Source organism: Neocloeon triangulifer, unplaced genomic scaffold (assembly GCF_031216515.1).
Source record: "Neocloeon triangulifer isolate White Clay Creek 2 clone unplaced genomic scaffold, ASM3121651v1 ptg000002l, whole genome shotgun sequence".
Lineage (NCBI taxonomy): Eukaryota > Metazoa > Arthropoda > Insecta > Ephemeroptera > Baetidae > Neocloeon > Neocloeon triangulifer.
The window spans coordinates 1,919,076-2,400,255 of record NW_026775545.1 but is presented as its reverse complement, the minus strand read 5'-3'; the positions used below and the strand labels follow the sequence as shown (position 1 = coordinate 2,400,255).

The 481,180-nt window shown below is 37.2% G+C and overlaps 58 protein-coding genes and 2 long non-coding RNA genes across 98 annotated transcripts; 26 read left to right on the top strand and 34 right to left on the bottom strand.

Annotated features, from left to right (window-relative positions):
- Positions 1-12,195: 12,195 nt before the first annotated feature.
- Positions 12,196-16,901, top strand: LOC132202865 (fanconi-associated nuclease 1-like). Of its 4 annotated transcripts, XM_059630171.1 has the most exons (15): positions 12,244-12,447; positions 12,507-12,635; positions 12,742-13,684; positions 13,743-14,153; positions 14,205-14,502; positions 14,554-14,731; positions 14,786-15,007; positions 15,058-15,195; positions 15,248-15,479; positions 15,528-15,727; positions 15,786-15,913; positions 15,964-16,259; positions 16,312-16,431; positions 16,486-16,600; positions 16,655-16,900. In XM_059630171.1, exons 2-15 carry the CDS (start codon positions 12,619-12,621, stop codon positions 16,684-16,686), a joined length of 3,330 nt encoding a protein of 1,109 aa, XP_059486154.1. In that variant the 5' UTR covers positions 12,244-12,447; positions 12,507-12,618; the 3' UTR covers positions 16,687-16,900. The 4 variants fall into 4 exon arrangements, with proteins under 4 accessions (XP_059486145.1, XP_059486126.1, XP_059486135.1 ...); XM_059630162.1 differs by lacking the exon at positions 12,244-12,447 and adding an exon at positions 12,196-12,214 and having other exon boundaries at positions 16,486-16,901; XM_059630143.1 differs by having other exon boundaries at positions 12,225-12,447; positions 16,486-16,901.
- On the bottom strand, positions 16,183-39,610 carry LOC132202886 (activating signal cointegrator 1). 4 transcript variants are annotated; one of them, XM_059630181.1, is made up of 12 exons: positions 39,248-39,610; positions 20,082-20,208; positions 19,343-19,446; positions 19,144-19,265; positions 18,684-19,090; positions 18,478-18,626; positions 18,261-18,421; positions 18,055-18,209; positions 17,838-18,004; positions 17,657-17,781; positions 16,908-17,099; positions 16,183-16,777 (listed from the first exon to the last, which is right to left on the bottom strand). In XM_059630181.1, exons 1-12 carry the CDS (start codon positions 39,253-39,255, stop codon positions 16,683-16,685), a joined length of 1,812 nt encoding a protein of 603 aa, XP_059486164.1. In that variant the 5' UTR covers positions 39,256-39,610; the 3' UTR covers positions 16,183-16,682. The 4 variants fall into 4 exon arrangements, with proteins under 4 accessions (XP_059486164.1, XP_059486176.1, XP_059486170.1 ...); XM_059630193.1 differs by lacking the exons at positions 20,082-20,208; positions 39,248-39,610 and adding an exon at positions 19,535-19,573 and having other exon boundaries at positions 16,191-16,777; XM_059630187.1 differs by lacking the exon at positions 20,082-20,208 and having other exon boundaries at positions 16,195-16,777; positions 39,248-39,607.
- LOC132202932 (GPALPP motifs-containing protein 1-like) lies at positions 19,573-22,290 on the top strand. Its single transcript, XM_059630280.1, has 6 exons — positions 19,573-19,703; positions 21,061-21,383; positions 21,436-21,574; positions 21,627-21,791; positions 21,844-21,996; positions 22,059-22,290. The coding sequence occupies exons 2-6, from the start codon at positions 21,067-21,069 to the stop codon at positions 22,203-22,205; spliced, it is 921 nt and encodes a 306-aa protein (XP_059486263.1). The 5' UTR covers positions 19,573-19,703; positions 21,061-21,066; the 3' UTR covers positions 22,206-22,290.
- On the top strand, positions 22,744-27,914 carry LOC132205087 (T-box transcription factor TBX1-like). Of its 3 annotated transcripts, none has more exons than XM_059633945.1 (8): positions 22,744-22,896; positions 24,679-24,874; positions 24,939-25,040; positions 25,095-25,266; positions 25,347-25,496; positions 25,586-25,653; positions 26,672-26,733; positions 27,230-27,914. In XM_059633945.1, exons 1-8 carry the CDS (start codon positions 22,851-22,853, stop codon positions 27,457-27,459), a joined length of 1,026 nt encoding a protein of 341 aa, XP_059489928.1. In that variant the 5' UTR covers positions 22,744-22,850; the 3' UTR covers positions 27,460-27,914. The 3 variants fall into 3 exon arrangements, with proteins under 3 accessions (XP_059489928.1, XP_059489929.1, XP_059489930.1); XM_059633946.1 differs by having other exon boundaries at positions 27,233-27,912; XM_059633947.1 differs by lacking the exon at positions 22,744-22,896 and adding an exon at positions 22,932-23,025.
- On the top strand, positions 37,091-38,965 carry LOC132202922 (splicing factor ESS-2 homolog). Its single transcript, XM_059630251.1, has 6 exons — positions 37,091-37,430; positions 37,490-37,692; positions 37,746-37,905; positions 37,970-38,215; positions 38,321-38,519; positions 38,627-38,965. Exons 1-6 carry the CDS (start codon positions 37,178-37,180, stop codon positions 38,880-38,882), a joined length of 1,317 nt encoding a protein of 438 aa, XP_059486234.1. The 5' UTR covers positions 37,091-37,177; the 3' UTR covers positions 38,883-38,965.
- LOC132202940 (max-like protein X) lies at positions 39,205-41,077 on the top strand. The gene is made up of 6 exons (XM_059630292.1): positions 39,205-39,395; positions 39,491-39,611; positions 40,279-40,422; positions 40,480-40,647; positions 40,714-40,830; positions 40,893-41,077. Exons 1-6 carry the CDS (start codon positions 39,316-39,318, stop codon positions 40,950-40,952), a joined length of 690 nt encoding a protein of 229 aa, XP_059486275.1. The 5' UTR covers positions 39,205-39,315; the 3' UTR covers positions 40,953-41,077.
- Positions 41,078-41,461: 384 nt separating this feature from the next.
- LOC132202954 (putative OPA3-like protein CG13603) lies at positions 41,462-42,353 on the bottom strand. Its single transcript, XM_059630330.1, has 2 exons — positions 42,078-42,353; positions 41,462-42,014 (listed from the first exon to the last, which is right to left on the bottom strand). Exons 1-2 carry the CDS (start codon positions 42,234-42,236, stop codon positions 41,574-41,576), a joined length of 600 nt encoding a protein of 199 aa, XP_059486313.1. The 5' UTR covers positions 42,237-42,353; the 3' UTR covers positions 41,462-41,573.
- Positions 42,354-42,595: 242 nt separating this feature from the next.
- Positions 42,596-43,968, top strand: LOC132203467 (N-acetylglucosaminyl-phosphatidylinositol de-N-acetylase). Its single transcript, XM_059631276.1, has 4 exons — positions 42,596-43,022; positions 43,083-43,176; positions 43,227-43,423; positions 43,484-43,968. The coding sequence occupies exons 1-4, from the start codon at positions 42,767-42,769 to the stop codon at positions 43,747-43,749; spliced, it is 813 nt and encodes a 270-aa protein (XP_059487259.1). The 5' UTR covers positions 42,596-42,766; the 3' UTR covers positions 43,750-43,968.
- LOC132203457 (TBC1 domain family member whacked) lies at positions 43,950-46,390 on the bottom strand. Its single transcript, XM_059631265.1, has 6 exons — positions 46,172-46,390; positions 45,620-45,710; positions 45,403-45,561; positions 45,035-45,346; positions 44,864-44,978; positions 43,950-44,812 (listed from the first exon to the last, which is right to left on the bottom strand). The coding sequence occupies exons 1-6, from the start codon at positions 46,300-46,302 to the stop codon at positions 44,577-44,579; spliced, it is 1,044 nt and encodes a 347-aa protein (XP_059487248.1). The 5' UTR covers positions 46,303-46,390; the 3' UTR covers positions 43,950-44,576.
- Positions 46,391-46,638: 248 nt separating this feature from the next.
- LOC132203476 (ADP-ribosylation factor-like protein 1) lies at positions 46,639-48,092 on the top strand. Its single transcript, XM_059631288.1, has 5 exons — positions 46,639-46,796; positions 47,145-47,251; positions 47,315-47,424; positions 47,491-47,602; positions 47,738-48,092. Exons 1-5 carry the CDS (start codon positions 46,793-46,795, stop codon positions 47,945-47,947), a joined length of 543 nt encoding a protein of 180 aa, XP_059487271.1. The 5' UTR covers positions 46,639-46,792; the 3' UTR covers positions 47,948-48,092.
- A 139-nt stretch (positions 48,093-48,231) lies between these two features.
- Positions 48,232-50,013, top strand: LOC132203448 (uncharacterized). The gene is made up of 4 exons (XM_059631254.1): positions 48,232-48,553; positions 48,613-48,682; positions 48,742-48,833; positions 48,892-50,013. The coding sequence occupies exons 1-4, from the start codon at positions 48,524-48,526 to the stop codon at positions 49,804-49,806; spliced, it is 1,107 nt and encodes a 368-aa protein (XP_059487237.1). The 5' UTR covers positions 48,232-48,523; the 3' UTR covers positions 49,807-50,013.
- Positions 49,932-55,170, bottom strand: LOC132203439 (uncharacterized). The gene is made up of 4 exons (XM_059631242.1): positions 55,084-55,170; positions 54,854-55,029; positions 50,813-53,571; positions 49,932-50,698 (listed from the first exon to the last, which is right to left on the bottom strand). The coding sequence occupies exons 3-4, from the start codon at positions 53,567-53,569 to the stop codon at positions 50,303-50,305; spliced, it is 3,153 nt and encodes a 1,050-aa protein (XP_059487225.1). The 5' UTR covers positions 53,570-53,571; positions 54,854-55,029; positions 55,084-55,170; the 3' UTR covers positions 49,932-50,302.
- A 1,366-nt stretch (positions 55,171-56,536) lies between these two features.
- On the top strand, positions 56,537-65,347 carry LOC132202487 (uncharacterized). Of its 2 annotated transcripts, none has more exons than XM_059629442.1 (15): positions 56,537-56,695; positions 58,328-58,531; positions 58,603-58,775; positions 58,841-59,016; positions 59,078-59,165; positions 59,217-59,348; positions 59,403-59,454; positions 59,530-59,744; positions 59,803-60,020; positions 60,078-60,144; positions 60,199-63,220; positions 63,410-63,780; positions 63,842-64,036; positions 64,092-64,293; positions 64,343-65,347. In XM_059629442.1, the coding sequence occupies exons 2-15, from the start codon at positions 58,515-58,517 to the stop codon at positions 64,518-64,520; spliced, it is 5,106 nt and encodes a 1,701-aa protein (XP_059485425.1). In that variant the 5' UTR covers positions 56,537-56,695; positions 58,328-58,514; the 3' UTR covers positions 64,521-65,347. The 2 variants fall into 2 exon arrangements, with proteins under 2 accessions (XP_059485425.1, XP_059485432.1); XM_059629449.1 differs by lacking the exon at positions 56,537-56,695 and adding an exon at positions 57,815-57,953.
- Positions 65,348-65,506: 159 nt separating this feature from the next.
- LOC132202503 (acyl-coenzyme A diphosphatase NUDT19-like) lies at positions 65,507-66,924 on the bottom strand. Its single transcript, XM_059629462.1, has 4 exons — positions 66,800-66,924; positions 66,458-66,720; positions 66,012-66,397; positions 65,507-65,953 (listed from the first exon to the last, which is right to left on the bottom strand). Exons 2-4 carry the CDS (start codon positions 66,714-66,716, stop codon positions 65,594-65,596), a joined length of 1,005 nt encoding a protein of 334 aa, XP_059485445.1. The 5' UTR covers positions 66,717-66,720; positions 66,800-66,924; the 3' UTR covers positions 65,507-65,593.
- Positions 66,925-68,567: 1,643 nt separating this feature from the next.
- Positions 68,568-72,794, top strand: LOC132203607 (basic phospholipase A2 PA-12A). The gene is made up of 3 exons (XM_059631495.1): positions 68,568-68,673; positions 71,777-72,127; positions 72,271-72,794. The coding sequence occupies exons 1-3, from the start codon at positions 68,598-68,600 to the stop codon at positions 72,432-72,434; spliced, it is 591 nt and encodes a 196-aa protein (XP_059487478.1). The 5' UTR covers positions 68,568-68,597; the 3' UTR covers positions 72,435-72,794.
- LOC132203597 (CDK5 regulatory subunit-associated protein 3) lies at positions 72,200-76,090 on the bottom strand. Its single transcript, XM_059631483.1, has 8 exons — positions 74,539-76,090; positions 74,364-74,478; positions 74,141-74,309; positions 73,487-73,998; positions 73,105-73,434; positions 72,887-73,044; positions 72,562-72,733; positions 72,200-72,501 (listed from the first exon to the last, which is right to left on the bottom strand). The coding sequence occupies exons 2-8, from the start codon at positions 74,367-74,369 to the stop codon at positions 72,424-72,426; spliced, it is 1,425 nt and encodes a 474-aa protein (XP_059487466.1). The 5' UTR covers positions 74,370-74,478; positions 74,539-76,090; the 3' UTR covers positions 72,200-72,423.
- Positions 74,474-77,757, top strand: LOC132203590 (peroxisomal multifunctional enzyme type 2). The gene is made up of 11 exons (XM_059631470.1): positions 74,474-74,656; positions 74,718-74,855; positions 74,924-75,069; positions 75,124-75,403; positions 75,461-75,826; positions 75,884-76,038; positions 76,091-76,214; positions 76,414-76,763; positions 76,899-77,016; positions 77,078-77,257; positions 77,311-77,757. Exons 1-11 carry the CDS (start codon positions 74,599-74,601, stop codon positions 77,520-77,522), a joined length of 2,127 nt encoding a protein of 708 aa, XP_059487453.1. The 5' UTR covers positions 74,474-74,598; the 3' UTR covers positions 77,523-77,757.
- Positions 77,758-77,935: 178 nt separating this feature from the next.
- On the bottom strand, positions 77,936-79,113 carry LOC132203614 (translocon-associated protein subunit beta). The gene is made up of 4 exons (XM_059631509.1): positions 78,766-79,113; positions 78,382-78,531; positions 78,168-78,251; positions 77,936-78,103 (listed from the first exon to the last, which is right to left on the bottom strand). Exons 1-4 carry the CDS (start codon positions 78,988-78,990, stop codon positions 77,981-77,983), a joined length of 582 nt encoding a protein of 193 aa, XP_059487492.1. The 5' UTR covers positions 78,991-79,113; the 3' UTR covers positions 77,936-77,980.
- A 1,119-nt stretch (positions 79,114-80,232) lies between these two features.
- Positions 80,233-82,541, bottom strand: LOC132205314 (uncharacterized). The gene is made up of 9 exons (XM_059634287.1): positions 82,369-82,541; positions 82,277-82,310; positions 82,144-82,217; positions 81,978-82,083; positions 81,648-81,916; positions 81,498-81,563; positions 81,006-81,143; positions 80,837-80,939; positions 80,233-80,749 (listed from the first exon to the last, which is right to left on the bottom strand). Exons 1-9 carry the CDS (start codon positions 82,477-82,479, stop codon positions 80,490-80,492), a joined length of 1,161 nt encoding a protein of 386 aa, XP_059490270.1. The 5' UTR covers positions 82,480-82,541; the 3' UTR covers positions 80,233-80,489.
- LOC132205221 (mucin-2-like) lies at positions 82,487-83,431 on the bottom strand. Its single transcript, XM_059634164.1, has 4 exons — positions 83,391-83,431; positions 83,235-83,338; positions 82,571-83,184; positions 82,487-82,496 (listed from the first exon to the last, which is right to left on the bottom strand). The coding sequence occupies exons 2-4, from the start codon at positions 83,307-83,309 to the stop codon at positions 82,487-82,489; spliced, it is 699 nt and encodes a 232-aa protein (XP_059490147.1). The 5' UTR covers positions 83,310-83,338; positions 83,391-83,431.
- A 738-nt stretch (positions 83,432-84,169) lies between these two features.
- Positions 84,170-84,759, bottom strand: LOC132205445 (odorant receptor coreceptor-like). Its single transcript, XM_059634494.1, has 3 exons — positions 84,557-84,759; positions 84,338-84,487; positions 84,170-84,282 (listed from the first exon to the last, which is right to left on the bottom strand). Exons 1-3 carry the CDS (start codon positions 84,587-84,589, stop codon positions 84,232-84,234), a joined length of 234 nt encoding a protein of 77 aa, XP_059490477.1. The 5' UTR covers positions 84,590-84,759; the 3' UTR covers positions 84,170-84,231.
- A 110-nt stretch (positions 84,760-84,869) lies between these two features.
- On the bottom strand, positions 84,870-86,044 carry LOC132205220 (uncharacterized). The gene is made up of 3 exons (XM_059634163.1): positions 85,738-86,044; positions 85,140-85,414; positions 84,870-85,082 (listed from the first exon to the last, which is right to left on the bottom strand). The coding sequence occupies exons 1-3, from the start codon at positions 86,042-86,044 to the stop codon at positions 84,870-84,872; spliced, it is 795 nt and encodes a 264-aa protein (XP_059490146.1).
- A 734-nt stretch (positions 86,045-86,778) lies between these two features.
- LOC132205161 (poly [ADP-ribose] polymerase tankyrase-2-like) lies at positions 86,779-88,086 on the bottom strand. Its single transcript, XM_059634060.1, has 4 exons — positions 87,831-88,086; positions 87,521-87,704; positions 87,080-87,348; positions 86,779-87,017 (listed from the first exon to the last, which is right to left on the bottom strand). Exons 1-4 carry the CDS (start codon positions 87,972-87,974, stop codon positions 86,976-86,978), a joined length of 639 nt encoding a protein of 212 aa, XP_059490043.1. The 5' UTR covers positions 87,975-88,086; the 3' UTR covers positions 86,779-86,975.
- Positions 88,087-88,709: 623 nt separating this feature from the next.
- Positions 88,710-90,286, bottom strand: LOC132204658 (poly [ADP-ribose] polymerase tankyrase-like). The gene is made up of 4 exons (XM_059633285.1): positions 89,907-90,286; positions 89,649-89,832; positions 89,264-89,532; positions 88,710-89,206 (listed from the first exon to the last, which is right to left on the bottom strand). The coding sequence occupies exons 1-4, from the start codon at positions 90,048-90,050 to the stop codon at positions 89,165-89,167; spliced, it is 639 nt and encodes a 212-aa protein (XP_059489268.1). The 5' UTR covers positions 90,051-90,286; the 3' UTR covers positions 88,710-89,164.
- LOC132204630 (poly(ADP-ribose) glycohydrolase-like) lies at positions 89,331-95,350 on the top strand. Its single transcript, XM_059633255.1, has 10 exons — positions 89,331-89,524; positions 90,913-91,084; positions 93,101-93,146; positions 93,210-93,383; positions 93,477-93,700; positions 93,764-93,861; positions 93,919-94,096; positions 94,146-94,524; positions 94,593-94,740; positions 95,051-95,350. The coding sequence occupies exons 3-10, from the start codon at positions 93,105-93,107 to the stop codon at positions 95,200-95,202; spliced, it is 1,395 nt and encodes a 464-aa protein (XP_059489238.1). The 5' UTR covers positions 89,331-89,524; positions 90,913-91,084; positions 93,101-93,104; the 3' UTR covers positions 95,203-95,350.
- Positions 95,351-95,546: 196 nt separating this feature from the next.
- LOC132204641 (uncharacterized) lies at positions 95,547-96,959 on the top strand. Of its 2 annotated transcripts, XM_059633274.1 has the most exons (4): positions 95,547-95,756; positions 95,820-96,098; positions 96,160-96,524; positions 96,578-96,959. In XM_059633274.1, exons 2-4 carry the CDS (start codon positions 95,834-95,836, stop codon positions 96,863-96,865), a joined length of 918 nt encoding a protein of 305 aa, XP_059489257.1. In that variant the 5' UTR covers positions 95,547-95,756; positions 95,820-95,833; the 3' UTR covers positions 96,866-96,959. The 2 variants fall into 2 exon arrangements, with proteins under 2 accessions (XP_059489257.1, XP_059489249.1); XM_059633266.1 differs by having other exon boundaries at positions 95,547-96,098.
- Positions 96,960-96,982: 23 nt separating this feature from the next.
- LOC132204620 (integrator complex subunit 2) lies at positions 96,983-101,234 on the bottom strand. The gene is made up of 14 exons (XM_059633245.1): positions 100,817-101,234; positions 100,616-100,754; positions 100,342-100,555; positions 100,159-100,289; positions 99,780-100,102; positions 99,497-99,694; positions 99,264-99,447; positions 98,888-99,210; positions 98,507-98,838; positions 98,300-98,452; positions 98,095-98,246; positions 97,781-98,032; positions 97,396-97,698; positions 96,983-97,339 (listed from the first exon to the last, which is right to left on the bottom strand). The coding sequence occupies exons 1-14, from the start codon at positions 101,098-101,100 to the stop codon at positions 97,037-97,039; spliced, it is 3,291 nt and encodes a 1,096-aa protein (XP_059489228.1). The 5' UTR covers positions 101,101-101,234; the 3' UTR covers positions 96,983-97,036.
- Positions 101,235-101,442: 208 nt separating this feature from the next.
- LOC132205370 (uncharacterized) lies at positions 101,443-111,623 on the bottom strand. Of its 5 annotated transcripts, none has more exons than XM_059634375.1 (17): positions 111,537-111,623; positions 111,091-111,334; positions 110,756-110,897; positions 110,522-110,686; positions 110,259-110,433; positions 110,075-110,203; positions 109,383-110,013; positions 109,067-109,310; positions 108,899-109,016; positions 107,580-108,782; positions 107,291-107,499; positions 106,834-107,235; positions 106,582-106,777; positions 106,248-106,529; positions 102,849-102,960; positions 102,267-102,681; positions 101,443-102,216 (listed from the first exon to the last, which is right to left on the bottom strand). In XM_059634375.1, the coding sequence occupies exons 8-17, from the start codon at positions 109,103-109,105 to the stop codon at positions 101,680-101,682; spliced, it is 3,513 nt and encodes a 1,170-aa protein (XP_059490358.1). In that variant the 5' UTR covers positions 109,106-109,310; positions 109,383-110,013; positions 110,075-110,203; positions 110,259-110,433; positions 110,522-110,686; positions 110,756-110,897; positions 111,091-111,334; positions 111,537-111,623; the 3' UTR covers positions 101,443-101,679. The 5 variants fall into 5 exon arrangements, with proteins under 5 accessions (XP_059490358.1, XP_059490360.1, XP_059490362.1 ...); XM_059634377.1 differs by having other exon boundaries at positions 109,067-109,670; positions 109,791-110,013; XM_059634379.1 differs by having other exon boundaries at positions 109,067-110,013; positions 110,522-110,897.
- An 83-nt stretch (positions 111,624-111,706) lies between these two features.
- Positions 111,707-115,900, top strand: LOC132205372 (neuronal membrane glycoprotein M6-a). 2 transcript variants are annotated; one of them, XM_059634385.1, is made up of 6 exons: positions 111,707-111,834; positions 112,059-112,150; positions 113,917-114,076; positions 114,394-114,704; positions 114,765-114,910; positions 114,970-115,899. In XM_059634385.1, exons 2-6 carry the CDS (start codon positions 112,147-112,149, stop codon positions 115,096-115,098), a joined length of 750 nt encoding a protein of 249 aa, XP_059490368.1. In that variant the 5' UTR covers positions 111,707-111,834; positions 112,059-112,146; the 3' UTR covers positions 115,099-115,899. The 2 variants fall into 2 exon arrangements, with proteins under 2 accessions (XP_059490368.1, XP_059490367.1); XM_059634384.1 differs by lacking the exons at positions 111,707-111,834; positions 112,059-112,150 and adding an exon at positions 113,181-113,368 and having other exon boundaries at positions 114,970-115,900.
- On the bottom strand, positions 115,871-131,256 carry LOC132205371 (calsyntenin-1). 3 transcript variants are annotated; one of them, XM_059634381.1, is made up of 16 exons: positions 131,001-131,256; positions 130,330-130,490; positions 129,799-129,926; positions 129,156-129,511; positions 128,874-129,065; positions 128,544-128,804; positions 128,362-128,489; positions 127,983-128,191; positions 127,262-127,928; positions 127,087-127,203; positions 126,688-126,913; positions 126,233-126,626; positions 123,208-126,150; positions 123,017-123,156; positions 116,657-116,788; positions 115,871-116,245 (listed from the first exon to the last, which is right to left on the bottom strand). In XM_059634381.1, the coding sequence occupies exons 1-12, from the start codon at positions 131,077-131,079 to the stop codon at positions 126,235-126,237; spliced, it is 2,916 nt and encodes a 971-aa protein (XP_059490364.1). In that variant the 5' UTR covers positions 131,080-131,256; the 3' UTR covers positions 115,871-116,245; positions 116,657-116,788; positions 123,017-123,156; positions 123,208-126,150; positions 126,233-126,234. The 3 variants fall into 3 exon arrangements, with proteins under 3 accessions (XP_059490364.1, XP_059490363.1, XP_059490365.1); XM_059634380.1 differs by having other exon boundaries at positions 123,017-126,150; XM_059634382.1 differs by having other exon boundaries at positions 123,017-126,150; positions 130,330-130,487.
- Positions 131,257-132,846: 1,590 nt separating this feature from the next.
- LOC132205369 (RING finger protein 207-like) lies at positions 132,847-142,415 on the bottom strand. Of its 2 annotated transcripts, none has more exons than XM_059634372.1 (8): positions 142,151-142,415; positions 141,619-141,767; positions 141,453-141,559; positions 141,210-141,371; positions 140,020-140,688; positions 139,242-139,442; positions 138,875-139,190; positions 132,847-137,893 (listed from the first exon to the last, which is right to left on the bottom strand). In XM_059634372.1, exons 1-8 carry the CDS (start codon positions 142,384-142,386, stop codon positions 137,121-137,123), a joined length of 2,613 nt encoding a protein of 870 aa, XP_059490355.1. In that variant the 5' UTR covers positions 142,387-142,415; the 3' UTR covers positions 132,847-137,120. The 2 variants fall into 2 exon arrangements, with proteins under 2 accessions (XP_059490355.1, XP_059490356.1); XM_059634373.1 differs by having other exon boundaries at positions 138,875-139,184.
- A 2,630-nt stretch (positions 142,416-145,045) lies between these two features.
- On the top strand, positions 145,046-148,199 carry LOC132205062 (ceramide-1-phosphate transfer protein). The gene is made up of 4 exons (XM_059633911.1): positions 145,046-145,451; positions 145,516-145,727; positions 145,783-145,958; positions 146,033-148,199. The coding sequence occupies exons 1-4, from the start codon at positions 145,324-145,326 to the stop codon at positions 146,162-146,164; spliced, it is 648 nt and encodes a 215-aa protein (XP_059489894.1). The 5' UTR covers positions 145,046-145,323; the 3' UTR covers positions 146,165-148,199.
- On the bottom strand, positions 146,483-151,149 carry LOC132205061 (solute carrier family 28 member 3-like). Of its 7 annotated transcripts, none has more exons than XM_059633903.1 (14): positions 151,005-151,149; positions 149,733-149,872; positions 149,405-149,503; positions 149,060-149,134; positions 148,711-149,009; positions 148,506-148,659; positions 148,256-148,447; positions 148,034-148,198; positions 147,874-147,967; positions 147,292-147,451; positions 147,071-147,242; positions 146,865-147,017; positions 146,635-146,815; positions 146,483-146,574 (listed from the first exon to the last, which is right to left on the bottom strand). In XM_059633903.1, the coding sequence occupies exons 3-14, from the start codon at positions 149,486-149,488 to the stop codon at positions 146,558-146,560; spliced, it is 1,746 nt and encodes a 581-aa protein (XP_059489886.1). In that variant the 5' UTR covers positions 149,489-149,503; positions 149,733-149,872; positions 151,005-151,149; the 3' UTR covers positions 146,483-146,557. The 7 variants fall into 7 exon arrangements, with proteins under 7 accessions (XP_059489886.1, XP_059489890.1, XP_059489892.1 ...); XM_059633907.1 differs by having other exon boundaries at positions 149,733-149,869; positions 151,005-151,124; XM_059633909.1 differs by lacking the exon at positions 151,005-151,149 and adding an exon at positions 150,039-150,115.
- Positions 151,150-152,066: 917 nt separating this feature from the next.
- Positions 152,067-153,565, top strand: LOC132203694 (superkiller complex protein 8-like). Its single transcript, XM_059631641.1, is given in 8 exon segments — positions 152,067-152,196; positions 152,251-152,378; positions 152,436-152,617; positions 152,675-152,836; positions 152,839-152,934; positions 152,986-153,079; positions 153,130-153,301; positions 153,357-153,565. Coding segments are annotated over 8 exon segments (978 nt in total). The 5' UTR covers positions 152,067-152,193; the 3' UTR covers positions 153,498-153,565.
- LOC132203686 (uncharacterized) lies at positions 153,436-155,406 on the bottom strand. The gene is made up of 4 exons (XM_059631629.1): positions 155,269-155,406; positions 154,506-155,001; positions 153,943-154,451; positions 153,436-153,882 (listed from the first exon to the last, which is right to left on the bottom strand). The coding sequence occupies exons 2-4, from the start codon at positions 154,990-154,992 to the stop codon at positions 153,580-153,582; spliced, it is 1,299 nt and encodes a 432-aa protein (XP_059487612.1). The 5' UTR covers positions 154,993-155,001; positions 155,269-155,406; the 3' UTR covers positions 153,436-153,579.
- A 264-nt stretch (positions 155,407-155,670) lies between these two features.
- LOC132205337 (putative methyltransferase C9orf114) lies at positions 155,671-157,031 on the top strand. Its single transcript, XM_059634329.1, has 3 exons — positions 155,671-156,080; positions 156,143-156,378; positions 156,438-157,031. Exons 1-3 carry the CDS (start codon positions 155,763-155,765, stop codon positions 156,982-156,984), a joined length of 1,101 nt encoding a protein of 366 aa, XP_059490312.1. The 5' UTR covers positions 155,671-155,762; the 3' UTR covers positions 156,985-157,031.
- Positions 157,005-159,597, bottom strand: LOC132205339 (ribulose-phosphate 3-epimerase). Its single transcript, XM_059634331.1, has 5 exons — positions 158,753-159,597; positions 158,369-158,605; positions 158,205-158,312; positions 157,285-157,506; positions 157,005-157,233 (listed from the first exon to the last, which is right to left on the bottom strand). The coding sequence occupies exons 2-5, from the start codon at positions 158,600-158,602 to the stop codon at positions 157,117-157,119; spliced, it is 681 nt and encodes a 226-aa protein (XP_059490314.1). The 5' UTR covers positions 158,603-158,605; positions 158,753-159,597; the 3' UTR covers positions 157,005-157,116.
- LOC132205334 (max-binding protein MNT-like) lies at positions 159,236-183,487 on the top strand. Of its 10 annotated transcripts, none has more exons than XM_059634324.1 (12): positions 159,236-159,503; positions 159,676-159,783; positions 161,334-161,445; positions 176,149-176,590; positions 177,271-177,430; positions 179,863-180,187; positions 180,500-180,801; positions 180,866-181,055; positions 181,266-181,544; positions 181,600-181,698; positions 181,813-181,961; positions 182,165-183,487. In XM_059634324.1, exons 3-12 carry the CDS (start codon positions 161,379-161,381, stop codon positions 182,363-182,365), a joined length of 2,214 nt encoding a protein of 737 aa, XP_059490307.1. In that variant the 5' UTR covers positions 159,236-159,503; positions 159,676-159,783; positions 161,334-161,378; the 3' UTR covers positions 182,366-183,487. The 10 variants fall into 10 exon arrangements, with proteins under 10 accessions (XP_059490307.1, XP_059490305.1, XP_059490306.1 ...); XM_059634322.1 differs by having other exon boundaries at positions 159,236-159,505; positions 159,679-159,783; XM_059634323.1 differs by having other exon boundaries at positions 159,236-159,507.
- Positions 183,488-183,495: 8 nt separating this feature from the next.
- Positions 183,496-185,132, bottom strand: LOC132205338 (zinc finger HIT domain-containing protein 2). Its single transcript, XM_059634330.1, has 7 exons — positions 184,924-185,132; positions 184,691-184,852; positions 184,351-184,635; positions 184,202-184,295; positions 183,939-184,148; positions 183,735-183,888; positions 183,496-183,682 (listed from the first exon to the last, which is right to left on the bottom strand). Exons 1-7 carry the CDS (start codon positions 184,950-184,952, stop codon positions 183,531-183,533), a joined length of 1,086 nt encoding a protein of 361 aa, XP_059490313.1. The 5' UTR covers positions 184,953-185,132; the 3' UTR covers positions 183,496-183,530.
- Positions 185,133-185,151: 19 nt separating this feature from the next.
- Positions 185,152-188,545, top strand: LOC132205336 (probable glutamate--tRNA ligase, mitochondrial). The gene is made up of 9 exons (XM_059634327.1): positions 185,152-185,311; positions 185,399-185,517; positions 185,634-186,064; positions 186,118-186,332; positions 186,387-186,606; positions 186,667-186,827; positions 186,876-187,027; positions 187,078-187,229; positions 187,283-188,545. The coding sequence occupies exons 2-9, from the start codon at positions 185,400-185,402 to the stop codon at positions 187,391-187,393; spliced, it is 1,560 nt and encodes a 519-aa protein (XP_059490310.1). The 5' UTR covers positions 185,152-185,311; position 185,399; the 3' UTR covers positions 187,394-188,545.
- Positions 187,327-197,231, bottom strand: LOC132205216 (uncharacterized). The gene is made up of 23 exons (XM_059634158.1): positions 197,072-197,231; positions 196,737-196,900; positions 196,530-196,622; positions 196,358-196,435; positions 194,885-196,297; positions 192,979-194,666; positions 192,581-192,845; positions 192,269-192,524; positions 190,735-191,138; positions 190,586-190,674; positions 190,350-190,522; positions 190,116-190,299; positions 189,971-190,055; positions 189,724-189,915; positions 189,363-189,667; positions 189,169-189,308; positions 188,994-189,115; positions 188,778-188,938; positions 188,617-188,722; positions 188,394-188,561; positions 188,251-188,340; positions 187,806-188,192; positions 187,327-187,756 (listed from the first exon to the last, which is right to left on the bottom strand). Exons 1-23 carry the CDS (start codon positions 197,112-197,114, stop codon positions 187,442-187,444), a joined length of 6,921 nt encoding a protein of 2,306 aa, XP_059490141.1. The 5' UTR covers positions 197,115-197,231; the 3' UTR covers positions 187,327-187,441.
- On the top strand, positions 191,629-192,141 carry LOC132205340 (mitochondrial import receptor subunit TOM7 homolog). The gene is made up of 3 exons (XM_059634332.1): positions 191,629-191,747; positions 191,813-191,914; positions 191,972-192,141. Exons 2-3 carry the CDS (start codon positions 191,821-191,823, stop codon positions 192,034-192,036), a joined length of 159 nt encoding a protein of 52 aa, XP_059490315.1. The 5' UTR covers positions 191,629-191,747; positions 191,813-191,820; the 3' UTR covers positions 192,037-192,141.
- A 251-nt stretch (positions 197,232-197,482) lies between the features above and the next one.
- On the top strand, positions 197,483-251,755 carry LOC132205040 (uncharacterized). 4 transcript variants are annotated; one of them, XM_059633866.1, is made up of 8 exons: positions 197,618-197,817; positions 197,979-198,141; positions 198,226-198,518; positions 198,593-198,703; positions 198,773-198,877; positions 198,934-199,055; positions 199,109-199,290; positions 251,635-251,755. In XM_059633866.1, the coding sequence occupies exons 2-7, from the start codon at positions 198,004-198,006 to the stop codon at positions 199,288-199,290; spliced, it is 951 nt and encodes a 316-aa protein (XP_059489849.1). In that variant the 5' UTR covers positions 197,618-197,817; positions 197,979-198,003; the 3' UTR covers positions 251,635-251,755. The 4 variants fall into 4 exon arrangements, with proteins under 4 accessions (XP_059489848.1, XP_059489847.1, XP_059489849.1 ...); XM_059633865.1 differs by lacking the exons at positions 197,618-197,817; positions 251,635-251,755 and adding an exon at positions 197,483-197,547 and having other exon boundaries at positions 199,109-201,338; XM_059633864.1 differs by lacking the exons at positions 197,618-197,817; positions 251,635-251,755 and adding an exon at positions 197,526-197,606 and having other exon boundaries at positions 199,109-201,338.
- Positions 199,383-205,120, bottom strand: LOC132205039 (dicarboxylate carrier SLC25A8-like). The gene is made up of 9 exons (XM_059633863.1): positions 204,974-205,120; positions 201,362-201,525; positions 201,154-201,297; positions 200,703-200,839; positions 200,535-200,647; positions 200,209-200,424; positions 199,999-200,139; positions 199,794-199,935; positions 199,383-199,739 (listed from the first exon to the last, which is right to left on the bottom strand). Exons 3-9 carry the CDS (start codon positions 201,295-201,297, stop codon positions 199,637-199,639), a joined length of 996 nt encoding a protein of 331 aa, XP_059489846.1. The 5' UTR covers positions 201,362-201,525; positions 204,974-205,120; the 3' UTR covers positions 199,383-199,636.
- Positions 208,428-213,054, bottom strand: LOC132205472 (alkaline ceramidase). The gene is made up of 5 exons (XM_059634529.1): positions 212,858-213,054; positions 212,351-212,448; positions 210,869-211,125; positions 210,575-210,712; positions 208,428-209,641 (listed from the first exon to the last, which is right to left on the bottom strand). The coding sequence occupies exons 2-5, from the start codon at positions 212,441-212,443 to the stop codon at positions 209,335-209,337; spliced, it is 795 nt and encodes a 264-aa protein (XP_059490512.1). The 5' UTR covers positions 212,444-212,448; positions 212,858-213,054; the 3' UTR covers positions 208,428-209,334.
- Positions 214,054-215,970, bottom strand: LOC132205470 (sorbitol dehydrogenase-like). The gene is made up of 8 exons (XM_059634527.1): positions 215,837-215,970; positions 215,749-215,782; positions 215,531-215,695; positions 214,969-215,128; positions 214,727-214,911; positions 214,486-214,664; positions 214,307-214,428; positions 214,054-214,243 (listed from the first exon to the last, which is right to left on the bottom strand). The coding sequence occupies exons 1-8, from the start codon at positions 215,888-215,890 to the stop codon at positions 214,087-214,089; spliced, it is 1,056 nt and encodes a 351-aa protein (XP_059490510.1). The 5' UTR covers positions 215,891-215,970; the 3' UTR covers positions 214,054-214,086.
- Positions 215,836-218,322, bottom strand: LOC132205469 (sorbitol dehydrogenase-like). Its single transcript, XM_059634526.1, has 8 exons — positions 218,215-218,322; positions 218,108-218,141; positions 217,891-218,055; positions 217,675-217,834; positions 217,441-217,625; positions 217,091-217,266; positions 216,911-217,032; positions 215,836-216,849 (listed from the first exon to the last, which is right to left on the bottom strand). The coding sequence occupies exons 1-8, from the start codon at positions 218,266-218,268 to the stop codon at positions 216,675-216,677; spliced, it is 1,071 nt and encodes a 356-aa protein (XP_059490509.1). The 5' UTR covers positions 218,269-218,322; the 3' UTR covers positions 215,836-216,674.
- LOC132205471 (inosine-uridine preferring nucleoside hydrolase-like) lies at positions 218,214-223,323 on the bottom strand. Its single transcript, XM_059634528.1, has 7 exons — positions 223,031-223,323; positions 222,773-222,979; positions 222,520-222,715; positions 222,341-222,457; positions 222,142-222,278; positions 221,909-222,075; positions 218,214-221,850 (listed from the first exon to the last, which is right to left on the bottom strand). Exons 1-7 carry the CDS (start codon positions 223,043-223,045, stop codon positions 221,685-221,687), a joined length of 1,005 nt encoding a protein of 334 aa, XP_059490511.1. The 5' UTR covers positions 223,046-223,323; the 3' UTR covers positions 218,214-221,684.
- On the top strand, positions 219,036-221,590 carry LOC132205215 (serine protease 53-like). The gene is made up of 12 exons (XM_059634156.1): positions 219,036-219,172; positions 219,237-219,300; positions 219,353-219,509; positions 219,567-219,739; positions 219,797-220,035; positions 220,102-220,276; positions 220,485-220,549; positions 220,595-220,749; positions 220,808-220,977; positions 221,030-221,125; positions 221,176-221,321; positions 221,375-221,590. Exons 1-12 carry the CDS (start codon positions 219,125-219,127, stop codon positions 221,549-221,551), a joined length of 1,665 nt encoding a protein of 554 aa, XP_059490139.1. The 5' UTR covers positions 219,036-219,124; the 3' UTR covers positions 221,552-221,590.
- LOC132204595 (uncharacterized) lies at positions 223,874-225,154 on the bottom strand. Its single transcript, XM_059633217.1, has 4 exons — positions 224,705-225,154; positions 224,528-224,635; positions 224,313-224,470; positions 223,874-224,241 (listed from the first exon to the last, which is right to left on the bottom strand). Exons 1-4 carry the CDS (start codon positions 225,047-225,049, stop codon positions 223,890-223,892), a joined length of 963 nt encoding a protein of 320 aa, XP_059489200.1. The 5' UTR covers positions 225,050-225,154; the 3' UTR covers positions 223,874-223,889.
- On the bottom strand, positions 225,572-230,821 carry LOC132205306 (splicing factor 3B subunit 3). Of its 2 annotated transcripts, XM_059634275.1 has the most exons (18): positions 230,684-230,821; positions 230,471-230,517; positions 230,103-230,349; positions 229,708-230,051; positions 229,399-229,653; positions 229,097-229,338; positions 228,868-229,046; positions 228,661-228,816; positions 228,460-228,611; positions 228,251-228,406; positions 227,584-228,198; positions 227,185-227,525; positions 227,009-227,128; positions 226,791-226,956; positions 226,525-226,737; positions 226,164-226,313; positions 225,912-226,109; positions 225,572-225,855 (listed from the first exon to the last, which is right to left on the bottom strand). In XM_059634275.1, exons 3-18 carry the CDS (start codon positions 230,326-230,328, stop codon positions 225,715-225,717), a joined length of 3,654 nt encoding a protein of 1,217 aa, XP_059490258.1. In that variant the 5' UTR covers positions 230,329-230,349; positions 230,471-230,517; positions 230,684-230,821; the 3' UTR covers positions 225,572-225,714. The 2 variants fall into 2 exon arrangements, with proteins under 2 accessions (XP_059490258.1, XP_059490259.1); XM_059634276.1 differs by lacking the exon at positions 230,471-230,517.
- LOC132205214 (uncharacterized) lies at positions 235,738-236,995 on the top strand. Its single transcript, XM_059634155.1, has 6 exons — positions 235,738-235,812; positions 235,868-235,912; positions 235,969-236,002; positions 236,055-236,119; positions 236,174-236,279; positions 236,949-236,995. Exons 1-6 carry the CDS (start codon positions 235,738-235,740, stop codon positions 236,993-236,995), a joined length of 372 nt encoding a protein of 123 aa, XP_059490138.1.
- Positions 237,697-238,107, top strand: LOC132205417 (uncharacterized). Its single transcript, XR_009442698.1, has 4 exons — positions 237,697-237,765; positions 237,824-237,873; positions 237,928-237,963; positions 238,027-238,107. It is a non-coding gene; the product is annotated as an uncharacterized LOC132205417 (long non-coding RNA).
- On the top strand, positions 251,752-397,692 carry LOC132205038 (neurotrimin-like). 2 transcript variants are annotated; one of them, XM_059633862.1, is made up of 10 exons: positions 251,752-251,794; positions 251,888-251,991; positions 252,149-252,328; positions 279,548-279,647; positions 311,322-311,531; positions 325,233-325,519; positions 354,920-355,133; positions 368,736-368,913; positions 382,505-382,641; positions 396,450-397,692. In XM_059633862.1, exons 5-10 carry the CDS (start codon positions 311,399-311,401, stop codon positions 396,581-396,583), a joined length of 1,083 nt encoding a protein of 360 aa, XP_059489845.1. In that variant the 5' UTR covers positions 251,752-251,794; positions 251,888-251,991; positions 252,149-252,328; positions 279,548-279,647; positions 311,322-311,398; the 3' UTR covers positions 396,584-397,692. The 2 variants fall into 2 exon arrangements, with proteins under 2 accessions (XP_059489845.1, XP_059489844.1); XM_059633861.1 differs by lacking the exons at positions 251,752-251,794; positions 251,888-251,991; positions 252,149-252,328; positions 279,548-279,647 and adding an exon at positions 281,412-281,666.
- LOC132205154 (zinc metalloproteinase nas-4-like) lies at positions 327,808-329,302 on the bottom strand. The gene is made up of 6 exons (XM_059634050.1): positions 329,105-329,302; positions 328,685-328,858; positions 328,435-328,631; positions 328,272-328,380; positions 328,039-328,163; positions 327,808-327,977 (listed from the first exon to the last, which is right to left on the bottom strand). The coding sequence occupies exons 1-6, from the start codon at positions 329,277-329,279 to the stop codon at positions 327,894-327,896; spliced, it is 864 nt and encodes a 287-aa protein (XP_059490033.1). The 5' UTR covers positions 329,280-329,302; the 3' UTR covers positions 327,808-327,893.
- Positions 397,693-405,931: 8,239 nt separating the features above from the next.
- On the top strand, positions 405,932-419,146 carry LOC132205058 (homeobox protein Hox-A1). The gene is made up of 3 exons (XM_059633898.1): positions 405,932-406,401; positions 417,446-417,723; positions 418,515-419,146. Exons 1-3 carry the CDS (start codon positions 405,954-405,956, stop codon positions 418,677-418,679), a joined length of 891 nt encoding a protein of 296 aa, XP_059489881.1. The 5' UTR covers positions 405,932-405,953; the 3' UTR covers positions 418,680-419,146.
- Positions 419,147-419,729: 583 nt separating this feature from the next.
- LOC132205386 (uncharacterized) lies at positions 419,730-420,688 on the bottom strand. The gene is made up of 3 exons (XM_059634408.1): positions 420,634-420,688; positions 420,465-420,573; positions 419,730-420,008 (listed from the first exon to the last, which is right to left on the bottom strand). The coding sequence occupies exons 1-3, from the start codon at positions 420,670-420,672 to the stop codon at positions 419,731-419,733; spliced, it is 426 nt and encodes a 141-aa protein (XP_059490391.1). The 5' UTR covers positions 420,673-420,688; the 3' UTR covers position 419,730.
- A 508-nt stretch (positions 420,689-421,196) lies between these two features.
- LOC132205444 (uncharacterized) lies at positions 421,197-421,601 on the bottom strand. Its single transcript, XR_009442706.1, has 3 exons — positions 421,464-421,601; positions 421,383-421,410; positions 421,197-421,323 (listed from the first exon to the last, which is right to left on the bottom strand). It is a non-coding gene; the product is annotated as an uncharacterized LOC132205444 (long non-coding RNA).
- A 1,145-nt stretch (positions 421,602-422,746) lies between these two features.
- LOC132205213 (uncharacterized) lies at positions 422,747-424,186 on the bottom strand. Its single transcript, XM_059634154.1, has 7 exons — positions 424,049-424,186; positions 423,853-423,989; positions 423,744-423,791; positions 423,645-423,675; positions 423,453-423,511; positions 423,269-423,377; positions 422,747-423,036 (listed from the first exon to the last, which is right to left on the bottom strand). The coding sequence occupies exons 1-7, from the start codon at positions 424,074-424,076 to the stop codon at positions 422,747-422,749; spliced, it is 702 nt and encodes a 233-aa protein (XP_059490137.1). The 5' UTR covers positions 424,077-424,186.
- Positions 424,187-433,977: 9,791 nt separating this feature from the next.
- On the bottom strand, positions 433,978-475,618 carry LOC132205212 (homeotic protein proboscipedia). Its single transcript, XM_059634152.1, has 4 exons — positions 475,548-475,618; positions 467,276-467,784; positions 448,156-448,242; positions 433,978-436,123 (listed from the first exon to the last, which is right to left on the bottom strand). Exons 1-4 carry the CDS (start codon positions 475,616-475,618, stop codon positions 434,586-434,588), a joined length of 2,205 nt encoding a protein of 734 aa, XP_059490135.1. The 3' UTR covers positions 433,978-434,585.
- Positions 475,619-481,180: the final 5,562 nt, after the last annotated feature.

Below are 481,180 nucleotides of genomic sequence, written 5' to 3'. Positions count from 1 at the left end.
TTTGAGGCGGGTCGCAGAGTTTTTATTAATTATCTCGCCTGCTAATGAAGTAAAAATTGAGAAAATTCACAACGAAGCTCAAATACATCTATTGTTTTTTTATTGTGAGAATTCAGATTCTGAAACATCTATGCAAAATTATTACAGTGATTTTTCCACTTCAACTTTGACTGCAGCACATAGATTTCAAGTAAAAAACACAAATTAATTATGATTAGTTGCTTAAAGACTTGGCTCAAAACACATGAAGCGTTCTTGTCAATGGCATCAATAGAATAATTTAAATTTAATTCAACCTTCTTAAAAATGTGATGTTCATACTAAACTGCCGAGCGCAAATACTTTGCTCCCACTGGTCCGAATCGCATAATTCTAACGATGGTTGATTCAAAATTTTAAGCTCCAGAGTAAGAAGGTATTGTTAAAGCTCTAAGTGCCCTAGGTCACCCGCTGCCCTCTTGACCTCTGGTTTTTAATTTCAAATTCACTTTCATCAAAATTTGACAATTTTAATGCTGATTTCAACGAACCTAATATTGGCCGTGTCAAAAATTTTGCACCCACATAATTATATTTTGTAAAATTAATAAATAATTTAGGAGAATAAGTTAGGAGCGCATTCTCATGCTATTTGTATATACGCTTTGTGAGATTTTCAACATTTTTAAGTCTCCTTGGATCACCTGTTTTTTGTGTTCTCTATTGTTATTGACGATTGCCTATACCTGACATGCTTCCCTCTCTTCTTCCACCCCCACAAAAATCTCCAAAGCAGCCAGCAGGCAGCAGCGACCGATCTGTTTAGTGAGGCCGCGGCCATCCTCTGATAAACAAGTATGATTCTCGCCACTCGTCTTGTGTCGCGGTCGATCGTGACAAAAATATTTTAATAATTAAAAAAGTGAGTGTAAATATAAGGAATTTATAATAATTATAACGTGTTTAAATTTTCCAAAATTTATTTGAAATAAATATGAGAATAAAATTATGATTTTTATTCTCTCTTAATGATTTTAATTTTAACAAATAATTATTGATAAAAGCTGATGAAATTAGTTAAAATTGGAAAATAAATATAGTTGAGATTTATGAATTTTTTTTACAATTTTAGCTTCTTGAACTTATGCGTGTTATCATCGCGGATCGCGAGTTGCCCCAACCACGATGCACCGGGCACCCATTAATAAATAATTATTTTACTATTTTTAGCTTCTTTATATTGATACAAGTTTGGGAATAAAGATTTTCGCTTCAACTATGCAATTTAACGACCGCGCAGAGTGCAGAGCTATAGGATTAATTGGATTAAAAAATGATTTCAGATTAAGATTGCATTATGCTTTCCGCAATTGCAATGGGCTTTTTTTCATGTTTGAATTTTGAAAAATTTAAATTACTAAATACTAAATTACTAAATTATGAGAGTAATTAATCGTAATTAATAATGCTCTTGAAAAGAATAATGCAGTCGCAAAAAGGCCAAAATGGGGCAATTGCTCCTTTTAAAAGGTCGATAAATAAATAATTTGACAATAAATCATCTATTGATATATTGAATGTGACGTGACCCTCCCTTAGGCCGGCCATTGACCTGGCCGTCTACGGACCGCCGAGAGACTGACCGCCGCAGATTCAACATCGCGAGCACTACGTAATTAATTAAAGGCCATTCCATATTTAAATAAAAATAATTTAGAGAGTCCTGTATATGTTTAAAGTCAATTCCCGCCGAAAATTTGTAAAAACCGCGTTGTAACTGAAACACTTAAACTCAAAAAAGTTCTCGAGCGCGCCTACTTCCGCGGCGCCACTGACTTCCGCGTCCCTACCTGGCGTGCTGACGCCAGGTTGGGCGCCAACGGACAAGTCAGACAGCCTGGGAGACTCAAGCCGTTCAGACGTATATCACTTTTGCTCTAAAACCGCCATATTGCCCAACCACACTAGCATCACAACTCCGGTAATAATTCTCAATCAGCCCAAATCACCCCTTTTAAAGACTCTCTCTCATTTAAATTAAGTAATTTTAATTAATCAGGCCTATTTATTAGAACATATTTTAAACTTAATTAATAATAAACTTGTAATTTGTTAGACTTAAGAAAATATAACCTTAACTACTATTATTAAATTTAAACCCTTTGTGTAGTAATTGAAGTTAAGCAACCCTGAATTAAGCAATAGAGAATAAATTAAAATAAGAGAATTAACTTGATTTAATTAAAAGATTTTAAGATAAATAAGTTAAACTTTGGCCAACACGTGTCCCCACGTGTTGAGGTTAAGATCTTAAATTAAAGCCTAGAATAATCTCAGATTAAAGCTTAACTTAAAGATAAATTAAGAAGAACAGGATAATAATTAAATTAAGGAATCAGTTATTTAAAGTGAAACTCAAACTAGTCAAACTTAAAAGTCAAATTGAGAGACAATAAATTAAGACGAGAAGGCCAATTAATCCCCGAAACCCAATAGTAAGCCGAAACTTAAATTAAAACCCAAATGAGTTCTCCCGGGCCAGTCTCCAGCTCTGGTTAAATTATGATGCGCTCGAATGGAACTTGCTGATTAATTCAAGAGTGTCGTGTGGTTACACGACAGATTTGGTGTTCAGGTGTGTGGGGTGCTGAATTGTGCCCCAAGAGGAACGTCCCACTGCAGAAGGACTCATCCGTACCAAAAGCTCCATCCGACCTCATCCCGTTCCGGACGCTGGTTCCGCATCTGAAGTCAGCCGTTTGCTCTCACCCTTAGGACGGGACGCCGTTGCTACCCTGGAGGCACCTGCCGAGCTGACTTGCCAGAGCTGTTAAAGTTAAGTTCCCTTTTGCTAGAGACTTTAACCAAGTTGCATTTTTTTTCTATTTTCGCGAGAATTGAATGAATTCACACCGAATTAAAGATAAAATTTAAATTCAGGGCTCTGATTGAGAGCATTTTATTGCACTTGGGTAAATCTCACCTCTTTTATCTTTTGTGGCTATTCGCGCGCGCAACTGTACCTACTCACCATCAAGATGAGCTCGCTCCTCATGGATTTCGACCCCTTCCTCGTCAACACGGTCGATGCAGACAAGGCCGCAGATGAGGCACACGGCGCCTCCGCCGCAGCCAAGGCAACCGCCGCCATCCTCAACAAGCAGTTTGCTGGAATGCGAATCAATCACTACGGAGACGAGCATGGCACGACCTTGCCGCTCTTCATCCAAAGCATCAAGCGTACCAAGTACAGCTGCCCTGGCATCACGGAAGGTGAACTCGTCAATCTGGCCATCAGCAACCTCACCGGCGCAGCTTTTGACTTTGCCACCGAACTGAAGACCGAGGGGCTGACCCTCGAGAAGCTGAAGAAGGCCCTCGCAGACAAATTCGAGCAGGCAGCCGACTACTTGAGCCTGAAGAGCTCCTTCGAGCGCCTGAAACAGGAAGAATGGGAAAATGTGAAACAGTTCTACCTTCGCTTGGAGGCAGCCGCCAACAGAATGCTGAGGGCTCGCAACCCACATGCTGAGGAAACTGAGAACGTCAAAAAGCACTACCTGGAGGAGGAGATGAAGCGCCAGTTCTTCGCAGGTCTCCACGACGACATTGCAACTGCCCTCCAGATCAGCAGTGCTGAAACATTGGAAGATATGTTGAAAACAGCCATCAAGTTTGAAGCTGGAAGGAGACAGAGGAAGAGCAGGAGCCAAACAACTGACCTGGTAGCCGCAGTCACCGAAGCCATCCTTGCCGCAACCGGCACCAGCTCCGTGAGCCAACAGCAAACGGCCCCAGCCTCCGCTGCCTCCCAACAGCAGCAGCAGCATGTCTCTCTTCAGCAGCTCCTCCAGCAACAGGGAGCCCAGGCAGCGCCCCAACTGCCCCAGAGCGTCCCCAACCTGTTCAATCAGCAGCCGCAGAATTTCTGGCCCCAAATGCAGGCACCTCTTGCGCAGCACTCCGTCAACTACGCAGGCACACCGCCCCAGCAGCAAGGAAGGCGGAACTCAAATGCAGGAGGAAACCAGCCTCGGAACCTGAAAGGAGGAAAATGTTTCAGATGTGGACAGTTCGGACACATGGTCAAGGACTGTCAGAAGCCCTGCTCGTACTGCTTCAAGCCCGGCCACAGCCTGGGCTCCTGCCCCTTGATGCCGTGCCGTCTTTGCAACCAGCTGGGACACCTGCCTAACAACTGTCCACTGGTTCAGGCGCAGCAGGGAGGACAAGGAGCTCCAATCAACCAGTCTCAGCCAAAAAACTCGCAGCAGTAGGCGGCGCTGACGCCGCCCTCCAGTCCTTCCTCAACATACATGCCGTCCAGCCACGCCCTGGCCGCATCCTCTGGGTCCAGAGAGGGCGCGTCCGCATCCCCATGATGGTCGACAGTGGCAGCGCAATCACCATCCTGCGCTATGACCTGGCGAAACGACTGGGGCTGGACCTGAAACCGTGTCACATTAAATTTGGCTGCGCAAATGGCACGGGCATGCAAGTTAGAGGGAGCACCGATTTCAAGTTCACTGTTTTGGGGAGAAATATTACACACACCTGCGTGGTCGTAGATGTCACTGGCGTTGGCTACCAGGCCCTCCTCGGACTCGATTTTCTGCACCAGCACCAAGCCGTCAGTGACCACGCTCACAACAGACTCCACTTCCCATGGGCTACCGCTGAGCTGGACGCCAACACCGGCCATCTGGAGGCGCAAGTCACTATGGTGGACAAAAGACCTGAGCTGGACAACGAGCACGAGCTGGAGTTCTTTCCTGTTGTCGCCCCGCGAGATGAGCTGGTTCGAGAGCTGAGCTGCACCGCCGTAGAAGTTGTCTCCGGACTGGCCGAAGGCACCGACGTGCTCGTTCTCACTGAAAGCCCCGGAGTCAGCTGTCCAGCGGTCCCGATGGTCACCAAGGTGGAGCGCGGTGGCCGAATTTCAATCCTGCTCAGCAACCCTGAAACAAGTCCATTTCTCGTTAAAGCAGGAAAAATTGAAGGAATATTGGTGGCTAAAATTGGCACAGATTACAAAATTGAAGAAGAAGAAGTCGAGCAAGAAAAAGAGCCAAAACCACCTGACCCGCCAGCCGAGTGCAAAAATCTGATCAATTTGTGCACCGAAGAGGAGAGACATGAGCCGCCTTTCCTGCCCAACCCTGTCGGTCAGCCACTCACAGACGAACAACGCCTTGCCCAGTTCGATTTCAACGGCGTTGACCCTGAGCACCTGCCAACCCTGAAGGCCCTCATCCTCAAAAACATTGACGTTTTCGCCTTCAGTGACTCACAGCTGGGCTGCACCGACATGCTGACACACAAGATCGACACGGGCAACGCAGAGCCGGTGAAAATTCGCCCATATCGAGTGCCGATGGCCATGCGAGAAGTGATGGAGGCCGCGGTGCGAGACATGAGGCGCCAGGGAGTCATCGAGCCTGCCAACAGCCCCTGGAGCGCACCAATGATCATGGTGGCAAGGCGCGGTCCAGACGGAGAGGTCATCAAGTACCGACCCTGCATTGATTGGAGAGGATTAAATGCGGTGACGAAAAAGAGAGTTTACCCTTTGCCGCACATCCAGGACGTCTTGGACTCTCTGCAAGGCAGCAAATTCTTCTCCACTCTTGACCTGGACAGCGGCTACTGGCAGATACCAATGGACGAGGCGTCCAAGGAGAAGACGGCCTTTTCAACGCCCTTCGGACAATTTCAATGTCTTCGAATGGGGTTTGGGCTTGTTAATGGACCGTCTGACTTTTCTGCCCTGATGGACGCAGTCTTCAGAAACAAACGCAAGGGGGTGGTCAACTACATGGACGACGTGGTGGCCGGGACAGCACTCCTCTGCGAACACTGGGACGTCCTGCAATACATCTTTGACCGACTGAGAGAAGCAAAGTTGAAGCTCAAACCAGCAAAGTGCTTCTTCTTGCGCCAAGAAGTCTCAATTTTGGGACACAGAGTGAGCGCCCTTGGCTCCAAGCCAGACAACAAAAACGTTCAGGCCATCGTCCGCTTCCCCGTCCCAACAGAGAAGCGAGCCCTGAGGAGCTGGGTCGGCATGGTGAACTACTTCCGCCGCTACATTCCCAAGTTCTCTGGCCTCATCAAGGTCCTCACTGACCTGCTGAAGGAGGACGAGCCCTTCGTCTGGAACGAGGAACGCCAAACGGCCTTCGAACACACAAAAGCCCTGCTGCACAGCGAGCCGCTCCTCCGCCTGCCAGACATGAGCAAGCCCTTCGTCCTCAGCACTGACGCCTCTGGCTTTGCCCTTGGCGCCGCCCTTGAGCAGGACTTCGAAGACGGCCGCCACCCAGTTGGTTTTGCCAGCCAAAAACTGAAAAAGGCAGAACTGAATTACCACACAACAGAAAGAGAATGCCTTGCAGTGCTCTTCGGCGTCCGAGCCTTTGATGTCTACTTGAGAGGGCGCCATTTCATTCTGCAAACTGACCATGAATGTCTCAAGTGGCTTTTGAGCACCAGCAGAGTCAAAGGAGGCAAACTCGCAAGGTGGGCAGTCGAGCTGGCGGAGTATGACTTCACCGTCCAAGTCGTCCCTGGCAGCAAGAACACCGTCGCCGACGCTCTCTCCCGCGTAGAAATCAATTCAGTCATGCAGACCACTCAGGAGCCAGCTGTCAAGGACGAAATCGCAAAAATCTGGGACAGAGGAACAATTTTGGCGGCTCAGAAAAGTGACAGCCACTGCTCCAGAGTGATGAGCACACTGAAAAACGCACCAGAAGCTGAAATCAGCCCATACTTTGTAGACCAGGATGGCCTCCTCTACTTCAGAGACCTTGAGGGGCCACGCCTTTGTGTACCAGAAGAAATGAGGCCACGAGTGTTGGAGGTCTGCCACAATCTGCCAACTGGTGCACACAAAGGAGGCTTCAGGATGTTCTACGACATCAGAAAACGGTTCTACTGGCCTGGATGGCACCGAGACGTTCGCCAGCACTGCGTCCTCTGCATGTCCTGCGTGCAGAAAAAGGGTAAAAATATGCAGCCTGTGCTTAACAGACCAGTAGCCCCAGTCGTCTGGCGCCTGCAGAGAATCGCCATCGACGTTAAAGGTCCACTCCCCTTGAGCAAGAAACGCAACAGGTACATTCTGACCTTCGTGGACCACTTCACACACTACCCTGAAGCAGCAGCAGTTGCGAATACTGATGCCCCAACCGTCGCATGGCACCTGGTGGACAAAATAATATCTCGTTACGGTGTCCCACTTGAAATGCTTACCGACAGAGGAACCAACTTCACGTCCGCAGTCATCGCAGCAGTTGCAAAACTCTTAAAAATGAAGCAAATCTTCACTTCACCTTATCACCCTGAAGGAAATGGCCTCCTAGAGAGGAGCCACCAAACTTATGGAAGTTTTATCAATCAGTTCTGCAGCAATGGACAGGGAGACTGGGAAGAAAATCTGCCATTTGCTCTCATGGCCATCAGAACAAGTCCGAATCGCACCACGCAGACAACACCAAGCATGATGATGCTGGGGAGAGACATTGAGTTACCATGGGAGGACATAACTTACCCAAAGGAGAAAGTGTCTTTCCATGACACAAAAGATCCCAGCGTCGTCGTGGACCAACTGAGAGCTCGCCTGGCGACCACTCATGCAGCAGCATTGCAGTTCAGCGAAGAGGCAAAAGAGGCATACACTTGCCGAGGGCCTCTGCCTTCCTTCTCACCGGGTGACTTGGTCCTGCGCAAAGAAATGCGCCCTGGAAAGAAAGGAAAAGATGGTGATAAATGGCGAGGCCCCTACGTAGTTCTCCGTCGGAGGAGTGACGTTACTTACGACTTAAAATTATTGAACCCAGATGAGAGAGAGCAAGTCGAATGCACAGTACACGTCAGCCATCTCAGACCAAAAGGGAGCCTTGCACAACTTGTGATCGGAGCACCCTTTGCTTTTTCTTCTGACGTCACACCAGTTAATGACAATGCTGGAGCTTCCGGGAGTGCAGCTGATCCAGCGAGCACAATCACAGGGAGGTCTGACACAGGGCCCGTGTCAGGTCAAACTTCCAGTAGTACTCCTGAAACCTCAAGCCAGTCAGAAACACAGAGCAAGAGAAATGCAAGTGCCTTACCTCCAGACGAGAGCACCGGGGAGGCGCCGACACACAAAGAGTCATCCATCGAGGAGCACCACACAGAATCTGGCTCTTCAATTGCCACCAGCAGTCCCTCGGACACGGCAGACAAAGGCCAGCAGGCCGACCTCCTCGGCTGTGACGAACATGCCATGGATGGCCCACCTCCGATGGTGCCAATTCAGTCTTCAACTGGTCTGCAAAATAAATCGTCGATGCAGCCGGATAACCACGAGTCAACCGGGGGGCAACGACAGCCCCAGGAAGGAAATCCCAGTCCGGCCAAAAAGACCGGACACTCTGCCTCCTCTGATGACAATCCAGAGTCCACCAGGGGGCAGCCACCGCCTGCAGAAAATTTTCCAAACGCGCCAGCTGGCGCAGGAACCAGCAAAGCTGCCGAGCAACCACCGCCGCCCACACCTCGAAAGCGCGGCCGGCCTCGGAAGGGCGAGGAGAAGGCAAAAGTGCCTGAGCCATTTGCTGAACTCGCCGAATTGGCAGGCCTACACCGTGGGCACCACAATCTGCGAGAGCGCCGACCGCGTCTCCAAGATCCGAATTTTGCTTGGAACCAGTGACGAGGACCTGAAACAAACAAAGAAGAAAAGAAAAATCAGTAAAAGAAAAGGAGCAGTTCAAGAGAGAAGAAAACGCGCCGAATTCCGAATTGCAAATCTGAGCCACATTAGATAAAAGTTGAACCCCTTTAGTTAATAAGAATGTATAAATGGAGCGACATTAGCTGAAGTTCTCGCTCAGACTGAATGCGAATAATTAAAATTTGGGCGACATCAGTTGAAGTTCTCGCCCAACTTAAGTAAATGACTGCGCAAGAGCGAAGGACAAGCGAGTCCGAACTGCAAAATTTGTCGAAAAGATGCAGTTAGAATAATATCAAAATTGTAAATTAATTGTAAAATAGCTTAAAATTTTCAATTGTAAATTAAAAGAAAATGAATTTTTTTTAAATTAATTAATAAGCGTATTTTATCTGTGTGTATATAACTTTTGTCAAAGAAAATTCAGAGAAAAATTTAAAATTAATTCTGCGCGCAATTAGCAAAAGAAAATGTTTAAACTCTGAAAAGAATGAATGGATTGTCTCAAACGTGATTAATTAATATGTAATTTAAGGAACACAAACAAATACTCACACTCACTTGTACGAGCAAAACTCTGCCTCCGCCGCCTCCACCCAGCGCTGCCGCCAAAACCGCCATGTGCACCAAATCGCCTGCGGCAATTCGCCAAAAGTCGGCACAGCAGCGCGGCCGCCGACTGCCAGCCGTCGCCCGTCGTCCACAGCCGAGCCACACCGGTCAGACGCGACGCGCCTGACGCCTAGAATCCGCGAAAGTCACCAAGAATTGCGAAAATAATTGCGAAAAAAATTTGCATCACTCACCTGTTCGCCGGTCATGCGAAAATCGTCTGCTGCAGCACTGCCAACACAACTCCAAGGAAGAGAGCATTGCTACCAACCAACTCCGTAATGTGGCTGCATGCGACCCAACAAAAACCCAACAAAAACAAACACCTCGCCGCTCGCCAATCAAACTTTCCGTCCATCGCTTCTCTTTTGCTCACGGGACAGTGTCCGAAAAAAAAGGACAACATGGACCTGAGGCGTCTGGCCGACGAATTGGCAGCCCGCATCCAGAACAGACTTCTCGCAGCCCTCCCATCGCGAGAGGAAATTCACGGCATGGTCCTCTCCACCTTGATGGTACAAGGCTACCTAGGACAACAGTTGTAAATTTTGAAATGAAAATTTTCTATAGAAAAAGGGGCCAATTGTGATGAGTTTCCAAAAGAAATTTGTGCGCGCAAACGTTCCGAAAGTAAAAAAATCGTGAAATTAAATTTGAAAATTCCCATTGTTATTTGCCATTATGCACAGCACTGAGGCTGCGTGTGCGATACCTGGCGGATGAAAGACGAATTAAAGAGCAAGGACGTCGCATTTAAAGGGACGATTTTACGAAAATATCGATTTGTGAATCACGAAAATATTTCCAAAATTAAGGGTGACGGCCAAAAAAGCAGCATAATTTACCGCACAATTTGAAGCTAAAAAAAGAGGATACACTTCAGCTCAGGGTCGCTAGGTACATCAAATCAGATTTTTTTTTAATAAAAAGTACAAATATCTATGTTTCTATTGCTTACAAGTCCGTTTGCAGACAACTCCTTTTGTGGGCAACTACGTTGTGAGTTTGCGAGCTTCGGGCTGGAGGCGCGCTCGCCCGAGGACGTGGTGAAGGCCGGCTCCGGGCGGGACAAAAGGGCGGGGATCGTGGGGGGGCTCCTGCGGAGCCCCCCCACGAACACAGCCGCCCTTTTGTCCTCGCCCTCCGCACGGCCTTCCCCACGTCCTCGACCTCGCTGCGCCTCCACCCCTCGCTCGCGGCTTCTGCAAAAATTAATCTTGGGGGTTGCCCAACTCCGAGTTGCCGGTTTGTGGGGTGGTCTGGTTCGTGGTGTGCGTGCAATTTCCCCTCACGTGGGAGTTTTGCAAAAATCAATTAATTCAAAATTCAATCAGGATTGTAGAGTACCCAAAAATATCGCCCTTCAATGCCTTAAATCGATAAAATTGTCCCATTTTTATGCTAGTTCATTAATACACTACATGTGGCGTGACGGTTTTTTAAGAGGAAACTCTCGTCTAGGTGGCGTTTTTACATCTGTATGCATTAAAAGTAGTTAATAAACGCCTAATTTTATTTCAACTCTCATTACTTCCAATTTCATTTGCGCCGGCTTTTCCTTATTGAGAAATGTTCAGCACACTATGAGAAATGTTTTGATATAAAAAAATTTCATATTGACAACTGTTGTCCTCAATGAACTTCTGCCCAAACAACTCGCTGCAGAGCCGGCTCGGGCCCCGGAGACGGAGAGCTTCCCAGTCCTCGGGTCACGTCCGGAAGAGAACCTTGAGCGCCCCGAGGACGGGACGCTGAACCAGGGGGCACTGACGTGACCCTCCCTTAGGCCGGCCATTGACCTGGCCGTCTACGGACCGCCGAGAGACTGACCGCCGCAGATTCAACATCGCGAGCACTACGTAATTAATTAAAGGCCATTCCATATTTAAATAAAAATAATTTAGAGAGTCCTGTATATGTTTAAAGTCAATTCCCGCCGAAAATTTGTAAAAACCGCGTTGTAACTGAAACACTTAAACTCAAAAAAGTTCTCGAGCGCGCCTACTTCCGCGGCGCCACTGACTTCCGCGTCCCTACCTGGCGTGCTGACGCCAGGTTGGGCGCCAACGGACAAGTCAGACAGCCTGGGAGACTCAAGCCGTTCAGACGTATATCACTTTTGCTCTAAAACCGCCATATTGCCCAACCACACTAGCATCACAACTCCGGTAATAATTCTCAATCAGCCCAAATCACCCCTTTTAAAGACTCTCTCTCATTTAAATTAAGTAATTTTAATTAATCAGGCCTATTTATTAGAACATATTTTAAACTTAATTAATAATAAACTTGTAATTTGTTAGACTTAAGAAAATATAACCTTAACTACTATTATTAAATTTAAACCCTTTGTGTAGTAATTGAAGTTAAGCAACCCTGAATTAAGCAATAGAGAATAAATTAAAATAAGAGAATTAACTTGATTTAATTAAAAGATTTAAAGATAAATAAGTTAAACTTTGGCCAACACGTGTCCCCACGTGTTGAGGTTAAGATCTTAAATTAAAGCCTAGAATAATCTCAGATTAAAGCTTAACTTAAAGATAAATTAAGAAGAACAGGATAATAATTAAATTAAGGAATCAGTTATTTAAAGTGAAACTCAAACTAGTCAAACTTAAAAGTCAAATTGAGAGACAATAAATTAAGACGAGAAGGCCAATTAATCCCCGAAACCCAATAGTAAGCCGAAACTTAAATTAAAACCCAAATGAGTTCTCCCGGGCCAGTCTCCAGCTCTGGTTAAATTATGATGCGCTCGAATGGAACTTGCTGATTAATTCAAGAGTGTCGTGTGGTTACACGACAGAATGATATAATATGATATTTATTAATAATATACGCGATCGAGCGATCTCATCCTTGCAGCCAGCGGACAGCGGACTCTACTGCCTGCGGCCTGCGGTAATTTTGTTAAAAAAAAAACAATTGACGATCGGCCGATAACCGGTTGTTGTTACGATCTCTGAACCTCAGAAGCTCTGAACCTGGCTTCCCGGGCCTCGATGATCGGTAATCAGAATTCAGGCATGGTTTGAGAAAAATTTGAGATTTTGCCGCCGCAATTGCAGAATTTGTAAATTAAATTTGCTTGCGTTATTTTATTTTTCAACGAGTTTATCTTTTTAGCAAGAAAGGTTTGTATGTTTTATTTAACGCAAAAGAATATTTTTAAAGAAAATTTCAAAAATTTCAGTCTGCAATTCGGCTGCAATTGAGTTGGAAAAGAGGCTCCGAGGGCATAGACATAAGCATAAGCATTGCTTCGGTCCGTTCGGTCGGCTTATTTCTTCCATTCCATATATGTGATGCATTCTGCATCAGGGTAAGAACTTAAAGAACTACGCTAATTTAAAATAATACGTACTCGGTACTTGTCATTATAATATGTATAGTAATTAAGGAGAAATAATATTTTTTATTGATTTCAGAATGCCTGGTCCGCCTCATGCCGCACATTCAAATTCAGGAACAAACTTTGCCTCTCAACAAGGTCAAAGTCGTAGATCGCTGCCAACCAATGGATTCAGGCCATCTTTTTCTCAAGCACCGCCACTAGGAAATCGACAACCATCCAGGCTGTCCTTGAATTCAAACAATTTTAATCAACATGACAGGAGGAAGGCTCTAGAGATGCTGCTGAATCCTCAAATACCAGAGAAAGACCCTGAGGAGATAAAAAAGAGGGCAATAGCCTTGCTGAAATCAAGACCAAAAAATCCTCCCATGCCTCAAAAGTTAACCCCAGAGGAAATAAAGAAGAGAGCCATATTGGAACTGTTGAAGCCTAAAGCGCCTGCTTCTCAAATCGCAACTCCGGCCATCAAAGTTAGAACAGATCTTTTTGGTCCTGCTGCCCCTCCTGCCCCTGAGAAGAAAACTTTCAAACTCACAGGCCAGGTGGAGAATGAGCTTCGAAAAAAACTTTCTACCGAAGATCTCCTCGATAAACGGAAGAGACAGAACGGAGTACCCAGGGCAGGGTCATCAAGTGATATCAACAAGGGAGCGCAACTAAGTGTGGTGGCGCAGTCTTCTTTACCCCACAAGACTAGTGTCAAATCGGGCCGCGGCCCGTCGGGTTTGGGCCCGACTGTCTTACCGTCCAGTTCAGGCCAGGCAGTACCTGCTCCCAAGCCTTCTACTTCTGCATCCACAGGAAAAGTCCAGGAGAAAGTCGCTCCACCTATAAATAATAATGTGGCTGTAAAGAAAGTGAAGAAAAAGTTGGCAGAAAGTGATGAGGCTATTGTGAAGAAAAAGGCAAAAACATCACCTGTTCAGGACAAACGAGCAAATAAAAATATTTCAAATGCCCCCACTGATCTACCTGAAAGCAAAAAGAGCAAAAAGGACACTTCAGACAGCCCTGAAGTAAGAGTGAAATATTATTTATTTTAAATTTTCTAATTATTTGTGTCTGATTTTGCAGCTTGAAATAATTTCTGAGAGTTTGGTGAAGAAAAAGCCTGTGGTAAATTATGGTCCCATGGTGAAGACAAATGAAGAGCCTCTCCGAATGAAGAGGCACTTCATCGATCTCAGTTCTTTCCAAAGCACTTCGTCGTCCACTTCGGAGGAAAGCACTTCAACCATCTCCCAACCGAAAGGTCACGTTTGGTCGGTTAAGTTAAACGCCCCTTTGCAGAACAACCCGAACAATCTGAAATTCATGGGCTCTGTAGAAGAGGATGAATCGGATAAATCCATGCAACCGAAAATCGCGGCCCATTTTTCACCCTCCAAAAGCAGTTCCTCGGAGAATTCCGTAGCAACCGAAGCGGCTTCAACAACCTCATCAGTATCGCCGACTGCTTCGAAAACTCCTCCCAGAAAGAGAATGGTATTTTTATTCATAAAAATTTGGTATAAAAATTTACATGAGATTTTTTAGTCTGTTGTTGGTGAAGAGGCTCGCAAGTCAACGTTTGAAAACCTGACTACCTTCAAGGAAATCTTGATCAGCGTCACCGTCTGCAAACATTTCCAGTCACTTATCAATCCGGAAGACATGGAAGTGATTTTTGCGTTCCTCCAAGTAAGTGAAGGAGCCAAGGCACTTCTGGTGCAACTTTTCAAAGTGAAGCACCAGTGGAAACGGGTGTCGGAGTTGAAGCATCCTGAAATTGCAGAAGATTTGAACCCAGTGATAGATGAGTTGATCAATTCCAGGTTCCTTCTGGACAGCAATGGTATAATTTTTTACATATTTTTATTTATAAAATTCACTTTTTTAAGTGCAGAAATGAATGAATTACGAGAGATGCTCGAGCTGATGAAAGTAAAGGAGGTGGCAGACTTCATGAAATGTCACAATATGAATGACACCAAAAAGAAAAGCACCAACATTGAGACGCTTCTAAAAATGGGGACAAAGCAGTCGACTCTAACTGGGAATTTGTCCACCATCATCGAGAGAAAGTGAGTTTTAAAGTAATTATTTTTCCATATATTATAGCAAATTTCAAATTACAGTGTCAGAAGAGTTCTGGGAAGATGTGTCAAGGTAAACTTGGACCGAATGGACGTCCTCAACAGAATGTGCCTTCTGGAGTCGCTGCCAGTCTGTTTCCAAGACACGTCTCTGTCCGATGTGCTTTTTAGGGCCAACAGAATGAAATTTGGCCAGCTCGTTTTCCCTGACTACGAGATCAACATGGAAAAGACAATATTTAAAGACAGAGACGCGTTTGTCGAGTATGTTTTGATGCATTTAATTTATAATTTATCTCATTGAAAATTTCCAGATTCCACAAAGCTTACCGACTGTACAAAGAATTTGAAAAGGAATTTGTGTCCAAGAATGTTGAAGGCGCAGCTTTGATATGCAAGGAGGCATGGAAACGTTTCAAGGCATTATTTGAATCGGACAAGAAAGACGCAAGGTAAAATTAATAAACCATTTATTATATTTATAAGTTACATTTTTGTTTAAAGGGAATTTGATGAAAAATTGCCTGAATATCTGAGAAAATTCACTGCTGGAAGCACTTTGGTCAGCACAGTGAATTGGGGCTTGGACGCCCTTTCAAAGTTGAAAGAATACGACAGTGTTGTATTCATTCTGCAAGATCTGCTTGCTCAAAGTTGCTACGGAATGAGGAACAGGGGTCAGTGGTTTGACCGCCTAGCTCTTGTGAAGCAGAAGTATATAAAAAACACCAACGAGGTAAATTTTCATCAACTTTATGGAATGGTTACTTGACATCTTTGGTAGGCCGCGGAGGCAATTTTTCAAGGAATGGATGATCCCCATGTGCAGCTGCATATCAAAGTGGGCCTGGCTGCAAGGGCCTTGTCGATGAAAACCAGCAAAATGGTGACCCGAGATAACAAAGAGAAACTTGAGATTTATTCACAGGCTGTTGCTCTCTCCGAGCCACCAAACATAACTATCAAGGGCAAAGTAAAAACAAGGTGAGAAATTACATTTACTGTAAAATTAAATACCAAAAAATTAACTTTTAATCAACAGGGATGGGGGAGTAGTCGGGCAAAAGATGAAATTCTTAATCGAAAGTGAAAACACTGATGAAGTTGTGGTTAGCTCCGTAGAGGACTGCGCTATTGCTCACTACATAAAAAATGAGAATTTCACAAAAGGTAATAAATTTTTTTAATATATGGAAATCCTGTATTATAAAATATTTTAGGACGCCATAACGAGGGGGCAACTGTGATAACGCTAATGGGCCTCCTATTCTGGGAAGAAATCTACACCTTGAATGTACCTGACGCATTCATCTGCAGATACCAAACGCAACCACTGGATTTGTATGGCATTGATTTCTATGAAAAACGCCAAAAGAAACTTGAAAAGAAGATGAAGACTATCGAAAAGTGGACACCTGACGAGTCCAAAGAACACTTTTTGAAAACTTGGGGCGACATAGAGAGTAAAACTTCAATTGTGAATACTAATGCATTTGGGAGTGCCGAGGAAGCTCATGTAAGGAAAAATGCTAATTTTATTTACACTTGCTTAAGAATATTTACTTCAGAGCTTGTTCGAGTGCATAGGAGCAAAAACTGTAATTAAAATCTGCTTGAGGTTGCTGAAAGACTTCCGTAATTCGAGATCAGGATTTCCTGATTTGGTTGTTTGGGCACCAGGCAAAGATGTAAGGACTAAGATAGTGAATTTTAAACTTTATAATAGCATTTTATTTATTTAGAAATACAAATTCATTGAAGTGAAGAGTCCAAACGACTCGTTATCCAACAATCAGCGTGTGTGGATCGATTTTCTAATGCGAAGTGGCGTTCCGGTGGAAGTGTGCCGTGTCAACTGTGAGTATCACATTTCGACAAATGAAAAATCACATTGTCCGTGGAATTCTGCAGGTGTTGGAGAAAAATTTCTTGAGCAAGCTTAACGAGCAGCATCCAGTCTCTTCTTGCTCTGCAGCAAACCCTTTCTCTTCAGGCTAGTCACCGCAGCATGATGGAGAGCCTTGTCCAGGGTGACTGAAAAATTATCAGATTATTATGCGCCTTTTTTTCTTGTTTTGATACCATAATGATAATTCTTGTCTCAGCAGCAACATTTAATTAAAGCTATTTTAAAGAAAAATTGAAATTGTAGTCTTTGACTTACATATTTTGTGTTGACCTTTGATAGGTAAGAAAAATGGGAGCTCTTCAGTATTTTCACAAATAAAGACAAACGGGCTCTCAGAAAGACCATCTGGATAGGCTGCTCGGTACTCATCTTGCGGCAAGCAATCCGCAACATTGACTTTACCCAACAAACAACTTACAGGATAATTTTTGGGAAAGTCGAGATTTTCTAAAAGATGTAAAGAGAAAATTGAGTTTCATATGAAAGGATTATTAAAACGTTGATCAATAACAAACTATTCCACAGCCAATTGGCAAACTATTCTGAATATAAAGTAACAGATTACACGATTTTTTTATTTAAGATATTTTCACACGCACAAAAATATTTCAAGATAGTAATTGAGTAATGGAAAAGCAATAAATTTTTTAAGCACTTTTCATTAGTCTTTGAGCTGTCGAGCAGGTGCAGGGCCAGACTGCCACTAAAAATTTTACCCGGCGATTACATAAATAGGTGATCTGCGCTAACATGACAATGCAATTTTTTGCGCCGGCTTTGCTCACAATTTTGGAGCAAATTATAATTGCGTAAAAATTGTTATAATTTAAAATTGGAATAATAAAATATATTTAAATATTTAAAACAAAAAACACAATCGACGAGCTGAAAAACATTATTAAGTACTAATTACTACTAGTTATCGCCATCTGGCAATGGAATAGTTTGTGGTGGAACAAATGTTCTGCATGCCTATTATAATACAGTAGTTGAATCATACCAACCTTTTTGAGCAATGTGAGAATGGGCCTTTTCAATTTCTGCAATTTCATCTTCAGTTGGCACTTTGGCCGCAGCTGCAATCCAAAGAGGACCTCTGTGCTTTGTATACCAGGATCGGCCTTCATGTCTGTATAATTTTACTGGTTATATACTTTGTCAGGGAAATATGGTTGAAATTTTTACTTTTTGATGCCACGAACAAGAAGTGAGGCCCATGGCTGATGCATGCTAAGACACTTTGCTTGATCACTCATCTCCAACATCTCCTTATCCTGGATTCTTCCCTCCAATAAACCGATCCTGCTTTCATTTCCCTTGCCACTTTGAGGTGTAATACCGACTTCCACAAACTAAAATTTAAAAAGTAAAAAAAAATAATAAGTAAATATTATTAATTTACTGTTGGTTTATGCGTCAACAAAGCAGGATTGGTGTCATTTGCAGGGCGTTCCCTGACGATTGACTTGAGAGCATCATCTCTGATTTGCTTCAAAATGGGATCATCTTCAGGATTAAACTGTTCTTCAACAATCTCATCCTCAACCACTCTCCTGCCTAATCAGCAAAAGATGAACGTTTATTTAACAAAATTAGCTGCCTAATTACCAGAGAAGTCCAAAGTGAACTTCTTATCTCTTCTGGAACCGTATCTTTGGCCCATTAATTCTTGCTCTTTCTTCTGGATGTGACTCCTCTCTTTTTCAGACTGCCACGTTGAAGTGGCGAAGAAATCTTTTTGATCATCAATGACTCTGGTCAGCTTAAAGCTAAATCCAATTTTATGAGATTGATACAAATTGCAGCTATATAGAAAAATACAAACTTTTGCTTGTCGTACTCAAGCAGCTTGTTTTTCTTCTCCACGGCCTTATCCATTTTTGGATCCTCAGCGTGCTTCATTAAATGCTGAATCAATTTTTCTGACTTTTTGCTACCACGTCCTACAATTTTAGCCTGATCTTTAGTGCACACCTAAGTGGAAAATATTTATATAAATAAATTACAGGAAAAAAATAAATTTTTGCAGACCAGCTTTCCGCAGAACATGCAAGGTCCTGCGCCTTCCTGCGCGCAAACAATTCTGCCGCAGCTGAGACAGTTGTTGATCAGGGCATGTTTCGTGGCCTCGCATGTGCACTTGTGGCGACCAGGCAAGGTGATCACATCTTTCTGGCGTCCTTCAGTGGAGTACAGGTTTACAAACTTGGTCTTCTGCTTCTTGCCACTGCTGTTCTGCTGCTCCTTAGGCGACGTCTCTTTAGGCGGTGTGACTTCCTTTTTAGACAAGCTTGGAAAGCTTTCCTTTTTCTTTGCTGGCTCTCGAGCTTGCTCCACTTGACTCAGAGGAGCAGATGATATAGCTGGAAACTGCTCTCGGGACGAAACTGGAGGATTTTTGTTAGAAAAATTCTCTTTGTCTTCAGAGGCCTGTCCTCCTGCAATATCTTTGTAAACAAATTTGCCATGAAAAATAATAAAAATATCAAACCTCGAGAAAGCAACTTTTGGGCCAATTCGTTGACGAAAGCAACTTGCTCGGGGTCATTGTAATTTAGCAAGGATGTGAAGTATTCTTGAAAGTCTTTCTCATTATTGATAGTGCAAATGTAGCTGAAATTTGTAGTTAGTTAAATGAGAGTAATTTAATAAACATAGCAAGAAAACGGATATATGAGAAAAAAATTTACTCAATCAAATCTGGAGGTGCCGGGAATGAGAGGAATTTTGAGAGTTTGGTGTTGATCCAGTCGCCGATTTCAGCCATGGTACCGTAATGGAGAGGAACAAAAATCTGTAAAAATAGAAGTGAATAACATTAGGTAAAATAACAGTTGTTAATTATTTCAATTACACTTGCAACAGAGAAGAAAATTAATTACTGCAGAGAACGAAATTCCCTGATGGATGGATGATGACAAAGGGGGTGTGGTTAGGGGGTGGGGACGTGTTTACTTCTAAAAAACCATTGATTCTTGTAAACGGTGGCAAATTTGAAATTTCCAAAATAAGACCCCGCCGGACGGAGACTCGGAGGCCGCACACCTCAAGGTGGGTATGGAGGCGGCCCTTGCACGCATCGTGGGGCTTCTGCCCCGAGAAATGAGTCTCTGCTTTGCATACGGGTCCGGGGTGGTTCGGCAGGCGGGGAACGGGGGCGGGAAGGCGCCCAAAGTGCTCGATTTGGTGGTGGCCACCCCCAACGCGTACCTCTTCCACCACGAAAACATGCGACGCAACCCGCACCACTACTCGTTCGTGCGGTACCTGGGCGCCAAGGCGGCGGCCCACATCCAAGAGTCAACGTCCGCCGGCCTCTACTACAACACCCTGCTGCCCCTCGGCGACAAGGAGGGTCACATGTTTAAGTACGGAGTAGTCTCAGCCATGACCCTCGAGGCCGACCTGATCGACTGGAGCGCCCTGTACCTCGCTGGACGTCTGCACAAGCCGGTGGCCATGCTTCGGGAACCCCAAGGGCCAGAGGGACCCCAACTGGCGCGCGCCCTCAGGCAAAATCTGCACAGCGCCCTCCACGCCGCTCTGCTCTTGCTGCCTGAAACATTTTCAGGTTGATAGAAAAATGATTATTTTTTTAATTGGAGTTTGAGGAAAAAAGTTTATTTGCAGAAAGGGATCTTTACATGGCCATTTCGAACTTGTCGTACGATGGCGACTTTCGAATGATTGTCGGAGAAAACCCGAATAAAGTGAAAAATATAGTCGAGGGCCAGATGGAGCTTTTCAAGCAGCTCTATGCTCCTGTTGTGGCAGCCCAATCAAATTACATGGAGCTCGCTAATGGTAATCACTTACTAAAACCCAGCACAGGTGTTAACAGTTCATTTCTTTTTAATTTAAGGCGAAGGCTGTCAAGACATCAGTGCAACGGCCAAGCTGTACCATCTCACCCAGCTACCCCGAACACCGCAAATGATTCTCGCTCGAAATTGGAACCAACGATCAAGAAGAAAACTCGACTCTGAAGACGCACTCTCTGCGTTGGCGCAAAGTGTGGACACTGACGAAGCCCTGAGGAAGGCACTTAGGCTAATAGTGTGGAACTCGAGTGTGTATCAGTCGTTGAAGGGCATAATTACAGCTGGCCCCATAAAATCCGTGAAATATTCCTTGGCGAAGATTGCCAAAATGTTTCAAAAAAGCTGAAGCTTGTTGCCACAAAATTAGTCAGACTGAATATAATTGTTAAAAAATATTGTTCCTTTCAGGAAATAATAAATTGTTACTCAAAGTTGAATTTAACCGATCAATAGAAATTTTAGTTACTTCCTGTATTTTACTGATATTAATTTAGGATCCGTATGCAAAGCAAGAGAGTAAGTCACAATCATCCCCTTAAGGTTACTTTAAAAATTAAGCGAGTAAATTTTAATTAATTTTTGTGTAGAGCGAAATGAGTCGGAAAGTTATTGGGCCGGCATTGCCACCTGGTTACGGCGCGCCAAAAGAAGAAGAAGAGGATGCTCCGATAGGCCCTCAAATTCCATCAGTCGGCCCCAGCATTCCTTCTGGAGCAAAAGTGGGGCCGGATCTCCCTGGACGAAATTCCTCTAGTTCGGACTCGGATAGTGAGGAATCTTTTGACGGCATCGAACTTCACGATGAAGAGGATCTGAAATCGTCCTCCCAATACGGACCTGCGCTGCCTCCAGGGTATGGGCAGAAAAAGGTGCTCGGACCAACCCTACCACCAGGGATAATTCCTGGCAGGTGAATATCAAAATTTAATTTTATGGGCTTTTTTTTTTAATTGATATAAAAGCAAAACAGAGGAGAGTGACGAAGATGACTCGGGCATAATTGGACCTGCCATACCTGGTAGTGCGTCAGACGAAGCGCATTGGGCCAGAATTGTAGAGGAGAGGGCCAAAAGGATGAAGAACAAACTGACAGGCTCAAAAGTGAGGGTGACATCGATTAGTTTTTTAGTTAAAACTTATTTTGTGTGTTCAGGATGACAAAGTTGTGCGAGAAACTTGGATGCTTGAGTTACCAAAAGACAGGTCTGGTCTCTTAGGACTTGAGGCGCGCCAGTTCAGGAAAAACCCCGCCCCTGATCGTTCTGCAGACACCTCTTGTTGGACCGACACCCCAGAGGAAAAACTCCGGAAGCAGAAGGTAAAATTAAAAAATTTTTAATATTTTTACTAATACAAATTACGTCTCTCAGGGGGAAGTGAAAGAAAAATTGGACCCAAAGCAGGAGCTCGAGCAGAAAATAATGGCCAAACGAGACAAGGAGATGGCCAAGATGGCTAAAGCCCATAAAAGAGAGCACAAATCTCTAATGGAGATACACGAAGAGAAATCCAAAAAGTCTAAGGTATTTACGCAGAATATGAATTTTTGCTCAATGATTTTAAATTAATAATGTTTCCTTTTCAGGGTGAAGGATCTGGTGAGCGGCAGATGTTTGATCGAGATCGTGACTTGCAGGTGAATCGCTTTGACGAAGCCCAGAAGAAAGCGATCGTGAACAAAGCAAAATTCCTTGATGACCGTTTTTCAACGGGTGGTCAGAAATTCCTTTAATAGTTTGTTATTCAAAACTAAGGAATATTATAAATAAATTGTACACATTAAGTTCAAATAAATAGTAAATTAAATTGATTTTAAAATATTAGTGATGTTTTTTAAATAACTAGAATTTAATTAAACCAACTGACGAATCAAATTTGTTTGATAAAACTTAATGTAATGCATGAAAATTATTCATAAAGAGAATTTTAACAAAATTTTGTTGGTATTTGATGGTTATGCAACTAGCGCAACCTAAGTAACACGCGGGTTGCCTACTTACACCTTTTGCAGGCGCATAGATCTCCAGACGGGTCAGGAGGATTTGAAGAATAATCGAGAAGATATTTTTCAATCAAAGGCCTTTAATTTTTAATTGCGATTGCAGATTAAGTAAATTGCAAGTAGTGAAAATTTTTCTTGATGATTAAATTGAAATTTAATGCAATTTTGGTTCGCACCCAATGGAGATTTACATTGGCGGAGAGTCGGGACGCGTGCGGACCAAAGAGTGGCGAGAGTGAGGGTGTTTTAAGTGCGCTGTGGGCGCCAGCATTGGCGGAGGCGGCGCCTAGGGCGGAGCACGGAGGCGGGGTCGGGGGCGAGCGACAGGAACTTTCTTCGCCCTGGGCTCTGCAGTCAGAGGCCGTGTTGACAGGCATGGAGCAGCACCACCTGTGGGCCACCCCCGTGCGTCAGATGGAGGGTGAGTTGGTTCGGCTCTTGCTATATTTGCGTTCAGTTCTCCGCTGCACCTCTGTTCAATTTACGCCTTGTTTCGTATAATTGCGATTCGCGAATTTCGCACTCCACGGTGACGACAGCCAAAATGCAGGTACACTTTTTGTGCTCGTATAAAACTCTCCTCAAAACCTTGGCCATCAGCTACTTCAAAATTGGCTCCACTATAGTTCTGAATGAACGCAAATTTCTCTGAAAATTTAACTCTCCATAAATCTTATTTATAAAATACTCCTGACTTTACAATTTCATGTCATTTTTCATGAACACAGTTTTATTTAAATATTTTGTTTTCAAAAAAAAAAATCTGAGTGATATAGTAAATTTTTCTTTTTAAATGTTTAACCATCAGCAAGACATAAAGTGTTATTTGTAATTATTGTGTAACTATTTTTCAATACAATTAATTTTCTCCAAACAAGCGAGAATTAAGCTTTTTTTATTGCTTTATGAAGATTTCTTTAAAACGCGAAGATTTTCCCAAAAGTGTTTTTAACGAAAGCAGAAAAAGCTGATGTTGATGTTATCAACTGCATATAATAATTTGTAACAAAAGTTTTGTCAAAAAAAAAAAATAATATAGCGCTGTATTTTATTTTGTACCAAAACTGAAATCAGATTATTTAACGTTAGCTGCGTAATATTTTGTCAGCCTATATAATAGATTTTTATAACTACCAAAAGTTTTTCTTCTCGAAAATACTAAATTGAATCATTAAATTATTTTGATGCAAGGAAGTTTACCACAAAAGAGAAAAGAGGCGGCGTGATGTTGAAAATGAGATTCGTTTTCTGCATTTTATATGAAAAAATAATCAACGAAGATCTTGATGGCTTTAAAATAATAATGTTTTTTTCTTCTTATCACCCTAAAATTCACAATCACTGAAGGCGTTTATTTAATAAAATAATAATTTATTTCTTTTACATAAAGTGCAGTTCAATTATAGATTGTTAAAATAATGCGTTTATACGGAACCTTAAAAATTGCATAATTATTATTTTTCGCATAGGTTTTTGGAAATTCTTCAGATTCTGTATCAAATTCAAAGTGAAATACGCACATTCATTATAATCTTTAATGAATTCAAAACAATTCAAACCCTCCACTTTGCGTTTTTCCTTCAAAAAAGTGGTTTTTGTGCCTTGTGGAGAACAATAGAATCAGTCTTTGCATTAAAAATTTAATTGGGTTCTAAGTTTCGTAATTGAAGATCACATTTTAGTGCGGCATCTTCTCGTGCAGAGTTGTACTGAGAAAAAAAAAATAGATTTCATATAATTTATGATTGACGTTGGGATGGAAATGGAGTAATAAATATGCATTAATGGAAGAAGCCGTTTCTTTTTTCGTCTGGAATGATTGATGCGATGATAACGAGCCGCGTGTCCTAATTAGCGGCACCTCGTTAGCACGCTAAATAGCTCTCTTTCTCGGCTCCTCTCGCCCAATCTTCCGTTGCAAGGCGACTCCGACATCCCACACGAAGTCTAATTAAAAATAAACTTCTTTGAATATTTAATTGATCCGATTGTGAAATTTTTACTAATTTAAATTTTTTATACTTTTATAAATTCTTACTTTTCACCGGATGAATTCTTATTTTGAGAAAAAGGAAGTAGAACAAGTCCGGGTATTGTAAAAATTTAAAATTTTCTTTTTGAATCAAGAATTACAATAAGTATTTTTAAAGATGGCAAATTTACAACGGCCGATGTAAGGATTGCGATTTTTTTTTGTCTACAGCGTGCTTGCAAAGTGCTTCGCGACCTGCGATGCAGCAAGCGTCAGGACTCAGCTCGTTGCCACCACCTCCAGGTGACAACCCTGGCGGTGGTGTACACAGCAAGTTGGCCGGCGCAGGGGTGGCGCTGGAGATGAAGCCGCTGTGGGACGAGTTCAATGAACTCGGCACCGAAATGATCGTCACCAAGGCAGGAAGGTTGGGTCTCAAATTACCATAATTCGAATGTAAAATTACTCCCTGAATATGTTTTTTTTTTTAGACGAATGTTCCCCACGTTTCAAGTTCGAATTTACGGCCTTGACCCAAACGCGGACTACATGCTGATGATGGACTTTGTCCCAGTAGACGACAAAAGATACAGGTCCGCATCAATTTTCAAATTTAAAATTTTTTTACCAATGATTATTTACGTTAGATATGCGTTCCATTCTTCGTCTTGGGTGGTTGCGGGGAAAGCAGACCCCGTTTCGCCGCCGAGACTGCATCTGCATCCAGACTCCCCCGCCAAAGGGGCGCACTGGATGAAGCAGACCATTTCTTTCGACAAACTCAAGCTCACCAACAATCAACTTGACGACAATGGCCATGTGAGTAGAAATTAATGTTTAATTTTTTCCTCGTTTTTTTTCATTAGCTTATTTTCATTTTTTTTTTAATTTTGTCGTAGATAATCCTTAATTCAATGCACCGCTATCAACCTCGATGTCACATAGTCCTCTTAACCGAAGGTTTGCCCCCCGAGCCCGCGGAAACCTTCCGAACGTTTATTTTCCAGGAAACAAGATTCACTGCAGTGACTGCTTATCAGAATCACAGAGTAAGTTTCCTTACAAAAATTTTTGAAATTCTATCACATTTAATCACAGCTTAAAAATTTGAATATTTTTTCCTTAATTTGTTACGCAGATAACACAGTTGAAAATTGCTAGCAACCCTTTCGCTAAAGGATTCCGTGACTGTGATCCAGAAGACTGGTGAGTGAATTTTACTGAAATATATTTCTTCTCATTTAATTTCAAATTTGTGAAAGATATCAATGTTTACGGGATCAAAATATCTACATTAAAAAAATTTAAATTTAAAAAACAAATCCTGGAGCTGCTCAAAACCTGACTGAAATAATTCTGTTGTAATTAATAATTAATTTAGATAGATCTCTATTTCTGCTTAAATTTTTACTAATTTATTTTAACTGTTACCTGAGTGAAATTTAAATTCACGACCAAAGTCATTATTGTCGAGTATAGAGTTGGAATTGCAGGAAATGGAGCGAAATGAGTTCCACTTACAAACGCATTATTAAGGGTTAAAAATAGCACGCGCACATGAACGAAAAAGCCACCCTCGGCTCCGGCGAGGTAGAAAAATGAAGACAAAAAATCGAACGCACTAACGAGACTTTACCGCTTGCACGATAAAAAAAAAGAATGCTCGGTTCTCGCGGGTGGTCTGAAAAGAGGTGGAAATGAGCCCATTTGCTCTTCGCTCGCGCCTCATTTGGCCTGATTAATTGTCCGATTAATTAGCCGCATCGCTCACGCCAATTATTTCTAATTTATTCTTTGGCACCCTTTCGAGCGAGCATCAAACTATTTTAATCACTCCCGATCCGATTTTCACCAAGCGAGATTTAAATAATTAGAAAATGTTTTACCAGTGAGATTTTTTAACTATTTGTTTTTACCTCGCATTTCACCAGTTTTTTGTATGTATGATTGAAATTATTGGTAATTGAGTCAAAAAGTTTGTCATTTGGAGACAAGGCGAAAATAAGAGAAGCTTCAAAAGCGCTGCTCGGCGGCTATTAAAGTGATTGATGGCTAGGCTGCGGCTCACTAAATAATAACTCGTCAGTCTCTCCGTCAGCCGCCAGAGATTGATGGCAGACATTTCACATTCCGAAAGTTGCAATGAGAAATTCTTTCACAAAGCGAGGATATTAAGCGTGGTATTTCTGTAACTGCAATCGAATTTCTGCTTTTTGTTTTCCAGCGGTGGCGAGGTCGTGACCCCGAGCGGACATCTGCCCAGATCGAAGAGTTTAACGCAAAAGGGTGAGTTATACTTTTTTTACTTTTTGTGCATTTTTTGCCAGATTTCTTGTGACGATTCCAAGCTACCACTCAAAGTTTAATTGGTTATTTCTTGAGCGTAGCTTGACATTTTTTAGTTTTATGTTGAATGTTGATGGATAAATTGTGGCATTCCATTTCCAATGTTCAGAAATTCTACCACTAATTTTTTCATCTGGATTGGTAAATTTATTGGTAAAATTAGGAAGAAAGTAAAAAGTTTAATTAATGAAAAGAATTTCCCTTCCCTTTCCAAAATTTCACATTAATCAGAATAATTAAAATTTCATCCAAACATTTGATTTGCTATTATTGTGTGAAAATTTTTGTTTCTAATAATTGTAACAGTTTTCAACTCCAAATAACGATTCAAACAAAAAAATTTACTAAGAGAAAAGGTTAGAAATTTCTTATGAAAATATTCCTTTTATAAGAAAATCGCGCAATTTAAAATTTTTATACGCCGAATTTGTTTCAGCAGAGGGCGAATCTGCACCGTCTCAACCGCCTCCGCCAATGTACGCGGCCTCTGGGATCTCGGAAGCCTGCGGCGGGCCTCTTTTCAGCAGCGGCCACAAGGCCCGAAGTCCTCCGTCTCCTTACTCGCGGCCGTTCCCTTCTCCGCCGCCCGCCTCCTTTCCTTTGCCGCCCCCACACCCCCTTCCGTTTCACCCCTATCCCCGTCCCTTTGAATTTCCTCCGAGGTGAGAAATTGCAATTCATATCCTTTGAAAAAAAAATCAACCAAAGAGCTTTTTCTCAACTTAAAATTAAAAAAAATGTATGAATCAAAATGATAAAAATGCTGCCTCTCCGATGTACATTGCATAATTGTCGATATTTATATGAAGAAAAAAATTAATAAAAAATATAATATTATTTACCACGATTATTTACTAAAATAAAACTTGAATCATTTCAGTATACACAAAATATAAAATTTAATTTTGGCCCTGTTCGTCTGGGGTGTGTCTCTTGAGCTTGATGTAGCCGCGCGGCAGCAGAGACTCTTTCGCATTAGAGGCCGACGTGTCTCTCAGCACCTGAGGCTAAATTTACGCGCCGCGGGCACAGGACTCTTCTTCGCGCAACCCTTCCTCTTTCTCGTACGAAATGTGCTTTGCATGCCCTCCAATACGCTTTCACACTTTATAGCCCTTCTGAATTCGGCCGCGAGTTCGGACACTAAAAATTTTATTGCTATTCCTTCGTCACTTTGCTCTCTTTCCAAAAGTAAACTTTCATCATAAGATTGCGTCAACATTATTTTAAACCAATTTTTTCTAGTTGAACAAGTTCCTATAATCGATTCCAGATTAAATTTGCGTTTGTTGAATTACTCTATGATTTTTGTCCTCAAATATAAATTGGATTTAAATTTTTTACTTTAGCAAGAAATTTTGAAGTACAGAAAAATCCTGTGCATGTTTGTCTGTATTCAAAGTCTGTAAGTAATTTCAGGTAATTAGAAGAAAAAAATTTAAAAAATTTTTGAACAACTAAAATTTCTAACTATTTAACGATAATTATTATTAAAAATTTACAAATAAAAATATCATTGTTCTTTTGACAGTCTAGAATATAAAAGATATAAAATTTTAATTTGTCAGTATGAAAGGGAAATAGGAATTACAAATTATAATTTGGAAGGAAATAAATGGAAATATAAAAGAGAAAAAACAATATTATAAAGAAACAGTTTTCTTTGAGCGCACAAATTTTTTCTGTCAAATTTTATTTACGTGAAAAGACAAAACATCTTTCTATTTTGAGGTTACAGCTCAAAGCTCGGAAAAGTTATATTCATAATTTGAAAAAAACAGTGTTTTAGTTAATTTTATTCAATAGTATGAATTTTCTTGAGAATTTTAAATTATAATTTTATTAAATGAAGTTGCAAATAATATTTAACATCAAAATATACTTAGAAATAAATGTAAATAATCGATATGATTTGCATGTATTTTTTTACTGAATTTATATTTGATAATTATTGGAATTATTGCTTTTACTATGCAGCCCGCAGAGCAAAAGATATTAATTCTCTATAAATTTTAACATCAAAAGGAAACTATCAGGTCTTATAAAATTTATGTTAAGTGATTTCGCCGAGCTAAAATTTCAATATTAAATTTTTAAATTACTGAAGAAAAATGTCTTTTTCTGGAAATTCTTAACAAATCAGGGCGCGTGGGATAATTTATAGTTTTCGCTTCACGGCGTGAGATTTGAGCGGCGTGTATCGCTTTCGGGTCTCGCGAGCGAGCGCGCGAGAGAGATACATGGTGAAGAGTTTATCCAGCAGCCCGAGCAGGGCAAATGTTGTTTCAGAAGGGAAAAAGTGTGGCATCTGGTTTTGAGGCGAAGAAGGACGTAAAATCGTCTTTCGTCGCGTGAGTATTGTTGTTGTTATTGAGTTCGCGAGATCAGTTTAAAGAAGAAGAGTCGCGCCTCTCTCTGTGCCGAGTTTATAAAAGTCGAGTAAACATTTACTCTTCCGCGCCGCTTTGAACATCTCCAGCGTTTGTTTTTGCTCGGAACCAGCGGCTTGGAATTACAAAATCGCTTGCAGGCCGCTATTTCACCAAACACTCAATTTTTATGTCCTTCTGTCTTCCTCTTTGCCTCGCCGCTGGAATTTATTCGTTCCCGTCGAAAATCACCAAAAGGAAAAGATCTCCAAGAAATGAAGTTTTCAACCTTGAATAGAATTCGGGGCCAGATTTTGATCCGTCGCGGATGAGGAAAAAAAACACACGCACACAAAAACAAATGATTTGCTCTGTTTTTGGTTGGGTGAAAACTAACAAGCGGGTGCGTTATGAAAAGAAGCCTCTTCTCAAACACACGTCTCTGCTGCTCTGTTGGATGCTGCCGAGAGGAGCAGAAGTATATAAATTTGTGTTGTGACGCTCTGGGGATAATTGATGTTGTGTTTTTGTAAGCGGGACAGCTCTAGTGCTAGCACATGTGGCACTTTGTAATGAATGGCCCCACACACCAAAATTGTCCCATGCACAAATAAATACATCAGTCCCAAGGGGAAGATAAAAAAAGTTGAAATTTCAATTTCAATCAAAATTTACTTCGTCGAAAATTTTGTGAAATTTAATTAAACTGTCAAACAATACAATTATTTCTCTTGTATTTAATAAGCAAAGGAAAAAGAGAACTCAAGATATTTTTTTTTTACGTTAAGACTTAAATTATAAAAGTGAATGAAAAGGTGATCATGATTTGCAGCATAATCGCCTACAAATTTTTATAAATTGAAGTATGCAATTGGTTTAAACTTTAAACATCAATATACAGATCGGAGCAAGACTTCCAATTTTTCTTTTTTAATTTATTTAAAATTAATTCTGACAGATATTTATGCGAATTTTGTCTGATTCGAATCATTGGCACTGAAAATGACTTTTTTTGTGTGTTTTAAGACTCTGATTATTTCGACTTTATTTTACATTTCACGCCGCAATATTTGCATTGCAGAAATTAAATTGAACATTTTATTTAATTGAGAAATGCTCACGATTTGTTTAGTCGATGTTGAAACAAAAAATTCTCGTTTCCAGGCGGCAACTCGGAGTAAATTAAGCTTTGCTATTTAACTATGCAGTCGTGCGCGCGACGTGTGAGAGGAGGAAGAATGTGGAGCGCGAGAGGAAGTATAATTGAGTCGGAAGGCTGCAGCTGAAAAAAGGAACGAGCTAATTTATTATCTCACTCCTCGCCGCTAATTGCCCAAACCATATTTACAAAACACTGCATGAGCGCTGAATCTGCGTTCTTGAAAATCTCACACCTTTGCTTTATTTGTAAAATTTCCCAAATCGCAAAACTATGACCAAATTATAATATTATTTAGATCTTGCTGTGAATTGGAGAGGAAAAATAGTTAGGATTGACTTCTGACAGATAACATATAAGACATTTCTTTCACAGCTACGCGTCACGCTAGAAAAAAAACTGGAGCGTTTTGAACCAAAAACAAGGGCCAACATTGTATTCATTTGATTTCTTTTGGCTCGAAAATTATTGAGAAAGAAGACAGATTTAATCCAATAAAATTTTATACAAAGTTAAAGAGCGCAGCTGGTTTATTTATTTAGAAATTTACTCACTGAACCCTGTCATATAATAATATTTGCATTAATTTGCAGACGCTTAATGCAATCCAATTATTCCTCTTACAATTAATGGAAAACTGAAAATGTGTGAATAGAGCTGATAAAAACCCTGATTATTTTATGAATTGAAAATAAAATAGATGAAAAAGATAAATCTTAAATTGCGTTCAATTGTATGTATCTTTTTTATATGAATTACTGGTTTTTTTTTTAAATATTTGATATTGCAGACAAAAAAATTTTTTTCTCCAAATTTACGGATTCATTTACAAACAAAAACTTTTCCAGTGATAAGAAAGAGACAAAACATTTTTCTTACATTTGAAAATTTGCGCAGTTGGTATATTACAATGAAATTTAAAACTTGAGAAAATTCTGAGAAGTATATAACAATAAATTCGCAACAACCAACTTTGGAAAGTTTCAAAGTCTTTTATTGTTGAAGAAGCAAATCTCGCTCATTGTCGACCCGAGTTTTTCATTTTCCAAAGAACTTTAAAACCAAAAGTGAGATGTTGAGTTTGTTTTCAAGTCACTCCGACCTCCACCCGCATTCCTGCGAAGGCACCACAGGTGACCTAGTTTTTCTCCGCACCCGCGTCCTCCTGGCCAACAAACCAACCAACTCGCAGGAGTTCGCAGACGCCCTTTGTCGTGCTGCCAGGTGCAAATTTGAAAATGTTCTTTATTTATTTATTTTTTTTTTTTTAATAAAAAACAACAGGGTTGGCCACCGGAAATGTCTTCGTTTTCTTATGCGCTACTGCAACCTGAACGTGATTCCCGGAGACGTCCTGGAGTATATCGTGCGCACCACCCTGAACTCGGACTCGACGCTGACCATGAAACTGGGCTTCAAACTGCTGCAGTTGTTGCCCCTTAAAGAGTGGCCTGCAATCATTTATGACCCTGTGACGGAATTTGCCATCCATAACAAATATAGGAACTTGCAGTTCATTCTGGACACCCTGAGCGCGACCTGGCCGACGCAAGTCAGGTTCGCCGCTGAAGCCCTTTTCATGTCCACCTCAATGGAAATCGCGATTTGGTGGAAACGACCTGAATGCCTGCGGTTGCTGCTGATACACGGCGCGGTGCTCAACCCCCGACTGACTGACCTTGTTGAGTTCACTGACATTAAGCGAGAAGAGGTCTCCCTGATTTTCAAATGGGCCAATCATTTGAGGTGTTTATATAGATTTCTTGAAAACAATTTGAAAATTGAGCTATCATTTATTACTTTAAAACCTTTAAATAATTGTAAATAGTTATAGGAAAAATAATTTTTATTTACTTTTTACTCCAATTGAAATTTTAGAACTGACGTGCAAAGAGAAATGAAACTGCTGGAAATTTTGCGTGAGTTCGGCTGCAACTTGTGGGAGACTCATGACGCCAATGGGCTGATGCCGATCGACTTCCTGAGAAACAAGAGCTTCATCATGCCATTATGCGACGCAGAATTACGCGATGAGGTCGCCGACGCCCTGCAGCAAAAGATGGCCCAGCCTCGGAGTTTGCTCAGTTTGTGCAGACTGGCGGTGGTCAAGGCCTTGGGCCCCAAAAACTACGTCGCCAAAACTCACCAGCTGACCTCTCTGCCAAACGGACTGAAGGACTATTTGCGCTTCGAAGATCTGAGGGAGAGCTCGGAAGATGAAGAGGAACCGGAGGAAATGACGGACAGTTCGGACGACGAGGACTTTGAAAAGCTCCTGCGTGAAGTTGATGGTCGCAGCCAGCAAAGAAAACGCAGGGCATCAACGAGTTGAAAAAATTTGATAGTAAAATTTTCAATTTGTCATTAAAAATTAAAAACGGTTTGGTCATATCTTTGTATTTTTTTAAATTTTCATGAATTTCTTTTCATGCAATTTTGTAGCACAGGTGGAAATTATTTATTTAAATTCATTAAAATAACTCTACCACTAATGATTTGAAATTGTAACATATTAATTAAAAAGGAAATTGTTCTCGATATAATTCAAAGATTTAATAAAATAAAATTCTGCAACGGGGGAAGAACACGGCTAATTTTTACTATAACCATTATTGAATTAGGAATTAGGACCGAAAATTGCAATAAACGAGTCTTATTATTCTATTTTTAATTTGCCCATATAATTTTTAAGCATCGTTTTAAATAATAATTAATAATCTACTTTATTAACTTTCTGTTGCCTCTTTGTTGGACAAACCATAATCTTTTTTTGTTATTTGCTCACTTGCTGTGCTGCAACGGATTAATAAATGATTCAGCCAATCCAATCTTATTGTAATAAAAAATAATATTAATAATAATGATAATATTGTCTTTTTTACACTGAATTTCTTGCCTTTTGACAAAAAAATTTATTTATAGATTTGTAAATTTGTAAGTAAAAATATGTAAGTATTGCAAGCAGAATAAGAGTTTTTACTAACTTATTTAAAAATTTCTTTATAATCTTTAAGCATAAATTCATAATTTCTCATTTATATTTTTCTAATGATAGACGAATGCATTATTTTTACTATTATACAGTTTATGTGGTTTATATGTACTTAATAATAAAATTCGAAATTACAAAAATTCTGATAGAAGCAATAACGAAATTCACGCAACAACCAACAGTAAAATGTACCAAAATTCTTATTGTTGGAGAAGAGAAACTCGCTCATTGTCGGCTCTAGTTACTCATTTCACAAATTTCAAAACTTCGCAAGATGTCCCAAATTTTTTTCGGCCACTCCGACCTCCACCCGCCCTCCTGCAAAGGCACCACAGATGACCTAGGCCTCCTCCGCACCCGAGTCCTTCTGACCAACACCTCAGCCCCGCTGCAGTTACAAGACGCCCTTTGCTGCGCTGCCAGGTAAAAATTAGAAAACGTCCGCAAGAATTATTTCCATATAAAAAATAATAATAAATTTCAGAGCTGGCCACCGGAAGTGCATTCGTTTTCTCTTGCGCTACAGCAACCTGAACATGATTCCCGAAGACGTCCTGAGGTACATCGTGCACACCACCCTGGACTCGGACTCGACGCTGACCATGACACTGGGCTTCAAAATGCTGCAGTTGGTGTCCGCTGAAGAAAGGCCTTCAATCATATCTGACCTGGTTATGGAACTTGTCTGGCATAAGAAACACAGAAACCTGGAGTTCCTGCTGGACACCCTGCTAAGCGCGTCCTGTTCAATGCAAGAGAGCATTTCTGAAGCTGTTTTTAAATCCAACCCGCTACGAATCGCGATTTGGTGGAAACGACCTGAATGCCTGCGGTTGCTGCTGAGACACGGCGCGGTGCTCAACAGTCCCAAACTGACCAACGCCATTGAGATCAGTGGCTTTGATCAAGACGAGGTCGTCCGAATTTTCACTTTGGTCAAATATTTGAGGTAGCTATTTTAATTTTATTTTTAATACTGGAAGTTATAAAATGAGTGCGCATCATTTTTTAATGAATTTTATAATAAAAACCTTTAAATAATTGAGGATTAATTTGGAATAGTCGTAGAAAAATATTTTTGTGCTATAAGCCTTGTTTATTCGATTTAGATTTACTTAAATTTAAATTTTAGATCTGACGACGTTCAAACGGAAATCAGACTGTTGGAAATCTTGCACGAGTTTGGCTGCAACTTGTGGGAGATCGCCCTTGAAAGCCTGACACCGATCAACTTCCCGGTCAACATTTTGAGCTTCATCATTTTGGACCACCTTTGCAACGAAGAGTGGCGTGATGAGGTCGCCGAAGCCCTGCAGCAAATGATGGCCCAGCCTCGGACTTTGCTCAGTTCATGTAGACTGGCCGTGGTCAAGGCCTTGGGCCCCAAAAACTACGTCGCCAAAACTCACCAGCTGACCTCTCTGCCCAACGGACTCAAGGACTATTTGCGCTTCGAAGATCTGAGGGAGAGCTCGGAAGATGAAGAGAAACCGGAGGAAATGACGGACAGTTCGGACGACGAGGACTTTGAAAAGCTCCTGCGTGAAGTTGATGGTCGCAGCTAGCAAAGAAATAGCAAGGCGACCATGTGAAAAGTGTTATTAAAATGTTTCAGTGTGTTTGTTCTTTTATTAATTAAATTGAGCCTTAGCCTTAGAATTTTCTTTAGTTCAATTTTGCTAAACAGGCAGAGAATAATATTTAAACGTGTAAATAGAACTCCAGGCATCTTTTTTTATAATTATAAATAAACTATTTTAGTATTTTTCTAAAATTGCAAAAAAAAAAAAAAAAAAGGAGAGAAATGAAGTAAAAATCAAATACATCAGTGCTGCATATTGAGCGGGCCAGTAAAAATAAAAAGTTAAAATAATTTTGATTAAAAGCTAAATTCCAAATAATAGAATCAAAAACACAATCTATATAGACATAAGTTTTATTGAGATTTCTTTTATATTTTAATCAAAGAAAAATCTCTCCGATCTTTTTCAACCACTTTTTGTTTTGCAAATAATATATCAAGAGAATTGCCTTTGGTTTTGAGAAAGAACTGCTTAGCCTCGTGCTGAAGAGCAAAAACAAAAAACATATATCTCAAAAGGATTAAATTACTCGCATCAACAGCAATCACAAGTAGTGTTATTTGACGCTTTGCTCGAGAGGCGAGAAAATCCCTTCAAGTGCTTTTCTAATCCTAGAAATAATATGTTAACAGAGACCACCGAATGTGAAAAATTGCGAAATGAGTCACGGGCGGTCATACTCGCGGCGAGGGCAAAAAGAGTTGGAAACTGTCGGCTTTGGAGTTGGCATGAGCGCGTCGAGATTTGAGGGGCGTCGTCGGAAATAGCGGCGGCGGCGCCGATATTTGTGTCAGCGGGGCTATCAATGTGTCGTCGGCGCAAACCAACTGCACGCCGATTCGAGCCCTTTTTACTCTCTCCAAAATTTCACCACCTCGCCCCAACACTTCCTAGCCAAACAAAACTCACTCCTATTTCACGGTCCGATAATAAATGCCGAGACAAAACGCTCCTACACACTTTTCAAGTGGAGAAATAAAAAATATAAAAGAAAAATTTGTTCTGTTTATTTTACAGAATCTGAAGAAAAGAATAAAAAAACAACGTCTGCTGCGCGTGTGAGGTCTGTTCGCAAAGACCTGTCAGAGTTTATTGCTGGAATTTATGTGAATTTTTTTTATAAAAAAATTATACCATACGCCAAATGTAAAAGGGTGTTTGTCCCAGACAGAGCTGCACTGTTTTTGGAAAACTCCAGGTGCAAATGCAATTTGTAAAAGCCGGTCTTGAGTCGATTGCGAGAGTGTGTTTTTTGTCACACAGCGCGCGAGAGGGTGTCGTTTTGACGCTTGGGTGGCATCGAGGGTTGCAGAGGCGAAACAGCAATAAGCTCGAGTGACACTATTTCTCTCAACAGGCCTCAGCCTCCCCTAAAAACGATTTAATGTTTGTTTTTACTTCCTTTAAAATTTAACTCGCTGTTTCTTCAGCGACTCCCTACCATTAATTCAAATTTGTAAACGCACTACAATTTCAAATTCTCTGGAAACTAACAATAAGCAAATTATTTTAACTTGCTAACCTCAAATTTAATGTGGATAATCAGGAAATAAAATTTGAATTGGCAGTAAATTTTTAAAAAATTTGTGTGAATTTCAAAGTTCAAAAGCACTTATATTGTAATTTTTTACTTGATATACGGCAATATTCTGTACAAAATATTAGATAAATTAATCAGTTGAGCACATTGAATATTGAAAATAAAGTAAATGGGAAGAAAACATTTGAAACTTTGGAAGAAAAAAATTAATTTTGAAAGTTTACGTCAATTTTTAATTTTACTTATATTTTAACGTATTTTAATTCAGTAAAATATAATAATTTTAAACATAATTATTTCTTATTTCCAATATATAAATTAGAAAAGAGCTTAATCTGAAATAGACCAAAACAAATTTTGGTATTAAATTATACCCGCTTGTTTTAGTGCTTTGGTAATAAATTTTTGCAATAAAATAAAACCACATGATACTTTTGCTAGTAAAACAGCAGTGCTTGAATTTAAAATCTACTTTTCCTCCACGGGTTTTTGTCCCAACAATTTAATATTTAATTCATCGCATTATTTTAATATGTAAATTTGGGGGAGGCTCGGGGGTCTTTCGCGCGTTTTATCCTCAAAACGAACATTGCGTTTCGTGGAGAAATGCGAGAGCCAATCGAATCCGGCGAAACAGTCACGTGACAACATGGCTGATGTTTATTATTTTGTTGCTGAAGGGTCTGCGAGTTGCGAATTGTCCTTAATTTCCGCCGAATAAGTAGGTACACAGGGGCCGAAATGGCGAGTCCGTCCCCCGGGGGCGTAGGAACGGGTGCGTTGGAGGCGATGCGAGCCTCTCACGAAGAGGAAAAGTCCGTCTTCAAGAAACCACTCGTTCCGAAAGGTCGAGTCAAAAAGAGGACTGTGAACCAAGTCGTGCTGGACGAGGACTCGTACACGCAAGAACTGGCCAACATCATCGAGAGGGACTTTTTCCCCGACCTGGCCGACATCAGGGAAAGAAGTCAACCGCAGGCAATGACCCCAAATTGTAAGGAAATTATTAAATTAATGAAAAATTAAATTTATAACTTGAATATTTTTTTTTAGTAATTGGCGAAGAAAGTCCTGCAACGTTTGAAACACCAGAAAGAACAAATGCGAAAAAGGTCAAGGACAAATTTTGGGATAAAGTTGATCAGAAGGGGGCGAAAAAGCTTAGCCTGGACCAGTTTTTGAACATGCACACATCTGAAGATAATGAAAGTTTTAATGATATTTTGTCCAATGCTGAAGAAAAACGAAGACAAAAGGTAAAATTTTCAATGCTCGTGGGAGAACAATTGTTAATTAGGCTTTTAATTAGTATTCCTGGCTCTATGGAGCAGAGGCAAAACATGCCAATGAGAGAGAAATGCAGCTCGCTTTGCCATCCATCGAGGACCAGGCTAAAGGCATCGAGAAGCCCTTGAATGTGGACGGTTGGAATTACAAGAGCCAGAATTACATCATGTACATTCCGGATGGTAAAAATTTTTCAATCGAGCTTCCCAAACTTAAATAATTTTAATGTTTTATATAATTTTTTAGGAGTGTCGTTGACTGAAAAAGAAAAAGTGGAGATGGCGGCCCAGAGACATGAAGTTGTGGCAGCCAACACGAGATTAACGTCCAGTCCGTTCAACGACGCAGCAAATAGAGCTAAAATTGTGGCCGCAGCGCAAATTCAAGCGAGGGCTAATGAAGGAAGAATTGGCGTTGACGGCCAAGTTGTGGCTTCGGCAACCCCTCAAGTGAAAGGGTTTTCTTTTGTCCGAACACCCTCACCAGCACCAGGTATGCTTTCATTAAATAATGGATAAAAAAAACTAACATTAGGAATAAATGAAAATTTACTTTAATTTTTATATCAAAATTTTTTTAATAAAAATATTGTTCTAGGTCGAGGAGGAGAAACGCCTGTAATGACGTGGGGAGAAATTGAAGGAACGCCTTGCCGTCTGGACACACCCTCATTTCGGATGGCAGACACCCCTCGTCGTGAACAAATTGCCCACGAACTGGCCGACAAAGCTGGTCAAAGGCATCGAGACCTCAAACTCAAGGCAATCCAGGCTGCCCGCAAAAATATTGCTCTAACGTAAGCAAAATTTGTTGCTTTTTCACACTTTCTTAATTCTCCATCTAATATTCATAAAAAAAAACAATCATTTCACAAGAAATCTAACATTTTCAATGCAAATTCAGGCCTGGAAGCAAAACTCCTCTTCTATCACCAGCAGCACAGCGTCTTGCCTCAGCTCACAAAGTTGGAGATCGAGCGCTGAGAGCCTCGTACACGCCGCAGCGAACTCCAGGGTTTTCAACCCCAACCCCCAAAACGCCCATCTGCACACCAAAGAGGACCATGGCCACTGCACCCTCAACCCCACAACAGGGAAAAATCACCGACGATTTGCTTAATTTGCCGAAGAGAGTGCGGGCGGAGACGTTTTTCAAATAAGACTGTCATTTATTTTTGACTGTGTTTAATATGTTAATTGTAAAATAAATTAAAAGAGAGAATCTCTTAATTTGTTAATTTTCATATGTAAATAACTTTTTCCTAATTATCGCCATATTCAGTTCATAATTGACAAAATATTTTTCAATAATTTAGTAAACATCATCATTCATCATACATCTGATTATGCGTACGTTGTAATTAATTAATATAATTCTGTAGCGCTCGATCAAGGCTATACTTTGATTAAATTTTAAAGAATCTGATTGGTTTCAAAAAGTCCAATTTTTTGCTCCGATGACGTCATCCGTAATCAAAAAGGGGCGTGTACAACTAAACAGGCCAGTGGAGAAATCAAAACATACCTATTCATTTTCGCTCTCTCTTGCTTCGAAGTTCGAAGACCTTTCTTAGGATCTTAGGGCGAGAAACGATGTCCGAAGACGCTGGCGATGACCAATGGGCTGAGGATTTGAAGAGGGAGCCCAACAGTCCGCCGACCGTCTTCTCACGGTAAGTTTTCGAATCCACTAAAAACTCGCCATGGTCACCACACTTGTAGCAATTGTTTCATAACGCACATTTTCGTTGTTTTGCTCTTTTTGCAGATGTAGCTCGACAGGATCCATTCACACGCTGTCCAGTTCAGCGCACAACACAGACGACGAAGATGACAGCGGCACGGACACGCGATCGTACAAAGAACGCCGTCGTGAAGCACACACGCAGGTCTAAACATACTTTTCATGCCAAGTGTTGTCCTGGAGGATAAAAATTCCGAGAAATTCCGCAAAATATTTGGAACACACAACATACATAAACTCGAAAGCCACATTCTTTTGCTGTAAAACATGTACTTGAACCAATCAAATGAAGAAGGGAACCTGTTGGAGGGATGTAGATTAAGAGGAGGAGGAGGAGGGGTTGTGGAATTTGGAATTTTTGTTGGTGTGAAAAACGTGATTCATGTTTATGTATGTTCACAATCTGACAATCTCATCATGAATACCTTATCATATTATAACTCCATGCATCTTTATTTTCTAGATTATGGTATTTTTTCGCATGAAATTAAATTCAAATAAAAATTTTAAATTATTAAATTACAATATTAAACAATCAAATGGGAATCAAAATTCAATATTATACGGGTTTTAACCATTTCAAAGAATACATACAAAATTTGCAAAGTTCATTATTCCTAAAAATTATATTTATAAAATATAATATCAATAAATAAATAAACATATAATATAACTAAAAAAAACTTTTTTTTTAAATATTTTTCTTCTAAAACGTGATATTATGAATCATTATGATAAATTATAATTTATAAAATGGATTTATATTGATTTATATGTAACTTATTCACGCATAAAAATCTTTTTGATTTCAGGCTGAACAGAAACGGAGAGATGCAATCAAAAAGGGCTATGATGCGCTCCAAGCGTTGGTGCCTACTTGTCAGCAGGCAGACGCAGCCTCCGGTTACAAACTGAGCAAAGCCACAGTTCTTCACAAGTCCATTGATTATATGCAGGTAGCACAATTTAACTATAAAAATTAAAATGAATTAACACAATTAATTTCTCTGCAGTACTTGGCACAACAAAGACGGAAACAGGAGGACGAGCGAAACGCCCTACGGAAGGAGGTGATGGCCTTAAGAATTATGCAGGCCAATTACGAGAATATGGTCAGAGCCCACCAGGCACAGCCTGGGCCCACTGAGACGAGGGTCTCCGACGATACCAAATTCCAGCTGGTTCGTTTTTTAAAATCCACTATAAATCGTAAAACGAAATTAATTAATTTTTCAATGTATTTTCAGTTCAGAGCTATTCTGGACAATTTATTTAACAGCTTCAACGCTTCCGTCTCTACTGCCAACTTTTCCGAGCTCTCTGGTTGTGTATTTGCTTGGCTCGAGGAGCACTGCAAACCTCAAGTAATAAGATTTATTTTATAAAATTATTGAATTTTGTATTGATGCTTTGAAATCATTTGCAGAGGTTGAGATTCCTGGTCCAAACTGTACTTGATACGCTGTCAGTCCAGAGTTCTTCATAGACTATATTATTCGTGAATGTTTAAAATGGTGATAACATTGTTTTGTTTTATGGGCATCTTTATTTTATATACACAAGAAAGAAAGAAATAAATGTATATTTTCTGTTAAATGGAAATAACTGACCACTCAATTTGCATGCGTTACTATCCCATTGTAAACAAATGTTAAAAAAAAAAAAATTATAAAAGTCGTGATCGTAAAGTTTCAAAAAAAATTTAAGCATTAAAGATTACAGTCTATAGCAAGACCCATAAAAACGGTATTATATGATAAGATTCTTGCCTTAACCGAACCTAAAAGAAAATTGCACAACATCCATGATCCCTTAAGGCAGGCTTGTTGAATTATTCTTTTGTTGATCCAAATTTTTTTTAACAGTTTAATTAATCATCTCTAAAATATGCAATATTTCAAATTGCACTATGAGTAATAAATGACATTAGATCAAGTAAATTTAGTACAATAAATATATAGGCTTAGGTATAAGAGGAAATTAATTAACCAATAATCACTGTTAACAGTGGTTTATCATGATTTAATTGAGCTACAACAATAACATTGTTTTTTACTGTACAGAGAGTGTGATTAGAATAATTTGCCATAAGGAGCTTTTAAACAAATCACCGATTCGGTCCAAGTTTAATTTGAATCTGGGAAACAGCAGCCACAATCCGACCGGCAGGCGGTGGCTCAGGTTCAGTCTGGCCTCCTTGTTCGTGGTAATCATGCAATGGCATCAGAGCTCGCCTAATTGGGTTGCAGTGGGCCGCAGCCAGGGCCCTGTGCAACTCTGAAATTTGTGCTTTTTGCTGTTCTGTCATGAAGTACAGGTCTGTGATCTCCAGGTGCATCTGGGACAGTCTGTCCTCTAAGCGTTGCGCCTTCTCCTGGTCTTTTCGGCTGCTACGAGCATATTCAAAAACTAGAATAGCTGCTGCAGTGACGAAGATAACTGTCTCGCCTAAGAGGTTGGCGCCCAGTTCGATGGCCATGGCCTCGTTCAACCTTGGCACGGAAGCACCAGAAGATCCAAGATTCATGCTCCACATTTTTCCTTTAACCTTGAAAGTGAATAATTCTATTAATATTGTATGTATCGAGTAATAAAACTTTGCAGACTTTACCTCGCACCAGTTGTAAAATTGCGCAGGAGGCATGCAGACGTAGGTGCGAAAGAAATAAGAATTTTTAGCGCGTGCTTTGACAAAATTTGCAAGCGGCTTGCTCAGTTGTTTGAGGAACAAGGCGCCGAGCTTGAACGCTGGAAATGCGCCGATTGCCATGGCGCCGCCTTACGTCCCAAGTGAAGGCCCAAAAGGCCCAGGGACAGGGCACAATTGCTCAACACCTTTGAGACAAATTAGCGTAAAGGACTTTTCTTCGTGCTTGCTCTTGTTTGTCTGACCACGACCACGCCTCCCAAAATGTCAGATCAATAAAAACCGGTTTAACCGGTTTTATTATCTAATTTTCAAACACAAATTTAAATATGCATTAAAAAAATTAAATTTTATATTTTTATCTCTTAAAAGTCGGCTTTTTATATTTTAAATGTAAAATTAAACAACAATTTTCATTAAATTAATGATAAGGAATTTTTTTTTAAAACCGGTATTTATTATTTTTCATTGGTAAACAAATCGCCAGCTGAGTGTGTTGTGTGCATTATTTTTACACAGCTTTAAGGCAGCCTTTAAGTGATTTGTGCAATTTTTATATAATATTGCAAGATTTTAACCATATTAGTCTTTGCCAATGATTTCAACCTAGATATACATATATGTAAGCCGATCTCAAATCCTAACCATCTAGGATGGAAGCGGCCAGAGCCTACTTGTGGGAATGGACTTGGGCTTTGGGCCTTTTGCTTGGAACTTACGCCTCTCTGGGTTTAATCCATTTTTGGACCCGGCGTGGGAACCCTTGTCCTGCTCTCCTTAAGGCCCAAAGGGTTCTTTTATTGACTGCGCATCCTGACGACGAATGCATGTTTTTTGGGCCGACCGTGGTTGGTTTATTAGGACGAGGAGGATCTGCCAAAAGACTGTTCCTCGTCTGCCTTTCTTCAGGTTCTATTAATTTTATTTTCAATTAAGTTAAAAATTATACCATGGTTCAATTGTTAATAGGGGACCAAGATGGGCTTGGAGCCCAGAGAAAGCAAGAGCTTAGAGACAGCTGCCGAGTACTTGGGATCAAAGATGAGGATCTTTATATTTACCAGTAATGATTTCATTGAAGCCAACGATTGTTTAATGAAAATTTTAATATAGGAGCACTCGTCTTAAAGATGGTCTTAAAACGGAGTGGCCAGTCGAAGAAGTGGCCTCAATTGCAGAGAGGCACATGCTGCAGCTTGGAGTGGATTTAGTGGTAACCTTCGATCGATACGGGGTTAGTGGACACCCTAATCACCAGTCTCTCTTCTATGGTCTTGCGGCCCTCCACTTAAAGAGTAAAATTCCCCAAGGTAAAAGTTGCAAATAAATGCAAAAAAGCAATATCAATTTGATTCTTTTTTCAATTGCAGGCGTTGAAGTTTTGTGTGTTGAGTCGGTGAGTCGATTACGTAAGTACCTTGGACCTTGTGACAGTTTGTTGTCGTGGGTCGTCGGAAATCATCAAATTGTGCTGACTGCTAAAGAAAGGAAGCGTGTCCTCGAGGCAATGGCATGCCACCAAAGTCAGATCGTGTGGTTCCGAAGACTTTATTTGCTCTTCAGCCGCTATACTTTCCTTAATAGCTTTTCACCAATACGCTCCGAGGCACTCGAGTTGTCTCTGGCGCTGGACTAAATTACTAAAACCTTTGTACACGTATTCAGTTTGCTAGACGAATTTATTTTTGTTCCAATTAAATCATGTTGGCTTTGTAAAAGCCCTGCATTGTTTCAATGTTGTGATATTTTGCTCAAGTGTGCTGTTCGTGTGAAATTTCTGGACGCTGTTTTAAGCGGGCGCTCTTGATAGTTTATTTATTGTAATTTTATAGTGAATAAAACTCTTTACTGCGTAGATGTCAGACTTTATTTACAAGGGAACGATCAATTCCCAGACGAATAGTTTTCCTCGTTTAGCATGGAACCAAAATATAAACATACAAAAAGAGTTGAAAATTTGTATCACAACATTTTATGGCAGATAGATTTGCGGAGATGTTGCTGGATACTTTGAACAACAAACAATGTGAGAAGGGTGATAAAATTACTTTGGTACGAGACTTCAATATATTCTCAGTTGATAAAATTTATGGAATTTGTCGTCACCAGGATGCGACCAACTAGCAGCAATAAAACTTTATTATAATTATTAATAGTAGATCTTTACGTATAAACTTAGTGAGAAAAATTATAACATAATTATATCATATTAAATACTTTATTTTATAATTGGGGTGAAAAATGCTAGTAAAGACTTTTGGGGTTACTAATCAATGATTAGAGGAAATGGTGCAAAATTTGAGTGATTGCCGTAAAAATTGATTGCGAAAGTGGAAAAGTGTGTAACTATAGGTTAAGATGGCTGTGGCATGTCACGATCGATATGGGCCATATCCAGTGCAGATTGTGTTTTTTGTTCATGCAACTAAATAATACTGCTCAACGAGATGAGGCAACTTGCGACTAGTGCTGAAGGCGCTTCTGGCGCTTGGCCACCTGCCTGGAGTGCTCTTTCTGGAAGTCCTCTTCGGTGAGCTTGAGACGCAACATGTGTTGGACGAGGGCTTCCTCCTCAAGAAGACCCGGAGGCGGCTGACGAATTGCCTCCAAGGTTTCGTACAACGTTGGACACCTCTTTAGCCGAGGCTGAAGACTTCCTTTGAGCAGCACCAGTCCAACTTTAAAAAGCACCTTCACGCCTGCAATTATATTTTAAGAAACTTCATTTTATTTTACATTCATCAAGTCACCTTCGAAGAGAAACATGTCCCAGACTCTCAGTACGGTTGACCATGGAAGGGTCCTTGTGTAGGCGCAGAGGAACCACTCTGTCATGTAAAGCACAGGCTCAACTTTTTGCCGCTTCTAAAATCAATTTTACTCATAATTCCTCATCCTAAAAAATTTTACAAAAGACGTACAAGGTGGCGGTACACCTGAGGTGCAACCCTTTTCAGCAGGCCAAAGAGAATGTCTCCGTCGAGCTGGAGCTGCTGCATTCCGTGGCTGTAGTAGCCATTGAGGTACTTGTGGCACACGCTCACCAGGCACCAAAAGGCTTGCTCGGTGGGCATGTGCATGAGCAAGAAGGCGGCAAGTGGTGCCTGAGCCTGGCAGTAACCCACTTCAGGGTCAAGCACCGAAAACGCCTTCAGCACCATGAACAGCTCCTGCTGGCCGACGCCATTCTCACTGCAGAACATTTCGTGCTGAGGAAACTGCCTATGTAGATCCTGAAACCGTCGATTATTATTAAAAACTTCAACTTTCAAAACCAATTTTATTTTACCTTCTTAATGTCATCTAGGCACTTGGGATCACCAGGCTGTTCAGCCAGCGATTCATAAAGCACCTTGTACTGCTGCTGCAGAGCTTGCGCTCCACACAGAAACTGCCAGGCACGGGGACGCAAAGAATGTGGAATACCTTTTCGGCATCGTTTTCGAAGCTAAAAAGTAATTTGAAATTTAAAAATTGTTTATGATTTTGGTGACAGTAAATTATACCTTTGAGTGTTTCTCTTGCATGTAAGAGTCCCAGTTTGATAGCATTCGAAGCCATTTCTTCTCTCTGCTCAAAACTACTTCACGGGATAGCCTGAAAAAAAAATGAATTTATTTTAAAATATTTATTGGCATTTAAATTCATCAATTTAAAAAAAATCAGGGTCACATGATATTTCAATTTTATTTTAAAATAAAAAATGTTCTTTTTAAAAGGAGTTATGAAATATTAAATGGAAGGTAAGTTCCATTATTATGAAAATATAATTATTCCATTGTTCGAGTGCATAACCATATTGGAGAACGCGCTCCATCAATGCAAGGTCCTTTTATAAACATCCTTGTATGATTAATACATAAGCCTAATAAAGCTTAAAAATTTAGATATAAATCGCATTTTAAAGTGGATAAGCAGCATTATTTTACTTTCAAAATAATTGAAATTGTGCACTTCAGGCACACTTTAACAATCCTAGGAGCTACAAATTTTAAATTCGGCAAGAAAATAAATAATTATAATTGGTTTTGATAGTGCGGGTTGAAGAGGAAACTCACGGCTGGTGACTCGTCTGGACGTGCTCCTGCCCAAAAAAGCCGTATTTATCCGGTACTGTTGACACAATAGAACAGTCCTGCGACGAGTCGTCCGAACAGTCGGCCTCTGGTTGGGCCCGCGGGGCCGCCATCACCCTTTACATTGCCCAAAAAAAGGATTGAAAAATTGCAAACAACCCTGCGTTGACCACTACTGCAAAATATAAAAACAAATATGGCTGCCAATAAGCGATCGCAGCGACGCCCATAATTTTACTTCAGGCGAATCAGTCTTTTAAAAATATGTACTAAATTACTGAATAAAAAATGCAATTATTTCAAATAAGGAAGACTTAAAAAAATAAAACAATTTTATAAAATAATTTTTCATAAATACGAATTTGAAACTAATCTCGTCTCTTTAATTTATTCGTCAAAATTATTTCTCAAACATTTGGCAACAACCGGTTATCAGAATGTAGTACATTTTTTTGACGTATAAACTATGATGCGCTGCCATCGACAGCTGTGGCAAATTCCACGTCTGAAAATCGGCACATTGTGAAAAGAGAAAATTCGGCCGATTCGGCCTGAATGGATTAGTTTTAAGAACGTCGAGGGCAAAAGCCAGCACTTCTCATAATGGGTAAGAAATTTTCTTTTTCGGGAACAAAAAGTAACTCGTATTAGTCAGCAAGTTTCATTGAAAATCAACATCTGATGATGACACTCCTTATCAACTTCAAATTTGTTTCGATTCGTTTTTATTTTCTTTACGTGCTAAAGAGGCTCTCATAATATTTTAAATGAATTTTAATATTTGGCTCAGCAAGCCCAATAATTTTGAAATTTATGAAATCAAATTAAAAATACAGTGTGAATTAATTTATAATAATTTTGCCTAAAAAAGGAACATTCGTATGCATGTGGACTCTTTCTTATCTCGTGACAACGCATCGGTAAAAAATGTAAACAAAAGTTTAAAAAATTTCAGGTGGACTTTTAAGCTACTTTCGCGGCCTTCTTGGTAGCCGGGAAATGCGAATTTTGATTCTCGGCTTGGACGGCGCCGGAAAAACAACAATTTTGTACAGACTGCAAGTGAGTTGTCAATCAAATTACCGTGATTTTTCCGATTTTTCATTTCAAATTTGCATTTTACAGGTTGGTGAAGTGGTCACAACTATTCCTACGATTGGTTTCAACGTCGAACAGGTCACCTACAAAAATTTAAAATTCCAAGTATGGGACTTAGGTGGTCAAACAAGCATACGGTACGCTCTGACAACAAAGGCCTTAATTTCTGTGTGATAAACCAAGTTTATTTGTATTATTTGCAGACCATACTGGCGGTGTTATTATTCAAACACGGACGCTATCATCTATGTAGTTGACTCTGCAGACCGCGATAGAATTGGCATCTCTAAAGATGAGCTTGTTTATATGCTTGAGGTAAGTGCATGGAAATGCAAATTATTTCCCATAATTATTTGATCAATATTAATTTAGAATCAAACAAAAAGATAGAAGTTTTTTTAGTATTGGCCGCAAAATATGTTTAAAAACAAAATTAATTTAAACTTTAAGGAGGAGGAGCTGAAAGGTGCTGTGCTTGTTGTTTTGGCCAACAAACAAGACATGGAGGGCGCCTTAAGTGTGGCCGAGGTGCACCAGGCGTTGGGTCTGGATGCGTTGAAAAACCGCACCTTTCAAATTTTTAAAACGTCGGCAACCAAAGGTGAAGGCCTCGACCAGGCCATGGACTGGCTTTCTAACGCTCTCACAGCCGCGAAGTGATCGCCACATTCCAAGCTTATCCCCTCCAAGCAAGGACACTCCTTTCTTCAACTTTTTGTTTCCAATTTGTGTTGATCTTGTGCGTCTAGTGTGGATCTAAGTTAATTAAGTAACTGCAAATAAAACTTATGCACTGTAAACAAAATCTTGCTTGTTACGAGAACTCTTTCCTTGCGGGAAAAAAAAATATTGAAAGTGTTTCAAATTTCTTAAAATTTTCCAGTTTTATTGCTAATTTTTCGGATTTTTCTATCACTGCCAAACTCCTATTGATGAACAATGCAACCTGTATGACGGCCAAGTCAAGCGGGTTGCCTATGTCGATAATTGCAGGGGATCGGTGTTCCGTGATTTATTTGAGAGCTTTTTCCTGATAAATGACTACGCAAAATTTTTCTGCGACGGCCATGGTTCTGATTGTCATTTGAAATTTTTAATAATGAAGCGGAAGTCCACACTGGCATGGTTTTGCTTTGACATATATATAGAAAAAAGAATCCTGTTCCACTGCTCTATAAATTTTTGCTGCAGTGGTCAGTCGTTGAGTTCTGCTCAACGGCTGAATTCACCACTCAAATGCACGTGAACGGAATTATCGTGATATTTGTAAGGAACAATTAACATGCTAGCCTTGTTTTGAATAATTATATTATTTATATCTATAGACCATAATTTTATCTTTTTCGACTCTGTCTCATGGTCGAAACACAAAGAGCAAAAATCATGATTCTAAAGGTTTGGAAAAAATTTAAATACATGTTGTTAAACATATTATGTTGTTGGAAATTTTATAGCTTTTACAAAAAGGGTTACATCAGTTACAACTAAAAAGAGATGCTCCGACAAAGTAAAATGCGGGGAAACTTCGCGAGCAACAAATTCCAGCGTAACAGAATTTAATCAAATGTCGTCATTTAAAAAATAATTTATTTTATAAATATCAGGTTAAAACGCACAAGAACAGGACGACTGGGAAAACAACCTGGGCTGTAAAAAGATTTGACAGAGCTAAATTAAATGAAACTAAAAATCATCAACATACTCTGGTTTTCAACACATTCAATAAACTTCAGCAATCCAGCAATGCGACAAGATTACCAAAATTTGGGATGAAAATTTCTTCCCCTGGAAGTTATACGGCTGCTTTTTTCCGTAAATTAACAAATAATATGACTACAGCTGCAGCACAAATGACCTCAAAGTCCCTCGTTCAAACTTATACATCAACTGTTACTAATTCAAAAAAATATTCAGTCACAGAGAAAATGGATTTGTTTAAAATGTCAGCAACGTTGCCTAAAAAATCAGAAGTTCCTGCTATTTACATACCAAAATCTACAATTCCAACAAAAATTACCAGCCCCGCAATGGAAATCAGCAGCGCTGATGTTTTAAATCTAGACGAATTTATTCGCTCAACCTCCAATTCAATTAATACAGCCACACCAAGTACTGTCACTACTTTCCAAGAAAAATTGAGCATTGCAATTACTACGAGGGTAACAAATCCAGCACCAGTTATGACGTCGTTGCGTTCAGCTCCAGCTGAAACTGTGACTGTTGAAAAAATGACCAGTACATCCACAGCTGGGACAACTCCTGCCCCAATTTCGAGTACGATTGTTACCAAAGCAGCGACCAGTAGTGCAACTCTTCAAAAACTATCCACCACTACTACCAAAAAAATAATTACGTCCACCACATTGAAAATTCAATTAACCGCGATGGCCAAAGCTTTAACAACTAAACCAGCAGCCACAACTACCGCCGACCCGAGTTATGCGGATTATGCGACAGAAAACTATGTGTATGACTCAAACTCGGATTTGCCATTAATGGCAGATGTACCTCCATATTGAATAAGATTAATTACAAGACAGGCAACAGTTCCACCTGTTAATTCATTAATTGCTTAAAACCTAAATTAGGATTTTTGCTAAAAATAAAGGAAAATTGAGAAAATTGCACATTTCAATTATATAAAAGTTTTCCATCTCAGATGATTTTATTGAATGAAAAATTTTACCCTAAAAAAATATCCCCGTATGCAAATAGAACACATTTAAATCTATGCACTTATAGGTTATTGGTACATTTCAGTTCCCATGGGTTTATCTAAATAGGGTAATATTTTGGGTATTTTATACAACAAATAGCCAAAACAATATTATTTCTGGCACTTAAAATTTGCTGCATTTTATCTATTAATTTAGTTTTATAAAATATTTAAATTTAAAGAAACTCTGTATTCATTGATATAATATGAAACACATAGAGATCACTCTGTCAAGTTTAAAATTATTTTTAGCAATAATTAATTTTAAGGAATATATGCTAAAGCCATTTTTGAGGCAGTCAGTTGGAGTATCTAATATTAAAATTAGCCCTCAGTCCACTGTGAATCACGAAACTTTTTCCTTCATAAGAGGCCACTAAATCTCGAGCTACAACATTTTTAAAATCTACGTGTGTATCAAAATTGAGTCCTATATCAACACCGACGCTTTTCAACAAGGGATCTAAAATAAACTTCGTCAATTTAGATTTTACCAAACTGTACGTCAGGTTGATCACTCTGCGACTTGTAGCCAAGATCACTGTGTGGATTCCTCCAATCTCCAAAACTGGTTTCAGTTTCTCCAGGTCACTCGGAAACTCTGGCTCATACAGGAGGAGAACATTTTCCAGCCTTTCCGAATAATCACAAGAGAGAACATCAGTTGGTGCCGAACTGTTTGACAGTTTCAAGACCTAAAACAAAAACAAAAAAAATGCAAAGTTTTTAAATTCTATATAAATAAAATTAAATATTAAATTAGCCTACATGAACTAGATGCAAAAATAATAATTTTTTTTAAGTTGTACCTTCTTCTTGGTTGAACTGAAGATGAAATGGTTATCAGATTCCTTTCCTAAGTATTTGCATTCTGAAGCTTTGTGGTTTTCCGGTGCGTCCAAGCATGTCATCTCACTGGTATCAAAAAAGAACAGGATCTTGCAAGTCAATGCATCAGTGACAGGTACCAAATTTTTCTTGCTATTGGTCAGCCCAACAAGCTCATGCACTTGGGAGAGTGAACTGTGCGCTCCTAGCAGCACTTCCAGCAGGTCGAGCCTGACTGCATCAATGCATTGGAAAACAAGGCCTTCCTCTGTGAATGCCAAAATGGTGCGGTCCTTTTTGCGAACTACCCTCTTAAATCTTCCAATGCCTGAGAATTCAACGGGCGGAGGTTGGTTTTGAAGATTGGCGTCCAGAGGCAGCATTGCAGTCGAATAGAGTCTTCCTGATTCCGGGTCAAACACGATGGCTCGTCCGTGGGAGCAGTCGATGAGTTCCAAAGGGGCAGAAATGTCAACAGCCGAAACCATCTTTTGTTCAAAAGGAAGGAGCCAGACGTTTTGCATGTCAGAGACTAAAAGGTATTCAGCCAAAATGCGCTGCTTCTTGGGGTACAAAGCAAGCACAGGGTCAAAAAAGAAACTCTTGCTGAGGCTTTTCAGTTTTTCGCCCAATTTTTCTCTCGGCTCCAGGAATGAATTGCCAACGCCGACCAGGGCTGCCCTAGTGTTGGAGAACATGTAAAGATTCCCATCCTGTGCAGTACTTGCAAGGAGTAGGATGCCCGTATTCGGACAGAAGTGGCCCTGCAGATTCATTCCTGAAACGTAAATTGGAACTTTGTCAGCGGCCAATTTGTGCAGATGATTTATGTCTAAAAACTGTTCCGTCCTGCTCAAGTCGATTCCATCTAGTTCCAATATTAAGGCGCCTTTGTAGAAGTTTGCACTGCTGGTGTAATAAAAGCCACGAGAGGTGCCTGCTCGAATCGTTTTTGTCAAAGGGTCGTAGAAAACCATAGCATCAGTTACACTTTTTCCAAGGGAGTCAACGCACGAGCTGATTTCCATTTCAATCGCGCAGTCGAAAAATTCCAACTTTTCCAGGAGGAAATCTTGGTTTTCCATCACCCAGTTTGACATGATGACTTTTGGGGTAAATAATCTCAAGGCTGGGTTGAAAACGTAGATGACATCGTTCAGGACAAAGTACACAAGGTTTTTGGAGCTGTCGGTGAGAACCACGTTGAGGCCGTCACTGGTGAAGATGAACATCTCTTTGCTGTAATACGCAAGGTTGAGCTTTTTTCCAAAGCGCAGAACCCAGGTTGACGGCTCTAGAGAGTCCGACTCCAAGCGAACCACGTTGATGCCGTTGTCCCTCTCTTCTAACTGAATGGTAGTTTTTCCTCCCTGACCCACAAAGGTGAAGCAAATGTCAAAGTTGCCCTTCTCCACCTTTTGAACTGGAAACCAGTTCCTTGGCGCAATGGCCAGGGTCCGTTCGCACCCGTCCAGAATTATTCTGATTGTCGAGTCAGAGAAACTTGTCTTGATTCCATGCACAGCAAACAGTCCGTTGTGGAAATTAAATCCTTTGTCCTTCAGCTTGCTCAGCTTCTCCAGACCAGCACACGGATTCAAGCTGAATGACTTTGCCAAGAAATGCACCGACCAGTCAAAACAAATATTTCCACTTGTCGGCAAAACCATTGTCAGGTGAGAGGTTTCAAACGGCTGCACTTCACATCCGTCCAGAGTTTCGATGACGTCAACTTTGTCCTCCAGAGGGCGAGGTGCATTCAACAGGAAAATTCGGTTGGCTTTGATGTGGACGGCGCCAAGGGTGACTGTGGCGTTTCTGAAGTTGATTTCCGAAATTGGCACCATTGTGTCAAATCTGAGAGAATTGAGTTCAGCATCCAAAATCACCGCCTTCTCCAAAGTATCCAGAGCCCTCGCCAGGTACAAACAGGCAGCTTCGGACTTCATTTTCTTTGTCCAGAAGTACCGCACCAAAGGAGGAACCACAAAAGCTGCCACACTAGCAGGCAGGGCGGCCGTGGACAGGATGGTGGCCAGTTTGGCCGCCTTGCAGGCCAGGACAATCAGGGCTGCGGTGAAGAGGCCACAGGAAGCGGCGTCTAAAGCCACTGAGGAGGCCAAGGTGGCCGTGGCTATGGAATCATGGTGGGCGATGGCCTGGTGCAGAGCCATCGAGTTGAGCACCAGACAGGTGAAGCCGACCGCCAGACCAACGTGGCTCATCAGCATGGCAGTTCTTTTGGCCGCAAAGGAGATGGACGTGGCCACATGGTGCAGCTGAGATTCAAACCGGAGGCCCCTGCCGAGGGCTGCAGCAATTTCAGGAGCAACATGGGCAAGGCGGTGGGCAACCTCAAGACTGGTGGTTGGCAGGTCAATGTTGCTCATCACATGGTGCGCCACTCGCAACTCTTCGCTTGCGTCTCGCTGAAGTTCAGCGGCCACCACTGCGTCCACAACGGCGCCGAAACGCGGCAGGCGCTGGACAAAGCGGACGGCCCTGGCGCTGGTGAGGCAAGTGACCTCCTGCCAGGTCAGCTCCTGTGTTTTGAGGTCTATGGTCTGCAGTCGGATGGTGGCTCCTTCGAACTGGGCGGTGGCGAACAGAGGGACGGCTGTTCCACCCAGGGCGGGCAGCAGTTGCTCCTCGAGGACCCGGCGTGTCCAACGTGTCCGTGCAATTAGTAGCAATTTCTCTTCAGCGCCCAACTCCGTCCGCCCATTTGCTGCATCCATGGCTGTAAGAAAATATATTTTATTAATTTGTTCTTCCTAATTAAAAATAATAAATTGATGGAAAATTTAAATTATAAATACTATCGAAGTAAAACATTTAAAAAATTACTTTAAGATGGAAATTGAGAATACTTACTGTAAATTAAAGTAACAAAGTAACTACAAAGTTAATTGTTTAGAAAAGCTTTTTGAAGACGGGCTTGATTCAACTGAATAATATCGATGTTATAAGTTTTTAAAACAAGTATTATTCCTCTCATAATAATTTTTTTTTTTTAATTCTGTAAACATCAGCCCCTATTATCAGTACTTTATTTTACAAAGATCAGTGAGCTGCATTTATTGTTAGAGGGAGTCTCTTATTTTTATTTTTAATATGATTTATATAAAAACAAACAATGGAATTTATAGCGCAGTGGTCTTTGTACATTGAACAAAATAATACCACAATTGTCTCCTTTTTCATTTTGAGGGATAACTTTGATATTTAATATTAATATTTTTTTTACTATCTTTTTCAAATATTATTATCATATGTTTTATAGTGGGATCGAAAGTAGAATAATTATGCTGCTTTTCTAGAAAATTAAATTTTTTTTATCAATTATAATAATTAATATTTACAAAATGTGCTGAACTTTTAACATATAAATTCCATTTAAACTGATTATCAGTGATGATCTTAATATTATCTGCAAAATATTGAACAAAAATAAAAATAAAATAAGATATATTATTCGGTCAACTACTAATTGTAGATTAAATACAGGCTGTGAAGGGGCTTTATAAATTGAATGCGAATTGATCAATGTGAAATTCAGTGGAATTAAATTTTTCATAAAAACATGGTAATTTTATTAATTAAATTATTTACCGATTGATCAGAAATGATCATTTTTTTTTGCAAACTGAAAATTTAATTTATGCAGCAGATTGAAAATAAATCAAAACAACACGAGAATCAAAATATTAATGGAGCATAATATGGAGTTAAAATCAACAGATTAACACAGCGTACGCCGCTTGATTACAGAAACGAGTTTCATTACATTATGTGCCATAACTTGCTGTTGAATTAAAAATTTTAATTGAAACTTTCAATTTTAAAGTTTTCTTTTACTTTTATGGCGATTTTTACAAAAAACTGACGACTGTGTGATTAGATTGGGGCTTAAAAATTTGTCAAATAATTATATTCTTCAAATTAACGTTTTAAAAGCAGAAAACAGAGGCAATAACAACATAATATAACAAATTTATAATCATGTAAAAACAAATACACACCTGCTCGCGTCACGAATCTGACGAATCTTGCCAATTCTTAATTTTCAGGACGAAAACCAAATTCTCTTCTCTGCGAGCGCTTCGCATTCCGCAGCGTGCACTGCACTAATGTCGTCATCAGGTCTTGGCCACTCTTCGCCCCCAACCAATATAATAAGTTAACATGGAGTATAGACCTGCATTATAGTTATATTAAAATCCGTTAAAATCAATGGTATCTAGCTGTGTACATGTTTTGTCATGTCTTTCCTCCTCAAAAGAAAACATAACTAGACTTGTTGACTTTCTTGTTCCAACTGTTTGAAGCCCTCTGATCACAGCCGCCGCCTCCTCCAGTCCTCGCTCTACAAGAATTTGATCCCCTCTTCTCCCTCATACTTTTTCAACTTTTTGCTATATTTTACAATTACATCGTTTTACATAATTATTATATACATTATTACGTTATATTATACGCATAAAACACACACAAAATTACATACAATACTTATTTTTTCTTATATATGAAATTTCCAATAAAATTATAAATGTGGACAAATAAACAACATTTTGATACAATACAATAATATATTATGTACAGTACACACTAATAAAATGAACTCATCGCTACCATGTTCTTTCGTTATGGTTAAATAAACAGATAAAATTGAATCTCTCGACTTTGGACGGCTTTTTCAACTATAAGTTCAAACACAGTGCGTAGCTTCTCTTTTTTTCTTCTTCGTAGTTTTTATATTTTAAAATTCTAATTTTAAAAAAGTCTTGAAGGTAGAAAAGCCACAAATTCATATATATTATACCATTTCAAATAATGAATCAGAAATTTTTGCACAAAAACACAAACATACCATTTTTTTGTCTATTGTAATTTTTAAAATAAATAACTTAAATTTGCATACCAATCAAAGTTAATATATTTTTAGTCTGACAAATACATTTTTTATTCTGAAATAATCAAAAATAATTCAACTCATCGGTTGTGTGGCTGTGCATCAGTGCATGTGTGGCCATTTTTATTTAGCTTGTGTTGAACTTTTAAATATGAATAATATATGTGACGTGATTTTAATTTTCATTATAGGAACCTTTTGACTTTTTATCCATTCATTTTACCTGGATTTTTTTTTTAAATCTGAATTTATCTCAATACATACATAACTCATGTTATGCATAAACTCTCATGCAACTGAAATTAAAAAAAAAAATCTTTATAATTTTTATCACACAAATACGAGTTAGAAATTATTATTTGCTGGTTATTTTATTTTTTGTGTATGCTCAAATCTGTGACTTTAATATAATATCTGGGTTATTGATCAATAATTCATAATTATTTTCAAGCCAATTATGTAAATTCCGTGTTGCTGTGAGGCTGCGAGAGAATAAAACGAAAAACGAATTGAATAACATTCACTGGAATTAGGATCCATGGAAAGTGTACGTCCCCCTCTCTCTCTCTCTGACTGTGTCAACAAGTTTCTTCTGGTCAACAGTCAACAAGACTGAACAAAGACTCTCTGTGTGTATGTATTTCAATGATTCCAATCGCCAAAAATGTACATCGCACCACCGCACGCTTGTCGCACGCACGCCAGTCGCCAACTTTTGGTTTGTGTTGGTAATACTGCCGTTGCTGCCGTTGTGCGTTGTGACATCTTTATTGGTTGGTGCAGCTGGCGATTTTATCGCGTAGCTTTCTATATTGCTTTCTATTGAGAATTACAGGACAGGGCTACAGGCATCATAGTCTAAGTGCTAAGTCCAGCTGCCTTCTTTTTGACAAAAATAACGTTGATAGTGCCCAAAAAAGCCACTATAATAATGTTACACCTAAAAGCTGAGGTAATATACTTGAATTAACAACCTTGCCACAGCAGACAGAACGTTTGAATAAGTAGTAATAGTGTTTTACTTTTACTGAAATCTTATTTAGTTTCATAAAAGTGTCTGACTAGACTTTCGTACGTAGTTAGACTTTCTTTGCACATTTTTACTATATTTTGGATTTTCTTACAATTCATGGGCCGGAGTTGTTTAAATTTTCGGATATTCCACCTTATCTGGGTCGGATTGCTTATTTCCTGCAGTCGCTTTTTGTTTACATTTTTGAGGCTCAGGGCGCTATGCTGGCAGCTTTTAAGACCCCTCCCCAAATTGGCCTCTCGCAAGAAGTGCCTCTCGTCTGTTTAATCCCGTGGACGGGTATATATTTATGAAGCATTATTTCTTGTAAAGCATAAATTTCCTTAGAAATTTAGGTTCAAAAATTTTGATATTAGGATTTAACTCTTTTTGAAAAGTAAAACAATTAAATAATTTACTTGTAAATGTATAAGCTGAATTGAAGATTAAAAAGTAACCAGAGACCAGACTTTTTACACCGTTTTACTCACCAAGCAAGACTTTTTCTAACTATCTTAATTTCATAAAGTGAAATTAAATAACATAATTTCTACAAACTCAGTTTAATTTGCATCCTTAAAAGACAAAAAAAAATTATTTTTAGAAAATAATACATCTAGATTATCCAGAATTCATTTCAATATTATTCATGATATAATTACAAATCACAAGTACACGTATATAATTAATATAATGATAAAAAATACTTATCTTATCACACAAATAAGGTTTTGAATTATTGAGCAATAATAGCAGCACTGCTATTTGTATTTTGAGTTTGACATCAAAGGTACAATTATGATAAATTATAATTGTTTGCAAGCGCATTAAATAAGAAATTTAATCGAATTCATTGCCATTTACTCTTGATATAAGAACTGATTATCACTTGCTTTTAATTTTGTTGTGAACTCTTGATATGCTTGATATATTAAAACTGTAAAAATTCGTATGATTTTTTATGCATTATAATATACACTTTCATTTATTTCTTTGTATAATTGCTTTTACAAGAAAAAAAATAATAATAACAATAATAACTTTTGAAAATATTTAAAGAAAATCATGTTAACCTCCATCTAAAAAATTATTGCATAGAACGCCAAAATTTAATTCAACCCTTTAACGGCATTAATATAAAAAATTGAAATTTTTTGCACTGAGGAGTTGGATAAAGCTCGTGGGTAATTAACCGCAGGTAAATTCTTTTCTGTGAATATTACCACCTACAAAATTTGTTTATACCCTAGAAAAATGTTACAATATTAATGTTCATTAATTAAAATGAATCAGTTGATTTTTAAATATTCACAGTGATTTTTATTTTTCATTAAAAAAGTAATACATTAAGAAAATTTTGGAATGAAGCAATTATGCTCTAACGTTTAAAGGAATAAAAGTTTATTTTGTCGGCCTTTTTTACTATTGTAAGCTGGCACTTCGTGCCTTTAAGAAACTCAGAAATTTCAGTGTTTTTTTTTTTATAATTTTTGTTTTATTTTTATTTGTGTTTATTATATCATGACTCAATCTAAAGTTTTCATGATTCTAATTATTTCTCTTCTCTTTCAGTTTGCATCAAATGGACCATAATTACATAAAAATGAAACAAACATTTTATCAAATAGATGCTCTATAGACGAAAGCATAAAACAGAATTTATAAACCAATTAGAATATGGGACGCGTAAAACTAGTTTAAACAAGATTTTTAAGCTTCTCATATTCAAAGCAACGCTAAGAAAAAATTACATCGCAAGATGGCTGGTATTGCAAGGTATATACTATTTTGTTTGACTTTTCTGCATTTTTCTGTTTGAACTCCATTGGTTCTCTATATTTTGGCAGCAACAAAAAAGTCGTACTGATCTCCCAAGACCCACGTGATTTTGAACCACCCACTGTTGAGGAAATCAAGAGTAATGAATCGAAGATCAATGCAAGTTTTCGGGAAATCAATTATGATGTTCACCATATTTCAACATTAAATGAAGATTTGCTCGTGAACAAAAATCTATTTGGTAAGAAAAAATCATGTCATTCATTTTCAAATTTAAATTCATAATTTATGCCTTTCACTTAACAGAAAAGACAGATGTAGCAGTGTTTTTTATTACGACGAAATGCGTTGGCAACAAATTAGGGCTCTTTGCAAAGCAGCATGGAACTGAAAATTCCGTACTGCTTTCAGAAGAACAGTTGATTGCCCATCTAAGCACTTTGCCTGCGCTAAAGAACTGCTTCAAAATCATTGTTCTTCTGGTATTGTTACCAAAGAATTCATTACCATGATATGGCTAAATGCAGCTTTTAATTTTTTTAGATTTACTGTGATGAAAAGATTGTTGGTAAACCAATACATTTGTCAAACTGTACAAATACCATTGTGATACACAACACATGTGACCACGGTAAAATATTCCAGTCTTCAAATTGATAAAACTTGAAAATTTTATTTACAGAGTCAAGAATAAGGGACGTTCATAGGAATGATATATTAGTAGAAACTATTTGCAAAGAGTTTGTAAATCAGTACACCGATTTAAGCCCACATGAAATGATCAATCGTGTTCACAATGTATCAAAATCAAAAGGTATAAATTTTGAAATATAACCAATATTGTTAAACTAAATTATTTTCATATTAGGCATTGAACCACAAATCATGAGCTTTCCCTGCCAAAAACACATCATACTGAGGTACTTGCAGCATTGCATAATTATTCTAGATTATAAGGACAAACCTAAAAAAAAGTAAAAATAATAATTTTTTAGAGCAAACCCTAGAGCACTGGGTGGTCATAACCGACAGCCGGAATACTACTCGTGGTTCGCCAACAATGGAAGACCATTTACGAGAGGGAATTGCATTTCATTATACGACGCGAGTCACTGTGAAATTGCTAAGCAATTCGCTGAGGTAATTGGCAGTCACTCTGTGACAACAGAGGTTGTTTCAATTGATCACATTTCTGAAGTCCTAGATAAAGGTATTTGTTTGTATTGTTATGTATAAATTGATTGAATATATTTACAAAAAATATCCAGTCTGCAGATCAGAGAGCTTGTACGAAAGTGGCGGATGCCTCGTGGTTGCTGTGTTCAGCAGGAACTTCCAGACAGGAGATGGACAATTTTTAATTGATACTGGTCCTTGCTTGCGGTCCAGGAGGGATTTGGTTGAAGCGTTTGAAAATTGGACCAAGCCGATAATTTTTCTCTACCTTGACTGTCGATTTGACACCATTGACCCTTCCATTGATCAGGCAAGCAAAAACGGAAATGGCAATTTGGACAAATTATATTGATTATAATTTTTTCAGGTTAAGAAATCGAGTCCCGAAGTCTCCTCTGAACCTCCTATCATTGAATTTGTTGCTCAAGGAAAACGTAAGCAAAAATAGTTTGATATTAAATTGAATAACTAATTTTTGCTATTAAAAGAAATTATTGAGAACTTCTTGAATGGCTGCAAAAGACTTTCTGAACCCAATTTAAGTCTGCAGCAAACTCTCCAAGAGGTCATGGATTCATGTCATCAGAATGAATACGCCTCACTCTACTATACCTTGGCTACAAAATTGTCGTTCGAGAAGTGCACTAAGCTGGAATTGCTTTCAACGCTGATTATTTCTAAAGGAGACACTGAAGTTTCACAAGAATATTCAGTGTCAGACGTTGCTAAAGATTTTTTCTTGGCTGGTGCAAGAAAATGTCTGCTTTTAACAGGAAATCCAGGCTCAGGAAAAACGGTTGCATCATTGCAGTTAGCAAAACACTTGCTGACAAACTTTCCGTCGCATCATATAATTTATGCGAGCTGCAAACTGCTGGAGGAAATTGTCACAGTTAGTGAAGCGCAGAATTTTTTGAGCGATTTAATTTATTCCGGTGTTGAGGAAGAAGAGAAAGCATTGGTAAAGAAAAAATTTGAGGAAAAGAAAATAATTATTTTGCTAGATGATCTTCACATGGTCCTACATAAATGTGAACAAAGAACACTTAAGCTTTTAAATGTTCTTGGAGGCCAAAATTTGCCACTTTGGTTGGTGTCTAGATTCACAGAGCAAGAAAAGATAAAAAACTGCTTATTGGGGCAAGAAGTTGTTAAAGTGGAAGTAGCTCCCCTCACCAAAGAGTCACAGATCAAAATTCTGTCTGCTGAGTGTCGCCTAAATCACGAAGATGGAGAACGTCTTCTGAAGACATTGCCCTCAACTCTGCAATTGGACATCCCACTTCACATCAGCATGATTGACCGCCACTTTAAGCCCAACGCAACAAGCCTTTTCCACTTCTACTGCCAGTACGTGGAAGACCAACTCCGTATTGAGGTCAATAAGAAAATGGGCAGTGAATGTGCAGCTGAAATGTTTCCTTCTATAAGGATGGATCTGATATACAAATCTGCTGTCCAGGTGCAGAGTACAGGCTACTATGATGTCAACTACAAAGTCTTTGGGGAAGTTGACTATTTCTTCTACCCTACTTTCGCAGAGTTTTTCGTGGCGCTAAATTTTATGTGTTTCCTCAAATTGGTAGACTATGGCATAAATGGTAGCACAACTGTTGAAAACCTTTTCACACAATCCAATCTTGCCCCTGTAAGGATGTTTGTTGAAAACTTCCTGTCAAATTCTGGAAATACTGCAGATGATGTCGAGAAAGTAAAAAATTTGCTACTAACTGACTCTTTAAAGGCAAAAGCCCACGACTGCATTTACAATGTTGTCAAAGAGGGACACCTTACGCTCTACAAAATGTTCACCAGTCCTTTCATGCGGCAACATCTTGAGATCGACAACATCCAAGATTCACAGTCTGGATTTTCGCAGAAATGGAATAAGAAGTACCAACATTCACCATTGTTCTATGCGTCCAAATCAAACGAGCAGATCGCACTTCTGATTATAAGTGAATTCCCTGTTAGGGCAACCCTTCTCAATCTTGATTTCAACACCCATGAGGCTGCTAAGAGAGGATTTCTGGAAGTAGATAGAATTATTGCAGAAAAGCTGCCAGGTTCACTAAATGAGCCTGATAGTAACGGCATGATGGCTCTGCACTACGCGGCGTTGATGAATCAAACAGAATGGGTGAAAAGGGCAATGCTAATGAACATGGAACTTGAGGTGAATGGACTGTCCAAGCACGGCGTCCCTCCTGTCTTCTATGCTGCAGGAAACGGAAACTTTGAGATAATAAGGATTTTGCTGATATGCTGTGCCAACTTGCAGGTAATAGATAAAGAAGGATCAACGATTTTGCATTGGGTGTTTAAGAAGAAGAATTTGATAGACTTGAAAATCTTGACGTACTTGCTAAGTTTAAAGTCGGTCCCAATAAATGAGATGAACAATGAGGGTGATACAGCACTTCTTTTGGCGGTTAAAATAGGAAATATTGAAGCTGCTAGAATTTTGTTAGAAGCAGGCGCCGATCCACAGCTTGCTGATTCACAAGGAATGACGATCTTGCACATTGCCGCCAAATCTAAGAACGCAAATATCTTTCTTGAAATAATGACTTTCGTGCCTGATACTGTGATATTTTGTGCTGACAAAAACGGAAGAACCCCGCTTCATTTGGCTGCTGAGAACGGACATATTTCGATCCTGCAAGTTTTGATGGAAAAAGGAGCCCACATGTCTGCTCTAGATGCCAATGGATGGAACGCTCTGCACTATGCAGTCAAGGGAAAATCTGACTGTCTCGGATGGTTGTTAGAAAAAATGCCAAGGAGCATCAATGAAAAGGACAAAGCAGGGAAAACTTTGGTGCACTTGGCTGTTCAGTTTTTGTTTTACAGAGGAATTCACTTGATGGCAGAACTTAGAGCTGACTTGAATGTGAAGGACATGTTAGGAAAGACGCCCTTGCAATATGCGTTGGACAATAAAAACGCTCGAGCAATCAAAATCATTCAGTCGTTTACGCAGATTAACGAGAATGAGAGAACTGACGTGTCCAGAGTATTGTCTGATCTTGATGTTGAAAGTTTGGCGTGTCCAAACGACGCTCTAAGCACCATTGAAGATGAGTTTGAAGACGATGAACAAGCAGCAGGGCCTTCAGGATTGAATGCAGTGAACCAAGACGGTAACGTGGAAAACATGGATGTTGATTGCAAATCTTTGGAAGAGGGTAGTGATGAAGACAACGTGCTAGAAGAATATGAAAGAAGGAAAAAAGATCTCAAGAAATACCAAGTGCATGGACATTTGAACAATCTGAAACTTCAGTTAGCACTGCACAGATTTTTCACTTTCCCTCCGAACTTTGACAGCAAGTGCCCCACAAAGCGAATTCACTTGGCGCAGAGCGGCTTCTTTTGCACCCTAGATGGAAACTCGATTCAGTGCTTCTATTGCGCTCTGGAGATTTCGATCGACAACATAAACTGGGGGGATGTGACCCTGGAGCAAGTCAATGCCAAACATGACAATCTGAGCCGTAAAAAATATGGGTATGTCAATGCTAGTAATAATTTTATTTATGACTTAAGCTCCAATCAAAAAATAAAAAGGAAAGGAGCTTTTCCATCTGCAAGCTTATGTGCCATTAATTAAGCCCTTGTTAAAAATAAATAAAAATTATACTATGATGGATATTTAACAAGTAATAGTTGATAATTAAGGTTTTTTCTTGATTTTAGACGTGCTTGTCCGCTCCTCAAAAACAATGATGTTGGGGATGTGCCGGTCATTAATCCCAGCTCTTATATATATGAAGCGCATCGTCTCTATTCCCTCTTGTCGTCAAGATGGATCAATCCAAATGTGAAAGAATATGACCTGGCAAAGTGGGGATTCTACTACACTGGAGTAGATGACAATTGTCGCTGTGTATTCTGCAAACTGGAAGTGAGAGGTTGGGAACCTGGGGATAAAGCCGAAGGCGAACATCGACGATGGAATCCCAAATGTCCTTTTCTGCAAAGTAGCCAAACAGATAATGTGCAAATTGGCGAAGAACTCACTGTTAGAAATGACGACAATCCATTCATTACAACACCAATTAAAAAGTGTATGTTATCTAAAGCAAGATATGGACGAATAAAAAAAATTACCAAAATATCTTTATTTAGATGGTGACCACGTCCACTACAGCAAGAATTTGCGACAGAACGTGTCTGTTGAGATGCTAGGAATCACACCCATAGGAGATATGAAGTATCGACAATACAGTACAGTCCACTCTCGAGAGAAATCATACAACAACTGGCCGAAACAACTCTCCCAGAAACCTGAGATGCTTTGTGATGCTGGGTTCTTCTACACAGGTTTGAAAAAGCGTTTATTTTCACATTGGCAAATTAACTATAATCTCGTTTGAAGGAACTGGAGATCGGGTGCTGTGCTTTCAGTGCGGAGGAGGACTCAAAGATTGGGACCCGAAGGACAAGCCGTGGATAGAGCATGCCAAATGGTTTAGCAGGTGCCCCTACCTGAATATCAAAAAAGGCAAGAAGTTTATCGACAAAGTCGTCCACTCTTACCAAGACGCTGAGGAAGTAGCCACAGACGGCCCCGAACCAAAGTAAGATCAAATTTTAATTAAAAGTCCCTAAAATTATTGATTGGAGCAGAGTGAGGAGCGCTGATCCCCCTGGCAGCTTGCTGTGCTGGTTGTGCAAGGACAAAGATGTCAATTGTGTCAGTCTCCCGTGCGGCCATATGACCACTTGTGTCGGATGTGTCGACGAAGAACGAAAATGCAGAGCGTGTGGTCAGGTAAGATCTGCTTATGCTGAAGTGTTTATGTAAAGGGCGCAGAGAATGGACTGTGCTATTGAAAAACTGAATTCCCTACGAAAGTGGATACAATTCAGCAAGCGAAATGCCTCAAGCCGGGTGTGTTAATTATAAGTATTTTTCTTTTTCGTCGTGTTTGCCTAGTAGGCAAAATAAGAACTCTACGAATTTGTGCAAATTTGTCTGATTAATTTCCAATTTTATGAAAACGAAATTGTTGAAAATAATTTACTCGCAAAAAATGGATGATTAGTTGATCACACTGCACTTGTTAACGCATGCACAATTCTTCACCTCAATGGTGAGAATAATCACATTTGAATAGTTTCATAATCATGCGATATGCGTGAAACATTTTCTTATCGACTTATTTCAAATACATATCATTGCACGAGTGAAATATCACTATATTGTGTTTAACTATTGATAATTTTACAATAAAGCAGGGCTAAATTTATTTTTTTAAATAACTTAAATTTGTTTTAAGAATTCCCCTTTTGTTTTTATTTTTACCTTTGAATAATTATCACACAACTATGTTTGAGTTTTGTTTTCAACAATTTTTTGAAATTTTCTAGGGTTTTTGTGTGAAAAAGTTATTACTTCATCATAAGCATATTAAATAATTTAGAATTAAGTGACTGCCCAGAAGAATGAATGAAGCACATTAATTAAAAAACATAAGCAACCAACATTAACTTAATTTTTTAATTATTAAAGTTATAACCTTTTGTTAGATTAAATTTGATAGTGAAAATATTGACTTTCAAAATTTTAATGTAACCAACATGATTGCAGCAAAGTGGAGAAATAAACAGGCTAAATAAAAATTATGTTCACTCTACTTTCGTTGAGTTGCCCTCTCCGCAAAAAAAATATATTCCAGGCAATTTGAGCAAAGAACCTCTGGATCTTGTCTATATTTGGACAGCAACCAAGTAAAAATAGTAGTCTACAATGTACTAAAATTAGCATAAAAATGTATTATTTTGTCTTGGGTGTTGTAGGCAAGAGATAAAACATTTAAAGGAAAAAATGGCACTTTTGGTTCTTATGCGAGAGTAATTTTGTACTTTGACTTGTGACTACAAATTTTTTATAAATTCTGTTTTATCTTTTGCAAAAAGTTCAAATCTGTGTAATTTGCTAGCTTTTCTTCTAAAATCTTCTATTGTCACACCCTGAAAATTTTTATCGTCCCCTTCTTCAGTATCTTTGATTTCATAGTGCGAGTCTCCGGGCAACACAATCACAGCTCCGTTTTGACACAGGTACCTAATCGGCAAATAACACTGATTGCTGCAGAAATCGCCCCTTTCTGCAGCCTCTTTCAGTGCCGCCAAAGAGTTAAACTTTGACATTTCCGTCAGCTCGTATCGTTGCGGCGGAGGCAAATTTAATTTGTTTGTTTTGTGCAGCTCTAGGTAGTCTGCTGGACGTTCCCACTGAAATTTTGTACAGACCGGAATAATTCAAGAATTTTTTCAAAAATAATTTCTATACTTTAAAGTTGGAAACTTCAGTCTCGTCAATGCGAACTTGTGGTGTCTGATCAAGGCAGCAAATAAAAAAGGCCGTGTCAAATCTCTTCTTGTAAAAGGCCGGCGTCAGCCAGTTCCGTGCTTCGGACAAAGACCAGATGTCGGGGAAACAACCAAGGCTTTGGCACAGCTCGAAGAATTTGTCTGTACAGGTGTTTTGAGCAAATGTATCGATTTGGGCCTGACTCAGAGTTACACTGTGTCCGTATTGCGCGTGTTTGTCTTGGCTGGGAAGTCTGCACAGCAACACCCCACACTCCTCAAACATCTCTCGCACAGCCGCTATCCGCAGTGAAATGGTTCTCGGAAGCTGCTCGTCTTCAGCTTGGCGATAAATTTCCAAATCACCTTAAATTTTAAATTCAAAAGTCAAGATAATATTTTAAACTATTTACTTTAAATTTTTACCAGGTGATTTTTTAACAAGGCTGAAATTCAAATTCCGAAACTTGAGTTTCTTGAGTAAATGTTCCCATTTGTTGCAGCTGTCAATTTCTGGTTCAATGACACCTCCCGGAAAAACGTAGCCTTCAGGCAGGAACGAACTTTGCGACGACCTTTGCGCAGTCAAAATAACATAATCGGTGGCGTTTGGTGTCTTTTTAAAATTTGGAAAATTGTTCCGAGCTGCTACAATGATAGCGGACGCATCTCTCCAACGCTTCATATTACTAAAAGCCGTTCAAAACGTCAGTTTTTATATCAGAAACATTTATTAAATATTAAAATCAATATTGCATTCAAACTTACCGTGTGTTGAAATATATTATGTATTTTGTTGCTTTTTTTGCGACCAGGTTTTCAAGCACTGTGTTTATCTCAGAGCCAGCTGAGAATGTTTTTTCACTACAGAAAAGTCTCACTGAATGAGCCGAATGTACTGACGAGAGATGGCTCTGCCATTCATTCCGTTTCATTGATAATAGAGAATGCATTTTTTTCAACTTTACTAGGCGCACAGGTGAAGCACGGGTTAAACTATAAAATTCGTAGGAATATAAAATAGTAAGAATTCTTGAGTGCAAATTTTTTATTGCGATTTTATTTTTAAAGTATAGAATTAAAAAAAAATAAATAAAAAAATTATAATATAATTTCAGTAATTATTTATTTGCCATACTTATTTATTATTATAGCATATTTTACAATTAGAATCAATTAGAATTTAAAAATTTTTTTTTATCAAATAAAAGTTCGAAAAGCTGAACCTTACAGTTTACTAATTATTATTATTGCTAGGTTCAGACACAGGAGTTTTTCATGATCATATTTTCCATGAAGAATTTTAAAAATGTAAACACAATATTAAAATAATGATACATCTAAAATTATTTTCCAATTTTAATTTGTCCCTTATTTTTAAAAAATTTGACGATATCTAAATAAATTAAAGGTGGATTTTCCGTGTCCTATCGGTCTATGAACTGCGTTTGCTCCAAGAAAATGAAAATCTTGATTGTTGGTGGCCAATGGAACGCTTTATCGTGGAAATCCCAATGTCAGCAACCGACCCTGGCCGCCGCAATAATAAAATGATAATGAACCCTGCTGACTGGTATGATGCGCTTTTGGGCAGCGGGTTTTCCAGCGTTCGCCTATATGTAGATAGGGAGAAACCCACAATTTGCAATTTAATGCTATAAATTAAATTATCTCGGAAAATAAGGTCTGAAATATATACACATGAAAGACAACTGAGTCAGTAAAAAGAAAATTAAATTACATGCAAAATCTTAGAAAAATTTTGATCACTTTCTTTCCATTAAAAAAAAGCTCAGAATAGAATAATTATTGGTGGGTATAGCTCAAGAATCTTCATCTAATCCAACTTACAAATAATTCAAATCATTACCAGGGGATAAAGAAAAGGATTGAAAAAATAATAAATCAATTTATAAGAAATGAATAAATTGCAATTAAAAATAAAAGTGAATCTCTGGACATTTTGAGTGCCTCATCTCTGCAATTAAATTATAAGAAAAGCCAACTCGTTTATGCAGACTTGTGACTTGTTTCTAACATAAGTAAGATGCAAAATATGGGTCAGTTGCAGAGTGCATCTCCACTCTGAAAGTAAGTGAAAGAGACGTGCAAGAGATGCACATACACAGGAGATGAGAAAAGTGTGACTCGTCATCGGCGCGCGGACACCAATTTCCCTTCTTGCAAAATGCCGCAATTATAAAATATTGCTTGTTGTCGCTCAATATAATTAACCATATGCACACATCATATTATTCTGATGGACTTGTAAGAGTCGGGATACCGAGAGACGGTTTTCTCAAATGACACCAAAATGAGGAATAAAATATAGGCGCGCCAATCAGTTATGATGAGAAAATATTGAAAGGCTTAGAGGACAAAACAAATAGAGATAATTAAAAAAAATGTTTGCTGAGAGGGAGGGAGATCCGTGGCAGGGATTCGCGCGTTCGCCGGTGCATTTTGCGAGTCCTGAAATTCGCGAGCGAATGGAGAAAGCAAGAGCACTAGAAGTGCAGGGGCGGCGAGAGACGCAGAGGCTGCACGCCAGCCAGTCTTCTCCGAGATGTGCGTCTGCAAATCACTGGTCGCTCCACTCGTCCTGGCCATCGTCCTTAACACCACAGCCCTCAAACAGAATGGTATTATTTTTTTTAATAAATTAAGAAAATTTATTTCTGGATAAAATTTAATTTTTTACTAAATATCCTGTTATGAAGCAAATTTACTTTATTTAATCATTTTTTTTATAATTTAAATTTAAATACAATTCGAGATAGTTTTATTATTTTTTTTATCATGAACTTACGGTAAGGTAAATTTAGCTACTAAATTTTTAATTATCTTTAAATTTGTTTAATTATTTTTTTTAAATAAATATTTTTAACAGGACCTTTTTGGTTAATAAAAATTGTGAAATAATTCAATAATTTTAACATATTGAATACTATTTCAAGCAAATTAATATTCAATTTTTTGATTGGGATCAAATTAAAAATGGTACAATTCTTGTCTGAACATCACGTGTTATATTATATGAAAATCTAACAAAATTAAAAGAAAAAAAATGCGCTTTAATTCTTGTTGCTCCTTTGCTTTTTGATTCTATCTTTATTTTTATATAAACCGCTTTAAATACCGATTTGCGTGTTTTAGCACAAAGTTTTGGATTTTTTTTCATATAGCGGTTGACCAAGTCTGACTGATTGTGAGTCAGTCACAGTATTATCATCGTGCGTGCTTAATAAGCACTCTGTGCAGAATGTTCACGCGAAAATGTCACGATTGGTCTCGTTTTTGCTTCTGCACATATCATATTTTTAGAGCACTTTCAGCCTCTCTCTACTCTCTTTTTGGCAAACTCTCCGTGCGACAAATACACGCGAGAACACATTTTCCCCATTAGCATAATATAATAAGATATTCACATTTTTAATTTCGATGACTGCTGGCTTTTTTTATTGCAAGCCGCAAAATTTCGCTTTCAAGGTGCCAAAAATCGCGATAATAACAAGAGTGATGGTGCGAAAAACGCGCGTTCTCGTCGCGATGAAAGTTTGCTGAATATTGCAATTTAATTAACACCACACGTGCGCGCAAGTATAATTCGCCGCAACACAATGGGGAGCAAAAATAATTCCCATCAAATAAAATCGCCGCGTTCACAGCAGGTGCCGAAATCCATTTTGAAAACCTCTCTCAAAATTTTGTATGGAGAAATTCCGAGGCCGATCGGAAGCAGCAGAGCAAAGGACACAGGAGCGAAATTCTTGTCCTGGCCTAACTGCGCTGAAGAAAAGGAGAAGAAAAAATAAACACCTGTTGTCGGTCTTATTTTTTCTGGCTAATAACTCAGCGAAGCGTGCGGCTCTTCGCTTATAATTAGAGTGGAAATAACACAGAGATGCAACAGCCGACGCGCTCGTTGGCGAAATCGCTATCATTCATCTTTAAAATATTTGCTAATTACTCTTTTGGCATAAATAAACTGGAGGAAAAATTAAAGATATGAATAAATATTGATAATATTCTAGCATTGAAATCTCTTTCTTTTTTGAATATTTCAAGTTTCAGTTTTTGAAGGGAATTTTCCGCTTTAATTTTGTTTGCCGATTTTTAACTTTGATATACCATTAGACGCCGTGAATCTTCATTTTATTTTGCGCTTTTGTTAAATTGTCCTGTCGCGCCGTTTCAAATTGTTTGGCAGACACGGAGAGGAGCACAATAAACACGCCGCGGCCACTGCGATTTTCTATGTATTTTCTTTCCGCTTCAACGCCGCGAAATCAACAAAAGCCGCTGCTCGGATCTTGACTCTCAACTTCTCGCCTGCAAATTCGCGGTCCATGTCTGAAATGACACGAATTTACTCTTAAAAAATCACTGCACTTTTTTAGCGCGCGTTACTTCATAATATAAAATAGAGGCTCTCTTTCAATATCTCGTCGATAACTGTAATTTCTCAGTCTCACTATGAATAAAATCTCTTTCGTTAGAATGAGCAAGAAAAGCCGGTCGCTCGCTCGGCCACTCGCTCACCTGCTTTTTGCCACGATTTACGCTTACAATGAGAGCAAATAAGCGCCCCGAGAAAATCATGAGAGATAGAAACTAGACTAATCGATTTGCATCTTTACACGTCCTTTATTTATTAAATTTTTTGCGGGCAATTAGTTCGCACTACTCCAATTACGATTTAATGACTGCGTTTCGAACATGATCGGAGATATTAATAATACACGTCTGGATGACTTTTGAAGAAGATGAGAGAGTAAAATTGCTTCGATCACTTTCATTTCGAGTTTTTACTTATATACGCACAATAAAGACACGAACAGAGTCGACCAAGCGAGTACATATAAAATGCCACACTTTAGAAAATACATATTAGAAGAGCGCCGGCAAATAACCGTCGACTTTCTTTGCCACACAAATCACTTACAAATTGAAAATATGCGCTTAATATTTTTATGTAACACATTTAATAAAAAAATTATTTTTAATCTCACTTTTACAAATAATCAGAATAATATTTTTTTTAAACCAACTTCTAAAATTGGACAAATTTAAAATCCTAGAGGAATGATTCACAATCTAAATGATATATAGGCGTCGTGCAGTGCAGACAAATTGCAAATTATAAGACGGTGTTTCTGAAATAAAAATTTGCATACAAAACAAATGTTTATTTTTTGCAAAAGGAAAAGAGGAGAAAGGACGCAACAAGTGCATATTCTTTTAATTGAGGAAATGAAATTAAGGCAACGTATGTACGCGAGAATGCATGTGTGCACAAGAGGATGTTGCGCGTGACTTTTTTTGCTGCGGCGCTGTGAAACATGGATGTTTGCAACCAGGCGATGCGGGTGTTTTGGCGAAATCATAGCACTATCTTAATAGAGTTGTATGCTTTCTATAATTGAAGCAAGTCAATTTTATGTATTAAAACTTCACATTTCTAATAAAAAAAGAAAAAAAATATATTGTGTGCATAAAAAATATAGAATTTTGAACGGAAATTAAAATAATAAAAGTGATCGATTTATTTGGTGTGATTTTAAGACGACGTTACTGTTTTTCTTTTTCAGTATACAATTTTTTTATGCTTGCCCAAATTAAATATTCAATAAAAATTCAAAATGAAAGAATTTAAGTACAGAGCCATTGAGTAAACTGAAACTTATGTTTCCCTTTGCTCAATAATAATTTGCAAGAATTTCAAGGCATATCTATGAATTCCAGATTCTGACTTCCAAGATGAGCCGCACGAGGAACTGCTACTGGCGCGCAGTCACGACCCTTGGGGTTCCCACGACTCCCAGGAACCCACTCACGCCGTCAGCCCTCACAGGTCAAAGCGCCACGTCGTCCACCTGTACAACATGGTGTCCTGTGCGACAGGGTGCGACCCTCTGAGTTACAAGGGCTACGGCTGCTACTGCGGCTTTCTGGGCTCAGGGTTCGTCACGGACGGCATCGACAAGTGCTGCAAAATACACGACTGGTGCTACCAGTCGGCCAACTGCCCGATGTTCATGGAGTATTTCATCCCATACTACTGGAAGTGCATAAGAGGACATGAACCTATTTGTGGTATGTTTGTATTTTTTTAAACAATTTTTTATAATTTTATATGTGATATGTTTTTTTTAATACAAAATCATATTTGAAAAATGTAACAATTTGCGATAGATTTATTTATTACAGCGATTAACAAAACATACAAAATGTTGCAGCAATCGAGCATGGTGAGTGGGGCGGAGGAGGCTCCTGTGCCCAGATGTTGTGCGAGTGTGACCGTCAATTGTCCATCTGCCTTCGGCGCTACCCCTGTCCACACACCAAAGCCCTCTGCCACTCTTCCCCTTTGCGTCTGCTGCAAAACGTCTTCATGCTGTGAGCACCCCCGCTCCTCCTGTCAGCATCACCCGCCGACCCGAGTACTTTTTGCTCAGCTCGCTCTCGATCTGTGGAGATTAGGAGGGTGAGAGAGACGGAACTCCCTGGAGACGAGAATTTAGACGAACCTGAGCCTGCAGTCGCCGCGTTTGCTTGATGAGCCGTTGCGTCGCAGGTCCAAGACGGGTGGCCTCGGCCACGGCCTCCGCCCTCTGCTCGACCGCCAGAGAAGCGCGAGCCTGCATTTTTGCCTCAAGGGAGAGCTTTTGGCTCAGCTGCTCTGCTAATTGGTCCGCGTACCTGAACATTATACATCATTAATTTCATTCACCTCACGTGCCAAAGAGGATTTTCTTGTAAATAGTTTGCAAATAAATCTCGTATTTTTATACAAAATCTGTTTTTTTTCTTCTGACAAATAAAATATTTATATAAAAAAACTTTAAATCTCACCTGATTGAGTGTTTGATGTTATGCAAGTGCTGTGCCTTCTTTTCTGTCAGGGCGTTTTTCACGGCCGCCACAGAGCCCAACATTTTTTTTAAAGTTGATTCCGAAAGACCCTCAACTTGCGTCAGGCCGACAACACCATCGCCTTGAGTCAACCTGACCTGTATTAAAAAAAAAAATGATTATTACCTCTTCTCAGAGTACTTTTTTAAAATTAAAACCTGTAGGAAAGATTCCAATTCCATCAGTTCATCCAAAACTTGATTTCTCGTATCGGGAAAGTCCAAAACGCTGAGAGCTTCGTTTCCTCTCGCCACACCATCTTCATTGGTGGGCACTGGAGATGAAACTTCTTCCACAACACCAATTTCCACACCACTGTCAGCCACTTCAATACCGAAATCAATTTCACCATCTCCAAAATCTACTTCTCCGTCGCCAAAGTCGATCTCATCAGCCAATTCCGACTCTGACGTGTCAAACTTAATTTCGTCCTGCTCAATTCTCGATGGCGGCTGACCCCTTTTCCACTCATAAACAGTCAAATCACCCTAAATTATTTTTTATAAATGAATAGTTTAAAAAAAAATTTAAGTTGTGTACCTTTTCAGCAAGTTTGGCAAGTAAAGGGGTCATGACTCTTCTTTCGGAGTCGAGCATGATTGCAGCCGTTTCCTCGTAGTGCTGCTGTGCAGGTTTGGTCTCAGCTGCTAGTTTTGCTGCTTTTTGCAGAAGTTCAGGCAACTGGCTGGATAGTTGGATCAACTCCTTCTTTAAATTATTGCCTGGAACGCCGAGCAGTTTGCACTGGGCCAGGTACTCGGATCTGAGACTGGCGGCGGATTTGATCGAATCGGCCTCTCGACGGTCAGCCTCATCTTGACTTTGCAGAGCCTTTGCTGCCTGCTTTTTTAAAAAGGGCACCTCAAAATTTACATCCCTCGCCAGTCGGTGTGCAGCTTCAGCTAAGAACAAATTGTCTTTCTCGTAGAGTTTGATGGTTTCTTGCCAGTCTTTCATACGACGAGAACCGTATTGGCCGAGGAAGTTCTTCGAGTCCTTTTCTGTTTCTCTTAATACTTCAACTATTCCTTTGCAGCCCCAGTAATCAAGATCTGAAAACATAAAGAAAATATCTAAAATTTAATTTTAATTACAAAAAATTACAAAAAGGAAAGAACTTTATACTTGCATTTTTTTAGTAAAAAAGTTAAGGAAATTGATTTTTTCATAGGCCGTTAATAATTTCATACTTACAAGAGCCGTCAAGAAGTTTGACAAGGCCTTCGTGTTCAGGCATGTCTTGCAGGGCAGCTGTGATTTTGGCCCTGACATCTGTCAATTTTTCGTTCCAGTCTCTCTTGCAATGGTGACGACTGATGAGCCACTCGAGCAGTTTGCCCGCGTTGATTTCAATCGGCAAGTCCTGCAAGAATAATTGGAAAATCTGCCGAAATATGTTCTATTTCAGGAAACGTACCTGCATGTTTTCCTTCCGAGGGAACGTCAAACGTCAACAACCTGCTGCCCCACTACGCGGTCTCGCAGCTGTTAGTACAGTTGGCAGCACTGCTTATTGTTGCTTATCAACTTGACTAGAAATGAATGATTAGATTTTTATTTCTCATCGGTGCTCACTGCTTGGGCCGCTTTACCTTGCCTGTTGTGGAGAAAAGGAGGACTGTGCAAGTCATTCCTGTTCGAGCTCTCGGGGAATGGCGCAGCTGCTTAATTTTCAGGGCCGGGTGGCCGTGGTGACAGGAGCCGGTGCAGGTGAATTTCAGTTCAAAACATAAAACGCATTTGGATTGAGTTTTCATGATTTTTTTTTTAGGTCTTGGTCGCGCATACGCCCTTCTGCTGGCCGAGCGAGGGGCAAAGGTGGTCGTGAATGACCTCGGTGGAACCAGGGATGGCGGTGGCAAGAGTAGTCAGGCTGCTGACAAAGTCGTGCAGGAGATCAGGGCTAAAAGTAAAATAAAAATTTAATTATAAAGTAGAAAGAAATCAATTATTAAATAAAATAATGATTATTCTCAGATGGTACAGCAGTGGCTGATTACAACTCGGTGGAAGATGGACAGAAGATTGTAGAAACTGCGTTGTCGGCCTTTGGTAGGATCGACATCCTGATCAATAATGCCGGAATCCTGAGAGATAAAAGTTTTGCCCGCATCTCTGATCAAGTATTTTATTAAAAAAATTGGTTGACTCTTTTTTAATTTTTTTTTCTTTTAAAGGATTGGGACCTTGTTCATTCGGTTCACTTGAGAGGCGCCTTTAAAACAACTCAAGCAGCGTGGCCTCATTTTAAGCAACAGGGTTATGGACGAATTGTAATGACAGCGTCAAATTCTGGACTGCTGGGCAATTTTGGCCAGGCAAATTACAGTGCAGCCAAGATGGGCCTCGTCGGTCTGAGCAACACCCTGGCCATTGAGGGTGGAAAGAGCAACATCCACTGCAATGTGATTGTGCCAACAGCCGCCTCCAGACTGACTGAGGATATTTTACCTCCAGGTTTCTATATCCACTATTTAATCAATGTCTCACTTAAAAAAAAATTAATTTATTTAGAATTCTTTGCTGAGCTGAAGCCAGAGCTCATTGCTCCGATTGTAGCCTGGTTGTGTCACGAAGATAATGAAGACAACGGCTCAATCATTGAAAGCGCTGCAGGATGGGCAGGAAAAAGCCACCTGGTCACCGCAAAGGGAAAAGTGCTTAGAAAGAAAATTGGAGATGCTGTTTCCATTGAAGACGTCAGGGACCAGTGGAACGATGTGACGGACATGTCGACTGCCAGGTACAGGGAGAGCATTCAAGAGGCATCAGGAGAGCTGATGAACGCCCTGGAAGCTGTGAGAGACGGGCCTAAGGAAGATGAGATTGTTAGAACTTTTGATATCACTGAAAAAGATGTCATCCTTTATGCTTTGGCTGGTAATTTATTTTACCAATCAAAAATTTATTTTGCGTACTTAAAATAATCTACTCTAGTTGGCACACCGATTTCCGACTTGAACCTTTTGTACGAAAATCATGACGACTTTTGCGCCCTGCCTGCTTTCTGGATCAACACTGGTTTGGTGGCTCTGATGGAGAGTGACCTCGTTATAAAAGCGATACCTGTCAAAGACGTCAGCCTCGCCAATGTATATATTTAAACATCTGCGGGAAACGCTAATGAAGAAATTGCATTTCTAGCTTTTGCACGGAGAGCAATACTTGGAAATATTTGAACAACCGGCCACCTCTGGTCCGTTGGAGGTGAGGTGCAAAGTCTCCGATGTTCTTGATAAAGGATCCGGAGCCGTGGTTTTGGTTGATGGTGAGGACTTAATCTACATTTTTCTGCTATCAGATAATTTTGCTGATTGCTGTAAAAGGCAAACATCGACTATAACCTTGTCACGTAAAGATTTTATCAATATTAATGCAATTGCATTAATCAAAGTCCAATTTTTTTATCTAAAATATTTTAACCTGTTTTGAATTATATTTAATTTATTTATTTTATTGATTCACAGTTGAGTCGTACGATCAGAATGGAACCAAGGTAGCATTCAGCCAAATCAGCTCCTTCTTTGTTGGCGCTGGAAACTTTGGTGGCCCAAGGACATCATCCAAGGCCATCAATCCTGTCGAGGTGCCAAAGAGGAAGCCTGATGCCACCATCAGGCAGATGACAAATCCTCAGCAGGCGGCCACTTACAGACTCACAGGAGACCTAAACCCACTGCACATTGACCCCGACTTTGCAGCTGTTGGGGGTTTCTCAAAACCACCCCTGCACGGACTCTGCTCTCTTGGTTTTGCCATCAGACATGTTTTGAGACAATATGCCAACAACGACCCTCGTCTCTTCAAAGCTCTCAAAGTAATTTTTTATTTAAAAATTAAGGAAGACAATTCTATTCAGTTTTGTGTGTGTACATTATTGAAAGCCTATCTTAGCCTATTATCAGAAGTCGCTCAAGATGATAAGATAAAGATGTTGTTTTGCGTATTTTAGGTCAGATTCACAAAACCAGTGTTCCCTGGTGAGACCTTGCAAACAGACATGTGGCAGGAGGGATCAAGAATTCACTTCCAGACGAAGGCTGTCGAGTCGAACAACATCGTCATAGGAAGTAAGTTTTTTTTTAAACTGATGTCGATATAACTTTCAAAATACGCAAATTTTCTTCTCAGGTGCCTATGTTGATCTGGTGGATGTCAGAATGAAACGGACTGCAGCTTCAGACCTTGGCAGTGCTGCCATTTTCGAGCAAATCAAGCAGAGAGTGGAAGCCGATCCTGCCACTGCCAAGAAGATCAATGCAGTCTTCCTGTACATCATCACGAAGGGTGGCAAAGAAGTTGGAAAATGGAGTATGATGATTAAAATGATTAAATAACAATTCCTAAGGATTTTTCCAATTTAGCTTTGGACCTGAAGCAGGGTAAAGTGATTGCTGGGGAAGGACAAGGCAAGGCTGACTGCATAATCACAATGGAGGACTCGGACATGGTTGAAATGGCGCAAGGAAAACTCAACCCCCAGGCTGCTTTCATGAAGGGAAAGCTGAAGGTGAAGGGCAATGTTATGCTCACACAAAAACTCAAGGGCCTTCTTACCCTCGAGTCAAAACTATAAGCGCTATAAGCCTTAGAAACCCTTTCTAGTTGTCCAGAGTATCTTTGTTATGGGTCATGATACGGGCATTTTATCTTTAAATTTTTCACCCAGCAAAGTACGATATTTCCTGTTATGGTTACTTTTTAATTCAAATTTGTTATTTCATTAACTTTTGTGATCATTCCACTCAACTGCAAGTTATTTTTGTATTGATGAATAAAATTAAAATTTTCAATAACTATTTTTTAACAAATGATCCTTTAATTTCACATTCGCATTTACCAGACATCTTCACACCACTTAATAAATTTATGATTAAACCAACAACAAAAAGTCTTTCATGAAGGGGAAGTCGTTTTGAGCAGCTGACAAAATTTTTTCAAATAATTATTTGTGATGAAGTCATGCTTGTTAAATAAAATTTAATCGCATCATGTAGAAAACAAAAAAAGAGAAGGATTTATTGGCAAAAAGATTCACTCATCCCGCTTACGCTTTCCCTTGGCGAGAGCCTCGTATTTCGACTTGCTGGAGAACCACAACAGGAATGGGATTCCAAGAGACGGCAGAGTCATGATGGCAAAGGCGCCCCAGTCCAACTAAAAAAAGAGTCGGAAAGAATTAGTTTTTAAAATTAAAAACCTCCATGAAAGAGATACTGACCACATGAGGAGAGAATTTCCTGTCGTAGTCCTTGAAAGCAACAATGGCTCCCTCTCCAGGCTCACTTGTCACAGCAACCTGGACCTGAGCAAGAAAAAAATAATAATTAGCCAAATTTAGTGTTTGATCATGCATATTAAAAGCTATTAAATTATTGAGAAAAAAACCAAAGAAACAAAATAATTATGTTATATTCGCTGAAAAAAATTAATACCTGAGGAGCATCTTCAGAGGACTTGTAGCGAACCTCAGCGGCGGTAAAATTGAAGTAGCCGTACCTTCGAGGGCGCAGAACAACTGTGTGGCTAACATTTGTTTGAGGGGGCACTCTGTCCAGTTTCACATGAAGTTGACCTCCAACAACCTGGAAAATATTGAAATGAGTATAAATACATAATCTTGTTGATAAAAACCTCACAATTGTAAGATAAAATAACTTTCAGGTGTGGTACATTGTGCACAACTGATGCAGACTATGATCAGCAAAGCACATGCTACCATGATACGTATGTACCGTATTGCAAAAGTTAAACACCTTTTATGAAGAAATGAGTGAAGCTCTGAGGAATTTCCTGAGAGAAAAGTGCTTCAGCATTACCTGGAACATTTCCTGGGGGAAAGAGAAGTCGTCGATGTGGACGTCGAGGGCAGCCGCCTGGCCCACGTTGTACAGGGTGTACTTGACCACCAGGTCCATGTCCTCGACCAGGTAGCGGTTGAGAATGTGTTTGGAAGCGAGCAGGCGCGCCGAGGCCTCTTCATCTTCGGCTCGGACGGCCGCAACGGCCAAGCAGGCCAACGCTAACGTCCACCAGCGGCCCATTTCTCTCAGCAGACGGCCACGACCGGGACAAAACGACAAAAAACAGAGAATGTGTGTGTGAAAACGAGTAGCCGGTCTTGACCTGGAGGAAGAAGGAGATTGCCAACGCGACAGCAGCTGTGTTGTTGGAGGCAGCCGTACCAACCTGAGATATTTCAGGAAGAAAACAACTGCCAACTGAATTTGTTTTTGAGTTTTTCAACACGCCTTGCAGCTTCAGCCACATGCCACATCTTGCCTCGCACTCGCAGTGCCGGCAAAATCGTGAGATGAGGAACAGAAATGCTTGTCACCGCTTCAATTGCCTCCTATGGCTTCAGGTTCTCTTATTATTTTCTTTCTATGATAAGCTTTGCATCCTTTACTATATAGGGAGAAATGCAATAAAAAAACTTATTTTGCAGACAGTTAACGATTCCTATATAAATACAAACCAGCGAGAAAACGTTTTACATAATACAATGTAATATAATATATAATACACATCATATTTTTATGTACATATTACATACCGCTATCAACCAAACCTAAATTAATTTCGCATCCGCGGAAATTATTGTATATATGGCGGTGTATAAACTTAAAAAGCGAAGAATTAAAAACACTCTCTATACGTATTAAAATGTTCTGAAAATCAAATTGTACGTACCATTTTTTTGTTGTTTTACTTTTGAACAAGAAATTTTCTTTTCATGTATTTTGTTGCTGCATTGTAGAAGTGAAATTACAATAAATTATTATATTAAATTTTATCAATTTTACGCAATTTTATACAATTCAATACACCCGTAGCATCATTGATTTTATAAAAACGGAATTAAATAGCTGGCGGTCTAATTAAGGTCAATAAGGATTTCTTGCAAAATAAAAATGTTAGCCAATCAAATTGTCCTATTTCTTACACATGCATGATAACATCAGAAATCAAGAATTCTTTTTCTCACCCCCCCCCCCCCCCCCCGAAGAAGCATCGATATCAAATTTTATGATATTTTTTTTCCACATCGCTTTAAATGTTTGATTTTTTTTAATAGCCATTTGACCGAAAATTTAATTTTCACCCAAAATTTAATTTTTGTCCCATACATTTTATGATGTAATTTTAACAGGAAAAATTACATTATGGAGGTTTAAAGTGAATTTTTCAGCGTTTATTTATTTTTATTTTTAAATAATGTTTTCATTTGGATCCAAAATATCTCAAAAACGAAAAAATTAATATCACTAATTTCGAGACTATAATGTTTTCATGCAACCTCTTATTGCTAGAGCAATCAACCTGTATAAAATTTTATACAAATCGGAAAAGCCTTACCAAAGGTTTGGCCGTGGGAAATATATAAGACTGTGTCAAATAAATTAATATCCTTTTGAAATTGGAATTTTTCAATTTTTGTTCCATATAATTTTATTTCTATGTCGCATCACTATCACTGGTAGCGTGGAGATTTTTATATGATTGAAATCAATTAATTCGAAATTAAGTGACAAACTGTGATTTAAAATTTGTTAAGTTTACAAATGGGGTACAATTTGTTCGTGCATAGTTGATCTGAGAGGCCGTTTGCACCGAGAGAAGCCTTTCTCAAGTCAAACGACAGACATCGCTCAAGCCATGGCGAATTTGGTTGTCCTGATTTCCAAAAAGAAGGAGACTGATCGATCAATTGCGAATTTGAGCAATAGCCGTAATTGTTCTCGCTAAGCACGCCTTGATTAGTTCCCGAAGTCCAGAATGTGCCTTCAGCATTCAAAGTTGCTGGAATTTTTTTTTTAAATAGCACTCATAATTTTTTAGGAGATTAGGTAATTAAAAATTAGTGACAGTTATATGATTTATAATTACAATTGTTAAAATTCACCAAACAAAGGTGCTCTTCGTAATTTTCCACGCTCAGAAGACTAAAGCCGTATTTGCAGCATTCCGTGATTGCTGCACTCCAAGTTATCTGAGGGTGTATATTGAAATGAAATATAATAGCAAAATGTGTATTATTTTTTTTATACAAACTCACAAAGCTTTTTAGGTAAAAATAAACGCTGTTGCAAGCTCTGAAGAATACCGCGTTGATGGTAGTTGGTTGATAAAGAGTTAGATTTTGCGAAATGATTTGATTTACAATTTGGTTTGCCAACAGCACTAGTGTTTTTGTCTATAATTAGAAAAAGTTTGTAAATTAGCTATAACAATCACGCTCACATTTAGATATGTGTAAAAATAATTTAATTATTTTGCTGGGATTTTCATTTGGCAGATTTAACAAGACTTTTAAAGGAATTACAGAAAATTCAAGCGGCGAAATTTTAATTATAAAAATGGATACAGTATTAATTCTCATAATTAAATTAATTTAAATCTTATAATTTAATCCCACAATGAATTTTTAGTAAAAGAGCAAATAATTGATTTTAAATTAAATTTTTCTCAATTTATCTGATTTCATTTTGTTTGAAGTTTCAAAATTTTCCTATATGTACCAATCTTCTTCATAAAAAATGTTACTTACTGTATTGTCAGAAACACACAAAGAATTATCGCATTCAGGGAAAGGAGCTGGTTTTGGCATCTGAGACTAATTAGTAAAAATAACTATTTATTTTTATCTTTTGGAATATTTTCTTTTGCGTTAAAAAAAAAACTTAAGAAAATTACAGACCTCACAAATGTACTTCTGCATCGTGGAGCAATCTAAATCATCAAGTAGCAGGTTATTGGGCGGCACTTTGGACGCCACAATTACACCCGCTAAACAATCTTCCACGTCGCAGGAACTGTTGGGTTGCCCTGATACGAATTTTATTGACTGCGTGAGGTTTAAATCCGTCGTCAGCATTGTGGAATAGACCCATTTGTAAATGCTTTCGTTTCCCATATCAGATGCACCGATCCACCAATTTGCATCGGTCTCAAAATAATAGTATTTCCCTGGTTTTGAATATCGTGTGTAAAAAAAAATCCTTAAACTTAATTTAATCTATTTTTATACTCGCAATGATAGATGTTGAGATGCAAGAGTGTTCTGCGTCGTTTTCGAATTTTAAAAGACTCATGTTCCGCTTGCAGCAGTCAGAATAGGCTTCACTCCAATTTTTCTACACCAATTTATTATAAAGTTATATTTAAAAAAAGAAATGAAGAGTAAATATTTTTACCGAAGAATTGCTGAAAAAGTACAGATTACCACAAGCTACGCGATATACGCCATCAACTGCAGGGTTGCTTGAAACTGGAATTGTATCATCAATTTTTACTTATTTCATAAAATATTCTGATAAAAATTTTTACTTGAAATTGATCCATCGCTGTTAAATTCTGAACTCTAATTTGAAATGAAATTTATAAATAACAAAAATAAAATTTGATAAGATTATTTTTACATTTATTTCGCAGGAAAATGTAGGAAACTCCATCGATGATGGTGGGATCGATAGGATTTCATTTGCACTAGTTGTGTTGAAAGTTGCAATTTCTGATGTGCCATTTGTCATTTGAGTCTCATTGAACGCTGTTGAGTTTGCCGAGGGTGTCGCTTGGTTGTTCGCAAGGCCAGAAGAAGTGGCGACGTTCACATTTGGAGGCGAAGAATTGGCAGTTGATGCAGTTTGATTTATCACAGGAAGTGGTGAAGTATTGATGACAGATTGAAGAATTGTTGGTGTAGTTGAAGGCAATATGGTGGAGGCAGAAGAAGAAATTAGACTCGGTGTAGCTTGTGCGATTATGGTTGTTGGCTGCGAGAAAAGTAAAAAAGTGGTCATTTTAGAAGTTGTGGCTGGTGATGAAGCTGAAGACGTCAAATTGGTTGAAGCCTGTGTCAATATTAGAGCGGTTGCAGCTGCCACGGAAGCGCTGTTCACCATTACTGAAGTTTTTATCTCATTTAGTGTTGTCTGAAAAGGGTTGCTTGAAATTGCAGTGATGGGCGCACTTGTGATAGTGCTGGAAGAAATCTGCTCGGTTTTTGCAGAGCTTTTTTGCTCTACAACGTTGCTCTGACTGGACTGGTCAAAGTTTGATATTGTCTCAGAGGACGAAGTTCTTTGGTCTTCTGTTGGCGCAGATGTCTCCAGGTTTGATTGCAAAGTGGAGGGTTCGGAGTTGAACTCAACAGTATTTTCAGTACTTGGCGCAGGGGTAGTTTTGGAAAGCCGCGTGGTCTCTTTCGCATTGTTCAGTATAGTTGTTTTGATAGACTGAATTAAAACGTTATTTTTCAAAAAGTTCTTAGATTATTCATTTTTACTGATTTGGGTGCATTTTTGTGCTTGTTCTGCCATTTAGGGTCGCATTTTGACGAGGCGCTCGTTCCACAACACATCTTAATTACGTATCTCCTTGTTGCATTTTCTAAATTCAAGCGAGTTGCAAGTTTGATATTGGAAATTTAAAAATTTAATACTTCTCGGTGTTTGCGAAAGTTTCACTCTCACATTTTTTGCCACCGAAATTTTCAGGCTTGCTAAAGAATTCCATTCTAAAATATACTGGAAAAAAATTAGTTTTTGAAAAAACGTGTGTATATTGAACAATATGATCTGACATATAAATTAACTCCACGACGAGCTTAATTTGGTTTGTCAATTTCGTTATTTCAAATTGCTCTCTTTTTTACTGATCGAAAGAATTGATTTTGAAATGAAAAATAGAAAAAATCCAAAAACTGATATAATGTGCGATATATCGAAAAACTTTTAAACTTTGAGCATCCATTAACAAATTGAATTAATCTAAAAATTTCTACCACATTGAAATTTTGAAAAAATGTAGTAATTTAAAACTTACAGCCACTAAACATGCGACCACCAGTGCGAGCTTCATCTCGTCACTTAGTCGACTGAAAATTTCAAAATTCTCTTTTAAAAAGTCCCTGAAAGCTATGTGCGCTTCCGCAGCACTTAAACTCTGCTTCATCGTTTTGCAGAAGCTTTTAAAGTCCAATCCATTTGAAAAAAATTAAAACATTTTCCACGAAATTCTGCTTCAGTGAATCGCAAAAATTTAAAATACTTAAAACATATTGTGTGGAAAATGTGGGAAAGTGCATTTTACGATTTTAGTGATTTTACCTTAATAGTTTGAACTAATGTTTTATTGCATTTTTTCACAATGCACGTGATTATTGGCCACACAGGGTTTTTTCTAATTTTTTATTGCAATTAAAATACATAATATTTATAAATAAATAATTAATAACAAGCAATGCATCGATCCATTACATTTTTTTTCACGGCCAATTATATTCAGTGAATTTGAAGTAGTACTACAAAATAGCTCAACGCAACGCTGCAAACCTAGAATTTATAAGAGAGTCGGACATTTTACCAAAAATGCTTTTTTAATGCATACCCTTCCAAACACCTCGACTGATAAAGTGAAGTATTTCATTCCCGTCAGGGCGATAGGGTTCGAGCACCTGAGACTGATGATGTGCGCGTCCCTCCGCTTTCCCATGTCAGGCCACACTTTAAAAGCCATGCTAGACTTCAGGTGCTCACTCTATTGTAAATTTTGCGTATCGTGTTAGAAGAAAAATGTATATGTATCAAATTAAAAAAATTCGTTCACCTCGTCGATCAACATTTGTCCAAATCTCGCCATGACGTACAGTTTTGCAATTATGCAGCTCAGATGGCCGGATACGCACAAAATTCCAATTATGTCATTCAGCTAAATTTTTTAATTTCAGTTCAATAATTGATTTGATTTAAAATTATAAAAATCCTTTCCTTTACTAGTACGTAGGTCAAGACGCACATTACAAAACCATTAGCGAGAAACGTAGTTAAAATTATGGGAGCAAATATTTCCTCCACAATGGTTGCCAGTCTAAAAAAATTTTAAATTAAATAATTTTATTATTTTATAAAAGTATTTGAATTCACTGTAAAACAAATTGATGTTGCTGAATCCAGATTTCATACTCGTCTTTGAACTCACATCGCGAATTTACTATTTTGGGACTGGCGACGGCGGGTTTTCCCGGAGTTGTTCGTTGCAAGTGTTGCATGGCCTCATGAATAAATATGACAAAAGAGTAGAGGAGACAATCGGCGCCACAGAAAACTGTTACCAAAACCACAAATGACCACGCCTGTTTGAAGAATTTAATTTTTTTATTTAATTTATTTATAAAAGTTTTTTAACCTACCTGCCAAATGACTGCCATCTGATAGAAAGGTGGTCTTTTAAGCGCTTCTGGGCCAAACGGGGTCCACATGGGGAGGTAGAGTGGATATTCCCTGACTATGCTTGCAGTGATGTCTGAAGTCGTTTCGGCGACGGGCCTGGGCAAGAAGGGCAGCGAAAGGTAGCCGGAGAGAACGAAAAAGACGTAGCCGTAGAAAAAGTAAATGACGCGCCGTGATCGTTTGCCCACTTTCGCCTTCAAAGTGTTCTCCGATTGCGTAAAACTCAAAGTTGAAACTGAAATCAATCAATTTTGAAACGATCAATAAATACAAGTAAAAATTTTGAAATTTCAAAAACTTGTAAATTAATATAATCTTTAAATGCACTAAAAAAAGAATAATTTAATGCTAGATCAAATTCATCAATGCTCTCTTCAAATTAAAAATGAAATGAATTGATTATTCAAAACATTAAAATATTTGTGGGGGATAAACTTAAATAATAAATGTATAATTTCATAATACAATTTAAATTAAATTTTTTTTCTCATCGCATAAACTCCTTTGTATAGAAATTAACATATTAGTAACTCAATAGAACTAAAAATATAAAAGTACCTGGAAAAGTTTGGCATTTTATCATCAGCTTGAATAAATTCTTGTGGTTGCCTGAAAGGTAGGCCACCCTAAAGCAGCTCTCCACAAAGGTGGTCAGTATGGTGACGATCTCGAGGGCCGAGCCGAGCTCGGCGGCCGCCTCGATCACCAGTTGCACCAGCGACAGAACCGTCAAAAGCACCAAGCTGCCCGTTGTGGCCACCCAGAGCAGCAGGCGGCCGGTTTTTCGAGGCGGCCGCAACTGGCCGCTCCAGGCCAGAAGCCGACGCAGCGGCCGAATCACCTCCCAGAACCCTAACGAGACCATTTCCCTTATGCGTGACTTTTCGAGCTGGTCACGTTTTATAAAAGTGCACCCTCATCATAAATTTATTTGAGAAATTTTCGCCGCAAGATCAGAGAAAGCACAGGTGCGACTTTTTCCGGTTTCTTTTTGCCACGACTTATTTTATTGATTGCTTGAAGTATTTATCCATTTGTTCGTATTACTCTGGAGACTGAATTGAAGGGTAAAATATTAAATATTATTATCTAGACTTGTAATAAAGTCATGCACAGATTGTTATTTTTCCTGTAAGGTGAAATAATGGATCTATTTGTGAATTATGTAATTCTGATGCTGTCAAAAATTATAAAACAGTAATAAGACATTTTTACATAATTTTTTTTCTAACCTGCAATATTTAGTGAAAATGAAATTAAAACCCTTAATTAAATGACTTTTAAATGGAGATGACTCTTGATGGGTGCAATTACTGAAACTAAATAAAACCATACCCACTAAAATAGCAGACTAGGCGATTTGCAAATAAAAATTCGTTTGTGCTTCACTTAATTATCAAGTTTGTTGAAAATAAAGTGGCTATAAAAAGAGAGATTATTTAAACTTCCAATATTTAATACTCCCTTTGAACTTTCTGATGAAACAAAATTTGGATAAAAACTGTGTCTTTTTGTGTGTGGAACAAATATACTCTTTCATCAATTATAACAATTTAAGTGATTAATAGGAAAACGATTTTCTTGATAAATAAGGAATTATTTTTATTTAGGCAATTACATTCATAAATATAAATTGTATGTATGACATTGATATGTAAATGCGGTAATGTAAATACTGTCGATATTTAAAAAAATCAGTAGAAAAAGATTAGTCAGTGAAAGTTAATTTTACAGCAGGAAGACAATGTATTTTATACATTATCAGAGTTGTCAACAACACAATTTTGCCTCGGAAATTACTTCTTGATCTTGTACTTTACCAGATAACCAGGGTAGGCCTGTGTTGGATGATTGCAATTTAAAATTACTTAATTGTCAATAAGAATAATGATGTTGTTACCTGGTTGTCCTGATAAATCACGTATTCCCTGTACTTGATGTTTTTGCAGACACCTGGCTCTGCAACAACGCTGTGGAAGCCGGCAGGAGGCTCTTCAATGCCGTTCATTGCATTTTGCGCCTTGTACTGGTTGCCCATCGCAACCCTGCATATCAGCATAGTCCTCTCGCACACCTCGCAAAATTCCTCATTATGCAGCTTGCACGGTTTGTTGCAACCCTCAAACGTGTACTGATTACTCTTGGAAGACAAATCAGCAAAGTAAATTCCTATTAAAATTTTAATTTTTTTGTAAAATTTTAAAAATAAGATAGTTCTAAAAATTAATTTTTTTTATTTTATATTTTATATCTGAAATTTTAATTTTTTTTGTAGATTCCATGCTATTTTATAAATAATTTAGTTCGCGTAAAAAGATTGAGTCAACATTATAAAATATACCTTTTCCGAACATCCCACTCTTCTTAGCGAATTTAACCTGGAAACCACTTTCTGCAATGGAAAGTGCATTATTAGTTCCGTGGAAAAGTCTAATTTCTTGCACTCGGCCTCCGATATCGCGTCTAATATGATCCCTTTGCATTCGATACTTTTGCCACAGATCTGAATTTAACACCTGTAAGACCTGTGTTGGAGCATAAGATGTTATTTGCGTGAAAAATTTAATGAATTTTAACATTTTTCTTTTTAAATACAAGATGTATAAAAGTCCGTTGCTGTATTAAAATGCAAAATTTGATTTGGTTTTTACCTCGACAATTTCGTAGCCGGCAATTTTCTTGCCGTTGTGCTCCACGATTGTTTTTGACATTTTCTGCCGTGCCCATTGTACGCTCTCGTGGGTTTTGGGCAGCGGACGCAGCTCAAAACCATCGACCCACTGTTCGCAGTCCATTCCGAAATTTAATTAAGCAGTGCGTCAACTTCTCGTAAGTACCAATTTCTTATATGTTTGCAGACTGGAAGTAAGACTTCTTTAAGTCTACTACATTATTTGCTAAAGATATATAAGAATGTAAGCTTACTCAACATTTTGAAAAAAAAAAATGTCATCGGTCTTTGACTTTTGTGATGCGCTTCAGCTGTATCTGTTCAGGAAAGATAATTAAAAAAAGATTACAATTATTAGAATTATCATAAATATTATTAGATTAAATCCTTACATTTTAAGCAATCAAACTCTACTTTTCTTTTTTATTTATTATTATATTAAATGGGTATATAAATTATAAGGTAATGCAACCTGATGAATTTTATTTATTGAAAAAAAAAAATTGAGTTTTAAAGGCTTAATTCTTTCTATTTACAATTTATTTATTTATTTCTGTTTTGATAAAATTATGAGAGAAATATTACTTTTTTAGATTCTGTTTTTTAATAAATTTAAATATTATATTATGCGTTTTTACTTTTTTTGTATCTAAACTCCGTAAAAATTGTACGATGCTCTACTTTAAATTAAAATGAACACAATTCTAAATTTCTTTTAATGACTTAAAATTGTAGAAGAAACAATAATTGTAAAAAAACGATTCAATTTTTTATAACACAAATAAATTTTTTATTCTGTTAATGCAGTTTAAAAAAATACTTTTTTCAATTAAACATCACAAAAATTTGAAGTAAACAAAGCTTTATTTATTCATTTTCATAAGCTTGTACACCATTGTTCACCTTAAATAGGAAAATATTATGAACGCAGAACAAAGACTTTTTAAGGTTAAAGCAGTATAACGCAACAGGAAATATTAGTTTTTGGTGAACACTTTCTTTGTAAATGGCATTAATGCCCAATAGATAACGATAAAAATTAAGATTAATTTTCTGTGTAATCATATACGCCGTTGAAAATTAAATATATTATTTTAGTCTTGACGCACCAAATTTTAATATTGGTTTGGTTGTCAATTAAATTTTTATTTTATGCACCCTTTTTATAAATTATAATAAAAAGGATAAAAAGTATGAAATAATGAACATTTATTTATTCAAGATTTCCAACAAACATAAATATTAATTTTTTTTGGCGCTGCTATGGAAGAGATTTATTTCATTTGGAGACTTTTTGTGATGATTTGCTGCAGTTCACTTCTTGATTTTATACTTTACGAGGTAACCAGGATAGGCCTTGAAATTAAAGATAATACAAAATTTTTGAATTGAGAGACTTATCTGAAAACGTACCTGGTTATCATCGTAAATCACATATTCTGGGTACTTGATGTTCTTGCAGACACCTGGCTCTGCGACAACAGTGTGGTAGCCGGACGGAGGCGCTTTGATGCCATTCATCGCATCTCGCGCCTTGTACTCTGCACCCATCGCAACCCTGCAGATCAGCATGGTGCGCTCGCAGTCCGAACAATAAACCTCGTTGTGTTGCTTGCAAGGCTTGTTGCAGCCCTCGAAGGTGTACTGATTACTTTTGGAAGACAAATCGGCAAAGTAAATTCCTAAAAACATAACATTTTGGTTAGAATAATGATTAATGACATTTTTTTTTATATAATATTTTTCTTCGTCTATAATCTATAAGTTTTAATTATTTTTTTTTTTTTAATTTGCATACCTTTTCCAAACATCCCTTTATCACTAGCCAAATTCACTTTAAAGCCATCCTCGGTAATAGATCGTGCGAAATTAGTTCCATGGAAAAGTCTCACTTCCTTCACTCGGCCTCCTATGTCTTGTCTTATTTCATCTCTTCGAATTCGATATTGGTTCCACAGATCCGAATTTAATACTTGATAGACCTAATTTTTTGGTAAAAGTACCAATTTTTCAATTGATATTAGATTGTAAAACAAAATTTTGAAAAATATCCTACCTCAATAATTTCATATCCAGCAATTTTCAGTCCATTGTGCGAGACGATCGTGTTGCTCATTTTTTGTCGCGCCCACTTGACACTTTCGTGCCTCCGGTCGAGGAGACGCAGCTCGTAACCATCTACCCAAGATTCGCCGTCCATCGCCACTCGCAAATGCTAAATGTTATCAGCAGCCGCGATTCTGTCATGCGAGTGCAGCTCGGACTAAGACTTTCTGCGTAGTCTTATGGCTAAAATTATCGCGTGATACTTTGCTCCGTTTCGCGCAATGATCCTTCCTGACGAAATCAAAATAATTATAAGAAAATTTAATCCTCGCCGTGAGACACGCTGCTTGCTCTGTTCTTACGCCTGAAAACTGACTTTTGATTTCGCTGCTAAATAATTAATGCACAAGTTAGCACTGTCTGGTGTTTGCAAAATACATGATTTTAAAAAGAAGTGCAATGGTAGGGGCTAAAACTACTCGGAGACTTTTACGCAGTTTTTAAAATCTCAAATAAATTTTCAAAAATTAAATTTTTTTTTATTGTTCTACATTCTGCATTTTTCCAAATCTATTTTTGCAATGCATTAATTTGAGTTGAGAATTTAATTTGGGAGTTAATTTGTTCAACACAAATGACGAATTAAAAAAAAATCAGAAACCTAAGAAAGCTGAAAATATATTTGTGAAAAATAAATACAACATTCTTAATGTGGAAATTCTCAGTTAATCATTTTTTATAAAAAAAAATTTTAAGCACTATATTAATTGAAGTATCAAAAACATATTAAATAGTGGGCCCATCGACCTATGCTCTTTATGATGAGCTTGCAGCGGGGGCAAGCCAATTTTTATTATTATTTTGTGTTCATATTTGTATTTCTTAATTACTAATTAATTATGGTTATGAATTTATGACCATTTCAAGTCTCATTTTATCGTCACCAGATAAAAGTCTAAATTGCGCGTTACCAAACTCAACACAAATAGACTTTTGCTAATCGAGTGAACCCTTAGACTTTCGCGCTTACGCTGCAATATAATAGCAACGAAGACTTCTCGCCACTCGCCAGACAGCCTAGTCAACCCAAAACCACGACAGAGTGGACTGTTGACTCGGCGATTTTCACAAAAAGGGAAGGTCGAAAGACTTGAAAAAAAGCATCATTAAAGGCTCGCAGGGCTTCAGGTAATTATTACTTTTTTGAATCATAAAATATAATGTTTTAATGAGAAACAATTACAACAAAAATACAGTTTCTACAATGGACTTTGATATATTTGCGTTTGAAAAAAAAAAATTATTATTTATTTATTATTATTATTATTATTTATTATTATTATTTATAGTTATTAAATTGACTGGATTACTAGAAAAGTGGAGGGTTTATGCTTGAATTGTAATAAATTTTGTATATTGGAGTATCATACGGCCGCGCTTAAAAAAAGGGGCAAGAAGTACTCTTTTGCGCTCATTTGTCAGAAATATTATATTTAAAGAGAACTCTGTTTGAGCCAGAAGGTGAGCGGGTATTTTTTTTTTTTAATTTGGCTAGGGAATATAGTTGATATCTTGAAATTACATTTTTATAATTAAATTTTCATCAGGAAAATTTTAAATTGAAAAATTATCTGAAGTTCCTCATGTAATTTTAATCTTATCCATTATCGGAATTTTTTCAATATAAATTTTGTAAAATACTAGGATTCTAAAATTTTGCTTTGGCGCAAAATGAACATGAGTGTGATGCTCTTACAGCTCATTGGAATCCAATTTTAGAATCCTGCCTGGAAAGGAGAAGCTACATTTAATTTTTGAGATTGCACGATAGACAGAATAAGTTTTTGTGTGTTAAATTTCAGCAAATTTTGCGGAACATTAATTACTCTGTATACGTATTTATCACAATATCCTTAAACTAAAAAAATTGCACGTCAACTTGATTATTAAAAAATAAAATATCCAATAAGTAAAAATTAATTAAAGTTTTATATAAATAGAAAATAACTGGTTAAAAAATGAGACGAAACAATAAAAAATAGTCTTCCGTCCTCTCGTACTTTAAGTCAACATTAAAGTCTAAGGCATCATCTATCTAAATTATGCAGCTTCAATACAAGGGGCCGTTTTTCAGCAGTGATGACGCACCGGCATTTCGTAATGGGCTATAAGCTTGAAAAAGTCAACCCTCGCGAAAAAGATTTTCATTGGATTTATGATAAAATGCACAGAACCAACCACTCTTCATCCAAAGTGCAGAACTATGAAATTGTTGAAGTGAGTTTTAAAGGTCTTATTAAATTACAATTTTTTATTTCGAAAAATTAAAACCTTCAGGTTTTTCGAATTTTAAACGGCAAGACTTGGCCAAATTACCAAAAAACTAGGCATAGGATTTACACGGAACTTGGACAGAAGCACAGGGTGGAGGAAAGAAGGCTCTTTCACGCCACACCGAATGCTCAGGTTATTGGCAACGAAGGGTTCAATTTGCAGTTTGCGCGCAGTCAAGGCTTATTCGGCGCAGGTTGGTTCAATTTCAATAAAAAAATTGCTTTATTTTTTGGAAAGTACTTCCATTTTTTTTTACAAATTCATCAAAATTTTTGTCTTTAAACATGATTTGTATTATTATTCATTTTTTTTTAAATTTTCGTAGGAATTTATTTTGCCGAACATTCCTCCAAAAGTAACAATTACGCATTCGGCTTGGGAAAAGGCTGTCCCAGTCACGGCAAAGCCGACTGCTCTTCGTGCGTGCGGACGATGCTCGTGTGCAAAGTGGCGATGGGCAAAGTACACCCTACCAACAGCACAGGCACGACGCTTCCTCAGGGTTGTCACTCGGTTCACTTTACCTTGGCTGGCCGCGAGTCGGAAATTATCGTCTATGACGACACCCAGGTATTTTTCTTCAGAAAATATTTGTGTCGATTACATGAATTAAGTTTTTGCCTCGCGTTTCAGGCGTACCCAAGCTACCTCATCAAGTACCGAGCGCATTTCAAAAGCTAAAAATTTAATTTCACAATATAAATTATAATTATTGTAATATACTATCAATAAAAAATTTAATATAGCAATTATAAGAACCGAGGAAAGCATTATTTATTATTATTCGTCTCCACTTTTCTTCTGTATCCAATAAAATTTTTATGCAAAAGAAACTTTTATAATTTTATGAATATTCAATTGATTTTTCAGCAAAATGAACGCAGCATATTATTCTCCTCCAAGTTTTTCGCGCACGGTAATAATGGAAAAATTTTCTTATTAAATTTGTGCTCAACGGCAACTTTTATCCTTTTAATAGGATTTGGCGCAGTTCAAAAAGTCGGTGCAATGGCAGTGGAAGGGTTACAGGACATCATCGGGCGTCTTTAATAAATTGCATTCCACTGATGACTTGATAAAGTCAATCAGGAAATATGCACAAGTGCCTGCTCATTGGAACTTTCAATTGCTAGAAGAAACGCTGAATTTCTCGGTGAGTTTTTTTATTGCGCAGTAAAGACAGTAAAGTGTATTGCTTATATTCTAAGAAGTGACAACAAAATTAACATTCCGGTTCTGCATTCAGGTTGATACCTCCTGCAAAAAGGTGTTTTTGCAAGAAACTTATAAAAAAATTGAAGAAATTGCGTCAAAAATATCTTCCACGCACAAAAATGTTTTCGACAAACTTGGTGACGAGGAAATCATCCTGACTAGAGAACAGATTGTGTGCATTCTTGCCAACGCGTTTCTTTGCACTTTTCCCAACCACGCAGATAACAAAACGATGCCACAAATTAATTTCATTGGGTAAATCTAAAAAAAGGCATAAATTTCAGATTGGATGTTAATAAAATAATTTCGTTATTTCAGATTATTCACCAGTATTTCTACCAACCCTGCTGTACAGAAAGAGAAAATTAAATGCATTTTGAACTATTTCAAATTAGTCACCGAATACGGTTTTTGGGGTAATAATAAAAACATCAATTTATAATGAAAAATATATCAAACAAAATCCTACACAGGAAATTTGAGAGATGATGTTCGTTTTAAGAAGGTGAGTCTGGGAGGCAGTAAAAGCGGCGCCCCTCAACTTCCATTTGACCCCAGCACGATTTCTCTGGATTTGAGTAAATTCGGAAATATCGAAGGAGATCTTTTCGAGTGCCCAAATGATTCTGGACAAGTGATGTTTTCAAACAAGTAAACTCTCCTGAAATTAAAAAAAAAAAAAAACTGATTATTTTAAAAGGCGATTGGGAGGCGGCGTTTTGGGCAACGGAAGTCTTCAAGAGGAGAACAGGTTCATCACTTGCCCCGAATTGATCGTCCTGAAAATTTTCTTCCCTGAGCTGGCTGACGACGAGGTTGTCATTGTTGAAAATGCCGGACAGTTCAGCAAATGCGAGGGATATGGATTCACTTTTAAATACGTGCCCATCGATAGAATGATAAAAACTGGATCTATTATTGCAATGGACGCAATGGATTTTTCAAGACATCCTCTTGGGGATGCTGCGCAATGGGAAGCGGAAAATATCCGTAGAGAAACAATCAAAGCGTACGTTGGATTCAAAAACGTGAAGGAGCAGAATATAGGGACTGGATTTTGGGGTTGCGGCGGATTCAAGGTATTCAGACGTTCTTTCATGTATAGTTTATTATTTATAATTATTAATAAAATTAATAAACTTTATAGGGAGATCCGCTCCTAAAAACATTGATTCAGTGGATCGCTGCGACAGCCGCTAACAAAACTCTGCAGCTCTTCTACCTGCCTAACGAAAGATACATTTTTGATGGCATAAAACAACGTCTCAATTCCCATGAAAGGGAACAGATATTTGGTGAGTCAAATTTTTTCAGTTGGTTAGTAGATTTTTAAATTAATTTTTAACCTGCCGTTTTAAATTGAAGTAAGATTGATGTATTTGGGAACTATAAGCCTCTTATGATATGTAAATCAAAAAGACACTTTCTAAATTTTTGATCGAAAGTTGGTTGCTGAAATGCGCTTATCAATGTGATATATGTGATGTACTCTTACTCTTCGGGCAATGAGACAGACACCCATTGAAAAAGATCATTTCGATCATATGTATAGGATTATTATTTTAACAAATCCAAAAAATTAAAATATATAAAATTAATTTTTAGATGGCGTCTTGAGCAAATTGAAGCGTCCACGTGAGAAAATTTGCAAGTGCAATTGCGGGAACGTCCTTTGCTCTAAGCAATCACGAGAGAGGATGAAATTTACGCCGAAGTCAACAAATGCGGCATACCCATACAATTCATATAATTATTAAACTTTCATAATCAAATTGTAATGCACCCATTATATGTAAATTTATTTTGATAATAATTATTATTTCTGTTGGTTTTAATCTATACATTTTTTTTGAAACTAAACAGCAAAACATTTTAATCATTAACTTTTCACATTATTAATGTTTAATACACTGCTCTCTCCTAAAAACCTAAGCAAGGATATGATAAAAACGTTTAATAACTATTAAATCGCACATTGAATCCACATTATGACGTTAAAAATGAAGAAATTATAAGCAAGAAATTTTGTTCCGTAATATAGAATTTCTTTAAATATTGTTTATTCTTCATCCCCGTCAATCCCCGTCATTTAGAAAATTCGAAAGTCAATATAATTCATCAAACTGAATGAAATAATATTTACATCGGACGCGGGACAAAACTTCTGCTAGGTTTTAGTCAATGCTAAAAAGTAAAGTTTCGCAACAATATGGAATTATGCGCAATACAACTAAAATGGAAGTAACACGGTCATTCCAACAGCATTGTTGGTTTTAAGTTATTGGATTGGCCTAAGAATTCTTCAACCAAAGTTCGTTCTCAAAACTGCCAAATTTGAAGCTTTCTCTATAAATTAAAATTATTGTGTTCTGAGTCGGCGTACGAAGCATGTCTACCACAATTAATAACAGTCGAGGCAGAGATGGGGAAGGCCCGCAAGAGACTTTTGCGATTCCGCAACTTCCAATTCAACCGCCTCCACCCTACTTTGCCGTTTGCAATCCATTGGGCTCATTGGCTCCTGTCCACCAGAACAGGCCCTCGGCGCCACCTTCAGCGCCAAACGGAGATCGGCTTTGGAGCCACGACGGAACACACAGTCCTGGGCAAGTAAATAGAATTCATTCCCAGGATGGTATTGACTATGAAAGAGGTACTTTTTTCCTGCATTTATGTGAATAATTTAAAATTGAGCAATAAAAAAAAAATCAAAGACGAGGGAGACAGACGGACCAGCATTCTGCACCTCTACACTTTGGTGCTGGTCTTGCTTTTGGCCACCCTGACTTTGGTGGCCCTGTCCAAGCTGTTGCCGACCTCGCTGGCCAACCCACTGTACAACATGCACTGGCTCTATTATGGGTCAGCCGCCGCCATTGCAGCCTCCCTGATCGTCCTTGCTGCCTGGCAGGCATCACCCCAGTCCAGCCCCCTCAACGACTGTTTGATGCTCGTCCTCTGGGGAAGTTTGACCATCAATCTGGTGCTCATTGGGAACAACTACACCCTGATCTCTGTTTACTTTGCCGGCTGCCTAACCCTCGTGACCTCAATCGCCCTGACCCTGTTGGCCCTGCAGGTCAGAAAGGCCGTTTGAAAATCATTAAAAAATTTGCATCGTCAGCTTTTCAGATCAAGACGGATTTGACTAAGAAAAGCTTTGAGCTACTTGTGATTTTAAGCGGAGTTGCTGCTTTTGTGGTGGCATTGACAGTTCTCCGAGGCGGTGAAGAAGCTGCTGTGGCCATTTCTGCCACCTGGATCATCTCGGCAGTGCTCCTGATGCCCTACTTGACTCAGTTCATAGCTGGAGGCAAACAACTGAGCTTTCCGATTGAGGACTTTGTCTTGGTGGGAGCTATTCTATTCACCCTCATCATTAGCTTCTTCCAGCACACCCTTTTACTTTTTCCCAATTGAATAACCAATAAGAATAAAAAAAAATGATGTACATTTGCAACCGAATTTGGAAACTTGACCAATAAACCAGCTATTTTGTTTTAATTTCAATAAAATTAAGGTATATTGATAAAATTTAAAAAAAATTATGTCTTTTTTTTCAAGGTAATTATTGAAAACAAATATAAAACATTAGTAAATTGTTGGGCTCAGAACTGCCTTTTCCATAATCTGCCCAAATGTATCTTCGATTTCCTGACAAAGACAAACGTTGTCTTGAGGGACTCCCACTGCTCTCCCAGGACCCCTTTTGCATGAATGGCCTGTTAACGCACCTTGAGACATCTCCACTCTTCCCAGCTGCTGCAGGAAAACCAAAATTTCTTCTAGCAGAGGTGGGAAGGCCTGGCCAAATCTCACAAGAGCACCCAACGTCTGAGAAAAGAAGGGAGCTCTGGCAGTGCTGGGCAGCACGCTCAGTAGGGTCGATAATACCTATTATTATTCATATTAGTCTTAATCCATCAATTGGCAATTCTAAATGATCTCACCGAAATGCAAAGTTTTGCCACTGATAAGGATTTGGGCATGGCAAACTGAAGACTGAGGTGTGACGCCAAATTTACAGCAAAGATTTGCTTTTCCGTTTCTGGTTGGCTCAAGAGTTCGGGCAAGAAATCCAAGCAAATGTGCATTGACGGGATTCCAGCCACAGTCACCGGAAGCAGCTCCATTGGGTAGCCTTGGAAATGGACCAGTTTCGCCAAATTTGGGTCTGCGATGAAGGCTTGGTGGAGGTAGCTGCACACAACTCCTCTGCATTCGCGAAGGGCCCACTGTTCTCCAGGCTTTGCCTACGGAGAAAATACAGTTTTTTAATTATTAATTTTTTAATTTTCAAAACGATAAACTTATTGAATAAACAATTGTACGTACTTTGTCTTGTTTGTTTTCCAAACAAGTCTCAAGGAGGACTTGAACGGCTGCAGACTCTTGGGCTGCAGTCAGAGCCATCCTCAGGTCATCCCTTTCTTTCAGTTCTTGAGGGGAGGCAGTGCCCGCCACCTGCAGATCCTGAAGTTGACGCGCCAAGTGTGACCTTGAAGCTGCCAGTCCTGCCTGCAGAACTCTGAGCACCACGCTCAGAGCAGGCGCGCACCGGAAAACTCGCTCGTCACACCGTAAAACCTTTGATTTGAATACGAGATAATTAAAAAAAAAAAAAAATAGGACGAAATGTATTTATTTACCTGGAGAGGATCTAAAACCACATCTTCCTGAGTCAACGGCACCATGAGAGTGTCGTGACCTGGCTCTGGTAGTAAAAGGGCGTTCACTGTCAAAACCCACAGGCTCCTGGGGAGGACGGTGTTGAGTCTTAGCCACACTCTTTGATACAGCTCTGAAAATATATTTTTATTTTATTGCTTAAATTATTAAATTAAAAAATTTTACCTTGAACTCGCCGAGGTACATGATCCGCTAAGACTGACTTGAAGTGGATGGTAATAACTTCTGCATGACTCCAGGCTTCTGTTGGAGGCATATCCGCAAGTCTCTGAAGCACTTGAATCGTCCTCAGTGGATGAGACGAAACTTCAGCCATAGCTATTCAAAATATTTGTTAAAATTACAATAATTTCAAAATTCAATCATTTCAACCTTTGTGAATGTCATCCGACGTCAGGGGAGCGTTCAAAGGGGAAGTTCCCAAGGACGGTGGTTCTGTTTCGAACCAGTCGTTGACCAGAGACAAGTGTGGGAAATGAGTGGCCAAGAGTTTTAGAAGGGGAGCAAACAACCCTCCCAAGTTTTGTTGCTCTTTCTGTGCCTGCTGCAGTAAATATTTGATAGGAAGCTGGGCCAGGAATTCCGACGAATAAGCCTTGGCATTTTTGTGGTGAGCTGCAAGTCTGAGGTCCTCGTAGTGCAAGACGTAGTAAAGCAGGAGCAGTTGAGAGGTTAGGGAAGGCTGCTGTTCAGTAGATCCGGCCCTAAATTACGTTTTATTAAATATTGAAAGTCTTTTATTTTGCTACAAACTTGAATGTTGAGGCATGGAAGACCACTTTGATTTCATTTTCAGAGATGGGCTCATTGGTTGTGTTGATCGGGTTGTCGGCAGCTTTGTTTGCCGGCACCAGAATGGAGCTGACATAAACCTCAACGAGGGCAGGCAGGACAGGGTGAAGTGGAGACTCGCTGTTGCATATTTGACGATAGATCCAGTCTTTGATTGGCACTCTGTGTTTTGAGAAAGCGCGACTCTTCAGGAGCTGATGAATGCAGTGCACAGGCAGAAAGCCTGTTGTTTGGCCAGACAAACTTGGAGTGACGGGAACTTTTACAGCATGGGCCGTGACAACCTATAGAAGCACAAGTTTTCAATTTGATTAATTTTAATTCTATAGATACATACCTGCTCTGTAAAAATTTCCTGGACAAAAATGGTCTTGATTCTGGACAGGTTGTGAGGTCGTATGGGAATTTTCATGCCCAGGGTCGAGCAGACGAGATCGCAAACAGCGGAGAGTTGGTTCGAGTGGAAGTGAATGGCCATCAGCAAGAGCATTTCTCCAAAGGACGCTTTCACTCCACTAGCACTGTTAAGAAAATGGTTTGTTGAAATTTACAAAACTTATTTTATGCAACCTTTCAAAATAAGCTTCCTCTTGGACGAGCCATTTTACCCAATCAACCGATTTCTTCTCATGCTCTGGTTGGAGGATTAAAGTCGGGCACGCTATCAGCATGCAGAGCCCAAGTGAAACAAAATGCACTCCCGCCGCTGAAGGTGGAGGATGGCTTGTTACTAGTTTCACTATGAGCGTCACTTCTTCATCTTGAAATCTAACATCAAAATCATTGTTACAAATATCTTTCTTCAAAATAAAAATCTGAAAATTTTAATTTAAAATAGTTATAAATAAATTACTTGATTCCAGCAACGCCTCTGAGTGCACAGAAAAGTCTGAGCATTACGGACGCCTGTGCAACTTTGGAGGCAACGAGTTGGTCGTCCGGCGGCACCAGGGCCTCCAGTTGACGAATCAACTCAGCTCGAAGGGCCTGAAGAGCAAGGTGAGACTCTTGCTTTCTCTTCTGGCCACTTCGAACAAATAATGAGAACCAGTTTTTAGCATTCGGGTCATTGCCAATCAATAGACCAGATACGAAGGCTACTATGTCCGAACCATCCTGGCCAGGCTCAGGGAGGGTCAGCAAAACTGCCAAGGCAGGCATCCTGCACAATTCGACCTGAAAATATGCCAATGATGTTCTATTTAAAATGATAAACTATCATCATTCCGTACGCATTTGTCTCGCACTGCCAAGGCCTTGCTAGGGTTCATTTGGCACAACATTCTGAGAGCTTTCATTCGAGCTTGAAAACTCGGTCCTTCGTCCTCCTGTCTCTCACCATTTGCAATCAAAGCGGAACAAACTGAAATGAAGCGTTTAGTATAGTTTTAAATTATTGTTTTAGTTAATCCAACCTTCTCTAAAATTGTCAGGGAGGTTTGCTACTAGTCTGCAAATAATCCACGGCCCATATCGGACGTGCAGCAAATACTCTATAACCTCGGTAATGTTTAAAAGAGCCGGAAGCTCGGCCAGAGCGATACACAAAATGTCACAGATTTTCTCTTGGTACACAGGGGGATCAAAAAGCTCGGAATATATGACCCCTTGTTCCCTTCTATCTGCAGCCTAAAGGTTTAAAACATTAAATTAGTTACGAAAATTGAGAAAAATAATTAATCAAATTACTTGAGAGGCAACGAAGAAAAGCTCGTAAAGGACAAGTCTCAGACTTCGGGTCGAATCGCCTCTTTCGAATTCCAAAGATAGTCCTCCTTGCAGCGACTGGACCAATACACTGTCTGCAGCTGAACTGCCGGGACGAGACCTATAAATGAATTTTTAATTAGAAATCAAAATCATTCATTAATTCATGAATCAGATCAAGACCTAATTTGTTGCTCTCGCTTCACATCAACCTCCAGAGCGTGAAAGTCGATCGAAAGCCAAGCGACGATGGAATTCACGGCCTCGATTCCACTGAGCGTGGCCAAAATGCGAATTCTCTCGTCGGCACATTTCTTCGAAGAATCCAGCGGAGGCAAAAGGCTGATCCTCGACAAAGTCGGCAGCACGGGTCTGATTTCGGCAGCGCTGCACTTGGAAATCGCCTCCACGTCCAGTTCTTGAATCGCCTTAAAGACGTGCGGTGCCACAGTGGATTCAATATCCATTTTTCTATTCAAGATCTTTCCGAAAACTTGAAATTTTATCTAAAATTCTGCAAAATTTGCATCTCGTCTCCAGTTTGTTTTTGTTTACGTCGGGCGATAACAGGTTGTCATTGGTTGAAAATCAGTTTCGAATCTCTTCTTAGCCAATCAAAACGCAGCAAACACTGCGCATGTCCTTTAAATTCCCCATTCTTTTTTTTCACGCACCAAAAGGTCGTTGTCCAGCAGAGACAATGTAAATAGAGATGGGACACTCAATGTTAAATTTCTTTGACAATACTTTATCCGCTAGAGGCGCAGCGATCGAGCTCTCATCCAATCAGAATCAAGGCGTGCTTGTGGATTGTACTTTTGCGGCGGTAAAAATCAACAATAAAAATAATGTGTGGTCTTGCTCAACAAGGTCTTGCTCCAGCGGTCAACGCACAAAACAAATATTATTTATTGGCAGTCATACGCGGAAAAATAAATTAACGGGTTACATTTCGTATGTATGGCCGCATAGCAAGTGTTTTTTAATAGAAATAATAATGATTAAAAATATTCTCTTAATTCCAGACAGGTATCCGTTTGAAAAAATTAAAAGTAAATAATGTAATATTTAGAATACTTCTTTTTACTCCTCAAAGTTTCTTTGGCGTACCAATGCACTGCACATTTAAAAATATATTGAAATAATATTTGAAGAAATTGTTCAGAATGACGTGAACAACCAAACTCACATGAAGCATCATTCAAAACCTTGTCATATATATGTCTGAATACATCTTTTGGCATACTCTGTTTAGTATGGAGCTCTGACTTAATTCTCCTCAGTTTTGAACAAACAAAGTTTGCGAAATTGTCGCTAACGTACAGCAGTTTGGACTGATTATCGCGATACTCTCTAAACATGGTATAGACCTGGCTGGGCAGTGTTTCACTGGATGTCGCAGATTCAATGCACATAGCACAATGCAAAACATTGTCCACCTTTTTCAATGCGACTCCTCCAAAATACGAATCACTTTGGCTCTGCAAGTCAATGAGTTCATCGTCCGCATCTTGAGACTCCTCATCAGATGTACTGTCTTCGCATGGTTCAGGCTCCAAAGGCAAGGTGGGGTTTTGTTGTACCTTATGGAAAGAATTTCATTACTTTTTCATTCTTAATTTTTTAAATGTACCTTTCTAAAAAATGCATCAAAAATATAAGGTGCCAGCTCACGGCAGCTTAATCCATCGTCCTCACAATTTTTCTTTTCATTGTGGAGTTTTAGATACATTAAAAGGTTAAAAAAAGCTCCAACCAAGCAAGCGCAGAAAGTCAAAACTGTGGGGGAATGTCCGCTACCACATTGCTCTCGTATTTCCCCGTTGAAATTCTCTAGAGGGTCCTGCTGAATTCTTCTTGTTAAGAGAAACTCAAACCCTCTTGCACGCATCATCGGAAAAAATAGTTTCATTGATCGAATCAGCCAAACAAGAGAGTGTATGGATGGCGTCCAGACTGTTGTCCCATCTTTTTTTCTGAACTTCCATTTCCCCACAAATAATTCAGCTTTATTCCAAAAATCCCAGTGGGCAGAGGATTCATGCAGCCTAAAAAATTGAAAATTATGATACCTATTATTTAAACCTCTCTGGCTTAATAATAATAATTCCAAGACATTATTTAACTTGGCTCCGATCAATGAGCCAAATGCATGAGCTCAGTTGTCAAAGACAAATTCAATCAAATTCGTCTAGAAAATCATGATGATACTAACCGGCCTTTCAAAGGTTTTGCATGCGAATACGAGCTTCCATTAAACGAGTCGACCAAGTTGTCCATGAATTGTATAAATTCTACGGTATGACACGCTTCAGACGGGAGGAGACCTACAAAAATTTTGTTACTAATATATATTCCATGAAAATCATAATACTTGAACACGTAACAGAGGCGGCGTGGTGAATTTTCGCCCCTGGAGAATTAACATTCCGTGCCTTATTATTATTGTTAATAATTTTTTTTTATCGTCGAATGGAAAATATCAGATGCAGAAACGACCAAATTTTACTTTGGAAATTAAAATTAATTGATTATAATCGCCATGGACTCAAATATTCTATTTAAAAGGGAGACATATACATTTCGATTTGATAGCCAGAAACATTAACTCCTCAAAGGGTGAGCCAGGGTTCTAAGGGTGAAGTGTGGGAAAACAATTTGACAAAAAAGTTGGCTAGAAATAGTCGAAATGCATGGTCATAATTATCATATATAATTTTTTTAATTCATATTAGAATAATTTTTTTAAATTACACACACACCAATTTTAATTATTTGTTAAAATAGAATATATTATTTTATAACTTGTATTTTATATATTGAAAACAATTGAAAAGTACTATATACTATTTAATAATTTATTAAAATGTCATCAATTTTAATTTCAATTACAAAAAAATTTAAAATTAATTAAAAATTTCAAATAATTGAAGACGAAATAACATTGAATTTTAAATTTACTAATTTTCAGTGTAATTTTTTTATTACCTTTTAAATAAAATTAAAACATACTTTTTTATTGTTATTTAAAATTTTAAAAATTTGATATCTATTTCAATTAAAATAAATTAAATATAATTTCTGAAGTTTCTATCCTCGGAGGTCACTAATAATAATTTTGTATTTGGGTGGATCCAGGAATGATTTGGGTGTGATTGTTGATGAAAAGTTACCTTTTTAACTGAATATTATAAAAACTGAATAATTGGTTTCCCGCAATAGAAATTAATTTTCAACCAGCGATAACTCTATTTCTGTTACAGAAACGACAAAATGTGTAATGACAAAAAAAGTGAATTTTGACATTCTGCATTCAATCAATATCACAGCTCGGCGAAAATTCGTGAAAGGTACAATGCGTTGGCAAGGGTCGTGCGATCTTTACAAAATTTTAGGACCTGAAAGACCATGCAAGGAGATTTTCAAAAATATATAGTTTTACCCAGTCTTACCCCAATATCTATAAATTTACGGGTTCTACGGGACGTTCAAAATTGGGTTTTTGAAAATTTCAAACGGCTGTATCTCGGCTTTCCGTGATCGCACAACAAAAATCCGGGTATGGCTGAATTCCTCTTTTCACTTTCTACAACTTTGCCGTTGAAAGCAAAATCCTAGGTAAAAGGTCAAGGTCACTTCCGATGACCTTGTGTCATTCAAACTGGAATTTGAGCATTAAATGCAAACATTTTTGAAATTCTGAGATAGCCATTCGATTCTTCGTGAAATTTTACATACAATGTGTGAAAATGGCGAAGTAGTTTTTTCTCTTTAAATTTATATTTAAAAAAAAGGATAAAAAACGTGGTTTTTTGGTGCTCGGATCAGCGATTTTTAAGAAAAACTTTAATAACTCGTTTTCTGTGCGTCTGAGGCAAAAAATGATTATGATCAAAATTGATCCCCATTAAAAGTTCTATCTAAATATGTAAAGGTCATTGACCTTTTGAAAACTTGGGTCAAAGGTCACCTTGACCCTTATCCTTCAGTGAAAAGACCCTAATGTGTGATACATGGTTGGAAAAGTCTTATCACTAGGATACCAATGGTCACCATATTTTTGTCTCCGGCTTCATTTTCGACCTAGTTATGATGGTTTTATTGTGAAAAAAGCGCATTTTCTTTCATTATATATTAAATAATCAGCTTACATTGGTGGAAAATAAAGCCAGAGACAAAAATATGGTGACCATTGTTATTTTAGTGATAAAACCTTTCCAACCATGTATCACACATTAGGGTCTTTTCACTGAAGGACAAGGGTCAAGGTGACCTTTGACCCAAGTTTACAAAAGGTCAATGACCTTTGCATATTTAGATAGAACTTTTAATGGGGATCAATTTTGAACATAATCATTTTTTGCCTCAGACGCACAGAAAACGAGCTATTTTCGATTTTCTTAAAAATCGCTGATCCGAGCACCAAAAAACCACGTTTTTTAATCTTTTTATTTTAATATAAATTAGAGAAAAAACCACTTCGCCATTTTCACACATTGTATGTAAAATTTCACGAAGAATTGAATGGCCATCTCAGAATTTCAAAAATGTTTGCATTTGATGCTCAAATTCCAGTTTGAATGAAACAAGGTCATCGGAAGTGACCTTGACCTTTGACCTATGATTTTGCAATCAACAGCAAAGTTGTAGAATTTAATGAGACGAGTTCAACCATACCCGGATGTTGGTTCTCCGACCAAGAGAAGCCGAGATAATTGAAGTTTTTGGTTTTTTCAAAATGTCCCGTAAAATCCGCTATTTTGAAAATATTTTGATAAAAATTTAGGGATGTTCCCTTCAAGTAATGGATATTAAGTTGTGAAACTCTCAGATCTCTATCATCAACTTTGGGCGCGGTACGCGGTGTGTGAGAATGCTAAGAACGGAACCGCAAACGAAATTAATTTTCAAACAGCGATAACTCTGTTTCTGTTAGAGATACGCAAAAACATGTAATAATGAAAAAAGTGTTTATATGACCTCACCTATCGAACCATGCAACGCTCATGCAGGTCAATTCACTTAAGGTCATTGACCTCAGTGACCATGAAAATCGATTTTGCAATAATAAAATGATGATGAAATTAAAAATAACATTTTATTTTCAATTAATGAAAGTTAAATGGTATTTTATCCTTGTTAATAAAAAAAAATTAAATAACATTTTTTATAAAATTTTAAATTAAATTAAAATTTGAAAAGATGATAACCTATTAAATTGTGAAGAAAAAAATTCTCTTAAGTGATATGATTTTGATGCATGTAATATATTACAATTAATTATTTAACAGTTATTTACGAAGTATTTTAAGTTATTGTAGTTAGATAAATGATAATTGTGTAAATTATATAAGCTCTTTTTATTTAAAAATAAAAATAATGAAATTAAATATATACTTGATATTAAGTTTATAAAACACATTTTAATTTTTTTACTTTTAATATATGACCATTAAAAGGATTTTTTTTTTGACCTCTTCCTTGTTTTTTAGGTCAGGGAAAAAATCACGACACTGGAAATCAAAATTTTGTGATGCGGGCTCTGCCGGAAAAATCTACCTGTTTCCAAAAACTGAAGATCCACCCTGTGAACTAATCTATATTGTTGACTTACCTTGCGCAATTAACGTATTGAGAGAAGCCGCAACACTGGAGCTGACCAACTGGAATGCCAGTTTCACTTTCATGGCCTGTTTGTCTCTTGCATAAATATGCGCAGCCGTTAGTTTCGGTGCTAATGTTGTTCCGATGAGCTTGCCTTTTAAACTTAAAAGTTCCTCTACGTGCTTAATTTTGGCATATCGTCCAGGTCCAATTTCCAGGTCATACTTTCTGAACATGCTTACTATACATTTTCCTATATGCACGAAATCCGGGCCACAGCAAATTTCTTCCCCTAAATTAAAGTATTTGTTTTATCACTTAATAAAGTTAAAGAAATATTTCACCATCTATTAGAAAATAAGGTTTGTTTGCGCAAGCCTTCAATATTTCCAGGGCCTTTAAATTTGTCGGCGCCTGGTCGCAAGTGCAAAATTTTATTTTTACTCCGAAAGTTTTCAACCTCCTAATATTTTTTTCAATCAAATTTGCTAAGACTGATGAAGGCGTGGTTCCTGTAGAAAAATAGTAAGAGACTGGGAACTGAAATTTAGAACCACAATGAAAAACAATATAAATAAAAAGAAAAATTAACCAACCTTGACCTTCTTGTTTCTGAGCAGAACAACGAAAAAAATAAGTGCGTGATCCGCCAATTCTTTGGTGGTCTCCTCTCCTGGCCCATAATCGCTAAATCCTTGAAATTTTTTCCACTTTGAGGACCACATCAAAAACTCATCAATGGATAATTCATCCCACAAGAGAACTGCGTAACAGTCCCTTTCATCCTCTAAATCTGATGTAAAATCTCCAACACCCTCCAATATAGGCTCAATTATTCCTGGTTCGATGCTTAGCCCTTGCGTGAAACGAAGAAGAGTTTTTTTTGATGGAAGAATGAACATGTCACTGACAGCCGCTCTTGCTCTTCGTCCCCCTTTCTGAAGACCCATGGTGAGTATAAGGTCTTGTCGATCATATCTTCGACCTTGTGGCTTCACCTATTGAGATTAAGTTATTATTTCATTAAAACATCATTATTATATGAAATCTTACTTTCTGAAGCTTGATTTGTCGATCAATAAAATCGACGCATTTTGTAGGCAGGTGTTTTCGTAAATAGAGTATGGCAGCTTCCTTCGAAGCAGGGTTGGTGGCTTTTCTTTTAAGCCTCATCTTTTTCAACCTCTTGACCTCTTTGTTCTTCTTCTTTGCAAATGCAATCAAACTCTTTCTGTCAAGCTTTTCAAATAGTGTTTTCTTGGCTGGAAAAAGAAAAGATAATATTTAATAAAGCGTATGGTCCTCCGTAATTTTTTTTTTTTTTAATATCTTTTTATGTTACATGGATTTGCTGGTAGTTGTTTTTGACGTGGAGGTTGCTGTTCTTGTGCATGACGTGGTGGTGATGGTGATTCTTGTTGAGGTGATGCTACTTGTGGTTGTTGAGGCGGTGATAGAGGCGGTTGTGTTGGAGTTTGCTCGTTCTCAGATGCTGCTACCTGTTGTTCATGTGGTGGCTGTGGTTGCTGCAGGGTAGCGGTTACTTGCGGCAAAGTCCGAGGTGGGTACGCATGTCCGGATCGTGGTGGAGGTGGTAGTATTTGTCGTACTTGTGGCTGTTGAGGTGGTGTTGGACGAGGTTGTTCTTGTGGTGGTGTCGTAGGTGTATCGTTCTCGAATGGCGGTGCTACCTGTTGTTCATGCGGTGGCTGTGGTTGCTGCAGGGTAGCGGTTACTTGCGGCAAAGTCCGAGGTGGGCACGCATGTCCGGATCGTGGTGGAGGTGGTAGTATTTGTCGTACTTGTGGCTGTTGAGGTGGTGTTGGACGAGGTTGTTCTTGTGGTGGTGTCGTAGGTGTATCGTTCTCGGATGGCGGTGCTACCTGTTGTTCATGCGGTGGCTGTGGTTGCTGCAGAGTAGTGGTTACTTGCGGCAAAGTCTGAGGTGGGTACGTAGGTGGTGGAGGTGGTAGTTCTTGTTGAGATGGTGTTTGTTGATGCTGCGGTAATGATTGTCTATGTTGTTCGTCTGTTGGTTTCCGACCAAAAGGCTTCGACCGATTTAAAGGCAGATGAGGCAAAACATATTGTTTCACCACTTCTGCCTTGAGATTCTTCTTGGACGAAGGGCACCCTTGAAGCAGATTGTATGCTGTAGATCCACCAAAGCTGGAACTATTCAGTCTCTGAATTTTTTTTCTTGGTTTGTATGGAGACCCTGGAGAAGTTGCAGGCTCCAGCTCAGAGTTATCATTCAAAAATCGATAATTGTCTGCTTGCGAAGAAATTTGCAGCTTTCTTGTTCTTGGGCCTCTGGCTGGCAGATAGGGTGATGAAGGCGTTTCTTGCTGAAATTGTGGTGAAGCCTGACAGTTTTCTCCTATCAGACCACAGCTGGAATCCGAGTTCAATGGGCGAAGTGGTGTACGAGGAGAACTTCTAACTGGTAGCCTTGGTGATGAAGATGGTGTCCATGACTGCAGCATCTGAGGCGAAAGGTTTTGATTCTCGACGGTTCGAGGGTTGTTCATTGGTGTTCTATTACCTACATTGAAAATAAAATTAATTATTGTACGAAGCTTCAAAATAATCATAACAAATCATGTAAGATCATATTTCTTAATGCTTTATTAGCTTTCTGTGCATAATTATTTTTCTTACATGATGATTGAAAGTGTTCAAAAGAAGTATCAGAATCAGAAGTGGTTCTCTCATAAAATAATATGTAACCTGTGTCACTTTTCTGGCTGTCACCATCCAGTACAGTGAAGGAGGACACCTGCAGGGAAATGTACTGATAAAATTGTAAGATATGTGAATTTCGCTTACTTTCGAATCGTTGTAAATATTGATCGTACCATCTTGCATTAGACTTTGACAAATATAGTGTCCTTTGCTCAAATCACCTTCATGATGGATGATGGCTTTGCAAAAAAATGACACCTCCTCAGTTCCATTTTTTTTTATAATTTGGCCATCTTTTAACGCAAAGATACTCTGCTTCAACGTCAAACCATAGTCCAAGACAATTTCACCAGAGTCTTTCAAAAGCTGGTTGGCCTGGTTGCTGAACCTAAATTTTTATTATTGAAGTTGAATAGAGAATAATTTAGTATGAATATAATATCACTTATTCAATCCATACCAGATCCCGTATTAATTAATTCTTTGAAATGAACACACCACCTGATGAGGCACATCAACACAAAACCACAGACATCACTTTTTCAACACCACCAATAACATTCCTTCACCCATGTACCTACAAAATGAAATCACAAAGTAAAATGTTCTTTTTTTAACTCTAAAACTTCCCTGATAACAAATAAAAATAACGCTTGCAAAAAAAACAAGACGAGTTGAAAAAATAAAAGTTATGTTCTTCTCAGTTTTGTTAGTCACATAATGGGTCTGCACATTTTCATTTGGATTGCTGGAAACAGAAACAAAATTAATTACAGAGTAAATAATAATAAATTGAAAAAATAATAAAAAACATAAATTAAATAAATCCCCGTTACACAACGCTCATCAAAATTTGAATCAAAATCACCTTTTCAGTTGAATTACCAAAACTTTTGGAAGCTCCTGAAAATAAATTATTTCCTTTTGTGGAGTTCCTCTGTGGCAATGTGAGCAATACGGCTCATGAACGCAGCTATCGTCACTGTTCATGTAAATACGCAGAGCTTCCTTCAAATCAGATGCCATGGGTAGGCAAAGGTCGTACATGGGCTGACTTAAATACCGGGTTTTGCCGCACACTAAACATTGACCTGCATATTGTTTTGGAGGATATTGATGCAATGTAATTCTAAATATATATTTTAATCTTACGCTCAAAAACTTCTTTGCCCTCGAAAACTTCACTCACTCCCTTCTTATCCAACGACTCAATCTTTTCGAGTAACATTCTGTGCAATTCCATGGAGTCCTGCTGTAAACCTTCGTCAAAATCTTTTGTGCCTATAAGAATAATAGTCTAATCCAATAAGGTTCAAATGTTACTTTTTTAACTTACTCCAAATTTGTGTAAGCAAGTCCAAGGGTGTGAAAGGCTCAGCACAAGTTTTTGTTACCTCACGACCAACTTCTTTCAGCAAGCAAATAATGCAACTTTTAGACTTCAAGAGTTGGCAACTTTCTTCTTTGTGATTATTAAGCAGCATCCAAATCCAGCTGCATGCAAACCAAGCCTAAAACAAATAACCATGGAAATAATAGCAGCCAATTGTAGCCTCTGTGAAATACATTGACAAAGTACTTCTTATTTTTTTTATATACCTGGCAAAGTGAATTTATATAGCATGAGTTCCCCATATTCACCAATCCTCGCAATGGACCGTCAACAGCATCAAATGTTTTTCGTATTGAACAATCCAAAGACTCCCCAATTGGATTGACATCTTCCACATCTGGATCTAGATTTCTCGTCGGTAAAGCTGGCATCTGATAGTATTACACATTATTTTCATAAAACTTCAATGCATAGCAATCTCTTATACTCAAGTTTCTTACCCATGGCTTAGGTACTGCATCTTTGATCAGTTTACCATTTCCGTAAAAAAATTTTATGTCAAAGTGTTTGACACAACATCGAATATCTGTTCGCTCATCATCAGCAGGCAAGCCCATGTTTATCAACCATTGTCTTCTACGCCTATAAAAATTGCTCTTATTAGTATGTAATTTTGAATTGAAGGAAAATTGCAAACTCACTAAATTAATAAAATCTGAATAAAATCATAAATACGGACACACATTATATGGATACAATAATAGTTATAAAAAATATATCGAATTCTTAGTATTAATAATATTCAAAAATTAATTTTTGTAATAATGTTACTCACTCAGCATTATTTATACTTGAAGCCTTTGGAGCACATTTAAGATCAATTCCATTTAATGAAGTGCTATCACAATCAATGTAATGGCACTTCCTAACTTGAACGTTTAGATGAGATCTTCCCGTCTTATTAACTGTTTCAACTTCCACCGATGGCATTTTTCTTTTCCCTTCATCATCATTCTTGGATACAGCCAAAATCATCCCTGGTACAATTTGAAATCAATTGGGTGAGACTTTTCGGTATTCTGCAAATGAATCAATAAATAATAAAAAGTATGTAATTCAATTCTGTCGAGAGTGCCGAGCCGAGTAGCTGCGACTAAAAACAATTATGCAATATTTATGTACATTTCTACATTTAAAAAAAGCCAATTAGAGCTGAAAAACAATAAATCATTAATGATTTATATTTTAATTCCACTCCAAAGTAATTCTATTTTAACTTACGAACAGTCTGAGAATTTAGCTTGTTAGAACTTGATAAATAACAAATCAATCAAAACAATCCCATGAGGTATTATTTTATGTACTTTCAATCGTTTTCCGCCTTCTAGCGCCATCTATTGGAAAACGAAATAATGATAACAACCAATGAAACGGTCACGTGACCAGCCAGTTCACAAGTATGAACAGTGGTACAAACCTGCGCATAGGAGTGAACAGGCCGTGTTGTCCAGATTTCATGGCGTCGAACGGAGTTTCCTAGGGAAAGTGTCTCCGTTTCACCCTTTTTTGCTTTTAACTGGTGAGTTTTGAAAATTCTTGAGGTGGAAATTGCATGTCCGTACAAGTATTTGTCCGCGTTCGTCCGAGGGTGGAGGAAAAACGGAAAAGCACCTGTTGTTTCGGTGCTTGGTGAACGGAGACGGGGGGGGGGCTGGGTTTGTATTTGTACACAAACAAACGTGCAATTTAGCGTCTCTTCCCAAATTGGCCGTGAACCGCGACTAAATATTGGCTGGTTTGCAGAATGAGACTGATCTGACGACTCTCTGGCAGCCACCGTTGACAGCTGAACTCTCCGTCCAAGAAGTGAATTGCATTTCAGAACTGAAAAATGGGTAAGACAACACCCTTTTCCTGGGGCATTTAAATTTGCATTCCATTCATGACTCGATGTATTGTGACAGAGTGCAATGTTAAGCGCGAGAGTGACTCACATGAAGGTGAAATCCTTGGAAATATTATTTATTGCAATGAAATTTTATCGTATCCGAGGATTTGAAATAGTTTATATTACAAAATGAAAATTTATTTTTAATGACAAATAATAATTTGGTAGAAAATCCGTTTTATCAGATTTTTATAAATAATGCTCCTAAAAGAATTAAAATAAATAAAAATATTTATACGAAGGAAGGCAAAAGTGTGTTTGAAAATCTTTTGAGATAATATTTTTTGAATTTAAAAATTTCACAAATTCATTTTTTAGTTGAATTGTACGATCGAGGATTGATTCATGATGATTTGAATTTAAAGTCAGCTTTTCCTCAATGGTTTTTGTGAGTTGTTTGTTGTTAAAGAAAAAAACAATTATCCTTTTTTAAACAACTAACAACTCACAAAACCCATCGAGGAAAAGCTGACTTTAAATTCAAATCACCACAAAAAATATTTTTTTACTTCTCTTTTTGAAATTGTTTTTCTCGTTAAAATCCTTGTGATATTTGATCTATTTTTGTTTCTTTATTGTATTGAGGATAAATGTGTTCTAATTTGAATTTAAGAGGTTCAAATTTGACAAAGAGAGCGTGCCGAATGGGAGAAACCTTCTTTGAAAAAAAAATAATAATGTGACTAATCTTGAGTTGAGACTAATTGTGTCAGCAACGTCACAGGAAATGTGCAGTTACTCCAATTTAGCATGGCTTTAACGACGCTGCCTTGCTCGAGAGGAAAAAGCGGAGTAAATTAATTAGATTTTCCTAAGTGTATTTTGAAGTTTTTTAATTAAAAAAAAATATAATTATTGAATTTAAAAGATAATATTTAGAGCACGTGGAGATAATCCGAGCTGTTTTGAATGGGAGCCGCGGGCAGCACCGGTGTCGGGAATTAATCTTATCTGGGCGTGTGAAGTTGTGAGAAACGCGTCGAGTGTGACACTCACAAGTCAGTCATTCGGACGCGAGGGCAACGTGCAGGAGACCCGAAATAATTAATGGCAGACCGCCGTCGGTGGACGACGCACCTGGAGGATGAGGAGCCGGAGGCCGAGGCGCTCAACACCTCGCAGGACCTCTACCCCTCTTACTCGCAGGACCAACTCTACAAATCCGGTGCCTTTTTTTATTTTTTCAACTGACTCACGCAATAATCGTTATCTCGCAAACGCATTTATCTTATTTGGCATGATTCTTCTTGCAAACAGTTTTATTCATTCTTTCATAAATTCGTTCTCCTTCCTTTTTTTTTTTATTTATTTTCATTTATATTTTCAAAAGTTTTGATTTTGTTTATCAGTTGCCTTATTAATTTGAAAAGTTAAAAATTAATTTAATTTTTTTATTTCTTTTCACTGAAATATTTCCGACGTTCTTGAGTAATTTAATAAAACGAATCTGAGTATTGAAGAGAAGCGATTTAAAATGTAGATAAATTTACGCTCTGCCGGCCAAGCGAAAGGCCAAACAACAGGTCAAAGAACCTCGTCTGTTTAATAGGAAACGAGGGCTTCTCAAATGACCCACTCGGTGCGCACTTGTCTCGTTTCACCTCCACTTGTTGTTTAAAATGCAGAAGGTCATGAGTGGAAAAATAAACATATTATCAGCCCAATTTGGAAAATACCAAAATATTTCTGACGGTTTTATTTGTAAAATTACAGGTGGATGCTGCGCCGATTTGCAGGGCAGGCTGCCCTACGCCACCCTCATTGCCACAGTCATGTGCGTGTCAGGGGTCGGCATATTTTGCTTCACCATCTACAGAGGTGCCACTCTCACGTCACTCATGTTTGAGCATGTCTTCCACTTCCGGCTGACATGGTAAGTCAGTTTTTAATGCCTCGGTGAATTCAATTCAAACAATTTTTTACGAGTGAAAAATAAAATTAATTTATTCGGGAATGTCCAATATAGAGAGAAAAAAACAAAGAAATTTCATTATCAGGAAATTTTAAATGTGTCCGTGAATTCAATTCAAACTTTTTTCTAACAAAAGTAAAAAAACACATTAAATAATTATTTATTTCAATGCCCGATTTGAAGAAGAACAAAAATATAAGTGCTGTAATATAATTTATTTTTTATTTTTAAATCACTCAAAAAATCCAGTTCTATTTTAATTTTATCAACTTTTTCAGGTTGGAGCCTACACAGTTGGGTTTGGTGATTGGTGCCGCGTCGATGGCCGCCCTCGGCCTCATGATGCTCTTCATCGGCTGCCTGGCCACAGGTGCCACCAGACGCAAGGTGTACCGAGGTCACACGAGCAGGGTCGGAGGGCGAGTGACCTGCGCCATCTTCATGGTGCTCACTTACACCCTTCAGCTGGCGTGGCTGGCCGTTCTCATTCTGCTGGTGCTGGTCGCTGCCACGTACTCCACCTTCAAAGCTCTCTGCAACGACAAATTCACCCACCCTGAAATTGAGTGCATCAATTTTGAAATGTTCCGTAAGTTTTCAATATTTCGGCAATTATAAAACCTTTATTTGTGAAATTTGAATATTTCAGACTTTTTCTTCCCGAAGAACACACCAATCGATGACTTGAAGGTCTGCCAGCAAGAAGCGACCGAGTTTTGCAAAGACTACGTCAAGAACGCCGAGCTGATGGCCTACCTGGCTGCAATCTCCTGCATCATTGTCATTTTGAGTTTGGTGAGTTTTTTTTTTTAAATTTTATCGTTTACATTATTTATAATTATTTTTTACTTCAGATTCACTACTTGATGTGTCTCTCTGCAAACTATGCCCATATTCGAGACCAGGAGAAATTCCAAGACTTCCAGGAGATGCAATTCATCACCGATCCAGACAGCCACATGGCCTCTAAGGAGCGCTTCTAGGATACAGCCAGAGAAATCTTCAGGCGAGGGGTGCACCAGCCTAGAGTGTGACATCGGCGCACCGCTTCCTGGACATTTCTTTGACCTCGGAAGAAAATCTCTCGACTTTGTAAATACTGAAAACGGGCAGCTTCCTTTGTTCCTTCGGAAGTTCGGCCACAAGTTTTTTTATCACAAGTATTACGGAATCGCCAATTTGTTCTTAGCAATGGCTATTGACTGAATTCGAGCAAGTTGGAAGTGGCCAGTCGTCCAATTTATACCTTTGCCGAGAATTTAATTATGGAGATTTACTTTGGAAAATTTTTCAGTTAATTGAAATAAAAATTTAGATTATTCTGTGGGTCTTACATCCATTTCTGTTCTAAAGAAGCAATATTTTTGTCCATTGAAAAAGATAAACTTGAATAATCCAGTGTGCGAATCATTCAGTCAATATCCATTTTTGGCACAATTTTGGTGAGCCAGTGTTGTTCTTCAAAAATGGGTCTCTTTAAACTATAATCAAATCAGCACTGACACTTTGGAAGGAAAGTGCGTGAAAATTGAATCGAGTCAAAATTGTCACAGCTATCTTCTTGGTTAGTTCTAGATTAGCAAGTAACGTAACTCACGAGTGCCTCTCAGACGCAAAGGCGGAAAGACTGTAAATAAATCTTTTTTTAACATTTAGCAATGTATGACATTCTGTGCAACAATCTTATACAATGAATTGCATTTAGCCGACTTAGATCCTTGTGATTGCATATTATTTTTAATAAAACGCAGCAGCTCTTGTATTAACAATTTTAATTTTATTTCCTATCTACAGAGTCTACCATAAATAAATTACAACCACCAACCACCTTAAACTAAAATCATATCAAATTTGGCACAATTCCTTAATTTCAAGCTCTGAGAAAGGGCGATCCAGGTCGAATGGAACCAGTCCTGAGGGTGGGCAGGTTTTGGCTCAGTCGCAGCTGAATGTTGGCGAGCAGGGCGCGCTCGTGGGGGAATTGGTGGAAAAAGCGCGGCTCGTTGCTGACGAAGGACGCGGCAAACGCTTCCAATTCGGGCCCGGACAAAACGTCGGCAGGTTCTGTTTCGGGCTGAAGGGAGTGCAACTCTTGCAACTGGGAATCGTCGGTCACATACTCCGTAGCAGCTGAAATCAATTTTTTTCACGGAATTATTATTTTGTTTATTTCTTATTGTATTGTTCTATCATTACAAAATTATTATTGTTTCATTCTACTAAAATTGAACAAGCTTTAAAATTACATAAAATAATTCAGTTATTAATTTGCTGTATATATTAAATATTGATAATTTTTCTTGTTTCTGTATTACTCGCAACACTTTTTTTTTTGGAAATTATAACATTTAAATTAAACGAAATTCTAATTAAAAATTATAATGTGTTGATCAATGATTTAAAAATATCAATTTCTGAAATCATTTTAAAAAATTCGGTCAAAATTATTTCAGTAATCAAGAATTGCAATAATATTCTTTCTCTTTATAGTTTATTGAATTATTAAAATTTGAAACTCTTTAATTTTATTGTCAAGCTTACCTGACATCAGGTCAATTCCCTGCGAATATGTGTGTGTTGGCGAAACAAACCGGAAAGTCATTTGGGGGTTGATGGGGACGGCCAGGGCTGGAGCCAAGAGGGCAAGAGCGGCGAAAGCAATTAGCTCCATGTCTGCGAATCGCAAGGAAATATTAACATTTCGTCGAATTCACACTACTTTTAACACTTTCATTTTCAAAGGTCAAAATCAAGGAAAATGAAAAAAAAAGTGGAGCCGTTTACGTGTTTTTCTCTCAGGTGCGTAATTTTCTCACACCGAAACGAGTTAAGCTACCGTTTTTATTGCCGAGTCACGAAACTCTCTCGTAACAAACTAATCGTTTTTTCATTTACATTTTTCCACCAATTAAAATTGCGCGCACCGAGAGTGATAAGTGGCGAGTAATTGTGTTGGAGAAAAACGAAACAACACATGCTGAGACGCTGCTTTTTTCCACACCCGCCTCGCGAAAAAAAGCCCGCGACGGCCAATCAATCAAACTCGATCACTTCGATCACAGCGAGGAAAATCATCAATCAAAAGCTGTTCACTCTTGGCGCGACCTTTGCGCAGACCGGCCCTTGTGTTTAATAATCAGGGCATTAAAAGTGAATTTGTCAATGCACTTGAACCTTTCTAAATATGCCAATATAATAATTTTTTTGTCTTCAATTCCAAGCAAATAATTGAGACATGTTGATGAATAACAAGCCACTTTTCAATTTAATATCTTTCTCTTTTTTAATTGCGCGTTTACTTCGATTCTTCGAAAATGATATTGCAGATTTATTACACCCCGTTTTAATAAAAGTGTTATTTCAAAATCGCGCAGGTGAGAATTATAGGAGAGATGCGCGAAGTTTAATTCAACCTTGGCTCGATTTCATTGCGCGCGCCCTTTCAACAATTGCCAAGTTTAGATAATTATCACTCCTGCGAGTTGTGGCACTAACGGGCTTTAATTTATCTGGTTTATGGGTTCTCCGCTTTTGACGCAAAAAGTAACCGAATTTTTGTAATCATTGATCCGAATCGGCAATTAAACTTGTCGGGTAAAATAAGAAGTGTGCCGCCAATAAAAATGTTTAATCAATTCGATTGACAATTACACAGATTTTTATCAAACTCATACAAGGTTCAATTTTTGAAATAAAACTTCTTTTCCCCAAAGCATCATAAAAGCTAATAAAAATTGTCGTGGTTGTGATAAGTACAAAAATACAAACAAATTTTTATTATATTTCATACATCTTCTGGAATATAAGGTATAAAATTATTACAATTTAAAAAAATAATTACAATATAGCATGAACTGCATGATTTCAAATTTTTTTTGTAGATTTTTCAAACTTTAATTTGAGTGATTTGAAACAAATATTAAAAATAATCATCAAGTTATTCATCTTTTGTTATGCTGATTCAAATTACTTTTTCAACTTAATGGGCACTATTCTCTTGACTTATTGTTAGTTCTCCAGTAAAAAGATATCCCGGGATAAAAAAACCCTATTTATTTTAATTTTATTTCATTTTTACAACTAGTACAGCACTGTTTTGTTTTCTTTATACAGAAATTGAAAAAAAAAATTAAATTAAAATATTTATGCGACAGTTTTGTCTCAATATTTATTTGAAGACTATTTTTTAACAATCCAATTTTTTCTTTTAATATTTTTGCCATTGGTGCATATTTTTAGAAACTGCACCCTTTCTGCCTCTCATTTTTGAATAATTGATGAAGATGAATTAACTTTGTTGTCATATAGTAATAAACATTTTGCTCTTAAAATTGTTTATATAAGCCACTTTTGCTACAGGACTTAATTTTAGCCTGAGGTCGATCAGAATTTTTCATGAATCGCGGTCATTGCATTTTTTTTTTGCGCTATTATTTCACTTCCAGACGAAAAATTAACATTTTAAAGCACAAACTCTGTGCACAAAGTTAAATAATTTCACATGCTTATTTGTTTAAAAAAGCCTGATGGTCATTAGAGATTAAGGCGCGCGTGCACCCAAGCGCCTTCTGCTTCTCTCTTTCTCTCCCCGAAATTATTTCAAAACGAGCAAATGCGCAATGAATTAATTGAAGGCGACTTTTTGAGCAACTCGATACGTTTAATAATAGTAATAATAATAAAATTCTCTCTCGGCGCAGGTCGTGATTCTGGTGTTAAAAAAAATCGTCGGCGAGCCATTCGGAGAAACACGATCTTTTCTTTTATATTATTTGTCACACGAGAGCCGCCGCGATCTTTTAACACTCTTGTTATAATCGCGCAGAGAAAGAATATTTTTTCAGCAAGCGTCGTGTTGTTATTGCTTCACACGTACACCTGAGAGATCGTGATGCGATGATAAAAATGTATTCGATTTGTGCGTTTTGCTCAATGAGCAACGAGCTGGAAAATTTGCACAAAAATTAATTTGACATATCTGACTTGCATGAACCGGTGTGAGTATATTTCACTGACTAAATCATGATATCTTCAAGTGGAAGAAATTTAATTAGTCCTCCAAAGATATATATTTGATATTATTAAAAAAACTTATAAATTTATTTCACAAATTTACCTTTTCTTAACAATTGTTTGGTGATGCAAACGTATTGAAATTGAAATTTTAAAATTTAAACTTGAATAAAACAGCAATGTAAACACACCAAGACAAACACAATTATCATTTTGAAAATATTTTAACATTATTCTGAGATTAAAATCAATTTTATTTTATTTTTTCTTTTAAATCCACTAAATTATTTTATTTTTCAATTTTAATTCGTATTACTTGCACGTGTCTGTTAATTTCCTTTTATTGCTGTTTTAATTCAAATATAATTTATATAATTAATTAATTTCATCCGTCCAGATCTTCCGCAATTTCTGCGGACAAGGCCGTGTTTTCTCTGTCGTCTCGTGTCTCGTCTCGCTTGGAGTTGCACGTTAAGTAAGCAACTAATTTAATTATGCAAACAATGCAAAACACATGCGTGGGAATGAAAAAATTACTTTGGTATGGCCTCCTCAGCAGTCAAGTGTGTTTTACGACACTTTTGCATTCTTTTGGCCTTTTTCACAAATTTACCGTCTGCGCAATTTTCTGCAAAAGGTTGAATAAACCTGATCGTATCATGTGTGCCGCCATTTCTTTAAAAAAGTCGAGCATTATTAATTTTCTTGTTTGCATTGAGCCGCCGAGGAACAAATAAATAAAAATAAAGAGACGCGCGCGCTCGACTTCATCTCTCTCACTCGCGGGAAGGAAAATCAAGTTTGTTGGGTGGATTAATTTTTACAAACGGCGGAGCGGTCGGCCTTGAATCTGAATGTTCCAGCATGATGATCCATCGGCGCACGTAGGATTCACAGAATATTATGCTCTGCTCCACCGCAGCGTCTGTTTGTTAGACGAGATAATTTGCTTTGAACCAGGAAAAGGAGACACGACTTTTAAAGTGGCTCGCAAATCGACAAATTAAAACACTAGGAAGCATAAAAAAAGAGACAAAACCTGCAACCATTAATTAAATAGCCAAGGACAGAGAAACTTGTCGGATAATTTTTCACTACAAACTGTAGCAAAGTAACTAAATAATAAAATCAATAATAATATTTTTATTCAAAAACTTTTAAAATTGATTTTAGAAAAAGTTTATTTTTTTTTAGTTTTTTAGAGCTATCAAAAGTTGATTGTAAACATCACAATCAATAATTAAAATTCCATTTAAAATTTGTATAGGATGAAATTTTTAAAAGATTTTGAATTTTCATGAATTTGGATTTTACCCCTGCACGCGTTCGTAATATATAGCGACTCGAGACAATACATTGATCTCACCTGATTCATACTTTATTTATGCCCTAGGTCGAGACCTTTCCCAGCGGCATGCGATTTCCAAGGCTGCCTATTTCACGACGACGACCGCGTGCCACCGCTAATTATGCATGGAAATAAATTGTGTGATCGCGGCACTCGCGACATTCCGCGCTCGTGAGCCGCAAATTCGACTCGGTGACCCCCGACCTCTGCCACAGAGTCAAGCACGTGTGTGCGACTCTCTGATACGGCTAATGAGAACTAATTTGAGTGCTTTGGAGAACAAGAGACAAGCGCCAAAACACTCCTAATCGATTTCAAAATGATGTGCTTACGAAATTTTTCATTTTGAAATATATTTTTACTCAATCGGCGTTCAGTTTATTTTCAACAAAATAAATTACTTATATATCTTACAATTTTAAGATATATTAGAGAAATTTTTAAACTTATATTTTAATTTTACAAAATGCTTTTATTGAATATAATTATTTTAAACTTATAATAAATAGACAATTGTAATTTTTGTCCACAGATTTTCCTAATGCTTTTTATTAAAATGTATCGTATTACAATTTATTTAGTTTTTCTGGAAATTAGAATTTTTTCAAGTAAGTAGAATTTAAAATGATTATAAATATGGAAATATTTAAGAACGTTTCTTGAAGTTATAATTTTCAATTTCGCAATTGATATTAAAATTATATAAAAATTAAATGAATTTTTAATCAAGATTAATATAGAAAAATTAGCTTCTGTGAAATCAATCGACTCCCATTGATCGTGTGTTGCATAAACTGCTGCCACTTTTTCTTGCCCTTAATCGAAACGCTGTAATTGTCTTCAAAAGTCACCCCTTTCATGGACAGCTACTGCAGCACTCAATTAAAAAACAATCGCGGCGGTGCAAATTGCTTTTTACGACTCCCCCGCGGACACGAGAGTTTCTTTATTAATCGCTGGCGGCCGCACAAAAGCGAGCCATATACATAAAACCATACAAAACGAATCTCTCTCCTGCATTGAAAATATATATTTTATATTTAGTTATTGTTCTCCGGCTGGAAATCGAATCGCGTAACAACACGTGGATTTATTACGGATCTTGGTGGAAATTTTTTAATTTCAAATAAGCCGAGTGGTGTGCGGGGGCGAGGTCGAGAGAGTAATTACATTGGCCCGCGGCGGGGCGAAAAAAAAAATGCCACCGCGCGCGGTTCCATTATTCAACGCAACGCCCCGCCGTGATTAATCGTTGTTGCAATTTTATCTCGGGCGCTCCTAAGCTGCAAATTCGAGGGACAGATGCGAGAAGTCGATAGGCACCGATGAATAATAAAGAGTAATAATAAGGAGGGGTAAAATAATATATGAGTACAGGCAACCTTGCCCTCGAGATTGACACGATATCGAATGTCAATTTGGTTGCACTTTAAATTTAAAGAATAATGATCGGTAAAAAAACTCATTCATTGAAAAGAAAAAAAAGTTTTTACAGATTAGAGGTCAATTCTTATTTTCCCGTCATAATTTTCTATTTATGTAGGATCAATTTCTATAAAAATTAAAAGTTTTTTTTAATTAATCCAGTTATTTATAATTAGGTACTTTTTGAACTTATAATTTCTACTTTACTTAAAATTAGTTCAAGACACATTTGAAAGGAATAAAATTATGTCTGAATTACACTATAGTTACCAAAATTAATTAAATGAAACTCCCTCCCCCCAAAAAGAAACTTGATGTTGGATTAAAAATTTATGATTATTTTTCCCTTCTTTAATCTGAACTCTCTTATTTGAATTAATTAACTTTTAATATTTCTCCTTTCATCATTTTTGCAGGTTATTTCCAAACAATACATTTAATTTTTCACACTTCACACATGCATACATAGAAATAATTCGTAGAATTAAAAAAGGAAAAAAGAATCGTTTTGAATACAAAATTTAATTATTCAACTCTATAGCACTCTATAGCATTAAAACATTATCGATTAAAAAAAATATTTTGAATCTTGAATTTAATTCAAAGAGTCAAAAGAATCAATAATTTTTTGTTTGAATGTAAATTATTCTAAAAAATCTGTGCTCGGTATTTGATGTATTGGTAAAAATTTAAAATGTTTCTTTTTTAATAATATTTTTTTTGGTTCAACTTGGATTCCCAGTAAACAATTTTATCCAAATCCATTCCCAAATCTAAAATCATGTTTTGCCAATTACAAATTAATATAAGAAATTTGATAATAATAAAAGAACCAGTCAGCATCACAAAATGAGAACAAAACTGGTAGCTTTTCTATAACAACAATATTTTTTAGCAAGGGCAAGCCAGTTTTTTTTTACTTGATTTAATAAATCAATAAATTGCAGCTCCCCAGATTGCTGAATTAAAATTTTAATTATATGTAAATAAATAAATAATATTTTATCTTCATGTTTGAGAAATCCAGCGAAATAGGCGGCGGAAAACGAAAAATATCGGTCCCCTGTTCAATCAAAACCCAAACTTTTCACAAATGGATCCCCGGGGAAACTTACCTAGAGGTGGTTTGGTCCCCAAGCGCGGTTCTCACCAAATGCCGAGATTTACTTTGCTGCACCTGTTGCAGAACTCCACACGCCTTTTTCCCTCCTCCCGCGGCAGTGGAGGCGACCAGAGCGGCCACCACTGCTGCTGGCTAATGATAAAAATATTATGCACACACAATCTCATCATCATAGGCACACACACGAGCCGAGTTTGCGGCGGAACGATCTCTTTCAAATTGACTCGTTGCGTCCAGCTGGGTGCCTTTTGTGCTAAAAATTATCGCGCCCACTTCCTGCATCTCGGGCCAGTGATAATAATTAAACAATTATTGCGAGTTGGAACAAATTTCTTCATTTTTTGGCAGCGAACCCATTTCAAAAGCGCTAACCTTTCAGCCCTAATGATCAGGCGTGTGCCCTTTTCATGTTATTTGAGAATGGCCGATTGCCAAAAAAAGTTGAGGATTGATTTTCGAGGCAGGAGAGTAAAAGTCGGTTCTTGTACCTTATACTGGGTGTAAGGCTTTTATTTGTAGATAATGGATTTTACATTGTTGTCAGTTAGGATAGAGGTGTGTGTTTTGTTACAGCAATTCAATTAATACTTTTCATTTTCGTTATACAAGTTTAATTAAAATTCATATCGTAGATTTATGTGTATAATATATAATGCGTCAGAGCTGAGGAAAAAATAGACCATCATTAATGTAAAAAAATACAAACGAAACCCACCAGCGACGGAAAACGAACCAAACGGTTAAAAAATCACACTCGATATTGCACAGATATAGAGATACAGGTTGGATTATTATCATCTATTTATTGATTCAAAAACTTCTTCTTCCCGCTGTGAAAAATGCGTGTGTTGGTGTGTTTGCTTTTTCATCGCGCGACACTTGGGGACAAATTTTTTAGCATAGTTTCGCCTACACCCGTCCATAAATATACAAACAAACAGGCAGTTTCTCATCTAATACACGTGTATCTTTTTAAGTATTTTTCATTTATAACCTTATATTTTTATTTTACAACATACTTAAGCAACTGGGTGTGTCTTTTTTTCAACCGGGAATACTTATTATTTTCCGTGTCAAATTTTTATTCAATACATTTTTTTTGTCAACTTCCTGAGTCACTTTAAAAAATAATTATTCTTTCGACTAATACTTTTCATTTTTCGTAAGAGTGTGTGTGTTTTTGTGTGTGTATATAATACGCAGTTTAATATAATTTTTCCTTATTAAGTACACCGAGTGGACAATCGAAACATCAACGGACACAGTGTGTAATGAATTAATTATATAAACTGTCAATTAACCGACGAGTGCGTGCGTTAAGGGCGCCCACCGCTCGTCACCTAGAAACACCGATCGATTTTTAATTTAGCCGAGAGGGGTGGCCAAGATAGAAAGAAAACGAATGAAAGAGAAGCGGATTTGTGCTCGAGCCGCCCCTCTCCTGCTGGAATGTCCATAAAAACTTCTGGGGAGGCTTTTTAATTCTGCTTGCAAGTGAGAAGAGAAAGGGTGATTGATTAGTAATTTAATTCGAGTGCTATTCTCCTTGGCAAGCCCGCTAGGTTAGCCTACCTAATCTTTTCAAAATACTCAAATAAAAACAGCAGTCTATAAATATTATTATTAGTGTGTAGAATCATAAACGCGCGCGTGTGTGTTCAAATATAGTATTATTATAATATGCCGTTAAGTAATAATTCAATTAGGTGTGTCGTGTCGTGTGTGTTTATATAAATTCATCTCACCACTAAGTAGTTATTCTCTTATTAAAGTTATTATCCCACACCCTAAATTAGATTATTAAACAGACGAGCGCCTTTTTTACTTTGTGTAATGCCGTTTTTTTTAAGAGACCCCCCAGAGCGTTGGCAAATTTCGCCGATTTCCGGCTCCCCTCAGGAGGGTAAGACTTTTCAAAATTAAAAGTATTAGGTAATTAATTAGGAAATGCAATTACTGGCGCCACTCACGACCGAGGACCCTGGAAGAAAATTGGTCTTAGCGAGCTTCAGTCAAAAATGGCAACCGACTTCTGATTTTTTTTTTATTCATTTCAAGAGCCTCGAGAGGAGTTCCGAATATCAAAGAGCGAAATGAGGAAAATTCTCGGGGGGCCTCGAGCGAAATATCTTTTTATTAAGCAGATTCAAATTAGTTTGGATAGAGAAAAGTAATTCCTCCTGCCAGTGTAAAGTTCAAAGCTTCAATAAATGCGCCTTCCTCTTGTTGATTTGCATCTTTACTCAAAATATAATCATTTAACTCCTACCTTAAAACCTACAGAAAGTTAAATTAATTAGTTATCTTGCCTCGTTATTATTTTTGCTACTTTTCGTTAAGTATGTTAATCGTCAAAGAGTGAGGAAACTCAGCAGACAAAACAAGACAGCGCTAGTCAAGCAAAAAATGGACGGTTTTAGTTACAAGTGCTGCCCGTCTCAACAACCGAATAAGCTCCTTCTCCACTTTTTAGAGTGTACAAGTGATTTTAGAGTGTCATTATGTGTGTGTGTGGCGTGTGTACATATACATACGAGTGTCTTTTTATTTGTTATAAAAATAACCGGGGGCCAATTGAAGCTTCAAATTTTACTTCTGTCGTGTTTGATTCATGTGCAAAGTTGTGCTCGAGGAGTAACAAGGACCAAATGCTAATTAATACTAAAGCAGCAGCCTTGCGCGAGTTAACGGAAAAATAGGAAATTTCTCAAAAAAATAATAATAAATCCTCATTTGCCTTTTTAAGGCGCCAATGAGACGTCATATATAGATAGAGAGAGATAGTTTTTTTAACACTTTTAAAAAACGGCTGCCGAGCTGATATGCATAATTATTAATTCAGAACCCAATCATTACAACTAATCAGTGTTTAAGTTCAAAGCCATCACAATCGAGCGCGAAAACCAAAAAATGGGCCGAGAATGGCACTGGCATGGCGAAAATCAGGGACAGACTGACTATGCTATGGCACTAACAGAGTGTTGGACCCTCGCGTGGATCAACTAAGTAAGACAAGCAGCAGCGTCTAATCAAATATAAGACTGCTTATACTTAATAAGTAAGGAACTTGCGCGAGTGGCTGGCAAACTGGCGACTCCTTCAAGTTCCTGATCCACCTGCGACGACCTGAAACAGACAAATTTCAAACCCGTTAGATTTGATGTCAAATTCAAACAATATTATTGAAAAAAGTTGTGAAAAAAATTACCTCTAGATGGAGAGAGTTGAATTGTCCCACTCGAGGTCCTTGCTTTTCTTGTTGCTTGCCTCGTCGTCGACGTCGTCATCATCGCTCGAGTCAAGCTCGTCCCGATAACTCGAATCATCGTCTTCATCCTCGTCAGATGAGTCATTGGGCACGTGGCCGCTCTGGGCTATTTGCGGTCCAGCCTGATTGCCACCAGACTTGGGCCGGTGCGTCTCGGCCAACTCCATGGGGTTGACGGTGATGGTGAGGGCCGAGTCGTCCCACGCCATCTCAGTGTCAGCCAACTCCTCCTGCTGGCTGCGGTGGTGGGCAGCCCTGATCCTGATTACTCCCAGCACAATCATGAACACCAAGAAGCCGACGCAAACTACAATGATGATTGTAACGGCATGGCCTGATAAATGAAATTATTGAGTTAATTCCTTTGAAACTTAGAATTGAAATATTGAACTTACTTCCGGTGGCAACAACGCTCTGTGTGTCTCCCAAGTAAATGTCGTTCAGGGTTTGGGCAGGTTTGATTTCAGCATGGTGCCTGTCCAGTTTGACATGGGCAGGAATAACAGATGGCTCGACAATCACACTGTCCACCTGCTTAGCCACGGGAGAGCTTGAAACGTCAGGGAGCGGTTCCGAGGTGGCGTCAAGCTTGATGGGGGATCGAGGATGGATCACAGTCAGCTGAAATAAATTAAAAACAAATATGTCAATTACTGTATTCAATAAAACATATTCAATGAAGTAGCAGTAGTGGTATCAGCACTGCAGGACTGTCATCAATAAAAATCAGGCGGTGAATCCAATCATCATTTAAGAGAAAAATTTTATAATGTAAATAGGATTTTTCCACTTACGGTCTGCACGTATTCATTGCTTGTGAAGCGGCCGTTCAACTCAGAGCAGATGAGTTTAAATACTCTATTCAAGTAATAAGCCGGCTTCTTATTGGTGTACTGAATTTGTCTCAGTACCTGAAAAATTGCAAAAATTCAAAACTTAATACAAAATTTTAATTCAAGGACTGCAAACCTGTTCGTAGTTGTAAATCATATCAGCTCCAGAAACAACAACACCATCCCTGCTGACCTTGGCAACAATGCCAAACTGGGCCATCATGTTGTCTGGCAGGGTAAGAGTCTCATGGTCGGGATTCAAGGGAGGGTAGACAGAGACGGTGCACGAGTCGAGCTTCTTCTCGATCACAGTCATGGGCTCTCCCTTCTTCCACTCCTTGTTGTTATCCTTGTCTCCAGTTACAGTGATGTGGACGTCAGTGAAGACACGCACGCCCAACCTGAAGTCCTCGTACTCACGAGCAATGTTGCCAGTGCCGTTGACCTCAATCGTGGGCTGCTGTGGCTGCAGAACTTGGATGTAGCTCTCGACGGCCGGCACCTTGACAGGCCTTCCCCTTTCGCAGGTGATGATTGTCGAGATGTGCACATTCCTGCGGCCAGGCGTTGGGAACTCCCTCGAGTTCAGGTATCCCACCTTGCGCAGCAGGACCTCCAAGTTGGTCTTGTTGTCGCCTTCCATGGTGATTTCTGTGAGCTCGCTGTTGGTCAACAGCTCCATTCCAGGCTCCAGAAGCTCCATGGGGGGTACTTCGAGGCTCTCCTTGCACTTGTGCAGACAGGCCAGCACCTCAGGACGCTCATTCTTGTGCAGCAGCACAGCCAAACCAGCAAGATAACCCCTGGAAATGGTTTATGTTTGTGAAATATTCTCTCATTTTTCAAGTAAAACTCACTTGAAGTAATGCTTCATTTTGCCTTCCGAGCCCTGCCAGCAGGCGCCCACAGCCAGGGAGGTGTTGATGCCCTTGGTTGGGTGCAGAGGCCAGTCGTCAATAATTTCAGGATTCTTCTTTTCTGACTTGAATTCCTGGCCGTCAACAAAAAGTTGAACGTCTGGGAATTGGACGGACACAGCGTAATGATGCCACTCGTTGTCACAAACCTGAAATATATTATAAAAAATTTAATAATCCATTACGTTTGAATCTAAAAATATTTTAAATTATTATTTCGACTTCAGCACTGCAGGGTTAGCATCAAAGTTCAGGATGGTGTATTTGTCATCATAAGAAAACAATAATGTGTAAATGAATGAAAATGCAATTAACCAACCTGTGGCAACTTCCATCTCCATTCAGCCGGACGGAAAATGTTGAGATCACCCTCGCTGAAATCTCTTCTCAGCAGCAGAATGAGTCTGCAGTTGCGCACAAACAAAGCGTAATGGTGCCTGTTCATTTCTGTAAACCACACAGGATTAAGGGATTTCCCTCACAACAATCAATTTCCCTTACTGTGGTCGTCAGCAGAACAAATGATGTGTTCCTTAGTGTGGTGGTCGCTGTCAGGGCTCTGCTTGTGCTTCATCCAAGTAGCGACTGTGAATGTGTGGCTCAGCGCCTCGTCGAGGACGGTGTTGGGCACCACAGCTGCGGTGTTACCGTCAAACTCAAAGATCTGGTCAGACTCGTGACCATCGTCGCTGGGCAGATTCTTGGTCCACTCAGTGCTGAGTCCAGGATTGGGCAATAGGTCAACACTCTCAGCACTTGCACCTTAATAAAAAAAAAAATCAAAATTTTAGTAAGCAAGAATGAATGAAAATAGGAAAAAAAAATACATACCACAAAGTTTCCTCTGGCTCTGAACAGAGTAGGTGTCACGGTCGCATCCTTTGCCGATGTGGCTGGTCTGCAGCTTGATACGAGCCTCAACAGTTCTCACATTGCAGGGGACGTCGCACAGGTCAAGATCAGCATCAGGGAAGAGTTCTTCCCTTCCGGTGCCAGGAGCGTAATCAATCCTTTCGGGAATTCCTGAAAAATTCAAAATTAAATTATTAATAATGAGATTGAATTTTGAAAGTATGTCAAAATTAAAATAATATCTTTTCTTTTAAAACTGACCTTTCCATCCAAGTTTGCAGACGCGGTTGACCTTGATAGTGACCATGACCGGAACACTCTGCTTCATGCCACAGTCATAGGCAACCACCGTCAGGATGTGGTTGTGGCTGCGCTCGTAGTCAAGAGCCTCGGTATTGCGAATGACGCCCTCGTTGTCAATGACAAAGGGCTGGTCACTGGTGAGGATCTCGTACTTGCAGACGTCGCCAAATTTAGGCGTGCAGTCGCGGTCAGAGGCCTCCACTCGGACCACCTCCTCATACAACCTGCCCTCGTCAACCTGACGCACATAGCTCGGTTCGAGGAAAGCAGGAGCGTACTCGTTGATGTCAGCCACAGAAATGTGGACAGTGGCGCTGGAAAAAAATTAAATTAATTTTTAGGGATGTTCAATAATTGTTTTAAATTAATTGTCTGTTAATTTCCATTTTCTTTCTATTATTTTAGAGTAAATGTCTGTCATTAAATAAATAATAATCATGATGTTTACACAATTTTGATTTGAAGCTTACTTATGCAGGAAAAGTTATGGTTCAAAACATAATTAGATTTTATGTTCCAAGAAAACAGGTAAGGCCTAATAAGGAAAAAGTGGATGTAGGCCAAGATAAATTACTGGTGAGAGGATTAAGCGCAGACTCACTTTTCACTCTGCTCGCCACTGCAACTGACAGCTGCGATGTCGAATCTGTAGTTTTTTCTCTTCTCGCAGTTCAGGGTCTTCTTTGCCCTGAGTTCGGCTTCACCCTTCTCCTGATCTTTCAAGATGATCTGAAAATGAAAAGCTAGATTTAAAAAAAACGAAATCGTTCCGACATCAAAATTACTGTATTTAAAATAAAGGTTTTTATTTTCAGATGAAAAAAAAAATATCGAATGGATTTTCTCGTTAAAAATTTTCTCTTCAGTGTAATTCCCAGAGGAAGTTGTGTTTCAATCAATGCATTGTGATAACTTTGAGCACGAACAAAAACCTGATTGTTTGCACAACTACTGAGGGAAAATAGAAAAATGTCCCGTGGCTAACCACGAGCAGTTTAATTAGAAGGCTCTTTTCACTTGTGTTATCTTTTTGTTTGCGCTGCGCGCGCTCTGAGCAAACGAACAAAGGAGGAAAATAATAATAATTCTCCTTTCGAGAGCAGGACACAATAATATGAATTTAAAGGGGCACCTCGAAGGGCGCTTCGCCGTGGTGCTTGTTGACGATGCGGAAATTGCAGATGGGGGCTCCGACGCCCCTGATCCTGGGGGTCACCTCCACCAGGGTCTCATTTTCCTTGACGATTCCGTGGTATCCGCTCTCGAGGCTCAGCAAATCCAGCCGCGGCACTGCTGTCGACAAAAAGGAAATTACTTTTCCCGAGAACACGCCAATTAGCGCACAAAGAATTTCCGTATTAGGAAATGATCGAGCAGTGCACCTTTGTTTTTTAGCCCCGCGTAAAGTGCGGCCGCTGGAATACCGGGAAGGACGTCACATAATCACATTCTTCGAATTACTCAATTAAATTATTAAATAAATTTGAAAATAATTAATAAAATCTACAAATTTAGTGAAAAAAACAAATATTTGTGTACGACTCTAATCTCTCATGGGGAAATTCGCGTGAATTCCAGCGAATGGTAACGAAAGGGTTACGTGACGTCATCCCGATGTTTCAGAAGACCGAGTTTACGGGTGACGCATGAAATGGCTGCCTGACCGAATTTCCAACCAAAAGACGACGGTCAGGTCGCTTCAGGCTCAAATTTGAGTCGGCTTGGTTTCAAAATTTGGTAAAAACAACGATTTTGAATTGAACCAAAGTTTCTGGAGAGGCGAAAATTGAAAAAAGGGCGAACCTGCGGCGGGCGGAGAGGTGGCGAGGGAGGCGACCACCGAGCACCACACCAGCAGCACCACCTGAGCGCTGCAAGACATGCTGAATTCTTCTCTGGTTCGGCCGACTCAACGGACTAGAAGATGTGCGAATTTCCTCGTGCGACTCGCCTGCCTATTCGCCTGTGGGCATTTCCGCCGAAATTCGGCCGAGGGACTGACGGGGCTGGCAGTGCTGCGCCGAGATCGAGACTCCTCTCTCAACTGTGGTCTCTGAATGGCAATGGCCGCCCCCGCGCGGCGCCCGCACGAAGCTCACGGCGCGGCCACCTGCGCCGTACCAAGCACACGTGACCTTGCCTTTTCGGCCCGAATTCGCCTCTGTGGGCGCGCTGGGGGTGCCAATTAGGCTGCTCAATCGCACTGGAAAACCTGTTATGACGATTTACGGCAATTTCAATCCGTGTCACCGCTCGTAAAACGTATTCCGAGCCATTTGAGTTTATTAAGCGTTGCCATTTATTTTAGGGCAGGTGCGAAGGAAGCGTGATTGTATATAAAAAAAAATCAGACGAGAAGGGAAAGGGAGGAGTTTTTGCTGGACCAGATTGCTTGCGGTCGGTGAGAGAGGCAGGTGGCTTTTGATTCTTCTCGTTCTCCAGACGGCGGTCGGCCAAAGAAAAAAGAACAAAGCCCCCAAGTTAATACTACGAAAGAAAGGAGGAAAAAGGGGGACGGGGGATTTTTTTGAAGAAGGGATGCGGAGAGGATTTTTCATTCTCCGTGTAAAATTCGTCTTCCTCTCTTTGCATTGTTTAGAGATTTCCACTTGGACCGGCTCTGTAAGATTATTTTTGAGCACTTTGACGGTCGCTCCAATCTATCTTTTTTGACGCACTTTTTGCCGATCTCTTTCAAGGGACGAACGTATCTTTGTCACCAGTTTGTCACGAGATTAAAAGAAATATACGGAACAAAAAATTCATGATGAAAATAAAGATTGTGAATAATAATATCCGAAATATTAAGAATTGTAGGTACCTTAAAAAATTGTAATACAATAAATCAAAATTCGTACAGACCCAACCCACCGGACAATCAATATAATTTAAGCAATCTCTTTTTACTAGGTCTACACTTTTCCTTTTATTCAGTTTTTTGTTCTTAATAATAGAGTGAATCCGTACAAAAAATAAATACCAATAAAATATAAGAGCGCTTCTTTTCAATAAAGATGAACCCAAAATAAATAAATACATAAAAATCAAATGGCGCCTTCTGTATCACACATAAAAGCGCACACGCCGTAAAAACTTCGTTTTTGCCTGACCCTTAATAAAGTCTTCAAAATTATAATCCTAGTCATGCTGAGGGTCTTATAGCTATTTGTCTTTATTTTTGAGAATTCTAAAAAAGAAATGAAAACGAAAATTTCATTGTTGAGAAAAAAATTACAAAACTATTAAAAGAAAATTATGGAGCGCGTCTTTAATTTTTCCCCCACAACATTGTTTCTTTTCTCGGTCAATTTACAAGTTGTTGAATTAAATTTAATAGAATTCCAATTGAAATATAAAAATGCACACTATCACACACGGCATCAATATTGGGTTAATTGAAGGCTAAAATTTAAGAATGAGTCGTATTCTTTTGCAATACCTGCAATTTGATTATGATAATTATAAAAAAGCTCAACGATAAATTGTACCTTTATATTTCTAATTTAAATCTAAGAAAAAAAAAAGTGCTTTACACAAAATATTGATTTTTTAACTGATTTTATTTTGACGGTGGAAAATTCTATAGCCACAAAAATTCAATCTGTCTTCTTCTTGCGGATAAAAGTGCGTCTCTCTCCGAGTGGGTTGTTATCAGCGGAATGAATCGATTTGCCATTCATTGTCGTCCTTGTCGAGGGTGGAAAAAGCAAAGGACGGGAGAGCAATGTACACGAAAAAAAACTGCTTTTTAGCACTTCTATCTCTATACCACAGAGAGAGATTTTTAACTCTGCATATTGATTTTCAATGGCACACAACACACAAAACACGGCGCGCTATCTCGTTCTGCTCTGGCTGTGTGTAATATGCAGAGCAGCGCTCGGAAAGCGGCTCGAGTGGCTCAAATTCCGCCGCTGGCTTGCGCGAGAGGCAACGACGAATTAATATTCAAGCCGCCGCTCGGCGCGCAGTCGAATAAAATCTTCATCATTCGCCACCGGGTGAGTGTGTTTTGTGTCGGAAAAGAAGAAAAAGAGGCACTCGTGAAATAATTGTCGTCCGTTTTCGATAATTTTATTTATTTTTCTCACATGTCTTTTTTTTAATCCTCTGTGGAGGAGGGAAAGAGAACTGCTGATGCTAGATGATTTTGCTTTTTTTCAGTTTGATCCAGTTTTGTATAATTTTGAAAACCGGCGGCTCTCTGCTGCGTGTCTGTATGAGTAAGTGCGAATTAGCATATAAATGCGTGTGCCCTTGAGAGCCAGCCAGGTTCGAAATGTGCCAGCGACACACAAAATCTTGTCTCTCTCTCTTTTCTGGTGTCCACACACAGCTAGCACGCGACCGGCTATGTAATTGGCAGTGAGTTTGTTGCGTGATTCCTCTCGCGCGCTCAAAGAGCCTCTCATCCCAAGCTTTTGGCACGTCCACGCGTTTTAATTTGTTCCGACACGCTCTTTCCAGCATCCTCTCTGCTCTCGTTTGTCATGTGTATTATCATGGGATGAATAATATGGTAAAACGACAAGCGGATTTGTGTTGCCCGCTCTGAGGATTAAAACTCGCAGCTTTGAAAAGAGATTTCATAATTCGCAGAGGAAAAATGCAAATAAAAAAAACGTTGAGCCTAATTTTGTCCAAACTCCATAGTTTAAAAATTTAAAAAAAAACGTGTTTTGTTATTAAATAATATTAATGTTAAAACAGAGTAAGTTAATTATTATTTAAACAAGGCAGTTTTCAGATTCAGATTACACAACTGAAGAATTTCAAATTAAAAAAATATGTTCTCACTTTTTATGTAATTCTTAGAGTGGTGAAAAATGAGATATTTTAAAAAGCTCAAACGTTCTAATAAAAATTGTTTTGAAAGTTCAAGTATTTTTATCGAGTTAACTTTTTTCCTTTATCTAAAAAAAAATTGGTATAATTTCAAATATTTTGGTTAACAATTAACAATCACAATAATTTGCAAAGTTCCATTGTCAGAATATATTTTTAAGTGAAGATTTTTTTTCTCCAAATTTCAATGAAATGTTCTAGCTAGGGCTCTCTTAGTTCCAACAAATAATAACTTTAAAATTTCAGAAAAAAATTTGTAATTCTAGAAGTTTTTCAAATTTAATACGTTTTATTTTTTTTATTTTTTACACGTATTTAACAAAGGTTAGAAATAAAATTAAGTCAAAATATTCTTACTTGTTACAAAATGATCGAGATTGAGGCTCTTTGAGAGTGTTTAGGTCTCACGTATTTTGTATTTCAGTTTATATGAAAAAAAGCTCTAATTTTAAACCATTTTTTGCAACTAGCTGCTCTTCTCAATGTAGAAATTGAGCAATGTTTTTCTCTCTTAACTTGCTCTAAACGCGCGCGGTGGCTGTCGCGGCGTCGTCGTAAATCTAGCTATTCAGAGACCAGAGGAAAATGGTATAATCATATCTGCAACACAATTAACAAACATGCCCCGCAATAAAACGTCCCTTATAATATAAATGCATCGCACGTCTGGGCGTGACGCACATTCGCACAAGATAAATTTAAAATCGCACTGAAATGTGCATTATTTTCATTTTACGCCGCAAAAACTGTTTTTTTTTTTTTAAATATATATAGATAGGATCAAAAACACGTGTTTCTTTTTCACAATGTAATTATATGCCATTTCCAGCACATTATCATTTTTTTCGTCAACACTCTCACCCGCCCCTAGCAATTATTCTGAATTATTCGCTCTACACTATAGAGATATATTATAATATATAAATTCCGTGTAAATTCCTCCAACAAACATTATTATAAATCATCTTCATCGTTTTACACAAGCAGAGATGATGAGTTTGGCGAGTTCAGTGTATGGTGTACATTATTTTTTTTTCATAACATTGTTAAAATTCTGCGCAGTGTGTCATCATCGTCTTTTATCACAACTAGGCATGCTCAGCCCACTCTCGTCAGTTTTCATTATTTATATATATTTTTTATACATATTTCTGCTCTCACTAAAGTAGATCATCATGCTCTTGTTTTATATCTCATAATTAACGTACTCCAGCAATAACAACAACGACAGTAATTAATTTTACGCAACACTGACTGCAGAGGAAAGCTATATTACAGCATAATATAATTAACATGGTAAGTGGATATCAGTGAGATGCAGCAGGGGTTGACAGACATTTTCATTCTTTTCATTCTCATGTACGTTTTTTAATGTAAGCTCATGACATGAATTCGAGAGAGATTTTCCTAGAATCGAGTCTACATGATATATTATATCATTCTTAAATATTATCTTCTTAAAATGGCCCTGCAAACTGATGTAACATTAAAATAAAAAATTATTTTCCTTTAATATTAAATTATTTATCTAGATGTAAGAAATACTGAAATAAGCCATGAAATATAAATCTTTTTTATGGAATAATATAATTTTCACAAAAAAAAAAGCTCAGGTGCAAAGGGCCTTTATTTTAGTCATTTAAAACTACTGCGGAGTAGAAAATTTCATGACTCTTAAATATTTTTCTCTATCACAAGAATTGCCTCTCGTCATCTACGCGAAAGATTGAGATATTCGTTCAGGCTCAAAAACAGTCAACTGAAAAGCAGCGAGATTGAAAAGGCATCTCGACGTTCAAAAAGTTCTACTCGTAAAAAGCACCATATCATGTATACATATATATTCTATATCGATGGAAAACAGCGATTTGATCGAGCAGCTTCTTAGCGCCGGCGGCGTCGAGTTATGCAGCCCGCGTGGCGTCACTCTCGGGCGGGTTGCCTAGCCGACGAACCGCAGGCGCTAAGAGAGTGTTCTTGAGAATCATTTGCGTGACTTCATCAATTTTTGCGTCGAAAAGGTCAGAGCAGCAGAAAAGTTCAAGTATAAGCAGGCTGCTTCATCAAAAGTCTGTTGACGGAGGGTGATGGGAAAATGAGCGTTTGAATGCCGGGCGAAAAGAGAGAGCCCCTCTCGACGTGTCCCATGAATTATTCCCGGCCGGAGCAGCAAGTGGCAAATATTCCGGCCTAAAAGCATCATGACCGCATATTTAACACCCCGGCAACGCACGAGAGCCGCGTGTAAATAATTAATGGAGGGCTGCTTTGGGAATCAGAAAGTAGTGATGTGTGATGTCGTGTCGCCTCGAGGGCGGCTTTGGCACAAAAATGCGCTGCTTACTTACAAGAAGAAGTGACACACGGCGGGCCAAAAAAGATCTTTCAAGCCTCTTGAATGAAATTGGCTGGCGCTTGCTTAAAGTGCGCCTGTAGCCTTTTTCTGAACATTATCACAAAGAGGCAACAAAATTTGCTAATCACTCTCGTAGCAACTCGCAGGATCAAATTTTTTATTCAGCTCTAATATAATGTTTGAATGTGCTATATTTATTGATAATCAAGAGGCCACTGATAAAATTAATTTTGACTCAAGGGCAACAGCCAAGGCGTAATAAATTATTTTTTTTTTAGCATTCACTCACACTGAATCATACAATCTAAATTAAGAATCTTTGATGTACATTTTTTTTTATATTTCCATTCAATAAATTTAGCGATTCATTCTTCAGTAAAAAGTCTTTTAAAAACACCTCTTATTCCAGCAAGCAACGTTCAAAGGTTTCTTTTTCTTCAACTGTAAACAAGTTAAAAATTGCGGGCCATATTAAAGATTAAACGCTTTTTTCTGTTAAACGCCTTTTTTGCGAATGATCATCATTTAATGTAAACACCACGTTTGACGCTTTCCTCGGCTAAAAAACTTGCAACTTGCAAAAGCAAACAGCGTGCAGGGATTCAATATTGACCTAGCTCTACGACAGAAAGAGGAGGGACCTGACGAATCGGCGTCGACATGAACGGTGGGTGCTGGCAGTGTTGCTTGCGATTGGTGTTTTCGGCATCGGTCTCCTGCGACTATTTGTTGGGCTTGCGCTGCTGTTGCTGCTGCTGCTGCTGCTGGGTGTGGCGCGTCTCCTGCACGGCGGCCACCAGCGTCCGAACGGCCTCCTCGTGCCCCTCGAAGCTGTCCGCCTTCTTCAGACTGCTCGGCTTCAGGTCAAACCCGTCTGGAAGTTCATTCGGGTCCTGCCGGGCGTAGGCGCGTTCGGCCCTTTCGGCTCTTTCAGCGGCCAGCGCGGCGGCTGCCGCGGCCATCGCAAGAGCAACGGTGCTGGCGTTGTGGCCCCGTTTTGGCGGGAACGTTTCCCACGAGTGTTGCTTCTTCATGCGTCTCTCGAGGGAGTCACCACGACGACCCTTGGCCCCTGCCGAGGCCGAGCGCGGCGGTTCAACCAAGTCAACCGACGACGAGCGCCGACTGTTGACGCTGCTCACGCTCAGACTCTCGCACGAGCTTTGCTTCTTGACCGGCGGCCACTGCGGGTAGTCGGCCGCCTCCTCCTTCGTCCCTGGCCGGATTATGCGCCCGACTGAGCGGCCGACGTCGTGCAGCTTCTCTTTCAAGTGCGTCTCGATTCGTTCCACGTCAACGCAGCTGGCCACGCTCTCCGGGAACTTGGCTGCGTCCCGGAAACTCGAGTAACTGGCCGCTTTCGTGCGAGTCTTTGTCTTCGGCCGCTCTTCCCCTGGAGACTTTTTGCCGCGTTCCTCTTTGGTCCGAACTTTGTCGATCAACTGGCCCAACATTCCGCGCTCCGCCTTTGCTCGCAAATCGTCCCGGCGTCGCTCTGGAAAGAAGAATTTTTTTTTATAAAAAAACCGCATTCTTAATTTTAGAGAAAAATAACATTTTAAACAAGTTCTTGATTTTTCCAAAATTATAAATGATAATGCATAATGTTAGAGACCAAGGATAGCGCATCACAACAATCAGAGCTAATTCAGCTTGTAGCGAAGCGTTCTGATTGACGATATTCAACTTGTACGCAATCAGAGAGCTTAAACAACAAATCAAATTATGATTCAATGTGAAACACAAACCATGAGTTAGATTATTCAAAATGTGAATCAGTGGAAAAAGAAAGTACTTAATTAGATATGATTAAAAGCTATCAGGAATTAATTACAATACATAGTTATCGACAAAATCATATTGACTTAAGAAATGATGAAATTAATTCTGCTATTTTTTATATTTGCCAATTTTATCTTTTTTATAAATGGGGTTTTTTTTATTTATAAATCATATTAAATTTGAAGATATAAAAGTGTCTCAATGCCATTTTTTTTTAAAATTATTTGTTTATAGGAGAGAAATAAGCTAACTCAATAAATTAATTTAAAACTTCACTAAGCAATTTTTCATATTAATAAACTTTTTTATAAATATCTTCCAAATTCTGTTCTTTTGAATTAATATTGGCTCATGCCACATGATTTTACGAATTTTTAATAAATTTGAAAGAAATTTCAAGCTATTAATGAAAGCTTAATAAAATATGGAGCTAACGGGATCTGCCCTTGTTGAAAAATTGAGATTTTTTTTAAAAAAATGGCTCTATGAATTTGCCTCATGTTTTGCGACCTTATTTCACAAGTAAGAAAACTGTCTTGAATTTTTTTTAATGTATTTTTGGAAAAAAAAAAATGTTTTTATCGCGGATTTTTATGAAAATTTTAAATTGTAAAAGCAGCTTTTGGCACTATTAAGAAAGAAAATTGACAATCATTCTAGTATTGCGAAAAAACATACTTTTGCACTAACTTACCTTTGGCCATGGCAAGGTTTTCGTCGACCGGCGACGAGACGTGCGACGGGTGGAGGCGGCACGCTTCGCGCTGGTTCTCAAGACGCGCCTCCTGCTCCATCTGCAGCAGGCTGATTTTGTCGAGCAGCGACTGGAGGTGCGGCTCGAGGCTGGCGAACGAGGCGGCGCTGTCCGGGGTGGCCTGTTCGGACGAGGGCGGCCGCTCCTGCTGGTGCTGCTGGTGTTGCGTGTTGAGGCTGCGGATGTACGGCTCGAGTTGGCGCGCCACCAGGCTCAGGTGGCGCACTTCGGAGCGCAGCGCTGCCACCTCCTGCGTCTGCACGCATGTCACTGACTGGTTTCCACGGGGAAATTCCAAAAGGCTCACCTGCTGCTGGAACATGTCCTGCTCGACGTGGATGCGACACAACTGCTCCTCCCAGATCGCGTCGAAAACGCTTCGCAACCGCTCCAGCTCCGTCTGGTGCCTCTCCAGGGTCTCCTCCAGGTTGGTGCAGTCGCGCGAAATGTGCTCCAGCTTGCCCTGGGCCATTTGCTGCCCTGCCTGATTCGGCCTTTGCTGGACTACCTGTAAAAATATTGCTCAATGTTTTATGTTATTTCCTTCTTTTTATGCACTATTTTCTTCAATTTTGATCATAATTTTTTTAATCAAATTTTTTGTAACCTCACAATCAGATGTATTTTCAGCAAGTTATTTCTTTATTTTGCATTTAATAATCTTTTAATTTTATATAAAAAAATTTTATTTGGCAGTATTTAATACAATCTAGTTAATAATATATTAATTATTTATGTAATTAAAAATATTATAATTTTAATTATTTTTTATCATATAAATTTGAGCAATTTTACAGAAGCCAATTAGAAAGAAAATTCCCTCGATTTAATAACTTTTTTTTATTCTACAGAATGATTGAAAAAAACCTTCAAAACTTTTTCCACAACAACCAACTCGAATTTACCATTTTTCTTTTTACTTTTTATCAAAAAAACATATAAATTACCAAAATAAACATTGTCAGTCAGGTTGATTGTTTTTGGCCGTCTGTGAATTCTAAGATATTTGATATATTGTTTTAATAATTATTTTAAATTGTGAAACAATTTTATTTTAACGCATATATTTGTTCTATTTTTTATACCTCTTTGTGCAAACTGGTGAGCTGTTCTTTGAGCTGCATAAGCTGTCCAGCGAGTTCTTTGAGCTGCCCGTCGAAACTTCTGCAATGGTTTGAAAAGGGCCCTTCGCCCTCCATCGCCTTGGCCCTCAACGCGACCTGCTGGCGCCTGGAGGAGGGCGGGTGGCCCTGCAGTTGGGTTCTCGCTTCGTACAATTTCTCAGGGGCCTGCTGCTGTTGCTGCTGCTTTGACGGTCCGACCCAGGGGTCGAGCGCGTGGCCGAACTCGGAGCGAAAGTTGGTTTTGACGTTGGAGTTCTGGTTGGGCCGCACCGAAGGGCTGATTTGCGTGACCGCCGTCAGCCGCTCCATCATGGGGTAGGCGAGTCCGAGGAACTCGTACTTGGTGGCCGAGGTGCTGAACGTGGTGCACATGAGCAGATGCATCTGCAGAATGGGCAGCACGGACGCCAGGCCCACCAGTTGCGTGCGGAACATGCGCTCCTTGGTCTCGAACTGGCGCTGCACCTCCATCGCCATGGCCGCGTGCGTCTTCGCGATCGCCTCTTGCATCCCTTGGCAGAACGAGTTGATCGAACTTTTCTCGGACTCCATGTTTTTCTTCAGCTCGTCCAACAGCAATCGGAACATGACCATTCCCTCTCGCACTGAACCCTGCAGCTCGCACACACCCTAAAAAAATGCAGTGTACTTTTTATTATAAAGAATTTTTATCTTTAATTTTGATAAAACGTAAGAAAAATATATCACTTTTCAAATAAATAAGTAAATATTTCTAGTGATTTTTTTTTTCTTTTGGCTGATTTCACTTTTTTGATATAGTTTATTTTGCAATTTATCTTCTTCATAATATTTGAGGTGAGAATTTTTAAAAAAAGGCTGAAAATTCTTAAATAAGTCACTTTTGGCAAAATTTTGCCATGAATATTAATAATTTATTTTCTTCATGATTCATCAATTAATGAAACTAAATTAAAATGACAATTAATTGCTTTACTAATTGCACAACATGTGAAAAAAGGTAAATATAGGAGATAAACTATATTTCTCATCATTTAAAAGTACAGCAAATTTTGATTAATTTTTATCTAGATTCTTTTTTTTTAACATTACGTTATTTTTAAAATATAAAATAATTTTTTTTCAAGATATTTTAATGAAGAAATAAAAATTGTGAATTTTTTGTTTCTTACCATGACGGCCCTTTCGAGTTTTTTACAGCCCTGCGTGTAAGCAGTGTCGATGTCGACGCACTGCAGTCGAGACTCGGGCGGCGTGTCCCTGAAGCAGTGCATGCAGAGCATGTTCTTTTGCGAGTTGGAGAACATAATGAAAGGCTCGTTGTGTGTGGCGCACTGCAAGTGAACGAATTGAAAAGGGGAAGAAAAAATCAATCCCTTTATGATCAAAGCGAGAAAAACGACAAAAAAGCGAACCTTCTTTTTTCCCTCTTTGTTGAACTTGGACATGTGGATGACGTCATGCGTGGAGAACATTTTGGCCCTGTGCGTGTTGTCCCGGCAGCCGGCGCACAAAGCCTGACCTGCAATTATTGTAAATGGTGAGATCTGCAACTCAAATCGGAGCCGAATTCGTTCCTACCGCAGGTGTGGCAGAAGTACATGGCCGCGCGGTTCCTCTTGTCGCAGTTGGCGCAGGCAGGGTTCTCCGCGTTGTACATGTCGATGAGCTGGCGCAGGAGGTGGTCCGGGGGCGGCAGCGGAGCTCCGTCCTTCAGTACCGTCTTTTGTCTGCACGTTCGATGGATGAGGAGGAAAAAATAAAAACAGTCAAAAAGTCAAAGGAGAGAGGAAACAACAAAGAAAAGCATGCTGCGGTGTCAAGTGGCGAGGGATGTTTTTATTGTCTGGCTGAGGAGAGACTTAAAAAATTGTTCATCTTCTCAAAACCACTGACTGAGAGCTCTGACCTACTTCAATAAGAACAAGAAAAAATTAAAAAAATTTAATTAAAATATCAAATAAAAATATGACACTAAACAGAAAGTGAAACCAAAACTTCACTTTCACTTACTTTCTTTTTCAAGAAAACAATCAATACTTATTTTTTGTAATTTAAAGGATTTTGGAAATTTTGAATTTTTCGGAATTTTTTAATTAACTTTGGCGCTCACCCGCAAAGGGGGCATTGGATTTTGTTGTCGTTGTCCCGTCCCTGAAGGCAGCGCGAGCAAAACGAGTGGAAGCACCCGAGTAGGCAGGGTTCGCTGTAGAAGTCGTTGCACACAAAGCACAGCAGGGGATTGCGCCCCTGGGCCCCTTGCTGGGCCATCGCGAAGGGCTGCTGCGGTCCAGGCACTGCAGCCGCCGGCGTCGAGCGACCTTCCTCCCCAAACCCGCCAGAAGACATCCGCTCTCCTCAGCTCTGGTCCTGCACTCTCTCACACTCGCTGCACCTTCCCGCTCTGCAGCATCGATGGCGACCGAAACGGGCACCGATCTTCGCAAAACTACCCCCTTTGGAAAAGTGCAAATATTCCGCAACTAATTCATTTACCATCTAAAAGTTTCAATCTTAAAATTTAAAAAAATTAATATTTTTTAATTTTTTATTGATTTTATTTTTTTGAAAATAATTCAAGGGTTGGTTGGACCAAAATTTTCAGGGGTTGGTGTTTTGAATCATCGATGCGGTGCAAGAAATCGCCCAACCCAGATGCTATTGATCGCGCTCAGCTGCGCCGTGAGAGCGCCGCCAACCCCTAAAGCCACCCCTGAAAACAGTTAGTCGCTGTGCACTTGTGTTCGGCTGTTTTTTTTTTATTTTGCTCGAGCAATATTTTTTGGCAACGTTCCATTCATCTAATCAAATCTCGGATTTTTACAACTTGTAACTTTGATTTCAAAGCTAAATCGTCACGAGTTTTGCTTTTCACTGGGGGTTGTTGGCATAAATATCTAGACGAGCACCCCTGCAGTGGGTTTGTGGAGCACACAAATGTGGAGCAACCCTGCTCTCGGGTGTTGACCGGGTCACAAGTTACAAAAGATACCGCGCGCGCGTTTCTATAATAATCTAGGATGGAGCTCGTCGGGGGAGAAAGAGAGCGCCGATCATTATTTTCGCTGTACACGTGTTTGTTTGCCCACCTACTTTCTGCAATAAAAATGTAACAAGTGTGGAAAAGTGTTACACCCTCGTTTTCATACAAACAGCACTTCATTAAAAATAATATATGATGAAGTGGAACAACATGAATATTTTTAGAAAAACCAGAGACAATACACCGAAATTAAAATTTCTTTTAAATATTTTATGTTATCTCATTGAAATTACAAATCATAGGAAAAAATATAAATTATCCAATAAGAGAGATGAAATATCTAAATTTCAAACAAAAATTCATCAATCATGAAACAGAAAATAAATTGACCACTTATCAACATACTTTGGAAAATGTTTTGCCAACAATTAAATTAGATGAAAGGTGTGAATTTTTTTAAATTCAAATGCTTTCTCCAAATTAAAGTATTTCCTTAATTGCACCGCATCTATTCTTCTTGCATAATAATTCTCAAAAACTTTCAAAGGAAATGCGATATATTTTTTTTAATGATAATATCACAGCAAATTTTGTTTTTAAGGTACATAGTGGTGTCCCGCTTAAGGCAGTGGTTTATCTTTTTATATTTTTTGGTAAATTAAAAATTTTTAAAATAATTTTTTAGATATATTCAAGAAAATTTTAATTTTTAAAGGTTTATAAATATTTTTTTTAGCAGAAAAGCTTCATTTATATGCGAGGATAAATTTTGTATTTGACATACTTATCTTTTTTATTCATTATGTATTAATTTTCACTTTTGAAAACTCAGCATTAGATATTTTTAGCAGATTAGCCATTTTTAATATTCCCTCCGTACAATTTTCCCCAACCACTTGTTTGGGAATTTATAATTACATGATGTGCAAAAAAATGAACTTTGTCGGTCTGCGTCTAACTCGAGTCAAACACAAAAGCGTGTACCGTGCAAAAGTTGACAGGTGGAAAAAAAGTGGCTGGGATGCTGGCGGGCAAGGTGTTGAATTGCGTTTACCGTGCATTGAAGAAAGAAAAGTGATAAGTATGTGTGAGACTGCGAGGGGAAATCGCGTTTGCAGTAGTGCCCTGTGCGGAATGAAATTTCGAAAACCGCACCGAACCGCAACCGCGATTTTTCAAACCGTAACCGCCCACAACCGCAAGGTTTTTTGGCGGTAAAACCACAACCGCACCGCGGTTTTACCGCAAAAACCGCAAAAAAAAATTTTGCCTGCGGTTGCGGTTTCCGCGGTTTAACCGCAACCGCACCGCAACCACGGTGCGGTTTTTGGTAACCGCGGTGCGGTTTTAACCGCAACTGCATACTCAAAAATTAAAAATTAAATCTATTAATTACCAAATGAACCAAAAGTAATAGGTCACTGATTTAAACTTGGATAGTCAAAATTATAAATTGATTTAAAATATTTTAAATTAAAATTTTTGAAAGCCATACGGCCCATACGGCTACGGCCGTATATGTGTGCATCATGGTATAATATAAAGAAAAAGTGCGAGAAAGACGTACGTACACAAAATATTTTAATCAAATTTTCCCATTAATTTTCGGCTATCCAAGCTTACATCAGTGACATAATGTTTTTGGTTCATTCTGTAATTGATAGATTTAAATTTTTTTACATGCAGTTGCGGTTAAAACCGCACCGCGGTTGCCAAAAACCGCACCGTGGTTGCGGTGCGGTTGCGGTTAAACCGCGGAAACCGCAACCTCACGCAAAAATTATTTCAAATTATTTTTTGGCGGTTTTTGCGGTAAAACCGCAACCGCAAGGTTCCAAACCGCAACCGCACCACAACCGCAGCCAAACCCAACGGATATTCCGCAACCGCGGTTGCGGTGCGGTTTTTGCGGTTAAAACCGCAAAAACCGCCAACCGCACAGGGCACTAGTTTGCAGAAAAAGCAGAGCGATATTTTGCCGCGGGAGCGATGCAAGTAGTGCGCTCTGTCGGCGGATTTTGAACCAAACTATTCAGCCAGCAGCTGGTTTTTGCGACATGTTTTGAATGTGGAGTTTTTATTTTAGACTTTATTAGCAACACAGGGCCTATACCTGAGACCTGAGACTTTCAACATTCCACTCGGACCGAAAGTTAATTTATTATTTCTTGGAAACTTGAAAGTCTAGAAGTCTAGAGATCAAAAGTCCACAGAATGATGTGGTAAAAACTAAGGGCCGGACCACCTTTTGCTCAATCCTTGGCCAAATTTTATCTCAAAACTCTCAAATTATTGCATAAAAAATGGCATCTGAAACTGCTGACGTTAAATTCAGCATTAAGGCTCTGCACGACGGGTTTGAATCTTGTCTTGAAGAAGAGGACGACATTCACATTGACAAATACATCATTGCCTACAAAGAACTTTATAAGTATAAAAAAATAATGGTTTTAAAATTCTAGTAAAAATCTAAACTATTGCTTAAATTTTTCCAGATTTCTGATATTGATGGGCAAGTTATTCAGTTTCGTTGGCAGTGACATAAAAAGCAAACTGGATATCCTGGAAGAGATCAGACAGAGCGACAAAGACGGAAATTTTGTGACTGTGAAAAAGATGATGGTGTTTGAAAAGGAACAGGACCTTTTGAAGAAGAAGGGATATGTTTCCGGCAGCAGGACGTTCCTCCGTCTTCACAGGGGTCTTGGTAAAAAAAAAATTATAAAAAATGCATTTTTTTTTTCAATTTTAATATTTTACAGATTTTATTAGTTTGTTTTTGCAAAAAGTCAGCGAAGTTGATCACAAGGATGGAACAGCTACTGTGTGCCAGGAGGCGTACAATGTGACCTTAGCCAACCACCACACCTGGGTCATTCGAAAAGCAGCTGGAGTGGCCATGTACGCCATGCCGACCAAAGAAAATTTGCTTATTAAGGTAAAAAATTATTTAAAAAAATTAGACTTGTCAAATTTTCATATTAATTTTAATTAATGGAAATTTAATTGCAGATATTTGGAGAGGACGAGGAAGAAATTCGCATTGCGCAGGAAAACTTACCTCAAATGTTGGAGGCCAGTCGAGAAGTTCATAGCCGAACGCAAAAACTCTATGAACAACACAGCCTGCTCGATTTGCCTTAACCTGACGTTGCTCTTACACTTTTCCATTCCCTAGCTCCACAGGTATTATAATTTAACTTAGCTAGCTTTTTTTTTAATTTGGCCTAGTTGTTTTGATGTCAGCAACGCGATATAACAATTTAATCTTCTCGCAATTCCCACATTGGAACAAGATCTGTCTTGTGCCAAATTTTCACCTCCTAATATATCTTGTAAATTGGAAAATTTTATTCTGTGTTAGCCACATTTTGGCACCAATTGTTAATTATTGAAATTGTGCATTTTTAGTTTAATGCAAGTTAGAGACGTTAGGTTTATTTTAATAATGCAAAGTGCAAATGTTTTTAAAATTAAAAATTGATTTAATTCAAGTATTTACAAAATCAAACAGGAATGTTTTTAATTCTTCCATTCTTATGGCGTGAGTGCACCTGGAAAAATTATTTTCTATTAGCAAGAAATTCCATCAAAAAATTTAATTTATTATTTACCAGCAATGCACGCAGTCATGTCACACACAACGTTGGCCACCAGCAATGCCCAGTATGCGTTTTTGGTGAAGTCCTTTGTTTTGCTTGGCGCCATCACTTTTAAAGTTGAAACGAGTGTGGCTAGGGCTCCGAAATTAGAAAAGCCACACAGGGCGTACGTTGCAACCGTCATCGACCGTTCCTTAAAAAAATCGTAAATAATTTAAACAAAACAGCCTCAATAAATTTACCGAAATTATTCCTTCGAGATCTTTCAACTCTGTGTACGCAACAAACTCGTTGATGACAATTTTAATGCCGACCAACTTGCCGACCTTCTGCGAATCTGCCCAGTCGGCGCCCATTAGATAGGCAAAGGGTGTAAAAAGTAATCCAAGCAGGTACTAAAAAATTAATTGGAGTGAAAATTAAGATAATTTAATTTTCTTCAAAATACCTCAAAAGTAACTCCAGAGATACCAGTCAGTAAATAAAAGAAGGTTTCAATCACAGAATTGGCAAAGGGAATCACCGAGAGCCAAATTATCAAGCAAGCCACGATAGACTTGATGATTTCAAAGGCATTGCTCGCACTGCTTGACGTTATGTCAAAAACGTTTACCTTTTCCCTAAATTTTTATTATAATTTATTTCATAATTTCGTGTCGTAGTTTTTACTTGTTATCCTTTTTTAGTTCCATTTCTTTGGTCTCAGATGGTTCCGTGTCAGGCATGAATAATTTGCAAAGTCCTATTGCGCCGATCGAAGACATGATCGAAGCTGTGATCATGTGTACGGCCGAGATCCCAAATTGTATATAGGCTGCCATAACAGAACCTGCGGCCAAGAAATATTAATTTAACTATTGACAGTATTCATTTTAAACAGACGCTTTGTCAAAGATTGTGATAAATATAATTTTTTTCAAATTTATTTTGTGTTGTATCTTATTCTTACAGCGTTTTAAGAACAATATTAAAAAAATAGCGAGAAATGTTTAAATGATGAAACTTAGAGACAGAAAAAAGTGCAACAGTGACCGAGTTCAAGGTCACCTTTTTGAAATTTTATTTAAAATTTCCACTAACTTGACTTTAAACACCAAGAGGTGTTTTTTAACGACTTAATTTTTCTTTGAAAAGTACGTCAAAAATAAAATTTTATTGTTGTAATTCAAAGATTATTTAACGGTGTACAGCCCTGTTTTATTTTTATTTTGCCGCGCGTGTAATTATCCTTGAGCAGATTAATTTCGTCACCTGCGATTGTAGATAATCCGCTAACCATGACGGTGAATATTTCCGACCTTGTCATTTTGGGCAGGTAATGTTGAATCAAAATCGGGGACTCTGTCTGTTTTTCAAGTTCAAATGACGTGAATGATAAAAATGTACTTCTTCCTGTTTTTTATTATTTTACCTGTCCGAGGAAAATGCTCGAGGCTGACGTGAAAGCCTCGACTTCGGATTGGGTGCCCAAAACCCAGAGCAGCGCTCTGCCGAGGCTAGAAATGAACCGAGGTAGAATGTTGAGGTGGTTCAGAATCGCGACGACGAAACTCAAAAACAAGATCACAGGCATCACCTGAATCATGGCAAAACTTTATTTTAAATAATAAATTAATAACTAAAATGGCCTCACCAAAAATGCAAAAACTGAATTTGCAAGCTCCTCTCCGAAAACCATTGACCCTCCGCCTTTGGAAAAATTCAAAAAGGCAGTGAATTTGCTTGTGATGCAGGTGATGAAATCGTTCACAAACGGAATCCGTAACATGATCAGACAAATGTAAAACTGCAACAGCAGCGATCGAAGAGGCACCTCAATTTTAATCTGTATAATTTTGAAAATGAGCATTTCAATATAATATATTAAATATATCAATTTCAACCTTTCTTTTGTAAGAGGAAAACAACCACAGGACGAAGAGGTTCTTGAACACCCCAATAATCGATCTCCAGCGCGAAAAATCATCCCAAATATCCCATATCAAATAAGCAGTAAGTGCGCCCACTTGTAGTCCGTAAATCAAAATCTTCGTCATTCTTAAAATTTTAATTAAAAAAAAAACAGTTCAAAAAAATAATCAAACTCACAGAGGACCAATTGTTTTGATAGACAGTCTATAAATCGGTCTAATAAGCATGCTGATTTTCCCGACGTAGTGGCCAAAGTAGCAAATCACGTAGATGAGATAGAAAAAGAGGAGCACCAAAAGCAAACCCTCGTCTTGGCAAATTATCCACTGGCGTGCGCTTGTGTTTATGGCGAACCAGTAGATCAGAGCCCCCGTGAAGTACAGAACGATCAACATGTGCGCCACTCGCTTGTTGGTCAGCACGCGCCGAACTCTCGTCCACGTGTCGACCACACTTTTTGGGATTTTGATCTTTTTCTAGAAAAATATTTTATTTTTTATTCAGATTTTATTTTATTTTTCACCACCTTTGGCTTCTGTTGCGCCGATTCGTCGAGTTGATTGAGTTGCCCACCATTATTGAAATTATTTCCGTTGAGGTACTGCAACACAAAAGGAGGTCACAACCTTAATTTCAAGGAGATGATGGGAGTTCTGATTGATTGCAAAAAAATAAGACTCGGTCAACTTTCCGCGTTAGTGCAGAACTTCTAAGAAGTGATAAGGTATTGATTGATTGCAAAAATTCCAGAAATTGCGCGTCGTTTTTGAGCTGATTATCAATTAATAATACGTAAAATGTTCAGAAATTGCAAAAAAAAAAATCTGAAATGATTATCACTTTTGTTTGTCACTGATTGTCAATTTTTTACCTCTCCCTTTGAATCCTCAATAGTAAAAACTGGTTCAAGTGGCGGCGTCTCTATGTCGAATGCTGGATTTTCCTTTCCGTCCATTCTTGACGTCAAAGCCTGTATTAAAAATGTTTAATTGTTGGTAAAACAAATAATCGAACACATATATGCTAGCAAAAAGCAAGAATTTTGCCAGAAAGCATTGAAATTTAACTTCTGTCACAGACTTATGTATTAAATTAAATTTTTAATTTCAAACATTAATCAATTCAGAAGTTAATTTGTTTCAACTCTTCCTCAAATTTTTTTAAATTCACGTTTCAAGAGGTGATGAAAAAAAACTTACTTGAAGGATCTACTCTTAACACTTATTGCTTGATGCACGTCCAAGGCGAAAATAATTTCGCAGCATTTTTCCCAACGTGAACAAAGCAGCAGAACAATAAAAGTGGTTTTTAGACCGTCGGTTCGCTCCCACCTTTCCTGCTAAAACAAACGAAGTCAATTTTTGACAAATTAATTCAATTTTTTTGTCCTGTAAAAACAATGTTTTACTCAATCGTTATTCAAAGGTAACGTGAGCTGTGTGTATATCTGAATGACAAAAGCGCGAGCTCTCAATTATGGTTGGTGCGAGAATGTTTTTTTCTACCTCTTGATTCCAAAGCAAACACTGCCTGCTTTGCGACGCGGCGTTTTACAATGTTATCGATAAGGAGAGAATTTTTTCGTTTATGACTTTAACAATAATGATAATAATTGTGATCAACAAAGAAAAGAAAAATAAGCGATTCGTGGAAATTTATACGTAGTTGATGAGGTTGCTAATCCTTCCTGTTAATCTTCTTAATCAAAAGAAAAGAAATCTGGAAGCTGTCAAATAACTGCAGATTACATGAACGGTACAAGCTTAATTATTGAAGTTAAATGTCAGCAGTACTAATTTTGTGATAAGAACAAGATTTATTGCTTGGTCTCGAACATTAAGATAATTATATAAAAACTGACCCCATCATATTCTATTACATTTTTGAATTAAAAATTTTAAAAATTTGCATCTTTTAATTAAATCATCTATTTATAAAGACGCACGAAGAAGGAAAAATTATTTGAAATTTTTGCAAACAAAATTGAAGAGAGTCTGTTCCACGAGTTCTTGCTCGCATTTCTGCGAGGTAAGCGTGTCAGATGAATCGGGCATGAGTTGCGCCTAAAATGTGAGCGGTCGGTTGAGACACAAAGATTCGCACCAAGCATAATTGAAACTTGAAATTAACAAACACATCATTTGGAGTCAAAGGAGAAGGAAAAAATTGATGTCCCATTTTAGAGGGCGATCTCCTTAAATTATGTTGAATTGACTTTTGACTTCAAAAACTGATTTTAGATTCTTTTCAAGATCCGTGTTGCTCTGTTGCTAAGCAAAAAGCCGGCGAGTTTATAAAAATTGACCTCATTGAAATTTTTTAACAGAATAAATAAAAAGCTAAAAAAAAATTAAATGACGAATTATTTAAAAAATTAACCATCTGAAATCTTATGAACATAAATATTATTTTCATAGTCATGATAAAAACTACCCACAAATGAATAAGTTTTTTTGGATTCCTTTCCTTACCTTGAAGATTTTAGCGGAGGATTTATAATGAAGGTTTGGGAGAGCAAAGTGGCTCCAACAGCTCGAGAATCAGGAGTGCGAGCCTCTGCTCAGCGTGCCGATTTTGCTGCGCCTCATTTGTGCGTTTTGATTAATTTTCCCACCTCTCTTCGTCAACTCCAACTCAACGGAGAACACGCCGGCCAACACCAGCGAAGAGTGGTTTCCCCAACGTCACCTGGTTTATTCTTCTGCCTGTGGAATTCCCCACTTTTTTCTTAATATAATATTTCACTGACCTTACTCGAAGGAAAACACAATGTGGAGCCAAATCAATATAACTCTTGCCTCTTCATAGTGTGTCATTCAAAATTATATAGATTAATAAGCATTTCATTCCTTTTGTTAAATTGTAGACCTATACCTATAAAATACGTCCAATATGTAAAATATTTTATTGATGACAAAAAGAATAAAAAAAATTACACATTTTTTTTTATATATAGAAATTTGGTTTTTGTTTGAAGGGAAAAATAAACTGATTAAATAAATTTTATTGCATTTTAATGAGGGTCTTTTCTTGCATAAAAGAGGTAAATAAGCAACCAGCGCTCAATCGCCCCTAATTATAATAAATGCATTTTTGAAATTTTCATTCTCAAGCGACAATAGATTGTGAATGCAAGCACTGCGGTAAGAAATGTTCACAATATCATATTCTTGAATGTAATGAACGAAAACTAAGCCTAAGAGAGGCTGCAAAAATCAAAATTAACTAATTTTGTACTTTGTAATAATTATCGAAACAAGCTTAATTGTAAAATTAATTTTAGGAAGACAAATTAGCTTTAGACACCCGTTGTACACCTAGTTGTGTTCAATAAATACTCTATCTTTTGTATAGCTTGTATTGTTACTTTAAATTTCATCCGTAAGAGAGCTCGAGATAGCATTTTAGCAAACAGAAAAGTCAATGACCCACGGCTCCACTTAAGAGTTGCACAGTCCTATATCCACTTTCTAAAACTTTATTGTGAAGCAAACCACAAAGTAGGCGTCATGTGTATATCGCGGGTCATTTTAAAAATCCAGAAAAATACAAACGTGGGCGTGGCTTAGATGTTTACAAAACACCGGCCCCGAGAATCTGCTAACAAAATTTACTCCGGCGTTTCTAAATCATATTCTCTAATTGGTTTCAAGATTTAAAATGGTAAGTTGACGATTCACAATTCCAGTACAGAGTTCTAAATTTTCTTCCACGCAGTTTTCAACCAAGTGTAAAAAGGATAAAGCCCACGACGAGAGTATTTGGAGTTGTGCGTGGGGTCAGTTGAAAATCACCAAGGAGAAAGAACCCCGCGAGGAGGACGATAATGAAGAACAGAAAGACAGGTTTTACTGTTAATATTATCTTCATATTTTTCTTAATTTGTTTTTTTCATTTTAAAGAGAATCTCCGCCGCCCGAAGAGGAAATTTTGGATTATGTTGTGAGTGGTGGCCTCGACGACATGGTTAAAGTTTGGCAATACAACGATCACTTGAGTGGAGACGGTGTACTGAAATTGAGGAACAGTTGGGACGGACACTATCTTGGCGTTATTTCAGTCGACGTCAGCTCCGAGGGAACAAGTGAGCTTTTAACGGGCTCAAATTTGGAAAATAATTGATATCTTTTTTAATCTTCAGTGATTGCTGCAAGCTGTCTTGACTCAACCATCAAATTGTGGGAAGTTACTCACGGGAAAAAGTTCTGCACAATTGACGCTGGTCCGGTGGATATTTGGACAGTGGCGTTTTCTCCAGACTCGACGCATGTGATCTCCGGAAGCCACTCGGGAAAGATCCACATGTGAGTCCCGACGGCAAGTACATTGCAAGTGGAGCCAACGATGGCATTATAAACATTTTTGATGTGGCAACAAGTAAATTGGTCCATACCTTGGAAGGTGAAATATTTAGTATTAAAAAAATTTCTTCTCTATTATTATTTATTTTAGGTCACGCCATGCCCATTAGATCGCTCTGCTTCTCCCCTGATTCTCAATTTCTTCTCACCGCGTCAGACGATGGCCATATGAAATTATATGACGTGTAAGAGTATTTAAATTTAGTAAATCCTTCATTATTTTTTGAAATGGCAGGTCTCACGCGAATGCTGTCGGAACCATGTCCGGACACGCTTCGTGGGTGCTAAGTGTGGCATTTTCTCCAGACAATAAGCATTTTGTCTCTGGCAGTGCAGATCGTACTGTTAAGCTTTGGGAACTGCAGGACAGGCAGTGCATTCACACATTCGCAGAACATGATGATCAGGTATTTAATTTAGTTCTTTAATTAATAAATTTCTACAATTTTCTGAATGAACAAGGTTTGGGGAGTGAAATTCAGCCCAGACGGAAAGAACATCATGTCGGTTTCAGAGGATCGGACGATTTTGATTTACGATTGCAAATTCCCTGAAGACAAACCACCAGAAGAGACAACAGACCTACTGGATATGTACAACTAAAGTTTCAGACTACTATCGTGAAGTGCAAAATAAATGTGAAACTTTTGTAATATAAGACAAAATATTATATATTATTTTAGAGTTAAATTACAGGGCATATTACAACTATCTGCTCTCCTCTCAAGAGAAGCTGAGGAATGTGTCTTTTGCACAACTCAAATTTATTTCCAACTTTCTGAATGACTTTCGGTCTCACTATCCCTCGTCTTGCTAATTCTTCACTGGATAATTTTACAGATTCTCCTAAATTCAAAGGCACTTTTCGTTGCATCTTCCTCAAAAAAGTCTCCTCGACGTCTGTCAATGCCAAGTTCCAATGTTTGTCGAAGGCAACCAAATAGCCAACCATGTCGTTTGTTCCTTGGTAGATATTTCTTGTTTTCACCTTGGATTAAAAATTAAATATTAAATTGATTGAAAAAAATTAATAACTTAAAGCGCTCACCATAACTCTAATTTTCTTATCTCTGTACTCAACCAGTTTTAAAAGTGGTCCTTTCACTGCCTCCATTTTGTCCATCAGGTTTCTTTGGTGCCTATTTTCTCTAATTGGTCTGGTGACAGGCATTTGGTGGGGCAAAAAATTTCTTTTTATAGACTCCTGATGCTTACTTGGTGATATGTAGTCCTTGGACTTTTTTGTTAGCGGCTTTTTCTTCAGCGCCCTCACCATGTTGCCTTCAAAGTCCTCAGGGTCGTCGGAAGCACTTGCCACTTTTTTGTACTGGTCCAGGTTGTTCAGTCTTTTGGTGTGAGGGAAAGGCAGCTTTGGCAGAAAATTCTTTCCAAGAGTCAGAGCTTTTGTGGCATTGAAGTTGGAGCTGTGAACGTCCAACTCGTCTCCACTCGACTCAGATAGGCTTTCAGATTCTTCTTCATCGGAGGAGGATGACGAAGATTTGCAACTTCGCCTCCCACTTGTTTCACTCACTGCCGGTTCTATCTGGGAGGTGCCTAAAATTTTTTAAATTTAATTATAATTATTTGAGAGTAATGTAGAAAATATACTGGGCATTAATTCTGATTGTGAGGTGGATGGTATTGGTACCAGTGTGCTTTCGTCAGAGGAGACGGAGGTGGTTAGTCTTTTTTTCTGTGGGGTATCCTTTTTATAAGGCGTGTCTCTCTCAGATTCAGAACACTCGAGATCCTGCAGCAGCAACTGGCGAATTTCTCTGTCTCGCTTTGTGTTTGGCGTTTCATAGGGGTGTTTCTGGCAGCTGGGGGGCCCCATGATTTTTGTCGGCGACAAAGATCCTTCGTCTATGATGTTCTCGGCAGCTTCGAGCATGTCGTCTCCACATTCGGCTCGCAGCGTGTCCATTTCCTGATCGCTGACAAGGGGTGAGGACGCAACCTCTTGAGAGAAAGCCTTTCGAGGGGTGAAAAAATGGCTGGGAATGTCTCCAGAATGTCCTGCTGCTTGTTGATCTTTCAACTCTTTCCATGTAGAGGGTTCTTTTCCTTGCTCTGATTTTTTGCTTTGGCGGCTCATAATTGTTCTCTGTGAGAAATAAAAATAAATTGAATCTCAGGCCAATTTAATTAATTTATACTTTTCTAATGTACATCTACATCCTTATAAAGTAATCAAAATCAAAACCCATAAAAATGCCCATAAATAATTTTGTTAAAAATTAAAATGTAGCATTGAGTGTGTGTTGAATTACATACTAAATATAAATCTTATGCATAATTATATTCTTCCAGGTTTTTCACCTTTCTTAAAAGTCTGTGATGATTTATACTTTAAAAAAAGTTCTATAAATACCTTATCATTTCATCAAAATATTTGAAAATTTAAAATTCAATTTCAATTCCAATTAAACTTTGGATTTCGCACATTCGCTTTGAATGTTTGGGTTTGCTTTTGCCGTCTTTTCGCGGCGACCGGCGGAGCGCAGCTGGCGATTGCTCTTGCCATATAAAACCGGTAAAATTATTTCTCTCTAATTTAAAATACCAATTTTTAGCTTTGAAAACGCATTTAATAATACATATTATACAAAATTGATCTTAAAACTTAATATTTTGATGACAGATTATCAATAAATTAGCCTTATTCGATAATTTTAACCAAATTTCTTATTTTGATGAAATATAAGTTTTACCGGTATAATTTTTTTTCGTATAAATACCGGTATTTCTTTACTTTTTGTTTGTGATACAAAATCAAAACAAACGCACGTTTCGCTAACAAAGACCAAAAGGACGTGTCCTTCTAGCTGCCTTCGAAGTCATCGACCTTGTACGGGATTCTGCAGAATGGGTCCGATCAAAGCACAGGCAAGTTACAAAAAAGAAGTGCCGACGGAAACTTGGCTTGAATGGAAAAAGGAGAAGAAGGCGAGAAAAGCAAAGAAAAGAGAGAAACTTTTGTCGGAGCTTGATAAACAAAAAGAAGCAGCTTCCGAGATCTCCACCGAAATTGAACCAACTTCTCAAGAGGAGAGCAAAGGTCGGTCTTGGACCTTGTCCATTGCGCTGCCAGGAAACATTCTCGACAATGCGCAAACACCGGAGCTTCGATCTGCTCTTGCTGGACAAATTGCCAGAGCTGCTGCAATTTTCAACGTTGACGAAGTAAGCCACGACTTATGATAATAAAATTTTCTCACAAAATTTACTCCCTATTATATTTATAGATTGTAGTCTTCAATGAACATGGAAGTCTGGACAAAGATAAGGACAACAATTCTGGGCTCGACGAAGATTTGCCCCCGTCATGTCTTCAGCTGAGCAGAATTCTGCAGTACCTTGAATGTCCGCAATATTTGAGGAAGTATTTTTTCCCCATTCATCAAGACTTGAGACACGCAGGACTTCTGAATCCCTTGGACGCCCCAAATCACTACAGAAGAGACGACAAAGCAAAATTTAGGTAAATTTCTGATTGAATTTTAATTGACTGAAATTATTAAAATGAATTTATTACAATAGAGAAGGATATGTGACGGAGAAGGTGAAGAAAAGTGCCCATTCCATGGTCGACGTTGGGCTTCAACGTCCCATACCTGTGGACACACAGTTGACCCCTGGCCTCAGGGTCACGGTTGAGATTGAGGAGCATCCAAGTGGAGACATGAAGAAGCTGCAGGGTCGAGTGGTGCCTCCGTCAACACCTGTGAAACAAGAAGGTACTTACTGGGGCTACTCTGTTCGGTGTGCCCCTTCGTTAGGGGCAGTTTTCACTCAGTGCCCTTATGACGAGGGATACGACCTTCTGGTAGGCACTTCTGAGAGGGGAGACCCTGTCCCCAAATGCCTGCCAAGTTTTAAGCACATCCTTGTAACGTTTGGTGGCCTGAGGGGACTGGAGCTTGGCCTTGAAAGTGATGAGAGCCTCAAGGTTGACGACCCCTCAATGCTTTTTGACTTTTATCTCAACACGTGCCCTGGACAGGGCTCAAGAACCATCAGAACTGAGGAAGCCTTGCTTGTTACACTGGCTGCACTTCAGCCTGCTATTAATTCAGCTAATTTTTAAATATACCAAATTCTATTAGATAGAAAAAAATATTTTTATTTTCGATTGAGCTTAATAGGAACAAAGATTTCCGCAAAATAGTAAATAAATGCCGCAAATTTATCTGGAATAATTTTGGCTGCAAAATACACTCTAGCACTTCTTGGAATCGATGGCAGTTTGAACAGATTCTTTGAGTGTCGAAATGACGGCTTTTGGGTCTTCAGCTCGAATCACTGCCGTACCAGAAACAATCCAGTTAGCTCCAGCCTAAAATTTTATTTAAAGGAACTGATTTTATCTTTAAATTTAATTATTTACTTGTGAGCATTGATCAATTGTGTTCAGTCCAACGCCTCCGTCAACTTCGATGTTTAGTTCTGGGTAATTTTCCCTCAGCCAAGAGACCTTTGGCATCATGTCGGACATGAACTTTTGACCTCCAAAACCTGGCTCGACAGTCATGATCAGGACCAAGTCCGCAAAGTCGATGTACGTCTTTACCACATCCACAGGTGTGCCTGGTTTGATAGCCAGTCCAACCTTACATACATTTTTTTTTTTTAATATAAACAATCTTTTATTTTTTTATGATGATTTGAATTTAAAGTCGGCTTTTCCTCGATGGGTTTTTAAGTTTTGTTTATTATAAAAAAAATCAACATGTTTTGGCTGCGGGCTGCAGCCATAATTCATGAGCTGTGAAATCATTTTGACTAAAACTAGTACAAAAATAAATCTGTTAAAAAATATTTTTCTTTCACAGTAACCATTTTCCGTGACAAATTATTTAAAGTTACCATTTTATCACAAAAACAATTTTAAACACAAAATTATACATTGAATTCAATTTTTTTTTTAAACAATTAATTTTTATAATAATTTTGGCCATAGTATTAAAACGTGTTTTGAGCGTACCTTTCTTGGCAGTGGTAGAGAGGATTTTTCGGTTGGTTTTTTTAAGGAAAAAATTTGTTTTAAGTTACAAAATGTAACTATATAATTTTTCACAAAAAATTCTTGTTCAGAATTTTTTTTTTTAAAGTGATTTTTTGAACTATGTAATTCTTGTCAAAATGATTTCACAGCCCGCAGTTGAAACTACATGTGTTTTTCTTAAACAATAAACAACTCACAAAAATCCATTGAGGAAAACTGACTGAAAATTCAAATCATCGTAAATAAACCCTCGAACGTGAAATTCTACTACAAATTTTAATTTTTATTTTTTCTTTACGTACCTTCATTCCAGCCTCTTTAATTTTTCTGCAGACTTCAGGAACGTCTTTGACCGGCTCAACGTGGAATGTGTATTGATCAACTCCAGCGTCAGCCATAGGCTCGATCCACTGCCAACAGGTGTTTTTTAATTATAATTCCACGAGGGATTAAATTTTAAACTCACCTGCTGCGGATTGGAGACCATCATGTGCGTTTCGAAAAACGCCCTAGGAATTTTGCTCCTGAGGCATTTGACGACAGGGTGTCCGAATGTGAGGTTGGGCACAAAGTGTCCGTCCATGACATCCAGGTGCAAATAGTCCGCGCCTTGGTCCAGCAGTCGTTGAGATTCTTCGGAAAGCTGCGCCAAGTCTGCGTTAAGGATCGACGGTCCTATCATTGGCTTCAGGCAGGGCATTTTCTGTCCAACACAATTATTATTAATTATTGTAAATTCATTATTTACAAGGAAAGTTAAATACTTGCACAATAATGATAATGATATGACAAAGCAAAATTTAAATTTTTTAAAAAAAATATTGTGCACGTTGTTATCCACGATACTTACATTCACAATTTTATTTTCCTGTGGAGATGTTTTGCTTTCAAAGAACAAAATTGTTTTGTGTTTTCTCAGCTTTCCTCGGTGGCTCGTGTACTAAATGTACTCGTGCAAAGAAAAGAAAACAAACTGCTATGAGGCAAAAATGGCCTAAAGCCAATATTATTTATTTTCTGGGCTCGGGGAGGGTGACCGGCTTTCAGTGGTGGGAGAAATTCTCGTTTCTCAAACTGATGCCTCGGTACCGGTTAACCCTTTAATGACGAACACGCGGAACACGACGGATGCTTTAATTCAGGGAATTTCGTCTCCAAGGTACGCACATAGTAATTCGCGTGCGTATTTGTCTCCACATTTTCAAATGTCGGCACTTTTCCTGACGTCTCAAATTAATTCTGCGAACGCAATTTTTGATTTGCAAAAAAAGCCGCTCCCCCCACCCCCGGTCGGAGCGAGCAAACGGCAACAGCGCATCTCTGGCCATGTGACTTGAAAACGTGACAAGAGCGCAGTATCGTAGTTTTTCGCAGCTCCCGGGAGGAATGATACGTGAAATCGAGTCCTAGTAAGGGCATTTTCAGGTCTCGGCGGCCGCGGTCTTGGTGTGCTGGCCGTCGGACGAGGCGGCCACCTATCGAGGGCGCGACTTTGCTCTCGGGGCTGTTGCGTGTTCTGCCGGTTGCCGAATCTGACGGCCCAAACCCGGGGCCCCTCTCGCTTCCCCGCCACACTGAGTGGAGAGCGAGCGAGCAGTCAAGTGTGTGTGTGAGTGCACTTTAAAGTGCCTTATGTGCACGTTCGGTGCCGCGGAACCGCGTGAGTAGGCGCTCCTGGTGCCTGACATTCGGCGCGGCCCCGGTCGGCGCGCAAAGGCCCATCAACGGCCCGCCAAAATGGCTTTTCGGCAATGGGTGTACGATTTTTTGCAGCAGTGAGGGAGAAGCATGCGAGCACGCCCTTGCCCACCTTGGATCGTGACGTCACCCTCTCTGCTCTGATTGGCTTCAAAATCGGCAGCATGGGGCCGCTGTAAACACGTAAGTAGGCCGATTTTTCGGCCGACCCCACTCGTTACGCGCTCGAACGCCGTCGCTCGGTTGTTTCCCGGCGGCGCCATTGAACACGGTGTCGGCCGCCGCTTTCGGCCGCCCCCTGACCCTGCAATTGATTGCATCCCCCCACTCCCTGAGAGGTGGCTTGAAGCTGTATGCAGACATTTCGCCCAAGGTAGACTACTTCGGTACCTACAAAACAAAGAAAGCGTCATTTCCAAATTTCATTTTCCGAACTGCACCATTCATCCAATTATATTATTTTTTATAATTTAATAACCCATTATTTATAATAATAACCATAATAACAATGATATTATTATTGTAATAATAAAAAAAATGATAATAATAATACAAATATTATATTTTTTATAAATTTTTAATATTTATATATTAATTTTTTTTTAAATGTCAAAATTGTTATCGCGCCTTATCTTTTTATCGAGACGAACTCACTTGTTTATTTATTATTGGTTAGGCATTTGTTTGGGAACGTGACCGGTTTGATGGTATTTCGGCGGCGGCCGAAAAGCGCGATCGACAGGGAGACTGTGATTGATTTTTCTTTCGCCCCCGGCCGCCCGACCACGCTGGCACAAGACCGCATGGCTTGGCGTTCGGGCCAATCAGAGCTTCAGGTCGTGTGACGTCACGCTTGGCTGGCCAATGGCAGCAGCTCGCGTGACACGGGGCCCGGGCAAAACACCAGACAATGCCTTCGACTCCTCTCTTCTGGAGTCGGCACGTTGATTTCGGCCTCCACTACAGAAATTAAAATAAAATCAAAGCTATACGGCGATATAATTATTATATTGAAAAACAATAATAATAATGTTAGTGTTTTTTCAAATATTTATTGGTTATTTTAATTTTTCACCGGTATGTTTATTATTCTTATCAAGGTATCAGTTAATTTTATTTTTTGGAAATTTGATTAAACGTTTTGGGTTTTTAAGACGGAAGGGTAGCCACTCGGGAGGCACCCTAAATTTGGAACAGGTCGATGGATATCAGAATGCGGCTGCGTGGAGAGGGACTGGAACGGGGTGCGCGCAGCGTGGAAAGCTTTGGGGCAGTCGGTGCCTTTTTGCTGCTCCCGGTCGGCTTGCTTGTCGTCTTCAATGTGAGTTCCCTGCCGGCTTTTCCGTCTCTTGGCCCTTTCACTTTTCATTCGTAATATTCTTCGACACGTTCGCCCCCTCCGGATTATCTCCAGTAAATTCTCCCGCTTGATTTCCCTCTCAGAACGAACAAATCGCCCTCGGGATGCGACCTGAGAATCGCAAATGCGCCTCTCAAATTCGATCAAGGAAAAAGTCTGCGAAAGCTGCGAACGAAGGAAAACAAATAAAATTGGCATCCGTCCAGCTCAACTCTAAATTGCAAACACGTTCATACGCGCTTTGTTTTTTGTCGTAACTCAACTGCCGTAAATGCGTGTTGATTGTGTTCTTAAACAAAACTTACAACCAGTTAAATTAATATCGATTTAATTTCTTTTTGTGTGAATTGATGTTTTAAATTTCTTGTTCCAGGGCGGAAGATCGAGTGGGCAGCCTTTGTTGAGTGGAGCTGACAACATGAGTCTCGAAATTCTACTGGAGGCCGCTCTTTACCTTGAGTACCAAACAGAGGCTCAAAAAAGAGGTAAGAGAATTTTTATAATTAATTTTATCGAGAAGTCTGTAAAATCTGAAAACTCCCAATCATTCAAAATTTCACTCCGTATTCAAATTTTTGGTCTTTATTTGCTGCGGATTCGCGACTCCAAAATCAATGCATCCCGTCGATCCGTCTGCGATTTGCGCCTCCGCCCACGCAATCGCAGCCGAGACGGACCCGGACTGGGCTTCGAACCCGAGGCTCTCTCTGTCTCTTGGGCTCTTGGCAACAAATACATGCACGCCTGTGGAAACCACGCATGAACGTGCTCTCTCTAGATAGAGAGAGAGCGAGCGACGGAGCCTCTTCGGCTCGCCCGAATCGTTAGCCGTGCCCGTGACGTCACCTTCGGCGCGCACATGGCACGCTTTAGAGGCGGAGCTTAGCTTGCCACGTGGATGTCTGCGAGCGAAGCGGTTGAGGGCTGCGGCGGAGCGGCCCCTCCCGAGCCTGAGCTGCGCCGCTCGACGCGAAATCGCTCCCTTGTGCTGCTCTCTAGGAAACCCCGAACTTACCTTTTCTGACCCTTTCGCACCTTAAAAACAAAAAATGAGAACTTTATAATTTTAAATTAATTAATTTTTTGAAGGAAGATTTCTCATTTCACATTTAAATTTTATTATAATTTTAATAAATATTTTTAATTTGAGGCGCAATTCTGGGCGATTAAAGATAATTGCCTGAAGTGAGATAATTTTTTAATTTTTAATAAGTTGGCGCGGTGTGATTGGTGCTTGCGAGATTTAATGTGCGCGGCCCACAGAAGTGGCATTACCTTTTTTGTGATTAGATCAGCGTCACCCAGCAACAGGATAGAGCCATACTACACAATAGTGACTCACGGTGCTGCGGTTGCCTATTAAAGACGAAAGCTACAGTACAATCGCCTCGTACGCTCTCTTGAAATTATATTTCAGAGATTTGCTCAATTTTATGTAATTTAAATAATAGCACAAAAATTAGACTTGTTGAGAGCACACAAACAATTTAAGTAAACTAAAAAAATCAAAACTCATTGTCAGTTCGATTAATTTTTGTTGACAATTTTCCTTAATGTTCAAAGTCTTCTGCATTGAGAAGATTACCATAGAGAAATATCATGAATCATGAGACTAATTGATTTTTTTTTTTTTTTAAATATTTGCTAGTGTTGTGAAAGAGTTTCCAGACAGTAAACAAAATTTAGCAAAAAATTAACTTTTGATTAATACAGAAAAATTTGGCTAATTTAAGACACACATTTAAGAGTGATTTCAGAAATTGCAAATTCCTGCCCAACTGAGGCGCGTTTCGGTTGCTAACTCGCGAAAAGCGCTTTTGCAAAAATCGTTAGCCGCCGAGTTGCTTGACGAGCGGCTCGATAGGTGGCAAGAGCTGTGAGCACCAAGCAGTGAAAGCGGGGAGCACCAACACCAGCGACCGAGCTGGCTGGGTTCGTGGCACGGAGGTGATTACGAGCACCAGTTGGCGTTATATAACAGCAGAATTGAGCTGCAGGCCACAGGGGCCGTGCTGGTGCGCCTCATTTTGACAATGTCAGCGAAGGTTAAAGTTTTCGTTTTGCTAATCATGAAAAAAAAGTAGAATATACAAGCAGTTATTTTTTATCTTTGACTCACTTGACTCGTGCAAAACATGTGTGCAAAAACATGAAGAGATGGAATATAAAAAAAGAAGAAGAAATTGGGACCAAATAAATTAATAAACCAACATCAATGAAATTAATTCTAGAATATTTTATCAAATATTTATTTAATTTATCAACATAAATATTGTGTATCATTTTCCAAGATTTTTACTCTTTTTTTTGTGTGGCAACTTCATTTCTCGTAACTGTTGTTCAGTTCATGCGTAATTCACAGCTCTGAGTGAATCCGATATTGCGCGCTCTCAAAGTCTTTGAAAGGTGGTTAGTGTTGAGAATCGACGTCTCCTGTATGCAGACGTAATAAATTTCCTCTCTCGAGTTGCTGCCCAGCAGTTATTTGCATCCAAAGCGAGGAATCTGATAGTGCTCTCGTATTTCTCCTAATGGAAGAACAAAGCAAGGCTCTGTGTGTCTGTTTAGAGTGCAGTTGCCTTTCAGCCTTGAGTTGCCGCTGCAATAAAATGCTGCTACCTGACCTATGTCAAAGCGAAGCACGTAGAATTTACCGCACTACCAAAGTCTCCTATTTATTCCTCCTGCTTTTCCTCTGATTGCGTGGAGGAATATTATGATACATTTTTCGAAATGGCGCCCTGCTGTACGCAAACGGCTCCTCTATGGCCTCTCAATGCTTACAACAAGTCGACCTTGATTGCTGTAACGCCAAAGGGAGAGAGAGAAAGAGGTCTGCCGAATCGCAGCCTCTGTCAATTGAAAGAGTGTGAATTCGCACATGAGGGTACAAAATTCACGTGATAATACAGATAAATACTCCTTAGAATTGATTATTCTGAACCAATTCACATGAGTAATTTGGCAAATTTAGCTCATTTTGAGAAGAGTTCATTTGTATTTCTGGAATATTTTTCTGAAATCAAAATTAAACTATTAAAATTTTCAAAGAGAAGTGAACATAAATTCAACATTGAATTATTACAATTTACAATATTAAATAGTAAACTCATTTTTATTAAAGCGGAGTTCAATTTTTTGGAACTTTTAATTTTTCAAAACGGAAATTTAATTCTTATCGAGAGAATTTGAGATTCCTTAAAGTTGATGGCAGAATTGTTTTCAGACATTGTTTTTTGCTTGATCAGTTTCAAGACAAAATCTAAATTTGAATTTCAGTAACTTTCCTTAAAAACTCAACTGTTCCGGCACATCTTATAACTGTGCTTTCTTATAAAAGTCCATGTAAATTCAACACAATCATGCTATTGTATTCCACCTTGATAAAAATAAATTTTAATTCTATAAAAATTTTTTAAAAATTTAAATTTCATAAAGTTCTTTCTTAAAAAGTGTTATCTAGAAAAAATGCATTAAACCTATTCAAAACCATTTTTATCTTATTTATATTCAGGCAATAATAAAATCATCGCATTTGTTGCAAAGGGCCAATCAAGGGGTTAGAGACGGATTAAATGATTAATCTTATGTAACAATAAATTTTGTTTGTGTAACCGTATACAAGAGAAGCGTGGAGATAAGACAAATTATCAGCGCTGTCCGTCAGCCAGATGTAAATAAACAACGCTGCACACAATTGTGTGGATTTCGCAACCAGCGTGGTGCATGTAGTACATATCACGTGTGCGTCGGTAGGCCGGGCGTTTTTGAAACGGTCCGTGCCGATAAGACGAGCTAGGGGGTTTCATAAGAGTGGCGGGTGCATCGCTTGTCCTTGGGCTAATCGGCGCAACCGAGGCCCCATTGGACGACGAGTCACATGGCGCAGGCTTCGGCCGTCTGGTTGGCTCTTGCTCCACATGGTCTACCTCAATGTGACCTCAAAGTCACATGCACACCGCACCGCAACAACGCTCGCCCATTATTACTTTCAGTGTGTCCTGTTGGCAAACTCGCCGGCGCCGCTCATTGGCCACCCGTCCGTCCGCTCCATGCTTGCGTTTGCAATGCGGCTTTGCCACTTTACACTTTTTCGTATTTGTCAGCGGCGCGCACGCAATCCGCTGCTCCCTTCGCCGACCTTGCGGAAGCCACCCTGTGGAATTCGCTCCAATCCCTGAAAGCTATAAAAAAGTGATCAAAATTTAACGAACACACAAATATCAAAATGTCATTTATGTTGTTGGATTTTTTCTAACAAAAAAAAAAACTTACTTTAGAAGGCGCTTTTTGAGTGATGCGGATTTTATAATTCTCTATAAGGCCAAACGAAATTGCTCCTCTTTAAGGTTATTTTTGAAGTCATTTCTCCGTCAAATGACAAAAAATTGTTGATTTTGTTCTACCAATTCAAGAATTAAAATTTCATTCCGTGGCCGTAAATAACCATATACAGACAGCTCTCTAGAAACTCTTAGAAAAATGTGTTCATTGCAAACTCAGTCTGCCTTTTTGTGACAGAATAATTTGTAATCGTAACGTAATTCGTCCTACGCATACATTTAAGATTAAACTTTACAAACTTGTAAATTTAACTCTTCGGTATATCTCAAGAAAACCTTCATAAGTTTGAAAACTGACAGTCAGCATTCAATTGAGGAGATATTTTCTTAAAACCTATATTAAAGTAATGTTCGTTTTCTTCTTCATCATAGGTATTTTAGAACGTACAAAATTTTATTTATTTTGGTTCTTTTGAATTTGAAATTTGAGTAATATTGGTCCCACTAAATTCATTTTGACAAGTTTTTTCTCAATACTTCCTTGCTTAAATGGTGTATAAATTAAAAAAGAATTGAACTTAATTTATTTTTGATTCAGAAAATATGCCTTGAATTTGCGGGGAAATCCAAAGAAAGATGCAAAAATTAATATTATTAATGCCTGGATTCATGAAATAAACAACTTATGCAAAGTGCCTGTCCAGAGTGACAAGCGGGAAGTCTACTTTACAAAAATATGGCCATCTCCCTTAATTAAATTCTCCCCTTGCCCTCATGCGAGCTCATTTACGTCAAAAATAAATTTTTGTTCTGATCAGTTCATGTCCAATTATAGACGCAACACTAAATCTCGCATGTGCAAAATTTCGCATGTGCACGTCAGAACCGAAAATAGCCCTTGACGTAAACCTTTAGCTGCACTCGACTTTCCGGCGGCGGTGATGTTGCAACTTGGGGTCACGTGACCCTGGTCGTCGGTGCTGCATTTACGCAGAGAGTAGATTACTCTCCCTAGTTGAAGTGCACCGCGTGCTTGGCAAAGTGTTCATGCACGCCTGCCGAATACAACCTTGACTTGACTTTGCCCGGCGCTAACTTGTTGCAGCCGAGAGACGAAATCTGTGTGTTTGAATGATGAGATTTTTGCAGCACATAAAACTGGGTGGGTCGGAGAAAGAGAAAAAGGATTACGTACGATCATTACACGACCCGGGAGATCGGAATGCCGATTTATTATGTATAAAAAATAAACCCACGAGCAAACTCGTCGGCAGAGAAGAAGAAGTCCGGCGCACATTTCTTATTTCCACCACGGGAGATGCACAATGCGTCGTTATAACCACGAGTTGATTGGCAAACGCATTAATTGCCCCATTGTCTTTGAAACTCGGTTTTTTCTGAAGTGCTGAATTTTTAGTACTCCATCAATTATACTTTTATTTCCAGACCTCTTTTGCAAGCGTCTCGGGTCTTGGATTAAATTTTTTTTATTATTTCCTCGTCCCGGGCGTGCTTGACAGTTGTTGCAACATTGTTATGTGGCGACCTTGCACAAAAAGCAGCAGCGTCTCGCCGCTGTTTCCTCAGAAAGTCGCGGGTTGTGGTAGGTCCTTCTCGGCCACCGCACGATGCACCACGCGGTGACGCAAACGTTTTATTTGCTTTTGCTCAGCTGCAGCAAGTTACACGTTGCGTGCGTCCTTTCACATATCGGATAAACATGCACACGACTATTGCGCACACACTTATTATTAAATATTAAATAAATGAGCGGCGTGCACTTGCCAATCGATATGATAATAATACATAATACAGGCCACAACCCTGCGCTCGTCGATGAGCAAATCATGCTCGGTCGTTTTTGACTTTTTGTTGTGACGCGTCATCACCTTATTTGCACACGCGGAAATCTGTTGACACTTCAATCAAGTCGCAATATCTTAACGCGTTCTTCCCTTTAAAAGAAATAATAATTGATGGCCAAAACAGACAAATAAATGATTTGTTTTTAATTTTTAAAATATGATTAAATGCTGTTCAGATTTACCCAAAAACAAAATCAAAGACGCCCTTCGCCCTTTTTATCAAAATGATATTTATCCATAGCAAAAGTTGGATTATCTGTTATAATATGTTTTTTTTTTATTCCAATAATTGCAAACTATTTGCTACCGATTTTTTCATATTATGTGTGGATTCTGAAAAAAGCGCTCAAAAAAATTCTATCCAAATTTATTTCTTGAATTTTTTCATATCTCATATTATTTTAATTCAAAAATTTCACGCCAGTAAGTTTTAATGTTTAATTCTTGTTATGACGACTTCAAAGCACTTCACCTAAACACAAATTTGGCAAGTTAAGGAAGGCGTAAACAGAGGGCCCAATAAATTTGGTTCCTGTTTCGTTCAAAATCAAACAATCAGCATAAAAATTCAAAGTTATAGGGGCTTGCTTTAGACCCCCATACAAAATGAATATTTACTTTCTATTTTAAATTTATTTTACAAAACAGTCAAAAAACGGCCTGATTCAACTTTATGAGCCCTCAAAAATTTTTGTACAACATTGAATCACACATGAAATTCTTGATTTTCACCAGTAAAAAATTTTTCAAATGCCAAAGACATGTAAAATTTCAGTTATAATAAAAAAGTTTAATTTTTGATCTGGTGCTGTCGCCAATAAAACCCTTTTTCTATAAACTTTTTTATCATGCGCCACGAGAGAGACACTTCTGTCGTGCCAACAAATGAAACTTGTGTAAATCCCCAGTGTGTGCCGGAGCGAAACTCATCCCATCATCGCAAAGGAGGTGGTCAGGGGGTGGAAAGTGGCTCGCTTGCGCAAGCCGTACATATTAGATCTGGGAGGTTGGTTGGTTTCAAAACAGAGCTGCAGTTTTCACCGCGCGCGCTCTCTCGCGAGTGCAACTATGTGCGCCGCCGGAGTAGGTAGGTGTGCTGCACTCTGCGGAGAGTGCATGACCTACGCCAAGCCAAGGCCCTTGAACAGGACGCATTGAGCAATTGTGTGCAGCAGGATCAAAAGCGCACGCAGCCTGGCCAGCGGTGATCAATATTCTGCTAGCTGCGGTGCCAGCGCAGATGAGCGCATTCCGCTTTGGTAAAAAATATGAAAAAGAAAGAAAAAAGAAAAAAGCACGAACCAGTTCACCGCGCGCACCAGACAAATGTTTCGCAACCGCCGGATAGACCGTTTTCTCGATAAAAGTGCAATTGCAGCACAATTTCCCTTCCGACCAACTTTCCTGCGCAATATCATTTTGTATTCTAGTTTCAAGTATTCCGTGCTTTTTATCGATATACCGACCGGAAATTTCCATCCAAATGCATTATTCATTGATATTAAAAAAAAATTGGATCAAATCAAGAAACAAGGAAATTGAATAAATTAAAAAGTATTATTATTAACTAGTTTTAATTAAGAAGTAAATTTTACAAATATTTTTTTAATAAAATGTCCAGGATATTATAATGTTATATTTTGATTGAAAAAAAAAATACTTTCAATAATTTCTGTGTGCGAGAATGCGTCAATTTGATATTTTTGGAATGTAAAATATATTTGTAATTTTATTGTATTGGCACCGCAGAAGATGCAAAGCTCATTATTTTCCCTCAATCAAAACTTACGAAACATAAATTATGAAACAAAAACTACAAAAACAACAAACAAAACCAATAAACAAACGTGGATCCTTTTATATAATCCAGGTTATGCAAACAAAAGTGTAAAAAAATTCGTTGATCACCACGTATTGGTGTTGTGTAAGTAACAGAATCTAAATTATGCAAGTAGATATCGCAATTAAAACCTTATCAAAAAATCATCTTAGAATCAAGGAACAAAGCACCCTCTACCGTATAAAAATACACGAACAACGTTAATTAACTTGGATAATTCAATTTAATCTCCTCGTCTCCTTTGTTTCACGATTTAAAAATAATTAAACTGCGTGTTTTCTTCATCCTTGGATTTTTTTTAGTTGTGAACATTTAACAAAAAAAGAAGGAGAAAATCTCTTCCAGTGGCGAGTGCAGCAGTCTTGCTCGTCGCGACGGCAGTAATTGGCACGGCGACAATCGGGCGATGATTCTAATGAAGTTCCACAACAAGAGGAAAGGTTTCACGACCTATCCCAAGGTTGCTTGCACTTGGCTATGCAGCCGCGCGCTGGTCGGGGCCGCGCTGACGCGGCTAGGCATTTTTTTACTGCTGGCTCGGCGTGAGCGGCATGCACAACTGCACAATAATATTGCACCTGACGGCAGTAATTACCAAGAGCGATGCGGTTTCTGCGTTTATTTTCCCACAACAACAACTACAAATAATGAATTCCCCGTTTTCCATGGCTGCACTTTTTTTTAAATTTCGATTGGCTTTATTTTTAGCCGTTCACACTTGGGCTATTTTTTTTTTTGCCTTTCTCTTTGAGTGTGTGTGCGAATCACATGGAGGAAATTGAGCAAAGTGGGACGTTGCTGCGGTGTCAACTGTGTGAACGCCAAGGGTTGGAAGGATGGTTTTGAAAGGCTTCGTTTTAACGAGTGACGTGTCGATAATCGCCCTGTTACGAACGCACGCACGCATAATGTTGCTGCCGCGCGCGGGGGATAATTTTAGCGCTGACTTTTAACTGCCCTTCAACCGAATGAGCGTCCACGTGTTAAAACAGGATGGAAGACGTCCAGTTTATAACCGTAATTTACTTGATGTCTGAATTAAATCTCAAAATAACAGGCGTGAGGTTCCGTATTGTATTCAAACTTTTCAAAAGGTCTTAGTTGAAATTTAAATTTGTAATTATAAATTACAATCAACTTGTTCAAATTTTGTTTTGAAAAGAATTTGAAAAATTATTCATCATATCTGGTGGTTTTCTTAAGCATGTTAGCTTAAAGTTTTAAGTTTAATTGGATATGAATATATTACTTTTTACTTGAAATTTTAAAATCAAATAAAAAATTTAGTTTATTAGTGCTATTTTCTGCCCATAAAGAGATATTTCTACCTTACGGGTATTATTAAAAAGTGATAAGTAAACAAACATAATTCAGATAATTTAGCATTAAAAAGCCTAGAGAAAAAAGCAATAAATATAAATTTTCCTCAAGAAATTAAATCTTTGAATTAAAATTTTTATTTACATGCTTCAAATGCTCTCAAATTAAACACTATCAAAATTTCAATCATTCACACGTTGTTAGCAATAAAAATTAAATTGTATGTCTGCATATCCTATAATAAAATGTTTTCTCTAATCAATGCATAAATAGCAATATAAGATGAAGATAAATTCCACAAAAATTAATAAAGTCTATCAAGCAATTTTCGTCCTCTCACTCTTCAACATGATGCAAAGTTGATTGTGTATTAATTTCCAAATTCGAAAACTTTTGCAAGTTAATGGCCGAAAACACGAGTGGACGGTCACGTCCGCAGGCAGGCTCATTTGCCGGCAAAAAATGAGCTTCCTCTGATGGTGGCCGTGCGCTATTCACAATCAGTCATAAAGTGTTGTTGGATAATAACATGCGTGGGCGGCGGGGAGGGAGGCTGAGTTGCAGCAAACACGATTCTAGCCGAGCACGTGGCCGGCTGCATTGCCACCCCTTTCGCAGCCGTGAAAGGATGACCCTGGACTGGCTTTTAAAAATAAAAATGGAGCACCTATTGCCCACCGGAGTGCCGGATGGGAAAACACAGCATAGGCGCCTCGTGCCCACGGAAATTCTGCTAAAATTTTCATGTTATTCGAACTGAGTTCCTTTTTTATTCTGATTCATGATAGATTGGAAAACATAATGATGCGCAGTGAAAATTAAGAGGTGCAAGAATTTGAATTTCTGTAGCAACAGTGAAAAAAGTTTTATTTGGTCCACTATGAAAAAATTTCAGCTAAAATTGAGAAATCTTACAATTTCTATTTTCAAACATTTGCATCAAAACAAATTGACTGTATTCTACAAATTTATTAAATTTTGTTACATTTACTATTTAAATTCTGATTTATCTACACTTAACTTGATGATTTATGAGCAACAGCAATCAGTTGCTAATTAATTATTATTAACTTTTTTTAATATAATTCTCTTTTTGACATTTTTTTTTTATATATTTTCAGCTGTGGGTTGAAAATTGGCTGATTATTGCATCAATCACTTCAACGGAGTATTGACCTGTGATAATTAAATCATTTTTTGCTTATCCGTTTTGCATTATTCAATGAATGCGCTTTGTTACGAGAACTGTTAACGAGCGTAAATCAAGTTCAATCTTGGCTATAGATTCCGTTTGATCATGACCTTGAAATCTCACGTGGCACTTTTTGAAATCTAACATCATAGGTAGCTCCTTGGCTGATTACGTCCCTGGAAGATTCACGTGCGCCTTCTGAAAATCAAAGCTCGAGTGTCGTATTTCACACATACTTATGATATCTCGCAATTTGTTTTTGGCAAATGAATATTTCTCGTCAGCAAAGTGAAAATCGCTTTCGTTTTATAAAATAAAGAAGAGTCAGATTGGCCACGTGTGGATTTCAAAAATTCTGAAAGTGCAAATTCAAAATAAAATCTGAATCGCGTGACTGAAAGAGAAACTCTCCTGTTCAAACATAAATGCCCGGTCTCTCGACGTTATCAACTGGCATTCGTATGTCCCAACAGTCAAATCAAGAGATTACAGATTTTGGACATCATGTCGATCGACATGTACGCACGACATTTAAAATCGGATTTGCAAGCTATCAAAATTATTCTCCGCACGTGCTCTTGCTTTCAATTTTCTCATCATGAATGACTTGCAAATTTGAATTATTCTGGAGATGCCGAATTATTTCCTGAATGCATAATAGCGTCTGGATCACGTGTGTCTAGATTTTATCGCGATTGTGTGTGCCAATCGAGGAGATGTTGCGATATTTTTAAGAATGGTGGCGAGTTCTTTGTGTGAGATAAAAACCCCGTGTGTGTTATTTGTATCTCTCGTCACCAATTCATGCACTTTAATGTGAGTCAGAAGTCTTTATCAAAACGATTGACACGTTTGCAACTGGATTTTCTTTTAACGTAGATCTTTGCTATCTTTAAAATTATCGGAACACTTGGAACTTTTAGTTATCTCTCCATTTTACGCTGGTGGTAAACGAATTTATTTATAAGTATTTTAATCTCAATTAAGTTGCACTTACAGAAATTGCACTATTGATATAAACTTTAAAGTAATTGATGCCCAAAGTCAATTTTTCCTGGGAATGGCCTAAGTTTGCTGATAAAAATCCTATAATTGGCAAGATTTCTTAAAGTAATCATACAAAATTTCATATTATTTTAGTTATGCGGTTAGTATAATGGATAAATAAAATGCATATTAAATTTAAATTAAGTTTCCTATGTAAGAAAAAGATGATTTCACGTTTTTACTATTTTATTATTATTAATAATATCTTAGAATTGGTGAAGAATAAACAGAAATGATACAGTCTATTTCAAATTTAAAACATGTGTCCTCGTGGCTCACTCTGATTATTTAATACTTTCCATTGATCTATTGCAAGTCAAATAGGAATGCCTAAATAAATAAAATTACACAAAAATATTTAAACGTCACACCACCGAAATCGTATTATTCAGCTCTTTGTCTTGTCCAGTGATGTATATTAATGTATACGCAGCCATGGTCTCGTAGCTTGAAATTTGAGTTCCGCACCAAAGTATTTTGACCTCTTTGAAAAATGGCGCCCTCATTAAAGAAACATCAACTCGTATCCGTGGATTCTCCAGAAGTGAAATTTTCGCGGCGAGTGAACTCTGAACCCTTCCAACGACCCCAAGTTTGTTAAACTTTTGACCACGCGTGACAACAAATTGGCATTAGGGTTCAAATGACCCTGGAAGCATGTGACCCGCTCCTGGTTCAACTCAGGTCACGCACCATTACCGCTGCTAAAAAATACTTACCTGCTCAAATTATTTCCTCGAGATAAATTTGTCCTAAAATAAAATAAATGAAGTAAATAAATGAAAAAGTGAAAAAACCCCAATTGTTCCCGTCAGCGTCGGAGATTGCTGCAGGTCATCGATGACCTCTTCGTAAAACGGGCAAATTTAAAAAAAAAATGCAAGGTTATTTGTTTTGTTTTGCAGTTCCAGAAAAAAAATTCATTTGGAGAGCAAATCAGTCTAATCAAGGACATGAAAATTAATTTTGATCTTGAAAATGCATTGTATTATTTTAACAAAATTTGAACTTCATAGAATTTAAAATTTACTAAAGAATTACTTTTGTACCTCATTAATTAAACGAATAAACACTTAAAAATGTAAATGTAATTATCTATAAAATTTTTCAGTGAAGCGTACATAATTATTTAAATCGAGTTCGTTCACCTCTACCTGATTAAATACAAGTTTTCACGCCCATTTATCCAATTAACCTCGAAAATGAGCAAATGGGCAGCGCGAGTGATTTATGAAAATTGGGGCACCGCGAGTTGGTCGGCCGAGAGGGAGGGCGGGAGGGGAAGAGGAGAGGGGCGTCTGGGGCCCCTCGGAGCCACTTCTTTAGCGCACACGCTGCTCGCCGGGCTGTTAGTCAGTCTGTGGTAGCCGCGGAAAATCGTCGTTGCTGTGATATTGCCATGCTTTTTTGAGTCTGTGATTTGCCCAGAAAATTGTTTTCGTTCCTTGGCCATGATGGGCGTTCTGATCGAGAACGAGCAGGCCTGGATCCCTCCGCCCAAGAAGAAGTGGATCCGGCACTACTTCCTTAGTGAGTCGCTCGAACTTAAAACTAAAAGAAAACTAAATAGAATTATTCAGAATTAAAAACAAAATTATTATATCTCTTGCGATGAAATGGAAATAATTTTTAAAACCGTTTTCTTCTGTCTTTGCGCGATTGGAACAAAAAACTCGACCGACCAGGAATGTCAAAGCAAAAAACTGCCGCACACGTTTGCGCACAAAGCGCTTGATTGCGTGCACATGCACGTATGTAGCACGTGAAGAGTACCTACTTGTACTTGAACAATTACAAATTGCAGATGTTGTACGAACGAACTGTGCAGCGCGTGTCTTGGCAAATTTTCGCAGGTGTTTCCGATCTAAAAAGCGGTTGCGAAATTTTGTGAGAAGCCGGTTAGTTTTTTTTTTTTATTATTATTTTCCCTTTGGCTTTCTGTTTGAATCAAAGTTTTTTCCGCAACGAGTCTTGCTGCGTTGACAAGGACACATATACTAAAAATAAAATTGTGCGGATTTGCACGGTCGGTGTGAGGTTGTGCGAAGCCAGAGAGTTGTGAGCCGCGTCTCAATTTCGCTCCCTATTCTCCACGCCCAATCTTTTTCTGAAAATAGCGACCCACTCTCGTATATTTTACCCCCGAGGTGTTCGTATTTATTTTTTCGTGGGCGAGACCAAACATTGATTGTGTACTTGTGTAAGGGAAAAATTGCTCGCAGAGTTATTTTATTGATTTTGTTCAGTCAAAACAATTTTGCGGCGCGCAACAGACTGATTTTTCTATATTTTTTTAGGGTCAGGCCAAGAAAAAGTCGTGTCTATGCCCTTCAATACTGGTGCAGAAGGCACCACCCAATATAATAGTTATTTTTTATTTTATTTAAATTGGGGTTGCTGATATTAATTAAGAAAAAATCAAGTTTTGTATTTTTTGCCAGAAAGAAATTTTATTTGGATTGGTTTTTGAAAAGGACCAAAAACCATAAATTTTTCCATTGACGTGATTTGTGATGAACAAATAACAATAATTTTCAATAAATAAAAACAATACTATTTCTATGAAATGTCTTGTAATTATTGTTGTTAATTTGTCCGATTTTTTTATTAATTATTTATTTTCATTTATTCTAGTCTAGAAAATATTGTTTATAAAATTTTATTATATTATTTTTACTCTTTTCCATAGGAATTTGCCAATGTTTCAAAACTGACTATGAGTTTTCCTTCAATTCTCTCTTTTTTCCTCTTGGCACAAATAAAAGGAGTATCATCATTTTTTTTTTATATTCATCAAATGCGAAATGCGTGTACCTTTTGTGGCACCCACGTGCTTGGTCCGTCCATCCCGTTTCCGAGAAAAGCCTGCTTTTGTCGGAGCTGCTCTTCTGCCAGGCACGAACCCTTATAATCCACCCTGACTGATACTTTTCCATGTGAATGAAGAGCCTTCCTGTCCACTCGGCGAGCGAAATATTTTCATTCTCCACAGAAACAGACACGTTGAAACACGTCTCATACAAGGGGGAAAATTGTTTGCGTGAAATAGTGCCCTAGAGGCAGGGAACAAATGCTGGAAAAATGGTCGTCAGTGAGGGATTTAATTTTTCTCTCCTATGAACACAAACGCATCTCTTGCTCGTACTTGACCAACACACAAAGATAGAAAGAGACGCTCCAAATATATATGATTTTGTTCAGAGAGAAAATATACATCCAGGAATTAATGCTTTTATTAGAAACCGTGATTATTCACTGAATGTGCAAGTTTTTTTGTTTCCATTGAATTTTGTTAAATATAGTTTCAAATTTATGATTTAATTGAGGTAAAATATTGGTTTATTCTATATTAAAATCTATTATGCTGAACTTTAATCTCAATAATATGATCCAGATTATTCAAATGAGGTTCAAAAAGTGAAACTTTGCAATATTGTAAGGGAAAATATTAAGTAATTTAATTTCAATAATCCTAATGCAAATTCATAAGAATGTAATATTACAATTTTCCAAGCTACATTATAATATAAATAAAAAAAAAACGCAACTTCGAATATTCTTCAGGAGATTGTAAAAAAAAATTTTAACCGTTTTTAAATTCATCAAAATTTTAATGGTTTTTTTTTTGGAATTTGTTGCAGGCGAAGTTCCAAAAGACTATAAGACTTTCACAGCGCTGCAAAACTCTGGCTCGCCGCCCGCTTCGTCGTCGCCGCCAAGAGTGTCACTGCCTCCACCGCCGCCCCCAGCGCCTCACAACACCCCTGTCCACGCCGCCAAGGTCAACGGGGTGGGCTCCTCGCCTGTGGGCAAGGCGGCGCCCCCCTCCAGCCCCCCCTACTACCACCCAGACGGTTCGTACCTGGCCGCAAGGCTCACCGCCCCCTCGCCCGCCTCCAACGGGGGCAGTGCCGCCCCCGCCTCCGACGCCTACATCAAGGTCAAGAATGTGCCGCTCACCCTTTCGACGGCGGCGCCCCTCTCCGCCTCGCCACCCTCCGCGCAGACCCCGTCGAGCGCGGTGCCAAACTCACCCTCCAGCGCCAACAGCAATGGAAACGTCTCTCCACAGGAGCTCAAAAGGCAAGTTGAAACATACAAATTAATTGATTAGTTGGGCGAAAAAGAGATAAATGATGCACCAAAATCTTTGCTTCTTTTAAAATATGCATTTTTTCTGCACATTTTTAATTTTAATTTGGGTTTCAACATTAAATTGAGTGAATTAGAAATGCTTTTTAATATCTTTTAATACAATCTGAATTACGGTGAACTTATCTACAATTATTTATTTCTAGCACCTCTACTCACAATCAGGGTATAACTACAATTCTTCAAGTCTCTCATTTGATCATTAAAACGGTTACCATAGCAAGAAATATCAGATTTTTTTGTTTGTATGGCTTTCTCTGTCACAGCTTCGAGATGTACAGAGTATAATTATTGCTACAAAAACTTCCAGTTCACTGTTCACGTTCTTTTGAATCTCGTTTGAATGAAGTGGCAATTGAACAAAAAGGCATTATTTATTATTTTATTGGTCGCGTTGGTTGAAAACGTGTTTTTATTTTGTAGTCCTTTGTTTCCGGATCTTATTTTGGCGTGGCCTTTTGTTTACTAATTTTATGGGTGAAAATAAATTTAATCCCCCAACTGTACTGCTCTGTTTCCTACTTAAAGTTGAATTAATTAAAATTTTCTTTTACCTTTATAATTTCAAATTGTATCTCATTGATTTTATTTTTATTTTTTTTGAACCACAGTGCTGGGACTCGGGAAGTGCACAATAAGCTGGAGAAGAATCGGCGGGCCCATTTGAAGGAGTGCTTCGAGCTGCTGCGGCGACAGCTACCCCCGTGCGGCCACGACGACAAAAAACCGTCCAACCTCACCGTTCTCCACTCGGCCATCCGCTACATCCAGGTAAAAAAAAAATTAAATTAAAATGCTATAAAAAATATAGTAATATTTTTGCGAAACAATGTTTGGGCGTGTCCGGAATTTGTTTGGGGCCGCCTGATAAGAGGCTGTTGTCGTCTGAGGGAGCACGTGTCGTGGGTGGTGACGTCACCAGCCTTGGGTGAGCAGAGCACGTGGACGGGCGAGAGTTTCGAGGTGGAGTAGAGAGACCGTGCTGTTTATTTAGGTTCGGGGTTCTCGTTCGTTCGCCCACTACTCGCGCTGTCGCCATTTTCCCCACGCTGCCAAAATAGACTTCTTCGCACGCAAGCCTCTCTCGCGCGCGGCCCGGGGTCAAAGTTAAGCCTCATCTGGACCGATCTGGTTTTGATTGCCGCCGCCGATGGCATTCAACTCGAACCAAAATTTTGCATAACAATCTGCGCAGTTTCCTTTCACGGCGGCGACGGCCTATTTTTCATTTCTTTGCCACGATTTATATATTGTGCAAAAAAAGATTCAAAACAAACCAGCTCCTTTTTTACATTTAAAAAAAAAAACAAGTTTCTAATGCTTTCGTCACGTATCGATGTTTCCAGATAAAAATAAATGGCTTGGTTCAAATTTCCATAAATATGTCCAAATTCATTAGAAAGTAGTTTTTTTATTAGATTTATTCAAATTCTCCTCACTTATAAATTTAAAGATTGACTCTGAAATAATTTAATTTTATCTCAATGAGCTTTTCACTATTAACGTTAAACATTAGAAAAAAATTGAATTATAGCCAAAATGAACTTTTTTTGTAAATCGTCATTATTATTATTCCCTTGACAAATTTATTTTTCAAAACCACACTCAATGTGTGCGACTATGTACGCGTTGAAGAAAGAATTCAAGGCTGATCGGGTGCAGGCATCGCGGCGGTGTTGTTCTCGAGGCTTCTTTCTTGGCTCGACTTCAGTGCGAATAAAGAAAGTGGTCGCGCCGAATATCAAATTGCGGTTTCGCCAACGGTCTCGTCTCCCGGAAGCTCGGTCTCCATGGATTTGCTTTTCCACTTGGCTCCGTGTAAAAATAAAATATCAAAACGATCAGATTTTTATTTTCAATCTCGGTGCTAATTTTGGACGTGTCGGACGCCCATTAGCAGGACTCGTTGGCCTGATAATCGCGGCGCAAACAAATTTTGCAACGCCAGCGAGCAGTGTTTTGGCTGCGAAAGAGAGAAGAGAGAACGCCCGCCCATCTCTCTTTCTCCGAGCCGAGTGGAAAAAAAGAAGCCCGAGCAGAAGGGGCGACGCGTACATAAAAAAAAAAATGCTAAAATATTCGCAACAGAGGCCTCGCTTGGAAATAGCCTGCAAATTTATTTGCGTGGTACTTGAAGGTCAACTTGAAGTAGGGAGACGCCACCTAATTCGAAAAAAAAAACGCGCCGATTCTCAACTCGGCCCTGTTATCTTATCGCGCGTTACGAGTAAAAAAATCATCCGTCCGACAGACGCACGTTTTCGTTTCGCCAAAGTGACATTGAGTAACCTTGGCCCATGTTGACACTGATTGCCCACCCACAAAAAAAATTACTACCAAAGCGTAAAAGTAAAAGGGACTGCTCTCGTTCGCAGGGAGGGGAACGCTTGTGTACTTTGTGATTTGCGAATTTGGCTGCGGTTCATCTACATGAATTCGGGCTTCGAGCGTGCTGGGACGTGTGCCGGCCGCTTTATATATATTTTGCAATAGAATTAAGTGTGCAAAGTAGACGGACACATTGTGCACCAATGTCGGCGGGGCTGGCGAACGAGCTTGTTTGAGTGGCGGTGCAGACGACAGCCGAGAGGGGAACATAAATATATGGAGCGTGCGAGGCCTCGTGTGCCGAGAGCACGTGGTTGCGATCCGCCCGCCCTCTCCCCTCCTCCTCCTCCCACTGACCATCCGCGGCAACGAGGAGGCAGCCTCGCTATTTTAAAAAGAGGTCCGTCCTTTGCTTTGGCACGCCAATTTTCTTTCGCCTCTCTTGACCGGCCACCTTGACTCGTGAGGCCACCGATCGTTCCAATCTTGCCGCGCCGACCTATGACTTTTGCAGCCAAAATAAAACCGCCGAACTTCGCCCGAAGATATTGTTCTGGAAATAAATTTCAAAAATTAACTACAATTATGAAAAGCTTCGACTTTTAGTGGCTCAAAAATTTCCAATTTTGTTATAACTAAAATTTTTCTGGCACAAACTCATGCTCCAGTTTGCAAAAAAAAAAAAACATTATCCTAGTGGGTTTTCAAGGAAAATTATTTATATATGTATATCGTTTTCTTTCAGCAATTTAGTTTTTAGGCAATTTATGTGGATTTTAACCATATAATTAAAATGAATATGAAATTTCTTCAATTTTAAATTAAATTCGAAGTATAAATTTATGTTTAACCTGGAAATCCCATGGTCTTTTCAGACGCTGAAGAGGAAAGAGCGCGATTACGAGCATGAAATGGAACGGTTGGCGCGCGAGAAGATTTCTTTCCAGCAGCGACTATCGTCCCTGAAAAAGGAGATCAGCTCTCAGTACGACTCGGTGGACTTCGCAGCCCTATTGCCGGACGTCCCCGCCCCGTCGGCCCTGAAAGCGTCTCAGGTGCACCTGGGCTCAGGATCGCTCTCAAAGCCGCCGCCCTTTGACTCGGACGACGACTTTGAGTTCGAGGAGGAAGATGAAAGTCTTCGGAAACCCTTGTCGCCACCCCACTCGGCCTCCACCTCGACCGCCTCCGGTAAGACAGGTACCACCCCTTTCCTCATCAATTTCGCTTGCTCGTCACCAGGGGTAAAATAATACACCCCTTTGACGCAGCCCCTCCCGAACTAAATCAAATTGCAAATAAGTTCAGAGGTTAATATTTTAGACAAAATTATTTTCACTCTTTTTATCCTTGGAGAGTAAATGCATGGCTATGACTAACCTATCAGTGACACTTTTCAATTTCAAACTTGTGAATGTTCCTCTCTTTAGACCTCCCTTTCACCCCCAACCCCCTGCTTTTGATGTTTTGTTGGTACCCCTTGGAGACCCTGAGACCTGTTGTACTTTGCAGAGCGCGGCCACTTGAGCGACGTGGAAGATCTCTCGGCCGGAAATTCAAGGCCCGGGTCTTCGCGCGAGGGTGACAACTCTCCGACGCAGACCTCCGCCCCTCCAACCCCAAACCCCAACTCGCTTCGTCCTTCGGCAGTGGTCGAGCACCCCGGTCGCTTGGGGGTGCTCACTCTGGGCGACGTCCTGCGCAAATCCACCCCTCCGAGCACCGAGCTGGCTGCGCCTCCTCAGAGTCAAGGCACAAAACTCCACCTCCCCCCACACGCCACCCCCATTCACTTGTCACAGGTCTCCAGCAAGGTGAGTTTCCATTCAAACTGATGCAACGTGGAGTTGGCATTGAAGAAATAAATCTTTTGTTCAGCAATTCGGCGAGCACATAACTCGGCCGTCGCATGTGCAACTCGTGTCTTCCCCCTCGGGTTTGATCAGCACCTCGGGGTCAACGACCCTGGTCGGGCCTGCAATTCAACTCCTAGCAGCACCCAGCGGGCTTCGGATGCTCACCACAGCTCCATCTCATGACCAGAGGACTCCAGGTAGAAATTTTTTTAGTAAGAAATTCGTATTCTAATTTTTTAAAAAAATGTGAACTATTAAAAAAATTAAAGAATAAATGATATTTAAAATTCTATTAGAATAATTTAATTCGAGGTGCAATTTTCCTGTAAATTTCTTTTAATTAATATTTCCTAAATGGAATGTTAGGCAAATTAAAAAAAAAAATCATGTTTTTATATACTGACTTTATTTTAATTTTATAGTAAGCAGAGAAGAAACCCCGAAAGCCAAACTAGGCACCTTCATAGCATCAACTGAGTCTTCGAGGTTACCTGGGGGTGCGGAGATCAATGTAATTTCCAGTTCTGCGTCCCAAAATGCTTTACTGGGTTCGGCCGTACGGAGCAACCTTTCGAGCAAACCCATCAACCTCTCTTCGAGTGCCAGCAAAGGGCACCTGACCAACTCCTCGGCGCCCCCAATTCTCAACGGAGGCGTCATCAGCCATGCCTCTGCCCTCCACAGACACACACTGCCCCAAGGTAAATTTTGGATTGGACCGTTTTTCAAGTAAAAGTTAATTTTTCCGAATTTCAGGACAAAATTCTACGACAGTGCTCTCTTCGGTGCCGTCAGGTGCCCCTGCAACCATGGGCATACCCCACACAGTAACCCATCATCTTTCACCTGCTACAGGTAAAATTATTACTCAAATTAATTTAATCCAATCAAAGCTTATGCATTGATAAACTTCATATCGTTTTGTTTTCTTGTGTTGCTATCAATTTGATAATTAATTGGAAAATTAAGCTTTTGATTTCTCTGTAGGAATCACCCATGTTGTGACTGCGTCAGGTGCAGCTCACATTTCCACTCTTGCACCGCTGGTTGCAGCGCCCGTCACCATGGTTGCGCCCGGCAGCCACCCGTCCGGAGTCCACATTCTGACCACCGGCAAGGTACGAAATACAACTTTAAACAATAATTTAGATGAGACTGAGCTCACAAAACAAAAAAACTGCTCTCTTATGTCCATAATCAATTGTTTCATCGAGTCTCAGATTTAAAACATTCCCATGTCAAAATTTAGTCAGTAATAAATAATTTAAGTGTATAGTGGATGTTTTTTTTTTAAATTAAAATAAATGAAAATGTTGCACAGCCGCCATTTCAAGTGGTGAGTGGCCCCCTGCTGAAGCACCAAGTGCTGCCGGCGCAGGCCTACCTGAGCGGACAACTTGTCAAGCCCGTGATGATGGTGAGCTCACCAGCGCCCGTGGTGGCTGCTCCGAGGTTGCCGCCTCCGTCAGGCGAGGCTGCTTCTCCCAATGGCGCCGCAACCCCCAAAAGCGCACCCTCGTAATTGTCTGAGTGGCGGGAGAGGTGCTGCGTGTGGCTGAAAGCGTTTCAGCGTACATTCCTATTTCCTGCTTTTGTTTTAATTTCCACATAAAAAGTACAAATTATGATTTCCTCTTTCTAAAAGGACACTATCGCCAGTGGTATAATGTGCAGAACACTTTGTCACTCAAGTGTAAAGCTTAATTAAGAAATCTAAGAAGAAAAAAAACCGTAACTCAAGGTGAAGGTGAAAAATGAAAGTATTAAATCACATGCTTTGTAAATTTCAATCATCATTGTTAGTGCCATTTCAGGATTACCCACAAAAGTTTCAAATTCAGCTCTTTTGCATGTCACACTTTTCCAAACCTCCTGCGTGGAAATTGTATATTTAAGGTTTTCCGAAACAAATTGCTAGAATTTGAAACCTTTGACTTGAAGTCTTAATTAAATTTGGTAATTAGAAAAGCATCCTGAAGTTGTTGGCACCTCCCGAAGATGATGAATTGTCGCTTTGATGAAGCCTTGTCGGGACGACTTTGTCTCGAACGCATCCAAGCAATGTCATGTCCTTTAATATTAGCCCATTTTTTATTATATTATTTTCTGCAGCATTTTAATTCTTAATTTCACCCGTCGCTGGCCAACGAGTTTGTTCTTGGCGTCATCGACGGGCAAAAACAAAAACTAAAAATGATGTCATTGTCTCATTCGCTTTAATTCAGTGTTCCTTTGATCATTCTTGTAGGGTCTGATTTCCTATTTATTGCTGAATATTGATTGGCTGATTGAATGTGTTTAACTGCAGCAACACTAAAAATTGATGGAAATGTCTTCTTTCTGGTTCAAGCATAGCCAGAGCTTGGATGTACGTTTGTTGTTAGCGCAAGTTGAGATTGGAATTTTGAGGTGAAAAATAATCCTTTGTTGATCTCACCCTTCATTTCCCCCAGGACCTCTTTCCTGCCCCCACCTTCATTGATGTTTATAACCTTTTAATCTGCAATAATGTGCACCAATCTTGGGTCTTGACAAAATTACGAATATATGCCAATGAAGATGTCCTAAAAACATGAATGTGTGTTAGAGAAAAAGCAGTAATTATAGTGACTATGGATGAGTAAAATAAAGCAAAATGCAACGAGATATATGTTTGGTTTCATTTATTGTATATAAAAAATGCATAATTAATGCTGCCCTGATTTAGTTTTGGCCCAAGATATGTAGAACTCCAATTTTTTAATGGCCAGAATGAGCTGTTTCTTGGACCACTTTGCTTCTCGAACCTTGCTGTCTGGAAACCGCTTACTAAACTCACCAGCAGCTGCAAGACTATCACCTATTGTAAAATTTTATTTAGTATTTTAATCACTCCCTAATATTAAATTTACCCTTCTCTTTGCAAGAGGCTGATTTCAATAAGGATAAACAGTCAGACAAAGCAGCCAGCAAATAAAAAGATTGCTCCTCGGAACTAGGGCCTTCCATTATTTTTTGCACATCGTCTAATACGAGACTCTCGTCATCCTGAGTTGATCCCAAAATCTAAAAAGAAGATTAGTGTAAATTTTGAAGCTTTTAAATCTCAGACTTACTTCAATAGATTGAATTTTGGCAGAGGTGATTGCATTCTCTTGATCAACAAAATTTTCCCCTTTACTTAAACTGGCGCTGAGGTCCATTAAGTGGTCGGCTGCCTCCTTGACAAGGTCCGACTCTAGATGGTCACCTTGGAAGTATCGTGTGATGGTGGCGTAAGAGTAAATCACGTTGGCGATTCCAAATGCAACAGCTGGATTCACTTTCTACAATTATGTGATTAAAGATAAGTTTGAACTTTACAGGCTATTTTTTTTACCGAAACATCTTTCAACGCTGGGATTTTTTGATTGATTCGAGGACAGTGTTTTTTGAACTTGTCAGAGCTTTCCACTTCCTGCACCAGAGCAGCCCTTCATGATAACAAATTATTAATTCAGGTTGAATTAAAACTTTTGATAATTATACTTGTAATTCCACCAGGGATCCCAGGTTGGAACAATTTTTGTGGCATCGCCTGACGAGACAAGATTTTGAAATTCAGCTTTTTCCTCTTCTGAAAGTTTTTGCCAAATTGAGTCTGGATCATTCAAATCGATTCCAGCTAGTCTCGAGGCCAGGTCGTCTGGTTCAGATTGCAAATCGTCAGAGTCCGCCTCACTCTCATCCTCTTCTTTGTCCTTCGCCAGAAGACCAGTTTCTATTCCTCGACTTTCGTGCTCCTGCAGCCTACACAAAATCTCCTGCATCGACCTGCAGATAAAAAAAATTTTAAAAATATAATTTTTCTTATTTAATATGGACAAACTTTGCATCTGCAGGGTCAGCGTCAACAGCCATCTCCTCCTGGATGCACTCTTTGTAGAATTGTTCCGAGCATTGTGCATGTTTTTCGCTTCTGTAGCAGTCTAGACTGCAGTAAAAAGCGTTGCATCTTGGGCACACGTATTTCCCTGGCACGGAACCACACCTGAAATTTTTTAAAGAACATGACACTTAAATATTTTTTAAAAAAAATGTGTATGAATAGTTTGGACTTACAGGGTGCACAAGTTTTTGTCCGTGTCCATTGCGTTATAACTTGAAATTATCAAGTGGAAGAGAAAATGATGCAGTTTATTCAGTTTTTACAGCCCGTCTGATGGTATGTTACACAGTGTCAACTGTCAATATCAACAAGGTTTGTGTTTATAAACATTCAATTCGTCCATGCTTGAAAAGCTTGAGAATGTTTAGAATTTAGAAAAGCGACCTCTGCCTATAGATGGCATGTCGATCGCACCGGCCGGAGAGGAGAGGGGCGAGGGGCGTTGATTCAAAACACTGATTTCCATAAGATTTTTAATTAAAATTTATATTCTTTGTTTTGATTTGAGTTAAGACACCTCTGTAAACAATTATCCGGATCATTTTTCTGAACTCTGCATTGGTAATGAATATAATTATGCTTTTTTTGTTTTTTGAAACGTACATTTTACAGTTTACAATCGTACAATTTTTCAAATTTTCTTTTCAGTATGATAAATCACAAAATGAGATTCCCTAAGATTCGGAATTTTGCTACATTCATCGAGCCCGTGAAGTCAGTTCCTAGAAACAAACTAGTGAGAGTTCGGTTTGCACCGAGTCCCACAGGTATGCATATAATTATAAAAATTTATTTATTTTTTATTTTTGATAAATTAGTTCAATTTTTATTTATTTTGATTTAAATTCCGTTAGTTTTAAAAAATATGTATATATTTTTCTAGGATATCTTCACTTGGGTGGCCTCCGAACAGCCTTATATAATTTCCTCTTTGCCAAATCCCACGGTGGCCAATTCGTTCTGCGAATCGAGGACACCGACCAGTCAAGAACAGTGCCTGGCGCCATTGAGCAGCTCGAACGGGACCTTCGATGGGCCGGATTGAGTCCAGACGAGGGCCCCACCGCCGGAGGGTCGTATGGACCCTACATTCAGTCAGAACGAGTCCACCTATACAAAAACCAAGCCCAGATTTTGGTGGACTCCGGGTTTGCCTATCCGTGCTTTTGTTCAGAAAAGAGGTTGGATCTGCTGAGGAAAGAGGCGATCAGAATGAGAGAAATCCCAAAATACGACAATAAGTGCAGGTCGCTCACGAAAGAAGAAGCCCAACAAAAAATAAACTCAGGTCATCCACACTGCATTCGATTTAAGGTTTTGATTTCAATTTTTCAATGCGAATCTGTTTTATTTGGAAATTTTTGCAGCTGTCCCCTTTGACAGAGCCAACTTATGATTTGATACGGGATGATCTCAACTACCAACCCTGTGAAAACGAAGGCGACCTTGTCATTCTCAAGCAAGACGGCTTCCCCACCTACCACCTTGCTAATGTGGTGGACGACCACATGATGGTGGTGACCCATGTTCTACGAGGGGTTGAGTGGCACATATCAACACCTAAACATCTCCTTTTGTACAAGTAATTATTTAATTTTTACCTCAAATTATTTTATTTTCAAATCAAAATTTTTAGAGCATTTGGCTGGGACGCTCCTCAGTATGGACACTTACCATTGATTATGAACGCTGACGGATCAAAACTTTCAAAGCGACAAGGGGACATTCAGATCCGGAATTACGAAGGGATGGGAATATTTCCTTTAGCATTGATCAACTACGTCAGTAAAGCAGGAGGCGGGTTCAAAAATATGGATCTAGATCAAATCTATTCCATGGACCAACTGAAGGATAATGTGAGATTATATTTTTTATGGTTGACTAAAATATTATATCTATTATATATTTTTTTTAAGTTTGATCTTAATTTGGTGCATAAGAGTTCCTGCAAACTTACTGATAGATTGGACGAGTATAATAGGACGACTTTGCAACAAATGGTTCTCAAAGAAGAAGTCCTGAATGAAATGATTGCGTCTGTGATTAAAATGGTGGAAAATAGTTTCCCCAATATTAAGTAATATTTTATTAATTTTTTTTATAGAGTTTAATGCAAATTTTGCAGGGAATTGGATTTGAGCAAGGAGCATGTGAGGAAAGTTGTTCTGTGGAGTCAAGATCGGATTCACGCTTTAAATGATTTGGTGAAACCTAATTTGGCATTTCTTTGGAATGTTCCGTCTAAAGAACAGCTAGTTGACTCAAAAATAGATCCAGGTACTACTTTAATCCGGCTTGACTTTGGTATTATTTTGTTGATTTTTCAGAGAAACTTGATCTAGTTATAAGGGAACTGCAGCAAGAAAATGATTTTGAACTCGAAGCGTTGAAGTCTAGTCTGAGGCGAATAGCTGACAATAATGGAGTTAAATTTGTTCTCTTAATGAAAATTCTAAGAATGGCATTAAGCGGATTGAAGGTGGGGGTGATAAAAAAATAATTTGATAACAATTTAAAATTTGGTAATTTTAGGAAGGACCAGGGGTGGCTGAAGTGATGAATATTCTAGGAAAGGATTCTGTCCTCAAGCGGCTAACAAGAGCCAAATTTTATTTGCAGGAAATTTGCAGTAACAAAAATTAAATTTCCGCCCACAGTTTGCGCTCTTTTAATCACGTGCGTCTAAATTCTTCAACTCTCGGGAAACACAATATCGTAGACATCTGAATAGTGGCTAACAAAGTGGACTTCAAGCCCTTCCGTAATGAACTTAGGAAGATCGTCAAAGTCTTTCTTGTTCTCTTCTGGAATTATGATGCACTTGACACCGACTCTCTTGGCCGCAATTGTTTTTTCCTTGATGCCTCCGACAGGCAACACTTGACCAGTCAAGGAAACTTCACCTGTCATCGCCAAATCTTGTCGAATGGGCCTGTTCTCTGCAAGGGACAGCAATGCCGTGACTATGGTGCAACCTGCACTTGGGCCGTCCTTCGGAGTTGCTCCCTATGATTAAATTAATTAGTTAGGCATTTTAGTTACTTCAGAGTTTTACCTCCGGCACGTGCAGATGGATGTGGTTTGTTTTCAAAAAGTCGTTTTTGGGTTGGTGTTTGGCTAAAAAGTTTCGCGCCACAGTCATTGCGATTCTGGCCGATTCCTTCATGACGTCGCCCAGGTGTCCTGTCAACTCCAAGCTGCCGTCACTTTCCTTTTCCCTGTCTGAGACAGTTCGTGGAACTCTCAAGGCCGTCTCAATGTATAATGTCGAGCCGCCCATAGCTGTCCACGCCAGACCCATGACAACTCCTGGTGGTGTAACTTCATACATCCTGTCGTGGGTGAAAACGGGCTTTCCGACAAAGTCCGTCAAATTATCCGTAGTTATTTTGAACTCCTCAGCCTCTTTCTTGACTAATTTAAATGCAACTTTCCTGACAATCTGAAATTTGATACTTGTTTGTGAAGTATTCCAATTAAAAAATACAAACATTATTTACTTTTTCAACATGTTTTTGAAGGTTTCGAACTCCACTTTCCCGGCAGTACATTTTAATTAGTCGTTGCAGGGCAGGTTCTTCAATATAAATCTGAAATTTGTTTATTATAAGATACGGTTTAAATTCTTTGATTGAGAATTCACCTGTTGTTCGCTAAGACCGCAATCTTTCCGTGCCTGGGGAATTAAATATTGTTTTGCAATAGCAACCTTTTCCTCTGCAACATAGCCAGAAACGTCGATCATTTCCATTCGGTCTCTCAAAGGCTCAGGAATTGTGTCAAGGACGTTGGCTGTGCAAATGAACAGGACCTAGAGAAGGACACATTCAAATGATTCTTTCTTTAAAAAATGCTTAAATATGTACCTTTGAAAGGTCAACTGGTACATCCAAGTAGTGATCCAAGAAGTTGGCATTTTGTTCAGGATCGAGCAGCTCAAGCAAGGCAGATGATGGATCTCCTTGATAGCCCCTGTTTTATTTTTCACTTAAAAAAATTCTGATTTTGGTTTTAATAAAGAAGGCACCTTCCAATTTTGTCCACCTCGTCAATCAGAACAAGTGGGTTTTCAGTCTTGGTTTTCTTGAGGCATTGAATCATTTTGCCAGGCATGGCTCCAACGTAAGTGCGTCTGTGGCCCTTGATTTCTGCAACGTCCGTCATCCCACCAACGCTAAATCTAAAATACTATGATATTTTTTATTAAAAATTGAAAAGAGTTGCATATTGTTTTTTTTTTTACTTCTCTGTTGAGGGCTCTGGCAATGGATTTGGCAATGCTCGTTTTTCCAACACCAGGAGGGCCATAGAAGCACAAAATCTTTCCCTGGGTTGAACCCTTCAACTGACTGACAGCAATGAATTCTATAATTTAAAATTTCATGTTTGCTATTGATTGTTTAATTGCCCAAAATTACCAAGAATCCTTTTCTTTACATCCTCCATGCCATAATGATCTTCGTCCAAAATTTTTGAGGCCGAATCAAGTTCCAGTGTTTCAGTGCTGGTCACTCCCCAGGGTAGGGTGGTCAACCAGTCCAAATAATTGCGAGTCACGCTAATTTTGTAATATTTAATGAAAAGGAACATGCAACATTATTGAATACTGTACTTAAACTCAGACGAGTGACTTTCCAGGAACCCTAGTTTGCTGAGCTCCTCTTCGATAACATCCATGACAGCTTTTGGCACAATCTTTTCTTTAATTCGCTCCCGGAATTTCTCCTCCACGGCGTCTTTATCATCCTTTTCCAAGCCCAGCTCCTTTTTAATGACTTTAAGCTGCTCCTGCAGAATGTATTTCCGGTGTTGCTGCTTCACCTTTTCTTCCACTTCTTTGCCAATTTTCTGCTGCAGTTTGCTAAGCTCGTACTCCTTTTTTAGCAACGACAGGGAGAGAAGCAGCCTTTTCGGAATCTGGGATTTGAAAATGAATTATTTACTAATGAAAATGAGGATTATAAAAATATTACATCCATCTCCTCGAGCACAGCTTGCAACTCTGCAGGTTCAGCTCCAGTTAATGAAGCTCCCAAATCAGACAAATACACGGGGTTGTCAACAACTCTCTGACCCTGGTGCAGCATTTGCTGCAGCGACTCTCGATAAAGTGGGTTCATGTTGATTATATCACGAATGGTCTTTATTACTTCTTGTGTAAGAGCCTGAAATATAATTATTTTGATTAAAAAAATTGATTTCTTTAATATTAAAATTTACTTTGACTTCCTCCGTTTGTTTGAACTTCTCATGCACAACATTTTCAACTTCCACTATCAGGACCGGCTGAGGAGTTTCCACTATTCTGAATTGGAAAATTATTTGAATTTCTATGTATTAAAAAATTCTGAAACAAAAAACTTACTCTAGTTTTGGCTGTTCCTGTGCAGAGGTGGCGGCGGTGGTGGTGCTTTCCGGCGTTTCTGTTGCGCTCTCCACTTCGTCTCCGTTCCTCCTTTTCTTCCTCCTCCGTCTCCTTTTGTCACCAACGTTGTCAGTTCCTACATTCATGGAAGTTTTAAGAAGAGGAAATTCAAGCTTGAGTTCTCCTAATGGTACCGTGTCGGGGTGAGGTTTGAAAGAAATAATTTAATTTTACCTGGTTCCTCCAATTCCATGATGTCTTCCATAATTTGGTCTAAAATTCTGATTCGTCTATGGGCCATGACAACCAAGCGCAGTTTGTCTCCCATGTCCTGCATTTCATGAATCTGGACAAACGTTCCTACTTTGTGCAAATCTGTCAATTTCTCAACAACGTCGGACTCATTACTGCAAAATTAAACAATCAGTTCAAACTTTTATTAAATGCTTACATTTCTATTCCTAACTTACTCTTCATTCTTTTTTAAGAAAACACCAGCGTACGGATGGTTGAGCTTAACGTGACGTCGAATTAAATTCATTAAATGCGGGTTGGAAATCTACAAATGATTGAAATATTATTGAAGATAATTCTACCATATATCTAGGTTAATTAAAACCTCTATCATTTTGATGAACCTAGGGAAAACCGGGTTCCTGCTGACAGCAATGACAGGCACATGCGGCCAGACCTCAGGCACAGTCACCGTTGTGGGCAGCGAATGATGAGAAGGGTAGTTTTTATCTTCGACCGCAGACTCTTCGGTTTGGGCAGGTGCGCTTCCGTCATCACTTGGAGGTTTTGAGCAAAATGACCTCGATAGCAAAAAGCAGCCAGAGATTGGACCTTGTCTGTGTTGGACAAAACGCCGGTTTTGGGCGACAAGTGCTGCACGGTGGTGGTGCAGCGGCCTGGACGCTCCTCTCCAAAGGATGGAGGTTGAATTGTTGGTTCCTCTCGTCAGGCCGTAGCCACTTCGTAGTAAGACTCGCAGCATTTTTAAGCCCTTATAGTTGTGAAAGCCTGAAAATAATCAATTTGATTGTTAAAAATTTGTTTCTTTCCAAACAAAAATGCTTTCAAACTTCTAACAAATTATAGTGCACGCTCTAAAATAATTTTTTGTAACTGCGGTTTAATTACCTTACTATTGGTGATATAATAAATACATCGAAGAGCACTTTCAGTACCTGAAATTTTAAAAAATCAAAAAATCTTTGCGTATGTATTATGCAATCAGCATGTGATTGTAAAAATTTGGAAATGCCAGCTGCAAACTGCAAATTTATGCACAATTTTCAAGTGTTGACAACCTTATAAAAGTTAGCGAAAAGCTTAAACTTGTATTTTAAATAAAAACAGATAGGTTCTTTGAGTTAATAATTAAATTTTTGAGCTTAAACTTAAATCTTTGAGAATTTTAGATCATTTTTTAAACCAAATTTTTAATATTTCATAAATTATACTATCTTTAGCATGTTGGCTAAAACGCTAGTGCAATTTTTTTTTTGAAAAGACACACCCCCTTTCCACAAACAACAATCTAAAAACTCGTGGTCAGTGTTGAGTGTGCATGCTTGTTGTTTTTGTCTGCTTCTAGTGCTGCATCGCCAAATTATTTTGGAATACCAGGTATATCTTTTTGTCTTGTGATAATTTTTTACGATAGTTAAAAAATTTTGCATTTTTTGCCTTAGAAAACGAGATGGAAACTGGAACGAAACAGCGACTCGCCAAAGTGACTGCCCTCACAAGAACAATTTTCCACTGGGGTTTCATTCCCACTGTCCTTTACTTAGGTATGTTAAAAGGGGACTTTTCAATTAATATAATACGTTTAATAAAATTTTTGATAGGATTCAAGAAAGGCGCTGATCCAGGAATGCCTCCCCTCACCATCTTCAGCTTACTGTGGCAGTAAAGGGTTGCCCTTAATAATGTAGCTGATAATTTCTTAAATAGACAATTAATTTCAATGATTTAAGTGGTTGTTAAAAAATACAAATTTAATTTTAAGTCAGACACACCATAGTGCGTATTTTTTTATGATTCAAAAATAGGAGGTGAATATTTTACAAAAGTCAGATCAATGGTTGTAGTAAAGTGTAAAAAGATGTAACTCAACGTCAAAAAAGTCGTAGTGAATTGTGTTCAGTTGTTCTTGGGCTGGAGTGGAGATTTCCTGTGCATCGGAGTTGAGGTGGAGAGAAGAGAGTGAGCAGTGCGGCTCAGTGAGGCCATCAAAGATCTGTTCTCTTTGCCGTGCCTCTTCTTTGCTGAGGAAGCAATACCCTCGACAACCATCGACTTGCTCAGAGCCACACTGATACCATGTTTCTGCAGTTCAGACTCGAGTTGGGCTACGCGACACTCGCTATCCACAAGACGAGCGTGCATTTCCTCCTCATTCTAAAATAAAAACTCATTAATATCTTAAGTTTCTTGATTTAAATGCAATTTTTTACCGCCTCATGCTTGAAAACTACTTCCTTGAGGTTCTGCATATAGCTCAGTTTCTGGAGGTGGTTTTGGTGGCCACTGGATTTTGCCTCCACCTTCTCTAGGTCCAAAAGTCGCTCACGCATCTCTTTGTTGGCCAAACGGAGTCTGTGGTTCTCACTTTCGTGGATTGAGAGCTGAGAGCGAAGGCAACTGTCATTGGCACTCAGTTCCTTGTTGCGGCCCTCGACAGACTCATAGTTCATTATGCTATCTTCCACGGCACTCCACCTGAGAACATTAGCCATAAATGTAAGTTACAGACAAATTATGAAAATTCATAAAAAAAATTTGCTTATTTTAAAAATTGCTTGAATTAGGAATTTTTAATTTGATGTTGCATTTTAAATTAATGATAAATCACCTTGAAGAGAATTCCAGCATCTGATTCTCCAACGTCTTGTTGGCCAGCTTAACTTCCTCCTGAGCCTTCTTCAACTCGGCCAGTGCCTTTATTTCCTTTTCCTCCAAAACGATTGTTTTGTCCAACAAACTCTGGCTGTGGACTTCCAGTTTGCCGATCTGCTCTTTGCTGCGTGTCAACTCAGCAATCTTCCTCTGCAGCAAATCTTCCATTTCGTCCGCTGCCTCGACTCTCGACTCCACCTCATTCAACAGTCTTTTCATAGCTGCGTCCTGGTCCTGAAGGCGACCTTCCAGCAGACGGATCTGCTCTTCCTTCTCCTGCTTCAGCTTGGCCACCTCCTTTTCCTTTTCAACAATGATGTCTTCAAGCTTAGTGATTTCTTCATCTTGGTTAGAGAAAATCTCCCTAAACTCCTTCATTTCCAATTTGACCGCCTCGAGCATTTCCGCCACTTCCTTGACTTTCTCCCAGCTCTTCTCAACTCCCAACTTGGCCTCCTCCTCTCTGCGTTTCAACTCTTGAATTTCGCAGTCCATTCGGGCGCACTTGTCGATGCACTTCTCTTTCTCGGCCATCAACTCGTTAAGCTCCTCCTCCAGCTTGAGTTGCTTCTCTTCCTCCCACTGCGCCTCTTCTTTCAGCAAACGAACCTCCTCCTTTAACTGCATGACTTCCTCCTCATGTTGGACTTCCTTATCCTCGGCCTCTTTAGCCTCTTCGCTAAGAAGTTTGATGTCCGTCATCAGCTTCAACTCGCGCTCGTCCCACTCCTTCTCTGCCTTAGCAAACTCGTCCTCCAAATTCTGCTTCTCCACTTCCATGGCTTCCAGCTTCCTCTGAACGGCCTCGTAGCACATCTGGATGTCCTCTTTCTCTTGCTTGGCATCAAAGGCCTGGTCCCTCAGAGCTGTGGCTTTTCTTCTTTCCTCTTCGACAAGTTCCTCGCAATTCATCTTCAAGAGCACACTTTCAGCAAATTCATCTTCCAGTTCCTCGATGTACTTGTTCAGTACAATCAGTCTTCTCTCAATGTCACCCATGGCCGTTGATTCCTTGAATTCCTCTCTCATCTCCAAAATTTCTGTTATTTTTCTCAAATTCTCAACATTTTGGGACTTGGTGTCTTGCAAAAGCTTTTCAGTGTCCAGAAGTTTGTGGCACAATTCAAATATGCTTTGGTTGGCTTCAATGCTTTCCTTTTTCAAACAGAGAACCTCACCTTGAGCCTCTGTAAGTTGCTGGTTGAGTGCCTGAATATTTTTGTTCCCCTCAGTTAGGTGCTCTTGCAGGTGTTCCTTGGCACCTCGGAGCTCTTCTTGTACAATTACCAAGTCCTCGCCAGTCTTTTTGAGCTCGGCTAACAACTTTTTATTCTCAGTCTGCAGGTCTTCATTTTGTTTGACAGCCGACCCCACTTCAACCTGAATATTTTCCTTGTAAAACTGAATCGATTCCAGGCTGCTTTGGACATCCTCGATTTCCCGTCTCAGAATCTCATTGATCTTCAAAAGTTCTTGGATGCTCTTCTCTTTTTCCCGACTCACGGAAGTCACCTTCTCTTCAAGATTGGTAATCTGCTTCTTCAAGTCACTGTTGGAAGCTTTCAGCTTTTCTTCCTTGTCCAAACTCTGTTGCAATTTGTCATTGATTACCAGAAGATCATTTTCAACCGTCGAAAGCTTTTCCTGAAACAAATATGATAATATTTAATTCTTAATTAATCATCAATACTTTTATAACAAGACGAGCAAGTACACATCACATTGAGCTAAATTTCCTTTTCCACTCCTTTGTGATATATTACTAATACAATAATTAGAATCTAATTTAATATGTCATTTTTTTTTAATTTTAACCAAATTTAATTTTAATTTCACGTTTAATTAAGCATTAAATAAATTACCTGATTACTCTTCAGCATAGCTTTAGTGCCAGTCAACTTGCGGTGAAGTTTCTCCTTCGCCTTGACTTCATTGTCCAGTTTCAGAGACAACTTCTCTATGTAGTCAGTTTTGTCTTGCAGTGTAGCGCAAAGACCGTCCTTCTCCATATTGATGGCAGTGACGTGATGAGCAAAAGATTCGGCTCTTCTTTGAATTTCGTCAGTGTCTTGCGCGTTTCTCTCAAGACGCTCTTCCAAGTCAAGGATCCTGTCACGCACCATGACGGTGACTCGATGTGACTCCATCAAAGTCTCTTGAGTTTTCTTCTCCCTCTCCATATACAACTTCAGATTTTCCTGGTTCTCTTTCAGTTCTTTTCGGACCTCGATCATTTCAATTTGAATCGTATGTTTATCTTCAAGTGCCTGATTTAGTTCTCTCAAGCCATTTCGCTGAGAAATCAACAACTGCTCAACTTTCTCTTCTCCAAGTTGGTTCAGTTTCATTTCTTCAGACAGAGCCACCAAAGTCTCCTGATGCTTTTCATGCAGACTGTTGATCTTCTCATGAGATTCCGCCAGTTCCTTCTTTAAGCCATCTCTCTCTTCCAAGGTGAGTTTAAGTTGATTCTGCAGAACTTCCATTTGGCCCTCAAGGAATAGAGCTTTGGCTGATACGTCTTCGATTTTGGCGCCAAACTCTTCATTTTTCAGCCGTAGTTGGTTTTCTATGGCAGCAATACCCTCGTCGGCATTCTTCAAATGCTGCACCAGTTGTACCTTTTCTTCTTTTGCAATTTCAAGGCTGCTCTCTGTCGAAGCCAAATTCAGTTGCAAAAGAGAATTTTGCTCTTTTGAGTTCTTCAGCTCCTCCTCCAAATTCTCATTGATGGATTCGAGGTCCTTCTTTGTCTCGAGAAGTTCTTCCAAAGCAATAATTTGCATTTGCACACTTCGCAGTTCTTGACTCTGGACGTTGAAATTCTCCTCCAGAGTCTTGCTGTAGCCTTTTGTAAGGGCTAACTCTTTACGCAACGTTTCTTCGGCAGCAGCCAACTCTTCCATCAAATCGCACTTTTGCAGCAGATGTTTCTGCAACTGGATCTTCTCAGCCTCCAGCTCTTCAATGGTGTTGTGGAGGTTGTTATTTCCCTGGTTGACCATTTCCATAAAGGCCTCCAGCCTCTGGAAGTTTTCAGTAGCTCCAGACAGCTCGTCTTGGAGTTTTTGAATCGTCTCTGCCTGAGCATTAACCTCAGATCTAATCTCGACTACCTTGTTTTGTGACATCTCCAATTCTAGCTCAAGGTCCTTTACTCCCTTCATGTCAGAAAAGTCGGCCAATTTCGCCCATTCTTCTGTGATGAACTTCAAACTCTCATCATCAGATTTCTCTATCATGCTGACCCAGTCGCCAACGTTTGAGTGAAAAATCTACAAAAAGATATCACAGAAATAAGATAAAATCCAAATGATATTTAAAAATTAGCTTACAGCAGATTTCTCCAGTTTGCTTTTTAAGTCTTCGATTTCTTCTTTAAGTTTTGTAATCTCATTGTCCACGGGGAGCATCTGAAAATTATGTAAATTAATAGCAATCATAAAATAAAATTTTCATTAATTAAAAGTAATGAGAAAAGTGGCTTTGAACCGCTGAAAACAATACCTTTCTCAAATCAGTCAAAGATGAGCTCCCCATAATACTCTTTTTGGCTGAGGATTTCGGCAAAGGCTTCACATACTTTGGAGTTTTCAATGGCTAAAATAATATAATACATACAAATAAATTCAATAAATTTCAGTACCAACAATTTTATATAAAAAAAATATTGTAAAAAAAGAAAGAGTACAATTGTAAATTAATGTGCAATACCGTTTTTTTCGGCAGATGCTCTGTCGAACCAGAAATGGCAGCGACCCCTAACCCTGCAATTTCGTTGGCAGCAAGCTCAGGGAATCTTTGCGTTTTGCTCAAAACGCCGCCAACAAGTTTCTCTTCCTTCTTGGGATCATAAGTGCCCGGTGGTGGTGCACAGCCTAAAATAATAAGCAACATGATTCATCCGTATTTACGGTATTTACACTCGAATTAAAATGGCAAGATTAAATAGCGCCAAAGTGCCATTTAAAAACGTGGTCAACGGACAATGCGAATTCAAAAGGCTGTTTCTCAATGAAAAAATCATCAAAGATGCTTCTTTTACTCACCCTCGACCTCGTTGAATCTCGTGATTTTGGCTTTGGAAAACATTTTTCCCAATCAGGACGCGCAACACCTGAAAAATCCCTAAATTAGGGAAATAAAAAAGGCGCGTTTGTGAGCAAATCCACTTCGGCCGTTTGTCGTTTTTAATTTCTTTTGTGTTCAAACTTCAAACGAGTACCGCCCTACCGCCCCTCTGACGTCACAAAAATTTCGTTATTCCGCGCACAGCGATTGGCTCCAAAACCAAGATCTGCGTCGTCCTACCCTCTAGCGTGCAAAACTGCAAACATGTCTCTCCTCATCCTTGCTCCTAATCTGCTCCTAATCGCGCGCAAACGGCGCAACAAGGAGCGGCGGCGCAAAGTGAAAAAATGTGAAAGAGGAGGGTAGGGAGGAAAAAAAAAAAAAAACTAGGAGAGATTGAGTGAAAAGTGCAAAGTGCAGAACACAGCAGCAGTTGAACGTGCTTGAGCGCAGGGTATATTTTAGAAAACAAAAATACATACGGAAAAATAGGAAAGGACATTATTTGTGATTGTTTGTAAAATTCAATTTTAATTTTTAATCCCACATGCAAGTCTTTCTTCATCCGTTCATTTCACCCATACATATTTTAATTCCTTCATAAAGTCTAATTTTTCTTATCATCCAATATGTACATAAAGCATAAATTATGATGAATTAAATTTGTCAGCTATGGTCACTTATACCTACTCATCGTCGATCGTCGAATTGCACTGTTTTTTATGTATTTACGTAAAAATATTTCCTCTTTTTGTATAGCATTTTATTTATTTTCTGCATTTTGTTATAATCCTCTGGGTCCTCATTCTATAATATTTCAATTTTATCGCATATAATAATTCTATTTTATTCATTTTATGTCTAGTATTTTTTAATTATTTGCAGAAAGTAGCAATTCAACAGGACCAGAATGGAGCATTTATTACCAAGAGTGGCTGAAAGTACAGTCTGCGCTTCTGCAACTCGGAGAAGCACTCCTCGTTCCTTCGATAAGGATGCTTCCACACAAGTCAAGGACACCCAAAGCCATCTCTTGTATATGGCTTGTGTACGTGAAATTTTTTAAATTGATAATGATTAGAGCTTTTTTGCCAAAATCGAAAAAAAAAATCATCGTTTTAACCTTTTATAGCAGGCAGAGGAAACACCTGCCCCTCTCATGGGCATTGGAAATTTTCACTCGGCAATCAAAGCCCCTGAAGAGTTGGAAAGCCAGCAGCCGTGGCTTGAAGGCAAGGCCAAGTGCATCTCCACCCAGTCCGCCCCTGGCAAGAGAAATTCCAATCTTCCCATGAAAATGACTGTCTCTCGAGCTGCAAAGAGGAAGCTCCAGTTCCCTACGTCTTCGTCTGCATTAGGTCCTGCAGATGCAGACGACTGCCTGATTAAGACTCTTGAGAGCATTTTCAATACGGACGTTCCAACGTATGTTTAGATTTTGTTGAATAACTTTGACAATTATATTTTATTGTTTTTTTCATTTTATTTTTTTATTTTAGAGATTTCTCACAATCAGTTTCATTTGATAAAAAGTTGCCAAGAACAAATTCATTTAGTCAACAAGGCGCCTTTCCATCCTCGTTCAAGGTTGCTGAGAACAAATTTTTCAGGTTGCTGGGTTTTTATTTTTTTGTAGTTGAATAATTGGGAATAATTATCATGATTCACTTTAATTATAGTGACAACTCTGAATTATACACTCAAAACAGTCAATTGGTTGAAGATGACAACAATGAAGATCACAGTGATTTTTTGACCTGCAGTTATTCTCAATTAGTGGAAAAGTTTGTATTTGTTATCTTTTAAATTTAAAAAAATTATTTTATTACATTCAAAATAGGTACTGCCCGACGAATTACGGAGGAAACGAGTCTGAAAGTGACAGTGACCTCACAGCCTCCTGCAGTATTTTGTCCCCTTTGATTGCAACTACACCTCCAAAAACTCACACTGGACAAGATGGTACATATTTTATTTTCAATTTATATAAAAAATAAATAAAAATGTTTCCACAGCCTCAGTCTTCAGCTACAACTTTCAGTCTCTGTCTCAAACTTCACTGCTGGACGACGGTCTGACAATGGGAGAGAAGAGCAAGTCTCAGGACAGTGCCATTAACATGCAGGCTTTCAAGCAGAAACTACTTGAAATGAACGCTGAAGAGATCATGAAAGTAGTGAAGGAGCTCCAGCACTGAGTGAGTACAGAACATTTTTTGCCGAATTTCTGCATTTCGTCAAGATATTGAAATTATGCACAAAAAGTTGATTCGAAAAGAAAAACGAGATAGGTTTATGTTACGCTGGACTGCGGCAGGCCCTTTTATTTTTAACATTGAGACACGTGAACAATATTGTACGTTAGCAACATAAATTATACATATAATATAGTATTTGAAATGTAAAGTCAGGTGTGAATAATTAGCAAGTCATAGCTAAGTATTATTTAAATATAGCATATCACAATCATACAGAATAATGCACAATTATTTTCCATTCAAACTCAGATAGAGGATGCAGCGTTGAAGAGTAGCTCTCAAATTTTTATTCAAAGCGACGCGAGTTGCTGATCGTTTTCTTCAACTGCTCGTAAGTGATCCAAAGCACAATGTTCCAGCTCACCAGGCGATAGAACGAAGGGGTGAATCTTTATAAAATTCAAAGTTATTATTATAATTTAAATATAATTAGATCGACATACCCTTTATAAAAGGCAGAATGTCCTTCTTGAGAAAACATGCGGATGGCGCAGTCGATGGCGCCCTTGTAAGTGCCGGGCGCTGAGTTCATGTAACGAGTTTTAACCACATCCACGGGAGAAGCGAAAACGGTTGTGCAAAATCCTATTAAAAATAGATACAAGATTGTAATTAATTGTAATTACAAAATGAAAGTAATTTACGCACCTGCAATCACAGCCGAGGTAAAATGGCATGGAACGTTGTCTGTCATGAGGTTGTTCTTGATGATGGTTTCTTTGATGATGTCGTAGCAAACGATTTCGGACACGTTGACAATTGCGTTGCGACCAACATTGGGGAAAGTTCCTGAAATTAAATTTTTTAAATTAATTTGAGGATTAAAAATAATTAATTTGCAATTAAGGAAAAACATACCCTTCCACAATCCACGCGCGCCCTCTTTTTTCGCAATCGTTTTGTAAGCCTGAAGGGTGCTCTTGTAGCGCGGAGACGAGCTGTTTTTCTGGGCAGCTTGGAATCGAACTTTGACCACGTCAGTGGGTTGCGCCAAAAGTACGGCAAGGGCGCCTGTGGTGAAGCCAGCGGCAATGCGAGTGCCAACGTGAATCGATCCAGCAACTTTTGGGTTTCCTGGGATTAAAACAAAATAATTATAAAATCAATATTAACAAAAATAATGAATTAAAAAATTCAAGGAAATAATTTAAAAAAATCGAAAAAATTTAAATTATAAAACGAACCTCCGTCCAAAATCTGCTGGTAGAAGGCCTTGGTAGTGTCGTAGAGGCCCAAGCGCACAGAAGCAAAGCACATCTGTCTCTGGAGACCAGCAGAGAGACCATTGTACAGGCTCCTGCATTGATACATTATATTCCACGCGCAACAACCAGAGGGCTGTGCTTATTTACCTGGCGCCTTCCTGGCGCGCCATGGTCGCGATTGTGCCCACCAGGCCACGGTACTGCGGACCAGCCGGCACCACCACAGCTGCCTGACCGGACGTGGCCATGGCTGCTGCGATAACGGCTCGACCCTCGCCTTGCACCTAAATTACAAACAAATCACAAAAACACTTTAACTTATGAATTCAGAAAAGGGATAAAATGTCAAATTAAAACTTTTCTTTTGTTTTATAAAAATTTCAAAAAATTTAAAATGAAAGTACCATAAAAATGCCGCAAATTTTTTAATTAACATGTAACTAAGTTTTAAATTTCCAGTCAATTTTTTTTTAATATCAAGAGTTTTTTCCTCCAATAAATCTGTAAATATCTTTTAAACAAAGACCAACTCAAGTTAAAGGATAACAACCAAAATGTTTAATTAAAATATTTTTAATTATGATTATAATTTTATTACCTGCAGACGAACTTTGGCGGTGTCAAGAGGGAAAGTTACGAAGTCGGCCACGCATGCTGCGGTGCCCGCCGTCAGCAGCTTGACATAAAGAGGGCTCTCGGTCACAGTGACGGCCGTAGTTGGTAGTTTGGGGATTTGCGACATCTGATTTAGAATTCAAAATAGTATGAGGCTGAGCTTCGACTTGCGCTTTAATCAATCAACTTACCTTTATGGAATGTTAGTGAAATTGGAAAAAGACTAATCAAATGGGAAAGGCTCCTTCCCTAAAGTCGTCAAACAAGACGTAAATATGCGCACTGTTGGCGCGTTTATGGGATATATCTAAATAGAAGGGGTTGATGATGTGCGCTAGTACCATGCTATAACAACCTGAAACACACAAATGAGGCAAAATCAGTATCGAAAAAGCGGCAAGATAATGAATTTCACAAAAAAATAAGTCTATCGTGATTATTTTTTAAACTTTTAAATTATGAAGGATGCAATTATTTTCTTATATTGGCACACAAATTATTATTTTAGTATAAAAAAGCAGGATGTATTTTCATTACAAGCTTATAAAACAACACGAATTTATGCGCAATAATTCTAAAAATTTTAAAAACATATTTTGTGTTCATGCACAGTAATTATATCAACAAATTTACAAATTGAAATGTGTTATTTTCGAAAATTCTTTTCTATTCTAATTTAGTTGGAGGCGTGAAAAGCCTTCCAATCTCATTAGAGGGCGATTGCTTCCGAGCCGCTGACAAACAAGACCTTGGCAATTGATCGAGTGTTTACTGAGAAACTACCAATCATCCCAACGCCAGCCGCGATTATCAAAGTGCAGTTGAGTACACACACGAGGACAGGTGCGTGCGAGTCTATTGCGGCGAGCGAGATTATAATTTGCGCAAACCTCGCGTTACGCACAATACAACGCGTTTCAAATCTGTGTAGCACTTGCAGGAAGCAATTTTCTTTACACCCAAAGCTCTCTCGCCGCCGAGATATTGTAAAATACTCGACGTCATTTATTATATACACGGCCGCGGCTAGAGAGAAAAAAAAGGAGAGAAACTCTTCCAATGCATTTCTTCATTCTCAGGTTAGATAAAAGCTCGAAAGCCGTGTCTGAAATAAAATATTTATGCACTCTGGCCGTTCAAGGCGACAGCGGCTGGTTTTTGGAAAGTTTCGGAACTCCTCCCTGTTAAAACCCGATTCATCTGGATTTTGGAGGTTTCGTAGCTTTTTTCAGATAACGTTTAATGTTTGTCAGATAAAAAGTACTGCCTGACACCGTCAATTATATTTCTTTTCCGTGAGTGTAATTGGACATTGCGCTCAAGCCTCAAGCAAAACCTCAATTGATTGCAGACCATTTTTTGTTTTGACTTCAACCGACACATACACATGTAATAATAAGAGCAAAAAAACTTGATTATTTGCAACCTTGGTCATCTTGGCATTTTTTTTTTTTTTTTAATTGAATTTCATTCAAGGTAGTGAGATATAGAAAGAAATCCAATTATCTGTATCCATTATAATAATTCTCGTTTTATTTAAAATAAACTGTTTTGTCACCTTCATTGCTCTATTGAAAAATTAAAAAAACTTGCTCTTCTTTCTTTTGATTTCTAATTATTATTATTTATTATTTTATTATTTTTTCTTCTCAGTCAATACAAAAAAATTTCACTTCAAATTTAACGCTATAAAAATTGAAGAGCTTTATTTTACGGCATACAATTAAGGTTGAATTTTTGGGATAAAAAGAATGACGATTGATCATGAAATAGGGCTGCAATCAAGATGAGACTAAAGCGGAAATAAATTAAAAAATTAATTTAATTAAAATTTAATTACCAAGAATTTTATAAAACGATGATAATCCAATTTCCTTAATGAATTTCAATTTATGATGATTTGAATTTAAAGTCGTCTTTTCCTCGCTGGGTTTTTTGAGTAGTTTATTTTTTTTAAGAAATAACAATATCAATTTTCTTAAAAATAAACAACTCAAAATACCCAACGAGGAAAAGCGGATTTTAAATTCAAATCACCATGAATCAACCCTCGGTCGTGAAATTGTACTACAAGAATTTCAATTTATTACAATTTTTTTATGTTATTAATTTCTGTAAACCAAGGTGGTTCAGTAAATTTGTACTAAAAATATTTTGAATTTCTTCTTTTCCCTTTCTTTGCCACAAAATAAATAAGCCAGACAAAGAAGCACGAGTCTTAAAAAAAGGAATTATCCGAATTATCAAAGTCCGTCGGCCCACTGAATTGTCCTCATTAACAATATCTCTCGGCTTCAAAGAGCGCTTCTCCTGTCTTTACATCTCAAAGTCTATCTCTCTCAGACGGAGTTCTAGAAACGATCCAAGTCAATGCTCTTGCTTTCAAGAGACGAGCAGCGACACACGGTCTTATTTTTTATTCATTCTTATTTACACGACGACTCACATTCAGAGCTTTGGCGAACCTGGCCGAGACGCAATTTATTTATTTCGCGCCGGGAGAATATCGAGCGTGCACTAGTTTTGCTCGCCACGATCAATTCTGCAGTCTGCTATATTTATTATCAAGGAGAAAAGCTTAATTCAGGATTAATCTGGAAACCAACTTAACCTTTCTTATACCAGGGTGTTTTTTACCGAGCATTTTTTTTTTACTGAAATGAAGTAATCGGAAAAAATCCGTGAAATAATCAAACTCTTAAAATTGCGAATTTTTTTTTTAAAATTTCATTATATAATAATTTTGCGTCTGGCAAATTTGAGGAGAGAAGAAGAAGAGTGACGCCCTGAAAATTAACCCGACCCCTGTTATGACGCGTGCGTCATATATTTATATAGGCTTTTGATGACATCAAACCCCGCGTTTGGATATAATCTCGCGGCGGTGCGCACCGGTTCAATCTGAATTAATATTGTGCTGTAGCAAAAGTATAGTGAGGCCAAGTTGGCATAGAAACCGAAAAGAATGAGCAACCGTCGCGTCCTTAAACCCCGCGACACGCGAACAAACTCGCTTGTTTTTGCCAAACCACGCGAGCTCGAAATTTACGCCCCGCTCGAGATTTACCAGATTTACGTCAGCCGAGCTGTTTTGACGAATTCTTCTTTCGGATTTGATTCTTTCTACGTGGTCAACAAGCCTATCAAGCCGTTTTTTGGCAACCACCAGTCTTAAACAGTCTATTTAATTTCGTTTTCCTCACGTGCTGGGTTCGCGCAGCAGCTTTTTAACATCAGCTAGGGGAGCTCGATGGAAAAGTACTAGACGCATCTGTGGCGCTTGAAATCGCTCCAAGATGTGCGAAATGCGAAAGACGCGAGAAATTAAAATTTCATGACGAAAAACAGTCATGAAAAGTTCCCGTTTATTGGTGAGGTTGGGAAAATTACAAAAAAGATAAAACTTCCTATATAGTTGTTAATTTAATTCGTCGCATAAAAAACTTCAATGTGGTTTCCCTGTTTTCCTCAAGGACAAATTTTCTTATAATTATTATTTTCATTCTTTTGTCGAGTACCCTTTATTTGTTACCAAAAATTCGAAATTCAATTGATAATAAAAATAATTTATAATTTTAAGCAAATAAAATAAAATGTTGAAAAAACAGGCAGGCGTTAACAAAAATTAAAATGAATCTAAATATAAAGACTTTCCTGCTTAAAAGAAGTGAAATATAATTAAAATTCTAATTCAACGCATTTTGGAATTATCTAGGTCAGTATGGAATGAATTTCGGGCTCGGTTAGTTGGAAAACATAAAAAGCAGCACACACATTTGGCGACGGAAATTAAGTGCACTTACCGACTGATGCAAATGAAATGATGTCCCAAAAGAAGGGCTCGTGGGCTTTTATACCAGACCCGGTGGGGGCCAATCGAGTGAGTTGATCACCAGTTGTGCGCCAATCACAGAAAACACATCGACTTCGGCCCCGCTCGGGCGTTTGGGGGCTCGTCTCTCCCTCTACGCCGCAGCAACTCTGCTTGCCGCGACGTCACACTCAGAAAGATTTTCCCACTGCGCCTGATCCCGCACATGCACACAATGAACATCGGAACCAGGTGCTTCGACCAGCGTCACAGGATGACCCGACGCGAAATTCAAATAGTGCTTTTTGTTCAATTTGCGTCAGTTGCCCTTTCAAATTATTGAGGCAGCGATTATCTGCACTTTTTGCGCTCAATTTTGCCAAGGCCTTCCTAGAGAGGAAAACACAATTTGCCTTTTTGTCTAGTCACTTAATTCTCACGGCTCATATAAATTTTTAATCACGCTGCACCTATTTGCATAATAATCTTCCATTGATCAATTAGACGAAACGTGCACTGCTGTCATGGAAGTAGCAATACAGAAAATTGATAGACACAAAATTTGTGAGGAAAAGCCTATGATATGAAAAAATTACTTTAAGGAAAAAAATTGGAACCTTGTGAAAAATCCATTTTTTTTGTTTAATTTGTTAATTGCAAGAAAAAATCGAAAAAAAATCTGTAAATCCTAACAAAGTTCCTTTTTTTTAAATTCAATTCTTATTATTCCCACTAAAAAAAGAATTTCAAAAATAAGAAATTGGGAGGAAATTGGCTGGACCCGGATGTATTTAACAAAATAGTTTTTATTAAACAAAAATAAAAAATTAAAAGCATTGTAACGGAAAACTTTGCTTGCTGAAAGTTTGCAAGCAAATTATTTTGCTGTATTTTTCAAATTTTAAAAACTAAAGATATGTGTTTTTTTTTTTACTTCTAACAATAATAATTTTTCAAGAAAGAAAAATCTTTTCGAATCATCTTTTAAATTTTGATCTTCCAACTTTTTTTATAAATTAATTTTATATTAAATTAAATTTTGCACATTTTTATATTGTTTTGCGCTACACACTTTCAGAAAACATTTAAAAATCGGTTGTCTCTTGAATAAACAAGGTATTAAATATTCTGAAGTGAAAGCGTCGCGCATTAGCCAACGCGGCGCGGTCTAGAAATAGGCAAGGCGACTTCAACGTCACTTTATTCCTAGCAAAGTGTCAGCAGCAGACTTTAGTCTATGAATTAATGGACTAGGAAATGCACACTAATGCCGCATTATGCATTGCTTGGCTGCCAGACTAGGACTGAATTATTGGAAAACGCCGCTCATTATATTCGTTGGCCCTTCCTGGTCGTTTTCAAGGTTCACACGCGTTTATTTCTGGAGATCGAATAATTATAATTCCCCAAAGTTAATCTAGTTATGTGACTGCTCGGCAACATTCGGCCTTGGGCAGAATTAAGCAAACAACGCAATTGGACTCTCAAAGTGCGAACTTATTATTTTATCGGAAAATAATATATGAAATTTCGTAATCTGTTTTTCGCGTTCTGTCTCCAAAGGCGCTTTTTTTTAATCTTATCAAGATGTATTTTGTATCCTATTCCATGTCAAATCCTTGTGCGTGATTCAAGTATTTTTCGCACCATTTTACAGCATTGGGCGTGTTGCTAAAATATCTTCCGCAGCCATAAAACTGCAATTTTCGATTGAGGTAAAAATTATCTTTTTTGTTGAAAAAATTGTTTTATTAATCGACAAAGCCGAGAATAATTTTTTGTTTCTCAAATTTTGATCTTGCAATGCTATACCGGCGGTCGTTTACATGATCGAATAGCTTTTGAAAAGCGCTAACTGTGTTGCAAATATCTCTCCCAAAGCGCTAATTAGCATTTGCCAAAGTGACGCACAAACGACCTTTATCCCTTTGAGGGCCCTGATCTCACAATCAGCAGAGATGATAAACGGATCTATTTAATAGAAATTTAAAAGCACTTGAAATCTCAAATCTGTAGTGCAAAGTGCCAAGCAATTTTTAATTCCAGTTCAAAGATGAGCATCATTGCCTCATCAAGAGATCTGAATAAAACATTTCATATTCTTGCTACAAAAAAAAAAATAATATGGAAAAATTAAAAACATTAACAACCATCTCTCGATGTAAATATTTTTTTGTTATTAAAATATGATTTTTTTACAATGTCAAATTCATTATGCATTCAAATGCCCGCATGTCTAAGCTTGCAAAAGCCTATATGAAAAAAAAATTATCCCTCGCTGCTTTTATGGATAATCCGTCTCTAACCAGAATTGTAATGGTCATCAAGGATTGCGTATGGAAAAGCGGCACGTTTTAACTCTTATAAATATGTTACATAGCAAGATGTACTCTTTTAAAAGTTAACGAAGGCGAACCTCTTGGTGGGCTCGCCGCCGCGGTTGCTATGCCATGCCATGCCAGCGGAGTGGGTCACCTTGGAAATTAGCAGTCGCCGCCGAGCCTCTGCGAGAACCTCTTTCATTGGCTGCACCGGCTGGACAACACTAATCTTAATTAATCGCATGTTTGATCTTTGACACCCTCAAGAGAACATGCTTCATTCCCTCTTACACAAAATTACACAAGTGAAAAGACCGTTTTAAGAAATTTCTATTCGAGATAATTTTCAATTTTAGGTATTAATATTAGTTGATTATATTTTAAATACTTTTCTTTTTTAATAGTAAATAAAATAGATAAATAATTTTACTTGAATTTATTACTTTATTCTTAGAAATTAAATTTAACAAATGATATTTTTCTTCTTTCTGTTAGATTAAGATGATGGGCAAAAATTATGATACATATTGCTTTGGAAGGAGCGTGCAAATTGTACGGATGAAAAGAGTAAAATCATGCTGACAGGCGATTAAACTGCAGTTAAAAAACTTGTTCTCTGCCATAGCTGGTTCCGCCTCGCAACAAGATTTGAGGAGTGAGAATTATTAGAGATTTTTAAGATATTGCCAAAGTTAAAAGTGAAACTCTTAATATTATTAGCCATCCCACTTACAACTTTGCGCTCAATTTTCAATACTTTTCCATTTAGAAAACACCCGTCATAAAATTATTTTGCTCCAATTATAAATCTGATAAATTGGAGTAGCACAATGTTTTGTTTGTTGAAGACGCTTGGCTAATGATTGTGTCGTCTGTGCGTGATTCAATGCTGTTCTATAGCAATAGACGGCTTGCATGGAGTTGTTTATGAAATTCAAGTTTAATCCATATAAAAAGGCATATGGAATTTGTTTCAACATACTCAAGTTCACTCATCACTGATATTAATGAGGGACTGCATCTATAATGCCGCCCAAGTAAAATCTTTCAATATATTTTGTCAACAGCAACAATTTTTAGAAAATTAAATTATGGGTTATCGAATAGAGAATAATATCATCTAGCTATTATTTAATTGCATCTCATTTATTTTTGTGAAGCGCTGCTCTAATTTTCAGTAATTTTACTCTGCACTTTGTAGCATAATAGCTGAGCTTATCAAGTCAAATTTGGTAACAAATAATTTTAAAGATGCCAATTTTCATGCTTGAATAAGCTGAGATTTACAAAAGTGCCGACAGGCAAAATAGGAAAAGGAAATTAAAAAATATTTACAATAGAGTTTTGATCTCACTAATGCGCATTCAAAAAAAGTGACCAAAAAAAAGATAAACACAAAAATCAAATCTCAAATAAATGCTTAAATTTTGTCTTTTCTGATCCACTTGGGTTAACATTAATTGATAATACTTTAATTGTGCACATCTTGATCATTTTGATCTAAAATTTAAATCTTTCACAACAAAAGTTAGCTTGTATTAATTGTGTATAATATATAGCTTGCTCGACAATCACCTTGTTCATAATTTCGACTTATTCTCCAAATCACATTTAATCCACAACTCAATCACATTATAATAAAGTCAGTTACTCTGTATTTTATCACGACTATCACTACTTAGGTAATGCAGAATTTTCATTTTATAAATATAGCTCTAGACAGCATGTAAAATTGCTAAAAATACTGCATACAGTTAAAAGCTTGCAAATACAATTTGTTACAAATATTATCATCTGAAATCTTGCAAAGTACATTTTTAAACTTTTGAGCTAATATTCTGCTGGTCTTTTTTGGCAATGATTGATATTGTGGCAGTTTTAAAACCAACAATTCTATTCGACCTACAAAAGCCTTAAACTGTTACGAGAAATCTTTGACGCTTTTGTCTTAAAAAGTGATCTTCAATTTTCTCCTGAGATAACAACGAGGCCTGTACTAAACACTCGAGGAGGCAGTGTCTCTTCCTTGACCCTAAATTTGGTGTCCGCCATTCTTGACTGTGACATACGGAACTCCGAGCTCGAAGTGGTCCCTGGGCCAGTATTTGAGGGTGGGGCTGAGATCAGGTCGCTCATCTTTGACCGCGAAAAAGGCAAACAGAACGCAGGCCGTGTAGGACACGATGAAAATGCAAATGTGGAACAGGGCGTGTAGGTAGGGGAAGTCGAGGGAGAGCCAAGTTGAGCAGAACATGCGGTCCGTGGTCCACAGAACGGCGGCCACGACCCAAGCAATGGCGCAACGGTTGCCCAGACGCTGCACTCTTGCATCTTGATTCCTGAAATTAAAATGATTTAATAAAAAAAATAGTTAATAAATTAAAGTTGTCAAGCTAAGGATAATTTGTAATGGAATTAACGAAGACTCTTTTAAATATAAATCTATGTTTGTTTAGTGTTGCAATACGGCTTTTCCTTTTGTGTTTTGTTGTTGAGGAGAGGAAAAGCTGCAGTTAAATTTAAATCCAGCTTCAATCGTGAAATTATATTATTACTCATTTTTTTAGATTTAAAATTAAAATCACCAAAAATAAAGTTATAGTTCTATGATTAATTTCGATTAATTTAATTGACAGATAACATGAAATTTAGTAAGAGAATTTTGTTGGGCTAGTAAAAATTTCAATGCAATATTTCGTAATATTTCAATTGATTTAAATTAGGGAGCCAGATTGAGAAAACTGCACATAGAGGTTATAGCACCAATGCAGCAATAGCTCATTGTTTGCAATAACAATTAATATTCTACAAACAAACAATAAACAGGTGTTACAAACAGTTAAAGAATGCAAACTGAATTTATTATTCTCTTGAATCAAGATTCAGCAAATTCTATTTTTAATTTTTCCCAATCATTAAGATGCTCTGTCTTTCACCTTTTTTTTTTAAATCTTTGTCAAAAATAAAATTGGCATTAAAAAAAAAACCAAGACAAAAAATGAGAAAATGTGTTAAAAAAGAAAGTCTTTGAATAATATCCCCGCAACCTTTAAGAGCCGAATGTAATAACAAAATAAAATATTAAAACCTCCCACTTCTTCCTCTCGCTCTTAGTAAATTATTATTTGCCTTTATCAAGAAAGAACTTGAATGGCTCTCACTGGCGACACACATCAAGAAAGTTATCACCCTAATGACACTATAGGCGGCCATTAAAAAGCAATTCCATTTACTCATTTCCTTCGCTTTGACGACAAGAGCAATAATTTAACCTTCGTAATTCTGTAGCCATCAAGACAACCACCAAAATACTGAAACCCATCAGGGCGAAGGCATTTGCGAATGGGTAGAGAAAGGCCAGTCCTGTGGCGACCATGGCCAAGGAAATAGTCACATACCCAAATTTGCGCCTGAAATTTAAATAAATCATCAGAAAAATAATAAATCACATATCCTTTTCCCGAAATTGGAATCAGTTTAATTTAAATAAGTTAAAAAAGTAACAATTAAAATGAGTTTTTACTTAAAAAAAAAATTTAGTAAAATTTCCTATGGCGTGGGATTACCTGTCGTTTTTTAAAATGGCAGGAAAGTGGCGCCTGGGGAAAAACATGGCAAGCGCAGCCGCCAACACCCAAAGGATGGCGAGCTCGTCCAGAAGCTGGCCGATGAAACTGAGAGTCGCGTGGAAATAGGCCGAGCAAAGTCCGACGACCATGAGCAAAATCCAAATTATGTGAATGCCAGGGTTGACGAAGCGTCCGTACTCTCGGAATAAATGGATTAGTACCGGTGGCATCAGGAAGAACAGAATGTTGCTCAACTGAAAAGAACAAAATTAAAATAAACAAATTTTCAAAATTGAAATTAAACTCAAAGTTTTAAACATTTCATTTATTTTAAAAATAAGGAAATACAAAATTATTAAAAAAGGAGAAAAAAGGATTTTTGGATAAAAAAAAAATTAAAATTTCATTGGGCTGTGGCCAAAAAAGAGCTGATTTTTCATTCAGTGAAACTTGAAACTTAGGGTTTTTATGGAGATGTAGCAAGGTTTATGGTTGTGACCCTTGGTCTGAATGATCAACGATTAAAAATTAGCTTGACTGTTTATTAAATTTTTTAACAACAACATTTTAATGTATAGCGAGAACAACAAGAAATAATTTTTACTGCTGTTGCAATTAAACATGCGCATATAATAAAATAAATCTTTTAAAATCCTTTTGCAATCCAAAGGAGAGGCCTGTTTATTTATATTTATCATGAACACCTCCTCAAGATTAAACGAATCTTTATGGACATGGAAAATTTACATAGCCATAGAGTATGACAAGTGCGCAATAGTTCTTTTGCGTTTTAAAAAGTTCGCGTAATTTATATAATCGCGGTTTGACCTCTGAACCGCGCGCAGTGCGTTATCAGCGAAAGGAAAAGAAACTCTGACCCAAATTTCAGTGACGCAATCTCGACAAACGTTGACCAGCAGAAGCAGCGCTGCGTCAAATTTGCGTAAATTGTCTGATACGGGAGCCAACAGCTTTTAGTTTTAGCAAGAAAAAAAATTATGTGGTTGTTACGCTATAACACGTTTGTTAAACACTTGTGCGCTGCAATGCGGCAAATTTTTGGCAGTGAAACTTTACTACAGACAGACGGGCCATTACAAACTTTAAAACCGACTTGCGGAACACATTTCACTTTTATTAAGTTTAAATTTTTATCACGAAGAAAGAATAAAAAAATGTAATAAATATTAAAATGTGAAAAAAACTGTAAAAAAAATTAAATTTTGGAAATATTTCTTAATTAAAATTTGGATAAAAAATTTGAACTTCTATTTAAATTTTACAAAAGTGGATTTTTTTTTATAAATTATCGTCATAAAATATTTAAATTTAAATATTTTTGCTTTTTTTAAATGAATTTTTGGTTATTTTTGTTCCCAGCCTAGTTTAGCGTTGGACCCTTGCCAATTAAACACACGAATGGTTCCCTCTGCAGTGAGGGATGAGGAAAAGGGTCAAAATTTGAATAAAAACACTCACCGTGTTGGTGAACTCGGCGATCAAAGGGCTGAAGGTGTAATTGTTCTCGCACCAGTCGATGGGCGAACTGCCCGGCTCCAGATTCTGCCACATTTTAGCTGCAAAATAGGTCCACATTTCAGTCATTTGCGAGGCGAGCAGCCGCAGTGGTGCGACACGTCGAGCCAAACACACTCATCGAAATGATCATAACAATAATAATAATAATAATAATTGCGCGCCATCAGTCGTCGGTCCGACGGCCTTCGCTTTTTGTATTTCCACACTGCACATGCATAATTCGCGCTCGACTGAATCGATCCCCTTTTTGATCAGAGCCCAATTATAAATTGACTGACGTCCGGGCTTGAATTGGACAAAAAATAAAAAAGTTCCGTCCGAGAGCTCGGAGATTATCATCTGGCTTTTGTTAAATTGCGTCACACGCGAGATCCGAACACAAAACCTGCGTTGCTATGGTCAACAAAAACGTCCAGGAGAACTTTAGTTTATCCAATTTCAACTCACCTTTGCCCTGTTCCCTGGTTTCAGGGCATCAAACGGGTGCCAGGGTCTCGGGTTCGACCTGCTTTCGTCGTTTGTTTTGGTGCGCAGCTGATTTCTGTGTCGAGCGCTGGAGCTTGAATAAGTCTTTGGCCCTTCGCTTGCTTCCTCTCTTTCAATTGTTGAGCGAGCTGCGCTGTAATTTTTTTGTCGAGTGACTCACGCGTGAGCAGAGCATGCGTCCCCCCCTGTATAGCAACAGACAGCACGTTCTTTATCTCGAATTATATATTTTTTTTCCTTTTCCTCTGCGCTGCAGCCGCCGTGTGCAAGCCAAGGAAATTGCATTTACAGTTGTGTGGCTTTAATAATCACGCTCCGGTTTGTCACCTCACGTGCTGGTGAATCTCGAATTTACAAGAGTAAAAAATAGCTCCGCGGTTTTAGGATGGAGTGAAAAAAACAGGTTTTGTCATAAACGTCATAAAAGTGAAAAAGTGAAAGCTTTTTAAATGAAGCGAATATTCCTAAATATTGGGCGAGCCGGAAGCTGGAGGCATATTTTCAAAATTTTCGTAGATTAAAAAAGTACACAGAAACACAAAAGTACTATTACTTTGAAGATTAAATACTGGGCCAATAAAATAATTCAAAGTTTTTAAACAATTTTGTCTCAATTTTGAAGCATTCTGTGAGAGACAATTTTGTAGTTAACCTAAAATTTAGCAATTTTTAATCTTTATATCCTTTCAATTAAATACTAACTAGGTTTACATTTAAAATAAAAAAAAATTATTGCATCGATACTAAAATTTAAAATTGCGATAATAATTTATATGAAATTCATATTAGTGCATCTGATTGTGAGTTCCTTAAAAAATTATAAACGATCATAATGTAAGGTTTCCATCATCAAAGGCTTTATTTGCCACATTTTTATTTTATGGTGAAGATATTATTCCTCTTTCTCCATCATCAATTTTTTATATCACTAGATCATCGGTTGACTTTCACTCATGATTGTCAATAATTTATTAAACCACAGTCAACAAACAAAGATCGTATTTTGCTTTGAAATAAAAATTGCATCAGAAAAGCTTCTTAAACTCTTAACAGCATAAAAATATCCAATTTCAAAAGTGCAGATATTGAACTTTGAAAAAATATGAATGCAAATTATTAGAAAATATATTTATTGATTTATTTACTAAAATTCAACATTTTCTTTTGATGACATTTCTTAAAAGGTAATCTTATTTTTTGCAATGGATCATGATTTTGACAGCGCCTCCAGCTCCAGTTTTGGCAGTTTCAAATGCGGCGAGCGTCTCTTCCAAAGTGTAATTATGCGTGATTAGTTTCTTCACGTCAACTTTGCCGGACGCAATCATTTCCAATGCCAATGGATAGCTGTGTTTTTTTTTCAAAATGTTAACATTTAGAGAAAGCATTTTTTTTTTATATAATTATTACCAATTAGCATATCTGAAGACACCTCGAATATCCACTTCTCTCACAAGGGCATTCACCAGAGGAACGGTAGCTTCGGGTCTTCCCATTCCCACCACCACAACCACTCCACCTGACTTTGTGGCCTGCAATTCATATTTAGTAAAAAAAAATTTATTTTAGAAATTGAATTTCTAATATACCTGAATGGCAATTCTGATGGAGCTCTCAGCTCCAGAACACTCGATGGTCTTGTCAGGCTCCTTCCCCAAAAGCTGATGGACCTGCTCGACTATGGCCTTTTCATTACTATCCTTATTCAGAAGAACTGTGTAGTCGGCGCCCAAATCTTTTGCTAAGTCGAGACGATTTTGTGCCAAATCTGAAAAAAAAAATACACTTTTTATATTTTTCTTGTTTCAATTTTTTCACATTAAAAATTACCGGTAATGATGACTTTGGTGGCTCCCATGGCCTTGGCGCTAAGCATTGACACCAGGCCAATGGGTCCAGCGCCAGTGACCAACACGGTTGACCCCAACTTGACATCTGCCCTTCGACAGGCGTGCACTCCAACCGAAAGTGGCTCCAAAAGCGCGCCTTCCTCCATTGAAACGTGATCTGGAAGTCTTTAAAAATTTGTAATTTAATATTATTTTGCATTTTTTTCTAATATTTTTATTTACTTGTAGCAAAAGTCAGCTGAATGCGTGTAGTACTGGCACAGGTTTCCATGGCAAGGTGGGGTTGCGCAAAAAATTATGTCGGCACACAAATTATAGCGGCCGTGTTTGCAATATTCACAAGTTTTGCAGGGGACGCCTGGCTCGATGGCAACTCTGTCGCCTATAAAAATTGGAAAAAAAATTGTTTTTAAATTTCCCTTTGCAAAATAGGCAAATTATGCGTTGGCTTACATTGTTATTAAATAAAAAATTTTGTGGCTTTTTATAATATTATCTTTAAAAAAAATTTCCTTAAAATTTCTTAATTTTCCTGATACTTTAATTTTTTGTAATTAATAATGTTTAATTTTTACATATTTATTTGTATATTTTGGTACATATTTCAAATTTATTAATAAAAATAATACATTAAGTAGTTAAATAATTAAAATAAACTGATAAATTCAATTTTTTATATCCGGAAAATTAATATAATCATGGCTGGCGTGGTCATAAGGATTGATTTTTATGAGATTTCAAAACATTTTAATTAGATTAAATATTTTAAATTAATTTTATTTACCAACTTTGAGGTTCTTGACATTTTTCCCAACCTTGGCCACAGTGCCGCTTGCTTCGTGTCCCATCACCATCGGAGCCCTCACAACAAAATCTCCAATAGCTCCATTGACCAAATAGTGCACGTCGGACCCGCAAATACCAACGCTGCCCATTTCCAAAAGAACCTCTGAATAATTTTAAAAATTAATACAACATCAAATATTTCATTTATATTTTTACCATGATCCTCTGGTTCAGGTATTGATCTTTTTTCCTAATGAAATATAATTGATAATTTGAAAATTTAAGTACAGAGAATCAGTCTCACCAGTCGCAAATCATTGACCTTGTACAGGACGGCTGTCAGGTTGTCCGATGCCATGATCGCCGCGATTGTTTTGCCCTTAGTTCGCCAAGTGTGCACCACGCCGTCAGCTGGAGAACAGCAGTCGAGAGCTGATTTCGTACTTTAGTAGGTCAAACTGGTGCGCATCTCAAGCGGGGTTAAATATTGGGCGCCAAACACGCAAGCGCCGGCGCGTTTATTCCAAAATTCTCCACCACGTTCTGCATTCTTCCAGAAAGTAAAAGTATGACAAGGTGCCTAAAATAATCTATTCTCAAACTAATTAAATATCAATTATTGAAGCATTAATAAGTCGTAGTTTGGTGTTTGCTAGAATTCCTCTGATTCATTATTTTCTCATTCTCATATTCCTTATCAGAAATCGCAAGCTTGTTTGCAATTTAGTTGCGTTTCATTTAATACGAAAATTGGAAAGAGAAATATATTTTCAATATTCTACAGCGAAAATCTCTTTGTAACAATTTAAGATTCTGATAGGAGATGTTTTTTTCTGATAACGGTCTGTTTGCAGACAACGGCGCGCATTCCATCGTCTTTTTTATTTCATCATACACAGTCGCGGGTCAAACAAGTTCAAATGACGATTCATTTTATTGGTTTTATATTTGTGAAATACGAGATATCACGCTTAGCGATTGCGTCCTTTTTTATTTTTCTTCAGCACAAATCTGCCTCAAATAAAAGAAAATATACAAAAATTTTTTTATCTCTAATAGGGAGGGAGGGTAAAATTGTAAAATACCATAATCAAATATTTAAATATTTTTTAATCACATATTTTAATACTCGTGGATTTTAATTAACTCGCAGATTCAGATATTTTCTTCCGTTTGCAATGAATCATGATTTTCACTCCACTTCCAGATTTGGCAGTTTCGAGCGCGGCGTGTGTTTCCTCCAAAGAAAAATTGTGCGTGATAAGTTTTTTAACGTCAACTTTTCCAGATGCAGTCAATTCCAGTGCCAATGGGTAGCTTTTTTATAAATAAAACATTAACGTTTTAAAATTAAAAAAAATTTATAATTATAATATACCAGTTGGCATATCTGTGTACGCCTCGAATATCCACCTCTCTCACAAGGGCATTCATCAGAGGAACGGTAACGTTGGGTTTTCCCACGCCGACCATCACAACCACTCCACCTGACTTTGTGGACTGCAATTTATTTAATTTTTAAATTCAACATTGATTTCAATTGAATATTTTATTTTACTTGAATCGCAATCCTGATGGAGCTCTCAGCTCCAGAGCACTCAATGGACTTGTCAGGTTCTTTACCCAAAAGCTGGTGGATCTGACCGACTATGGCTTTTTCGTCTAAGTTGATTAAAAGCAGTGTGTGATCGGCGCCAAGACTTTTAGCCAAATCAAGACGTTTCTGCACCAAATCTGTGTGGATTTTTATTCAAATTAATTATTAAGTGTTATTATGCTATATTGTTTCATTGTTTTCTGAAATTTAAAGTTTTTCATATAAAGCTCCCAAAGTAAAAATAATTCTGATGTTAAAAATAATTTCAATTTTTTTTTTATTTTAAATAAATTAAGAAAATTTTAAAGCACCAGTAATGATGACTTTGGTGGCTCCCATGGCTTTAGCGCTAAGCATTGACACCAGGCCAATGGGTCCAGCGCCAGTGACCAACACGGTTGACCCCAACTTGACATCTGCCCTTCGACAGGCGTGCACTCCAACTGAAAGTGGCTCCAAAAGCGCGCCTTCCTCCATCGAAACGTGATCGGGGAGTCTGCTTAAAAATTTCAAAATTTCCAAAATATTTTAATAGAAAAATTAACCTATAACAAAAGTCGGCCGAGTGCGTGTAATACTGGCAAAGGTTTCCATTGCAAGGCGGGGAAGAGCAAAAATTTATTTCAGCGCACAAATTGTAACGACCTTGTTTGCAGTAGTCACAAATTTTGCACGGTATGCCTGGTTCGATTGCCACTCTATCTCCTAGCGATTTAAAGATATATAAAAAATTTGATTTATATCAGATGGATTTGTTTTACCAACTTTGAGGTGCTTGACATTTTTACCGACTTTGGCCACAGTGCCACTGGCTTCGTGCCCCATCACTATGGGGGCTTTTACAACTTTTTCTCCGTTGGCTCCATTGATAAAGTAGTGAACATCGGATCCGCATATTCCAACACAGCCCATTTCCAAAAGAACCTCTAAATTAAATTGCAGAAGATTAAGAAATTTGTTAATATTTTAAATTTATACCATGTTCCTTTGGATCTGGGACTGGCCTGTTTTCCTTAAAAAACAAAATATTTATTTAATTTTTGTATTTTAACTGCGAATTATTAAAATAATTAAATATTCCTCACCAGTCGCAAATCATTGGCCTTATAAAGAACAGCGGTCAGGTTTGCCGTTGCCATTTCGCCGTAGTTTTTTACTTTCTGTGTTGTGTTTTAAAGCGCCGCTTCAGGTGTAGAAAAGCGACGCAATGCGAACAAACGGCCAGCCGGTTTTGCAGTTCAAACTGGTTGTTGCGCATCTCAGGAGGGGTAACTTTATGGGCGAATTGCCAATTTCATTTCAACAACTGAAGCACAGAAGTTTCCAAGTTTTCTCCGTATTTTATTAAAATTTTACCTTTATGGCGGCTGCCAAAATACATGAAATCTTTGTCATTAAAAATGGTTTATATTGAAACAATAAACAATTAAACAAAAAACAATTTTGTATATTGAAGAGCTTTTTTCTGATAATATTGCTTGTTTGATTTACACATTACAAGATTACATTATGTCTTTTTCAATGTGAATTGAGTTCAGGAGCAAGCCAAAAGTTTTCACAAAAAAAAAAAAAAAATAGAAGAAAATAATAAAAACTTAAAAACTCTATTTTACTGCAATATTTCGTTTTCTCTCAAAGCTGATTGATTTAAAATGAATATCTAACGCAGTCTTCTGAGAGAAATAATTCAAAAGCCAAACTTTTAATCATTTTAAAAAGCGCAAAAGATTTTGCTGCTATTGGTGTCATGGAGAGTCCAATCGAAGATAAAAACTTGATATTAAATAATCAAAAAGAGGCATTCAGGAGTGGTTTTTGTTTGCTTGGAAATGGATGCGGGTTTTTTTTATCACAACCAATCAAGCCAAATTTTCTCTTGACCACTATTGATAAGATTTAATCAGCCAGACTGATGCACCACAAGATAAAAAGAGCATTATAGTTATATAAGAGAGTTAAAAATTTAAAGTGTCCAATTGTTGAATAAATCTCAAGATGTGGAAAAGTGCCATAGCAATTTTAGCTCTTCTGGCTCTCTCTGAGGTATAAATTTCATTTTAAGAAATTCGCGAGGTGAAATAAAAAAACGGAATTATTTTTCAAACAGGCCGTCGACTGGTCTGCAGTGAGGCCGGCGTTCAGGGTTAAATCCAGTCCCCTGCTCAGAAAAGGTATTCTCACTTAAATTGGAAGCAAATACTAATTTTATTTTAATTTGCAAAGCCTATAACAAAAAATCGTCAAAAATTATTGGTGGATCTCTCGCCACCGCTGGTCAGTTCCCTTATATTGCCGCTGTTTTAAATAATGGAGTTGAATTTTGCGGCGGAGTCCTCATTTCTGATTACACTGTCCTCACCGCTGCCCATTGCACCACTGGGTATAAATAAAAATGTACCAAAGGATTATCCTACTTATTTGATACTAAAAAATTCAGAGGAGTCTATTATGAAGTCATTCTCGGTGCTCTGAACTACAACAACGCGGCTGAACCCGGCCGCCTTGTTGTGACCGCGACCAAAGTCAGGGTTCACCAGGCCTACGACGATTTCACTTTGGCCAATGACATCGCCGTCATTGAGTTCGATTCGAGGATCAACCTCACCTCCAGTAAGAAAAAAATTTAAAAAAAAATATTATTTAAAAAAAAAAGATAAAATTAAACAGCCATTCAAACTGCACGTTTGCCTGGTTGGTCGCAAAACGGCTTGAAATTCGAAGACATCCCCGCACGCACCGCTGGCTGGGGATGGACTTACGAAGGTGAAAACGCCATCAACCCCGACCTGCTCTACGTGGACGTGACCACCATTTACGACGACCTTTGCCTCGCCTACTACGGCAACCTTTACGACGCAAGTCAAATTTGCATCGACACCAGCTTTGGCACGGCCGGCACTTGCAACGTATAAAAAAACAATTAAATTGGCCAATCTGAATAATTAAAAAAAAAAAATGATTCAATAATTTAGTCCGACGCTGGCGGCCCGTTGGTCATTGTCGATAGCGACGGTCTAGACACTGTGATTGGAATCGCTAACTATGTCGCTGACGACGGCTGTGAAGGAGTTGGCCCTCAGGGTTTCGCCCGTCTCAGTGGACACCTCGACTGGCTCGAAGTCAACGGCGGTGTCATTATTAGAGAATAAATTGAATATCAATTTTAATTTGACTTTTTGCGTTTTAAATGGTGTAGTTACATAATCATATAAATGCAGAGATTGATAGGTAAAGTTAATTAGACGATAAGAAAAAGTGATACGGAATAACCGTGTGCGTTTTCCCATTCCACAAGAAGGGCACATTTTCATATATAAAGAAAGACGGTGTTTTGATATTATTCAAAGTCAGTGAGCGATTACGATGGTCTGCATTAAATTTTTGGTGACACTTTGTGTTCTTCTGGCAGCTGACATAAAAGTAAGAATTTTCGTCAAAAATTGGGAAAACTAATATTTTTTTTAGGCGTTTTCCATAAATGAAAGAATAATTGGAGGAACTGTGGCACTATCAGGACAGTTTCCATATCAAGCGGGCGTATTTATTGATGAAACAAGATTTTGCGGCGGCTCTTTGATTTCTCCTCAATATGTTTTGACCGCAGCTCACTGCATTCACAAGTTTGGATTTTTTTTTGAAATTAAAAAACTTTTATAAATTAAATTTAATCATTTTCAGCGCTAACAGATTTGAGATTCATCTGGGAAATAATGAGCGCACAAATTTAAACGAGCCTGGGCTTTTTGTTGACGTCACGTTTGACAAAATTGTGCATGAAAATTTTGACATTGTCGGAAGCAAAAACGATATAGCGCTCTTAAGGCTCACAGCTCCTGTATCACAGCCAAGTATATACACAAAGATTTTTTTTTTAAGAAAATCCTAAAAATAATTTCACAGATATTGTCCCAATTCTCTTGCCGACCTGGTCACAGGCAAACTCCACGCTTGAAGGAAAAATCGGAAGATTGTCTGGATGGGGAACCATTGACGATAGTAAATTAATTATTAAATATTTTAAATTTTGTACTATTTTTTTCAAAAAGCCATTCCATATTTGAGCGAATCCCTGCGATATGTGGATTTGTTGGTTGTTCCCATCCAAGAATGCCAGATAACTTTTAACGAAGAACTTGTGACCGAGTGCCACATCTGCGTCAGCTCTGACGTGGGAACAAAAGGATTTTGCAGTGTATGTTAATTATTGTCATTTATTTAAATAAGTAAAATAAATTAATGAATCAGGGTGACACGGGAGGAGCTCTGGCTTTTGAAAACGACTCTTTGGAATGGCAAGTGCAAGGAGTGAGCAGCTTCGGTCACCCTTTTGCCTGCGAAAATGCAGCGCCTCAAGTTTATGTGCGCCTCACCTGCTATTTGCAGTGGATTGCTGACAACTCTGATATTATTATTAATAATTAGCAAAATAAACCAAATATTTATTTTTAAATTTTATACAAATATGCAGTTTTATTTTTGGTTTCAATTTTTACCAAAAAATATTCCTTCAGAGAAGCCTAAAAATAATTTGACGAAACTTGCCTGTTGATTTCTTTTACAAAACACAGTTGGGGTGGTCAACGGCCATGTACATCAGTTGCTTGAACTTTTCCAGATCTACCTCTTTGATTAGTTTCACATTGTCATCACATTTGCGCAAATGATCAATGACCACTTGACCCCTAGTGCGCACGCCGTGCAGCTCAACAGTGAGATGGTATCTGTTAAGCAATGAAACAATAATTAGACAATAATAAATTAATGAAAGAAAATTTCTACGTTTCAAGCTTTGTGATAATGGACGGGTCAATGAAAGCAGCTGTGATGAATGAATCACACGGAATCCAAGAGGGATTCTTGCTCTTTTCATTTACAGTCTGCTCGATTTTGTTGAGCAGCTCGATCTGCTTTGTATTGGCCTTTCCAAAAACTTTTTCCCTCCATTCCTACAGAAAAGAAAAATTATTGCTCAAAATAATACACTCCACATTTAAGTGAGGGTGAGGGCTTACGTATGACATTCCTTGAGCCTTGGTAGGCTCCCATGGCACAAGAGTAATGTGACTTTGAGCGTTGGCCAGAACAATGTGTGCAGCTTCAGGATCGTGGAAAAAGTTAAACTCTGCACATGAGGTAACATTGCCAACACCTAAGAAGAAAATTTCAATTATCATTCTAAATTAATTAAAAAAAAATAATAATAATAATTACCAGACATATTTCCACCCATTACAAAAATGTCTTTGATATTTCCTGCAAATTCTGGGTCACTTTTGATCGCAAGGGCAACATTTGTCAGTGGTCCTACACACACTAGGCTGAGGCGCCCTTTCGGAAAGAAATTTTTTAGTAATAAAAAACAATATGAACCAGAACAATTATTTTATTACCCTTGTATTGTCTGGCCAAGTCAGTCAACCCAGCAACAGCAGTTTTATTTTGGATCAGTCCCAAGTCTGGCTCTTTGTCAAACTTGGCACCACCAAATCCATCCTCTCCGTGGTAGCCAGCGTGGGACACACGACTTTCATCTTTGGGCACTGGTTCCACGATAAGTGGTTCGACAGCGCCTTTGAAAACTGGAACCTTTTACAAATACAAATAATTATAAACTATGAATATCGCTTTTAATTAAAATTTTACATCTAGTCGGTCGACCGATTGAAGGACTCTGAGTGCATTTCTGGTTCCATGGTGAACACTTGTGTTTCCGTCGACACAAGTCACTGCAACCAGTTTGATCATTTTTCTCTTGTCAGCAGCCAGGAGCATGTACAGGGCCAGGGCATCGTCCGTGCCCGGGTCAGTGTCGACAACCACCAACGGCGGCACCAACACCAACGCTTTGTTCTAAAATTGGTCATAACTAAAGCTGCGATTCATAGGAAAATACTTGGTTACCTTATTTTCACTCATCTCTTTTGAATTTATGGTTTGTTTTGGTCTGCTGTAGTTGTAATGAGGTGAAGCCAAGCAATATGAGACGGAGGAGGTTGAAAAAGATAAAGAAGTGCTGTTTGCCAACTGATAAAAAACTAAATTTGTAAGCCTTCTGTAGGCCAGGACTTTAAATAAGGAGGAGCAATGGCGAGAAATTCACCCTGGCTAGACAGAAAAACATGAAATTCAAATTTGCAATTTAAAACGCATGCTTTTGTTTAGCGCTGCAGCTGGAATGTGGGAGGCTAAGGAGGGCGTGGGATGTATCAGGCTCACATGCGCCCCGTTGTCATGGCAACTTTTTTAGAGGGGCTATAAAAATTAAACACCACGAGCATAATTATTATTTACTATACAAAATTTATTCGATACTGTGACCATCCTTGTTATTTATTATCTCCTATTATGATTATAACGTACATTTAGATAATGCACAAGTAGTGCTGCATCACAAAAATTAAAACGGAATTTTTAAATCCTTTAAGTAAATTGATGGAACTGAGATCCGCCGCAGTTGATATAGTTCTTGACTCTTTTCATTTATAATTACTATAAACCTCAGCTGTTTCATTTTTATAAATGCGCAGTGAATGATAATAATTGAATTAATTAATTGATTTGTCTTACTCTTACATTGTGATAAATGCAAGATTTATAGTACTCGTGTATAATCACATTGCTTCGTTGATTTGTAAAGAAGACTATTATCATTTTAACAATTTTCGCTCCGTCTCCATGTCTTTGAACATTTGGTTAATGAAATGGCTTTGAGCCGGTATTGGCACGGCAAACAGAATTTATGTATTTTTCAAGTTCCGACTCAAACTTTGAGCCAAACCTCAGTGGCACACTCGTCACCAATCCAGCAGTCTTTGAAGCCTGCCACTAAAGACTTGGCTTGGTACCAAATGCCTTTTCCCTTTTCCACGTCACACTCCATGCTCTCAACCCCCATGTCACTGAACACCTTGAAATTGTTCGGGTCTTCAATTGACGGAGGCTGGTTGAATTTCATGACAACACGCTGAGTTCGTTTGGGAAGGGTGAAGTTGGGCTTGGGGTCAAAGCATGAGTTTTCACTTGATCCAGTCTTGTGCAAAAGGAGGAATGTGTTTGTCGGATGGAAAGGCTTGCCAATCAGTTTCTGCATCCCTTCCGAGGCTATCATTTCCCTGGAAAATAGAATAAAAACGTCAGGTTTCAAACAATTTGGAGGTTAAGAATTTCTTTCAAAATTACATACCTGAGCAAACGAGTGAGACAAATTCTCGAAGGAGGGGACCCTTGTGGAACTTGCACCATTGCAGGCAATTCAACTATGTAGAGTTCTTGTGGAGTTGCGACAGTGGCCCCAATGACGATGGCAAAACTGTCCGCCGTTTGCACATCTTGGCGAATGCTCTAAAATTATGAAAAATAAATTTACAATCTGTAAATTTTATTAAATAATAAAATTACCTCAAAAGTCTTTTCCAAACTCTCAATGGCACAGCAGGCTTTTCTGTAATGTTTCTCAGCCAAAATCGCTGATGGTCTAGCTACCTTTGCAGCAGGTCCACCTTTGCCCTATAAAGAGAAAAAAACTTACATGTTATAAAATGCCTTTAAACTTAATTTAAATTTAATCAAAATCACCTTTTCTATGTCCCACTTTTTCTTTCTATCCACCACATATTTGAGCTGGTTGTACTGGTACGGAATTTGTTCTTTCATAAATAAAATGTATTTGATGAGTTCAATGATAAGTTCAGAGCACGTGACGTTGGACAAGACGTCCGGGAAGTCGATGCAGATCTCGGAAAAGACCTTGTTCTGCTCTCCAAGAGCTGGCATGCTGATGCTGCGGACGGCTCTGCTCGGCGGAGGACTGTTGTTGTTATTGTTGATGGCCGCGTTCTTGAGCGCGGCCGTGACCTCGGACAAGGCCACCTCGCTCTTCCTGGGCTTCTTGCACTGGGAACGCCTAGGGGACAGTTCCATCGAACCGGAATTGAGGCAAATTCCGGGAATAAACTCCTCTGAAAACTAGACTCACGTTGACCTGTTTTGAATGAACTAGGGATTGTAGAACCATGGGATACGAAGAAAGGCGGAGCCCCCCCATACCCGCAATGTTAAACTGGTACAATGTAATCAAATGGGAGCTGGTACCTAAGCCCCGCCCTTATTCGTATCCCAGAGCTCTACTATCCCTAGAATGAACTTGTTGACGGCGACGCCATCAGCGTTCATTTGTTCCCCACTAACGTCAGCAGCCAATCAAATCGTTTAATCTGTGTATGGAATGGCGCGCATATTCAAGTAACATATCAAGCTGGAAAATTTTCAAAAAATGCGTCTGGTCAATTTTATAATTTTGCTTTCATATTTAAATTTTCTTTCCTTGAAAAATTCTAATTGTAAGATTTTAATGCTTTTTTTTAGTTACACTGCAAATTTCATTCATTAACTGAATAAATTAATGTGCTTGTAAAAAAATGACACAAAGTAGCAGGTCTTTTTTTTAGTTAATTAGAAGTCAACTCACAATCATTTTATTTTACGCCATAAAAATGCAGTAAACATTGAGTTGAACAAGTTCAGGTTTCAATCTAACACTAAAAATGATAATAAAATATACATGCCAAAAAAATTTACAAGTGATTTTAAAAAGCGTATCGGGTGCGAATGTCTTCCAGCTTTTTGGACACTTCACTTGACATTCGGTCCAGTTCTTCTGCAATCTGCTTCTGCTTGGACAAGTCTATTGAGTTGAATTGTTCACAAAGATCGCCGTCAATGACATTCTGAAATTAATCAATTTTAAAGTCACCCGACAATAAACTTTGTATGCTCAACTAACCTTGACTGGGAAGTAGTACGACCTGTATGACAAGTGGTCACGACCACAAATTGGAGGGTACTCGGAGCGCATGTGCATCTCCAGATGCTGGAAGAAATCGTGGTCTTCGTGTGAGGTGAAGGGGACCAAGACTCCGATTGTGCCAGAGAGTGTGGCATACATCAAGGCTTCGGAGCCTCCAGGAATCAGTGTCGTTTTCTGTAAATAATCAAAGTTGATCATTTTATCTTGCAAAAAATTAACAAACATTACCTGTAACGAAGTGATACATTCGCCAATGTGGAAGTTGCACACAACATCCGATTTCTGGGAAGCTCCTGAAAGAAGACCTCTGTCCCATAATGCTTTGTTTCCAGTCGGGTCATCTTCAACTTCATCAGAAACGCTTGGCGCCAGTCTCGTCTAAATTGTATAAAAATTATTTTTATTTAAAAAATAAAAACTGTTACAAATTAAGAAAAAAAAGAGAGAAAAGAAAGGCATATAATCTACGATTATAATAATTTGATTAATTGTGTCATTCTTTCCTTTTTTAAATTTATGAAAATTCAAGCTTCCAAAATGGAACAAATTTGTATTGCAAACTGAAGTATTAAAAAAAATAACTTCTTACCACAGCAATGTTGCCAAACTTGTCTGCAATGGCCACAGTGTCATAATCCAGAACTGCCGTGCAAGTGACCCATCGAGGATAAGTGTCATCAGCAAAGATAATCAACTGGTTCTCCATTCTCTTGTACCTCACACTGTAGACACTTTCTTGGACATCACTCACATAAATTCTGTGGCCAATGGTTTGAATGTTGACGATCATGTTGGGAATATGCTGAAAGTTAATGTTAGAACAATTTTGTCTGACAATTTCTCTTGACGGCTTACTTTGTTCTCGCACTTGCGCAACAACTTTTTCTTTCCCAGATCGTAGAGACGAAGCATTTTGCCTATGCCCACCAAAACACGGCCTTGGAATGAGCAAAGTGCATACGGGATATCTTCAACTGGAGTTTTGTGCATTAAAGTCAACTCTGTGCACTCCAAATTAACCCTGAAAATGAAGTTAGTTAAAAAGTCACTGATGTGATTCTAAGATTTCTTACTTGTAAGAGTACAAGTATCCGCCACCCACAATTTTTGGGTTCAGCTGGTAGTCCTTAGCAATGCCGACAATGACGTACTGGGAGCCGTCTGACTGGTTGGCGAATCTCATCATTGCAATACTGGAGTCATATTATTTTAATGGAAATCGATTGCAATTATTTTCAACACAACTTACCACATGGCTGCCTCGTTCTGCTCAAGTCTGAGCATCTGGTGTGTCGTTCCTTGAACAGCATCCATGATTCGAAGGGCAGAGGCCCACATGCCTGGACCAGCTTTCGGGGCTCCGAAGGTGCTCTCAGGCAAATCCTCATTGAGGAACGCTTCGGCCATTTCTTTCGCCAGCTCCTGTTCCTCCTCACCAGCCGCCTCTTGCATTTCTTGGGCCATCTGGATGCGCCGCTGCTTCTTGGTGTCCTCGGTGTACGCATTGTGATCAGTCTCGATGATCACCAAGTTGTTGGTTTCGGGGTGGATGACAAAGCGACGCGGAGTGTACTCCAGAGGGAATGAAATCTAAAATTCAAAAGAAGAGTAAAAAAATAAGAATGTGAATTTTTAAATGGAATAATACCTGATTGAAAATAGCACCCAGTTTCTCCAGCGCCAAAATCCTCAAGGTGTTGGTTGAAATTGCAACGATACCCTCTGGACACTGTTCTGAAGAGAATCCAGAGGCATACTCCAGCATTTCGTATGACAATGGTGTCAGGTGGAACCTGTTCTGGTAGTGGTAGCTAAGCCAAGTGCGGCTCGAGATGGCCAATACTGCTTCATTTCCTTGCATCTTGACTCTAAAAAGTTTCACAGGCCTCGAGCCCAGATATCGAGTCCTGGTGTCAGCCAAGTCTCCGGTGGCGTAGTCCAGGACAGTTCTAAGCAGAACTCCGTTGTGCAGACCGATATTGAGGAACATCCTGGATGCAGAAGTGATGTTTCCTTCTTCGTTGGCTTCTTGGCCGCCCATCTCGACAATGCACAATGACTCGGCAGAGGCAGGAAGGGCCTGCATGCTGAGAGGCGAAAGACAGTCCGAAGGGTCGAGAGAAATGATGCGAACAGTGTTGTCAGATAGACCAACGGCCAAGAACCGAGAACGAAGCTCTCCTGATGGAACTGAGGCCAACGCCATGCAGACAATGTCCGAGGGCATTTCCTTTCTCTCCGTGTACTCGTTCAGTTGACCAGTCTAAAAAGAGGAGTAAGAAAAAAATGATTGATATGTGTGAAAAAAAACTCACAGCATCCATCTCAAAGTAGACAATTTCTCCTCCAGTCAGTGCAATCACAACTTGGCGTTGGTTTACAGCGCACTTGACGATTGTTCTTTTTCCTGGTGCCTTCCACTCATTGACACGCTTGTCTGCTCGAATGTGACGAATTCCATCAGGATAAACCTATTGAAAGTTGTGTAAAACCAAATTAAATTAAAAAATGTGAAATATTTTACCTGCACAAGAGCTTCGTCTCCCAGGGCAGAGCATGATAGGGTTGGAGTAGTTCCTAAGAATCCAGAATCTGTAACTTCCTCGACAGTTTCTCCAATACTCAAAACAAGAGTGGCGTTTACGAAGGACACAATGATGTAGGCATCAAATTCCTCTGCAGAGTTAAATAAGTTTCTTGTGAACTTAAAATCTGAATTCATTACCATCAAATCTCTTTTTAACGGTCCACACAGCATTAGGATTGCCAGGAAGCTCAGACACAGCCATCTCAGACACTTCCAAGCCGTGTCTCAACACTCTCAAAGAGGACCTTGGTCCTCGGCCGCACAGCATGTATAGCTGAGATGTGTCCTCATTGGCTAAACATTTAAAACTTTCTAACGATTCAATAGCTAAAATTAAAAAAATACCTAAATCAGCAACTTGGCATGCCAGGATAGGCGAGAGGGCCTCCAATTCATCAACCAGGACCAAGTTTCGAAGCGCTCTGGGAGCAAAGAAGAAAGTGTCACCCTCTTCCAAGGGCATGGCAGAGCTAAATTCTGGCTCGTCATCATCGTCTCCGAGGTGGGCAATTTGATACAAGTAGCTGCAAAATTGCAAATTAATTTAGTTATTTTTTTAATTGTGAAAACTTACTGGTTGCCAAATTCAGAGGCAACAAAGAGGAAACCAGTTTTCAGAACACACATGGCTGAGGCAACTGGGACTGTGTCAAAGTACTTGAGTTTGATTTCAGTCACCACATCTTCGTCCGTCTCAAGAGTGATCTTGAAAATATCTCCCTGCTCAGTTTGTGCGAGGAAGAAGAACATGGTCTTTGTCTTGTGTGTGGCAGAACAGACAAAAATCATCCCTCTCTCAGGATCATCCAAGTCATTCTGAAACGACAAAAAACAACTTCAAAATAAATTTCAATAGTGATTTTTAAAAGAAATTACCCTCCTGCGGGGAATAGGGCATCTGATGTCATGCTGATCACCAAAGTTTTTGTAGGTCAAGTAGTTTTCTGAGCAAATCAACACTCCACTGGGCCCATCATTTCCACCAGGCACGGTGATAAGAAAGTTGGCATGCTCCTCCAGAGGTTCACTGTACTTGCGAACAACGTGGTTCAAACCCAGATCCAACTCGTAGAAAGTCAGAGTTTGCTGGGTTTTCTGGGCAGCCTCACCAGAAGGATCACTATCCGCCTCCTGAAATTTAACAAAATCAACTTTGGCAGCAGAAAATATCTCTTTTCAACAAACCTCATAATCGATTTCAAGACAAGCGAACATAGGGTTTTCGAAACCAACGTCAACTCCGACAATGTGATAAACGAAGGTGTTGCTCTTGTGTGCCTCGAGAGGGGAGGAAATGGTCAGATGGGCTTGCGCGTCTCTGTTCAAAATGTACACCAACTTTTGTTTCTCGATGGCTCCAATCATGACTGCACGGCCCTTGGGGTCAACAGCCAAATATTGTCCAGGGACAATTCTGCGGCAGCCGCTCTTTCCGTAGGTCTCCTGGTGCACCTTTTCAAGGGCATTCTTGGCAGGGTTGTACTCCAAGATGACAATGCGACCGGAATCAGAGCCAACAACAATGTAGTCTGAAGAATGAAAATTAATTAATTAATTAATTTTTTTTTTAATTTGCATACCTTTGGTTCCTCCAGTCAGACGGAAAGCCATTAGAGATCTGATGATGCCAAACACCTCCATGGACATGAGAGTGTGAACTTTGCCTGTGTTGGGATCAGGGCGCAAAAGTTCCAAGGACTTTCCTCTCGAGACCATGATCTCTTGGCTTTTGGTGCCGCTGAAGTTCCCGTGAACGGCATGGGTGATTGCAGAGGACCTCTGCAGGGTGAGGTTGTACAGATACATCTTGGCGTCTGTTCAGATCACCTTAAAAAATCAAACACGCTTATAAGTACGGGCACCTTAATATACATGAAGTAAATTAAAAAATAAATAAAATCTTGAAATTGAAAGTTGTCCCCCCGGAAGCCGGCTTGGAGAACTTTACCGTCAGCTCGAATTCGTGGCCATTGTATGGGTTGAAAGTGGGCACACCTGAAAGGAAATTAAAGTGCTTACCAGTTTTGTAATGAAATCTGAAACATTCTGACAAATTAGTAAATTTGCGAACAAATAAACAAAAAGCCGGCAACCCGTGTAAAAGTTTTGTTAATTTAAATTTGATTACAAATTTTGAGATTTTGCTGAAACTTGTGCTCACCTTCGACGATTAACTTAATTAAGCAACGGTCTAGAGCGTAAATTCGTCCGATTGGCGTACAATTGTCCTAAAAACAACTCGAAATTTAGAAATTTTATGATAAATTCCCAATACACATGGAGGACGCCGTGTTCATCAACAAACAAAACACGATCTTTGATAGTACGTGCGAAAGTGGCGCCGATTTTTTTGCTCCGTTGCCGCCAGCATAATAATAGGGTGTTATGCAACTCGCTCGACTCGTATGAAAGGCGTAGTGCCTACTCTATAATATTACAGGCGCTTTTTAATTTATGAGTTAATTAAAATTTCAAATTGCTAAAAATCATGACATTAAAAAAATTTAAAAACTTAATTATAATAAAAAAATTTTTAAATTGATTAAATTAATCATTATTTGAATAAAGAAGAAAAACAATATTTTTTTCAATGATATTTTCAGAAAATAAAACATTAATAGGCTCACTGCGGCAAGTGGGATCTTTTTTATCTAGGAGGTTCAGCAAAAATCTTGCTAATGGTGGAGATGCTTTTTTCCAAAAAAAATTAATACTCTTTCACACAAAATATTTGTGGATAATTTAATTTAAAATAATTAAACGAACGATTTTATTAGATCCTAATCAATCCTAATGACTGTAAAGTTTGTTCATGATGTTTTAATATTTGTACTCCCTTTTTTAAATTTTTGAAATGCTGCCAATACTTTAAGTACATTTTATATTTTTAGTGTCCTATCAGCAAAAAGTTGACCTCCTTATTTATATCGCCGCCCCAGTTATTCGATAGTGAACGGTGAAACTATCAAATAAGGCAAATGGCTAATGACATGGAAGTTTCCAATTTCTTTCAATTTGAAGTTCATGTGCTCTCTTTTTCTGTCTCCGTTCATTCTGTAGAGCCGAACGTGAAAAGTGACATAAAAAACTCGCTTTCCACGACCTTGCATTTTTAAAGAATCTGGTCGTTTGCCAGAAGACTTGGCCGACTCGTAGAATGGCAGTGGTAATATGGCGCAAAAGCTTTTTTTTATATCTGCCTCGGCGTTAGTTTGAGGTAAGCATCAAATTTCGCTCGGTCGATCCGTTCTTATCTATTTTGGCCGGAAGAAAATCTTTCTCTTGAGAATGACGGTTCGAGCTAGTTTGGGAAGCTTACTCTGCATAAAGCCGGCATGAGAGTGAGATATATGAACTCTCGAGGGAGCACGCGTTTCGCATTGCGATAATGTACATAATGTTACGTCAGACAAACTTATCAGGAGAGAAAATTTCACAGTTTTCAAAGAGTAGCTCAGCTATAACTAGGGATTTTGCAAAATTTTAAAATTCTTACGGGAATTTATTTAAATTTTAATAAAATATTATTAAGGTCTATAGAGTGGTAAAAACTCTGATTTGTATACTTCACCTTAAAGTTAATATGAAAGTGGATATGCAAGGAAATTGTGTTTTTCTGATTAAAAATTCATCAGACAAAAACTAACTTTTTTCATTGGAGATAAAAATACATTTTTAGTCTATTTAGAGAAGTTATTCTAAATTTCTTGATTATTTCAAAACTTTTACCTCAAAACACAAATTTTTTTCCCTCAAGTTAATTAAGCCTTTTAACTTTTAAAACTATTGTGTTGACATTTTTATTTATTCGTGACCTGCATTAATAAAATTACATTTGTAAGCCCTATTGTAATTAAAAGTCTGTGGAAAATGATCTAAATTAACATTAATTGTTTTTAACAATGAGTGCATAATAGTTAATATAAATTACCAGAGCAAAAGCTGCACCGGAACTGCAATGCTTACCACAGTGGAAATAACCGCAAAATATGAAGCGAATTTTCATTAATTATTCAGCAGCTACTGTGATTAAACTGTGCTTTTCTCTCTCGAACTTGATATTTTTCCGCTTTCAATTTAACGCAAATATGATGGTGTGACACGGCCGGTGGGATTTCGCATGCATGAAATTGCGTTTGATGACGGGGTGCATGCGGAAAACACAGAGGACCGTTTGTTGCCAAAACTTATTAGGGCGCGCGTATACCCTGTCCGTAATGTGTTATTCTAGGGGCAGCCAGTTATATTTTACATATCTCCCTAAAGAGCATACACCGGCGGGCCACGTATGGAATTAAATGCAAACATTCGGTTATGCGGTGCATAAATTGGTTCAATTAAAGTTTCATCAGGTGTTGCTGGTGTTGGGCTGTGATTGGATTTTGCTGTTTATATATGGTTAATTTTTTAAATTGGTTTGCCCTTCGAAAATACTTTTCAGCGAGTAATTTTTTTAAAAACGTGCTCTTGGCATGAAATTAATATTTCATTTTATTTGCCAATTTGATTTTTAAAACTATAAACCCCTATAAAAAGTATCACCAGCGTTGTGGACCTCGAATTTTAATACAATAATAATGATTTTTTTTTTAAATTATCAAATTTATTTTTATTTACTTAAATAATTTATCTTTTTGGATCTTTTTTTCTTACCACATAATTTGAATAATCACTTTTCCCTTTATTAAATTTTATATCCCATTTTTTTTAATGGAATTCAAATATGTAATTTAATTCTACAAAGTACAAGATTTTTAGAGAAAAAGCAGTATTCAGTTTCAATTTATTTTGTGACGAATAAATACCTTTTTTCTTTTCAATAACAATGTTGCCATTTGAAACTAATTTCACGTTTTTCAACAAAATGAAAACAAGTACTTGGTCCAAAAAGGGGTTAAAAATACTGTTTTTCTAGCTCTCTTTGTTCAGCAAAACTCTTTTTGCTTCCGGGATAACAAACACAGCGCTGGATGTGGAGAAGTTTGCGCACACCCGAATCCATCTGACGCAAAACAAACTCTCTCTTTGCGCTCTCTCATTCGTAGATAAATAAATCCGCGAGTCGGAAACACACACAATTTGGCAAAATATAATTGGGCCGAGCGTCGGTTTAGCAGGGCACAAGATTTTGCCGCATTGTCAAAAGGGCGGCCTGAAAAATTTGCATGTTCCACATGACGTGCGACACACGCGCTGAGCAGCATTACGGCCCACAGCTTTTTCATCATTTGCGCGCACACACAGTGTTTTTAATGAGACAGCGCGCGGCGTGACCTGGCTCGGCGAAAAGCTTGCAAGCCTCAAATTTGCAGAGATCGGGAAAAAGTCTTAAATTTTCACCGAAAATGTGGAATGCGTCTAAAATTCATATACCATTCATTTGGAATAAAGTAGAAGATTATCTAATTGTATTAGAAAGTAAAAAATCTCATAAACATGACAATATCTTCAGAATGTGGCAAAATGTTTATTTCTTAATTCACTAAAAATTAGGGACCTACTATTTTAATATTTTTTCAAAATTTTATATCACTCAATTTTCATTTTATTTTTCGCCACCCGGTCCCATCAAATGAATTCATTTTTGTTTTCATATGTTGCGAAAAATAACAAACGTCACGCTTCCTGTTTTGAACGGACAAATTTCCTGTCAAAAATTTGGGACGTTTCAAACGCACTGCCCCACAATATCTGCAGCTCTTGTATGTTGGATTCAACAGATGAGTGAAATTTAGTCATATAAAAATGAAAATTGGAATTGTGCTACTCCTCATTTCTATTAATTATATGGTTTGTGCAATTTACTGATATTTTAAACCAGTCATTAAGAATTTTAAATTTTCTCACAGGCCTTGGCTAATTCAGCCAAAAAGAAGAATTCAAATATTAGTATTATTTTTCTGGTTGAAAATTTATAAACATTTTTTAATTGAGTATTTTTGTTTCAAGGAGGACGGAATACCAAAAGTCGGAACTACATTATAAAATGCTGTGGAAAAAATGCATGCACATCAGGCAGTGTCAATAAGTTAAACTCTACCCAAGGAGCAAAATCTGTATGAAAATCAAAATATGAAGAATCACATTTTAATCTAAGTAAATTTCGTTTTAAGTTGGGCACTAGTAAGAAAATTCAATTATCTGCTTCTGGTAATCCTCTATTTGAATTTTATTTTTAAATGTACTCACATTTCAACACTAGCGACCTTGACAACATCAACAATGACTTATTTGAATACAATGAGTAACAATGTGAATGGAGTCACTGAAACTGCCTACGATACCTCGACTGAATTAACTGACGGAGGAAATAGTGTTAGCGTATTAGACACTTCTACAGAAACAGTTTTTGTTTCTACAGAAACAGTTTTTGCTCCTGCAGAAACTTCAAACATCATAGGTAATATTTTTAATTTAAAGACGGAGTAAGACAGAGTATATTTTCAAGTGAAATGAATTTGTCAGATATCATTTTTTTCTTTGATAAAAATTAATCTTGTCTTTAAACGATGTTCATCAGGTTCTACTATAGATATGTCATCTACAATTGCTACAATTGAATCCTCCTCTTCCTCAATGCCGACAGTAACGAGTAGTAAATTTTCTTGTAATGTTACGGTATGAGTAAAAGAACCCTATATTCAGCTGAATCAGTTACTTTTAATTGAATTTTTTAACTAGATTGAAAAGTACAATAAGATGCAATATGGCTTAGGTGGTTAAAAAATAATTTTTATTGATTAATTTTCATTTTTTAAATAATAATTATAAAATATTCAGACTACGCCGATGGAAGGTTTATCAACTCTTGCGGCAAAAAATATTTTATAAGCAGCAAACCAGTAACAATGAGAATTAAATTGAGCTATTAATAAAAAAAAATATCACAGGCAGTCTTAGTTGACGCCCGCACCACTTGTTGCGAACACAAGATGCAATTACTGACGGTCACATCTGCATATACGCACTCTTGCGTATCTTCTTTAAATAGTATAATTACATTGAAAATATGTATTTTAATTACAATTATATTTTACGTAAAAATTATCAGACTTTTTAAAACAATCGGGGGTTTCTTATTGGACGGCTGGAATCCAGAATGCGAATTTTGGTGGCTGGTCTTGGAATGGGTGGTTTTCACTATTCGGGGCTGATTTGAATTGGATCGTAAGTCCGCCTGCTCAAGTCGACTCTGAAAAGTGCGCAGTCTTTGAGATGAACGTTGGCGGGGAAAATAAAAGTGGACTGAAACTGTCGAGCTGCACAGACAAATTCAGCTTCATTTGTGAAGTTGGTGCTCAAAGCAAATAATCAAAATTAAAATATATCGCTCAAAATATTTCAGGCCATTGAAACTACCTGTGCAGTGGACACGACTACAACTAAAAACGTAATTATTCAAAATTATCATAATTTTTAAATGCTATTTTCTATTTTGTGGCACAGAGAAGCTTGTTTAATTTGGAGGGCAAATTGATTGGTAAAATATAATTTTTTTAGTCATTCAAGTTTTGCACTTTTTGTGTATCAAGATTCCAGTTCTTACGGCTCCTGGGCGAACACGTTGTTTGCAACTTTTCTTTTTGGGCGAGAGCTGGTTGGTTACAAAGAAAAACGCATGGTAAAATTTATGTAATTAAAATATTATCAGGTTACTTGGAAAGAAAGTTGGACAAAATGTGCAAGTTTAGGAATGAGTCCGATGATTTTGAACGGCTCTGCTGAATATGAAAGCTTCATCCAGACTATTATTAAAAGTGATTCTATTTTTCATCTTTAAATTTTAAGTTTTAATGCTTTTAATCGATGAGATCCTGATGCAACTTGTATAAAAATTGATAATTAATACTTTTTCTTTTAATTATTTTTGATTAAAAATTAACTAAGTTATTAGCTTTGAAAGTTTCTCGGTTAAATATAATTTAATTTTCTACAAGGGTAATAATTGCTGTCTCTCAGACAACTTGGACGCCAATAATAACTCCGGAGCTTTTTTTGTAAAAAATAATTTTCTGAAAGTGTTAATCGCTGAGCAAAGTCCCATCAGAATCTCATTGATTAAGTTTCAAGTTTTTTAATTTTTCACCCTCTCAAAACAATTTCTTTAATATAAAAAGATTGGAGATTTGGCTACTACTACTGGACGGCTGGGGGGCAAATTGATTTCCCTGACAAAGGCCCGATGTGGTGTCCGGATGAAATTCTTGTTAAAAATATGACGCAGTTTCCTATCCAAGGCCTGAATAATAAGACACTCTACGGTAATCAAGATTGCATTGCTTTTCAAGTTTTACGGAAGCCAAGCAACATTACGACTTCGTTTGCGGGCCAATTTTCGCTGTCGAACTGCAGCCAAAAACTAAGATTGGCTTGCAGGGTAAAAGTTTAAAAATTTTGTTAAAAAATCTAATAAAATAACTTCGCAGGGACCAGTAACTCCAAAACCGTGTCAGCGAGAATCGTGCCCTATTGAATTTGCGAAAAATGTAAAATAATCATGTATTAAAATTATCTCATTAATAACTATTTTTCGATTTAGGCCTCCCTGTTTGGTTTAGAAAATGGCTCTCTCACTCGTTAGCAATCTTTTGCAGTTAATTTCATTGTTCAAAGAAATAATTTTTATTGCTTTCAGACGCATACAACTATGGGAGGTGGGTTCAGAATTGCAGCAAGTTTTACGTTATCAGCCACACTTTGACCAATTACACAGTGATTTTTTTTTTTATGATTGAGGTTTTTATGATTGAAATTCAATACGTAAACAGCAACTTCTTACGTGGGAAGCGGCTAAGCAGCAATGTGAAACGATTGGCTTCAAACTTTTCAGTGTCGAAAAGGCTTCAAATGTAGAATGCATTAAAAGCTTTTTCAAACAAAATCCACGAAATTATCGACCCCACTGGACGTCCGGCGCCTTTTTGGACTGTCCGGAAGATTTGCACTACTCGTGGTGCTCCACTGAAGATTTGGTGAACACAAATCAAATTAATTGGGGCGAAGGACACCCTCCGCAGAAAAAAGCGGACACTTGCTTGAGCATCGTTTTAGACCCCAACAAAGAACCGTACTTTGAAGCGATTCCGTGCAATTCTGCCATTTCATTCATTTGCGAGGCAAATCTAGACCAATTTATGCATAATAGAAATTAATCATTTTTATTTTAGGCAGAGGAAACAAATGGCCAGTCAATGGCGAAATCAAAGAGTGAGCAGTGCAGGAAAATGTTCAATTTGACTGATGGTGAATGAATTATATTATTAATAATATCAATTCAAATGTACATAATTTAACAAAACAGGTGATATCGACAGTGTTTTTATTAACCTGAATTTCTCCGTCAACCTAAAGGTGTGTGCATCTTTTGAAATAAATCTTTAATTGATGGTAAAATTATAATTTCAGTGCTACTTTAAATGTATGGGAGAGAGTTTGAAGCTGGTCTGTTTAAATTTCTGAAATAATCTGTAGAAGATTTTATACAATCACATTCTTTTTTTAAAGATCAGTACAAATGGAGTTTTTGTGGATGAAAAATTTTATCGGATGATAGAAAGTGTAATTAACGCAGACAATGATATACAAGGGAGTTTTGAAGCCTATGACACTTGCAAAGGAAACTCGGAGGCAGCTTCACTGAAGGGGTGCGACGCAACAGCCCACTTTTTCAAATGCTCAGTCGAGCAAAAGCCGGAAATCGTGGCTGGAATAGTTAAAGACGCCGCATCAGATGCAACTGTGTGAATCTTAAATATTCTTTAATCAAACTGACTATCAAATTTTTGAATTCTCCTTTAGTACAAAAATCCAGTTTCTTGTCTTCTGCCCGACTGCTCAGCACACATTGCTTTTGGCAAAAATTGTTCACTTGATGTATTTTTCCTCTATCATTTGAATGCATTAATTTTAAAAACTTTATTTTAATTAAGAAAGCTGCTGTCGCGCAAATTGCAAACAACACCAGTATGTAGTAAAATCAAAGCTGTGTGACTTACTTAATAAATTAGAGAATTTGCAGCTCCCTTAGGTTTTCAGTATCTTCTGAATGCATGTGGTCGTAAGTTCGTAATTGCCGGCTTCACCAAAAAGGCAATTCCTGACTCCATCATAAGTTGCTGCCAACTCAACATGACCCTTGCATATTTTAATTCTGTGGAAGACTTAAAATGTTTTATTGATGCCGACACAGGTTTATTTTTATTTGAAATTTTATCTACTTAAAATATTTTTAATTTTTAAAGCACTGAACAAGGTGAAGGCTGCAAATTCTATTGCCTTTGCGGTGGCGGCGACCAATATTGGCTGCGTGCCCGTTTTTGCTTGGTGCCCAACTTACCAGGTTCTGGAAAGGTACCCGTGGCCCTCAAGAGTGAATAGTGTTTCGGAAAATTCTCAGTGTGCCGAATTACATCTTGCGGCGGACAAAATTGCATTCCAATTTAGCCTTTTTGAGTCTCCCTGCACAAATTTTCCTTCTTACATTTGCATGTCAAAATAAATCTTGGAGAGGCAATAAATAGAAAGTATATACGCTACTTTTATTCTTCTGATCATCAGATAATTATTTAATAACTTCATTATTGGATCGTTTCTGTAGCATTATATAAATTTCTATCAGTTTGAATTTTGTTTTCGAAAATTTAATAACACTATGATGTAATAATTGTACAAATAAACAGCAATGCCATCAGTAATAATTTATTATATATATCTTTAAACATATTATAAATTTAGTTAGTGGGACACACAAAATTATAAAAAACGAAACAAAAAATAAGCTGGCGCAAGATGAGGCCATTCGTTGGATTGAAATTTTTGTCAATAAAATAAAATTGCAGAAAAATCTTTATGAAAGTCTTGTATTGGCAGCAACGGCAGCAGGACCAAAATAATTCTCCTTTTTTTTTTTATATAAAAGAAACAATTTTTGAATATCTGCAAAATGGGAATTAAAAATTAAAAACTGACGAAATGGATATTCTTTTTCCAATTTAGACACGTTTTTTTTCAGTTCATGAGATGCGACTGTAGCTATCCAATGCTTCATTTTTATTTAAAAATAATCAGAAATAATAAAATAATATTTAGAAAGGACAAATTTATCTAAAATCTTTCACATTCACTCCTTGAGTCAGCATTCTAATAAATTTAAAGGACGAAAATTGGAAATTAATGATTCTTGAATCAAAAATTAATTGAACATTAACCATCATAATTTTGTTCTTTATTCCTCTCTAACGTTTGGAAAATAAACATTTTTTAAGAAAAGAAATTTATTGAAAAACGCAGTTAAAATTTATTTACATATTGTTTAATTCTTGTAAATAAATATATCAAGAAATGAAGCTTTTCCACAGAAAGTAAACACACTTTCCCAAACCTCAGTTAAAAGCTTTTGAAAAGTTTTCCTTTCCTGAAACGCTAATGCACCGCATTATCTCGCGGTTGGTGGATTAATAACGATGCGAGCCGAGCTTGAGGGTCCGGGAATTTTTTATTTATTGCAGCGATTTTTCACAAATAATGCACTGCGATTTGTTAGGACGCAGGCAGGAGCAGGTCTGCTTTTACTAGCTGTTGCTCTCGTCAGCCGGCAAATTGCCGTTTTCAGATGAGGGAAGCACTGCCATTTCTGAAGCGGAGCTAGAATTGCTCATTAATTCAACGCGTACGTTCTATAGAGAGAGTGCATTATCGAATTAATTCACGTCTAGGGGATGCCGTGGAGAGCTAATAGGCGAGACTCGGCTTCTGCATTGTGGCCCGCAATGCCGCTAATGCGCGCTCGATTAAAGTGCTTGTGTAGTCCTGCTGTGGTAACATGCAGATAGTCTTGAAAATTAACAGTCGCGATTTTATCGCTTTTCTAAAGCGGCCCGCTCGCTCGCAATGCCCGTTTTATAAGATAAATACCACCTTCCAGCGCCAGAGCGACCGGATCTGCTGCAATATGGTCTTAATTAAACGGCCCTGTTGAATTGTTTCTCGCCGAGAATACGAGCAACGAGATAAAACTCGTTGCAGGAAATAGAGCGTGTAGTAAAATCCATAAAACAGAAAACTCAATTAAAATTCAAATCGACTGCTGTGGCTAATTATCAAGTTTGCACGGTATCTTAGTGAGAACCAATCAGGTTTTTAGTCGATTGCTAATACATTATGGCGGGCTTTCAAACTGAATTTAAAATATTAAAAATGAAGTAAATTATGTTGTAAAGATTCTTTTTATTTTACTGTTTTTATTATAGCTTGTACAAAATTATCGTGAGACCGATTTAAACTTTATCATAAGATGATTTTTAAGGCTTGAATTTTAAACGGATAAGTTTGAGGGACAGTAATTTATTTAAAACAAAAAGGAATAAATAAATGTATAAAAAGTTTAATTTTTGCATGCTAATATATTTAAGGACTTCTTATTGACTTAGTCAAATCAAGTCCTTACAACAATGTAAACAGATTTTTGCGATTGTTGAAAGACAATTGGAAATTTTAATCACCATTGTTGTAAAGACTTGATTTGACTATGTCAATAAGGAATCCTTAAACTTGCAAAAAGGAAGATAAAAGTTACGATGAGTTATTAATATTTTTGTCTAATTTTTTTTTATGATAGCGCCCATTTTTAAAGTAAACAAATCGTTTTATTCAAAATTCTATTCATTATCAGCATAATAATAAATTATTTTTTATAATGTTGAGCTGAAAATGGAAATTCTAATAATGTATTTATCTGTGGGAAATTCCTATTATGCCGTGTATGTTATTCTATTATTTAGAATCAGAATTATTGGTATGCCAACAAAATTTTAGTACCGAAAAGAATGAGTTCTACAGGAAAATAATTATAAAAACAACCCTAATGAAAATGTAAAAAAAAAATTATTTATTATTTGAGTGCTGAACAATTTTATACTGTTCAATGCTTTCTATATTTTATTTTTTGGCCAAACTGGGCAAGTAGAATGCCTTAAGCATCTCTGTCTTTGTAATCCTTTTTCTCAATCAATGTTCATACCCCATACTGCAATAATGTATGTTTGGTGTGACAATATTCGGGGCTTCATCCAATCAGAAAAAAGCACCATCTTATTCCGGCGATCTGGTGTGCGCGAGGCAAGTTTCTATTTCCACTTGGCTTAACTATTTTTATTGCAATTTGAAAAGAAAAGCCGCGCCGAGTTGGAAAGAAGCAAAGAGTTTCACTCACTCGGCGAAACTTGTTTAGGGGCAGCGACGCGCGCAATAAAAAATGTATCTAGTGCATGCATCATACATGTACAACGGGGCGAGTGCCATTTATAATCAAACTTTCAAGTGAAACTCCCCCGGTGCATGCAACTAACTGCACCCAAGGTGATGAATGTGCCCCGAGCGGGGTGCTCGTTGTGCCGCCCGTGTTTTTCCTCCACGGCTGCGCTTATCTAATAACACACAACAACCATAAATCCCGCGCTAATTCATGTGAGAGGGAAAGAGCGGACGTGAGCTGCTGTTGCTGCAATATTTTTTTGCTTCGTCGCCTAACTTATCAATTTGGATCGTTTATCATTTACTACCGGGGAACCCCTTATTGATCAGGAATTAATGACATCAGAAAATATGTCAGTATTTCCAAAAAATAATTAATCAGCAAAAGTAGCCTGTAAGTTTTCATTTTCGCCAGATTTGTACAAAAAAAAACGCAGGAAAAAAGTTTATCAAAAATTCATTTATCCAAAAACAACAGAAAATTACAATTAAGAGATGAAAGAAAAGAAAAGAAATTTAAAAGAGAGTAAAACAAAATCTTCAAAAGTTTTTGAAAATTGCAGAAATTTTGTATTTTCAAATTAACAAGTATTAAATAGATTGCTTCTTATCTATATATTAGTGAGACTTTTTAAATAATTGTGAAAGAATTAAATTTTTGACCATAAATTATTGATCTGACTAAATAGAAGATGATGAAGATATTTGATAAATTAATGTCTAATTAAATTAATTTTTTACCAATACAGAAGGCCCTTATCTTCCAACTGAATTTCTGATCGATCAATAACGGCGTCGACTTTTTCAATTTGGTCTCATCGAACTGTCAGTTAACGTTGTATTTATGGAGAGAGATTAGCCGTATTGGATTATGTGAGCTCAGCTGCGCCTGTTTCTCGTTTATAATGCAATTTATATCGGAGCATTGTCATCACCTATGTGTATGTATATAGCAGAGCTAGGCGCGATAATTACACACACACCTAATCACATCGCCCCACTGTATGTTGAGTGCTCTCCTATACGCCGGCGATTAACTTGGCCGATGAGCTCGCAGCGCTCTGCACATTAATTAATTATTAAATTCCAGCGATTGTGTCAGGAGGGGAGCTGGATCTTTTTTGCCACTTTATCATTCATCAACGCGTATAACAGTGACGGCTGCTTTCGCCGCTCTTGAATTAATTGCGTCTAATGCGGTAGCGAAATTGTGTCTAGGCTCTTCTCTCCTCCGAGCTTCTCCCTTCTTGAGAGTAAAGAGAGTCTTCAGAGAAACGTGCGGAGTGGAGAAAACTTGTTAAATATAAGTGAGTCTTGATCGGTATAAAAGTGGGTAAAAACCAAAGTTGATTAATTTATGCCAAGTACAAAATTCACGTTCTTGTTGTTATATTAATTATCGTCAATTTTAAATCTTGCCCCTCCTAGATTGATTTTTAGAGTCGTTCTCTACATTATTGAGGTTGTTGGCTGCAGCTGTAATTATTTTGAAGAAAATTGGTCGACCAACAATTCATTATTATTAGCCAATAAAACAATATTCAATAAAAATTATTAAACAGAAAAAATTTTTGATAGATTATTTTTAATCTTAATCAAGGTAGATAGACAATTTTGAGAAATTTCCAGAACGCTTTCAAACGATTAACTACACCTTTCAAGCTGCCAATCTTAAATTGTGCTAAGCCTATTGCCTATATTTTAATCCTTTTTATTCACAAACCAAAAAATTATTTCATCATTTTTTAGAAATTACAAATTGATAACATTAATAACACCATTCTGAAAGTTCCAAAGATCCTGAATTGATTGAGTTCAGTTGATGGATGAAAATTGGTGCCTTTGACGAGTCATTTTTCATTCACACGCACGTGGCTGGACACTTATGACGACAAAAGAAGTCAATTTGGCGCGTTTAATGGAAATTTGGCGTGCACTGCAGCAGCACCGGTTGGCGGTTTTGGGTAAACAGCCGCGGCATAGATCAAAGAGCAGTTCGCGAACGCGCGCTCAAAGTCAAACACGGCTGCAAAAACTTGCTGCCGAAAAGCAAACAACCGCTAAATATAAATAGCGGCAAATGAACTTTGTTGGGCTGGTATATAAAATTTTCGCCATTCTCTTTCTCATATTTTCCATTTATATCCCCGCGAGGAGAAAGAAAAAGCAGGGAGCGGAAGCGCAGTTACAACAATGAGAAAGAGAGTCTTTTTCTTTCTTTCTTTCTTTGGACGACAAAGCGGCGGCGCTCGGAGACCCCTTTGCCTTGTACTTTGATGTGCTTAAAGTGTTACACCACTTTGATGCCGAGTCTCGCGTCGCCAGATCATTAATCTTGAAAATCTTCCACCCCCCGAGTCATTTTTTAGCCTTACACATACACACGCAAGAGAGTGAAACTGTTCCGTCGCTGCAGCGTCATTTATTCATTCTTTCTCCTCCGGCAGACGACGAAAATGAAGTCGACAATAAAACGCAAGTGGGACGCCGAAATAATTTATCATCACCGGTGGAGGAAAAGGGCAATAATCCGCCGAATAAATAATTACCTCTAACGGCGCGTTGATTCTATTAAGCCGCTCCATTGGCTGCTCGGCTGCTTTTCCACCCTCTCAGCCGTTCGATGATTTATGCCCCATTTTTGCGTCGCCCGCGTGAAAAATACGCTCCAAGTTAATCGATCTTGTACGTGAAAAGAAGTGTATTACGGTCGACGTGGTTTATTTATCGGCCTTTTAATAGACAGGCAATATGGAAGGTTTGCATGGAACTTTGTCGTCGTGTGTTCATCAAACCGGCAACTTCTCCTCGGCGCAAGTACAGCGAAAGTCAAATTCAATGGCGTTGAAGATGAGGATGCAGAATATAAGCCTCTAGTCAAAGTTAAAATTGCAAAGTTCTTGCAAGATGAGGATGAAATGAGGCTCGTTTGCATCAATGCGAAATTTCTGAAGTTGCAAATAATGTCAACACTGGAAAACAATAGGCTTTTGAAACTTGAATTAATGCTCAAATGCCTTCTACTTGCAAATATTAAAAAAAAAACTTTTTGCTAACCCGCTAAGTGAAACAAAAAATACAAAATTTGAATAAAATTATGGGCCCATTTTAAGTTTTTAGTTATGCTCCATTCATAATTTTATTCAATAATTTCTACGTGATCTTATTGTTCACAATAATTCATGAAATTAATGAAAAAGTCAACATGGAAGTATTGCTTGACACAAATATATTTTATTTTATTTAAATTACGCATGATTTCACCAGATTTTATTTAACTAATAATACAACATTTTATGTAAATTCGTTTGTTTTTCAGGTTAAAAAGCTTCTTTCAATTAAATAAACGCGTTCTTTCCTTTCTCACGTTTTGAGAAATTTTTGAATATCTCTCTATAACGTATTTCAATAATACATAATATGCGCTAAGATTTTCTTGTGCGATACACATCAATGAACTAATGATGATATAGAGTAAATTCGTCGGCTACGCGGACAGATGGCCATTCTGAGGTGGCGCCCCTACCGTCTATTGCATGGAATTAAATGGGATGAAGTGGAGGGGATAGTGGCCATTTGGCCGCGTAGCCGACGAAAAATGCAAGCTCTGCTGCAACTTTGCCAACGCGTAAATTTTAAATGAACGTTCTTTAATGCAGGCTGGTGTTTATTCGTTTTATTCCTAGAAATTAATTATGTCTTTCGTACGTTGCTACCTTGATAATGAGCGTGGAAATCTCGAATAAAATTTTGATATTGAAGCGAAATAGGTCAAGTTGTTATTTTCCTACTTCAAAAACTGCTGCTTCTTACAATTATTTATTAATTTATGTTAATTTAATTGGAATCTGAAAATATCCAAAATAATTAAGAGATCAATTTTATTAAACTCCATGAAATTAGAAAAGAATGTTATATAATATGATTTTTATTTTATAATATAATTTGATTTGGTGGTTATTTCTCAAAAAATGTTTTTGACAAAAATGACTGAGGTTCATTTAAACATGAGAAAAATACTTGCTACAGTCTGATTGAATTTAAGAGCTGCCATTCAGAAACTTTTGAAGTTCAGCAATGGCACTTGTTTTGTACAGAAATAATTTTCTCAAAAATGTTTGAATCGTTACAAAAATATCAATCAGAATAAGCCATTGGAATAATGGAAATAATTTTGTTTTCTGAAAGTTTTCACACCTTTTTACTTATTCAAATAAACTTTTAACTCTCTACAAATGGACAAAGGATCCAAATAAAAAACATTTTGAAAAGCGCCCAGTTTCAGCTGAAAAATATGATTGACAGACAGATTTGTTTTGACTCTGCCGGGTTACCGTGTGACGTGATTAAAACTACACACAGCCTACAAATCAGGTGACACATTAAAAAAGCATTTTCAGTCGCGAAACGTGTGTGAAGCGCAAGCACTCTTTGTTGCGAAACGTGTCCAGCGCCAATGCGAGCTTGTTTGTGCGTCAGGCTTTTTATTCGGCGCGCGTGTGTTCACAAAGAGAGCTTCACTCACTAATCCACCACCGCACGCATACATCCTTTTGCGCTTCTCTGTACACAGCTGCAGTGCAAACACAAGTAGTGTATCGCAAAAAGCTTTGCGATATTCATCGCACATTTATATTGAAAGGAGTTTGTTGAGCGGAACATATATTGCTGCTTATTATCCGTACTTTTTCATTACTCGATTTTTTTCTTACTTCGCTTGGAATCTTAAAAATATACATTTTGATCAATTGATTTTATATCTGGTTTGAAAATGACTGAAACGAACAAAATTTCTTCATTTTGGTATTCAAATGGACAAGGTGATCGATTTAATTTTTTTGTAGAAAAAAATATGTTGTAATAGGTTTAAATTTAAAATAATTCCATGTTGTTTCTTGGTGTTTACCAAAGAAAAATTTATTTGGTTTATACTTGATAAAAAGATTTAATAAATCAAGCAACTGAAAGTAGCATTTGGAAAAGTTAGAATTTCTTTTTTTTGTCTTGTAATTTTTTTTAATGCTCTCAGAGGGTTTTTTTATATTGAAACCATGTCCAGAGATATGTTTGATTTTTAAAAAAAATTTATAATTTATCAAAAGGGTGAGAAAAAAATTACCTTCCGTATTCTTTTGCATAATTCAACTGCACCAATTCAAAATTCATAAAACGGTGGGAATTTATTTGAATTGTTTTCGTACCATTTCCCCAATTGCGTTGGCCCATGCGGCATTCAATTTGTAATTTATATTTTATGCATGAGTTACGAATTAAAAACGCAGGCAAGGCGGCAAGAGACAATTGAATTTGTAACGCGTGCTGTTTGCGTAACCCTTGCATGCGAAAGGACTTGCAAATTTGAGAAAACCATTCTTCTCCTTCGCACTTGCCGGCGCAGAGCAAAAAGATGTGACGCACTGCTCGGCGAAACCGCACAGACCAAGCATTATTTCAACCCTTCGCTTTTCTCTAGCTTTTTGCGCCAGGTGAAAAGTAAACTCGCCGCCGCAAAAAGTTTCGCCGACAAGCCAGTGAGTTAAGAGGAAAAGGGCGGAGGCTTTGGAATACATAGGCGAAATAAATGCAGAAGCCACTCCAACAATATCTTATCTCCAAAACGACCCAAATACTCAAAACAAGATACAAACTCCGTCTGACAAGAGCAGGGGATTTGCTAAAAACAAGATAATTTTAAAGAATTAACCCTTGATTCTGTGATGGGTTGCATTAAATTAATAAATAGATTTTATTTTGGATAAATACTAAAAAAAAAAAACAAATTTAGGTAATAAACGAATAAAAGACTGGCTTATTTTGAGTTTTTATCAAATAGAATGTTTCCTATTATACCAATGCAATGATTCTTATAATTATAATATTTTGATATTATTTCTCTCCTAAATTCAGAAATTAAAACATAATATTTGCAATTTTTTTTAAAACATTTGCTATTATTTAAAAAAAAGATTTTGGCCTAAAATACACAACAATATTTTACTTATTTGAGATTTTCTCTTCTTTTTTGATATTAATTTGTACAAATTTTTACGTCAAATTTTTTTTACATACAATTGTTGAAAACAATTAATTTGTAAAAAAAGGAATTGTTGGACAAAACAACACCACCTTTTGCAAGAATTTTGCTAAAACTATCAAGATCAAAAAGACCCCATCCGCCGCAGTGCGCTTCTTCTATTTATACAAACTTTTAAATAAGGAAATGCTAAAAAAGCGGCTATTTTGAATACATAATTATGTGTTTCTATCAAGCGTTAACGTGCTTATCATTGCTTACTAATTTGTTGAGATTTCACTCGTAACCGTTTCAATTTTCCTCATCCACTTATCTGGGATGCAGACGAGAATGTATAATTAACTACATAATTAGAAAATTTCGTCACCGTTGTGCCAAAATTGAATTTTACTTTCTGCGCTTAATTTCTCTCCGGTGGTGTTGAAATATTAGATTATTAAAACAATTAATCCGTGCAGACGTGAAATTAATGGCAAAAGTTGATCCTTTTTGTTGGTGCTTATTCGTCGTCGTGTACACGTTAGTCTCTCTCTCTGTTGTGTCTGGAGCTAGGCTTATTATTTATTTTGCTTTGCCGCGTGTGTTTGTGCTGGCGTAATATTATTACGCCAAATGTTCATGCAAAGCGTCCTGCGTTTGCCGTCGTCGCATTAAACGCCGTTTTAATCCCTTCCGTGCAGCTTTTTCACAAAGACGGACGACTAGTTCAAATGTTGTGCGTGCTTTTGTCTCACAAACTAAAGTTCCCAGTACGAGGTGCTTCCGGCAGAAATGATTTTTTGTTTTACTTTTTCGGACAAACTTTGGTGGGCAGCAAAACCATCGCTGCTTTTCCGTGTGTACTTTCGAGCTCAGGTTTTGCAGTTGGATTTGTTTGTTTACCGGGACAAATTTTAACTCTCTCGCATCGCTATTTAATTACACCGAAAGGCTTCTACTTTGGCGCCGGATGAAACGGACTAGCCTTTTTTGAATTACGGCCGTGTGCGGCTTTGCCCACGCGAAATGAAAAATTGGGGCCTTTGTCAACAAACACAGCGATTCCGCGTCCAGAGATGGATGTCGAAATAACGAGGCTAAAAGGATTTAGTGAAAAGTTGGAAAATTCTTTGACAAAAAAAAGCCTCGAGCACATTAATATTAAAAAAGTAAAACATACAACCCAGCAGAGATTACACATATACCGCGAGGCAAAGTTTAAAACTATATTGTAATTCTGCCAACTTTGGAGAGTTTGGACTCGCTCGTAAACAAAAATCTCTTTTATAGAACTCCGGCGTTTGCGTGGCGAATTCGTTCACGGTTTTTACAGTGACAGAGCAGGAAAAAATAAATCCCCTTCGATTAATTTAAGCAATACTGGTAGTTCTTGAATTAAAAGTTTTATTTTAGGGTTTTTGGAATAGTGAAATACAATTTTAATGGAGTATATTAAGGATATTTCATTTTATTTTTAAATTTAGTGAACCTACTGACAAAATTAAAAAATTAATAAATCACAATTTTTGTAAATAATTTGTATTTTATTTTAAATAAAATTTGGCGATCAATCTAATATCTTGTTTTTATGTTTTAATAATTTTTGCAAAAGGTGTAAATTTATACTTGTGTAGTTGATTAAAATTGCTATTCACATTACTTTTCTTTTCACCTTTCAGAATTTAGAGGGGGTTGCATCGTTGATGCGCAGCGCAGGGGAGCACATTAATAGCAAGCCGTGCTGTGAGTTATGAGGCGAATTTGTGGTTCATTATGCTCTCGCCGCGTTCTTTTCTGCCGCACAAAGGGTGAAATATTATCAGTTATAAATTCGCGGGAAAACAAGCTTGGCCTTTTCGCACTGGCCCTTGCCGCTGAATGCACTCGCCAGAGAAAGAGCCGCGCGCCTTCGAATTTACATTTTAAATAACTTTTATGGCTTAAAAAGGTTAATTCAATGTGTATCCCTCTTTGAATAATTTACGGTTGCGCAGAAACTTTTGCGTATACGCACAACACACTTTGTTCTCTTTGAGCAGCAAAGCGAGTTTTTGTGTGCGGAAACCGGGAACAACGAATGCGCGGTCTTTATTAACGGCACGCCGGGTTTATTTGCAAATAAATGTACATCTGCTTTGTTTGGCAGAGGCGGAATGAATGGCAAATATTTGCCGTGCCATCGTGCGAGGAAAATGAGTCAGGGATTTCAAGTCCCACTGTGCTAAAAAAAAACGTGCTGATTCAGACGAATGCACGGAAATGTGAACAAAAAAATGCCTATGGCACGCAAAATTGATATTCGCTGACAAGTAATCAAACCCGTTTATACCTCAATTTTAATTATCAAAATTGAAAATAAAGTTAACAATATTTATAAATTACGATTTTTTTTTCAAATTGAGCATTATTTTTGTTGTAACATTAATTAATTTAATTTTTTTCAATTGTCTGTACCCCTTGGAAACGGTGAGAGTTAAGCCTGCTTAATCTCAATAACTTTGATCTTTGTATTAATATAAATAATTAAGCCATTTTTAAAGCGAACAATCCAAAAGAAAAAAAAAAAAACAGCAAAATTTTGGCACACTTGCTCTTGATTGAAGAATTGAATTTCAAACTTAATATGTGTGTGCGTCTACAATTAAAATTTGACTTATTTTGTTGAATTTAGTGTTTGGAAAACAAGATCAAAAGCTTTTGAGCCAAAACCTCCATCACGAGCAAGTAGGAGCGCATGTGTTTTTTATAAATGCGATTTCAATTTGAGTCAGGAAATTATGTTTTATTTCAAATTATTGAAAACAATTCATAATTGGAGAGGGTCTTAAATTTTCCTGCAATTCATTAATGGCACAAATAGGCACAAAGAAAAATAAATTTCACCCAGTCCGATGGACTCGTGACGTTATAATTTTCTCTAATTCAATTGTGATTCTTCATGAATATAAATTATATCGTCATTGTAAAATTTTCCAAACTTTTGCTAATGAATAGTGCCATCAACAATGACAAATCAAAATTATTTGTGTGTATCCGTCGAAAATTTAATTTGCGTCAGCGCGAGACTGACGGCGGGCTAATTAAAAATCAATAGCGCAACAAAAGCGGCGGCAAAACAAGCACACGGTCGCAAAATTCACCTCGCCCACCGCAAATTGGCTCATTAGCGCAGCATCCTAGTTATAAAAACATGCTTTAATTAATACGTCCAGTCGTATAATTGTACACGTTGGATAATGATTGATTCGGCAGAGCCGTCGGCCGAGCAAGTAATAATACCGGCCAATTGAACCGTGATTTGTATTGGTTGTAAACAAGAGCAGTTTATGCGCCTCTGGAACCGCGGCACTAGTTATGTATATTTAAACGCGAGGCCAATTTGCGTGCGTTTGTAAAGCGGCAGTCACCCCTGAAATTGAGGTCGACTCACGCCAAAACTTGCCTCTCCACTTTTTGTTGAAGAGTGAGACTCATGATGGGAGATTCACAGTTCACACCTCCATTGGATCAGCAACTTCAATTTTCAGTTAGATTTCATTTTATCTTTCAAATGAGTTTTTGCAATAAACTCTATTTTAGTCGACTCTAGTTGATAAAAATTCTCATGATAATTAAATTAGTACTTGTCAGTACTTGTGACTAATCGCCTTGACGTGGATTTTCTAGAATTGAAGACACTGGAACTCAAAATAATTCAAACCTTCTGCAGAATCAATTTAATCACGAAAATTTGTTTTGTTGGTACCATTGTTCAGTCGGGCGGATCCGCGGATTAAGTCATTGCGTGTGTTTCGTCGTGCCTCGTGCCTCGTGCTTTCTCTGTGAATTGAAAGACATTTTGCCTCCAGGAACAGGAAGTGTTTGCGGGCCGAATGGGCCGATATCCTTCAAGACCATTGGAGGCCCTGAGGCCAGGACCGAAGACGGAGTTTATTCGGGTGGTTTCGAGCTTCAAACGTTCCCAAAATCGACCAGAATTTCTCAGGAAGGAAAGCTGCCCCCAAAAAGGTGAGAACCGGGAGAGAGGCGATTGGCAGCAGGAGCTGACCCTTCAAGAACCTTCGTTTCGTTGTTAAAAGGGCCCTCGTTCCCAACTTGCAGATTGCCTGGCTATAGCAACTTGGTGTCTGTCACTGGCGTCGGCTCTCACCCTTGGAGGCCATGTTGGAGGAGGCCAAAGTGTGGCCGATTAACACTTCTCTCAGGTAAAAAACTTTTCTCATTAATAAGCATTTTTAAATTACTTTTATTTTACTCACAAGCCACAGGTGACAACATATGTATTTTTTCCTCTGAAAATAAAATTCATTATTTGCAAATTATGCAGACAACATTACTCTTAATAAATCAATAAAATTTTAGGTTTCAGTCGGTGGAGATGCAGTAGACTGATTGTGAGGGACAAAGGCAAGACTGCAGAAATCGAAGGGAATGTTTTGAAGACGGCCCCCGAAGGAAGGCAAAGCCCATCAATATCAGAAAGCCAGACATCATGGATCATGGAGTCACCCTTCTCAAGATCAGCCTGAGACCTTCAATAAGGTCAGTGGTTTAATTTTAATCTAAATCTACTAATCGTTTACGCTTGGTGGTTGATCGTGATCACATACATGAGTTTCGGAATAAAAAAAAAAAAAAAAAAAAACAGCAAGTCTATATTTGCTTTTTTACATTCACTTTTTTTAAAAAATATTTTTATTTTATACAGTAATAAAATCTTAACAAACTAAATTTAAAATTGTGTCGATTGCCAAAATTTAAAAGGTTTACGAGCATTTTTTTTTACCTTTTAATAACCAGCTGATGTGATTATAGCGCTTATCCCGATTGTGCCGGTTAAGAAAAAGTTATCCTGAATTAATTTGAAGGCGGGACAATTTATATTTATTCCTGGACAGCGGGTTAAAATTTTTTCATTTGGATTAATCCCGCGATATAATTTTTATTCTATTAAATCTCCTTGTTCATAAATATAGAAAAATTCGAGGATCTCCCTTCAATGTTTAAATTTTTTATTACCCGCTGAGTGTGTTATTGGCCTCGTTATGCCTTTCTCTTCAGCATTGCTCGCGATTGAGTAGTTTTTTTTATACTTTCTCCCTCCATCTCTCTTTTTCATTTTAAAGCACTGCTTTTTATTTCTCACCGCATCCAAAATAATTTTTCCCACGGGCTGGTATTGTGAAACGACGGACTCAAAAATTTACTGCTACAGCAGCTGCGTTCCAATATTATTTATCCACCGCCACCCACCCACAAGGAATTTCATAATCCATCTCTGTGTTTTACGCACTGCCAATGAAATGAGGCTGAGAGATATGCACGCGTTATTTGTCTGCTTTATTGAAATTGCCTTTTGCGCGTCGTGGCATTTTTGATTTTATACGATTCAGACTCCGCGTGCGTGTGGTTTTCATACCGGCTGAATCGCACTCCCTTGCCGCGAGACTATCTGGAAATCCGGAATACATGAATACAGATTAGGGAGTGGTTAAAATTTTATTAGGCAGCTTGGATCGACCATAAAATAGGGTCCACGAGCTAAACAACGTGTTTTACACGTCCCTAACTTGCTTTATATATTTACTATCAAAATATTTATTTCTAGATTTATTCAGCAACTTTTTGAGTTTTATTCCCCCAAAAAATATTTCACTGCGTAGACATTCAAAGCGTTTTGTAATGAAATTGGAATGTATAATCAAAATTTTGGCCTGAATGACATTATTTTAGGTGCCCATTGTCAGACTAGCTTACAATATTGTTGAATTTTATATTATTTTTCCAAGAACTTTATTTCTTTTCAGCACTGATATAATTTAAATTTTATTTTATTAATTTCTTGAGAATTTCACAATTTACCAAAAGTAAAAAGACGATACGAACATTTATTATCTTTGTCATATCTGGAAAGTGGAAAGGTTTCCGCGTTTGTTTATCGCTTCTTCGGAGAGTTTTCCGAATGTTAAAGGAATTTTGACGTAAAATTCAGAACCATCAACTGACTTATTTGCTCAATCCTCCAGAAAGGCATACAAATGAAGCAATTCCTGGAAAGGCTCGTAAAAGAAGCGAAAGCATTTCCGCGCCCCTTTTCCATTTCTGCGGATGACGCTCGCTGCTTTGAATGGTTGGGAAATATCGGCGTAATGAACAATAAATCAGGATGAGAAGCTTCTTTTTTTGCGCGCGATAACTCACAGTCATTTTATATTATTATAGTATATCTCGACTGCCATCACAGCAATAAATGATGGCAATGATGGTGGAGAAATTCCAGTCATTAATGCCGAGACGGCGAGAGAGAGAGACGCTTCTTTATCTTTTCTGCGAATCAGGTCGATGGCCAGATAGCTCGACAAAAACAATCATCATTCCACAAATGCCTCCAAAAATGACGACTGAGACCCTCTAATTATACGTTTTAGTGAGCAAGTGGAAAAATACCGCATCAAGAAGTGTTTCTAAATTTCGAAAAGCTCCTTTTTCGCCGTTTGTTGCGGAAATAAAAAGCGGTTTTTATCTCCTTACGATGGTATTAAAGTGCGACTCAATTTGAAACATGTCGGCCGAGCGACATAATAAGATTAGAAGTGGCACGACGGCCGCCCCGAAAATAATAAAAGGACTCGACGCGGCGGCTCTTATTAAATTCATTTTTCATTCTTTGGCGTGCCGAAAGAGAGTTTTTGTCGAGTGCGAGCAGCTTCCCTTTAAATTATGACAAAGTGTTTTAAAATTACCTGGTATTGTCACATTCAATATTAACGACGAGTTTTATCGGGTGTGCAGCGGCCGACGCAGAGACTGCCGCCGGATCCGCTTTGAAAATTGATAGTTTCCCTTTGTGGGCCCTCCCAGTCTTTCTCTCTCTCTGATATGGAGGTGCCAGCGCGTAATAAAATGTGAGAGGAAGGAGGGTTTCCACGCTTTTGCGACGGTTTCATCGCTGCCTGACGTAAATCTGCACCGACCTCCGAGCGCTCAATGGAAGTATAGTGTGGATCAGATCGATGGATGCTGGAATAGGAGCTCAATAAGACACTTCTCTGTTCGGGAATTTATTGGCAAGGACCAGAATCTTATTTAAATCCAAATTAAACAGAAAATAATTAAATTTGCAGCTTGACTAATAATATAAATTGAAATTGAAAAAAATTCTGATGGTTTTACCAAAATTAGTTCTTAAAATAAAAAATAATCCAAAACAAAAATAAATCAACGGTAGCACCAACCAGAATTACAACATTATGAAATAATTCAGAAGTAAAATTTAAGATATATATCCAGCACAAATAATCTTTAATTTGCTGACAAATAATTTTGCAATCAAAATGTTAAGATTTATAAAAAAAAATGTTTACATGTGCGCATCATAATGAACTTATTCGATGTTCACTTGTGTTTGGCTTTGATTCGGATTCAATTTTTCAAATTTTTGTAATAAGCAAACAATAGCTGATTTTTAGTAAAAGAGATTCTTGATGGCAGAAAAAAGCGAATAAACATTTCTTTTGAATGTAAGATCATTAGGGAGTCAACAGAAACAGCATTTGCGTCTCAAAATAACGATGCTAAACATTGGCCAAATAACAAACATCGTCATTATTCATTTTTTCGTGAAAAAAAAAACATTAGAGACATTTTGATTTGAGGAGGGCAAAAGAAATATAATTCGGAGAAATAAATCATCTGCAGATCACTGCATCTCGTTTCTATTATTCTGTCTCAAATCAAGTTGATGGATAAAGAAAAAATAAGTAATTATGCAACTTGAAAAGATTTTTTTTCAAAATTCTTTTGTATATGCAGTAAAAAAGATTTTATTTCACTTTAAATGAGAAGACCAAACTCAGGAACAAGAGTTAAAATTTTGTGATTTATATTTTTTTTTTTAATTTTTATTCTTAACTTACGAAACTGTTGTTTATTTTTTTTTTTATCAATGGTATTTCAATCCCCAGAGTACTTTGCGCGCCAGACCGCAGTGTGAAACAAAAGACAAAAAAAGCCTCGCGCTCCAGCAAAGGATTTTTTTTATACTTTTTCGGCACTCAATTTCACTTGGTTGCCGCTCTCGCACAACACGCGATTTTTTGCTCGCTCGCGGCCCCATTGACGAGAGTGAGCAGTTTATGGCTGGCATCGTATCAGCCGCGCCGGCTTATGATATTTTAGTCGAGAGTCAGTCATGCTTTTGATTGATTTGAAACGCAATTCGGCGTGAAAAGCTGCCAGTTTGGTGCCTCGGATCTAAGTGGATGAAATCACCGGCCCCGAAAAGAGTGCCTGGAAGAGAGATTTCGCCGCTCTCTCGGTGGCACAGCAGCCTTGTTATTACTTATATTGCCGCATCAACTGGTGAATGTGCGAGAATGTGGCCGACGGAGAATGATGACGTCGCCACCGGGACAACAATGAATGGAGATATTTCACGCCAGCAAAGGTGTGCCCGAGTTTTCACTTGCGCGCGACACTTTTATGGCCGCGATATTTTATCACGCCGAGAGAAAATAATGACGGCCCGTTTGAATAAAATATTTATACACACTCGCGCCTGTTTTACCTCTCGTAATGCTCAATTCGAGCTTGTTATATATTGAAGAATGGAGTTTGGTGTTTTATATAACAATCGATTTCACCGCGCCGTTCTACGAATGTAATTCAGTCCGTCGCAGCCGCGAGATTTATCGCGATTTTATTGGCTGAAAACGGGCTTACTAAGCATATTATCATTCCGACGGAGAAATTTACTTTAATCGAGCAGTTGGAAAAGTGTCTGGAATAAGAACGGCAGTTTGATCGCCCCTGGCAACGCCGTTTTCCGCAACCTGTTTGGCTTGCATACTGTGCACGTTGCATAACTCGAGTAATTAAATTACATGGAGCGTGACTCAAACTTCTGTTATTGTTTTTATTCCAAGTGCTGCACAAGAAGTGAGAGCCAGGAAGCGATAATTATGTGCTCAAGAAACCTTTAAGAGTGAAGAATATAACGATAAAATAGTTAATCGCTAAGCAAGTAACCTAGAGCAAAAAAAGTATAAAAATTATTTTTTGTTACAATTTAAAATTCATGAAGAAAAACTGATGAATAATAACTTTCAATCCTCAAATTGATTCAGTATAAATGTTCTTCTTTTTATTAATTATTAATCAAAATATTCCAGAACCAACTTTTAAATTACTAATTAAGTTGAGAATAAAAAGTATAAATATAAATAATAATTTAAATGAACTTCATTCATTAAATCGCCTTAAAATTTAGAGGTAAAACCTGTTTAATTATTCAAATAAAAATTACAAGTATTATTTTGACATGACCCTTTAAAAATAGGAATTAATTAAAGAGAACAAACTTATTTCGTAATACTATGCCTTTGAACGATTTTCCTCTTGAAAACTTTATCTTAAAGAAGGGGGAGCGAAATCCTGTTATTTACTCGCCAAATGATAATGGAGCTCGTCAGCTAATCTCATTCACTTTAGAAGATTTTGGCCAGATCGGCAAATTTCTACCATTTGCCAGAGTGCCCGAGATAAGTCTCTTGACTCCTCGGTTGGCGATATTCTTCCTAGTTTATGAATTAACCTTTCAAGTTGAAGTGTTTAATAGCCCAGAACTTTGAAAGAGGCATAGAATAGAACAGAGAAGGGGGCCCTGAAAAATAAGCGACCACTTCCCCCTGCTCACGAATACAACAGAGAGAGACCAGCTCATTTCCAGCGCTCAACCAGAATTTACACTCAATGCTAAACGTCTTTCCGTGTCAAAACAAAGCCAAAGTAGGCCAAATCTCCGGAATCGTTACAACACGGCTGCTGCTGCAAATGAGATTCGAGCCAGCCGGGCTTTTCATGGACTTGGAGAAATATACAAACAGCGCATTTTGTTTCTCTCTTACTCGCCCCCTAGTGTAAATGCAAGTTTAGCTGAATAGATTTGCGGGTTGCGTGAATTTCCCTGTAAGAGAGACGCGCCTCTCAGTTGGAGGGCGGAGAGAGAAGTAATATTCACAGAACATTGAGCTTATGGAAACTTGGACGAGATTTGTGAACTATGAAAGTGAGAGACGCGCCCACCCCTCTGTTGTTTTAGGCTGCGTAAACATTTTTCCAGCTGGAGATCAACTCTTAACCTCAATCGTGGCCTTCGTTTGCCACAACCAAGGGGTTTAATCAACTTGCCTTTCTGAAACGAGCAAGCGGTGACAACCGATTTTCGTCCAATAACGTAGATTTGGATGAGTAAGGTTATTTGTTTTTCCCTCAATCCCACGCTTTAAGATGATTTTAGTCTTATTTTCAACAATTTCAATATTTTTTAAAAATTATTTTCAAATTATAAAAAAATTATAATTCGAAAATATAATAAAAAGAAGCTGAAAATGATAGAAAATTTTCTTGAATTAAACAAACACCAGGTGAAATTCAAAATTAATAAGATGTGAAATTAAGTTGAAAAATATGGTATCGACCAAGAGAACCGCATTTATCATAATTTCAGTTGTCCTAAAAGTTCAAAAAATCATTTCTAAATTTTTCATCCCAATATTTTTGTCCTGATTTGTTTTTCCATTTCTTCTAAATGCATTTATCCAAAAATTTATTTGTCTTCAATCCTGTGAGGTACAAATGCTTCCTGCTGAGAAAATAATTGTTTTTTTTTGTCTGCCTTTATTTTCTATTGCGATTCTGTTAAATCTGAGAAATCATAAAATTTAGCAAAATTGAATACAATATTGATAATTGATTTTGCAGAAATTAAATTAAATCAAACTCGGCTGGTCTCGGTGGGTCTCGCGGTGTCGGCCAGTCTCGGTGGGTTTTAGGTCCATATTTTTGCAATTTTTGTAATTAAATAAAATAATTTCGTTTGAAATACATTTTAATCTTAATAAATTTTATTTTTAATTTATTTTCAAGTCGATGTAATACACATTTATTTCAATAATAGTCTCAATTTATAATATTTGTTTAGTGTCAAATTATTTAATTTTGCTTACTTTAATAAATTTTATTCACACTGAATGCATAATTGAGTGCATTAAAATTTAATGATAAACAGCAAAAAATAAATTTATTTTCGATTCCATATAATCCATATATTTGGAACGCTTTTCATTTAGGAGAAAAAAATTGGATACTTTTTTCAGGACTTTTGCTTTTAGGACAAAAATAGAGAAATCAGTTTTAGGAAGAATAAATTTAGGACAAATAATGTGCGGCGACTCCATGGACCTTATTTTCATTTCACCAACTTTCAAAGAAATTAATTTAATTTTTTGCAGATCTTAAAAAGAAACGGTGTGAAGTGAAGATTGGCGGTGTTCCCTTGTAAGTGTAAAAATTATTATACGTGGTTTCTACCGGCGTATCAAAGGGCAAGAACGAAGAGGGTCGAGTGAATGCAGTTCAGTTTTTGCGTCGGGAAATGAATGCCGTAAATGGTGCCGAGCTTAAAAATAATCGGATTAATAATATTTTTTCCGCTTCGTGCAGACGATGAATACAAAAAACAGGGGTGGTTGCAAATTTATTTTTGAAAAGTTGGTGGTGCGAGAATTACAAAGCAAGGGCGAGTGATTGGACCAAAAACAAATGCGAAGCTTGTGCGTGATAAATAAACGAACTTTGAACACGTGTGCTCGCCAACAGAGAGGGATTATGGTGGAAAAGTTGGGACGGGACGACCAAATAGACTTTCAATCTCATACATTTTCCGTGCCAGCACGGCTCGCCGGCGGAAAATGGAGCCACTCGGCTTTTTTTCCACGCCGATCCAATGCACCACCTTTCGCACCGGCGCTCAATAAAAAGAACAAAAAAGAAGGTCAACCCGCCGAGTTACGAGCTGCTGATAATCAAATAAATATCCTCTGTCATCTTACTTTTTCCTTTTGCCGCGAGAGAGTAACGAGTTTTTCGCTGGATCCGAGAGAACGAAAACTTTTCTTCTCTCTTTTTCCACCGTAATGGAAATTTGCATGGAATTTACCGTACGGTGGCTTTTTCCCGAGGCCAAAGAGCGAATTTAGACAAAATAAAAACCGAAAGTTGAAAAAGCATATTACCGCTGTGCTCTTTATTCTTTTGTGGCGTGTTAGAGCAAAGAAGGGAAAAAATGAGTTCTCTTCTTTTTACTTAACATAGTTGCAAATGAATAAAAGGCACTCTTGAGGATAAAAATGAAAATTGGACCAGGTATTTTATTCCGCTCAAAAATTTATAATGACAATGAATTCAAACATTAAATATTTTTTCAAAATAAAATGTGTGAAAATAAAAAAATTGCTTAGAATTTTTATATAATGTGGACTAAAATAATTATACTTTTAAATTATTTTTCTATTAAATTCTTAATGTAATTCTTTGTAATTTTTATTTCATTTTTTCCTCTGTGCAAATCCCAAGCTACAAATTCTAGCAAGTGCCATCGCAAATTAAAATATCGTTTACTTTATTTTAAATCCGTAGGATTTTTAAAAACGTCAATTAAAAGAACTTTTGGTTAAAAAAATTTCATAGTATGTGTCATTTTTAACTAAATTCTTGGTCTAAAAATTCGCATTGTTTTAGAAAAAAAAGAGACTTTTTCTTGAGTCAAATAATAACTCACACATCACGCTAAGAAAGAAATGTAAAAAAATGCAAGCGAATATAAAACAATTATATGCTTGACAGAGCAAAAAGTTTGCTCGCATTTCATTATTCGGACGACTAATTTATTCATTATGCAAGTTTTGACAGTAAAAGAGAGAGAGACGCCAGAACTGCTTACGGGACTGCCTGTTGGCGCGCTAACTGGCGGCGGCGCCCAACTTTGATGCTGCTAAGGCGGCGCGTCGTAATTAGGCGTTATTACACCTTCTGTGTCCGGCTCTGCGAAAGCGAGCAATTCAAATTCGCGCCTCCGCCGTCGCTGCACATAAAGCAAACGTGGCGCTCAGCAAAGTCGTCGCCGTGCCCGCGGAAATTTGGCCTATCTCGGCGGCGTGGATAACCAAATGAGCGGACTTGTTGCGGAAATGAAAGTGACTCGCGCCTCCCTATTCAGATTGAAATTACATGTTGAGTGCAAAAAAATTACAAAATTTGTAATTAATTATAACAAAATAAATTAATTCAAATCCATAATATGACAATTAAAAAGACCCATGTTAAAAATAATTTAAATATTAATAAAATAAAAAAAAATTATTTTTAAGTTTGTCAATAATCAATCAACTATTAATTTTCTAATTTAATTTAAAACAGTAACAAATGGAATAATTAAATAATTTTGTTTCTAAATTTTGTGAAGATCGGCCATATTTCCACACTAATGTTGTGCTCTGCACCGAAGTTGCCTTCAAACGGTGCGCTTCAAATAGTTTCCGGACTGCTCAAATTCAAAATCATCTTAATTGCCACCTTTACTTTGCACCCGCCGAGTCTGGCGCGTCTCGAATTGATGCAAATTAAAAGTTGTTCTGCGCGCTCGCGAGTCGCCAAACTTTTTATGACGCCATAAAGAAGAGATAATGGCACAAACGAGATTTGCAGAACATCTCGGTAATTGCAATTGCGCGCTTCCCCGCGCACTGTTTGATGAGGAGCCCTGCTTTCACGCCTGGCCCCCGCGCATACCACCTTTCGGCAGGCACAAGACCTTTGACATCGGCGCTCAAAGCGATTCACTCGGCACGCTCACGTCATATACTCTATTAAAACTTTGCCAAGCGCGCTCGTGCACTCCGAAAATGCGTCAAAAGGGAAGACAAAATTCCGCAAAATTCGGCCTCATTTCCATTGAAATTAAAACTCGTCCGAAAGGTACAGCTGAATAAATCTAATCCTTCGATTTAGCAATTCACTTGGTTCATTCGAATGGAAATGCGAACGGCAATATTGATGAGGTTTTTGGAATTTAATAGAAAATAATTCAACTGAAATCGCAAATACCACTCACAACATTATATTCAATGATTGGAATTATTAAACAGTACGTGACATAATAATTCTACTGGCAAATTTATAAAATAATAGAGATAATCAAACACACGCTTAAATAATAAATATTGAAACAAATAATTTTAGCCATGTTTGATATTTCTATTGTTTTTTAATAAAATAATTGCAGAAATTTCTTTCTTGGCATTTGCTCTTCAAATTAAATTAATTTAAACTAAAAGATAATTTATTTGTTGATTTGAAGTCATATTTTTATATTTTAATTTCATTTTTTCCATTTTTCCATTGAATAAATTTAATTAACCTTTAATTAATTGAAATAAAATTATTGGTCTCATATTGAATGTGGACTGTGATTACCTCTGTGATGAGATAGATCAATAAACATTGTTTACAACCAAATTCACACAAGTAATCAAATCTGTCTCACTAACAATAAGCTTGTTACATCCGATTCCACGACATTAGCAAACAATCGCGCAACTTAAACAAGTTTGATGAACACGCAGTCTGGGTGATATTTGAACTAACCTATTTGAAATAAACGAATCAGGCTCGCTCTCGTTCCGTCTACAGTCAATTTCAGGCACGATCTATATTAATTTAAATTAGAAAGGCTTGTTAAACTTGGGGCCTGCGCTGGCAAACACAAACAAAGACGGGCAACAACAAAATTATACAGAGTGGCGTGACGGTCTTTATGTGTACGCGAAAGAGGAAAGAGGCGCCCAGAGAGCGTCCCTTGTATGTCTAGCAGGCGATGTTGATATTTAATCACGATATTAATTACAACGCCGACCGAACCAGACCGTAAACAATACACTCCATTCCGTCTAATGAATTATGCAGGCAAATAAGCGTGGCCCGCAAAGCTAGGTGGACACCGCGCGGACGAGTCGGGTCTGCCAAGTGAAGAGACCCTCTAATGTGCAGCCTATTTATAGACGAGAGAGAGGCCCAAACTGTGGTTTTCCAGTCTTTCTGCTCGGAATTAGTGGCCCTAATTACAGTTGGAGGCTCAGAAACACCCACTGCACATTATTGCTCCGCATTAGGCAAGTTGACGCCGCCGAATTCATTCCGACGCACAGGCACGTATTACGGTGAGAGCAATTTCGGGCTCGCTCTCGGCCCGTGAAAGATTTATTTCGTGCGGGGAGCAATTAGCGCCACTCCTCGCCTAATTTTCGCAGAACACCTACCTACCTCTGTGCCTGCAAAATGAGAGAGGGCCCGGATTGATTGTCCGTGTTTGGTCTAATGGAGTGCAATTAACCGAATGCCTCCCCCACCCCCTCCACACGCAGGGATTAGCGAAAAATGCGCGAATCTGCGGCCGACTAAGTAATCCTCATCCCTCTTTTTTCCCTCGCTGGACTGATAAACCGGCGTAATCACGATGTTGTAAAAGCTCGTTTGTGAGGCTCGGACGCAGATGCTCTTTATTTTGAGCGTCAGCAATTGGCCAGCCGTTTTTTTTTTAGGCCGTTTAATATCAAACGTGTCATGACATATGAATTAAAGGCGAGCTTTTGTTACAGTTTAAATTAAAACCGTTTCGTATTCAATTTTTAATACTTATTAATACTTACTATGAGATAGAAAAACCAAAGGAAAGGCTGTTCTAACTTAAATTATACCATTTGAATAAATCTGCCAAAACAACGAATTTTTAGGCTTAAATTTTAACTTACTTAAAAAAAAAACTGCATGAGTCGTCTTTCCACAAAAAATAGGTTATAGAGCAAGATTCTTGCTAGTGGTAGTGCCATTTGTCCAATAATTCCTTTCTTTTCAAATAAATTGTTTTCAACAATTGATAAGCAATGTGGTGAAAAATTTGGACAAAAGTATTTTTTTTTTTTAAAATAACCAAATTGAGAACATTTTACTGCAAATTTTCTTTAATTATTTTTGATGGCATCGGAACTCATTTTAATAAAAAAATTATATTATTATTTTTCAGTAAAAATGTAAAATGCTTGTAGTTTTATGAATAAGTTGCTTTATAACTAATAAAAGAAACCAGTAACACTATTAAATAAAATTTAAATTTTTACAATCAATTACGTTAACATATCTTGTGAAAAAAAATCATTGTTCATTCTCGCATCAGAATGAATTTTGGAGATAATTAAAAAAAAAACTTTAACCAGTCTAATAAATTTAGTTTTAAAATTTACCAAGTTTTTATTGCAATTTTATTTCCATGAATAATTTAGCTGTGGTAAAATTAGCTGTTTCTTATCGCATATCACTAGCAAGGTAGTAAGCTCAGCTTTATTGACAAGATTTGTAATGAAATTCAACGGAGATAAATTAAGCATCTCTCGTTTCACGTTGGCCGTAAAAAGCACCCAACTAATGCTCTGTCCTTCTCTTCCTCTCGCAACAACTGCCTCTTTATTCCTTTTCCTTTAAGTGCGAAAAAATAGGCGCCAAGGGGCAGAGCGCAATGTAAACGTGCGATTTTTGCGTTTTTTACGACCCACGGCGCGGTAGTAAAATTCGTGCTGTACCAGTTTAGGGTCGCGACGGTGCGCCCTTTGACGATGTCATCACCGATAGAAAAAGAGGAATTCAAAGACTGTTGGCACCAAGAGGCGCGGAAATTGCAGGGATCGCGATTGTTTTTCCGGAAGAACCCACCAGGGGCGTTTCTAAACGAATTTCCGCGAATGCCAGGAGGAAAAAAATAAAATAAAAAATACGATTCCAGGAGATTTATTTACCTCTATTAAATTTTTCTGATTGAAAAGGCGGACGGCTTTGAGCAATCGACGTAATCCCGCCTTCCTCCAGAGGCCGCAAATGAAATTTTTAAATCGCGTCCGTGCAGCGCACAGGCAATTCTCGCAATCACTCTCTTCACAGACCGTGCTATTCAAGGATTTTATTGGAAAAACATCGTCCGCAGCGCAAAGAGGAGATGGAAAAAAGCGGCGTGCCGAATCATCATTCATCTTTTACGGCGGCACAGCGTCTTTCTCTCTCTAGCTCAATAAATCTCTCCGGGAGAGTTGCTCGCTCGCGTTTGGCAGGCACATCTGCAAATCATCCTCCGATCAAGATGTTGAGTGTAAGCACGGATTAAAGTGGGACCGAAAACAGCCGCAGAATCCAATTACCGCGCGTCCTTTCCTTGTTTTGTTGTATTTGCACAAAAGCCACCAAAGCGTGGGCCCAGCCAGGTATCGACGCTACATAAAAATTCAATTAGCCACCATTGATCAAACCGGCGCCTTTGATGTCCTAGGCGGGCCAAACCGAATTTAATTAACGATATCCGGCCTCTGCTCAAAAGAAAAGTTGTTGCTTTTGATACCACCCGTGCCATTGTAAATACAAAGTCTTCAGGCAAGTAAAACTTTTCACTGATTCAAATTGCACGGGTAATTTTCTACAGTAAATTTATTACAAAAACTCATTTAAAATTTAAGGATATATCAAAATTGTTTTTGAATTACTAACATATTGTCAAGAATATTTGATATGAATGTAAAAAATACGTATAAAATTTAAACCCAGCTGTGAAATTTAAGAGACGAATTTAATAAATTTCTAGGAAAGAAAATTTTTCGGTGGACATAAATAAAATAGTCAGAAATAATGGTTTTTAATTCTACTGAAACTAAAAATTCGTATTAAAAATCTGTTTGTTCATTCTTCATAAGATAGATACACTTTTAATTGACTTTTCACACCAGAATGTAAAAATACTTAAAATTTAAATTTAAATTATTATTTTTTTTTTCAAAAATAATATAAAGTGCTTTAATTTATATTTACTCTGTTTAATACTGTTACTTCTTACTTTACATTTGGGACTTATTTTAACACAGAAGTCGCAAAAATAAAACAACAATTATTAATATGCAACCACCGCCAGTACACCTTTGAAAAGCAAAGTCTTTTGATCAAGTTGGGTGGAGAAAGTCGCTTGTAGTATTCAGCGGAGCAAAAAGCGCACCGGCACCTTGTTTGAGTATCTCGAGCTTGGGAGGATTGTTAAAAATAATTATCATTTGCAAGCAAGCAGCGGGTTGGATAGCGCTTGCTATCGTACGTGAGAGAGCGAAAGCCAACAAGGAATGCGCAAGGAGGGCTTCATTAAAACTTGTTTCATAACAAAAGGGTACAGCCGTGCGCTCTCTCACCATGGCGGGGTGAGAAACAAGAGAGAGAGAAAGCGCCTTGAGTATTTCAAATTACGTCGGACGCGTGCTTGCAGGCCAAATTTGCATTTTATTAGGTCAATTCGCCGCTTAGTATGCAACGCGAAAAATTTCATTCTGCGTGAAATAATTATCAGATAACGGAATTAATTTCATTCAATTCATTAATGGAGATGCTTTGCCTTTTTACTCTCTTTATTGAAAGTGGGAGAAATTGTTGATCAACTGAATAATCTTATTTTTTGATGCAAAGCTCATTAAATGTTTTAAAAGGAGGTTGAATTTTCATTTGTATGAGTTATTTCAATCAGCTAAAATCTACTGGCCTTTTTTGTAAAAAATTTAACCTATATTTTATTATTATTCATGTTAGAATTGGTCGAATCATTTTTTTTCTTTTAAATTGGATTTTTACTTCTAAAATAAATTGATATTAGAAAAAGAATTTAACAATTTGGACAAATAAACAACATCAATAATATTAATGCACATTTCGCCAGAAACAACTACATGCAAATTTTAGTCAATCGTCTATTTTTGCTCTTGGACCTGATGTTCAAAATCATCAAATCAGCTTGAATCATGCAATTTTTAGTAGAGAATAAATTATTGTTAAAATAAATTGTGACTATAAAATTGACCAAATCCATTTCGCAAAGAAAAAAAACTAAAAAAATCAACTGAACTTGGAATTTCGAAGTAAAGAACTACATTTTTTATACAATTGTTTTTTAATTTTTTTTTCTTTTAAATTTTTTTTGTTTATAACCAGACATTTTTTTAAAATTTTTTTCGTCCTCATTTTAAAAATCATTATTCAAATCAAGCCTAGAAACGAAAAAAATTATATCAAGAAAGACTAAAAGTAATTAACTTAATTTGCTGAAAAACTTGATACAATTTTCAATCAAGTCTTTTATATTTTTTAAATACTTCTCCTGTTTTGTAAAAAATTTCAACTTATTTGACTGATCTTTACTATAGTCATGGAGAAAAATCAGCTACTTTATCCACTTTTTTCCAGCGTGCTTGAGAAAGCTGTGAATTGGAGCTGAAGTAATTTGGAAAAATTGCATTCGTGCGACTTCTTTCGCGCTCAAGAGACATGCAAATGTGCGAATTTACATTCTTTGCACAGTGGGACGTGTAATTTAAGTAATGAAATGATACTTTGTTTGAACTTTCAACAAACATTATTGCAACATCTGCCGAATCTATATTTGCTGCGAAACTGCTAGAAAGTTTCAAAATTATTCCGAGACAATCTTTACGTTTCAATCAAAAAGTGGCGAGAGCAAACTAGTTGCTCATCGCAATTAGCTTAATGAACATTTTCCTCGGCTCGCAATCAACAAAGTTGATTACTCAAGCGGCACGACAACCATAAACGGGCTTCAGCAGCAGGTCGAATAACGACCTTTCTCTCTCTCGCTCGCATGCACGCTGCGGCGCAATTTAGGCCGGTGAGTTATTATGTGCGCAGATAATTCTCTCAACACGCCGCACCCTCCCCTGGGCCGCGTTGTTGAGCAACCGGCGCGACGACAAATCTGCAAAACACGGATTGTATCAAAGCGCCAGTGATGATTGCTGAATTTATAAACGCGCGCGCGCACATTGAGTATATTATTCGCAAGTTGGGTGGAAAAAAAAACACAACCGCAGCACTTCCGCGCACCAGTAATTTCCTGCTCATCAGAATTCCAGTCACACAATCATGCGCCGCAATGGTATAATAATCTGCGTGAGAGAGAGAGAGAGCGAGTCGATTAAAAAAGGTCTCTCGGTCGAACTGCGAATTTTGAAGGGAGATTCGCCTCTATGGATTGTGGTAGTTCCTGTTTGAAACCGTGCCAAATTTGGTTTCGCGTTTTATATAGTTTTTAATAAAGTTTCACTTTTAATGAACGATCAGTGAAAATCTAGTAAATTTTTATGACCAAAATTCCTAAATTAAAAAATAAAAAAGTCATCTGGAATACGAGAAATGCGAAAAAAATAACTCAGATGTAACTTTTATTCTTTTCAAGACTGGATCAGTAGCTGGTTATTTAAACTCGTCTAAAATTTCTGTATTTACACGAAAAATAGATTTATTTGCGCATAAATTCATCCATGCAATATATTATGGAGTTTGCAACTTTAGAATAGATATTTAACTGATTTTTATCGGATTCCGAATTTTAACTAATTTTTTGTCAATGGCCCATTAAAAGATGTTTAATGAGTATAATCGTTAATTTTGATATTTTAGGGAAAGATAGTGACCCCCAGCCTGAGGAAGGGATGAGGGATGGATCAGGAAGATAGCTAGAATGAAGCAGGAAAAAAATATCTGATCCCGGTACAGTGGGATAAATTTAATACCTTTGGATAGATCCCGGGATATCATTTATAATGAGATCAAAAAGTGTAAATTTTATTTTTCCGGTAATAGTATTTGCTTAGAATCAAGATTTTCTTGGATAAATAAAAAATTAATATAGTGAAATTTTGAAACTACCGTCAAAGTATCTGATTTTGGGAAAAACCTTTCAGCGTCTATTTGTATAAAAATCATAAACTTTTCGCCTTCTGAAATAAATTAGTATGGTGGTGATAAAATTACATAATTATTTCAATTCTAATTTTTAAATATAATTTAAATCTGCACATCTCCCTGCAATATCCGTGAATCGAACTTGTGCGCCAGACACATTGCATGAAGAGCTCGGCCGTATAGTAAAATGAGGTGCGATATAAATTCTAGTACGAGCAAATCCGAAGCCGCTGGATGTGACACATTATTTCAAGGGCCCCGTCGCATGCATCGTGCTCAAAGAGGGCTCGCCGAGAATTGTATAATAAAAGCGGCGGCGGCGGCGCCACGATGAGGAGTCGGATGGCTACGTGTCAGATGATACGCCATTAGAATACCAAAAACCGCAGCGGGCGCTGTAGCTGGAGCTCTTTTGCCGGCCCTGACCACAGCCTCTCGCTCGCTAGGTGCCGCTGAACAATAACGCGCCCGGGGCCACTTTAGCCCTCCAATAAAACACGCAATCGTGCAGAGCGGCGAACACACCAGCCAGGCAATCAGGCACCCGCCCTATGGATCTCGGCGCTAGATCGGCCTAATCAAAGCTGAGGTTCAACGCAAATGACTGCCATGCGAAATATTCCCTCGAAACTTTTCTACAACAAGCACCGATCGTGAGTTGTGTGAATAACCATTTTCCTTTGCACTGTGACGTTAACTAGCTTTAGTTTGCTATTAAAAGTTAATTAATCAGGTGTAAATTACAGTCGTAGAAATTGACTCTATAGTTATAACAGGGTTGCATTTCACACAACACAAAGGCTTTAAGCTTAACGAGAGGTTATTAATTAATTAAATTTATTAATTATATCTGAAATTTGATTTAAAAATTATTATTGTTTTTGTTTAATTGTTCAAATTGTTACAAAAAATACATTGTTTACATTGAAAATTATTTATTTAAAATAGGAATTGTTGGATAAAATTTAATAACCATTAGCAAGAATTTTGTTTTGTCATTTTACAAGCTCTAGTTTTGTTGATATTTTTAACTTATTTAAATTAAACTATGAAAAAATTGAAAAGTGTGTTTTGCTGGGTTTTGCAATCGTTAAATTTTATAAAAGAAACTGACGAGCACGGTTATTTCGAAGCCAGAATACAATTTTTTAAAATTCCAAATTTTAAAAGTTTATTACGCTTTTATTTTAAACGCCTTTTTTGAATCAATAACACTTTTTCTTTGAAATTTTCAAATGACGCACAGAGTAGAAAAGTTCAGCAAACGGGCTAGAAAAACTTGCACGTCTTGTATTTATTTTCCATTTTCTTTTCACATCAACTTTTAGTTGCAGTAAATATTTGTAAACGCAATAAAAGTCACGCTGGAGAAATGAGAAAGTTCTATATCAATAAAAGAAAGAAAATAAAAACTATTGAAAACGAAAGCTGCGAGTAAACATTTTGCCTGGGAGCAAAGTGCGCGTGAAATAACATTTTTGCGTGTGCGAGCGTGAACGTTGGGGTTATACAATTGGCGAGGCGGCGTCTTTCTTTCACACCTCGGGAAGAAAAAGAAGAAGTCGAGCACACCGTTGCCTTCACACGTGTGTGTGTAAGTAAAGGCTGGCCTTTGTAACACACAAGGTGTTAGTGCGGCTATTGTACGGGCACCCTAGAGGAACATTCTCATTAGCCGGTGCGGAACGAGGCGAAACATTCACTTCTTCACTTCTTGTTCTTTCTGTCTGCAGCGGTACAGAAGCCAATTGAATCGATCGCTTAATGCCAATAAATGCACGTTCTCCGAGGTGCGATATTGGCCCTGGTGCGCCAAAGTCGATGGTTAAACAACGCACCCATCCCGGTCCATATTGATTTTGCCCTCCGAGGTCTGCACCATTTCAAGAGTTGGTACACAAAAGTCGTCCAGTTAAAGTGGCACTTTGTGCGCATGTAAATGCCCTTTAATGGTGCCCGTTTTTACGCGTGTAATGCTGGGAAACATTAAATGAAACTTTTGTCTGCCCAAAACAGTGGCAAATGAATAAAGGGAATTTGAGCAAAATCGAATCTTCAGTAAAGGTTCAGTAAGAGAATTCAAATTCTCTTCACAGAGCTTGAAAAAAAATTAAAACACTGAATTAAGATTTTTCATTATTTTGCAATGAAGATAATTGGTTGCTATTAGTTATTTGCCACTCTCTATGAGATAACTGGAAAGAAAACGGTGGATATCTTTTAATTTTGCATTGTTACATAAAATATTTTAATAATTAAAATAAAATGCAATATTTTTATAATAATATTTTATTTTATTTAAATGAAATGTTTTTATTCTCATTTCCTTTATTTATTGTTTTTATAGATTAAATATATATATTTTTTATTTGATTAAAATTTATAATTCTCTCTCGGATCTTGAAGTTAATCATTTTTTAATTCTTAATTTTTTTAGATAAATAAATAAACAAAGGTTGTTCAAAGGACTCACCAAGCGAAAGCCAATGATAAATCGATCAATTGTCTGTATGCAAGCATTTTTCTATTATTTACCTATTTACTTATTCTCCATTCATCTGTCAGATTCCGATTCATTATCAATGATAAGAATAATTATGCATCTGTAAAGATTCTTAAAATAAATATTGAATTAAAATCCATGAAAATAATGGATTTTATAAACCAAATATGATGAAGGACAAACAAAATCCAGAAAATCCTCATATTAAGAGTGCAGGTTCGAATTCAAAAATTTATACAATTGTCACATCCAACTGCTGCTTGTGAGAGAAACGGCGCGGAAAAAATACCAACTTCATTGCGTTAGGCTCGATACGGTGTGAATAAAACAGCCCGAGACGCGAAAGTTTATGCTCAAAACGGACGTAACTCACGACGAGGGTCTGAGCTGTATTACACTTTATCATTACACACGTGCTCACTCTTGTATTGAAATACATAAAAGGGAAATTAATGGCGAATGAGAGGCGGCGGAGTGTATTATGTGTATCGCACGCCGAGCCCGCCAGGCCGTAACTCACTGGCATAAAAAGCGGCCTAATAAACTTGTCTGCCGGCAGGAGGCTTCCTGGCTTTTTGAAAATAGAAAAGGATCCCATCTGTGTGCTAGTGGGGCAGCGAAGAAAAGAAGGGAAGAAAGAAAGCAGGACGCTCATTAGACGTGGAAAATAGAAATATGTACATGGCCCGTCGTGGCAGGCAATATGGGATGATGATAGCAGTAAAAGGCCAGAATAAAGGATCAAAATGAAGAGCTCGAGTGTGCACGAGTGGATGGCAGCGCATTTTGTCGCCAGCGCAAGCACCGGAGGTTTACGGCCCCACCTCTCGCTAGCTCTGGCTGCACACAATGCGAAAGAGGTCCTTCGGTATTAGAGAAAGGGGCGCTCATCCCAGAGGCAGCTTGCTCGACAAAAAGCAGCAGCAGCAGAAGAAGAAGTTGCATCAAGTGCCGCCCTGCTGGTGTCTCTTGTTGCATACTAACGGGGCTTATATGTACAAGAAGTTCTCATCTGACTCTCTCTCTCTCTCTCTCTCTCTCTCTCTCTCTCTCTCTCTCTCTCTCTCTCTCTCTCTCTCTCTCATCTCTCTCTCTCTCTCTCTCTCCCTCTCTCTCTCTCTCTCTCTCTCTCTCTCTCTCTCTCATCTCTCTCTCTCTCTCTCTCTCTCTCTCCTCTCTCTCTCTCTCTCTCTCTCTCTCTCTCTCTCTCTCTCTCTCTCTCTCTCTCTCTCTCTCTCTCTCTCTCTCTCTCTCTCTCTCGCATGGATGGCATCGCGCCAGACGAATCCTTTGTACACTTTGGTCGCTGTCTGTGTGATGGAATTCCACCGCAAACGGAAAGAATTCGTCCCCGCCTTTTTGTGTGTGTCACCACTATTAATGAAATTTCGGCCGCTTGTTTTGCGAGAAAAGGGTCAGTCTCGCTCGAATTATGACCCCGTCGGTTTAAATTTAATTCTGGCCAGATTCCTTGGTCGCTTTATTGGTCGAATTATATGAGAGACAGACCGACTAATCTCTCTGCTCGGTTAAGGCCACCGATTTCCTGCTCATCCTCCTCTCTGAAACAGACGCAGCTTTGTGTTTGTTGGCTGCGTGTCAGGTGCATACATGGAAAGCTCAATTCTCTCTTCTTTTTGAGAAGAAGCAGAAGATCGGCCCGAAAGTGCAAGCAAATCAGAATCCACCGCCGCTTTTTGGCGCAGGGCCGCCGCGCGTGAGAATTAATTAAATTGAAATTCCCCGCTGCAGAGATAAGGGGGCCGCCGTTAGCCAAATTGCGTTTCGCTGTGGCACACGGGGGCAGTTGGCCCGACTGAGAGGCGCAAAGAGAGCGTCGAAGAGATATCCATCTGCGAAAGAAAGTGCCGCGGCGCGGGCAACAATTCTGCCCGCGATAAGGAAATATATATTATGCGGAGGGGGGCCATTAAGAGAGACTATTAATGCGATGACTCCATTTCCGGCTTTTGTGTGTCCACTGAAATTGATGTAGCGAAAGGAAAAGTTATAATAAGAGGGAGAAAAAGTCTAAAAGGCCTAATTTTTAAAATATTGTTTCAAAGGGTCTGGACAATTTTACATTCATTCCAAAGCCGATGTCTTAATAGATTTCTTAATGATTGAAAAGTATTTTTTAAATCTTCATTTGAAGACAATTGAAAGTATTTCACTTTCAAAGTGGCAGGCATTGTTGATAATATGCCAAAAGACAATTGCAGCTTGCATTTAATATTTTTTAGTTGCTTCCAGACATTGTAATTCTCACGAGTCATTAAAATTTTTATTTTCCGACCATTTATATTAAAAAAGCAGGAAAAATTGAAAAATCTCCTCTCAGCTTATTTTCTTGGAAAGGGAAAAATATCTGTATGGTGCCTCTTTTGTTTGGTATAAAAAAGCTCTTCAAAAAAAGAAGCAATGAAAAATTAGCTCTTCATTCTCTCTCAATCTTTATAGAAAATCATTTTAGATTGCTTTTTAGAAAATGTATTTCTGACAAATTTAATGTAAGAATATCTAATTTATTTTCAAAACTTCCTTGCAAACTTTTAATGATCTTGTAATTTAATATGAATATTGATTTCACATCAGTAAGGAGTTTGAAAAAAGCTTTCAGTCCACTGCTTTCTCTTTCATCAAATTGTTTCCTGAGCACTGGACAACATTTTTGAACATTTGCCCTCTGCACTGCCAGCTCAGCAAACAACGACGCTTGCAATCCAATTTTCTGCCGAGTGCTCGTCAGTCAGTCTGTTGAAGATCTCGGGCCGTTTGCACCTCAATCAGTCCCTCAAATTTGCGCCTCTCTTTTTTCCTCTCTCGACCTTTTTTCCACGGTCGCCATTTCAAGGCCGGTGCGTAATCTTATTAAAGGCAAAACAATTAAAAATTCTGATGCGCAGGGGTTTTGTTTGCACGAGTGCCCTGCCGTCCGCTTTATCAAAGTGAAAGAAGGAAAAGATGAGGCTGGAAATCAATATTTCTCAGAGCTTACATAGCCGAGCGTGTGTATAAACGGAGTCAGTCGGCGCGCAATGAGAGAGAGCAGCCTTTTATCTCGCGCCGTGCGAATTCTGGCTAGATGGGTGGCGCCTCTCTCTTGATATTAGAGCTGCCACAGCCGGGGTGTTACGCACAAGCTGCAGAATTGATAAGAGAGCACTGCTCCGACGCACGTCTCTCACCACCGCCAACTTTTGCCGCAGTTTTTTTTTTATTCTTCCACTCACTCAGCCACCCTCTGCTGGATCGGCATTCTTCACTTGCTCTCCTTTTTAAGAAGTATATCTTCGCGAACATGCATTTTTTGCGGTTTGCATCTTCTCGCGCGGCCGATGGCAGTTCTCGTTCGCCGCTTATTTACTTAACTCAATCCCAGACGAAGGAATTTTATTAAATCCGCGGCAGTTTATACTGCAACGCAAACGGAAATGAAAACCTGATTTTACTGCTGCAATGGAGTACATTGCACCATCCACTGGCAATGTTATCTAGCTTATGGCATTAGAATCGTCATGATAACGAGAAAGTTGTGCCTTTAAGATTTGCAATAATCTTAAGTAGTTTCTCTGCAATCGTTATTTTCAGCTTACATTCCAGTGATAATTTCTTACAATAAGTGAAAGTAAATAATCATGCCTTAAAGCTGTCTTTCCTTAAGGCTGAAAAATTATTTGAGAAAAGGAATAGCAATTTTGTCATCAAATATTAAAGTTCAGTTAAATTGAACTTTTTTTAAAATTCAATTTTTTTCGCCCGTGAAACCTAATTTCTGCTTGATTAAAAAGCTTTTAAAATGTAAAAAAAAACAGTCTCAAAACCAAGAAATAAGTTTGAAAGATAGATCTGTTGCCGTCTATTTAAAACACGATAAATTTCCAAGATGAGGCATTTGAATTTTATATATTTTTTTTAAAATTAATTTCATTTCAAATTTTCCTACAGTGATTTTTTCTCCGGTTTTCTAATATAAATCAATATAAATAATTATTGATGCAATTAAATATAGGTCAATAAATTTAATTTTAATTTTTTTTTAAATGTTTTATAATTGATAAAAATTTGCTTAAACAATATGTTTGTACCAAGTCGCTGAAAATACGCAAGCCTGAACACCATGTCAGAAACACCCTCAACCATCACTGTAATTGCCAGCCTAGATTTCATCGCTTGGGATTCATTCGCGTTTTTCGCAGGCTCTATAGCGGCCCAAACTTTCTCCATATACTGAGCGCCCGTTTCAAGTGACTGTCGGCGAAGAACAAACAGAGAACTGTCTGCCGCATTCAGCGGCGAATGTAGCACACGTCAAGGGTATAAATCAGCGGCGATACATCTCCGACTTAGTTTCAATTAACGCAGTATATGCGCTCCCTCAGGGTAAATCATCTGCTGCGTTATTCTAGGCCGCTTCGATTAAACGAGCAAGTGCTCAAGGGACCTTCTCCAGATAGACCCACGCTAGCCCTCTCATCCGACCTGGTTCTCTCCCACACACTTCTCGAGAGCACAGAAAAACTCATTTTCTGCTGCTTACGCCCGGTTGTTTGTTGATCCATGAAAACCGAGGTCCGTTCTAAAGAAGAGCAGCTTCTTCCTTCTTTTATGGTGCCGAGCGGCGCTGCATAATGCGCGTAAATTCGCATCTAAATATTCCTGCTCAGCCGTAAAACCCGCCATTCGCTTGCTCTGCAAAATGGCAGACATTAGGAAATCGTAAACATTTGGAATTTGTAATTTTTTGAAACAAAATACAGAAAAATATAAACCTAATACAACGATATTCAGCTTAAGTATATTTAGTTTTTATATACAGTATTATGCAATACCTGAATCTTATAAAATTTACTATATTATCCAAATTTTAACCATTGTACTAACTGAATTTAAATTTAAAAGAAATGGTTGTTGATTAAAATTTTATAATATTGTGCACTATTTAAACAAAATCATCCAATGGGGAAACTTCAAAATTTATCACCTTTGTAATCATCAAAATTTTTTATTTCTTTCTTTACCGGTACTTGTTGAAAATTTAAACCGCTATAAAAATGGTTTTTAGAATCTTGAAATTACAGTAATAAATTCGACCAACAATTGCGCAGTATGGATTAAACGTCTCAGGCTCATGGAACTATACATATTTGTTCAACTGCTTCTAAAAATAAATAATCGCCTGCCAAGTTAATCGACAGGCAACATGAGAAGGTAAACGAGAATTGGCAGCTTATGCAACCCGGGCGTCCTCGGAGCAGAGCACGTTGCATAAGCCCGCTTCCTCCGAACACATACGTATAAGAGCTCAACGGTCCGATACACTGCATCCCCTCTGGCACTCGAGCCCAGAAATTTGATGTAAAGGACCCGTGATGTGGAATGGGGCAAGGGATTGTTGTTTCTTCCCCACTCACATCTGCTCGATTTCCATGAGGGAGGAAGAAGGTAGACTGATATATTCGTGGATATTTACAAAACTGCATGCGAACAAATTCGCTTCCTAAATCACAGCATCGATGAAATATTCATTGGAAGAGAGAGGGGTCTTTAGATTCCAACAGTAAACATACCATGCATAAATAGCATAAAAAAGTTATGTTTCAGAAAGTTAAAATATCGTGGGTTCATATTGTCCCTATTCTGAAAGCAAAAAATATTTATTTAGGGAAAAAGTAAAGACGTCCTAAAGTTTTTCAAAAAATTGTGTTTTTAAAGGGCCTTTCCAGTAATGATTGTTATTATTGAATAAAAAATGAAGCAAAATTTCATTTTTGAAATCAAATCGCGAATGAAAGATTTGAGAGTTAATTTCATTGAGGGAAGTAACGATCAACCTTTGAAGAACCCGATTGTGAATTTATTTATCTCTTTTTTTTTTTTTTTTTAAATTCACGAACAAAAATATCATCACTGAAGTTGGCCTTTCAGCTTTAATTTAAAACCCACGCATTTCACCTTAAATTCCACATGACACGCTTTCGACGCTAACAAAGGGCATGACGTCAGCTGAAGAGGCTGAAAGGGGACCGCAAATTTAGAGAAAAGGGTCCCTCGGCAGTCGAGTTTAAAAGCCTCTTTACGCTGACAATAAGTGTAAGATTCGGCGGGTGTGCCCATAAAAGACGGTCGTGCAATTTACATGAGCCCCGAAATAAAACCGATCCCTTGCGGCGCAGCAACAAGAGAGATTCGCGGTCGCAAAGATTAATTATCTCCGAGTGTGACGAAGCCTTTACACGTGTATGAGTAATTGACTGCTCCTAGGCGAGCGAAGCCGCAAAATAGCAGCAGCAGCGTCCGCGCCGCTTAATTAATGGCGCGAATCGCGCGCGCGAATTTGCATGCGTATGAATATTTATCAAGATTTGCGCGCGCCCGAAGTAATTGCGAATTTTTGCACTGCAGCCTGCTTAATGTTATGCAAAGTGTGTTTGAGCAAGGACGAGTGAGTGCCTTGCATGCTAAACGCGAGAGGAGAAGGTGCGAGCAACGTTTACTTACGTCGTGCAGCGCACTCCACACACGATACATAAACTAGTTTGATAATTTGCCTGTCTTTCATGAGTTGCGCACAGAATAACTCGCTTAGGTAATTTTCCGACGGTTTCTTGGTAAACGTCTTTAGAATTTCCCCTTCCAAGTCAGCAATTTCTCGTGGATCTTCTTATTAGTCCTGATTAATAATAAAAAGTAAATAAATTATTACTCAGTAAATTTTACACCTGCAGAAAATCACTATATTTTTTTCATCCAATTTTAATTATTTTAAATTGGTTTCATTAATATTTATTAATATTTTTATTATAATATTGTTGCTGTTTAAATTTATTTTGAAGATTTCTGTTCATCTTCATAATGAGAAGAAGCTAGTGACCTCCTTTAACCCCGACGCACATACGCAAATCAAGTCCGTGCCGCGATTAAAAGGCGCTCGACGGCAGCGGGCAACGAGCTGAACATTTTGCCAATTAACAGGAGAGCATTTAACGAGCCATCTCGCCATCGTGCATGTCGCTCTGATGGAGTAACGAGCGTCGTCTCGTCTGCGGCGCCAAATGTGCGAGAAAAAAATTTAAAAGGGCTGTGAAAATCATCACGGGTTGAGGCTTTTCGGTCTGCGAAAGAAGGGCGAGAATAAAAAAGAGGTGGATGTACATATTTTTCCATTTTCATTCGGCGTGGGCGCGCGCCGCCGTGTCATTTATTTCACCATCGACAAGACAGATTTAATTAAAACTCGTCTCCCGTTCGGTCGCGGCGGGCAAATTTTATCTCTGTCTGGCCTCGGCAATCGCACAGAGTGTGGATTAAAACTTGTGTGCACTTCTCTTTCTCTCGGAGTGACGTGCATATTTGCAAAAAAATCCTACTCAAGTTGATTACAAAAAAGATACGTCAAAACATATTGTGACGAACCTGTGCAAATTTCATTTCAGGAAAGTGACCTATTTTCTGTTTCCCGACACGGGTAATGCGATCCTTTTTCAGAAATTTATGTCACTCAGAGCAGTGAAAATTAATCAACTGAGGGTGACAAGCTCTGATTTTGTAAAATCCGTTCATTAAATTATGTAATCGCGGATCGGGACTAATTAATTTCTCGTTATGGTTTTCATTTCCAATGACAGCAATGTTATATAATTCCAACTCACGCGGAGGTGTTGAATTTCCATTGATATCAAATTATTTTAATTAGAAATCATTAATCTTTTTTATAATGAGCGTGATTGGCATCTGTTGCATAATTGTAATTATCGCTAAATATTATGAAGAAAATGTAATTTGATTTGAAAAATTCAAATATCCCGTTGGATTCACATATTATGATAAAAAAATTACATTTTAAAAAATAAATGTATATTATGGATTTTTTTTTATTGAAATTAATACTATATTAAAATGTTCCTCTTAAATAAAAATAATTAAAAAAACAATATTTGCAACTAAATTAAAATTGAATATGCTTGGCATATTGAATTTTAAAGTTTTGAAAATGTGATAATAGAGTCAATAAATTATTTCATTTTAAAAGGTTTGAAAACTTAATAGAAATTCAGCAGGTGAAATTATGATAGGTCTCTGCATAAAGATTTTCCATTGCACTCTTAATGACTAATTTGAGTTCACAAATCGTCACTTTCAAGTAATTAAATACAAAATAATATTACTATTTAAAGGTAATTATAAAGCATGAAAATAAATTTTAATTTACATCTTCTATGAAAAATTGAAACCGGCGAACCTCGTTAGAAAGAAAAAAAATGAGAATAAAATGACAAATTACTCAAAAAGCTGGCACTTTTTAAAAATAAGAATTTGTCATGACCGAACTAAAACTAAGTGGGGGGAAGTAGTAAAAAATTAAACTGGGCGACTTCAATTTGACAAACAAAAATTGCAGAAAATTAACAACAGATTTATTAACATTTTTCCGAAGAAATTTCCACATGATCATGGAAGTGAAGAGAACAACGAGGAAAAAACCGGATCTCTTCATTTCCATATTTATTAGCATTTTGTTATAAAATTTCATGTTTTGCCCCAATTACAAAACACTAATTTAACATCTTCTGACTTGTGTTGTGTTACAGGTAAGCGGCACTGACGTTTACCTTTTAGCCGTTTCGTGCGGTCTGTGGTGGCAGCGCAAGAGAAATCGAGGGAGGCGAATCGTCACGGAAAGGTGTGAAGGTACCGTGTAGTCCCATTTCAACTAATTTTCAGCCGAGACAAAACGCGCCGCGCGTTCGTTCAAAAGGCACATAATTCTTCGCCGGTGCCACGCAAGTTACAATTAACCAACCTTTCGCGATGAGTTTTAATCTGCCTAAAAGCCCTACAAACGTGGCCTAACGAAAATGGAGTACCATGGTTAATTCGTATTACAATTCGAGCACACAATTTGGCAATCAGCCTGCACTATTCACGTGCGTGTTTGCGAGAATCATCAAGCACATTGAAAACAATTAGTGCAATTCAACTCATCCAACGTAATGCTGCGGTGATCATTTCAACAACTATAACGCATTTCTGTATCCTGCGTCCTTTAACACTTTATGAAATAGTTTCGGTATTTCACCATAATAAGGTTAGAAGCGTATGAACATTTAAATGACACGGTTAAAAATCTGTGATCTCAAATTTCTTTAATTTTAAACACATTTTTATTAGCATGAACAATATTTATCCAGTTGAAAATGGCTTTTAATATGTAATTATAAATTAAAAATTTTGAATTTTTTTACTTTGAATTTTTATTCAATTTTATTTGCTATCATGCAATTATTTATTAAGTTAAGTGCTATAATATGGCATACTCTTTAACAATTAATCTAAATCTACGAGTGACACTCATGGACTTATTCGATTATATTTTAAATCTCGCTCATAGTTCTTACTAAATTAAGTAATTACTGGAGCATAAAACGCAAAATGCCGAGTTTTCAAATGTTGAGGAAAACATGTACTTCCAATGAGAACTAATATTATGAGTTTTGCTTACTTAATGCACCGTTGAGCAGTCAAGAGTTTTAAGCAACCACGACCTTATTTTCCAGTTGAGTTTGCGTAAGTTTACATAAAACATAGGTCAAGGGTCTGTATTTTTGTCTTCAAAGTAGGACATTTATAATTGTTATAAATCTAATAGCAGATACAGAAATAATTATAATATTTGCCATAAACTTCCTCCACAAAACTTCGTAATTATCAAAACATTTAAACTGCATTTAAGTTAATTAAGTCATTTTAAAGCAAAAAGCCTTAACAAAGAATTCCATTTCTTTTTTAAATTCAAATGCTCTGAAATGCAGAAACTAATTAAGGACTCTATTTTTGTTCTTCAATTTAATTACCAAAGGAGAGAAATCGAGCTTAAATTGAAAAGTCACGAAACAGATACATTTGATTGAATTTTCCTATATAATTAAAAATAAATCTCAATATTTTCAAATTATATAATATGGTCAAGATTCTTAAAAAACAGTTCAAGGCCCAGCGAAATTTAGAAGTATTAAACAAGACTTCATTTCACCCGTCTGCACCAGACCAAAGAAATAATCGTGATCGCAACGGTGGAAATAAATCGCTCATGTCCCTAAACAGGGACAAATGTAACCGACTATCTCCGCCATCGATTGCCCGAAAACGCTCTAGAGAAAACGCACAACCGATAGAAAGAGAAAACGCGCTCTCTTGCTTAAAAAATAAAAGTTTCCTCAGATACACATAAAAATTGGCAAGTGATTCCAAAGGCGCATCAAAGTATTAATAACGACGTCGATAAAAGCCGGCCGAAAACCCAAGTGGGCAATTGCCCAAAAGCATGCAGGGAAGGCAAGGGTTGTCGGCGTCGCAGGAGGGCAGGGGGCGCTTCGAGCCGGCAGGGCGTTCGCGCGCCGAGCAGCCCATCGCGCTCCTGCTTGCGAGCTGCAGTGCAGTCTTCCCTCGGCATCACCAAACGCCAGCCGGCCGGGTTCGTTCTCTGCTCTGCCACATCTATATACCCTTAGCAGTGGTGTGTGGTGGTGCTCTCGTTTCCCTAGGACAAACACCGTCTGTCTCACGCGTCGGCACCTGCTTGTTCGTGAAAACACGCGTCTGCCGAGATTTCGTGTGCCGGTGACTTCAGACTTTATCAGTCGGAAAGTTTTCAGCTCGTGCGGGATAATTTACCGTCGGAGCGACGATGAGGATCTTTTGACTCTCCAGGCAAGTCGAACCAAATTATTTAATTACAGTTTGAAATGCAAATTTTTAATTAAACATAAAACATTATTTAATGTGATATTTATAATAAAAATTTATCGACCAATCAAAATATACATTCGATTGGAAAAAATGGTATCGAGTTGAATTGAAAGTGGTTCTCTTAGTACAAAAAAGACGTGGCGTAGAGACAGGTTCAATATCGCTTCTGGGAATTGATTTTTTTATAAGTGGGAATTTACCCTTCCATTTTTCATATCTCAAAAGACTGTCGCTCGGTTGGATTCTCAAATATTGAAAGGTCGAAGTTGAGTTGCTTGAAAAAGGCCAGGGGTAAATTACATTTTGATATACTTCTCGAAGAAAGAGTGGTGCGCTTTTGAAAAGGACGTTCGTGATTATTGCTTGTTTTTGTACTCTTGAGATAAATTAAGGAAAATGGCAAAAAAACGTAACATTTTATCTTTAAAAATTTATTTCAATTAGTTTTGGGGAAATTTTGCAATTGATCGGTCCATTGTTTTGCAGTGGAAATTTCTTAAAAATGTCTTCTCTCACTTTTTTAGGGCAATTTTTTTAAATATTTAATATCTGAATGGATACAGGCAGAGCATTCTCCCACATTTATATTAAATTCATTTACAAATAAAAGTATAATAAAACATTTTTTATTTATTAAGAATTAAATCATTTAATTAAAAAAAATAGCTCCCTCCTTCTTGATATTCATTTATTAGCATTTATTTAATACTTAAAGTTTGATTTTCCGTGAATCTTTTGCCAGTCTCATAAATTATTACCGAAGTTTATATTTCAAGCACAAAGTTGGAGCAAAACGCCCTGTTTTCAAGTAGCTCCATCGTTTCCCCAGAATTCGCAACTTACGGCAGCAGATTTCCCTCACGACTTGAGTGCGCCCGAGAGTACTCATTAAAACCGGGTCTCGCTTTTCGCAAGTTGTTGCGACTTGATCTCAGCAGGTCGGACACAAAGTTGTCGTGCCTGCTGCCCCGTCCGTCATTAGTGGGGCGGCAAAAAAAGCAGCAAGTTTGACTTCGGTTCGCCCTTTGAAATAACGTACAGAGGAGAAAGATATTGCGAGAGCGTGCCGGAATAAATATAACAGGGCGAAATCAGAAATCGGCCGCATCAATAATGAACGAATCGTGCAGTCGGTGCAGAAACCGTCGTATAACGTTACTTAGTTCTTTCTGGAAACTTCTTCTATGTTGGGATGCCAGTAACAGATTTAAATGCTGCTACACATTATGCTCAATTAAATTCTCAAAATTCAAAATAAAAAAACTAAACCAGGGTTCGTTTTCTGGTGGCTCCTGAAATGTGCAAACTGACTGAACTGTTGAAAATAATTTGGAGATTCGTATCGCAATAAAAAAGAAGACCAAAGTTACAATTAATTTTGCAGGTAGTAAAATATGCAAAACTTTATTGTAAAATTTTAATGATAATAATTAGTATGAATGTAATGTAATGAAATTAGTGTATCAATATAAAAAAAGGGTAGGAAAAGGAATTGGATACAATATCAAAAGTGCACTTTCAAAAATGGTACTTATTCGTCGATGTCCATTTGATGAGTCGTTCCCTCTTGCTGCTCGTTGACTCTCTCAAACCCGAAGGGTGAAACGTGAAATGTGAGTGGCTCGTGCAGTGACCCAATTGACGAGGTCATTCGGCAAGCTCAGGGTGGTGTTTGAGCCGCCGTCCGGAATGACGCCCCGGTTGGCTCCACGAAGCCGTTCCTAGACACCAAACGGCCCCGAGGGGCGCCTGAAAGGTCGAAAGCGTCGTGTCAGTGAACCCGAAGGGAAAAATAGGGTGGCTCGGAAGTCCACCGGACAAAGGCCCAAATGGGGTTTAAAAATTTGCTAATAAAACTCACGTTTTACTTTGTGTCCACGACACTCGTTCGGATCCGATTTCGGCACTCGGCCGATCGTTTTGGCGAACGCACACCGCAACGGCAAGTGCGTCGCCCTTGATTGGTTTTGGGCCACTGACTCCGACCGCTTTCTGCGGAAAGCACCGCGGTGCCTCCCACCTTCCGGCACCCGTCACGTGCAAGGTGCAAAGTGCACTTGCAGGCGAGCACACTCACTTTCACTCTCGCAGCTCCCTCGCCGCCTCTGGTCTTGTCCGGCGACGTACAATTTTATTTTAAAGGGTGAAGGAAAGGAAAGTGAAATTAAAAAAAGTGTATAAAAAAAGAAATAGATTTTGCAAAATAAAAAAATGTGTGTGTAATAAATTCTGCAATATCCTAACTGCCAATTAATCGTTATACCTCCCCCCGTCACAAAATTAATTTTCACGAAGTGGAAATTAATTCGTGAGCGCAGTTTTCTTCAAATCCTTGCAATCAAAATCTCCAATTATTTTTCGTTGATCATCTGCCAGAGTGAACATATTAGGAGCCTTCTGCTCAACAATTGTATACGGGCCAACAAATGATGGGACTAATTTAGCTGAGAACCCTGCTCCTTTATTGGACAAAACAAAATTTCTTTTCATGACAGAATCGCCTACTCGCAAATCACCCGGCCGTCGGCGCAGATTATAATGACGTGCGTTCTTCTCCCCGGACGCCCTCATATTTTCACGAACGGTTTCAAATATTTTTTGTAGTTTCGGAAATCGTTTGGCATACTCGGAGATCGGATCGCGCACCGCCTGATCGCGCTCAGCTTCCGGCGCTGGTTGATTATACAATGAAAGTTGACGACCAAAAGTTAGAAAAAAAGGTGAAAATTTTGTCGTCTCATGCACACTTGAATTAATAGCAAAGGCCACCTGCGGCAAAAATTTATCCCAATCTTTGTGATTATCGGAAACGTGGCAGCGTATAACTGTTTCAAACACTCTATTAACCCTTTCCACTGGATTTGCTTGCGGATGATAACGTGGGGTATACTGGAGGTCAATATTAAATCTTTTCCCGAGATCTTTAAAAACCCTGCTGTTATAAATTTTTGCATTATCCTGAATTAATAATTCTGGCGCACCGTAAGTGAAAATTATTTTCTCGAGAGCGGCACACAACGCATTGGCGCTTGCCTCCCGGAGTGGCACAAGAATGACAAACTTTGTAAAAAAATCAACGACTGACAAAATTACTTTATTTCCCAAAGAACTACGCGGAAACTCGCCCACAATATCAGAACAAACTACCTGCCAAGGCCTTTCTACTTGGTGAGAGGCCATAAATCCTGCTGGCGCAGATTGACTAGGTTTTTGCTCGACACATGTGCGGCAGCTTGAAATAAACTTTTTAATGTCATATCGCATTTTAGGCCAATAAAAATTTTCAGATACTCGGTGAAATGTTTTGAAAAAACCAAAGTGACCTGCCTCCGGCGGGCAGTGATTCAAGCGAATAACCTTTAATCTCTGATCTCGCGGGACCACCTGCTTGTAATCGGAAATATCCCACGGATTCCAACCCTTAACAAGTTTAAAGAGTCTCCCTCCCTCAACCTTGAAAAGTGGAAATTTCCCTGGTTCACGCTGAACATTTTCCATCAAATCAATATACCATCGGTCATTGGTCCGTTCTGGGACATTAATTGGTGCAACTTTAATTGGCGCTGAGAATGAACGGGAGAGCAAATCTGGCACTACGTTTAATTTTCCCGGCTTGTGGAAAACTTCAAAATCGTATTTTTGCAACTTGTCGACCCAATTCGCCAGCCTCCCCTTCGGATTTTTAACGTCGCGCAAAAACTTTAATGGCCTATTATCTGTGTACAACAGAAATTTTTTATACGCTAAATAACCCTCAAGGCGCTCGATTGACCACAAAATCGCTAATGCCTCCTTATGGATAGTTGGATATTTTTGCTCGGCCTCGCTCAAAACTCTGCTCACATAAAACACCGGGTGTTCCTTCCCATCCTCAAAAATCTGTGTGAGCACCCCCGAAATTCCTACATCTGACGCGTCCGTAGACAAAATAAATTGACGCGAAAAATCAGGCAATCGGACCACGGGGTCACTAATTAGAGCCTCCCTCATGGAAGTAAATGCATTTTCTTGCTCGTCCGTCCAAACAAAAGAGCTCTTTTTGCGAGTGAGGCGTGTCATCGGCTCCACAATAGTGCTAAAATTGTCAATTAACCGGCGGTAATACGAAACAGCGCCAAGGAGCATTTTCACCTCCTTAACGTTCTCCGGCCGTTTTAATTGCAAAATGGCACTGATTTTTTCTGGATCCGGATGCAAACCTGCACTATCAAAAATATACCCCAATATTTTAATTGAGCTTCGAAGAAAATGACATTTATCCCAATTAGGTGTCAAATTAGCCTCTTTCATCAATCGGAAAAATTCTTTCAAAACCTCAAAATGCAACTCAAGCGTTGGAGTACCAATAAAGACATCATCAATATAATTTTTTATATATTTCCTAATCCAAGAATTTGCAAGAACTCCGTCAAACACGCGCATAAAACCGGGACCGCTATTAATAGCGCCAAATGGAATGACACAAAATTGTAATAATCCCCTCCCTGGAACAAAAAAAGCGGTTTTTGGCCGGCTCTCTGCGTCAAGTGGCACTTGCCAATAACTCTTTTTAAAATCGACAGAGCTAATGAATCGAAAATCTCCCAAATTATCTAATATTGATGACAAAATTGGCACTGCATACGCATCTTCAACAGTTACTTTATTAACCTCGCGCATATCAAGAACTAAACGCGGCTCTTTCCCTTTCTCGTCATTACGCACAAAAAACACCGGCGAGCACCAAGGGCTCTGGGCATATTCAATGACGCCGAGCTCTAACATCTCGTCTATGTTCTTGTGCATTAACTCCAACATCGGCGGCGCAATGTAAAATTGTTTGCATTTAATTGGCCTCGCATCGCCCGTGTCAATGTGGTATTCAGTTTTAACTCGGCCTAATTTCTTTGGAAAATCTTTCTTAACGTTTTCAATGAAACCAAGCAATTCCTTTCTTTGCTTTTCATTCAAAGCGTCGCCGTCCGCCCTCGCCGATGAAATTCTCTCAGGCGGCCGCGGCGCCTCGCTCGCATTTTGAGAAGTGAAATGCCAAGTCCCATTTAAAACGTCCGGGACAAAACCTGTCCGAACCCAAAAATTCAAACCGAGAATTAAAGCCTGATCCACTTTGGGAACAATTAATGCTGGAATTAAAAATGTTTTACCGTCCAACGTAATTGGCAAATCAACGCAACCGCCCACCAAATTGTGACTGCCGTCAGCCAACTCAACATTTTTAATCATTGTTTTTCGGATGTGCAAATTGAGCTCCTTAATCAAATACTCTCCCGGCCCCCCCAAAACACACATTGAGGCCCCACAATCAAGCAACGCCGTTACTTTACGGCCCACTATTTGCACATCTAAAAACAAACGATCATCCTCGTCTACAGACGTAAATTTTCTCCCTAACTTTGACTTCAAATTTCGCTTAATTGAATCAATTTTTGCACGCACGGTATCAATACGGATCTTTCCTACGAAGCGGCTCCACTCGCAGCCGGTCCGTCTGCACTGTTTGCGGGCCTGCTCGGCTGCGTGTTGCCTCCAGCAGGGCCCTCCTGCACGTTTTTTGCACGGCGGCATTTCTCATTCTTGCACGTCTTGCGGGACACACCCTGAGCACCACATCCCCAACAAAAGAAATTCACAACTTTTGAGGGGCAGTAGACGTAAGTGTGCCCCGGCTGAGCACAATTCCAACACCTCCTGGCACGCCCGGGGTCAGAATTTGCTCGCGCAAAAGCTGGATGTGGCTGCTTTGAGCCGGGGACAAAATTCGACCCCTTAGCCCCACCCTGGGTCCAATTCGGCCGATTGTCTCCCTTCGCCACCGTCCCATCAACTGCTACAGTTGCAGCGCGCGCCCTCGGCTGACTGTCACTCGATTGCGATGCCTTCGCGGCACTCGCCTTGCCCGAATCCGCGGCCCTTGAATTTGGCTTTTTATACACCAGGCTCGGCTGCACTGGGTTATCTGGTGCCACTGGTTCGCGATAATTGTCAATGAGCGACTGAACCGACTCTAATTTCAGGCCTTCAGCCACCAACTCGTCCAACGTTTTGATTTTTGACAGTGGCAGGTTTTTTAATAAAAACGGATTAAGTCGCTCCTTGAGGAAAGACAAACGCTCCGCCTCATGTGGTGGAAATTCAAGAAGAGAAAAGCTCCTCTGCATTTCCGCCACATAAAGATTTAATCGCTCTTCCCTCCCCTGCGTTCTCAATCGAAGCTGCTGCCACAGTCGCGAATCAAAATTGGCGGGTTTGAAATTCTGCAAAAATTCCGGCTCAAATTCACTCCACGACGCCCACTTTCCGCGATTCGCAATGAACCACGTTTTTGCCGGGCCCGTGAACAAATTGTGCGCGCCGCGCCAAAACTCGCTCTCGGACAAATTGCACTCCTCTCTTTTCAGCGACACTTCAAACAAAAAATCAGCAAACGACACTTTCTCTTTCGCCTCGCCGGAGAACTGAATTTTCCAGTCCGCCACTGGAATCATTTTTCCAGCTCTCCGTGGCTCGGGAAAAGAGCGAAGTCCGCCGGCTGCCGCATCTGCAAGAAGTGGCACCGGTTCATTTCTCTGCGCGTCAAAACGCATTGGCAAATACAATAGTACGTCATCAAACCACGATGGCTGTGGCCTCGGGGTGGATTGGGCACGCAACCCCCCTCCCCCCTGGTCAAGGTCAATTTCCGGCTGGGCAACGTCACCCAGCGCGGCCACAGTCTCGTTTAGCTCATCAAAGAGAGCCGCGTTCGCCTGCGCCTGCTCACCTCCGACCTGCTCAGGGTCCTCCTCGCGTACGCCCCTCAAAACATTAAAGGCCGCACGCAAGTGCTCCCACAAAGTCGAAACTAAGCCCTTGCAACGCTCCGCGCCCTCCGCAGGCTTCAGCCTCAAAAGACACTCGCGCAAATATGCAATCTGCGCTCGCACCTTCCGAGCCTCGGTGGCAGACTTTGCGTTGGCGACGTCCTGCACCCTTGCTTTTACTGTCCCGACTTGAACGGAAATGAAATTCAGCTCCTCCACGACGGCTGGAGTTTCCACAATCACCGGCCTCTCGCGGGCCCCACTCGCAAACGCGTCGTGTGCTGCTTTTAATTCAGCTCGCAAGGCTGTGATATTTTTCTCGCCAATCTCTATTCCTAACGCCACGCACTCATGCCGCACAAATTCTTCATTCAAACGATCAAATTCGATCTTGAAATTATCCATTTTAACAATAAAAATCAACACAAAACAAAACTAAATATTTCAAACGCAACAAGAAAATAAATAAAAATTAACAATGCAATACACGCAAGAGGAATTTAGAATTTCACGCTAGCCACGAATGCACTACGGAATCCAAATAACGCTCAAGCGGCCCGATCGCGATGTCGCTCGCTTAGCAAACGCCGACCGAAAAACACAAAATACCGAAACAATAACGGCCCTCCGGTTCGAGACTCGCACGTCAACACGCCCCGCGCACGCAAGACGACCGAATAAATTCCGACTACTCGACTAGCCACGCAGAAAATTTAAAAGGGATGCCATATAACGTTACTTAGTTCTTTCTGGAAACTTCTTCTATGTTGGGATGCCAGTAACAGATTTAAATGCTGCTACACATTATGCTCAATTAAATTCTCAAAATTCAAAATAAAAAAACTAAACCAGGGTTCGTTTTCTGGTGGCTCCTGAAATGTGCAAACTGACTGAACTGTTGAAAATAATTTGGAGATTCGTATCGCAATAAAAAAGAAGACCAAAGTTACAATTAATTTTGCAGGTAGTAAAATATGCAAAACTTTATTGTAAAATTTTAATGATAATAATTAGTATGAATGTAATGTAATGAAATTAGTGTATCAATATAAAAAAAGGGTAGGAAAAGGAATTGGATACAATATCAAAAGTGCACTTTCAAAAATGGTACTTATTCGTCGATGTCCATTTGATGAGTCGTTCCCTCTTGCTGCTCGTTGACTCTCTCAAACCCGAAGGGTGAAACGTGAAATGTGAGTGGCTCGTGCAGTGACCCAATTGACGAGGTCATTCGGCAAGCTCAGGGTGGTGTTTGAGCCGCCGTCCGGAATGACGCCCCGGTTGGCTCCACGAAGCCGTTCCTAGACACCAAACGGCCCCGAGGGGCGCCTGAAAGGTCGAAAGCGTCGTGTCAGTGAACCCGAAGGGAAAAATAGGGTGGCTCGGAAGTCCACCGGACAAAGGCCCAAATGGGGTTTAAAAATTTGCTAATAAAACTCACGTTTTACTTTGTGTCCACGACACTCGTTCGGATCCGATTTCGGCACTCGGCCGATCGTTTTGGCGAACGCACACCGCAACGGCAAGTGCGTCGCCCTTGATTGGTTTTGGGCCACTGACTCCGACCGCTTTCTGCGGAAAGCACCGCGGTGCCTCCCACCTTCCGGCACCCGTCACGTGCAAGGTGCAAAGTGCACTTGCAGGCGAGCACACTCACTTTCACTCTCGCAGCTCCCTCGCCGCCTCTGGTCTTGTCCGGCGACGTACAATTTTATTTTAAAGGGTGAAGGAAAGGAAAGTGAAATTAAAAAAAGTGTATAAAAAAAGAAATAGATTTTGCAAAATAAAAAAATGTGTGTGTAATAAATTCTGCAATATCCTAACTGCCAATTAATCGTTATAGTCGTAAATAGCATCGAGACGGAAATGATGGGCGAAGTGTGAGCGAACGGATTTGGGCCCTAAATAAAATATAGCCGCGGAGTTGGATTCAAGAATTATTTCGCAGAATGCAGCAAGCGCGCCCTATTTTCCGAGGGCTGTTTTGAATTTTAAATGCACAGAGATTTTCGAACCTGTCGTGTGTCAGGTGAGAGCGACGAAATGGACCATTTCATTTGGCTTAATAATTCATGCGCTGAACGCTCAGTTTTATTGATATAATCGAACCGCGAAATTGTCATTATGGAAATCGTAAGTGCAGAACACGTTGCTAATGAGTTTGGGCGTGCCGAATGAATAGAAAGCAATCAGTTCAGTGTGGTTTCAACTGAATTTGTCGATGGTAATAACATAAAAGCTTCCTAATATTGCTGACAGTAATAACAATTATTTATTAAAATGTTTGGGGAAATGAAAAAGGCTGCTATTATTTTTCATTTGATGCCAAAATAAAAAAATAATAATAAAAAAATCATTCAATATTAACAAATTTATGAGGGCAATCGAGAAACCTAACCTTATTGCCCAGGCTAATTTATCCTGCCATTGAAAGGGCATGGTGGGCTTAGTTTGCCTAGATTTTGGATCGGGCTCAAAACATTATTAATGGAAAATAAAACAACGCTGAGCTTCCAATTAAAAAACATATAATGGCTTGTTTTCGATGAAAGCTTTTCAAATGGGATTAATTTTTTTCAACCATGTAGATTGGAATTGAAAACAAATCACGCTAAATTGATTGAAAAGTATGTATATTAGTTGTTCATTTTTTCCATATTTAACGAACAAAATATATTACCCAATTTACAAGTTTCTCTCTGAGTTTTTCAATGGTCATAATAGCTAATGCTAATTCTTATCGAATTGTGCCTTTCTTTGTGGGTGCAGAAAGTATTTTTATTTTCTTTAAACGTTATTAAAAAATCTGGCTCATTTTGGTGGTTCAGACTGAACAAATCTGAAAAAACTGAAAGGGAAGAAAAAGTCCGGAAAGTCTATTTTTTAGGGTTTGGGTTTCTTCATTTCTAAAGTTTACCGAAATTTATAATTTGTAATTAATTTTTTAATCCTTAAATTTTATTCAGGGATTTTTGAGCTATGTGAATTAATCAATTTCTTTTTAACTTTTCTAGCTGTGATTTGAATTTCTTGCATTCATTTCAATCCTTGTCAGTTACAAATCCTGCCATAAACGCAGACAAAAGCATATACACATCGCATGACTTTTCACCCCTTTTTACCAACATTTATTATGCTTATAATGCCAGAGGAATGCTCTAAGTCGGCCCATTTACACAGCCTGCAGTAAAAATCTCATTTCCCGAGCCTCTGCTCTTGTTCTTTTTATCAGCTGAGTCGCATCTCCTCCAACTTGACTCTGTGAGGATTAGAGTAAAAAACGACACTCGCCCTTTCAGCTCCGATTCCTACTCAAGGAGTTGAACCGTCTCTTGGACTCCTGCTAGAAAAAAAGCAACTTTTCTCTTTGCCTGCTGTATGGATGAGAACTGCCGAAGCACGCGAAGCTTCGATTCGGCAACGAAACGGAAAATCAAAACTTTTGCCAAAAGGAACTCGAGTAAAAGGGGAAAACTATAAGTGACCGAATTTCATCTGATGCTATTAAGGTATGAAAAAGTTATATCGGAAGATCTATGAATTTTTTATTATGAATAAGACAAATCGCTATATTTTTTTAAAAATGTCACCTAAAATTTTATTTTTAGCTTCTCACAAATTAGAGACTCATGCATATTGAACAATTTAATATTTTAAAATGTGAGTTAGAGAAAGAAAGGCTCATCTTTTAGTCTGAATTATAATATGGAAGGAATGAAAAGTGGTTGATTTTTTTCTGCAATTTTTGGAACGCAAAAAATCGTCTGTTGAGTCGGAGAATTCAGGCTAATGAAAAATAAATATCACCAGGCGACGAAAAATCCCTGAAATAGAGGCGGAATTAAAAAAAGGAGTGCTCATAATTAATGAGCATAATTAAAAAGCACGGTCCGCACTCGCTCCTTTTTTTGACGGCGGAAAGAAAAGAGTAGCGTGCGATTTTTCGGGGCTGACGCAAAAAGGGCTCGCAGATTAAGCAGCTTAATATCTCTCTGCAGTGGCGGTGGCTCGCTCTCTCCGCACGCATAATAACACCCGGTCTACGCACAAAGTACTACGTAGGTCTGCAAATATTTTTGTTTGCACATTGGACACATATAAAAGAGGCGGCGGCTTTTGTTGAGCGCGCGTCCGTGCAATGCTCGAACCCGACGAGCCTGCCCGGCGAACCAATCAGTTAAATTGACCAGAGAGCACACACACACGCGTGCATTAATTCTCCGGGGGTTTCATTTGCAAAATAATCAAGAGCGGGACGCAGCGGAATAAATCTGCGATCCGACTGTATTTTTCGTGTTTGCTCAGCCGCGGCGTTTTCTCTCTTTAAACCCCTTTTTTCTCTCTCTCGGCGAGATTGATTGCGTCAAAATTGCTCGTGTGGCTGCAAGTGAATTTTAATTCCGACTACTGCGAGAGCAAACACCGATGAGTGCGGTGATTGATTTCAATTTCGTCCGGGGTGGATATTATTTGATGATTTGTGTGCAACCGGCGATGTTTTATACTGAGCGATTTTTCGTGTTATTTGTTTGCACGTAGCAACACCGTTTATGCTGCAACCCTTTGATGTAGGGTGGCGAATTGGTGTCAATTTATAATACCACCTTCCTCTTTTGTTCCGATCAACTAGTCAACGTTTCATCGATCATTAAGCCGTTTAAAATATCGCCACGGGAAATGGTTTTCCACGAGTTGAAAGTTATAAAAAATAGTTGGAAATAGGTTTGTTTGTTTTCTTTTTGCAGTTGGTGGCTAAAATGAGCTGTTTATTTTAACTAAAACCACTTTATTACGAAGGAAAATCCGGTTCATCAAATATTTATCTTCATTAATGCGGCGATTAAATGTTAAATTGAGCTTTTCCTTGTTTAAAGTGTAATTATTGTTGTTTTTGGTCCACATTGTAAAAATTCAATTGTTGAAAACAATTTGATTAAAAAAGGAATCGTTGGAAAAAAACGGCACCACCACAAGCAAGAATTTTGCTATAACTTCCGAGATCAGAAAGACCCCATCCGCCGCAGTGAGCCCTTAAATGTTCAAATTTTGTCTTTTGTATGAAAAACTAGGCATTTGTAATTTAAAATTCCAAAAAGACCATGATTTAAAATTCATCTTAATAATTGAACTATATAATTTCTTCTCTTTTTCTTATATCATATACTGCCTCAAAAAGGTATTTTAACTATTTAGCTTCTTGAAAATTGACGGAGAAGATATATTTGGAAATTTCTTCACAATCAGAATGATTTTTAAGAGTAATTTAAAAATAAAAATCGTGTTATTAAGGATGATGATAACGTAAATTATGATAGAAAAATCAATTAAAAAGAAAAACTTGCCTTCCACAAGCTCTATGAAGGGTCCAGCCAATAAGATCCCATTAATTTTATTGTAGCTTAAAAGTAAAAAAAGTGGAAAAAAGTGAACAATTATTTCTAATTTCTGATGCATTTTCTTATATTCTATTAAAAGGCGCATTTTCCATTATTTTTTTCTTCGTGATTGTTTGTTTTAAAATATATGATCTATTAAGTAATATTTTTTTTTTTTAAATATCAAAAGTCAATGTAAAATATCATTATTGGAAGCGAGACCTTAGAAATAATTGATTATCCAGTCACGGTAAACTCAAACCATCGCAAGGGAGAATCTAATTTCGGCATTCCGCTGCAGATTCCTCAGCCTTTTAATAAGACTAGAGCCCCAGTTTGGAGCGAACCTCCTTTTATCCCTGCATCCCCATTGGGCGGCCTCAATCTGCGACTGCATTATATTTTCTCGCGGTGTTTACCTGCGCGGCGCGCCCTTATATTAGTCAGTTCGGTGTGGTTAAGGGAGCTGTCGACTAATTCGCGCTTGATTGTGCTCGGCTGCCTCCGAGATTAGAGCTGAATGAGTCGCGCGCTCAATAAATTCCACGCATTATGGGGTGGCGGTGGAGAGGGTTGATGGCGCCCTTCATCGTCATCCAGCTCTCCCATGAGAAGAAGCAGAAGCGTCTCGGTGTGCGGGTAAAAATTACTCTCAAAATGACGTGTGTTCTCTATGGGCGGGCATCGCGTCAAATGACAATAAAAAATCGCACCACCGCCAGTAATTTTGTGTCTGCCAGGGATCGCTTTCCCTTCGGCGAATTGGAAAAAGAGCCTTTTGACTAATGGCCAACGATGGGAAGGGGTGAGCGCAGACTCCCTTTGTTCGATAAACATGCATTATCAAGGTCAATTTTTATTCCTTATAAGGCTATAAATCGTACGAAAAGCGAGAGCTGCCAGAATCTTGGATTAAAAAATGAGAATTAATTGGGATAGTAACGTTAAATAATTAATAACATATTTATTTAAATTACCAAAATATTTAGTGAACAAATAATTTTTTATGTGAAAATTGTGATGCTGGCAATTTAAAAGTCTTAAATTTCTATTTAATTTTTTTTAAATAATTCTCATAAAAATTGCACCAACTGCATATTAAAACATTGTTAGAAGCTTTTTTTTAATACATAACCAATTTCTGCAACCAAGAAATATTTTAATATTAAATAACAATTATTAAAAATAATGCGTAAAAAGGTAAAAGCATAAAAGTACAATGCAATAAAATATTAATAATAAAGAAAAAAATTAAGTTAAATTTGTTAAATTTTTTTAAAATATACGAATTTTTTTTTTACTAATAATTTGGATTATTAATATTTTTTTTGTAGTTCAAACTTCATAAAATTGAAATATAAAACAATTTAAAAGCAAATCATTATCTCTAAAATTTGGGCTTATATTATTGATAATCTGGATCAGGTCATTGAAAATGGGCTTTCACTCTGCTTCAGTTTGCCTTTCGTCGAGGTTTGCGGATAAGCAAAGATTGATGGTCAAATAAAGCCTTGATAAACTCTGATGAATTCTGTTTGTGCGTCATCCCCGCTAAAATAAAACCTCGCCGCGGCGGCTTCTCCTATTTCAAGTGCGCAACGCGCGTGTTTTCATCTAACGCGTTTGCCTTGTCATTCGGCGGCGCTGCGATAAAAGCTCTGCCAAAGAAAGCTCGGCGGCGGCGCCGCGGTTGCGAAAGTTTGCCCCGTGGTGCAGAGAGCGCACAAAGAGGAGGAGGCAAAGGCAGCAATTCCCTCGGCTATTTACATTAGGCTCTTTTCAAGAATTCATGAAATAAACCGGCACTGGAAATTTTGCGTCGGAAATGTGCGTTCGTCTGTGTCGCGCACGGAGCTACAGAGCGAGCGGCCACTTGGTCCGTCCGTTCGCTTTTTTGTCATTCTCTTTGAACGCAGGAAGGAAAAGAAGCCGCAAGCAAAACTTGTGTTGTGAACCATCGATTGCGGACACAAGTTTCCATCGGAAAGGGTTTTGCTCCACTTTTACCAATAACGACGTCTATTTTTCCTCCCAAATGAGACCCGTATTGCTTTTTCAAGAGGAGTGTGCGATAAATTATTCACGTGTGCTCTTAGATGCTTTGAAAAGCCAAACGGAATTATGCAGCAGCCATCTTAAAACTTATCTCAAAGTTTTAATTAATCCTCAATTTACAAAGCGGAGAAAGCAGCGTTTCACTTCATAAACAATATTTCAAATTTTAGTGGAACCAGGGTGGAACAAATAAAGGCTGGATTTGTAGCTACTTTGTTTAGAAAAGAGAAATTAGAATTTTATATAATTATAGATTTAATTATTTTTATATTTGCCTTTGTTTAAATTAAGCACAAGGTGGATTTTAATTTGGAACCGGGCAAACTTGATAAAAAATAAAAATAATAATCACCCCACAAGGTGACCTGTGGTCTGCGCTGGTGAAAAACATCAAATTTTTTGTTTCTGTGCCAAAAATTCCGAGCAAGGAATTTATTTAAAAAAAAATAACATAAAACTGTGAATTACTAAACAAAATTTGAAAACTTTTTTGTTTTGTTAGATATATGTGTTTGATATTTCTGTTTGAGAAAGCGGAGACTTCTTACGACTTAAAAGTTTAAATTTGGTCTGTATAACAACTATTTTTTTTTCTTCAAAACATTGGATCTTCTCAATCAATTACTTGGTATAGTTTTTTTTTTTTTTTATTTCTGTTTTTGAACAAAATTGCATCTTCTCTTATTTTTAGTTCATTCCAGTGAGTCTAACTAAAAATCTTTGCTTATAAATTTTCCTATATTTTCTCCTTTTGTTTTTGTTTTATTTGTTTTTGATTGACAATTTAACTCTGCAATATTGTCATTTAAAAACAAGTTTTATTTTCCCCCAGTTCCATTTCCAAGACCCTCAACATTTAATACAAATTCTCCATCAAATTATTTACACAAACAAAACTTTTCCGCACTTTGCAACTTTGTATTTATTTAAATTGCGCTAAGTGGAACTTCCACCGAGTCGCAGATATTAAATAAATATATTTATGAAAGCCATACTCAAGAGGAAAAGCAAAAACTTTCACTTTTAGCGTCTGCGGAAATATATGCGAGTTGAATAACGACAGCGCATTATGCGCATCGCAAACAAAAACAAACGCCGTGTGGCATTTTGCGTTGAGATGAGCTGATGGGGCTGGAAGCGTTTGAATAATTGGAAGATGAAAGAAGCGGCACCCGTCATAATATACATTCGCCTCTCAGCACGCGCAACACAAACAACAAAAATTTTCATCCTGGAAGTGGAAATTTGTCAGAGAATTCGACCGTGTGATAATTGAAAAATTCGGTGATGTGAAATTGCCATTAATTGAATATTTCGGTCGAACAACGCAGAGAGAGTGACGCGTGTAAGACCAAATGCGTTTAATCACAAGCGACAGCGCACTCTGGCCGATTTTCAAAACCCGCCCGCAGGTGCTGCGTTGCCGCCTGACGTGCTAATGGCTGCTCAAAATTTAATATTTTCAAGCACACCCATTACACCCTACACGGCTTTAAACACACCAGTTCATTTTGCTTCGAAAAAATTCTAAAAATAGCTTTAACCATCGATCGTATCAGTTACCAGTCAGTCGCAATGGGATATTCTATCAAAAGTAGTCACAGCACTCAATCTCAAAATGATAAAAATAATATTTTCAAAATAGTAAAATCCTCTCATTTCTGGCCCAATACACATTACATAATTTAAATTTTGTAACTTGAACCTGACTTATTATAAAAAATTGTTTCCGCAGTAATTGAACAATTTAAGAATGCGGACGAAACGAAAAAAAAATATTTCAAAATATCAGCAAACTTATAGGAAACATTCAAATTAAAAAATTTATATTAGATTAGCCTTTAAAAAAGTTCTGCATTTATTTTTAAATTAGAAATTTCCTCTTTCTTCATCAGAGCCCACTTTTTTCATCTAACTACACTTTAATGTCTCACCTATTAGCGAATTTCGTGCCTCACCTTAAAAAATCTTTTGACTGTGGATAGGCTGAAACGTCGCCCGTATAATAATTGGGCCCTCTTTTCTTAATTAATTCTGCGCGCATCCTAGGGGGACCACTCTCTGTGAGTCTACAAAGGACCGTTCCATTTCACGCACGCGAATTCCGGTTAAGCGAGTGTAGCTGAGCGAATATTTGATTTTCGCTAGCTGCAGCCGGCACTGTGCCGACTAGCACAATTAAATATTAATTTTCGGCAAAGCGACGCACTCGAGAGGATTGCCGGAAGTTTTGCCGGCACAGCTTTCATGCGTTCACAAACATTTGCGAAATTATCCCGCCGGATTTGCTTTCCTCCGCCCATCCACTGGAGCGCAGACGAGAGGAATTATTATTTGCGCGTTGCGAAACTAATCACATTACAAGCGAGTGCGTGCGCTATTATTATTTGCTGCAAATTATATATACCCCCTGTGATTAGATATGTTGTTGACAAGAAGGCATTTTGGACAACAATCATAAAATATGTCATTTCAGTATTTTTACTCTGCATCTATTTTTCTACTTACATTGGAATGCATGTGTTTATTATTTACAATGTGCATATAAATTCATGTGCAATTTAAAATATAAAGTTGAATAATTATCAATTGAACTTTTATACATAATTAATTTAACCGATTTATATTGCTAAACAATGTTTCTGTGAAACACTTTCATATTAATAGCGTAAATGTAACTTTATTTGAAATAAAAATGTGAATTGTTTAAGTACTCTTTGCTTTATATCTAGTTCCATAAGTTATTATTCTAAGTTGATATTATGTTTAATTTAGCAACAATAAAATATACAAAAATTAAATATTAATAATAAATTAAAATAAAAATACATAATGCATATAATACTTAAATTTTGAGAGATTAATCTTTATAAAAATAGTAATATAGATTAAATTCCTGAAAATCTACTTGTTTTTAATATTCTCATCTATACTTCATTTCCTTCAAAATTTCAAATCACAAAAAAGTTTCAAGATTTGTCTACCAGGTTTACCGGGTCAGACGATGTCAGGCCCTTTAGCAACTATTATCCAGCTAGTTTTAGCTATTGTCATATTTCCCCCCAAATTGTCTATTATTGTACCTAATTATGTATTTTTTATTTTTATATAATAAAATACGATATTGAAAACTAGAAGAATAAAATATAAAGGCCTGGAACATTTGACGAAGACTATTGTTTAAGAACGACTCGCCAAAAATGGCTTCTTGTTGACAACACATATTATATAAATAGTTTATATATCGTCGCGCACCAAGTTGGATAATAAGCCAGTCTGTCTCTCTCGCGACAACCGCAACAACGTGTAATTATACGCGCGGATAATTAGCAGCGACATACGTTTCGTTCGCAGAAACGATGAAAGTCTAATTATTGTTTACGCGGGTCTGACACACGAGTCGTCTATAATTTCGGACGCAAGAATGGCGAAATGGCGCGAATTTAATGGGGAGGCAGCCGAATTATTGTTATTGCAACGAACAATGTGCGCCGTGGGCTTTGGACCGAGAGCACCCGGTTTTATTATTTAACCGAACAATGCTTGTACTCGCGACTTTTGGCAGCTTAATGGTTATGAGTATCGATTTTAATTTAACGTGCAGCACGGGCACATGAAAATTAAAAAAAAAGAGGGAAGTGGATGAGAGAGAGCATTGAAAGCGCTCGCTTTTTCATTAAAACTTAATTGCAACCCGCCTGTTATAATCTAATTTCGCTCTGCTCTCTCATGGAAGAAACAATTTACAGCGTTTTTATACTTTCCTGTTTGCGCAAAATTTCAATTTGGCAGCGGCTTGATTATAATTTGGACGAATTAATTATGCTTGTGGAAAAATTCCAGTGGAATGCGTTATGCAAATTAGCGAAAATCCTAAGCTGCTTCCGAGGCCTTGCAGCTGTTTTATTAGCCATAAAACTACCAGACGACTCCATAAAAGCAGCTGCATTTCTCCTTTTCTTTTTTTCCATAATAATATCTCAACAAATAGAGGAGCTCTCGAGTTGTGTCCTGCGGCACTCATTAATTATGCATCGCCCCGAGCGACGGGCGCGAGGCATACTTGCTGCATAACTGACTGAGCAAAGAATTTCCCCGACTCAATAACGCGAGAGCAGCTCTTGACGCCCAATGAGTGCCGCTTGACGCAAATGGAAAAGCGAGAGAAGATGCCTTGCACTCACGGAATACATATTCAGTGCTGGGAGATAATTGTCAGCGATATAAGAATGGGAAACGTCAGCAGAATTTATTATAAAACCATTGCAATTTTAATATAATACTGATTTAATTTTCTCTTTAAAACCAAATGAAAACTATTCCAATCTTCTACACAAGACGATTTCTTTAGCTTATCAAATTTTGAATAAAAGATCAGCATAATTTAATAGAAAAGAGCAAATTTTAAGACTTGAATGGAGATTAAATTAGTATAAATAAATTAAAAGAATATAAAATGACGCTTCAATTTCAAAATATAATAAATATTTATTAAATACAAAAAAGTAATTTATATAGAACATATCTTTCTTCATTGTATTATTAATAATTAATTATGAAATTGTTTAAAGCACAAATCAAATTTTATTAAAAAATAAAAAATGGAAAATATGAAGACTACTTAAACTTTTATAATTTAAATTCATTTCTAAATGTGTTTCAAGTTGGATAATTAATTGAGTATCAATTTAAGTATACAATTTGATTAAATAGTTATATCAGCAAAATTAAATTAATGTTCTAAGTATCCTAGTAGAAGAAGTAGTATGGCAATAATAAAAAAAATATTTCTGATCTTCTTATATTATTAAAATGCAATCTTTTTAATATAAATAAAAAATCAATATCTTCTCGTTTTCTCAATGCAAAAAAAGATAAAAGTTTTTCTTAGGTCGAAGATTAACCTTTCAACCTTGGGGACAGACACGCCTTCATTTTCGTCTTTTGCATGACATTTTTGGCTCCGAAGTAGATTTATGTCCTGCGTCCGTATTTAATAAGGTCGCTATTGGAAACGCCGCGGCTTTGTGATTTACCCGTCGTTGCGCAAAAATATCCCAAGGCATTTGCAAGCAATGTCTCTTCTCTGGGCTGAAAGGGCGAAAGGAAACCCAAGACTCGCACACACGTGCCGCTTTTCACAATATCGGTTGGGCGGGAAAAAGGCGATATTAGAGGATATTTCCAGATTCGCCGTCTCATTCCTCGCACTCGGCACATTCCGAATAACAAGTTTTTCTATTTGAATTTTTATTACAGCCCGAGGAGCACTTTTTCCTCGGCTGGAATTGGCGCGATCTGAGCGACGCTAGTTTTTTCCCTTTGATTTGGGTTTCTCTCTCGCTCGTCTTTTGATTTTTTCCCTGCGCACTTAATATTATTCCGCTGCGAAACCTGCGGCTCAAGACGAAATGGAGGAATAACAATATATTCCTTCACTCCCCTTCCCATCAAACGGAGTGTTGAGGAATTCCGCGGGGACCCCTCGTGCATTTCAACAGAGTCGCAAACCAACTCGGCCTGTCGAATATGCCGCCCCGAAATCTGATTACCAGCGCAGAGTCGTGTGTCTTGCATGTCAAGTGCGTCTCCCTTCTTGCTAATGGTCGTCGACTGCATCAGACTATTTTGGCTGGAATTTTGCGTTACTAATCCAGAGAGACGCGCTGGACCAAATCTCGTTATTCAGGGTCGTCGCCGCTCGCCCTCTCTATGTGTAGTTGACCTTTGGCTAAAAAGTTCCGACAACTCGACTACTCGCTTTTGACTGCGCCACTGGATGGGTAGGGAATGTAATCAGACCGAGTTCCATGACGGCAAGTATTCTCTCAACAATCTCGCCGGCCAGTTGAAAGGGCCAGTGAGTAATAACGTCAATATACATCCTTGGTCGGTACATCATTTAATTTAAATTGTATTTATTAATTAAAAATTACAAAAATTTAATTCATATATACAATTATCCACATTTTTTGGCGCCAGTGATCGCATAATACTGGTAATTGCTGGTAATTTAAAAAATTTGTTTCCCGAATAATAATAAAAAAAATTTGACAATTTTTTTGTGTGTGGTAGAATTTCACGATCTAGGGTTGATTCAAGGTGATTTGAATAAAAAATCGGCTTTTCCCCGATGAGTTTTGTGAGATGCATAATTATTGTTTAAGCAAAAAATATCCTGCTCTACATGTTTCGGCTGCGGGCTGCAGCCATAATGAATGAGCTGTGAAATCATTTTGGCTAGAATTAGTAGCAAAATCAATTTTTTTTTTAAAATATAAATCTCATTCAAATTAACAATTCTTCTTGAAAAATTTACTGTTTAATTTTTACACCAAACAAGTTTTAACACATTGTTTGATATTATATCAGATATCTTTTAACAAAATAATTATTTTATTAATTTTGATAGCCCGCAGCCAAAGCATGTAGATTAGCACCAGGATTATTGTTATTTTGCTTCTTAACAATTAAAAAGCTCACAAAACACATTGAGGAATCGACGAGTTTTGTTTATAAATTATAAAAAATTTGTAGATAATTTTCCATTGAGGTATAATATAAAAATTCATTTTTAATTGTTAAAATTAATTCTTCAAATCGGCCACATTAAAAAGGTAAGAATAAAAATTTCAACAAACCAAGTTCATTTCATCCCCATTTAAGTTGGAAAAATTATTTCAAGAATTCTTTACCCAAACAAGATATAGACTCTAACATAAAGCTTATTGCTATTATTTATTCTTCTGGGTCATTACAGAAAAATTATTAAATTGGAAAAAAGAGAAGAAAGGGTTCGCAACTAGCAGATGTCTGCTAAAACGGCCGATATCAAAAGAGACTCGGCCGCCGCTGTATACCCAAATTGGAAACGTTCAGTAGATTAATTTTTGCTTAATAAGATTAAATTTTTTGTATAAGCCAAGAATAAATTTTTTCATAGTAATTAATATGATTAAATAAACATTCTTACTATGTATGCACTGAAAACGTGTTTGCACGTTTTTCCGCATCGTTGTATGAGTGTAGCAGAAAATAATTCACTTCTAGCAGCAGCATAAATTTCTGAATACGCCTCGGATGAAATATTTGAGCCTTTGTTGCGACGTGTTTGCGCCGGTTGGCGGCTTTTTATTTATGCACCGGGGAAAAGAATTTCTGCGCGCAGGGACGACACATTTGTGTGCGCCCACTCGTGCGGTGCCACGTCGCTCGAGGGCACCAAAGCGAAACAAACTCGCCGCTCGCGTTTCCGAAATTGCCGAACCCAGAAAACTTTTTCATAACATACATGGAAATAGACCGAGAGGGGGAAGAAGAGGAACCCCAATAAGATAAGATGGGCAGCCCCTCGAGTTCGACAGATGATAATTTTTCCAGGCCACCTCAACCGTTTTCGCAACTTTTATGCCGACGCGTTTGGATGGAAATTTCCTATTCGTCGGGACTCGGGATTTGATAGCAATTTTTCTCCGTGCGCTTGTGTTTTTTACTGGCCTGGATTTCAAGAGCGCTCTTCTGTTCGCCCACTCGATGTATTTTTATATATTTTCCTAGCGTAGCAGACCGAGCGCGTCCAAAGCTTTTCCTTCCTGTATTTTTTTTTTTTTTGTCTAATCTGACCCAGCAAAATGCGTTGGTTGGCTGAGTTAAAACTTTTTAGCTGAGCGCAAATCCCCTGACACGCTTTAGAATGGAAATTTCGGTTGCTACTTTGAATTATTATTTTTCAGCTTATTCATTTACCTCGGAAGGGGATTAAACGAACTGGGACGATGTTATTATCACGCGGAGCTCACCCGTTTTAATCATTTGCGGCCATAATTTTTTCATGCTTTGATTTCAAGTGAGGTGAAGTGCGCGTGCGATTTCAGTTAGATAGATATATCTACTTTAAACTGGTTCAGTCACGCGTGAATAACTTTTTTACTTGTAAAATATAAAATTTAAAAAAATTTTGGATGTATATATTAAATTCATTTTAAAGAGCACAGCATATTATTTGAAAAAAAAGAGAAAGAAAAATATTAAAAAATGTTATATCATGCATTTTAAAATCACATCATTTAACTAACAATTTAAAATTTTTATCTGAAGTGGAGAGAAACTCTAGTATTTGTCAATAAAGTGTTTAAGTTTTATTAAATGACTTATTATATTTACTTGTATATTTATTTTTAATACTTTTTAAACATTCTATAAATTTCAGAAGGTGCTTTACCAAAAAATATTGCTTTTTTAATATTGAATAAGAAAAGTAAATTTTAAATTTATGCTAACAGTTACATCTACTAAATTTTTTATAATGATTAATTAAACTTTGATTAAGAAATCAGAATGCTCATGTCCTGAAACGTGTCGTTTTCTATTCTTGATTCATATGAAATTTTTATTGCCATAAAATGTAATACATTTTGCTTATTTTGCCTGATATGCTCTTTTTAAAACAATTTCAATCGATTGTCTCTAATTTTGGGGCACAAGCAGGTCTCTTCTGTGCTCTCCCATTTAATATTTAATTAAAAAGATTCGCAATCTTTTGCACTCTGAGAGTTTCAATTTGCATTTCGCCTAAATTAAAGCCGAGAATTCCTAACCAAGGCACGTCATCTCATCTCCTGCGCTTCACATTAAGACAGGTGCGAAGAACTCGTCGCATTTTTGACACGTCTTCCTTCTCTCGACGTTTCATTCGCACGTGGAAATTAAACACTACACCTCTGTGACAGAGGGTGCTTTTTCACTCCCTTATGCGTTGAGCTGCAGATGGGGCTTTTTCGCCGCGCAACCTAATCTCACTGACGACATACAACATTCATGCATTTTTGAAGAAGTTTCTTCCGTCAACACTTAATTAAGACCCTCTCGTGCTCGTCTTGTTTGATGCCGAGTTTTCGAAAATTATTCCGCGCAAAAAGTGTCCTGCGCCGTAATTGCTGGGAAACGAGTTTGTTAAACGCTTTTATGAGCGTCGGCGAGCTAATGAGATTTGCAGCGAGAGATTTTTATTGGGAAATTCCTGTCGAGCCGACCCACGGAGGAGAATGGAGGTAATTAATGTTGCGCTCTTGCGACGCACAAATATTTGGGCTCGCCAGCCGCCTGCTAGACAGACAATAAAGCTCAACTTTGATTTATTTGCTCTGCACACAAGAGTAATAACTCAGCTAATCCGGCCAGTGATACTGCTCGCTGCAGCACAGCACGTACCGAAAACGTTCTCCGCTTTTTCTGCTCGAGGCGGAAAAATTTTTCAGCCGTCTGGTTTTAATTAGTTTTTCACACTCGACAGTGGAATTTAATAAAACCATGTTTTCTGCATTTCGTCTGGCGTGATTCAACTAATAAATGTGTTGGAATTTCAAAAAGCATGAATTAATTTTAAATTTTAAAATATTTATACAACTTATTTTTAAAGTTCATACAAATTGCAGAATAATTTCAAGATTTTATTTTTAACAAAGTCTGAATTAACCACCATTATAAAGACAAACAAGAGAAAGAATCTTTTAGCGAATATCTTCTGGTTTCACTTAAACTTTTGTGCTGATTTGATTAACTATCAAAGAAAGAAGATTCAGTAATGTAATTTAACGCTAAAGCACTTAGAACTATTCAATGAACTTTCTACCGGCGCTTAAATCTAAAGATTTCTTTAATTTTTTATTCATCAGAAATCTAATTTTAGATCGAAATTCTCATTAACTTGATCAAAACCGGCCTGAAATTTGAACTCTCTGGAATAAATTATTGCGGAACCACTGCAAACAGGCAAAAGATATTGCTTTTGCATGCTCTTTTCACAAAGTAGTGTTCACTCGTGCGAGTTTTAATTGAATTCAAAATTCCATCGGCAGCAAAACACAATGGCTGATTTAACCTCACCAGGACTAAAGTGCCACGGCTCGCTTGTATATTCAATTGCAGAGCCCGGAACGGAAAGGGATCTTTTGTGAATAAATTGATCGATTCATTTTCAATTGCAGGCGTTTCAATTCATTTATTCGTCCGGCCGACCGCCCAATTTAATACAATTCAGTATAATATGCTCGCTATATTATGCATGCATATTTTCTTCCAATTTCCCTCCCTATCGAGTTGCCGCCGTGGAAAATAACACACGTACAATCAGGGGCGGGAGGGAGTTCTTCTGTGGCGAAGACGTTTCTGATCGGAAATTGTTCCACTTTTCTCTGCTCGGCGCGCATAATGAGTGTGCGGCCCCGTAATGCGGTGAAAATGGGGCTGCGGTGGAAAATTGACGGGGCTGCCTCGCCACGGGCAAAGAAAAGGAAGAGAACAATCCGAATTTCCTGCTGTTTCGTCGAAACAAATGCGGTCGCAGTAATAAGCCATTATGTTTCTGCTCACGGCACCACCGCGAGAGAATAAAAACTGAAGTCCGTTTCGCAACTTCATATATTTCCACAATGCTGGCGGCTAGTTTGCAATATTTCCTTTGTGTCGGCCAACGACAGAATGTAATAACTTGTCACACGGCTTCACAGTCGGGCGAAGAGACGAAAGAGCTTGTTTGTGACGGCAGAAAATAGTGAACCGTGCTTTGATTTGAGATGAAAATAAGCCTTACATTTGCGCATCTGTTAACCCATTTCAAATATAGATTTACTCAGCCCTTGTTTATGCATCAAGTACTTTGATTTTGTATTATAGAGTCTCTCGTAAATAGCCTGACAAGCAATAACTGCCTGGAAGGGATTATTAAAAGAAGCAGTTGATTGACAGTTTATATTCAAGGAGATATTACTAAAGATTAACTTTTAAATTGCAAAATAATTCAAGGTGACGTCACTAGATTGTAGTAATCTGTAGACTTTTAAGTTTTTTTTTTACTACGAAATATTGGAAAGAAACAATAAGAAAGGAGCAAAAAGATTTTTTCTCAATTAACTTCTAGAAATCATTATCATGACATTGTGATTAGATTTGATAAGTGATAATGATAGTTCATTAATGACATTTTTTGGCTGAATATGTTTTTTTTTTTTTTAAATTTGTAATTTCTTTTCACGTTTTTGAGGTGCTTTAAAAAATAAAAAATGCTTTTCAATCTCTCAAACTTTTCGGAAAATACGATTTTCTTTTGAAATAAATTAGAAATTTTTTAAATCAGGATATTTGGAATGAATTAAGCGGCTGATATAAAATGTTTTGCAGAATTTGGCTATTATCAACAAAAATTTAAATATGAAGATGCAAAATTTTAATTTTCACTCCGAAATAGCTCTAAACTTAATTGTATGTATGTGTTTATTGAACGCCAATGGCGTGCGACAGGTTACATAAAATAAATACAGCATAATATAATAAACATTAAGAAGGCAAAAACGTCATTTTTTCCATTTAACTTTTGAAGCTTCAATAAGAGACATATCATTTTTTGCGCATTTGAGGAAGTGATAAGTGTCCATCTGCTGGTTACACTTTTTGCACACGCAATTTTCTTGAGCACTCGCGTGGTAATTTTTAGTCCGGCACAACACATAGTGAAAACCGTGACATGCATATCGGGTGAAAACGTGTCGATTTTCAAAGCAAGCTGTTTTCCAGTTTTGGTCGATCATTGCTGGAGTGTCAAAGAATTTTAAGTTTATTTCGGCTATTTTAAAGGATTGATTAGTGAAAAATTTGTCATAACTTTCGGTTTCGGGGAGACAATATTTCTCTCGCAGATCCTCGATGAAAGAACTTGTGTCTAAACTTAATTAAAATTATAAAGATTTTATTTTCATTTCCGTTTTTCGTATGTCTTTAATACATTTGATTTATTTATTTACAATTAGAATTATTTATATTTTTTCCCACCATTGATTTGTATTTTGAAATTAACTTCCTTGAACTCTATGATAAAAATTCAATCGCAAAACATGAAAGCTGTTTAAAAAATATATTGTTCTCTTTACCCAGATGATTAATATTTCCAAGAAGTGAATCAACTCTAAATTGAAACTCAGTAAGTGGCGCTTTTGCACTCAAACGGAGGCTGAGGCAGCTGTTCCACTTTTTAAACGATTTATTTCTCGTTGGAGTTGGAAAAAAATTGACACAGTCAGCGTTAATTTTCAATCGACAGAGCGGAATTAGCGGCCGAAGCGAGGTGGGTTTTAGCGGCGAACCAGTGAGCGAGCGAGTGCATCGGAATTGTTCCAGTCCGAAATTGGAGCGCGCTCCATTGAGCAAAATGGATTGCTCTGCAGTTTTGCGCCAGAGCGCTGATGCCAACTTTGCCCAGAGATAATTTTTTTTATTTTAATCAAATCCAACCCGTGACCTCGTGTGCACTCGTGCTGTTTGCAGATCCATTTGGAATTGCAGAGGGAAATAAATGCGTCTTTTTTTTGCCGATCTGTAAATAAACACACGCCTAATGCGCTTCGATTTGCAATTTTCTGTCATTCGCATGGCTGGCCCCGGGATACAAGTAGCACTAGTACTGCTTGTTTTCTGGTTGCAATAAATGCCAATAAAGTCACCGGTCAGCAACTCGGTCGGAACAATCGATTCGTTCTGCTGGCACATTTGACGTCATTACAATCGCACTTTTTGCACGCGACACAAAATTGGCTTTTAATGACCATAACGCCGGGCATTATCTATTCGCGTATCGCGGCAAACAGCAGCACGCTTACTTATGATTAAAAGCAAAAATCTAAAAACATTTCAGTTTATTAACAGCCTGAAAAACTAATTGAAAAAATATAAATTAAAAAAATAAAACTATTATATTGCTGAACATTGTGTGTTTTTAATTAATTTTCGTTATTAATTTTTAATTTCAGGCATTACAGCTCATAGGTTAATTACAGCAAAATATAAATGTAGTTAATAACATGCTCTAAAACTAAACAACATAATTCGATCCACAATGTTTGTTCAACACCAAAAAGGAAATGTGACACTATAATTTTGATAGTTTGGAGTTTAGAATTTCACAAAGCTAACGTTTCGAAGAATTAATTAGTTCATGCGGAAAACCCACAATTGATGGTAATTATTTTGCTAAAACAGTCGAATTAAAAAAAAAGAAATTCTTCTACTTCTGCGCAGCTAGCTTTTGTTGTCTTTTTTTGTTAAGATCAAAATAATTTTAAAAAGAATATAATAAATTAAATTTTTCTGCGCAATTATGTAACAAGAAATATTGCAATATTTTAATTTTGGAATATCAAGAAAAGTAGTGTTTCATATTTCTTGCTGGCTATAGATTTTGTGATCAGTGATCCTTTAATAAAATGAAATCTCATTAAGTATCCGTTTTCGCCAAGTACAGCAAAAACAATGGACGTTCCTAACGTGCTCTGCTGAACTTATCTCTCGCAAAGTACATAAATCTTTCCAATCCAGCAGTCGTGTTCCTTCCGTGCACATGACTGCACATCTTGCATTTTAATAAAGTCCTAATGGCAACAAATCTGCTCCACAAAGCGTCCGTGCCACATGATTGATGACCTCCAAGAGCAGCGATTCTGTTAATTACACGCGACGACCAATGTAGGCCAGCAGCTGCACTTTGACTGCTCCAGAGTAAATGATCGCTTTTAAATCATGCCCGCGCCAGTGCATTTATTGGTTTGCTGCGCGCGAGATGTGAATCGCCGATATCTCCGCGAGACAATAGGAGAAGCAGACGGATCGGCATTTAATAAGCCACTTCTTTCCATTATTGCACTCTCTGGCGTCGTTTCATCATGCACAATGATTTATGCCCCATCGGGCAATAAACAAAAGCCGCGGGGAGATAAAACATTGAAAAATAGCCTTCTTCTCTTTCCTCTCCTCGCACTTTGTTTGTCTGTCTGCGTGCATGTTTGCTTTTTATCGCGGGCCAGAATAAATCTTTCTGCGATTTTTTTCCGCACTCAACTTCGTCCGTCTGTTGGGGCCGAAAGAGTTTTGATCAGCCACTTTTCCCTCTCTCGTGAATTTGCGAAAATACCGTTTATGGTGGCAACGAACACTTATCTCTTTATTTTTTTATTTTCGTTATTTCTCTGACAAGATCGATACTCGTCGTCGAGTAAAAACAATTCGCTGGAAAGGATTCGACGCGATTTAATTGATTAGACCCATTAGCCGGAGCACAAGTTTTAACGCGCTTTCTTAAAGGAGTTGTCTTTTTCTTTCACTCTCTTTAATTTCGATAAAGACTCGTCGGAGAGCGAGAAGAATGAGAGGGATCAGTCTGCAGCAGAATCTATCATCTGAAGGAAAATAGGGTGGAGAAGCGAACTGCTGCTTGGACATGAAAATGGGAACGGAGATCAGTTTAGGAGGGAGGCTGTCAAGCGCCGGCAAGATTTGTAATTTGCGAAGTTACTCAGAAAGAAAAGTTTGTTCCTCCTTTTTGTTTTAAAGAACTCGCGGCTGGTTTTGAGTAAAGGAACATCTCTCTTTGTAAAAAATACATACATATTGTAAAATATAATAAGGGCCTGAAGAATCAGGAAACCAAAATTCCATAGTTCAATTATTATTTTCTTAGAATTCGTAAAAGAGAGTATTAAAAAATTGAAAGCGAACGCAAGGTGGAATTTATAAAAAATTGAATATAGTTTCGTGTTGCAAAGAGAAAAATGAAGAAACATAATGCCAATTTACCCCAAAAAGAGACACATGGTCTGCTGGAACTTAAATAAACCTGGTTTCTTGAATCCAACTAAAATTAGTTGCAAAATTGTGTTTCTTGATCTATCACAAAAATCAAGAGGAAGAATTTATAAGAAATTAAAAAAAATATGACTTTTTAATTTATAAAAAAAAATTGCTTTTTAGGTTCAGTTTCCTCTTTATTTTTCACTTAATCCCGGTATCAATTTTTTATAACAAAATCCTCATCAATGTAAATTTAGCTGAAGATAATATAGTGATTTTTTTCTCTTTGTCATGAGCACCTTGTCAGGAATTCATAACGAATTTATAAAGCATAAAACATGATCTACAACTTTGAAAACAATTTGCTTTCGAACTATAAAAAGTCTCGTTTAAGCACAAACTTTGGCAAGCACGTGAACATATGTACTCGCTCGCATATGTGTTGCCACCCCCTTTTGTGAATAAATTCACGGCAGAGTCGTGCTGTTTGCAGATGCCGCATGTTTTGCTTGTTTCTGGGACACCCAACAACACACGGCGCGGCGCAATTCGTGTGCGCCAAAAGTTTTAAACCGCATTAATTATGCAAAGTTTCACTTTTTCCCGCTGCCATGTATATGAAAGTTGCTGGTAATGGCGCGGCAACGGTTCATTTGCCGCGCCACCATTACTCATGCAAGACGCACACGTTTTGTGTACTTTCGCAGGGCGACAACCCTTTTCCTTTCTGACCGAGTTGACCAAGTTTAAAGAATGTAATTTTCCGTTTGCAGGGCGAGGAACACACAATGGCGGCTGCCGGAACAACAGGGAACACCACGCCTCATCAAGCCTCGCCAGTGCCACAGAAATGACGTGTCTAACTACATCAGCGAGTAGCCCTGTAATCTTCGTAGCATGCGGCTTGGCGAGTCTGCTGCTTCTGTTGCCCAGCGCCACAGAAGGCATTGTCAAGCCACCGCCGCCTCCTTCGCATAACAGTGGTGAGTGCAAACTAACAACTCAAACTAACAATAAGCGTAGCAAATACAAATGCTTTGTCGAGAGAGACCTTAAGCTTCCCACCTGCAGCAATTTAGGTGGAAATGCGAGCCCTGTTTTGCGGCATTTATTATCTAAAACGCTAATGGATTAGGAGGGATTTAAGCGTCATTAGCAAATTAGGAGTCCTCACCAACATAAATACCAAAATCTGTTTCAATATTTGAGATTACATGCAACAATAATGGCTTTAAAATATCTACAATTTATATTATTTTTTCAAAAGAGACCAATTTTTTAAATTTTTCCCTATGAAATGTGTGGCAAAAAATTCACTCTCAAAGGTTTTATATTAAATAATTATTAAATCCTTAGAAACTAAATTGGAAATATGCAAATTTATTTCTATGTTTAATTTAATTCAGGAAAATAAAAAGCCCGTGGAATTTTCTTAAAGGTCATTGATGTTTAATTTAGAATTAATTATTGCTCAGATTGTATTAAAATGATCAATTAGCATCAAATTAATTTTGAACTTTTTGTGGTAGAATTTCACGATGGAGGGTTGATTCATGGTGATTTGAATTTATTTGATATTCACCAAAGTTTCTTCTCTGAAAGCTATAATCGGAGCAGCAGATCTCCAATTCTTAAGAGGATGCCCATCGTAAAACATTTAGTGGCATAACATTTAATTCATTCATCACATTTATCATTTTGTATCTCAATTAATCAAATTGTTTTAAAATGAAGTTATTTAATTTATATAATTGTTATCATTTTTCAGCAAATGCTTTTTTGTCTTTGTTTTAGTATCTTGACTAATTTTATTTCAAAAGTTTAAATTTGCATACAAACTCAATTAAGTTTAAAACCGAAAACAGCTTTTGTTTGCCCTTAACTGCCAGAAGGAAAACAACTTCCATGTGTGTACGTAGGTAGACTAGACTAGAATCCACAATCCCTCTGGGAGTTCACGCTCAGTTTCCTTGCTGAGAAAACAGTTAATTAGTTAACAATCACTTTCGGTGCCTAAGTTTTCGCCTGAAGCCTCGTGTGTTACGCAAACTACCAAATTAGCCTTGGTGGCAAAACGGGCCTTTGGGGAAGGGGGGACGATTAACAACCAACGATTTTCCAACGCGGAAGGGACAAAACGCTGAAGAAAAGACGAAGTTTTTTGTGTCGTGAACTATTTACTAATTGAAATTCCGGTGCGCAATAAGGAACTTGGAAGGACTTTGAAATTAAAGTAATCCAGGCGGGTGCGATTAAACTTTTTGCTGTCAACCGAGAAGCTTGCGGAGTTGAAAAGACAAGTTCACGTACGGAATGAAAAAAACACCTTCTCCGGTCTGGCAAGTTGTTATTTTTTTGCTCTACTGCAGTAGAGATTAAACACACATGCACATACACCGAGCTCGAGATGCTCATTATTTTTAAATTGAATTCTGAGCACTCTGGATTTTTTTCTCATTTGAGCAGCTCGATGCAGAGAGTACTTGGGAAGTTTGTTGTGCGGCGCATTAGAGACGCCCGCCGTATATACGAGAAGGCGGTGGAAAGATAACAAAGTAAAAGCTGCCGTTCTGGTGCACCACTTCATAATGGCCGTGTTTACTTCTCATCAAGGCTGTCCATTAAACGATAAAATCACCGCCCCTGCTAAGCTCTTGTAATAAAACGGGCCGAGGTGCTGCAGGGTTTTCCACTCTCAAACTGTAGCTCTCGAAAAGGTATCGCTCCATCGATTTATTTCTGGTTCAGCCAACATTGCGATTTGATATACTCTAACCCAGCTCAAATTAATTAGAAACTCCGACTTATAATTGAGTTTCAACCAACAATGGGTAAATAATTTCCTCTACCTGTGTGGGAGCAAATTAATTGACATTTCATTTTTTTTTTGTGCAAAGTGGAAAACTCTATATCGCTCGGCAGGAGGTACAAATATAATGCCGACAGTGCCAATTTCGTTTTGGAAATGTTTGAAGAACCGAAGACTGGCATTAATTGCTGTCGAGGTGATTGCTTTCCCTCCCGATGAGTTGGCCTGCCTTTCACCCTCAAGGCGCCTCACATATACGAGCGCTGAATTTGAATTAAGGCGAGGGCGCAGAAGCCGGGTAATTTTCACTTTCGCCAACGCACCTTCGGATAAAAGTGCGTCACACGCGAAAAATGTAATGAGCTGACAATTCGCGTCTCTCTTCAGCCACTCTCGCTTTTTGCCGACGCACTGTTGACAGCAAACACAATGGAGAGCAAAATGATAATGTGATGACTGGAGCGATAAAATGGCCTAATTATTTGAAATTAAAATTTTAGTTAGTCCTTTGTTGATGTTTTTCATAATGGGAGTGGAGTAAATTTAATTTACAACAAAATATGTAAATCATTAATTTTAATTCACTGATTTACTACTAATTTTGCTGAATTATCAATGCTATTTTGGGATAAAAAATATTTGATTAATTATCAAAATTTAATTGTTTTATTCATTCAATTTTCTGCTTTTCAAACATTTGCTTTAATTTTTTCCTTTAAAGAGATTTAAACTATTTTTAATGTAATATTTTGCTTCTAAAACTTAACAAAAAAGCCAGTGTTTGACAATAAATTCATTACCAGCGACGTTAATGACATTTCAAACGTTTTTACATCAAAAGAACATGGCTTGGCTGTAACAATTATTCATGGCAGGCTTAAATTTTCCACAGTTTCCTTGCCACAGCCGAGATCGCAGTCATTAACGGTGCTTGGTTTTGCACACCGCGCTCTTTGTTCGCCCCTTCGCGAACGTGTGTGCAGTGCCTGTGAGTTGCTGTTGTTCTTTGTGTTTATTTGACTTTGCGCGGTGAACAATTAAGCTAAAAAAGCATAATTTAAGCCGCCACACACATAGCACGAGGCCGGGTTGCCGCGACCTATTGTATCGTTGAAATAATGATGTCGCGGCGCTTTTGTATTTTTATTACCGTAGCCTCACTCTCCCTTCTTTTCGCGCACTTTGCAAACAAGAAGGCGGAAGCTTGTTAAAATTTCCGTTGCAGTCCGCCCCCCCCACCCCCCACCCCCTTCTGCTCTTTCATTCCCTCTTTGATATTACGCGTCGCTGGCGCGTATAATAATCACCGAGATCACAATACACAAGGCAGCGAAATTTAAAAGTAGGCAACCAGTTGCGCCGGCGTGTCGATCCGGTTGCATAAGTGAGTCTTTTGCAGCCCCTCGCCCAATCAGGCCGCTCGCACGGACCGTCTCTTCGCAGCAATTTCCTCCCGAATAATAAAACAAAGGGACCCTGGTAAGGAGCTCGCTTTCCTCTTTATTGGATTTGTACTGCTATCGCGGCCGGCTATCAAATTCCAAATGCATGCCCAGCTTTGTTTCTCCACTCGCCTGACATATATAAATTATCATAATTCTGGGACATTGGAAAAGCAATCTATTACGACGGGTGACAGCCAGCAACTCGAATTATTCTTATCTTGCAGCCGAAAACTGCAGAGCGGGATGACACTGGTGCGTGTCGAAATGATATATTATGCATTCAGCCATTCAGCCAGTGCTGCTGCAAATTAAACCACCATCACTCACACTGGGGGAAACATGGAAAATCTTTAATTTTTGACGTTAGCGCATAAAACCCCGCCATTTTGAAAATGACTGAATGGATTATTCAACAATTTACTAAAAAGCAGTGGATTCAAAACAATTCAAGTCACTTTCTTAAGATAATTTAATCCAATACTAATTGAAACACAAACTAATAATAAATAAATTAATCTAAATTTTATTTGGCAAGGAAACTTAATTGATTTAAAAATATTCTAGACAATTTAATTTTCCTAAATTTTGAATTTATAACCATAATTGCTTCATATTTGCAACATAAAATGAGAGCAATGAGCAATGAATTAAAACACCAGAAATAATGGATAATTTATTTATGAAGTGTTCACCTTAATGAGGCCCATTGAACAACGCTGAAATTTTGAAGGGAAATAAATGAAACAGAAGTAACCAGGCGATTAGAAATTACGTCGCTTGAACGATTCGATTTTGCGCAAGACACAATTTACTTGACAGGCGACGGCAGCCAAGAAATCTTGAACAAGTCCAATTAGGCGGCCCGCTGTGAGCAATTTTCGCACTCGACGAACGGCGAATTTGGCATGATTGTGCCTCGGCTGCGGATCTATTCAGAGCCGCCCCGACCATTTATTTATGAAAATTTCATCGCCAAATCCTCGGAGGTGCTTTACGACTCGCGCGTTTTGCACCTGTGTGCGAGAGAAGCATTTAAAAGATTAAAACGTTGGAGCCGGGGGCGAATTTGCTCCTGCCATAAACAACCCTCGCTCCGGCAAAAATTCGTAATTGCCGCTGCGGCGTTTGCTGTGTGTGTTTATTTTTCACTCGGTGCATAGCACGTCAAATGCATTTCAAGCCACGCATCCGCTATAAATACAAATTAAGCGCGTGACACCGTGAAATATGTGGCGCAGACACGGAATGACCCAAAGCCAAATAAGGCGGTTGTACAGCATAGCACGCTCTCTGAATTCGAGCAAGGGTTTTTTGAAATCTCTGTGTTGAGAATGAGTTATATTTTAATTAATCTTGCTAAAAAGCTCCATAATCTTCTCAAGGTTCTAATGGATTTAAGTAATATGATTGTAAAATAATAATAATAATAATGAATGAATGAATGAAAATAATGATTGTAAAAATGATTAATTTGCATTTTTTCAAATTTAATTTTCTCAAAGAAATCAGCACGGAGTTAAAAAGCTTCCGTAAAAACTAAATATTGTCAAATTATGTTCATATTATGTAAAGCTAGAACAAATAACAAAAGTTTAAAAATATAATTATTGTTTAATTATTTAAAGTTTTATTCAAAGTAAAAACATCAAAAATAATTTTATATCAAATGTCAAACGTTGTGCTCAGAGATAAATTTTAGAGATTAATTGATTATTTAATTTCAAACTCTGATATGAATAATTTTTAAATTCACTTGGTCTAAAAAATTTAAAAAAAAAAATTGTCTTAATAAAGAATAATTGTTAAAAATAATTTTCTTTTAGATTTCCAGATACAGCTCTAAGTATCGATACAAATGCCACTTTTAGGATATTGATTTCAGGGGAAAAAAACGTAAACTTTGTATTTTTTTTTTTTTTGAAAGTTTGCTTTTTACCACCAATGGTTCCAATTGATATTTTGATATATAATTATAAAAGTCTCTAATTGTTAGTCAAAGTTTGCCGTAATTTTAAATTGATAAAATAATTAGGAAATCAGGATGAAAAATGGGATATTTGTTTTACTAGAAACTGTAAGATCATTTCTTACGACAATAGTTTGTTGAAATGCTCTTTTGATTATAAATTCTGAAGCTTTTTTACTAGAAAAGATCAAGGTGAACCGTTTTAAATATATTTGAGTAATTTGAATATTAAAATTCAAAGATTTAACAAATGCAAGAGCAACAGTCCTGGCGGTTGAAACAAATAAATGAAACGGCTTTTGTAAATAAAACGATTAATTTTCACGCCAGTTTCTTTAAGTATTAGCGTCGTGCGGGCGCACAAAAAATAAATCGTCCGGCCGAGCAAAAAACTTTTTCCGGCACAAACCAAACCGCAGCCTCTCAGAGTGAGCAGAACCGCAACGCGCACGTCCGCCGCACATATAGCATTTAGGAACATTAGCTGAGGGCGAAATGGCACGCCAGTAAATAAACTTGCAGCCTCTTAAAAGCGCCGACCGACTTGGTGGTGCACTATAAAAAAGGCCTGACCCCTCTCCAAACAAAAAGCTCGAGATTTTTTTTCTGCGGCCTGAAAAACGACCGGCCGTATTAATTATGTGCCCGTCCAAGAGCGTTTGCATGCGGGAGTTGACCCGAGTGCTCCGAATTCCGCCCCACTATTTATTCCCGGTGCGCAAATTTTTCGCTCGTCTCGCGTGTTTGTTTTTACGGAGGAATCTGCCTGTGGCGAGGTCCGAATTTTTCACACCGTTTGCTCACCGAGGCTGCTGATGTTTGCCAAGGCCCTTGAGATACGTGATAGGGTTGCCGTCATTGATATCCAATTTGTGCCGCAGGCGCCTTTCGATTTTCACCGTATGTGATGAAAGAGGCGAGACACACACAGATGCCACCCGCCTCGTATAAACGCACTTCAAGATGAACTGCGCTCCGCTCCATATGATCATTCTATTCAAGATTTTGAGAAATGCTCTTTACTTTGACGGTTTTTGTTAATTGAAAATCAAATTTCAGATATCTGTGAACATGAACAAGACAGGTTTCACATTTCCACTTTGTGGGAAGAATAAATTTTGATTGTGGATATTATTTTTAAATTCTAAAGTAGTTTGATTCCTAGAATTTAAAATTTAGTTGATCGCACTAAAAAACCACACATTTTTTGATATTGTGCATAATTTCGTTCATCCAAAGATGAAGAAACTAATATAAAATGACTAAATTTCACCAAATGTTTGTATTTTGAGTGAATTGAGAAAAAAATAATATAAATGCCAAAACAGATAATGATGAAAAATAAAAATATTCCGATTATAATTATGCATTAAAGGGATGAGAAATTAGGTGATAGCCTTTTTCTTATTCTTATAAAGAAAAAATATATTATGCCGCTTTTAAGTAAAAATAGAGGCTTTAGATCTATGATCACCTATTTGATGAGAAATCGCCTGTTGAACTCTATATTTTAACATTCAAAAGTAAATAACAATCTATCTTCAGCTCAAATTTTGAGATTTTTCACCTTAAATCAGTTTTTCAAAATATCACAGAAATGGCTTATTTTAATCTAAATAAAATTACCCTCAACTCGCAAAATGTTGATGAAAAAATATACTTGAAAAATTGAATCCGGGTTGTTCATTGCAAGAGAATAATTTAAAAAAATGAATTTATTTATTTATATATTTTGAGAAGGATATAACTGACCTCAATCTGTAATGCCCACAAAATTTAATATTTTTTTTTTTAATAAATATTTTTTATTGTGAGCATTAATTTTTATGATCATGAGGTATTAAATTCAAAATTCAGCACGAGTTTTTCACTTATTGATTTATGTTGGATCCATTTTTAACCGTTCTTTGTGGACTCTACGAAATTCACTTAAGAGAAATCGATTCCGAGTGATTTTCCTCAGAATCCAATTTTCCCAGCTTGACAATCAGATTGCAAGAGTTAAAGAAATGCCACGAAAGCAGGCTTTCAGCCGCTTTAAACCTGTCAAATACACTTCTTCTTTCCTCCGTCTGTGGAATTTTAGTGCAACGAGCGACGCCGACTCGTTTCTTTTGTCATCATTACTCTAAGCTATAACCCTGCCTTTCATCGCGTTGCATTGTTGCTTTCTTCTTAAATTAGCTTGACGATCTAATTAAAAGACAACTATTAAACCGTCAAAGTACCTCGTAATTACACGATTGCAACATCAAATGAAAGAAGAGTGGAAAAACAGCAAACGCGCCTTTTGACGATCGGATATGGAAAAGACGTTTCATGTGTTTAATGCACACGATCGCAGAATTGCTTTAGAGTCGAGCGTGCATTTATTTCCAGTCTCTTTCTCAATATTCACTTTGAATGGCGACAGTTCTTTTCAGCACGCGACAAAGCCTTCGCGGCGCGCATTTTCCTTTGACACAAGGAAAATGCCGTCAAACATCATGTATTTTTTTCTTGCAAAATGTTGCTCTGTGCCAATCGATGTGTGGCAATTGCACAAAGTACTTGTTCGCTTCTAAAAGGTGGACGCTCCATTTACAACAACTCTAGTCATGCGCATTTTAAATTTATCTTGAACGAGCTATTAAAAAAATAATTGAGTCACAAACTAGAAATTCGTTTGCAATGACATTATTTTGAAAAATATTTATTTCAAAATGGAAATGAAACTTGTCTTGTCAAAATGAATTTAAAATTACACAAAGAAAGGGAAAATAATATTTTACATTTTTTAATTTGCTGAAAAATTCATTTCATAATATTTTTTTTTTATATTTGTTATTCTGACAATGAACTGTTACAACTTGAATTTTTTCCACGAAATCTTGAATATTAATTTTTAAATGTATTTTATTTTTCACAGAATTTTAAAATTTTATCACGCTGAAAATACTTATTTCTGGAAAACAACTGAACTTATTATTCTTTCAGATAAAATTTGAGCTTAAATTTTTTTTTTTTTTGTAAACCACCAGGCTAAGAATCTTACATTTAAACTTTTAAAAACTAAAATTCTTTTCCAAAATAAACTGCAACACATTTCAATTCAATAGTACTTAAAAGGGTTAAAAGTGGTTAAAAGGTAACCAGTTTCAATCTGCGACCCTATTTTAAATTTTAAATGTAAGAAGAGAAATACAAAAAGCAGCAAATTGAAAAACCAATTCACGTTCTCTCAAGTTTAAATATGGCAATTATTGCTACAAATCTATTATAAGCTTCAGAATTCACTAGAAATTGCAATTAATTTTCAGTCGACTCTTGCCTACCCAAATTGGATTATTTATTATTTAACCTTTAATTAAATAGAGGAAATTTGCATTTGTGGAACGAAAGACCGAAACTTCCAGCTAGACCGGATTTATTCCGAGACCTTTACAGTGCGCTGCGGTGAACTCATTAGGAATAAAATCTAATTTGAAGGGCCGACGACGCGTCAGCATTTTATTCTCGAGTTCCCTCTCATTGTGCAGGGTGTTTAATTGCTCCACTCGAGAACAATCCAGAAGCTCGCTTTTCAAACGTGCTGGGCAGACGAGCTCTTATCAAATTGCGCTGTCTCGCTTTTTAATTAATATCGTACGAAAACACCTGCAGCGCCCGACTTTGGACGGCGAATTTCACCCAGTTGGTACGGCCAAAACTCTCGCATGTAGTACGGAGGACGATTTTTTGCCCGTTTCGCGCCGAGTGTTGCCGCAATTTATGGCCCTTTGTTTTATGAAAGATGCTCTCCTCCGTGTTAGTCTCGGCAGTGCGTGCGAGTTTTGTCTCTCTTTCGCCCTCCGCTATAAAATATGTACACGCAGCAGCTCTCGCCGAGCCAAAATCGCTGAGAGACTCTTTGTCTTGTGCCATGGAGTTGGAAAGTCTCGCGTAGCGAGCACTGAAAAGGCCTCGGCACTTGCTGCCTGCCTATTGCACGCGTGCGACCATTCACAAAAGTTACCTCGCCCGAAAACACATTTCGGAAAAGCAGCAAACTGAAAAAAGACAATCGTCCTCACAGCATAATGCTAACTTAAGAGCACTTGGACCTTTCATTGGGTTTTTGCACGTTCGGCCGTTATGATTCATATTTAAAAGTTGCTATTTTGTGGAAATCAACTATAGGACTATAGGTTATTTTTAATAATTAATCTCCTTTGAATGGAAAAAAAATCGATATGGTCAGAAGATTCAAAGATTATTTGATTAGTTTTCACTTCAAAAACATGTAGCAACATTTAATATTTTTTTTTAGCTCTTGTTGGTTTTCTGTCCTCAAATATATTTCCTTCTTTCACCATTGAAAAGAGAATATAAAAAAAATGTTATAAAATTTAAATTTTATTTAAATAGTAGAAAAGGAACAAAATAATAGATATTTAATAATAATAGATATTATATTAAATAACGTTTAAGAGGTTAAAATTAATTTTTTATGATTTTTTTAAACTTATTTGCGCAACCATTAAGTAACAAAAAGCGAAATTCATTTTTCTTTTTAATTTCCTCAGCATAAGTAGAAAACAGTATAAAATTTGATAAAAGTTTTAACATATTCAAATTTTAATTCAAAACATATCAGAAAACATGCCAAACCTTATTCATAGAGAGTAAAAAACTTCTTACTTAACTTCTGAAGGGACAAGTTCGTTTTCTCTCAAGATGAAATTCTCGCAAGTATGCAAACAGCGGAAATAGGTATGTAACACTCTCTAAACACTCTCCTGCGAAAATTTGTTCGCTCGCGAGATGGAAATGAAAAGCAAATAATTTGGCCCTCTGTCGGCCCAAAATGAAGCCATGCGAGAAGAGTGCAAATTCTGCAGAAGCGCAGTGGTGGAAAATCACGAGAGAGAAAAAGTAAGTTCCTCGAAACGAATATAAATCTGAGAGAGGTGAATTTGGCCCAAGTGGCTTTCGGGATCGTATCAGATGCGCGAGATTGTTTCCACCGAGAGCAGTGTGATGCAGATAGATGCGCGCGAGCAATTGATGGCCAAAGGCGCGCCACGAATACTAATCAAAATTCGGCAGGAATGCGCACGTCTCTCTCTGCGGCCTCTTTATCTGGCCTCGATCCGGAAAGGAATGGCTCTCTTTCCCCACAACCCTTTGCGCCGACTGCATTTTATCTGCATCCAAGAATTTATCCACTTTATCTGCCGCCGCATCCGGTTTTAAATTGGATATCACGGCTGTTGGGCGGTGCCAGTAAATATCTGGTTCTGAATCTAATCTGCGCGACCGCTTATTGCCTTTTTCTCTTCGCTACTAACACAATTAGAAAAAATATACTTCGCCCATAAAAAACCGTTAGACCAAGAAATGCACTTATGCGAGCAAAGCTGGAAAATAATATACTTTAAAAACTCCACTTCACAGACGTTACTTAATGGTAAGTTTTATTTTTATTGGAGCACCACAAGGCAATCTCTGCCCATATTAATTGTAAGATGCATCGATTGAATAATTAATTTAAAAAAAACGTAAAATGAAAGTGCTATAAAGAAGGCGTGACAAAAATGAATTTTTGTCAGCAAAAAAACAAGGAGTTATACAAAAATCATTGCATGTATTATTTATATTTAACAATGTGAAGATTAACCCTGCATCTCAATTATAGTTCAAGATTCAACAAGTAAACTTATTTGAATAAATTAAAAAAAAATTATACTGCCTTATTTATATTGGGGGAGATTCAATAGACTTCGCTCTCCCGGTAAAAAAGATATCCCGGGATAAATCCAATCTTTCGGGATAACTTTTTCTTAACCCTCGTAACAGGATAAAATTTTAAACCCGCACGTTATAATAAAATCAGCAGGTTATTAAAAGATCGTCAACATGCTTGCAAACGTTTTAAATTTTGGCCATTTGCAATTGATGGCCAAAGGCGCGCCGCGAATACTTTCTCAGATCAGAATTTTGCGACAATCTGAAAATGAGGCAAAAATTGAAATCAAAAGCCTAAGGGTTTACACCCCAAATTCTAAATTCCAAAGTTCTAAATTTCATCCCTTTGGTTTATTCCAGGATATCTTCTATTCTATTGAATTTCCCCCATTGACCATTGAACCTTGAACTTTTGAGTTTCATGAGTTTCATGAGATCCCTGGTATTTTGAAAACCATCATATATATGGCAAAACTTTGACCCCGTGGATATATTCACAAAGCAAAAACAGGCAGAACTCATCTCATGACCCTCCAAACGGTAAAAAACAATATGGTACCGTTTTTATCTTCGGTAGAGGCAACGATATTCAAAAGGATGTTGTTTGTATTGCCAAAATTCAATGAATGGAAGATTTTTCCACTCCGGAAATCGATTCAAAACTTTTTACGCGCCGAGTCTCCCAAAATTGCAACAGTGGTTCGGTGACGCTTACTTTAAGCAGTTTGATAAAAATCTGCGACTTTCTCCAACTTTGTTCTTGAACTTTCATTAATATTTGAGACGCGCGGTGTGTAAAAGTGGTTCTCACAGTTTCATCGCCCAACTCACGAGCGAGCAAGATTCGTTCTAGTCGAATTTACAAAGGGCGCGCGCGAGGAAATCGGCCCCTCGGGAAACAAGTTGCGGACCGCATGCGGTTCTGCAGAATTCGCGCGGCCTAAAGTTCGGGGGGCAATAAAATCAAAGAGTTGCGCCGCCGCTTTTCAATTAAATTCCACCGCCGGCCCACTTTTACGCGCAATTAAGAAAGTTCCCATCAGCGAAACTTCTTCATTTGTCACAGCGCGGTGGTGATCTTTTCTAGCAGGGCCGCGCTCGCTTTTTCTCATCATCTTCGAAAACTTATTGCCGGCCATAATGGAGAACGGCCGCTCAGCCTCGTCATTTCGCCGGGCAATTTGGCCCCTTGGCTGCCGCCGCAGCACTTCTTATACATGCCGGCGTGTGTTTTGTGCGCGCCAAGGAAGGGCAGCCAAAGCGCACTTAAACCCCCTTCTCGGGCTGTGCGGCGCGTCACTTTTTGCTTGTAATTGGAAGCGAACAAGATCATTAGTAGCTGCTGCAGAATGCCCAGGGAAAAAATGTGTTATAACGTAATTAGCTCGGTGCGGATTGGGATGATTTTGATAACCCCTCAAGGACATGCAAGAAATTAATGAGGGCAATTATTTTCGTATCTTCATGAAAAAACCAAGTAAATATAGGAATTTGATCAAATTAACTTCAGGCAACAGAGAAGTTACATAGAGAGCAAATTATAAGCGTTTGAAATTTTTGAATTCATTAAAAATCTTTTTCTATCGTTTCGGCGTACAATTGTTAAAACAGTCATGTTATGCTAGTAATTACATTGATTCATATTATTTGGAGACAGCATTGGTAATTTTTTTTGGGAGGAAGATTCTAAAAAAGTTATTCAACTAAATTCCTTACAATTAAAAAATTTGAAACAAAAGGTGAATTTTTTTAATGATCAAAATATAAATGTGTAAAAAATTACTAATGATGGAGAATTTTTATTCTAAATTGCGTATTTCCAACCCTAATTGTGAGCTTGCCATTCTGAAGTTTGGAATTTATTATTCTTTTTAAATAACAAACATACGCAATTCGTTTTTCCTACTTCGTGAAAAGTTAAATTTTTATAATTTTTCCATACTGAAATCAGGAAACAATCTTTAAAAAAGCCTTTTTTTCAACATAAATAACGCACTTCTCTCGTTTTGATAAACTTGTTCTTGCATAATTTTTTAATTTACTTATAGCGAAGGTTTCCCATAATGAGCAGCAATTGACTTGTGGTTCATTATTAAAAATTAATTGATAATTAATCAAACTCGAAGCACATAATGTGAAGTATTTTTATTTTTAAAATCAAGTTGAAATAGTATTAATTGGGATTGTTAACTTATATCGTTACTTTAAATTTTTGAGCGGTTTTATTACGATTTCATTGAACTTTGAATTAAAAATGAAATGCTCAAAATTCTGTGGTATCTATTAAAATAAATAAAAATTTTAAAAATCAAGAATTAAATAATATATTTAATTAAAATAAAAGAAATATAAAAAATAAAGTTTTAAATTTATTTGAATAATTAAAATATTTTATAGTTAAATGTTCTAAACATTGTTTTTTATTTTGCCATTTTTATTAATTTCTCGTTTCACTATACTTTTGTAAAGTTGTCATTAATTAATTAGACCTGTGTCTCCTTCAATAACCCTACGTAACTATTGGCCCGTGAAAGCTGCTCGTACAATTAAACCAGCAAAAGGGAGGCAATTAATCAATAACATTAACCCAAATCTAGCAGTTGACCACCGCTTCTCGGAGCCACTCGACCCTTTCCACAAAACTACTCTCTCAAAACTTTTGCAGCCCTCTCTCGACTCTCGCCAGTCGGCCAACTAAGCAAATTAGGGTGTTCACGGTAGAGCAGCGGCTTTAATGAAACGCGCGGGTGTGTTGCAGGCGGACAGGGGGCTCAGCAGCAACAGCCTCCGCAGCAGGCGGCGGCGGCGGCCGGTGGGGCGGCGCCCAAGAGTTTCTGGTACGACTTCACGTCGCCGTTCACCGAGTCGTACGACGACCAGGAGGCGGCCGAGGCCAACACCGAGGAGTCCCCGGGCGCCGACGAGGTCACCACCGAGCCGCTGCCCTTCTTCGAGGACGTCGACGCCGGCGCCAGCAACGTCACCGCGCAGCTCGGCTCCACCGCCACTCTGCACTGCCGCGTCAACGATCTCCGCGACAAAACGGTGAGTTGAAAAAAAAAAACTTTCACTTTGGGCGGGCGAGCGAAAAAGTCCCGCACTTGAAACCGAATGCAAATGACTGCGGCAATTCGCCTCTCATTTTCCTTTTTTTTTAGGGACCCACTCGAAACTTCTTTTTACATTTATTTTTTTAGGGAAGGGAAGGATTCGTTTCCGGTGAGGGATTTTTCGGCACTTTTTTTTTTTTTGAGTAATCACCGCGTTTCATTCTCTGAGTGCTGCCGTCCTTTTCATGTTTATGTTTTTCCAGGCGAAAGCGCGGTAGTGTTATTTTTTTAATGAGAGTCAGACAGAGAGACCCGCGACGCGATTGCCGTTTGAATTTTGAACGGCCAGCTTTTTCCTGGTGCGCAATTAGCGATGACAATTTCAAAGGGGATCTGCAAAAAAGAGCAAGCGTTGGCGAGTGTTGCGCACGATGAATGTTGATCCAAAAACAAATAGAATAAACATGCTTTGACCATACAAATGTACAACAGCTTATTTTATGTATATAATTTTTTTTTGTCCAGGATCAAGAGCAAACGGTTTCAAAACAAAATTAATTTTTTGTTAGTAATGCAAATTTTTTGGAGGACGAGAGATTTTGTTTTCTTTTTATCAAGAAATGTTTTCGATTCAAATTCAAAGCAGGATTTAAAAATAATTTTACAAAATAATATAACTAAATTTAAACTGCAACAAATCTACATAAATAAGCTAGAACTTCTAGAGACTTTAAAAATCTTCAAAATTAAAAAAAAAAAACGGAACCTTAAAATAAGCAGTTCAAAATGCTTCAAAGTTTTATTTCAGGATTTAATTATGTTTAATTAATATAATTAATACTATTTGACGTAAATGCAATAATAATTATATATAAATAAAAACAAAAAGAGCAGAAAATACATTTTTTGCAGCAGTCTACATTTACCATTAGCATTTATAAAATACAAGATTATTCCATTTAAATTATATTATGATCTTATTTAGGATTTTCTCATTGAAGACTCTACATGGAGTGGCATAAAAATTAAACATGCTTTAATTTATGCCGCACATAAAAGCAGATTACGTGACCAGAATCGCTCATAGCCTGGCCTAGTTGGAAAGACCGTTTTCCAGGAGCTCGGCAATAACATTTTTAATTAATTTCTGGTCACACAACGACAACACACCGAGCGGCCACCGCGTGCTGTCTATTTAACTAACCCAATTACGACGCGCCAAATTACATAACAGCAGTTGGCTCGCCGTACCATAAACACGGCGCCGGTGCCCTCCGCTGAACAATATTCATTTGCATCAGCAGACGTACCACCAGCTATACTACGAAACTCTCTCTCTCCGGCTGATTAGTTAAACTTGTTGAGCTAGTCCGAGCTGAAATTTCGCCCAATTACTTCCCGCCGGCCCAGTTGATTTTTGCAGCCCAGCAGTGCGCGGCAGATGTTCTCCTGCTCTGGGTGTGTTTTCATTAAAACGAGAGGCACATCATGAAACTCGCCTCTCGCTCTCTGCCTCGCTTAAAAATAATTCATCGTAAAGAGAGCGTTTTAAACAGCCATAATTCAACCGCGTGCTTTTCCGCCTTCAATGAACTGCATAGATGCGAGTCGTTTTATTAAATTGAGTGCATTTTTCAAAAGCTGCAATTCATTTTTATTTGCTTGCGCTATGATGGCGAACTGACAGTTAAAAAATTCTGCATACCACACCTTATGATTTTTATAATTTCGTAAATGCAGTTTATGATCAAAGTGAATAATTTTTACACTCAAAAGGGGAAAAATACATTTTTCAATTAAAAAAGAAAAAAATATTGTTAAAATCAACACTTGTTTGCAAAGCTGCATTCAATTTTATTATATTCCTCACTGAATTTTAATTTCTTAGGATAGCGAGGATTAAGTGAATAATGAATAATAATTTTAAATTTTCATAATTTTTTTTTTTAATAAAATTAAGTTTTTGTTAAATTGAGATGAGTATTATGAACTATTAATTGGGATATCTCTACCACAGGCTACACAAGTATAATTATTTTTTGTGCCAATCAAATAATTTATAAATATTTAAGTACAACATTAACAAACTTGGGAGGAAAATTAAATAGCTTCATCAAAGTGTTTTAATTGCAAATTAGGCTTCAATTAATTTTTTGTAACGATTACCTTGTCTATTGAATGCAATTTCCTTTTTTACGTTTATGCAAAGGGGATCAACTCATTTAGTCCCTATGTTTTTAGTAGAATTTGAAACGGAATTAAATAAAATCGTTTAGGTTATTAGATGTTAAAACTGTATATATTAGATTTATTAAATTGAAGAGAGAAAAAGAGAAAAAAAAGTCAAAACAAATTCCACCTTCAGCGACCTAGCAATTGTACATGGCCTTGAGCTTCCTGATGTCCGACGCGCTGAGTCCGGCAGTTTGACCAATGGTGGCGCTGGTAGATTGCTAGGTAGACAAATTAGTCGTTAGCTAAGCATTTAAATTTTAATTTATGATGATAGCGCACCCTTGCTTGGAGTGTTGGTTGTCCGTTACGTGAGAAGGCCTTTAGGGAGTAGTGCATCACACTTCCGTAGTCGTAACTCACTCCGAAGGGTGTAGAGGTCATTTTATTGAAGTTATGCTCTTGGCCTGTCCGAATTTATCAATAATTAATCCTCGTCAAAAAATTTAATTCAATTTATTTATAAATTAAAAATTTTATATAGCTGCTTTCTGAATTACTGACTGTCCATTTACCTGATTGGATATTCTGCCACAAGACATTAACATAACTGTCCCTGTCCAAGCGCGACTGCTCATGGAAAAAGCCAACAGCGTGCATTAACTCGTGGATAGGCGTTCCAACCTAATTTTTGTTTGACTAATTAGAAATTCAATGAGTTTGTTTTTAATTACTAACCACATTCACGCAGCCCGGAGCCTGCAAATTGAGGTTCTGAGCGCCACCGATTCTACCGACGGCAGACCAGCACCCTGTATTGTCACTTTTGATGATGATATGGTCGCCTGAGGTTCCTGTGAATGGTCTGAACCTGATGCAAGTGTTGCTTTGGAACGCATTCATTGCTTGGTAGATCAAATTGAGTTGATACGAGTCTGAAAAAATCTGATTTAAAAAATTGTCCGATGGAAATAAGTTTGGTTTTCACTGAAAGCGCCCTGGATTTTGTAGTAAACGACCGCATTTGGCCACCTGTAGCTGGTGCTGATGATTCCGTTCCTGCCCTGGGAATTAGGCACGGTCAGAATGTCACCTTCCAGGTATGAACCGAGCTCCTCAGGCTTGACTCCGGAATCAGGTTTCCAATTGTCAACCAACGCCCCTGAAATGAAATAATTTAGAATAAATTTTTGTGGTGTATTAAATTGATATAATAATTAATATTATTAAAAATTTAAAGACCCATTTTATTCATCATGGAATAAAAAAAAATACATGAACTGGGAAATTAGTATTGTTTAAAAATTTAAGATTTCAATTTAATTAAATTTATTATAAATTCAATTTTGATTTTAATAATTCATATTGATTATCATGTTTGAAGGAAGAAAAAAAAATTATTACTTACCAACATTGACATCGGGTTTTCCAATGCTCAGCATCCTAATTTTCCTGACTTCTGCATTATGTTCTTCGTCACTTGGCTTCTCAGGTTGCACATTGTCATAATTAATCTGCTCCAAAGGGTTTGCCAAAATTGCGGGCAACAAGGCCACGCACAAATATACGTACAGCTTATTCATCTCTCAATTAATTATTTCATATACTCTGCAAAATATGTTTCTTTTAAAAATTGTATTCAGGAAAACTTTGAACAATACATTAAAATTAAAAACATTAAATATCTCAGCTTGCTGCTATTAAAATCAAGTGAAACTCTTCTTACCTGTTTGGTGCGTATAATGTGGCAGGTGAATTTGAGCAGCCGTATTTATATTCATCAGTGGGGGATAATTAACTTTTGTTTTGTATCAAATTGCACTTTTATTATATTAGATTTGAGCGGCTTAGAAATTTTATTTGAACCGCACTGTTTATCAAATTGTTATTGCATCTTCCCTTTTACTGCAGCATGGTGTGATGCTATTGATAGCCTGCAATTTTTTTAGATAAAGTAAAATAAAAAATTCTCAATATTGGACTTACAATTAAGTTATTATAAATGTTTCTTATATTTGACTCGAGCAACGTCATTAAGAATTACTGCGTTTCCTCAACTTGGTGTGTGGTAAGATAACAGCTTAAAGTATAAAAATGTAATAAATTCACACCATGCATAGCCGGGAGTTTTGAAATAAATAAGCTGTAATAAGATTATTACATTGATGATATTTATATAATTAAATTATATAATATATATTCAATACTTTTTAGAGTCTTGTATACAATTATTTACAAAAATTCCGAAAAACAATTAGTTAAAAGCTATGAATGCTAACATTACTTGAATGACTCATACAAGATTTAGCCCCATATGAAACAATAGAACTTAAAATGGCAAAGTCATAATGGATTATCTTAGCAAAAGCAAATTAGGTTAAGTGGACAATTAAACCACTTACTTCTAAATTTTTAAGAACCCGAAAACAATAAGATGTAGACATCATACTATTTTCTTTTTTTATCTTTATTGCTACGCAGAATATCATATCTTGTGTTCTAATTTTAAAGGATTCTAAAAATAGATTTTAAGTGCAGAAAACTTGCTAAGAAGATTGATATCTTTTTTTAAGGTTAGAGCAAAAATAATAAATTTTGGTTGCTTATCAGTGGCTACTATTTTTATATTGCTACAATCTATGTGAAAGCCGTGTAGATATAAGGTTAAAATAGCCGCATTCCACTTTGCGACGCTCTCTTGGAATTATTAAAAAAAAAAATATTAACAAACTCAATTTGTAATAACGATGAGATATTTTATTGCAAAGTGATTTTATTTATTTATCATTAGGCAATTACTGCCCAAGTTCATCTATTTATGTATTCAAATATTATCAATATATAACATTCAAGAAAGGGTTCATTAACAAATTATCTAAGTTTCATCGAGTTTTAAATAACTAGCCTTGACTTTGGCAAAAATTATTTTATTTTTTATTTTTATTGTTAGATTGGAAAAGGTGAAGACCTTAATCAAAATAATCAAAGTAAAAAAAAATAATAAAAAATATTTAATTCAAGGAAAATTTTAAATTTATTTAATAAAATATAATTTAAATAATTAAATTTCTTTAGAAAATCAATTCTAACATTGTTATAAAATGGCAAATTACACATATTTATATTATGTTTGTTGCTATTAAAATTTGGTTTCTAGTACAGTTTTCTAGTTATTTTTTACATGCCACGGCTGCATGAAATGACATTCCCCGTACCGAGAGTGTGCAAACAAAACGAACCGTCAGCCGATAAATCAAAGAGGGTTCACAATGGCGAAAGCTGACCACCATCGCGTCGCGTGCAATTAATCATCAAATGAACTGGAAAATCCAATAAGAGCGGCGAGCTTTGTTTTTCCACTAGTTTTAATGTTGGCGCGAACGGATCGTTTAACTCAAACATATCGCAGCGAGGGGTCCGTTTTAATTGGCCGCGAGTAAATTTTCATTTTGCCCCGCGAGCTGCATTGCAATTCGAACGCGCATTATTAACGGGCGAAACTACAGGGTCGTTGTTGGTGCAATAAATTTCGCAGACGCACATTTGCGAGCTACAAAATAATGCTAAAATATGTGCGTCCGCATTTTTTGCCCCACCATAGAATTTGTACATTTTTAGTGCCGTTGGCCTTTGTTTTATTACACCAGCAGTTTTGGAGATTCCGCACGCAGGGTCATCATTAAAACGCACTCAAAAACGCACCTCCTGCTCGCGACACAAAATTCGCGAAATTCTCGCCAATGGTTTTCGGAATTTCCGACTGATTTATGTTCGGGACGTATGCAAATGACGTTTATACTCGCGGAATAAATAAACTTTTATTGCCCCCTGAAAAAACAACACAGCTGAGATACACTTTCGGAAGCAATTTCATTTCAACGCTTTTTCTCTAAAACGGAGCGAAATTCAATTGCAGCCGGCGGCGACTTCATTTCTCTCGCGATGCGCAATTGTTCTTTCTTCGGTGTAATTTAATTTGAAATGCAAATCAGCAGTTCGGGTCTCGCTGCTCTTTCTCTTTTAATTTGATTCCGTCCCGACAGACACTGCTCTGAACAATAAATGCAGCGCCGTACGGTATGTGTATAATTCCATTTCAAGAAGACAGAAGTGTATCTTCGCAGCCAGTCAAAGTCAATCAATCGCTCACGCGAGAGAATTCTTTCCAACGGAATGCCTCCGGAAATTACTTATTTCGAGTTGGCACTTGAAAAGAAAAGAGGGCAGTAGCAGTCCGTTGGGACTAAGAAAAAATTCAGAATCAAATTTACTAAAATAAATAAAAAAAATAATTTTTATTTTTTATCTGTCTCTGGGCCATAAGCTTTTTTAAAAGCATTTTTTCCGGATAAATAATTATTCTTTAATTTAAAATATTTTTTTTTCAAGCGTGAATCGATAAGGAAAATACTTTTTTTTAATTGAAGAAACTGGGGCTCTCCTAACCTATCTAAAGAATTTGAATTTGAGCCTCGAGTGTCACCCGATTTATTGTTGATAGTTGCTAAAAAGCACTCAATTGAAACAAAATGTTCAATTAACCTTACTTAGGTTAAACCCTCTATAGTTTTGAATTTTTATTTTAAATTATTAATTAAATTTTAATACCTTTTTTATTTTTTATAGTTTGTGTAGCATAATTTTTGTATTTATAAGATATTTCTGGGCTAATTATGAACCAGAGGAAAATGTAAACTTTTTGATTAGTTGAAATATCTCCCTTGCTTTTTCTACCATTCTTCCCTTCACTTTCCATCATTAATTTTTTCATACATTTTAAAATGAGCTCTTAAATTCTTCCAACTCAAGAGTTTGTCATTGTTAAAATAATACCGGATGGATTCCTCTCTTTCTGTGTTTGTCGTCCTCTGCAGGAGACGACGAGAGAGCGAAATCGCAAAAAGCTCTCCGGCGGCTGTTCGCAATTTGAGCAGCGGCCAATCGGCAAGCACACTGGCTAAACAAAAACATTCGCCAGAAAAAAAACACATTATATAGAGAAAGAGAGAGAGAGAGAGACCGAAAACGAACAGCAGAGGCAAAGAGACGGAAAAAAGCGGCGCTTCATAAATCATTTCGCAGTTAAGTCGGCAGTGAAAGAGATATCTGCAGATTTTTCGCAGATTCGCATTTTTCATATTTCGCGTCACGATAACCGGCGGCAGGTGAATCGGTAAATCACGTGATAGCGCAAAATGCTGCCTCTTCTGGGAAAAATTACCAAAGTTTCTAATCGTGCAAGGCAAACACGCAAAACTCCTCTCTTGCTGACGTCGAGTTGTGTTATGATTAAAAATATACAGAGGTGCGGTTTAACTTTTTATACACCGCGAAATGAAGTCGTTAATTATTCGTGGCCGCCAACTGTTGAAAAGTTTTAGGAGCCGCGAATTTCGTAGCAGCGGGGGGAAGTTGCCAAAAATGGTGCTTTCATTTTTAATTAGTGCCATGCGCCAACGTTAATTAGGATTTGAAGCGGATTGGTGTGCTTAATGTGATTATATGCGCGGCTGTTTGTTATTTGAATGGACGGTAGCCGATTGCGTGGCACATCAAAGTGATTAGTTTTGGTTTTGAGTATTGCAAGTTAAAAGTTTTATAGGTTTATTTAAATTTTGTGAATGGATGGGGTTTGTTTATTAATTGGAAGGTTGAAAGCCCTAATGAAAAATTAGAGGCTCTTGCAGATTTTTTAAAGTTCTTATTAGTGATGAAACTACCTTACCGTTAGGCCTAAGGGGTCCATCGATGCTAAAATTTAATTTCAATAAAACTAGACTGGTTGGGATAAACTTTATTTTATTCTTTTGTTATTCTTTACAAAATTAAAATGGATCTTTACGTCAAAAAAATAAAAATAAATACGGTGACTAATTTTTTTTACTAATTATTAAAATATGTGAAATTGTATAGATATTCTCATATTTCTTGAATTTTTTGGATTTCCTTCCTTTTTCACCCAAATTTTTAGAACAAAAATTAACTTTTTAAAGACTTATTCAGCAGATAAAGTCTATGTACATAATGTGCCAGTGTAAATATTTTCAAATTATTTTTTGATTTGACTTTTAAATTTGATAAATTTTGATTTGAATCGAATGAGGGAGGAATAAAATTTAAATTTTGAAAGTTATTTTTTTGCTAGTTTGATTAATGTACAATTTATTCATTCTAAAGTTTTAATGGCATTATCCAGAGACAGCTGCTTGTCTGCGAACTATATGAATGCGGATTTCATCACTCACAATCAGATGAGAAGGTTAGCCGAATTAGTTTTGTTTTGCTGAGCGTGTGAGTGAGCCTGTGGCGCACAATTCGCAAATTGATGGAAACACTGCTAAGTTTGGGAGATGTAATGTGCACACAGCTGCCGATGACAGTTGGCGCAGCGAAAGGGAAGCGTTTGTCTGTGTTCACCCGCTGGATTGCGTAGCGACCCGAAATTAACCAGAATAATATACTGGTTTGGAAAGTGGTTTTGCACAAAAGAGACACGCAACTGTGTTTGCCGACAACTTGAGATGTTCGCACAGAAGTGAACCAAATTTATACTTCATCCGTAAACAAATATGTCGAGAGATCCGAAATTGCCTTGAAATTTAATTACATTTGCAACTGGGGAGGAGGGAGAGGGAGTTTCGGAAAACTAATTGGTCGGCACGTCGTTTTAATTAAAACGAATTAATGCGCACATCCGATATAAATTTCGCCGTTAGTATGCAAATTTGCGCGCAGCGATGCATTTAGTTGCACTCCTCGGATGCACTTTCTTCGTTCGCCGAGGGTGCTTTTTAATTTTGCACAGCAAGTATGCAAATAGGTTTGCTGCTTATAATTTATGTGCAGTCCCACCATAAATTAAAATCAAGCCGAGAGATTAAGTGCAGATTAGACTGGTTGTGCAGGACGCACCCCGGTCTTCTTTCGCCCGCAAATAATCCCTCTTAATGCCTGCCAATTTCCTCATCCTGCGTGCGCCGAGAGAAATTAATTTGCTCGCCGCGGTATTCCTCCCCGTAGACGCACGCAATCGAGATTTATACTCCTAGGAAAGCGATACGCGTGAAAAAGGAAATTCCCTTTCGCCGCGAGGATTAGGCTCGTATTGATTGGGTGCAATATACTGTGTGTTGAACTAATTTGAGACGAGATTAAGAAAATTTGATGGAGGCTTTTTATTTAAGCAACAGTGAAATTTACCAAAGCGTAAAAATTTGATCAAGATATAGAAATTAGTCACAAGTTACACATTTTTAGTGGAAGAATCAAATAAATTATGTCACAAAATAGTTAGAAAAAGAAAAAAAAAGAAAATTAAATGATTAAAAAAAGCTGAAAGATCCCTAAAAAATTTTTAATTTTTGTGAAAAAATTAAATATAGGTCGTTTTTTAATCTAATCTAAGATCCATTATCAAAAGTCAGCGCAAATATTAAACACAAAATTATTAAAATAAAAATATCTTTCTCACCATGTAGTTTATTTTTATTCCTGTTAGAAATTCATAAATGTTGATTGAAATAAATTTAATGTGAGGGGAATTAAAATTTTTCTTATGTGGTTTGTTAAAAAGAAGAGTTTTGCCTTTTGTCTCATTAAAATTTTCTATCTTTCTGTTCAAATATGCTTCCATTGCAACAAAGTTGAATAAAGCATTTTTTCACAGAAGATACTTCCACTTTCCATGCAAATGAAAGCAAAGGAAACCGTCTGGCTACCTTTCTAATCGAGTTTAATGCCAGCCTGACATAAATTATGCATGTGAAGGGACGTGCAAATAAATGGTGAAAATGTACTCTGCTTTGCACCGGCTCCACTTCTTCTTGCATTTCCATACACGAGCGGCCCTTTTTGTAATTTAAATAACAAATTCATTTTAATTCGTTCAGCTGGCATTCCGGACACAATCTTCAAAAGTTGGCAGCCTTATGAAAAATTCAGTCCCGGCGAACGAAAGTTGGTGTGTGTGTTTTGTCTTGGCCGAAGTAATTGCTCTTGCGTGGACCGCAGCCTTCAACTTTGGCAATTAAACATTGAAGCATACAAAGAAGTTTGTCGGGCTTTGTTTGCTCGAGTGAGTGGCGATTTCAACTTTTCATTACAAGACCTGCGGGTATGTTTTTGAAATACAGTTTGAACTAATTGATCAGCAGTTAATTAACGGAGCCGTTTTCCACCGAGCGGAAAATCAGTCATGTCAGAATATATTCATCTCATTCTAGTTAATTGGACAAAGACATCGCTCTCGTGTATCATTCCAGACAACCAGTCACACTCCTAACAACGTGATTCCGTTTTAATAATGAACAGATACATGCTCTGGAAATAATTAAACTGTCTTCTGTGAGGATCCCGTGCAGTTATGATTGGCTCGAATGAATCTTGCATCGCGTAATTCCACGTAATTATTCCAAACAGTGGAATGAATACCAGCAGTCTACGTTTGTTGTTTCGCCAAGTTCTCTTACTTCCTCCGTTGGTTCTGTTGGACGCCATTCACTTGCATGCACACGTTGCTTTTACAAAGGACGGTTTAGCTTTTGTAATGAAACTGTTAGTAAAACCGTCAGTTGCATGACAAGTTCAAATTGTTGCTCTGCTTTTTACATCTTGTTCAACATTTTATTATGAAAGATCATAAAATATATATACTTGCCTTGTTTTCTAAGGTTGAGAAATTTTCTTAAATATATAAAAGAGGAAAAAGTTTTGAAAACATTTTCTCCGTTTTCAATTTGGAGTGGTTTTTGTATAAATATTTTATGCTTTCTTTATAAGAATAGCGGGCAAAAGACTTTCAGAAAAGCGAGCGGGGACAGAATGAGTAAATTCTTTCGTTTTTTTTTAATGAGATTTTTATTTTAAAATTAAATTATATAAGCTGCTTTGTAAACCAGCCTACATTAATAATTCCTCTTTTTGCTCGATCTTTTATAATTTCCTGCTTTTCCTTCAGCATAATGAGTATATTATGATATATTTTTAATGATTCGCACAAAGATGAAAAAAATTTAAACATAAATTTAAAGAGTGAAACACAGAAGCCACTACTTGATATGTCGTGATATGTCGTAAGTTTTATTATATTAATTTTGTTTCTAATTTTACTCCATAATTATCTAAGCATCAAACATAAAAAAATTTAAAAAATAAAAACATATTTTTTTTTTTAAATTTTTCTTTGAATCTTAATAAAATTATCTCTGATTAATGCAATTCATCTGATCTCTCTAATTGCAAGGATCACGACAATCCGCGATATCATTTTATGCAATCTTAACTTATTAGATCAAGGTCTGGATTTAATCGAGAGCGACCTTCTCATGCTTGAAGATAAACACAGAGCGGCGACGACCATCATCCCACATTGCTGCTCATAAAACATTACTGCACAATCCGGCTAAGGAGATATTGTAATGAGCGAGTAGATTTTCCACTTTGATATAATAACAGATCGGTCCGCCACTGCGGAACAGCAGCCAAGGTGCCTCCCAAGCAAGACAGGCAGGCGCATCTTGTCGCTGGCAACACAAAACACAGACACACATTTATGCGCGACACAAGCTGTGTCTGCGCCAGAGGGGCGCAAAATATCGCGCAGTTCCGCATCATCTCGCGTGATTTTATTATTATTGTGTTCCCTCCTGCTTTGCTCGCAGGAGTAAATAAGCTGCCGGTTCGCGAGAGACGCGCCTGCCTTATTCATTATGCATGGAATAGCAGCAAGAAAATTCATTCCGCTATGCTAATAAAGTCATCAGCCGCCTGTTTTGATAATAACAAGCAAAGAGGCTTCACGTGCCGACTTTCTGCCGCCTCCGTTTTGCTCATTTCGCCGCCTCAGAAATCCGACGAATCCAATCTTTGGCAGAACTAAAATAAAAAGTAACACTAGTTGAAGTCGGAATTAGTGTTGGGAAAATAAGCGCTCTGCCAGGGATTTGCGGATTAATTCTGTTACAAGTTTTGCTCAGGTTTCTTGCGTTGATGTTTCATTTTTTGTAGGAGTTAAAATGGACCCATTTTGAGGGCATTATTAATATAAAGTTGACAGACGCGTAAAAACCTCGGTTTTATGCAAAAACAGACAACTTTTTGGGTCCAAATTTTAGTTTTAAAAAGTCTGAATTAATTGTTTTTCAAGTTTTATTTATGTAGTCATTTCTTTTTAAATTCCATAAATTAAATATTTAAATTTTATTTCATGGGATATTGTTTTTCCTTACACAATAAACAACTCACAAAACCCATTGAGGTAAAGCTGATTTCAAATTCAAATCAACAAGAATCATCCCTTGATCGTAAAATTCTACTACAAAATATAATATTTCATTCTTACAAATTTACGATAGCAATGATTACCAAAGAGAACAAAGACTTTAAATGAAAAGTAAATTTCTTTATAAATGAAAATCAATAGCTTGAAGTTAATAACAATCTTTAAGTTAGTTTTAGTGATAATATTGGAGTGGAAATTTAAATTAAAAAAAAAAAAATATTATAAGGAGTACCATTTTTTCATTATCTTATTTGATTATTTATGTTCTCTCTTGAGTTAATTGAGTAATTATAATTATGTAAAATAGTAATAAGCGTAATGAGTATTATAAATCAAGTTTGTTGCCTTTATTATTTATTTACTTCAGGCCTCCGACAGTAAGGAAATGATTATTTCCTAAATGAGCTCTGCAGCTCTCCCCGCCTCATTTATTGGCCACATCAAAATTGTTTCGCGCCGAGTCCACTTTATCTCAATGACAGACCACTTCACTGGTTTTCTCGCGACGACTGTCACAATAGAAAAAAGGGGCTGTTTCTTTTGCCCTCTCGTGCACCCTCTGGGCAAAAATAGCTGATACAGAGCGAAAATATGAAGTGTCACCAGAGAGACGATATGAAAAAAGTTGGCGGGGTTTTTGCGAGAAGTTTGTGTCTAGCTGCGGGTGCTTGCTTTTCACGCAATGTGTTTGCAGCACCAGTTGTTACAAACACACAGTTGTTGGCCGCGGGTGACGAAATGAATGTATGTTCGCGTGAGATACACTGATCCGTTTGCTCATCCAGATAACATGCTGGGTAAATAATAATCCTGCGCAGCTGGCGTCGAGATGAAAATAATTTGCATATTTCGGCACAAATATAATCTCGGAGAATTTTCGCGCAATTTCTCGTTTTCAACTGAAATGAGCTGCCACCAACCTAGAAAAAAACCTTGTTTTTTGTTGTCTGCGATGAAAAAGGAAAAAGGTTAGGTCTTTTTATTTTATTTTTGAACTTTCTCTCATCTTATTTCGTCGGACGAAACAGCAATACAAGAGGCGCTCGCTTTTCTCAAGTGCGTGTGCGTCTAATGGCGAGCACAATTTATTTTCGCCCAGCAGCTTTAATGCCGGAGAAATTGCAAGAGCCCCTTTTGCAGAACAATTTCGCGAGAAAAAAAGCGGGCGGCATTTTAATCAGCGCAAAATGCGGCTTCCGTCCCGTCGGCACGCCCCGAGAGCGGTTTTCGTTTAATTTTTTTTTTATATCTCTCTCTATACCTCGCCTCAATTGGGCCCCTGTTGAAAATAATAATAATGGTCTCGTTAGCTGTCGAAATTCGCAGCGCGTATTGAAGCGAGTTCAATTATGCAAAAGTGCCCGAGTTAAATATACCGCAAATGATGAAAGCACTGAACGTCGAGTGAACCAATGAAAAGCAGCTAATTGCCGGTTGTGAACGCGACCACACATCATATTTGTATTCGCGGCAAATCATTTTGACGCCGATTGCTAATAATTATTTTATCGCAGCAGAATCCCAATTGGTAAAACGTGCATTAAGTGGTTAAATGCAATCAGGGTTAAATAATAATTTTATTATTTTAATTGAGCGTGTTTTACACTTAAAAGAATAAGGTGCTGCTTGTTATTAAATAAAGTTTTTCATTCCATAAAATTAATATATTTATGAAGAATGAATGTACATTTTAAAAAAACGATTTAAATCAACTTGAAGCTCAATTAATTCCACGTTTGGCAGTCAAAATTTTTTAAATGTACTATAATGAGTTAATAGTCCTGTTTTTGGCGCATTTTATAGCGGGGTACTATATTTCTGGTTTAAGCGCAGTCGTGGATTTTTTTATACCCATTCTTTAGGATTAAAAAAATCCACGTTTGGTGGTCAAAATTTTTTAAATGTTGGATAATGAGTTCATAGTCCTGTTTTTGGCGCACTTTATAGCGGGGTACTATATTTCTGGTTTAAGCGCAGTCGTGGATTTTTTATACCTATTCTTTAGGATTAAAAAAAATCCACGTTTGGTGGTCAAAATTTTTTAAATGTTGGATAATGAGTTCATAGTCCTGTTTTTGGCGCACTTTATAGCGGGGTACTATATTTCTGGTTTAAGCGCAGTCGTGGATTTTTTTATACCCATTCTTTAGGATTAAAAAAATCCACGTTTGGTGGTCAAAATTTTTTAAATGTTGGATAATGAGTTCATAGTCCTGTTTTTGGCGCACTTTATAGCGGGGTACTATATTTCTGGTTTAAGCGCAGTCGTGGATTTTTTATACCTATTCTTTAGGATTAAAAAAAATCCACGTTTGGTGGTCAAAATTTTTTAAATGTTGGATAATGAGTTCATAGTCCTGTTTTTGGCGCACTTTATAGCGGGGTACTATATTTCTGGTTTAAGCGCAGTCGTGGATTTTTTATACCTATTCTTTAGGATTAAAAAAAATCCACGTTTGGTGGTCAAAATTTTTTAAATGTTGGATAATGAGTTCATAGTCCTGTTTTTGGCGCACTTTATAGCGGGGTACTATATTTCTGGTTTAAGCGCAGTCGTGGATTTTTTATACCTATTCTTTAGGATTAAAAAAAATCCACGTTTGGTGGTCAAAATTTTTTAAATGTTGGATAATGAGTTCATAGTCCTGTTTTTGGCGCACTTTATAGCGGGGTACTATATTTCTGGTTTAAGCGCAGTCGTGGATTTTTTTATACCTATTCTTTAGGATTAAAAAAAATCCACGTTTGGTGGTCAAAATTTTTTAAATGTTGGATAATGAGTTCATAGTCCTGTTTTTGGCGCATTTTATAGCGGGGTACTATATTTCTGGTTTAAGCGCAGTCGTGGATTTTTTATACCTATTCTTTAGAATTAAAAAAAATCCACGTTTGGTGGTCAAAATTTTTTAAATGTTGGATAATGAGTTCATAGTCCTGTTTTTGGCGCACTTTATAGCGGGGTACTATATTTCTGGTTTAAGCGCAGTCGTGGATTTTTTATACCTATTCTTTAGGATTAAAAAAAATCCACGTTTGGTGGTCAAAATTTTTTAAATGTTGGATAATGAGTTCATAGTCCTGTTTTTGGCGCATTTTATAGTGGGGTACTATATTTCTGGTTTAAGCGCAGTCGTGGATTTTTTATACCTATTCTTTAGGATTAAAAAAAATCCACGTTTGGTGGTCAAAATTTTTTAAATGTTGGATAATGAGTTAATAGTCCTGTTTTTGGCGCATTTTATAGCGGGGTACTATATTTCTGGTTTAAGCGCAGTCGTGGATTTTTTATACCTATTCTTTAGGATTAAAAAAATCCACGTTTGGTGGTCAAATTTTTTTAAATGTTTGATAATGAGTTCATAGTCCTGTTTTTGGCGCATTTTATAGCGGTTTACTATATTTCAGGTTTAAGCGCAGTCGTGGATTTCTTTAAACCTATTCTTTAGGATTAAAAAACCCATGTTTGGCTGTCAAAAATTTTTAATATAGAGGATCAAACAGCATACTTTTGCAATATTTATTTATACTTGCTATTTTAATTTATATTATTATATTTCTTTCCACTTTGCCTCACAAAATATACATCTTATAAAAATCTATGAAATATGTTTTCTTTAAATTTAAATTTTTTGCAATGCTTAAAAATTAGCTGAAAGTCAAATTAAAAATAAATAAAAAATTAAATTAATCAACATAAAAAAATATGGACTTATGATTTTAATAATGATAAATACACAAATAGATTTATATTTGTTGACAAGCAAACAGATTGTTAATTTAATTAAATTTCTAGCTCACAAATAAATTAAAATACGCAGTTCAGTTTCAATCGATAAGACATTTTGGATTTTTATCTTCAGCAAAAGCCGATTTCCCCAATGCCTAGCTGGCGCAGTGATAAGGTTGCGTTTTTTCCACCTACATGCTGAGACTGCACGTGACAGATTTATGTCGAGGAGCAGATAATTGCATTGAGATATGAATTGGGCGGGCGCATTCGCGTTTGTGGCTCTCGCGGGACTGCTGGGCTTCTTCTTGAATTGGGAAGTGCGTTGGGCTCGGCGCGGGTGATTCCCATGCAGCGCATGTGACTCGGCGATAAGAATTCGGGCGTGGAAGAAAGTGCGCGAGCAAAATACTCTGCACGCCGGAGATAATTTTACGACGGCCGAGCGAGCAGTGCGCGCGTAATTTATTCGCGAGACGCACTTTGCACTCAGTCAGAGTCGCTTTTGTAATCTCGGAAGCGCCGTTAAAATTTTTTTCCTTGCATTTATATATATAAATTTGCATAACGCGGGGAATTGCGAGGGAAAAGCTCTTCCGCAGGCACGCCTGCAATCAATAAATTAAAACCACATTAAACAAGCGAGCGCCTGCACCGCGACCACACCGGCGGCGCGCTCGTAAAAAAGGGTGGAATTTGCCGCTGCCGGACGGGATGACCTTTTTAATCTCATCTTGGCTGGCTGCGGTGCTGTGTGGAACACTTGCCTGTTTCGCACCACCGCTTGAGTAAATTAAACGCAAATGCACTTCAGTGTACACTTTGAAAAAGCAGGGGTTTCCGACTCGGAATAAACAAAAGCGCGAGGACCGAGGGAGTAAATTAAGCCTGGGAAAAAGGAATGACGTGTTGAAAAGCGGAAACTGGATTATGCAAATAAAAACTTTTCCACGCGGCAGATTTATAAAATTTCTGCGGGCAATTTGCAAAGTTGAATAAAGTGTGAGCAGTTTGAACCCGTCAGCTATAAAGTATTTTCTCTAATTAACACTTTTTATCCAGAAATTATTATAATAAAAGTTAAAAGTACAAAAAAAAAACTTCTAAGAGACTATTACAAAAATATTAATTTAAAGCTTGATAGACTGATGAAAAAGTGTCTCATTAATGATATATTAAGAGAGTTATTTCGTTTTAAAATTCTAAAAGGGAAATAATAATTGGTCAGTAAAGATTATTTTAAATAATTTTATTATAAAATATTATAACTCGCTGATTTTAAAAGAGTACATTTAATTGTAAATAAATCATTTGCCCAAAGTAATTCTTACTAATTACTTTTACATTCATTTACATTAATAAAACGGAAAGAATTTAAACAAATCTTTGTAAATGTATTAAATCTAATAACGGTCCACGCGGAAAAAGGTTTCAAAATATTCAATTTTAAATTTAAATAATCAAAAGTTTTGAATATTAGTTTAATTATTTTTAAAATTATTTAAAAAAATAACAATAAATTTATCTCCGAATTTAGTTAAAAAAAAACTCCTGATTTTTAAACGTTTCATGATAAATCTATTAAAATAAAAAAGCTCTTAGTGTCCAATCGATCAACGTGAGCGACCCTCTGAAAAAATGTCCGCTTTTAATGTTGCCGTTTTACGAGACGTGCCGTCGCAATGTCATACATGTCATAATGGACGTCGGTGTAGTGAGGCTTCTGTCGAAATAGATATTAAATGTGCATGAAGCTCCATTTCCTGCGCGTGACGTGCGCTCAAAGCAAACGGCCAACAGGTCAGCGGTCGGATGAAAAGTTGGCCTGGCTGGCGGAAGCACTAGGAAAGCGATGGCATAATATGTTTATCAGTGCGGGTACTCGTGCATAATGAGAACTCCCACGAGACGCTCTCCTTCGTGGTGGATATGGATATTAAAAAAGTTATTACCGAGTAATTTGAATATTTGAACGCAGAACGAGGGAGCATAAAAATAGAGAGCGCGTATTTATCCACCGGCTAAGGGGCCGCTCTAGTTAGTGGAAATATTTAGCATTGGAATCGCCTCTCGTTTGAATGCGACACGAATTCGCAAACACGCCCTGTTCATTCCGCCAGATAAAAAGAAGGAGACTTTCCGTGCAAGGAGAGAAATAAGAGCGCTGTTTTGCTCGCTCGGGCACAAAATGAGAACATCACTGCACGGCGTCCTTTTTAATGCAAAATTCGGCCTTTTTTGAGGAAAAAAAGACCACCAGTGGGTACCAGCGCAATAAATAAAAAAAAATGTTTACATATTTATATAGCAAGGGGGAGGAGAAACGCCAGAGGCAGCGCATTATTAATGACTGTTCGCAGATCGAATGTTTCCAATATTTTTCGTGATATTTATACAAATGTGGGTGAACCGTCGCATCCCCTGAATTCCTTTTTCCTGCGTCTACAGGATGTTCAACTTATTCAAATCAAATTTTGCGTAATTTTATTTACTTTATTTGTTGATTTGCTATTTTCCTCCCAGTTCCGCAATAAACTTTGTAACAAACTTGATTTCTCTCCCTTGTGGATCTTCCCATTTAGAAATTTTTCCCTCTCGCCGCAAAACGTGCGTGAGAAAAAGAGAGGAAGCAGCGAATTTGCAAACTTCCAGTCGAAGGGAGGCAGAATAAAAATGCAAATTATTCGCTGTCAACTCATTCGCAGAACTGCCAATTTGCGATTCGCCGGAGTAAATGTCAACGGCAGCAGATTTAATTAAACCCTACCTCACTCCCTGCTTCTATAATGTGCTCCCGAGAAGTACTTTTTTCCAATTAAAAATACAATGGCCCTATTAAAAATGCCAAGAAAATGTGCCAAAAAATGTTCTACTTTACCTTCTCATGTTTAAAAGTGACAAATTATTTTGGTAAAATTAATAATAGGTTTTTTTTCTAAATTTTTCTTCCTATGAAAGCTGTTTTTTTTTAAATATAAAATTAAATTTTTTTGATTGGGCTAAATAAATTTGTTCTTAGAGGGTTGATAAAAAAAAACTTGAAATTCGGTAGAGCATAAAAGTGTTAAAAAAAATTATGACAAGGATAAAAGTCTGCTTATCCTTTTTAAGCCCGTTGTAATATTTGTTTGTTTTTCCTTGGCGCAGCAACAATAACAGTAAAAATAAAACTATTCCTTGTTTAGACTTCGTGAAATCTGCGTGGTAAAAGTAAACGGAATAAAGTCTCTCAAAATTGCAAATCAGACATAAAATAAAATTAAATAATTATGAGCTTGAGTTGCCAACAATTCACATGTCTGTAAAAAGGTCTGCCACGTTTTAAGACTTCGGCAAAATAAAAAATTTGAGATGTAATTGAAAGCGAGGTCACGTCTCGCAGCTGTCCCGGCGGCCGGGCTCACGAGAGTTGCGAACCAGCCGCATCTGCAACCGAGCAAAATCTGCGTTTGCATGATGTGTGACATCAAATATGCGTGTGTTCGTTCACATGTTTGTTTATACATTTCGGGCGTGTATATGCAAACTGTCTCACACGCTCCGGAGAGAGAGAGAGAGACGACAACTCTCGCCTCTGGTTTGAGCGAGTATTGATCAGAGCCCAGTTCTCGGTGACTGTAATTTATGGAAAAAGCAAACAACGTACGCAACCGGCATGACATTTCAGCGGCCCTTCTGCTCTCCGCGTGCAAACACCAAATGAGGTGATTCCGTATAAAACGGGCATATTTATTTTTTGCGCCGGCTGCTTCATGAATATGAATACCAGCAGCGCGCAAATCCGGTCTCTGCATTTTTCGCTCGGCTCTCTCTCTCGCATGATTCAGCGGCTGCGAGCAAAAGGACAAAACAGCAGCCCGGGAAATTAAATTTCGCTGCGAGAGAAAGAGAGCAGTGCTCAAAGGGTACGCGTGCATCTTGTTGGAAAATAAGAGAGGGAATGTCCTTGCGACAAAGTATTACATTCTTCGTAGACGAGGAGAGAAAAGGGAGAGAAGGCGGATGTGCAGCAAATTTGCATTTTTCAAAAGGAGAATAATTCGGTTTCACGCTGGAATCCCGACTCGTTTTTATTGCGTTGATCTAATTTGAACACAGAGGCTGCACAAACAAGTGTGCGACCCACTTCTCGTCTGGAAAATAACAGAATTTCTCCACTCGTCTTGGTGGATGCTGATTTTTTTATATTTATTTATGGTTTAATTTAGTTTAGAAGCTGCTGGCTCGAATTGCGCTCTTTTTATTTATTAAAAACGACGTCAATTTAATGCTCCTTGAAATTACCGCTTAACAGGTTTTTCCGCGAGTATATCCATTTACGACTCAACGGAATGAAATTAGTCTGGAAATGACGTTAAAACTTTTTTTGAAATACGTGAGCTACTTAACGTCAAGATGTCATTTATTCGAATTCCGGCAGCAATTGCCAGCCTGCGCCGGGGTACTTTTATTTTATTGTTTTCGCCAAGAATATAATAGAAAACTCGAGTGCTTAATGGAAGCGGCGCAGAAGTGTTATGGAAAGCGCGTGGTGCCATATTGCAAAACAAATAAATCCTTCCGGGGGGCTGCACTAAAAAAAGTAGTGTATTTTCCCAGGGTTCGGGGAACGAGGCTGCTTCTTGCAATTTTGGAAAAATAGGCTCGCTGCGCATCAACGGAGGGAAAAACACCACTTTTGGCAAACTTTTTTACTGCCGTAGTCTTTCTTACATGATGGCCCAGAGAAATATGGGTGTGCTCGCGTCATAAACTCGTCAAATCTGAAAGGGCCGGAAGAGAGTTGTACAAGTCTTGGGCCGCGGGTGCGAAATTCCAGAGCCGAGACGTGCGAATTGGTTCAACTCTGAACTCGATCCGATTCGCCGCAGGCACTTTTGAGCATTATTATATTCGACAAGACCGATGTCAAATGTCAAACACCAGCGCAGGGGCTGCTGCCGGAGACGGCGGCGTTTTTTCATTAAGCCAGTCTCGCGAAGCACGGAATTGTGTGCAAAAAGGAACAAAGAAATTCTTCGGCTTATATACGACCCTTTTTCTTTCACATACCTCGCCCGGCTCAGAGATGCTCCCGGAATAAAAGACGGCCTGTAACTCACTGACATGTAACAAGGTCCAGGAAAAGAACAAACTTTGATGCTCGTTCGTTCGTTTGTATTGAAGCAAAAATTCGGCCAAATGGCTCGTGATAAATCAAGCGCAGTGCCGCTCTAATAATATTTGGCGCAAATAATAGCAAAACACGCTGATGGCCACGCACGCACCCTTCCTACAATTTATTGCAACCGCACATTTTTGCCAGGAATAGCAAAACTGTGGCGTTGTCGCTTTGCCTGATAAATTTTCCTTCAGTCGCAGAGGAAAAATGCGCCGGGCTGGCGTTTTTGCACATTTTTGTCACCTCTTGGCAAATGCAAAAAGGGACGATTTATTTGCGTATACATGTTTGTGCGTGAAAAATATATGTGCGTTTGGGGAGTCAATTTACTGTTTTTGTGGCAGACAACTTTTCAACGGGTCGAATATGTGAAAGAAAAGCATTTTCCGATTCCCACATTTTTCTAGGGCAAATTGGCTACTTTGTCTGAAACAGTTTATTTGTTTTTGTTTATATATTGATGTTTGATTCCTTCGCATATATCCAAACGTCTGACAGAGAGCACATGCCAATTTGCTTGAAACACTACATTTTGACGGAATTTCCCCAAGACTAGCTGCTATCACAGATGATCTAGACAGCTACATTCTCATCGAAAAAACTGATATATGGAGAACAAAAGGTGAGCAGAATATTGATCTCGGCTGCTTTTCTATTAACGAAACGAGAATATTTTTAAATAAATGAGCTCAAGTGAATTTTATTGCAATTTATATTTGAATTAACTGTCATATTTATAAAAGGATAGCTTCAAATGAATCACAAAAACTGAATATTTGTGTATAAACTTGGATTTTTGTGATAATGTTGTAAAAAATGTATTTTTTAAGTTTATTTGCAGTTAAAATAGATAAAAAATTCACCAAAATTAATTCAGTAGAACTATTGGAAAAAAATTAAAATTTTTAAATTTACAAGGTCCTAATCGGAAATTCATGAAATAAAAAAAAAAAAAATACTGCGCAGATACTTGAAACGTCATGAGTGAATGAAGCATCTTTCCGTTTTCATTATTTCAGTAAAAAGATTAAATATCGCCCGTCTTAACTTGATATTTTCAGCTAAAAAAAAAAAAAAATATTCCCCTCCTAAAAATTAAAGGTATAAGGATTTCAGACAATCTGTGTTTTTGTCTGGCTGTCAATATTTTCCAACATGACAAACCCTTTTCCCTTGGCTCGTTAGGACAGGTCCAATTAAATAAAACGGAACTTTCACAGAAAACTAAACGAGAGGGAGAGAGACTGCTATTGTTGCAAAGTTTCAATAACACACACGCATTAGAGGAGCTTTCCAACTTGATCGTCGCTTTTCTCTCTCTCTAGCGCGGCAATCTCGTCTCTAGTAGTTCAATTTAAGTGCACAGATCCGCCGCTTTGCCAGTCGGGCTATACTTTGTGTGTGCCTTCGCGCAGATTTAGGTTAATGAGCTTTGACAGCTCTGCGCGATAAGGCGGCTTTCCCGCTGGTCGGAAATCAGATACGCGCAAAAGCAGCTCCACAAGTAGATTTTTTCATAGTAAATTTTGCTTTGCCGGTCTAACCATCAATAATAATGACGGCTGATCTTTTTGCGTGGCCATTTCGGCTTTATGGTGCAATAAGGTCTGAAAAAATAAGCTGGGCGCGTAAGATGACGCGTGTAAGCTGCGCTAAATTGATATCACACGCGGCAGCCCGGCGAGCAAACGGTGTTTGTCTTCCGACGTGGCAAGAAGTGCGGAGAAGGAAAAGAAGAAGAAGAAGTAGTGCGGCCGGCTGTTGGGGCTGAATTTTTAATGAAAGGAGGTGGGATAAAAAGTTTTAATGCGTTCAAAGTAACCGCGGCTTTCTGCGTCGGGGGAAAAAGAAACGAGTAAAAAATAAACGGCGGCAGAGTTTCGGTTGCCTTAAAGAGCTTTTAATTTCGTCTCTACCAGTTTCTCGGAAGAGAAAAAAAAACGCCGAAGGCCATCATTTTGCTCAAAAGGGAGAAAAAGAGAGAGGCTTCGGTGGGATGAAAACGAAACGGAAATTAATTGTGTAATGGAACGCGGAAATTTTCCATCTCCAATACTTTTGTGGAGAGGATTAAATATCACAGGAGGTGAGAAATTCTCCATTTCTCCAACAAGCTTCTAATTTTAAAAGCCTTATACTCACAGTTTTGTCTGTTAAAAAAAATTTCAAATTCTTTGGCAAGCAAATAAATAATATTTTTTTACATTGAATTTTTTTTGCCATTTCTTAAGAATTTTTAATTTTTTTCAAATTTTCTCAATTTTTACTAGATTCTTGATCATTGAAGGTCTCGTTCTTGTGGATATTTTCATAATTCTTCTAACTCTATTTTGAATGTTTTCTCTCTCGTTTAATTTTTATGGCTGCCAAATTCAAATTTATTTTCATGTTCTATTAAAATAACAAACTTTAAAAAGTAAAAACTGGCGAGTGCTGGTAAAAATAATAGAATTTGAATGTTGGCCAAATACAGCAGAGAGAGTAAAGCAAACTGGCAGCATTTCAAAGCACTGGCAAACAATCGCGGTTCTCTTTTCCGCCGATTTGAAAGGATGGAAAATATGCGCGAGCGGTGCAAACAAGTGTATAGCGCTCAATTAGCATCCGCAAAAATTTGCACTCTTCATTAATTAGCAAGTTCTCGGGCCGGAAATTCCAGCCCGCCCGACGCCACCGCCGCAGTGGCGTAAAACCCGCAAAGCAGCGTGCGCCGTGTTGATTGAGTTTATCAATTAATCAAGCAGACGCGACTCTTCGTTTGCTCCGCGCCCGAGAACAAAGATTAGTTAAGTGCGCCATGAAATGTATGTCTCTTCGTTCGCGGAGTGAGGCTCCAGTCTAAAAACTTAATTGTTTGCGTGCAGAGCACGAGAAACGCTCAACATGTTAGTGCCTCTCGAAAGTTGGCTGTGAGGAAAGGAGTGAGAGACTTCCCGCGGCGCAGATACATGCCTTTCAAAGTTAAACTCACACAAATTATGCAACAGATAGATAGAGGGAAACACCAATTCCATATATACTACATAATTTAGTTTTATATTTAAAAAATAGTAAAAATTGATTTTATCAAACTAAAATAAGTCTAACCTGAATCTACAAAATTATAAATTTCTTTAAACGTATGAGATAAACTTACAAAAATAATTATAATCATATTGATAATTTCGGTCGTTTTTCACATGCATTTTTAAAATAATTATATCAGGAGAAAATTCCACGCGGAATGTCAACTAATTTTACAATTTTTAGATAATCGAACAGAGATGCAAAGTTCATATTGATATAGTTGTAGAATAAGTTAAATGAAAATAACAAAAAAAACTAAGCTTATTAATTTGTTTGTATCTTTGGAAATTAATAAATAAGAAGTAAATTAATGAATCATTAAAAACATAAAAAAATTGCTTCTTTAAATAAATATGCTTATTTGTCTTCTAAAATTTAAAATTAATTATTTTAAAATACAGTTGTTCTTAAATGTCATTTAATATATAATAATTACTAAGATTTGTGCCAATTTGTCTGAAAATATATTAATTTTTTTCTAATTGATAATTAATATCAAAATCGTCTTTTTCTTTCATTTATATTCTTACTACAATTTCAACTAGTTGGTTGCAAAGTAAATCTTATTGGGTTCATTAAATTAAATTCTGAATTCAGAGAAATTTGCTGTGTTCTATACACACTACATTTAAAAATTAAAATTTCAAATCTCACAGGATATATTTTAATATTTTTTTCAGACGAAATTTAATTAACTTTTTATGATGTTCCGAGATGAATATTTCATTTTTCTCCATGTCAAATTTACTGAGAGCATGTTCCTTGAAGCTTTGGAGCGGCTCGAGGAATGCATGCAAAATATATTTCATTCAGCAGGCGCGTCGGCTTAAAAATTTCATAATAAACATTTATCACGGAGGCGCAGGCATGCAAAAAATGTGCTGAGCGAAGGAGCGAAAAGTGGGGCGCGGTCAAAACTCCGCAGACAAAGGCAGTAAAATTTGGCAGTTTGGCGAAAGCCGCGGTATTTGTGCGCGCGATATAAATTCAGGCGGCGCGCATAATGCCTTGGAGATCTATTGTGCAAAACAAGGCCTGGCCAAGAGAGACGCCAAACATCTCCAGCCTGCGGGGGAGAGAGTAATGGGCGCACGTTTAGCTCACAGACTCACGTTCCGTGGCGAACCAATAATACACCCCGTGAGAGTAGCAGACATTATTAACGCAAATTAAACGTGGCTAAGCATTTCAAACGGCCGAACCCTCTCTTTCTTTTTTTTCCCTCCTTTGCTGAATTCGCTCACGTCCTCCTATTTTATAACAAAAGTGCCAAGCCGTCGCCGTTTAAATGTATTATGCAGCCAACGACTCACTCCTTCTCTTGTCAGAGTTCCTCCCCCTACCCCAAATTGCCGCCCTAATGGAATACATGCCCCAAATTTTTCCCAAATTTTTTCCCGCGGCCGCACGCAATTCATTCCGAGTGACAGCACAATATGAGGCGCAATTTTTTGCCGTCATCTCTCTCGCCGACGACTGTAAACAAGACTTTTTTGCCACCGTGTTTTGCGTTTCTCACCCTCTAAAAATGTCAAAACTTCGAAGGTTGTTTATACATTCCACTTCTCGTCGAACGCGATTTCTTGGGCTGTTTCCAAATCACGGAGAAAATCCTGCCAAACGCCAATGATGTATACACAAGATTATATTTTTCCCTCATTTATCAAATCAAAATTGATGGTGTTGAATTATGTAGAAAGTAAAGAAAGTTTGTATAATAAGTTTTGATAAGTCTGGAAACCTCAACAATTAGTTTAATTACGTAAATCCATAAAAACTTGAAATATTCCAAGCTTTTTGGAAAATTGTTTTAGGCAAAAAATTATTTGTTTAGTCCGTCCCATGATATTTTTGCAGCAAAAATGTTGCTTGGTACCAAAGTTTCTCCTAGTGGCAATCAATTATCACTGCAAGGGTGTTCCGATTTTTTCCTCGACTATATAAACACAGCTTTTTGCCAGTGAAATTAACAAATTAATTAATATTAATGCAACCTGCTTGACATGTATGTTGCGCAGGTTGCGTCTTTTTCATCCTTGTAATGATTGCGAGTCCTAAATTGATAAAAAAAATGAATCAAATTGTTTCCTAATCAATATTTTGTCTTAGGCTTTATTATTGGGAAAAAATATATTTTGAAAAAAATACATTTTTCTGATCATAGAAATTTCTTAAAATATAAACTTGATAAAACTTTGTTTCAAAATGCAATTTTGTAAAGAGCTCTGTGACCTTTTGATGGAAAATCGATGTTGCATTTGAAAGGCGCACATAATCAGGACAAACTCATCTCCATTTAACGCTCATTTCGTTGCTGCCGGCTAATAAAGTGAGCTCTACGCGGCAAATCCTAAACCTTGATCCGCGCACGAAACGCTACTTTAAGTAAAAGCAATACTTTGCCGAGGCACTTTCTAGTCATGTTTTATACTGCGATGCAAAAGTTAACGCCGCACTTTGAGCGCTGCTGCGTGACGGCAAACAAAAAAGAAAACGGCGTGAAAAGTCGAGCTGGAAAGACACGCGGTGGAAAAAGATCGGCAAGGGTAGCAGAAATGTGGCGATGAAAGCGTTCGCCCTTTTGATGGAGGCACTAAAGATTCCATTCAAGCGTAGCAATTTCAGTTTGCACTTCTTGTGAGGTGATAAGACCGAGTCCTTTGAATTACTTTAATCACCTTCAGCGTTAATGAGGCCGAATTAAATTTTATTCCTCGAAAGGAGTTCGCTCGCTTTAATTACGAAGCATAATCGCAATCTGTGGTTTGTGACGTTCCAGGAAAGCCCTTCCCTTTATAAAACCCTCAATTAAATTAATCAGGCTCCGTGCAGAGCGCCTCGCTCACCTCTTTTAACTCTGAGCCGGGGTGGGAAAGAATTATCCAAGAAAGGCTTCGCCACCGCCGAGCACATGCCTGAGATTGCTTCGGAATCTTGTTACGTGCAATTTGCCCGCATCAGCTCCCTGCGCCGATGAGGAAATTGGTCCCCTGGAGAGGATTTCTAATTAAATTATTTCAGCTGAGCAGATGTATGAGAGAAAAATCAGCTGCCAGGGCTTATTTTCGCACAATGGCCCAATATAAAGATTTAGTGAGAGGAAGAATAATAAAACTGAAGCAGAAAATATTGAATGATAAGAATTTTTTATAATAAATCTGAAAAATATGAAAGATTGTAAAGTTTAAAAAATAAATATTTAAATCGTATTGGACTTTTTTTTTTTAATTACTTGACTTTAAATTCATTATTGTTTTTACTTATAAATATAGCTTATTTATTTTTTAAAATTTTAATTTTAATGATATTAGCAATAAATTATTTTACTAATTAATTCTAATACACAAATAATATAATATATTATCCAATGAATGAGGTAGTATACAAAACAGTAATCAATTTTAACAAATAGTGTCAAAATGCCTTTCTGTCATCAGGAGTTCAATATGGTAACTTGTTTTTAATTTAATCTTCATGCACTAATTGATCTTTTGAACAAATATGGACTGCATAGGAATAGAAAGAAAATGGTAAAAATTCCAAAAACGTTTACTGTTGTTGAGAACAAGCATAATATTCATACATTATTTGTTATTCACAATAAGAAACTTTATTTGCCTAAATACCAATTTTTTTTGGCAGTTCTACTGTGTTGATTTATAGTAATTAAAAAAAATAACATCACGTACCTTACTCCTTTTAAAATTTTTACTCCATCAATCCCAACAAAATACATTAAATTTTAAATAAATTTAGATTTTTTTTCCTTTTTTTGAACCTTCATGTGTAGTGCGTTTTAAAATGAATGAGCACCATTCGTAATTTTTCCTCCAAAGAATGATTCCAAAAGCCTGGAAAGCTTTTCCCACTCAAATCAATCTACCAAAAGTAAACAAAGGGCGAAATTATGAAAGGGAAAAATTACAAAAATTCTAATTAAAGGGACGCGAAATCAATAACCGTAGTTGCTGCAGGAAAATCAAAGATATGCATATATTTTGGCCACTCAACGTCGGGCATAACGCTCGTCTCTGACATTACGTACACCTGTCCGCCTTAATTTATTGAACGCCCGCGGGAGGCAACAGAATGCAATTGGACCTGTCACGAAATACAATTCTATTAAAGCACGCGGTGTCTCGTTGTGCTTTGCATAAATTGATTTTCCAGCGAGCGGCGCGATTAGCATCCCTGAGAGGACTGATTTATTTCACGTAGACTCGTCGGTGCGAATTTCATCTCCCGCCGGCTCTGGTATATATTAATTCACATGTGTGTGTCTGTCGATTCTAATGCACTTTCCGCCTCAAGAATTATTACCGGCGAACAGGATTAACAACAACGGGCATGTTAGCTTGAATCTGTCACACAAAACACACTATGTTTGTGTTGGAGAGGGTTTGCGGTGTGTTGAGAGAGAAAGCATTGTGACAATTTGAGCTACAAACTATGAGGAAATTAAAATAAATTTATATTCAATTAATTGGCATTAAAAATTTTCCAGTCAACCTAGACTGTTCAAATCCAATTCCAACAATATATAATTCCAAATTACAAAAGCTTATCAAATTTTCCACATTGCTTCGATTATAATTTGAATAAAAACTGCTGGGAATAAAAAGAAGATGAAAAAAAAGCTCTTTTAATATTAATTTATAAAAATGCATCTAAAAATAAATTTTCAAATTATAAAATTATTTGAAATCCGGCAAAAATTTCCACGAAATTCATACTATATATTTTTAAAATATCAATCTAATCTAAGGCTGTAATTGAATTTAGCTAAAAATTAGAAAAAAAGGAGGAAAAAATTAGTATATCTAATAAAAAATTTATTGCTGTCCGTTTTTTCTTTTTCTTTTTCGGAATTGAATTGAATTTAAAATTTTGCAAGGAAATTAAAATGTTTTTTCTCAAAACCTTATTTTAAAAATATTCAAATTGATCATCCTTTACAATAAAAATAATTTTTGCACAATTCTGTTCGCAGGTTTCTTGGGTGAGACGTCACGGTGAGGAGCTGCGCTTGATCACCTTCGGTCTGCACACGTACATCAGCGACAGCAGGTTCGCGCTGATGTTCGAGGCGCCCAACAACTGGCGCCTGCAAATCCGGTACGCCACCGCCAGGGACCAGGGCCACTACGAGTGCCAGGTCTCCTCCCACCCCCCTCGTGTTCTGCAAGTTCTTCTGACTGTCGTAGGTGAGTGGTGAAGCATTTGAGTTTTAGTTTTTGCTCGGCGAGGGGCGTGACGGGGTTCCGATGACTTTGTTCGCACTCGTCGGCCGGCAGAGGATATTAATGGCTCGCGACTGACTTGGGGAATTCTAGGGGCCCAGTAATGAACTTGCCGAGAGAGTTGTGATGGAATCTTTATCGACTCGCTCCGGCTTTTCATTTGGAACGAGTTTGGGCGCTTTTTGAACGAAAATTTCATTTACTAAAAGCTCTAAAGAGGAAGGAACTTTTGATATTTTTTTTTAGCGGCTGGAAGTTTTTGCACCGTCTTGATATTCACTTGTGCCTAAATGATTGGATTTGCTTTGCGCCAAAGTGCGTCGGTTTGGATCCATAGACAGAAACCCCGGCCGCAAGTAGCTGAAATCTGATTAGTGTTGGTGAATAGCTTTTAAATTGAGGCTGGAAAATTGGATAGAATTACTATTCCCGGCGTTCCGTTATGGAATAATCTTGCAGAGAAAATGAGGAAGTTCATGGAGAGTCGTCGAATGATAGTAAAAGATGAAAGTCCCGGGAATTCGTTATTTGCTGGAAAAGAATTCCTTGATGAGACCTTTTGCAGAAATCCGTGCAGAAATCAAACGTAGTTTTCTCCGCTTTATTTCTCATCTCCTGCGTCTCTTTTCGGAATCCACTTCAAAGCGTCCTTTGTGCCACTAGCGTGTGGAAGTAACGTCCTGAAAGGCGCAGAAGAATGCTTAAAAAGTACTTTGCCCTTTGACAGGCTAAATGCACCTAATAAAAGCTGCCCGGGAGTAAAGTTGCGAACGCGCCTGATTGATTTGTATCTGAGTGTGCAAAACTTTCCTGTTCCCCGGGGATTCCAATGGTACGCATCAGAAATTCAAAGCATACAAATAACACAACTCATCAATTAATTAGTGAGTCTGATCAGCTAAAAACCAGTTTTGGTGATTTTAGTGGAAATTTATATCTCTGCAATTTATTTTATTTTCTAAAGTAGTGAAAAGGTTTTTTTTTAGTAAAAATGTTTCAAAGCTGAAATTTTAATTAGAATGGTCCATTTTTTAGCTATTTTAATGTTAAAAATTTAAAAAGCCTCTTTTTTCAAGCCTAATTTGTTTGTCTATAAAAAAAAAGAACACATAAGGGAGATTTCTCTTTTTAGAGTAACTTTCTCAGATTTTAGTGTGTTCATTTTTTTTAAGAGGGTGGAACTGTTTTGAATTCATGCAAAAAAATTGTATCTTTTTAGATCAACAAGTTCGGTTTGAAGGTAAAATATTTTCAACCTCATACGACTCGATACTTTTAATTTAGGACGTTAAATTATCTCTAAGTTTAAAAAGTAATCATGTATAATAATTTCTTCCAACCTTCGCAACAATAATTTATAAAATGTCTTTTTTATATTTATAAAACTTTGCGATAACATCATTGATTTCATCCGTCCCCAATTATTTTCATCTGCAAATTCAAAATGTCCAATTAGCAAGGGTTTTCCACGAAACTGATTCTTTTAAAAACGTCCCTCTACTCTCTTTTTAGTTATTTATTTTTCCCAATTATCCAGTCTGGACCACAAGTTAAAAACTGCGTCCGACTGTTTTGACAGCGAGCGATGTGGGGCGTAATCCGGCGGCTGCTTTTATTAATTGGGTGCCTGCGGTCGGTGGCCAGACAGCGAGATGACGGACAAATATTTAAATCCGTGCCTCTTTGAAATGCACGCCCCGGTGCTCTCAACTCGCTCTCACAACAAAAACAGCTGCCAGAGAGGAAAGCCCGTGTTGCTCTCAAATTGCATTTTCCAGCAGTTGCCGGCGGCGTTGCCGATCAATATGCGAATATTGGCCGATTATTCGAGCGGCATCATGCAAGAGATCATGCTAAATTTCACCCCTTTCAGATTTGCGTTCGGCCAAATGAACATCGACACGAGCAGCCATACTAAAATTGCGAGCTGGTGCCAAAACCGGGACAAAAAAAGAAAGCACTTCGCGGGCGGCATTCGTTTTAATTAGAGGCTGTTGTGTTCTTTTTCTGCTTGTCAAAGTAGCTTCGGGAGCTTTGCAAAAAAAATCTTTTTGTGTTTGCGCCAAAGGACGCCGAAGCCTTTGCAGAAATTATTTCCCAGGCTTTGCTTATTTTGCTTTGTCGTTTTCTGCGAAGAATGAAATTATTGATTCGGTTCCTTTTTTTTCTCCGCCTGGCTATTTTTTTATTTTTCAAAAATGCGTGTCTCTGTGAAGGACATTTTAATTTGATCCCACTCTTTATTATTTCTGGCGTCTTCGCCCAAAGCATACCACCGGGGCCGGAGTTATTAAAACTTGTTTTACGACTGGCTCGACATCCATCTTATACTTTTTATTGGGGATCGCGAGAGAGCCCAGGGGGCACACACATCATCCAGGTCGCATTACATAAATATTGTTTAATCAGTGACCCTTTTACGAGCCGTTTTTATGTCAGCGATGCGTTCTGCATTAAAAGGAGCAAAAAGTGGAAGGCGCCGAAACAAGGGCAGCAGCTGGTGCCTCATTTTGGCGCAGCAACGCGCCCTTTTGTTCCCCGCTCTTTTGTGAAATTTAATCAACGCGCCAAGTAACTCCAAAGCCTACAGTTTTGGATGCACGGTTATTGTTCCATGATAAAATTCCACCTTGTAAAAATTGTCCTACCTCAATGGAAGGAATGCAATGAATTTCAACAAGGTCAATGATGAATTATCGCAGGACTAGAAATGATTTCACAAACATTTTTAAACATTAGTTCTAAAGATCATTAAGATATATCTTGATAATAATTAAATTTTATTTATTTCCTGTGTTCTAAAATAATTATTTTTTCCTACAAAAATTATATTATTTTTAATATTATAATTTTAATTAGTAATTTCATAATTTGATAATTATTTAATTTTTAAAAGTAATTAAACATTTGCAACTTTAAGTTAAATTCATTTATCTGTATGTATGTAAATATTATCATGCATTGATGAGCTCAGTTATGTGAACAAAAATTGTTACTGATTCCAAAGACACATCATGGAGAGTATATCTTATGAACTTGATCGTAATTATTTGAGATCAATTGAAGACAACGAAAATTGAGGAAAATAATCCGAATTTCATTTATTGTGTCTATGGGTTTGGAGCAAATAGAAATGGCACCATCAAACTGGCTCCACTTATGAGCAGCTAAAAACAATGACAAAGAAATTTCTGTGTTGTTATGACCAACCCCACTGGACAATAAGTTAATAATATATGTCGATTCGGATATACATCGAAAAGATTAAAAAGTTTTTTAAAACCAAATTCTGTTTATTTTCCAAACAAATTGAAACTACAACCATATGTATATGTTAATCAGAAAATCAAAAGGCTTCACAATTCATGAATTCAGATTTCATTTGAAATGATTTGAAAATTTTATTGAAATATTCAGCTCACACATTGTCAGTACTCAAATTAGAGAGTGTACGCTTCGCATGCAATCATCTCAATGAATCCTGTTAAATTCCTTTTCATAACGCTGCACACGGAATGTTTGCATAAATTGTAACTGGAATTGCTCACTTCCATCTCTGCGAGTGCAGAGGGAGAATATATTACAATTATCTTCAGTACGCAGAGGCACGTAAAGTTATTCTTAAATATAGTCCGCGAGGTTGCAGTCGTAAATTGCTGTCCGTGGACGCAATGATTTTCATTTCCTTTCTTTCCCCGACTAGAAATTATCGTCTTCATTACAGAGATAAAGCAAGATTTCATTATTACAACTTCCATCTCTGGCGTGGCCTCGAGGAGAGCGATCTGATTTCCAAGATCATAATTCTGCTCGTCGCTGCCTTGCGAAGCGGTTTTTCTTTATTTTATCAGATTCGCCAACTTTTGGTTGGCTGCTTTTTAACAAGATTGTCACAAAAGTTATCTCAAGGATAGACAGCCTCTCTCTCGCTACTGCCTCCGTATTGTTAAATTTAACATGGGACTTCGCTCGCTGACGTGGCTTTTGCCACAACGGAGCTGACTGAATTTCGCTTCGAGACGCGCGCACGGCGAAAGAGAGAAAAATAAAATACGCTGCGCCGACAGCATTATCTCGCGACACGTCGGCAAAATTGTGACTTTTTTATATAGGTGAGGCCAAACAGCGTTTAAGCGATGCTTACAGACGCCTCCCCCAAAAAGGGAAGATTACGCACGAGGGAGTTGGGGAGTTTAGTCAAAAATAGACCAAAGTTACTATTTTTTATTGAGGATGGGAATTTTTTACATTTTGTTCCTAATAATTTGCATTTAAAAATCAATCAAATATCTACTTACTTTGATAATTTTGTAACTGTTTTCCTTAATATTTACCTCTTTTTAACTGCCTCAATTTACCATATTTTGTATATAATTTGGCCTCCCATTTCCAAGATATTATTCTCCTTTTGTTACATGTACATTTTCCGTTCCAGGAAATGGTTATTCAAACTCGCACTTACCGGGTTTGAAATAATCATTGTAATGGGTTATTTCTGTAATACTTAGAAGGGAAATTTCAGAATTGAATAACAATAACAGTTATTATCATTGGTGGAAGTGAAATAAGCCTGCTTAAAAAAATGAGAATTCTTTTAGTATTTAGAAATTTATAATTATGTATATAGAAAAATATCTGCTTTCCTTGGTCAAATGAAGTTTTTTTTCTGCGAGGGGGGATAATTTGTCTTTGGAAATTATGTTAACCGTTTCCTAAAAACGTAAATAAGGGGAAATTCATCATTTTTGTTTTTATGGAATTCAATTAACTATTATTATCTATAACAATTCAATTATACGTGCACAAAAATCATTTTTTTTTAATTGTTTAAAATCTCAAAATTTATTAATTAAAACATTATTAACCCCTTTTAAGAAATTGACACAATCTATTTTATTAGGAACATTTACATATAATATTGGTGTCTTTTATTAACGTTTATGAACCGCAAACAATAAATTCCACCGAGCTCAATACGAAATCCATTAGTAAACACAGTCGCTTCATCCAAGTCTTAATTCCGTCGTCACTGGCGGGTATTAGCGCCGGTTAACAAGCGACAAGCGAATTCAATTTTCAGCATTCATCAGCAGCGAGTTCATGCCCACACGTCCGAATCGTAATCCTGACGAATGGCTGACGGCGAAATTACCATAATGATGGCATTAATGACAGCCATATGTCGCGCCCGGCGCATTATTAATTGATTCCAACAAAAACAGGGCCGACATACAAATGCAGAAACTCGCGTTAATTGTTAATTCGCGAAATGCGCATACACTAATTCATGGGGCGCGCTTTTCCAATTAAATATATGGGAGTGCAATTAGGTCATCCATATTGCATTCCCGCGTGGTTCGTCACCCCTTTGACCGAGAGATAGTGAGTGACATATGATTTAAATGCAATTCCGGATCAGTGGGAGACGGCCTCGCGAATTAGGTCGAGAGGTTATTTTGCTTTAATTGTATAGGTATAGGGAAGTGTCAAATCGGATACAAAAATATAATTTATATTCAGTGCTTACAAGTTTGATATGAAGCTTTTGAAAAAGCTTTTGAAAATATCTGAATGAAATTTTTATTAATTTCAGTTGAGAAAAAATTGTATAGTAAATTCCATTTGAAGCAAAGTCATATATATTAAAAGATTTAAGAAAAAATTCAAGCTGAACTTGTTAAATTGAATACAAAACTCTTAAGTTTAGCCGGAAAAAACTTATTTAATTGCAAAACCCTTTGTCGTCTTTTTTTTAGACCGGCCATTCTTAAAAAACCCACATATTTTTTACAAATTAATGAGGAGGAAACAAGCGATAAAACTGATATTTATTGTATACCCCCTTGTCTCTCACTGCCCTGAAATATACCCGAGCAGGGACCAAATTACAATCCTCACTTGGCAATGCTTTACAACCGACGCACGACACGACATAAAGCAGCAGGCTTTGAAATAAAAAAAGTCTGGTTGTAAAATAAAACATTTTGTCCAGAAAAACGCGACCCAGCTGCAATAAAATTCACGTCTATTGGACGAGCAAATGGAACTGGAATTCATCGGGGCCGAGTGGGCGGAAAAGCGTCCCTTTGTAGTCCTTTCCCGCGAAATGAATCTGTGTGTATCGCATCGAGGCAATATAATTTATTGCCGATATTCTCGGTTCCGTTTCTTTGTGAAGTATGATGGCACAATCTGTGCGAAACATTTTACTCGGAAAATCTTTTCCGTTGCAAATTTTCCTCTGCTTAAATCGAGGAAAAAGAGAAATATTTGTAGTCAAAAAATTTAGTTCGGATCGATTTCCTAGAGGGAAACTGCAGACGTCGACCCCCTTGTAAACATTTTGCAGAACAACTTTCCGCCAAGAGCAAAATCAACGGAAGCATTATTACTTGTGCAAAGTTAGTTATGAAACCTTTTAGCTGAGCAAATAGAAATTTGTTAATAACTTGGAGTAATTTGGTGTAGTAACAAAATTCCATCTCGCTGCCGTCATTTGCATAACATGAATATTTACCCGCCACAATTTCAAAAGGCCCAAAATCATATCTGCGGATTCGTGTGCGAACACACGACGAAAGATTTTAATCAACATGCTGGAGCGAGCAAATATTGCGAGAGTTGGTTTGGAAGTGACGCTGAGAAAATTGCGGTTTCGTCACAATTTGATTCGCGTCTTCTTGAGTTTATTACTGATATTTGCTTCATGTACGGATCTAACTAAGAATAAACATATCCCACTCTCATAACTTACATTCATTTTGCCACAAGGAATACTCAATAAAGCTGGAAAACGCAAACAATATTGAAATCTGAGACTATACCTTCAAAAAGCAAACACAGCAAATTAGTTGCTATTAATACTCTTGCGTAGAGAGAAACCGCATAAGCTTCAAATTAGGCAAATTTTGTTTGTTTGTAATATTCATTTTCCAAATATTTTCTTAGTGTTAATATGAAGCTTGTAGAAACTTGATTTAAAGTCGTATTTTGTCGTTAAACCTTTTATGAGAGTTAAATAAAATTATGAATTCTCTTGCAACATCCATTTTAACACTGGTTGAAAATTGGAAAGTTTTGAAAAAGAGAAGTTAAAAATAAAAATAATTTGATTAGACTTGAGTTTAATTAACTCAGTTTACAAAGTTTGGGCTGGATAAATTTTGTTTTAGTTTATACAAGCTTTGTGAGGAACGTTTCAAAATTTTTGTTCACGACTTTGAGCTTGCAGTTTTTGTAAAACAGGTATTTTGATCACTGGTGGAAAAATGTGCGAATGGATGTAATCGTTTCAAAAATAAATGGCATAAAAATAACTGCAAACAATTGAGATACAATAAGATTTTGCTAACAAAAAAGTGTGGACAAATTAAATAACAAAAATGTGAGTCAAAAACTAAAAAAAGGTAAAGTTTTAGAAAATTTGATTCTTGATGAAATGTCTGATCTAAAGAAATTTAAATTAGATCCAAATTTAAACATTTATGCCAAAGCAAATAAAAAATTGTTCCCATCTTTAAAAATTCAAATTATTTCTATCAATTGTTTCATCAAATGATAAAAAAATTTTGTTTCATACATTCAAAAGACCTTTTTGCATTTAAAAAACGCTAGAGAAACAAAAATCATCATCATCACCTACTTGATATTGCTTGACAAAAAAAAAAAAAATAAAACATTTCCTTGCAGAAGTATTTCATTCAAAACTTGCACTTGTTTCTAGAGTGCCTTTTGTGCGTAAAAAGCAGAGCATTTGGGTTTTATTTTAGCTGACGAGAGGCCGAGAGTGCGGACAATGATATTCCCATAGTGATTTGCCAGCCAGCGCCGTACAAGCAGTGCGCGCTGTGTCAACGAGTAATGCCTCTTTGCATTGTCTGGCCGAAAATATGTAGTGCGGAGTCGGACTTGCTGGGTAATGTTTCATTGTTTACGGGTGCGAAAATTTTATGAGCCCATTTAAAATGATAACGCCGCACGAAAGAGCGAACGTGAAAAGCGGCCGAGCCAAATGCTCGGGTCTCCATTTCGCCGCCGAGTGTCTGGCAAAAAAATTGATGACGACTTTCCCCGCGAGGAAAGAAAATTTTATGCACCCCCTTTGTTCACTGCATTTGCTACAAAAAAAAGCGACTGTATAACCGAATTTTTTATCTTGTTTTTAACTGCCAACAGCGAGACTCCGCGATGACGCAACTTTGTTCTTTCCTTAAATGTCCTTTGCGCCTTTTGCTGCTGCTTTTTGTATTCAAAAATTATTCCCAACCGCTCCGTCTTGAAAAGTGTCACTGCTGGGGAAATTTCTCTGCTTTATTGCAAGCCGAGGTCTCGCAGCAGTGCTCCTTTTCTTTCCCTATTCTTTCACTTTTTGCAGAATGCGTCGCATAATTGCTTTGTTTGTTTCTGCCCGGCATCGATTTTTCTCCCGGCTTCAGCAATTTGCATAATGGGAGGCCTTGAAAATTAATCAATCCTCTCGAAAGTTTTATATCTCAGACTCCCAAGTTTTGTAAAAGTTGCTCTATTTTGAAGATTATATACAAAACTTAACTGAGATAAATATTTCAAGTACAAAAGTTTACATCATAAATTTTAATCTTAAAGAGTCCTCTTTTAATACTGTTTTTGAAATCAAAACAGAGAATCTTTAAAGGAAGATTAGCTGCTGAAGTTACAAAAAAAAATGCACATTGAGAGGCGTCCGGCACAATGATTGTTTCTTAAAGCTCTAAATGTAATTTTTACCCAACTAAAATTTTTTCAATTAAAAAATATCGCACCAATAATTTGGTGATCATACCAGGAGGGCCAAAAAGCCTTATTTATTGATTTACAATAAATGAAAAAGATATGAAAATAATTTATCGCAAATTTGGCATATTTGGCATATTTAATATTTTAAATCAAAATGGTCATATTGTGTAGAAAAAGCTATGATCAAATTATTTTTATTGTTTTGAATTAAAAAAAAAAATAAATAAAAAAAAAAATGATGGGACTTTATCAACAGTACAGAGTACTTTTTGTGAGATTAAAAATGAAACCTGAGTGGATTATCCGTTGAGAGTTATTTCATCAAGAACTTGCTGTGCTAAAATGTTAAATTAATTTTTTTTCAGAAGAATCTAGATTAAAGTTTAACGTTGAGTTGTTTTTAATAAGATAGTAAAATAAGAGTGTTCCATCTTAAAGCCCTTTCGTAATGCATCATCCGCCGAGAGTTGGATTCTTCCGGCCGCAGAACACGACGGACGAAGGCTCTTGCGGCAGAGACTTATGTCGCCTGTGCGTTAAAAAACTTTTACTTGCGAATCCATAAAATACTTTCCGGCCGCAAATGGCGCCTAAATGATGGATAAACTTGCGGGCTGACATCAGGCCAAGTGTCCGTCCGAGCCGAAGTTGTTCCGACTGAGTTTCGACTTCTGCAAGTTTTGGGTCGGCCAGTGTTACACACGCGCAAATTTCACTCTCTCTCGCTCTAAACGCAGCACGACCGGTTTGTTCATTATTGAATTTATATCCGGCAGCAGCAACAACGCCGGCAGCGTGTGTTATTGTGGTTCAGTTTGCGTTACCATAAGCACATTTAATCTCGCTAAAATGCCACCAGTCCTCGCCGCCATTATAATAATGTGCCTTTTTCCCCTTTTCGCCCGGTCGTCTGAGATAAATGCGACGCTCCCCGCGACAATAAAAGCGAGCGGCCGTAAAAAGAGGGAGGGTGAAATTAAAAAATTAAACTTTCACTTGCAAAAGGATGAACAAAATCGACTTTATTAACTATTGTTTCTATACAAGACGTTTGGGTCTTCAGTGAATCAAATGGTGAATTATTAAACGATTTTAACTTTTTTTCAATAATTTCTACCCGTATTTTTTTGTTTAATTAATAAATTTAAATAATCATGATTTAAAAAAAAAAATTAGTAGAGTGTATGGAATAATGAGGAAAATTCTTGAAAAAACTATGCAATAGGAAAATTTCAGTTAAAATTTTAAAATAATTACAAATTTGATATTCTTATAATAATTTTTTTACAGGAAATAATAGAGTCCATATATTCATTTGATTAAAATAGCACAATATTCTACGAAACGTTCATTTCAACGAATTATTTGAACTTCATGCATTAATAAATATGGTGAGAAATTTATGTTGATCAAAACGATTGCTGATTTTCTATCAAAATAAAATTTAATTTTGGTAATTCAAACATAATTTATTCAAACATCAAAATTTTATCAGTTATTTCCAATGAAATTTATAGATGTTTCGCAGTAACCTGTAAAATAATTTTTTTCATCAGAAAATTAGACATCCCTCTAAACAAATGATATTCCATTTATTCAGCCCAAATAATCAACTGAATTGCCCTCAGTGGACAAATGATAGATTTATTTTTAGGAACTGTGCGTTTATATGGCGAAGCGTGTTTTGGCAAGCGATGGTTGGGCTGTGTATTTTATCGGACGTTATCGATTACAGATAAATACCGAATAAACCACTCGGGTGTCAGCGTGGATGATCATTTATTATTTTTAAATGTGTCCCCCGGCTGAGAATCGAGACGGATTTTCGCCGTCGGGGCCTCGAATAGCATTATGGGGAGCTAAATAATATTTCACCCCGGGCAGAAATCCACCATCGGCGGAGGCGACACATAAATTTCACGGTCCTGCAAATGGAGATACACCTATCGTATTTTCAAATCATTTGTTAGGAAGGATAACTTTGGCCATCAATTACCCTTTCCTCTCTGGAATGGGCCGCCCTTCTCTCTCTCTCGGCACGTGATGATATTTCCGGCCACTCTCGCCGAAATTAGCTCTGCATGAAAAACTTTTTCACGCTTTTCACTCTTCGAACAAATCTCGCCCATTTTTTCTCGCGCACCTCAAGGGCCGTTTTCAAACTGACTGGTGCGTTTTCGACCCTCTGCTGGCCGAGATAATTAATTCAACAAAGAAAGGCTGTAAATCTTCTTCTCGCACCTAAAACTTGGCCAACCAGACTAGACAAGAATTGCTCATCCGAATTTAATCTGCGAGGCTTTGGCAAAGCCAGCCGTGCTCATTAAGGTCCACCGCTGGCCAAATTATGCGTGTCAAATTTTAATTTATGACATCGTGTAACAAGTAGAGCACGTTTTGGGAGAGTCTTATGTATGATTAAGCGCCGACAAAAGCAGATAAAGAGGGTATGATTAATTGGAATTTGATTAAAAAAATATTTCTCTATTGGTAAAAAATCATTTGATTTTATTATTAAGGAGCAAGGAAAGAAAAGAATCATGTTCATTTGATTAAAAATTCCTTATTATAAAAAATTTAATAAATAAATATAGCCTTTTAAAAGTCAGAGAATAATAAATTTATAGGATTAAAGTTTTAATTTTTTTTTTATAAAAAATTAATAAATTTGTATATTATTTTGCGTTTTATCTATTGATTTATTTCCACTTTTCTTGATTCAAAATTGAGTCTGTTCTAAAACTACCTCAATTTTTCCTGCAAAATAAATTATTTTGCGGTTTATGAGCAAAAAATTTGTGTTACTTTAAAAGAAATTTTTGTGTTATCAGGGTTAAATTTAAATAAGTTAGAGATTTGATTATAATATATGAAAGTTGGGTTCCCTCCAATACGCTCCAATATTTGAATCCTCTTACATCGGTACACAAAAATAAACTCAGGGTGCACAATTCAAAATTTTTATCCTGGCAGGGGTTGTGGCTCTGGGCGATTTTTATTTAATTACTATTTCGCTGTACAAGTTCGCCGTTATATGAATTTTGCAGAGCCAGATCGCAATCCGCACATGCAGTCGCGGCTTGAGTTATTGCGTCCCAAGAGGAAGCAGCGATTAAAATTTATTGGACGTGTATTGCAGCCGATATGCGGCACACATTTGTTGTAATATTCAAATGATAAATTCGTATTTATCTCTGTGTAATAAAGTGAGCTCAACTTTTTAGGGCCGTGATTTGTTGGCGCTGGAACAAATCCAAGAAAAGTAGAGAGAGAGTGTGACGCGCTCCGGACTATTGATTCTCGCGCCGCCGCGGCCACTTTCCACCACTTTGCGATAACTCGCACGAGAGACACTGCCTGGCCGCGGCCAAATTTCCATAAATTACGACAAACCAAGTCGCAATTGAAAACTAAAAAACCTAATTTGATATTCATTCACGCCCACATCGCAAAGCTATTTTATTTTTTTGATAATGGGACTATTTCCATTTTTTGTCTGAGAAATTCTAATTCTGTGAATGTGAGGAAATCGTAATTGTAAGTCTCATACACCAAAATAGAAAATCCGTTGAATATTGATGTTCATTTTATTTATAAATAAACAAATAACAACTTAGCTCATAACTCAAATAAGTTGCAAAATTTATGAAGAGATATTAGTGACGGATCCTTTCCTTATCAATCTTAATTTTTATTGGTTTATTTGTTATTGTTATTGTTGCAATCACCCTGGGTTCGTTAAATTATTGAAAAGAAATCAAAAACACTAAGAATTATGGGAAAAAACAACTAGCAAGAAATTTGCTAAATTTTTGCGTGTTTAGCTAACTCAAGCGTTTACAACACAACAATTTTAGAAGATAATATTAATCCAAGTTTTTTTTATTAAATCGGTTCAAGCTATGAATGGATTATTTTCACAATTTTTCCTCAAATCGAGGATCGGAGCGAGCAAGAGCAAAGCAAAAAACTGAGCTTGCGTTTCGTGAATTTAAATAATGTTAAAGCAACTACATAGTTTTCATGTTTATTTGCTAGATATTAAAGCGAACTAGTTTTTTTGGGAAAATTGTTTTCTTTTTTAATTAATAGAAGTTAATTTTGATAATAAGAAGAAGATATCAAAGACTGTTGCAATGCTTATGATTGAGGGGGGGGGTAATATGTGTTATTTTTTTTTTAATTATTATAACTCACTGCGGCGGATGGGGTGTTTTTTTTTATCTCGGAAGTTTTGGCAAAAAATTGCTAGTGGTGATGCAATTTTGTACAACAATTCCTTTATTTCCAAATAAATTGTTTTCAGCAATTGAATGTAAAAAAATGTTACGTCACAATTTTGACAAATAAACAAGGATTAATAATAAATAATTATTATAAGAAAGTCTTAATCTTCTTCTTATAATGCAAATTGATGCAAATGATGGAAATATTTTTTTTTTAAATGAGCGAACTTTGCTTACAATTTTTTATTCTACGCTTAGCTAAAGCAGGATAATAAGTTTATCGTGCCCACTGCCCTGAGTGAAACTCAGACGCAAATTGCTCATTCCAGTGCACACGACCGTGCCAGTCCTCATAATATATAAACCCGCCGCTTTTGTGCTTTTGGGCGGCATATCAAAATGCAAAAATGACACGTCAGCTGCACAACACGGTGTCTCGGGCCTTTGCCGAAAGTGCGTGAGGCGAAATCCAAAACTGCCTATCCTTGTTTCTTTCTTTCCTTCTTTGGAGCGGCCCGGCCTTATTCGCGAGCAGCGCACCAGCCACTTTTATTGATCAGCCCGTGTTTCTCTCTCTGTGTTTCAGCTCCACGAGTGGAGATCGTAGATGAGCGCGGTGTACCAATTGTCGATAAATTCTACAAAACGGGCAGCACGATCGAGCTCAAGTGTGTTATCAGTCAAGTCCCGCATCCATCCACTTACGTCACTTGGAAGCACGGCCAGCGAATGCTCAATTACGACACCTCTCGAGGCGGAATAAGGTGAGTTCGACCCTTTCTCATTGTTTTGCGGTGGAATGAAATCAGGTCTCCGATAAAATTGGCCGTCATCGGGGGTTAAACTACCCGAGGGTTATATTTTCCTTTCAATTTATAACACGCCCTCTTGTTTTTCGCCGCCTTTCATAAATAATTCAAGCTCGGGCAAAAACACCGCAGGTACTCTCCAGTGGCAGGGGCCAGCTAATGCTCGGTAATCTCTCTCTCGCTCGCTATAGCCGGAGAGAGAAAAGAGAGAACCCTCTCCTCGCTTTATATAGAGAGAGAGCTAAATTTAAGCCACCTGTCAATACCTGCTTTTTCTCGGCGCGCGATTTGCCATTCCGCCCGGTGAAATATTCATGAATTCACTCGCTTCTCCCAGGTCGGTATTTTTTATTTTATTTTTTCGCTCACGGTATAACAAGGAGTGAGTCGGGTTTTAGCACATAATTTGCGGAAAGCGAGCGTCCTCTCCGCCTCCTAATAAGGTTGTTACTTATTTACATGCACGCGTGAGTGGCAAAAAAATCGAGTCGCAGCGACGTTTCGATTCAATTTGTCTCCGTCTCTCAGCACGCTTGTTTGCCCAAAGCGACTTTTATCGGTCCGTCTTTTGAGCCCGGCAGAAAATCTAATCACATTTTCTGCCTTGTGCACCAGAAAGTCGTGCTTTAATTAATTTTCATTTCATCTCTCGGCCTTCAAAGGTTTTGAGAATATTTGATTAGCTGTAAAAGTATATGAGGCTCTGAAAAGGAGGGAAGTTTGAGGAAAAATGGCATGATTAAGGATGTGAAACTTTTGTGGGCAAAATAGTTGACTAGTTTTAGACTCAATTTTTTTTTTATAAAATATTAATTTCACTTTTTCAATTCTTAACTTTTTGTGAAGAATTCCATTATTATTTCAAACAAAGAACGAACGTTTAATTATTTAACTTTAGAAAATAATGTAAATCTTGTTTTAACGGCTTTAAATGATTTAGGCTGTTTTTAACGGTTCATGCGATGAAAATTATACCTTTTTCGTATTAAAATTAAAAACAAGAAAATTATTAAAAATCGTTTTTTTTTATCAATATTTTTTTTTTTAAATATTCATTTGACTCGCATCTTCTCTGGCAGGGCCTCTCAAAAATTTATTTGGCAAATCTTTAATGCAACAAGCGGCAGCTCTCCATGTCCATCCCTAAAGCGGATTAGGCATTCAGTTTGAGTGGAGGGACCGATCAAGGGAGCGACAATTAAATGACAAATTCCGTCTTTGCTGCAAATTAACGACCCTTTCCCTCAAAGCGTGTTTTGCATTCACAGGGAAGGTCTGAAGTCCCTTCACAACTCGGACAGTAATAGATTTATCATACGTAATCTTGGACGTCGCCATAGCAAAATGTTTCCGCTTTTGCGCCTCCGAAAAGGCCTGATAGTTGATGGAATGTTGTCTCCAGACCGCAAAAGTTGTGCGGAAGGCCGGGTCAGATTTATTCAGATGCATCTCGCCCACGGGTTATCACGTTCTTAAAATCTAAACCCCGTTTTTCTCTCAGGGAGTGAAATGTTCCATTATTTTAGCTGCTGCCAAGTCTTAAATATTTCGATAGCAATCTGAGAGTGCGTAAGCCCGGCTTGCTTTTTTTTCTTTTTTCTAACCCTCAGTAAAAAGAAGAAAGTTTCATCGCATTGCACATATAATCCAGGAAATAATGAAAGGCCTCCTTGGGCCTCCTCTTTTAATTTTTTTACGCAGCTGCAAGTTTTAACCCAGGACGAAATTATTTGGATCAATAAAATTAGGAACCCTTTCTCTCCTCTGGTTCCTCAATGGCTGATGGAATTAAGTTGCATGTTGAAGAGGAGGTCTCAATTGAAATTTGTTCCGGCACCAGTCCTTTGAAAGCGCTTTTCGTTAAATGGAGGCCTGCTTTAAACACGAGACTTTCTTCTCTCGGTCCTCGTCGTCTACTCGCTAAGCCAAAGAGAAACGCCGATCGGCTTGCGCTATTATTTCACGCACGACTGCAGCCGAATTTCGGGCAAAAGGAGACGCAAAAGACACCAAGAGAGAGAGAGAGAAAGGACACAATAACGGGCTCACGAGAGAGCAGACTGAAGGGTGTGGGCCCAAATTTTACGTGTTTTGATTCTGGGTGGCCGATTAAAGAGAACGATCGCCTATTCAATACGTGCAGATGTGGTTTAATTGTTAATAAAATCACAAATTTTTAAAATTTTTAGTTAAAATATAAAATTTATTTACGTAACAAAAAAATTCACATTTGTTTAAAAAAGATTTTTTTTATTTTTTATTTAATTATTAATACAAAATAGGCTTATTTTCTGTTTTGTTTAACATTTTTTTAAATTACGTTTTAATTTTATTTTTAAATAATGCATATTTTTGCCATTTAAATAAAATATACTGTACAACATCTAGACTCAAGCTACACACATTGTAAAATCCAAATTCAAAATTCATTGCTTCTTTTTTTTTGATTGATTTGATTGTTTTGTTGCAGTTATTAAAATTTTCAACTATCACTACTGTTATTAGTCATGGCTCATGGCAAAATCTTTCCACCTCTTCTCTTTGCAGAGGAAATCAGTGCCTTCTTTTGTATAAAATTCGCACCTATCCCTTGTGCTGGCTGCTTTTGCAAAAGCCGTGCACGCGTTTATTTGGAGAGGTGAAACTTTTGGCTCCGCACTAACTCGAACGAGTATCTCCATTAAGGATAATATTCGCGTCTCTGTGTGAATGGGATGCTAAAAAGTGCCGGGAGCGAAAAATAACACAGGGCGCTCGCTTGTTGATGCTTTTTTATTTTGCCGCGGGCGTGCCGAAACTCTTGGCCTTTCTCGCGCTCGGTAGTTAGATAGCAGTGTTATGGCGAGGATAAATTGGATTAGACGCCGGGGCCGCACTCGCTAAGTGAGTACAGAAAGGAGAACAAAAATGGAAGAAGTCTGAAAGTGTAGCGCCGGCAATATCTCGGCCGACGTGACAAGCGCCGCGATGAGAGTTGACGCCGGCGAAATCTCCACTCGAGAAATCGCGCCACTCCTTTTGAATAGATGGATGGATGAGCCCCCGTATGTGCCTTTCTTCTTTTTTTTCTTTCTTTGACGAGCGCGATTCTTCATTCAAGCCTCGTCGTGTTCATTCTGGCCTTCTGGCCCTGCGTGCAAAATGAACTGCCCGTCCGACCGACACCGCCTGTCGGCTCACATACGTAATTGAAATCGATTCGCAGGTGCATCTTGAGGCAGGAAGAGGCTGCCGAGCCCATATTTGCATAAGTTCCTGTTTGCACGCGGATAGACGGCGGAATGTCAATATTTTCGCAAGGAAAAATCCTCCTATATAAGATTTTATTGCAAATACATTGGCAAACAAAGCAGTTTGCATTATTTATAAATTGTTGCATTAAAATGATTAACATTCATCAAAAATTTTCCGTCGTCAATATTCTTAAAATTAAACAAAACTGTTCATTGAACTTTATTATTTTGGGTAAAAGCTGCTTCCAGTAAATAAAATTATAGTTTAATTGGAACTAATAAAGGAAACTGCGAGCTGCGATTCCATAATATATAATTTTGTCTATAATAACCTATTGGAAACATTGTAATAAAAATTGATGAAATCGTGCCATACACATTAATGTATCTGTCTGAGTGATTAGGATTGAAGTATCGATAGTTTAAATTAAAACTTAAAATTATTTATTTTGAATAATTTAAAATTGTTTCAATAATTTAACTAAGAAAACAACTGTAATATATCATATTAAATAAAAACAAAAAATAAAAATAAAATTAAAAAATTATTAATAATTTGCATAAATATAATAAATTTTTAACAACTTTTGACGTGAAATAAATTTTTTAACATACAATTTACTGACAAACAAGTCCATTAATATTATTCTATTTTATAATAAAAGTTACCATTATCATTATTATTATTTCTACGATGCGTATCACATTTTTTGTGCTGCAGTCGTGAATTTAATTCAACATATTTGCCTAAATAGAAAAGCCAGACTGTTTGTTTGTTTGTATTTAGAGGCGTATCTGGTACAGCCCCAATAAAACACGGACCCAGCAATATTTTCTTTTTGCACTTCAAACGAGGCGGGAGCCATAAATCCTGGCGGCAAAATAATTTCGCACGGGGATCTGTTGTTGGCTCGGTCAGTATATTATCGATATATAGTATTGCCTGCACCTCCGGTACCTCCGCTAAAATAATACTCCCCCTTTGTTTGCAAGCGAGTTTATATTCGGCGTGTTATTTTCGCTGAAATTTATGGTTCGGGTGCAGCTCGATAATATTTCACTCCGTTCAGAGAGCTCAGCTTTAAAGTTTGATTAAAAGTGAAAGTGTAGAGCGCTCCGTAAAATGAAGACCTGGCAGCAATACGCTTCGATTTGTCTTGCAGGAGGAAACGCTGGCAAAGGGTGGCAAAACACGAGAGATTTATACCGGATTTGTTTGGCCAAGAAAAAAAAAGCAAATCGACAGGTCCGCTTTGCACAAGGAAAGTTTTCGGCGTTTTTCGCCACTCGTGACACACATTTATTCAAATCTAATACGTGTATGGAGAAATGGAGCCACTTAAGTGTAAAAGTTTCGCACCAAAGAAGAAAGAAAGAAAGAGCACGCGGGCAGCAACAGCCCCTTTACATCTGCTTCTTGGCGAGCTAGGAGAGAGAAAGAAAAGTTGAAAAAAAGGAAGAAAAGGAAATCCGGTGAACCAAAAGGAAAAGCTCCTCGTTTCATAAAATATTTTTCTGCTGCAATTGAGTCGTTTCTCCCTTTTTTTTATTTTATTAAACCCGCGCGCCTTTATATTGGAAAGTTGTTTTATTATATTTAAGTGCGGCCAGAAGGTCTTTTTTCCTTTTCGTTTCCTCTTCTCTTGACCTCTTCTCAGCTTCTGTGTTATTGCTCTCGCCGCAGACGAAAAAATTGTCCGCATGACATCAGATATGCTACGCTGGATAACAATATCTTATTATACTGCCACGGGCAATTTACTGCGAGTTTATTGCAGTTGGTCAGTGCTGACGGCAGTTGGATTTCATTCAGAACTTTATCGTCTTCCATACGTGCAATTTGGACGGGGTGAATTTATAGAGGTGATCAAATTGTTGCAATAAATATTATTACTTCATGGCCTTCATGTCACTTGGATTGTAAAATTAAAACAGCCAAACTTTCGATGGCACTGGATTATGCAAAATATTTTACGCAGACAGCAAACAAAAAATAGCGGGTTCATAAAATTTACAAAAAAATTTATATTTCATGTATGTGGCCTATTAAATATACAATTAAATTGATAAATAATATTAAAAAAATTAATTTAATTTAATTTTTTATATTATGTTATTGAAAGTATAATTAAAAAATTTAAAATAAAAGTAAATTGAAATTGCAATTTTTATTTTTTGTGTAGATTAAAACATTTTTTATATTTTGATTTCTTCTATTAATATGCAAAGAATTTAAATTACTTTCCATTTTCAATTGTCACAAATTTCTATTCTATAACAGCGAGTAGTAATTAATTTCATTTTTAATCGAATTACTTAAAAAAATGTGTAAATATAATTTTATGGCTTATAAATCAAATTTGAAGTTTCTAAAAGTTGAAAAAATGTGAAAATAATGTATAATAAAAAAATTAAATAATATTTGGGGCTGCGCTAATTTTGTTTGAATCTAACTTTTTTATTTTAAATTTATTTCCATACCTCATAATTTTAAAATTCTCTTGAATTCTCCTACATCTTGTTTGAATAAACCATGCATATATTTAGGACTAGCCGAAAAGATTTAGAAAGCCAAAAGCCAAAATTTGTACATAATAAAATTTTTTAAATTTTTGACAATTTTGCAGCCTTTACTCTTTTTAGTTACATCAGAATACTCAATTTTTACTCATTTTTATTTACTGAAGTCCCTTAAGTTTTACGACAAAGGTGTCATTTTGATGCTGATTGTGGCTTGTGTCATTACGCTGCTGCAATTTCTCGCCAAAGCTATTTGTTTGAATCAAACACAAAGGGCGATGATTCGTTGCGCGCCATTGGCTCCTCACAGCGACACACATATCCATTGAAACAGACAAGAGTGCATCCGTACATGCATGAATTCCGCCCAGTTTCTGTTTACATGACAAGTTCTCGCGCCTCGCCAATACACGTAATGCCAACGAAGTAGTGCATTTTTCATCTTTCTCTCTCTGCAACAAGCAATATTGCGATTGCATCTCTCTCTCGTGGCGGCGACAAAATAAATATAAAAAGACGGAAAGATATATTGCACGTCGCGTCTGAATGGAAAGCAGCAAAGGCAAAGCAGAGAGCGTCCTTGGGGGACTTGTCGTGCATGTGGCAAATCTCTCATTCAATTGCGGTTCTACATGGTGTAGTTCTGCAAGTGTCACGAGTAAAACGTCTTCTTTCATGCGACCCTCACACCTTTGAGCAGCGCTTTCCAGCCCATATAAAATATATTTACCTCGCTCTGCTCTTATTGTCAAGTCTCCGCAACTCCGACTTTTTCTTTTTCCATCTTCTTTGCACAAGTTTGATTACAACTTGTCAATGGCAGCATCTTCTATATTAAAAGCAGCAGTATTAAAGGGAGAAACTCATCGCGTGGAAAGGGAAAAGAAGTTGAAAATAGATATTAAAGCTGCCAATGTATTCTGAATAGTAACCTTTAAGAGAAATAAAAAAAAGGATTTACTTCCCAACTCATCTTTTTAGGCTCAATTTTTGTTGATAACGTACAAGGTACATATTAAGAAACAATTTTTTTCAAGTAATTTGTAATTTTTTTAAACTCTTTTAATAGAAAAAAAAATAGTAAACTAGAGTTCTAATCTAAAATTCATTAAAAATTAACCATCAGTAAGTAATTTCCTCTCATGTTGTGCGATATAATTTTCTGTTGCCGAAATTCCTCTCTTTCAACGAGCAGATTAGACCCTCGTTCCAGCGCATCTTTCTTTATCCGCAGAGGAATTATCGATTTATTGAGGAGGCCGCGAGAGAGAATCAAGTAAGACGAGAATTCGCACACGGCCGCTTTTAAGCCGAAGCACTCGAACGGAACTGCGGAAGTGTGCAAGTAATTAAGAACAATCTTGCCCGCTTTTAAGGGGCCATATATCAGCAATCCGCGACGTGAGAGAGAGAAAGAAAGGTTCCTTCTGTACCTTCAGTCCGCCCGGCCCGCCCCTTCATTGTGTGTCTTTGTTCTCCGTGCTCGTTCGTCTGTGTGCGTTCTAATTATAAATTTGTAATAAGCCTGCTGGCTCACTGCCTACCATGCGCGACTGTAAAACCAACGGTACATTCGTCATTATTGCTGCACATTGTTCTCCTCAAAGCCGGCGCTCTGTAAAAGCAGAATTTGTGAAATCATTGAAGATTTAAGTGATTCTTTAACTCTAATTTTATTTAACATGTACAATGAAATACTTACTCTGCAGTCACTCAGATCCATAAAAAATAAATCACATCAACCTTAATTAAAATTAAATTTTAATTCTAATTTTAAATACATAAATTTAAAACCATTAAAATAAATTTTAAAAAAAACTGCAAATTACAAATATTGGGGAGTAATTATGTCGTAATGAAATTATATATTTTTAATTGAAATTTAATGAGCTTGATTTATATCTTAATTCAATCCATATAACTCAATATAAGAAAAAATGTTTTATGCAACGCTGATTTTAAATTTATGTTACCTCAAATCTATAAAGTTAAAACTAAATTAAAATTAAAGCTCAGTATGACCTCAACGTTTCCAAAGTTTGTTCGGTTTCAGTGGCTTCAACAATCCAATTAAATTTCCCTTCCATTCCAATTTATTTTGCAAGGTTGCGAATTTTAAAACAGTTATCTCTCATTTAATTAACGGCGAGAACAATTACACTTTCCAACTTTAAGCCTCCCTGTCTCAACACATCATCAAACTTACTCCTTATAAGTTATAACTTGCACCTCCTCTCTTTGTTGAAGCGACAAACGTTTATAACTTTGAGATAAATTGCACTTCGTGTAAAGTGCACTCAGCGATCCTCTGATGGACTCTGAAGGCAAATTTCTGCTGAAGATGGGCAATTTCCAGATTGACTTGCACTTTAATTGCCTGCACCGTGATGACTGCATTGCCTGTGAAAGCCGCCACCAAGTAATTTATTTGCTGCTAAAGATGCTTCCGCAGGTGCGGTCGTTATTCTTCTCGGACAAAAAGACGCCGGGGCTCTAATTCAGTCGTAAACGGGCGCAGTATGTAATAATCAAGTGAGCGAGCTGAGAGTTATGTGCTTTGTTTTGCCAGCTCGAAATGGCTTGACTGGCTGAGGTGGCAGTAAAAACACATAAGGGCGTTATTAGCATCTTGTTCGCATTTCCGGCAGAGCTATACGGAAACCTGTTTGTGCAATTTTGGCACTGATCCTCCTTTTCTTATGTGCACATGAGGGAGGAATTGCCTAATGATACCCTCAAGAATTTGAAGCCGACCTGAAACAAAAACAGTTTCATTAATCAACTCAAAATCAGAATCGTGTAGTTGCAAATTCTCTTCACTCATTTTTACCATCCATATATTAGCCGTTTTCTTTTGATTGGGTACAAAAATTTCGGAAATCATAATTTAAAAACTGTCATTTTTAAAGATAAATAATAAAAATTTTACAAATTTGTAGAGCATTAGTATTATTAATTTTTTTATTCTTTATTAGAGGTCCTGGAAAGCAGAATTCATTTTGTACTTTCCTTTCTTTCACTTCAACTTTCCCATTCAGCGGAGAAAATTAATCATACTATAATTTTTAGTCTTGCAGAGTGTAGATCTTTATTTGACAAATACCAAACTTTTCATAATTTGGAAATAAATTGCGATCAACTTGTGACTAAATTACAGCTTTTGTTGCTTTCCGTTACTTTAAAACGGCCAAAATACTTTTATCTTTGTTATTAAAAACGCTACGACACCCGAGAAAATTAATCATATTGTGTTTTTTTTATAGTCCTGCAGACTTAAGATCTTATTGCACCAGAACCGATTTTAATCTCCTTCTAACTTTCTTTCTCCTCTCAAATTTAACGTTGCCGACAAGAACCCTCCGCTCTTATTATTGGGTAAAAATAAACTCCAGCTAATGAAATGATACGCTTATTTAGACTTCAGAGCGTATCGCCTTTCGTCCTTAAAATACATTGAATGTATCCAATTTCGCTGGCACCAGTGCAAATGCACTCGGTTTTTGATACCTCGAGGCGGGCAGACGCTATTAGCGCGGCAATTTGTATCGGCAGAGCGTCAAGCCATTTTTTTGCAATTTCCAATCTGCTCACAACACAAGCCAGCAAATCGATTTCCGTTCGTTGAACGGCCTGCTTGTTTCAAAGTGCTCTCATGCTTCTTGTTGAGATTAAATTTCGCATTAATATCAATCAAGTTCGCCTCGCACCACACGCACTCCAACCACGCCCCGAAAGTCAAACACCCACTCTGATATTCGCCCAACCCTTCGAATCGAGGGGATTCAAAAAATAAATAATTCAAATTGCCGTGATTGCGAAATTCCATTAGTCAGTTGTGCGTGCATTTGTATTATGCAAACAACAGAATTCGTGCTCAAAAATCACGGGCCCTGACACAGTTGTAAATTAAATTTGCATTTAAATGTGACGTCGGCGTCGACGCCAGGTGAATACGAATGAGCTCCGACGCTTTGTTTAGGCAAATGTTTGTTTGCTTGTCATCCCAGCAGGATCATTTCCGACGCTCAAGGAAGCTATACGCATGAATTTCAAAACATCCACGCACACCAGCACTCTGAATTAATGCAATTGAATTCGGTCCAAATCGTTTTTTTGCATTTTGTTTTGTCTTTCCCAGTCTCTTTGGATCGCTTCCAGCCAAATTGCGTTCCATTATCCAACTAATTGAGCCCTCGAGATAAATAAAGTGGATCTAATTATTCTAAAAGTATTGTCTTTTTTAAATTGAAAACTGAATAAATATTAAAATAAAAATATTAATTTATTTTTTTTTAATTTAATTTTGAAAAAAATTTCCAAGCAACAATCAATGCGTTCAAGAACATAAATTATGAATTTTTTTAAACTTTTGAATAACAAAATAATGAAAATGAATAATAAATTGGATCATTACTTAAATCTGTTTAAAAAAAGCCGAGCATTAACTTATTTGTTTTCATGAGCATTGCAGGCAATATTTTCAACGTTTGAAATTTCAGTTGTTAAAAACTTATCATAAATTCACTTGTGCAGAGTCTTCTATTGGCCAAATTGGTCTTAATCGTCAATATACAATTATATTTAGCCCTTCTAAATCATCACTTCTCCGTGAATGTTGATTCCGTAGGGTATTGTTTATTTAGCCCGTCGAGCAGGACCGATTCTCTCCTTCTGGCATGTGCACACTCTCATTATCCGGCTTGTTTGATTAGCACAATTTGCAGTGCCGCATGTGAGTGGGCGTGTGTCAGAGTTGCATTGCAGGCTGCTCTCCCAATTACGTCCGCAGCTTGTTTAATTCTGCTTTGCTACCTGAGGCTGTGTGCTGCTATTTGCCTGCTTTGAATAATACCAACGCACACGGCCCTTTGAACTGCTCTCGCTGGCAGAAAATGAGTTTCCGTCCATACAATAATCTGCTTTCGCTGCAGTTGAAAGGGATTTTTTAATTGTGCGCACATATAGTTGTTTGCTCAGGGTTAATTTTTCATGCGGTGCTCACAGGAAAGTTGGAAGGCTGCGCTTTTTAGTCGGAGCGGAATGACTAGAATTATGCAACTTATGCAAGTCGCTATTCTTTGTCAACTTGGTTCAGTCCGTTGATGGAGACAAAGAATAAAAAGTAGGCAACCATTGGTACACAGAAGGCGCAGCGGTTGCATAACTCCTAATTGTAACATCGCATAATGTAAAAAAAAGGAGTCAGCGGATGGGATCTATTCTTTCCTACACGAACCTAGACAGAATCTGAATAAATTATTCTCATAAAGGGAGGTTTTTTATAAATATGAGTTTTCACGTTGTTCGTACTCTTTGAAATGAAATAATGGCGCGATTAAATTCAAAAATGTCAATGAAAAATGTTTCACGAAATCCACAAATCAACTTTGAGTGTTACCATTCAATTTAAAAATGTTAATATTATACTTTTTTGTTATTTACTTGTATTTGCAGACTTATTTATGAATTAATTTAAAAAATTAGTAATCATTAACTCCGAAATGCGACTTTTCCCTCCCCTAATTGCCGCACTTGCCTGAAGCATGGTATTTAATTTCTTATTTGTTCTTCTAAACATAACAGCAGCCTCTTGAGATGGAGGAATGTTTATTCAACGTGACATTTTGCTCAAGTCCTATAATTCTTACCGCTCCGAGCGCTGGAAAAGCAGCTCATTTGGCAAAAGCACATCCAGCGGCACGTTTTGCACATTTGACTCTGTTTATTAACACAAAGAATGTTTGCTCAAGAAATGTTTATCAAAAGCAACGGAGGCTGTTTGAAAATTCGCCGAATCCCCAGAGGACTTTTCCAATACGCCGACCTTTTTCCTTCCCCAGAGTCAAATAAGCAAAAGTAGAAGAACAAGAAGTGTCTGCAGCATTTGAAAAAGTTGGCAGACGTCGCCGCCGAGCCGATATATTGGCTCTGCATGTTTTCGGCACTTGGCAATAATTAAAACGGGAGAGTCGATTCCGTGCTGAGCCTCTTCGGACGACGTTCATGCACCACCCGAGTAATGTAAATTTATTGACTTGTCCGTGCAAAGCACACACACGAGAGAGGGAGGGAGAGTGGTGGGCGGTTGTGTTCAAGGGCTTAATATTGTTTGGCTACATGAATAATAGCGCCACTCCAAGATAAGCCTGTTCCGATGAACAGGCCCGGCATTTATTTACAGTTTCTCGCTCGAGAGCTTAGTGACTTCTCTCGCTACTTCGCTGCCATTGACATTTCTGCGCTGCAACTCACCCCTTCCCCGCCCCCCTCCGTGCACTTAACCTGACGGAAAAACCACTGCCCGGCTCTCTTGAGAGGAGGAATGGCCAGTTGACAGGGCCTTTTAAGCTCTGAATTACTGCCGCCGCGAGCTTAGCAGTGTCGCCCGCTTGTCAAATAATCTCTTAGAAATGAGAATCGTCTCGTGTGTGTTCGGATCTTTGACGCAATTAATCTTCCACCGAGGTCATCCCAGTGACAGCCATTTTTACGGCTTTTCTACGTGCTTTGATTGTGCTGTTTGCTCAAGTGGTGATTTGGGAGATGAAGCGTCTCAACTCTTGGAACACGTCAACCTATAAAATGGCAATTTATTGTTAGTGAAATATCGTTCTGAGAAAGTTGCATGAAAATAATAATGTCATTATTTTTTATATAACATTTTATGTCATTCTATTTAATGCTGAATTATCTTTTTTTAATCAATTACTAATCAACTCAATAACTCTAGTCAAAAGTTTTAGGAGGAATGAAACGAAATCTATATTGAATCAAATAAATTGAATGTTTCCGATTTAAAGGAAATCAGTGACACCAGACTTCATAATTAAAAATAGGTAATTTTAGAGCATGTAATTAAATATAAATTTTAATTAATATCATTGATAATGTTTATAAAATTTCCAACTTAGGAAATTTATTTGCAACATGAATGAACTTCCAATTAAAATTAAACATTTTTCCCTTTGTTTTATAGAAAAATTTGCGTAAAACTTGGTGCAGGATTATTTTTAAGTGAGTTGGTAAGGAAGTCAGATTGATTTTCCTTACCAACAGTTCCATTTAAAAAACCAGCTTTTAACAAAATAAATTCAATAATGAAAATAAGACAAAATTTTACTGTCACATATTGAACTGCAAAATAATATGCAATTTTTCTTTAAACTATTGTTGGGTCTTTTGGCTTTTGGCGAAAAAAGTATTATGGCGTGAAAGCGTTGGTTTCAATTTTTAATGGAAATATTGGATTGTTGAAAAATATTCTCCTGAATCCAATTTTCATCAGTTTTTGCCTAAAAGCGAAATAGCATGACGTGTATTACACACAATTTGTGAGCTCATTTCAAATAAAGTACTAAATTTAGCACCTTGCATGTACGCTGTGTGCCACCGTCGTAAAAAGTTACGATTCATAAAATCTGCTCCATACACGAAGGCAGCAAAACGCCATTGTTGAGACTCGCACAATGGTGGTGCCAAGCATGCACCTCGACTACTCCTTTCCGGGGAGCAAAAAACAAAACACATTGCAATAATGCCCCATTCGTTTAAAAGGCCGGCAACATACAACTAGGACTGCAATCGCCGGCGAATCGATCATAAAAAGCTCGCTCAGATGCACATTCATTCACATGGCACAACAAAGCGCCGGCAGCGCTTATTGTTGTCTCACTCACGCGACCCTATAGACGTTGCAAATAGCGACATAAAACGGCGGGGCTGGCGAACGGGTTCCCTATATGCACTCTTTGCTATGGAAAAGAAGAGAGGATTGTCATAAATCTCTGTTTCAGCGTCAAGACGGACATTCTCAGCTCGGGAGCCACCAGTTTTTTGTACATCGCCAACGCCAACCAGCACGACTCTGGCAACTACACGTGTGCCCTCACCGACGTGGCAGAAGCAACGATTTCCGTTCATGTGCTCAATGGTGAGTCTCCATAATTTTTCCTTTTTACAATCTAAATTATTTTTATCAAATTATACTTATACTCTTCTTTAAAAAGAAATTGAGGGCCTCTACTTACGAAACAAAATTATTTTCTTCATTAATTTAAAATAAATGCCATTGACACGATTTAAAATATTATTTTGTCATTTCATAAGATTGCGTATTTTTTTTTTCATCATAATTCATTACTATAAGCTATAAGAGAAGAATACGTGATCTTAGAAATGTAGGTTACTAGTGAATGCCATTCAATTCAAGATATCAGAGGGATTTGTAAATTTATTTAAAATTTGCAAATAAATCAAAATAACCAAACCCTTTATGTAACATTTTAATTTTATTTTACATAAATATGTATAAAAAAACTACTTAAATAAAAAAAATATATATATATAAAAAAATTATATCAGTATAATTTTTTAATGTTTCTAATACATATGTCTGTTTATTTAAACTTTTTATTTTATTTTAAAATGAGCATTAGATGGGCAGATAACTATGATTTTGGATTACAGATTTTATATTTGCTAGCTTATAAATAAATTTTGAATTTAAAGTGTTTCAAATACTTTGAATCATTATTTTTTTCCACTTTCCGTCACTATTTTTCTGAAACTTGCTTGTAATATTTAACAATCTCATAAAAAACAAACCACCAAGAACGGAAAGAACATGTAGAAGATGTTTTGCAGTAGCAAATTCTTACTTTTAGAGAACAATTAGGACCCTGAAAGTTTTTTTTTCCGACAATGGATTAAAACCCATGACGACCCTCAAATTGTTCCCTCTATTTGTCCAGCCTTCCTTTTACAAATAACTTGAGCAAAAAGTCGCAGCTGTGCATTTTGGGAGGAAAAGTGGGGTAGCCAAGCGACATGCCTTTTTTTATTCCGAAAGTTGCCTCGGGTGAAAAAGGGCGCTTGACAAAAGATCCCAGGGAGGTGAAGTTTAATTTCCTAAATTTGTTTCGGGGAAAACTTTGAAAGAGAGAGATTGCTCCACACTTTTCTTTTTTTTTCTTTTGCCGCCTGAAGAGATTTTCTTCATTTTTCCCTTATAATTGCTAATCATGGGCTTATTTTCACTTCTAAAAATAAATTTCGTTTAATTTTGCGTTTCCACTTTCATTTTACTGCTAATCTCCCAGCAGATCTAATCCTGTCTCAAAGCCATTATCCGGTAGAGTTGATTGTCAGTCTGCAAACATTCCGTTCTATTTGCTGATCTTGATAGACTCGGTTTTTTTATCCGATTTACCTGTTTGACGCAACAGCAATCGATATTTTTCCAATTACCTGTCACCTTAAGTCAACAAGAAGGGTATAATGGCATTGGGAAGCTTTTTCGCCAGCGGAAAGGTCATGGTCGATTAGTGGCCGCGAGTGTGTGTCGGGCTAGAAATTTAACGTCGTCGGCGCCATTTGTGGCGAAAATCGGACGTGTCACCACCATTTGTTACGAGTAAGAGCGAAAGAAAGAAGGCGAGAACGAAAAAAGTAAATAGGCCTTTTGCTTTTTATTGCCACTACTTGCAGTCCGCGTGTAGTAAAAGCAGCACCTCTCGAAAGTGTTTTGGACCCACATGAATGTTGAAGGTGGCTATTATTATCAATGAAACGGCCTCTTTGCTATTTATCACCCAATGCATAGCCAAACTCTATTTCGTTCTCTTTTGTAAAAATCCTTATTATTTTTTTTTTTTAGATTCACAGATTTGCAAGTAGTGCAATAAATGGAAATGAACAGACCCTGAAAAGAAATGTCAGACAATTTAATTTAACAAATGCTCAGAAAAGGAAATAACTTGAGACCCCCTGGCGAAAAACTGAATATCTCCAAGTTATGTAATTAAATATTCGAAATGAAGAAGTCAGGCTTAAATATTGCTGCTTTTTTAAGAGTTAATAAAAATAAGCCATTGTGTCGAGATTATATTAAAATTTTAAAATTTCGGGCTGCAAATTTTTGATAGTAAATTTCTTTATATTTTCATTGGTCAAAAACATAAATTAATCATCAGATTTAAAGTTGATTAAGAAAAAAAACATCTAGCTAGAAAAAACCAAACCCCATGTATATTAAATATTTTTTTACCAAAATATTGCACTAAACTTAAAAGTCCAAACACAAATTTTTAATGAACAAATTCTGTGATTTTTTTAATCTATTTGCTTAAACAATAAATATAGGGTCTAAAAATAGTAAAAAGTAAAAATATCTATATATTTTATTTATTTATTTATTATTATTATTTTTTTTTTGCTTTTTTGAGAAAAAGTAAAAAGTACATATTTATCACTCTCACATTTTTCTCTTTCTAATTACTCTATATTTCAAAAATACATTTCCAGAATGAAGAATGCTGTGAACTAAAAGAAATCTTTTCACAAGTATTTTATGGAAATGGAAGGAAAATATAAAAGTATAAATTTCACATTTGCAAAAGAGCGTGCAAATTCTGCATTCAGCCACTCACATGGACATTTTCCTGCCGAGTGAACATGCGCTGCAATTGAATTAGCCTGAATCCCCAGCCAACGCACCCCGGATTAATCTCTCGCGTGCAGAAACTCGCTCCCCACAAACAAACAAACTTAAATCTTGCAAGAGTCGTTCGCCAGCGAAACGATTTACGCCTTTCTCTTGAGTAATTCACCATATTATGCAGTGTGCGCGAAACAACTGCAGTAAAAGCGAACGAGTTCTCTGCAAATGGGCGCACACGCTCTCCACTCGTCCGTTTTATTCGCTTTCGCCGACCGAGTATTGACTAACGCGATAATAACGCTCGACTAAGAATCCGCCCAGGGAAGCGTAGAACCAGCACTGTTTCCTTTGCAGGCACGTTCCGCTGCTGTCCGTGTGTGCACATCCGCTTTACACATGTATCGAACAGTGGTGCAAATAGAGGTGCATCGACTAAACCAGAATCGCGATTCAGTGCATGCATGCGTTTGTGCTGCATCTGTGTTGGTTGTTCAGCGGAACTGCATTATTTTGCTTTTCTAATCAACTGGAAAAATGCAGCTTGTTAAATTCTTAACTGCGTTGAGTCGTTTTCTATGCTCTGCAGAATGATTTGTTTGACAAATTGTAACGTAAGCAATTTTGTTCACCAAGCTATCCCCATATCGAGATAATCAAACATGGATTCAAAAGTAAATATTATTTAATTTTATCGAGATAAAAAAAATCTATAATAATTAAAACATTAATTATACAAATAAATGCAAAAAAAAAGTATTTTAAAACTAAAAAGAGTCCGAAATTGAATTTTTTTCACTTGTAGCACAAAGTTATCCCATATTTATAAATTTTTCTGAGCAAAACTTTCTATCTGATGACAAGCTTCATTGAATTTTCATAGCGATTTTCGTGTTGATGGTTGTTTTTCAAAATCCAAACTTTCCATAAACTGCAGGGGTTCATTTTTTTTAAATCAAATTATTTTTACTTTGACTAGAGCAATTTTAAATTACTACATCGCATGAAAGCTGATTAGCGGACTTTTTTGGCCAATTAAAAGATGGAAATATGAAGCTTAAAATTAATTTAATTCATTTTATTGTATTTTTTTTTTTCAAATTTTGTTGATTTTGGTCAGTTTTTAATATTATTTAAAAAAAAATCAACATTTATTCCTGCTTCAGTAAACTAATTTTGGCAATCAACACCCAATTTGATCTATTCCCCTCTGATATGCTTTTGACCACCAGAAACTTAAATGAAGTGGGTTTTGTATAAAATGATAATTATCTTTTATAAAAGTCACAGTTATTTTTAAGGTTGACATTTTGGATATTTTTCACGGAAATTTTCATCATATTACCGTGGGGACTAATCAGACTGAAATATTGGCCACTCATTTTACTATTGTAGACGAGGAAAAAGCTTGATTTTCCTTTTCGCGCTTTTTATTTTTTTTTCCTGATGAATTATTGGAATTTCATTAAATAAATTGTACTCTGCTATATTACTTTTAAAAATACAAGCGTAATTTCTAAATATTCTCTTTTCCGTCATCAAATCACAATAGAGATTTAAAATCTGTCTGTCCAGCAACAAACTCTCGATTTCACAAAGCAAAAGTCTCTCTCGATTGAAACTTGAAACGGCAAACAAGGTGTGTGTGGCGCAATATTTCCTCTTGACAAAGCTGCATGGAAAAAACGACAGCTTCTCTGATCTCTCTAAAGCAAAAAGCCGCTCTCTATTTTCGCATCAAAGGACTTTCCTGCCCACTCGCATTTTATACGTCCAGTGTGTGCAAATAATCCGCCGCCATGTTGGCCGCGTTATTACCCCGTAATGCATAAAATAACACATGCAGCTCGACGATTGTGTTATATGCACGTGAAAAAGCTCATCTCCAGCCAGCGCTTAAATTTTATCACCCTGCCCGCTACGGCTGATAATTTTTGCGTGCGGCCAAATCCGGTAATCAGCCGGCGAGCGTGTTATTCGCAATAATGGCCGTCGGCGGCAGCCTTTGGGGAGTTATTTTAATTAAAACTTTATGTGCATTGATGTGCCTGAATAGATAACCACGGCCGCTGCACACAAACCCGGTCATATTCTGGTCGGTGCACATTTCTGGCTCGTTTGCATTCGCAACGCCACTATCTATGCCAGAATCAATTTCACGCCACTTCATTGATGTATATATTCATAAAGGCCGGCGTATGGATGGGGGAGAATGCGGATCGTCCCATTGTGGGGCCCGAGGTGCAAATTGTAATCCTGCTAATCTGGAAGCCGCAGTGGATCAGCCGCTGACTGGTAAGTAACCAGTGCAGGACAGACGGACGCGGTGCCTGCAGTGCAGAAATTATACTTCAATCGGTCTGGGTGGTAAATTGCGCCACCACCGAGTAAGTCTTGCCTGCATAAATTTTCAGGAGAAATTGAACCTCTTAATTATAATATAAGCATAATATGTTCTGAATGAAAATATAAATAATTAGTTTTTAGCTCATTATAATAATTCTTTATTTCAAACTGGAAATTACACTTCTTATTAAGCCTTGCTTTGGTAAATTAATTTTATGTTATAAACAAAATTTTAATTATAATAATAATCTTATTTATTTGCCATTTTAGCAACATTTTTAATTTATTATATATGCATATACAATTTAAGTAATATTTTTAGCTAATAAAAATTTGTAGTATTTTTATTGAAATTTAAATCTATATTTATTGTTTAAAATTGATAAACTTCTTTTCATTTTTGAATTCTTTAATTTATAAACATTTTGCTAAACTATTCTGATTTAAATACTTATATTTTGAGCAGTTGCGTTTCACAGAGCTGAACCCAGAACCCTGATATGGATGTGATTAGTTAATAGGTAGTGGTCGCTTGGAATCCCCGTAATGTTTTTGGATTTTGTAAATTATAAGATTAATTAGAATCAATGCAATAATCATAATAATTTATTCAAGGGAAAGCAACATGCAACATTATGCTTTAAAAAAAATTTGTTAATTCTTAACCTTTTTTATTTTTTATTTAATAGTCTGGCTTGCTAACCCAACCATCTGTAATTTTGTCCATTTTCATATAATAGAAAGTAATATTTTATATTAACAGCTATTTAACTATAGCTTTGAAAGCACACTACTTATATTACTAAAATCATTTCCCAGCCATTTAAAATTTATATTAATATATCAGTATAAAGAGACAAAATTGTTCATTAAAATATACACATAATCATGGAACAAACTGCGGTGAAAATACAACGTTACATAACGTTTACGTTGCGGCAATTTGAAATTGTCGTTTTTGGCCTCGGCCAATAATGGAACGATAGAGTCCTCTTCATTTCCGCGTCCACACAAAGCTCTTTATGTTCCGCAGCATAAGCCGCGCCATCGGCAAGCATGTTTACGATGAGGCGCTTTTACGAGAGAATTTTAAGGCCAGTTTGTGGGTGGGCGGTTTGTTTGTGCCGAGAAAATGTTTGTGCCTGAAAATCGGCCCGGCAGGCGTCGCCGACCGAAAAGTCAACACGCACGACATAGGCTTATCAAAAACGCCGGCGAGCCAGAGGGGCCAAACGCAGAAGTAGTCTAGCCGCGCAATTACCAATAAAAATTAATTAAAAAGCATAAAATTCAGGGGCCGTCTGCGGCAGATTTACATCGGAGCAGCTGCTAAGGATGTTTGCTTTACCCACAACGGGTCGTAAAGATAATGAAAGGGCCGTAAAAGGAAAGGTAGGAATTGGCCAAGAAATAGCCTCTCTTATTTTCCTCAGATTAAAGTCGTTCGTAACTTAAGTCCCTCTCCATCAATGAGTTTTCCAAAAGTCCAAAGAACGCTAAATTTCATGACGGAAATCAAAATCGAGTAGAGATTCATACAAAACAATTCAAGTTTAACTTTTCCCGCCAAAAGAATTTGAACTTTAATTAAAGGGCTCCTTGCTTTGGTTGCTAAAATCGGTAAATTTTGACCAAATATACGCAACTTATTAAACTTGTATAGAATCTCATATTTTAAAATGATTTTGGCCAGAAAAAAACTTTGACTTTCAATGAACCTATGTTCCATCCCCTTCCTAGTGCGATTTTTTCCATCTCGATTTTGAAGAATTTTTTTTTTTATTTTGTCCAATAATTTACATTCTATAGTTCAACAAAAAGATTTTTTAATTAAAATAAAGGAATTGTTGGACAAAACGGCACCACCACCAGCATGGATTTTGCTTTTTGAGATCAAAAAAACTCTATAAACCGTATTGAGCTATTTTTTTAAGAATAAAAATAATTTCTGGAGAGGACCTTTAATGGTAGCCCATTGGATCATAGCAAAGTGATAAAATCTACCCCTTCACTCGTCGCTAGAGAGGTGGATAAAGCAAAGTCTGCCTTCTCTCACTTTCTTGCTATATATCCGAGCCGGCAAATACACACACGTCTCGCCTAGTCCGGATTAGGCACGATCGGCAAACATAACTTGCGCGCCTTCGCCGATGGATGTATTTTATTTTCGCCGAGCTTATGGCGCGGGTGCTTTATCTGCGTTTCTGGTTGAGCGACACTTTGTGATTGAAACGTCAGAGAACGGCAATTAGCGTTCGCTCTCTCTCACTCGTCGATGCCTGCTGATAAATTAATGCTCGATGTGCAGGTACGGCAGGCACGTTTCCCGTTGCCAACCAGGTGAGTGCTCCGGCTCAGGTTCGACGACAAGCGGGCCTATTGATTGCCAAAGCCGCAAAACGCTATCTGTTGATGCCGCGTGGGTTGCCGTCGCAAACCCGAAATTGCTTAAACGGGAAACGAGCAAAATCAATTGTTAAAGTGGCAGGAAAATATCATTTTCCCTATATAATCAACAAAATGGACTTTCAAGCGTTTTTTATTGCGCACATTTTCCCATACAATTATTGTTGTTAATTTTTAGTAATTTTTGCAATTTGGGCATATTTTTTTATATTTATTATTTTTCTTTAAGAGGTTTTTACTTGGTTTTAGTGAAACTGTGTGAGAAAAAACTTGGCTTTAAAGAATGGAATACAAACCCAATTTTTTTTACTTTTAATTGAGAAAAAAAAATTGAAAATGACTCAAAAATTTATCTTTATGTGTCACAAAAAATGAGAAACTCAATTAAAAACTGGTAAACATGTTGCTCTGATTGCTTTAATTTTCCGGATTTTAATTGAGTTTCTGATTTTTTTGTGACAATTTAAGATTAATTTTGGAGTCATTTAAAAATTAATTTCTCAGTTAAAAGTAAAAAATTTTGATTTTTTTTCCATTCTTTAAAGCCAAATTTTCTCGCACAGTTTCAGTAAAACCACGTAAAAACTTCTTAAAATAAACCCGGAAACTGCAACGCTACTCTAAACTAACAATGAATAGATCAGAAAAAACACACGCACACTAAGAAATATTTGAAGAATTTTATTTATAATTTGCATTTCTTTTTTACAGTCTTATTCAAAGATAATTTAGTTACTTATTTTTTGCTCTTCCCGCAATCAGTCAATGATAATTTGATAAATTTAATATTTTATTGAACCTTTCAAGGAAAAACAATTAATTAATTTTTATTCCTTATCGGTTTTTTTGTTGCAACTGTGCATTTTGCTAATAATATTTTTTATAAACCTACATCAACAATTCTATTATTTCAATAATTAAATATTTTCTTACTTTTGTAATTAACCAACTGATAAAATTGCTTGCTGAATGCTGATATCTTTCATTGCTGGCCAATTTGATTATTGGACAAATTGCAGTGACCCTGCGGGTCGATTTAATTCGACTGTGAATGTGCTAGGGGTGCTCGATTGATTCGTCACTTTGTCAAAGCATAGAGGTGAATCAGTTTTCGTGCTTGCTCGCATCGGTGCGGGGGTCAATTAATTCGTTTGATCCACGGAAGTTGCTGCAAGAGCGGGGGAGTCGCGTGGTTGCCTCTCAATTTGCCGACTCACCACTGGCAGGAAACAAGACCTGAAAAGAGAAGCCTCATTACGACCGAAATGATACTATAAATTTCTAATTTATTTGGCGGGCTTCCTCGTTACGGCGAAACACAGCAGCTACTTTGATGTCGTCAGCGAAATGCGAATCAAATTTTGTGTATTTTGCAGTCGCTTCCTCTTGAACTTGAAGAAAAAGTTTTCCTCGAGAATCTCACGAAAGCGCGGCTGCACGCAATTGAACAAAGCCTTTGTTGAGCTTCGAGCGAGGACTGCTTTTTGCCAAAGACGAGAAATTTAACGGCGCCAGAGAGTGTGAATTTTAATACACCGAGTTGTGCTTAAACGTGTTCACATTCATATATGCGCACCTCTGTATAGCCGAGACGCATAAACAAAATACGCCGCGGTATATCTCGCAGCCGCCACCGCACTCTACCATAAACTTTCGCGAAACATTATATCCCCGACGGCATTGTTTGTAATAATGAATAATAATTGCTCGCCTGCTAAACTCATTTATTCTCCCGCCCAGCTCTGTAATTTTTGCTCTCAAGGAAAATAACCAGCGAAATTCTGGAGAAATTTGAATTTCGATTAAGTAAGCACCGAGCGCTTTTATTGTGATAATAAAGTCGAGCAATTATACTCGTGATATTATAATTGCTTATTGAGTACTAAAAATAATATAGGAATTTTACTAATTCCAATTTTTTTGTAAACTTTATTACCAAGGAATTTTTAATTAATTATTTTGAAACAATTTACATATTTTTCTGGAGATTCTGAACTTTAAATTACAATTTGCAACAAAACCCAATATTGGAGAATCTAAAATTACGTATGAACTTCGTAATAAGTTAAAATGGGACATAACTCTCAGCCTGCTATTTCCAATTTCATGTTCAATTTATTAATATGCATGCTACGCATGCAGATAACTCCATTTGTGGCAGGAAAGATTTGCAATATTGCAAAACAAGCCAACCGTGCGATTGTGCTTGAAGAATAAACTAATATAATAGGATAATGCGGTAGTTTGTGCCGCATTATTCTGTTAATAACTTTGTCGGGTAATGCACCTCCAATACCAATTTAAACAAGCAAATATTTAACAAACTTGAGGAGTAAATAAAGCTTTAGAATCGCTAGGGTTGCACAAAAATAAAAAAAAATATTCGTGCTCGTCACTCTATATAAAAACGGCCATTTCACATAAAGACAGCCTATCTTGATGGCGAAATGAATTAAACATCGCGATGTCATTTAATTTTCTGTCACCCCGGCAAAAAGTGCGCGCTACTCCTAAATGGCTGCTTCGTTCTCATTACGAGTGTGTGCGGGCGAGAGACGAGATATAATCAATCTTGCTCCGAACTAATCCATCATCGCCGCGCAAAACTTGGTCCCATTGTTGGCCGAAAACAAAGCTCGCCCGCTTCACTACAAAAGAGTCGAGATTTTTAATTTTCCGCCGCTCTCTGCGGATTTGCATTTCGGCGAACAGGAAGTGGGCCGGCTGGAAATACTCTAGAGCTATGGAAAGGGTAGAAAAATAACTACTGCACTGGAATTATAACGACACGCACCGGTCTGCGTCTCCAGGGATGGATTTCGGCCTTTTTTGTTGTGTGCGCGAAAGAGAAAAAGAGAGCAGGGTGGTTTGGTGAGTGTGCAGAAGCTTTTGAGTGATTGGGTCGTACATACATATGTACGACGCACTGAGGCCCGCTCTCGCTTTTCTTGGAAAGAAATTGAATACCCACCGCATTAAGAGACATTGAAGGGAGAAGCGACTTCACAAGTTTGCTAAATTTTTCCTCATAAAAACTTAAAATCGAATCAGTTGTTTTTTATTTTTGGCCTGTTTTTAAATATTTAATCATATTAAAATGATTTTTGTCTTGACTGGTCTCCTCTCTCTTTCAGGTACTGTAAAGTGAAATCAATACAAATTAATTTATAAAAAAAAAAAATAATAATTTTGAGTTTATTACGATTTATGCTTGAAAAATTATGATTTTATTTTGCGAAATAAATTTTAGTAATTTTTTCATTTTCAAAGTTTCAATTATCAATAAGTATAAAGATTCATGCAAAAATTGTGCTACATCTTGATAATCAAGTCTAAATTATCAAATTTTGGTTGTGAAAAACGTTCTGTTAAATATTGATGAGTAATTCAGTAATATTAATTAACAAAAATTTATTGTAAATTATTTAATATATTATATAGTTTTTTTTATCTATTTCCTAAAATTTGCAAAATTATATTAAAAAGAAAATATTCAAAATTTCCTGAGCTATTTTTCAATTTAAACTATTATTTTCTTTTCATTTTTATAAAATAAAATTTTCGTTTTATCAGAAAAAGGTCTTCATCTAAATGTTGGAAATTTTTGCCGCAGTTACCTCGAGGGTATTGCGCACCCTTAAAATATATAATATATAAAAGTACTAAAGTTGTGGCCCTCTCTCTTTTTTTCAACTCCTTTCACGTCATATTAGCGGTGTATATATCTATAGAATATCACCGCAATCTATCACCAGCCTTTTGGTATTCCAGCTAGACGTGAACCCTTCTCCAGATTGGGACGACCGGGGCGTGAAGAATTATTTTTATGGCGGCTGCTCGCTCGCTCGCTCGTCTTGTGTACACTTGAGCAATAAACCGACCTATCTCTCGACACCCCCTCGATGGAAAAGCAGGAGACGAGAGATTTCTTCAATATCGCAGCGAATGCAAATTTCGATTTTTTTACGACCCCTCGAGCAGCGAGTTTTGATTGGAAATCAATGCGTAACTCAATCATGAAAGAAAAATAATAGGGGGTCGCAGAAATCATTGCTACATAGGGCTGGTGGCAGAAAGTCAACTTAAAAGTTAAATATTTGAAAGTCGACAAAATAATTCAGCTTAAATTTAGTCGATATTGCTTTTGAACTAAAAATTCCTCCTGGATGAATTATATTAGTTTAAATACTTTTGCAAATGAACTGTGATTGCAATATTTATAGGGTTTTTTTCATCAAAAATTTTGAAATTGCAGAAGTTATGTAAAATATTTTGTATAAAAACGGCTCATTGCAGAAAATTTGAAATGGCTGATCTTATTTTGCGCCAGAAATTGTTAATTGTTAAAATAAAACGTCTCTTTTAGAGGTTCGTCTTCTTAAAGTTTTATTATTCAGAAATGCGGATAAAAATTTTAAAATACCAGTTCATTATTCAATCACGAATATTGTCCAATCAGAAAAACTCTGTTTAAAAAGTAATAACGTATTAAAATCGATCTAAATGTGTGTTTTTTTTTAAACTTGCTTGGTTTGTATTAAAGATCATCATCATCAAATTTTCTCCAAGGCCTGATAAAAGCTGTCTGTCCTAAAGAGAGGAAGACAATTCTGCTTTATTAGCAACTTCTTCATTTTGCTGCGCGACGTAATCCCAAGTTAAGTCACTTTTCTTCCTTCCAAACAAGCGACGCTAAAAAGTCAGAAACCACTCGGCGGCGCAGAATTATCATTCGCCGCGACCCCAGCGAAAAAGAATGAAGCGACGTTGATTATGCGCGAGGGAGTCGCCGGATCGAATTTTATTTCATATATGCACCCATGACTGCTTATTCTTATTTTTTGTTGCCGTTTTCTGAAGCGAGAGAGAAATGAAGAAAGATGCAAATCTCCTCGGCAGGCCGCAGTTCAAAATTACAACTTCACAATCCATTTATTTCGGGTCGCCTATCAGAAGAGAGGAGGGTCGCTTTCTCTCTCCGGCTCGTTCACTTCCCGTCAGAACATTAATCAAATTTCATCACAGGACCGAGAGGAATAAAATTTTACGGGCTCCGATAACCCTTCGCTGTGCGGCGAGACGAACTCTCGAGAGTTATGGAGTGTGGGTGGATGGGTAACTTCACGTGCGTGACACTCTTATGGGCTTAATCGATTATAATTAATTACCCCTGAAAGGTAAAGACAGGCGTGGGTGAGTGCTAAGTGCGTCTCAGGCCAAATTTACGACGTCTTTGTTTCACCGGCAGGGCTAAACGTCCTGTCTTCCCTGAGAGTAATTGATGGTTTTAAATTTGCATGCGCCCCGAAGACAGTTTCCGAACAACAACAAACCGCGGCGATTTATTTATTTGTTTCTTTCTAATGTATAATTTTTTTTTTTTTACTTTAATTTCTTTTTATTGGAGAACAAATTGATTTCTTCTCGTGTCGCGCTGTTATATTAATAAATGGCCCGTTTCTCGCTATCAATTTAGACGATGGATGGAAATGAGCTCCGATGTCATTTTATAAATTACACTCGGCGGGCGGAATAATTCTCGTTTGAATTTATTTCTCACTCAGAACCAGTCTCGGGTCGATTTTACTTTGATATAATTCACGAGGGTGTATAATAAAACGGAATTACAAGAACAATTCAGGCAGCGACTAGGCAAAAAATTAAATTTCCTTCGCTTGCTGACGACCGCGGTTTTCTCCATTATTATACAAACACGACAGAACTGAGGTCGCTCGCCCACGCCAGACGGGCTGTATTGATCAGTTTTCACCCAAAATTTATCTTTTACGTTTACGTGCTTAACACAAATAGAAAAGGGTGGTGTTGGAAAAAACCACAAAAGTCTATTTATACAAAATTCCTTAAAGTGACAGGATTTTTACACTTTTTTTTTTTCATAATCGCTGAATTATTTGGAAAAAAATATACCTCTATAGACAAAAGCAATTGATAGTTTCAAATTTTACCTGGAAGGTTCCGGGCAATGCCCTTTAAAAAGCAATTTAGTTCTCGCACAATTTCAGTAAAACCATGTAAATACCTCTTATAAAATATATATTGGAATTTTGTGGTGGAAGTTCACGATCGAGGGTTGATTCAAAATCGGCTTTTCCTTGATAGGTTTTGTGAGTTGTTATTGAAGAGTAGAATATTGTTTTTTTACCTTAACAATAAACAACTCACAAAACCCATCGAGGAAAAGCCGATTTTAAAATCAAATCATTATATATTGGAAGTTTAAATTGTTAAATTTCAATGGAAAATTATAAATCAATATCAAAAAATAAATGAAGAAAATAAAAAATTGTTGCTGTATATTTTTTGTGCATTTCCCAATGTAAAATTTTAAATATTTCCCCCTTATTTGTCAAAAAAGCATAATAATTATGTTGTTTCAAGCTGTATTGTTCCAGTTTACAAATAAATTTGCAGTCTCATGAAATTTAAAAGCTCCATGTTTTCCATGTCCCCGTCCAATCAATTTAACGAAACGCCCGTCGGCCGCAATTAACCAATTTAATTAAGTGAACGTTGAAACTTTGATGTTGCAGGCGAGAGTCCGGCGGCGATGCAGCACAGCGGCGGCGGACTGCTGCTCACAGCGACGTGGCCGTTGTGGCCGCTGGGTCTGGTGACCGCGGCCGCCGCGCAACTCGTCCTATGCGAGCACCGCTGGCACCGGTGATAAGCAGTGTGGTGTGGGAAGAAAGTGGGACGTGCGACGCGGCGATAAGGACACGCAGAGACTAATCATCTCTCGGCGAGGGGTGTGAGTGAAATCGAGAAGGAAAAGGCAAGGCCGCCTGTCCGAGTGGAAAAAAGGCGATTCCGAGGAAAAGATGAAAAAAAAACGTCGCGCACTTGTTGGTGTTTCTGTTGTTAAATACGAATACGACGGACAAGCATTATCGGAATTTAATGTGAGACGAAAAAAATATCGTTTTTATCTCCGGGACAAGAAGTGAGTGGTTGGTTCAGGTGAGGCAGAGACTCGCTTTCGCCATCTCTACAAAAACTAATTCTTGCTTTGGTACACTTGGATGTTTTCTCTGGAAATCTCATTCCGAAAGTTTCAAAACATCAAATTAAGGCGAATTCATTTGCAGAAGTTTGTTTTGATTTTTCAATGTGTCTTGTTAATTCTGTTTTTCAACGAGAATTCTCTCTGCTAATTAATCCAGTTCAAAAATTTGTGCAAAATGTTAACGACGTCTTTTCCGGAAAGAAAAGTTTTCTAATTAATTAGCATTGTTCTGCAACTTCCTTTTGTCGGTTCGCGAGAAAAGTTTCGCTATTCAGGTAGCTCGGCTAATTATCTTGACCGAAATCAGACACCGCCGAAAACTTTTCTCCTTTTTTGGTTTCGCCGCAAAACCCATCACGATTCGCCACCGTATACTATGTAATTCTATTCGTAAATTATTGTATACATGTCTCGTACGTGGATTGATGTGTTAAAAAAGAAATTGAGAGATAGAATATGAAAGTGAAAAAAAACGTTGAGAGAAAATGAAATTCCCGGCCACCGCCAAGTTAATTAGCCCGTCTGTCAATCTTTTGACGTGGAGTGTTAATTTTTCAGCGCGTTTTTTAACTCTCTCCACATCAAACGATCCGCAGACTGTTCAAATGGAGCTCCTAGGATTTCCCCCGCGACGCTCGGTTTAACTTCAGCGCGGCGGCTTTTTGCTCATCCCGATTCGCCTTGATCATGCATAATAAATTCTATCTCTCAGTGGGCGACTGTTCTGTAAATGGCAATTAATAAATAAAAAAGATTCACGAGAGAAAGACGAATTACTTAAGTGCCGAGTTTCATTTCAGAATCTTTCATCTTTTGAATTGCACAATGTCTAATTTTCTAAAGTGTTTTTTTTATTACTTCAATATTTGTTTAGCGTCGCAGACGTCCTTTTAAGTCAAAAGGAGACAGTTTATTCAAATTCATGCCAACCAAAGGGAAATTTTTCTTATTCCTTTTGTTCTTTGCAGGGACGAGTTAATCATCCAAGTGCAAAGATACATTACGTAATGCTTGCACGGCCATAAATTAAGCGAAAACAAGCTTCTTGTAACGACAGGCTTCGATATATGGAGCAAAGTTTCACAACTTTTCAAGTGGCCGCGCAATTTGCTCTCAAACTAATAACATAACAAGTACATCCACGTATTGCCAATATACACACAACTTTAATGGCGCAGGAGACCTTTCTTCTCACAAGATCTGGGTCAACCGACATCTCAAAGACAACGGCCCTTTTGTGACAAACTTTTTAACTGAATAAAACAATAAAATAATCACAGCTGACTCGCATTGCAAGCAGCTGCAGAGATTTCTCTCGGAGTCTTTTTTCTCTCAATTCAATTGGTTTTCATTTCTTCGACATAAAAAACAGGATTGATTGGAATGAGTTCTGAGTAGTTATAAAAGAATGAGGAAAGTTGTATAAGTTTCTTTTTTTTCATTTAAGCTGCAGTTTTGAAAAAGATGCAATTTACTCAACGTGCTTTTCTTAGACCTGATATTTTGTGTTCAATTTTTTCCAATTATGTGTTAAATTTTTATACTCTTCGGTTCACATATTCAAGGAAGATGCATGTTATTTTTTGTCTCTCCATCTTCACGGAACAACGGAAAAATTGAAATCTAGCATACGCGCTGAGTGCACGGCTGCAATTCCTTTTTATTTCCAATTCCCACGAGCATCGTAGCTTCCGCTTGCTGCTTTCAAAACAAGCTCTTTTCTGCGTGAACGCAAAAAAATATTCTGCCCATATGCTACCACTATCCGCAGCTGCAATCCTTTGTCTCTTGGGGTGTTAAAAACCACACCGCAGAGCGCAGCTTGTTATGTAAAAAGCTGTATGCAACCGGTCCAGCTTTAATGCTGCACGGGTTTGCATAGCTCTTCAAGTGTCAGTCGAAACAAGCATCATGAGCCACCTATCGAGAAGTAAATGCGCGGGCTTCCGATAAAAGCAACACGCACGCCATCTGCCACGCGCCGTTCGTACGGAAAATTCAATAGCGTTTGTTGATCACATGAGCTTGTAATATACAAGGTCACGCAAAAAGTCTGCTGCTGAACAATAATATTATAATATCGAAATAATATTAGCTGCGATAACATGTACGACATCTGGTGGTAAAAATGTGAAGTTATTTTGGTACAATCGCGACTAGCACGCTACCTATTGGCAAAAGCTACACTACATTATTGCAGAATTATAATTTATTTTATAACTTTTAAGATTCTTGCTTCAAAAAATGATTAAAAAACTAATTTACAGAATTACTTTATATATTTGTTATACGAAATGGAAAATTTGTAATATTTGGAGTAGATATTAATTTATATATAAAATATTTTCTTCTGTTTATTTACTTTTTTATAATTACAGTCTGCAATTTGGTAAGTGAAACTAAAAATTTATTGTTTTTTTCTTAATCTTGAAATAAAAACACTCAAGGTTTGATTTGATGCTCGTGTCAAAACAAATACGCATGGCTGCTAAAATTTCCATTGGCTGGTTTTGCGACGTTGAGCGCTCGAAAACCGGGTTGTTGCCCTTCATTGGACGGGCAGGCCTGCATCACAATGAGCACCAGATTGTGATAGGATTCCGCGCTCAAATCTCCTCCAATAAACGCAGATGGGCGTCGTATTTTTGCAGCGCACGTGTTGCGGAGCCGAGACTCAAAAGCCTGGAGACTTGAACTGTAGATGGGGTTGCGGTCACAACAAGGGTCACAGACAAATGAGTGAAAAAATTTGTGTTTGATATAATTATCAGAAAAAGTCCATTTTTAGATGATGTAAGTACATAGTGCCGATTTTTTTTTTAATTTAGAAAGAAGCTTACTGCATTAGTTATTACCAAATGAGGTTCATGAATGTTGCCCTAATAGATTAGATATGTTAAAAGGATTAATTTTACACAAAAAGATGTATACAACCAACAATTTTAAGCGTCACAAATTGGAACACTTTATAACAAAGCAATTTTTTATTTTAGTGCCTTTAAAACAAGAAAATTAAAAAAACAAAAAACAAAAAAAAAATTTTAAATTTAAATAGTTTTTTACATCTTTAAACACAGTTATAATTATTTAAACTTTAATTTAGATATTTTTTTATAAAATAAAATATTATTTATAATTTCTTTTATATAATCCATTTAATATTTCTGTTTTTATTGATCTATTTAGCCTTATTCATTTATTTCTTTTTAAATTAATTTTTTTTTCAAATCGTGAGTTCTTTATTGAGGACTTAATATTATCTAATACTGATAATTTTCTGCCACTTTCACTGTAATAAGATGGAATTAATAAATAATTGTGATTAAAGAATATATCGATCTGAGCTTTCTTGTGAAGTCACAAAAATAACTGGCTGCTAATTATTTCAGATCAGAACCGTGAATTTATGAGATCGTGGTCTGCAGTCAATGAAATGAAAAAATGGTATGCGTGTACGATCTCACGGTGAATTAGCGACAGATCGGCGGCGGCACGACTGGCGGAAAATACATAATTATGTCATCGCGCAGGCAGAGAGCGGAGCCAGTTTTTCACATTTTGCGTCTTGACAGCTGCTTTGCATAAATACTCGTACACGCTTTACGAGAGGGAGAGATATAGAGAAAGACTCATTAATACGATTTTTACGTTTCAGAGACGAGAAGGTCTGTTAAAAGAGGAGATCGTTGACGGGAAAAAAGCAAAAGAGCAACCTTGTGACATGGAGACGGGAGCGCCGGGTGTCTCTTTTCTTGATAATTATACGCCGATTGCTTGTTCGCCGCGTGCACCAGAGTGTAATTGCAGCAGCGCTCATTATTTTATTAACAACTCAATGCACTTAACACAATCAGAAGTGCAGTCGATATATGAAAAGCGCATTGCTGCAGCTTGTTCGTGTACATCCATATTATTTTTCAAACCTTTGACGAAGCTGTTAAGGAATTTTATTATTAAATCATTCAAACTGATCTTTAGTGTTGGAAGATTTTATAATTTTTTAAATTAAAAGTTGATTTAACATTCAAAATTAAAAAATTCGGAACTTTAGTACAATCAAGTAAATCAATAAAGTTTTTAAAAAAATCCCTTTTTCTAATATAAATTTTAATGTATAAAATGTTATAATTAAATTTAAAACAAAAAACTATAATAGTTCTGTTTTGTATAAAAAAATTGACACTCAAAAAGATAATTATTGTTTTGGATAAAAACAAGTTTTTACAATGTGGAAAAACCCGAGTTCTTTGCTTCCAATATTTTTATAGTTTGTTTATTTATCAAATTGTTACATTAAATTTTTAAATCTTTTTAATATGAAGGAAATAAGCTGATTAATTAATCGAATTACAGGCTGTTTTGCCAAAATTACTTACATAAAAATTATATTGTGATATTTGGTGAGGGTTTTTAAGATCAAGTGACACTGATATCCTTATTTAATTAATTTCACGCCTCGGTAGATTTTTCTCATGAGACCTAACGAGTCAATGCTCAAGTTCGTATAATATGTTCGAAGGTGTCTAAACAACTTTCAAAGATTGAAAATTCGATTGCTTGGTATAATATACGAAACCAGAGAGGTCCAAACATTGTGCGCCGGAGACAACGGAGATGAAGGAGTGTCGATAAAGCAGCGAGGAATAAAAAAAAATCGCGAAGCTCTCCGTGCACATATTTGGGTTCAGTGGCGCGTAATAACGTGCAGATCACGACTCACCGCCTTGAAAAAGTCTTTTGAAACATTTTGTTATTATTGAAGCACGCAATTATTAAATGTTTAAATATTGAATTTCTCAATATAAAATATATAAAAGCTAGAGCGTGTAAGCTGTAAATGTTGCTAAATATTTTAATTAAACTTTCAAAAATTTTACCTTAGTTGTAGAAATTTATAAGTTATTTTCACTAATAATAATAATATAATAAACAAACCGTTTTGAGACTTCAATGAAACTATATTCATGAATCACAATTTTAATCGAAGACAAGTTACCACTGCAGAGTATATTATTTGGTCATATAATATTATAAAGCGCCGATGAGACTGTTCGGGTGAGGCTCTTTTATCTTTGATGGGCCCTTCCACGTGAGTGACGAGTTGATCTCCGAATCACGGACCGGGCGCGACACGCAGACAACTTGTTTTCGATATTTTTGTTTGGAAAAAAAGTTATGTAAGAAGGAGGAAAGACGCAGCAGCAGGCGGATATACGCGTTGCTATTATGAAAAAGGAATAATTAATTAATTAAAATAAATCGAAGGTACTTTGCCAAATGAAGGAAAATTTTAACAAAAATGTTCAACTATATAATAAATAAACAATTTGATTTTGCTCATCATTGTATGTGGAACAATTAAGATAAAAAACCAACGGTAAACCAATTTAATATAACTTAAAAATTTAAGTCTTTTTAATAAAAAATTTAACACTCAAAAGTTCTCCTTAATTCAAAGAAAATAAATTAAATAGGACTTAATTACTATATCATGTAAAATTATTATACAGCTTTTTTTAACAATTAGAAATGTTATTTTATTTTTTAATTAAATTTTATTTGGCTCAGTTTTGTATTTTGTGTGTTTTTTGTTTATTACTATTTTATTTTTTGCATGTAGAGAATTATTTTGAAAAACTTCCTCCCTTAAGTCTTCGTCTGATATTTCTTTTTCCAAAGCTTACAAAAAAATAAAAAAACGAGTCCCTCTGTCGTAAAAAGGGTCGCAGCAGAGAGTGAGTGACACACACGCGCAGCTTCCATTCAGGATTCAGGTAGAGCGACGGCTCCTGATTCTCTTATATGAGGAGCGCCCGGCAGCGCGCGCGGTCAGAGCTGTAGAGGCACAGAAATGATGAATCGCTTCCTGTCAAACGCCGCGTACAATCAAAAATGTTTAAGGGCAGCCTCTGCTAGCTTCACAAATTAAAAATAAATGTGTATAATTTCTCAATGTAAAGCAGCAAAGGCCAAAATAGACACGGCCCTCTCCGCACTGAAGTGAAAAAATTATTTGACATCAACATTGTTGTGTTTCACTTTTTTATTCGAGAGAGGTTTGTTCATGCTTTGTTTTGCTTCAGACAAAAGGCTTTGGTTTTTCATGTGGTATATTTTTCAAACGCAAGTACTTTATTTTATAATCTTTAAATTCAATTCAGTGAAGAAACCAAAATATTAATGCATTCTTAAATTAAAACTTTAACCTCGTAACCGATAGCATAAAGTTTGTGTCTACCGTGGACAAAACTAATGCAAAATGAATTTTAAAATATCAAGTTAAGCAATCAAACTATTGAATTTGCCATTTTTTTCTTTTTTTCATGTTGCCTTTTGGCAACCTTTTTTTGATAATCAGCCGGGCAAAATTAATTTTTTCTTCCAAATCTGAAATCTGAATTATTTTTAATTCAATCATATTTAAAATTTCGAACTATTTTCATGACCTTCATGATCCTGCGATATTTGATACTTAATAGCATGAAGATATTTCAAACAATGGCTAATTTTTATTATAGGCATATTCATACACCATAATGGAATTGATAGTTGAATCAAAGAAATCAAATAAAATGATAAGTTAAGTGACAAAAGTTAATAATTTGTATTATTTATACAATAATGTTAAATTTTGTTAATGTTGACGTGAATGGTTATTTATTAAACTGACAGTTAAAAAAAATGAAATTGATTATTTAAAAAAAAATCAAAAAAATATTAATTTTTTTAAATAAACATTTTTAATTCGTTTTCTTAGAACAATTAAAATAATAATTGACAACTATAAAAATTATTTTTAAATATTATAATTTTACTGAAAATTGTACAGAAGAACCTCTCTAAAACGAGTAGAAAGAGAATTTCTTTTACACCTACAAGGATATGAAATGTGTCTAGGGCTCTCTAAAATTTTGTCATATAATTTCGGCGTGTTCAACTGGTCTAACGATAGGGCCGTGACTGACTGCGACAGGACCAGCACCTGTCACTTTGATAAAAAGTGAACCCTTTGCTGCTGCAACTCTGCTGCTTCGACGAGAAATGACGATTTTCCATCCAGCGTCTCTCGTTGTTCCCATGGCACAGTTTTAATGAGCAGTCGAGAGCGCGGAGCAACCAACACCAATCAGATAAAAAATTCGACTCCGTGGGCCAATTTATTGAATTAGCCCGGTGATGGACACGAGATAGACATCGACACACTCGGGCGACATATTTTATTATTTATATATTTTGCCTGACACTCTCTCGCGCGCAGAGCTCTTCTCCGTCATCCTTTTTCGCCTTGTTAAAATTATACCCATACATCGTTTGGACGCTCGCTCGACGGAGGCTCCGTTAATATATTTTTTATCTCCCTCGGCACAGACGCACTCTTTGACAACACAATTCAGTTTTCAGGTGCCAATCACTTTTTAAAAACCTCCAACTTGCCATCAGCTAGAGAGCTTCATGTGCGGAGGAGAGATAATTGTACTTTTTTTTAAAAAAGCACACGAGAGAATTTTGGAAGGAATAAATTTGATGCTGGTGGCATTGAAGATAAAAGGAAAAATTATATTCCAACAAAATCAGACTGTAGCAATTTAAATAAATTTATTTGCAACATTTACATATTGCATTTCATCAGCGTTTTAAACTTTTCTGTTTCAATTATTGTCTTAGAATTTAAGTATAAAATGAAGGTTATATTCGTTGACTCATCAATTTGATGCACGGCTATGACGAAATCAGAGGAGGGCATTGACTTCAACAGCTAATTTATGAAAACTAAATAAATTTATAAATAGTAACGCATTAAGTATTGAAAGTCAAAGTTCATTGCATAGGCTGTCTTGAATTGTACCCTTCGGCCAAATGAAAATGTGGCTTCGTATCGCATTATTATTATTACAATGGAATTTTTATAATATATAAAACTCGTTATATTATTTACACTCTGAATTGGAAGTAAATTTTTATTTATATAACGAATTTAATGACTTACAACGACGCACGGAGTTCCGTGGTCATTAATTGAATTAACTTTTATTTAAACAAGTCTAGACTTACGTATAAGAGCATGGAAAAGGGAATTGTAATGAATTATAATGATAAAATTTTACCCGTTACTCTTCAATGGATATGTAAAATAATTCAATGCGCATATTTGTGTTTTCATCTAATAAATAAAAAAAATTTAATAAAAAGATTAAGAATTGCGAAAAAAGGAAAATAAAAAAAATATGGGCTTCATTGTGCAGCAGATTTGCCAAGATACTCAAATTTTCTTATTGACCTTTCAATAATTATAATATTTCAGCTCAAAACTAGTCTTTTATAGGGATTAAGAAAAACAAATATAAAATTAAAAAGTTAAAAAAAATTTGGTCTCATATTGAAGCTATGCATGCCTTTTCAGGCTAAGTGATTTATTGCACTGTTCCAATTTTCTTATCCGGGGGATTATTTTTATAGTAAGATATCTCAATTTTTGAAATTTTACATTTTATCAAACATATATTAATGAGATTATTGCTAGCAAATTTGTATAAAACCAACGTTCTAATTAAGCTCATCATCGTCATCATTTTTATAAGATCCCCGAACCGCCCGAACGATAAAATAAAACTTAATAAAACTTTTTTCATTCAAAACTGATTCAGCGCAAAAATATCTCTTATCATAATACTTATGTCTTATGTTTAATTTCCATAATTCAGCTTCTCCTCTCAAAAGTTGTTATTTTTAACAATTAAATAATTTTGATTAAATACAACCAAATTTTAGAGAGGAAATGCTTTTAAGGAAATAAATTATCATTTCACAATTTTTGTGGAGAAAAGATGATGAAAGGTAGAGTGTAAAGGAAAGGACGAGCGCGCGGTCCTTGATCGATGCGCGCGTGTGGCGGGGTTGCGTGTATGTGGAGTGCGAGGGGCCGGCGGAAGGCGGGGACGGTCCCGCCCCACGCGTCACGTGGTGCGGCGGCGGCGGCCGCGGAGGCCTTTCGGGGCAGTGCGGCGCGAACCGGCCATGGACTAGCAGCGAGATGATGTACAGCATGGTGTCCGAGTACCCGAGCTACGAGGGCCCCCAGCAGCCCCCGGGCCAGTTCCACCCGCAGCCGCCTCCGCAGCAGCAGTACCACCAGGCGGAGGCGGCCCACGACTACTACTACCCCTCGGAGGCCGCCGACATCATCACCACCGACAACGGCCTCTGCTACACCAACCTCGACTACGCGGCCGCCGGCCCCGGCGGCGGCGGCGGCCACACGGCCGGCGGACACCACCAGTACTACTCCGAGTACTACCAGGCCACCGACTACTACCCCCAGCAGCACCACCACCAGCCGCCCCCGCCGCCCCAACCTCCAGAGTACCAGCAGCGGTTGCACCAACACAACCACCTGCAACCCAACCACAACCACAGCAGCCAACAGGCCGCCGTGCCCACCTACAAGTGGATGCAAGTCAAGAGAAATGTTCCTAAGCCAGGTAGGAAATTTCAATTCATCTAATTAATTTTTGCGGGAATAATGTTTTTTTAGCAATATAACCAAAGAAAATAAGACAAAATCTAGGGTTTAAAGTAGCTATAACTGTATCAATTCTCATGGCAAGAAATGGAAATGAAATAGGATTTTTTTTGTAATTTATATAACCTCTTTAAATTTCTGTTAATGTTCAGATTATAATATTATTTTTGTAATTTCCTATATTAAAAAAACCTTCTCATAGTAGAATTTTGATGGTATGAAATTATATACAAACTAGGACACAACAGAATTTGCTCCTTTTATTTTATATAGATCCGCATACTTATTATCTTTTTATTTTATAAATTTATAATTGAAAACTTTCTCATAACCTTACGGTGAAATGAGCACTCCACGAGTCGTTCATGAAGCAGTATGATGAAGTGAAAAACTTTTGATTGTTAGGACTTGTGCAAGGAACAAAATATAAAAATGAATTGAACCTTAATTGCATATATATTCTTGATAAAGTTCTAATTTGGAAACATTTATTTTTTTTAAGTAAAAACAAAGAAATCAAGAGATGTGACATTTTGCCTCAAAGTATAAAATTAAATAAATATATGGCTCAATGTTTTTTCTTCATTGATGTCCGCTCACCCAGAGGAAATTTTGATTGTTGCCGAGCGTTCTGATTGGGTTATTCTCAATCATATAGAGCTCAAAATCAGAAAACCATCATATCGAGTTTCGTTTTATATAGTGATGCATAGAAAGTATTCCTTTGGTTCAAGACAAGTATTCATATTTATAAATTATTTTTGCATTACAAGCGCATTAAGTCTTTAATGGTATAATTTTTTTTTTACAATTTTCTCAATATTCTAAAATAGAAAACATAGATATTGTCATAAACATAGTTCATATTCATTAAACAATTTAATTAGTGGAAGGTAATACAAATTATATATTTAATAATTTTTCAATACATTATTGATAAAAATTATCATATTTGACTATTATTATTCTATGTGTTATTATTGTTTAAATATAAATCGTTAATTAAAAAATTTTTTATAAACATCAAACCAAAAATTTAAATATGCATATTAAAATTTTTGCATTTTAATTATACTTAAAATATTCAAATATTTTATTCAAACGCAACAGGCGATTCCGAGGTCAAAATTTTCACGCGCAATAAAACCGTGAATTTTGATTTGCCGATGAGGAGTCTCGAGGCCCTTTGCTTATCCCAGATCCCTTAATCCCCGCACGGCTTATCCGAGAATAAACACGGCGCGCGCGTTTCAAGAGGGGCACGAACCGCGCTTGAGTGATAGATGGCATTTTACATAAAATTAGCCGCTCCGAATTCAAGCCGAGAGCGATTAAATGCAAATTGCTTAATTGGGTGTTGCGTGCGCGGAGGCGCACACCCAATTAACCCTTTTGTGAGTCCAGGCCGCAAAAGAGAGAGTGAGTGGCGTTTGAATAAACCCTCTCGATCGCCGCGCGTTCGACACTTTTAGGCACCGCGGCCTTTGGAAGAAAGTGATACCTTTTTGTACCTGAGGTCTCAAGGGGACAAATCAGTGTTTACACAACACTGGCCCCAGACTTTGTGTGTTATTCCTTCGACTTTTTTTGTTCCCACACAAGGAGGAATTTCATTCAAGATAAAACATTCCGGCTGTGGGAAAATCTGTTGACTTTGGCGGAAAGGGAAACTCTCGGACCTTTTTTCTTTTCATTGTTAAGACTTGTAGTTTTGAATTTTCTGCTGGACATGTCAAAACCAGTGAATTCTTTCTGCGTCGGTGAAATAATAAAGGAATATTTTGAATGTTTTTAATAATAGAACGTGCTGTGAACAACCAAAAACTTCGCAGATATTTTTTTAACAAGATCTTAAGGGGAAATCTTAAGGGTGATCCATTTTAAGCTTTTAATTTAAATCTTACACAAAGGATGATTGCAAATGCAAAATTTAAGACAAAACAATTTGCAGGGCTTTCTTGAAAATTCCTATTCTCAAATAAATGATAATTATATATGTCATTAAAGTAAAACATTATAAGATTTTTGGGAGGAAATGAATTTTTTACTCTTAAAATTTGCTACTTCAATCAGCAAAGAATCAGTACTTCTCTTTTTCTTTATTACATAATAAATAAGTTATGAAACAATTTATTTTCTTGATTTCTTTAACACTCAAAGAAAACTTGGAATTTATGGCAAAAGTTGGTTTTTCTCCGAGAAAAAATGGAAAAGAGCGAAAATGTTGAATTCAATATGTTACAAAATATTTGGTTCCTTCACAAAGATGTTATGATTACAATTTTAGTATATTTTATTTTCAATTTCCAGCATTTCCTGAAGATGCCAAATTTGAAATTTGAGCTTTATTGTACATTTTGACCTGTTATATAAACAACTTATTTATAAGATTGGTGGGTCAAATAAAAAATATCACATTCGAGTATCTTCAAATTCTGCTTTGTTTATCTGCGATTATTCAACCTCATTAAAATCTGTGTCGTAAATTATCATATACGCACATTTCAATATTTGTCCTGTCAACTTGTTGTAATTAGATCATTACAATATCATTTGCTTTGCATGGAGAGCAGACAAATTGTAGATTAATTGGGCTATGCTCGGCGATAAAAGGATGAAGTATTGAGACAGCATGCCAATCTAAATTGAGTGTTTGGCAATATCATTTTCACGATCCTCTCAAAATTAACCAGATATATTTATTAGCGAGAGATTAGTGCGAGATTATCTGTTGTGCTACTGCTGAATTCACAACTCTGCGATAAGATGAGGCCGGATCAATGCTTTTCGAGATGACATATCAGAACATTATTTGCTGTTGATTTTGCATCCACTCCAGAAAGCATGCAATTTGCTGTGCCGTTATCTTTAGGTATTTGACAATTTCCACAAAAAAGCTTAAGAGATTATTTTCGACTCACGCTAGCTCTCCATAGATTAATAATTATTCTGTTTTTCTTTCACAATTTATATCTACTCGTAGAAATTTGTATTTTTATCACCGTCAAAAATAGTTTTCTAAAAATTTTCCATTTTTCCAAACAAAAATATAATCAAATGTATTTTCCATGTTTTTATTTTGAAAGTCATTTTAAACAAAGGGCCGTTTTATTTTATTTTAGTTAAAGAAAGTCCCAGATTTTTCTAATTAACTGTTAATTAATGAAATTAATTTTACTAATAAAAGTGAAGTAAAAATAAATTAATACAAGAATATTTATTACGTTCTTAATGTTTTTATAAAATCACGATTTTCTTTAACAAAATAGAAGGAGTAACAAAAAAAAATTGGCATAAAATTATAATTGCATCACAAAATCAAACTTCATGATTCATTTTTTGCGTAAAATTTTATTATTATTTTTTTTCATCAAAAAAATGATGACGTTGACCCCAGACTCTTGTTACACATTCGGCTTTTATACTCAGAATTATTTCACGTCAAAAGCGTTGAAAATCGGTTATGTGCTGGTGCAGGGTGATGCGGCCGAAAAAGTAGCAGAGGCTTCCACGCACATGACACAAACTTTTTTATCTTATCTGCCGGCAGCCCAGGAATATAATAAATAAAATAAGAGCTTGTTGTGCGCTACAATATTGAATGTTTAACTGGGGATTACTCGACCCTAATCCCAGACAAAGATCGTGCGCTGTAAATCATCCCACACGCCTCTGCTGATAGAATTATCAATCGCATCAAAAATGCGTCGTCGTGTGTGTGTCACACTATAAGCCACACATGGCAAATTACGGCCATCGGCATTACGAAGCAGAAAAGCTCAAATTTTCACGCTCGCTTGTAGCGATGCAAAATTTCTTTTTTCATGACAACAGATAATTGATTAATAATAGCATCAAGTTTGAAAAAACGTTTATTTAATTTAATGAATATGAAATGAAAACAACTATTATTTTTAATTTAAAAAATAAATGCGCCTTTTTAAATAAAATAATAAACTAATTTTATAAGTATTTTTTCAAACATTTTTTTAATAATGTAAAATATGTAATATATTTAATTTAATTATTATAAACTTTTTTATTTTGATTTTTTTAGCTTAAACGCTTTTCTTTTGTCATTTTGTGAATAAGCCGTCCTATATTAACTTTGCTGTTAATTGCTTTATTTTTTTATTTTTTATTTTCGGTTTCCAACTCGCAACTTAAAATTTTATGTAAGATTGTAATTTTTACAAATGATGCGTTAGAATGGTGTTCTTGTTAATGAGTTAACTTAATTTGAGCTTAATAATTTGCCTTTATTTATCCTTTTAACCAGCATAAAAAAAGGAGTGGAAAGTGAAAAATTAATTGTGTCGTGTCCTTTCAAGGAAATTCCCTTATAAATACTGTGTTAATTTTGGGAGGAGAAAAATGATCTTTATATAAAAACGTTTTATATTTTCATCAAGTTGGAAAGCTTTGGACAGAAAAGTTGACGATGTTCAAGCTCGAGTGGGGTCGCCGCTGCGCGACGGGCGAGGAATCAATTTCAGCTGTGGGTTTTACGGGCGATAATCTGCTGTGTGTGGTGCGGGCGGCGTGCATTAAAAAGGATCGCATCATTTGATATTTATGCTGTTTGCTCTTCTTGGTTTCGAATTTCCATGACGCAATCCACACGCAATCGACCCGACCAATTTTCATTTTGGTCCTCGTGTGTGCTCGTCGTCAACGGCCGCCGAGTCGAGTTTGTACGCGGGAGTGCATATTTGCCCTGTGCAAATATTTTGATGAGCCCGTCGTCGGCTTGATGGACCCGACGGGAAAACAAGTGAAAACTCTCTGTGCGTGAAGTGCGCGTGGCTTCATTAATACGTTATGGGAACGCACAAAATCAATATAGAAAAAAACTACAATTTATTGTTTAATTTTTATAAAATTAGCTTTTTATTAGAATTATTGTCTATTATGTATTTTAGAACATAAAGACTTCCACTTCACTGAAAATTTATAAAAATTGGCAAAATATTTTTGTAACAAATATGTATTGTTTTTTTCACTATTGGATGTTTCTTGATATGTTTAGGCGTTTCCCCCGAATAACAATTTGGAAAAGTTTGAAGAGGCAGATAATCTTTGTTTGTTTTTCATAAGTGTGCTGCAAAATCTTAAAAACTATTAAAACAAACTCTAATAGTAATATTTTTTTCTCAGCAGACAACTAAAAGAAATAAACAATAGTCTCAAGTATAAAAAAGTAAAGAAAAATCCAATTAAATATTCCATAATGTTTCCCATAACCTGCAAATAATCTAAACATAGCTGAAAAGTCAATTATTTTATGAAAATTTAGAATTAAATAATTTAAATTTAATAATTTTAGTATTGTGCATCTTATTTTAAGTGATAAAAAAAAACAATAAATTTAATATGATATTGAGTAATTAAGTCAACCGTTTTAATATCGCGACGTTTGTATCGCAACTAAAAAAAGCAGTTAAAAATGTTTGAATTTTAATGCCCTAAAATTATGTTATTGTCATTTTGTATCTCAATTTTATATTTAATTCCGTTATTAAAAAAATTAATGGGCGAACAATATCTTCAAAATCAAATTCAATATTAGAACTGTTCCTCTTAAATCAAATGACGAAAGAATTTTTCAAGTATATTTCTCAAGATGTATTGAATTATCAAAATCACGCCGCAAAGCAATTTTGACACCTTACACCGGTGCAAATATGGTTAATTTTCAAAAGGCACGCGGCGCTTGACCGCCAAATTACACACATCACGGAACGCTTGCTGAATAAATCATAATTTAATATGCCCGCGAGTGCTTTTTCGTTCCTCAACATGCACATAAATTCAAATTACATATTTATTTATATATCTACCTTTGTTGAGGGAGCGCATTATTACTACTTTTATGGGCACCCCACATTACTATTATGGACACAGGAGCAGAGTATGTGCGTGTCTGTGTCCGTGCCAACTCGATAACTATCTCATAATGAGCCACTGTAATTCGCCTTTATGACGTGCAAAGCGTCTCATTATCATTATTACTACAGAGCTACTTCTGTGACCATCGTAAAATTACAAAATTTGCTTTTTTGACGAAATGAAGATATATTTTGGAACTTATGTTTAAAGACATGGAAATTTACTTCATCAACATCTCTTTTTTAAATACAAATTTCTGTTCGAACTCTTAATTAATTAAATGTAAATTTCAGCAAAATTAATTTATTTATATAAATTTTACATTGTCCTATTTCCAAGTTAAAATAAAAATTCAAATTATAATTTCTATTAAAAATAATTGAGCCGTGACTTTCCTTTGAGTTGAATTTTGATCTTCTTACATTCTAAATTCCATGAAAAATTGAAAATTATAAGTATTTTGTTGCTTGATAAATAGCTCTCTGCAAAAGATCCACTGAAAATATACAATTTAAATTTTCTTTGTTCAACTATTTTGTTTGTTTTTGCCTCTGGCAGTTTTGCTTTCCGGCCAACTCTTCCGCATACCTGTCTGTAAAGAAAATTTTTGATTTAAATTTGATTATTCTACCTGTGAAGCAAAATTAAGAGCTGCCCACTTAAGAATAATGTGAACCGATTTATTAGCTTGCAATTTTTGCAAACCAATCCATGAAAATTTGGCTTTTAATAGTTTTTCTTACATGGCTTCTATTTAATAACTTCATTTAATTTTTTTATTTTATTATTCCATTTACATTCAAATTTCAAATAAAAAATATTTTCAAATTTTCAAATTTATTCCCTGCTAAAGAGAGTTTCAAGATACAGATGGTTCATTAATTTTTATCGTATCGACTTGTTGGCTAAACAAAACAGGCCCCATTCCAAAGCGGGGTTTGATCAGAAAACTGTCCTTGTGGTCGGAAAAGAGTGGCTCCGGTCATTTGAAAAAATAAATATAGTTGGAGAGTGATTTGTGTCGGAGGCACCGGGTGTATCGATTTTTCGAGTGTCACGCTAGTTTCGGAGCCGAGTGACAGAAAAGTGGCGTGAGATTGTGATCGCGCATTCACATTATTATTGTGTGAGCCAGCGAAAGAGAGAGTAAGTCACACACTGGCCGTATATACGAGCTGGAGAGAATGCTTGTGCTGAGCAGTCACTCAAGCAATAATGAGTAACGAACGTTTTTTTCCATAATAAACCTCGAGCCGCCCCCTCAACCCAGGTGACCGCAGCTCTAATGCGAGTAGCACCGCTTTGTGGCGTGGTTTTTTTTCAGTTAGGTGCCCGGCTAATTACTCAAATCGGACTTTTTGGTCAGCCAAACACACCTACTTTTAATTGCATTACAAGCGAGAGCCGCGACGGCTGAATTAAAAGCTTTTTAATTAAACGTTACATGAAGGAGAACGGTTAGGATAATTATTAGGGCTTAAAACATTTTGACTTATTAAAATGCGCATTGATTTTTTTAAGTGCAAGTCAGCTAGAATCATATTTCTGAATATTGTGGCAGAAAATGTGCAAGAGAAAAAATTGATTTGAAAAAAAAATAAAACGTTTTATTTTTAGGCTGAAATTTTTGGTCATTATAAATTTTTTTCCAGCATTTGTCAATATTAGTAAAAAAATTTATAATATATAACTTACTCTTTCTCTCTAATTTTAAACGCTATCGTTGAAAATCAAAATCAAATTATCTATTTCTGATTGCTTTGCATAGCTTCAATCACTAAGGAAATTAAAATTATTTTATCTGAATCTTGTTTTTCCGAAAGTTGTAAACATCATTAAGAAACGAAAAATTAAATTTTTCATCAAAAACAGTGAAATTTCAAATTTAAGCTCCAATTACTAATTCATACATAAATGATATAAGCAATTTTGCAGTCATATGCATCTCTAAAAGTGCAGGCAAAAATTTTTCAAGAGAAATTCAATGACCGAAATTCTGCAGATGCCAATAATTCACAAACGAATATAAATTTATCCACATCAGATTTTAAGTGTGAAAGCAGATTTTAGGAGTTTCATGGTGGTTTTGAATTAAGCTGGGCGTTGATCTAATTAAAAGTTTTTGTTTGGCCGCCGCGCGCACGTTGTTTGTCAACCGATGAGAAAATGCTTTTAATCTTGTTATTCAATTGCGTCCCGGCGGTGCAATAGATCACGCAATTAGCCAAGGACCGCCGCAGTCTTGAGGCTGCTGGGCATTTCATTAGACTCTACCTCATCACTCACCCCCGCGCACCCCGAGGGTCGCAATTAACTCCTCTCCACTGCGTGCGTTCGGGAGCAGAGGACAGCATCGTGGCAGTCAAGCCCTTTCCTCATTCCCACACAAGAAACTCTGAAACAACAAACCGCACAACAATATTTATAAATGTAATAAATTTACTAAAATCATTCAGTATTATTAAAAGAAACTTTTACACTTCGTTGGAAACAAAATATTATATTAAAAAATAAAACAAAGCAATATGTTGGCTTTTTAAAAATGCGAAGCTTATTAAATGGGTTTTATTATCATTAACTTTCTTAAAAAAATATTATTTATTTTCAATTTAATAATTGCCATTGCAAAAAACATTTTGGTGTGATTGAGTTTTTATTTTATTTCGACTGCTGTGTATAATTTAGTCGAGGAAAGTGTGGAATTGTGAAGGGGGTGCCAAATGAGAGAGCCTTTCTCTCTGCCCGAGTGCACCTTTGCCGGCGAAAATAGCAGCGTGACTGATTCCCGAGCCAAGATAACGCGCACGCGAGCTGCTTTTCCTCTCTCTAGAATGCACTCATGATTTGCATAGAAAAAACCGACACTCTCGTAATATCGTGCTTCGGTGGCAGGATGACCAAGCAATTTTTTATTTAATTAGCTGCACGAACAGCAATTTCTGATCACACTTTGCTTAAATTGACCTTTTTAAAAATATAACTAGTAGTAATAATAACTAGATTTTATTTAATTGCAAATTAGTTTAATTTACATTTTTTAATATAAAAGATTTACAAGTTATTGAATTTACTATTTTTAACATATTATTTATAGTTAGTCATATTAAAGTCACTTTATTTATTTCAATTTTTTTAACAGTCATGCTGGTAGTTGTGTTATTTTTTTGTCTTTTTAATCAATTATATTTAACTAGGCATTTCTCATTGATCTCTCTACACTAGAATCATCCTTCAATAATGTGGTTGCATCAATCTCTCTCTTGTTCTGATGAATTACTTTTATTTTAAAAATTATTTGTTCATTTTTATTTATTTCAATATTCCATTGACAAAAATACTATGGAAAGCTCTTCATTCCACCTCCTTCAATTAAAAATCCGATTTCAATAAAAATGTAATCTACTTATTTCAATTACAAAAGTCAACAAAAATAAATATGCATTGAATTGAATATTTATTAGATTTTGAGTCGTTCTGCAACCCACAAGAGAGAAACAACTCACATGAGACTCATCAAGGAAAAACCTTTTAATTAATTAATCAATTTGCAGGAAGCCTTGATCAAATAAAATTGTTGCAAAAAAATATATGAAAATCCATTTAGCAAAAAATAATACTATATCGAATTTTCCCTGAATAAAAAAACCAAATCCAAAATTAGGGTAGTCGGTTACTTTTAGTAGTGCATTTTTTCGTTATTCATGTTATGAATAAAATAGATGTGTGGAATTTTCGCTGTTTTATGTGCGCGAAGCGTGAATAAAGCGAACTGACCAGTCCGTAAGTAAAGCACATCAGAGAAAAGGAGAGGGTTATATTGGTTATTTTTGCCGCTGCAGCAATTCCTTTCTTACTTATTAAGGCAGGACACAATCCATTCTTGCGGGCAACGCGCATTGTGAGTGTCGCGCTTGACTTTGTCAGATTGACGGATCGCCCCAACTGACAGAAAAACACGTGTACCATCCACGGAATAAGCCGATTAAGCAGCTCACTCTCGCTGCTGCGCGCTAATTAAATCAAACCCCTTCGCTGCAAGATCAACAACAATATGTTACTTATTTAGACCTTAATATCTGTCCCTCCCTTAAGCAATCTGCCAGCTTTTTCCTTCACATAGGGTTGGGAATTAAATCTTGCTCCAATATAGAAAATTGAAGGGCTGAACAAAAAATTAGATCGAGTCTCAACCTATTTCTGAGAGACGATAGAAGGTTTTCAAAAAATGAGTTAAACCATAATTTAACTTAAAAATTAAAACTGATAATAATTTTTTTTTAAGATAAATTGCAAAACAAAATTCATACAGTTAAAATATATAATTTATAAAATAATTTAAAAATTATATTTTAATATTTTTTTTTTTTATTTTCTTACAAACGAAATAAATTTTGTTTTGGAATTGTATTATATTGTTTTATTATTTAACTTATTTAATTTAATATATATTTTGTACAAGCTACAAGACTAGATAATTATTTCATTCATCCTAATTTAGAACTTAATTTTGTGCGTTCCCCATGTCTTTCATATTTCATATCTTTAAATGAATTTTAAGTTTTGTAGCAGAAAAACAATATCCTGCTCTACATGTTTCGGCTGCGGGCTGCAGCCATAATTCATGAGCTGTGAAATCATTTTGACAAGAATTAGTGAAAAATCAATCTTTTTTTTTTCAAAAATGATTTTTCTTTCAAATTGCGAAACAAGTAGGGCAGGATATTGTGTTTTCTTAAATAAATAAAAACTCACAAAAACCCGTCGAGAAAAAGGCGAATTTTAAATTTAAATCACCATGAATTTTAAGTTATTGAAAGGTTCGCAAACAAATTATTAAAATTACTCATCACGTAACTTTTGCGGTTATTTTATTATTAACGTTATATTTATACCATTTTCCGGAATATTAGCTGAAAACAAAACGTTTCAAACATTTCCCATTTATACTCAATGCACTCTTTTTAATTCTTGTGAAGATCATGAGTGTTCTTCAGCACCTTTGATATAAAAATACAAAACCTTCTGATTTGATATTTTCAAATCAATTGAAAAATTCTATTTAATTTTGTTTTGATATTTAACATTTATGTCAGAATTTGGTAATTATGTTTCAGCATGCAAAACGAGCGTGCAGGAGTTGTTCCAGCAACACCACCAGCCGCCGTCACTGCAGCTGGGCCCTTCGCCGATGGTCAACTCGGGACCGCTGGGCCCCCTGTCGCAGTTGGGCCCCGTGTTGAGTGGCGCGGCGGCCTTGGCGGCAGGCGCCGGCCGCACAAACTTCACCAACAAGCAACTCACCGAGCTGGAAAAGGAGTTTCACTTCAACAAGTACTTGACACGCGCCAGGCGGATAGAAATTGCGTCGGCCCTGCAACTCAACGAAACGCAGGTAAGTCAATACCAAAGAGTATTCTTGGTTACAATTCTGCGAAATCTTGTGTCTGTACTCAGTCATTTTTTATTCCGGAGTCTTTTGGAACTGAAGAATCATCAACATGAATTATTCATCTTATAAAATTTTGCAATTTCATTAATTAAAAGCAGCAAAATGATTCTTGTCTGAGATATTTCCTTACAAATTTATTTCATGTCAAAAGAGTTAATTTTTCAAGTATGATCTGATTTAAGTTCAAAAAATTTATACTCCCATAAAAATTGTTACCAGATATTATATTTTGGTTATGACATTATTGACATTAAAAAGTTCTTAAATTGATTTTATTTATAGATTTGAGTTATTATTAAGACCAATTTGACATGAATGTATAATATTTTATAATTATACATGTGTAATTTCGCAATGTAATTTCTGACACAACACATAGGTCATCCTGTTGCAATTACAATGTTTTTGTTTAAGTATTCCATTTACTGTAGATTCCACAAGCAGAATATAAAAAACAATAAAAATTTTAAATTATATTTTAATTTTTAATTTTGATTCTTATATTGAATCACTCAGCACTATAACATTATAATAATTTGTAATATCATTTGCTAATTTATAATTGCAATAATCAAATAAAAATAGTTTAATTTTATATATTAAAAATATAATTTAAATTAATTTACTAAATATTTATTACAATAAAAAATAACAAATGCAGCTTTTTTTTATTTCTCATTTTCATATTTCGAATCATTTTTTGCAACTACACCACACATTTATATGTTGCCCAGGTGAAGATCTGGTTTCAAAACCGGCGGATGAAGCAGAAAAAGCGGATGAAGGAGGGCCTCATCCCTCCAGAGCCCCTCGCGACGAGTCCACCGAGTAGCAGCAGCAACTCCCCGAACTTGAGCGGGCCCCTGGCGCCCCACGAGGGTTCGCCCTCGGCTCCCTAGTCCCGCCTCCTCACGGTTCCTCAACTTGTCTCTCTTTGTGGTGAGAAAACGAAAAAACATTTTAATTTGGGAAACAATGAAATCTGCTACACGTCAGAAGATGGAGAGAAAAGAAAAGGTGGCTCGGAATGAAAAAACAAAACTCTTGTGACTTTTGGTGTGCATGCTCGTTCACTCGCTGGTTCATCATAATTTATCATCATTAATTATCTCAATGTACTGATGTAAATAAAAACCGACCTCTGTAGATCCTCAATAAACTTATGGCAAATAATCTATAAATTTTTTGCTTCATTATTGTAAATTTCTTCTGATAAAAAGTGATTTAAATTATTATTTTTCTCATAAGTCCCTGGATTTTACTTTTCCAGCTAATCTTAAGGTGATTTGAGATCAAATACTTTAATTATACTAATTATTGTTTATTGTAAGTCAATATTTAATAACAAAATGTAAAAAGTAATTTAAAAAATTTATTTTTCCCAGATTAATTATTGTAGCTGTTGAGCAATCTTACGAAGCCTCGATGGATATGTAATTGAATAAATTAATGCATTATTAAATTACTGCCATCAAAATCACCCGGCCCATTTTTAGCTTTTTCTCTTTTCAGTTACAAGAAGTTATTCACAAATATAAAGTTGGTCAGCCATTTTGGTGCAAGTTAATTAGAATTTCAGATTAAGGCGAAAGAGTTGGCTCTTCCTGCGTGATAGCCATCTGACATCAAACGTCCTGAGAGGAACACAGCGGCTGTCTCTCTTGGCCAGAAAGGTATAAAGGTGGGCGTCCCCTGAGAAACGAAGCGTCTATTCTCACATCCCTGCGTCCCTCAGGGTTTTATACATGCGGCAGCTGTCAAGGTGTCAGCCAGGCCCATCTGATAACAGCCCAGCCTCCATAATGAAAAAGACGTGTTCTTTCTCTATTACCTGCAGATGATCGTCACACTCATGCCGACAATTAAAATTCCCTTCCAAGTTTATTTTGCTTTTTTCATAATTAAAAAAAGGATTTTTTTATATATCCAGATCATTATTTGTTTTACATTCTATTCCAGACCTTCGCAAACAACGTTTAAAGCGTCTAAGCAGCTAATCTCTTGGAGTTGAAGCGAATGAACTTCATTTTTGTTTTTAACCTTAAAAAGAAGGCGCACGCAAGTGGGGCTGTTGCCTTTGGCGGTGAAATTGCTGGGCGCCCAAGGCACGATGCTCGCATTGAAAGGCACGTATTTCCCATTCGGAAGGTAGCAATATGTGAAACTCGGTTTGCAATAGTTTTTCATCAAAAACATCCTCAGCGAGCCAGCTTGGTAAAAGGTTGAAGCTACAAGTATAAAATAAAATATTAAACTAGTGAAGATTGCCTCTAATTAAATAAATAAAAATGATAATTAAATAAACCTATTTTCAAATAAATAACATCGTCATTTTAAAGCAATATCTAAAAAAGAAAAAAAAATCTGGAACTTTCTGGTGTGGAAATTATTGCTGCAAATGAGGGCAATGTTAAAATTGAGCAAAAAAATAAATCATCAAAACAGTGCAGATATCTATGGGAAAATTTAATTTTTTATTTGTTCAAAAGTCGATAGCTGACTTAGACATTGTGATATTTTACAATAAAATAAAATTTATTGAATAAATTAAAAACTGTTTGCAATTATTCGTGTCTAAATAAATTTTGCAGTGCGAATTAAAAAATTGATATAACTATTTATAAATAAGGCAGTTGTTACTCGTGTAAATAAAGTCTAACGTTATTTCAGTTAATTTTACGTACGTAAATTGCTTATTACGCATTTCATTTCCTCCTCGCTCTTTGGTACCCATGGAGAACTTGGACGAATAAGTCCTCCTGCACAGGCGTACACATGGCGCTCATAATCATTCTGAGAGATAAAGAGACAATTAATTTTTTTCTCTTTTTTTGGACACAATAAGATTTATACTGGAAATGGCAGACTGTAATAAATGGTCTTGTTGCACATTTTTTTAAAAGTACCTGGACCTAGTGACAGATAAAATAAACTTATTATTACGCAATAAACAAAAATACACCAGATTAATTAAATGTAAATAATTTTGAAAACCAATAGTGAGAGGAATTTTTTGAAAAATCAAATCAAGTCGTTTCAACAATGTCTATTGTTTGGTCTAGAAAAGCGAAAAATTTTAAACGGTGCACTGTTGCAGACAGGATTGTCATTATCAAAATAATTACGGTTATACATAATATATAATTGCCGACTAAACACATTGCAGCAATAGTAAATAGGACATTTCATGAAAACATAAAATACCTGCTGTTAGCTCCCCTTACGGATTTTGCCTTCAATTCATCATGGTTGATAATTATTCAACAAAGTGTTCCATTATTGTTCGCTTACCACATCAGAATTAAAGTCAAAAGTTATGCAGTCAGGACACGACGCTCCCTGAAATTTTTATTAATGGATAAAATTGCTTTTAACAAAGACTTTTATTGTCTACTCGAGCATCTAAGCCAACGCCAGTTTTTCTGTCAAAATAGCACTTTTCGCTACTATTATTTTTGGGATTTTTGTATGATGCAGATACGTTTCCAACCAATCCCAAGCATTGAGCGATACATTGTCGGACAGTGTTATGGAGCCCACACTCTTGAAATCATGAACAATAGATGGATTTTTATGTAATTAAAAAGAAGATGGAAAAATACCGTCATTCTGCTTGCTGATTATCGGCACCTTAGCGAATTAAAAAATAATACTTGCAAAATATTATTCAGATTCAATTTTACCATGAAAAATATGAAAGCGAGCAAGTCCTGTCGAAAATATTTTGATGTAAGCAGCCGTAGAAAAGTGCTGAAAAGCATAGCATCGAGGGACGTGAATAACATCTGTGTTCGTGCAGGACCTCCGCGTTTTTGCGGTTTGTTTATCCAGAAGCGGATGTTCGTCGATGGACGCAGAATTTTGGAATATTTGATAAAAATCAAATGACGATTTTAGGCGACACAAGTCAATATTCTGGAATTTTGTTGTTGTTTATTATTCAAAAATAAACCCAACAAAAATTGGCATAATTATGGTTATTGAACAGGACGTGCAAAATGACGCTGCATGATAAAAAAAAAATCAAATTATTACGACTATTACATTATTTATAATTTTTTTTTACAGATTTTTTATGTAAAAAAGTTTATTTTGCTTTTCATTACTATTTTTTAAGCAGATCTCTCGACCAAAGAAAAAAATATTTTAGTAAGAAAGTGGTACTTAAGAGGAAAAAAATATAATTATAGGAAATAAACTGGATTAATTTTCTGTTTATTAGACAGCACAATTCATGCAAGTGACAGAGTCAACCATTAATACTCTGCACTTGCAGGCATGGAAAATTTTCAGGTCCCTTCTTTTTTAGGTGGAAACTGCTAAAAAAAAAGTAAAAATTGATGGTGTACAGGAAATGATGCTTGGTCGCCCAGGTGCTTCCAAATGCTGAATTTCTATATTATTATGATATACATTATATGTATCATTCCCGTCAAAATGAAACACAGCACAGAAGGATACAAATTTACTGATGTATGTATTTTGTTTAAAAACAAAAAAGTGCTGGTGTATTCCGCTCTTCATTCCTTTAATTTGAAACTGTATTAATCATTTTATTTAATAGAACAATATTCTCCTTATTTAATAAAACTGAAAAAAACATTCTCATTTTGCATTTTTTTTCCCTTTACTGTATAATGAATTTAGTGAAATTTTCAAAGCAATAAAAATAGATATATCTTAATATTTCTCGGAATTTGACACTGTCACTATACAGCATGGGCAGATTATCAGTTAAGGACCGCTGAACTCCTTTTTGAGAATTTGATAAAGGTCATACAAAAGTTTTGCTATAACACTCATTGTCTTGCGTATTTTAACAGTAATATTTGTTTAAACAATTCTTAGAAATAATTCAAAAGAATTAAAAAAAAAAGTTTAAAAGTATTTTTTTTCCAATTTAATCAACTCATATATTTTTCCAGTAAATCTTTATTTAAACATTAGGACTCGGTTATATTTCACATTATTCTAGACCCTCGCACACGGCGTTCAGTTTTTCCACGCAACTAACTTCTTGGAACTGCATCGAATGAACTTCGTTTTTGTTTTTGACTTTAAACATGAGACCCAAACAGGTGCGGCTGCTGCCTTTTGATGTGAAATTGCTTGGTGCCCAAGGAAGCATGCTCGCATTGAATTTCACGTATTTCTCATTGGGAAGATTGCAATATGCGAAGTTTGATTTGCAATAATTTTTCTCCACAAATATCCTCAACGATCCAAAACCAGATCCAGTTGGGTGGTACATTGAAGCTGTAGATTATAATGTCATTATTAGATGCTAGAGAGAAATTATATTATGCTTCATATATACATATAATTATGCTAAAATTTTGCTTAAATCGTGCCATTTCAAATAAGTAAAAAAATCAAATAAATATATTTTTCTTCTACAAATCTATTGTTATGTAAGATGAAAAGTTGTTTAAAAATTCTCATTTAGGTTCCAGAAATAGATTACAAAATAATATTCAATAGGACATACGCAAATTGCTAATAACACATTTCATTTCATCCACGCTTTTGGGTACCCACGGAGAACTTGGACGATAAATTCCACCTAGACAGACGTACACATGACGATCATACTCAATCTGGTGAAGAACAATAACAAAAAAAAAAAAAATAATAATTGTCAAAACTCTTTATCTCTGTAATTAAAATCATACCGGAATCGCCGTATTGTAATAAATAGTCTTGTTGCACATTTTTTTAAAAGTACCCGGCACTTTAAACAGAGAGAGATAAAATATTATAGCAAGATTGATTTAATTTTTTTCATTTTATCTCATAAATAGAACCAAAAAACATTGCAGCTATAATTTTTTAATAAATAATGTTATGATATTTGACATAATTACTTGCTGCGTTGGTTCCCCTTATGGTTTGAGCCTGCTCATTAAATTAATTACTGTTTATTAAAACTACCCATCAACGATTTCTATGCCATATAGTCTTACCACCTCCGACTTAAAGTCTAAAGTCATGCAGTCTGGACATGAAGCTGCCTAAGAATTTAGTATTGGAAATTTTTAGCAACTCTAATTTTTATAATTTGTGTTCGTTTACATGAGCATCTAAACCAGCGCCAGTTTTCTTGTCAAAGTAGCACTTTTCACTATTATTTTTAGCCGATGCATTTCCAACCAATCCCAAACATTGAGCGATACATTGCCTGATATAGCCATTGTAATAGCGTCCGCACTCTATAAATTGTTTAAAAGTTAATTCTTTTTCACAATTGAGAAATTTTGAAATTATTTACGGTCATTCGATTTACTGATTACTGGCATCTGGCCAGTATAATAATAATTAATAAGTAATTAATGAGAAGTCAAGAAACTTTCCACAAGCAAAATGATATGAATCAAAAGAAGTCGGAAAAAATTAGATTGAAATGGAAATATACTGAAAATCATGATGGTATCAGTCGATGGACGTGCAATATTTGTGTGGAGTTCCCTTCTATTGCGAGCATTGCGTTTTATTTGTGCACGAACGGAAATATGCAGCCGATTGACGTAGAGTTCTGACAATTTTCAAGTACACGAGTCACGTGACATGATGAACCCGTATTATACAAATAATAGTGAAAATAACAAATTTAATGCAGTTTTATTAATTGTATTTATTGTGGTTTTTCCTAAAAAAAAAATAAACAATTTCGATTTGTGACGAAGACACAATCGAGGTGGAAATCAAGTTTAGGAATTGAAACTCGATAATTCCTTGAGGAATTAGATAATTGTATTGTCTGTTGGTGCAAAACAGTATCATAAGAATATTTATTGATTAATAGCCGAGTTTCAATTCTTCAGGCCAAAGACAATTGACACTAAAAAAAATTAAATAAAACGCCACAGAATATGTAAAAATATTTTCTCTATCTAATGTAAATTTATTTGTTAGAGAACAGCATTTTTCTTGTTTGAATTTTTCCAAACCTTTTTTTTCTTTCTTAAAAACCAATGAACTCTGAAAGTCTACGGAAGTTTCAACATTTGCAATCGGAATAAAATAGAGTCCTGCAGCGTGTGGGCTGCAAAAAATCAGCCGTTTTTCCAAGAGTGTGGCGGAACAGCATAGAATTCGGGGGCTGCACTTTTATCTGGAGATAAAGGGGCCTGTGTGTGAAAAAATAATTACGGCTGCAGCCAGAGAGATGGATATTACAAAAGTTGCGGGCCAGACTCATCCATCAAGCAGCTATCAGCCGGCCGGCCGAGCCGCCCCCCGGCAGCCCTCGGAGCGGCTCCGGAGGCGGCGGCCGGGAGCGGCGCCGGTCGCCCCTCGCAGTTCCTGCCGGCCTGGCCGCGAGTCGAGCCGAAATAATCGCCGGAGAAACAGTGACAGCAGCAAAACAGCCAATCGCTCTCGCTCTTTTTGTGCCAAAATTTAATAGAAATTTCCACGCTTTTCAGCCTGCTGCGGAGACACGACGTTTGGGCCTCTGTCCGACGCACGCACACCGATTCATCAACCTTTGTCCAGATGCTTACAGCTGATATTTCTATTTGTGCAGCGCGCGATCCGTCCACTGGGAGTTCGCACTCTTTGTCTCTTTTTCTCCGCGCGCCAAGCGATTTTCAACAAAAAAATTTTCCCCAGCTTTTATTATGCATTTATTTTGCTCCAGTTGTAAATTATTTCTTACTTTTACTAAAAGTTTGATAAAAAAAAAATACATGAATAAAATAAGCGCCATAAAGAAACTAAGGTTACAATTGACAGTGAAATATTGAAGGAAAATAAATTGAATGTGAGAAGCCTAAATTTTGTTAAGGTTCTTTTTCAAGTAATTTGCACATGAATTTAATAAAATTCCTGTTGTAAATTTAAAGTTTGTTGCGGCTTTAGCCTTGTTTTGTTCCTATTTTTTATTTTTTATTATTTAACTGAAAATTTAGAGAAATTAACATCAAAAACGATCTCACGATTTAGTTTCCTAAATTTTAAGCTTTGATGGAAATCTAAGATCTAGATTGTTTCTTTGGAGTGGAATTGGACTATAATCCAGAATAAAACGTTTCTATATTAGTTTAAATTAATTTATAACATTAAAGAGTTCCATTCATCTTTCCTAATAATAAAATAAATTTAATATTATTTGTAATACAACAAATTGACGTAAATTTTAAACTCAATAATGTATTTTCTGATTATTGAATTATTATCATAATTTGGATTTCAATTAAATTTTCTATATACTTTTATGAAATATTTAAAATAATCAATTTATAATTTTTATAGGTGCTGAAAGGAGCTAACAGGAGTTAATTATTACTATCGTTAAATTTTATTTCTCTATCTCAAATTAGGTGCAGTTCTTGTATAATAATAGATAATATATAAATGACTTTTTATAAAGGTTCTGTAAAGAAACGATTGTGCAAAAAAATGTGTGATGTTTATTTCAAACTTATTAAATGTTTTTATATTAAGAAAATATTACAGCTCTAGCTCAGTTTTTCGTTGAAGAAAAATACACTGTGGGTTGTTCTTATCAGCTTTACAATTTATAATTTTTTGAAAGTTGGAAAACTTGTATGAAATTATGCATTAATGACATTGGACAGAAATAAAGATTTTTCAGAGATGGTGAATCCACTGGACTTTTTGATCACTTCATAGTTTTTTTTCCTACTAACACCCCGCTTTCAACAAATTGGCGCAAGTGATCGATGGCATTTTTTTCCCTGAAAAGAACTTATACGGAAATAATTCCCCATAGAAAAAACTGGCCATTTTGGAAGGCAAATTCGTCGAATTACATTCTGAACAAAAAGAGCTTGTGAAAAGCAGGCTCCCCTAAAGCAAAGTGTCGGCTCAGGATAGACACGTTTCGGCTGTTACATTTTATATTTTTCTGAGCGAACGACTTCGCGCGCAGTTAATTCGGAGCCGCTCTTTTGAGCGAGAGAGACATCCAAAAGTCTGACAATTGCATTAATAGGTAATGCGCAGTGACAGGGCCAGTGATGGATCACCGTGCACCGCAGAGACCACCTGCCTTCGCATCTCCATATGCACTTCTCTTGCTGCAATTATAATTTTGTACACGATGTTGTGTCCCCCAAATCGAATTTCGAAGCGAAACCAGCCCGCCGGCCGACCGACGCCTGCCACTCGCCGGATAGGCCACTCGCATCACGTGCCGACTTGGCCGGTTGCATAATCAAAACTTCTTTTTGAATTAAATCTCAATATGGAATTGTCACACTACGGAAAAGGGATATTATTATTATTTATTCTTCTCAGTCAATACAAAAATTTCAAATTGGAAAAAAAAGAGAAGAAAGGGTTTACAACTAGCAGATGTCTGCTAAAACGCCCGACATCAAAAGAGACACGGCCGCCGCGGATAATTTAGAAAAAAAGAGAAGGTCCTTTTAATAAGTTATCAAAATGTCTCTTTTCTTTAAGATAATGTTTTGGTTGTCTTGGCTAAGGCTAGAGAAGAATTTTTTTTATCGATTAGTTACAATAAAAAAGACTAATATCAACCGCATATCATATTTTTTTTTTAAATATTTACTCAAATCACGATTTTGTAATTACTATCAGCGCGACAGAAGAATAAAATGTTTATCTATCAGACTTCAATATAATAGAGCTTTGTGTTATTGAGAAATAATAAATATATATAATTTTTGTTCTAATACTGCAACGTCTTCATAAAAAGTGGTAAAAAGAAAAGGTTTGTTCGTTAAATAAAAAATGATGGAACTAAACAAATGTTAAAATATAATTCAAATAATAAATAAAATGTATGGTTGAATATTAATAAATAATCATTATGGTATAATTGAAATACTCTTAAATTTTTAAGTTTATTTATTATGTTTTAAATTATAATAATTTTAAGTACTTATTACGTTTGGCCAAACTGACAATGCAACTAAATTACTATGCATGGTATGGTATAAGTTCTCTGTGTAACGTTATTTTTTGTCGCAGACATACTTTAAGATCAAAAATTTCTCCATGATATTTCAATTAAATTTCCAGAAACATATGGGAAAGACCACACGCTCACTTGCTAGGAGGAAAACACGGTTGTGTGTGATGTGGGGCTGCCTCAGAGTGAGGAATTTTTCCATCACGAGAGTTTGAGTCTGCAGCTCTCAGGGCTTTTGCTCCGAGGGCGAGCGAGAAAATAGGAGCTGCTGCTGTCTTGGTTGTTTAAGTTTTCATTGAGCAGGTACACAGTTTGGCACTAGCTGAGGTGATCCATCAATCTGCTGCCTGCTCATATCTCAGCCCCGCTCCATATTATATGCTACTCTTATATTTGTGAGAGAGCCTTTTTCTCCTTGCTCTGCGCGCTCTTTCTTTCCCAAAAATACATTGCAACAAATTCCCATCTCAGCGCACGCCACTCGACTCTCAAGACACGTTATTCCTCTCGGCTTTGGAGCCATCACGCCACTTTTCACAATAAAAAAAAAAAAAAAAAAAAAAAATAGAACTAGCAGTTGCCATTTGCGCGCCTTGACATGACTGAAGAAACGCATCAAGAAAAAGCACTTATTAAGGGAAATGAAGAAAAAAGTGCTCTTCTAGGTGTTCTAGGTTTATTTTGATGAAGAAGAGATTTTATTTGGGATTTTTCATTTTAAACCTTGAAATAATCAAGCACAATGATTATGCAAATCGTGAAAAATATAAAACATTATGTGATCCATAACAGAAAAAAATATAATTTACAAATAATATTGAAACATTATTGCTATTTTTTTTATTTGCTATCTTATCAAATTGGTGTTTCATAATTTGATAAAAATTTTAATTCACTGAATGAAATTTAAATTATTATTATTACTATTATAAACTGTATAAAAATTCGTATTTTTTTTTTAAGAGTGGAGTGAGAGTGCTGGAGCGACTTCATATCTAAAAAACAGCAGTTTTTTAAATTTTATTGTTATTAGTGTTAATTTTTTAATTGTTACAAGGTTCTAGGCAGTTCTAGGTAAGGTTAACACGTTTATTAATGAAGTAGTTGAAAACCTAAAAATATTTGAAATATTTTTCCTGCTAATAATACCAAATTGAGAACGATACACGTTTTCAAAGCTCAGTTTCCTTTTAGTGGTCTCTCCTGACACCTTCTGTTAGAAGGATGAACTCTCTGATCAGCTTCAAGAGCGCGCGGAAATTTGATAGTTTTTCAAAGGGGAGGAAAGGGGGTACGACACTCATGTACTCAATGTACTGCCACCTCATAAATACAAAATTTATTGTACATTTACCAGTTGGTTGAGGAGAATTGTAAAACAAAAACAATTTTCTCTCGACCATTCAATTTATTTATTTATATTCTATATTTTTGTAGCTCCTGAAAGATATTAAATAATCATCTTACTTCATTACAATTAAAACAGTTACATTTTACAGTAGCTGAAAATTATTATTTTTGCTACGAGAAGAATCAATCAATTATCGATTCCATTCTGCGCGCCGCAAAAGCGCCTCTTTTATTTTCTTTATTTATTTGATATTGATCGACGGTGTGCTGCTGGTTGCTCGGCGGACCGAGTTCAGGGGTTGCATTGGAGATGGCGTGTGGGGTTGCACGGGGCGCAACAGGCCCATAAATCAAGCTCGCCAGCCCGCCAGCCAGGGTGCACCCTCCGCATGTCGACACACCAGATAAACAAGCCATAAATCCAGCATTAAAAGAGCCACTCTGGTCCATTCCATTCATCCAGCCACTCAGTCACGTGTTGCGCCCTCTTTATTGCATGCATATGCGAGTGCCAGCCCAATAAATCATGAGAATGTTTATTTCCTACACCTGAAGCCGAAAGGGTGGAACGGTGTGACGGAGTGAAACACGCAAATAAAAACTGAAATAAAATCGGACACTTCGATATATCATAAAGTGGAAAAGGAAAATTAAAAGGTCATACCAATAATATTTAATCCAGAGATTTAAATGTGCAAGAATTTCTTGTTAATTTATTTCATAAAATCAATTTAATTTTTTTTTTAATTTTAAAAAGAATCCTAATAATCTCTCTGTTTAGATTTTAAAAAGCCTTATTTGCTTTATGAAATTGCTCCACGGCAGAATAGGGTCTCTCCGCAGCAATAAATCACTTTAATAGGCTAATTGCCGACGGCGTTTAACTTTTAATTGTGTGCTGCTGGCTGAAATAATTGCAATAACCGAGTGAGCCATACAAGGTACTTGATTAAAAGAGCAATTTATTTTTTGGCGAGGGTGCAGCTCTCGATTGGACACGCGGCTCCAGCTCTCAACTCGCGCGCTTCCCTAGCTTTTATATATTCCCAGCATATTTATGCTGCTGGGGGGGCTGCGCGCCGAAATGAAGCATTAAATACACGAGAGGCAGATGCGAATTAATAAAACGAGCGTTTCATCCATCTGGCCCACGTTGATCAGCGGGTCTGCTCTTGGGATAAATGGTTTTGCCGCCCTTTGTTTCAGTTTTTAATGTTGTTATTATTAATATGGGAGCAACACAAATCGTTATTTCCTAAAGGATATATTTGTATAACAGAGATAATAAATTAATTATACACGTAAGATCTTGTTGATTGCATGTTATATTTATTTACAGAATCTTTTTAAATTAAATTTTTTGTTAATGTTTTGCAACTCTCCAATTAGTTTATTGTCACCCATAAAATTCAAAGAAGTTTACGCTTATTTGACTAATTTAGCCCCAACATTGTTTCGCTAAATTATGGGCATGAGGAACAAGTAATAATTTTCGGATAATTTTCATTTTCATATTGTAGGAAAAGTACCAGACTTTTTTTTAAATTAAATTTGTTTTTATCTTAAAATACATTTTTTCTGCCCAACCTATATTTGATTTATTTTTTGATTATTTTTCTCTTTCAACGCATAAGATATTCTTTTTTTCAATTTGAATTTAAATTTTTTCCAGCAATTCATTGAATTAGATAAATTCAGACTTAAAACATTTCCAAGACAATTCAAAAATGGATGTTTTGACATAATTAAGGATCATGCGTGTTCCTTTAGTTGAGCTTGCTGAAAGGCATTATTAGTTCCGACGTTATCTACTTTGCTACTTTTTCATCTATTATTCTAATTATTATTATTTATTATTTTAATTTAAGAGAGAAAATACACAAAAGAATTGAAAACTTTTCAAATCCGTCTCCAAAATGAGACAAAAAAAAAACAGATTATATAAAAAAACAAGTTCTTCCGGCGCCAAGCAAACCGACATTTTTTCCAGTCACGGCTATACGAATTGGAAACCTGAAACCGCCCCTAAAAAAGTAGAAACCTCAAGTGGAAGCCAGATGAGTAGGACAGACAGCCCAACTCGACACATGCATTCGCAAGAGCCGCGCGCCATGATGGTGCAGCATCTCTCAAACTCCTCCTCTGTTCTTGGCTGATTGACATATCAGAAAGAGAGAGAGACAATTCCGTCTCGACGCGAATTTTTTGGCGGCTGTATCTCTCCTCTATCGGAGTAGCGAGAGAGGAATTAGTGCGAGAGCTGCCAGCCGCGGAATGAAAGTGCGTGCACCAGCATGGAGCGAGCCAAAAGCGAGCGCCGCCGTCGTCGTCTTGTTGTCGGCTGCATTTCCAAACGGGGTGCAGTGCAGCAGATTTTCATCCCTCGAGTGCTGACTCACAGACGGGCAATACATCACTGTCACTGTAACCACCACATTCATGCATGCATAGCCCGGACACGTCACTCCGACGACGACCGAAAGCCTGCTGATTTCGCCTGCCTGCCTGCTCGACATCAACACACAGCTCTTTTAATCAATTTCCACGCGCGGAATTTTATATTCTTCAAAGTCCAAAGAAACTTTTGGCCAAAAGTTGCGAAAAAAATTGAAATAAAACGAATATATTATTTCAAATGGGAGATCAAAATTATAATATTTAAAAAAAAAAATGCATTTCCTTCCGATGTGTTTTGAGAATAAAATGCTTTCAAGTCAATGAATTAATAAAAACAGGCGTATTGTATAATAGGCATCGATTATTTTATTTTTATCTCTTTTTATATTTGATTATTAGGTGAAAGATTCAATTAAGCTTTAGAGTTTGTTGCAATGGTAAATTTTTATTTTTAATATTTTTATAATTTGGGCTTTTTTGTTTTTTCCATTTCAGCAGGTTCATTAATTTGGAAGAAAAAGACTGATTGCTCTAGGCAAAACTTAGTTAAATGATTCTAGAAGTTGACCTGCTCCAATATAATAATTTTAATTGAGCAGTGCAATTATCACATTAGTTTATTTATGCGATCACCAATTTTCCTATCGGAGCAAAAAATCGTAAAATATTTTCTCTGCAGGAAAAATTTTTCCGAGGTGATTTTTATCTTTTTTCCCTGAACTGAAGATAAAATTTGTGTTAATTTTAAATAAAATCTTCTTTTGGCACAAATTTGCTCTCACTTTACGGAATCGGCGCGAGGAGGCCACTGATCGATGTGCGGCGGTGGTTGCGACGCGACTAGTTTCTCCAGAGACTCCCCCATTATGTAAATGATTCCTTTCTGGGATGCTCTGCTCCTTTAAATGCGGCTGCGAAATCTTCTCTCTCCGGCGCGCTCCCCCATGTCGCTCTCGAGAGCGATTTGAGCCGCCTGTGTTGAGCGGTGGCCAACGAATAAATCGATCAGTGAAATATATTCAGTTTTTATCTTACGTGCAGCAAAATGCCATGGAAAATGTTCAGGTGTGTTCTATGGCAGGAAGACGAGCAAAAAAGACGCCCAGAGCTGATATTTCTCCCGCTCTCGCTTTCTCTGTTGACGCAGCTTGCCAGGAAAAACGGGGCGAAATATCTGCTGCCTATATCAAGTCACATAATTTAGCGGAGAAAGAGGCGCGCGTACATATATAGCAGAGCATTGAGATATCGCAGCGGGAGGGTAAATTCGAAGCGAAAATATTGGAGAAGCAGCAGAAAGATGAGCTTGTTGCTTCTGCACCACTGAGGCGGTGAAATAAAATGCTGCGATGGGGATTTGCATCCAGAATTTTTTCCTTCTTTTTAAAGGGCCCTGAAAACCTTCCAAAAATTATAATTGGGTTTAGATTTATCTTGACAATGAGGGTCAAAAATAAAATAAGACGAACTCTTTGAATTTTTTTAAAAGTTAAATAAACTCTACCAATTTTTTCCTAAAAGCCGTGAAAACATTTCACATTCAAGGGAACACCATAAAATTTAATTTACTGAAAGCTTCCGGAGACCCTTTGTAAGCTGCACATTTTTTTAAATGAAATAGTACACTATCATTTTTTTAAGTTCCTCAGGAAAGAATCGCAAGGATTAAATGAATAAGTTGAAATATAATTAATCTTTAATTTGAATATATTGAGTTCTATTTTTTTCTTGATTTACCTTGAGAACATCAATTTGTGCAGGCAAACAATTGACTTATGCTGCAAATGCAAATAGCAACAATGAATACAAAAATGATTAAATTATTATTTTTTTAAATATTTAAAATTGCTGAGAAGAATATTATTTATAACTCGCAGAACATTATTAATGCTTTGAAACTTGGTGCCTTCTTGCTAAGGATAAATAAGATTTTAATCAGTAACAATCATTCATTGTTAATTGTAATAATGACCTTCATTGACTATATAAATATAATGATAAAATTATAACAATTACATAAATAATTAAAGGAAAAACTTTTAAAATTTTTGTATAAAAAAACCATTTTGTACTTTTAAAAATAAAATAAATAAATAATATACAGAAAATATTTTAGTAATATTATCTAAAAATATTATTTAAAATTATTAATGATAAAGTTTAATTTATTTATATGTTGTAAAATTGGTAAAATTACTCAAATTTTAAAATATTGCATTGAAAAACTTGTCATCGTCATGGCTAAAGGGCAGATTCGGTGTGAGTCGCTGGAGTCGTTGCCATCTCATGTAAAGGAGCGGTGATGGATGGAGGCCGGGTGACGGAGTGACGTGCCGCGACAACTACTGCCTATTGATTACACCGATCTGAATGGACCCCGCCGCTTATCAGCTGGTTAAAGGGTCCCCGCTTCCTTATCGGAAGCGCCTCTGGCCGCAAGGGTCAGGTGCGGCCGGACTGCGACGGAACAAGGGGATGGAGAAGAGAGAAGAATTTTGCATGCGACGATTTTCAAAAATGAAAAGCGCAGTTTGTACGTAATAAGATCTTTCTCATTTATTTTCGTAATAGTAGTGGGGGTGCTGCATATACATTTTTTAGTATGTACGTACTCTCATCGTCGCGCGTCAGTAAAGCAATTTTCTCGGCGCGGTGCATGCGAAATATTATGCCGTTTGTTTCACTTTTGCGTAACATCAACAACATTATGATCCTCTCTTTGGTGCAGCAAAGTAGTAGTAAATATCAATTTAATACACAGGCGCATTTTATCTCTAAAAGTAGATTTCTTCCCTCTAGCTAGGTAATTACTTTTTTATAATTCTTTATGCATGCATGTGTGTTGCGTGTTCGTGTCTTTGATAGGCTGATTCACCACTTGATAAGAGCATTAGAGAAAAAGAGTTAAAGAGACATCATTGCGTTATAACAAAAACATTAATTTTTTTTCATTCCGTCTATATATTTACACCACTGACACGATAATCAATAATAAATTCAACCAGAAACAACTTTTTGTCCCACTTTTGTTTGCGGTCCACCTTCGCATGTTTTTCTCATCATATATAATATCAAGATGCAATCTATACACAAATCTTAATTTTTTGGTATGGCTCGAGCGTTTTTCTCTCTCACTTGCGGCAAAAAGTCACACTCTTCAGCTCAGCTGGTAGTACTCCGGTGCGAAGTCATTAGCCAGGTTGGACAAAAAGTTAAAATCAGACGAACTGTTGCTGTTCTCGGACGCCATGCTGTTCGAACTGGCCACCATTGGCGGCGCGGCAGCGATTGCCGGCGTCGATGTTGAGGCGCTCTGCTCGTAAAAAGTACTAGTTCCTGCAGCAGCGAACTGCGGAAACTGGGGGCCGTGCTCCGTCCCGTGAGTCTGCATTTGTGGCTGCTGCTGGTGCAAAGAGGTAGAGACCGCAGCCGCCGTGGCCGCTGCGGGGAACGTGTCGGGCGAGGAAACGTAATGGCTGGGGATGTTTGAGGCTTCGCCACCTTGCATCAGGTCGGCGGAGGCGGCGTAGTAAGTTGAGCCGGCCTTGTGGTACTGCGCCTGGTGGTGCTGCTGGTGGTGGGCGTGGTAGTTCTCGTAGTACTGGCTCAGGGCTTCACTCGAGGCCTGTTGTTGCTGATTTTGTTGGTAGTAGGCAGAGTTGGTGTAGTTGTAAGGACCGTTCACCTGTTGGGTCGTTTGGGTTTGGGTTTGTGGCTGGTGATGGTATCCTTCTTCGTACTGAGCCTGGTAGGCCCTTTGCTGCTGTTGAAGCTGGGCCTGGTTGTAGTAGGTGGAGGTGCTGCCCTCCTGCTGTTGTTGCTGCTGATAGTAGGCGTTGTAGCCCGCCTGGTAGTATCTTGCCGTGGCCGTTTGCTGCGTCCTGGGGGTGGTCACAGGGTTGTGCAGGCCGTTGGCTCTCCTGTAATCACCCTGAACGGAGGTGCAAGGGTACTGCTGCCGGATGGGGGCCGCTTGTCCAGGGAATCGACCCTGGGGAGTGGTGTAAGCCCTTGAGGGGTAGTCTGCTCGGTAGGGGGTGGTTTTGAAGTTCCGGCGAGCAGCTACGACATTGTTCGGAGCTGGAGAGGTCTGAAGAGTGGCGGGGGACGGCGAAGGGTGGCGATACGCAGGGCTGGGGTGAGGCGGCGACGACGTTGAGGGTGTCAGGCTGCCCAGACTAGGTTCGGCCAGCGCGTCTACGGGTGGCGTTTTTGGTGATGCGTCCACCGGCGAGTGCTTCACTTCCATCTTTATGACGTCAGCCATTTTGATAGAAGGGGTGAGAACTCCACTCTCACGGGACTGCGAATCCTCTTCCTTGAAAGAGCTGCTGGTGGAACTGCTGCTGCTAAAAGCATTGCTACTGTTATTATTTTTTGCAGAATTATTGTTGTTGTTGCCAGACGTGAGGGGTCCTCCGGGCAGCTCGCAATTTTGGCAACTCTTTTTGTCCTCCTTGGCCTTTTCCTTGGATCCCTCTTTATCGTCGTCACCTTTGCCCACGGTTTGTCTTTTGTGCTTCATCCGTCGGTTCTGGAACCACACTTTGACCTGGCGCTCTGTCAGGTCTAGGGAGGCGGCGATCTCGATTCGCCGCGGTCGACACAGGTACTTGTTGAAATGGAACTCTTTCTCCAGTTCAAGCAGTTGGGTGTTGGTATATGCAGTGCGCAATCTTCTCGGCAGGCCATTTTCTGTGAACAGAAAATTCAAAATTTTAGATTCACTTCAATTTTTTCTTGCTCTCCTTCTCTTTAAAAAAATTTTTTTAGTTCATTTTATACAGCAATTTAGTCGCGCCTTTTAGCTGGTTTTTGCCTAAATTTGAGTTAATTTTTTTATTGAGATTTTTGCTATAAATTACATGATAATATTATTTCCACCTTTTTTTAAATTTTTATCCGAGAAAGGAAACAATTCCTAAGTTCTTTTAAAATTATTGTACAATTTTTTATTATTTTTGATTAAAAAATAACTTCTATTTTTGGAAGCATAAATCTTATTTAATCACCAATTTCTCATCATTTTTAAATTTCCGAACTATAGCATTTATGCAGAATTTTATTATATGAGTGTTTTGTTTGATATTTGGGAACAAAATTTATATTTGTTTTAAAATTATAACTTAAAATAATTTTCTATAAAGCTCAAAACATATAAAACATGTTGTTACATTAATTGGAAATTGGAATATCATGAATTATATTCGTTGATTAATATATTCCTCTTTTGCAATAAAATAATAAGTGACGCAATGACTTTATTTAGTGCTAATTTCAATTGCTTGAAATAAAATCTGCATGAAATTAATTTTTAAATATTAGATACTTATTTGTATTTTTTTAAATTTTTTCTTTCAAAATTTTGCAGTTCTCTTAAATCTAGTATAATTTTTTTACTTTAAAAGTTGAAAAAAGTCAGTCGTTTTAGTCTATTTCAGTAGTTTTAGTCGGAAATTAAAGAAGTAGTCGTTTTCTTAGTCGATTTTAAAAATTAGGTGCCAATCGTATAAAATCACATAATTTAGTAAATTTATTTTCTAATTATACGTCAAAAGTGAAAATATGAGCGCATAACTAATATAAAAAAGAATTTGGGTGTTGAGCGACATCCAAAATATTGATTTTAATAAAGCATGGGTGACGTGTGTGTGTGCTCGAGCTCTTTCGCTCTCTTTCTGTCTCTCTCGGCAAATGCAAAAGCAATAACCCACATGGCACGCTGGCGAGGATACACGTACGCGCGCCTATATAATATCAGTACATATATCCATCCATCCTTTTATAGTGGTGCCATTACAATTTTTCTTCCTCGTCATCTCCTCCTTATACAATTTCAGTGTTTTTTATCTGCCGTATGTGTGTGTGTGCAGTGCGCGCCCGCCCGCCTCTATTTTATATTCTGAGTGATGTGTCTTCCTTCTCTTATGCTTTCTGTCTCTGGCTGTAATCTGGGTGCTATTCAAAAAAGGTATTTTATTTCTTTTTTGCCCCCTTTCTCTGATGCAGTATTTCCCTACGACCATTTGTCAAAAGGCGCGCGCTCCGACTTTCAGCCGACTAAAAGGCTAAAGCCACCCACGGCAGCGCAGTGTCATTTTGCGCGCTCGAAACGTCACCCTATGCAATATCACGATGCGTGTTGCGTTGAATAGGATTCGCTCTCAATGAAAGAGGACGTGAATCGCACTACTCATTGTGGCAATTAACCGAAATCCGCGAGCAAGAGAGGGCTTCACGCTTCTACTATCAGCGGGTGAGCCTAAATGACAATCAAGCGCTCGTCTTTTTATGTTATTAGAGGCAACAATCAGTCGCACTCAAGTAATCACAGCATAAAACCTTTTCATTTACAGAAAACGACCTTGAGCAACTGTCAATCTGAAATAGTACAAGCACTACAAGCAGCACGAGTGGAAAATGCTTTTGTTATTATTTCCTTATATATTTTGTTTAATAATATTTCTCCAATAATAATTGTTTATATAAGCAAAAAATGTTTGTTTAAATTAAAAAATTTGTTTATTATAATGCTCAAGCCAAATTTTTATTATAAAGAAAAAACTTTTCCTACGGTATGGAAACTTCTTTTTAACTGTCTCTTTAGATTAAGATTAAATTCATTATATTGATTTCACTTAATTTTTATTCTTCACTTTTTTAATTGCGAAAGGTATAAAACATTGTTCATCCACAAAATTAATTTAAATCTTGATATTGAATGAAAAATATATATCAAATATAAATGAAGGAAAATTAAATTTAGTCACATATTATTTCTTTATCATAAGACCCTTTTATTTGTAAAATTAGAATTGTGAAAAAGAATTTATCGTCCCAACGGAATAGCTAACAAATGTAGCTCATTACGGCAAGTATAATCCACCTTCTAAATTTGCAATTCAAATACATTTATTCAATTTATTTTATTATTTTAATTTTTATTGTATTAGCTTTCTACACGGCTAGTATGGCAATTTTATTGTTTTAATTATAATAAAATTTTTATTAAAATTATCTTGACATCAAATTTTATTATTAATTTATTTTATAACTATAATAATTATCTTATAAAAGGAAACAAAATTTTCTTTTGAACAAACATCTTGAGTAGAAAAGCAAACTTTGCACTGATTGAACCTTTATTTCACATTTTATTTATTTTTTAATTATGAAAAGGTTGTAATGTTTTTCCAATGTTTTTTCTTTTTTATTTCCTGTGCCAGTTTTAAATCTGTTCTTGTTTTTTAAAATTTTTTAATTCAAATTTGTTTTCTATTTGTAAAATTTGAACTTTCATTTGAATTTCAGTCGCAGTTGTAACAAATAAAGCAATTTGTTCTAAAAATTTATTTTTATTGGAATATACTCTGAATAATTATGAATGCCCCTGTCACTTTTGACGTGTTTTGAAAGCTCTACAAATTGAGATTTATTTTGTTTTGATGCTGAGAACGGGCATTGGGGAATGGCCGCGCAGCGGAACTGGAACACGCGGCCGTGGATCCGCGTGGCACTATCTCTGCATCAGGATCTGCTCACTTTGAAATTCCACACCGTTTTAATAATCATTTGGGATGTCAAAACATAATTCTCTATAGGAAAACTCTAAAAGCGCTTCTGCGCCATGCCGAGTGCATTTTCCTGCTCTGACGCAAATCGCTACAGACCAATAGGTCATAAAAAATATTCGCTCTTTTGTGCATCGTATTGAACCGCGCGTGTATATTTTCTTTCATGAGAGCGACAGCAGTTCAAATAAAAATGATGACAGGCGACCATGATAAATAACTCATCTGCTATGTGGCAGTGCGATAAATTCATCGCCTCATTTTTGTCATACCTGCTGATGCCCCACATTCCCGTTCACATGCAGCACGCAAGGGAGTTGTGATAACTTTTTTAATAAAGGACTTTGGCATTGCAGAATAAATGGGGGTATCTTGCTAATTACGTACGACCCTCCGCCACTTGCGTGTTACGGAAATTGTCTAATTTCATTTGAACCAGACTGGTCATGTTTTAAATAATTCAAATTTACAGCAATCTCTCACAATCAGGTATATTTAAAATTAAGTAATATTAATGATATTGACGTAAAAAAAATAACTAATTAAATTGATATGAGATATTTTTAGAAATATTCATCTGAGAAAAATTAAAATTTTATAATTTTAAAATTTTTTATAGGAGATCATTGACCCGAAATATATGAATAAATAAGAATAAACAGTAGAGAGATTGATGAATTTATTTTTATTTTATTTATATTTTCGAAAGTACTTTTTTCTAATGATTTTGATCTGCTGCGTGAAGGAAAATTGTTTCAGGAAAATGAGATAAATATAATTGCTCAATTATTTTAAAAGAAATCAATTTCCTTTCCTACTTTGTAGAATAACCAAGAATTGAATTCCGAATGTAAAAAACGCAAGAAGAAAAAAGAGGGCATGGAAAAGGAGGAGGCCAATTTGAAGTAGCGCGGCGCGTATTGATCATTTGGAAGCGGCCGCTGGTCAGAACGAGGGTTGCGTGCCACTCAGGGGCAAAAAGCGTGTCGGGCCGGGGGCTGCATACTTGCGAGCGGCAAACTTTTTGATTGACACGCGGGCTCATCAAAATTCTGGGCCCGTGATTGGCCAGACAGGCTGTCAATCAAAGTGCACACCACGCCTAGGCCTGCAGGGTGTCATATTCCGCCCTGGATCATCCCCTACTCGCACAACTACCCCGGCAGCTGAACTCGGCGCGCTCTTCGAGAAACTTTGCGTTCTTTAAGGTTAAAGCTAAACCTGTAAAAGATGACATGCAGGCGGCCAATGGCCTCAAAATTTTTAAATTTAGAATTTGTTATGAAATCTTTTTCTTTCAAATTATTTTAAAAGATTAAAATAATTTTTTTTTATCAGTGGCTCACTTTTAATGGTATAATTGAAATCAAAAATAAATTAAATTCATGTATGTAGAAAAATGACCGACTTTGTTTGTTAAGAACCTCCTAAATTTTGTCTATTTTACATATTATAAAAAAAAATTAATTAATGTGATTTTTTGGCAATCACAATTAAATTCAGTTTAAAACATAGATACAGCATGATTTTAATTTTCATTACCATTATGGCTTTTAAAACAATTTACTCATTGTCAGTGAAAATAATTAAACGCCAACCAATCAATTTCCAACTAAAACTATATAAACCGGAAAAAAATTTATTTAAAACATTATTATTTTTTTCAGTGATGTTCTTGAGTTTTATTTTTGTACTTGATCTTTCAAAAATCGAAATTTTTCTATTTTTAATTATTTTTTATTAAATTTTAACAGTAATTCATTGCGAATAATTATTTAAAACATATTATATTTAAAAAAATCACTTGATTCTTCAATTAAAGTACCGCCAGTAATTCTGATATCAAATTTATCATTCGATCAATTATTTTAATGATAAAAAAAATTGGAAATAAAATGTTTATTTGGAAATTGAAGGAAAGTCGCAAGAAAAATTATCACACCTTTTTATGATATTTCCAATTTTGAAACCAGAAACGTCAAAAGAAAATAGCAGATTGAATTCAGAAAATTGGCGTGTCAAATTGTGAGTGGTGCAAGATTTGGAGAATAAGCGCGAGATCCATTTGGGCAAGGATTTGGCCCTGACAGGTCGCGATTTGACTGCAGAGCGGGCAGGCGGGCGGGCGCGCAGCAAAGCAAAGCAGCGCTTTCCTCTTTTCTTTTTTATTCATTGAGCCGTTTTGTATTTTGGTAGCAGCGCGCCAGAGCTGGCGGAATAAAAAATGAATCAGAGATACACACACACTCACATCACTTGCATGATAAATGATTATACACACCAGCGGCAGCAAAGAATTCTTCTCTCTTTTCCTTTTAGTCCAACACAGAAAGCTCTCTCTTTCTCATTCTTTTCCTGCCCAGACTGCACAATAGAAATATAAAACCTGACGAGCAGAGCTCCTGCTTTTTCCATCGCTCAGAAAAGAGACGCGCGCAACAAAAAATTCTACGTTCACGCATAATTTTGTATTCAGAAACATTTCTCTTTTGTAAATGTTTATATTTTGTATTCTTTTGATAATAAAATACAACACGCCAAATCCATTACATATTAATGTGGGCAAAAATATAAAACCTTTTGTTGTAAATTTATAGACTGCAGCAAAAACTTGTATTTATTTTCAATTCAAATCGTCACGTTGCCAAAAAATTGCCTGAGAACGAAGTTTCTCAATCTTATTCAAAACTGATCAGAGGAGCCTCTAATTTTTGTTCCATTGAGTTAAATTTTTTGAAAATCGTTTTTAATTTGTTGATTGGCAGGTACTGGATATTTAAATTTTAAATAGATTTACTTTTGAATGGATATAAAAATTGAAAATAATTAACGATGACCATTTTACATCAGTCTACAAATTTAGCTTGGTTCCTTTCGTAAGCTCCTTAAAATAGAAAACTGGCGATATTTTTGGGGGCACCGAACCAAAAGGTGTGCATTGGAAAAAATCTGTGGCTCGGCGAACAACAAGTGATGAGAAACTGCTGGCTGCGCTTGTATGTTATTAAAAATAAAGTGTCTGTCTGCGGGGCCAACACAAACATTACAAAACAATGGGCCACTTTGACACCAGTGCTGCTGCAGACAATAACAACTCATACCTGGTGTCAGAGGAAAGTGGATGATATTTTCGTGTTTCTATTATTTTCTTCCCCGCCCGGCGATGACACACACGCGGGCGACGAGATATGGGACAGAGACAAAAGTCGCCCGAAGAAAAAAACACGTCTTTCGTCATCATTTTGGAAATAGTCTCGAGCCCGGCTGAGTGAAATTTTTAATCTGAAAATTTTCACTCAACAAAAAAAGAAGCTAAAATGCCATAATATTTATTCTTTAGGGAGGGAAGAAAACGACTCGCAGAAACTGGGGAGAAAATCGGCTAAAAACAACGCGAGAAAAGGAAAAGGAAATTGTGGGAGAGCCGCTCACAGGGGGAGTAATAAAGAAATTCAGAGCAACTAGGGGAAATATGTTTTGCAGATTAAACAAAGTTTGCGGCGCGGGCAATCTGTTTCGCGGAAGGTTTTAGCTGCAGTTGGAGAGAGAGAAAGACAATAATAGCGCAGTGCTTGGTGTATTATTACATTATTGTTATCAAGCTATGAAATTACTTTTCCTGCCGGGCGTCGGGAGAAATAAAATTCACAGCAAGAGAAGGAAAAAATGAGATGAGGATGGAAAAGTTTAAACTGTACCAAATCTTATAGTAAAAAATGTTATGTGTTTTTAGCCATCAATTGAATTGAAGGATATTTTTACTACGAAAATTAATATTAATCTTAAAATGTTGTATATAATTATTTGAAATTTATACAGCATTTAAAAAAATCCATGCCATTACAATTTTATGTCATTTTTTTAATGTAAATCTGACTCTCAATTTTGAATTTTTGCAAGAATTTTTTTTATATTAAATATTATAAAATACTGTAATTAAATTACCTATAGTTTATTTACAATTGCTACAATAATATAACAAATGGTCTCAGCCACGCCAAAATTAACTATTTTCTTCCTATTTTTTTTTTTTTTTAATTTTAATTTTGAGAGAGTATTATGCATGCCATTGGTGGTGGTTTCGAAATTTAAAATTGGGCTGGCAAGAAAAATTCCCTCACACGCACGTTGATTAGCATCGGCTAATTTCCATATCAAAGTAAATTAGTGTGTTATTTTCGAATTGCATTTTCGCCCCTGCCACCACCGCAGGGCTAAAAGCCACCCCTCGCCTATAAAACAGAGTAAATTTTTCACGCCAGGAATAAATTTTTCCTAGGGCACGCTCTATTTTTCATCTGTTTCCCCAGCACAAGCCTGTCGTGTTTTCAAATATTCATGTGGCTGCAAAAGTAGCTCTCGTTCACGCAATCAGGGCTTGAAATCTGACACACACGGCTCTCATAATTAGCCTTTCTCCATTTATTTCTCCCCACCCACTACCTTATTATAAAATAATAATAATAATAATAATCATGCGTGTGTTGGTTCTATACAAATTCTCCCTATAAAATTTAATTTGTTCCTCCTAGAACATTAGATTTTGTTAGTAAAAATGTAATCAAAGCAAACGGCAAAGTAATTTTGAATGAATTTTCTTTTACATTTTAGTTTATTCAGATTAAACTTCTGAAATTTAATTTTGATATTTTTTAATTGCTCATATTTTTTTAATTTTCTATTAGTTTTCTAATGTGTATTTTTTTTGTTCCAGCTTGAAAAACACTGCGTTTTGGTTTATCATCAAATCGAGACACGGAAATGCACTAACACAGCTAAATAAGTCATAATTGGGCCTAATGCGCTCGGCGAAATTCCATTAAAGAAAATTTTATTCAGAAGGTGCTAAGCGCGTGCAGAGAGAGATGCTGCTTCTTAATTTACGATTTGTGCAGAATCATCGTGCGCAAGTCGGCGCAGGTCGGGCGGCAATTAATTAATTATGCGATGAGTTCGGCGGATAAGACGGAGAGAAAAAGAAAAGTTAAGTGCCCTGACCAATAATTAGGGTGTCAAACTCTTACGTCACAATAGCTGTTAGCCAAACGTCCGCGGCACACACCTGTGCTTCCCTCAAACTTTTGGACGACGAGCATGTAAAACTCCTCTGCTCTGATGCAGGGTGCATATTTTGAAGCGGAAGTGGTGTTTCAAAAGTTACAAGAGATATTAAAACTCAACTATTTTCAACACATTTTCATGGGCATTAAATTATTTGAATAAATGTCTCTTGTTGTGATTTCTTGTTAAAATATTTTTTTTAACGAAGAAAATATAATAAAATTTGAAATGTATTTAAATATTCAGAAAACATCAAAATTAAGATTATTTCTTGCTTTTTTTTATATCAAAAAGCGACTAAAACAAAAATTTTGTCGCTTTTTTCAGATGAATCCCTTTGTTGGCCTTTGCATGCTGGACTTGCTTTCTTTCTTTCAAGAGGTTAAAGATCGAGTCATCTACGTTGGCTCGCCCGTGGCCATAAATCTAGAGAGTCTATCTGGAAGTATCCATCTATTCTGCGGGGCGAAGCAGCCAATGATCGGTTTTTGCGATGATTTATTCTGGTGCATCTGGCCAAGTGCACTTTGGCCCCGGGCCACGGACCCATTCATTTCTCGCGCGCGGTGGCTTTGTGGAGAGCAGACTCGGCAAATAATGCAATATTACATAGAATTTAGCCACTAGCAGGATCTACGCTCACTTCACTCCAGATAAAGCAATTTAATTTCCACGCTGGGGGAGACTTATGTGTTTTATATTGCGCGCTCGCATAAAAACATATATTATTCTCTGCTCTCTGTGCTACACGGAGGCTGGAACTCTGCGCAGACGACAGACCTCTCTAAAAAACACATTTCCGACTCGTATTACAACTAAACCATATCACACTTGGCGCGCTTTTGGAACAAATCCACACCACCAGTTTTGTGTCTGGCCTGTAAAAAACGATTTTATAATAGTTAAAAAGTCATTCTTTTGAAGATTCCGAAATTCTATAAACATTATGCATACTAAAATATTAATTGCCTATTGACAAATTTAAATTTTGTAGCATCAATGCTAGAAATTAGAAATATAAATAAATATTGCGACTCATTATTTATTCTTAGATAAATAATTATGCGTCGTTTTTTTTATGAAAATTGCATAATATTTTTGTAGATTTTTCATTAATACTAAATTTAAAACAAATAACAATAATGTTTAAAATCCTGAAATAAGTTTCATATGTTGTCAATTTCAATTTAATTAATTTTATAATAAATTTATTTAGTTTTACAGTTTTAAAACTTTTAAAATTTTTGTTGCTTTTTTCCTAAGATTCAACAATTTTACTCTTCGTTTCAACAACCTATTTGACAGCTGTTTGAAGGTTCTCAAAATGAAACCAGCCAGCAGTTTTCACCTCCCATGCCGTCGGAAGCATGACTGAAAAATAAGATGTATCCACACGAGCGTGCAACTCTTTCATCACGGACCGTGTGCGCAAGCGCTCACTGATTTGAGTCTGCATCAGATTAAAGCCAAGGTGGAATTAAAGTTTTGCCAAACAAGAAACATCCTCTCCCGGAAAGATCTTGTCTGCGCACATGTGTAATTTGAAATTTGAAGAAATAAATTTTTCCGCACTCATTTTGTCTCAATTTTTCTCTCCTCCGCTCAATATAAAAAGGTTAATTCGAATCGCAAGAGGGTCGTTTATTTTTCCTCCTTGTGAAATTATTATTACGACCGTCTGGAGAGCAATCAAGCTTGATCTGGCCAGGGTGCAGCGAGAGTGGAGGCGAAAAATCTCTCCTCTCTGAAAGAAGCACCGCAGCCCCCGCAAAGTCGCAGCCGTCTTTCCACATTATTACTCTAAAGACTGATATTTAAGCATATGCCACGTTGGCAATTAAGACAGGCACAAAGGTCGCTTGAAGATAAAATTGCATATTAAAAACTTATTGATCTTCTTGATCAAAGACTTTGAAATTTTCAACGTAAAATTTGTTTTGCTTTATAATTTTGTAAATGAAATTTAATCTGGAATTCGGAAATTGATGGCGCTGAAAAAAATCTGATGATAAATAATATTTCTTTCGTGATCAGTTTTTAATTATTTCAAAAACTGGATCTTTGAATATTAAATTGCTTGTATTTAAAATAATTTCACACTCAAAATTTACTCGTAAAATTGAATAAAATCATTGCGAACGCCAAGACTGGGGGGTTTGAACTGGCAAAATGTAATACAATTTTCTGCCAATACTTTGGATCAAACATATCAGGTGTTTTATATAATTTTCTGACACCAGTGGACCCACGGTTTTCCCTATTTCAAAAGACTTTTGTCGCACCTAAAATTAATCCAAAAGTGGTCATTGGCACAAAATTGTGATATATTTGACCAGTTAAAGCCATCAACCTTTTTAAGACCTTTTTTAAATTAAAATTTTTATGGCAGTCATTGAAGAAAGCTTGATTCTAAAATTAATAAAAATTTCAGAAAAATAAACTTAATGCACCAATAAAACGGAAACTTAATAAAATCGTGCATTAAAAATAAAATAATCAAATTCACATTGATTTTATGGACGAGCTTTGAGCTTTCATCGATTTAAATAGCACAATAATTTGTAATTATTTATTTTCTTTCCACTTTTCTAGTTTTTCACACATATATATTTTTCGACTGGCAGTCAAACATCAGATCTAAGACGGTTGGGGAGAAGTAGTGCTCGGAGTGAGAAAATAAAAGGAAATAGCCATTCGAGCTTTTGCGTCTAGCGTTGGGTCCCAGGAATGACTGGGCACATTTTGACCAACACCAGTAGCCCCAGCACGAATAACACACAGCGCATTATATGTGTTTTCGCCTCTGCTTCTTTTATATCTGCGCGTGGTTTTTATGTATTTGGCCCTCGGGCCATTTCTGTATGTAATATGTTTAATTCAGCTGCCTTGTGTGCAGCTCACACACATCAAATTAACTTTCGTCTCTCCGCGCCGAAATCGCATCAATCCCGGCAGTTTTTCCTTTGCGCGCTTTTCGATTCGCGGCCATGCACTTTCCTCTCGCGTGTGGAATTAATTTTTGAGCCGTGGAATTAAACAATTTGGGAAATAAGAAAGCGGCCGCGGTCTTATATATTGGAGGCGGCGTTCCCCTTTTGTTTTTTTCATTTCATGCTTTAACTTGACACCTCGCATCAATCAGTGGGAAAATATTTATTGCCGTAATTATTCAAAAATATTCCCAGCTTGAAAACAAAACAGCGGCCGCTCTCTTAAATTATAATATAGACATGGACAAAAAATTATTTTAATATTAACCCACAAATAATATAAAATTTTCATTTCCTTTTCCCTTCTTTGGAATACGTTTTTTATTTTATATATATCTGTGAGCTGATGAGAAGTCCTGTGCAATAATTTGTCATAGTCCCGCATCCTCAGTCAGCACTCTCTGTGATAATCTTTTCAAAAATCATATTTATTTGTATATATTTACATTGGGAAGCGTGACACGGCTAAAATTAATAGTTTTATAAACTATAGAAGCGGCGCGAGTTTTACTGCTTCATCTGGTGTGGCTTTGTACATTTCATTTTCGTGCATGGCCACACACAAAAGAGCGGTCCAAACACCTTCGCTCCATTCTTCATTCGGACACGCATATATATATTTACTAACAGTGTACGTTTTAATACCTCCATTTAGCGTTTTGTCCGCGATAATAGTGCCTTGTCATTGCTAGCTGCCTCGATTTTTTGTCCGTCAAGGATATCTCGCGTATGAATTAATTTAAAACTTAACCGTCGACGGGAGTCACTTGTGCCGCCAACAGCGAAAATAAATTTTATTTTATTATAAAATGCAAAAGCTCAGCTCCTCAGTAATAATTTTTGAATACTGTCGTGTCGTACATTCAACAAAATATGTTAATTATTTCAGCAGTTCTGGAAATTGATTGATAGGAGATTAAATGCTTTTTAAGGAAAAAGGTGAATGATCCGCGCTGTTTCATCCCTCCGTAAAACGAATTTTTTTATCATATTTTTCTTCTTGCAAATTTAATATTAAAATTTACTGAAGTGACCATTTTTTTAAAGTTTGAAATAAGATTAATTGATTTTTGTTTAAAGAAGTTTGAAATAAATTGGGACTGACTGTGTCTGTTTGAGCGTCCAGATGAGCCGCGCCTGTGGTCTTCTGGCTCATTCTCGGTCTCACTGTCCATGTAAATGCCACGCAGCTCTGCGGACAGACAGACCAACCCGGTTTGAATTTAAATTTGTCCATCTCTTAGATTAAAATTAAATAATAAAAAAAATATGGATGATTTTATAAAGTGATTTCTGTGGGTCTGTGTTGTCCACACGTCAAAATAATGGGTGTGTCCATTTGAGCTCTTATGTCTTTCTTTTCTACTCTCTATATTTTTTTGGTGGTTTTCCACTACTTTCTACAACGCGACGGAGACAGCGAGCCAAAATAAGAACGTCTCGGGCGAGACGTGGGCGCTCAGAGTGAGACTTTTAGGATTGACACCAGGGGTGAGAGGGGGTGACAAATTGCCTCGAGAGCGCCCCCGAGGACCCTGCTGCTGCTGTGCAGTGCATTCACACATTTACACACGCTGACCAGGCATTTGTCAAGACAACAATCGACCGCATCAACAATGCAAGTGTGCAGGAAGAAAGACCAATTCCAATAAAATGAACTGAAGAAAGCATTGCTGTTTTCCTTATTTGTCCAGTCGAGAATAATGTGAAAGAATAGTATTAATACAAGTCAGTATTATTTACTATAATAATCGCCTAATCTGTATCACTTTAGTAAAATTAACTTCAAATTTCACTGTACCAATTTCACTTCACCTTATTTATTATATATAAAATAAATAGAAATTTTAAAATATAATTGAATTAATGGTTTGAAAAAATATTTCATCAAAAAATGAGGCTCGTTTCGGCATGAGACTTCTTCTTGATTTCGAGTGTTTTAGCAAAATGTTTGCTAGAGGCGGCGCCTTTTCTTGTCCAAGAACATTTCCCTCCCAAAAATTGTTATCTCAATTTTTCTTTGTGATCTGTGCATATAACATGTATGTAATATTTGTCGGACAAGAATAAACAACAACAATAATAATAATAATAATTTTATTTAAAGTTTTGTGATTATTTTGCACAACTTTTAAATAACTTTAATATAATAAATAAAAAGCGAAAAAAATATGTTTTAATGTTTAGAATTCTTGCTTAATTCCATAATGTTTTATATTATAAATACAAAATTTTAATCCAAATTTTTACTTTTTTACAAATATTGATTGATTCAATGTCAGAGCTCTATGAAAAAAAAATTATTTCTGGCAGTATAAATAAAAAGTTTTAACATAAAGAATAATAATTACAAAATCAAGTGGGAATCAATTTGTTAAAACTATTTTTATAATTTTCTTTATTACAATGCAAATTGAGTTTGAATTAATTTTATAAATAAAAAGAAATACAAAACATTATTCCCAAAGTAAAAATAATGTTTAATCCCTCATGTTTCTTATGCAATTTTTAATCAATCTTTCTCTTACCAATTTTTTTCTCCTGCCGTCTTTTCTTTTTCTTTTCCTATGGCTATATATTTTTGGCCTGCGAGAGTTCCCAGACGGAAATTTTGTTTCTTTTGTTTCGGCGCACCCCAAGATGCAATAAAAGAAATTTCTCTCTCTCTCGCCGATGATGACACTAATTTTTCATCGGGCCGAGTAATCATTAGCCCTCGCCCTGGGGGATGAACCGCAGAGATGGATAGATACAAATTTATATACAGCACCGCCAGACTGTTCTCGCTTCGTACAGCTGGCGCAGCAGGCAAAGCAGTGACGCAAAAAATCATCAAGACTGAACCCCTGGCCAAAAAAAAGAGAGACTGCTGCTGCTGTGGCCCCCACATGAGTTTTGTATTGGGAATCAATGCTCTCATGCTCTGTTTCAAAATCGTTTTATTTTTTAATGTAAATCAAAAAGAAAAAATTCATTATAAATATATTTTGAATGGCAAAATTTGGATTTAAAAAATTATTTTCATTTAGAAGACATAAGAAGATTTTTATTAATTTTAAAAACTTATATTTTTGACAGTGATTTTTTGCTCTCACACTTTCATATAAACATTAAATTTTTTATTTTGCCTTGCGACATTTCAATCTGGCCAAGCGTGAAATTCTGAAATTCGAAGCGGCAGACAAGTCAAACAAATAACGAAATGATTTGTGTATATCGAATGGTCGCCGGAGCCGAAATTTCCCGTGTGCGCTTTGAAATAAAGAGATATGCCAGCGTGGCGAGAAATAATGCTTTGAAGGTTGCCGCCGCGAGATTGGACACTGATTTGAATGAGTAAATTAAAAGGAGCCGCCTTTTTCTGAGGATCGCGCGCCACACCAGGCGAGCGCCGCATTTCAATTTATTTATTTGATTGTGCTCTTGCTTTGTCCTCAACCATAACAACGATCATCGCATCTCGCGCTTTTTGTTAGGTGTGTGGGTAAGTGCATGGGAAAAACGCCTTGAATAAGGGAGGCAGCGTTCTGGATAGTCATATTCCAAGACAAGCAGGAAGTTGTAATCAAATTGAAAATTATTAACTCGCAAAGTTTAACATGAGAGGGTATTGAATAAAATGAATTTAAATAAAAAGGTAAATAAAAAGTACATTCCTTGGAGTTATATATTGGTAAACAGATTTATCAGTTGGTTACAAACCTCCATTTTTATTTATAAATTTTCAATATATATTAAAATTTCCAAGTTTTTATTTGAATACAAAATTCTTTGCAAGAATTATTTTAATTTGCAATAAACGCGAAAATAAAACAATTAAAAAGCCACAAATATAGGGATAAGTATTTTAAAATTATTAAGACACTTAAAAAAAAAACAATATTTATATACAAAAATTGTGTTGTTTTTAGCGTTGAAATTTTATATTTTTTAATTGAAATGATCCACCGACAGAATTAATTTTCCAAATTGTATCACAAATTTTCGTTTCAGATATTATACTGTGAACATTATTTTAAATTTTAAACTTTGTGACACATTATTTCTTCGTCCCCAAAGCCGACGCTATATCAATATGGTGTGCGACACAATTAAAGAGCGATAACAGTAATGAAGGAGCTTCTGCTCTCGCAGCTCCACTCGATCTCGTTTTCTCTCTCTCAAGTTGGAGTCTTTCCAAAGAGGGGGCTGAAAAAATAACGCGAAACCACCCCCGGGGCTGCAAGCGGCTTTGACAAAGATTATCTCTCTCTCTTCGTTTTCCTGCGTTCTCTGCTCGGGCCGACGAACGAGTTTCGCTTCTTTCTCTATTAAAAAAGTTTTTATTAAAAGCGGCTCGTATTTGCATATGCATTATGCATGCCGCAGAATTAGCCGCGGCGGCACTGCTGCAGTCGCGCTCTGCATCGGCGAGTTCAAAGCGAGAGAGGACAATGCGGCCGCTGCTGTTTCACACTTCACACCTGATTCCGGACTCAATGCGCCGCTTTCAAACGCCAACACACGCGGTTAATTCAATTTGGGCGCCGCACGATCTCTCTGCTCAATCTTTTAAGAGGGAAAATGCCCAGCGAATAACCAGCAAGGCTGGAATTCTTAATACGATTTGGAGTGGAAAACTTTCGATTAACCCTCCAAGCAAGGATTTCAAAACGAAAGAAAAACAAATTTTAAAATATTTATAGAGAAAAGGTTAGAAAATTACATATCTTAACATTTTCATTCATAATTTATGGTGTTTGTACATCAATATTTTTTATCTTACAAAGTCTCAACTAAAAGAATAATTGCAAAATTAATATTAAATTTATTCCCTTTGTACAAAAATAAGAAATAAGCATTATAAGCATCATGCACTTCGAAGAAAAAGCCCAATAATTTTTTTTACTGCTAATACAAAAACGCGAAAATTTAGATGAAGAGAAAAAGTGGGTTTTGATCATTTTAAACCAATTAAGAGGACGAGCCGGTCTACTTCTGTAAGCCTGAAATAGAGAGGTAAACTCCTCTTACAATGGAGCTCTGCTCTTTTTAAAAACAATCAAGATGATTCTGGTTCAATTCAATATTGAAGTTAAGAAATATAATTTGATATTATTGTGTATTTTTGTGTGTGCAGAGAAAACTTGTTCATCAATTTCAATTTCTTTCAAGTAAACAAATATGTGTAACTAAAATTATAATTAACTCTGTTATATGACCTATAAATCAGAAGAAGAGAATTGATCTTTAAACAAATCTCAATTAATTATATTTGTTATTGGTAAAACAATTTATAATACAAATAATAGTTTTTTTCGCATTGACAAACTTGTCAAAGCGAAGTAAAAACTTTATTTAAATTTACAACTTGAATTTTTAATTATAAAATGCAACAAATAACCTAAAAATAAAAATTTAATTAAACAAAAAATGAATATATATAAATATTCTTAAAAATTTAATTTTAGTAAATATTTTTATAGTTTAACATTAATTTATATAAAAAAGTTATAAACTTAAAGCTCCTTGAATTATTTTTCTGAATTTAAACCGGTTATATAATTGATCTTTAATGCAGAGATTACAGCTTAAAATTTTATATTATATATATTTATTATTTTAGAAGCCACTACAAATTTCATGAAGTGCGCGAGTGAGTAATGTTGGTTGGCAGGGGTTATTCACTTATATAAAGTGGAACGCTTGCCCTCTTTGAAATAAATCGCCGGCGCAACAAAGTCCACGTGAAACGTGCCGAGTCAAAGGGTTGGGGGATGTCTGGCCATTTGACTGATGAGTTATAGCCCGACTGCGTGTATAAAGTAGGTGCCGAGGGGACAATTCTATCGCGGGCGCGAATCTAGATGTTTGCGCATCTCTTACCCAGCAGCACTAAGTCGGCTGCTCATCTCTCTCTCTGGAAAGCTCATTGCTCTCGCAGTTTGATACTCCTATTGATAAGCCACTGCGTACACCCGAGGAAAGGAAAATCGATCAGCGCAGAGAGAAGAGGGATTCAATTCACGTCAGGACGTGGCTTTCCAGCAGCGGCACTTAATGGCAGCTTCGGGTGCAAACAAAAGGTTCACCGCCGCAAAATCTTATTTACACAAAAAAGCTTAAAATTGTCCTTATATAAAAACGAATCGTTTCTTTCTAAGAATCTTATTGTTTTGAGAAATGATTTTTTTTAAACTTATTTTAGAGGGATGAGATGCAGTTTTTATATCTTCAAATAATTGAAAACTTATAAAAACACTAAATAAACTTCTCAAATTAAATCTAGCTTATTTATTTTACATGAACGAGCTACTTTTCAAGAAAAATTAAAATGTTGAAATGGACATTTGACAAACAAATTTTTTTTTTTAATTTTACACAAAAGCAATCTCTTTAAAAAAAAAAATACAAATTAAATCCATTTAAATATTCTATTGATTTGATGCAAATTTAAAAAAAAAATGTGATCTTGCTATTAAAATTATAAATATTATTTTATAAAAAACAGTAAAACTTACACAATTTTGATGGCCATAGCGATTTTACAAATAAATTTCATTTGATTATAGTCTCATCTCACAATTATAAAAAAACCTGCGAAAATAGTATATTCTGCGGAGTATTTGGTGGGTTTTGATTGAGTAGAGAATTGTGCACCCACCCATAAGCAAGAATTGGTGCTGGCGGCGCGGTAGGACACGCAGAATCGAAAAGGCGGCGAGAAACACCAAATTAAACGCACGCTCCACTGAGCTCACCGGGCAGGCAAAAAATGAAAGATAATTGAGAGAGTGAGTCGGCCATAATTTGGCCCAGATGGTCTGAATAATGACTGAATGACCACCCATTTTGTCCTGTCACGAAGCAAACATTTATTTAATTTTGAGCACCATACGTCGCCCAAGTTTACGCAGCCGCCATGAATTCAGTTCAGCTAGGAATTTCTTACTTTTGATGGAGAGGTTATAAAGCTTGCAAAAAAATTATTAGATATTATGCAAACTTAATAAAATGCGAGTAAAAAACTGGAAATTCTGTTTATAGGATAAAAATGTTTTATGCATTTTACAAAAATATTCAAATTTAGTCCTTCTGCAATTTATATTGTTGATCGGCAATTTATGTGCAGCTTTGAAATTTAAACAATCATTAAATGGCAGAAATATTATACAATACTTTTCAAAAGAAATATTAGCAAATAGCCATAAATAAATAAATATCAAATTATCTTACCTAAAAAAAATCTACCATACACAATTAATTTCCATTCTAAAATTTTTGGTTCCTTTTTCGTGATTTAAAAAAAAATCATAATGCTCATAAGATTCACTCATTATGTAAATTAAATATACATAAACATAAAAATTATACTTTCATAAATTTTATATTTACACAGTTTTTGCTTGAACACCAATCACTTAAAAATTCTGACCAAAGATATATTTATAAATCACACTTTGATTGTCATTTTTATGACCAAAATTTGTGAGCCTTTTATGACTTTGCCGTGCTTTATATAAGAAGAAAAATTGTTTCTTTATGGACGTGTTCTCTCTTTCTTATCTTGTCTCCGTGCAAAGAAATAATCTAGCTTGCCGCGTGTTCGCCCCAATGCGAAACATGTCCTGATAAAACTCGCCCCCAGCCGCTCTTCGGCAACCCCTGCCTGTGATCTGGTGGCCTCTCTGTGTATATATGCGTGGCTGGCGCGCGTGGCGAGTGATTTATGGTGCGGCCAGATGTGGTCCACTCATTTATAAACACACAAACCGCAAATCAACAGCCGCACCGCGCGCCCGATTATCAAAATACAACGCGCTGCCCGAATAAATGCATTTTCGATATTCCCTCCGAGCTGTGGCCACTTTTTTTATAAAAATATTCACAGAGACACGCGGAATACGACAGCACTTTTTTGTCCGGTCAACGTGCGTGGCAGCAGCAGGGTATTTTGATGAATTGGTGCAAATTAAAATACATATTATTATTATTTTATTTAAGCGAGACAAAAAAAGAGATAAAAACGTACCCATCATAATAACGAATGGTTAACAGCTGCATTATATTGCAAATTTTAATCAAATTTAATTTATTTTAATCAACGAAACATGTGTCCCTGTTGTAGAATGAGAGTGCACAAAATAATTAATATAAGGATTAAAACAGTAAATTTTAGAATTATAATAGTTTACGCTCAAAATATTTCACTGACAACACAAATTTTCAATATTATCCTAAGCGAAACATGATAAACATTTGTGTTTTAAAAAACAACACACAATTTGCAACTAAAAAAAATCAGAATATTTTGAATATATCAACAATTGGATTTGTCGAGCATTTTTGTCCTTGTACACAGTAAAAAAATAAAATGGAGGGCATCAAAGTAAATTAAAAATCGAAAAATCACATGGCAGTGTGAAAATCGCCAAAAAACAATAGATAGAAATTTTTATTCTTGCAGCTTAATTTTTGACATCTGTATGAAAAAAATGCAACGCTTTTGATGACAGATTCAAATTTCCACGTAGTCAGAAAACAAAATTTCTGGAAGGATTGAGCCAAATTATTAAGTTTTTTTTTAACCAAATGGAAATTTCAGGTATAGACCATCAATGATAAAAAAAAATTACTGATATATGTAATTGATATGATATAAATAAATAAAATAAATAAATAAATGTAATTGTTGGTCTAGAACAGTACAAATGCCTCTCTAATATCTTTATAGACTTGTTTGATTTTTATATAAAGATTCCCCTTAATTTTAATCTAATCTGCTATAATTTTTTTATAAACTACTTTAGGACCCTTAATTTATTAGGGCATGTTAATTATTGGCATCACCACAATTTTTCTACATAAAATAAATAAATGCATCTCTAATTAAAAATTCCTTAATTAAAATAAAGTAAATGACATGAACCAATTTCATGATTGCTTTTCAGAAAAAAAGCAGAATTATTAATTTGAAATTTACTTCTTATATTTTTTTTAGCTCGGCCGAGCAGTAAATTGTGAATTTTTGAACTTCCTCTGCAGTGCATAATCAGAGGCAGCACAGGTCGAGATCAATGTTATAAATTCAAAATTCGGCTGCATCCTTGCTCCCTATCGAGGGTGGTGCCAAGATGCGTTTTTGCCGCTTTCACCCATAGCTATATACATATAAGGGGGTGGAAAGGCCTTTCTCTTTGGCGGCGCGGGGGCGCAAAAATGCATCGGCAATAAAAATGCGCGTGTGTCTGCCGTGCTGCAGGAGACAGTTCATTTTTAATATAAACGAGCGCGTTTCCTTCGACAAGGGAGTGAAACAGAATATCAGTGTAGAAAAATCGTGCCACGCAAAAAGCTGCATAAAAGGGGGGTTGAATTTTCTTTTTTCCATTTTTTTTTCACGCACGCTTAATAGCCGGCGCGCCGAATGCACCGACAGAAGGGCCTGTCAAATCTCTGCAACTTCAGCAGCTATTTTTCAAGAATCCATATTTTTTCCAACCGCCCACTCGCGTGTTTTTTGCGTCGCTGCTGGCGAAATCGGCGACGAGCGAGAGAGCTGCAGAGCGAAATTCGCAGCCAAGTGGAATTAAGCTGATAACAAACCTCCGTGAGTAGTTTGTTCCTGCCTCTGCTTGGCACGCGCAAAAACCACCGTTCTGCACCCTTGAGGGGGTGGCTCGAAAAAGATGTCATCACACACATAGTTTTCTTACAATTATTTTAAACAGAATTGTTATTGCTTCAGGAGAAAAATTTAATTTAATAACAAGGTAAATATTTGTTTCCTTTTCATTTAATTGTCAAACGAACTTAATTAAAATATTATTAAATTATTTTATTTAATAAATATTAAGAATTTATTAATTTACTTTATTATATTAAAATACTCAAGAACTTATTTGAAAGCAATATTTCAAAAAAAAAAAAAAAATAAGTGTATGTCACCATCAGATGCAAAGGGTAATAGTGCGAGTATGAAACTACAATACTGTGATGGTGCAATGTGGCGGCATAAGCAATTTGTATTCTAATTGAACTTGATATGATAATAAATATAACTGATATAACAAAAAGTTTTACCCCATTCGGAATTCGGATTTAAGGTTGAGTTCTTAACGATCATCCTATTCTGGTGAAATTTAATTATCTTGTATATTCCTGCAGTTTCATTAATAAATTATATAAAACTGTTAAATAACTAAAAAGTTATTTTGTGTAATCTCACTTTCACAATGACATGACTGTATTATATGGATAACTTCATTTACAAATTCCAAACCGTTTTACCAAACTGAATAAAACAAAAGTATAGTTTTCGACCCCGTTAATTACACGCTTTTTGTCTTCCAGGACTAGTTTATTATCAATTTCGAACAGAAATCTGGATGCTATCTTTTATGCTTCAATAATATATATTTACTATAAATATTGTATACTGGATTCGAAAAATATTGTGCAACTTTTAGAATGATTACTATATTATAATAGAAAAAAAAATTATTCTCCTTTTACTGTGCACTTATTTCAATTATTTAAAATCAAATTAAAAACAAAAATCTCCCATTTTATAGCTTTAAGCGGTGGTTTAGAGAAAGGCAAAATATAATTTCCAAATCTCAACAACAAACGCGGCGCAAAAAGGGATCCGTTTACGCGTCGGAAAAGGGCGAGAGAAGGGCTACATGCGAGCTGTTTTCGGTGGCGAGGAATTAAATAACAGTTTTGGTGTGTCTCCATTTATTTCTCTGGCGCTCTCTGGGGCGGACTGTTTTTCTCGCCAAAAAGTTTGTTGTTTAGTTTAAGGGCTGGAAAATCAATGCCCTGCACAACCATGTATTTCCTACTGGTTTGAATAAAAAGACTTTGCGTAAAGCTGCGCGCCTATGTACAAAAGTAGAGAGAGAGAAGAAAAAGAGAGCCGCTTTTACTTTGGCTGCACACAAGCGAGTCGGTGTCTATGTATCTTTCGCTCCCCCTGCTCTCATGCATATTAAAATCGCACCACTAAGAGCTTGTGGTAATGAGGTATGAAAATAAGTGCAGATAAGTAAAAATCCGCCAACGCCGCCACACAGCTCTCGGCTTTTTAAATCTAAAAAAGCGCACAGTTCTTTTCTTCTTTCAAAAAGGGAAGAGGCGATTTCTTTTTGTCCCCTTTTTTGGCTTTTGTGCTTTAAAATAAGATAACTCTGGAGAGTGTTCAATAAACCAATATTATGGACAAAACAATATTAAAAAAGGTTTAAACTCGAGATTTTGTTGATCCACAAATCTGGTTAATTTAATATTCGCTGTAAATTGAATTAATTATTATAGTTGAATTTTTTAATTGTTTCAATTTAAATTAAAGGTAATCAAATATAGTTTCTGTAATAAAATCCAGTAAATTTGAGCAACTTATCCAAAAGGGAAAAACATTAATTTATATTATTATTAATTAAAAATTTAATTATAATTGTAAGTTATTTATTAACTTACACAGTTTCATTAGCCACATGCAGACAATAATTTATTTAAAAAAATTAAAGGCATTAATTTGGTGTATTTAATGAATGTAGTTTCAATAAATAAACTTTTTTACTATCATTGTTAAAATCTTTTTCGCTTTCATTTTCCATTGCAATATTAAAAAAAAATTGAAGGATGAAATATAATTCTCTTCAATTAGTCTCCGCACCACAAGAAATGAATTTGATTTGGTTCTTGGTGTGCACCATGGCGTGCAGAAAAATGGTGCTCTCGCCTCTGCTTTTAATGGAAGCAGAAAAGGTCCGGCGGTGTGTGCTGCTTTGGCGAGCGAATACCAGTCGGTGAGATCTCTGGCTGGACCACCTGTTTGCGCTCCAGCCAGCAGAATGCTCACCGAGAAATGGAAACACACACACTCGGCCCCGCGTCCGTGCACTGTAATTTAATAACCCGCCCCTGCCTGCCATTGGGTGGAAGGAGGGGCGACCAAGGGTGGGTGGTGCACACATGTCACGTACATGCTCATGTACCAGAACTCACCCTGCCGCCGGTGCTCTCTCTCTCGTGTTACATTATGTACACATTCGTGCTCTGTGTGCCCCGAGGGCTGGTCACGCACCCCCGAGTCTTGAAACCGAACACATGACGCAAAGTCGCACAGTGAACAAGAGGGAAAATTATTTTGGATCCACAAATTATTCAAAAATTTTAAATACGACGCTAATTGTAAGATGGATTTTTTAGTCTAATGGAAAGAAATTAATTGCATAGAGCAGCAACTCTTTTCCTGGAAAATTATAACCATCAAGATTATTTGAAAATTGAAGCTATTATAGTAAAAAAGGTAAAAAATTCAAAAGTATTGAACAAAAAAATTATTAGTGCATATTTTACGATGCAAAAACTGAAATTGATTTTAAAATTTGGAATAATTTGATTTGTTTTCTTTCTTGAATTTTGTCACCAATAATGAACTTGTGATTCAACCAATGTGACTTGGATTGTACATAAAATACAATAACAAACTGGCAAGGAACAAATTAAATGAAGTGATAACTAGAAAGATTTAAAATTGCATTAAGGGTTAAAAAAATTTATATATAAATAAATTTGTTTTATATATAGTTTCTAATAAAAAATTTATTCATATGTGTGTCAAATATTTTAAGTCTATATAAATGACATAAAATTCAAAAATTATCCAAAAAAATAAATATAAAATTATAAAATTAAATATAACAAATTAAAAAAATATATATTAAAATGTCTTAATAAAAATTAATTATATATCAATACTTATTAATATTTTGGTGCATCTAAATCTTAAAATTCATTTGGTACACAAATGCGTCACTCATGGTATTTTTCTTTCAAAACCAATGAATTGTACGATTAAAGATAAACCGCTTCAAAATAGCCACAAATTTTATTATATTCATATTTTATTGCTTGCTGTAATATTTGTATTCTTTTTTAAGAGCATTTTATGTAAAGAGCTCTAAAGGGATTGTTCAATTTATTTTCCGATTTAAACTTTACACAAAAATAATTATTTTTTTTTATTTCTGGCTATACGACGAAAATAAGTTAATTGTCATACTTTTGACGTATGGAAAATAATTCAAGTTATCAACACAACACGATCACATTCCACATCCCTTTTTTGTGGCAATTTATGTATATGTACTGCACATTTACGAAAAACTTTTATCGCCCTTTCATGTAAAAATATAACTCATGTTTCGGTGGCGCGGGGGTCGTTTTTAATCAGGCCTAAATAATCTCGCCGCGCGATAGAGAGTGCCGATTTGGATTTTTGTGCGTCATGCTGCTGCTGCTGTGTGTGTTTTAAAATGTGCTGAACAAAATAAATGTGTACACGAATATATATATATACAAATTTGGTGGTGCTGCCAGTGCAGAGCGGCGGCGGGTTGTTGGCTCGGCAAAAATGCGTGGTCATGGTGCATGGCAGGTATTGATTTGTTTCATCATCGATATGACTGACAGCGCGCGGCCGGGCATTTATCAACCGCCGATGCTGCCTGATAACCGCGGCTGATTTAATAAAATAGTACCCCCTGCAACACCCAACGCTTTCACCCTGAATATATATTTTATCCGCTGGTGCGGTATATTTTACGCAGGTTTTTAAATTTGTGTTGAGTGAAAGTGTCAACAAATTTCAACATAATGTAAATAATTATGCTAGTGACTTTTTGACAGTATAATTTTAATTTGACAAACGTTTTTCAGTGGAATGTAATTTTCAAAATAATTGTTATTGTTATCTTTTCTTCTCGAACTGAAATTAGTTTTCTTCAAAAATCAATGAAATATTTTGGAAAAGTGTTATAAATTCACAAGTCCATATTTCACTTGCTAACAATTTTTTTTTTTCATTTAACTTGTTTCCTTTCATGCTGCGAATATATACTTTAAGTTGCCAAAGCTTCAAGTTCTTTAGAAAAATTACTTCATGTCAAATGTCGGACAACAGAGAGTCTTTATAATCACTCTTTACTTGTGGACTTTTCAATCTTAAAATTTAAATTCCTTACAGCTTGCAGCACACTGAATTTTCCCTCTTTTTTTAAAAAAGAAAAGGAATTAACGTTACAAAAGTTTGTCATTTCTTGACACTTTTCAGACATAAAACTCATTTTGTTCAACTCTCCAGAGAGAAAAGCTTATTAATTTTGTTATGATGTCTTTTGTTTTTTCATATTAAAAATTGATCACACAATCATTTTTATTACCTGCGGCGGGAAACAATATAAGTCTTGAGAAACGGTTTCTCTTTTGATTATTATATGATTTTTTTTTAGATATTTCCACGAGGCGCATCAAGCCATTAATAATTTGAGAGCTCAAAATGTATATTTTTCAGCCGCTGCCTTCTCTGCGCGCGCGTATACAGACGTGTATATAATTTTTTCTATGTGGATGGATGGATATATATTTCCTTTCGTACATATAAAATATAATATTCCTTTTCGTGTGAGAGCGGTTTAATACCGTTGCATTTTTGTGAGCTAGCGGCGGAGCCCTCGCTCACATGTGCCTGAAAAATTAGCTGGTATCCGCCTCTGACAATTTTTCTCTGCCCCGCCAGCCAATATGTTTGCCGGCGTGCATGTACATCCACAACCAAAACTTGAGAACTCACTTCCTTTGTTTTTTAATTTAATTGCAGCCGTGTGTGTGTGTGTGTGTGTGTAAAACAACTAACAACAGCATGGGAGCCGCCAAGGAGGCTCCAAATGAAACTTTTTTATAACGTGCCGGTGCGCATTAACTTCAAATTCGATGAAAGATTTTTGATTCACATATTAATTGAAAAAAAAAACAACAATCTTGAGTTAAATCTGTTTCTGAATAAAATTGATATGCAAATTTTTAATAATGTCTATGCTCAATGCTTATGGTTTTGATTAATAAAATTTTGCTTTAGCTTTTGAGGAATAACCATATTTACTTACACAAACGTTCAGAAGTATTTAATTCAAAATTTTGTGACCAAACTGGTGAAAAAATTTACATACAATAGAATCGAAACAGATTTCATTAAAAGTGGGAAAAATTGATTAATATTTTGCATGAGTTTCTTCCATTGGGCAAAGTAACCCTGCAGAAAACTGAATGAAATTAATATTATAAAAATAATTGCTGCAGGTATTACATTTTTTTTTTTAAGTTTTAAGAGGAACTGGAATAATCAAACCAAAATGCACAGAGAAGATTAAAAACACCTGTTTTTGGATTTTTTAAATTTGTAAATTAAAATTGTCTGTCAAGGTATTTCATTAAATTAAATTTCAAACAATTAAAAGTTTTTTTCCGGTGAGGTTATTTTTCCCTCTTAAATTCTTACTAATTAAATACGACACATCTTCTTTTTACGAGAAAACAAACATGCTATTCTTTTTTATTTATCTCAAACAATTTCAACAACACAATTAACAATTTGTGTCACTCTTTTTTTTTGACTAATTGAATCAATCCAAATTTGTCAGAGTCAGGATTCGGAGGGGCGACGTGTGTCTCATCAAATTTTTCCGAGGGAGAGCTAATTATAAATCGCCTCTCGTCTTCTCTTGCCAGGTGATCAAAGCCAAGAAATGTAAAAATGTATGCAGCGCGACGAGAGTGACAGAAAGCAGGAGCCTAGACTCTCGGAAAGATCCAATCCATCGACACGTTCGCCGCCTTTATTACTAGAATAAATATCTCAGCTTGTCAAGCCGCTTGTAACAAGGTATTAAAATAAACACCGCCAACATTCTCTTTTTAAAACTGCGGCAGAGAAAGAGAAGCAGCGCCAGTCAAAACACAACACAATAATAATTCGTCTCTTTTTGTGTTTTCTTTTTAAGACAAGCTGAGAGAGGTTTTTTTGGATAATTAATCTCAATATATTAAAAATTGGTAAACATTTTACCATCAAATCCGAGACTATGGAGGAATATCTATAACTGTAAAGGAATATACTGAAATGCGATTTTGAATATTTATCAGAAAGAATTTTAGGACGGTATTTTGGTCTGCCACAAAATGGCTTTTTGAGCGAATGAAAAAATAATCAGTGCCGCGACAGCCAGACAAAGAGAGGGATTGCACTAATTGATGGCCAATTGATTGCACTCGCATTTGGCACGTTTTATTTACACTAATGGCGGTTTCATTGGCTGCATGTGTCAACACATTCGGAGCGTCACAGATGCTTTTTGCATAGCACCTTTTCAACTCTTTTGCTGCGCTCCAATCTACGAAATTACCGTTTCGTTAAAATAAAACAGTGTGATAATCTATACGTAAATGTTACATGAAATATTCAAACGCTTTTCTTCAAACAAATATTTCAAATTGATATTGCTTCAATATTTATAAATTGAAAGGAATTCTCCTCAAGGAAATATGTTTAAGTAATTATGTCGGAAATTTAAATTAAAAAGAGTATGAAAAATTCTAAAAAATAAATAATTTTGAAAAATCACTACATACTCCAAAATAAGCTGAAACTCAAGATTTTTCCTCAAAAAGTCTTAAAAATTTGTTTCCAGTGTGGCATATTTTAAATAAGAAAAACAAAAATTGAAAGCAGAGAGAAATGAAAAATTCCTTTGATTAGTATAAAAGATAAAACATTTCTTAAAAATTTCAACATTTTTTATTATTTTATTTTTTAGGACTTGATGACGTGATTATATCAAGCACGCATAGGTATAGCAAGAGAGGACAGACAATTAGCACAGCTCCTTGACTGCAGCTTGACAAAGGATTAGATTAATTGACCTATCGTTAACCACCCCCTGCGGTGAGCGAGAGGCACCCTGCCGTTCTCGGGGTGTAACCAGACACCTAATTCCATCTCATAACACACACGTACAGTGTATATGGTAGCGGCACACCTAACACGTGTAACCCTACCCTGAATGGGAAGAGTAGAATCGCCGGCTTTAATGCTCGCACCTCTCTCTCAGCGCAACGAACAATGAACGCACCCCCTTGCCGCGTATATGCAACCTGTTCGGCGCGAAATCCGAGAGCGGCGGATTATTGCAGGCTAATTAAATTTGGCTCCAGAGAGACACGAGCAGGGATGTGTTGCTGAGCCACAGAGATTAAATTGAATTGGGCCATTCTGACAGAGATTGAAATAATTTATAATATCACTTTCAATCCCCTTATGCGGAGATTGTTTTACAGATATTAAAAAAAAAATCCTTTCTATTAACTGAAATGATATAAAAGAGTTCAGAATTTTTTTCTGAGAGTCTTTCACTATTCAGCTAACTAAATATGCATATTGAAATGCAATTGCCAATTATCTTAAAATATTGTGAATTAATTTTTTTATCAGTAACGAATATTTTGTTTTTGGTAATTTTTAAAAACTGAAAAAACCAGGAAAAACGGTTTTATTAAAAAAAAAAAAATGCTTTATACAAAAATTATTTACGGCAACTACATTAAAAATAGGGTTACAATAAAATAAAAACTTTACCAAAGTCAGTTCAAATGGGATTTTTTTTATAAATAAAATATGAATTGTTTGCTACAGAAATAATAAAAAAATTATATTATAATTTTGATAATGAACGGAGCAAACTTTTATAAAGTTGTAACAAAGCTTGAGTAATGTCTGCGCTCAATATTTGTCTTATTCATCCCCTTTATGATGAATGATTTCATTACTATTTATTAAATATTAGTATTTAATTACAATAAAACCAATGCAACTAAGAGTTAATCCTAGGAAAGTGTAAAATTTTACAATTAATAACTATTCATGTATTGCCCTCCTGAAATAAATATTATAAAAAAAAATATTTAATATAAAAGTAGGGTTAAAAAAATAACACGATCAATTTTGCTAATGTTGCATGTGGATGGCATATTAAAAAAAATAAATTAAAATTTAATAATTATTTTTATTTGCAAATAATATCATATTGATTTAAGTTTATAAAATAAAATATACCAAAATAAATTGTATATTATTTTATGTTAAATTTCTTTGCATCGAAAAGACTATTTGAGGCCGCAGCGGCCACCGAAGCCTCTCCCTCGGCAACAAATTCTCTCTCGCGTCTCGCACATTTTCTGATTCTCTCACTGCTGATCATTCTTATTTTATTTGCAGTCTCGCGAGGGTGAAGTCAAAAGCCACCCCTGCTCAGCGACGACAATTTGTTTCCCAGCGGCCCCCAGAGAGTCACAATTTTGGATTTTAATAGAGCGCGAATCTCGGCTTGATTATATCTTTCGCGCTGACCCTTTCATGCAGTAAAACGCGCCGGGGAGCAAAAAGTGTTGTAAGCGTTTCTCTTTGCGAGCCAAGAAATGTTATATAAATTCAATTGCGTTAAATGCAGCAGAGTATAAGTGCCGGGGAGTGCGGCGCGCGGCGCAAGGTGCAAATTGTAGCGGTTTGGTTTAGTGAGGGGACCATTTACTAATCATCCCTGCGTGAAACAAAAGAGGAAAAGCATAAATTGCTCCGCAATGACGTGGAACAAATTGGCACGAGACTTACAATTAAAAGGCAGTGCAGCTGATGCCTTTAATCTATTATACTTTGTAACCCACAAAGAGAAACTAGTTTTATAAATTCTAAATTTTTGAGCCAAAAAATTAAGACGAAAAAAATTGCAAAAGAAAAAAAACTTGTTTTCAAAAATAAAAAAATTGAAATTTAATAAATAAAAATATAAATAAGTCAACTGATGTTTGCAGATGGAAGAATTTGACTTGAATTCTTCCGGGGAGAACTATTATTAAAAGGAAAACATGCCAGAAATATTAAAAATTAACATTCTTATGAAATCTATAGATTAATTTTTTTATTTTTAAAATCAACTTTTTCCAGTTATAAGATTATAATAAAGGTTTGTATAAATTTTTAAGTTATCTTGTATTTTGTTTCTCCTCTGTGCTTTTCATCCCAATATAAGTTTCAAATCCGTCAAAACCCATAATTTTTAATAAAAAAAATTGCCTTTTTTTAACCTTGACGAGAGATAAATGGTATAATTTTACGATTTTGGAAATTTAGTGAGTGAAAAGTGTCTTGTATAACCAGTGCAATATCACACTGGCTGAACAATTCGCGCATAAATGTTTATGATACATTCGACTGCACCCTCTGCCCTCTGCTGCAGTACAAATTCGGGCGCTGCACAGATAGAAAGATCCCCCAGGGCCATAAAAGTGCACTCTGCTCTCAGCGAGTGTATATTTCATCACATTGCGGGGTATTACATAAATAAAAAAATATATATCCTGTCGCGGCGGAGGCAACACGGCCATTTCGCGCTTGTTATTTCACAAAATTACATATCCTTCAAATTTAAGCATGAGCGACGGAGCCGCGGTGAGAGAGAGAAAAAGATGTTGCCATGGTGCATGCATGTGTGAATCTGAAATATAACAACGCGTGCAAGTCTTGTATGTGATTTTGTCAGCATTGCGAGTTTCGCTCCGGATTTTCCCATGCCATCCTTTCAGAGCCTCATCATCTGTTGACCTGCGTGAGAAACGCCGATTTCTTCTCAAAATTGAATTTCTCATAAATTCAAAAAAGCTAGGGTTGCGGATTCAGAATTTCTAAATTGCAAAGGAAGTCGGAACAAAAAATAATTTTTTCGTTCTCATTTTGCTTGGCGCATGTTAAATCTTGACAATTTGCATATGGATTATTTTCCAAAAATGCCTAAAAACTCAAAATTTAAGATCTATGGGAATGATTTTAATTCATATTAAAGGTTCCTTTATGCATTGTACATTTTTATAGCCAATGCTTAAAAAAAATTGTAAATTCGTAATCTGGGCCCACACATTATATCTTTTCATCTTGTCCTTAAGTGCAAAAGTGTGGAAAAAATTATACGGCGCGCACATTACTCTCTCATTAACACGGTTTTTGTAATTAACATATGATGGTCCTCAAGATTTGAAGCAGCGGGTGTCCTATTAACTATTATCCTAGCGTCATTGTCTTAAGAGTCGCATAATGAAAAAGGTCTCCTCAATTAATTACACATTTAGTGCCATTCTCATTGATGAAATCAAAAAGTTCGTGGGTACGAGACACTTTTTTTATACATTTATAGACTTAATTAAACGGTATAATGGCATGTATTAAATTTAAGCCTTCATTTACAAACTTTTAGTCCTAAACTGCCTCAAATTTTACATTTATATAAAGCGCTCAAATTTCCGAATTCCGAATTTATAGATTTTAAAGAAATTAAGATTTCGTCGGAACTCACCTTGGGCGCTGCTTTTCCTCGTGGTTTTCTTTTCCTTCATCCACGGGTACTCGGGCACGGCGGCCGCCGGCTGCATGAGGCCGCGGCCGTCGGCCTGCGCGGCGGCAACATCGAGGAAGGGCGGCGTGTCCGGTCGGTCGGCGAGGTGCGTCATGAACTCGGCCATCGACGGCTGGCTGTTGATGAAGCCGGTCTCGTTGCAGTGGTCCATGGCCGCCCCCAGCGGCCCCCAGCAGTTGTCGACGGCGGCCGCCACGGCTTGCAGGTAATCCTCGCGAGGAGGTGCACGCTCATTCAACTTCCCCGGCACTTTGACGCGCGGCGCCCCGCACGCCGCCAACGCCGCCGGCCCAGGCACCACGTGACCCCGGCCTCCAATGGCAGCGGGGGGAAGGGCCTCACCGGAGGCGGGACTAGCGCACCACGTGGTGCTCACTCGCGACACACAGACACGCACCACCAACTTTTTGCTGCCCCGACTCGGATTCTTGCTTGGGCTCGCCTGCGATCTGCAGTGTTAAGGGTTCTTTACTCCGACGCTGGGGTTGCTGGGAGGTTTACACGTTGCATTAAAAAACCACACTAAACTTTAAATTTGCTATTATTAGAGAAGTTGCAATCGTGTTGATGTTGTTTTTAAATAACACAAACATTAAAAAAAAAAAAAAAAAATGAGGCGAAAAACTGAATTATCCTTCATAGATTCAAATATATTAAAACATTAACTCTGAATATTTATATATATTATATTTATTATTTAAATTGGTTTTTAATAATATTTTATTAATAGTCATGGTTTTTAAAATTTACTAATTTAGTTGTGAAAAGAAAAGAATGAAAAGACTAAAACAAAGTTAAACCAGGCTCACTGATTGTGAGAGGCGGATTGGGACTTTTAGATCTCGGAAGTTTTAAAATCATTTGATAAGGCATATTATGGTGCTTCTTTGTCGAGAAATTCAATGTTCGTTGCCTCGCTTATTTTAGTATAGATAATTGAGTATGTGTCGTGTTTGCGTTGAATACACGTTTTATTATTCTTCTGGAAAATTTTTGTTTATTATCCAGCTCCCAAAACAATTGTACACTATTTCTCTCAATGTAAAATTCGCGCGTAACATCTTAGGATGAAAGAAACAGCAATAATAATTTTTGGGTCTATAGCTTTTTCATGTTTGATTATATATAATAGGGTCGCAGACTTTGATTGGAATTGGTAAAACGAGCAGACATGGAATGCTTTTTTAATGAAAACGAGAGGATAAGTTGGTCCGGTTTGAAGTGCTTTCTTTTCTCAATATGTTAAATGATAAAAATCAATCCCGGCCTCACTTGAAAATAACCACCAGAACAGCCTGTAATAGTTTCCTCTCAATTTATCAAATTTGATTTCTTTTTTAATATTTCATTTTATAAATGTCATCAATGGTAATACGCTGCATAACTGCAGATCCTCTGAGAAAAAGCTTATTATCTTTTCAGACATGTGTAACCCAAAAAATCAATAATTAAATTGCTCAATCAAGTAAATAAAATAATCATTAAAAATAAAGACCATATATTAAATATTAATCATGTAATCAAACAATAATCAAATATTAAACAGTCAATTAAATATTATCAAAATTAATATTGTAACTTAGACTTGAATCAGAGATGTATTATTTGATGAATGCCACAAATAAACCGACGGCAACTCGCTATCTAGTTCCACGAGCAATTCAAGTTGTTTCACTTTGTGTTTCCCTTGAAAGGCAAGGCGCGCTTATAAGCCTGTACGAGGCACATAAGCCGCCGGCCCGCTCTGAAGCATACAGCCGCACTAGCCCGGCTGCTTCACCCACCTTTCGTGTTTTATATTTCAGAAAGCCCGAATCAGACGACTGCACCCGCAGTCGCCGTCGAGTAATTCACCAACGAGTTATTAATTAATTGGGAATAAAAGTTCATCTCTTTCGGCCAACCCAAAAACCCTAGACACACCCGAGAACTCCCGTTTCACATGTAGCTTAATTTTCTGGCATAAACTACAATTTAAATAGTATTTGATATTTTACAAATTTTATTATGCTAAAAATATTTTCATTTACTTTTGAAAAACTCTTAAAACATAAAAAAATATGAAATTAAAATAAATAATAAGAAATAACTTTCAATAAATGAAAGATTACTTAATAAAATATAAATTAGTGCAATAAGATTAATAACATATATACTAATAAAATGTTTATAAAAGTTACAATTATGTATAGTATTACACTGGTATATTACACATCAATTTTATGGTTGCAGCCAGAAACCAAAATATGAATTTTAGTTGATATTGGGAGGGGGATTAAAAAAAAAACTCAGAAAAAATGTTTCACAAAAGACCCGCCATTGAAAGTTTATATGGTGGATTAATTTGAACCATATAGTCTTAACCAAGTTAAGGTAAGTTAAATTAGCCCCCAATGTGATTATATTTCTCCAGGGGGAAAAATATACATCTTATAACCACAATTTTCATTTTGACCCATATCAATTTATAAAAAAAATAAGACATGTCATCTCCTTTCAAATTTGCATAATTTTATTTAAAGTTAAGTGCTGCTTATTTGCGTTCTTAAACTCCGCACCTTAGCCGTAATAAACCCAGGGTGGCGGCAAAGCCTTTTATGCCAGGAAGAGCAGCAGTTATTTAAGTTTGAAAAGAGGAGCGCATCTGTTGTTGAAATTAATTAATGCGCTGGACGCCGTAAATTCGTTCGGCGACCGCAAGCTCTCAGCAAAGGTGACGATATTGCTCTTATAAATTTGCCTGCTGTCTTGAGGGTAGGCAACCCCTTGAGCACCGGCCGGCCAATATTAATGTGCCTTGACCGCAAGTGGTCAGCCAACCACGTGCACCCATTTTTCTTAGCTGAAGTATGGGTTTCCCTCCGCAGGGGTCACTTTACATGTGCCCAGGATAGCACAGCACACACGCTTTTGTATAATATCACCCCTTAATAGGGGTGATATATACTCTTGACCACCCTAATGCCCTTGCCGCCGCCGCCACTGCTGCTGGCCGGAGAGCGAAAAGCAAAAAGATTTTGTGCTCCCTAAACAAATTTTAGAAGTAATAGTGGAGCGATGAAAGCAGCTTAAGGGGACACGCATTGTGCGTTTTACAATTTGCTCCGATTTATTGTTCAATTAATAAAATTAGGGTCGACACAATAACGAGTGTTCTATGCTAATTATAGAATAAATGCTTCAGATGGACTCAATTTTAATAGTGTTAGTGTATCTTTTGTTGTTGTCTGATTTGGAGAGGAACGAAACGAACCAAAGTTTGATCAAAATGACTTTTGAGATTAGAATCACATACCTCAATACTTTGAATATATATCAATAATATTTTTAGGATATAAGACCTTATTGTTACCAAAATTATAATAATAATTAATTAATATAACATAATGATACAATATTATTATAATAATAATATATTATAAATAAATAATCAATTATTACAATTAAAATTAAAAAGTTTATAAATTTTAAATTTCTTGAATCTAAAATTTTAATAATTAAGGTGGCTTATTTTTTATTAAATTATCAATCTGAACTATGCACACCCAAAGCTTTTATATATTGTGTACAATAACCTGCAAACTTTGTACATATCAACCCCCATAGAGATAAACATCAACTTGTTTATCTTTTGCCAGCTCATGCACTCTCTCTATCTCAAGTTTATCTTTTCCCTGGGCGCCCTTTGTGCTCTCTCAGCTCGTTTTCTCAATTTTTTCCTTCAATTTTCGCCACACAATGTGCGTGTTTATTATTTTCTGCGGAGAGCACGATCTCGTCGTTGAGCGTTGGTTCTCTCTCTTCTCTTGCGGAGGCCCAAGTGAATGCCGAGAGAGAGCATCGTGTGTTCTCTTTCTCTCTTGCGGGTGGTACAAACGATGGGAAGAGAGTGCGCCGCGCGTGTTTATTTATAAATATATCGCAGCTATATAGACGGCTATCCATCATTCCATCAAGTGCACGGGGTAAATACCCATGCTCCAAATATGCATAAAATGTATTATGCGCGCGGTGCCAAGCTTAAATATAAAACTCGCGGCGTGGAGCGGCGCATTGTGTGTGTTCCTCGCCGCCGCTGCATCATCTGTGATGCTCAGCAGCCGCGCGCGGTAGCTTTTATTGATTCCTGAAAAACCGAATTCTTTTTGCTCATTATAGGTCAAGTGAGACACCCACTCTGAAACAGTTCTCAAAAACGCTTGATATAAGTAGATATATGAAATTAAATATAAATACACTTAAAAAAAAAAAAAAAAAAAAAAAAAAAAAAAAAAAAAAGGTGCCGATAGAAACATTTTAGTTTGAATTCATTTTTTTATGCAGTTAATTTACAAATTGCCTCGTTATTGTTTTCAAAATTTAAAATGAAAGAAATTCTCAAAATCAATGAGTGTACAAGTTAATTTCCCCAAATATTAATTGAGCTTCTTGTTCACACAGCAATGACCATTTGTAAATGAAAATTAGCTTTTAGCTTTCTTTACGTTTAAAAATCAAGTAGGGATCCTTTATTTTACATTTTATTTACCAATTCTGCATTATAGAATTTAGTTTTGTTCAGTTTTCAATTTGTAAAAAATGACTGATTATCAAGTGATGAAAGAAGAAAATTAAATAATAATAATTTAATTTAAAAAAAAAACACTTAATTTGGATTATATGATGTTGAAAACTGTTAAAATGGTTAAAATATAAAAATAATTAGTAATTTATTTTTAATTTTAAAAACATCTCCAAACAAATTATTTAATTTATGTCAAGAATCAAGAATCGATCAAAAATTTGGATTGTGCAAGGCTTGGATTGCTGTGAAATTTTTTCTCAAAATATTCACAGGATTTCTAATTGATGAATGAGAATGCATAAGAGTTTTTCAGTAGATATAGCAATAAATTTCCACAAAAACTTGTCGCACCTGTGTTGGAATAATTTCTAAACATTTTAAAAAAAAAAATCATAATTTTTATTCAAATTCCACTAATATATTGTAAGCGTTATAGAAATATTTTGTCATTTCATGTTTTATTTATTCTTTTCCGTGTTTTTCTTTCGTATAAATTGTGTTCTAGGAAGCAGATTGTCAAAGTAGGCAAAACACGGAATAATATGCTGCTTTTATCGGTATATGGGTGCCGATAATGAGGGGACGATAATGAAATACAACGAGCTCTATATGTTTCGGCTCCAACTTTATATTAAAAGAAACACGCGGCGGCTCCGGCCTCTGAGAGAGAGAGACGTGTGGTGGTGTAATGGTTGTATCAACATTGTTTTCAGCTCGCATGTCTGCGCGCATTAGTTGGCAAATGCTGCTAGTTGGGTGTGTAATATTAATAAACACACACACATCCATAGAGAAAATATGGTCGGTGGGCGCTGCAGAGAGGGAAAATTATATTACATGCGGCTACGGGTCCCAATTATTTGGCCTGCTGCCTTTTTTGTGCAGCAACACGGAATTAACAGCAAACTGATAATAGTCTTATGCTGGTGCAGCACAATGTCGTGTCAAATAAATGGCCCCGGTCACGAACCAGCCGCACCACACAATGCTACGCCGGAGCCCAAACTTTGCTGAAGTTTGTTATTATATAGGCGTGGTGTAATTCTCGATATCAAACCTATCATTATTCCCTCTCCACTCGGCACACAAAAAAACTCGCCTCGCTCGCAGCTCTTTCGAAACATCATGGACGCGCGCGCTCTTTTCTGATCAACTCGGCCGAGGATACGAATTAACTCGCTGCTCAAAGTGCCTTTGATGAGGTCCAATGTCGGGGAGTTTAAAGTGTGCAATTATTTTCGAATTTCTGGAGCGATAAAATGCCTTCAAAGCGGCTTGCTTACCTTGAGCATCTCAAATTGCCTTTAATGCTTTGTTGTGTGCAGTTGAAAATCCAAAAAGATGGGTTGTATAAAAAGTGAATGGACAAAAAAAACGTAAAGAGCAATGGGGGTGATTTTGATTTTTAGACTGGAGGAATGATGAAAGTATGCAGCCTGCGTAACATCCAAGTTGCAATGGTTGCATTTATGTAATATTTAAAGAAATTATATTTTTGTAAATTTTGTTGCTGTTGCCCTATCATAAAAAAACCAAGCCAAAAAGACATAGTCGGGTTTTATTGTAGTAATTTTTCTCCAAACACATTAAAAATTAGTAATTATTAATTAAATATAGATAAATTAAATTTAATGTTTTTACTGAATGAAGAATATTTAATTTTCCTTCGGATAGTTCATGTATGTTAGAGTTAGAAAATTTCATTTTTGAATTAAAATTGTTGAATCCTTGTTCTGAATTTTTGTCTCTTTTTTGTATAGTTACATGTACTTGTATAATATTTAAAAAAATCGGATTTCTTGTTTTGATATCGGAATATGCACTCGCTGTTTGTAGGGAGTTTTTTTTTCATCTGAGAGCACATCATGTGTGTCATTGCCGCTCAAATCAGGGGGCCAGAACATGCACAATTGCGAGGCTCTGACAGGCCATGATGCATCACCTAACGGCCGACGAGAAATTGAGACAACTTATTTTTGTGAATGAAAAGAACTCGCAGGACACACAATGACGTCTCTGTTCAGACAACTAAATATGCACACGCAGGATTTGATCCAGTAAAAAAATCTAAACTATTAGAGTAACAGGGCCTAAGAGGAGGTACGAAAAAATTGTTACAAGCCTTAAAAAAATAATCTGAGTGGATAGAAAATGAGCCATAAATGTAAATGGAAACTTTCTATTTTAGCGAATTACTCTCCTGGTTCAGATCTGGTTCATAACGGGTGCAGATCTGATGTAGAACTGATGCAGAACAGTTCTGCACCAGTTCTGTACCATTATTGAACCAGGTCTGCAATAAATTCTAAATTTGAAAAATTATAATGTCCAATTCTTTCTGTTCTCACATACCCCGCCCCAAGTTGAAGATATCAATATGAGATTTACACCACTTGATCATCTTAGTTCCAAGGCAAGTTTCCTAAATTTTTATCAAAAAATTTTCAAAATTGCGGGTTTTATGGGACATTTTGAAAAAATCAAAAAACGCAATTATCTCGGCTTCTAGTGGTTGTAGAACAATTTTCCGGGTATGGTTGAGCTCGTCTCAGCAAGTTCTACAACTATTCTATTAAAAGCAAAATTGTAGGTCAAAGGTCAAGGTCAATTTTTGTGAACGTAAATTTTCAAACTCAAAATTGAAAACCAGCCGACCATTTTAAATTAATTTTGAGATAGCCAAACGATTCCTCGTAAAATTTTACGTAATATATGTCAAAACTGCGTTGAGGTTATTTTTTGTTAAATTTAAAAATAAATAAGAATATTAAAAAACATGGTTTTTTGCAACTCCGAAGACAGGGTCAACATTATAATCGCATTTAACTTCGTCCCTGATGATTTTAGGTAAGAATTGATAATGACCAAAGTTGATCCCCACGTCAAGACCAATCGAATGATATATAGGTCAATGACCTTTGGTGACCTTCAAATTTTAAAACTCAAATTTGAAAACCAGCCGACCATTTTAAATTAATTTTGAGATAGCCAAACGATTCCTCGTGAAATTTTACGTAATATATGTCAAAACTGCGATGAGGTTATTTTTTGTTAAATTTAAAAATAAATAAGAATATTAAAAAACATGGTTTTTTGCAACTCCGAAGGCAGGGTCAACATTATAATCGCATTTAACTTCATCCCTGATGATTTTAGGTAAAAATTGATATTGACCAAAGTTGATCCCTACGTCAAGACCAATCGAATGATGTATAGGTCAATGACCTTTGGTGACCTTCGGGTCAAAGGTTACCCAGGTCGGCGACCTGAGGTCACCTGACCTAGATGTATGATATGTTTTTGAAAAGGTCTTGTTGAGAAGATAATTTTAGTCACCAATTTTTGGTCTGTTCATCAACTACAAGCCGAATAATTGTACTTTTCAAATTCACTTCTCATAAAATTGTGCATTTAAAAAAACAAAAGTACAATCATTTGGTTTGTAGTCGAGGTACAGACCAAAACATGGTAACCAAAATTATCTTCTTAACAAGACCTTTTCAAAAACATATCATACATCTAGGTCAGGTGACCTCAGGTCACCGACCTGGGTGACCTTTTGCCTGAAGGTCACCAAAGGTCATTGACCTATATATCATTCGATTGGTCTTGACGTGGGGATCAACTTTGGTCATTATCAATTCTTACCTAAAATCATCAGGGACGAAGTTAAATGCGATTATAATGTTGACCCTGTCTTCAGAGTTGCAAAAAACCATGTTTTTTAATATTCTTATTTATTTTTAAATTTAACAAAAAATAACCTCATCGCAGTTTTGACATATATTACGTAAATTTTTACGAGGAATCGTTTGGCTATCTCAAAATTAATTTAAAATGGTCGGCTGGTTTTCAATTTTGAGTTTGAAAATTTACGTTCACAAAAATTGACCTTGACCTTTGACCTAAAATTTTGCTTTTAATAGAATAGTTGTAGAACTTGCTGAGATGAGCTCAACCATACCCGGAAAATTGTTCTACAACCACTAGAAGCCGAGATAATTGCGTTTTTTGATTTTTTCAAAATGTCCCATAAAACCCGCAATTTTGAAAATTTTTTGATAAAAATTTAGGAAACTTGCCTTGGAACTAAGATGATCAAGTGGTGTAAATCTCATATTGATATCTTCAACTTGGGGCGGGGTATGTGAGAACAGAAAGAATTGGACTAATGTGAAAAAAGTATATAAGCCCGCAAAAAATAATAAAAACACATGGAAAATAAACTATAAAAATGGAATTGGCACCATTCTATCATATCGAATTATACCCCTGGTTCAGATCTGGCTCAGAATGGGTGCAGAACTGGTGTAGAACAGCTGAAACGGTTTTGCACCAGCTTTGAATAATTTTTAAACCACATCTGCACTAATTTCTAATTTGAAAAAATTTTGATACAAAAAAATTTGTACAAGCCTAAAAAAAATAATGTGTGCATGGAAATTGATCGATATAAATGGAAATGGAAACATTCTATCTTAGCGAATTACAGCCCCGGTTCAGATCGGGTTCAGAACTGCTGCAAATCTAGTGTAGAACTGATGCAGAACAGCTAAACCGGTTCTGCACCAGTTCTGTACTATTATTTAACCAGGTCTGCACTAAATTCTAAATTTGAAAAATTACAATATGAAAAAAATTATACAAGCCCGCAAAAATAATATGAACGCATTGAAAATGAACTATAAAAATGGTAATGGAACATTCTATCTTATCAAATTATATCCTCCCTCTGCATGGAGTATTTATTACGGGAATTTAAATTGTTTGTGATTTGTGATATATCGTTCTTATTTTTTGATAGTATGGGTTTATCGGCCGATTCTCTTTTTTTGTAAGTTGAACGTTGCAACGTTGTAAACCCTTTCTTCTCTTTTTTCCAATCTAAAATTTGTGCGCAGTGTCCTAGAAGAATTTAAATAATTTTAAATATAAATAAAATAATAATAACTTATTTTTAAATGTGGCATTTCTATTTGAATCTCATATAGGTTAACACTTTAGGAAAGTTTCAGTAATCAATTATAAAAACCTCTTTAAAAAAACTAGATTGTTGCATATTTTAACATAACACGAATATTTCTATATAATTCAGAGCAGGGCAACGAGTGATATATAAAATTTGTCCCAGATGCTGATTACGACCTGGGGGCGCTGCCCCTAAAAGTGTCACCGAGAGGCCGATTGCCCCTGTGTGCAGAGGCACACGGGTGGCAACTTTGCAGAGAGGCTCGTCGTATATTTCTTGAGATCAGAAAACCTTCTCTGTAGAGCAAGCATACGGTGCGCTTAGGTTCCAAGATAAATGGGCCTGCGGCGGACCTGTGGTGCTTTAACGAGCACTCTCTCGTGCAGCTACTGAATTATAATTAAATTAATAAATAAAACACCAGCGAGCACACACTAACTAGAAAATAATCAGCACCGCATTGTGCAGCCCCAGAGTCATACGGACACACACATGCTGCTACCGGACCGATTTCCAGAGGCGAGAACATTTTGTCCTGCGGAAAGGTCACATACACGGTCAGAATAAAAAGAGTGTGCTGACTACGCTGGACTAGAAGCTGGCGCTAAGTGAGTTGTTAAACGATGGAGAAATTGGTTCCCATATTTTGCAAAAATTACTAGTTCCTTTAAAATTCATTTGCTCTATTGAATAAAATTTATTAAGATGAGATATAAACTTCAAGGTCTTTTCGCGTTTATAGAAAGTTTAAAAAACTGCTGAAAATTGTTACAATAAATGCAGCCTAATTTTTTTAATAACACATACAAATACAAAAAAATACATGAAAATGAATAAAAACCATAATTTTGGAAGCATCACTGCGATCTCTTATTTCTTGTGAGCTTCTCATAGGTCCATTATTAGGAAAAAAATTAGATGAAAAATTAATGTACATACAAGTTAATAAATGGTTCATTATTTACAGATAGATTTCTTCAAATGGTTTTAATGAAACTTAAAAAAGTATATATATTATACTTTTGATTATGAAAAAGAAAAGTAAGAATTTTGCTATATATAAATTACTGTATAGGTTCTATTTAATAGTTAATAGTACACTAACCATGAAGATTTATTATTTGTTATGAAAATATTAATTATCAAGCCACCTAGAAATAATGAGCTTTCCAACATTAAACATTTCACCATTTTGGATTTTTTCTCTCAAGCTCACCTGAAGCTCACAGGAAACGGCAAGGTCGGTGAAACTCTCTGCAGTTGAGGCTCTTTTAGGAAACTCTGCGCCATAAACAACTCGTGATGAATGGAATCAACATTTCATAATTTTTTTTATGTATTTAGTTTAATAAAATATATAATTTTATCTAGATTAAAAAATTACATGTAAGTAAATATATGGGAATTTACATTTAAATAGGTGTGAATACATTTTGATACAAAAGTTGCTCTGGGCCCTACAAAAATTCCGGACAAAACTTTTTGTGCGATGTTTGAAAACTTTTTACTTTTATTTACAGAGAGCAGCTGAAAATTAAATTATAAGAATTTAAATAAAATAAATTTTTATGTAACCTGTCAAACGCCATTGGCGTTCAATAAAAACACTTTCAAATCAAATAAACAAATTAATATAAAAGTTTTAATTATGAAAAGAGAAATGAGCAAATTAAAAAAAAAAAAATCAAATTTATAAATATAAAAGTTAAAAATTATCGAAAAATTTGTTTCTAGACTGCGAGCAGTGTGAATGTACTGGCAACCAACTGTAAATTGGTGGCGCAAAACAAGAACACACACACACACCACACAGCAATAAATATAATAATATAGTAAGCAGCCAGCAGCAGACTGCGCATATAAATATAATCAGCCGTGCAGGAGCAGGAAGGCAATTTAAAGTTTCTCAGCAGAGTGGAGCGGCGTCGCTATGGTATAATTTAATAAATTCGCATTCACATGAGAATTAATTCCAAAGCAGAGCGCATGCCAGGCTAATTCATTGGCGTGTTGCATATTTTACAGGGGCATTCAGCCACGCGTCGCTCTCTCCCGAGTTTGCAAGTATGTGTGTGCGGTTTTCAATTAGCTGTGTTTTCAGAGTCATTATGCGCACCCAGCTTGCCGCCTTTTATCCTTTGTCTTTGCTCGAGGGCCGCCGTCGCAGCCGCAAACTCGCTCCTTGATGAGGACAAACAAGCTTTCTTCGCGAAAAACCACCCCTGCTTGAGGTTTTGCCTGCGGTCCCCAAAACTGCATGTCTGCGCCTAGCTGACGGCCACCGCATTCTTCCCACCCGACAAACTCTTGAGCAACTTCCGCCCATGAAGAGAGAAAGAGGAAACTTGCGACTAACCATTTTGTTAACCCAATTAAGTTCACGCGGACTAATCCTCTCTGCGGAAGTACAAACAAAACTTGGCGTCGAAAGAAATCATAAATAAAAAAATGATGGTTTGGAAATTGATTTTTTTTCAATATAATTTTAAGAATTTCCAATTTTCCTCTCAATAACTAGATTTGTTTAAAATCACAATTTCAAAAGACTTTTTCTGCTACTGAAACTGGTCTGAACAATTTTGTTCTTAAACTGTACACTCTGAGCCTACAACAATCTTGCTTGTTCTAAACAGAAGCAAAGAAAAAAGCAACAAATTCCACGCCAGAGTAAAAAATGATCAGCAATTTTACAATGAATGATTTGAATTTTTGCAGATATTATTCTTCACAAGAATAGGACAATTTAAGGAATATTGCAATAAACCATCTTATATTTCTATTACGATTGCTTTAGTGAATTTCAATTTACAAAAAGTAAACCAAAATAATTATTTGTTATTTTTCAATTTTTTTCATTAATTTCTGGTTCCGATTAAAATTATATACCTCTCTGGAATAACTTGAATCAATCAACAAAAATGTTATAAAAAGTACTCATTTAGATCTTTTTTAAAAAATAAAATATAATTTTCAGTACACAAATGCTAAAAAAATTAATCACAATCTAAAAATTTCATTTTGCCTCTAAAATTTACTTTTTTGAACATATTAATTTGTCGTGTCCCTAGTTATATATAGCATAAAAGTCCCTTTTCTCTAATCATCTCCTCTCCCTCTCTTGAAGAGGCAAATAACAAATAGCCCCTGAACTCCCCAAGTGCAACACACGTATGCTCGACGGGGGTGCATACTTTAAAGGGGCGCCGAGTGATTCAATGTGGAAATCAGACCTTCTTCGGAGATTCCCGAAACTTTGACAAAACAGCCCCTGAACCTCTTTTGTTGCTGCCGGCGAGCAATCTCCTTATATTGATTCGTCAAAGTTTTAATCTCATAATAAGGCGGATAAAACCAGAAGCCATGCCGCGTCATGTCTCGGCGAGTATAACTTTGTATAAATTGGGTAAGTAAATTTGTTTGGAGGCGCGCGTGCATCTATAATAGATCATCTGCTTTTTTTCTAATTGACTACGTGGAGGGTTTCGGAGAGGAATAAGAGAGTGAAACGCGATCTCTCCGTCTTAATAATTCTAATGGGCCACAAGCAGGCAGGCCAGGCACTCACTCCAATTACCCTGGCCGCTCGCTCTCTGAATAATGCCTGCGATGCCATTTAATAGGAGGGCAATGAAAAAAGTTTGAGAGACACTCCTTCTGCACGAGAGCGGCAAAAAAAAAGATCCGCAACTTTCTTGAGTAATTTGGTGGTTCTTAAGCTCGGTGGAGTTTTTTTTCCTGAAAAAAAGAGTGATTCGAATTTGCATATAAAATTTTATACTCGGCGAAGGTTATCTCGATCCGCGAGAGAAAAGGGAGTTTCGGATGGAGAGGTTTTTGTCTAATTTAACAAATTGCGTGTGTACACATCAAAATATAAATACACAATAAGTGTCATCGCCAGGCTATGCAATAAAAAGCGCGGCAAAAGTTTGCGCCGTGCATCATAAATCTAAATAGGAAGGCGCGCGCGCCGCTCTCGCGTCAATTAAGCGCGGCCCTTCTTTTGTTCCCATTCTTCTCTCGGCCGCACAAATTAGTTTATCAAAACACGCACAAAAGGTTAAACTGGCGCGCTTCAAAAGAAATTTGAGACGCTTTATTGCAAACGATAAATGTAAAGAGCAACAAAAGCGCCCGAGCGCCGCGCAGACACCTTTTATTATTTCTTTAAGCTCTCCACTTACACGCCCGCGCTTCCCCATCACACTCCGCACAAAACAGCGGAATGATAATGCTCGCGCCTTCTTTTATGTTCGTAATGACGAAATACACCACCAACCTATTAAATGAAACAAACCGTCCCGCGTGATGA

Excerpts from the sequence above, each read along its gene's own strand:
- LOC132202865 (XM_059630162.1), top strand. Across the intron at positions 13,685-13,742 it reads ACACTTCAGACAGCCCTGAA|CTTGAAATAATTTCTGAGAG; the intron begins GTAAGAGTGAAA and ends CTGATTTTGCAG. Across the intron at positions 14,154-14,204 it reads CTCCTCCCAGAAAGAGAATG|TCTGTTGTTGGTGAAGAGGC; the intron begins GTATTTTTATTC and ends GAGATTTTTTAG.
- LOC132202932 (XM_059630280.1), top strand. The coding sequence starts at position 21,067 with ATGAGTCGGAAAGTTATTGGGCCGGCATTGCCACCTGGTTACGGCGCG. Across the intron at positions 21,384-21,435 it reads CCAGGGATAATTCCTGGCAG|CAAAACAGAGGAGAGTGACG; the intron begins GTGAATATCAAA and ends TTGATATAAAAG. Across the intron at positions 21,792-21,843 it reads AAAAACTCCGGAAGCAGAAG|GGGGAAGTGAAAGAAAAATT; the intron begins GTAAAATTAAAA and ends TACGTCTCTCAG.
- LOC132205087 (XM_059633945.1), top strand. The coding sequence starts at position 22,851 with ATGGAGCAGCACCACCTGTGGGCCACCCCCGTGCGTCAGATGGAGG. Across the intron at positions 24,875-24,938 it reads ATCGTCACCAAGGCAGGAAG|ACGAATGTTCCCCACGTTTC; the intron begins GTTGGGTCTCAA and ends TTTTTTTTTTAG. Across the intron at positions 25,267-25,346 it reads AACTTGACGACAATGGCCAT|ATAATCCTTAATTCAATGCA; the intron begins GTGAGTAGAAAT and ends ATTTTGTCGTAG.
- LOC132202922 (XM_059630251.1), top strand. The coding sequence starts at position 37,178 with ATGGCGAGTCCGTCCCCCGGGGGCGTAGGAACGGGTGCGTTGGAGGCG. Across the intron at positions 38,216-38,320 it reads AACACCCTCACCAGCACCAG|GTCGAGGAGGAGAAACGCCT; the intron begins GTATGCTTTCAT and ends ATATTGTTCTAG. Across the intron at positions 38,520-38,626 it reads CGCAAAAATATTGCTCTAAC|GCCTGGAAGCAAAACTCCTC; the intron begins GTAAGCAAAATT and ends ATGCAAATTCAG.
- LOC132202886 (XM_059630181.1), bottom strand. Across the intron at positions 17,100-17,656 it reads TTCTCACATTGCTCAAAAAG|AAAATCTCGACTTTCCCAAA; the intron begins GTTGGTATGATT and ends TACATCTTTTAG. Across the intron at positions 16,778-16,907 it reads CAAAGGTCAACACAAAATAT|TCACCCTGGACAAGGCTCTC; the intron begins GTAAGTCAAAGA and ends ATAATTTTTCAG.
- LOC132202940 (XM_059630292.1), top strand. The coding sequence starts at position 39,316 with ATGTCCGAAGACGCTGGCGATGACCAATGGGCTGAGGATTTGAAGAGG. Across the intron at positions 39,612-40,278 it reads GTCGTGAAGCACACACGCAG|GCTGAACAGAAACGGAGAGA; the intron begins GTCTAAACATAC and ends TTTTGATTTCAG. Across the intron at positions 40,831-40,892 it reads AGGAGCACTGCAAACCTCAA|AGGTTGAGATTCCTGGTCCA; the intron begins GTAATAAGATTT and ends AATCATTTGCAG.
- LOC132202954 (XM_059630330.1), bottom strand. The coding sequence starts at position 42,236 with ATGGCAATCGGCGCATTTCCAGCGTTCAAGCTCGGCGCCTTGTTCCTC. Across the intron at positions 42,015-42,077 it reads AATTTTACAACTGGTGCGAG|GTTAAAGGAAAAATGTGGAG; the intron begins GTAAAGTCTGCA and ends TTCACTTTCAAG.
- LOC132203467 (XM_059631276.1), top strand. The coding sequence starts at position 42,767 with ATGGAAGCGGCCAGAGCCTACTTGTGGGAATGGACTTGGGCTTTGGGC. Across the intron at positions 43,023-43,082 it reads CCTCGTCTGCCTTTCTTCAG|GGGACCAAGATGGGCTTGGA; the intron begins GTTCTATTAATT and ends AATTGTTAATAG. Across the intron at positions 43,424-43,483 it reads AAAGAGTAAAATTCCCCAAG|GCGTTGAAGTTTTGTGTGTT; the intron begins GTAAAAGTTGCA and ends TTTCAATTGCAG.
- LOC132203457 (XM_059631265.1), bottom strand. The coding sequence starts at position 46,302 with ATGGCGGCCCCGCGGGCCCAACCAGAGGCCGACTGTTCGGACGACTCG. Across the intron at positions 45,711-46,171 it reads GTCCAGACGAGTCACCAGCC|GCTATCCCGTGAAGTAGTTT; the intron begins GTGAGTTTCCTC and ends TTTTTTTTTCAG. Across the intron at positions 44,979-45,034 it reads CTCAGGTGTACCGCCACCTT|AAGCGGCAAAAAGTTGAGCC; the intron begins GTACGTCTTTTG and ends AATTGATTTTAG.
- LOC132203476 (XM_059631288.1), top strand. Across the intron at positions 47,252-47,314 it reads CAATTTTGTACAGACTGCAA|GTTGGTGAAGTGGTCACAAC; the intron begins GTGAGTTGTCAA and ends TGCATTTTACAG. Across the intron at positions 47,603-47,737 it reads AGCTTGTTTATATGCTTGAG|GAGGAGGAGCTGAAAGGTGC; the intron begins GTAAGTGCATGG and ends TTAAACTTTAAG.
- LOC132203448 (XM_059631254.1), top strand. The coding sequence starts at position 48,524 with ATGCACGTGAACGGAATTATCGTGATATTT. Across the intron at positions 48,554-48,612 it reads ACGGAATTATCGTGATATTT|ACCATAATTTTATCTTTTTC; the intron begins GTAAGGAACAAT and ends TTATATCTATAG. Across the intron at positions 48,683-48,741 it reads CAAAAATCATGATTCTAAAG|CTTTTACAAAAAGGGTTACA; the intron begins GTTTGGAAAAAA and ends GAAATTTTATAG.
- LOC132203439 (XM_059631242.1), bottom strand. The coding sequence starts at position 53,569 with ATGGATGCAGCAAATGGGCGGACGGAGTTGGGCGCTGAAGAGAAATTG. Across the intron at positions 50,699-50,812 it reads TCAGTTCAACCAAGAAGAAG|GTCTTGAAACTGTCAAACAG; the intron begins GTACAACTTAAA and ends TTTTTGTTTTAG.
- LOC132202487 (XM_059629442.1), top strand. Across the intron at positions 59,349-59,402 it reads CAATGTATCAAAATCAAAAG|GCATTGAACCACAAATCATG; the intron begins GTATAAATTTTG and ends TTTTCATATTAG. Across the intron at positions 64,037-64,091 it reads TGCTGGGTTCTTCTACACAG|GAACTGGAGATCGGGTGCTG; the intron begins GTTTGAAAAAGC and ends TCTCGTTTGAAG.
- LOC132202503 (XM_059629462.1), bottom strand. The coding sequence starts at position 66,716 with ATGAAGCGTTGGAGAGATGCGTCCGCTATCATTGTAGCAGCTCGGAAC. Across the intron at positions 66,398-66,457 it reads CCTTGTTAAAAAATCACCTG|GTGATTTGGAAATTTATCGC; the intron begins GTAAAAATTTAA and ends TTAAAATTTAAG. Across the intron at positions 65,954-66,011 it reads CTGAAGTTTCCAACTTTAAA|TGGGAACGTCCAGCAGACTA; the intron begins GTATAGAAATTA and ends ACAAAATTTCAG.
- LOC132203607 (XM_059631495.1), top strand. The coding sequence starts at position 68,598 with ATGTGCGTCTGCAAATCACTGGTCGCTCCACTCGTCCTGGCCATCGTC. Across the intron at positions 68,674-71,776 it reads CACAGCCCTCAAACAGAATG|ATTCTGACTTCCAAGATGAG; the intron begins GTATTATTTTTT and ends TATGAATTCCAG. Across the intron at positions 72,128-72,270 it reads AGGACATGAACCTATTTGTG|CAATCGAGCATGGTGAGTGG; the intron begins GTATGTTTGTAT and ends AAAATGTTGCAG.
- LOC132203597 (XM_059631483.1), bottom strand. Across the intron at positions 73,999-74,140 it reads CAAACTTCTTGACGGCTCTT|ATCTTGATTACTGGGGCTGC; the intron begins GTAAGTATGAAA and ends TTATGTTTTCAG. Across the intron at positions 73,045-73,104 it reads AATTGGAATCTTTCCTACAG|GTCAGGTTGACTCAAGGCGA; the intron begins GTTTTAATTTTA and ends TTTTTAATACAG.
- LOC132203590 (XM_059631470.1), top strand. The coding sequence starts at position 74,599 with ATGGCGCAGCTGCTTAATTTTCAGGGCCGGGTGGCCGTGGTGACAGGA. Across the intron at positions 75,070-75,123 it reads TTGCCCGCATCTCTGATCAA|GATTGGGACCTTGTTCATTC; the intron begins GTATTTTATTAA and ends TTTCTTTTAAAG. Across the intron at positions 76,764-76,898 it reads GTCTCTTCAAAGCTCTCAAA|GTCAGATTCACAAAACCAGT; the intron begins GTAATTTTTTAT and ends TGCGTATTTTAG.
- LOC132203614 (XM_059631509.1), bottom strand. The coding sequence starts at position 78,990 with ATGGGCCGCTGGTGGACGTTAGCGTTGGCCTGCTTGGCCGTTGCGGCC. Across the intron at positions 78,252-78,381 it reads CCTCTGAAGATGCTCCTCAG|GTCCAGGTTGCTGTGACAAG; the intron begins GTATTAATTTTT and ends TTTCTTGCTCAG. Across the intron at positions 78,104-78,167 it reads GGAAATTCTCTCCTCATGTG|TTGGACTGGGGCGCCTTTGC; the intron begins GTCAGTATCTCT and ends CTCTTTTTTTAG.
- LOC132205314 (XM_059634287.1), bottom strand. The coding sequence starts at position 82,479 with ATGACAAATGGCACATCAGAAATTGCAACTTTCAACACAACTAGTGCA. Across the intron at positions 82,311-82,368 it reads CATTTTCCTGCGAAATAAAT|AGTTCAGAATTTAACAGCGA; the intron begins GTAAAAATAATC and ends ATTTCAAATTAG. Across the intron at positions 80,750-80,836 it reads TTTGGTGAATTTTAACAATT|CAACTTTGAATGCTGAAGGC; the intron begins GTAATTATAAAT and ends AAAAAATTCCAG.
- LOC132205221 (XM_059634164.1), bottom strand. The coding sequence starts at position 83,309 with ATGTGTTGTGGAACGAGCGCCTCGTCAAAATGCGACCCTAAATGGCAG. Across the intron at positions 83,185-83,234 it reads ACAAAAATGCACCCAAATCA|TCTATCAAAACAACTATACT; the intron begins GTAAAAATGAAT and ends GTTTTAATTCAG.
- LOC132205445 (XM_059634494.1), bottom strand. The coding sequence starts at position 84,589 with ATGGCGAGATTTGGACAAATGTTGATCGACGAG. Across the intron at positions 84,488-84,556 it reads GACAAATGTTGATCGACGAG|AGTGAGCACCTGAAGTCTAG; the intron begins GTGAACGAATTT and ends AATTTACAATAG. Across the intron at positions 84,283-84,337 it reads CAGTCGAGGTGTTTGGAAGG|GTTTGCAGCGTTGCGTTGAG; the intron begins GTATGCATTAAA and ends TATAAATTCTAG.
- LOC132205220 (XM_059634163.1), bottom strand. The coding sequence starts at position 86,044 with ATGGTCTCGTTAGGGTTCTGGGAGGTGATTCGGCCGCTGCGTCGGCTT. Across the intron at positions 85,415-85,737 it reads AAAATGCCAAACTTTTCCAG|TTTCAACTTTGAGTTTTACG; the intron begins GTACTTTTATAT and ends GATTGATTTCAG. Across the intron at positions 85,083-85,139 it reads AGATGGCAGTCATTTGGCAG|GCGTGGTCATTTGTGGTTTT; the intron begins GTAGGTTAAAAA and ends TTCTTCAAACAG.
- LOC132205161 (XM_059634060.1), bottom strand. The coding sequence starts at position 87,974 with ATGGACTGCGAACAGTGGGTCGATGGTTTTGAGCTGCGTCCGCTGCCC. Across the intron at positions 87,349-87,520 it reads GAGTGGGATGTTCGGAAAAG|GAATTTACTTTGCTGATTTG; the intron begins GTATATTTTATA and ends AAATTTTAATAG. Across the intron at positions 87,018-87,079 it reads TGATTTATCAGGACAACCAG|GCCTACCCTGGTTATCTGGT; the intron begins GTAACAACATCA and ends CATCCAACACAG.
- LOC132204658 (XM_059633285.1), bottom strand. The coding sequence starts at position 90,050 with ATGGACGGCGAATCTTGGGTAGATGGTTACGAGCTGCGTCTCCTCGAC. Across the intron at positions 89,833-89,906 it reads CTGGATATGAAATTATTGAG|GTCTATCAAGTATTAAATTC; the intron begins GTAGGATATTTT and ends CCAAAAAATTAG. Across the intron at positions 89,207-89,263 it reads TGATTTACGATGATAACCAG|GCCTATCCTGGTTACCTCGT; the intron begins GTACGTTTTCAG and ends TTTAATTTCAAG.
- LOC132204630 (XM_059633255.1), top strand. The coding sequence starts at position 93,105 with ATGAACGCAGCATATTATTCTCCTCCAAGTTTTTCGCGCACG. Across the intron at positions 93,147-93,209 it reads CTCCAAGTTTTTCGCGCACG|GATTTGGCGCAGTTCAAAAA; the intron begins GTAATAATGGAA and ends TCCTTTTAATAG. Across the intron at positions 93,862-93,918 it reads CACCGAATACGGTTTTTGGG|GAAATTTGAGAGATGATGTT; the intron begins GTAATAATAAAA and ends AATCCTACACAG.
- LOC132204641 (XM_059633274.1), top strand. The coding sequence starts at position 95,834 with ATGTCTACCACAATTAATAACAGTCGAGGCAGAGATGGGGAAGGCCCG. Across the intron at positions 96,099-96,159 it reads TGGTATTGACTATGAAAGAG|ACGAGGGAGACAGACGGACC; the intron begins GTACTTTTTTCC and ends AAAAAATCAAAG. Across the intron at positions 96,525-96,577 it reads TGACCCTGTTGGCCCTGCAG|ATCAAGACGGATTTGACTAA; the intron begins GTCAGAAAGGCC and ends TCAGCTTTTCAG.
- LOC132204620 (XM_059633245.1), bottom strand. The coding sequence starts at position 101,100 with ATGGATATTGAATCCACTGTGGCACCGCACGTCTTTAAGGCGATTCAA. Across the intron at positions 99,211-99,263 it reads AGGAAATTTTTACAGAGCAG|GTTGTCACGGCCCATGCTGT; the intron begins GTATGTATCTAT and ends GTGCTTCTATAG. Across the intron at positions 98,453-98,506 it reads GTCGGATGACATTCACAAAG|CTATGGCTGAAGTTTCGTCT; the intron begins GTTGAAATGATT and ends TATTTTGAATAG.
- LOC132205370 (XM_059634379.1), bottom strand. The coding sequence starts at position 109,105 with ATGCAAGATGGTACGATCAATATTTACAACGATTCGAAA. Across the intron at positions 106,778-106,833 it reads TCAGAAACAAGAAGGTCAAG|TTCCCAGTCTCTTACTATTT; the intron begins GTTGGTTAATTT and ends TCTAAATTTCAG. Across the intron at positions 102,682-102,848 it reads GCAAAACCTTTGAAAGGCCG|GCTGCATGAATCCTCTGCCC; the intron begins GTTAGTATCATC and ends TCAATTTTTTAG.
- LOC132205372 (XM_059634384.1), top strand. The coding sequence starts at position 113,251 with ATGGCAGACCGCCGTCGGTGGACGACGCACCTGGAGGATGAGGAGCCG. Across the intron at positions 113,369-113,916 it reads GGACCAACTCTACAAATCCG|GTGGATGCTGCGCCGATTTG; the intron begins GTGCCTTTTTTT and ends GTAAAATTACAG. Across the intron at positions 114,705-114,764 it reads CATCAATTTTGAAATGTTCC|ACTTTTTCTTCCCGAAGAAC; the intron begins GTAAGTTTTCAA and ends TGAATATTTCAG.
- LOC132205371 (XM_059634380.1), bottom strand. The coding sequence starts at position 131,079 with ATGTCTTGCAGCGCTCAGGTGGTGCTGCTGGTGTGGTGCTCGGTGGTC. Across the intron at positions 129,512-129,798 it reads AGTGGCGAGCAGAGTGAAAA|CGCCACTGTCCACATTTCTG; the intron begins GTGAGTCTGCGC and ends ATTTTTTTCCAG. Across the intron at positions 127,204-127,261 it reads TGATTTACAACTACGAACAG|GTACTGAGACAAATTCAGTA; the intron begins GTTTGCAGTCCT and ends GCAATTTTTCAG.
- LOC132205369 (XM_059634372.1), bottom strand. The coding sequence starts at position 142,386 with ATGTCTTCTGGCGGGTTTGGGGAGGAAGGTCGCTCGACGCCGGCGGCT. Across the intron at positions 141,560-141,618 it reads GTACTTCTGCCACACCTGCG|GTCAGGCTTTGTGCGCCGGC; the intron begins GTAGGAACGAAT and ends CAATAATTGCAG. Across the intron at positions 139,443-140,019 it reads TCACCAGTTTGCACAAAGAG|GTAGTCCAGCAAAGGCCGAA; the intron begins GTATAAAAAATA and ends ATATTTTTACAG.
- LOC132205062 (XM_059633911.1), top strand. The coding sequence starts at position 145,324 with ATGGCATCTGAAACTGCTGACGTTAAATTCAGCATTAAGGCTCTGCAC. Across the intron at positions 145,728-145,782 it reads CCGTCTTCACAGGGGTCTTG|ATTTTATTAGTTTGTTTTTG; the intron begins GTAAAAAAAAAA and ends AATATTTTACAG. Across the intron at positions 145,959-146,032 it reads AAGAAAATTTGCTTATTAAG|ATATTTGGAGAGGACGAGGA; the intron begins GTAAAAAATTAT and ends ATTTAATTGCAG.
- LOC132205061 (XM_059633903.1), bottom strand. The coding sequence starts at position 149,488 with ATGGACGGAAAGGAAAATCCAGCATTCGACATAGAGACGCCGCCACTT. Across the intron at positions 148,199-148,255 it reads ATTCAGTTTTTGCATTTTTG|GTGATGCCTGTGATCTTGTT; the intron begins GTGAGGCCATTT and ends GCCATGATTCAG. Across the intron at positions 146,816-146,864 it reads ATCTCGAAGGAATAATTTCG|GAACGGTCGATGACGGTTGC; the intron begins GTAAATTTATTG and ends GATTTTTTTAAG.
- LOC132203686 (XM_059631629.1), bottom strand. The coding sequence starts at position 154,992 with ATGAGCCGCCAAAGCAAAAAATCAGAGCAAGGAAAAGAACCCTCTACA. Across the intron at positions 154,452-154,505 it reads ACAATCAGAATTAATGCCCA|GCACCTCCCAGATAGAACCG; the intron begins GTATATTTTCTA and ends AAAAAATTTTAG. Across the intron at positions 153,883-153,942 it reads ATAAGAAAATTAGAGTTATG|GTGAAAACAAGAAATATCTA; the intron begins GTGAGCGCTTTA and ends TTTTAATCCAAG.
- LOC132205337 (XM_059634329.1), top strand. The coding sequence starts at position 155,763 with ATGGGTCCGATCAAAGCACAGGCAAGTTACAAAAAAGAAGTGCCGACG. Across the intron at positions 156,081-156,142 it reads CAATTTTCAACGTTGACGAA|ATTGTAGTCTTCAATGAACA; the intron begins GTAAGCCACGAC and ends TTATATTTATAG. Across the intron at positions 156,379-156,437 it reads GACGACAAAGCAAAATTTAG|AGAAGGATATGTGACGGAGA; the intron begins GTAAATTTCTGA and ends TTATTACAATAG.
- LOC132205339 (XM_059634331.1), bottom strand. The coding sequence starts at position 158,602 with ATGCCCTGCCTGAAGCCAATGATAGGACCGTCGATCCTTAACGCAGAC. Across the intron at positions 157,507-158,204 it reads TTAAAGAGGCTGGAATGAAG|GTTGGACTGGCTATCAAACC; the intron begins GTACGTAAAGAA and ends AATGTATGTAAG. Across the intron at positions 157,234-157,284 it reads CAATTGATCAATGCTCACAA|GCTGGAGCTAACTGGATTGT; the intron begins GTAAATAATTAA and ends ATAAAATTTTAG.
- LOC132205334 (XM_059634317.1), top strand. The coding sequence starts at position 173,959 with ATGATGGGCGTTCTGATCGAGAACGAGCAGGCCTGGATCCCTCCGCCC. Across the intron at positions 174,038-176,148 it reads GATCCGGCACTACTTCCTTA|GCGAAGTTCCAAAAGACTAT; the intron begins GTGAGTCGCTCG and ends AATTTGTTGCAG. Across the intron at positions 180,802-180,865 it reads TGTCACAGGTCTCCAGCAAG|CAATTCGGCGAGCACATAAC; the intron begins GTGAGTTTCCAT and ends TCTTTTGTTCAG.
- LOC132205338 (XM_059634330.1), bottom strand. The coding sequence starts at position 184,952 with ATGGACACGGACAAAAACTTGTGCACCCT. Across the intron at positions 184,636-184,690 it reads GCTGACCCTGCAGATGCAAA|GTCGATGCAGGAGATTTTGT; the intron begins GTTTGTCCATAT and ends TTTTATCTGCAG. Across the intron at positions 183,683-183,734 it reads AGCCTCTTGCAAAGAGAAGG|GTGATAGTCTTGCAGCTGCT; the intron begins GTAAATTTAATA and ends ATTTTACAATAG.
- LOC132205336 (XM_059634327.1), top strand. The coding sequence starts at position 185,400 with ATGATAAATCACAAAATGAGATTCCCTAAGATTCGGAATTTTGCTACA. Across the intron at positions 186,607-186,666 it reads TGGACCAACTGAAGGATAAT|TTTGATCTTAATTTGGTGCA; the intron begins GTGAGATTATAT and ends ATTTTTTTTAAG. Across the intron at positions 187,028-187,077 it reads TGACTCAAAAATAGATCCAG|AGAAACTTGATCTAGTTATA; the intron begins GTACTACTTTAA and ends TTGATTTTTCAG.
- LOC132205340 (XM_059634332.1), top strand. The coding sequence starts at position 191,821 with ATGGAAACTGGAACGAAACAGCGACTCGCCAAAGTGACTGCCCTCACA. Across the intron at positions 191,915-191,971 it reads TCCCACTGTCCTTTACTTAG|GATTCAAGAAAGGCGCTGAT; the intron begins GTATGTTAAAAG and ends AATTTTTGATAG.
- LOC132205216 (XM_059634158.1), bottom strand. The coding sequence starts at position 197,114 with ATGTTTTCCAAAGCCAAAATCACGAGATTCAACGAGGTCGAGG. Across the intron at positions 194,667-194,884 it reads CTATGCTGAAGAGTAATCAG|GAAAAGCTTTCGACGGTTGA; the intron begins GTAATTTATTTA and ends TATTTGTTTCAG. Across the intron at positions 188,723-188,777 it reads GAGGTGGACAAAATTGGAAG|GGGCTATCAAGGAGATCCAT; the intron begins GTGCCTTCTTTA and ends AAAATAAAACAG.
- LOC132205040 (XM_059633866.1), top strand. The coding sequence starts at position 198,004 with ATGGAGCATTTATTACCAAGAGTGGCTGAAAGTACAGTCTGCGCTTCT. Across the intron at positions 198,519-198,592 it reads TTCAATACGGACGTTCCAAC|AGATTTCTCACAATCAGTTT; the intron begins GTATGTTTAGAT and ends TTTTTATTTTAG. Across the intron at positions 199,056-199,108 it reads AACTCACACTGGACAAGATG|CCTCAGTCTTCAGCTACAAC; the intron begins GTACATATTTTA and ends ATGTTTCCACAG.
- LOC132205039 (XM_059633863.1), bottom strand. The coding sequence starts at position 201,297 with ATGTCGCAAATCCCCAAACTACCAACTACGGCCGTCACTGTGACCGAG. Across the intron at positions 200,648-200,702 it reads GCGCGCCAGGAAGGCGCCAG|GAGCCTGTACAATGGTCTCT; the intron begins GTAAATAAGCAC and ends GTATCAATGCAG. Across the intron at positions 199,740-199,793 it reads CATTCTGCCTTTTATAAAGG|ATTCACCCCTTCGTTCTATC; the intron begins GTATGTCGATCT and ends AATTTTATAAAG.
- LOC132205472 (XM_059634529.1), bottom strand. The coding sequence starts at position 212,443 with ATGTGGCAGAATCTGGAGCCGGGCAGTTCGCCCATCGACTGGTGCGAG. Across the intron at positions 211,126-212,350 it reads TCGCCGAGTTCACCAACACG|TTGAGCAACATTCTGTTCTT; the intron begins GTGAGTGTTTTT and ends TGTTCTTTTCAG. Across the intron at positions 209,642-210,574 it reads ATGGCTACAGAATTACGAAG|GAATCAAGATGCAAGAGTGC; the intron begins GTTAAATTATTG and ends TTTTAATTTCAG.
- LOC132205470 (XM_059634527.1), bottom strand. The coding sequence starts at position 215,890 with ATGGCATCGGACAACCTGACAGCCGTCCTGTACAAGGTCAATGATTTG. Across the intron at positions 215,783-215,836 it reads AGGTCAATGATTTGCGACTG|GAAAAAAGATCAATACCTGA; the intron begins GTGAGACTGATT and ends ATATTTCATTAG. Across the intron at positions 215,129-215,530 it reads TGTCAAGAACCTCAAAGTTG|GCGACAGAGTTGCCATCGAG; the intron begins GTAAATAAAATT and ends CAATTTTTATAG.
- LOC132205469 (XM_059634526.1), bottom strand. The coding sequence starts at position 218,268 with ATGGCAACGGCAAACCTGACCGCTGTTCTTTATAAGGCCAATGATTTG. Across the intron at positions 218,056-218,107 it reads CCCAGATCCAAAGGAACATG|AGGTTCTTTTGGAAATGGGC; the intron begins GTATAAATTTAA and ends AATTTAATTTAG. Across the intron at positions 216,850-216,910 it reads GTACACAGATATGCCAACTG|CTACCCATTGGCACTGGAAT; the intron begins GTATATTATAAT and ends TTTATAAAAAAG.
- LOC132205215 (XM_059634156.1), top strand. The coding sequence starts at position 219,125 with ATGTGGAAAAGTGCCATAGCAATTTTAGCTCTTCTGGCTCTCTCTGAG. Across the intron at positions 219,173-219,236 it reads CTCTTCTGGCTCTCTCTGAG|GCCGTCGACTGGTCTGCAGT; the intron begins GTATAAATTTCA and ends TTTTTCAAACAG. Across the intron at positions 220,750-220,807 it reads GCAGCTCACTGCATTCACAA|CGCTAACAGATTTGAGATTC; the intron begins GTTTGGATTTTT and ends AATCATTTTCAG.
- LOC132205471 (XM_059634528.1), bottom strand. Across the intron at positions 222,458-222,519 it reads CTTGGCCAGACAATACAAGG|GGCGCCTCAGCCTAGTGTGT; the intron begins GTAATAAAATAA and ends TCTTTCCGAAAG. Across the intron at positions 221,851-221,908 it reads ATTATCACAAAGCTTGAAAC|ATACCATCTCACTGTTGAGC; the intron begins GTAGAAATTTTC and ends ATTGCTTAACAG.
- LOC132204595 (XM_059633217.1), bottom strand. The coding sequence starts at position 225,049 with ATGGAACTGTCCCCTAGGCGTTCCCAGTGCAAGAAGCCCAGGAAGAGC. Across the intron at positions 224,636-224,704 it reads AAAAGTGGGACATAGAAAAG|GGCAAAGGTGGACCTGCTGC; the intron begins GTGATTTTGATT and ends TTCTCTTTATAG. Across the intron at positions 224,242-224,312 it reads TGTCTCACTCGTTTGCTCAG|GGAAATGATAGCCTCGGAAG; the intron begins GTATGTAATTTT and ends TCTATTTTCCAG.
- LOC132205306 (XM_059634275.1), bottom strand. The coding sequence starts at position 230,328 with ATGTATCTGTACAACCTCACCCTGCAGAGGTCCTCTGCAATCACCCAT. Across the intron at positions 228,407-228,459 it reads GAGACGAAGCTCTTGTGCAG|GTTTATCCTGATGGAATTCG; the intron begins GTAAAATATTTC and ends AACTTTCAATAG. Across the intron at positions 227,526-227,583 it reads TGGGTGCTATTTTCAATCAG|ATTTCATTCCCTCTGGAGTA; the intron begins GTATTATTCCAT and ends TTTGAATTTTAG.
- LOC132205214 (XM_059634155.1), top strand. The coding sequence starts at position 235,738 with ATGAACGTTGGCGGGGAAAATAAAAGTGGACTGAAACTGTCGAGCTGC. Across the intron at positions 236,003-236,054 it reads TTTGGAGGGCAAATTGATTG|ATTCCAGTTCTTACGGCTCC; the intron begins GTAAAATATAAT and ends TTGTGTATCAAG. Across the intron at positions 236,280-236,948 it reads CATCCAGACTATTATTAAAA|GGACCAGTAACTCCAAAACC; the intron begins GTGATTCTATTT and ends ATAACTTCGCAG.
- LOC132205038 (XM_059633862.1), top strand. The coding sequence starts at position 311,399 with ATGACGTGTCTAACTACATCAGCGAGTAGCCCTGTAATCTTCGTAGCA. Across the intron at positions 311,532-325,232 it reads GCCTCCTTCGCATAACAGTG|GCGGACAGGGGGCTCAGCAG; the intron begins GTGAGTGCAAAC and ends GGTGTGTTGCAG. Across the intron at positions 355,134-368,735 it reads AGTTCTTCTGACTGTCGTAG|CTCCACGAGTGGAGATCGTA; the intron begins GTGAGTGGTGAA and ends TCTGTGTTTCAG.
- LOC132205154 (XM_059634050.1), bottom strand. The coding sequence starts at position 329,279 with ATGAATAAGCTGTACGTATATTTGTGCGTGGCCTTGTTGCCCGCAATT. Across the intron at positions 328,381-328,434 it reads CTCCGGGCTGCGTGAATGTG|GTTGGAACGCCTATCCACGA; the intron begins GTTAGTAATTAA and ends AACAAAAATTAG. Across the intron at positions 327,978-328,038 it reads AACCAACACTCCAAGCAAGG|CAATCTACCAGCGCCACCAT; the intron begins GTGCGCTATCAT and ends TTGTCTACCTAG.
- LOC132205058 (XM_059633898.1), top strand. The coding sequence starts at position 405,954 with ATGATGTACAGCATGGTGTCCGAGTACCCGAGCTACGAGGGCCCCCAG. Across the intron at positions 406,402-417,445 it reads GAGAAATGTTCCTAAGCCAG|CATGCAAAACGAGCGTGCAG; the intron begins GTAGGAAATTTC and ends ATTATGTTTCAG. Across the intron at positions 417,724-418,514 it reads TGCAACTCAACGAAACGCAG|GTGAAGATCTGGTTTCAAAA; the intron begins GTAAGTCAATAC and ends TATGTTGCCCAG.
- LOC132205386 (XM_059634408.1), bottom strand. The coding sequence starts at position 420,672 with ATGTGCAACAAGACCATTTATTACAGTCTGCCATTTCCA. Across the intron at positions 420,574-420,633 it reads ATTACAGTCTGCCATTTCCA|AATGATTATGAGCGCCATGT; the intron begins GTATAAATCTTA and ends TTTATCTCTCAG. Across the intron at positions 420,009-420,464 it reads ATGCGTAATAAGCAATTTAC|CTTCAACCTTTTACCAAGCT; the intron begins GTACGTAAAATT and ends TTATACTTGTAG.
- LOC132205213 (XM_059634154.1), bottom strand. The coding sequence starts at position 424,076 with ATGCCAGTAATCAGTAAATCGAATGACC. Across the intron at positions 423,676-423,743 it reads TAGACTTTAAGTCGGAGGTG|GCTCAAACCATAAGGGGAAC; the intron begins GTAAGACTATAT and ends TTTAATGAGCAG. Across the intron at positions 423,037-423,268 it reads ATGTGTTATTAGCAATTTGC|CTTCAATGTACCACCCAACT; the intron begins GTATGTCCTATT and ends TATAATCTACAG.
- LOC132205212 (XM_059634152.1), bottom strand. The coding sequence starts at position 475,618 with ATGGTTTTTTGCAACTCTGAAGACAGGGTCAACATTATAATCGCATTT. Across the intron at positions 467,785-475,547 it reads TTCGTCCCTGATGATTTTAG|ATCGCAGGCGAGCCCAAGCA; the intron begins GTAAGAATTGAT and ends TTAACACTGCAG. Across the intron at positions 436,124-448,155 it reads TGGACGCTCAAACAGACACA|AAAATGGCCTGCCGAGAAGA; the intron begins GTCAGTCCCAAT and ends TTCTGTTCACAG.